This window comes from Stegodyphus dumicola, chromosome X2 (assembly GCF_044657685.1).
Source record: "Stegodyphus dumicola isolate Sdum_Otavi_A_Nest chromosome X2, ASM4465768v1".
Classification (NCBI taxonomy): Eukaryota; Metazoa; Arthropoda; class Arachnida; order Araneae; family Eresidae; genus Stegodyphus; species Stegodyphus dumicola.
The window spans coordinates 62,039,384-62,522,438 of NC_140781.1; the positions used below are offsets into that span (position 1 = coordinate 62,039,384).

Below are 483,055 nucleotides of genomic sequence, written 5' to 3' on the forward strand. Positions count from 1 at the left end.
CTAAAACAGAAAATTAAAAAATAATAGCCATAAAAAATTACTTTCCACCTAATACCGCAAAGAAGTTGTCTTCATTTTTAGGCATCGGTTCATGGAATCGGTATTATGGAACTTAAAAGATTTTGCTAAAATAGCTGAGCCCTTGTTACATTTAAAATAAGTCCATTTTGCTTGGTCAGCCAAGGCCAATACTGTTTTTGAACAATTGAAACAAGTATTAATTCAAGTGCCAGTATTAAAGTTCCGTGAAGGCAACGAACATTTGGAGATCGCTGCAGATGCCTCCGATTGTGCACTGGGTGCTCTTCTAATGCAGAAAGATCAACCGGTTGCATATTTCAGTAAAATGCTCAATTCTATGCAACAAAATGATACCAAACCGAGTGAGAAACACTTGTAGTTTTATTAGCAATACAAAAATACAGAGCATACTTTGGCAAAGCTCTCATTACAGTTTATTCCAATCATGCTGCCGTGGGTCATTTGAATTCAGAAAATTAATTATGCCGCTGGATAAATTATTCTTTGTGGAAAAGAGAGCACCAGAATTTAAAATGGTAGATATACAGAAAATAATAGATGAAGCTATGTGAAATTCAGATATGGCAAGGGAAAAGCAAAAATTATATTACAACAGAAAAAGACGAGAAGACTCAGTTGTGAAGCACATGAAAACAAGCCCCTGGGCTGGTAAGCCACATCCTGTGTGTAACGCGTGGTGAAATGACATGACTTTCCTGCCATAACATTAGGGAATGCTGGTCAAGAATTCTAGATGATGCGATGGCTGAGCCTTTCGTATAACAATTTCAGGAGTTACCCGGACGAGAGATAAACGGTCAGACTTGCTGCTGCCCATGTAGAAAGGTAGAAATGAGAACGTGAAGTCAAGAATTTAGCTGCGTAATTTTACTGCAATCCTTTTGGTCCGTCATAGAAGGCGTACTTATTCTTTTTTAATTTTCAGCCTCTACAAAATTGATGAGTAGCATAGCTGCCTGAAAACCTAATTTTTCAGCTGGATTTTTTGCAGCTCTGATTTTCCCGATGCATGATATGATCGAAGTTAGGAGTATGTTATCTGGGATCCACACAATAGCGTCGTTTAGGTCCTCCGAGGGGATTTTTCTGCGCTGATAACGTCGTAGTCTTTGAGTCCGGAAAATTTTCCTCTGTGAATTCAGGCACTTTAGGCTGGGGAGGGGGCTAACGTGGCAAAGTCCGCAAAAAATACATTTTGGCTTGTCTTCTGGTTTCATTGTACATTGGTTGCTTCTGTGTTGTTGCCCACATTTCACACATCTAATGGGGTTATATTGAGAATGACCGGATAGCTGGCAGCGGAAACATTGCATTAGTCTTTTCTTAGGGTTGAACTTTTCTATAGTAATATTGAAGTTGAACATGTTGTTGAGCTGGTGAATCTTATTACCTTCTGGGGTCCTTTTTTAGCTCAAGTAGGAAGATGCAGAGTTTAATTATTTCACCGTCGCGTCGTTTCGAAAACTGCTTTACTTGTTCAATGGGGAAGTTCCTGCGTTTAAGGTGTTGTAGGATATTTTCTTTTTTAAAAGTGAGGTTCTTCAGGATGACATGTATTGGCTTTTCGAAATCAGGTTGGTAGGGGATTTTCCTTTCTAATAGCTCGTTCATTCTACTGTAGTCCTTCAGATTCTTGTACGAAGATGGATTTTCCTTTCATTTGGCATTCGTGGGGCTCAGTGCAGTTTCCGGTAAACATTTCGTCCAGTATCATACAATCACACTTTTCCTGTTAGAATACAATGGGTGGGGAAGGGACTTATGCGTTGGCTCCACCCTCCGGAGTTTCTTCAGCAATTTTTCTGATTGAAAATGGTTCTCTTGCGATATCTCCATCGGGATCGGCTTTTCTTGAATTTTTGAAGTCTTCTTTGGTGTAATCTACTGACCTTCATTATCCGGGATAGTGACAATTTTCTCCGTTCGCTACCTCTTGTTAACCAGTTGGTTGGTTTTCCTTGCATGTTCCAACACAAATTTGTTCTGTTCTTCTGCGGTTTTTGCTTCACTTAATGGTTGCTCGAAGATGTGGTGTAGGTGTATTTAATTATGGCAAAGCACACGAGGGCTATCTGCCTAAGGGAAGGGATGCCTTCGTGGAGGACTTTCTAAAGGAAACTGGCTCGTATACACGTTACACATGGGGAAAACTACGAAAACGCCCATGCAGCCAGCCCGTTCGCTGGATTGGAACCTCGGACCGAACTACCAGTGTTCAGCGACTTTGCCGCTCGGCCGCTGGTGGGCAAATGGTTGCTCGAATTCCAAGTGTTGTTTCACATAGTCAGGTTTGAACTCCTGGATAAGTTCCTGTATTTTTTCTTCTCTGGTTTTTTCTGCATTCCTAATTTCCTTCTCCGGATTCACATTCTCCTTTTTTGTTTTCGCTTTTTTTCCTAAGTTTGGGATCTTTCAAGAATTCCTCACGTTTTGAAGTAGATGGCAGAGACAAAGTCGATAATCCAGAATTCGTGCAGTCACTAGCGTCATCGACCGTATTTACTGCCCTAAAAAAGGACATGCTTACCATGACACCCTAAGGGATCTCTCTCCAAAGCCTAAAAGATACAAAGACTGAAAGTAAACTCACTGACCACCTATGGGACTGGGTCAGTTCGTAAAAATTGAGCATTAAGGCGGTTTGTTGATAAATGTCCGCCTGTTCGTTCAACATAAGCAAATTTAGCCCTGTATTATCTCATAAAAAATGCAGTGCCGTATTGAAAACGTCTGCTGCTACATAGAATACATCCTCAAAATTCTGCTGAATTAAAAAAATAGCATACTTTATCATGTTATTAATAAATATTTGCCGAATATCACTTGTTTCTTTAGCGTTTTTTCAATTAGTATCAATATTGAAAAATAGAGGGCGCCAGAACTTCTGTTACAACTCGAACGCGAAATGGGCGAAAGTTTCTCTTCTGCCAGTGGCAACGAGGAGTCAAAAAATGAACTTGGAAGAGAGCAGTCGCTCACTCGGTTTCTCTTGATAGAATTTGATACGAAGGGGGGATAATCCCCATCTTTTGATTTGAAATTAATCTCGAATTATGTATATATTGTAATATAAAAGATGTGTGTAAATAAAAGTCATTAAGACTTAATTGAAGTAGTGATTTGAATCGAAAGCTTTCCCAAATAGAACTATGGATTATAGAAAGAACATATTTTAGTGGTGCCAAAACCCGGCACTTTTGGATTAGAATTTCAAAGATTAGCAGATGGATTACCTGTAAACAGGTAAGCAATCCCTTTTTCTTTGAAAATTTGGAAAAAACTGAGTTTCAATATTGTGATTAGTCAATTTTAAACATGGAAGCTTTAGACAAATTGAAGCAGAAACGTACGAATGAACGCAGTAGCGTTACGAAAATAGAATCTTTGTTATCAGAAAATATCGAAAACGCAAACATTGAGAAATTGCAGGAGATGAAGGAAACAATTCTCGAAAGAGAAAACACGTTGAAAATGTTGAATTCACAAATCGAAACTCAGTTAAAAGATGCTAAAGAATTTGAAAAAGATATTTCTGGAAGTGATAAATACAGTGAACAAATTATGTCTGCAAAGTTTAGAATTAAAATAAGATTAAATAAATGTAATGAAAATTTGTCTGTGAAAAATGCATCAGATGCAAATTCTTTGAACACTTCTGTTTCTGAAATAAATGTATCGTCATCGGCTATGAAATTGCCAAAGTTAAATATTCCAGAATTCTCAGGAGATGCAAGAAAATGGTTAGAATTTTTTTAACAGTTTTCAAGCTGCGATTGATCAGAACAAAGCGTTAAGCAAGATTAAAAAATTCGTATACTTGAAATCATTATTGATAGGGCAAGCATATAATGTTGAAGGATTTCAGTTAACCGAACAAAATTACGATTCTTGCTTAGAACTTTTAAAAGAACGCTTTGGGAAACAAGAGAAAACTATAAAATCACATATGAATAATCTTTTGGACATAGAACCAGTTAAAAATTTTTCTAACTTAAATGCACTAAGAAGATTACACGACGCTTGTAAAATAAACATTCGAAGCTTAAGTAATTTAGGAGTAACTTCAAGTTCGTACGGACACTTGTTAAATCCGATATTATTGAAATTATTGCCTCATGATTTGATTCTTGAATATCACCGAAAGCGTGATCCAAAAGAGGAATCTGATGTTACAGGTTTAATTGCTTTTTTGAAAAACGACATTGAATGCGGCGAACAAACGTACCAGTTAACAAACCGGAACCGAAACTCGCTCCATTGAATGGAAAGAATTATTCTTTCCATTCAATGGAGTGAGTTCACTTCGACAAACACGAAAGTAATTATAAATACACAAACAATAAGTTTAAAGTTAACCCCTCGTCGGCAGCAGAATTATTAGCTCCTGTAAAAGAAGAAAACTGTAGTTTTTGCAAAAATAACACACATAATAGTGAAAAGTGTAATATGAGTGTAAATGAAAAACGAAATGTACTGAGATTAGAAGGTCGATGTTATGTTTGTCTGGCTCAAGTTAATCGATTTTCCGATTGTTCTGAGAAAAACTCGTGTATACTGCCACAAAAAACATAATGCAACTCTTTGTTACAAAAATGAGAAAAAACCCGTAGCATCGCAATCAAAAGGAGTAGAAAATTCAGCGTGCAATCACATTAGCATCGGTAGGAATAAAATATTTTTACAGACGGCGACAGTAGAACTTAAAAGTAGGTCACGCAATAAATTAGTTCGTTGTTTATTTGACAGCGCTAGTCAACGCTCGTATATTCAGAAACGTCTGTCTAAACAACGGGGATTAAAAGTCGTGGGAAGGGAAGAAATAATGATTCATACTTTCGGATCTCAAGTGCATACCAGACAGAACTGTGCGCGAGTAGAAGTAAAAATAAAAAACATTTTCGATAACCAGGAATTAATTATTCAGGTTTTAGAGACTGATGAAATATCGAGTGCTGAGCTAGACTATCCTCCGCAAAATATTAAGGAGTTGTTAAAAGATAGGGGAATAATTTTAGCGGATGTTGATCACGAATCTTTAGATAACAACAACGTATCTTTACTCATTGGAACTGATAATTATTGGAAATTAGTAAAAGATAAAATTGAACGTTTGAATTCAACATTAGTTACAATGGAAACCAAAATGGGTTGGATTTTAATGGGAAAATTGTCTGATCATATCGACGATAATGCAAATGTGACTAATGCCGTCGCAGTGATTTCTTTATTAATTCACACATCGAAGATTGAAAATTTGTGGAAATTAGATTTATTGGGGATTCAAGACCCTGTTGAAACAAAATGTTGAAAGGAAATGGAAATTGTCGCATTGAATCATTTTAACGAAACTGTTACCTTTAAAGAGGGAAGATATGAGGTTCAGTTGCCTTGGGTAACAGAAAAGGAATGTTTAAGTCAAAATTTTGATATTGCTATACAGCGTTTAAATAGTACGACACACCGGTTGATACAAAAGGGCAAATTCGAGGATTACGAAAATGTTTTCACAGATTGGTTAAATGAAGGAATTATAAAAGAAGTCCCTGAACACAAAATGAATAATTTGTGTCATTATTTACCACATAAAGGGGTATTCAAAGAAACTTTGACCATGAAATTGCGACCGGTTTTTGATGCTTCCTGTAAAGACAAAAATTTGCGCTCACTTAATCATTGCCTAGAAAAGGGTCCAAATTTGCTGGAAAAAATTATTCCTATAATTTTATGATTTCGCAATAATAGAAGTTATTTCAGACATAAGAAAGGCTTTTTTTTAAATGTCAGTGAATAAGAGTGATAGAGATTTCTTGCGATTTTTATGGTGGAAAGACTTTGACAAAGAGGAACTTAGAGTTTTTAGACATAACCGCGTTGTTTTTGGATTGAATTGCAGTCCCTTTTTACTGGCTGCTGTATTAAGTCACCACATTGATCTAAATTCGTCTAAATATCCTGAAACAGCGGAAAATTTAAAAGAATCATTCTACGTAGATAATTGCATTACATCTGTTCCTGATGAAGAGACACTTACGCAATTCATCGAGGAATCGAAACAAATATTAGAATCTGCGTCATTCGATTTGAGAGGGTGGGAGCACACTTCTCTTCTGAAATCTGAAGATAGTATAGAACCTACTCCTGTGTTGGGAATTTTATGGGATAAGGAAGATGTTAGCCTTTTCTATGAGGTGAAGACTGCTACTGACAAACCAATAAATCTTACTAGAAGAAATATATTGTCTGCGGTACATCGCATTTTCGACCCCATGGGTTTTCTCTGCCCGATAACGCTAACGCCTAAACTACTCATACAAAAGGCATGGTTGTTAAAAATTGGTTGGGATACAAATATACCCAAAGACTTAGAAAAAAAGTTCTATTCGTGGATTGATGATTTGTCACTTTTATCCAGTGTTAGAATTCCAAGGGCTTTAGATATAAATGGAAATGAAAGTATTAGTCTTCATACGTTCTGTGACGCAAGTAAACAAGCCTATGGATCTGTGATTTATTTAAGAAAAGAAACAAGTGAAAATGTATCGGTGTATTTTCTTCTAGCTAAAAGTAGAGTGAGTCCATTAAGAAAAATGACCATAAATCGTCTAGAATTATTATCCTGCTGTATAGGAGTCAGACTCGCAGCTCTTGATTTACAAACACTCAAATTAGACAACGTTCCAAGGAACTATTGGATAGATTCGAGTACTGCACTTTCTTGGATCCAAAGAGATGACCATTGGGCGCCATTTGTCGCAAATAGAGTAAAAGAGATACGAAAATTGTCATTGGAATCTGAATGGAGCCACATTCCAGGAAATTCGAATCCAGCAGATATACCATCACGAGGGTGTTGGATTGAGAGTTTTGTGAAATCTCGCTGGTGGCAAGGGCCAGAATGGCTTATGAAGAACGATGAAGAGTGGCCAACTAGTGAAGTGATTACTAACGAAGAAGAAATTATGAAAGAAAAGCGAAAGAACATTATTTCGACTTAGGTTAATATCACCGCTGAAAAATGGTATCTGATTTACTTTTCAAGTTACTTTATAATCGTGAGAATGATTTGTTGGATTCTAAGATTCATAAATAATTGTAGACATGGAGGAAGAAATTATGGCAAAACTCTGAGTGTTGAAGAATTGGACATTGCTGAGAAGAAATTAGTGAAGATCGTTCAACAAGAAGCATTCTCTAGTGAAGAACCGTTGAAGGGACGTTTTACTTTCAGAGATGAAGAAGGGATTATAAGGTTGAAAACAAAGATTTTGAGAAGACATGATGATGAAAACTTCAGGTGCCCCATTATACTTCCAGCCAAACATGAAGTAGTAGAAAGAATGATACAAGACTACCATTTACAACTTTTACATGTTGGTACTCAAGTTCTTTTGACCAATATTCGTCAAAAATTTTGGATAATAAAAGGAAGAAAAATAGTACAAGGAGTCATATCGAAGTGCGTTCGGTGCAAGAGACACTCGGCGAAAGCTCTTGATACAGTGCCTTGTCCTCTCTCAGAAGATCAAGTCAGAGATGCTTATGCATTTGAGGTGACAGGTGTTGATGTAGCTGGACCACTTTTTTAAAAGAAAATAGAAAAGCTTGGATCTTGCTTTTTACTTGTGGAGTTTATCGTGCGGTTCATTTAGAATTAATTGGAAGCTTATCGACTAGTGGATTTTTTCTCGGAATTAGAAGATTCATAGCACGAAGAGGACGGCCTAGAGTAGTATACAGCGATAATGGCACAAATTTTGTAGGGGCAAGGAATTTGCTCCGATCTGTTGACTGGAACCAAATTAACAGAAGTTCTTCAATAATGAAAATTCAGTGGAAACTAAATCCACCAACCGCAGCATGGTGGGGCGGCTGGTGGGAGAGACTGGTTCAGATGATCAAGAAATTATTGAGAAGAGTCCTGGGAAAAGCATTACTTTCATATGAAAAAATGTTAACTATCCTATATGATGCAGAAGCAAATATCAACTCTAGACCATTAACATACGAGTCAGAAGATTCCACCGATTTATGTGCACTCACTCCATCTATGTTTATTCAAGATGTGCGGACTAAAGGTGTTCCGGATCTGGACAGTTTGGATAAAATCAACTTATCGAAAAGATGGCGATACCACCAAAAGTTACGTGTGGAATTTCGTAAAAGATTTAGAGATGAATATCTTGGTCTGTTAGTACATCGACCAAAGACTGTACCTTCGCGAACCATCAAGAAAGGTGATTTAGTGTTTGTAGAGGACGATAAAAGGAACAGAACAGACTGGCCTATGGGTCGTGTGATCGAAACATACCCAGGAAAAGACAACAACATCAGAGTGGTGAAAGTAAAAACATCTAGTGGTGAACTGTTAAGACCAGTTCAAAGAGTATTTCCAATGGAGATAGACAATAAAGAATCTATCTTCGAGCTTAAAACTACTGAATCATCCACATCTCCGAGAAATACTGGTAAAAGGAGTGATTTAGTAATTGATACCAAAGACTGTGAACTTGAAAATTCTGATAAAAACATTCAGTTTAGTGGATATGGTAGAAAAATTGTGAAACCAAAGAACTTTAATTAGTTTAATTTTGTTTTCAGTACCACTGTTATTTGTTTTCTTTATTCCTTTCTTTGAATTTAATTTTTGTATACAATTTGATTTTCCACTTTGGTGAATTAATCTCTTTACTAGTATTTTCAGAAAAGAATTTTTTGCCTCTTGTTTTAAGAATGTAAGTTTTCAGAATATTAAGTAAGTTTAAAATATTCAAGATATTTGTTACGCCTAGTTAAAATTGTTGATTTTGGTAAGATTTAAATTACTCATCTTATATTCGTATATCAATTTTCATTTCACAATTGTTTTGATTTTTTCATACTTTTTCAAAAATCAAAAGGTGGGAGAAATGTTACAACTCGAATGCGAAATGGGCGAAAGTTTCTCTTCTGCCAGTGGCAACGAGGAGTCGAAAAACGAACTTGGAAGAGAGCGGTCGCTCATTCGGTTTCTCTTGATAGAATTTGATGCTAAGGGGGTATAATCCCCATCTTTTGATTTGAAATTAATCTCCAAATAATGTATATATTGTAATATAAAAGATGTGTGTAAATAAAAGTCATTAAGACTTAATTGAAGTAGTGATTTGAATCGAATATACAAATCGAAAGCTCTCCCAAATAGAACTATGGATTATAGACAAAACAACTCCATTTGGGAGGATAGTCAGTTTTCATTTTGGGGAAACATTTAATTTTTCTGCATTAAAATGGTTAATTTTTTACCTTTTGAAACGAAGTAACATTTGCAGATTCACCATGACACGATTCATTCATCAAAATGTTATTTCTACAACAGAAAATGTGCATATACATCCATTATATTCAAATACTTTGCAAACCTAAAGGTTTCGGAAACGTCATTGCATCTTTCGCAAAGTAGGAAATTTGGCGAATTTTTTCACGCCTGTGTTGTAGATCGTCTGCAGACCTGAACAGGTTTCGATGTATATACCCCCCGCTGCCCATGGAGGTAGGAAAGGGAGGAGGGGCCATTCCGCGCTAGAAGTGAAGCACTGCTTTGAAGTTTGGGTCACCAGACGGGGTGTTTTTTGTTTACATTCAGAAGCTCGCTTGACAAAATTCTGATAGTATTTCGACACACGACAGTTCCATAGAAATCGAAAAAGGGACACTCTCGCATGAAAGAAACATTCATAGTGTGATGGATAATAGCAATTTGTATAGTTTACTGACATTTACGCAAAAATCACATCTTGGTTATTTTTCGATAACTAACAACAGCGATTTTGATTATGAATTTGTTTTATAAAATTCTAAGCTGTTGCACTACAAAAATATAGATTTTAAGAAAATTGCTAAAAGAGATCTGCCAAAATTTATTTTCTAGAAGATTTGAAAAGTTTGAAACTTGATGGCTAAATGTAAATATAAAATTATGTATGTTAAAATATTTGTAATTAGGCACATAGGTCAGATTAAGTTTTTATTAAATAGAGTAACGCATGCAAGGGCTATCTGCCTAAACAGAGAGATGCCATCGTGGGGGAATTTTGAAGAGAAACTGACCTTTGAGTGGGTATTAAAAATAATACTTATAATTTTCATTCAAATTATATTCATATATATTTTTTATGTAAAACTTTCGGGTGTATGCTAAATTAGTGTAAATTACTTTACACGAAAAATATAGTGAATGCACAGAAATTAAAGATTTGCACATGCCGGAAATGATAAATAGGAAATATGTATGGGTATTTATGCATGTGCTTGCAAAAAGCATGTATCTGCCTTTGACAAAATACTTAAATATTCATTAAATTATTTATAAATGTATTTGAAATGAAGAATTTATTCACTTATAAACAACTGTGGAAGTACTGTGAAGAAATCTAATTATTAAATGCATCTAATTTATAATGATTATAAATGTTATCTAAATATATAATAACCTTAATATTGAATTGTAAACATAAATTGAAATTCTGTTGACAAATACGTTATAAAACTATTTAAGCAAGAATTGTTCGTATTGGAAAGCAATCTGTTAAAAGGTATTTTATGCTAGGTATTTTATTCATAGCAAGTGCTATGAGATGCGCACTTAAGAATGTAATAAAGAGTTTTGGAATATGTATTGTTGAAATGAAGGGTAAAAAAATATCTGATAAGTATAATTAAAAGAATTATTTCCCTTACATTTTATAATAACTCAGTTACAAGTTTTTAATAATACTTAAAAAAGAAAAAAAAAAAAAAAAAAAAAAAAAAAAAAAAAAAACTTATTTTATTCCCTTTCAGAAATGTTCAGAGAAAGTCAAATACTATTTTCCTAATAATTCTCTAATTTAAAATGAACCGAATAGAGCATTAATTATAAATTGACTTACATTTTTCGATTTAAAAGAAGCCAAAAAATCATGTCATATTTAAGAAAGTATTTTAGGAAGAAGCTCTATAAATAGAAAAGAAATAATGCATAATTTTAATATTAATAATACAATAAACTTTGATCTTAATTTTTGTACCTTAACTGAATAAAATCGAACTACCTTAATTTTTTTTTCTAATATAATTAACGAAAACTTGTGAAAATATTTCATTCAAATTAAACAATTCTGAGAAAAGTATAGCATTTAATTCCGTTCAGAATGAAATGTTGTTTAAAAATATGTTGTTTTCACATACTTAGGACTCTGAAGTGTTGTAGAAAAAGAAAATATATACATTTATATGTATATTTGCGACGTAATTACAAAATATTTACACCCGAACGCGTCAAATCCCATAGAACTCAATGGTAAATGACCCAATGTTTTGGTCACCACGTAGGGATCGCCGGTGCTTCAGAGGAGGGTACGGAGAAACTTGTTTAGGGCGACTCCTTCTTACTTCCTACCTCCATGCCGCTGCCTCAAACAATTTAGGAGGACAGATCGTTGAAACCTTTCAATAGCCAACAAAGCGTTGAATGCTTTCAATAGCCCTCAATAGAGAGCCCTCTGTAGAATCTGGGAACCATAACGAGTCAGTGCCAAAGAATATGTATTGTTAAGAAGGAAAGCTTCGTAGCAGCAGGAGTGGCTCCCTCCGAACGAAAAGGGACACAACTGCGCATGCGTGAAATATCTGTCACCAGAAAGCGCCAAAGCTCGAAGCTGATGTCGAAGTTCAAACAGGTTCGACGGTCACGTTTATCAAGAGTTTAAAGCTGTGTGACTTCATTTTTCTCCCCTACATATTGACAGATATAAAATCAGACATCAAACTGCGATATGGATAATACAAGTTCAACTAGTAACGCAAAAAAGCACGAAAATTCGAGTTTAAATTATCGCGAAAAGTCAAAGAACGATTCATCTTAACCCGTGTTCCTCAATTTCCTGTACACGTGGCGGAGGTGGAACAAGCGTCTAGCCCTTCAGACGCTAGTTTCCTCCTGGTTCCTCCCTGAACATCTGCGCAGATTACTGCGCATGCCGTCATTTTCCTGAAGGCGCCTCGTATTTACTGTTATTTACTCCGCTTTGGCGTGGTAGCGTGTGATTGCTGATACAGTTCTCTTTTTTATTTTGCTTCGATTATTTTATCTTCTGCACAAAAGCAAGAAAAACTGCTCATTTCAGGGCCAAGTACTTCTGTTTCCTCAGAAGGTATTTTTGATTCTGAATCGAATCAAAATCAGGAAGTAGTAATCGTGTGCGATAATTCCAATTCTGGTATGTGTGATAATTCTGATTGTGTTGTGAGTGATATGGTTCATTGTGCAAATGATTTTAGTATAGCTGAGAGTGATTTTGTTTGCCGTGATTGCTTAAAACTTTCAACTATAGATACAATTTGAAACACCATGCATGTAAATTTCATTACAATAATACTTCATTAATTGAGTCTCTGAAAACTAAGTTCTAATAGTATGGTTGATTGTGCAAATAATTTTAGTGTGGCTGAGAGTAATTTTGTATGCTCTGATTGCTTAAAAACGTACCAAAATAAATGCAGTTTGAAACGCCATACCAACACATTACATTCTAATAATACTACATTAATGATTCTTTAAAAGGTGGTTGAGCACCGAGCTACAAATGTGACGACTGCCATCTGAAATTTAGTGACCTAAAAAATTGGAAATATCATCAAAATAAAATTCATACTTCTAACAGGTAATTATGTGTGTCCTGTATGTTATGCTAATTTTGAAAAGCGAGAAATAATATTTCATTTCAATAAAGTTCGTGATGTTGATTTGAATCATACTGAGCTAGAATTTAATTCATTTAATGAATTTTTGGCATGGAAGGCAGAAATTGAAAATAATACGAAGTCAAAATTTCTTATGGAGTAAGCATATTTAATATACATGGTGTATTGCCACCGTTTAGGAAATTTTATATCAGAAAGTAAAGGTTTGCGTCACTTAAAAATCCTTGGTAGCAATAAAATAAATACATATTGCCCAGCTGCATTAAAAGTAACAGAACATACAGATGGCAAAAGCGTAGTGTCATATCAGAAAATACATATTGGGCATCGGAATGATTTAGGTCACTTATTTTTAACAACAAATGAAATAAAAAATATTGCATCAAAGATAGCAGCAAAAATTTCTCTGGATAATATTTTAGATGAAATTAGAAATTCTCTATGAGATGCTGGGCTTGAGAGGTTTCATTTACTTACAAAACAAGATTTACATAACATCAAAAACTCTTTCAGTTTGTCTTCTAATGTTGTTAAACATGAAAATGATTGGGTTTGTGTAGATACGTGGGTACCTGAAATGCAACATTCTCAGCATCCATGCATTTCATTTTATGAAACCAGAGATCAACATAGCATGAGGGAATATTGTACACAATATTTCATTTCTAAAAGGAAATGATTTTGTTTTGATAATAATGACAGAAGCACAAAGAGAGATACTGAAAAAATTTAGTTCTGACTTTAAATATATTGATGGTACACATGGAGTGAATGCATACAGAATTGAACTCATAACTTTACTTGCAATAGATGATTTGCGCCAAGGATTTCCGTGTGCATTTTTAATTTCTAATCGATGTTATCAGCCAGTGCTATAATTTTTTTTCATGTATTAAAGAAAAGTTGGGCAAATACAACCACAAGTATTTATGTCTGATATAGCTGAATCTTTTTTTAATGCTTGAAAGTCTGAAATGGGTTTACTACAGAAACGTCTTTTTTGTGCATGGCATATTGATAGAGGCTGGAGAAACAATTTTTAAAACAAATTCAATGGCGTTGAAAAACAAGCAAAAATATATAAAATTATAAGATCTCTCTTAGAAGAACAAGATATTCATACTTTTCATACACTGACAGAAGCAGCAATCAAATTACTTACAGAAGATCCTGACACTATTGAATTTGCAAATTACTTTGAAACATATTATTTACAAAATACATCTAGCTGGGCATACCGTTATAGATTTCACAGTGCTGTTAACACAAATATGCACATCGAACGAATGCACCGAACATTAAAATATATTTATCTTCATGAAAAAAATGTTAAGAGATTGGATAACACTGTACATGGTATTATGAGATTTGTAAGAGATAAAATGATTAATCGCTTAATTACAGCAAATAAAGGTAAATTAACAAGATTTGGGATTTAAGAATCAGACATAAAACAAATAAAACACTATGTTTATAAGTAATAGAGAATGAGAATGGGTGGTCTGTTTCATCAACACATAATACAGAAATATACACTATACATGAAAGTAACAAAACTTGTACATGTCACATACAGTGCACTGAGTGTAATATATGCGTTCATTGATATATATGCAGCTATATTGATTCATCAGTTTGTAGAGACATTAGGTATTTTTTCAGAAGCAGGCAAGATGGAAAATATGCAACACCTTCGTTGGGAATCACACCGCGGACCTCTGGATACACATCACACTATGAAGGCATGCCAAGAAGGTGGGAAAAAATACTTTATATACTCCCCCTTTTAAAGGGCGACTGGGGTTTTTAGGGGACCTAATTGCCAAATCCTGGGTGTGGAGAACAATAATCTAACACCCTTTTACCACTGTACAGACATTAGAATTTTACATTGGAAGCAAGAGAGATTGAGAAATTAGCAATGCGTTTGGGAATCGAACCGCGGACCTCTGGAATATGCGCCCAGTGTGCAGACCACCGCACCAAGAAGGCGGGAGAAATACCTTATAAGTTAGATGGAGTATGTGCAAGCACACTAGAAATACTGCTACTTATACATTACTTACATCAGCACACTAGAAATACTGCTACTTATACATTACTTACATCAGCACACTAGAAATACTGCTACTTATACTACAACTACAATGCATAATGAATTATCCACTTATTATAGATGATGAAAATGAATTTTGAATTAAGTAGCCAAAACAAAAATCGCAGACCCTCTCACTGGAACACAGAAAGAATGAACTAAAACAAACATGTTTAGAATTAGTAGATTGATTAAAATCTGACAAACAATGTGATGTGTTAAACAGGATTCTTAAAATCAGCACCACTACAACTAGAAGCTGCTGATATGTTAAATGCACAAGAAATACATTTCCCAACTGCTAATAAAGATATCCCACCTAATAAAAATATAATACCCAAAAGATTCTCAAATACAAAACGAAAAGGAAACTGACAAAAACCTTCTACAGTAACTACACAGAATGAACACAATAATACAATTCTAAAAATTATTTTGGATCACAAAAATTTTACACATAATTCCATCGAAGAAACGTAACACATCTAGTGAAAAATATATATTTTAACAATAGTCATTAGTACCTATTTACAATTCCTTTTGTCCATTTTTATCATCTAAAACACCTTCTTTCAACTGCCTGTAAGTGTTTTATATGTGTCAGATGATATTTTTTTCTTATTTATATAATACTCTCTCTCTCATTCTTCAGAACTTCTCTTTAATAATAAGATAATTTCAACTCTGATCCTTAAAATGATCAGGAACAGATGTAGAAGGTCAGAACAGGGTTTCGAACCTTTATCTCAGGTCCTCGTGATAGGCAGATGTATTCTGTGATTAATGAGTAATTCTATTTTTGTTCATCCTGCCTGCATTACTGTCTTCCTTCCCCCCCCCAAAAAAAAATCCAATAATACCAAATATTGTCCATACAATCAATCATTCATTGATACTATTACTATTCAGTCAATAGATTATTTTATACTATTCAGTCAATAGATTATTACCAAACGTTTTAATGTAGATAAATATATTTTGGTGAAACTGAGTCAATCCCAAATTTTAACATTAAGCAATATTTTCTACTATTTAATACTTGCTATTTAATATTTGTCAAGTTTTTTCAACCCCATGTATATTCACATGTTGTGCACTGGCCATTTTATTACGTGTAGAATTGTTTAAAACTAACTGAACATTGTAACAATCTCATCACAGTTTTGTGAATTGCCACATGCTGCTACATTTTTATTTTGGGGTTTTAATTATTAATAACATTAAATAATAGAAACCTTAAGTTTTTTTTTATACTAACTAGCTTTACATACTTGGTGTGTACCTTTAATAAGACTTACTTGTACATTATGTAAACTTGTATTTTATGCCAATCGGTCTCCCTCCCCACACATGTTGATGTCAGCATTTATTCGTATTCCTTACATTTTACAGCAATAATTCATAAGTTTGTCTTATGGATATCTGAGGTATGAAGGAATATGTGAAGAACACGTTTCCCTCCCTTTGGGACCGAATTTTGAAAACGTTTGAAATTGGTTTTTAGATATTCATATTCTATACATTTTAAAGCAAGAATCTTATGTACATCTGTTTCTTCCTCATATACAAAATCATAAAAACACGTTTTGCCCGCAGAATCTTAAAAAATCGCTTCTTAAATGACATCTTCGGTACAAAAGGAATAAGCTCCTAAGTTTTGATATTTGTATCTCTAATAGCTTTGGGCGATGATTTGTAGGTGAATAAATGAATGAATCAGGAATTCTTCCTTTATGTATAGATTTATAATAAAACATCTGAACAAATAAATATGTATACAAATTAAAAAGAAAACTATTTCAGAAAAACTAAAAAAAGAAATTAATTTACATTCAGTAATGCGCACTAAGTTCGTAACGTTCTAAACGCGTGGCGTTATAAAAAAATCGGCTTTGACCACGCCGAGCTCCTTGGAGTAAACATGCTGCGCGTGAATCTGCGCAAATGATCAGGGAGGAATCAGGAAGAAACTAGCATTTGAGGGGCTAGACGCTTGTGAGATGGAAAATCTCGGTTAGGTACATCACAAAGGGGAAAATTCTCGCCAACAGGTTCCGTCGCCAAATCCCTTAGTGAATTGTCCCTCTTCTTTTCAGCGGCGTAGAAGACAAACTGGTTTACATTACGTCTATGGAGCCTTTCCTTCTTTACATAGACTTTCTTTGTGCATTCAAGGAAAAATTTCTCAAGAGCAATGTTTGGCTCTCCGCTAAATTTAATTCAAATGATAAATTATTTGACTAATACTATTAATAAATGTTTAGCTAAGGGTTATGTGAGAACGAGGAACGAGGAGAGTTCATTCGATATTGTTTCAGAGAGCGTTAGGGATATCTTTAAAACTGCCTCAGTTACCAATTTTTAAACATTATACGTAAAATCTTGAATACTGAACTGATATTTACATGGGTTAGTTTTTAGAACTTAATCAATAGAAAAAGAATGCGTTCAAATTAAACTTATATATTTTTTAATAATCTCATTGTGTATTAAGTCAGCACTTCATTGAATGCGTTGAAATTAAGCATAACTAAAACGGATTTAAAAAAGTCTTGAAATATTAGAGATAGTGTGTTATTTTATATAAAGATTCGTTAGAGTAAATTTCACCCCTTCAATAATTCTTACAATATGACAATTCTTGTTTAATATTTCAATATTTTTTCTTGCATCACATAGTATAAGTTATTTAATCACCGGAAGGATGGCATAATTGGAAATTAAGGAACATCTCGAGAGATAAATCATGAAATTCGGGGAATATTTCGCAGCCGAGGATTTTCACTACACTTTCTTTCAAAGAAACTGTTAGATAACGACGCGTATTGTATTTATTTTCAAACAATCAGGCTTTGCCAATGTTAATAGAACCGTTACAAGCGATCAAGATCTTGATTTAAACTGATAGTATAATTTCATACGTTATGCGCCCCACAGTTTTTTTTATTTGGTATCTGTTATCATCATTGTTTTAGTTATTTATTTCATTATGGCAAAGCACACAAGGGCTATCTGCGTAAATGGAGGGATACCTTCGTTGAGGACTTTCTAAGTGAAACTGGCGTGTACCATGCTATACATGGGAAAAATCACGAAATCACGCACGCAACCAGACCATTCGCTGCTATTCGAATCCCGGCCGAAATACCAGTGATAACAGATGGCCCACCGGCACCGCTCGGTCGTCGGTGACCTAATCTGCTATTATGTAACGTGGTTTGCATTCGAAAATGGAGTATTCAAGGATGCCGGCAAATATTAAAAGCATTTAAACACTGGAAACCATTTCGAAACTTCAATATAAATAAAAAAAATTCATGCTTTTTTTATTTATTATGTGGCAAAATTATGAAAAATCCTTAAAATTTGCGAAAATTTGCTCAGTAATAGAGTGGGTCTTGTGGAAGAATTTAAACAACGGATAATAACTTAACTTTGTGGGTATTTTGTCTGCCTTGTCAGCTCTTTGATTGTAAATCATCTAAAGCAGATGAAAGGTCTTTACCTAGCTAAGCATGCTTACCTAAATTTCAATGATCATTTCGACTTGTCGCTGTATATATTAGATGTAAATAGGTGTGAACAGGAATTTCATACATTATCATCAATTTTTTTTTAAAGATATTGTTGCGTTTTACGGCTTCGTGGATTTGGAGTAATTGATGATGACATGACGAAAGAAGAAAAACATATATAAAATATATGGTGGCATAATAACAAAAAGCTAACAAGAACAATTTGTAATAGTTTCAGAATATTTTTTTAACTTCATTAATGTCATTGCAATTAAAACCTTTGCATTTTTAATTGGAACTATTTCTTGTTCTGTTTGTAGCTTTTAAACATTGCTTTGAACTGGATTATTTTGGTTACGGCAAAGCATACGAAAGCTGTTTGCCTAAAGAAAGGAATGCCCTCCTGAGAGGCTTTCTAAGTGGAACTGGCTCGTATCCACATTACGCGCGGGGAAAATCAAGAAAACTCCCATATAGGAATTTCATTGAGAATTTGAGCAATGGTCGATCTAGCAATTTTCAGCTATTTTAACGTTTGGCTGCTAACAGGTCTTAAGAATTGTTTTAATTATTAAACAAATGCCAGGTCATTGACCAACAGGTCATTAGACAACAAGCTTTCCAATACTTATAACAATACAATAAAAATTATTTAGTGCATAACATTCGCCCAGATACACATCAGTCACGCCTTTTCTAGAGTCATACAGTGGGTAGAAAAAGTATTTGCACACCTACATTTTTGTTTGCTATTCATAAAAAGAAGCATTAAGAAATAAAAAAAATGGTATTGCCAAATCAGAATAAGTTTAATCATCCAAAACAAACAGAAAAATTACAATAATATAAATAACAAGGCTTTTTTGTAATAAAAATTAAAATATCTCGTATCAAAAAAGTATTTGCACAACTGCTTGAATACAAAAGAAATAAAATATATAAGCAAATTTCAAATAACTAATATTTAGTATGCATTCCTTTAGCATCTATTACTGCTTGTAATCTTGCTGACATTGATTTAATTAAATTTTCTATAACAGTAGGATCAGTATTCTATCACTCTTCAATAAGGGCAGATTTGCTTGAAATCTTCCTTTTTCTCATTTTTAAATCCAAAGAATTTCATAAATATTCCAAAGGAGTTAAGTATGGTGATTGTGGTGGAGTGGCATGTTTTCTGGGAACATTATAAAGCAACCACATACGTGTTATACCGGCAGTGTGCTTGGGATCATTGTCTAGCTGAAAATAGTACGAATTACTGATACCCAATTTTATTGCACTTTGTGGCAAGTTATCTCGCAACACATCAATATAGGTTCGAGCTGTCATATTCCCATCAATGAAACACAAATTACCAACTCCTTTGCTAGCCATGCACCCCCAAATCATAACAGAACCTCCTCCATGTTTAACTGTAGGTAACATATTTTTGGTATGAAAAGCAGTACAAGGTTTTCTCCAAACTAATTTCCTGCCATCTGATTTAAAGATATTGAACTTACTCTCGTCGGAGAATATGACATTTTTCCAGAAATTCATTGGCTTATTGATATATTCCTTAGCGAATTCAAGTCTGTTCAATCTATTTCGTTCAGTTATGAGAGGTTTTTTCCTTGGCGATCTCCCATAAATGTGTGCATCGTGCAGGACATTTCGAACACTTTGGGCACAGATTTGAACTTCAGATGTTGAAGCGACATCATTGGCTAAAGTAATTGCACTAATAAATGGATTTTTCGATGCTTCTCTTATGAGTTTTCACTTCATTCGCAGTGAAAGTTTCTTTGAGTGTCCAGAGCGCAAGTTATTTGATGTAGATCCTCTTTCTTTATGACGTTTTATAACATACCGAACAGTAGAGAAGCAAACATGTACTTTTTTTTACCTATTTTTCGATAACTTAGGCCATTTTCACGTAGAAAAACAATTTTTTCTCGCAACGAAATCGGCAATTCAGTTTTCTTAGGTGCCATTACAGTTTGAAATCGACAATCAACTGATAACGTTTCTACAACACCTCAATTTATAGTCGTCTTTCGTATGTTATTTACTGCGGGAGGACTGTCAAATAATAGCATAAAAACTCAAATTTGCTAAAGTTGAGTTGAGTGTGCAAATACTTTTTTGACATAAGATATTTTAATATTGTTGCAAAAATATTTTTTTATTAATATTATTATATTTTTTGTAATTAATTTAAATGAATAAGCTTATTCTATGTTTTAAATGCCAATTTTTGTATTTCTTAATTCATTTTCTTATAAATTGTGAACAAAAATGTATGTGTGCAAATACTTTTTGTACTCACTGTACATCACGTATTCAGTGGAATTATTTAGTTAAAATCGAAATAAATAGGTACTAAGACAATCATATCCGCTCAAAAGTCCAAAGTGGTCCACAGCGGCAGATCCAGAACATTGTAAGTAATACAAAGCGCACTCGAGGGCCACCAGCAGAGATCGCTGGTTGCAATACGATAATGAAGCGAGTATATAAAATTGGAAAAGGATTTCAGAGTTCAAATACTAGGTTATTTTCATTCTGTATGCTCGGCAGTGTATGGAATTTAATTGAAAGTTAATTTAACCATACAACCACGTTACACAAAAAAGAGTGAAAAGGAGGAAGGAAAAAAGATGGAGATAAACTGTAATCCTTAAACGAATAACCAATGAAAATTAGATAAATTAAGTATAAAAAAAGAAAGTTAAATACATGGAAATCAGCACCAATATTTAACATATTTCACCACTAATGCATACTTTTGAGAAGTAATATGAATGAAGGTTTTATTTAGATAATGTGTAAGTAATGAATTGAGCTTCAATTTGAATGGCCTTGATACTGAAAAATGCTAAGCCAAGGTGAAATTTCATTGGGACCGGAATGAATTAATATGATAACGATATAGAAATTTATTTCTTTAGTCGAATATGGAAAAGCACGTGACTTGTTTGATTAGACAGGGTTTCTTAAACTTGGGCATGGGGACCCCCTAATATTTACGAACATTTTGCGGGACCCCATAAACATTGCGCAAATCCGACACACGTGTGAGTGAAACTATCAGTTTCTTCACTTTTACTTTAATATACTGTTGCAGTTTTAGGTCATTGACTTAAATTTTTAAAGTAAAATGAAAGTTTCTATTATAAAAAGAATGCTTCGAAACGTTTTCGTTTTTTTTATTTTTAGACACATTTTTAAAAGCATTTGGTAATTGTAAAATTATTATAATAAGTTAAAGAAATACCAAAATTGCTAAATTTTTTACGACCCCCTACTGCAGGTTCCACGACCCCAATTGGGTTCGCTACCCACAGTTTAAGGAACTCTGAATTAGTAGAAAAAAGAAATCTTATACACAGTTTTCTAAAGAAAGCAGACTTATGTTCACATTACATATAGAGAGAATTACGAAAAGCTAACCCTTTCGCTGGAATTCGAACTTCAGTTAAACTACCAGTGTCCCATGATTTCACCTACTCGGCCAATCGTGGGTTATGGTTTTAAAATAATTAATAGTTTTGAAGATAAGACATCATTAATATACCTGGGAGAAGATATCCAGGAAAAGAGGAAAGTAAGGATAAATCTTTCTAAATGAGCTTTCTATTGACAGCAACTGACGGCAGGAATTGCACTGCATGGTAAACCAAAGCGGATGAGCTAGATGTTGTTGTTTCGTTTGGTAGACTCTGGTCTAAAATTTAAAATAGTTATTCCTAATAGCTGAAATATAGCTTAAAGAAATCAGGCCCGCAATTTTAAGTTGAAAACATAAACCGTTTTTGAAATATGTTTAAGTTCTTTATGGTATCGAAAAGATTGTGGTCAAAGATAGAAAGCGATTTATAAGTTGGTCCATAATTCTTTTAGAACTAATGATCTTTAATGATGTCGCTTTGAGTAAAAATTGGGCAATTAAAATGGAAAAGCACATAACATAGAAATTAACCCGGAGCAATTAATAAGGAAAGCATCAATATTGAGAACTGATAATGAGGAATATTATTCGAAATAGAAACCTCTTTCGTGGAAGTTCGTGATTAGATAACGAACAGATAGATTCTCGCAGATACGTTTTCCCCCTAAACACATATATTTCTGTTCTTTGAATCTGTTCATTATCAAAATAAAAAACTCCTTCAGCAGATAGGTTTAAATTTTGAAAGAGAAAACAGTCACATGGAGACAAATTTGGAAAAGGGGGAAATAAATGACTAAACGAACTTTTGTTGGGGGCTACAAGTGGTTGCATACGCTTACTGACTTTTGTGAGGGTCATACACAATGCATTTTGAACAAGTTTTCAATTGAACGCAGTATTAAAAATAATCTTCTTGTTTAGGTAAAGAGTTACTTTCAAAAGTACTCCCTTTCGAAATGCCGTTATCATTTTCAACCATCACTTTTGTTAGTATTAAAAAAGAACACATTCTAATAATTTTAGTGGCGTAGAATGTTTTGTATGGTACTTCCGAACGTATATAAATGAATGAGATATTTGCATAAGGAGATATACTTTTATTCTCTTTTGTTGCTAGTTTTCAGGTTTAGGTTATACAGATATAGAAAAGCGCACAAGGGTTATCTGCCTAGTAAGAGAGATGCCTTTGTGGATGACTTACCAAGGGAATGTGACTCGTATTCACGTAACATAAGGGGGAAACCCTGAAAACAAACCATGCAGCTAACCCATTCGCCTGGAATCGAACTCCCAGTATTCAGCGGTAATTTTCAGTGTCTTTTCCGATTCTTCATTTTTCAAGTCTGTTAAATTATTCTATATAAAATATTGGACAAAGGAAATCTTAAATAGCTTATTTTACTAAAAGACTATTGTGCATTGGTTGTGTGCAAGATTAAAAATTCTTAATTCATTTTTTTAAAGGTTAATTATATTTCTTGGGGGGGGGGCAAGAAAAACTCCCATACAGAGAGCTCATTCGCCGGGATATGAACTGGAGCCGATCTAGCTGTTTTCAGCAATATTACCGCAGGCCGCTGATGGATCTTAACAATAGTTTTAATACTGGTAAAAATTTAAAGCTAATGCATGATTTGCAACTGCTACTTATACTCTTTATGGTGCATAAGTTGATGTATATTGTATATCAATAGATAACTGATCAGCCAGTTCCTTATCATAGGTATTATAGCACATGGCTTAGCAACGTTTCCTATTTTGAAAAGAGCTGAGTTTTAATTTTCCCATTCGAGTGAAAATTGTAAGACCTACTTCCAAGTGCTAATAAAGAGCTGAAATTCAGAAATCAGAACTTAAATTTACAATGTATTCACATGTCTTATAATTTATAGACACACATTTTTATTCAGATAATTTACTTCTATTTTTGTTTGTATTTTTCTTATAAAGTTCATTAAGGATTTTAATTATACACGAAAATTTCATCTTCATTTCTTTAATTCATGTGATGTCAGACACAGTAGCGTAGCAAGAGGGGGCTGGTTCGCCACAAACGACATAATTTAGAGGCGCCAATTTCACGTGAAATAATATTTGATGAAGGTTAGACCTGTGGATCTTTCAAGCAAATAAAGAACAATACGATTCTGAATTATCGTATGGAATCAATTTAAGAACAAAAGTAAATTTTTCTGTAGATCAGTATCCAAAGCTTCAGTATCCAAAGCTATCACCGCGAGATTTCAACAGCTACGCACTATTATACAATTTTTATTCATTCAAAACTTGAAAATTATGAATATCAACTAAATTGTGATCTCGGTTCATTAAACCTACGGGGGGGCGGGGGTAGCGAGATTAAGCAATTCTTTCTTTCCAAATAAGAGTGATATCTGTCAGACGTAAATTTGTAATATGAGCTGCGTTTGTTTGCGCCCACTGCAGTGCGTAAATGGAATATGAGCTCAACTCGTTGAAGACCATCAAGAAATTAATAAAGAAGAATTCCCTCAGTTAGAGAAAAGTGTTTCAAAGTTTTATTTCCGTTATTATTGCTAAAGAAAACGAAACAGGAATGTGGAAGGTGAATCCTGTTGACAATTTGCTATTTGTTCTAAGACACAGTTCTTCAGACAATGTACTTTTTTACTGCTGAGAATTTTTTTCACAATTGTTGTGTTTCTAATTGTGATAAGAATTTTTTAAATAAAAATCATTTTAGAACTACAAATGATTTTAGTTTTGCAAACAAACTACAAATGATTTAGAGTTTTGCATTTAAGAAATAGTTCTGTACTATCTGCATAGTACTCTGTAATAGGTGGCTTCGAAAACAAATATAACAATAATAATACAGTTTTATAATGATGGAATTAAAATTTTTTTCAGAAGTAAAGGTAGATTTTTAAACATTCAGTCATTTTCTTATACCAAGAGAGACAAATTCAAAGACTGCCTAGGTGGACACATTCAAGGTCCGCCCTGGGCGTCAAGTGTTCCAGTTATGCCGAATATAATTTAAATTGAAGAAATTTACAGAATAGATTATAGCTTTTCGAAGACAATCTTCAACATGTCTAAAATATTTGGTTTTCTATAAAGACGATTGTTTAAAAGCAATGTTTTATGTATATTTTCAGAAAGACTTGCCATTTTAAGAGGTAGTTGTCTTAAGTTATCACACAAAAATTTGGCTATAAAACGGTTCAGTCATATTTTTATTTTATCGTTCCTACTACTTTTAATGTGGTAAAAATTTTATAATGTCCGATGCAGAATAGGCAAATCAAAATTCCTAAATAAGACAAGAAAAAGTATTACCAATGCAACACAAGGTCCCCCCCCCCCCAAAAAAAAAACTTTGATTATTAATAATTGTTATCTTAGAGTTTATAATCTTATCGAAAAGCAAATCAGCGTTTTTAAATATTGGAAATGAAATTTACTAAATCTACAGAAGGCAATGAACGAATAGAAAGTATTAATTCATTACAACGCTTAACATTGCACAAGTGAAGGACGATCGCTGAATGTATATCCTTTCTGCTTTAAAAAAGACCCCTTACGAAGTCTTTTCCACTCTCCAGTATTCCAGATGTTGTTCATAGCTTAAGGGGTTGTGTTATTTCAATCCTAATGCGGTGTTGTCATGGTTACCCGGGTCATTAGCATCAACTCTCTTTGGCAAAAAATTTCATTTTCACTTCGGCGAGAATTCTGCCAAAGGTAGGAACCCGTTATTTTTATGTCAGAAAACAGATGCAACGGTCAGCGCCATCTATTGCCAAAAGGCTACATTCATGTTTCTCAAAATTCACTCTTAAACCAAAGTGCGTCCAACACGCTCGGAGTTACAGCTCAGAATGAAAAAGATGAGAAGACTTAAGGCTCGTTTCCACTACTGCGTACGAATGCGTTGCGTCGATTGAAGACATGCCTACGGCATCCGTACTGGAGTTTCCACTGCCGCGTATCCGTAAATTATTTTCATTTTCCGCCGCTAGGTGTCACTGTAATATTTTGGCGCCAAACAACCAGTTCGCGAATTACGACGCTGAACATTTGAATTTTTTCCGCTTAAGCGAGTATTGTTTGTTTTGGATTTGATATGGATCCTGACGTAAAACGCAGAAAAGTTTTGTTTACTAAATTCCATGTTATTGGAAATTTTTATTTCTGCTTGTGAACTGCGAAAGTAAAATACGCCAGCAATTTTTAGATAAGGTTATAAAGCATATTATGAACATCACTAACCGCATAGCAGCTGAAGTAAATTTTAAAAATTTCTTTGTGTTTCTAGAAGGCTTAAATATTAATGAAATAATATATATATTATTAAAACTAAAATGTATTGTTACTGAAAAAATAAACAACTAAATAAATAAAATAAAAAAGTTAAACTAATTAAAAAATAGTTGGTACTTAAAAAATACAGAGCAACTGTAAAGAAAGGTTCACAATATTTACACAAAATTTGCTATGCTTGTATACCGCTGACTTCAGGGCCGTAGCCGGATAATTTATTAGAGATCTCGTTTGTTTTAAAATGCACTCTGGGCAGTTATATTTTATGCATAATCAATAAAATATTACTTTTAATTAAAAATTTTTTAATTCATATCTCTTTTTATAGAAGTTAGTTATAAAAAATAAGCTTTTTCCCTTTAAATATACACACATTAGGTAAAGAAAATGGAAATATTTAATTAATTTATAACGTTGCGCGCCTCCAACTTGCACGCAACCAAGAGGTGACTGTGAAAACTTGTATAAAAGATAGAGCCTTGTGAGGGGTTTAAGTCCCTTTTTATTCAACGTAATAAATTACAATTGCGTCCTCTTGACGCTTACAGACTGTGCCAACTTGGCAGTCAAATAAAAATAATAACCTGAAAAGAAACTAAAGACAAGACTCTAACTACGAGGCTCTCTAAAATAACTAACTCACCGCGTTTTACAATACCGCTGCTAATTCAGCAGACTTGAAGCTCACTGGAACGATTACCACTACTTCCCGCCAAGCACATAGGCCGCAACGCGGGGTTCTTCAATTCTCGCTAACTACCTCCGCGCTCGCTAAGTAAGAATACATCACACACCGAACTCGTTTCCTTGCTATTTAACTCATACTACTTCCGCTGATAATTTGAATCCTTGCGCGTTCTACTCAAAATTTACATATTCTGGCATTGGCAGTTCCAGGGGAAAGTAAGGCTTGACAGGAAAGATAGTTTAAACTTAAAATAAATGTTAGTTAAAATAAATATAAACCCTACAAATTAATTCCTGCGCTTCTGCTGGAGAGGACTGAATTTAAAACCAATTATTATAGTAATTTTTTTGTTAAAAAATGTTTAGGGCATTAATACTGTCTCATGTTAATTAATTGGTAATGAAAGTTTAGAGCCGTAAACATCCCAAAGTCTGAGCCCTCCCTCAAGTCCTCCTATGCCGCCTCAACGTGGCAGGGGGTGTCACTGGGCGGAACGGGCGAAGTACGTCGGGAGCATAGCTCCTGGTAGGGCCACCCTAGTCGTGAAGGCCGTTCCAACATGCCCAGCTAAAGCATAGCAGGTGAAGATCCTTCAGGGGATTACCGTCTCGGTGATCGGGTGTCACAATCCCGGAGCCCCAGTGATCTCTCCTCCTTTCTGCCTCCTCTCCACTTAACTGCAACTTTTCCCGTTTTCCTTCTCCCATGTGGTTTCCTCTTCCGAGGTTCGGCCTCGTCATAAGAAACTGGAACAGCCTTGTTCCTAGTTCTTCGAGTGGCGAGAAAACTGCGCACGTGTTTGCAGCGCGTGGAGACCCGTGTCACTGGAAAGGAGAGTCCTGGTAGTTGAGGGGCGAGGTACTGTCCCCAACACACTGCTTTGTCCTCTGGTTCAGTTAAACGGGAGGCACCTTTTCGTCCTCACGGGTGTCAATCGGCTCGTCACTAGTCCTTGTGTCAGTGGCTTGGGGACAAGCTCTCGGGAGTACCTGCTTTTGGGAAAGCCGACTGTGGGACTTCAGATTGCGTATAGGTCCAGCTAGCCCTGGCGTAGGAATCCGCGTTCCCTTGTTGGGCTCCATGGTGGGTGGGGCGGTCGGACCCGAATCTTTCTCCATTTAAATATGAATGCTATGATACCTTCCTGCTCCGATTGTGACTAAAAGACTAAGAAGCAACATAGAAAGCACTGCATCAGATGTACTTTGTCCACGTTTCTTAATTATAACCAGCTGAAGAATTGAAAAAAATGTCACCCTTTCTAATAAACAAACATCTTTTGTCTTCTGTAGGAGAACTGAAAAATATTACGAGACTTCGATCTGGAGACCTTTAGATAGAAACTGTGTCTGGAAAGCAGAAACTGTGTCTTTTAAAACTAACTAAATTAGGACAAGCAAACATTGTAGTTAAGCCACATAACACTCTAAATTCGTCCCGAGGAGTAATCTCTGAAATAGAGTTACTGTCAGTAACTGAAAAGGAATTTGTTAAAGAGTTGGCAGATCAAAACGTGTGTGGTGCTCGTAGGATCAAAATACGAAAAGAAGGTCAACTCATTCCCAGTAAACAAGTCATACTTACTTTCAAGTCTCCTAACTTGCCTAAAAACACCAAAGCTGGATACCTAAACTGTTCAGTCAAGCCATATATACCGAATCCAATGCGTTGCTTTCAATGTCAGCACTTTGGACTAGAAAGACGTCTTGTCGCGGTAGCCTCACGTGCGCTCGATGTTCCATCGTAGGCCGTGCTAGTGAAGGCTGCTCTGTGGCCCTTTGTATATAAACTGTAAAGGCGAGCATCCAGCTTTTTCAAGATCATGTCCGAAATGGCAGACAGAAAAACAAATTATAAACATTAAAGTTACACAAAAGATATCATTTGCAGAAGCCAAAAGACTTCTCTCTAATCAGCCAAGATCTAATAAAATCTTATGCATCCGCAACAAAATCATTCAGATCAATATCAACGCAAACTACAATAACTGCACAGAAAAAAGAACTAGCTACGACAGAAAATCCTAGAAACCAAAAATCAGGTAAAAAAACCTGATGTTGAAAGTAGTACGCCGTTGACTGCGCCCAAAGGAAAACAGGATGTCCAACCGAACAAACATAGAGATGGTATCAAAGAGAAAAATAAGCAAAAACCCAGGATCCCCGTCAAAGTTCCATCGCAAGCATGAATTCAGGACGCTTAGACGACTCAGATGAAATGGACGTTGAAAGAGTGTTATCCCTTCCGAAACACCTTTTGCCTCGAACGTCAAAACACCAACACCGCAAAAACAAGCATACATAATGGGTAAATTTATTTCGTGGAATTGCCGGGGTTTTCGTCAAAACCTGGATAACATCAAGGATTTAATAAACATGTATCAACCTGCCTGCCTTGCGCTTCAGAAGACCTTGTTAAAGCCAAGCAGACATGCTAAGATACAGAGATATACAACAGTAAGAAAGGACAACCCATCTGGGGATCGTGCCTGTGGTGGTGTGGGCCTTATCATTTCCCACAATCACCCATACATTGCTCTCCCTTTGACGACCTTCCTTCCAGCTGTGGCGGTTCAGATTAATTTACGCTTTTCAATCTCTGTATGCACCATTTATTTACTCCCACACGAGCATATTGATCAGCGAGAGTTGGACAGAATAATAGAGCAGTTCCCAGAACTTTTATTGCTTTTAGGTGACTTTAATGCCCATAGTACATTATGGGGAAGTAGGACCACTAATTCAAGGGGCCGGCAGATCGAACAATTAATGGAAGATCACTATTTGTCTCCTTAATAATGGAGACTACCTTACTTTCATCAGTCGACTAGAATACTTTATGCAATTGATCTGGTTTTTTGTTCTCCATCTGTACTACCTTTCTCCTCTTTCAATGTAGAGGAGAATCTCTACGATAGGGACCGCTTCCCAGTCATTGTAAATATTACAGGAACTTCAAAGATCTCAAGACAACCACGTTTACTTTACGATAAAGCTGATTGGGATTTTTTTGAATCTTGTGCTGTGCTGACTGAAGAAATGGTAAACGATGTGGACATTAATACAGGAGTAAAAATGATCTCTGATACTATTGTACAAGCAGCTGAACTCCGTATTCCGAAGTCCTCGACAAAGTTCCCGATATTCCCTAAACCCTGGTGGAACAATGATTGCCATAAAACTTCGAGAGAGCAAAGGAAAGCTTGGCGTATCTTTCGCCGTTATCCAACAGTGGAAAATCTCCTTGCCTTTAAAAAAGCTAAGGCGAATGCAAGAAAAGTGAGGCGGTGCTTTAGGTGATACATTTGCTGCTGTACCTGGCAGTAGCAATTACTCAAAAGAGTTTCTGTTCACAAAGATGTGCTTGGAAAGGATTCAAATAGACTTTTCCCATCCTAATGCAGATTCTTATAATAAAGATCTTCCCATGTTTGAATTAAGGAATGTAATATCTCGCACTGATAGGACTTGCCCTGGTCCTGATGGCATAAGTTATTTGATGATAAAGCACCTGCCCTATGAATCTCTAGTGATCCTTCTTGCTCTTTATAAGATATGGAAGGAACAAATTTTTTCTACTGTCTGGTGCAGGGCCTTTGTTATCCCTATAATAAAACCCGGAAAGGACCCGAAAAATCCTTTAAATTATCGCCCCATCGCGCTCACTAGCTGGCTTTGCAAGATTATGGAAAAAATGGTAAATCACCGTCTCACCTACTATCTGGAGACTAATCATTGCCTAACGCCTTACCAAAGTGGTTTCCGTAAAGGAAGATCTTAACTTGATAATGCCTTGTTTTTAGAAACCGCAGTACGCAATGTATTTGTGAAAAGAAATCATGTGGTTTCAATCTTTTACATGGAAAAGGCGTACGATAAAACTTGGAACTCTTCATGACATTTACAGCACTGGATTGCGAGGTAATTTACCCATCTTTATTCAAAACTTTTTGAAGAACTGCACTTTCCAGGTCAAGATTGGTTCGTTGCTTTCTCAAGTATTTGTACAACAAGAAGGTGTACCACAAGGTTCAGTGCTCAGTGTCACTCTTTTCAGCCTGAAAATTAATTCCATTTTAAGAGAACTTCCTCCCACAGTGTATGGTTCCCTGTATGTTGATGATCTGATGATCTATTGTCACGGTCAAGATATGAGATACATTGAGAGATAACTACAAATTGCTCTAAATAGAATCATAAAGTGGTCCAAAAACAATGGTTTTAAATTTTCTAGCCAAAAGACAGTCTGCGTGCTCTTCTGTCGAAAAGAAATCTACATCCTGATCCAGAGCTGCATCTTGACGACTCTTTGATCCGCGTTGAGCCAGAAGCAAAATTCTTAGGAGTTATATTTGACAGAAAGCTCACTTTCCTTCCGCATATCTTAAATCTAAAGAAAAAATGTGCTTTCAACATACTGAAAGTCCTGGCCAATACTTCATGGGGAGCAGAACATTGTTCTATGCTCCTCATTTATAGAGCTTTAATCCGTTCCAAACTTGACTATGGCTGTGTTATCTATGGATCAGCGAGACCTTCTGTGCTACTGAAATTGGATCCAGTCCACCATCAAGCGGTACGGATTTGCTGTGGAGCGGTACGGATTTGCTGTGGATTTGCTGTGTTGTCTTCATTATAAATTAATGTCACAAGACGAACATCCTGTCCGACTCATAACATCTGATCAGCACTGGCGTCTTTACCAAGCCCGTCCTTCATGTATCCCACTTTTTGATCTTCGCATTCACTCACTGATTGAAGAATTCAACCTAAATGATCTGCATCCCAAAAACTTAAGACCTTTTCGGTATTGCTCCCTGGCAAGAAGTAAACATTCACCTACTTAACATTTTTGGAGAACTAAAGAAGAGCAGTACCAATGATATCCAATATCAACAAATTTTCCTAGAGCATAGAAGCAGTTATTTTAACTACAAAGCAATTTTTACTGATGGCTCAAAGAATCATGATCATGTCGGGGCAGGTTTTGTTTGTGATAAAGAAATAAAGAGTAGTAAACTTCACAAGGCTGCATCTGTCTTTACTGCGGAAATTTTTGCCATTTTGAATTCCTTAATCTTTATCTCTAGGCAAAATAGCAGAAAGTTCATTATCTACCTCTGAATCTCTGAGTGCTCTTGAATCAATAAATACAAATACCAGCCACCCTTCGGTCCTAGAAATTTTAAAGGCACACCTCCGTTTGAGAAACGTAGATTATTATATTGCGTACTGCTGGGTGCCTGGATATGCTGGCATCAAAGGCAATGAACTCGCCGATATCGCAGCAAAATCTGTCGATATTACCTCAGAAAATGATGTCCCTTTTACAGACATACGGAATTACATACGGACATGCAAAGATCTTGTCCAGGTGGCAAGAATTCTGGGAATTCCAAACTCTGAACAAATTAAGGCAGGTAAAACCCAATTTGGAGTACTGGAAGTCGAGAGGGAATCGGAAGGAGGATGTACTACTGACTCGCCTACGAATTGGCCATTGCAGACTGACACATCAGTATCTCTTGAAAGGAGATAATGAGCCTATTTGTGGCACTTGCAACGTTCCCGTTTCAGTCAATCACATTTTAACTTGGTGTCCTGCTTTTAGTCAGAAACGTGAATTTTATTTAAACTCTACGAATGTTATCTTAACAGATCTCATTGGAAGAAACCCTCACATCAACCTCATAAGATTTTTAAAAGACATCTCTTTTTACCATATGCCCACCAGCGGCCGAGCGGTAAAGTCGCTGAACACTGGTAGTTCGGTCCAAGGTTCGAATCCCGCGAACGGGCTGGCTGCATGGGTGTTTTCGTGGTTTTCCCCATGTGTAACGTGTATACGAGCCAGTTTCCCTTAGAAAGTCCTCCACGAAGGCATTCCTCACCTTAGGCAGATAGCCCTAATGTGGTTTGCCATAATTAAATACACCACACCACACCTTTTACCATATGATCTGAACTACTTTTTATCCTGCTTTACCTGTTGCTAGAGCATTTCTAATTCATTTCTCCATGCCTTCTTCTCATTGGAAAAAACCCCCACATCAACTGCATAAGTTTTTTTAAAAGACATCCCTTTTTACCGCATGTTTTGAAGTTATTTCCCTTTTATCCTGATCTACTTGTTGCTAGAGTGCCTGGACATTTCAAGTCATTTCTTCATGCCTTCATCAGCATCTCAGGTCCATTTCTTCAATTCACTTGATACAGTATGTTTTGCAACTTGAATTTTTTTCACAATTTGTTTGGCGCATAATAACCCTCGAAGTTTTGTGCCATTAAAAAATCAACCAACCAACATAAAGTCTGAGCACATGTATGTACATTAACATAAAAGTGAAACGAAAAAATATATATACAGTTTTCAAAAGAATAAATAGTAAAGTCAAATTAAATTTAAATAATTCTCTTGCGCCATTGCTGCAAGGAATGAAATTTGAATTTAACAAACGTTCTCTATTCGTAAAATGCAAATTTAAAGTTAATTAAATTTAAATGAAATTTAATGCAAACAAATAAATTATTAATTATTGCTGCGAACTAATCTACAATACCATTTAAATTCTGAGAGCATATGTAAATCAAGTGCAAGTACGAAAATCCATGCATAAATATATAATTCCAAAAATTTATTAATCCTAAAAAATTTATAAAAATGCATAAGTGAATAATAGGATAAATTATTCACTTATGCATTTTTATAAATTTTTATTAATATGCTCTCAGAATTTAAATGATATTATAAATTAGTTAGCAGCAATAATTAATCATTTATTTGTTTGCATTAAATTTCATTTAAATGTATTAACTTTAAATTTGCTTTTTACGAATAGAGAATGTTTGTTAAATTCAAATATATATGTATAGGGTGTGCTTTAAATTCGTGTTATATAATTTTCAAAATTTTTTGCGGGGAAAATTTAAATAAATAAGAGCATAAATAAAACATTATATTTAATGCATATAATAAGAGAAATAAATTATAAAATATGAATATAGATCAACTGGAACAAAAAGCTAAGAAAGTTGCAGACAGCGTATGGGATTCGAACTCACGACCCCAAAAGCTAAACCTTGTTACCGTCAGCTTTACCACTAAGCTAAACATCACACGATAATGGAATGCATATTTGGGCTTATATCCATCATCAAGTAAATGAATTCTTAAAACTAAATTTTTGGGTCCTATTTCAGTGTGCTAGCGTCTAAAAAATCCACCAGAGTTTGTTCTTCAGCTTCTAGTACATTTCTTACAAAAACACATTATCTTTTAAAGTGGCGTTCTGATTGAAGTTAAACGGGCTGCTAAAAATATATTCCACGTGCTTACAAATATATGTTAGCCAAAAAGGTATACTTATAAATAGAGAAATACAAATTTAACATACTGTTACGTTTTTCTTTTCTTCTGACACCAGTTCGTACGGGGTTCGGGTGGATTTGGAGTGGAATAACGACAACACTTGATGAAGTATCGAAACACACTTTATTTACCATTGTCAGGACAGCTCCAATAACACTTTTTACAGTCGTCGAAGATCTACTATAAACACGCTGGAACAATCAGCGACACAGCCTTCCCACTGTCAGGCAATAACGGTGGAGACAGCTTCCTGCAAAGCACCCGACTCTGCTTTCCGGAGTACAGCTCCCGACTCTGCTTGGTCGTTCTCGGAACTCCATGTACTCTCGAGACTCTCCACGCTACAACTCGCGATGCACTCGACGACACACGAGCCCAGCTCCCGACTCTTCCGTTCAGTCGTTTCCGGAGCTCAACACGCTCTCTCAACGATGCACTAACCGCGATACTCTAAGAGACTCCTTCGGTGCACTTGACGACCCACTCGGCACTCGCTGCCCAGCTGTCAACTCGATGGACTCCGCTGGGATTGACTCGCTAGACGGAGACACCAACTCGATACTAACTCGTGCTCTAGACGAGGCACACACACACTGACTGCGGACCAGTAGGGTTTATATAGCTTTCGGCTTGTGTTCGAAAACATTCTGGGCTAAACCGGTAAGAATTCGTTCCAGAAGGTTCTCCAACCGTCCATGGTATATCGCCAAATGGGTGATTTCTCGCCAAATATGACAACCCTGCCTTCCGTTGCCATTTTTATGGCAACCTTAAAACTGCTTTGCGGGGAAGCTATCTCACCGCGCCTGTACATTTCGTAACAATACTCTTTAATGCAGTGGAATATTTAAAAGGCTATCAAACTTAATTTACAATTAACGTTTTTAGTTTTTACCTGTTTCAAAAGAAAAAAAAACAAATATTTTAATGACATATCTGATTTACTATAGCAGTTCGATATAGCCAGACATTCATTTTCATTAAAAATAAATGTGTATGCAGAACTAGGAAATAATTGTCAGCACAAATTTTGCTATTTCATGGACTTGGAATTATAATTTTTGCCGCTGATTTTCTTGAACGCCTGATTTTATTTATTTTTTATGTAGTTGCAGTTATCTTATTTTTCTTATCTTTTTTTAACTAAATTCAGCTGATTGCTGTCTTTTTCAGCACGCAGATTTCTCGCTATAATGTTCCCTAAGCGAGCGCTCATCGCCACTTCGGCATTAATTTTTGGTGGCAACACCTGATTCAAAGAACGTCTGATTGCCTGATTGCTTCTTTTTGACCACGTGACCCCAACGCATCCGCAGACGTACAGGTAGAAGTTGAACCTTGTTGAACTCCATCTGTACGTCATCCGTCACCACCATGGAGGTAGGAAGTAAGAAGGAGTTGCCCTAAACAAGTTTCTCCGTACCCTGCTCTGAAGCACCGGCGATCCCTACGTGGTGACCAAAACATTAGGTCATTTACCATTGAGTTCTATGGGATTTGACGCGTTCGGGTGTAAATATTTTGTAATTACGTCGCAAATATACATATAAATGTATATATTTTCTTTTTCTACAACACTTAAGAGCCCTAAGTATGTGAAAACAACATATTTTTAAACAACAGTTCATTCTGAACGGAATTAAATGCTATACTTTTCACAGGACAGTTTTTCTCAGAATGGTTTAATTTGAATGAAATATTTTCACAAGTTTTCGTTAATTACATTAGAAAAAAAATTTAAGGTAATTCGGTTTTATTCAGTTAAGGTACAAAAATTAAGATCGAAGTTTATTGTATTATTAATATTAAAATTATGCATTATTTCTTTTCTATTTATAGCGCTTCTTCCTAAAATACTTTCTTAAATATGACATGATTTTTTGGCTTCTTTTAAATCGAAAAATGTAAGTCAATTTATAATTAATGCTCTATTCGGTTCATTTTAAACTAGAGAATTATTAGGAATTAAATAGTATTTGACTTTCTCTGAACATTTCTGAAAGGGAATAAAATAAGTTTTTTTTTTTTTTTTTAAGTATTATTTAAAACGTGTAACTGAGTTATTATAAAATGTAAAGTGAATAATTCTTTTAATTATACTTATCAGATTTTTTTTTTACCCTTCATTTCAACAATACATATTCCAAAACTCTTTATTACGCTCTTAAGTGCGCATCTCATAGCATTTGCTTTACAATACCTTTTAACAGATTGCTTTCCAATACGAAGAATTCTTGCTTAAATAGTTTTATAACGTATTTGTCAACAGGATTTCAATTTATGTTTACAATTCAATATTAAGGTTATTATATATTTAGATAACATTTATAATCATTATAAATTAGATACATTTAATCATTAGATTTCTTCACAGTACTTTCACAGTTGTTTATAAGTGAATAAATTCTTCATTTCAAACACATTTATAAATAATTTAATGAATATTTAAGTATTTTGTCAAAGGCAGATACATGCTTTTTGCAAGCACATGCATAAATACCCATACGTATTTCCTATTTATCATTTCCGGCATGTGCAAATCTTTAATTTCTGTGCATTCACTATATTTTTTGTGTAAAGTAATTTACACTAATTTAGCATAGACCCGAAAGTTTTACATAAAAAATATATATGAATATAATTTGAGTGAAAATTATAAGTATTATTTTTAATACCCACTCAAAGGTCAGTTTTTCTTCAAAATTCCTCCACGATGGCATCTCTCTGTTTAGGCAGATAGCCCTTGCATGCGTTACTCTATTTAATAAAAACTTAATCTGACCTATGTGCCTAATTACAAATATTTTAACATACATAATTTTATATTTACATTTAGCCATCAAGTTTCAAACTTTTCAAATCTTCTAGAAAATAAATTTTGGCAGATCTCTTTTAGCAATTTTCTTAAAATCTATATTTTTGTAGTGCAACAGCTTAGAATTTTATAAAACAAATTCATAATCAAAATCGCTGTTGTTAGTTATCGAAAAATAACCAAGATGTGATTTTTGCGTAAATGTCAGTAAACTATACAAATTGCTATTATCCATTACACTATGAATGTTTCTTTCATGCGAGAGTGTCACTTTTTCAATTTCTATGGAACTGTCGTGTGTCGAAATACTATCAGAATCTTGTCAAGCGAGCTTCTGAATGTAAACAAACAACACCCCGTCTGGTGACCCAAGCTTCAAAGCACTGCTTCACTTCTAGCGCGGAATGGCCCCTCCTCCCTTTCCTACCTCCATGGGCAGCGGGGGGTATATACATCGAAACCTGTTCAGGTCTGCAGACGATCTACAACACAGGCGTGAAAAAATTCGCCATGGTCACCACACATCGATCGGATTGCAGATGTCAATCAAAGTGAATTCGTTCTCTGATTGGAGAAACGCATACGCATAAGTGGAAGCGGGCCTTTTAGGTGCAAGTCACGTATGGTCAGGCTTCTGGGCGTTAGCTTCATCCTGAGTTTAATTGCGTAGGACATCGTATAACTTTTCTTACACATAACGTAAGTAACGCACAGAGCTGAGGGTGAAAATCTCATTTCATCCGATGAGTAAGTCTTCGCATATACCTTTGGAGTTACTCCGAAAACAAAGTCCGTCTTGCAAAGGAGTCGACAGTATGGCAAAGATGTTGTGTGCCAGTACACATCATGGTCTAGGAAGTCTAGAAGCAAGAGTAACAGATGGGAAAACGTCCGAAACAGACCGTAGGGTGGAGCTAACTGGTTTCACGTGCATCATCCAAGGAGCGACCTGGAAAGTAAGCACAATTTCTAGCAGATAAGGCATTGGTGGGGGCGGGACCTAGTAAGACTGCATAACTTAGCTGATATTACTGAACAGAATAAAATAAAAATTATGTTAAAAATTTAGTTTTCCACGTAAAATAGATCAAGGACTAAGATAAATTAGGGCCTAAAACAACTATTGAAAAATTAAGAAAGCTAGAAAATACTTTGCTTAATTTTTTTTTAAATACATGAGAGAAATATGCACAAGTTATTTGTTTAAATGGAGCAACACTGTACCTGGTCTTTTTCTATTTGAGCTATTCTCGTAATTGTAATTCATGACCGGAATTGATATATTATTTACTTTCTCAATGTTTCTGAAAAACCTTTTTGCTATACATACACTTATTTTATTAACACTTAATTCCCTATATATTGCCTCATTTCTAACAAACCACTGGCAATTTGCCATTTGCCTAAGTGTAACATTTTGTGCTTGCTGTATTTTTAACATTCGAGTATCAAAAATATAGCCCCAGACAGGACAGGCGTATGTTATGATGGGACGCAAAATGGATTTATACACCAAAACTTTATTGTCTATAGATAAACCAGAATTTCGGGAAATTAAGGGGCTGAGTAAAGCTTTAGTACCCCGAAATTTATTTAAAATATATGTAACGTGTGGGGCCCAAGTGAGTTTTTGGTCTAAAGTAACACCAAGGTATTTGACTTGCTTGGTCCAGAGGATATTTTGGTCATACATTTTCAGAGTTATATTCAGATCTATGTTGACTTTATTGGTGAAGTACACCGCTTCTGACTTTTCGACGTTAGTTTTGATTTTCCATTTAACCATCCAGGACTCTAATGTATGGATGTATTCTTGTAGTGCTTGTACAACTGCGGCCATAGACGCGTTTTGGTGCAGGATTGCAGTGTCGTCTGCGTATAATGCTAGGTGAGGGGGATGTGTGGAATGTCGTTCGTATAAATTGAAAAAAGGGTAGGCGAGAACAAGGTCCCTTAAGGCAAGCCTGCAAGGGTTTCTCTGTGTGTGGAATGAGCTTGTTTATAACGAACGACAAAGTATCTATCTTACAGGTAGGAATTAATGATGCTTATGATGTAATCTGGGAAACCAAGAGTTATTAACTTGTATGTGAGACCCTGTAGCCATACACAATCGAAAGCTTTCGATATATCAAGAAAGGGGGCACCAGTTACACGTTTCTTTTTAAGCCCGTCAGAAATTAATTCTGTAACACGATACAGTTGATGTGTTGTTGAATACCTCTGCCTAAATCCATATTGTTGAGGAATCAAAATATTAGTATTACTAATGAAGTCTTGGATCCGTTTTAGTATTACAGCTTCAGCGATCTTGTTGAGTGTAGAAAGCAGGCTGATCGGTCTGTATGGGATGGCATTGGAAGGATCTTTCCCTGGCTTTAAGACTGGAGCAATAACTGCAGTTTTCCAACTGGTTGGAAAATGTTGAATTTTGATCATTGCATTTATTAATTTCGTAAATTTACATAACATCTTCGGACCCATTTCTTTGATCATTTTATTGCTGACCTTGTCTATAACAGGGCTTTTTCTATTTTTCCTCTTCTCAATATAACTACTAACTTCTGATGGCATGATTAAGGGTGTGTTGTTAGTGTTTGTTCTTGAATTGAATTGGAAGACACAACGTGTTCTGTTTGTGCGTGATGGATGTTGTGTGTGCAAAATTGAGAAGCAGAATTATCTGCACGAGATTCCGTTTTCTCAAAATCAGTGTAAGGAATCCCAGAAGGGCCATTAGTGGGCGGAATATTCGTGCTGCGTCTTTTAAACTTAGAAACCGCATTCCAGACAGAGCTATCGTCTGCTGAAAGCGATTCTAAATATCTGGCCCAGTCGAGTTGTGCGTGTTTTTTGATAATAGTCCTGACATATTGGTTAAGTCTATTCATGAGAGCTTTGTCGACCGGGCACCTGGACCCTTGCCATTGTTTCCTGGCATGATTTCTTTTTCTTACAAGTTCTCTAATGACACTATTTTTAAATCTTTTTTCTTCTCTCGTTTCTTTACTATTTTTCATTAATGCACTGTGCAATTCTTCGGTGAAATTTTCTGTGAAAGCGTCTAACTCATCTCTCGTCTGTACTGTATTGAGGGTGTACTGAGTGTTGCTTAGAGCTTTGGCATAACCTGCCCAGTTCGTAATAAGGGCTCTTCTGTCTGGTGTACTGTAGGTATTGGTTTTGATTTCCATCATAACAGGGTTATGATCAGACGAAAGCTCTGACGAACTTTCAATGTAATCAGAATTATTACTATTTTTTAGAATGAAGAAATCAATTACAGATGGTCTACCAATACCACAGTGTGTTAGTTTAACTGGGACTGCTACGTTAACGTTGGCCACATGGGCAAATTTGTGTATAATGCGTCCGTGTTGATTAATATCCCAGCAATTCCACTCGCGGTGATGTGCGTTAAAATCTCCCCCTATAATGACCCGATTGTAAGTATTTAATAAAGTTTGCGAGTCTGTCTTTACAGAATTTGCTGGTATGTGTATAGGGAAATAGGTGGAAATGATAGTGAGTGGTCGTGATGTGTTTGGAGTGAGTGTAATAGCTACGGCTTCTATGGCTAATAGCTGTGGCAGTGGTGTGATATGATGAGAAATGGAGCGCTTAATTAAAATGAGCAGTCCTCCTCGTGCATTTCCTTGGGGAGCATATCTCCCGGCCGTCGGTCGATCCCATCTGTGGGTAACATAGTTACATGCTCTGAAAGTATTGTGGGGACCAAGCATGTGTTCTTGTATGAGTAGAATGTCGGGACAGAATTCGTGCATAAACTCCTTGAGCTGGAAGGCTTTAGGGAGCAACCCATTTGCGTCGCATGTAACAATTGTTAAGACTGATTACTATTACTCATACATGATTAGCAATTTCACTTATAATTTCAAAAAATAGAAACATTTTGTCCATACTATCAGTAAGAGCATTAAGCGTAGGCATATATTTTTTAAATACATTATTCATAATTGAAATATTCTGCATTCCAAAAATATTATTTAAATTAGATACATGTTTAATAAAAGTAGGGAATTCATAAACCTGACTTTTGTCATTATAATTTTGCATAACAATTTTTCTATTAGCATTCTTGTTATAATTGCCATTACTACTGGCCTGACCATCGAATTGACTATTATTCTTAGAATTAATTTCTGATACATTTTCACTTTCCTGTACATTTAGTGCAGCATAAGGCGACATGGTGGGACCTTCGAAAGGTGTAAAATTTGGGTGCTCTTGCTGACATTTAGCCATTTGAGCATATGAAATTCCGTTTTTTACAGTAGATTCTTTTCTACTCATGGGTGGTTTATTTTTAGGGAGTTTACTACAGCCCCTATACGAAGCTGTGTGATTTCCATTGCAGTTGCTACACCTTGGCTCAGCAATTCTTCCTTTCGTCCGACAATCTACCGTTTTATGTTCAGAACACTTTACGCAGCGAGGCGTGAAAAAACAGTTTTCCGATGAACGGTGCCAGCGTTGACAATTTTAACACTGGGGCACCTGGTGTTTATATTTTTCAATTTCAACAGAAAATAACAACAAATCTTTCACATAATAAATATTTTCAGCATTTTCATTTTTGACCACCTCAACCATGAATAGCGGCATTGGGGCTCTGGTCTTACGTCTCGTGAGCTGAGTAATTTTGGCAATCGAAAAACCTTTCTCAGTCAGGGCGCTTACTATATTCTGCTTATTTGTTGTCATTCCAAGTCCTCTAATAACTACCTTAATGGGTTGTTCATATTTTGCATTGATAACGTAATGCTCAATCTTTTTACTTTGGAATAATGCGCTTAACACGCGGTGGTCTTCAGGGGTGTGAGGTACGATTTTCAATAGTTCTCCATTAATTTTACCTAAGAATCTAGCCTTAGTACTTTTTGATAATTTTTGCAGAAATTCCTCATGCGTATCATTGCCGGGATTTACCATAATTTGGGGGACAGCCGGTTGGCTTACAGTCGCCTGCTGCTGCACAGCCTGATTGTCTTGGGGGGGGGGTAACATTCATATCATTGCTTAACACTTTAAATTTGTTAGCAGTATCAATTTTCACATTAACTTTCTCAATTTTCTGTTGCTTAGCAGTCTTAGTAGCAAGCTTAAAACCTTCATTATCAACATTTTTTACACTAGAGTTTAATTTACGTTTACTTCTAGAATCTAACTTAGTAACCTGGTTATCACTATCTAAGGGGGGATTAATGCCTGAAATGCCAGAAAAATTATACTTACCCCTAAATTCATTAGCTTGGGTCTTCATTTGTTGAATCATCTTTATTAGAGGCACAGTAACCGTATCGTTATCCGTAACAGAGCGTCTCGCCTGGTAATGCCGAACGGTGGTTTTCATTGTCTCGATCTCAATATCCAAATTTTAGAGTTTTTGACGCATATTTTCTAATTCCGAATTATCATAGTCCATATCCGTAGTTAATCCATTGTCCGTATTACTAGCAGGTAAAGGCAGTCCAACACAGCTTTCGCGAGGCATAGCAGAGTTAGGCACACTCTCATCCATTGCATTATCGTCACCATCACCCGCGCCTTTAGGCTTATCCATCTTGGATGGCTCGCTCATGACGAGCATGCACCACGATCAAGGACGGAATTGGAAAAAATAAATAAATAAATAAATAAAATAAATAAAAAAACGAGAGAAGTGAATTTACAAGGTGGGACACCAAGTTTTAAAGTAAAAGCATTCATTATCATGTACTGGGGAAGACAGGGTAGCAAAATTTTGTCCCCGATTACAAGACCGTATGCGATTGAAAGAATTCGAGATAGGGTAATTTATTTAAAAGACAGAAACGGGGAACAGACAGTGGCGAATGTCGATCAAATCAAGCCATATTTTGATAGAAATGTGATGCAGTTATAAATTCGAATTTTTAACAAGGTCATTAAAACCCTTTGCGGCATGGTGGGTCAATATATGTCCCACCCAATTTATATTTATTTTCTCAGTTAGCAATTTCCGTTAGAAATTTTCTAATCTTTTAAAAATAATCTATTTTAGTTATTATTTTTCTCAGTAGATGTTACTACTATACCAGGGCTTAAGTTTATAAGCAAAAAATATTCAAAATAGGATCACAAGAGTGATATCCCTGTATCTCGCATTTTTCAATATTTTAAAAATTTTGGTATACAATTTATGATATGTATGATACTTTTTAATATTCAAAAGTACTTTATTTTCAAAAATCTTAATTGTATTCAATATTTTATAACATTAATTTTGCAGTTGAAATAAGTGGGTTAAAATTTGTCCCACCACACACTTGAATTTCCGCTCAATAGATGGCAGCACTCACGATTATTTTTTCTTTTCTTTTTTGCATCTACTTTTTTTGTGATTGCGCGCGCTTTTACATCCGTTGTATGCTCTGATGTGCTAAAATGTCTAGGAAAAAATTAACAACTCAGGAAGCTTTGGATCTTTTTGCTGAATTGCCATCCGATTGCGACTCAAATGCTTCAGATGTCAGTTCTGATTCAGATGAAATTGAAATCCAGGAGAGAATAACTGAGGTTGAAGTTATTGCTGAAGAAGAAAGGGAAGTAGTCATAATTTGTTTCGCTCTTTAAAGACACAGACTCATCTATGCATGTGGCACTGTAAATATGGATCGGAAGTATCTACCCAAAAATTTAAAAGACAAATTTATGTCAAGAGAATATAGACTTTTCAGTTAGCGATGATTCAATTTATTGCATAAAATGGAAGGATAAAAGATCCGTTTCTATCCTGTCTTGCTTGGAAAAGGCAATTGAAATGAAAGAAATTAATAGAAAGGAACGAGATGGAAAGACAAAGAAAAAGTACTGTGCCCAAACAGCATTATTTCATACAATAAGAATATGGGATATGTCGACTGATTGATCAACTGAAAGGACTATATGAAATAGACCGCAAAAGCAAGAAATGGTGGCACATGATTTTTTTTTTTATTTTTTTTTTACTTTTTAGATGCGAGTATAGTAAACACATTTATTCAAGTTTGTTCGCGAACCTGATCGTGATGTAAAAACAATGAAAGATTTTCTTCTCTCAGTTACAGAAGGTCTAATGGCACTTGCAGGCAAAAAAGAGCTGAAAAGAAAACTGAAATCCCCAGTTCAAATAAAACTAAAAACCCGTTCGTACAACCAGAAAAGACACTAAAAAATGTAAGTAAAACGCCAAAGAGAACGAGCAGGAGACGATGTGCATATTGCAGCATATCGAAAGAAGAACGACGAACATTTTGCATGTGTGAAACATGTGAAGTGTCTCTATGCTTACAAAAGAATGAAACAACATGTTTTTCAAAGTTTCATGAAAGTGACTTTTTTCAATTTTAGTCATATATAAATGTTTTTGAATCAAATGCCAATTTTAATATTTTATTTAGTATCATATGTACGAGTATCAAATTTTAATCTTAAAATAATATTCAAGAAAATATTTTCTTTTGTTCCTAAAATTTAAAAATATTAAATATATATACTACATGCAAAATGTGCATATGCAAAATTTTACAAGTCATGCATATATGCAATAAGTACAAAATGCATTTTAGTGTGTTTATTATGAATATTTTAGAATGCACACTTTATTTTGTTTATTCATTCCACATATAATTTTTTTCCCTGCTATACACCAGTATGCTATAAGACATGTGCTAGTTGCATGGTGGGACAAACGGTATCATACCTTCCACCGTAAAAAATAAAAGCGCAGAATTTTTTTCAATCCTTAAAGGCACTTAAGTAAGTCCATCTGACTTATTCTAAGGCATTTTTTTAAAGATTAAAATATATTTTAAATATGCGTGTCGCAAAAGGTTAAAGACCTTTGTTGCGTACATTGTACATAATTCATTTATTTTTATTAACCAAGCATTTTATGTTAATGATCTTTCTCGCTTTTCGTTTTCCTGCCAGAATGCGAACTAGAATTTCCGGCAATTTCTAGTTCGCGTGTATTCAAATGAAGTAGAAAGATATAGTATTTAAAGAAAGGGTTTAGATGGTAAAATCAGAGTTCCCGCCCCCCACCCCCCCACTGAAGGCCACATTACTAGTTGATAGCAGTTTATCTGCGGTGCTGCATTATTCTCGCCATTAGACTTGTGGTGGACTTCTGAGCCAACTTGCGCGCATTGTCTGTATAGCGTTTGGGGTAACTTACGATTTACTTAGTTAAATTCATTGCTTTTGAGTTATGCCACAAATGCTGGCGGGTTCTGTAAGCATGAGCAGTGCATTCTGTTAATCTATAATTTTAATAAAAGGGTTTTTTTTACACCCATTCCAAGTCCCTGATGTAATTTCCAAGACATAGCGATAATTCGTTTAAGTCTTCCAAAGTTTTCACTTAGTTTATGTTACCAAAGAAGGTGAGACTCTATAAAGATATATTCTTTAAAAGGCAGCTTATCTATTTTGTGTTTCTAAGTGCCACCCGATTCCGTTTGAGACATATCAGGTCTGTTTCACTTCAGATTTATCCAATGTAATTTCTCAATACCTACATTTTAAAATATTTCCTAAACTGAGACATAGCACTGTCGCTGAAAATAAAGCTTGCTACTGCTTTATCACGCTGATATTACGTGCAAACTTCGGGTTCTTCCATGTAAGCCATCCAGCGCTCACTCAAAGTTGCATTGGCGACTACTATTCCGCCAACCTAACAAGTGAAAAACAGTAGCCATTTAAAAAAAATGGCGGTGCGCAGAAAATAACATAAAACAGTAATGAATTAAAATTAATAACGTAAGAAACATCCATAATGAAACATTCAAAATTTCATAAAACAATAACAAATTAACTGAATTAAACACGCAACAAACGTCTATAATAAAACACTTTCTATTTTCTTGCTATGTGCACAATGACCTGTTTTAATTTAAAAACAAAATCGAAGATTTACAGAATTATTGGCATTGCAGAGCAAATCAGTACTGCTCTCCATGTACATAATGACCTATTTTAACTTAACTCTCGGCATCACATAACAACTTGCCACTGCTCTCTATGCACACATTGACCACATTTAACTTTAAGAAAAAAAAGATAATTGCTTTTATTCGGGAAACCCAATTTTTCCGATGTCCGCCAAAAACATCGCGGAGAAAACAACGCAAGGCGAAAACGTCGTGGGAGAAAATAAAGCAATGAGAAAACATCGTGGTACAAAATATCGTTGCCGAAAATAAAGCGGTTTAAAAAAATCGTCGTCGAATATATCGAGGTAAACCTACAAATCATCGCATGATGTTAACATGGCATACATGCGTTTTTCAGGCTTTAATAATTGTAAATGGATATTCGTATAATGATTTGTCAGCGCAAGATGGAAAGAAGGATAATTTTTAGTTTCATATTTTTTATTTACAATTAAATATTTGCTGAAGATGTAAAATGGAAACTTAAGCATAAAAAATTAATGCAACTTTTAGCACTTAATAGAATTTTAAGCTGACATAGTTAACTAATAAAGGTCACTAATAAATTATTTTTTATAAAGTTTTACTGGTAACGCTTCATGAAAAGCATAATCTAAAAAAGAATAGAAAAAGAGAGATAAGTAATTACATGACTTTATTTCTACAAAAATTTCTAAATTAATTATCAGATTATTTTCTTCACTTTTGTTAATCTGATACTCTTATAATGAAAATTATTTCTTATTTTGTTTAAATTTCTTGTTCTGTTTTTTAAAAATTTATTAGTTAATAAAAAACTTCTTTCCATCTTGCGCTGACAAATCATTATGCGAATACCACGATGTTTTTTCTCTTTGCTTTATTTTCTCCCACGATGTTTTGTACCATCCAAATCTTTATGCGAATACGCATTTACAACTTTTAAAACCTGAAAAACGCATGTGTGCAATGTTATCGTCATGTGATGATTTGTAAGTGCTTTGCTTTTTATCACGATATTTTCGAAGACGATGCTTTTAACCTGCGAAGTTTTTTAACCGCTTTATATTCGACGACAACATTTTGTACCACCATGTTTTAGAACTGCGATGTTATCTCTTTGCTTTCTTTTCTCCCACCATGTTTCGTACCACGACGTTTTCGCCCTGCGTTGTTTTCTTCGCAACGTTTTTGTCCGTGCTGTTTTCGGCTGTTAACCATTCAACCATTTGTTGGTTGCCCGATAAAATACATGTTCCTTATGTTCTAGGTCGCCTACTTTGGTGAACGCGAAAGTTCATCCTAAACTTTGCATCTCATCCCATTTCACACAAATTTTGTGAAAAAACTAATCAAATTCTATTGCTGCTTTAGCAGCAGCATCAATTCAGATCTTGCTTGAAAATTTTTCTACATTAACCCAACAAAGAAAAAAATAAACCGTCGGAATATTCTTTAAAAAACTTAAAAATAAATAAAAGGTTCTAGTAAAGATAAACACTTTGGGAATTTATGAAATAGTAACCTAAAGTGCTCACCAATTAAAAATAAAAAATTTAACGAATTGTTGCTGATTTATTGGTAGACTGCATGCTTGTGCTGCAACAACTGTGTAATGCATTTCTTATGAGTAAATGAATAGCTTAAAATGTTTTATGGTTTTTAGATGATGAAATCCTAAGAAAATTATGAAACTCCATATTCTGTTTCACGGGGGAATGGTGTATACACTTGGGTACCTGGGCCGAAGGGCTTACCCCTATCGAACAAAATTAAAAATTACTAATTATGTGTGTATTAACACAAAGAAAATTTCTAAATTTAAAAAAAACAATGGAGCTATATGAAGAAATTTAAGTAACAAGTTACATAATAAATTTTGTCACATATAACTTTAAGGTAGATCGTCAAAATATAATAAAAAGGTAATGAAGTTAAGCAAGATATTAGCATTAAATTATTAATAACAAGTTAATATGAGATAAAAATTTAAAGGTGCAGTGAAACAGAGTTGACTAATGGGTGAAGCATCTGGTGAAAGCCTTTCGAGTCGGTGACAAATATCCTGAAAAGGAGAATTGGAAGAATAAACAAAAAGTAGGTGAATGAAACTCGATACTGAAAAGACATTATGAATCCCCGGATAATGTGACTTCAAAGCTAGATTGAAATGTTGATGGCATGTTTTTTTAATTACCTACGTGTAGTGTTATAGCTTCGATGAGTAATTTCAGTAATATTCAGAAACTCTTAAACTCTTCTGGATTGAAAGCTATAATTACTTTAGAGTAACAGAATATAAATCAAAATAATTTTTTATTTAAGTAGTGTTTTGGGCAATCGATATTCTTCTGTTTATAGTTCTTATTTTTTCCGAATTTGCATATATAATATTTTTCTTGTGATATCATATGCAAGTACTGATTTTGTTCAAAGATTACATAAGCCTGGGATAGCAGTGTTTTTTAACTTTTGATAATCGATGTTTCTTTATTTTTTAGCACTGAGTCCGAAAATGACTTTTACTCTATCATTATTTCAGGATTTCTCACAAATCGCAAATTTCCGAAGTGTTAAAAAGTAGAAAAACTGCGAAAATACGCGATTTTAAAATAGAAATAAAACATTTTTTTTCCTAGTGATTTATTCGTTTTTGGCTTATAATTAAGAATTCTTGTAGCAGGACAGTGGAGGGGTCTGATGGGAAAGGAATTCATTGAACCCTTCCCTTTTCTAATGAAAATTGCTATAAACGAGGGCAATTTTATATTTTATTGCTTTTTTTTTATCTATTTCCATTAACTGTTTGTAAATTTTAAGAGGGACATTGGGCCCCTTAAAACCCTCCTTCCCTTTAAATATCATTTTGGACCTCTACAAAAATTTTGAGTTGAAGATTAAGATTCTGGAACCAAAAATGTGCTCCAAAAAGCTGTCATATGTCCGAATAAAATATTCTTCCACCTCTGCATATCAGTTTAAGCTAGATCAAGCAGCTTGTCAAACCCTTACCAAAGAATGTCAATGTTTTAAATGCAATTCTGACAAATTTCCAGCTTTATCAACTTCCAAACTGAAAGAGGGTATCTTTCCTGGTCCTGACATTAGGAAACTTCTCAAAGAAAATTTTGAGAAACTAACTTAAGTTTCAGGAAAAAAAGCCTGAGAAGCCTTGAAAGACATAGCAACCATGTATAGAGGCAATAAGAAAGATCAGTACTTTAAAATCAATCGTTGAGAGCATGTTGCAGAAGTACAAAAATTTAGGCTGTTCCATGAGCATAAAAATTCACTTCTTAATTCACATTTGGACTGTTTCCCTGAAAATCTGGTGCCATTAACGAAGATATGTGTGGGAAATTTCATCAAAACATCAAAGAGATGGAAAAGATGTATCAAGGAAAATGGACTACTTCGATGTTGGCTGACTATTGCTGGAATGTAAAAAGACATAAATATTCAACAACATAAAAGGAAAAACGCGAAGCAGAGCATTAGCGGTCCATGGGAACTTGGACACATGAAAAGTTGTGTATTATATGTACATGGTCTTAGTATAAGCTAAAAAAAATGAATATATTCTAAGAAAAATGTTTTAAATCAATTTTAAAGCCTCATATTTTCAAATTTTTTCGACATTTTAGAAATTCTGAAAGTTACGATTTCCGAAAAATTCTGATGGGTTGGGAAAAAATGAACGCCATTTTTGAGTTCAGCCCTAAAATATACATTGGAATTAATTAACATAAGTTAAAAACATGACACAGCCCAAATTTTGTGACTTACAATACATGTTGTTCTGACATTTCAACAGAGAGTTTAATTATTGTTCTTATTTGATCTTTTTAAATTACTTCAAAATTATTTCAGTTAAATCAGAAAATTACACATACATGTGTTATGCACTATATATGTATATATGTACACTGAAGCACCATTACATTATGACCACCTTTTGCCTTCAAAACAGCCAGTACCCGGAAAGGCATTGACTTGACAAGGTGCTTACTGATAGGTAGTCTGAGTTATCCGGTACTAGGCACTCATCAACTGGCCCTGCAATTCCTGCACATTGCTAGGTGGTAGCGTGGCAGCACGAATTCAGTTTCCAAAAAATGTTTCATTGGATTCATTTCAGTGAATTCAGAGGCCAAGACATGACTTCAAATTGTGAATTTTCTTCGCACCACTCCCTGATGATTCGGCCCTTATGACATAGTGAATTATTGATTAACGCAAGCACCTGCCGGAAACAATGTTGTCATGAAGGGGTGTATTTGGACTGCAATGATGTTTACATAGCACACAGATGTCAAGGATTGTTCTAGGAAAATTATGGGTCCTAATGTGCCCCATGAAAACATTGCCCACAGTATAACACCGATGCCACCACCTTGTATCCGGCCAACTGAGCACCAGGGTGCCGGGGTTCAGTGTATTCGCAATTGCTCGCAATGCGATTGACCAGAAAACGTGATACGTCAGACGAGACGATTTTCTTTCATTCTTCTATGGAACAATGCCCATGTTTTTTGGCTCGCTGCAGGTGCTGTTGGCGATGACATGTTGTCAGCACTAAGATGTGATCTGGGCATCGGCTGCCTCGGACCATACGCAGCAGCGTATGCTACTCTGTGTATTGAAACACACTGTCTGACATTGCCACCGTTGTAGCTACTGATGATTTCAGCCACTATGTTCGGTCATAGCGAACAATGCATAACAGTCTCCACTCTACTCTGAAATCAATATGCCTTGATCGACAAGACCTGGCCATCGACTTGTCATTTCACCATCCATAAACCGATCTTGATAAGCATTCACAAGGGTGGCACATGAGCAGCTCATTAAATGTGCCGTTTCTGTAATTGGTGTTCCCAGTTCCAGTAACTAAATAAAAGTGTAATTAATAAACAAGCAAGAAAGCTGAAAAATCTTTTAATTTTAGTGAAACGAGTCCAAAAACATGCAAAACAGAAGTAATCCAGCATATGCAAAAATAAAAGAAAAATTTGATCTAAAAATATAAAATCAAATATAAAAATAACAATTACATGAATAAGTTCTTAAAATCTGTAACACAAAAGCAAAAAAAGTTCTGATATGATTATATTTATAGACTCCTGTATAGTAACAAAGACTAAAATGTGTCTTTATAAAATAATTAAAAAATATTATTATATAAAATAATTAAAAAAAAATAATTAAAAAAAATTATATCATAGAAGTAAAAATGAATAATTTGAAAAAGAGCATCGAAATGTTCGCTCCATTTATTTTGCACTGAATGTGTTTTTATGATCACCCTTAAACAATGATCACAGTAGTTAAGGATTACTGCAAGTTCAGTATGAAATAACCATTTAATAGACTAATTTTTTAACAAAAATGAAATAAAAAATTAAAAAAAAATTATGATGTTTACAAACATCAGAAGATGCAAACTTTGTCTGTGATTTCAAAAATTACGATAAGGAGTGAAAAGGGATCTTCGGCATTCTTTATGGAGAGTACGAATCAGAGAGGATACCCAATGATGACATTGATTCCATGCCCCTCACATGCGCAACATTGCTTCTGCTCAGGGGCTACAATATAGCTTATTAAAACTTGTTTTTAATCAAAGAAATGGAATTTTTGTTCCTTTTATCACAAAAAATATACATTTTTTACTTTCTGACTAAAAAACACTGATTAAATTTAATTATTCTTTGTTACATATATAATTTTCTTTCCTAATAGCTTACAGAACTTATATTACATCAGCAAACAAAACTTTTCCTCATCTGCTGTTTATATCCTGTCATAATATCCCCAAACTGTTTTCAGCAGTGATATATAATAAGTACTATATTAATAAAGAACTTATTTTGGTGCCATTATTATAAATAACAGCTAATCAAAAATAAGTAATATGGTATTTATTTGCATCCTAAAGCTAATTAATATATGGAATTCCCCATTATTCATATTTGGCTTGTAAAATTGAATTTTTACACAATTTCTGTAAAAAATCAACATATATTGAATTGGTTACAAAAGGGTGTAATTAGATTACATTATAATTTGGCTAGATTTTCAGTTATTCCCTCAGTGAAACGTTAGTTACTACATTTCTGACAGCTATTTTGACATTTTTTAAGACATGCACTAAATACTGACAGAAACTGTGCTATCATTAAATTCAAACCCAGTTTATACAGCAGTCTATAATATAACAACTTGTAATTACATCCGAGTGGCCAAAGTTACTATTTCCTCTTAGTTGCTCTTGAGACAATTGCATCAAGAATTCTCTGGATTATAAACTCCTTTCCTTCTTCACTCATAATTTTGGGTTCTCTTTACTTAAATTTTCAGAAACCTGAAATCCAAAATTACTTTCAATGATGCCTGATGATGGCACCTCTTAACATATAAAACTTTCCTTTGTTTATCTCCACCAATGAGATAACTTCATTCCAAGTTTCAGCAGTGTGATTCACTGCATAAAAAATCGTGGTTTTATTCAAAATGTTACAATCTTTTCATTAAATTTAAGCACCACCTTGAACTTTTTTGGGAGATGATGCATCGATAATTCAGATTTCTGTGTAGCTTCTATGACAGCTTTAAAATGAAAAATAATTCAAAAACAGCCTTTAAAAATGAAAATTATTTAATTTTATTAATACAACATCTGAGTTTACAAACCAGAGCATGTATTTTCAGAATACTTATAATACATTATATACAAAGTACATAATCTTTAAATAAATAGTTAATCTTTTCATTAATGCTACCTTGGGATAAACGTCCTTAAATGGAAGGGGTAATTTTTTTAAAAAATTTTGATATCTACATAAATTTAAGGAAGAGATCTACACAAAGGATGTGTGGTCTCCATAAAAACAATTAATATGAAGTATATGATAATTTGGGCTTGATAATTAATTTTAAAACATATGAACATTTTGTATCACATAAACAGAATTTAATTCTAAACTGGCTTTGTAAATATTTATATAAAAAGAAGTAAACAAAAATACACATCAGGACATTTTAATGGAACAAGTTTTAGATGCATCTTTTTTTGTACTTATATCATTCCACTGGATATTACTTATCATATTCCATTGTATACCATCACCATATGGCTCCTGAACAAATGGGAAAAAAAGGTACCACCATGGCCTAAAAAATATTATTCAGCAATTAGAAATAGCAGAATTAGTAACCATTTATTAATTGAGTATAAATTACACATGCTAAAATTATTTGCAAATAAAAACTATGATTCACCCTGCTTTTTGAAAGTAGAACATTTCCATAAAACCTTTCATAAGTTGAAATGACATAAAGAGAAGCAACAATTTGGGAATTTATACTGGAGGGTTTTTTTTTTTTAGAGTTCTAAGCACTCTTGAAAACCTAAAGTAATATCAAAAGAATGCATGATATGATAAAAACACAATCTACATAAATAAGGATAACATACAGTTGAACTTTCTGTTCACAAACACTCATGGTACCAAAGCTTTTGTTAATTATCAGGGAGTGCACTGACATGTTTCAAGCATCTGGGGATTTAGGAAGTGTCTGCTAAAGTAGAGTACTTGTTAATTGAGGTTTTAGTGCTTTCAAACCAGTTTCATTTTCCAGAACTGGAAAAACAGCCAGCATACTACATGGTTCAGTGATAGAGGCAAAGGTTACATTCAGCTGAATGATTGGAAATTCTGTAGAGGGGATATACTGGGACTGGATTTTAGGAAAGAGACAGTAAGGATAATCTTTAATATCTTAATTGTCAAAGATTTGAAATATGATAGTAACTGCTCAAAGTGACAAATGTAATTTACTTTTATAGGCAATTCAAACATCTTGCTACAATCAACTGCCAAACTCCCTTCAACTTGCATGCTCTATCGCTAGTACAGCCACTTTTTTTTTAAAATTATTGCGTAAAACAAACCCGAGAATTCCCCCATTTTTAATAACAGTAAAACCTCATCTTATTTTTTCATTAACTGAGGGAGTGAGAATAATGATAACGTCAAGTCTTTTATATGAGCAGTGGAGTACTACCATTATAGAAATAATCACTATGCACACCAGTTATGAAAACGCTTGGAGCAACATATGCAAATATTAATTTCATCTCACAATATAAAATAACAGAACATGCAAATGAAAACACTTTAAAAATTAATCTCAACTCCAAAGTGTCAAAAGCAGGCATTTACATATTTACAGCAGAGGTTGCAGTAACCAGAAAAAGAAGCAAAGCACTAAAATACATACAGTGCTCTTTATTATTAAAAATAAATCACCTAAATTACTCGCTTATTGATTTTTATAACAAAAAATAATATGAACATGAGACAATTTATGTAAATTAATCCCTTAACAGTCACACCCTTCTCACATGCTGGCATTAAATCCACATTGATTTTAAAGTGCCTGCGTCTTGCACGTTTTGCTCTTCATGAAATGAATCACTTAAACCTATTCTGCTATTCATTGCTATCATGTCTAAATGCATGAAAGGCCAGTAGATGGAAGCACAAGTTCAGTAAATCGAATTTTTTATTAATAATTGTTTGTCCTAGAGCAGAAGTTCTCAACCAAGGGAGGGGATGTAGTCATCCTTTTATTTACCTGTTAAGTATTTAGTTTTAGTTTTAGAGGCTTGTTTCTAATTCGATGCAATACACCCCAGTGGAAATTAAAAAAAAATTTTTTTTCGAAATATTTTAGCACATCCTTTGAATTATACATAAATTTTTGAATCAATCTGCATTTTAATTACAGCTACACAGTGCTCACCTTGTACATTACGGTCACCTTGTATATGTGAGAATTTATTTATTCAGTAATCACATAAACCTTAAACATGTGTGGGAAATAGTCGTTATTATAATAAGTAGCTGAACTAATCTACTCATTCTTAATTTTGTCAGCTTGCAGTAGAAGCAAGAAAAACTTAGCAGAACATGCCTTTGGTCGGCAATTTCGATACATTACCAACAGTGTATAGCAGATGCTAGCAAAGCTTTATGATGATAGCCGTAAATTTGAAGGTTTTCAGATATCGCAAACAAAAAGCGAAATTTTCCAATAAATGGAATTTGTAAAGAAATGAGAAGTGGTAATAAATGAAGATGATATAACAAAAATTTTTCATTGTGATGACAATACCCCAACCACCAATCAACTAATAGACAGTGGAATCTGTAGTAAAGTAGATTCAGAATATATCGCTATCGTTGATATCAGATATATCGTTACTAAGAAAATGAAACTTGGTAACTGAAGAAATTACATTTGTTTAGAGGACTAAAGAGAAAGTATAAGCACTAAAAACTAAGCAACTTAAACAACCTATATTGAAAGAAATGTTTAATAAAACAAATAAATAAATATTCAGCCCTTTTTTTCTCTAAATTTTGATTTCTAAGGTCATAAATGCTTCATTATTTCATAAACTACTATTTCATATTTTTAATTTTATAGTTTCTACATGTCATCTTACTAGATTTAAATTGATGATCTAATACCCGGACAAATTATTCAAAACGTCCTAGACATGAAGAAAGATCTTGAGATTCCAGGTAATATACAACCTCTCTTGACAACCAGAAGCCTTTTGGAGGTGATTAATGTCGAAGTAAGGCTAGACCTAATGGAAACCAACCATAGAAAGTGAGATGTTGCACCAAGCGTTTTGAAATGTCTTGCTTTGGAAACCATTGCTTTATATCTAGATATAATATATCCACTTACTCAGTAGCTGCACATTTTTCTGATGGTTCTCAGTTTGATTGTCACTTTAAGGTTGGAGTCGGTGTGTTTTCGAATACTTTTTCTTTCTATGACCCTGCAGAATACATTAGTACCTCCTTTGATGGTGAAGTAGTAGCCACTTGTACAGCCCTAAAGCAATTATTAGTTATTCGTTACCAAGTTTGTAAAGGCAGTCATTTTTTCTGATTCTCAAGCAGCTATTCAATCAATTAGCTCTGTTGAACACCCATTAACACCTGAAATTTTGCAATGTCAAGAATTCTTGAGAACTCTCACTCTAAAGAGGAAACAAAGTGTTCTCCAGTGGGTGCCTGACCATTGTGGCCTTTGGGGCAATGAACAAGCAGACTTGCTTGCAAAAAGAAATACCAGCTTACTACAACATCCTATTATGGCCATTCCTTATTGGAGGATTAAACTGTTTTTAAAAAGTTTATTTGCGTCTAACATCTTACGAGATCTTCCGACTCATACAGCCTTAAAAAGCTGGAGAATAAGTCTGTTTCTTATTCCTGGTACTCCAAGACGCAATGTAATTATGGCTTTCCATCTGCCTACAGGACATGATTGCCTTGCTGCCCATCACTATGCATTTCAAGCAATCCTATTTGGAAACACTTTGTGATTCTTGAGAAGAAATGGACAGAGACCACCTGCTTCGATGTGGGGCTCTTTGTGGTCTTACAGAAGAGTCGAGATACTGGGAGGCAAGAATGCTCCTTAGGCAATGACTTCGGTCTTTTTAGTCCAAAGGGGCTCTGTCCCTGAAGAACTATTGTTTTTGTTTTGCATTGAAAACTTTAAAAGGCTGTATCACTTTTCAAATCATTGCTACCAAATATTATCATCCTGCATTATATATTTGAAGAAATTAAATAATGAAGAATCTGCATGAATGTATGTATGTTTCTCGCATAGTGATAAAACAACGGTACCTACAGCCATCCAATTTTCAATGACATAATCCTACTGTGAAGATGGGCCTGAAAGCCCAAATTTGAAATTTGGAATTTGTTTTATCATTGATTTCATATTTTGTAAAACTTTAACAAACTTTGATTAACAAACTCAATGATTTAAAAGCGAGCAATGGCAACACTCTATGGGGGGGGGGAGAAACCTTTTTATCTCCAGCATGTGGAACTGTGTATCAGAAATTCTAAACATATGCTCATTTTAAAATTATTTTGCGACATTGCTGTTCAACTGATTTTATGGTTTAAGTGCAAAGAACATGATATTTAATAAATAAAGGTAACACACAAAACATTAAAAAAATGCCCCTTTGGACGTAATTTAAAATCTTAAACCTTTCAGATTTTTTTGCTGTTGTTGTTCTTAGTTCTATAGTTTGTAACCTCTGTTTGTAAAATTTTAGTTCTTTGTAACTTTTGCCTAACCATTGGAAAAAAAAAAAAAAAAAAATTCGGAAAAATCCCAAATTCGAAATTACCAAAGTCATGGCGGTTCTGGATCTCGGAATCTGTACATTATACCTCTTCAATGTATTCTGCAAAATCCCCTGATGTTTCACTTATGAACTATTGTGCCTTCAATCTCTTAAAAAAAGCTCTTTTCTTAGTGCAAATTTACCATAATTGATGGAGTCTAGAAAATAGTGTTAGAGGAATAGAAATCAATACCCCTGGAAATTTTACAAAAAGCCCTTCTACCATGGGAATCGTGGTGCAGGCGTTTAGTCTAGAAAAAAGGCTATCAGACTGAGCATTTAATAAAATACTCTTTGCACTTTAAATATTAATTAAAAAGACCCCAAATCATTCTAAAAATGTGTCAACTATATTTTGAAATATGAAGACTTCAGTTATAAATATTACATTAATTTCTATAGAATCAATATTAATACCTGTGATATCCAATGCATAAAAATATCTTCCAGTTTTTGGTTGGTCCAAAATCATATGGATTCTTGTATATCTAAAAAATAGTATTGCAGAAAATATTCCATCAATGCAATTACTTTTTATTAACCATACCAAAAATATAAAACGAGACCAAATATAAATACACAAGAAAATTAAATACAGCATTGACTATGATGGAAATTTAATGATTAGTGCTTCATAAATATGATAATCAGAACTTACCTGACCTTCTTTTAAGAATCTCTCTCTTTCCTTTTTATTAATGTGACCCTCAATACTTGTTTCACCATTGGTTATCAGACGCGAATGCCATGCCAACAGACCTCCAAGTATGAAGAAAACAGCAACACATATAAGAGCAGCATACACAATGCAGGAGTGATATAATGTGTCAGGCCATTTATTTGTCAAATTTGTGGAGTTTGATGGAACATTCTGGTAATGAACATCATCTTTCTGGAAAAAGTATATTCAGTATAGTGATACTGATATTATCCCATCAAACCATACATCATAATGGCCAATTTTACATCACAGACAGAAATTTAAATATGATGCAGTTTATTTATTGATGTATTAACTGCCTTTTCAGAGCTTAAGATAGCAAAACTATAAAAACACCAAAATGCAATCAAAAAAAGCAAAATTCAATATTACATCAGTACTACATAAATTTTTGTAGGGAAATGCTTCTTTTCCCACAGTACTTGTGGTTTTCTCCTTTATGCAAAAAACACACTTGATAGTGATTGAATCATAAGAGGTTTCCAACTACTGAACTTATCAATTTGAAAAGAACTATGTGCTTACCTTAAGTATGTCTGAATTACATACGAGTGTTGCACTACCTAATCTCCTCAGACACAACTATATTTTCTCCAGAAATTTACACAGAGGAAATAGAACATTTTAATTTCAAATGAACCTAAACTTTATGGATTGTGTGGAATAATATTTATGATAAGTAATGATGTACTGCAGATATGTCACCCTGCTGTCTTACATGTTACAAAAGGATGTCCCAAAAGGTCATGTCCAAATGGCACATATGGTTGTGTCAGATCATGAGTAAATCAGAATTACATAGGAACAGGGGTCGAAAATGCAATTGTGACAGTGAAATTGCATCAGGGCCGTCATGCAAAGAAAAGATAACAAATGGTGTAAAAAACTTTATTTTACAACAAAATAAGGACCAAATACAAATGGAAAATGTTATAACTCATATTAAGTGCTCAAAATTGGCCCCATCAGCTGCGATGCATGCTTCACATCGGTGGGGAACTCATTCAAATTGGCCAAGAGACTCCCGGGCACCTGCCGCTGCTTCTTCGATACATGCCATCGGCAAGGTCCCAGGTATCACCCGAGACCACGATGAGGTCCATGTCCGATGAAACTGATGTCTCGTACACCAGACACATAAGATATCCTGAGACATAGAAATCCAGGGGTTTTAAATCAGGGGATCGTGGTGGTCAAAGTACAGGACCGGCTATGTCAATCCAGTGATCTGGGTACATTAAGTCCAGGAACTGGCATGCATTCCTGTGGAAATGTGAGGAAGACCCATTATGCTGGAGGCACATGTTGAGGCATGCCATTACATGAACATCCATTAACAACGTAGACAACGATTCTTCCAAAAAATGGCATATGAAACTGTTGAGGCATTACATATGAACCAATCTGCATGTCACCAATATTTCCAGCACAGATGTTAATGCTGAAATGTTGTTGGTCGTGCAACATACAATATGACATGATATGAATGTGAATATGATTATGACATAATATGAATATGATTTACAGCTGACCCACACATGCATATTGTGGTGGTTGAGGACACACCATCCAGGGAAAAGGTAGCTTCATCGGTGAACAGTATCCATGATGGAAATTGTGGGTTTGTGAACCTTGTCTGTTCCTCATATAATTTTGCCATAGATATATATGCTTTTATTCATTTTTTTAGCAATTACACTTTTCACTTACCTTAAACCACAACATGCAATTTTTACAGCAAATCCAATATTAGAAATTCTTTTTCACATCCTCAAAAACTCAAGCTTTAATTTTAATAACTATCTGTAATAATAAACTGAGCAAAATAATAAGCTTGATTAATTAAGACACAATAACACAGCGAACAAATACTGATTCAGAATGTCAAACAACAAAAATCAGCGTTATATTTTAAAATTTTCGCAGGACTAGTTTCGATGGTTTTACCGAACCACCATTCTCAGCTGCAGAAGTGCAAATGAATCTTGAATGAATGTGCGCAAATGATTAATCTGATCATTATGTCCTATCTCGTTCATTTGCGCTTCCGCAGCTGAGGATGATGGTTCGGTAAAACCATCGAAACTAGTCCTGCGAAAATTTGAAAATATAATGCTGATTTTTGTTGTTTGACTTCTGACTCAAGCTTGATTAAATCAGAAAGTCAAGGAAGAATGCAGTTTTTCAATGCTAGTTGAATTTAAGTTTATCAGAATGAGATTCTTTTTCTTCCTTGCTATATCAACTGCTCTAAAAAAGTGTGTGCAACATTCCATAACGCTTACAGTCATCACTGCATAGCACTTATTTTGTCCACCTCTTATGACTATAGTTAAAGTTGGTCTTCATTTATGTGTTTTTCATGAAGTGAAATGAAGAAAAAAGAAAAGGAAAGAAAAAAAGGTAGCTGACTCAAATTCTCTCCTGCAGCTGTCGTTCCCACAGTTACAAAGTAAGTCGAGTGGTGGAAAATAGCCTCAAATTTCCTATTTTAAAGTAGCAATCTTATAGCCAGCAAACGTTTAAAGCACTATGATTGAAGACTTTTGCAGATAATGGGGCTTTTCAGCAAAACAAATTTCAGTTACTTAGAAGACAAAATTTATATAGAACACTCTTGCATTTTGTTGAGCATTATGTAGTCCTTTCCTACACAGTGTGAGAAGAAAGAAATCTTTCCTTCTCCCAAAAATATATTTTGTGGGAGGCCCATATTTCACTGTATTTCATGCGGAATATTTACTTTGATAGCAGCTTTATAGCTGCCTAAAACTGAAGAAAAATAACAATTAAAAGGTCTTCTGAAGATTTTTGCCTGACTTGTTGCATTTGTCCCAAAACTGTATCGCTTGAAATAAGGATTTTTAAACTTATAATATACAAAGTAATATACAAAATCCTTTCATTAAAACAGCATTCAAGGATATCTAGGGCAGGACACAGTTTTGAGTCATTGTCTTATTGACAAAAAATTCAACAACCAATAAAATGAAATCCACTTGATACATTTAAATTGCTGATATATTTTAGAATTCTTTTTCCCGTGTCTAATTTTACAGTGAAAGCACTCTTAGACATGATGTCCCTTAAAAATATTAAATAATAAAATATCCAATCTTAAATGAAAATACGAAAACAAATAAATCCTTTTTTTAAGAAATTAAACTGTAAAATCATCTGGAATTCAGAAATTGATAAAATTACAGCCAAATAAAATTAAATAAACAAAAGATAAATAGTACTTTTATGTATTTTATATATCAACAAGTCTCATTAAATAAACGCACAATGAAATTTAAAAAAATTTTTTTTTTTCCGAAGAATGTTTGGATGGTGCTCCTCTACCATGACTAATGACAGATTACTAATACAGTAACCAGACTTCTTTAAAAATAAAAGAGATGTTAAAGGAGCTTCAACTAGCGCAAGACAAAAACTAAAGCAATTTAGACAATAAACACAGTTAAATTTTCAGTATTCATTCTTTGCTAGACTTCCCTTAAAACATTCAGGGCTCGAACACCGGCTTCTGTCCAGATCGAGTGGCTACTCCAACAAATTTTTTTTCCCCACATTTTCTGCAAGAGTGAGATTAATCATTAAAATCATAAAAAAAAGGGGAGCTTTTCAATTTACAAGCATTTTACAATCAATTTTTGTAGCAATAAATGATTCTCTGCAGCTGTATTTTTCCTTACGATTTCTATTGAGATGATAAAGGTGTTATTTTTTATAATGGCTTTTAAATTCTCTATAAACTCACAGAAATGCAGAAAAGCAGAGTCAATTTCCGTTTAATCAAAATGCAGAAGAGAACAATGAACTTCTGATAAATTGGGGGAATATCAAAAATAATGTTCGTGGTTTACTTAAAATCACAGTTAATTGAAGAAAAGCTATAAATACACAGGACAGAAGGATAATTCATATTATAACTAACAGAAAAGTACTATTAATGGTTTAATCTAGAGAATGCAGTGATTTTTGTTAGGTAAATTAAATCGGTATTCATAACAAAGAATACAAAAAAAAAAAAAAAAAAAATAATGGAAAAATACAAATCATTAAAAGTGAAAAGACTAAATTATAAATGGCATTAAAGAACAATATTTGCAAGGGAATTTGAACAATGCCATCGAGTTTGAACTCATGTAAACAAGTTGGTTAGAACATTTTATTTCTTCATGCAGACATCATCTGCCTGTCACTGCTGTTATCCACAGTATTACTACTGTAAGCATTTTTCTTTTCCTATTTGACTTTTTTGTAAACAGTTTTGTTTACACTGATTGATTATGATAGTAACTTTTCCATAGTTCTGCAATATAGAAATTTTTTTAGGCTTGGTCGATTCACAGCCTGGTTAACCCATTCTAGATTAATTGGGAACTGACTGTATTAAAGTGGAATTGAAAGTAAATACTAAAAATTTCTCAGCTTTCCACACACATTCTCAATGTAACTGCCATCTGTGAGACTGCTGTTTTTAAAATTCTCTAAGAAAAGGATAAAATTTTTTACAGCTGGCCAAAAACATAACTTAAATTTGTTTCTTCATTATTGATATACTATTACAACATGCAAAAAATTAATAAACAGAACAATTTCACAGCTGGCACTTGACTGATTAAGGTCATCAAAATAAAAAAATTGCTTCTTAGATCGTAGATACATTTTTTGTCTAAGCTAAATTAGGGCCTGAAACAAATGCTATAAATAATCAAACCTTTCCTTCTTGTTTTTAATTGTAAAACAATATTTTATATTACTATATAAAAACACATTTATATTCAGAAATATAGTTACATTCAAAATCTTTCGCATGTACAGATTATAACAGGAGAAACAAAGTTGTGGTTGTATAATTCCCAACATCCTGCATAGAAAATTATACAGAAAGCAAGCCTTAAGTTTAATACTGCATATATTTTTAAAATGTTATGATAATTTAACACTTTAGTACAGAGGGTTTAGAGCAGAATTGAACCAAGACAATCATATCTTATTTTGAAACACAGGTGGCTCTTCAAAGTGTTTTTTTTTTTTCCCTCCCATAATGAATTCAAAGATGCAATTAAAAATCTGACTAAATTTTTTTATGAAGCAGGTGATATAATCCCTTGCCATGTTAAAAAATTTGTGCAAATTCTTTTTGCATCCCATTTTATGGAAAAAAAAAAAAAAAAACCACGCAGACAGAGAAACTTTGTTCCCTACTGTTTGGAAAACGATCAGAACACACGAGAACCAAATCCAAAATTCTCTGAGAATTTAATCTTACAGAAATAGAAAAAAAAAAAAAAAAGTTATGAGCAAAGTTTATTGAACAAATGAGAAAATTGGAACATTCTTTAAAAAATTAAAAAGTGAAAATTTTAAATTCTTATATAAAATATCATTTTTGAGAAATAAACTATTGGAATTTGAAGGAATGATTAGAAATATTATGTAAAACTTTAAAGAAAACTTGCAGTATCTTCATTCATCAATGTAAAATAGTTCATCTGTTTCCTCCTCATGAACCACACAACTTGTTTTTGATGATGACCTAGTTGGTGACTGAACAGATTGTTGTTGTCTCGTTCGTATCACATGGAACAATGGTTGTCAGAGCTTACTCTGAAGAGATGTTAGATTTCTATTTTCCACACCCAATTTTAAGGGAGAGCACCTAGGGGTCGCTCACCCCATCTCCTACCAATTCACATGAGAGGACTTTTCGCTCGCTGCATATTTAGAGTGCTGCACCGACACTATACATTTACAAGCATCCATGTCATCTCTGGGATTCGAACCTGGGCCCTTCGGTACCATAGTAGGCTCCCCTAACCACTATACTGTCTTGGCGAAGATTGAACAGGTAAATGTTTATAATATTGGTGAAAGATGGGTGGAATAAAAGACAAATCAATCATGTTTTTTTTTTTTTTTACTCACTATAACAACTCATTGACTAGAATAGAGAGGTTCCCACACCATATTATTTAAACTGATCACACATTTTCCTAGTGATTTTTTCTTTAATGAAGCGCTTTCAAAGGAGGCCAAATCGTGCAAAGAAGTTTTGAACTTAAAAGAGAGTAATGACCTCTCTCGCACCTCATTCATTGAAAAATTAAACTAGCTAACATCCTTTCCAGATACACTTTTTTTTAGTCCAAAGAGGCAATTTGCCCAGAAGGACTATTAATTTCATTTTGGCATTTTGCATCGATTCACTACAAGCATTATTTCACTTTTAAAATTGTTGCCACCAAATATTATCGCCCTGTATTATATTTAAAGAAATTATATAATGAAGAATTTCCATAAATATATGTATGTTTCTCACATTGTGATAAAACAACAGTACCTAAAGCCATCAAATTTTGAATAACGTAATCCTCCTGCGAATTTGGGCATCTGGAAGCCCAAATTTGAAATCTGTTTTATTATCGAGTTCATATTTTGTAAAATTTTAACGAATTTTTGATTAATTAACTTAAGGAATTCAAAACGAGCAACTGCAACGTTGCACAGAAAAACATTTTAATCTCCAGCATGCGAGACTGTGTATCAGAAATTCTAAATATATGCTCATTTTAAAATTATTTTGTGATATTGCTCTTGAACTGAATTTTATGGTTTAAGTGTGAAGAACATGATATTTACTAAATAAAGGTACCACATAAAATGTTTAAAAAAGCCCCTTTGGACATAATTTAAAATCTGAAACCTTTCATATTTTATGTATATATTTCAATTGATACACACTTTTCAAGGGATTTAGTACTAAAAAGTTTTTCTTTTTTCATAACTAATTTCAGATGCTAAGGATTTGCGTTGATATTCTCTCACTATTTTGATCCATTCTTCAGGCAAGCATATAAACTACTGTTTTTGGCTGTGTTTTTCAGTTATGTTAAAGCCCTCCATCATTTGGCAGGTAAGAGTGACCTGATACTAAAAATTAATGGTCAGTGGTTTTCATAGCCATGTCATTATTCTGCACCAATTTTATAATAATCATTGCCATTTTGATATTGTGATTTTGACCACTGCATGGATCAGAATACAAAATGATGTGTTTATGGGTTGCTGCACGCACTTGTGTTTCATCAAGCATGAAGCTAAATTTTGGGACCTTTTCTCTCCCTCAGTATCATTCCATTTAAACATAAACAATCTATTAAAATTAAATGAATGTATCCCAAATTGTATGCATACAAATTTCTCTTGTAATCTGCAGCTGATGTGGTCAGCTTCAGGAATGGCAACACCTTTTGTAAGTCGAAAGTTGCTGTGTAAGTGTTGGTAGGAGCGAGCAACTGATGCTGTCTAAGGAATGCTCTAGCTTGGTCTGCTATTGTCTAGTGAATTTGTTTTTCAGTCTGTTAATATTTTTATTTTGTTCACAATTAATTTTCAGTTCATCACAAATTTGACGGGTATCTTTAGCTAGTGGTTTAAAATGCAAATTGAACTTCGGACTGAACACATTATAATAAAACTATTCTTAGACAGGAATTTTGCTTTCAGCATTGTATTTCTCAACATATATTTCATACATATTTTGAGTGTCAGGTTAGGGTGTAGATACTTCTTGCTGGAGTTATATTTCCGGATACAATGATTTTCACCAACTGGGATCAACTTAATATGATCAATGATATCTTGATCATTGATTTTATTAGAACTCCTTTTCCTTGACTGTCAGTAATAGCAAATACTTCTTCTTTCATTAAGCATCTGTAAAATTTATCCCAACTCATTTTTAATGTTTGTAAGAAGAATGTCTTGCAGATTTGGATAAATTGATTATCAGAGTGTAGAATGTACTTGCACGAGAACTGCTTAGATCTACTACCATCTCTAGGGAGAACCCTTGGAACTACATGTACTAAAAAAGAAGGCCTTGAAGATACATATTTTGATGTGAAAAATTCCCCATTTTCCAAAATGACTTGAACATTTTTGGTGGTCACGATCACATATTGCAGCAAAGTCTACAATTACAAAAAATACCTGGAGAAAATTTTTTTGAAAGAACCATTTTGTCTTGCCAGTTTTTGTACTCCAGTTCTTTGTTTTGCTGATTTTTTCTAATGTTTCTTTTTCACTGAAAAGGCTCCTGGTTCCTTTCTTGTTGATGGCTATCAGGTGGAGTACTTGTGGCAGGAAAGGACTATGCATATCCTTTGATCACATGATATCTCATTTCTATAATATTTAAACAGATCAAGAAACCAAAATGTTAGAAAGATTGTTACTTAACATTTTGATGAAGAAAATGTTTACATGAGATGTGCAAGTAAAGTGTGTCCACTTACATATCATTGGCAAATCTATCCAAGACACAAGCTCGAGTTAGAATCTTGGGTAATTTCATCAACTGCTTCTTGTCTTGGGTAGGAAGTGTGCACTTCCCCTGTCGCAGTGTTTTTTCGAAGACTCTCCCCTAAAAGTAAATACAAAAATATTAGTTATATCTATTATTAAAACATTAATCTGTAACAGTTAAATGGCATTCATTGTGCGAAAATGCATGTAAACAAACTTCTTACCTACATTGCTATTAGATTTAGCAGATGAATCTCCACACGTGTTGTTTGGAGGAATGAAATCCACATCATTGATTTGACAGTTTCAACGGCATCACTTCATCTATCTACTCAAATATTACTGAAATTATTCGGCAAAGGGCAACATATCCACCTCAATAATATTATGCTATTACAGCACTTCACATAGATATTGCTGCAAATGCATTCCCAAAAGTAAGTCAGAAAATGAGAAAAGAAAGTGGGGGGCCATGAGCCTTGAATAATACAAGGTAAATGGGAAGAGGAAAACAAAAGTGCTAAAATGTGTACAGAAGATATGCCAGAATGTTGAGAAGAAAACCATGCCATTACTGGATGAAAAAATGCAGAGCAGTTCAGTAATGAAATAAAGTACAATGAACTACAAGAAAAATAGGCACAAAGAAATTTCTCACATACATAAATGCAAGATAAAACTCAGAAATATATACAATACAGTCAAAAGTCGTTGATCTGGACTTGTCGGGACTTCGGCAATTCCGGATTATTGATTTTTCCGGATTATATATCATCAGTTTAAATCTGGTAAGATGGCATGCAGAAATTACAAAATTAAAAATATGAAACCGTAATTTATGAAATAAAGAACAATTATGATCTAAAGCAAATCAAAATTTACAAAAAAAAAAAAAAAAAAAAAAAAAAGCTTAATATTTATTTGTTTACTTTATTAAACATTTGTTTCAATGTAAGTTGTTTAAATTGCTTCGTTTTATGTGATAATACTTTCTCTTTAATTCCATAAACAGACATAATTTCTTGTTCAGTTACAAAGTTCCGCTGTTCAAGTCCCGTTAATTGCTGTGGCGATAATTCCGACTAACTTGTCAATTGAAATTTTTTCGTTTTCACTAACCTCTCTGTCACATTCTTCATGTCTTTATCTATTTTTTTGCAACAATTCCACTTTTTGTTTGTTGGACATTGAAACATACTTTCATTTTGTAGATCCTTTGAAGTTCCAGCATCGGAAATTCTATTTGACATAATCGAAAGTTCAAGTTTACTTTTATAAAATTGCTCTTACAGTCTGCAAAAAATAAGCGGGATCCAATTCGAAGATTAAGGAACAACGCAATCATTAACATTAACTGAAATAGATAATTAGATAATTTTAGCTTACACCGTCCGTTATACATTAAATGCGCAGGCGAAAACGTATTCTGCACTTGCGCACACACATATGCGCAGTAGTCAAGGTCTTACATGCACGCATAAAACGCCTGTGCGCATGTGCTAATGCGGCGCATGCACAGAAAGTTTTTAGCTTTGAGGTCCGGATTATAGATCATTCCGGATTATGGGTGTCTGAATTAACGACTTTTGACTGTATTAATAAATATATATCAGAAATTCTATTTGACATAATCGAAAGTTCAAGCTTACTTTTATAAAATTGCTCTAACAGTCTGCAAAAAATAATAAGCGGGATCCAATTCGAAGATTAAGGAACAACGCAATCTGCAACATTAACTGAAATAGATAATTAGATAATTTTAGCTTAGCTTATACCGTCCGTTGTACATTAAACACGCACTCGTAAACGTATTTTGTGCACGCGCACAAGCATATTCGCAGCCGTAAAGGTCTTACGCGCATTCGTCAACGCAACGCATGCGCAGAAAGTTTGTAGCTTTGAGTTCCGGATTATGGGTGTCCGAATTAACGACTTTTGACTGTATGTACAATAAGAGAGCAGAGAGAAGGTAATGTTCAGATTGAAAAATGACTGGTCTAAGAGTGAGCTGTAAAAAGCTGGATATGTTTTTGTCACTGAGTAATCTGTAATTGAAAAGGTTAAAGGTACTTATATGGCCACAGTTCAGTGCTTTTGTATAGAAGTTTGTGTTAACCTTATTTAAAAAATCTTCTATGGTATCAGTTCATAAGTCTTCGTGAAGATGTTGATTAAGCATAAAACCGTGCACATTTGTAATTATTCGAAAATATCTGTTTTGTTATCTACCTCCTGTAATTACATATAAAAATCTGTTTTGTTATCCATAAATATGTCTGTTCTGTCTGTTGAATTAACTGCAGTGAAAAATCTTCCCTTTTATACCAGCATTAGGTGATTTATAGCAGCTCTCACTTGCATCTTAACATCACACGAGAATAAGTTGTGGGGGACTGTAATTAGCTAAAAGCTGCTTTTCCTTGTGTTCAGCGAAAAAATCAAACAAGACTTATTTTTGTCATGACACAAGCATACAGCTTGCATCAGGCTTACAAAAACAAACAAATAAATAAAATGAAATAAAGGTGATAATGATTACGTGATGATTATTTTATTTGGTAACAAACTGAATAAAAAAAGGGCTGGAATTCGCAGAAGACAAACAGGCTGTAGAGCATTAATATTATGTTATTGGAAGCCGACAATGAGTAGAAAACAGAGTCAAATGAGTTGACACATGCCGCTATCTTGTGGTTAAAATCAACTAAAGACTTGATTCACTGTAACACTAAAAGATATTACTTTAATGAATGTTTATAATGAAAAATCTCACAAATTGAAGTTCATTTCTGCTCTGAACCCTCTACGTGTTAATCTCAAATCCTCTTGTTGACTGTAATAAGTGTGAATTATAGAATTACAGCATTAATACCTTCCTCTAATTATTGCTGCTGTTTTCTTGCTCATATTACATGGAACAATGGTTGTCAGAGCCTACTCTGAAGAGAAGTTGGACCTTTATTTTCCACCCCGTATTTTGAGGGAGAGCACCCCTAGGCGAGATCCAGGGGTCTATCACCTCTCATCCCATCAACCAATCCACATGGGAGGACTTTTGGCTCGCCACATATTTAGAATGCCACCATGCCGGACTGACACTATAACATTTACAAACATCCATGTCTTCTACGGGATTTGAACCCGGGCCCTTCGGTACCGTAGTAGGCTTCCTTAAACACTATACTGTCTGGGCGATACCGTAGTAGGCTCCCTTAAACACTATACCATCTGGATTACTCCTCTAATTATTGTTCATATTAATTGTGATTAAAAGATCTAGGAGAAGTGGAGAGGTATGGCTTGAAATAAACTTGGAAGATTTTGTTGCTAGTGTAAATTTTAGAAAGGTTCTGTTGCCTATAAAACTGAAAGAGTTTAAAATACTGTAAATAAAAGAATTAATTAATGATGTGAACTTCTCAAAACAACCATACCACAAAATGGTGATTCTACAATTACCTATCAATTAACTTCAAGTACAATAAGAAAGATGATAAATAGTTATGTATTAGAAAGAGGAGGAGACATGTATGCACACACACACATTGTGTATAATATGTAAAAAAAAATAATAATAATAATAATAATAATTAAACATGACTATAATGATGACTTAGCATATGATGGCATGGAAATGGTCAACATTATTAACAGACTGTCCATGTTATTTTGAAAATGACTGAAGTTATATTTCAGTGTGCCATACCATTTGTAGACCAAAACGATATGTTTATCATTTGCCTATCAGCATACGATTTCATAATTTTGAAATTACTTTTCATTTATCATTACAGCTTTGATTGCTTGATTGTTGTTATTTCATCATGAAATGTCTGCTGGTTGTGGTTATTTCATCATGATTTTAGCAATGCAACAGAAATTCTGATGTGAATATTTTCTAACGAGATTTCAATAAAGGCATCAGCAGAACTTTAGCTAATACTAGTATATAAACTAATTACCTGAAATTTTTCTCCATACTAATAGCATAGAAATGAGAGAATAATTTAGAAAATTAATTTTTAATACAATATACAAAGCTTATACATTATGATCAGAAGCAGGGAAAAAGTCACTCTGATCAAGATTGTAACTGACTAACAGCAGCTAGGATACATATTAATCAAAAATGTTGTTTCAGTAGAATGAAAATAATAACAGCAACTTTTAGTTTCATTCATAAAAATGATTACTCAGAATGTACCAGTATCACTTCAGTTAAATTATTTTGATAAGTTAGTCAAATTTATACAAGTTCATAGTTTGAACACAGATAAGGCATTTCCCATTTTTAATCCAATAAACTTTAAAGAACCAATATTATGTTTTTCCTCTTTCGCTAGCAGTTTCTTCAGAGTTCTGCATTTTTTATTCATATAAGAATCAGAAAAACAGAACACTAAATGCTAACAAGAAGATACATTCATACATACCTGTAACAGATGAGTTTTAAAGATTACATGTTTAGCAATATCCTTAGCTAAGTTTATCAGTATTGGTGAAAAGCTGTTATTCTGAAAAACACAAAAGGAAATAAAAAAAGGAATGCAAAAATGTACAGTATTGTAAGTTATTAATTCAAAAAGAGATACATGTAAATAGAAAATTTCATATCCTTTATATTCAATCTGAAAATCAATGCTACTTTCTAATTATGAAATTCATGTATCTAAGACCATCCAAAATCAAAACTACCAAATTTATTGCATTTTCATTTTGGCTTAAATACATATCAACATTACACAGGCAAGAAAATGCAAATGAAACAGCCCTACCCGAAAGACCTTACCAGTTGCCAAGCTATAAAACCATCAAATACTGGTAGTTACACCTGATTGCAAAATCAATTGTAATACCAATATATCATCGTACAAAATGATATGAAAAAGTTCATTTTGAAATTTGGTTCGTTTCTTTCAGGTTAAATTTGCTACCACCTTAATATTGTTGTACAGGTATAGTTCAAGATACAGTCAAAAGTCTTTAATCCGGACTCTTCGGGACTTCGGCGATTCCGGATTATCGATTTTTCCGGATTATAGATCATCAGTTTAAATCTGGTAAGATGGCATGTAGAAATTATAAAATTAAAAATATGAAACCGTAATTTCTAAAATAATGAGCAATTATGATCTAAAGGGTATCAAAATTTACAAAAAAAGAAGCTTAATATTTATTTGTTTACTTTACTAAACATTTCTTTCAATGCGTGCATGCGTAAAGCATACATTACGCATAGCCGAAATTAGAAAACTGCAACCAGAAAACTATTTGATTTGTTTTCGTGATATTTAGAATGACGAGGAATTTGATTTAAATCATATCGAAGATGGAGTACATCGAGATGAAATACTACATTTAATAAGGAATTATAAGCCGAATAAAATAAAAACATCTGCCCTGAAGATAACGATAGTGCTGACAGATCAACTTCCAGTTCCTTGCGCGCCGCGACGTCCTCCCTGTTGGCTTTAGTTTTCCACATGCAAATTTTGATCGGAGGTCAATCGGCAGTAAGCTAACGTGGTTGCCGCTGATTGGCCGATGACGTCAAGATCGGCGGGTTGGCCGAGTATATATGTACGCCGGTATCGGCGAATGTCTTGGTTGTTCTTGTTCTCTTGTGTGATTATCAGTTAGCATTATGCTAGTTTGCTTTCACTAAAGAATTTTAAATGTAAAGGCTGCAGTATTAGCTCTTTTATTTTATTTACGGAATAAAGCAAGAATTTTATTTAGTTTAGTCTTAGCTTTATTTAAGGGAAGCAAAACATGCTTTGCTTTCATCACCACTGCCAACAGGGTTATGGGCCCAGCGCCAAGAGCTAATCAGTCATCCAGTTCAACTCAGCATTAAAGGAATGTAGGTGAAGAGGGCTGTTATCCACGTAAAGAAGCTGACCTATCTTAGAAGTTTGTTCAAGTCGTTGTGCTCACACTTAATTGAAGATGTCATTACTACCTGAAGGTTTTGAGTTGTTAAACCATGACAACTGGGATTGATGGAAAGTCGACATGAAAATGATGTTACTGGATAGAAATTGTTGGAGCTTCATAGAGGACAAAGAAGAAGTAGATAAAAGTGCAACAAGGCGTGAAAAGCAGGAGTTCACACTGAGGGAGAACAGAGCCTTCACTACATTATATTACGGAATTAAAGCTGAGTTCAGGCCGCTGATACAAGAATGTTCAAGTGGTAAAGAAGCGTGGGAAGTTCTACAGAAGCAATTTGAACCCAAAACAAGAGCAAGGATAATTCAGTTACTGGATGAATTTTTTAGTATTAGATATATGCCAAATGAAGAAATAGGATTATTCATCGCAAGAATAAGAATGACTGCAAAGAAGTTGGCTGAAGCTGGTCACAACTTGGCAGATCTTTTTAAAGGATTCCAGGCAATAAGGAGATTACCCCAGGAATACTCCGGCATTGTACAATTGATCTATAGGTGGAAGGACGAAGATTTTACGCTGGAAAGAATTGCTGAAGAGCTGGTAAGGGAAGAAAGCCGACTTCGCCAGGTAATTGCCGATTTAGAAGACAGCAAGGTAAGCGTGTTTAATACTATTAGTTTAAATGCAGGGAAAGATAAAGTTGAAAATAAAACTAAATCTAAGAAAAAAATGGGGAATATGAGAATAGGACCTTGTTTCAGATGTCATAAATTTGGGCACTTAATTGCTCAATGTAAAGAAAATGTAAGTAAAAATCAGAAGTTTAAAATAGATGATAAAAATGGACAGTTTAAAGATAAAGAATTAATGTTAGTAGAAAATTATGTAACAACTACAGATAAAGGAGGTAGTGCAGATAAATTTAATTGGGTCGTAGATACTGCAGCTACAACTCATTTCTGTAATAATAGAAATTTAATGACAAATTTCGAAGAAATAAACGATATACGTATGTCTTTAGCTGTAGGAAATTGTGAAAGTAAAGTACTAGGAAAGGGTACTGTCAAATTTGCAGTAAAAGTAGGCAATCGAATAAATTGGATTGAGTTAGATAATGTGTTATATAATCCAAATCTAAGAAGAAATTTATTATCGGGAGCAAGGTTAGAAAAGGCTGGTGCTCATTTTGTGATTTCAAAAGGGAAGATGTGGATATACTTTAATAATTGGGATAGATTATGCTACGCTAAACAATATGACAGACTTTATCACGTAAAACCATTTAGATATGCAACAGGTAAAAGGGAAGCTGGCTACGGTATAGAAATTGGAAATTTAAATAAAGTAGACGATGCAAAGCTATGGCATCGGAGATTTAGCCACGTAAATTTTGATTATATTAAGAAAACTAGTAAGAATCAAAGCGTGAAAAGGTTACCAGAAATTGAAAAACCAATAGAGAGGTGTAAATTGTGTATTATTGCTAAATCTAGTAGAATAACTTTTAAATCTGTTCCGAAGAGATTGGATAAACCATTGCAGTTGGTTTATTTAGACGTTTGTGGCCCACTACCAGTTCCATCTAAGGGTGGGAGTAAATATTTTCTTGCTATTGTAGATGACTATAGTAGATTAGTAACAGTGTATTGTATGAAAAATAAAAACGAATCGTTCTACAACTTTAAGAATTATCCTAGACAAATGGAAAAACTGACGAATAGAAAATTAATAAGTATACGCACCAATAATGGTGGGGAATTCTGTAACAGGCAATTCGAAGGGTACTTAGCCGAAAATGAAATTAGTGTTGAACGCACGAACGCGTACACCCCAGAAGAGAACGGTGTGTGTGGACGTTTTAACCGAACGGCATTAGACGCAGTTAAAGCTATGCTTAATGACGGTAAAATGGGAAAAGAATGGTGGGCAGAAGCTCTTGGCTGTTTCGTACATACGTGGAACAGAGTATGTCATAAAAGCAACCGAACCCCTTATGAAATGTTCCTAAATAGAAAACCCAGTGTTGTTTATTTTAAAGTATTTGGTTGTAAAGCCTATGTTGGCGTGCCAAAACAGATTAGGAATAAATTAGAAATGAGGTGCAAAGAAGGAATCATGGTAGGATATGCGAAGGAAACTAGGGGTTATAGGATATGGCTGCCAGAAGAACGCAAATTAATAGAAACCTGTAATGTGAAGTTCGATGAAAAACTGTATGCAGAAAATGGCATCCTGGAACAGAAATCAAAACCTAAATTTAAAAGACTAGAAGCTATTAGCAGAATCAGATGAAGAACAGGAAATTTCTTGAGAAGAAATAAAGTTGTCAGATGACAAATCTACTCCGAAAGAAGTATCAGACTTAAACTGGCAAAGAAAAGCAGTTAAAAGGCCAGATGGAACACGTACAAACATATATTATTATGTAGAGGGAACAGACACTCGTTTATATTGAAAAGTATTGTGATATTGAAAAGTATTGTGAGGCAAGAAATATTAAATATGAAAAAGATAAGTTCGATTTTAGTGGAAAAAACGAATACTCGGGGAAAGTTAATTTCGTAGAACAGGAGACTAGCTCTGTGTCTGAAGAGGCAAATTCTGTAGAAATAGTTATCCCACAAAATTTTAAAGAAGCACGAAAATCAGTAAATGCCGAAGAATGGGATAAGGCAATGAAAGAAGAAATCGACACAATAAAGAAAAGAAAGGTTTGGGAATTAGTTGAAAAGCCAGAAAATAAAACTATAATAGGAAACAAATGGGTCTATATGCTAAAAAGAAATGAAAAGAATCAAGTGGTTAGATACAAAGCACGCTTAGTAGCACAGGGATTCAGGCAGAAAAGAGGTGAAGATTTTGATGACGTTTACAGTCCTGTAGTAAATTTTTCAATCATAAGAATATTTTTCACTATACTGGTATGTTTATATGGATGGACTAATTGTCAGTTAGATGTAAAGAACGCATATATATATGCAAACCTAAATGAGAAAATATATACGACCCAACCAGAGGGATTTATCGAAGAGAAAAATAAAGTGTTTATTACACAAGGCCATTTACGGTCTACATCAAAGCGGCCGTGAATGGTTTTGTGAATTTAAAAGTACTTTAGAAAATCTACATTTTAAGAAAATACAATGGTGTAATTGTGTTTATAAGGGTTCAAATGTAATTCTCTTGTTATATGTAGATGATATTGTGATTTTTAGTAAAGATCAATATAGTATAGATAAAGTAATTTCACAGCTAAGTTTTTTTATCTTAAAGTATTAGGCAAAACTAAAATGTTACTTGGAATTGAATTCTTAGAGAATGAGAATGGGGTTTTTATACATCAGCAAAAATATATCGAAGAAATTTTTGAAAAATTTAAACATTTCCAGATACCAATAACTTCACTTCCCATAGCTAAGGGCACTATTCTTACAAAATTAGATTGTCCATCTACAAGTGCAGAAGTTTCGGAAATGCATACATTACCCTTTAGAAATCTGTTAGGATGTTTAGTTTTTGTAGCTAACAGGACAAGGCCTGATATTACATATGCAGTGAATATCTTATCACAATTTCAGGAGAATCCTGGAATTAGGCATTGGGAAGCATTGTTGAAATTGCTTGGTTATCTCAATAGTACTAAATTATATAACTTATTGAAGATTAAACATCTAAATTTATATTGTTATTCAGATGCTGATTATGCAAGTAATAGAGATGACTGCGTGCCCATGGGAGGATTTATATTATATTTAGATGAAGTACCGGTAATCTGGAAAACTGTTAAACAAAAATGTGTAAGTTTATCAACCATGGAAGCGGAGTATATCGCTTTATCTGAAGCAGCGAAGGAATTAACGTGGACAAAAAATGTCTTACAAGATGAAATTTTAAAGTTTAATTTAAGAGAGTGTAAACTATTTTGTGATAACAAGTCTGCCATTGATTTTTCTAGATCGCCAATAGAAAATCCCCGAACTAAGCACATAGAATTAAAATATTACTCTGTTAGAAGACTAGTAAATGATGGAGTGTTTGACCTTGAATTTATCACCAGTAAATTAAATACTACCGACTTATTTACAAAAGCAGCGACTGCTGTTAATTTAAGAAAGTTTTGTTTAGATGTTTTCAGTGTTTAAAGACAATAAGTGTTTTCGTATAATAGAATTGAACTATGAACTTCTGTGAAAGTTTTGTTTTTGTCTTTGCATGGGGAAAAGAGGGCCATTTGTTGGCTTTAGTTTTCTACATGCAAATTTTGATCGGAGGTCGATTGGCGGTAAGCTAACGTGGTTGCCGCTGATTGGCCGATGACGTCAAGATTGGCGGGTTGGCCGAGTATATATGTACGCCGGTATCGGCGAATGTCTTGGTTGTTCTTGTTCTCTTGTGTGATTATCAGTTAGCATTATGCTAGTTTGCTTTCACTAAAGAATTTTAAATGTAAAGGCTACAGTGTTAGCTCTTTTATTTTATTTACGGAATAAAGCAAGAATTTTATTTAGTTTAGTCTTAGCTTTATTTAAGGGAAGCAAAACATGCTTTGCTTTGATCACCACTGCCAACACCCCCCCCCCCCCCCGGCGCAGAGCAGCGTGAAATTGATAAACAGATTTCGGAACGGTTAAATAAACAAAGGATATGCCATCCATTTTTTGTAGCAATTCCACTTTTTGTTTGATGGACATTGAAACATACTTTCGTTTTCTAGATCCTTTGGGAGCTCCAGCATCGGAAATTCTATTTGGCATAACCGAAAGTTCAAGCTTACTTTTATAAAATTGCTCTTACAGTCTGCAAAAAATAATAAGCCGGATCCAATTCGAAGATTAAGGAACAACGCAATCATCAACATTAACTGAAATAGATAATTAGATAATTTTAGCTTATACCGTCCGTTATACATTAAACGCGCACACGAAAACGTATTCTATGCTTGCGCAGACGCATATGCGCAGTCGCAAAGGTCCTGTGCGGACGCATAAACGCCTATGTGCATGCGTCAACGCGGCGCATGCGCAGAAAGATTTTAGCTTTGAGGTCCGGATTATAGATCATTCCAGATTATGGGTGTCCAAATTAACGACTTTTGACTGTACTAGAAATTATTGCAAACCTTGCAAAGTATGTCAGTTTAAATAACACATGCTATAAAATATTTTGTTTAATGTTATCTCTACCATCTGCAAGTCAACCTTTTGAAATTTTGTCTATCGATACTGTTGATGACTTAAACTATTTTAAGTGTTGTAAGAAGTACATTCATATTTTTTTCTTCTGAAAGTCAAAGATAACCAGAAAATGTACAGTGATACTCTATTGTTGTCTGTTTGTTCCTTTAAACACTATTTCTTTTCTACCTCATTTCAATTCACGCCAATCAGAAATTAGCATTCTGACAGCCCTAAAATGAATTTGTTTTCAAATTGTTATTTTAAATGACAAGTTTCTAGATCACAGACTAATTCTGTTATGTGAAGTGGCTTATTTCAAAAAATTCAGATATTGTTTTCTTTGATTATCTCCCTTTTTTGGCATTAAAAGCAAAGTAATAAAAGAAATATTAAAAGAAATTTATGTATTGATATTTACTTTGAAACTTGAATTGTATACATTTGAAATTATCCTACAAATGAATCGTTCATTCATTAATTGTAAAAAAGGACTTGAGATTTATTCCTAAAGTTGGCAGCAATCTACTAAATCAAGGACATTTGTGTATGAGACAATTATCTTTAGGAAAAACATTTTAACTGCAAATAGCCCACATTTGCATAACATATGCTGAAAACTATTTAAAACAACTATGAGATCAGTGCACAATCAAATCCTGACAAGCCTAATGATATTTTGATACTATACTTATTCAGCCAGTGGTGGAATGTTTTACGATATGAAAAATTACATAATAGGTACTAGTGCACCTTTAGCTTCACACAAATATATAGATTGAATAAAATTATAGAGAAAAAATTATAAAAAACATTCTGAAAGATTTAATTCTCAATTTAGATTTATAAGAAATTATTAAACGATGAAATACAAGGAAGCCAACTAGTAAAATGTTAGTAGTAAATTCACTTCCGTACGTGATTTTTATAAAAGAATTGATCAATATTGGGGTATATTCTTAATAAAGGAAGCCACTTCAATTAAAATTTTTAATCAACAAAATTATCCTTTTATATTATACAATTTTTTGTCTTAGTAAATGCTTATAATAATTTGAAATCTGAAGCAGGGTAAAGAAAATGATTTACAATAATGAATGCTCGTATGCAAGAAGTACTACTTGTAAGCGATATCTTTTCAAGAAAAATTTTAATAATACAGTTTTTCCCTTAAATTAAGATTTATTTCTTTGTTCTTTTACAGATTATGCACAAATTTGCCAATGGAAATATGACACTGTGATAAGTAAATGCGGACATAAACTGGTTATCAACCTACAGAGATAGATGAAACAAATAATGAAAAAGAACAAGCCTCAATGGATATGCAGGTAGCTAGCCGACTATGGCAGAAGATAAGAGGTAAATTTAGAGAGTGGCTATGAAGTAACTTGACTGACTAATGATGATCTCAGGAGCATGGCATATGATGAAACTGTTATGGCATTTGCAGGTAGTGGCATAAAAGAGATATGCAAATTATGCTGCCTTTTAGGAACCCAAATCCTTAGTAAGCACTTACGTATTCTACATAACTAGATTCACAAGTACAAGTAGAAGTGGCCAGAACACCAGAATTTCACCAATGGTCATACAGGGATAGTCCTGCTGCACTAACTATACAGTTCCACACTAATTTTGAGGTAAAACATCACCAGGGACAGTCTGAGTGTCTACTGCCAACCACTCATGACGACTTGCTATGCATTTTGAGTGCCTCCTTGCCAGACAGACACAATATGCTTATTAACATGCCTGCCTTCTCCAAGACTCAAACTCAGGCCCACTGGTACAGCAGTCAGCATCATTAATTACCACACTGGCTGGGCAGCTGAGCTAGATTTACATGTTTAAATTTAGAAAGAAAATAGGAATTAACTGTTATTTTTGCTTTGATAAAAAAATACATACATAATGCAGATAAGGGAGGTCCTTGAACGAGGCAAAAATGTAGCAGCAGCATTTTATTATGCATACCAAAATGCCAATTGAAAGAAAATTTAAATATAAAACCAAAGTATTTGCATATCTTTGCTTAGATTCCCTGCACAAGTGCTTTCAAGGTGTTCGTGAAAAGGGTCATAAGTGATATTATGCAATGGTGACAAACTGATACTCAGACTTACTTGAAAGCAAGTTTCAAATTTCCCAAGATCGGTATGTGACAGTAAAACTGAAGGAATGGGGCATCTGGTCTCTCTGTAACTTGCTAGACTTTGCAGTGAAATGATTCAGGAAATGTTGCTATATTGTTGCTGCATACCAAATTTTTTTCATAAACATTAAAAGCAATAAGTTAGCTTGAGATTAAGAATACTAATGTGCCTGCATATTGCTGACACTATAGTCATTCTTGCTTTCAAAGCCTGGTTGAATAGTTACCTTATTTACAGCTCTTATGGTAGTGGTTTAACACTAAATAAAATTTAAATGCTGTGTAGAAGGGGGAAAAGTACTGGATTTTAAACACTTGAAATTGATGAGTAAATACTTGCAAGAAGATACCAACATGGTTCCAGAACTGAAGCTGAAGCACATAGTTCAGATTTTTTTTCTGGCATCCTCATTCTTCACATACGCATTTCTCATATTCTTAAATAAATCCTGCTTAACAACACTCAGATAAAAGTTGTTCTCTCAAAAGAATAATGAGACTTTTGCAAAAGCAACTTGGTGAATTCATGATGCTGTATTAGATTGCAATGCTAGAAGCATCACACCAGTTTCACTATATTCACAACGATCTAAGCACAATTGAGCCAGTAAGTGTTAAGACATATTTTACAGATGCAATTAATTGATGGTGATGTGGCGTCTTCCTGGTGGATATTATTGCAGAAGTTTATCAAGTCATCACACATGATGCAGAATGGAATGCCCAATTTATTGTAATCAGTTTTAATCTACCCAGAAGCACGAAGTTAAAAGCTTCATGATCAACGTTTAATATATTTCTATACTGCATTCATTAAGTGCAAATACTATAGGATGAGGATCCTGTGCTACAGACCTCGGCAATTTTTGAACCAATACCTGGCAAGAAAAGATTTTCCATAAACATTTTGTTGACTGAGGAGTCAACACAAAATAATTAACACTTAAGCCACATAATTAACACTCAGGAACTTCTGGAAACATCATTCAATATTTTCCATTACTTAACTCTCATTAACAAAGCCTGTCAGCAGGTGACTTATAAGGTCATGAATTCAGCCTGGAGGAAAGTATGACAAGGTTGGTTGCCAGCAGAGACATTAAGCATTTTAATACTTATAAATCTTTTGTTATCTGCGATATTGTGTCTCTAGACAAAACTACGGGCTATGAAGTTACCAATTAAAACATGGAGAAGTAACTACAAGACCTTAAAATGCTCAATAAGGAAGATATATAACAACTACGTATAACAAGAGAAGTAGCAAAAAATGAAGATGTGGAAGAAATGTTTTCAAAAGAGAAAGAAAGAAAAATAATCCTAGTTCTCTAATCTGCAAAATCTGTGCAAAATGTGCTACGATGCAAAGTTTTCATACGACAATATTATCGTGATAAAGAAGTAGAAAGTTACAGCATTAACACTTTAAATGACAATACCATGTTTCATTTCAAAAATATTTTAGAGCATAGATGACAACAAATCATACTCAAAAAATTTTGAAGAAAATGTAGCATTTTATCATGCAAGCGAGAGGTGCCGCATCAGCCAATCAGCAAGAGGCACACATCACCTATTCTGTTTATGTCACATCTCTCTCGCCTCACAGCCTCTATTGGTGGATGCCACTGGAGTAGAAAGATGCTACGCAATGCTCCCAGTATGAGTCTCATTTCTGTATGATAACAAAATATATATTTTATATCAATGCAGTTTCATTCAGTTTATAAAGTCAGATCAACCAATATCACCTTCAATAGCAACCTCCTTCAGTGGCTACTTTAGAATGTGAAATCTTTTACAGTAACAGAAACTTCTGGTTTTGATGGCAAATCCGAAACTTCTCCTGCGGTGATTCCACATTTTATTCAATTTGATCCATCACTTTGGTTTCACATGTTAGAATCAATGTTTGAATTGATCCTAAACCCATAACAGAGGAAAAGACCAAATTCAGATATGTCGTAGCTCACTTACCAAATAATATTGCCAATGTTATTCATGATGTCATCATTTAGCCCGCTAGAGTCAATCCATATGAGGATCTGAAATAAAAAATTATCAAAAGATGTTCGGAATCAAAGAGTCAAGAGATTCATTGGCTGCTAGCAGGCGAAAAACTCGGAGATCGAAAGCCCACCGAGTTTCTTCGCAATATGAAATGTTGCGCAGAGAACCACAATACAGATGATTCACTTTTATTTGAACTCTTTAACCAAGCCATGCCTGTTCCTGTTGAAACTATATTAGCTTCCATCTCTCCTATTACTTCGGATAAGTAGAAGATGACATAGCTGATCGAATTTTAGCTATTAAAACATGAATATACCAGCCATTGTTTCTAACAATGAATTTTTTTCGACAAAGCTGAACTGTTCCTCTTCGGCTGAATTTCATGGAGAAATCAAAGCTCTTTGAAAAGTGGTGTCCAGACTTTGTCGTTCTAGGTGTTCATCATGTACCAATTATTTTTGGGCCAGAAATGTTTCAAGTCGCGCAACAAAAATTTCTGCTGGTATCATCGGAAATTTAAGGATAGTGCAAAAAAATATGTTTTGCAGTTCCTACAAGGAGCGATGCCAGTTTAATTGTTGCAAATAAATCTGAACTGAAGGCACCAGTACTCCAAACTTTTTGTGCTGAAAATGGATCTTCCATTAATGTTTATGGCCAAAAAACAAAAAATGTTAATTTTTGTTTAAGACACAATTTTACTTTATCTTTTTATATTTGTAATGTTACATGCTCGATCATAGGTGCAGATTTTTTATATTACTTCAATTTATCTCCTGATTTACATAACAAACATCTAATTGATTTAACAACAAATTTTAAAGTACCTGCCAAATTAAATACTTTTAATATTTTTTTCTGTAAAATCTTCTTGTGGTGATAATGTATTTGGTAAATTATTGTTACAATATCCTGATATTACTAAATTACCGGATCACAGTCAGCCTGTGAAGCACAATACTGTGCATTATATAAATACTAAAGGCCCTCCAGTTGCTGCTAATCCTAGATGGTTAGCTCCTGACCACCTCAAAATTTCAAAAACTGAATTTCAGTGCATGATTCACCTGGGTTATATGAGACCTTGAAAAAGCATGAATTCTTTGCCCTTGAAAAGGGTCTTGGTGCCCAAGAAAGGGTCAACTGAATGGAGACCTGTTCTTAATGCACACACTATCAAAGAAAAACATCAACTATTCTTTGGCATAGCTGATTTTACTTCAGAATTGCATGGTAAACAAATGTTTAGTCACATTGATCTCGTAAAAGCATATACCCAAATCACCATACATCCAGATGATGTACATAACACAGCTATATGTACTCCTTTAACTAAGGTTATTTTAAGTAGAAAAAATACAAACATTTTCGTTTAACTTCTCTAGATTACTTGTATGTAAAAAGGGTTAAGAATGATAATTTTATAGCTTTTAGTTACATCACAGAAGGTTTATATATTCTTAAGGAAAGCGAACATGCTCTTCAGACAAAACAAACCCATACGGAATACATTCGTGACTAACACATAAAATTAGGCCATAGAAATCCTGCAGATATTATAATGATGTGTAAAAAAGCTATGGCTGAAGACATGAACATCACTCTGTGTTTGAGTTCATTTATATGTGAGGACTATCATAACCAAAGCATACACAGAACCATTTCCCAGAAAGTCTACATTGCGGACGTACACAATGATGATTTTAGTGCACATTGATCTTTGTGAACAATGCAAACTGTAACTCCAAGTGGTGCATGATACATACTAACAGTAACTGATGATTATAGTAGATACACTACAGTTTATCTTCATAAATGTTATGAAAAAATAAAAGAACATATCTCATATTTCACCAAACACGTATTAACACAATTTGGGAAAGCAACAAATGAAAACTGAGATCTGGCTGAACAAGAGAATATGTAAGGAAAGACTTTAAAAAACTGCTGAAGGAAAATGGAACAATATATGACAAAACTGTTTCTTATTTTCAACAGAATGGAACGGGATAAAAACCCCTACATTATCAAGGATGACCAGAGCAATGTTAAAGATAGCTTATCTTCAAACAAGTAATGAGGTGAGGATGTTATAACAGCTAACTAACTACCTGCAAAACAGTTGTCTACAAAAGAATGTACAGAATTATGAGAAATCATTATTATCATTATGAGAAGTGGTATAAAAAGAAACCATCATTAGCACACACACAAGCATTTGGTGTTCTGATATATGTACACTGCACCAAAAAAAGGGGGGAGGGGAGACAGTTCTATATCTCCTGTTCTACTGGGCCGAATGATGAAATTCAACTTGCATTTTTCATGTCTCGAAAGCATGACTTAGGATATGCATTAGATTTATATATACCTTAGTTCTAATATAGGCATTTTGACATCAAATCTGACTTTTTCTGAAATGACATGCCAATTTTTTCCATATTTCGATTCTATGGCTCAAATTATGTCAAACTCCCTAGTTTTGTAAAAATCGCAAGAGTAGTTTTTAAAAAATTAGCTCTCAAAATTTTACCTCTTCAGTGTTAATTGAATTTGGTATATATTTATTAAACTTATTTGATTCTTCCTTTCATACTTTGAAATTTAGGTTCGTTCCAAACAAAATTCACCAATTTTTTTTTATGATTTATTTTTAAAATTCGTATTTTTAAATATTTTTCGGGAAAAAATTTGAAATAACCTATAAAAATTTTGACATCATCTTACAGTAGATGTATTTCTAAGCATATCTGAAAACAAAATTGAGGATTTTTATTCAAAATTTCCTAAGATATATGTGAATTTACATTTACGCACGTTTTGAAATTTGGCATATTTATTATAAGCGATAATAACGAAAATGTGGTTTACACACTTTGTTAAAATTATTTTGAAAGTATGAACGATGATTTTTTCCTCGCTTATGGACAATGGAAAAAAAAAAAAAAAAGGAAAGGAAAATATGTTGGTATAAATTAAGAAGTTTGCCAAGTGAACTATTCTTGGAGAAAACCGAAAAAAAAATCTGCCAAGATAAATTTTTAAATTTCTCACCCAAAATTACAATATTTAATATTTAGACATAATTCGAAACGTAGAATCAAAATATGGGAAAAATTTGTATGTTATTTCAGAAAAAGTCCGATTTTGTGTCAAAATATGCATGTTAGGACAATGCTGTATATAAATCTAATATATATCCTAAGTCGTGCTTTCAAGACATGAAAAATGCAATTTGAATTTCATTAATCGACCCAGTAGAACAGGACTGTTCCTCCCCACTTTTTTTTTTCTTTTTTTTTTTGCAGTGTACATATACTGATGAGGTTAAAAACTTGATGACACTTCTGTTAAACAAATCATGTTTGGATACGAAGGAATAGAAGGATGTTGAATGCTGGATATAAATACTGATAGTACAGAAATCTGTCGGGAAGTGATCCCCATCCCAAAGAGAAATGAAAAAGTAAAAGGCTGCAAATAGGTATGTATGATTAAAATAGATAGCAATGGAAATTTTTTCTATTATAAAGCTGAACTGGTTCCTTAAAGATATTAACAGAAATATGGATATGACTATGACGAAGTATTTGCTTCAGTAGCTAAGTCCACTACACTGAGAATGCTTTTTATTATAGAAGGAAGAAGAAAAGACCAATGTGACATTATGATATTCAGTCAGCATATTTAAATGAAGCTATATCACGTGATATACACATGAAGCAACCCCCCCCTTTCCGGGATTTGAAGAAGGTAATAAAAATACAGTTTGCAACCTTGTAAAGGACTTACATGGACTCAAGTAAGGACCAAATGAATGGACTGGAAAATTTCATGAAGTTCTCCTAGGTAAAGTATTTTAATGATGTCAAAATGATCCTTGACTTTATACCAGACAAGTTAAAGGATTTATATACATTACTGTACATGTGGATGATTTGGCGACTGCAGTAAGCACAGACACCAGAACAGTGTCAAAACCAACCACTGATTGGTTTTGACTGCCACTAGACCAAAGTCAAAAGATTCTTCAGATATATAAAATTAACTAGAGATATTATATTGCATTTAGAAAATGTAAACAAGAAGGAAGACAAATACCTGCTGCACTACACGGTTGCAAATTGTTCTGCCAATAGGAAATCTAATTCCTGATACTTGTTTGCATATAAAAGCAGGGTTTTTATGTGAAGTTGCAGAAAAAAATTTTGTGTGACTTTATCACCCACTGAAACAGAATATATAACTCTTGTCGAAGCCACAATGGAGGCAATTTGGCTTAAAAGACTTCTGCATGGTTTTCACAAAACGAAAACTGTTTGCATTTTCTACTGTGCATCAAAATATTAAATAGAGACAGACACAGTAGGAGAACTAAATGTATCTATACTTTTAGTATAGATTATCATTTTGTATCTATATTTAGTTTAAAAATTATGAACTCTGTTAACTTCCCACTGACTGCAGACATTTTAACAAAGCCCCTAAGGACAAATAAATTAATATTTACGCAGAATGTTGGGTATGTTAAAAATGTAATTTTCAATGAATCTCAAGGTTAAGTCATTTTCTTGCATTAAAGATTAATTATTGAGGCAGGGTGTTGTTATATTTATATTTTAACCTCCGAATCTGATATACAATGATTAATGCTGCACTTTTTTTGCTTGCCTTCCATAGCATTACATGATGTAATGAGTAAACGCATTGCACTTGGTTAGTCTGCCAACATTACATGAACTTCTGTAGTTGAATATAATAATCGCTGTTAGTGAATGTTCTGCTTTTCCACTCTCCTACTAAAATGTTTAACTGCAATCCACTGTGCATGAAGTTAATTGCTACAAATGTAAGATTGAATTTTGCCTATTTTTAAATAAAAACAAATTAATGAATTTGAATCAAGATTCTTTTTCAAAGATAAAGATCACTGAAAAGCGATTTTAAATCCCATTTAAATTCAAGTGATTAAAAACAAATTCAAGTGAGAATAACATAAGCATCTTGATACTATCTTGTTATAATAAATAAATAAGTAATAAAAAATGCAATTTTTTTTTTTTTTTTTTTTTTTTTTTTTTGTAAAATCAAATATAAGATCGAATTTTGCTCTTTTTTAAATAAAAACAAATGAATGAATTTGAGTCAAGATTCTTTTTAAAAGATAAAATTATTTAAAAGAGATTTTTAAATCACGCTTAAATAAAAAAAAATAAAAAACAGTTTAAAAAATCTTACCATCTCACAAATATTTCATGATAAAGCTACAAAAAATTACAAGAACAAAAAACTTGACAGCACAGTACATTAAATTTTTTATATCTTAAAAAACGTGATGTAAATAAACTAATTTTTTACTTTGTGTTTTTCTTTTATAACTTCGTGTATTGTTATTAAGTTATAACTTCAGGTGCATGCAGGAAGAATATAAAAAGTGTGAAACATATTTTTGTGTATTAGCAAAAGAAATGTGTGCAGGCACACACACACATATTCACATTTAAAAAACTTACCTCAGAACTCCCAAAGAAATGATCATATGCTATAGGAATGCCAAAAATTATCACAAAGACAATGCCAACCCATGAATAGATACAGAACATGAAGAAATATCTATGATTGAAATGTCCAACACAATTATTCAACCATGCTTAGACAAGTTAAGGGAAAAAGAAATAATGTATAATAATTTCACAAAACTTATTTTAAACATATATATTTTCCATATATTAAAAAAAGAACTAAAAGTACTGCATGATTTAACATTCAAGCCTTTCTTCCGCTCTCTCAGGCTTCATGCCATAACTTCTTCACTATAAAATATCTTCTATAAAAACTTATCTTCTATATAACTTATCTTCACTATAAAAAAATTCTTTGAGCAGTTTTATTACTTGAAACTTAAGAGAACTGGTATTCTTTTACTCTATTACTTCCTTCATTCCCTAATACGATATATCATCTTCAGAAAATGCATTCCATACAGCTTTTTGCATTTGATATTACAAATACAACACTTGAAATAAAAAAAAAAAAAGAGTAATTCAATAATTACAGAGATTTTGAAGTAGTTACAACAGCGTTTAATTGATTAACTTATTAAATCACATCACAGATTTTTCTTGACAGAACATTGTTTTTAATAGACACTGGGAAATATTAACATTGAAGAGAAAACTACATAAACAAGTAGCAAGTACGTTAAGCTCAAAACTGAAAATACACTCTGTCACAAAGAAATATATGCACCCAAAAAGTAAATAAGCTATACTATCACGAAACTTAAAAGTATGCAGTATATGAGGAGATAAACAAATTATTACAAATTCAGAACAAAAGCTCGTTTTATTAAGAAGTTATGGCATGAAAAAGGTTATAAATCAGTGTATAGTATAGCCACTTCTGGCAGCTATACAAGCCGAAACATGGAGTGACATCAAATCCAGTAGGTCACCCATGACCCCTGTGGAAGATAATGCCCTAATTTTTGCAAGTGGACAATCATTCACCAATATTCCAGAGCAGCTGCAACTGCCTTCCAAGCATGTTCCACATGTGCTCTATTGGCAAGAGGTCTGGTCACCTGACAAGTCACAGGAGCACGTCATATCCTTAAAGACATTGTCGGGAGAGTCGCGCAGTATGTGGGCGAACGTTGTCTTCCTGATATATGGCACTTGGGGGACTTGATAGCATAGGCAATACAACCAGCATTAAAATGTCATCCAAGTAACTTCGAACCATCATAGTGGCTTGAAGAATGACTAGAGATGATCGTGTGTCCCAACAAACCGCTCTCCACACTGTCAAAGCTCGTGTAATCGTCGTATGCCAATGGTTGGTCATCAGCACTGCGGCTGAATCAGGATTCATCGCTGAAGAGCACATGCCTCCAGTCAGTCATACTCCAGCTTGCCCGAGTTTGGCAAAAGTCCAATCGACACTGCCTATGATGTGGGGTTAGTGGTAAGCATCTTCATGTATGTCGGCAGCATATACCAGCATCGGCCAGTTGTCTCCAAGTGGTTTTCCTTAATACCACCGGACGCCTGGAAGGTAGTAAATGGCGTAGAATCGATGCTAACGAGGTTGTTGGTGCAAAAGTGGCCACTCCTATACTTGCACGATCCTCGCACTCATTTGTGTTCCTGGGACGCCCAGATCCTCCCCGACGGTAGACCATCCCTTCCGCGATCCAGTGTTACCAACACCGAGCAACTACTATACAGCTTCGAAACAGGTGGCAGCCGATACACCTGTTCAACCGATCTGCTTTTCTGAGGCCTACTATACACTTCTGAAAGTCTGACAACTAATCGTAATGGCAAAGGTTACATCTCAGACACATCTCTAGTCACAATACTGTTCATCCAAGTCGACAGAATTCGTTTGGATAGCCCTACAGCCCGAGCAATCATGCTTTTAAACTCACTCAGCTGCGCAACTCATATGCGCATAGCGTGCTTACCTTTGTCCCACTGGCGTTGAAATTTAAATTATTTGCATATATCTTACCAGACTACATTCCAAGTTTCATGATTGTGGCTCGATTTCTTCTGGGTGCATATATTTTTTTGTGACATAATACTATTGAGCACCAGTTTTTAGAGGTGACCATTGCTGGCCTAGCGAAAACGAAGTAAGACACAAAGCATGGAGTGTAGAAGATCTATATAATGCAATATGAAAAGCTTGAGAAAAATGATGCTCTGCTTGGAAAACAAGAATACAGGGGCAAGTCTATTTAACACTGAATAGACGGCTATTTTCCCAAACTGGCAATAAATTGCCAAACTTAGCAACCATTTTGATCTGTTAGATAACTGTAATCGGTATCATAACTGAATAAATTTAATTGATCCTTTTTGCAACTGTAACCTTATCCAGCCCTCATATGCCTTCCAGTAACTTTGAGAAGTACCAGAAATTTCTCGGCAGCCGGGGAAAAACTATATAAGACATGAGAGAGCACCAGTTTCTTAGTTGTTAGTTCAGCATTGTTCGAAGTATTGAGATACCTATGTGTTAGCTTCGCTCTTCAGATGCACTTTGCATTCTATTATATTTCTATCAATATAATCGGTTGTCGGTCTTTATGCATTCAATCTATTATGAATCTATTATGGATATCTTTGGACGTACAACCTCTGAGTGGCTCGGTCATTACAGTCTGTGACTCTGTATGCACTCAGCAGCTTTTGGTGTCGGAAGTGGGATTGGTTACCAGTGACTAGTCTGACAGAGGAGCAGTTAAGACAGCCGGTGGCAGCTTTTGCTTCATTCAAAGAGCCGGTAAAGAGGGATGGAAGCAGCTAACAACTCCGTTAAAGCGGAGATGAAAGCAGACCAAGAGGAGATAAAGGTGGGTCAAGAAAAGATGGAAGAGGCCATGGAGTCAGTTTAAGAAAAGATTGAAGCCAGTTAAGAGGAAATGAAAAGAATTGCTGCCTTTGTACCTCGTGTACTTCTACTGGGAATGTTCTCTACTAGACCTAGTGCAGTTTCCTCATTGCCCGGCTACAAGTTGTTTGATAACGATTACTTGTAGTTTTATGAAAGAACCACTGTCACATAATTGCTGGTGTAAGTGCACAAACCTGGTATGGGCGAAAGTTTGCCTCAATGGATATCTTTGGACGTACAACCTCTGAGTGGCTCGGTCATTACAGTCTGTGACTCTGTATGCCAGAAGCATATCTGCTTTTCCTGAGTTCGTGCAGTCTGCCATCCTACAGCCTCTCTGTATGCAAAATGAAGCTTCATCTCACTGCAATTCCTTTTTATTGTTGAGTGCCTTCGGCAACTAGTTCAACTCTCCACTGAGAAATCTTCATATTGTCCGTTTAACACTCTATCAAGAAACTTTGCGGCAAAAACCTTGTCGGTCTTATCCACTGGCACCACTTTCGCAACCGAGTTATCTAAGTCCACCACACCTTCCCACTAAGTTTGTGACATCTTAGCTGGGATAACCTGTATACAATAACTATAATTTATCTAAATATATGCACATAAAAATTACAGAATATAAAATAAAAATTATGTGCTTTCTTGTCATCTGGGGGGGGGGGAAATTTCAATTAAAATACCTCATTATTAAAAATATAACTGCTTCTTTTAACTTGAAAAAACATTACAACTCTTCTAATTCTAGGATTATTCATATATAGTTATAATTATTTTGTAAAAAATCTTGAAAATCAAAAATTTATGATGTTCATATTCTTGCCCAAAACAAAATTTCATCTGGATGTGTGGCACCAAATTAACTTGCATAAGAAAGCTGAAAGGCTGACTTTCAATAACAAAACTCTGAACAGGTAAACATGAAAAGCGCAGGCTGGTCGACGCACCGTGTTGCTTACCAGGTCAATCGTTCAGCGTGTGCCATCAAAAAACATTGGGAGCAGCGCACATGAGATGGTTATCCACGTGTGCAAAACCAGGTCTGAAGTGACCAGGAAGACGATGAGACGAGAGGATCGAAGGATCATGAGGCAAGCGCTCGTGGATTTGACAACCACTCAAGATACAATTAGATGTAGGGGTGCTAATTCTTTCACAAACCATTTCCAGACACCTTACAGAAATGAATCTGCTTATCAAAGTGCCTTTTTCGTGCACGGATACCTTTAACACTGATACATTGATGACACCGTCTACATCGGTGCCCAGGCAGAGTGACATGGAATGCCAAAGATTGGCAAACCGTGGTGTTTAGTGATGAATCCCGGTTCATTTTGGAGAAAGATAGTAACCACATAGTACAAGTGTAAAGGCACTCAGGTGAACAGTACAATTCCACTCATGCTGTTGCGCAATGCTCTGCCCGCACAACAGGTGCAATGGGCTGGGGGGCCATAGCCTCTGATAGCCGTCTACTCTAATTGTGGTACGTGGAACCTTTACAGGCCAGCGTTATGTTGATGACATTCCTTGATTTCACGCAGGACCTTTCCTAAATGGTCTTCCATGGGCAATTTTCTAGCAAGACAATGCTTATCTGCATACAGTTCGAGTTGCTCATAACTTCCTACGTCACGTTCAGACTCTTCCCACGCAGGTTTGCTCACCAGATTTGTTCCTTATAGAGCATGTGTGAGACCAGCTGAAATGCCAGATTGCTATCATGTCACTCTGTACATGATTTGGAGGTGGCTGTTCACGATTTATAGACCCATCTTCCTCAGGAAAACACGAATTTCTAATCAAATCAATGCCAGATCGTTTTGAGGAATCTATTGTAGCAGGAGGCTGTCTGACGTACTTTTACACTGTATTTGTCCAATTTTCTACACTGTATTTAATTGCCTTGATTTTGGGATCAAGTTAATCTCTCATCTGTATCATTATGTGTATTAAATTTCATTTCAATCCGATGCTCACTTCTTGGGGCACTATTTTCAAAGTTCTTGAGTGTACATCCAGTTTGGCAAAGTGAAAGCATGTACCGTGTGTATTTTATTAAAATGATTAATGTTCTTCTCCTCGCTACTGAACTACTGAAGTTGATGGCTGGCTACTGACTGACTGAAGTGTTGCTCCTAGGTCTGTAATCCGGTTATTGCCTTTATTTTGCATCATAAAGTAGGCAGTGTTGCTGTATCCAAACTATCCATCTTAGATATTAAAGAATTTATTCGTTTACCAAAGAGCTGCTTTATTTTGACTCATTGAATTATCAATACAAAGTCACACTGTGAGGAAAGTCCGGTATATCACAGGAAAAAAATGCTTGAAAATTATTATAGAAATGAGTTTGATGACAGAAAATGATCATATGTTATATAAAGCTTTTTATGATACTTTTTTATGATCTCCGGATTAACACGTTTAACAAGTATAGCACTGAAACCTTCAAGATTTGTTATTTTGATTTTGAAAATTAAGAGGGGCACACTGGATGGTTTACTGTTTAAGAATCTACAGATAGGAAATAATTTTAAACTTAAACTAAATCCTCTAAAAGATACTTGAAATATATCTACTAGTAACAAAGTGGTTCCACTAAAACAGATATACACTACTAAAGCACATATAAATGATGCTTAAAAAAAATACCTACAATGGTTAGTAGAAAGCTGTGCCATTTTACATGACGTACATTCTCATGATAATTTTCATATTTTTAAATTTGTTACTCCATAAGCTTTGCATATCAACAAAAACGAATTTTCTCACTTTGTATTATTTTCTTTTTCTACTACACTCTAATACAAATCTTAAAATTTAATCAAACTTTTTCACAAAAGAGCCATTAGTCAAGATTCTTTAGGGTTAATTTTAAGGTAAAAAAATCTCATTAAAATTTACTTTATGCATTTAATTTTGCATGGAAAACAGCTTTCAGCTTTGACTTTTTAATAACAATATGCATATTACAAATTGAGAGGAGCTTTAAAAAAAAGGTAGCTCCATCTGCCCTGAAAGCAATGATGTACGTGAATGAATCTAAATATTATAACAGAAAAGATATTTCCATATTTACTAAGAAATATTTTATAACAACACAAAAGAACAAAACATTAAAACAATAATATGCATTACAACCTTAAGCAGTAACACATAAGAAAAGGATACGACAATGATGATCCATTTTTAGTATGCATCGATTACATACAATACAGTGATGTGTTCTAGGAGGTTTAGGAGCAATACATCTTTTACAAATTGAAACAGCTTCAGTGATCATCGCACCCTTTCATAAAATATATGCAAAAGAAAATATTAATTAACTATCTCAGGAATGCAAATTATATATTATGTATGTCTGACATAATTTAAACAGAGTCAATTTTAAGAAAGTCCATATACACTCCTTTTATCTTGGAATGAACTGTTTCAGATTACATTCATTAGATGCATCTTTAGTAAAGTGAACATACCCGATCTAAATAATAGCAAATGCAGTGCTTCCCAGCAAAAAAAATAATGGAAATTATAAAATATAACCCTACAATGAAGTAAGAAGAAAATGATAACTTAAAAAACTGAAGGACAGCATCTAAAAAAATGCTCTAGCATGCAATAATTACCAGTTCCCATAGAATATAACTTAATTACACAAGGCATTTTTTTCATATAAGTAGGTTTATATACAAATTTATGCAATATTTGATATTTCTGTCATATATGATGAATATCATAGTTATTCAAAATTTCCCACATGAAAGGATGTGCAATCCAAGTACCTTCATCATCACCACTATGATCAGATTTCAAACAGTACAACCATATTGAAAGACACAGCTTCAGCAGCCTCTAAAAAACTCTAATGTCTAGACCAGGGATGGGCAAACTCCGGTCCGAGGCAAATTAAAAGAAATATATATTGATATATTATATATCCATCTCCTTTCCTACTTTGTTTAAATATTATTTTTTCTTTCTTTTTTTCAAAGAAATGGTGATCTTTTCACTTTCTCTATTTTTCTTCTACAAAACGTAAATCGATAGCACATATAGCTTTCAATTGGTAAAATGTTAAAAGCGGAAGTTCTTTATTAGTTATAGCTGTAGATTGGCGCCAACAAGCGTTATCTCTTTCTCAGGGAGCAGACATATGGGAATCCAATATAAGTGAATTAGACCTCACATGTGGCAGACTGCACATTTTTTTTTTTTTTAAGTTCCAGCCAGCGGCTTTTTCTTTTGACGAGAGTTCTAATATTATTGATTGTGTAAGGAAAGATTGCGGACATATAGTGAACATTGTGAACAGTGGTGAAATTATTAAAAGTATAGCATAGCTAGTGCTTGTTTGGGTTATTAGTAAAATATTTCAACCCCAAAATGGCGTAACGTAAAGTTGATTCATTAAAAAACGTAAAGTTGATTCAGAGTGCCGTGCTTTTAATGATGAATGGACCTGGAAATATTTTTTACAGTTGTAAAAGATAAACCAGTGTGTCTCATCCGCAGTGAAGCTGTAGCAGTCTTCAAAGGATATAACATTTCTCGTCATTTCACATCTAAGCATAATTCCAGTTACGAAGCAATGCCCGAATATGAAAGAAAACAAAATGCAGAAAGTCTTTGTAAAAAATTATGAGGCCGACAAAATTTTTTCAAGAAGGTAAACAGTATCCAGAAGGAGCTACACATGCAAGTTACATTGTAGCATACAATATTGCTAAAAATAATAAAGCTCTCAGTGATGGGGAGCTCGTTAAACAATGCATGTTCCAAATTTGTGATGTTTTCTGTCCGGACAAGAAAAATAATTTTGAGACTGTAAGGTTATCCTGAAAAACAGTGACTTCTAGTATTGAAGACATCGATAAAAATTTGACATCTCAATTTAAACTCAAAGATTGGCCAGTTTAAATTTTGCTCCACAGCTATGGATGAAAGCACCAATATAAATGATATTTCTCAATTAGTATTATTTATAAGAGGTGTTGATGAGAACATTGAAATTACCGAGGAACTGGCGTGTATGTGTTTTTTAAAGGGAAATACAACGGGATGTGATATTTTTTGTGAATTTCTGGAAGAGCTTTTAACTTTGAAAGTGCCTATAACAAATATATGTAATATTACGGCCAATGGAGCACCAAATATGACAGGAAAAAAAATCTGAATTTCTAGGACTCTTTAATCAAAATTATCCAGGGGACAATGTTGTTTTTCTACATTGTGTTATATATCAAGATGCTCTGTGTAAATCTGCAATTGAATACGAAACCCGTGCTTGATGCAGTCGTAAAGCTTGTAAATACTATTCGATCTCGTGGGTTTACTCACAGGCAATTTCGAGATTTTCTTCAGTCCGTGCAAACTGAATACTCTGATATACTGTACTACACGAAAGTAAGGTGGCTTAGTGCAGGATGTGTTTTCGAGCGAGTTTGGCAGCTGAAAGACGACATAGTTTTGAGTCGTTCTTCCATGAGAAACAGAATTCTCCTGAGTGCAAAATGTTAGAAGATAAAGAATGGCTTTCGGACTTTGCATTTTTCACAAATCTTCTTTCTCATATGAGCAACTTGAATGTCAAGACGCAAAGGAAAAATCAATTTATCGACAAGATCTGAGCCCATCTCAAAGCTTTTAAACTAAAACTTAATCTGTTTTCTGGGCAGCTAGCTAAGAACGACTTGTCTCATTTCCCGAGGTTAAATTCAATACCCTCATTAAATGAAGAGAAGCTTAAGAATTATGAAGATAGCTTGAAACAACTGCATTTTGAGTTCAAAAGCAGATTTCAAGATTTTATTGCCATTCAAACAGAATTGGATATTTTTACCACGCCTTTCGACGTAAATTGTGAAGCAGTGAGGTCAGATTTGCAGCTTGAATCAATTGAGTTGCAATCTAACAGTTATCTCAAGCAGTTGCTTCTAAGTATGCCAAGTTAGGGTTTTACAAATCATTATCGAAAGTGAGTTTCCTAAATTTAATAGTTCACACCCAGAACATCAGTGCTATGTTTGCTTTATCTTATATATGAAACAAGTGTTTTCAACTATGAACCTTAGAAAGAATTATTTCAGAAGTAGAGTGACAGATGAGCATTTAGCCTCATTCCTTTATGAGTACATTTAACTTCGAACCTCAATATAAGGAACTTTTAAAAATGAAATTGCAATTTCATTCATCTCATTGACATAACGTATTTAAATTGCAATACTTGTATATTGTTTTTAAAATTTTAGAAAAATTTATCTTGGCCAGGCAAAAAAAATTTTTTTTTTGATTTTTGGCCCGCGACCGAAAACGTTTGCCCATCCCTGGTCTAGACCATCGAAATCAATAGTGTATTTAGCCAGTTGTGTAAGCATAACTTGTATTAGGGGATAAGCAAAAAATCTGTATGATTCTGATGATGCACTCTTTATCCAAGCGCCAACCAGCGGCCGAGCGGTAAAGTCGCTGAACATTGGTAGTTCGGTCCGAGGTTCGAATCCCGTGAACAGGCTGGCTGCATGGGCGTTTTCGTGGTTTTTCCCATGTTTAACATATATACGAGCCAGTTTCCCTTAGAAAGTCCTCCACGAAGGCATCCCTCCCCTTAGGCAGATAGCCCTTGAGGCTTTGCCATAATCACACACACACACTTCATCCAAGCAGTATTATGAAATGATAATTATTTATTTGATGCAATTATAGAGATTATTCTAGGCAATATGTCCAGTGTTTTCCCATTCTGTCCAATTATAACTGACAAAATCATTACCAAAACAGTTAGCCACCTCAAAGGCATAAACAGTATAATATCAAGCCAATGATTTGACAGAACTAAACATGCAGACACACTGGAAGCCATACAGCTTGTAAATTTATCGAAAATTCATATGTCTGGTGGGCCTAAATTTGGGAGTCTAAATTTATCATACCCTGGCTGATGAGAAAGGCTAGAAAATAAGCTAGTACATTTAGATTCTAAGACTAACTACACATTTTTTAAGGCAAGCAATCAAAACAACTTGTAAAACTGTCTTAAATGTTATATCAAAATTAGCCATACTTTTATGTAATTATTGCACACAATAAATACAAACTGTATTTTTACGACTCACTTTTTTCATAAAAATGAAAACTGTATCTAGATTCCTTTCATTAACTGAAAAAAAGAATTAATTTAAGCTTTTCATAAAAGTCATAAAAGTAAAGTTTTTTAAAGCATGGAATATCTGAATTTGAGTGACTCAAGAGCAAGTATTCTCAACCAAGGGGAATTCCCCCCCCCCCGAGGGAGATTTCATAGTTTCAGGGGGGTATTACGCCAGAATATTATTTACCTGCTAAGTATTTTAGTTTATGAATATAAAAAACTATTTTTATTCAGATTTTGGTTTTTATCAACATTTTCTATATTTTTTCGTTCCATTTTTAAAACACATTAAAAAATGATGTACATGCATTTTTCGAGTTTAAGCGGGGGGGGGGGGGGATGATTATCTAGTAAAGGCGAAAAGATACATGGAGCAAAAACGGTTGAGAATGACTTCTCCAGAGGACACAGCTATGCAATTCCAAACCTAAGCATTAAAGACAAGAAATGAAACACATAGATTAATACCTCACTGTATGTGAGAAACAATGAATAAGGATGGTGTTCATCACATATGATAGTATCAATGGATAGAACTCAAATTCACCTTCAGCATACTTGTGTCAAAGCAATCATTCTATACCTGATGACATATAAAATGATAATAATTATAAATTAGTGTACCCAGTTCAGTGAACTTAGATGATACTCTACAACCTGTGACCATTCAAAAACTTTTAACACACTTTTTTGCACAGCCAGATTTTATAACCTCCCTTTAGGAGATGATACCTGCAACTTATTTGATTCTGCTGGGAATATCCAAACACGTAGAGACTGGGATGGTTCATTCCAGGATGAGGAAACTGCATGTAGGCTTTTCTCTGGATCTTTAAAAGTTTCTTAAAGAAAATGTTAATATGGAATTTTTAGACTAGACATGAAAGGATTTATGCTTTATAACAGGATAATTATATAATTTTAAATCATTTCTAAATAAAATATATAGTAATTCAGTTTAAAAAATCACAATGTAGTCTGATACTTCCTTATAGCTTCCGTTTTTTTCACCACAAAATTGGTATCAGGATTATTGCAAAGTTCCTATTTACCTCCCATATACTTTGGAGTTGTCATGGTCTCCAGTATTGTGGAACTTTCACATAGATAACACTTCCAGTATTATGGAAAAATTCTGCTAGCTTCTCCCCCCATAAAAACAGACTTTTGCTTGAGCTCAAAACTTTTTCAGGTCTATAAATTTGCTTATTTGGTTGTCCGATTAGATGTAAGGAATGCATCTCTCTCATAAAATTGTTCCAATCAATAGTTGTATTTTCACGAATGCTGAGTTGCTTCTCGCACTACTTAATGGATGCCAATTATTCTGCCCAACAGTAAATAAATTGCTGCATGTTTACAAACAATATTCTGAAACCACTGAACCAGATGTCAAAATCTGTTCTTTTACTTTCCTACTGAAGGAAAGCTTATGCTTCACCTCACTTCCTCGGTGAACTAATGTTTAGCTGTAGTGGGCTTTTGGGCGTAGCCTTATACCAGTATAGTAATTGTATCTTTTTTCAAACGTTGAAAATAACGTTGTATAAGTTCGTAGAAAATAGTAATTCAGTGAGCGATTGAGGCGTGAAGAGATAGCAGTTTTGATATATTCAGAAGTAATGGCAGAGTTCATAGCAATTATTGAGTTCATGGCAATTATTAAGTTGAGGAGAAGTCTTGGAAAAGTTGAAGAAGTGAAAAGCCAGAACTTGTCCAGCTGTTGGGGTAACCAGGTGCTTGCAAGTCTGCTAGTGGCTGCGTAGGAGAGTGCTGTTGGGTAAGGCGAGATCCGCAGTATGCTAGGGGGAGGGGGTAGGCTTTTTTCCAGTTCCATACTAATATAGGGTGATGGGCGAATGAATGAGGGGGTGAGGACAGATGAAAAAGTTCAATTAAGCCTGCTATAAGATTAATTAATGAACAGGAAGGACAAAAAGTTTAAGTTTTCCAAATTATTTGTGCTAAGTCATACATTTTGATATATTAATATGCAGTATAAATTGGTTAAGGAATAAATGGTGAGGTTTTTATTTTTCTTAGAAGTTTTAGGTAATTAAAAGTCAGTCAAAAGAGGAAGTACCTCTGTAATATGTTTCTGAGGATGGCTTTTGGTTTTTCCTGTGTTCTACTGAATTGGTGTCATAGTTTAGAACTGGAATTGTTGGGTTGTTTGCCTTGGTAATATCAGTGTACATTTTTTTGATAACTTGATGATCACATCAACTATTAGTGGAAAATTGCATTCATTGTGAATGGCGTCGTTACGAACATACTAGGTCAGTTTGCCAGTTGTTTCAGTGTTGAGTTTTGGAGCTGCTGTAATTTTAGTAAGGTACCTTTGCAAACATAACCCCAGACTAGACATGCATATGGTAAGAATGGGTCACAGAATGACCTTATAAATGAGTAATTTTTTATCTATTGCTAAAACGCTGTTTCGAGCGATTAAGGGGCTAAGTGTAGATTTACTAGCTTAAAACTTTGTAATTATGTGTTTGGTGTGGGGCTTCTATGTTAAGTGATGATCTAAAATTACACCTAGGTATTTGACTTCCTTGGCCCAGGAAATAGGAGTATTGTAGAAGGTGAGGTTTCCATCAATAGTCAGTTTCCTTGTAAACATGACAGCAATAGTTTTTTTCAACATTAATTTTTATCTTCCATTTGCTGAGCAAGAACTCTAGTGCATGAATTTGTGTTTGCAGCTTTTGTATAGCTGAGCTAATAGATGCATTTTGGGTGAGGATCGCAGTATCATCTGCATACATAGCAAGTGTTGTGTTCTATGTGTGTGGGATATCGCTCGTGAAGATATTGAAGAGTAAAGGTGCCAGGAGCGACCCTTGGGGGATGGCTACACAAATTTTTTGCTTAATGGAAAACGTATCTTTGACGAGAAGTATCTCGAGCCAAACACGATCAAACGCCTTAGCTACATCTATGAAAATTGCAGCAGTGTTGATTTTTTCTTGTAAGCCAAATGAAATCATTTCTGTGACAGAATATAATTGATGAACAGTAGAATGGTGTTTTCTGAACCCATACTGCTGGGGGATCAGAAGTCCTTGGTTTTCGGCATAATTATGGATGGCTTTGAGAATTCAGCAATTTTGCTGCACACTGGCAAGAGGCTAATGGGACGATAGTTCACCTCACTTTACGTTGCATTTCCAAATGTTTTCATTGATAATTAGTTTTATTTCAATGGCCATTTTCACATATCTAAACGAGTAAAATTTTTTTCTTGGAAGAAAGATACAGCACCTTCTTCAATTCTTGGTAAATTTTTTTAAACATAATAGCCCGTAGCATACTCAGAGCTCTTCTTGTGATGACAAAAATATAAGTAATTAGGAATTATAAACATTTATACGAAAAAAAAAAGAAAATATATTTTAATGTGAATTTATTAGGCGTTCTTCTTGTCACAAGGAAACTACTAAACTCTAACGGTCACCATTACGGCTACCAGCATATTTGAAAGAAGGTTTGCATTGCCGATTTATCAATAATTTTGGCCCTGTTTACAAAACAGGGACTGTAATAATAAGTAGCTTGAAGTAACAGAATAGGCTACACGTCTATTCTTATTTTTCATGCAAATTTGCTTTTAGTCAGCTGAGAGTATTTCTTTCTCTTTAAAAAAAAAAAAAAAAAAATTTTTTTTAGCTATTCTTCATGAAAATGAATACATGTGAAAAGCACTCCATTTCAGAAAATTGAATAAAAAAGCATAGGAAGCAATTAAGCTTTGTAACGACACATTAAAGTATTCAATGAATATGTACCAACAACTCAAGATTAGCACAAGCATTCTAAACTTATTATCTCTAATAAATGTGTTTTCTTTTTCAATTAATTTCGAACCATCATTTAAATTCCATAAATTGATAAGATAATTTCTCTTTATACATTATGTGAATTTTTACCTGCATAAGTAGTTCTTATTTAAATCATGCTTTCATAATACAACAAATATAATAAAATTGCTAGCAAAGAGAATCAGCTCTGACTGTTAAATAATGCAACTAAAAAGTAATCAGCATAATCTGAAACTTAAAACTGCAGGCAAAGAAATTTAAATCTAAACATGCCACTAAATTAGCCAAACAGCAAAAATGTAAACAGAAGAAACAAAGATATTAAAAAAAAATTTTTAAGCAAAACGGACAAATGATAATACATAATCTAGTAGAAGGCACATAAAATTATACACTGAGACACCATTGAGCTAGTACAAATAGAAGAAAGGAGTAGCCCTTCTGCATCCTCAGTTGAAGTACAGCTTTACAACACAGCTTCTAAGGAGATGTGGAACTTTTGTTTACATCCAGTGCATGTGAGATTAATAGCCTTTAAAAATTTTGCAGATTAAGATTTTTTTCCAAAAAATAATTTTGATAGCCAAAATTGAATCTAAGAAGGATATCGAATTCTATTACATATGTCTTATAAAAAAATTCTTTGAATATTTCACATTATAATTTTGTTACCCCCCCCCCCCCCCCCCCCATTATATTATGTAGTTCAAAATTTTCAATGGAGTTATACAGCTCACCACAGCCAACTGGATAAATTATTATTATTAAAGACAGGTAATTGGACAAGATTTTGGAGGTATCTGCAATGCAACCACCTTGGCATAATTTAATGATTTTTTACAGATAAAAGCTAAAAGTTATTTATCGTGTGTAAGGAAATGATTTTCGAAACTTTATTACAAAGTATTCCAGCAGCACATGTAGTCCATTCTGGGACAAGACGTTTTTTAATAAACAAGTGTTGAATTCTAAAAATTGTAATAATAATTCCTAGAGTGGGCTAAATATGCTCCTTACTTATAACAATTTCACCCTTTTCATGACATTTTAAGACGCCCTCAAAACTCAATAATTTACGACACTAAAATTTATGTTATTTCTAAATAAAAATCCGAAAAAAAAAATTATAAAAACAATCTGATTTCAATCTTTTTTACATAGCATTTTAGGGTACTCTTAAAAATACTAAATTTCGACACTGAAAAAGATTAAAAATTAATACTAAAATACTTAAAATAGTAACACCATTAAAAAAAAAAAAAAAAAAAAAAAAAAAAAAAAAAAAAAAAAAAAAAAAAAGATTAAATTCCAACCAGTCCAACAGGTTCTTAAGTTTTATTTTATTCACTAGAGGGCAGCACTATATTCATTTTGTGCCAGCTAATTTTCCTTCAAAAGCACATCACAGTTATTTTTTGTATTCATAAACAGTGTAATTTTAACACCCCAAAAATCTAAAAAAAATAAAAGAAATAATCAAAACAGTCACCTCAAAAACAAAACTATCAAACAAAGGCTAAAATTATTCTTAATATTTAATAATAATTAGATATAAATCTTAACATTTAGTAATGTTTTCGATTAATAGATAGCGCCCCGTTTCTTATAAACGTAATTTTGGTTGCTACAAATTATTATTGTTGAAAACTTTAATTTTTATCGAACAGAAACAAAACAAAAAAAAAAAAAAAAGTTTTTTTAATATATCAAAAATGATAACATTTATAAAATATAAGGAAGCAATATATATTAAAAATTGCAATGTTGGGTTTCATTTTTTTTTTAAAGCGAATACGAGTGGGTTCCCGGGTGTTCCTATACAACGCATGATGCACACAATATTCCAAGATTTCTACATCGAACGGTTCTTGCCTCTCCGAGTGGAACATGTGTGAGCATTGATGGAGAAGGGATCCTAAAGGTTAGGACCATCCCGGCCATGGGGTAAAAATAAGTCCTAAAAAGTATATAAATAATAATAAATAAAATTAAACCCCATCGTCGGAAGAGGGCATTTTGCTAAATTTTTCAGATTATAATGATAATTTTACAGTTTATCATATTAATTTCTCCTTTTGCTGCATTTAAAATACATTTCTTTTTCCCTCATAAAATAAAGTAAAATCTATATTCTTTTTGAGAATTATTTTTTAATGTCCAATTAAAGTTTATTTCAATATCACTGATTCAAGTATAACTTTCATGATTAGAGAGATCATAACAAAACATAGGATAGAGCTTTTCAAAATTTAAAAGATCTATCATACATCCTGTTTCATAATTAATACCATTCTATCCTGGTTTTAAAAGAGATACACATAATCTATTATATTTTTTTAGAAAAATCCATGTTATAATTTACATTATGAAATTCCTTTTCATTAACCGTTAAATAACAATCGGTCATATCTAAATTATCATACATCATATTATTTTATGTTGAATTTTTTTCTCTTTCAACATATTAGGGAGAATATGTGAGAATATCTAAACTAGATGGAATTTTGTAAGAGCCAACAGACAATGATAAGGAAGAGGATTTTAGTATTCTGAACTAATTCCATTGAATTTCCATTCTTTTATCATTGCCAAGTTTTCAAACAAATCTTAGCATCTTTTTTAATCTTTGCATCTTTTTATAATGACATTAATGTCAATTTTACATCTTTTACAACTACTTTATAATTTTTTTTCATCAATGTATATCATATTTTTAATTACATTTCTCTGAAATTCAAGTTTAGTTTCAAAATTTGTAAGTGCTTTTTTATATTCTCTGAAGCAAGAAAAAATATTTTTAAAGGAATCCAGATAATTTAAGGGTGTCGATATCAGCTCCTTTTAAGATAATTAATCACTTAGCAGTTTAACGGAAGTATCAGGACATAAAAACATATTTCGGATATCGAATAATCAGGTGTACAATGAATCATTAAAACAGTATGAATCAATAATGAAGCATCTACATTATGATGTTCAATAGGTTTACCTGGTATAGTTAATTCTGCTGTATAAATAAATCCTCCCAAACTATTTAAAGTTACGTTTTCCTCTCCAAAAATATCTTTATTTTTTACAATTTTCAGTTCTAATTGAAGAAAACTTCTTGAATATAAAGTATTTTTCCTTTTATAGTAAAATTATAAGTAGCATTTTCACTCTGATCTGTTGCATTTTTGTCTTTACTCTAAAAGCTCTTCCCTTTCATTTTTTTTTTATTACGATGGTATTTAGTATTTGCCAAGTCATAAATCTTTTCCATTTATTTACATATAATTTTTAAACCTTGTCCTTTCATTGAAACTATTTCATTCAACTTATCATGTATGGCTTGTGTTTTAAGTGAGAGCTTCTTATCTGTTTCGTGTTCTCACAAGACACTTCATTCACAAAAAAAATCTGTAGAAAATCTTTTTTCAATTTTTTTTTAACTTTTTCAATATAATATATGATTATTCATTTATTTATATTAAAAATCAGGAGATCATGATTTTTTTTCAAAAAATTTTCGTCTTTTTTAACCATAAAATTATATTCAACTTCTTGGTTATTTAAACAAATGAGGTCATTATTTTGATTAGTTATCCACAAATGAATACTACTAATTTCATCTAATTTAACGGGAAAAAATACCGGCTTATGATATGTTTTGAAATCATACTACCGGGTGGATTTAGGTTATTAAATGAATAAATAATTTCAATGGATTTTCCATTTACATAAGCTCCTTTTACTTTATCACAATGAATATATTCCATTGGCTAAATCAGCAATATATTCACCTTCTATCTCAACTTTGCTGTCTTCTGGAGCTCTCTATTTTTTTTTTTTTTTTTTAAATCCTGTAACCTTATGAAATTCCACCCTTTTAAATTATTTCGCATCCTTTAGATAGATAGATTGGAGGATCTTATCCTAATAATTTAATAAAATATTTAGTTAAATCTGTAACTGTATAATTTCCATCAGGTATACTTATTTCTTTAGCACCTAATGCAGGCTCTATGTTAAGTTTGCTATTATTATAATTTTTATTTATACTAAACAAACCTACACTGAAATTGATTTTAAAGCAATTTTTAAAAATTTTAAAGGGATATATAATAAACAGTACAATCTTCAGATTTTTCATAATTTTTAGAATTCAAAATAAGTAAAGCCTTTTATTAAGTATGCAGTCTTGCATCTTCAGGACATGAATCCTCCTTATTAATCCACGTATTTAAAAGATTCCAGATAACCCAACCATTTTACTAAATACTTATTTCCTTTCCTTTTTTAAAATATTTTTTCAATCTTATATACGTCACTTTTTTTTATTATATTTTATGATTTCCTTGTCATAAAATATTCCTTCAATATCTTCACTATTTAAATTTTTATTTTAAAAGTATATACACTGCTGGAAATTAAAATTACAACATCATGAAGGAAAGCAAATACATAAAATATACTTATTGCACATAAACAGTATGAAGACAAAATGATGAAATTTGTAAGCATTTTGGAGGTTTACAGGGGTGCAAAATTAGTAAAAAAACACCTTCCCCCAATGGCAGCTAAAACCATGGAGGTAAGAAAGGAAGGAGTGGCCAACCCGCACTAGAAGTGAAGCACTGCTTCGAAGCTTCGGTCACCAGATGGGGTGTTCTTTGTTTACATTCAGAAGCTCGCTTGACAGTGTTCTGATAGTATTTCGACACACGACAGTTCCATACAAATCGAAAAAGGGACACTTTCGCATGAAAGAAACATTCATATTGTGATGGATAATAGCAATTTGTATAGTTTAGTGACATTTACGCAAAAATCATATCTTTGTTATTTTTCGATAACTAACAACAGCGATTTTGATTATGAATTTGTTTTATAAAATTCTAAGCTGTTGAACTACAAAAATATAGATTTTAACAAAAATGTTATGCTTAAAGAATGAAAAATACCTTACGGTACCTTTAAAATTGTATACGTCTTTCAATACCCTTGATAGAGTATTCGCTACTTTTATTTTATGTTTCAAACGCCAAACTGTTTTAAATAAAATAAATTTTTTTCACATCCATATATTATTGTAACATGTACCTTTTAAAATTTTTTAGAGGAGAGGCTTTACTGCTGCTCATTTTACTCAACTCATCATTTTATTTTATATATCTGAAAAATAATCCCTTTGGGCTTACATGTTTTACTTATTTGGGTTAATTAAAAATAAAATTACCATCAAATGCTGCAATCCATCATTCAAATTATATTCATATATATTTTTTTATGTAAAACTTTCGGGTGTATGCTAAATTAGTGTAAATTACTTTACTCGAAAAATATAGTGAATGCACAGAAATTAAAGATTTGCACATGCTGGAAATGAAAAAGGGGAAATATGTATGGGTATTTATGCATGTGCTTGCAAAAAGCATGTATCTGCCTTTAACAAAATACATAAATATTCATTAAATTATTTATAAATGTATTTGAAATGAAGAATTTATTCATTTATAAATAACTGTGAAAGTTACTGAGAAGAAATCTAATTATTAAATGTATCTAATTTATAATGATTATAAATGTTATCTAAATATATAATAATCTTAATATTCAATTGTAAACATAAATTGAAATCCTTTTGACAAATACGTTATAAAACTAAGCAAGAATTATTCGTACTGGAAAGCAATCTGTTAAAAGGTATTGTAAAGCAAATACTATGAGATGTACACTTAAGTAATAAAGAGTTTTGGAATATGTATTGTTGAAATTAAGGGTAAAAAAAATCTGATAAGTATAATTAAAAGAATTATTCCCCTTACATTTTATAATAACTCAGTTACAAGTTTTAAATAATACTTAAAAAAAAAAAAAAACTTACTTTATTCCCTTTCAGAAATGTTCAGAGAAAGTTAAGTACTATTTAAAGTATTTCGCTAATTTCTAATAATTCTCTAATTTAAAATGAACCGAATAGAGCATTAATTATAAATTGACTTATATTTTTCGATTTAAAAGATGCCTCAGAAGCCAAAAATTCATGTCATATTTAAGAAAGTATTTTAGGAAGAAGCTCTATAAATAGAAAAGAAATAATGCATAATTTTAATATTAATAATACAATAAACTTTGATCTTAATTTTTGTACCTTAACTGAATAAAATCGAATTACCTTAAACTTTTTTTTCTAATGTAATTAACGAAAACTTGTGAAAATATTTCATTCAAATTAAACCATTCTGAGAAAACTGTTCTGCGAAAAGTATAGCATTTAATTCCATTCAGAATGAAATGTTGTTTTCATATACTTAGGACTCGGAAGTGTTGTAGAAAAAGAAAATATATATGCATATTTACGACGTAATTACAAAATATTTACATCCGATCGTGTCAAAACCCATTGAACTTAATGGTAAATGACTCAATGTTTTGGTCACCACGTAGGGATCGCCGGTGCTTCAGAGCAGGGTACGGGAGAAACCTGTTTAGGGCCACTCCATCATACTTCCTACCTCCACGGCTAAAACGGCCCTTACCCCCACTATGCATGGAGTCAAACTGGGCTTAGATGACAGAAATGGGCAACTCCTTCCATGCTGCTTCAAGTCTATGCCACACCTTCATCAACCGTATTATCTAGAGGGGTGGGGGGCAGTCTCTCAGCAACCCATGACCAGATGTTTTCAATGGGTGAGAGATCTGGAGACCGCTCAGACCAGGGCAGCAATCCAATACCTTGTGTATCGAGGAAAATCCGAATCCGACGCGCATATTTATTTTTGAATATTTATTTTTATAATTATCTAAACCATGTTCTTTACAAAGTTTATCAACTCTGTTTATTCCAAGATTTCCTCTTTCTAAACGTTTTTTAACATTAGTTCCAGGACCACACAATTGACAACCAGGTAGATATGCTTCAATAGGTAAACGATTAATTATAAAATTAAGCAAACCTCATCTTTTAATTAAAGCTGGTCCACTTTTATCACAATTTTTACATTTAAATTTCAAATCACCTTTTTAGAATATGACTTAAAAATAGTAAGTTTTATGATTACAAATCATTTATTAGGATTAATTCCTTCGTCATTTAGGGATATATGACCATTCAGTTGCATTTTCGTTACATATTATTTAACAGATCTAAATTTCAAACTTTACAGGAAATCTTTTTCTCTTTTATATATTTCTTCTTCAATGATTTCCTTAGCTTTGTATGAATTAAAGAGTTCTTTATAAAAATTTAAACAATATTTGTATTCCTCCCTTTTTCTGTTACTTTATATCATCTTCAAACAGATATGGCAAAAATCGCTGTTAAATTCAATGCTGAAACGGGAGGAAGAGCCCTGCCGGATAAACCTGTTGCATTTGGAAAAAATCTGATTATAGTTAAAAAATCTTTTCTGAAATCAAATACCATATATTCCGGCGTATAGTGCGCATCTGTAAATTCAAACTATATTTTTTAATTTTTAGGTATATTCCCTGTATAACGCGTCCTCTCTCTCTCTCTCTCTTTTTTTTTTTTTTTTTTTTTTACGAAGAAACCTGAAAGATTACATGAGTGATGCTGCTATCTTCTGAAGACGTTCACTGCTTCATATCGAAACTTTATGAAACAAAATACTTGAACTTTATACAAAATATTCATTCAACCTATTATTTTCTTAAAATTGCCAAAATAGCAAGTGCTATCACTAAATTCCTCATTTAAATTTCAGCAATAATTCAAAATTTATCTTTTGGTACTAAGGGGCTAGTATGCAACAGAACTCACACCATGAATCAGGGTGATCACACTTCATATAAAAGAATTAAAATTCAACAGAAAATTTAACTGATTCAGATGCTCAGCGAAAACAAAAGTAGGTCAGTGCAACCAGAATTCTTCTTTAATTTACTTATCCTGATGATCAGTGAAAACGAAATTAGGCGGCTAGAATTCTCAACTTTCCTTTAGTTCCAAATTTACTTAAGAAGTCTTCAAACATTAAAGTTTACTTAGCTTCATCCATGGACTATCCGTCATCATCACTTTTGGTTTTGACAATCCATGTAGGGATGTTTAACTGGGCTGACATTTTATTACCGAAAGGTTCATTTCCTTACTTAACAAATAAACACCCAACAGAATGATCTTTAAAATATTTTCCCTAAATATAATATAAAAAGAATTACAAGCATAAATGTTTACAGATCACAGTGGTTTACATAATGTTATGGCATGGCACCTCTGGCAACAACTACTCATTTTTTTTCTTTTTTGGCTGTCCAGAATCAAAGTTTTAGGAAGGAGGATAGCAAAGTCCCTCTGGCAAGTTCAAAATGAGGAGAGAAAAGTTAATAGTGTTTTGATTTGCTACAGAATATAATTATTTTGCATTAAAAATGAATTAGTCAAAAAAATTAAGAAATTAGACATCAGTTTGTTAAATTTTACTAAAGAAAATGCTTCGTAGGAGCGATTAATGAAAAAAAAAAATCCTGATGATAATCAAATAAATAAAAACATATAAGAAATTAAGAATAAATTAGAAGACAGATATTTACATATTAAATATGTTATGGATGCAACAGAGAAAAGAACAGAAAATGTTGGAAATCTGATGAAAGATCAAGATGCTACAACAACAACAAAAAAGTTTATGATTCAATTAAAACTACTTTACATATTATATCATTAATTAGTTTGGTTTTATTATTTATGATTCAATTAAAACTACTTTATATATCATTAATTAGTTTGGTTTTATTACATTTCCATGTGATAAAAAATGGACTAATATTAAGCTCCCGAAATTTACAAAATATAGAATACTGAATAAAGATTCTAAATTTTTAATAAAAGGGAATGTAAGAATCATATTATTTTTAATAGATAAAATACCTGAAAAAGAGTCAGAATTTGTTGAACCTCGTCTTTAAATTGACGAAAATATTTTTTAGTTCAATTATTCCAAAGATAAATTTTTTTCGTATATTAAGTTAGGTTATATGTTAAAATTAAAAGAAAGATATCACTAATCATCTTTATTTAAAAATTCAAATGCTACACTGGAAGCCTGAATTATAGTCTAAATACATGGATGTTAATTGGGGCCAGGTTTCTAGATACGTTTTAACTGAATACTTAATTAGAAGTTTTTAAAATGGTGTTTACTGGAATTTGATTTCTAGATATCGAAAATTATTTGAATATTTTATCAGTGAATATACAGTGCATTGGAATAATATTTCAGCTTATAAAAAAATATCCAAACCATTTATGACCGTAAATCTCATTAACTGGGATTACCTGAAAAATTCATTTTGGATAACAAAGATAAAATAAACTGGGTTACAATTTTCAGAATATCAAACTTTAAGTATTAATTTTATTTTACAAAATTTTAGAAAATTAAATATGAAATTAGCTTCCAGATATCACTAATTAACATAAAATACCACTGATGAACTGAAGATGTAGTTGATTGGAATGAAAAAATTGAACATCGAGATTTGAGCAAGGCCTTAATAAACATGAAGACAAAAGAGGACTGGTGTAATCCAAATTTATATAAACTTATATAATACAAATTCAAATATTGGAAACTTTCATTAAAAGATATTCTGAGAGAATTTATATTGTATTATTATGTCACATACATGCATAATTTAAAAATGTTTACTATTATATGTGTATAATATATAGAAATGATTCATTAATATATTTTGGAAAAATGGAAGATAATGAAAAACATTTTGATGCTGTAGAATTAAAAAATGCATATAATTTTTTAAATACACAAATATAATTTCACTTGAAGAAATAGAAAATTTAATAAATTTAGAAAAAGTAGATTGCAGTCTAAGTAAAATAACTTCACTTAAAAGAATAGAAAATTTAATTTAGAACAATATCAGATTGTTTTGAAAATAATATAACTTCACTTACAGGAATAGAAAACTTAATCCCCCCCCCCAGTGAAGGACATTTGCCTATAATAGCATTGGCCACTCCAGAGTCCTAAAGTGGTGGCCATTTTATTGTGGGGGTACCTAATAGGCGGCCACCATTACCTTAAAATGCTATGTAAAAAAATATTTTGAAATTATACTGTTTTTTTATAAATATTTTAATCATTTTTTCATATTTTTTATTATTTTCATACAGAAAATACATAAATTTTAGTATTGTAAATTATTGAGTCTTGAGGGTGTCTTAAAATGGTTATAAGTAAGTAGCATATGTAGTCCACTTTGAGAAATAGACATTTTTTAAAATCAACACCTGTTTATTAAAAAAAAAAACGTGTCCCAGAGTAGACTGCATATGCAGCTCATTCTTAAACTATTGATATTTATCATCAGATGGCAACATAATCAACTTATTAAAAATACAAATTTTAATTATTAAATAAGGATTACTTGATAAATTTTAAAAACACATTTTTTGCTTAATCCTTCCATTATATTTTCATGCTGTTCTTTTTCCTATGTACACGGAGATCTGTTTTTGCTTCAAAACCAAATCAGAGATTCGCACAAACTCTGCATTGTGCACCAGCTTTCTAATCAAACATATCCCATGATTGTTCCCTTTAGCAATTTTGAGGCTAAATACCGTATTCCTGCAGAAAATTTACTGCAGTTTCTGCCACTGTTGGTAAGTACTACTAATGAATCCTTTAAAACTGAGTTTAAAGCAAAAGAATCAAGATTTCTCTAAAGACACCACTGGAACTTGAAATACAACAAAAAGAATGTATACAAAAACGGCTGCACAGCTTGATTGAATGATTGCAATGAGTATGTTTATCTGAAGAATGGTTATGCACATGGTTGCCAGAGTTTGGCACATTCTGAAAATTTGGTGACTTCTGCCAAGGTGGTTGCTACACTACATGTTTCAGGTATTTTTGTAACTTTGTCATGTCACACAAATGTAAGTTTCCCTTAGAAAGACCTCCATAATGGCATCTTTTCACTTAGCTAACTTTAATGGACTTTGCAGTATTCAGTAAAATAAGTAAATAAAAACAGATTTAACAAAGTAATTAAAATAATACACAATAATTTAATTGCAAAGAAATATTGATAATTTGTTTTTCACTTTCAACTTCCATAAAAAATAAACTGTGTGGAAATTAGAAATACTAAAGTTAAAATGAGAACTAATATGAAATAAACTAAAAAAAGCATTAATTATAGTGAAAATACGATTTTCAAATCGAAAGATATTTTTGGAAAAAGTACAAAAAACTTATATTTTTGAGTAAATTTCAGAATGAATTTCCATGCATCAGAAACTAATACATAATTATAGTATTAATAACCAAGACTTTTAAATGCAAAAATATGTAAAAACAAAACTCGAACTTCATGTCTAACAACCTGAAAGAATTCCATAGTTTTGTCTTGCTAAACAAAATCAGTATTATAAATAATACTTGACGCATAGAAATACACTCATGTCCATAAATTAAGGATAATTCGGAGTCACGCAGAAATCGAACTCTAAAATAAATATATCACCTGTAAAATCACTACACACATCTTCAAGAATCATATGCAAATTTCAGGAAGTAACCAGATGACACCGATGGTACGTCACAATGAGGAGAGTGTAAGAGAGAGATATATAAGGAATACATGCAAAGAAGTAAAATTGTTCGCAGGCGCTTTATAAGCATTTCAGTGCAATAACCGAATAGTTATGACACAAAGGACGCATTTGGATGATTTTTTACGTGGTAGAATTATCGGCCGTCTGGAATGCGGGCATACGTATCATAAGTACAGTCAAAAGTCGTTAATCCGGACTCGTCGGGACTTCGGCGATTCCGGATTATCGATTTTTCCGGATTATAGATTATCAGTTTAAATCAGGAAGATGGCATGCAAAAATTACAAAATTAAAAATATGAAACCGTAATTTATGAAATAAAGAACAATTATGATCTAAAGGGTATCAAAATTTACAAAAAGAAAAAGCTCAATATTTATTTGTTTACTTTATTAAACATTTCCTTCAATGTAAGTTGCTTCGTTTCATGTGATAATACTTTCTCTTTAATTCTATTAAACAGACATAATTTCTTGTTTAGTTACAAAGTTCCGCTGTTCAAGTCCTATAATTGCTGTGTTGAGAATACCGACTAATTTGTCAATCGAAATGTTTTCGTTTTCAATAACCTCTGGGTCACTTTCTTCACTATCGGAAGCGAATTATAATGACGAGGAACTTGATTTAAATCATATCAAAGACAGAATGAAATACTACACTTAGTATGGAATTATAAACCAAATAAAATAAAAACATCTGCCCTGAAGATAAGGATAGTGCTGACAAATCAACTTCCAATCCGCCGCGTGAAATTGATAAACAGATTTCGGATCTCAAAACATACTTTCGCTTTGTAGATACAAATTACATATTAGTAAATATATATCGGAAATTCTATTTGACATAATCTTTCTAATCTATCATAATCTAATAATGACGTTTCTGCCCCCCCCTCTGCCGCAGAGCAGCGTGAAATTGATAAACAGATTTCGGATTTCAAAACATACTTTCGCTTTGTAGTAAATATATATCGGAAATTCTATTTGACATAATCGAAAGTTCAAGCTTACTTTTATAAAATTGCTCTAACAGTCTGCAAAAAATAATAAGCCGGATCCAATTCGAAGATTAAGGAACAACGCAATCGGAACATTAACTGAATTAGATAACTTTAGCTTAGCGTGTAACTCCGTTACAATTTAAACGCGCATGCGCACAAACATATTCGCAGCCGTAAGGGTCTTACGCGCTCTCGTAAACGCCTGTGCGCATGCGTGAACGCGACGCATGCGCAGAAAGTTTGTAGCTTTGAGGTCCGGATTATAGATCATTCCGGATTATGGGTGTCCGAATTAACGACTTTTGACTGTATCAGACGAACTTGGAATTGCCCAGAGTGTCATCTCCAGGCTTTGGCAACGATTCCAAGATGATGGTAATGTGAGTAGACGTTACAGCACAGGTCGCCCCAGAGTTACAACGCCGAATGAGGACAGGTATTTGGCAGTTACTTCCAAAAGAAACAGACGGAGCACAGCCTCAGACCTGTCTCGTCAGCTCTCTTCAGCCACTGGTACGACAATTTCAAGGCAGACCGTGTACAGATGCTTAGGGCAGATTGGTCTGTATGCTCGCAGACCTGTCAGGTGCGTTCCACTTACTGCAACTCACTGTCGCCTGCGGTTAGCCTGGAGTAGAGAGCATGCATTGTGGACACCGCAACAATGGGCTTGTGTGATGTTTTCCGACGAGTTCAGGTTTAGCTTGCAGTCTGATTCTCGCCGGACTTTCATATGGAGAGCTCCAGGTACCCGTTACCACCAAGAAAACATCATTGAACGACACCGTTACGGTGGAATTATTCTGGGTTCCAGAACCGACCTGCATGTTCAAATTGGACCACGACAAGCCAAATCTATCGGGACGTCATTCTGGAACAACATATACGTTTGTTTCGGGGCGTCATGGGCGCACAATTTGTGTTTATGGATGACAACGCCCGTCCTCACCGTGCAAACATCGTAAGCGAATGCCTTCAATCGGAGGATATCACACGTATGGACTGGCCAGCATTCTCACCGGACTTGAATCCAGTAGAGCATGTGTGGGACATGCTTGGCCGATGAGTTGCAGCCCGTCAACCTCCTCCTATATGTCTACCGGAACTTCGGAGAGCATTGCGTTTTGAGTGATGTAATATCCCCCAAGATCAGATCGATAATTTGATACTCAGCATGCCTAGGCGTTGTACGGACTGTATTGCATCGTCTGGGAGATATACAATGTATTAACAATTATACCAACCATGTAATATTGGTTTTTTGTAATTTGCTCCAGGGAGAAAAAAATCGCTAATTTTTTTAATAATATCAAACATATAGCATCTTTTTTTGCTCTTTACCTTTTGTTTAATAAATAAGCTTTACAAATAAGTCTTGTTTTGCTTCTAACTCTTCCTTTGCCTGATTTTGCATTATCCTTAATTTATGGACATGAGTGTATATTCTTAAAAGGAAAATATACGTAAAATACAGTATGTTTTTAATAATATAATACTGAGTTCAACACACCTGAGGTGGATAACCTGGTTCTGTAGTATAAGCCATATAATAATAAAATACTACGTTTATGAGTAGCCAGTGCCCAATAATTAAAGCAAGAACTAAAACACAAATGTTCTGCTTCATGTAGAATGGAAGGCCAATTGCATACGCAATAGTAATAATGGATGATGAGAGCAGTATGACACCGGTGACACAAACCTATGGAAAGAGAAGTACATGTATTTTAATAAAATTTCATTGCATTGCAATTTAAAAGAGTTTTATTAAAATTTCAAGTAATTAAGTATTCCACTGATATAAAAATATTTAACTATTATGATTACTGAATTAAAAAAAAAAAAAAAAAAAAAGGTAGGCAGCTATGACGTTGAGAAACATTTAGTCATTTTCAATCTGCATTTCCTTGAGCTTCTGAACTGAATTGAATTTAGTCCTTTTTCATAAAACATAAAAAGAAAATTTGGTAAGGACTGGAGAAAATAATAAATGAAAGATGCAATACGGTTAAATGGAAGCTGATGTGCAACAATGGGCATTAAAATAAGTTTTAAACCTAACATAGTTTCTGAAAGGACATTTTTCATGATGCCATCATTGCTATAATGTAAACCATACAGGTGAAGCTTTATTTTTTGAGGATGGGGCGAGAGAACTCACTTAGGATTATCTGATTTACATAATGCATGCTACTTAGCTGGGTTTATCTCAATTTGAACAAGGGTCTTAATCCCTCTTCTTTTAAATCAAATTCTTCAGAGGCTTTTCAGCTTATTAGATTTTAAGTTCTTTCATGTTGCAAAGATACTGCAATTACAAATGTCCCTGCCTTACCCATGATTTCAGATGAGTGAACCCAGTGTCATGGAAATCAATCATGTTGCAATGATCACAATTGTGTCCAAAGTGGCGAAAGCTTTTTAGAAATAGATTCAGTGAATATGGGCGGGGGGGGGGAAAGGCAGGAATACGCTGAAATTTGCATTGCCAAACAGCAGTCTAAGAAATTTGAGCTTTGAATACAGGTGTAGCCATGCAAAAGCAATGCTTTACTGTTGAATGTGCCCCAATGTTTTCCTTTAATAGCATGTTGAACTTAGGCCAACAAGCTGTCAAAATTAATATCTGGTACAGTAACTTTACATAGCAAACAATCACTGAATATTGGTCTCATTTTATTAAGGATGGGGCGAGAGAACTCACTTAGGATTATCTGATTTACATAATGCATGCTACTTAGCTGGGTTTATCTCAATTCAGTGAATATGGGGGGGGAAGACAATAATAGGCTGAAATTTGCATTGCCAAACAGCAGTCTAAGAAATCTGAGCTTTGAATACAGGTGTAGCATGCAAAAGCAATGCTTTACTGTTGAATGTGCCCCAATGTTTTCCTTTTATAGCATGTTGAACTTAGGCCAACAAGCTGTCAAAATTAATATCTTGTACAGTAACTTTACATAGAAAACAATCAATGAATATTGGTCTCATTTTATTCTCTAAATTTGCGGTTAAACTTTTCCCAGCAGAGATTCCATTTCAAATGTGTGGGTTGGAGAGATGTACACTGCTTCCACACTATGTTTTATTTAATTCATTTGTTTTCTTTCTGGGTCCCAGTATTGAAACACACAACTTAATTGATGCTACTTCATGAATTCACAAACTATTCTGATAAAATACTTTTTATTTTTGTAATAGCGACAAACAGAAAGTATTTTCATCAGCACTTATGAAACAGCCATTCTTGACAACAATGAGCTTGGTTTTCTTCATTTTGGGCATCACTTCTTGAAATACTCAACAAGAACGTACACTGCACAAAGAAAAAGGGGGGCAGTTCTATATCTCTCTTTCTACTGGGCCGATTGACAAAGTTCAAACTGCGTTTTTCATGTCTCGAAAGCGCGACTTGGGATATATATTAGATTTATATATAACATTGTTCTAACATAGGTATTGTGACACAAAATCAGACTTTTTCTGAAATAACATATCAATTTTTTTCCATATTTCCATTCTACGACTCAAATTATGCCTAGATATAAAATTTTGTAAATTTTGCAGCGAAATTTACGGAGAAATTAAAAAATTCATCTTCGCGAAATTTTTTCAGTTTCAAGAATAATTCACTTGGCTACTTCTTATTATATGGCAACCAATTTTCCTTTCCCTTCCATTATGCTGGAGTGGAAAAAAACAGGTACCTCCTTACTACCTTTTACATTGTGCATGAGCAGGAAAAAAGTCACATCGTTTCTACTTTCAAATAACTTTAGCAAAGTATTTAAACCTCATCTGATGTTTTATCGCTTTCAACAAACAAGCCAAATTTCAAAACGCGCCAATAAAAAATTCAGGTATATCTTCGGAAATTTTAAATAAAAAATTGTAAGTTTTTGCAGGTACGCTTAGAAATATGTCTGCTTTAAGATGATGGTAAAAATTTTATAGATTATAATTAAAAATATTTTTAGAAAAATTTATGAAAATTATTTAAAAATACAAATTTTAAAAATAAATCATAAAAAAATGGGTGAATTTTATTTGGAATGAAACTGAATTTCGAAACGTGAAAGGAAGAATCCAATAAGCTTAATAAAAAAGAGAGATTAATAATTATATATCAAACTCAATTAACACTGAGAAGCTAAAATTTTGAAAGCTAACGTTTTAAAAACTACTCGGGCGATTTTTACGAAACTTGGTAGTTTGGCGTAATTTGAGTCATAGAATCGGAATATGGGAAAAAAAAAAAGGTATGTTATTTCAGAAGTCCGATTCTGTGTCAAAATACCTATATTAGAACAATGCTATATATAAATCTAATACATATACTAAATCGCGGTTTCGAGACATGTTTTTCATGTCTCGACAAGTTGAATTTCGTCAATCGGCCCAGTAGAAATGGAAATATAGAACTATATCCCCCTTTTTCTTTCCGCAGTGTACCTTCAATACACAACTTTTGTAGGCTCTTTTCCACTGATTCAATACTGATGCTCATTTCCCTTACAATCGCAAAAGGCGCCACATTTCAAATTTTCATGATATATTCTTTGACTTTTTTACACATTTCTTCGATAATTATGTCTAAACTGCAGCCTTACAGAGTCACTTTTGAATGAAGTTGTACCCTGCCTAAACATGGTAGCCCATGCTTTTGATAGTGACATAGGAAGATGCAGTATCATTTCAGATTATAACCATGTATTCATGAATATTTGCAAGCAATATGCCTTTTTTTTGCTAAGAATGTAATCACCAAACAATATTTGATGTTTTTGATATTCAAAAATGTTACTGACTGATAGCCTTCTGCAGCCTCACAAAAATCAAATGATAATTATCAACTTTTGTACACTCATTTTTATCATCTAGAAGAATGATAAAAATGTTTTTGCTGAATTTTGTCATTTTTCAAGCATTAGAATTTACTGAATATTATTTGTTATTACATAAGGCAAAGAATATGAGGGCTATCTGCCTAAGAGATATCTTTATGGATAATATTTTAAGGGAAACTGGCTTGTATTTACATGACACATGGAAAAAGCCATGAAAACTAACCATGCAGCTAGCCCATTTGCCTGGGCTTGAACCAATATTCAGCTACTTGTCTACATATGGGGCAATTTATTGATTACTCTCTGTACTGACAACCTACTAAATCAAATTACAAATGTTCAATTTTCACTACTGAAAGCCTATTCTGGCATTTATATTTTTATAACTTATAGTTCAAAGTAAAAGCAAATATTCCATCAATTCTGACATGACATTAATTGAAATTCTTAAATTCTAAACCACAGATTTTTATTACTATACAAAAAGTGATGATTATCCTTCAAAGCTGCATGTTCTTTTTTCATAAAAATAAGTTTTTAATTGAAGTAATCTTCACATCAAGAAAGCTTCATCAAAAATAACTGCAGCAGAATAATGAATCTCTCTGCAGAGACAAGCTATTTAAATACGTCTACAGATTCAAAAACATCTAGTGATATATATGGGTGAAATGAATGCTTCATACATGAACAGCAGGCTTATCCAAAACATTATGCACCCTTAATAATTAAACTTGTATTGCCAAGTTATCAACAATTTAACTTGAAAAAATACTATTAACTGTATGAAAACTTTGAATTCTCAATTTCTAATGTAAAAAGAATATCTTTGGGAAGCCACTCTTTAAATCCTCTGCTTGTAAACCTGATAATTTGCAACTGATCATTAATTCTAATCTCTGTACGTTGCATCAGCAGCTGTACATGGCACTACTAGTAAAATTTACATTCCACTAAAGACATTTTGTTTGTCCACCTTGATTTCATTCTAATTTTTATTAACTCAGAGGATGTAGCACATAGAAAATTGATTTTGCTTAAAATTATTCACATTTCTGTATACTTTAAATTAGTGAGAAATTAGTATAATTTAACAGACTTCTGAAACATAATAACGACTTACAAAATTTATAAGTTTATGCCTTTCTTTTAGTACTTACATTTAACAGATTCTGTTTATTATTGTCAATTTTTTTTTACATAAACTTCCATAGATTGTAATTCCTTTTAAATGCAAGGCAGTTGAGAGCTTAAGGTATATACATGAAGGGCTGAATTACAATGGATAGTTGCCCCATCAGTTTCTGGTGGTTAAGGCTGCTGAATATTGTAGTTTGACCTGGCTTGGATTCGATCCCAGGTTAATGGCCTGGCTGCATAGTTAGTTTTTGTTGTTTCCCCCATTATAACATGAATACAAACCAGTTTCCTCAGAATGCCCTTCACAAAGGTATCCCTCCTCTTAGGCAGATAGCCCTCATGACTTTGTCATATTTGAATACCCTAACCTAGTCGAGTTCTGACACAAAACCTAGGCATATTGCTTATGCTTAACAGAAGATAAATTTCATTTTAACAATTTTTATATCCCACATATGTAAAAAATAAAGATTAAAACTGACTGCAAACTAGCAATTTAAATCCACGTGTATAGATAAAATACTCTATAAAAACATGTATGCATATTTAATATCTTAGAACAATGCCATAATTTAAAAGAAATACAACACATATGAGTGAAGAATACACCTTTATTAAGTACGTAATGAAAGCCATATATATATATGTGTGTGTATGTACAGTTAAAAAAAAATAGGTAAAATTTTGACTTAAATTGGCAATAGCCCCTCAATTCTGCTATTTAATTTCGTTATTTTTTCCTTTCTATGCTGAAAATAGTAATATGTTTATAACAAATCTCTCTAAAATGCCTCATTTCAAATTTAATCTCCATCGTGAAATTCTCATGTAACGCTCATTGTGCATGTATTGCATGCAACGTTAATGTAAGAAAACTTTTGGCCAATAGTAATATTAAAAAACTTGCAAACCAAAACTTTAATGTGATAATAGGAATAAAGTAAAATCACCATTTCTGCAACTGCCTAACAGAATCTTCATCCTGAAACTTAACTACAAGCATTCCTTTTTGGCTTCTCTATCCTATTAGTTTGTTCTTCACATGCTTGTCCTTACTTTAAACATACAAGGTTCAGCTGACAGAAAACTGCCTGATTTTGGAAGCTAATAAAATCCAAACCAACTAAGATAGGAAAATTTTCTTTTTCTTTTTGTGAGTACATATACCATTTTATAGCATTGTTTTATAAACAAAGTGTTGGGAATGGCATCATACACCAACGAATCAAAGGCCAGACAGAGACTGACGTCATGGGACACCAGAGAAAAAAACGAAAAGTCTCGGTTTAGATAGCTAAGGACGATGTTTGCACTATGTAGCTAGATAGATATTTCTTATTCATTTAACTTGTTCTTATGTGTAAATAAACCTTTTTCCGTAAGTTTAAATGATTTGAAGTGCTCCATTTATGATAAGATAGCTGTTAATTCATCGAGTAGATGACTTATGAGTCCCTTCTGAGCTAGCCATTGTTCGAACGTAACGCATTACGTAACATAACACAAAGCATCACTCAAATGGTGGCCTCCATTCTTAATGCACTGATTGAATCTCTCTCAGTAGTAGTCCTGGACTTTAAGAGTCATTTTGGGCATAATGGCAGCAACTTCCTGTTGTACCATCGCCGTTAAATCTCCCAAAGTTTGGGGAGGATGATGGTACACTTTGGCTTTCAGGTATCCATAAGCGAAAAAAATTTACAAGATTTCAAAACTGGTGAATGTGGCAGCCTTCATGCCAGATATCACCATGCAAGCAGAAATGTATCCAGGAAATATCTTTCTGAGAATTCCAAGTGAACAACAAGCTGCATGGGTTGTTGCACTACCTTTCAAACTGGATAATCACAACACCATGTTCAATGAAAATTTTGTCCAGCTGTGGCCAGAGAAATTTCTTCAGCACGGCACAATAGTGACGTCTGTGCGCGTAACAGTGACACCATTCTCTTGAAAAAATCAAATCTCTTAGAAAATGGCACACAACACTTAACTTTGCAATTGTGAAACTGTCATTGGTAAGTTCCTCAGGGTTAGTCTCAGATCAGTTATAAGGTATTTCTCTTGCCTTCTTAGCATGCCTTCGTGGTGTAGTGGTTAGCACACTCAGCACATGTTCGAGAGGTCCGTGGTTCGAGTCCCGGTGAAGGCATTGTCCATTTTTCATTTCTCCTGCTTTTCAAAAAATACCTTATGTCTCTATAGTGGTGCCCGAACTAAAAAAGGTGGTGGATGCTGATTCTCCACTACCAGGATTTGGCGATTGGGTCCCCTAATTCCCAGTCGCCCTATAAAAGGGGGAGTGCATAAGGTATTTTTCCCACCTTCTTAGCATGCCTTCGTGGAGTGGTGGTCAGCACACTCGGCGGTCTATGGTTTGAGTCTCAGTAAGGGCATTGCTCATTTTTCATCTCTCCTGCTTTAAAAAAATACCTAATGTCTCTAGACAGTTTCTGAAATTCCACTTGTTAAGGCTCACCAAAATCATCCCAGCATGTGTGGGTTCAAAATTTAAAAGGTTATGACACAATCTTGTACAGGTTTTATCTCGTTCGTCGAGTTCTTGTGCAGACACAGTTTTGTAAAGATTCAATTTTGGTGCAGTATTATTCTCAGAAAATTTTGGTCAAATAAATGTTGTGCAGCTGTGTATTTCTATGCAGAACAGCGTGGGAATTGCTGCATCAAAGTTCTGATGATGGCCAAATTCGACAGTTCTGTTCCAGCTCGACATCTACAGGATATTTCTGTTTCAAAGCATGATATAGAAGGTACGTTGCTTTGCTTTATCAGCAATCCACCATTGTGAAAAAAATTGCTCTATAACAAAAGTGTGGTGTTATGACTAATCCATGATCTACACTAAAACTGCTATTTGACAACATGCTTCCCATCACTGTTCTCCATCCACCCCATAGCTATTCTCTTCTCAAATCAGGAAGTTCTTTCTGCTGCAGCTCGTATAATAAAAATGTGAAAAGAACAAATGTAACTACCAAAGAGTAGCCACACATTTTGCATGTTTAGCTATGTATGTTTGCTATAATGTCTTGTCAAGCATAAAGAATAACTGGCTATGGCTATAACTTTTGGCAACTTTTGACTGTAACTTGATCTCAAAATTTTCATTACATATGTTTAAAAACTACAAAGCATTTAGATGAAATAACAATAAAACACATCAACTACAATGAAATCATTAAATACATTGCTCAAAAGGATAATCTGAAAAAATATGCTCACAGATTATAAGTTTTCAAGAAATGACCCAAGATAATTATTTGTAATAATTTTCTGCATCTAAATGCAAAGCTGGATTATGCAAATTAAGGACATGTGCTACGCAGATATGTTGGAATTCTGGTGTGATGCATTGTTTAAAGTCACTGTTGTTTCTGGGAATAATAAGTACGTAGTGTATTCGAAAACTAAGTACCATTTCATTCTAGCGCCGTCACAGCACTGTGCTAGGTGTCCCGCGCATGCGTACTAGTCTTTCTTGTTCACTGACTTTCAATTATCGCCATTTTGGTTGCTCTATGTTATGTTTTCAGTTTGCTGTGCACATTCAAAATGTTTAAGACAATTAGTTCTCCTGCTGACTGTGAGATGAAATGGTGAGAAAGTGGGTAAGAATGTTTAATGCAGGTCGAACAAATGTCCACGCCGAGGCTCGGAGTGGTCGGCCTTCTGTTGTCACCGATGATTTGGTAAGGAAAGTTGATGAAGCAATTCATGAGAACAGACACTTCACAATGACAACTCTTTCAGAGGCATTTCCACAAATTTCATGTACTGTTTTGTTCGAAATTGTGTCTGACCGCTTGAATTATCGCAAACTGTGTTCTCGATGGGTTCCAGAAATGCTCACTGATGTTCACAAAACAAAGCGACTTGGTAGTGCCCTGACATTTCTCACGCGGTACAGTGATGAGGGAGAAAACTTTTAAAACCAAATTGTGACAGGTGATGAAACTTGGGTGTGTCATTTCACACCAGAATCGAAACAACAATTGATGGAGTGGAGACACACTCATTCTCTGAAAAAACAAAAGTTCAAAGTGACAATGTCATCACAAGAAATCATGTGCACTGTCTTCTGGGATAGGAAAGGTGTTTTGCTTACTGAATTTCTTCCCAGAGGTGAAACCATTAATGCGGCACGATTTTGTGAGACTTTAACAAAACTAAGGCATGCCATTCAAAACAAACAAAGAGGAATGCTCAGTAAAGGAATTATGTTGCTCCATGACAATGCTCGGCCCCATACTGCTGGTGTCACTCAATCGTTAATTCGACAGTTTCATTGGGAGCAGTTCGATCACCCGACGTACAGCCTGGACTTGGCGCCGTCCGACTATCACTTGTTACTGCACATGAAGCGCGAACTTGGTGGCAAGCGCTTTGGATCTGACGATGACACGAAAATGCTGTGGAGTCGTGGTTATCGAAACTGGCGGGAAGTTTCTTTGACGATGGTATACAAAAACTGGTCACCCGCTAGGACAAGTGTTTCATCATTGGCGGAAACTATGTTGAAAAATAGTTTAAGACATGCATTTTCATGTAAAAATAAAATTGGATTCGAAAAAATTGTTTTACTATTTTTTTTTTTTTTTTTCAAAACGGTACTTAGTTTCCGAATACGCCTCGTATTTATTAGACATGACTTAAAAGATATAATTTAATTGAAAGGCAAAAGTGACAGTTAATTGGTCAACTTAATGGAGAAGAACAAATATGACTAAAAGTCATCCAAGATCTGAATATATTACAAAACATCATATCAAAAACCTTGAACAGCTTTTACTCAGTGAGTGATAAGTTAGTAGACAGCCTCACGAAGGATGGTCAAAAACAGCACCTGCATCTGAAAACCATTTTGTTCTGTCAGCTGTCACCCAGATAGGTATAGCTAAGGATGCTAACTGCTGTATTGTTGGGCCTGGGTTTGAATCCCAGGGAAGGCTGAGATGTTTGTTAAGCAGTGTCCATGCAGCATGCGACACTTAAAATACTGGTGAGAAAAAAGTCCTCTTGTGAGGTTTGATGGTAGACGTATAGGTCCGGTGCCCTGCCCACTTGTTTCTGTCCTATCTTCATCAGGTCAAAGAAACAGCACCCACTCATTCCATCTTATAAATGGTCATATGTTTAAGCTGGTGTCTTCATCATATTTAATGGAGCCAGGAGGAATGGGGTCATATGCTGTTTACTGAGTTCAAATGTAGCCTAGACTCTGATTGATTTTAGACATGTTTTGCTCTAGAGAAAGCTAGCAATGGACAACTTGCCTTCTCTTGTTCCTGAAAGATCTCATTTCCACCAAAGCAGTTTCATAGTTTGGAGTGGAATCACCATAAATAACCACACTGAGCTATATATATTTGATGAAGGTTCTGTAATTGGTCACAGTTCTTTTGATGAGGTCTTGGAACTCCATGTAAGTCTGTTTAGAGAAGCTGTTGATCCTTTTTTTTAATGGATGATAATTCTTGATAATATTAAGCATCTTTGCTGAGAGAATGCTTGGAAGTAAAAGATATCACAGTGAACTCAGTTGAGAACACGAGTGTGCCAAATGTCTTCCCAGACCCTCGAGAATACGAAAAATGTATTTTATAATTTATTAACAGTTTGATAAATTTTATGAAATGAAAATGTGAGCTCTGCACTTCTGTTAGCAGTAATCATATACAGTATAAAGTCCCAGATCTGGACTCTTTGGGAATTGCGGATTTGGGATTTTTTCCAGACATTAGATCATCAGTTTAAATCTAGTAAGACGGCATGCAGAAATTAATGAAGTATTTATGATCTAAAGGTATCAAAATTTGAAGGAAAAAAAGAGCTTAATATTTATTTGTTTACTTTAACAAACATTTCCTTCAATGTAAGTTGTTTAAGTTGCTTTGTCTTTTGTGCTGTATTTTCTGTTTAATTCTACGGACAGACATAATTTCTTGTTCTGTTACAAAGTTCCATTGTTCAAGTCCTGTAATTGCTGTGTCAAGCATTCCAACTAAGCTGTCAATCGAATTTTTTTCGTTTTCAATATCCTCTCTGTCACTTTCTTCACTATCGGTAGCGGTACTTGCTGGATCTAGAACCATACTACAGATTTCGCTATCCATTAATTGATTGATGATTGGGGTGTCATCACAATAAGAAATTTCTGTTATATCATCTTCATTTATTACGGCTTCTTTACATTTGTTCACGAAATGCATTAATTGGAAAATTTCACCTTTGGTTTGCAATACGGGAAAACCTCCAAATTCGCAGCTACCATCCTCGTCATCCTACATGAAATATGGTAGCTGGCCATAAATTATGCCAAGCATGTTTTAAAGTATCTGGAGACACATCCTCACCATGGTCTTGCAATGATCCACACAGCAGATTTTATGCTAAAATTATATAATGAGAAAACCCTTACTCCTTTAAATGCTCGAGGTCGTGTGTTTTTTACGATTACAAAAAGCTTACACTTGTGTGTTCCTGCAGATTTTATGCATGCTAAAATTGTTAGTATTGCTTTGGTATCTTTGATACTAGTAGGAGCCTTTTTTGTAGAGGTTGCCATGGTATTTAATAGTACCAGTTCGAGGCCAGAAAAGATCAGTTTCATCAGAGTTGTCAATCTGTTCTGGAGATAACTTTTCACTAATGAATTCAATGAATTCATCTGCAAATAGTTCAGCAGCTTCATTATCTGCTGAAACTTTTTCATTTCTTCATGAAATATTTTGGTTTGAGCCATTGGCATTGGACCCGTCAATGGCACGTCCTTGCTACGATGCCGCCTGTAGCCTAACAAATAATTTTTCAATTTAATTTAGTAAATTTTTTGTTTTCATTGCGAGCGAGGTGTCTGAATCCACAAAAGAGTTCCTTTTTCTCTTTTCTTATACAGTTGCTTTTTCCATGCCATACTCCTCGAGATTTTGAGACAGACATACCTTTATCAATGTTTCTGCAGCAAATCCATTTTTTGTTTAATGGACAACGAAACATGCTTTCGCTTTGTAGGTCCTATTGCAGCTTCAAATGATTTCGAAAGTTCAAACTTTAATTTTCATAAAAATGCTGTAATAATAACAGCATGCAAAAAATAACGAGCTGGATCAATTCAGAATGTTAAGGAACAGCACAATCCTCTATATTAACTGAAATTCCTTGGAATCTCTAAAGCATAATTTTAGCCTAGCTTAATAGTTATTGGTTGTGTATGATGAGATTGGCAACGAAAGACAAGTTGCTCCGCTAAATTTTGTCTTCCTTCTGTCGCGCAGAATTGAGCCTGAATCGTATTAGTTTAGTTACTTATTATACTTACGTCTGTCTTGCACACGTTTAAGGCCTATCTGTTTCAAGAATTATTAAATTTCCACATATACTTAAGGTTTATTGAGAGCCGGCACTAGATATCTTACAACCTGATGTAGTCTGAGGGTCCTAAGTTCTGCTACCAAGTGCCTCCCCAAGTTCTAAATTTTGGGTATCAGTGCTTTCCCTAAATTTTAAAAATTTTGTCATCCCTTAATTTTGTTGCTCAGTGCTTCTCTAAATTCTAAAAATTTTGTCTTTCCTAAATTTGGCCATACGAGGTCTGGCACGGTTCTGGCTTTATGTGAATAAGAAATCAGTTATTCTTAATTCAAATAGCACTAAGTGTAATCTTTTTGCCTATGAGTACTTAGCAGCAATACACATATGACTCTATAAGTATTTATTACTCTTGTTTTTACTCTTGTATCTTACATATGTGTCTCTCTTCATATTTATCTTAATATCAATGCATCCTTATGTTCGTATCTGTTAGTATTTGTTTGTTTTTGCCTGTATATGTATCTATTCTTGTATTTGTTTTGTATATTTTTATATATCTGTGTTATTCCAACAGCCATGCACACCCACAAAGTTATTGTCACGCAACCATTGTCCAACAATAATCCTCAGCCCCTGTTTGGCCATGTATTGATCTTTAGATCTGTATTATAAACTCCCGAGGCAGCCTCATGGGGCCCCAGGGAGTTGTTATTCCTAGATAGGGGAGGGCGTGGGACTCACGCCTGTTTACCTATGTTAAACACCAGGCGTCCCTGTCCTCCGTCACCTGCCTATGAGTATTATGAACAAAATCCATTTTTAGCATATGGAAAGAAATTTTTGTTAAATTTTTCCTCGTCAATATTTCTTAGCGCATTTAACTTTAACCATCGCCAAGCTTAATGTCAACATAAAAGGTTACCATACTTTTGGTTATTCAATTACTAATATAAAAAAAATGGTTTAGGCATTGTTGCATGAGTCATTAATGAAACTTTCATATGCTGATAAACATGCGGTGATGAAAGCAGATTATAATAATGATTTGTCAGGTTGGGGTTAGGGATATAAAATAATAATAGTAGTAAAATCAAACGTAGAATGTTTCAGTTTGAGATGTATGCCAAACAGATACGCAGCTATGGAGCCAAATTATTGATCATATAAATTTTGGCTAAAATACTTGTTTCTTCAATAACGAGGTATTTTATTTAGTGCCGAAGTGAAATAAAGCATCGAGACAATCGAGACAATTAAGCCGAAGTGAAATTAAGCTCCACATGTTTTATTGCGTGAGGAAAAAAATCAAATGTGCATGGGTAAAGGAAAACAAAAGAGTTGCTGTTGGCTTTGAGGTCTGGATTTCATTCCGGATATTGGATATTCGGATCTCGGACTTTACTATACTATATATATATCTATATATATATATATAGATATATATATATATATATATTAAAAAAAAAAAAAAACACCCATTGCAATGCAAAGGAAATCATTTTTGAATTTCCATTAATTTGACTTTGAATTCAATGTTTCGAGTTTAACCAATTGGCAAATATAGCAATTTATTAGAAATAATGTTTTTATACAATTTGTTCATAAAGTAAGAAATCCGGACGTCCATTATCCAGAACGATCTAAAATCCGGACTTCAAAACCATTAACAAAATTTTTCTCGTAGGCTTTACGCATTTAATTTCCCCCTCTGCACATAATAAAACATCTGGAGTCTCGATTCTTAATTTCACTTCGAGACTAAATAAAATACCTTGTTACTGAAGAAACAATCATTTTAGCATAAATTTGTACGATCAGTAATTTGGCTCCGCTGTTGCGCATTTGCTTGCATCTCAAACCGAAACATTCCACATAGATACATCGTTGATCTGACGCCAACCTGGCGAATCATTATTTATTATACTTTCCTTTCATTACCGCATGTTTATCAAAACATGACAACCTGAGTAATGACTCATGTAGCGAAACAATTTTTTTATGTTAGTATTTGAATAATAAAGGAGTGTGGTAACCTTTTATGTTCACATTACGCTTGGCGATGATTACAGATTTCAGTTGCGCTAAAAAATATTGATGAGGAACAATTTACCAAAAATTTCTTTCCATATGCTAAAAATAGATTTTGTCGACGATACACATAGACTCAAAGACTACATTTAGGGCTATTTGAATTAAAAATAACTGATTTGTTATTCGCATAACCCCAGAACCAGCGCCAAGGCTCGTATGGCCGCGCTGAGTCGCAGAATTTAGGACCCACAGATACTGCATCAGGCGTAAAGATATCTAGCGCAGGCCTTCAATAAGGCTTAAGTATATGTGGAAATTTATTTATCTGATAAGCCTTAAGCATGTGTAAGAAAAAGACATAAGTATAATAAATAACTAAACTAATACAATTCAGGCTTAATTGTCTCAGTGCGCGATAGAAGCAAGATAAAATTTAACGGAACTTGTTGTTAGTCGATGCAAGGATAGCTAAATTTGATGATGACATCCGCTAATTTTAAAGGTTTTCGGATATCGCAAAATAAAATAAACTGGAAAAATAATAATAGTTTTCCAGTTAATGGATTTTGTAAAGAAATGTGGAAAAGCGGTAATAAATGAAAATGATATAAAAGAAGTTTTTCATTGTGATGACAATGCTTCTCAATCATCAATCAATTTATGAATGGAGAAATCTGTAGTACGGTTCTAGATCCAGAAAATACCGCTGTAAGAAAAGTAAAGATAGTGAAAAAATTGACAGAGAAGTTATTGAAAAAGAGAAAATTTCGATTGAAAAGTTAGTCGGAATTCTCGAGACAGCAGTTACAGGACTTCAACAATGTAACTAAACAAGAGATTATCTCTGTCTACAGAATTAAAGAGAAAGTATTAGTAAAAAAAACGAAGTAACTTAAAACAACTTACATTGAAAGATATGTTTAATAAGGTAAGCAAATAAATATTAAGCTTTTTTTTTTTTTTTTTTTTTTTTTTGTGTGTGTGTGTGTGTGTGTGTAAATTTTGATACCCTTTAGATCATAAATACTTCATTATTTCATAAGTCGCGATTTCATATTTTTAATTTTATAATTTTTACATGCCATCTTACTAGATTTAAACTGATGATCTATCATACGGAAAAATCCCAAATCGGGAATCGCCGAAGTCCCGACGAGTCCGGATTTCGGACTTTGTACTGTAGTGATTTTGAGACTTATACATTATCCAGTCGATCGTGAAATGGTCACCAAGGAGCACAATTTACTGTTAATTATTTAAGGGTAAGAATGACATAACAATATGCTCATAACATTTGTGCTTTGGTTTGATGCAAGTCTAACCGATTCTTGATAAGCAACATTTTGTTTTCATGAACAAAGATGTAAATAAACTGGGTACTTTTCCGTTTCGTCGGCGCAAATCTCGCCAAGCAGACTTTATTGGCGACAACATACAGTATACACATAAAAAATATTTAAAAAAATGTTAGTTCTAAGAATTTTTTATTTTGAAGGCATAAACATTTTAATATCGCTTAAAATTTTATAAAAAGCCAATAAATGAAGACAATAAATTTGTAAAAAGACATTAATTTAAGAATTTACTATGCTTTCATGGTTCAACATCCTGATTCGCCGGTTCATATCACGTGACCCAAGTGATCTCATCTCATGTAAACTACTCTACAAAAATCTAATGCTCTTAGTAATTATCCACATTAATTTCAAGTTAAATCTTAATTTGGAACACAAGTTTATATGCAAGAAATATTTCAATTCGTACGAATAGCTTACTCAGAAATTATGTAAAACTGCAGTGCTTTACTTCGCTAATGCATTCTCATTAGAATTGATGAATTTAACCCTTGACTTCACCTTTTCTATATTTTCGGCTTCGGGTAAGCGCTGTGATTGCATCCTAATTGACTTAATTATCGAAAATAGCCTTAGACATAAAACTGTACTATCTGATAAAAATCCTATGTAATTATATGCCAGTATTGAAAGAAACAATCAATCTGATAAGAAAAAGCTGCGACTTGTTTCGAAAATGAGGCGTAAAAGGTTACCAGCGAGAATATTCCGTTTGGCATCGGTTGTACCATTATTGGCGACTTTATCGCTTGCGCCGGCATAACGGAAAAGTACCATAAAGGGTTATTACTGTCCTTTTTCCCGCATTTTGAAAGCCATATTATTAAACTTTGGAAGACAGTTGAATATGATTGTTTATTAAATAAACAGACATCAATTCCTTAAGGAACAACTGGCGCAATTTTGACAGAATCTCCTCCAACTCTCATGGTTCAATATTAGCCTGCTTTGATGGTCAATGGGATAATACATAAGTACCTCACTTAATTTTGATGAGCAGTGTATAAATTTTAAGCATCTGAAAGCAAATATAGACTTTGTCTAGTTCTTTGGCACTTGTGCAGGATCAGGAGCTCTGGCAGATGTCGAAGTAATTTTATTATCAGTCATTCCACTTTTGAGTACCAGTTATTTCATTTGCATTAGATGCAACTACAACAGTAGATTGGCCCACGTTGCCCTTTTTTTATTTCTAAAAATTTCTGATGGCTGCCAAGCTATCTTTTGCAGAAAGATTTTAAAAAAAAGTCTAAGCAATAATTCTAAATAAATGATATTCATTTGTTCCATTATTCAGTAAGTCTCAAGAGATCTATGAAGAAAATGAAAAGTTGAAACACATGGAATGCCTCAACACACTATCAAATGATTTAAAAAATATGGAAATTAAAATCAAATGATAAATAAGGAAATCAAATGATAAATAAGGAAATATTTGCAACAGAAGAAGCATACATTTATAGTCAACATATTGACCTTTTTGGCATCTTACTGAACTTTTGGTCCCTGATACGACAAGAGCATATGCTTTGAACAGTTCTATGAATTATAGTCTTACTTCCAAAGAAAAAAAATAAGTAGTATAAGGTTGTACTGTTTCGAGTGAGGAATATGATACTCAACATTACTTCCCTTCAGATCCTTTTTAGTAATCTATAGGAAGATCAACAAAATTTATTACCATTATCAACTACAGACTGACTAATGTGTACATATTTTAATATTTCTCACTACTTAAGGACCATCATTAGGACTCTGTGAATGTTAAGAATATTACTGGAAACTAACTTTGACAGAAAAGATTTATTATATGAACTTCTTGTTTGTATCATCACAGAACGAAATCTGAAAGTTATTTTCATGTGCTAGTTGTTGAACACACACAAACCTACTTATTGCTAGCCTTATTAGGTTAACAATGCATGGTATGTTATGCAAGCGTGTGGCTGTGAGAACTATATTTGAAAGATAATCTGTAGTTTAGAAAAGCTATTTGTTTCTAAGATAGATTCAGGACTACAAGAAGTCTGCTACATAAAAATCACCTATTAAGATACTGATATTTTTGACAGCTTTTTTGAAAATATTGTTTATCAGATCAAGTTGAATGGTGCACAAAAATCGATATAAAAGCACTGGCAAGAATTTACATAAATATGCTTCAAACACTATCGGATGAGATGAAATACTGTCTGGAAGTTTGGAAGACTTCCAGTGGAGGTCAAGTTGAAATTAATTAAGACAATAATTGCAAGAAAAATACTCCAAGTTTTCTTAACAGAAGGGGGGAAAAAAAAAAAAAAAAAAAAAAAAAGGGAGGCCAGAAAATTCTAAAATAATATTTTTAAAGATTTTTTTTACACTTTTCATAAAATTCTATATCAAAAGAAAAAAGTATTAGAAACTCACACACACTTTACATGACGTATAAACAGTGTTAAGTGACATGCAAACTTAACTATCAAATATGATCAATGCAATTCTCAACTTTTTTCATTCAATACAGTTTCAGCTCACAAAATTTTTATATAACTATAAATGACATCTATGTAATTTGAATACATTTCTATAACACTTACTTTAAAACAAGATGCCAATGTAGATATCTGTGCAATAGCACAGATTAATGGCCCAAAATATAAATTCAAAGGCTACAATCCAGATGTCCAATAACTGAAATGAACTGTTATTTGGACTTCTCATAAAGCATTTTTTTTTTTTTTAAATTGTTCCTTTTTCTCACACATTGTAGGAATGGAAAAAGCAAATGCTATTGCACCATAAATCAACTTTTGTTCCAATTAGATCCCCCCCCTCTCCAAAAAACATCATTATCAGCAATAACACTGAATCATTCTGTGTATTGATTTAAAAACCTGCCAGGTAGTAAATTACTTTTTCATTTTTGGCTCTAAAATGATTGCAGGTGCCAGCAATTTTCTATCTTATCTACCCTTGTACCTAATGAGCCCCTGAGATGAGTGCTTACGCTTGGAGTCGAATGCTACACATTTCTGGCTTCCTTTCGTTGTTACACCAGGGAAAAAGCAGAAAGAATTAGGTTCTGTTTAATTTAAGTGTAGCTAGCGCTGCAAATTGAGCTTTTCCTAACTCTCTGATTTGATCCAGCCTTGTCATTTTGCTCAGTCTATTATCAAAATTAAGTTATTATTGTTATCAAAATAAAGTTTTTAATAAAAGAAAACACCTTTGTCTTGCACTCCCCTTGAAATTTCATATCCATCAATCAGTGAATGCATATCAGAATTTTGCATGCACTGAAATGTATATTAAAAAGTACAGTACTTTAGTATTATCCCAACCACCTTGATAGAAATCGCCAAACTGTGACAAACATGCACTAACAATTCTTCAGGTAACAATATTGATAACTGTAAGTTTAAATAAGCTATGTTGCCATTTTAGTAAATGCTGTTTTGGCTGTATTAGAAGAAAAGCAAACTGCAATATTTCTGGTCTTCAGCTAAATTTTGAAATATGTGCTTGTGGGATTTGCCTGCAAACAAAGTTCTGAGAAATTTTTATAGGAATATAATATTTTGAAACAAAAAGGGAAATGTTCACATTTGCATTTCATGATGTTGGAGTCTGTAAAACAACCTTTTTGGAAATGCAGTGTGATAAAGCATAACGAACACATTGGCATTCAAAGTGGTAATTGATTTGAGTAGTCATCTGCCATTTACTACAATTGGATTTATATGCTACTAGAGTAAAGAATTGATGAGTGTTAAATTTTGCTTGGAAGAGTTAGAAATGGCTAGTAAGAATGGAATAATTATATGCGGGAGATACCACCTGTAAGAAGTTTTACAAAATGTTTTCTGAGATAAATATCATACTAAAATTAAAATATGTACCTAATAACATGTATGATATGAAACAAACAAGTTTCTCTGATTTGAAACTACCATCTTTTCCTTAAAAAAACTGCCAAAGTATTCAAGGTGGTTTCAATAATACTAAAGTACCAAAAGTAGTCCTTTTAAAATTGATACAGCAATCCTAGTATTTTTGATATATCTTATATAAAATCTGCTGTGCAGAGCATTGAAAGGTGATGAGAGCACATGTCTGCAGATACTTTTAAAAATGCCTGCATAGGACTACAGTAACAAAACAAAAAATTATGTTTCTCTCTAAAAGTGTTAAAGCATAAAATATAATTCCTTAAACAACTTACACTGCAAAATGATTTTAATGAAACAAAACAAATGTTAGCATTCAGCCCTTTATTTAATGGTAAATTTTTGTTTTCTTAAGATCATAAATGTTTCATTATTTCTAAAATATGGAAATTTCCAGAATCACTGAAGTTCCAATGATTTCAGATCTCAGACTTCGTACTGTAGCACCTTGGCTCAGATTCAGCAAACCCAGAAGTTTATACACATTCTTCTAGAAATATGAGATTATTCTTTTTCTTTTCTTGCTAAATTGTTGAATTTTAGAAGGTAAGAGAAGGTTAGTATGGATTTTTTTTTGTATTTCAGCATCAATTTTAGATCAAGTAGATCAAGTGCTTATCTGTGTTGGAACACTTTTTCTGCAAAGCATTCCTGGGTCAGTGTTTTTTTTCTTCTTGCATTAATTTTTACTGCATTTTGCAATGTGTGTTTACTAGATTTGTCATTACATAAAGTAGAAACAATCCATTATTTCCAGGCATATTTTATTCTTCCAAAAAATGATAAGTGTTTCAGTTCTTATGCAATGAAACAGTACATGGCAGAAGTTAATACAATGAAAATGTAAAAGCAAGAACAGCTAAGAGAGGATTAGAATAAGAAGTGGGAACTTGTTCAAGAGAAGTTGCTTGCCTTCTTATTTAGCAGAGTTCCCAAGTCAGCAGAGACAATCTGCCAAGAATAATCACCTCACCTGATTTTTAACATGACTGCCAAACTATAGCTACCAGCCATTTAAAAAAAAGAAAAAAAAAGTTGCATTGATTTATTAACATCAAAATCTATTTCTTCACTAAAAGGTGGCAAACAGCTTATTGACAGTTATCAGATAATACATAAGATTCAATTTCAATAATTAAACTTGAGAGTGCTTGAGGATTTTAAGTGATAAGTAATGTCATAATAAAAGGCTTAGAAACTGAAATGACTAAGCCAAACTTGTAGTTATAGAACTTTAACAATCATAAATGTACACTTACAGTTTGGACTTTCAGTGCATACATGATTTTAATTTACAGTCTAAAAACATTCTGCAAGTTTAATTTGAAACTGGGCCAATATATGAAGGATGGTGGCATTATGCATGTTTTTTAACAAAAATGTTGGATGCATATCCACTGATGGAATATTGAACGAAAGAAAATCTTTTTAATAACAAATTAATCAACAATAATATTTTAACAAATAAAAATACTTACAGGTCCTAAAATTTTTGTAAAATGATCCACAAACCATAACATTGGTTCCATAAGAGTATCCCCCACATAATATCTGTCTGCAAATTCATTATAGAGTAATGAACGAAATGTAAGTTTAGAGATACTGTAAAGTAACCATATCCACTGGACAAAGCGTTGAACATAACGCAATGTAATCCAATTCCTTATTTTCATGACTATCAGTAGAAATTTTCAAGATTTGAACATTTTAACACGACGATATATCAAATGGATGCATATATGCTTGTATTTTAACAACCTAAAAAAGAAGAAAAAATTATAAGGCATACTTTTAAATTCATGAAAACTATAACACAAAAAGAATAACTACATATAAATCGAATAAAATGCAAAATGCATTTCTCGGCATATATATGAAACCTACTTTTGATTAAAAAATATTAAAACAGCAAATTATATATAAAATGCAATATAATGATACAGTCAAATACCGAAAATCCGCCGATCTGAAATACGCATTGCCTCTCAAAATATAAACATTTAATTTATAGGTTCCGGAAACCGCAACATGGAGAACGAAATATCAAAGAAAACATACTTAGTGGATAGTGACGTCATAATTACCTAATAATAATGAGTCTTAACGGAAATACCAAATTATTGACATCATGATAAGAGTTTTTTTCCCCTCCAATCTGCATCGAGGTAAAACAAAAGCAGATGATTAACTCAACTCTTCTTTCAATTTCACGCTGGTGTACTTTCTGAGCTTTGTTATTTCACGAGATTGTTTAGTGATGTCTTTTTTTTTTTATCCGGATATTTTGTGGATAAATTAAGAATATTTTTAATTTCAGTGCTTTTTAATACAATGACAGATAAGAAATGCACTCGTGATTTTACTGCTTGCAACGTTGAAAACTTAAACACGTTGCATTGACGGTAATGAAAAAAGTAGAAATTCCGTTAAAGATGGAGGCAGGTGCTACTGCTCGATTTATAACAGAATCGTATGGAATTGCCACAAGGACTGTGTATGATATATGGAACAATAAAGAAAAGCCGTTGAAATCTTACAGCAACAGTGATTCTAATACCGGAATCCAAAATCAGAAATCTTTACATAGACAAAATTTGCAAACCTTGATGCTGTCTTGTACAAGTGGTTCCGGCAGCGGCGGAGTGATTGGGTACCTATTTCAGGACTATTCTTGAGCAGATTCATGCTGATTTACAAATAGAAAAGCCTAATGTAAATGAACAATATAATATAATCTGTTTATATATGTAATAATAATTAAATGCATATAATTATTGTATTAATGTATAAAATAATTTAATTAAATGTATCTAATACGCCTTATTTACTTTGCCCTTTTAGTCTGAATATTATCTTTTCTGTCCTAAAATCCGCAAAATCCTAAAATCCGCACAACCTCTGGTCCCAAGCGTTGCGGATTTCTGGACTTCTACTGTAATAATAAAGAGTTTAATAAACATTAGAACACATAAAAAAATAATCAGAATTTCTAATAGTACTTTAAAATTGAAGTAAGTTTCTTATAGGATGTAAGTGTGATATATTATATATATGTAATAATAAAGGGACTGTAATATTGATGGCGTAGAGCTTAGAAAGTTGAATCCAAAATGAAGGGTAAGAATTTTGATTGCATAGAATGCTACTCCATAATGAATAGGAAACTGGCAGCGGAGACAGATTAAATCCTCGTTTTATTTTCAATAAACATGTTGCAGCCACAACAACTTGGCACATTACTTGTGCCTATTTCAAAATATTTACATTTTTGATAGATTTGCAATAAGAAGAGAGCAGCACTGTTTTGTCAGACAAAGCCACTGTTCAGGGATGATTCTGTAATGGAAATTTTTGCTACTCAGGGAAAGAGAAAGTAGTGAATAGATCATTATGAGCTCGGGAAGGGAAAGCTATGCAGATGACTAGTTTTTTAGAGCAGTGATCTCAAAATGGTAGCCCACAGGCCGCATGTGGCCTCCGACATAAATTTATGGGAGATGGACGGTACAACTCTGATAAACGCCCTAATTTCACCAAATGTGGCGATATGTGTTTTGCGCTGGTTTTTGGCGCGATTGCATGTTGTATGGCAACCATGTCGACGTTGAAAAGTCTTTTGGTGGAGTAGTTTAAATTGCTAGTTGGTTCGTGTCGCGTGTGTTTTTGAAATGGCCTATGTAATGCGATGAAAGACGTGGTGGGAAGGTTTCAGCCACGTATTTTAGATTGTGTGCAGAGTAAATTTAGTATGAAAAGGTACGATGTTGGAGTTGTTAACGAGTCTTTTGTTCACGGATGTATTTATGGGGATAGTAGTGTATTTTTGGAATTTCTGTGGGAGTCGGGACTTTTAAAACAGAGTTTGATGTGTCCGAAATGCGGAGCTGATATGAGAACTCGGACGAAAAAAGGCGTTTCTGATAGACTTGCGTGGGTTTGCAGTAAAATTGTTGCTAATGAAGTATGTGGCTGTCAGCGAAGTTTAAGGTCTGGATCTTGGTTTTCATGTAGCAAGTTAACGTTGGAGGAAGTTTTTATTGTTACTTTCGAAATTTTGAATCGTAGGAAGGCATGTGATATAGCAAAATCGTGGAAGTTTTCTTCACAGACGTTGTGTGACTGGCGAAATTTTGTTAACGAATGTATTTTGGACTTTGTATGCTTTGTATCTGAGAAGATAGGGAGGAAAGATATTTCTGCTTTTAAAAGAAGCTTTCATGGTACTTTTCCGTTTTGCCGGCGCAAACGATAAAGTCACCAATAATGGTTTAACTGATGCCAGATGAAATATCTTCGCTGGTAACCTTTTACGCCTCAGTTTCAAAACAAGTTGAAGCCATTTCTTATCAGATTGTTTCTTTCAATACTGGCATATAGAATTTTTACACGATATTTAAATTTTATCCCCTAAGACAATTCACGGTAATAAGTCAATTAGTTCTAAGTCAATTAGAACGCAATTACACCGCTCATCCGAAGGCGAAATCAAGTGTTAAATTCATCAATTCTAATGAGAATGCACTAGCGAAGTAAAGCACTGCGGTTTTACATAATTTCTGAGTAAGCTATTCGTACGAATTGAAATAATTCTTGCATTTAAACTTGTATTCCAAATTAAGATTTAACTTGAAATTAATGTAGATAATTACTGAGCGAATTAGATTTTAGTAGCGTAGTTTACGTGAGATGAGATCACTTGGGGTCACGTGATACGAACCGGCGAATCAGGATTTTGAACCATGAAAGCATAGTAAATTCTTAAATTAATGTCTTTTTACAAATTTATTGTCTTTATTTATTGGCTTTTTACAAAATTTTAAACCATATTAAAATGTTTATGCCTTCAAAATAAAAAAAAATTCTTTGAATTAACATTTTTTATGTGTATACTGTATGTTGTCGCCAACAAAGTCTGCTTGACGAGATTTGCGCCAGCGAAACGGAAAAGTACCGCTTTCATTATGGTAAGTACATTTTATTTTATTGTTTTTATTTTGTAGAATGTTATATTCATTGTTTTTTGTATGAATTTCCGTTTTTATTGTTGTTTTTTGAATTTTCTGAAATTTATTTTAGTTTATTTTCTTGATTTGTTTTTAGTGTAGGTTGTGCAATTTGTAGATGTTTTTTAAAGTTGAAACAGAACTCTGTGTACATGGTATTCTTTGAAATTTATTGTTGTTATGTTAATTTATTAAAGCGAGATGTGCGTAGTTCGTAGATTCGTTCGTTGCCTACAGTGTGCCATTCGTAGATGTTTTTTTAAGTTAAAACATGTTGCTGTGTACGATTCTTGTCAAATATTTTTGGTTAGAAACTTTACGTTTTTGCTATCTAAGTTTTTTGTTTTTGTTTCGGATTTTTAGCTTAAATCGTGTGTTTAAAACGTAGTTTTTGCATGTGCGAAAACCGTGTTTTTGGAGACATTTTAGGCTTAAAGTTCGAAATGTAGACAAAAAATTTAGATAGTAATATGGCAGCGTGAAGTTTCTCGCCAAAAATATTTGGCGACTTGAGGGCGCATATCAGAGTAGTTCCAGATGGAAAACTATGAGTAGATATTATAGCAGTCTCATAAACAAAATTTCAACATTCTACAACTACTTGTTTTTAAATTATGTGAGGTACATACATATGCATGTAAGTACAGACATCATGGAAAAAATCTCTTTTGAATACGTTTTACAATCTGTTTTGGAAAAAAAGAGTCTTTTATTCTGTCCATACATAGATATGAAGCAAAAAATATCATTTAGATGGATTTGAGAACAGTCAAAATGGATATTTTCATTGAAATATGATAGTAAAATTTTTTTACAATCTACTTCGTACAAGGAAGTAAAAAGGACTATTGCATTTCAGGAAATGATAATTTAAAATATAAACAGCATTACAAACATATGAATTGCTGCTCCTTTGATTTTTTAAGTGAAAATAGATCGATGTGTACATGGACAAAGGGAGTGCGCAATGCCAAGTTGGTGCAATTCTCTGATTTTTTTTTAAGTGAAAATAGGTCAATGTGTGCATGGATACCGAATTTGTGCAATTCTTTGACTTGTTATTTTGAGTTTATGTATCGCTGCTACACAAAGCCAAACTAACAAGTCAAAGAATTGCACACACTCAGTATTTGCCAATTTTCGCCAAGTACCTGTAAATATATTTTTACCAGCCAAGTCAATGCGCAATGCTGAGTTTGTGTCATTCTCTGTTTTTTTTTTTTTTTTTTTTTTAAAGTGAAAATAGGTCGATATGTACATGAATACAGAGTTTGAGCAATTCTTTGATTTGTTATTTTGGCTTTATGTAGTGCCCTTTTTTTTTTTTTTTTTTTTTTTGGCACAAAAATTGTTGCTACACAAAGCCAAAATAAAAAGTCAAAGAACTGCACAAACTCGATGTCCATGTACCAATTTTCACCAAGGGGCACCCATAAATATATTTTTACCAATTTCTTTTCATTTTTGGTTTTGGCATATTTTGCCCCTTTTTCTTGTAGTTTGCCACTGTGCATTTTGATTCTTGCATATGTTTATTCTGAATTAAATAAGGAATGAATTTTAAACATTTTTTAAAAAATAATTTTGTATTACAGTCAAAAGTCTTTAATCCGGACCTCAAAGCTACAAACTTTCTGTGCATGCGTAAACGCATAATGTGTTTACGCAAGCGCATAAGTACCTTTACGCTTGTGCATAATACGTTTACACATTCGCGTTTAATGTATAACGGACGGTATAAGCTAAGCTAAAATTATCTATTTCAGTTAATGTTGCAGATTGCGTTGTTCCTTAATCTTCTAATTGGATCCAGCTTATTTTTTGCAGACTGTTAGAGCAATTTTATAAAAGTAAGCTTGAACTTTCGAGTATGTCAAAAAGAATTTCTGATTCTGGATCTGCCAAAGGATCTACAACGCGAAAGCATGTCCATCAAACAAAAAGTGGAATTGCTGCAAAAAATGGATGAAGGCATATCCTTTGTTTCTCTAAGCATTCCGAAATCTGTTTATCAATTTCATGCTGCTCTGCGGAGGGGGGAAACATCACAGCACGCAATGAACTGGAAATTGATCTGTCGGCACTATCCTTATCTTCAGGGCAGATGCTTTTATTTTATTCGGCTTATAATTCCTCACTAAATGTAGTATTTCATCTCTATGTACTCCGTCTTTGATATGATTTAAATCAAATTCCTCATCATTATAAATATCACGGATACACATCAAATAGTTTTGTGGTTACGATTTTCTAATTTCGACTATGCGTAATGTATGCCTTACGCATGCGCGCGTTGAAAGAAATGTTTAATAAAGTAAACAAATAAATATTAAACTTTTTTTTTTTGTAAATTTTGATACCCTTTAGATCATAATTGCTCTTTATTTCATAAATTATGGTTTCATATTTTTAATTTTATAATTTCTGCATGCCATCTTACCAGATTTAAACTGATGATCTATAATCCGGAATCGCTGAAGTCCCGACGAGTCCGGATTAAAGACTTTTGACCGTATTTGTTACACTCCATGTAACAAATCCATTTAGAATTATTGAATACCAGCTAATATTAATACCATGTACATTTTTGGTCAGTTTGATTGCTTATAAATAATAAACATATAAGAATACTTCCTGATTATTTGCACTCTCACCAAAAAGTCACCGAAAATCATTCATAAGGCAAAGCAGTATGTTGCAAAAATTGTTATATGACAAGCAATGATGTTGCCAAAAAGTATTTAAGCGTCAACCTAAGTAAGCATATAAGACATCTGTTTTGATCAATGTGCAATGACGAAGTTGAAGTTTTAAATGAAAACATATCTCTGTGACATAGGGAAGAATAATAGCCCCCCCCAAAAGAAGGATTTCTTGAAAAAGATAAGTATATTATTAACGATGTTTATTGCTTTTTAAAATTTTACTGATTGATCTTGTATGGAATTATTAGAACAATGCGATTTTGAAAATGACTGTTGCCTTTCATGCATTAGCTTGGTGAAAAATTTGTATGCAATGAGTACAAGAAAGCTCTAAAAGTCTCCACTAAGTCAGCAACGTTTTGGTGCAGGGTGCAGAAAAATAACAACATAAGTGTATGTAAAACTTACACACATAAAAATATTTTAAGTTATTGCAGTTATAAAACAAGTAAAAGAGCTACTTTAAGTGAGATAAACAGACTCTATGCTACTGAATCATAATTTTGTTATTTCTTATGCATATTACTTTGTTTTAATAAATAGAAGACAACTTATTTTAATGTGATTCTCCAAATTAATAAATATGTCAAAAAAAAATTTTATCACCAAAGCAAAGGTTTTTTCACAAAGGGCGCAAATCCAGAAACATGCTTTCCAAGGTATGCAACTGCAACATATGCTTACATTAAGTGTTATAAATGTTATATTAAAAATTAATAACTGTTTTATTTCTAAACTGTTTGTTATATTTGTTTTATCTGTCACCAAAGGTATAGCACACGAACTATTATCATGAAAAGGGAATTTCTTACACTGCAGCCTTTAACTCGCACATTAATGGTAACTAACAAATATATTTATTATGATGCCCTAATATTAAATGAATATTGAAAAATGATACTGAATTGTGCCATTCCACTGCAAAATATTTCTCTCAACATATTAGTTTACTGTTCACGTGACACTGAATGAAATAATGTTTTTGAATGAAACTTTTCTTTAGTGGCCAAGCGCTTTATTCAATAGTCATTAGTCTTGCACCACTACAAGGGCCGAAAGTGGTGGCCATTTCATTATGGAAGCAACTAACAGGTCACCACTGTTGCCTCCTATGAAAGGAAGAACAGCTACAACCATGCCTTCTCCAGCATTCGAGCCCGGTCCCATCACTAAGGTAGTCAGGGTCACTAACCACTATACCGGCTGGGTGGCTCGAATGAAAATTAAGTCCTATTATTTTTACAGGAAAGTTATTAATCTTTATTGCCTTCTTCATTTCTAATACTACTTATGGTAATAATTCTGTAGCTTCAGGTGACGTTTGTGCGAATTTCGAAAGCAGAACTATCGATTTGCTTTCAATAAATAAAAGTAAACCAAGACTTAAGGAACAATATTTTTCTGTGATCAAATTTATACTGCTCAAACAAGGTAAAAATTAATGCAGGTAAAACCATTCATCACTGTTTTGCGCTTTAATTTAACCAATATTACACTGATAGTCTTAATAAGACAGCATCTATCTAAGAATATAAGTTTTAGGAAAAAATACGATGTTTTACTGATAATTTTAACAGAAACTATCAACAGGAATTACCTTGTTAACGGATTTAAAAGCAAGATACCATAAATTTTGCAAACTTTATGGCATTCTTAAAACACACAACTAATTTGAATCCATCCATTAAAATGAAACATTTACTACCATGATACTACATTTGAAAGAGTTGAATCCCATAGTTTACATATGTGACAGTGTTGATTTTGCACACTATATTTAAGTTTTTTTGCCTACTATAAGAAAGAGCGCTTGCTCGCGATAAGCGGTTAAAGAAAAGCTTTCATCCTCACTGCTATTCGCCAAGTAATATTCACTGTAAAATGTCGTGGTGATGGCGCTGTGATCACGTACGATGGAGGCAGGATCTTAGAAGAGCTCCTAAATTTTCAAAGGTGTTTTTCAGAAAATGCTCATTTCCTTAAGTAAAATTTTCGCGAATATCCTCTGCAATGTCTCGTTCTCAAAACCGAAAGTTCTCCTGTACCTAAAGGTCTTATCTTCCTTGTAAAATCCTTTACAACACAAAGACGGAACATTCAGATAATGTGTGTGTGTGTGTTTTTTTTTTTTCCCATGTGGTTTTTTTTTCTTCTTTTTTTTTTTTTTTTTTTTTTTTTTGTTTTGTTTTTTGGTTATCATTTCGTACTACTAAGAACATTTAGTGAATTTGAGTTTCAGAAAGCAGCGCCTCCTTATATTCTGTATCACATGAAGAACATCAGTAAAACAAAAAGACGAAAGTAAAAGTCAGGTGGCCGCCATCAGTCGACGGAAAAGATGAGTGTCTGGTCGAAGGGTACCATTTCGTAGGGACGCTATCTTTATCAGTACTGTTAGCACTACCCATCGGGGCCCCTTTGAGGAATTTTTCGAGAGGGAAGAAACACGATCTTGGGCCTCAATGAATGTATAGATTTGCGGTTTTGTTCCTTTAATCTATATTTCCTATCTATTTAAATTAAAATCATATACAGTCAAAAGTCGTTAATCCGGACTCGTCGGGACTTCGGCGATTCCGAATTATCGATTTTTCCGGATTATAGATCATCAGTTTAAATCTCGTAAGATGGCATGCAGAAATTCTAAAATTAAAAATATGAAACCGTAATTTATGAAATAAGAAACAATTATGATCTAAAGGGTATCAAAATTTACAAAAAAAAGCTTAATATTTATTTGTTTACTTTATTAAACATTTCTCTCAATGTAAGTTGTTTAAGTTGCTCCGTTTTATGTGATAATACTTTCTCTTTAATTTTATAAACAGACATAATTTCTTGTTCAGTTACAAAGTTCCGCTGTTCAAGTCCCGTTAATTGCTGTGCCGAGAATACCGACTAACTCGTCAATCGAAATTTTTCGTTTTCACTAACCTCTCTGTCACATTCTTCATGTCTTTATCCATTTTTTGCAGCAATTCCAATTTTTATTTGATGGACATCAAAACATACTTTCGTTTTGTACGATCCTTTGGGAGCTCCAGAATCGGAAATTCTATTTGACATAATCGAAAGTTCAAGCTTACTTTTATAGTATTAGTCTTACAGTCTGCAAAAAATAATAAGCCTGATCCAATTCGAAAATTAAGGAACAACGCAATCATCAACATTAACTGAAATAGATAATTAGATAATTTTAGCTTATACCGTCCGTTATACATAAAACGCGCACGCGAAAACGTATTCTGCACTTGTGCACACGCATATGCGCAGACGTAAAAGGTCTTACGTGAACGCGTACACGCCTATGCGCATGTGTCAACGCGGCGCATGCGCAGAAAGTTTTTAGCTTTGAGGTCCGGATTATAGATCATTCCGGATTATGGGTGTCCGAATTAACGACTTTTGACTGTATTAATACAGTGTGCCTCAACTTGATAAACTAGTACACATATAATAAATTATGACGGTTAAATAAATAAATAAATAAAATGCTTATTTTTTTTAAAAAATTAATTAATATTAAAATTAAAATAAACTCTGTAATTTTATTTACTTATTTATTTTTGCTGATATGTTCTCGCTCTGTTTTCGATTTATGATTTTGTCTGATGGTGTTTTCTGAATAAATTATGAATATGTTGGAAACTGAAAATAGATGATGTTACTTTAGTTTATATATAATTTTGCATGATATTATATGTACTTTGATCTTGTGTGTCTTTTGTTACTGTATCTTAGAGGCTAACATATTGTTTCCCATGTTAAAAAATAAAATTTTAATTAAAAATTTTTTTAAACTTTAGTTTCCCTGTCATAGCAAAAGTTAGCTTCTAAACTAGTCTTATACTGTTATGTGACTAGATCCCCAATATTTATATTTTTATTATTAATTTTCCATTTTCCCCCATCTTCACGTCTATTCAGCTTTACAAAACACACTCATTACACACACCTTGAAGACTCTATTTAATGTAAATGATAACAACTTCCTTCCCTTTTTGACTACACTCATGGATACAATCGTTGTTTTTTTAAAAGAAAATTCTCTTATGTCCTTTCCTTTTCTTTCTATTGGCCCATTTTTAAAAAATTATAAATATAATTTTTTTCTTCTCCATTACTTTTGGGCCATTTATTTTTTACTTTATTTTGTCCCATCTTTTCTTCCTGGCCTTTCGAACTCGTATAAAATATACGAAGTTCCTTTTTACTTTCCTCTGAAATACGAAATTGCCCCCCTTTCTTTATACCTTTCCTTCGCACCTATGCTTGATTTTTCACCCATCGGTGCAGAAACACTTAGCGGGTGCAACAAAAGACACCTGTCTACTTTGTCTGTCAGTAAAATGTCGTCTACATCCTTTATGAAGCCAAATGTCAACTACAAGGCTGCTCTCCAAACATTATCCGGTAGAGTGGAACACGGAAATTGAATTTAATCGGGGCCAAATAGATGTCTATGGGCCAGCTCTAGAGCTTCTAGAGAGGACTCCGAGAGGAATCTTGAATCTAATGCGGAATCTGTAATCTTCAACCCGTGGGCCTTTTACTACCATAATTTACGATTATCCCTTTGGGCAGTCAATTTTGTTTTTTAACCAACTTTGGCTTGTAGAGGCATTATTTAAAATGACCAGACAAAAGCCCACTGGACGAAAGTGCAGGCGACAAAAGCCCACAAAAAGGACCCCACTGTGATAATTGCCCACGCGACAAACACCCACATCGATGAAAGCGCACATTGATAAAAGCCCACACAGATAAAAAGCCCACACAGATATAAGCCCACACTGACAAATACCCACACCGATATATATGCTACGTTAAAATTAATATTTTCTCTTTTTTTTAGCTGTACAAAGCAGATTCATGAATAAAGATAAAAAAAAGCAAATTAAATTAATAACAAATAATTGAAGAATAAATTTAAGTAGCGGAACACATTTCATTTTGGGCTCTGGCTGCATTAAAACCCCGTATGTAAATAGAACAGATTCAATCAAAATAATGTAATTAAAAACATATATATGTATATGTAACTTTGTTATTATATTTACGCGACAAAGGGAAGTGACCTCGTATAAGTCCAACAAAGGGAGGTGAAAAGGAATACTGGCTACACTTGCTTCTTTTAATTCTACAAAATTATAAGCAGTATAAAATGTACGCAATTTTTCATCGTATACAGAGAATAATTTATGAATAATTTAACAATTCAGAAAATTTTGCCTATAATGAATTTAATATGGAGAATTAAAGTCGAACTTTAATTTCAACGAAAAAGATGGAAGTACCGTATTCTATTATGATTAAGAAAACATTTGTGTGTACTATCATAAATAGTTTTAATATTAAATTAAAAGCACGGCTTTAAATAGTTTAGTTAAATTTTGAAAGCTTCGATTTTATATAAATCAATTTCATTCTCACTTGAAATTTCATTTTTAATCATAATAATTATTATTCGTAACATTTTTCAAGATGGATTTCCTGAAAATGTGGGTAGTTTTTAAGTGGGCATTCGTCTTATGAGCTTTTGTCATGCAGTTTTCTAACTGGCCGCTGGCTATTCAGGTGGGATCCATTGCTTTCCTTTTCTTTTGCCCGCAATCCAATCCAATCCATGCATATATCGAGTAAAAGCAACTTTACCGGCTCCTGATAGTTTGCCATGATGGCACCTGGCAGTTGGAGGTAGCAAATTGGTGGTGAAGGAGGAACTGAAGTCTAGGGGGAAGAGGAGGTGACCATGCGTCACAAGGGTGGAAAACCAGACAATAAGATCATGGGAGAGAAGACTGAGTGCGGAGAAATCATAAATTCATGAACAATAAGTCCTGATAAGTATGGTGGTAGAGCATACATAAGCATGATACAGAAATGAATTAAAGTACAGTAATAATATAAACAAAATAAAAATACATTCATAAGCAATATAATAAATAACTGAAATAAAATTTTGGATTAAATAATGAGAGAAAAGCTAGATTAATAAAAGAAAACTATAGAATAATAATTATGATACAATATATACACAAAAGAGCTATGTCGGCAAATTCGAGTCACAGAGGTGGGCCGTCCAGGGTCCTAAATCTCTGTCTTCTTGCAGGATGATGTGGTTGAAAACCTGGAAGTTATTCATATACGGACAGGTAAAATCTTTTTTGAAGAAGTTTTCATGAAGCTTGTAAATGAAATCTTTAATGTAGTCTATTTTTAAGTCTTTATGCAGAGTGGTATTGGAGACGAAATGATGAGCGTTCGTAATTAATCTTAAAAATTTATTCTGGATAATTTGTAACTTTTTTAGGTCTTTTTCCTTGATAGTGGCCCAGGCGCGAGAAGCATAGCACAGAATAGGCCGAATGATGGCTGTATAAATATGGCATTTTCTTTTGAGATCCAGACTAGAGAATTTTCCTAAAAGTGGCATAAACCGTTTCATATTTCCATAAGATCTGTTTCTAATATTATTTATATGGTCAATTCAAGTAAGTCTATTATTAATGGTGATGCCTAGATACTTAGCTTTCTTGACTATGTTAATTTCCGTGTCGAATCCTTTTAAACTGAAGTTGATAATTTGTCGTGAGCGTTTATTTCTGCTTATGATTAAGAGTTGTGATTTATCAGCATTAATAGCCACTCTCCATTCATACACTAGTGCTCAATATGGGGAATAATTTCTTGAAGTTTTTGAATTGCAATATTTGGGCTCAGGGACTTTACTGTACGTCTGCATAGCAACCTAAGAAGTTGTTTATGCCATTATGAATGTTAGGGAAGTCAGTCACATAGAATAGGTAGAGAATTGGTCCTTAAATAGACCCTTGAGCGACGCTGGCTCTGATTCTTCTGTTATCGGAAATGTCTTGTCCAAATGAAACATAGAATTTTCTGTTTTTAATGAATGAATAGATGAGCTGAGTCATTTCTCTTGAGAAGTTGTTTTAAATCAATTTGAAAATGAGCCCCTCATACCAGACGCGGTCGAAAGCTTTCGCCACGTCTAGCATGAAAAAGGCGACTTTCTGATTATTATGCAGGGCTGAACCAATAAATTCTGTAAGACGCACAAGTTGTTTCGTAGTAGATAAAGTCTATTGATGCAATCTTTCATCCTATTGAGTATGATCCGTTCGAAGATCTTGCCAAGTCCGGGCAGTAGGCTAATGGAGCGATATCCCTCAGATGTGGTCAAGTCTTTGCCAGGTTTCGGTATGAGAATTATTTTTGAAATTTTTCATTTCAGGGGGAAGTAGGATTTGTCCAGGTAGTAATTGATAATGCTAGTATACTTAGTGATGGTATTAATAGGAAGGTGCTTTATTCGTGATCTCATCATAGCGGGTTTTTTTTTTAATTCTTGAGCTGTTTAACAATTTCGATCATTTCCTTAGGAGTAGAAAAATCTGTTTTGAATCTAGCAGAAGGGCCTCTAAGATAGTCTTGAATGCAATATCTGATGTCGTAGGCGAATGTGATGTCGTGTCACATGGTGAATCTTTAGGTAGGAATTGATTTTCTAGTTGGTCAGCTATGAGCATAGCTTTATCTCTGGCAGTAATAGCAATAGCAGAGCCTTATTTAATTGATTTATTGCAAGTGAGAGTACTTCTGAGTCTTTTGGCGAAGTTCCAAAAGGCTTTTCCTGGTTCATTGAAACTTTGGATTTTGTAGTGTCATCTTTCATTTCTGTATTTTTCTATATTTTTCTTAATAATTCAGTTTATTTTGTTGAGCTGGCATTTAATACCTCGGTCCCAGGTGAGATTCCACCTTTTCCTCAGTCTGTTACGTTCTTTGATCTGTTCTCTGATGTACCGGTGGAGAATTTTGGGATTTTGATCTGCTGGGAGCTTCTGTGTAGCATGATTATAAGCACATTTGATTCTGGAGGTAAGATTGCCAATTGCAACTTCTATGTCTTGCGTAGTTTTCAGATTATTAATGTCAGGAGGGTTATCTAGGAGGAATTCATGAAAATTGATCCAGTTGGTTCTATTGATGGATTTGGTGTCCGAAATTTTATTTGTGCCCAGAGTTGCAATAACAGGTGGTCCGAAGTGAGGTCTATTTTAGTGTCAAGATAAATGGGGATAGAGGGAGCAGAGATTAAAATATTCAGTATATCTTTTCTTCTGCTATTATTTAGCAGGTAAGTATAATTTGTGGGTGCGTAAAAATACACCGGATAATTATTGATAAAGTTTTGAAGTGCAATGGCATTTCTATTAGTTTTTCTTCAGGATCATTCGGTGCTTTTAGCATTAAGATCACCTGCGAGGATTACAGGCTTGTCAGGCGGAAGGATATCCTTCAGTAATTGCTCATTTAAGGGGTTTCGCGGAGGGTTGTACATAGAAATGATGCCATAGGATGGTAGCAAGACTGAAACAGTGATGATTTCGTGATTATTACTTTAATAAGGCATGATTGGAAGCAGTATTTAACAAAAATAGCCGCCCCCCACCTTTGTGACTTAATCTATCACAACGATAGCTTCTATAATTTGCAATGTTCATGTGGTTGCACGGGTTCGAATGAGTTTCTGTTATAAGTGCAATATCGATGTTATTAGTGATGAGAAAGTTTTGAAGTTCCTGAAGTTTGTTAAGAACGCTCTGCGCGTTCCATATCATGACTTGTATGGGTGTTTTAATGATGTGGTTAAGACCCCTTATTTGAAACTTTTTCAGATGCGTTTTCATGATCAGTATTATTTAATTGTTTGATTTGTTGAGTGATCTGGACAAAGCCAGCGTTTTTAATAACCGAGACGAGATCAGCCAGGTCAGAGAAGATTTTCTTGGCTTCACTAATAGTTTTATTAAATGTGCCAGAAGCAAGGATCTGGGCGTAGGATTTATCTTCTATGATACGACTTTTATATGGTCTTTTGCTTCTCTTCTTTAGGTTTTGGGAATTTGCTACACCCTTTAAAACTGGATGTGGGATTTTGACCTCAGTTTACACAGACTAGCGGTTTTTCTTTGTTATTCTTGTCAGGGCAATTTCTGGATTTGTAGTTGCCGGCGCATCTCACACAAAGAGGTTGGTAATTACAACCAGCCTGTGTGTGGTTGAAGCCCTGGCATTTAAAACATTGAAGGGGGCCTTGCCTCCCTTTATATTCGACTATATTTACTTTAAGTCCGCATAGATATTTAACTTGGTAAATGAATTTAGATTCTTCAATTTTAGGTAGAGTAATAAGGAATTAATGGAAGTTTTGAAACTTCGCCATTCTCTTTTCTGGTCATTTGATTGATGTCATCAGGTTTATAGTTTAATAATTCAAGATTTTCTTGTAGTTCGTCTATTTTAGTACTTCTAAGAAGACCTTTAATGACGACTTTAAGTTTCTTGTCTTGAGGGAGAATGTAGGAATGGTGTTCCACCCCCAGGCCTTTAAGCATTTTGCTTCCATCAGGTATACTATTTAGCCACTTTGCTTCCATCAGGTATAGTATTTCCTATAAATTGGAAGTTCTGCTGATCGAACATTTTTTTATTTTTCCATAAGAATTTTTTTTTTCCTTTAGAATAATTTTTGCCCCCAGCTTGTAAGGATCTTAAGTTTTACTAACGTTTATTTTATTTTAAATCTTTACTATCACTTCTTATTTTCTACTTCCGGCCAGAATTATAAGCGTGAAGGAGTTTATGCAAAGTTGTCTGGCGAACGCGAAGTATTTAAGTGTGGCCTTTTTGCCAAGCAGGGAGAGGAAGCCGTGAGTTCGAAGCAGGCCGCTTACCTTAGAAGTTACGCAGTTGCTACTTTGCCTTCCAGGCCAGAGGTTTTAATCCTCTTGATAAATTAAACGTATTGTAGTGTTCACAGTCTCTGTGCTACATACGCTTCCTGTTATTATAAGGCCAATCTTATTCTAAAGTTAAATTAGAGTTTAGTTTTATTTTGATATCTTTTAAGTTAGACCCCGAGTGGAGGGTCATTGTATTCCGAAGTACGGAAGTCATTGTATATAAAGAAAAAAAAATAAAGGGTTTTGTATACCCTTCGTCTGTATCCTGTCTACTTACTACAATTAGTGAACATAGCTTTAGTAAGCTCTCTGTTCTAGTCAGGTCATTGTATGTTTCCGAAGAAGGTTAGAAGAAACATTGAACCTGATAAGCTGAGTGAAAAAGCAATTAAAGAGAGGACAGCCTTTGCTTAATTGCTTTATCCTTATCGAACCTGGGCTGCCAAAGAACGGCCTCAGAAGGGAGAGGGTGGCAGGAGAGCAATTAGAGGTTGTGGAGAAATAAATTAAAAAAGGATTTTATATATTTCTTGTTAGTTACTAGAAAATAACAGTATCTGAAATTCCGCTTGTAACTGAAGTTAATCCCTTTCTTGCATTTCTTTAGTCTAGTTCTTGGAATAATTTTTATCTAAGGATTTAGAAAGAATCTCATCTAAGACTTAATCATTTATTTTCGATTCGCGAAATTTTCTAGACATTGTATCTTTGAAAATAAATCTGAGAAAAATTTCAAATATCGAAAAAATAAATAATTAGTTAAATGAATAAAAGTTAATAAAAAATGAAATAAAAGCTGCATATTAAAAAAGCGTCAGTCATCGAATTCTTAAGCTTTTCATATAGGCACAAGGCTCACCAGGGGACAAACAGTAAAAATGCTGAACACTGGTAGTTCGGTCCGGGGTTCGAATCCCGTGAAAAGGCTGACTGCATTGGGCGTTTTCGTGGTTTTTCCTCTTGTGTACTATGTATACGAGCGAGTGTCCTTTAAAAAGTCCTCCACGAAGGCATGCCTTTCCTTGGTTTAGTGCCATTCCGCTCTTTCTCTTTTCATGCCCATTTCGAAATAGTGTCGTTTCGTCAGCTGCAGTCCGCACTTATTCTCTCTTTCCCGTTTCATTCGCTGTTTGAAAAGTTATTTTATGATTAAGAAAAGATATATTCAGATGAAATGACCCTTACTACTTTGACCTGACATAGCTTTTGAGTTCTAATATGTATTAAACTTTTCCTTTAGATAAATTTATTCCCAGCAGAATAATGAATTTCAGGAACGTTCAAAGGTATGTTTTTGATTCTTATTCCATTTTTGTTATATACTGTTAATTTTTTAAAACTTTCTCATACTTCTAAAGCAATAGAACCACTGTTCCTCTGCTTTGACAGAAAATCAAAATATAACAAGTGTATAACTAAGATGTACAAATATAGTGAGCCCTCTATAAACGCGACCCACGGTTTTAAAGGATTTTGGGTGTAGATGTGGTGATCTTAGAAATGCGATATTCACTGGCAATGTTTGTTTATGTTCTCAGAAAATGCAGGTCACTTTCAAAAGATGATCTCATAGAAATGTCGTTAATAGATTCACTATGACTATTTTCTAATGGATAATGGAGTTAATTAATCTAATGTCAATTAGATTACCGCTATTTACACTAGGGAGATTTAAGAGCAATATAACTAATTTTTCTTGCACAATCAGCTGTTATATAAGATTAGCTGCTTTCCGTATATTCTTCATCTCATATAACTGATATCCATACGTCTTTAACAAATATACAGCAAAGGCAAGACAAATTATTAAAAAATTACAATTTGAAGCATTAGTACTAATTTTCTATTACTATACATAATACTATTAATGAATGATGAATTTATATACTAATATGTATACTTAGAATCTAAAAACGATAAACTTTGAATCTGATGACTTTTAAACATGTTACATGTTTTATTGTATGCATAGTTCTTTGTAATCTTCACAAACTCTAATAAAATGCTACATATTTACTACCGCAGTTTGAGTTGACTTTAATTAAATTTGTAGATATGTTGACTTCTAAGAGTTGTTCCATTCCCCCCCCAAATAAATAAATAAATAAAATGAAAATTAGAAACACTTTTCCAAACTTCTGTTGTTGAAAGATTAATAGGCTGCACTTGGAATTCATTTTCTGACAGGGGTCAGCTCACAGTTTTAATTTATTCAGAAATATAAAAGAAAATATCTCTAGAAAATCGCCAAATTATAATTGTTACATTTAATAAAGCTTTCAATCAGAAATATGTTTAAACTTTGATAAGCTCAGTCTAAAGTAAAGAATAAAATATCTCTTAGCCAAATTTTCATTGTGCTTAATTACATAAAACTGTTTTAATATTACTAAACTAAAAAGGAACTAAAAGAAATCAAAGGAACTAAAGGAAAAACTAAAAAAGGAAGGAAATAAAATTCAAGTGTTTTTCCATTAAAAAGTTAATAGTTTTAATAATGAAGCATAATTATATTTAATCTCAACCTTATTACCTTAAAAATAGCATGTGAGGAGCTTCATAATGATATTTTTCATTTTCAAATACACATACCAAAGTATAAATAAATCATAAAATGCATTTTCAGATTTCTCATCGAAACGTTGTAGCTAATAACTTAATCAGAGAGCAGAAAGTTTGTTTTCAACCTAATAAAATAAACAGATAAAGTAGCGATAAAATATACAAACAGACATATTTTTGAGATAATTAAAATTCAGAGTACTCCATTTACTATAATTAAAATTACAAATACATTTTATAGTAATAAAAAACCATAAGTCCCTTTTCATTATGTGGGCTTTTATCAATGTGCGCTTTTATCAATATGAGCTTTTATCTGCGTGGGCTTTTATCAATGTGCGCTTTCATCGCTGTGGGTATTTGTCGCTTGGGCAATTATCACAGTGGGCCTTTTTTTTTTTTTTTTTTTTGTGGGCTTTTGTCACGTGCGCTTTCGTCCAGTAGGCTTTTGTCTGGGAACCATTATTTAAATGGCATGAGTGAACTGAAACATAAGATGGGTGAATAACGTATAAAAAATACTATGAAATAACTTAAGTTCGATTGGCGAACTCTAGCTTATTTTTGTAGATCCTAACTCACTGTAGAACAAGTTCCAAGATCTGTGACCTGCTTGGTCAGGCAAGTAATGGCCATCCTGCATCACCGGGTTCTAAATATGAATAATAAAGTAAATGAAATAAGTCAAAGCTGAAAAACAAGTAGTGAAGCTGAAAAATAAGTATGTACAGATGAGACTGAAGTTGTTGTCACTCGTTTACGTAGCGCACGCAAGCAGCAATTTCATCGGTCGTTGTTGTCTAATTATCAAATTTTGTAAACTTAAAATATTTTGTATAACTTAAAAAAAAAAAAAAAAAAAAAAAAAAAAAAACTAAACATTCACCTTACTTAGCCTTACTTAGCCTGCATGAACCAAGGAAGTTAGGACAGAAGGAGGGAAGGTTCAACTCAAACCGTGAATCTTTGCCGCCATGTTACTACCATTGTTATAATTTGTGCAAGAAAGTCTGTCATTGCAACATTTTCATCATGTAAGTCTATTTAGTAAGGGCAATTATAGAAAATTATCGCTGTGTAAGACATATATACATATATTGGGGGGAGATAAAATAAATGCTGCAGAATCTGTTCGACAAAAGCCATTTTATTCAAAGGGCAGTAGAAGAAAACATACTTTAATACATGTCATACATAGTTTATGGAAACAATTATGCCTCTGTTTTTGGATATATAAGCTAAAAGAGTATATCTCATTGGATATAAAAGCATTAACGTATGTAAATTTATATCTTTTCATAGTTATTTATTTCTGTGTAAAATATACATTTCGAAATATGTTGAAATACTTGCCAATTTTGTATGTCCTAGAATTACTAAAAGGTAAGGCCAAAACGCTTGTCATATTTAACCATTTGCTCATTACATTTAAAAATTAAATTTTATATGTATGTAAGGTTCAGTAAATAATCCGGAGTTAAAAAAATACTTGGTTGCATATTTCCAGAAATGATAAATATATTGTTACGGTTTTTGTATTGATTTAGCTATTTTTAAATAGAATTCATTAAAATTGTTTTATATTACCGTGCACTGCAGCACGATATTTATTTAAAGAGAAAGCTACGCCGGAAAGATTAAAAATAGAGGAGCACGCCCATTTAATAAATAGATATCTCGTAATTATACTCTTATAATATCGAGAAAATACGAGAAGTTTCTCTTGCATTTAAGAAGCTTATAAAAAGCGGGAGGAAAACCTCTCAGTTGTTTAGCAGTTGTTTTATGAGCTGTTTAGAAAACTGTTGTTGTTTACTGCAGCGAATTCGCGGTGAAATCGGATTAGCTTTCTCTATTTTGAATTAGTTCTGTTGAAAGTTTTGGTAGCTTAAAGATAACTACTGCGAGATATTGAGATATTTTACGATTATCTCTGAAGAAATTTAAGCATTGTGTATTTGTTCTTGGGATAAGACTAAATTTCATTCACTTTTCATCGGACTTGTGCATTCAATTCATTACGAGCCCGTACGTACGCAACACTTTTTTGTGTATTGAATGCCGATCACAAGAGCGATGTAAAAACAGTTGAGGCAATTCATGGCAGCCTTTGCTCATATAAAGAAGAGATAAAAGATTCTGTTAAAGGAGAAATGAAAGCGGGACAGGAATCCGTTATAGACGAGATGAATTTGGTACAAGAATCCGTTAAGGAAGAGATTGCAGCAACCATGCAGCGAATTTTTAAATTAAATATTAACTGTTAGTCTTCCTCGTGTCTGTGCTGTTATCGCTAGCGTGCAGAAACGCGGTGTGATATGTTTTGGTAGCATGCTCTGTTCTTTCGCTATGCAATTCAAAAATAAATAAATGTGATTAATTGAATACGTTTAGCTTATTTATCAATATGCAGAACCAACCTGCCGTAATTGGTGACATATGGACGAAAAATAAGTTAAGTTAATTGGTCACGTGCTTTGCTAAGCCTATCCAACTGTGGCGACTTCGCTTTCTGGATAATTACTATTATTTAATTTCTGCTCCGGGACCGTTTCCACATACTTGCGATGCCTCCTCCCGATCAGCAGAGCCAAGTCGCGAAAGTTGCACTTCGCATTCCACCTTTCTGGAAGGCTAACGTGCGTTTGTGGACCGCACAGTGTGACAATGCCTTCATTTAGAACGGAATTACAAGTGATGAAACGAAATTTTCTGCCGTTATAGCGAATATAGGTGCGAAGTTGCCTAAAACTATTGGTAATTTGCTAAAGTTCCTAGGCCTAATTAATTTCTATCGTAGGTTTTTGCCTCATGCAGAAGACAACCAGGCCTTGTTAAGCGACGTTTTAAAGGGATCTTCTGGCAGTAAAAATTCGAAGAAACCAATTATTTAGACTCCGCTTGCAACTGAGGCTTTTAACAAATGCAAACAAGCACTAGCTAATGCCACGTTACTTGCCCATTTTCTCCAACTGCCCCACTTGCTTTGCATGTAAGTGCATCTGATTATGCCATTGGTGGTGCATAGTATCAGGTTGTGGATTCCAAACTGCAGCCCTTAGGTTTCTTCTCGAGGATGCTCAGTACATCAGAAACTCGATACAGTGCTTATGACCGGGAGCTCCTTGCTTCTTATGCATCCATTCGCCATTTCAGACATATGTTGGAGGCTAGAGAGTTTACCGTCTTTACTGATCCTCCACGCCAGGTGAGGCATTTAGATTTCATCTCGCAATTCAAAAACTAACCTACAGCATATTCCAGGGCCTGAGAATATTCCTGTAGATATCATGTCCCGTATAGCTGCTTTAATTCTTCCTGCATCAGTTGATTATTCTAAAATACCTACAGCACGAACATTGGATGATGAGTTGAAGTCCTTACTGTCATCAGACACATCCCCGCAGTTAAAAAATTATTCTTCCGGAATCAAACATTGATCTATTCTGTGATGTATCGACTGGCAGAGTTCGTCTTTATGTCCCAACTCAGTTTCGCCAGGATGTTTTTGTTTCATTACACAACATTCAACATCAACAAAAAAAAAAAAAAAATACTATTACATCATTTTAAGAACAAGTCTCTATAAATAATAAAAGTACATTTATAGTCAGTCTGATTTACAATTAATTGTAATCCTAACTATTAGCTCTGAATATTTTTATGTCGCATCAAAAAACTGAACCTCAATTTTTTCAGCTTTTCCTTGCCCTTTACCAATAGCCGGGCATTTGCTCCTTGAGCAATGGTTGGGAATGGACGAACCCATCGATCATTTAGCCATCTCACCACACAGGGGATATATCATTATTATACTTAAGAGAAGGAGATTAGACTTCGGTGCTATAGTTACTCATTACATTGTCTTATTTCATTTTCTAGAATAATTAAGAGCATTCTTTAAAAGGTAAATCTATAGCGTAAGTTCCTAATATTTGTGATACCCTTAAATATGAGTCAGCTGTTGAGCTGATGAGTAAGAAAAGCAGGTATTTTGCCAGTCGAGTTCGCGAATGTCCTTAGGAAATGGAATGAGTAATGCACACAAAATATACACTCAGTTGCAGAAAATGTGATAACATTATACCCAAAATTAAAAATGAGAGAAAACTTATTACTGTTGGTTCTTATTGGCTATAAATTTGCCATCTCACCACACAGAGCACTGTCTGTGCTGCAACGCAGGGGATATATCATTATTATACTTAAGAGAAGGAGATTAGACTTCGGTGCTATAGTTACTCATTACATTGTCTTATTTCATTTTCTAGAATAATTAAGAGTATTCTTTAAAAGGTAAATCTATAGCGTAAGTTCCTAATATTTGTGATACCCTTAAATATGAGTCAGCTGTTGAGCTGATGAGTAAGAAAAGCAGGTATTTTGCCAGTCGAGTTCGCGAATGTCCTTAGGAAATGGAATGAGTAATGCACACAAAATATACACTCAGTTGCAGAAAATGTGATAACATTATACCCAAAAATAAAAATGAGGGAAAACTGATTACTGTTGGTTCTTATTGGCTATAAATTTGCCACCCAGCTCTTAGAGGATTTTTCTAGGATTCGAATCAGGCCCAGCGATATGACAGCTGGCACTACCAACCATAACAGTGAAAACAACAGCAGCAATTTCCCCTAGGTTGGAATAAATATTTCTTCTCTGCACATAAATACTGCAGCAAAAGTAAGATACATTACTGCTTAAATTTGCAAATGATCATAATAGTTTTAATTCATAAGAGCTTTATTTTTTCCCGGAATAATTCACAAATTATAATTTCTTGCCAGTTTAATATAAATTTTGTTTAATTCTTACACCAGCGAATAAATTTTAAATAGTATAAAATGCCAGGAATATTCATAATAAATTTCAAATTCAAAATAATCTGAAAAATAATAATAATCGATATTATCTATGAAAATAAAAGTAGAAATATTAGTTGTTAAAAAAACTACAAACTGTGAATAATTATGTTTACCCCGTAAAAAGTAAGAACAATCCACATTACAGGAATATAATATTCAAACGATTTGTTAGTTTGCACGCAGATGAAATTCTGAACCAAGGTAGGTTAGAAACATCTTGCGTTATCTCAATGGTTTAAATTATTACAAAAACATTATTAGTTGTATACATTATAAATCACCTGAATTAGACATATTTTAAATTATATCAGTTAAAAATTTTGTTGAAAAGTAAAATAAAGATGTAAATTACTAAGAAAAACACGTGCATTACTATTAAATCGCTCAATCAAATTGTAAAGTTTGTTTAAGCTAACACGTTATTTTTTGTGCTAATTCTTTTTTGTGATTTTTGTTTCTTCCATCACCCTTCACCAGAATGCAGATTAGATTTAAACGAGGAGTCAATTTGTAGTTGAGAAGTTTAAAGACATGGCTGGTTCATTTCCTTAGTCTCCTGCATGCTCATCTAAGTTTGGTGCATGATTTTTGAATTTCCTAACTCCACGATGGTTCTAGCAGATTGATATAGACATCGCGGCTACTTGTATTTTATATATTTCAATACTTACATTTCTGTTACCCACAAATAGTGCTGCCTAGATTTTGTTAAAATTTTAGTTGCACGTAATTTTTAATGGGCATTTTAGCTAAGTTTCCTCTTTGGTCTGTGTTCCTTGAGCTCAGAATTCTAATTAAGTGTAAAGCGTAGGAAGGTTAAACCATGAAGGCAGAAGTAATGGAGCAGCTATTAGCCACCTTCACTATGGGATCGACTAAAGCCACTTTCACGGATAAGCTTTACTGCCTCGTTCGTTTTCATCGGCCCATTCAGATTGGTTATCACGTGTAATCCTATGCGTTTTCATTATTCAAACGTGCTAATAAAAACACCGCTTTACAATTAAACTAAAATTTTTATGAACCTATTAAAATCCTTATTGAACTTATTACAATTATATTTTAGTAGCATTAGCGATTTGCAATAAGGATGAAAATAGATATTAATAAATGCTTTTAAATTGCAATGACAGGCATGGAAGCGTAATTTCAAAGCAATTAATTATTGTGAACTGCATAAACATAGATGAATAATATAAGTGACAACAGCAAAATAGAAACTGTATGCATATAAAACATGAATAACTAATACTTTAATAATGAAAATCCTAGTAAATGTAGAATATGTTTGGAAATCATATAACTGGTAAATAATCAGAAATAAAAACTGAAGAAAAGTTGACCTTAAAAATACTTATAGCGGATTCTTCCAAATTTTTGGGCTGTTAGGAAACGTTCAAACAGGTCATAGCACGTAAAAGCTATTACCTTCGTTTACACCGGTGGAACAGTGTTTAATCCGTTGCCAAGCATGGGAGGTAAATTTGCTCATATATGAATGTGCAGCTGATTTAGCGAAATCATCTACCGGATGTATACCAGATGAATAATCGCAACGATTATTCAGTTTCAGTTTTTAGAAAAGGCTAGCATAACTTTCAAACAGTTAGAATATTTAGGCAAAACCATTGTAACTGTTTGCGTGACGTAGCAATTGCTGATCGCCTAACAAATGAAGATGGGCTACTACAAGTTGTGACAGCTATATCATCAGCTGAGTGCTCCCTTATGGTTATACTACTAGGCAGTTTATCTTTGCGACCTGGCCAGGTAGCCAAATTTCAGAGTTTTACCATTTGATGTGGCATACGATCTTAATTTATCTTTCAAGTTATAACTGTAGCTGATTAACGAGAGATTTAAACTGCAATAAAAGTACTTTTTAAGATATTATATATTAGTTTTTTAAATACCATGATTGTTATTTAATTTATAAATTCATCCATTCATAATTTTTAGAAACACTTGCATTATATTATAATTAATAAACTATATTTCTAACACCAATCAGTAATGCAATCAAATATGCCTTCGCAATTGTTGTTTGGTATTACTAAGGCAACTCGGCTCAAAAGAATTGTTTGGTTTTTTAATATCAAGCGAAATGAATGAGGAAATGTCTTTAGGTCACGTGATATGTTATTGCTTATTGCCCTCTGTCAGAGTTAAGAGACCTTTTGGTAGACATCTTAGAATTGTGATAGTATTTTAAACAATGGAATGGCGCCTCTTTGATTTGTAAATGCGGGTTTAGGATTTGGGGCACCTCGTGCGATTTTCGCTTTCAATGATACTTCCGTTCAATCGTCATCGAACTTCAAACCCAAGTATCAATTTACTTATCTGGAAACAATTGTCAGTTCTGCCACCTTCTGTGTATGATTGATTGAACTCTATGGCTCTTACTGTTATCTTTCGAATGGTGACCTTACATGTTAGCCTTTTATTCACGCCCACAGTTAAGCCTCCATAAAGAGATGACTATATCTGTTCTTAGTCAATAACTCTATTGTTGACGCTGATATGATTCGAGTTTTTATTCACCAACCTAATCAGTATCTTCTTCAATTTTATCTTTACATGAAAGCTTTTCTTTTATTTCCTTTCTGGTCTTAATTGTGTTATAAGGGGCGTATTTTCTAAACGATATCATAGATGTGGATAAAGTCAGATTGGTCAATATTTATTTCTTCCAGAGAAGTTCGACTTGTAATGGTACATTAAAAAATAATGAGTAGGAATTTTTGGAGACCTTTTACACGGAGTTCATAGGAAAAAATCAGAATAAGTGACGCAGTTTGATGATTCATATTTGAAGACTGCATTAACAAGTTTTTGGGATATTTTGGATATTTTAACGAGAGTGAATGAAATTTCATTTACAGTTTTCAGACGAAATAACCTCTTTGATGAGGATAGTAGTACGCACCATACGTCTATTATACTTACACGTGTATATATGAATTTTATGCTTGTAAATTGGCTTTCTTATCGAATTTTTGTAGGAGTAATGCTCCATACATTTTAATTGAATAAAGAGAAGATAAGAAGACTTATAACTGCAAATTAAAAAAGGGCCTATTACAATGTCAGTTGCTCTGTATCCAAACTGCAATTTACTTAAAGTGCCTAGTTTTAACTGGAGTGGTCGTTTATACCAATGTGTTAATCAATCGACTCCACATTCTTTGACTTACGCTTGTTTGGACTGCTTTAGCGTTATGAATGAAACCACATCAATTGTGTACCCACCCAACAGTTCGAAAATGCTTTGGAGAGATCATCCTAGTTTTATTCCTGACTTGTCGAGGAATGCTGCCCCATCTTTAGATGAACAAAATGAAAGATTTCATGTTGGAAATCAGAGTTCCTGCGACACAGAAATGTTTCAAAAACTATCCAAAAATAAATTTGAAAACGTTTGTGAATCAGAAGCCAGTACGTTTTCAAGCAGTTCTAAGACGACTCGAATTTGGAGGCCATTCTTGCCAGCATCTCCAAATCAAAGTGAAGAACATTGGACTAAAAGTTGCATCGATGTAAAAAACGAAGCGAATTTTCAGACACAGAATACCGTAATTCCGAGTATTATTCCTTCCCGCGTCAAAATAGGATTTTCGAAGACATCAGTATTTACAGCAGTTAAGAAGAAAAATTATTGCTGTTCTCAATGCCCTTCAAGATACGCAAATAACACACAGTTAATGAGCCATACCATAACGCATAGAGGTAAGTGTTTGTTTTATTTTACTATATTAAAACAGAGAAGTTAAAGTAAGATTAAAGGTGACATAATATTTGTAATATTAATCATTTGGCATGTTTTATTTATCAGTGTATTTAATGTGGTTACTTATGTATAAGATTGAATACGAACTTTTAAAAGATTTATGAATGATCGAAGCAACATAAATATTTTGACATTCACAGATAAATGCCATCACAATTGTGAGATTGTGAAAATAATTCATGAATCATCTAATGCTTTGTTAATAACAAAATATATAGAGTTTTCATAAAAGTCAGCAGCGTAAGGATTTTAAGTGGAGGATATAAATCAAAATAAATGCGGAAAGACGGAAATTCAAAAATCAAATCCGAAATCCAAAAGGACGTACTTTATGTGACATACGTATACAAATGTATGCTTGCGAATCATCATTGATTAATTTGTTTGAAGTATATTGAAAATCCATTTAAATATTGCCGATAAATGCAAATAATATAATTGATAAACTTGCTGGTATTTTTGCAACAATTTCAAAACACGAACAATAAGCACAAAATAGGATTTCAATTATAATATATTGCAGATTTATTTTACATTTTTAAAACATATTAAAAGTTATTTAACTTCCCAGTTCGGTAGAGGGTAGGATGTGTTAGCTTTTAATATAGTAGTTGCAAAATATAAAACACACAAATTAGGAGAGTTTCAAATTCAATATTCTGTTTAGTGATTCGCTAGCCAAGAAGTTTAACAAGAAAACCAAACGAAATAATTTGTATATGTTGTATGTCTGTACAATGTAGTAACAGCAAAGAAATATATGTTCACAGCAATTTAATTTGGTAGAAACGTAGCTCTCAGGAAATATGTGTATAGAAATTATTATAACAATTTTTGTTTTTAAATTTTAGCGTGGTTAGTTAAATTGCAAATTTTAGTAACTGCAAAACAATTTTCAATGCTCTTTTGAACAAGTAATACTTTTCTGAGGGATCTATTTATTTTGCATACATAAAAATCTTACCATTTTCAGAGATCACTGTACAGAGTCATTAGGGTTTTTGATACTACAGACGTGAGAAAATGTGCATTGCCCTCGCCGGCATTCGAGCCTTGGCCCTCTCGAATACGCGCTGTGTTTCCAATTACACTACGAAGGCAGGAGGAAAAGAGCGAGAAAATGCCTTATGTACTCCCCTTTTTAAAGGAGACTGGGGATAGGGAATTCAATCACCAAATCGTGGTGGTGAAGACATTTCAACTCGAGCGCTACTTGTAGAGTCATTTGATGCTGGAGATGTAAAAAATATGCAGTGTCCTCATCGGGACTCGAACCCTGGACCTCTAAAATATGCGTCGAAAATGCTTCTAATTACACAACGAAGGCATGTAGAAAGAAGAAAATACCTTATAACTCGTTTCCTCCGAAAATACTAGCTCTGACTCAGTGGTGTGGTAAAAGAAATTTAAATCCCCTTCATTTGTACTCAGACCTTTCCTACTGCATCAGGAAGATCTGTTTTATTGCATCAATAGGATCCGAAGTTGCAATATAAGTTTTTATTATATTCAATGATAATCAGATATGGAATATTAAAAACGGTGTTTCACATTTTATAGTAAAAATGATTAGTTATCAGGTTCAATGTTTCTTCTTACCTTCTTCGGAAACACACAATGACCTGACTAGAACAGAGAGCTTACTAAAGCTATGTTCACTAATTGTAGTAAGTAGACAGGATACAGACGAAGGGTATACAAAACCCTTTATTTTTTCTTTATATACAATGACTTCCGTACTTCGGAATACAATGACCCTCCACTCGGGGTCTAACTTAAAAGATATCAAAATAAAACTAAACTCTAATTTAACTTTAGAATAAGATTGGCCTTATAATAACAGGAAGCGTATGTAGCACAGAGACTGTGAACACTACAATACGTTTAATTTATCAAGAGGATTAAAACCTCTGGCCTGGAAGGCAAAGTAGCAACTGCGTAACTTCTAAGGTAAGCGGCCTGCTTCGAACTCACGGCTTCCTCTCTTCTGCTTGGCAAAAAGGCCACACTTAAATACTTGGCGTTCGCCAGACAACTTTGCATAAACTCCTTCACGCTTATAATTCTGGCCGGAAGTAGAAAATAAGAAGTGATAGTAAAGATTTAAAATAAAATAAACGTTAGTAAAACTTAAGATCCTTACATAGTTATCTGACTAGATTTGGAGAAATGCGTTTAAACTTACTGTATTTTTGTCACAATAAATCTATGCCTTATTCATTGTTTCAAAACATTTTAAACTTCATCCGATAACGTAACATGCGCACGTCGGGAAATGCTAACCATTAGCATATCCTAGCATGTTCTACCTTTCATGCAAATTTCATGTTTGTTGTGCGCTTGCCTGGTGTAGCTAATTTCATGGCCAACAATGCACTATACTGATGGCCATAAAAGTTTCTGCACCACGCAGGAAGAGTACAACAAGCATGAAATTTGCATGAAAGGTACTGCATGTTAGGATATTTATTTATTTAGGACGCAGTCCGGTCCGCCTGACGAGTAAAGCTCGTCTTATGACACGAAGGAGCTGCGCCCATACTACACAACACACTAGATACCCCATTCTAGAACGTTAAGCGCTGGGTGAGTATGCAGATGACGAATGCAAGCCAGCAACTTTCATTTTCTCTGTGACATTCTGCGTGACATGGCTGTAAGAGCCGCATGGCCGAAAGAACAACATGTCTGTCCTCTCACGCGAAACACAGAGAAAATCACGTCACAGAGAAAATGAAAGTTGCTGGCTTGCATTCGTCATCTGCATACTCACCCAGCGCTTAACGTTCTAGAATGGGGTATCTAGTGTGTTGTGTAGTATGGGCGCAGCTCCTTCGTGTCATAAGACGAGCTTTACTCGTCAGGCGGACCGGACTGCGTCCTAAATAAATAAATATCCTAACATGCAGTACCTTTCATGCAAATTTCATGCTTGTTGTACTCTTCCTGCGTGGTGCAGAAACTTTTATAGCCATCAGTATAGTGCATTGTTGGCCATGAAATTAGCTACACCAGGCAAGCGCACAACAAACATGAAATTTGCATGAAAGGTAGAACATGCTAGGATATGCTAATGGTTAGCATTTCCCGGCGTGCGCATGTTACGTTATCGGATGAAGTTTAAAATGTTTTGAAACAATGAATAAGGCATAGATTTATTATGACAAAAATACAGTAAGTTTAAACGCATTTCTCCAAATCTAGATAACTAATCATTTTTACTATAAAATGTGAAACACCTTTTTAATATTCCATATCTGATTATCATTGAACCACTGGGTACAGATACCGGTCACTTTATAAGGTATTTCTTCCGCCTTCCTAGCGTGCCTTCGTAGTGTAGAGGTTCTGCACGCTGGGCCGGTATTCCAGAGGTCCGTGGTTCGATTCCCGGCGAAGGTGGTTGCATATTTTTCATACCTAATGTCTCTATAGCTTCTTGTTCGCATAGCCGATAATGTGGACAACTGCCGTCTGACGTGTTAAGGACCATGTCTGTGCCTTATTTTCGCGGCCTGTGTGACGCCACCTCTCAACAAGATGATGCACAACAGTATGTTGCCCGTACTGTCCTGAATTTTTTTGATACAGAGGGTAAGAACACAATGACCCGATCCATCTAGTCGATAAACGACCCTATGATCATAATGGGCCGCCTCATTCGTGCCACAAAGGAGGATATTCAGCAGCTCGACCTCGTCTCAATAAAATACACCGGAAAAATCAGCTAACCACCGGAAATGAAACCTAGATTACTAACTCCAGTTGTTTAGATTCTAAGGAAACTTAAATAAATACCTATAAATGCCGATAACGACTATGTAACAAGTTGAGAGTGTTTAAATGATCAAGAAATCTTTAAGAACGTGAATAGGGTACGGTTTGAGGTCACTGAAAGATTATCGGTTAAATGATAACTTTTTTTACACAAGGTATTTTTAAATGAAATGAGAGTTTGGGACAATTATACTAAGAGCTTTAAATAAACAATTTCTGCCTCACAAAATATTTTCTACATTAATAAGGGGATTCCAAAGACAATTCATAGGTTAAAGAAAGCTCCGCTTTTCCCATAATTGCAGCAATTGGAGAAGATATTCGTTTAGAACATCTATTCGGCCTTTTAAATAAAAATTAACTACTGTTGTTGTTGTTTGTTATTCTCCTAACCTGAGATGATCTCGATCAGGTCCATGAATTCAACGTGGCTAAGGGGTAGTAAGCGCCCTTCGTTTGGCTTGCACCTTGGGCTACAGGCTACAATTCAACTCTTGTCTAACTTCGTTTCAATTTTGAAGTATGATTTTCCCTTAAAATATCCCTTGAAGGAGGGTTCCCTGTAGGAGAATGTTCCTTTGGGGACGAATTCTTACCCATCTTGCTCTATAACCAACCTCTAAAGAGGACGTTCGATCGGATAGTATTTTACTGTTGTTGTGACTTAAATCCCTTGTCTGACAGTAACATCAGATTAAGACCACTAATTTTACCGTAGCCAGTATGCAAGTGTTGCTTGTCTTATTAGCTTGGGCCTTGGGCAACGTATAGGTGACAGTACGAATTTGCCTAGCTCTATCCCACTTTTGAAGGAGAAATCTCCCGAGGGCGGTTCCAAAAGGCTGCCTTTTTTTCGCCAGCCTCTTGATAGGATTTTCGGCTTGATAATATTTTAAGTGCCATTCCTGAAAGACACTATATACTGGAAGACATCCATGTCTCCTCTGGGACTCGAACCCGGGACCAAATCTATGGCCCACAGTTCTTTCACCACCATGAAAACAGAGAAGCTAATTAAATTTCTGTATGAAATAATAGGCAAATATTGATTTGGCGAATTTCCTAGAAGTACTGTGCACGAATTCATTTTTAGTACTTAAAGTAATTAGTCGCTTTATGAGAGGTTTTCTAAAAATACAGTCGCACAAAGTTTCCGCAAGAAGAGCAGCATTGCATTTATAAATAAACACGTGTCAGCATCTTAGACACTCCTAAAATAATATTGGATAATAGTCAACATCAATTAAGTGAAATACGCACGGTTCTGGGAGTATAAAGTTTAAACATTTATAGTTTGTCCTTTACAGTCATAAATTTACTATTCTCAGTTGATTTAACATTGCTCATTTCTTCTAAAATAGTTTAATCATTCTTAATAACATAAAGTTAATATTTTTCGTCTTTAGATCGAACTATTTTAACTAACTTGAGATATAAAAGAACTTTCTAATCAACTCAGTTAATTTAAAAGATCTTTCACATGATGCAGCTCACGGCTGAAAGAAAACTCAAAGAATTAGGTGAATAGTTAAACATATTAAGAGATTTCAAATCTTTTTCATTCCAGTTTCGGGTTCTTTGCTTTTATTTTTTGTCGTGCTTTTCCGTATTCTTGCGTTTTCCTTTATACATTGCCCTTATTGCATTAAAATTATATATATTAAAAATTATTATTGATATAAAATTATAACGTGAAATAATTTTAGTGTATTTTTGCCTTATATTTATTTTATATCACTTTTCCTTACTGTATGATACAGCTTCCTCAGTATATGATTCCTTATTATTCCTCACTGTATGACTATTACTTTATTCCTTACTGCATGATCAACAAACAATTTAATTATCAGTTTTATTCATGAATTTTCTGTAATCAGCAGGATATTAATTATGCCAATCAATTTCCGGTTCATATTCAGCTATAGACTTAACAGTAAGCTCCTTTAAAATTTATTCGATCTACATGGAGGTCAATACCAACCTCGTTGGGATTGGATTGGATTACTCAATTATGGCAAAGCACACGAGGGCTATCTGCCTAAAGGGATGGATGCCTTCGTGGAGGACTTTCTAAGGGAAACTGGCTCGTATACACGTTACACATGGGAAAAACTACGAAAACACCCATACAGCCAGCCCGTTCGAACTTCGGACCGAACTACCAGTGTTCAGCGTCTTTACCGCTCGGCCGCTACCATCCTCGTTGGAAGCTCTTGGTTTAACCCTTCGGTGGTTACGAGATTAAGCAGTTCTTTCTTACTAAATACCCGCGATACCTGTCAGTCGTAAATTTATAATGCGAGTTGTGTTCATTTGCTTCCACTGCCAGTGCGTAATTAGTACAGGAGCTGAGCTCGTTGATGACCATCAAAAGGTTAAACTAAGGTTTCAGCAATGCTTTCTAATAAAGGTTTTAGAACTTCTTCAACCAAAATAATGATATAGTTTGTGTTGTTATCACTATTCATGGAAAATATTAAACACCGAAACCTTCCTGAAATGACCAGTTTATCTTATGTAATAACTTAAAAATCAACAAGTACATGAGAAAGTAAAATTTTCGCTCAGATATATACTCCTTTTCCAGCATCGCTAAATTAGGGGTATTAAATTTATACTATGATAATTTCCAGAATTTTTTGCTAAAAATCCTTCAAAGTGATTACGTTTTTCTTACTCTTTATATGTTCAAACTTTTCTACTTGGATTTTGAAGATTTCGTTTGTCTTTATAAATCAAATCTTTCCTTTTCTCTTTCTTTCCATTTTGTGTCTTCTACCTGTTTCATGTTTTTACATAATTAACTAAACCTAATCATCGCTTCCTCGTTGGTACACTATACTAAAACCTTCATTTGTTGCAGCAGTATAGCAATCCAGTACTTGAGGTTAAAAGCATTTGCAGGATGCATTTTAAGCTAGTTTAGCAAGATGACTCCATCGCAATATTTAGAAAATATATCAGAGTTTTTTCCTGCAGATATACATAATACTATCTCGTTTCTGTTGCTCTGCTTTTGATCTAATTTTAAAGAGAGAATTATCTTCATAATATGTTATAACCATCTATTCAAATACTCAGTATTTTAAATATTCCTGCTAAAATTTGATTTGACAGACAAGTATAACGGATGTGTTACACTCTTTGAAGTGGTTCACTCTCAAGGTAAGAAAAGTAAATCCTTAATTTTATATGAATTTGGCATAAATTTCAAATTTATGTTTGAAGAATCTCAATAATTATGTTTAATGTTGTGGTTGGAATATTTTGAACTTGAGGGCAGTAATGTTTATCATGTCTTAAAAGTATTATTTGCCTTTTTGCCATTCATGATTAGAACTAGATTATTTAAATAGGACTAAGTCTTTTCAATGAGGTCGAAAAATACAACATTCCTGAAATTTTGTTATTCCGAGCCATGTTATAGCAGCAGAGTTATGCAGAACGGATTTTTAATAATGCAGAAATTATCAAGTAATAATATTTATCCTAAAATAGAAAGTTTTGGCGATAACGAGAGGCTAATAATGAGGGGCGGACTAAGTTTGGTTGAAAGGAGGCAAAGGAAATCCATTCTTAACTATAAGGCTTCTAGGGATTATCATAATTTTATTAACAGTTAAATTTTGAGTTAAACTTCTTTCCTGTCAAATTCTTAACTTCAACTTACTACTTCCGGCCAGAACGTAGTTTTAGAATCACGTCTGAACACATAATGAGGAGGAGCAGTATTTAACCGCGAAGTTCTGATTGCTGAGTTAGACAGAATGAGAGATTCTGATTAGCGCGCGTCCGCATTTTTGGCTACTCTCTCTCAAAGCTGTTATTACGCTCGGCCGTACTCAGGCCCTGGATAGCTTCGCAGTCATCTCGTGTTTAAGGGGCCAACTCCATCAAACTTTGATGGCTTCGGCTATATCTCTTTTATTTTAGATTAGTTTTAGTTTACTTCTTAGCATCTTAAATTCAAGCCCAAGTGTCGGATTTTATTCTAGAACTCCAAGACGGAGTTCTGTTAAATCTTATTTGAATAATAAAGGGTTATTTACCCTTCCATCTTGTTGTTTCTTATCACACGAACTCAAGCGATTATTCGCTTATGAGTTCTTAAGATTCTTCGCGTTCAACAATAACTTAGCATTTACAAAGTGAGGAACTCTACAGGCTATTATTTAAAAGAAAAGAATAAAATTTACAATATATAGAGATGTCACAAAAGTGCAATTAAAATGTTTGCTAAATAAGTGTATTTTTTGTGCACGTTAAGGTTTGGTTTGGTTTATTAGATTACGGCAAAGCACTCGAGGGCTCTCTGCCTTAAAGGAGGGATGCCTTCGTGAAGGACTTTCATGCAGCCAGCCCGTTTGCGGGATTTGAACCTCGGACCGAACTACCAGTGTTCAGCGACGTTACCGCTCGGACGCACGTTGAGAAGCGCATACATTCTATGCATTAGTAGTCGCATATACACATATTAAATATGAATGCGATTGAGATAGTTGAATTTTTTAATCATTTTTGTAAATTTTAAATGAGTTGAACGTTTTTTAATAATTTACTTGCATTACGTATTTAAAATACATTTCAGTTCTTCTACTATATAAGTGAATGTTTATGTTCATTAAATGATTGAGCGAATCTGCAAAATAATTGCATCCAAATCATGTAACAATTTCATTTCAATGGATAGCAATATGCATGATTCCAAATTCTCAGAGGATGAAATTCTTAAGTGTGTTAATATGATCTTCTATTCCAAAAACGTCTTTTCTGATTGGCCCTTCGGTATAACTAATAGCACACAGAAGATTTAGTAATGTTAATAATTATTATGTAAAGTTATCCTCATTTAAAAGTAGCCAATTATTTATAATTTCAGCTTTTGCTGTACCTTCTTCTGTTCCGTCTCCTCACCAGAATACAGATCAGTTAGATTATTTAAGCTGAAGTTTTGTGTTTGTAAGACAAAGCGTGTTTCTGCCTCTTGAGTCACATTATTTGGTTTTGCCACATCTGATAAAATTTTAATTATTCTGTTTGCGTTAATGCCGTCATTTAAATTATTATGCTGGTTATAGTTCTGAGCCAATTTAGTTTAAGTTCATTGTGTAGTCTCCGACTACTAAGCTCAGTTTAAATTTTGAATTTGGCTGTTACTTTTGCAACTTAAAGTACACACAAATACTTAAAGTACACAAGCAGTAACTGACGTTATAAGCACGAGATGTGCATTTATGATCAGGTTCTTATTTAAATAAAAGGGTTATTTTAACCTTTTCAAGTCTCTAGTTACTTCAGACACAGCGTTAATACGTAAGTTTATCTCTGTGTTTAGCGTATAGTTTATCGTTGCGTCTAGTGTTATCTAGATCTATTAGGATTTTGGAACTAGTTTATGTTCCCACAGAGAACCAAACTCTATAATGATATGTATTATTATAAGGCTTTTGGATACCGGAATATGGATAATCATATTCTCTAAAGCGATATTATGCTTCAAAGAAAGTTTTTTTTTATAAAGTTACCGAAATTGTCCCATCCCACATTAGCTTTGGAAAATTTGGCCTCTAAAACTGCAATTACACAAAGTTTCCGCAGGAGTTTATTTGTGGAAACAGCATAGGTAGCGCCACATATTCTACTGCTTTAGTAAGTTTCGGAAATTGCCTCATAGTCTGTATTGAATTCGCCTCTTTTTATACAGGTCCAGGGTGAACGGTTATAAGGTATTTCTCCCACTTTCCTAGCGAGCCTTCGTGGTGTAGTGGTTCTGCACACTGATCCGGTATTTCAGAGGTCCATGGTTCGATTCCCGACGAAGGTGGTTGCATATTTTTCATCTCTCTGGCTTCCAAAAAAATCCTAATGTCTCTACACGGTTATAAGGATTATGTTAATTTTATTAACAGTTAAATTTTGAGTTAAACTTCCTTTCCTGTCGCTTCTTAATTTCAACTTACCACTTCCAACCAGAACGTAGTTTTAGAATCACGTCTGAATGCTAATGAGGAACGGTATTTAACCGCGAAGTTCTAGTCTTAGGGAGAGAGATACCAGATATTCTGGCTGCACGCGTCCGTCTTTTTAGGCTACTCTCTCGTAAGCTATTATTACGCTCGGGCGTACTTTAGGCCCTTGATAACTTCGCAGTCAATTAGCGTTAAGGGGCCAACTCTGTTAAAATTTTGATAGCTTCGGCTATATCGTTTTAGTTAAGATTAGTTTAGTTTAATTCTTAGTCTCTTAAGTTGAAGCCCAAGTGTCGGCTTTATTGTACAACTCCAAGACGGAGTTCTGTTAAACCTTATTGGAATAATAAAGGGTTATTTTACACTTCTATCTTGTTGTTTCCTGTCACACAAACTCAAGCGATTATTTGCTTATCAGTTCTTAAGATTCTTCACTTTCAAAGGTAACTTAGAATTACACAGTGGAGAATCCTACACGGTAGCTAAATACAATTTTCTCAAGAAACTCACTGAGAGCTTTCTTGCTGAATCAGTGGAAGACAAAGATCTAGAGAAGTGGCGGTGCTGTTACCATGTGATTTACGAATTTGGATGAAGCGTAGACGCACCAGTTTTGAATTTAAAATCTTGGTTTTGTAAATAATTGAAATCTTAGCTACTAGGGCAAGCAGCGTCGTCTTTTTAAATATGACAAGACATCACTTATATTAAAATTTCAGTTGTAACCCTTCAGGATTAGTTTAATGAATTTTATTTGAATTCAAATTTGACTTGTTTTTGCATTTGCAATGACACAATTGTTAAAGTCCCCAAGAGTTTAAAATAACTTTGCATGTTAGCCTGTAAGTTAAATGTTCACTTTAAGTGAATTTCATACTACAAAATATATAGTCTAAATGTGCTATCACACATTCCTCTATATCAGACAACTAATCTGTTTCTAAAAAGTTTTACTGAATTTGCCAGAGAAAGAAAAACGCGAGGCTTTTTCTCCTTTCCGCAGAAAGATGAATTATTCGCCCTTTAATAAGTCAGCTGAATGAAAATTTCGTGGTTATGATATAGTATTTTTTTTTCTTTATCATGGTAGCAAAATGCAAAAAAATCAAAAAAGATTTGTCCTTTCTCAATATTTTCTTGTGCGATGTCAGCTTAAGATACCTGACTTGATATGAATGCTATTATAAAAAAAAATTTGTGGATTTCATTGCTGTCTGAAAATATCCCGCTATAAGGTCTAACCGTGTTATTTATTTTGTCCATTTTATCTTTCATACAAATTCTTCAATTAAAGGTAGCTGATTAATTAGGCATTTTGCTGCTGTGTTAATTTTTTTTTAATATAATCGATCTCCCTGCCTTTCAGTCTGTTATCAGTCAGTCAGTATTGTTTTTACTTTATACTGATGGATTAACATAGGCACTGTGTATAGGCACAGTCTTTTCAGTATGTTGATTAGTTATTTGCTCTTTAACTTTATCGTATCTGAATATCTGCAGGATTTGGAGTGCAATATGAATCATCGCGAACAACTCATCGCGAGACTTGGATTTTCAACGAATAAGTCAAAAAAAAAAAAAAAAAATCTTTCAGACTATCTTGAATTTTCCTTATTTTTACGGAAGGTTTAATAGTCATCTACAGTAACAGAATTATTTTAGATTTAACTTAAAATTTAAATTTATGGAGACAGAAAATTTTGCAGTATTTATCTGGAGTCTTGTTGACTTAATGTAATCAAACTGGAAGAGAAACACACCAATGTAAATCTAAAATTAAGAGAAGAAACCCCTTAGTTTGGCGTAAACTTTGAAAACTTGTCATCAATTTCGAGGGCGATCAGACAGGTCAATTCTGTTTAGGAGCAAAAACGTGTTTACTACGAAAAAAGGAAATCGTTGTCTTTTTGCCGTTTGAAGTTGACGTAAAATAAGTCTATCGATCTTCAGAGCGATCAGTCAGAGGTTTCTTTTCTTCAAAAGCAATAAGATTTTTCCCTAATTTTTTTTTCATTTAGTTTCTTTTTTTCTTTTCTTTTTTTTTTTTTTTTCAAAATTTACATCAAACTAAGATTGATTTTGGGCTAATTTTAAACTTAGTATAATGCTAAGTCGCATGTCACGTAACTCATTAAAAAGTTTCATGGTTTAATGCTATGCTACTTACTACTTTTTTTTTTTTGACTTTTACACTGCTAAGGAGGAGTACTGACCGGGAACAAGCCCTTGCAGTATGATGTCCGCCCTGAAGAAGCCATAACGACATTTATTGAGTCTGAATTTAAAAAAAAAAAAGATTATAGAGTCACATCTAGATAGGAGATATAAAAGAGTACCTTGAATACATATGACATTCTTGATTGCATAGATTGAAAAAAAAAAATACTTAGAATTACAGAGCTGCATTGATACAAAACTGGTTAGGGTAAAACAATGCTACTTACTACTACAGATTTAACTCTTTGAGTGGTCCAGACTTTTTAGATTCGATATAATCTGCACTTCAGGAGAAGTTTTCAAAAAATTATTTTCAGTCACCACATAACTTTGGTTGAAATGCCACTCATTTGAATACCGACTTGGAACTAGTTTATGTTTCCGAAAAAGATAGCATTAATGTTCTAAGAGAATTTCAGCTTTTCACAGAAAATTTAATACTTCTAGCCAAGTTACCCTTTTACAACTCTAATAAACGTCTCTGACTTTGCCTTTTGGGATGATTATGACTAATTTTCTTTTCACTCTGGCTTGCTATTAACGAAATTTTATCTTCCAGCATTTCACTCTTTTTACCTCCTGCCAACCTATATACACTAGCTTGAAAAATTAAGAGAATTTGCATATTATGTCAAATTTCTGTAAAATTAATGTCCAGATTTTAATGAAATTTCGCATACATATACATTTATGATAGAGAAAGAGATATCCATTCAAAAGTCATTTTACGTACGCATGATTATCATTAAAGCTCATAGTAAGGGGATGCCCAAAATCCACGCTGTGATATCGAATTAAAAATGAGTCTATTATGGGGTGTGGTCTCCTCTTACAGCCAGATAGGCCACGTAGCGTGACTACAGACTTAACAGGAGGCATTGAGGGTCCCTGTGGCATTCCATTTCACTCTTGCAGCAAGGCAATTTTCAACTCCAGGATGGTTTTCAGAGAGTGATAGCGATATAAATTTGCCCTCCCAAGAGCGCCCCAGACATACTCTGTAGAGTTATGGTTAGGAGATCTGGATGGCCAATGCATGCTGCGCATATAAAGATATGCGCAGCATCCAATTACTTCCTAAGTAATTGGCGACCAGCTTAGCCCTATCTGGACGAGCGTTGTCGCCCATTAATAGGAGCCCAAAACCAACTGCGCTCCTGAAAACTCGGCATAGGTCTCAAAGATCTCCTCTCTATACTCATATCAGTTAAGGAGCCTTTGCCGAACTCATGCAGGAGTGTGCGGCCATCCAACGTAATGCCTGCCCAAACCATTACACCTCCACTGCCGTAATGATCCTTTTTCTTGATGAGAGAGGGATGGTATTGTATTCTATGCTGTCTCCATACGCCAAGAAGCAATCTCCAAGATGAATCTTAATTCATCTGTAAAATTCACGTGCTCGTCAAGTCTGGTCCAAAGTACATGCTATCTGCACCATGCTAAACGCGCTTTCTTGTGGGCTGCAATGAGCGGGGCGCAAACAAAACAGCGGGTCTTCTGGTATACAGCTCTATCTCAAGAAGCCTTCAGGAAACTGTAGAACGTGAAACTCGGGTTCCAGTGACAGCATACAGCTGAGAGATGTGAAGCTGTAACAATCCTGTGTTACCGCGCTGAATGTGCCAAATAACGTTTCTTCTTAGTCGTTGTGAATGTTCGTAGACGTTTTCCATGTCTTCCCGGTATGAATCCAGTGTCATGAAACTTTTTCCACAAATTGCAAACGGCACTGAGTGTTACATTGAGCTCTGTAGCCATCTGCGCTTGTGATTGACCTGCCTTCAATCTCATTCCGTAATCCATAACGTTGGTAGCTGTTCATTTTACCTAAAGCCTTATAAAATTTACCCAGCTCTTGTGAGAAACGTAGCGAATGTCGTGAAGGAGTACGAGCACACAAATCGTTAAAAAAGCCTTGTGCGTTTAGATCCCTCCCACAGTCACGGCAACGGAGATATACACGTATACGTATTCGACTATGAATATTTACATAATCCTTCAGCAGCATGATTAGTACCTTCGGTTTAATATTTTTCGAAAAAATAGACGTGATTTTCAAATTCTCTTAATTTTGCACACGAGTGTATATAGGAAAGGGAGGTAATGTTTTCAGATAAAGTTTCATTCTAAAAATTTGAAAGTGAGTTTTCAATGAATAAGCACTCATTAGGGTCCCCACAAGCATTTTATATTTATATCTGTCTGTATGTATGTATGTGGGTGACGATTTTTTTTTCCTTACGATAACGACCATTTTTTTCTTTCACGAATTTTTCCGTTAATGAATGCAGAAAGTTTAAGTATGAAAAACAGAAATTTTTGGAAGTTACATCAAACTTCCAAAAATATCTCTCTTCCGTATATATGCTTTCTGCATTCATATATAAGGCATTTCTCCCACCTTCTTGACGTGCCTTCGTGGTGTAGTGGTTCTGCACGCTGGGCTGGTATTCCAGAAGCCCGTGGTTCGATTCCCGGCGAAGGAGTTGCTAATTTTTCATCTCTCCTGCTTCCAAAAATATAACTAATGACTCTACATTGGCGCCCGAACTAAAAGGGTGTTGGATGAGGATTCTCCACACCCAGGATTTGACGACTGCGTCCCCTAAATAACCACAGTCGCCCTTTAAAAAAAGAGAATATATAAGGTATTTCTCCCACTTTCCTAGCGTGCCTTCGTGGTGTAGTGGTTCTGCTCGCTGGGCCGGTATACCAGAGGTCAGTGGTTCGATTCTCGGTGAAGGCGTTGCTAATTTTTCATATATTCTGCTTCCAAAACTTACCCAATGTCTCTACAGTGGCGCCCGAACTAAAAGGGTGTTGGATGAGATCTCTCCACACCCAGGATTTGGAGATTGTGTCCCCTAAAATAAACGCCAGTCGCCCTTTAAAAGGGGGAGTATATACGGTATTTCTCCCGTCTTTCTATCGTGCCTTCCTGGTGTAGTGGTTCTGTATGCTGGGCCGGTATTCCAGAGGTCCGTGGTTCGATTCCCGGCTAAGGCGATTGCTCATTTTTTATCTTGCCTGCTTCCAAAAAAATACCTAATGTCTCTACACATATAAAAAGTTAATTATATTTTGGGTAAAATTGGATGTGAAGTGGTACTTTAATTGAACCCCTTAACAGTTTTTAATGAAACGCTGCATTAAAATATAAAACAAAACTTTCAATTTTAGCATTTAAGACTTTTATATCAGTGGGAGCAACATATTAGATTTTGACTAAAATCGGTAAATCGGAAGTAATACTTTACATGAAAATTTGAAAAAAAATTCGTGGAGCACTATATTGTGATGTAATTCAAAATTCTTCAGATTTGGTATTTAAAACTTGTACATGGTTAAAATAACATTAAAATGTTTACTAGGTATGATAAAACGGATGCGGTACTTTACTTGGAACTCTTAATAGATTTTTGTGGAAAAGTCAAAATGCATTCAAATTTGTTGATATTATAGAAATAACATAGAAGAAAATTAAATTATGGTATTCATTTTTTTGTAGTGTTTATTTTAAATATATTATAAACACTTAACTTTTCTTTAATCGAAGTCCAATTAAGCTACATATTATTGAACTGCCCCGCAAAACAATGTTGCGAACATTTGGTTATGTTGATACAATTTTAGAAAAACCAATCCAAAATTTCGTATTGCAGCTATTTATTGGAAAAACAAAATTGATTTTCTTTGGAAATGTTCAGCCGGGCGTTGTACTTTACATAAAACTCGTTGTTATTTGAAATATGGCATGGGCGGAAGGTCATATGCTGGTCACATCAGATTTTTTTACTGTCGTTTGCGTTTTCTTCTGGTTATTTCCAACTATTTATTTTCCAGAAAAATTTTCTCTCTTACCTATACTTAAAATTTACTTTATATCTCTTACATAAATTATACATTATTCTTTTCGAATTTTTTGGTTGCTTGCATATTTATTCTCTAATTCAAATTATTGAAATTATAATTGTGAATTCCTAATTTTTGCAAAAATCATGCACTTCACATAGGAAATGGTTAGTATAATACCATTTTTTTTTTGTTTTTTTAATGTCCCAAATTTTAGCTTACAATAGTTACACAGTTTAAATTTCCTTAGTGAACATTCTTTAATTAACTTAGTTTTAAAATCGTTAGATTTCAAATCTTTTCCAAAGTTGCAGGATCTAATTGAGTTTTTAATCAGTTGCTATTTTTAAAAGCTTCCATCAGGTGTTACACGTTAGAAGTTAAGCGAGTTATCGCTAATTCTTAAATAACAACTGAAACTTGAGAACAGTGTAAAAGAGCCTTTTATTTAAAATAAAGAAAAAGGAAGGCACACCTGGCGCTTACAAATCAACCAACCTCTTGCGGTGATGTAACTTAGAGTAACAGTCATTCAAATAGGAAATTTAAATTCAAATAATCTAGTAGCCAAAGGCTACCTAGATCAATTAACTCGAAGTTAGCTCAAACCGGCGTAGATATTCAACTATTGGCAGTTATGCTGCAAGATTTAAGACTACAAATCTTATCTGATCTAACAGCCCAGTAACGGGGCCTCGAGAGGAAGAATACGCTCTGTCTTGCAATCTAAAAACCTCACCATAAATACTCGCGATTTAATTTGAATTCGGGTGGGAGAAGTGTCAGTAAAGATTCAAAACATAAAATAACTGGTTAATAAAGATAAAGCAACCTTACAAATCCTTAGTTATATTTTTCTGAATTGATATAGCCTATATATACTTTAATTAAAAAAGTCGTCAGTCTTCAATAAAACAAGTTTTGCTTGTCAGTTTGAAGATACTGTAGCAATAGCAACTTTGTGACATTCCAGAACGTAAAACACGAAAAAATGCTTTTCCAAATTTTCTAATTAACCAAAATTGAACTGGACCCGTTAAATATGCAGATCGGGTTACCAATCAATCAGCATGGTGCCATTGGGGTAACCCTTCCTTTTCCCATCTTCTAGTTAAGTGGAATGAAAGCTCTCCAAATATTTCGGTTCTGATTTTCCAAATTACAGCGAATTAAAATAACGACTTTTCAGTTTGGATCGCAAGTCTTAAAGATATTGCTCCGATCTTAAGAGACTTTTGAATCTCCAAATCAACCCTTTTAAATATCTTTCGTGCACCACTGGCCAAAGATATAAAACCAGAGGCTCCGTCTTAGATTTTAAATTTACAAGCATGCGGCACGTGCTTGTAAATTTGAAATAGCACAAAAAGGAATTGTTATTTTTTAACTCAGTTGAATGATAAAATCCTCATTAATTGCTTTAAATACATAGCTTTGCAGCACAATCATTGATTTTATTTAAAATCAGAAATTAAAAACAAATGAACTGCACACTGTCATGTCTTCTCTAATTTTCCCTCTATGTAAGCTGTGTGAATACCAGCATCATTAACGGAATTGCGTATTTTACAAGGATAAAAGGAAAAACAGTTTCCATTGCTTTTTCACCCGCAACATAAAAGCATAATCAAATTTTCTATAAATGCACGAGGTACTTTATCGCATTCAGATTGAGGAAATGAGTGTTCGTTGTTTATCTCTAAATTTGGTACAATTATTACGTTTTAGGCATTATTATTAAACAAAGGTGAGTATTCTGCTCCGAAGTTTTACACTGTACTGTAAATTGAGTTTATAGGTGGCTTTTAAAAATTTTTTGGCCTCTCTCAAAGTTCCGTATGATAACGCAGCGGTCTCAGACTGGCGGGTCGCATATTGCCCCGAAGGAATTGTATGCAGCTTGCGAATTCGTTCCCTCTAAATTAATTGGCAATATTATAACAAGAATTTGAAGAAAAATATTTTAATAATTTGGAGTTCAATTTTACATCATTTTCAGTACCAAAAACAAATGCAACTTTCCGGAAAATAGAGACATAGAGTTACTTAATTTCTTAATGTAATATAAAACTGACACAAGATTTGAAGATCCAGATTACTTTTATTACTACTCGTCGAAAGCTAAATATTCTCAGTTACGAATTTTTGAGATACAAATATTCACTTTTTGTTTTGGAGTACATTTACACTTGAACAGTTTTTTTAATAGTATAAATTACTAAATCGTTGAAAAGTGTCAGACTGCAGATGAGTATTTACAATTTTGGATAAAGATACTATCTAATAATTTTCCTTCAAAATTTATGAAAATTGAAACGACATGAGAGTTTGTAGGTAAAAGGTACAGTAATAAAGAAAGAAGTTTATAATTATTTACCTACACATATCAATTTTTCTGTGCTCGTCATAGAAAAACTTAATAATTAAAAGAAAGATAATAGATTCCATTGTTTATTCTCAAGTTTTGTCCTTCTTGGGAAGCTTTCGTATATTTCTTTTTAAGTTTGAGTTCAAAGTTATAAGGTATTTCTCCCGCCTTCTTAGCCAGCCTTCGAGGTGTAATGGCCTGTATGCTCAGCGCGTAATTGAGAGGTACGCGGTTCGATTCCCAGCGAAGGCGTTGCCAATTTTCTATCTTTCCTGCTTCCAAAAAATATCTAATATCTCTACAGTAGCACCCGAACTAAAAGGGTGTTGGATGATGATTTTCCTCACACAGGATTTGGCGATTGGGTCCCCTAAAAAACCCCAGTCGCCCTTTAAAAGGGAGAGTATATAAGGTACTTCTCCCGCTTTCTTAGCGTGCCTTCGTGGTGTAGTGGTCCGCACGCTGGGCCGGTATATCAGAGGTCCGTGATTCGATTCCCGGCGAAGGCTTTATTAATTTTTCATCTTTCCTGCTTCCAAAAAATACCTAAAGTCTCTAAAAAGTAATAACTTCAATGTATTACAATTGTTTCAATAAAGCGAATTTGAAAATCTTAATATTCGGCTATCAGTGAGTTTGAATTACAAAGTGTGATCAAGAGAAATTTCTTGTCGGTGCCAACTTTAAAATTTCAGGCAGAAAATAAGTATAAATTTAAATTTTTTTTTTATATGTTTTTTTTTTTTTTTTTTTTTTTTTTTAGCCCAAAGGGCGTTAGACAGAAGGGTTATTGTAAGATTAAAAAAACTGATAGGACCGTCAAGTATGCGAATGTCGCCAAATGTGGACTTTGGCGCAGAAGCGCAGTAAAAGAACTTCGCCAAAATCGGCAGTTGAGAAAGGAGAGGTGTGGAAGTGTGTCCATGAATCGACATATTCTGCCGAAGTTTTACTACATAAATTTACTTATTATATATTTTATTTGTGTGTGTAAAATAAAATCACATTATCGTGAAACTGGTGTCTTCATTTTGGTGTTTGTTCGACCTTTTATCAAGAATTATCAAGTTTTTTTAGGTAATGGAATATGCAGTTTAAAAACGAAAGTCGAGTTTCGTTCTTCATGTAGAAAGTGTTATTATTTCAAGAATTTCAGAAGTATTCTTCGAAAGTTTTCTTGTGTTGTGATCATCGTTTACAGAATAAAATAAAGGTAAACTTTACTGCTATTAATTTCGTTTTGGCAATTTGCGCCGATTCTCCTTCTGCGTTGATTCACTTTTCATTATGCTGTAGAGACATTAGGATGTTTTGGAAGCAGGAGAAATGAAAAATTAGCAATCGCCTTCGCCGGGAATCGAACCACGGACCTCTGGAATACCAGCCCAGCTTGCAGAACCACTACACCACAAAGGCACGCTAGGAAGATGGGAGGAATACCTTATAATGTTACCACCAAATATTACAGCCCTGTATTATATTTACAGAAATTAAGTAATGAAGAATCTGCATAAATGTATGTATGTTTCTCCTATTGTGATAAAACAACAGTACCTAGAGCCATCAAATTTTGAATAACGTAATCCTCCACCGAATATGAGCATCTGGAAGCAGCCCTAATTTGGAATTTGTTTTATTATCTATTTCGTATTTTGTCAGACATTAAAGAAATTTTGATTAACAAACTCAACGATTTCAAAGCGAGGAATGGCAACACTTTACGAAAATTTTTTCTTCTATCTCCACCGCGCGAGACTGTGTATCGGAAATTCTAAAGATATGTTCATTTTAAAACTATTTTGCGATATTGCTGTTGAATTGAATTTTATGATTTCAGTGCGAAGATCATGATAGTTAATAAATAAAGGTAACACACACAACGTTAAATAAACGCCTCTGTGGGCGCAATTCAGATTTCATTGGTTTTGATTTGATTTTTAATTTTTGATTTTTAAGTTTGAAAAATGAACAGACTGAAAATGGAAGCAGACGCGCACAAAAGGCTTAATTGTACCAATAGTTAGATTTTAATCGTCCTCTAAAATACAAAAATTACTTAAAGATGATAAAATATAAAAAGAATGTGCGTATAAAGCTGAAAACACGAGGCATACTCAAACTGTACGTAATAATAAACATGTCCATGAATCTATACCATGTATACCAATAGTATACGTAGTGATCAGTGAAGTTTACAAGATTGAGTAGGTGATTTTACTAATATCAGCATTAACTGTACCGCTGTTCAAATTTAATCAATAATTAATGTAATTATTTTGCAGATTATACTTGTAAAAATTGAGATCTGCATGAATGAAGCAAAATTGAATAAAGATGTAAACTACCTGCAAACCTTACCTGAAAAATTTCGATTTTAGACCTTAAAATCCGAGAAATTTAAAATTTTTGTAACATGCATTGGTTACAGTCGAGAAAGTCAGGGAGAAAATAACGTAAGGTGAAAACGTCGAAGTACAAACATCGAGAGAGAAAAGAAGGCAAAGAGAGAAAATCGCAATTTTAAAACACCCTAGTACATAATAATCGTCTTCGGAAATAAAGCGGTTCAATAACTTCGCAGTTTAAAAACATCGTGGTAAAAATAAAGCACCTACAAATCATCGCAGGACGATAACATCGCAGACATATATTTTTCAGGCTTTACGAATCGTAAATACATATTCGCACAATGATTTGTGAGCGCAAGAAGGAAAGGGGAATATTTTTATTTTTATATTTCCTAATTTTGAATTAATTAATAAATCTTTGCTGAAAAAGGAAGAAGGAAACTTAAGCTTTTAAAAATTGAAGATGAGTAGAAAATTAATACAACTTATAGTACTTAATAGAATTTTAAACTTACATAATTAACTAATAAAGGTCAGAAGTAAATTAATCTGTTTTATTTATCATATATACATGTGTGTGTATAAAATATAAAACATAAAAGACACCTAATTGGGAATAGACCTTTGAATTTCTAATCTTCTGATCTAAATACAAATACTACCACCCCCACATCCGCACTGACTTAGCATTTCTTTCCCTACAGAGATCCGCAATGCTATGAGTCTTCACCCACTCATCATTTAGAGTTCACACAAAATAATTTGCAAGTATTACTACTTCAGCTGCCTTTTGCGCACTTTCGTTTTCGCTACTTGAACTGTCCTGCTAAATCCCGTCTCTTAACTAAGCTATATTTCTCCATTGTTTAAAAAATGTAACTGCATAGTTTAAAATAATGATCTGCAGATTGCCCCCATTGTCCTGTGCCATGTAAAGAGATATGTTACGCAATAATATTTGTTGATAACAAACGACAAGTAATAAAGAGATGTTCGGATTATCAAGTGATTTCGTGATTCTTGAAAAGTATTGTACTTATCTACTATGCGACAGAGCCAAGCTATCTGATATCACAGTTCCCGCCACTCCAGTCATGATTGTTGGTGAAACGTTCTACTAAATTATCTCATCGTATCAATTTATTGTACATATATATATATATATATATATATGATCCTCTGGTTATGTCTGTAACCTCTTCATTATGTATTTACCTCTCATAATATACCTGACTTCAACATTCTCAAATCATCCATGAACTTTTACATTTCTAAATGTTATTTTGGAAACAGACACAGCGAGAAAACCAACTAGCAAGAGAAGCAAAAGCAAAGAGGACCGTGTTCCAAGGTGGAAGCCCTGTTCAGAAGGAAGGTTATGGTTTCCGATCCTGCCATTTGCTATAAAGTTTCGATAATTGTTGTTTGAATTTCGGTTTGAAATTTATCTGGGTTCCCAGCGTATCATCATGACTTCAAGCATTTCAACAAAACAATGCGTCATCTAACTTTAATAATTTTTAAATTATTACTTATATATATATATATAAGTAATAATTTATATATATATATGTGCAATATTTTGGAAGTCGGGCGCATGAATGAAGCTTAGCATGAAATCATGACACAGAAGAAGTTAGCTGTTTTGATTCCACATCTTTATTCAATTCGAATGGCAAATCATTATTCTTTACTAAGCTAAGATTAACTTTAAGTTTACTACGTCATATTATTCGAACAAAAGGAGGCATATGAGAAGAGAGCAGCATATGTCTTAACAGCAGAAGGAGAAAGCGGTCTCTCTCTCTCAGACGAAAAATGGCCCGAGTTCTGTATTTATAGGAGCGGTTACGTAATATGCTCGAATATTCTCGAAAGTACTAGTCTAGGGGGAAGATCCCGAAATTGCGGAAAGTTAATCAGCGGTTGCTTGTTCGTATAGAGCAAAGCCATCCTATTTTTATATTTTGCATATATATATAATTTGCAAAGAAAAACAAGGAGAAAAACTTTAAAGTTAATGAATTTTAAAATTTATTTAAAATTAAATATAAAATTTATATTTTTCATTTACTTATTCTCTATTACATATAAATTATTCTGACAGTGATATATATATATACATGTGTGATGATTTTGTGATAGGTACAGGAAAGATGTATAATATAAAAAATATAATGGCTTTGCTCTACGCGAACAGACAACTTCTAATTAACTTTCCGAAATTTCACGATCTTCCCCCTAGACCAATACTTTCGAGAATTTAATGTTCTCGAAAGTACTGGTCTAGGGCGCGTACTCGGTATTCATGCTAGCGGCATGTTATGTAACCGCTAGTATGAATACCGAGTACGCGTCATTTTTTAGTCAGACTGCTTCCTACTATCGCTGCTGCAAGCCTCTGCGCTGCTCTGTCCATCTTTCTTCCCTTTGTTAGAATAGTTATGACATCAAAAGCCTAGATTTCATCTTATTTAGTTTAAAGCACTATTTGATAGGTAATTTGGAGAATTTCATCTAAAACAAAAATGCTCTGCCATTTGAATTGAACAAAGATGTGAGATTAAAAGCAAAATCCTTCTGTGTCATCATTCGGCTGTATTTCACTCAACCAAACAATGCCCGGTCTCTAATGCCAAGCTTCGTCATTCCTGTGTCTATCTGCAAAATCATCACAGTTTAATTAGTCGACAGGACACTCATTCTGGGTGGGAAAAAACTCCTCCGGATTTATTTCTAAATTCCATCGTCGCTATGCCGTAAAGCGGGTCAAGGACAGTCATTATCATAGTTGTGTCAATCATCTGCAGACAGAATCAGCGATTTCCTCCTTGTGTTGTTTTTAAAAAATTTCGATGCTTCGAAAACCCTGAATGCAAAATTCTCCTTTCGTGCATTGATGTGGTGTTGTGGATTATGCTTACAAGATCAAAGGCCGCCGTGGAAACAAATAAGAATGAAACCAGTACCGTCAATATCGAAAAGTTTCAGTGTCTCTTTTTGATCCAAAGACAGCAGATTTTCCTATCAGTAAGTATTTTTTGTTCTTCGAGCGGAAATGTGAAACGAGCCTCTTTTACTTTCTGAGTGTCTGCGTAGCGAGGCACTTGCATACTTCATTCAAGAATGCTCAAAGGACAACTGGTCAACATTAAAAGAAAAATTTAATACATAATTCTCCACAGCACAGGCAGTTACTTTTAACGATTTTGTGACTATAACATATGTTAAATTTACTCACATTGGCGCGTACTCAGTATTTATACTAGCGGTTACATAACATGAATGTTCTCTAAAGTACTAATCTAGGAGAAAGATCCTGAAATTGCGGAAAGTTAATTAAAGGTTGCCTGTTCGCGTAGAGCAAAGCCATCGTATTTTTTATATTTTACATATATATATGTACATTGTTAGTCAGAATTAAAGGATATTGACAGAAACAAAATTTAAGTGTTACCTAATGAAAAATGATCAAAAATAACTTGTACAAAAGCAATATCAAACATAAATTACCATGTTTGCCAATTATTTAAAGTCAAAATATTTAATTTAAAGTAAAATTTATGTTTCAAATGATGCAAAAATGATCTTCCCTGCGTTGCAACACATTTTTCTTTGATATGGCGTACAATCACCTATGACAGAAATGAAAAACTAACATCTTGATTTCATAAAATGTACCAAATTGGAAATCAAGTCTTGTTAAACTGCCAACGCCATTTTTCTAAAAGTTCGCTTTTTAGGTACTAGAGTCTAAGGAGGCATCTGGCATTCTGCAATTCGGCGGCCACATTCCACACAGGATGAACCTGGTTCAGTCCGTTAAGTAAGCTTGTCAATCCCTTGGTGTAATACTTTCTGTTTCCAACTATTTTAACACCACAGAGACTAGACAAGCACTCTTATCCATTAGCAAAACTCTGGGCTGACTGCATCTCAAAACAGCCTTACATGGGGTTTCAATATCTCGTTCTCATATTTGGGACCGATTACAGAACCTCGGTCAAAGACGCGTAACTCAGGGCTGCAATGTGTGATGTTTTCACCACATATCATAAAATCGCTTCTGTCTAAACTGGATATTTCACGAATAAAGAAAGGCAAATAGCGGGTTCCTTGCTTCCTCCAGGTCAAAACATGTCTAGAATCGCAATTCAGGGTATATTTAGACTTGCCAGTAAACAATAATCAGTCGCATTCCTCTTGGCCCCACTAAACAGTACAACAATACCAACTTAAATGGGCCCTAAGGTATAGTTAGTGAGGCACAAACTGTTGGTTTTCCCTCCTAAATTTCAAACTTGTGAAGTCTTTGTGCAGCTGTAGGACGGCCAATTCGAGTTTTTGTAGTAATTTAAGTTTTAAAACCAACTGTCTTCTGTTTCATATTTTGCTTGAGCCAACTTTGATAACAGGGTCTTCCGATTTAGTTGTTGCTTTTGGCCGTTCTTGACCAGGCTGTCTGATGATTCACTGCTTAAAAAGCTGTTCTAAATTATGGATATAGTATTTTGAGGGATTTTCAGATTTTGGGCAACCTCCATTTATATTCTCCCTCAAGTCTCTCAATTAACAGCTACTTTTGTCATTTACTTAAATCATGCCTTTGAATAATAACTAATTAATACTGATCACTCTCAGAAAACACGTTAATTTTAAACAACATTAAAGACCCGAATTCCAACATGCGTCCATTGTGCAACCCTTTTCTAATTTCCTGATTTGCATGTTCCATGCGCTAGTCTATGCGCCAAGTTCAGTTTTGTGTTTAATTGATGATAATTAACATAACTAATTACGCCGTCGGACATTGGTTGAAAACGTTAATCAGTGAGCATATGTTTTTAGATTGTAGTTTGACGAGGGATATATATATATATATATATATATATATATATATATATATATATATATATATTTCCTAAACAGTATTGATTAATTGATTATATTATCTTCTAAGTTTAATTAAAGTAGAATTATTTTAAAAGTGTGCATCCATACTGGTAAGTTATATTTTGAAAGATGTTTTGAAGTAATTTGATGTTGTATGATCTTAAATCCATTTAGTGCGAATACAAGTTATTATTACTTGCGTAATTGCTGCAAAGTTAGTTAATAATAATTTATTTCCTAAACAGTATTGATTAATTGATTATATTATCTCCTAAGTTTAATTAAAGTAGAATTATTTTAAAAGTGTGCATCTATACTGATAAGTTATATTTTGAAATATATATATATATAGAGAGAGAGAGAGAGCTTCAGCAATGGGAGAAAACTTAGATGTACTATATTTTCAAATAAGCAAATTAATCTACAACCGTTTGATGTCTCAACACTTTAAGATATCAAACCATTGTAGATTAATTTTCGGAAACGAAAGAGAAGGAACTAAGAGGAAGTAAATAGGTTATTCAAACTCTCAATAATCAACTCGATTTAGTGTTTTAAATACTCACTCCTTGATAGGATTAAATAGGGGAGATTATAAGGTTATCACCAATACTTTTTGCCATATTTGCATCCTTCACAATAAACCTTTTTAAATTTCCATTTTTACTTTTGAAACCTCTTAAGTCTTCTTCTATATATAAGATAAGAGCAAATATATATATATATATGCCGTTTTATTTAATTGAAGACGATAATATAGCAGTGGAGATAATACTGTAGAGTATTAACGATTCATAAAGATACTGATATTTTCTACTGGCTGTATCTACTCTATTTAGTTATTTATACAATTCCAACCTGTATAGATACAAAATTACGAAATTACAAAATGATACAGCGTAAGAAACTATAGTATAGTAAAAGTACGCTACTATATTATTGTTTCTTATACTGTTTTACATAGCTTGTAATTTCGTAAGTTTAAATTATAAATAATTAAGAAATTGTTATATAGTATATTACAAGTATGCAAGTCAATAGAAACGAAAATATTACCAGAAACTTAAAAATTTTGAAAACAAATTAATAAATAAATGCAAAATTTTAATAAATAATATTAATAATTGAAACACATAATAAAAGTAGATAAAATATGAATAATATAATAATAACAAATAAACACAAATATTTAAATAAAATCACAATAGCACAATGCGTGCTGTGAAATAAGGATGCAGTCCAAGTTGGAAAAAGCAGCAGAAAAATATTTGTATTCTCCCCAACCTCGTGGTCTTCTCTTGAAAGATAGAATCTCTAGCCACTAGCTTTGTATTATTAGGTAATACGTTTCCGTGTATGGAAATGCAAATAAATTTATCCCATTTAAGTTGTGAAAATGTCTTTAGATTGTTAAGTTAAAAAACTGTCTAGAGCTAGATTTAGAAAATTATGTCAAAGGCTCGAACTGTGAAATAAAAATAATACTCCAGATTTTTGAGAACTGGTATTTACCTAAAGATAGAAAAGTTAAACAATATCTTCTTGCTTTGCAGGTTCCAAACCGTATACCTGTGAATATCCGAACTGTTCAAAAACTTTTGCAAGAAATGAAGAATTAACGAGGCATAGAAGAATTCATAGTGGATACAAACCGCATATATGTAATGTTTGTGACAAACGATTTGGTAGGAAAGATCACCTGAGCAAGCACTTGAAAACACACCTCCAAACTTCAGAAAAGAAAATTTATATATGTAGCATTCCTGGCTGTGGCCATCGTTACACAAGATCTGATGCTCTTACAAGGCATAAGAGTACTGTACATTTCATGAAAAAGACCGAGAGAAAGGAGTAGAACCGAAAGAAAAGACAAGAATTATTTCAAATATGACTTTTATTTTACACATGTCTGAATGTATGCCTTTTAAAAACAAAAAATAAAAAAAGATATTTTTTTACTATATGCATGTTATGAACGCATTTTCGTATATTTAGGCTGTAACTTTATGAACATACTAAATATATCTTCCGGAGAACTACTCAAGTACGAACTCTGTAAAATCCTGTGATTACGAACTTAATTACACTATTTACTTAAAACTGGATAAGTTTTTTTACAAAAAAATCAAAATGTATGGATATCTAACACCATTTCAGTTCTTTTAACTAACTATAAATTCCTCAGTTTAATGAATACAATGAAAGAAAATTTTATAGCTCTCCCTTCAGTTGCGAAATATCCTTAAAATTTAAAATATGAGTATTTTCAGTTTTTCGTATTTTGTGGACTTCAGAATGCTAAACCAAATTTATACGAAAAGAGGATTGCAAATTATTAATCAACGATGATATTAAATAATATTCGGTTAAGATAATCAAACTCCAATAATATTTAAGCAAATAAACAATAATACATATATATGTTGTCTTAAAACATAAATAATTATGAAATTATAAATTATGATATTTAACTTATGATGACAATAGAATAAGAGTTTTATGATAGTTTGCGAATTGTTGACAGAGATTATCTATAATAGTTTGTCAGTTATCGTAGTAGTCAGGCAGCTAAGTTTTACTTAAAATGTTTTACTGAATACTGCATAAAAATTGGTAGAAAAATAAAATTTTCTGTCCGTATTCAACAGTACTTTTTCTTCCGCTTGCACTTATTAAATCGGTTTTGACCTATATAACAAAGCATTTACCGCGGATAAATAGCAGCATATCTATATATTATTAGCTTAAAAAATCATTCCTTCATTTCATATCAGAGTTACCGAAGTTTTAAAACAGTTCTAAATCTCTGGTGTTTTTACATTTTTCTGCTATGCAGTATTTGAAGTCATCAATGCGACAGATGTTTGTACTTTTGTAGAAATTTAAGTACGATTTTAACTTCCTTTTGCTAAATGATATAATTTCTTTTAATTTCTATTACTTACAAAATTTTATTTTATATGTGCATTTTTCAAACATCACATGGAAGGTTAATACGAATAAAATGACTTCTGTTTTGAAGACTCAGATTTCAAGCATTAAAGAACTAATAAAGACAAATTAAGTCTCACCTCGTTTAGTGCTTTAGTATTTGATCATTTTAGTATGAGGTCATAGTAATACAAAGCTAATAACAGGAATAAAGATGGAGAAACCAGCCATCGTGGAAATGTTATCCTGAAAATCGTGGAAACAGCTAAAAAAGCCAGAGATATGAATTAAAAATTTAAAATATTTTTGTACAATGCGTGTAGAAAGAAAATGAGGCAGCCATTGTTTTTCTTCATTTTCAAAGTGTGTCATATAAAACTTCTTTAAGTTATATCAAATTAATACTACAGGTGTATTGTAAAACTTATCTAACCACATCATCCTGCTGTTGATGTTATAAAATGATAAAGCTATTAAGAAATTATTATTTTTCATAAGTAAGTTTATAAAGAATTATCATATTCCTCAATGCGCGTTCTTATCGTAATGTAAGTGATAGAAAGTCCAGCTAGCAGTTCCTGACAGGAGGACATAGTTGATTTGTTGTGTTTCCTGCTTATCAGGTTGTAGAGTCCAAGTGTGTTAATTTCTATCTTAAATTTAAGTAGCAGGAAACTACACAGGAGAAGGGTTAAAGTACCCTTTATTAACTCTTTAAAATTTACAATGCGTCAACTCGACGCTAACAAACTTCGCCTCTTCTTGGGCGGTAACTGAAAATCACGTCATTAAACTAAAATTTGAAGATAATTAACAAACGACAGACCTAGACTACAGGGCTCAGCGAGAACCCGTAACTTAAACCTCCTTTGAAGCTAGTGGCAGCAGATAAATGCAGTTAAGCCACTTCAACCAGCAATAAGAAAACGTACCTACGGCAGAGACGGCAGCTAGAGCCTAACTCTCCCTTTCACCTACCGAAACTCGGCTTTTAACTACTTCCTTCAAAGTAGAAAATTTGTATTTCTTTCCGCGTGCTACAACATTTAACTATTCTGGCACTGACGGTTAGGGGAATGAAGACTTACAGGAAAGGTCTAAACTCAAACTTTAAATTGTTAGTTAAAATAAATATAAATCCCTACAAGGTATTTGTTAAATTTTATGAATAATGTACGGAAAGTTAACTAAAGAACGCAAAATATATTACTGCTTCTCTTTTCTTTCTTTTTCTTTTTTCTCCTCTAGATTCTGTACAATAAAAAGCTGATAATTTACTACTTTCCTTTTTTTAAAACTCTGGAATAGTAATATTAATTACTGTTACTATGTAGAGTCTCTCGCTCTGATTCTACCAAACAAACGTTAAAGAACCTAGTGAACTGCTAAGCGGACTTATCGCTGAGTTCAAATAATTAAAATCGTAGACTCAAGAAGAGTTAACTAACCCTTTAATTCACTAAAAATAAGATGAATAATTGGCCCCGTTCTCGGGCTTACAACAAAATCTCTACTTGGGCTTAAACTCAGAAATAAGAACTAAATTAGAACTAACTAAGAGACTTGGTCGAAGCTAACACAATTATCTCACGTAGTTGGCTCTTAATTTAAACTAGCCGGCGAATATTAAATTACACGTAATAATACGGCTGAACGTAACAGCTTTAAGACAGATTTAGCCCGAAGGCAAACGCGCTACTCAGGATTCCTAGCTTTTTCTCTCTTGAAGTAAGTTGAACCTTCCTTAAATATTCCTTCTAACTCATTTTCATTCAACGCGATTCTAAAAACTCATTTTGGTAGGGACTTGTAAGTGGAAACAACAATCGATAGGTAAGTACGCTGAACTTAAAATAACTGTTATAAAATTTGAATATAACTTACAACTAAGCACGATGAGAAAAATAAATATTCTTTATGGATTTAGTTTTCTGAACATTTTTAGTCTTCAGTGTTTTATGTGGGAAAGTGTATCACCCTATCAAAGTATCCATATTACTATTTCGGTCATATTTCTCTGATTTGATTTGATTTTTTATAAGATCTTATGTCATTTACCCTGTAAGAGTGCTCAAAGTTGGTAAATAACGGAATTCTTGCTTTAAGCAATCCCCCTTGAAATTTTGGTTAAGAGGAGCAGGAATCTAAGTGATAACAACAAGATAAGAGCATAAAACAAACTTTTCATTGCAGTGCTTCTATGATTCCGAGAAACAATACTACTTCAGACACATTCCAGAAATTGTTATCTTTTGGATTTGCAACTACAACAATAGACTTGATCTTCACTCAATTATATCTAAAGTGATGTCTAGAAAGGAAAATAAATGTAACTCCTCCCCTCCTCAAGGGGGAAAAAACCTGGAAAATTTTTTTACCACTAAAATGTCCCTAATCTAAGTGGGATTGCTATATATTGTTTGATTTTTTTTTTGAGAATATGAGCAATTGCCAGAAAAAAAAAAGTTGTTTATTTAATCAACTACGGTAAAGCGCCAGACGGCTATCTCTCGGAGAGAATAAGTGAAGCATAAAGTGAAGCAGTGGTCTCAAACTGGCTGCCTGCGGGCCTCGCGCTAATATATTTCATTTATGTATTTGTAACAAATGCGGTGTTGCAAAGATTTCAAACCTTTAGTTATTTGAAGCCCCAATTTTTTTATTTTTCATTAAAACCGATCATGAATACCTGATTAGAAAATCTATAAATGGCGCTAGATAATATGCAGTGGGATATAAATATTATTCAATGATTTGAACGTAGAGATTTCTTATCTTTTATTTTGGTACTTGTCAAAAAGCATGTAAACTCAATTATGAACTTTTGCACTAAGAATAATCACTTTGTTTGGGGATGCATTTATATGTGAACATTTCTCTCACTGTTGAAAGAACCCGATTTATCTATCAGCATCCTCAATTCATGATGGAAATAATTTCTAGTACTTTTGGTGCAAGACTACACACGATATTAGAATTGAAAAGCCATCAGGAGATAAGCTATAGTAAGAAATGAAAAAAGTTCATAATTACTTATATACAAAGATACGTATTTTTATTTATGCCCCGAAGAAAAATTTAGCAAATAAGAGAAAGAGACTTAACTGTTATTATTCATTCTGAAGTCCACTCTTAAATGCTCTCGCAAAACTATGTTCATAATTAGTTTATTTTTAGTTTAAGTAAGTTAGTGAATGATTAATTAAACATGTTATAATTATTTGAAAGAAATATCAGTTTAAGAAATTGATATTTAACCGTCACTATATTTTATATTACAAAGTGTAACCAACAAAAACGTCTTACATGTACCAAACTTCAGATTTCAGATAGGAAATTAATATAAATTTGAATCATTGTTTGCGTATGTTTAGATAAAAATTTAGTAAGCGAAATTTAAAAAATTATCTAAAATATTTTTATTTTGTTAAAAACGGAGGAAAAAATTCCGGCCCATCAGCTGATTTTAGGTTATGCATTCCGCCTACATGTAATTTGAGTTGAGACTACTGAAGTAAGGTATAAAGTCCCATTACAAGGAGGTTAACATGTTTGTGTAAAAGTTTCAGAAACAGATGTTTATAGCCTGTTTTCAAGTTGTAAGATATATAAAATTAGCAGAATTTAGACTCTGAACTGCGACTGTTTCAGCCATCCATGTACTAGATATATCACTAAGACCATCTACTTTTGTATTAAGCTATTTGATCTCGCTTATAGTCCTTTAACCTCAATGAGATGCATTTAAAACCATGATGAACATTATACTGTTATCAACTCCAGCACTCGATGCTTTTGAATGAGAATTTGATTATTACTCTTCGTAATTTTATTTTATACAATTTAACTGGAAAATAATTACTGTTCTTTGATAAAATGCTTAAATGTTCAGAACAATGCATACCATAATGTCATGCAATTTTACATGAAATGTGCGCCTGTTTTGAGCGGAAAATTTTAGTATTTACGTACGAGCTTTCTATTTATTTATTTATTTTGTGATTTGATTCCCGTTTTATTATTTTCATTCGATATTTTCCAGTGGAAAAAAAACTGAAAGAAAATTTGAAACATCGAATAAAATGACATATATCACCTTTAAGATTACACCCGGAAAAGTGGAATTTAGTAAAAAAAAAAAAAAAGAATTTTTTATCCTATGAACTTCCACTATTAACTGAATAGTTAGTTGGTTAACTACAGAATTACGGCAACGCAAGTGATATTTGTCTGCTTTAGTGAAAGATTTTGTGAAAGAAATTGGTTCATTTGGACTGTAAAATTCTGTACTGTGTACTTTTAAGTTGCAGTTGAATGTGAAGAATCTTAAGAACTGGTAAGCGAATAATCGCTTGAGTTCGTGAGACAGATAATAAAACTTGAAAAAGGTTAAATATCCTTTATTATTCCAATAAGGTTTAACAGAACTCCGGCTTGGAGTTTTACAAAAAAGCCGCTACTCGGGCTTGAACTTGGAAAACTGAGAACTAAACTAATCTTAACTAGAAAGATATAGCCGAAGCTAACAAGATTCTAACCGAGTTGGCCCTTTAAAGCTGAATAACGGCGAAGCTATCAAGGGCCTAAAGTACGTAATAATAGCTTAAGAGAGAGTAGCCTAAAAAGGCTGACGCGTGCTAGCCAGAATCACTGGTTCTCTCTGACGAAGAAAGTAGAACTTCGCGGTTAAATACTTCTCCTCAATTTGCATTCAAACGCGATTCTAAAACTACGTTCTAGTCGGAAGTTGTAAGTTGAAATTCAGGAAGACAAGAAAGGAACTTTAACTCAAAATTTAACTGTTAGGAAAAGTAACATAATCCTTACAGTGGTCCCGACCAGACTTTAAATAGTCGACAATTAAGGTCTCTAGACGACGTTGTTTAAGACTTTACTCTAAAATCTTCCTAATGTTAAATGTAACACTTCTAACTTTTTGCATTAACTGTATTTCATTTTTAACTTTTGTACTTAGGGCCAACTTTACAGCAAATCTAAAGCTAGACTAAAACTACAAATTTGACAAAATTTCACAAATTTTCAATTGGAATAAACAATCATCTGCTTCTTCTTTCGTTTCTTTCGCTCTTGGTCCTTCCAATTTATCTGGAAGGAGAAAACATTTGTACTGTCTTTTACAAAAATTTACATATTTCTTACAATTACTCCTTTACTGCATCGTTTGGCCATCATACAACTTTCATTCATACTTAAACTTCTGTTTTCCCAATGCTCTCCAGAAATTGTTCTGAAATGTACTTAGGGTACTTATGTTACCGAGAACAAAAAGTACCGCTAATCAACGTCTAACATTGTTAAATTTGACATACTACACCTCAAAAGACTCCCTATACACAAACACTTTTCTAATGTAACTAAGCGAGAGCTTAAATTTAACTTTAAAGTGTTAGCTGGAGAGCCTAACATTAAACACACATATATATTCTAAAACATTCAATTCTTTCACAAATTCATTTGCACGTTGGCCAAAATTTATCTTCTGTACAAGTTTGAATTTACGACACTTTAACATAGACATTTAACATTTCTACTTTAATCATAAGCATTTTCAGATATTTACACATCACTTTTAAATTCAAAACTTTACATCAAAAGTTCATAGTTGCTAAATTACTATTGACCATCTTTTCACAAAATCTTAACTTTAACTTAACAGATTTCACTATTTAAAGAGTCTTTCCGACTAAAAGATATTCACAATTGAATTCTCGTAACTTGCGAGTTCTTAACACAAATATTTGCTACTAGCTTCTAGCCAAATTGCGAACATAAATTCAGTTGAAATTGAGGAAGACAGGAAAGGAACTTTAACTCAAAATTTAACTGTTAGGAAAATTAACATAATCCTTACAGAACGTTAACATGAAGAAAAGAGCAAAATAACTAATGACTGCAACCCATTTATCGGGAAACGAATCCGGAACTAAATACGCTGAAGCATAATTTTTTGCCATTCAGACATTCGTTGGCCTAAAAAATGATTCTAATCAAATCATTTCAGAATATTTTAAATTTAAACTATCACCGCTAAAAAAAAGTTGTCTTATAACGTAATTTAGTATAAGGTTTAAAACTGAAGAAATAGGTTACACAATACGAAATGCAAATATATTAAAAACTTATGTCTCCACACATATTTGTGCATATTACGTGAGTGTAAAATTACACAGGCGCGTAGTCAGGGAGGGGCCCTAGGCGCCCAAACATCCCTCCCCAACATCGCTGAATTACGTTGAAAATATTGCAGTTTTAAAAATTTCTGGTATATAAAAATTGCACCTCCTTTGAAAATCAGAAGCAATATCCTAACTTCAGCGTACATTAGAGAAAATATTTCAGTTTTGGCACAATTCCGAATGATAAATGAGGATTTTATATATAGCTTAATGACTTGGTTCTTAATTATAAAATCTGAAATGAGAAGTAAGAGTAAACTAGGCATACATCCTAAGCAACCAGAAAATTTTAACTTGGGAAGAGGGCAGCGGTGAAGATTTTTGGTCCTCAACACTTTGGATCGCAGAAAATATTACCACTTTTATAATTCTTAGGCAGTACGAAATTCTGTCTTTTCTGCTCTTGAAATTTCAGCATTTGGAAATTTAGTTTGATCACTCACCAGTTAAAAGAATGGAGAAGAAGTGAGAAGGGAATCAGATTTGGCATAAGCTTTGGTTAATTACGTTTTGTTGCATTAAACCTCCCTTCAGTTTCAGTTATACTAATTATCATGATAAACATATAAAATTATGCCTTTCCATTAAGCAAACGATTTGAGTGTCAGTTACTTTAGCATCCTAAATTTTATTTTATAATCAAATTTTTTAAATAGCTATCTTTCTCTTTTTTACCTTTTTCTGATCAACATTTTTGAGCAAGTGTTATTCCTTAAAACTTAAAAAAATCATTCATGTATCTCTCTTCATATCCCAGATTCTTAAAATATTCACTAACTTCACCTTCAAATTACTATTATTTTTTTTAATATGATAAGAGATCCCTCAGGAAAGGTTATAAAGTTAAAACTTCGCTCAGATTCATGTGTGTTTCGTTTTAGCATTTTATACTGAACATTAGTTTTCAATAAAGACACATTTCAATTCGTGGTTTACTTGTATTAAAAGCAAGAAAATATTTGTTTCTGTTATTGTTATTTGTTAAGTTATTTGTTTGTCAAAACATTTGTTTCTGTTATTTAAATATTTGTTTCTGTGTTCCGATATGTAACATTCAGGTGCATAGTAGTTAAGCTATGAATAAATGTTACTATTGTGCGTGTTTCTTGTGTGGTGTAGTGGCCGAAACCGCTACGCAAACCCTGGGTTGTAACACAGGGTTGAAATGAATTTCTAACTCAAGTTTTAACAATAATATAAATTTAGGGTATTTATGAGTTGAAGAAAGCACCTTTTGTCGAGGCGCTTTATGTCAGAGAGCTTTTATGATTGCTTCTATCTTGAAGAATAGTCGTCAACTTGTATAAAGGTGTCGCAATCTTTAATGACAAGGAAGACCTATAGCCATTGGTGACCTATAGCCATTGGAAATTTTTCCTATTCCCGATAGCCCCATCCTCCCCTCGTGGCAATGATTGTGCATTAATACTTCTTTCCTCCACGAGTACGATATTATTTCAGGTACAATTTTAGTACACTGTCTTGCCGATGTATTTGTCTTTTCTGTTGGCCCTATACAGCATAGGCACGGCATCAGATCCAAAAGATAACGTAGCTATCGCATCAAGTCACAGAAACAGAGCTAACTTGTCTTGTTAGTTACTCTGACGATTAACTCACACCACGCATTTAGAATTGTTTGAAATTATATCTGTAATGTAGTTTAAAAAATAAATTACTGATTGTTAAAAAAGATCTGATGTATTGCAATAATATCTTTACAAATTGTAATTACGTTTCAAAAAATAAGTTTAAAACTGTTGCTTGCTACAAAGCGAACCGATGTGGTGTGGTGGCCGAAACCGCCACACAAACCCTGCGTTGTGACACAGGGTTGAAATGAACTTCTAACTCAAGTTTTAACAATAACATGAATTTTAATAATATGAAAACCTTAACAGCTGCATATCTTGACAGTATGGGACTTGGATATATTTAGTCCCGTTATTTCAGAATTTTGTTACAAGAAAAATGCTCTAACGCATTTATACACGAGAAATGATCGTTCTTAGCAGGCCAACATGCCCATAGCTCTAAACAGAAAAGTTGTCACATCTTCTCAGGAAACCACCTTATATATCTCCCTGTGTTTACTTGCGCTGAACTCCCAAGGGGGGGGGAGATTCTTTCACTCATACATAACAAAGTGTCCATCTCCTGACCCTGATGAAAAGACTCTTTCTTTTCCTTTCCACTGGAAGTTTCTTTGTCCACTGGAGCGACCTTTGAGGCTACATAGTTTCATATCCGGGATACACAGGATTGTATCCCGGATATGAAACTATTGCACTCTGAAAACTCATCCTAGACAAAGAACCTTTATGCCACCTTATCACACTTGTCTTAAAATATGGACCTAGACTTCTACTCAAAAATGGGAATCAAGGAGCATATTGAGTGCCTTAATTCTTGTACAAATAACTGTAATTCCATCACATAAATTAAGCATCATATGTTATTAGGGAAAAAATCGATGTGAGAACTAGGAAAAAAGATTCACATAAAATTTGCATCTGAATTTGTACTAAATATCGGCATTATAACATTCTACCAAAGTAATCCTTTATAAATTAGGGGTAGCTTCTAAACTGCATTAAGAAAAAAAAAAAAAAAAAAAAAGTGTAGTGAAACACGTCATTATTAAAATTATCCAAAATCCTATCGTAGAATGGTATTCATTTTAAAGAAATTTTCTACACGTTTCGAAAAAAATCTGTTAAAGCTCTGGCTTTATTTTGTCATTATAAACTACACTTTTTTTTGGTAAACTGCATATTAAACCATTCTTCCATAACATTTAGTAAATTAGAAACACAAATTAGCATCAGTCTTAAAAGAAGTGCAGACGGAACTGTACTTGAAGAAGTGCAAACTGGTTTATCTCTTATTTAGGTTGATTAGTAGTTGAACAGCTAAAGCCACGATACAATGATAGTTCGGCTCCACTTCCATTCTTGATGAAGGAATTGTCTGGCTGTGTGAGCCTTTCACTATTTTCGTCATAAACTGCATATATGTGCGTGGTTGCTCCTTTGCCTAGTTTTAAACGTATACACCGTATTTGAATCATTCATGAAGTTAAAAGTAAATGAAAAAGTTCTGGACTAATTAATTAGAGATATAGTTATCAGTTCTGATAGTTCAGAATACTTTTCTGTTAATTGGATTATTCAGATTTCTGTTAAGAGGGAAACAAAAATCTTTGCATTTGGTGATAGCTTGGCAATAAATCTTCCTTCGCTAAACCCTGTAAAGTTTGAATGATTGTTCACGAAAATTTGGCAGAATCACATAAAAAAATTGTGCATAATCTCAAGTTCTAAGATCTAGTCTTCATACGAGACATCAGCTGTCTTGCTGTAATTTTAAAGTAATATATCAATCACTTGTTTATTTTACATGACAACAGTGACTAGATTATAATTGCTCATTTTATAATATTAGAGGATTTTTTCATTGAGACAAAAGAAAGAAAATGCTAACAAAATGTTTATCTAAGTTTTCAGAGATAAGCAATCTTTAACTGTGACCAATAATATAATAGTTATGAAATAATAAATCTGAAGATATTTGGTAGTGACAGTTGTGGTGGAGCTATGCTGGCTGTCATTAATGATGTGCAGACCGACGGTTTCTTTGCGTACATTGTTTCTATTTAAAATGAATCCTCCTCACTCTTTATCTAAATAACATTTCTGTCAACAATTTTTCACCTTAAATTCTTAGAATCTTTAGAAGAAAGCTGAGAAAATACTGTTATTAATTTTGCTTCCTTTCAGAATTAAACACCTGCGTGAATTCACAAAAGTATACACTTTTATGTGACACCTTTTTATTAATATTTTAACCTTTTCTGTATTAGAAACTGATCTCGTAGGGCTATAATTTTTTAATGATTATATGAATAATTTGCACTGTAAGCAATCAAATTTCAATTCATCTCTTAGCGCCTTAAACTAAAAATTTAATTTAATCAATTAATTTTATTTTAAAAATTGAAAAAGACATTTCGATTTCTATGCCAAGGTTTGACTTGGCATAGAAATCTCCAGGCTAATGTTTTGCGTGCAAAACATTAGCCTGGAGAAATTCCGTTTCAACAAATGGGCAGATCCTCCCCTATCAAATTCAAAGCTGGCTACGAGTTGTTATTTATGTGTAACTATGTAAACATGAATGATTTGTCACGTGTATTTAATTACATATAAATACCATATTTATATATTATATTTCCCTTTCGTATTAATAGATGGCGCTACCAGTATCATTTTGGAACTGATGGAGCAACAAGAACGTGAAGAATCGCCCTGAAGTTTTGAAGCACAATTTACATTAAAATAAATGTCCGTGGTTTCTCTTCTTACTTTGCTTACCTTTCTGTTAAAAGCATGATATAACACCTATGAAAGCTGTCTAAAAAGAAGTTTTTTTTTTTTTTAACGATATGTATTCTTTTATTTCTATACTCTGTTTGGGGGGGGGGTAAATAAAAACTGTAATTAAAATGTGAATTATTTTTTGAGAGTAGAGGTACAGAAAAAGTGATACGGTTCTTTAAATTCCCGTTTAACTTTTACAAGGTACAGAAATCTTGCAGTGAATATGTGAGTATCCATCAAAATTCGAAAAAAAAAAAAAAAAAAAATGTATTTTTTTCAATGGCAGATTGTGAACATTTACAAATGTAACCCAGTCCATTAACCTATACAAGGCCGGATGTGGTGGTCTCTTTATTATGGAGGCACGTAATAGGTGGGCCAACATCGCCTTTCGTATGAAGGGACGGACAGTTACAACCATACCTTTTCCGAGATTTGAACCCAGGAGGCCCTTCGGCATCGCAGTCAGCTTCCCTGACCACTATACCGACTGGGCGGCTCAAAGTTCGAAATCGAAATTTTAAAAAAAATCTCTTTTTCCAGTTCCTTTTAAATTAACAATATATAATTTAATTTCTTTTTACAATTGAAATTTTGTTATTCATGATTTAATTCACGTCTCCGTTAAACATTTTTAACAATTTACATTCAAGTTACTTTAAAACAATTTTCGGAATTAAACTTACTAACTATGGATTCACTCTTTTTATTTAGATAATTCTACTAAAATTAATCTTAGGAGATAATATAATCAATATTTCTTTAGTAAATAAATATATATATATATATATTAAAATTTCTTATTTACTTAATTTTGCAGCATATTGCGCAAAAAATTATCTAAACCAAATTGGTCATACAGTATTGTACTAACTACCTTGCTTGTTAATATATATATATATATATATATGATACATAACCTAACTAAAAGGAAAAGAATATAAAAAATTTATTCTTATGATGAGAAATATTTATTTACAGCTATGTAAACTAAATGTGAATGGTGGTAAATTTTCCCAGTTTTGCCAAACGAACTTTTCAAATATGAAGCGATAGGAAAATGTTCAAATAAATAGGCTTCCTTTAAATAAGAATAATAAAAACCTATTGTCAAATAATAAAACCATTCAAATAAAATTAGAGAAAAATATACAGACAACTCACAAGTTTCATTTTTGAGACAGATAAGAAAACTTAAAAGATAGATTCTGTAGTTGTGGTACGTAATGTATAGCATAAGAAATATGTTTTCTTAATTGCAATAATGATACAAGGAATTAATAAAATAAATCATCACAAAATATTAAAATTCTGTCGGTGGACAGCAAAGAAATAACTACATGGACTCTTAGTAAAAACGTTACGCCTGAGCTTTTGGACCTGTCACCTCACTTCCTGAAACAGATGCTGATAGCGAAAAGGATTTTATACAGACTTATCATGGTGTAAACGCAAATGAATTAATTGGAAACTTAGAAAAATAAAATATTTTGAAATAATAAATTTGATACTAATGTAGAAAGATAAGTTATTTGGCATACTCAAAATCATCGAGGGATGTCTGCAGTTTTCAAGGACTTTACAGTCATAATCGTGTTATGGTAAAGGACCGTAATGGTTTTAGCCGTCTCTGTTTTGCCTTCATCGACAGGACGGATTAGTTCTATTTCCGCCATTCTTCTTTCCTTTTTTTTTTTTTTTTTTTTTTTTTCAAAATTCTTCCTGTTCCCGCGAAATCGGAGAGTACAGTACCCTTCCCACAGCTCTTCGGGAGATGTCATGATGAATCATTAAGAAGAGCCGGGCAGTTACTTTGTGAATAAGTTAGTCTTTTCCAGGCCTTAGAAGAGATATTCTATTTATCCCTGGTCTTCGTTAGATTGAAGACGTGTTTTAGTTTAGGCTGTTATTGAAATCTTAAGTTTCGTTCCATCTGTAATTCTGCTACAATATTAGCTGTTGATTTCACGTCTTATATTAATCAATTTAAATGTTTTAGACATTATTGGAACTAAAAGGAAAAACTTTTAGCCTTTTATAAAGTTTATCAGTATCGAATTCAGAATAAAATTAAAGAAAATGTAGTTTATTAGATTTGCATAAATGAAAGAATTAAAAGCGCAATTAAGACCAAAGAAGTCGTCGTTTTAGAAGAAGAACGTCCTTTTAGAACGAATTCTGAAAGATTTTATTATAACTCGCCTTTATGCAGAATTTTGGAAGAATATTGTTTTTCACTTTAGGAAACAATCTTTTAGTTCACTGTCAAAATCATCGCAGAGTTTGAACATCTCTCTCTCTCCTTTTAAATACAGTATTATCTTCATTCATGCAAAGATTTGAGATCGTAAATATTTTTCGGTTATTTCTTTTAAAAATCCTTCTTTTTAAATTTATTATTATTATTATTATTTTTTTGGCTTTCCTACCTTTCGCGAGAGGCCAAGGTCCACTCGGCCTTCCACTATGTAATCCCTTTGGGCCCAAGGTCCAAGGCGATGGCTTCTGGAGTACCTTTGCAAATAAATGCAATTACCTCCACAACTTCGTTAAGAAAAACTGAATAATTAAGAGACGAGCATATCTAAAGTAAAGGAACAAGAACCGTTGGGGGTTTAAATACCAGAGATGAATAAGAAGTCCACACAAGGGACGAAAACTTCCTTCAGCTTTCAACTTCACTTAGGTAGGGGACCCCTTTGGGAAGGGGGTAATGAGGATTGATGATTTTACGGAAACAGGAATGATTTTGACAACAGCAGAAACAGGAATCGCGGAAAAAGGAAGTCACCGACAGAACAATCAGTCGGCAGCCATTTCGCAGTCAAGTGGAAACAAAATATGTAATAAAGATTGTTTATAATATAGATATATATATCCCCTTGAAAAGTCAACTAATTTCGGATCAATAGCAATAATTGCTTGCTTTTAATATAATTTCTTTTTCCAATTGAAATTTTGTTATTCATGATTTACTTCAAGTCCCCGTAAAACATTTTAACAATTTACATTCAAGTTACTTTAAAACAATTTTCGGAATTAAACTTCCTACCTATGGGTTCACTCTTTTTAGATACTTCTACTAAAATTAATATTAGGAGATAATATAATCAGTATTTCTTTAGTAAATAAATTATTATTATCTTATTTTGCAGCTATTCCGCAAGTAATAGAATAACTTGTTTTCGAACTTAGAGAATTTAAGATCATACAACATATATATATATATATATCGTTTGTACTTTTTACTTTAATATATCTATATATAATTACTTAATATGGGATACAAAGAAATAACACAGAGTTAATTAGAAAATTGTGTCAATATCAAATACAACAAAATTTTCACTTTTCATAATTACGAGCTAAACCTCTCAGATATTCTGTTATATTATCGTTTCAAAAATTATGCAGATACAGTGTTTACACGATTGGTTAAAATTTCTTGAAAGTTTAATCAGCCAGTTCGAAGAAATCACTCATGGAAACAGGAAATTTCCATTTTTATGAAATTATAATTAATTAGTTGAAAATGGAATTACTTTGAAAGCTTGTTAGCAGATTACTCTCTTAAAGTTAATAAAGGTATAAACAGATATACTAAAAAGTTAAATTTTATGTCATGTGTGATGGTATATTGCGTAAAATTGTATAAAAGCATTTTATATATTATTCAAAATGTTTTAATTCGAGGAATTTGTTGAAATATAAATGTTATAAATGGCAAACGATTAGAAAGATGTTTTAACTCTGGCTGTAGAGTAAATTTTTGCATGCGATTTTTGTAAAATGCTCGCAGAAAAATCGAATTTTAATATAAAATACAAAATAAAATTCAGTTTTTCTAATTATATCAAGACTCCTTAAATATTATTTTCAAAGGGGTCGAAATTGAAAATGAATTCAATTTTTATTAGGAATTTTATATTGCATTAATATTATGCTTTGTTTCATTATTATGTACACGAATGCCTTTAGTTATTTGTTGAATTTAACAAATTACGGCATATCTTTAATGAATTTATTATTTTAGTATATTTTATTAATTCTAAAACATGTGCTTAGTTACATTGTAGAAGATGTGTTATGCTTTCGAAACAACGACGGGAAAATGCGGTGGTGAATCGTCTCATTTCCAATACTGTTATTCTCGACACTGAAATTTCACCGCCAGTTTAAAGAATTTTTTATGGCTACAGCTTTAAGTTGATCACGATTTTGTTGATTGCTGACATTCCATGAATCACTGGTCAGTTCCAGAATATATTGTAGAAAAAGTAACATATTGATTTCACGTGGAAAATCCTAAGGACTAGTATAATTTAGTATTGAAAGCAACATAATTTTTTAGATGAGCAATTTGCTATAGATCGTGAGGGCACTGTTTCGAGTAATTAAGTGGCAAGGTACAATTTTACAAGTACTACTCTTGAAGAATGTGTGTAATGTGTAGGCTACAGGTTAAGATTCAAGAATTACCCAGAGATAAGTGATAGCGAGTAAACCAGGGAACAACTCAGTGATACATTTTTCAGATTCTGATTGGTATTTTTTACTTCGTTAATAAGATTGCTTCTGATTAATTTAAATGGATGGCGTCTTTCATTTACTTAGCCTGTACTTTATATATGTATGCATTCTTCTAATCATTGTATAAGTCACTACGTGATGCATTTTGTTGAGTTGATTGTTGAGTCGTCTGTGTACATTTTCAACCTAAATGTAAAGATTGAGTCTTGTCACTCTTGCAAACATTAAATAATGCTTAGGGTCCTTAAACAGACCTTTAAGAAATGCTGGCAAGAACTGCTCAGCAAGCTGAAGTGTTGAAAGGAGAAAAAAAAATGCTGGCTGAGTAAAATTTAATTATGTTTGTGGTGTTTCTAGAAAAACTCAGAAAAATAGTTTTATAAAAAAAGGCCTCATCTTTATCTAATGAAGGCATATCAGTGGTGCAGCATCACTGAAGACATGCAGAGACATACACTGCCACTCTACATTGTTGATGCGTGGTTGATAAATGTATTAAATAAGCAAATGAACATATAATATATTTCTTTAATAACTTTATGATAATCGCAAAATATTAAAATTATATTACGTCGCATGCGTTAACTTTAATTAGCACATTTTGTTACTGTAATACAAATACGATACCGTAATATAAAAGACGAATGCAGCATGGATTGCTAACTGATCCCTATTTTGCTTGGAAGTGATTTCATTCGCAAAGTACTTCCACTAAATTTTGGGGTAAATTTGCAACAAAATAAAAATTTAGGTTTATTAGTTATATGTAACACGTGTAGCCGGAATACAAATACAATTCATCTTATGAGTATATATGAATAATAAATAAGAATACAACCTTTTCTTGATCTTTTAAATGTCTAAATGAGTAAAAAATAAACAGAAAATGAAAAATTTCATTCCCGTTCATTGGAAATGATTAGACAACTGCTTAACATCGCAACAGGTGAAAATCAAAATTATTAATTTCTAATATAAGTATTGAAAAATTCTCTGCCCCGAAAACCAAATTTCGCTGTTGAATTTCCTCGCCCTTTTAAAAGATCATAGAAACACATTTCTGTGCCCCGATGTTTAAACAATTAATTTTCAGTCGGTTAGTATAATATGAACACAGAGAATGTGATTAAAATCATGCTAGATATACAGAAAATGCAAGTACAAGAAAGTTACAAAATTTGGTGGCTTAAAACAAAATTAAAGTAGAAAAATTAAACATTTTTAAGTGAGGAAACATTAGGTAAAAAAGCAACTTCGGACTGGCAAAGATTTTAAATGAAACTCTATCAATTTCAAGTACGATCTGATAAAACTCTCTTTTTTTCAGTAGCAAAGTGATTTTGCTAAAAATTTTGCTTTTTGCTATAGAAGAGAGGCACATATGCCAGATCGCTCTAGAAATCAATAGTGATTTTACTTAAAATCTATGCCAATCGAAACTTGCTTTCTTACCTCATTTTAAACTCTACAGTGGCCGGTTTATCTTCTAATCAAATACTTAAAACTTGAGAATTTAAATATAAATGCATAAATCAAGTTGTATATAATAGCAAGAACTTTTAATTCAATCGTATAATTAAGGCTAATTATATAGTTAAGTTCTACATCCTGTAAATAGAAAATTAAATGCAAATCCTTATGATTAGATTTAGAGCTGTCTTGATCTATATCTGTCTACGTCTGTAATTATGAAGTGCTAGTAAATGCTAGTGAATATTAAAGCTGTGCCCTACAGTTGTTATATGAAAGTTATCTAACTTTTAGTTTCAAGGATTCATTTTATCACTCACAAAAACTTCTGCCATAATTAACATCCCCAAATTATATGCAAAACCTGAACACATGGTTAACTGTATTTTTCATTTTTTTTTTAAATATGGATTGAAAAATAATATCAGACATCAAAAATTCTTCCAAAGAAGAACCGCAGTTTAAATAGATGGCGGTATTCACCTTACAAAAATTCTAAAACAACATTAAAAATTCTCTAAAGCAGTAATAAAATAACACGAATTGAAAAAAATACTTAAAAGATTTTGATACAGATCTCTTATGAAACGTGTCATTTTGACCGAGGAAAACCATGATATTTCTGTAAAAGAAAACTGTTGAATGCTCAGAAGAGAAATTCATCTACGTAATCAAGATTTGACGGGCATGTTTGAATCAATCGACAAATAAAGTTGTGTGATAAAGCCAGTTTCCCATTTTTAAACTATCACCACTTGTAGTTTCTTCCGACAATAAGAGAGGGACAAGGATATTGCAGAGAGGTCTATAAAGAGCGCAAAAACACATTCCAATGGTTCTTGCCGGTTTAAGACATCATATAATTGAATCAGATTTCAACGGATTCTTCTTGCCTAATTTAAGCACCTTTTTTAAATTAGTAAACAAAATACTGCTCAGTTTTGTCATTTTAAAGATTGTTTCCACGTGCGCGGATTCCGTTCTTCAAAAAAAAGTTTGTGTTGCCATCGTGCCTCACTAGTGGCCGAGTGGTTACGACCGTTGAATACTAGTACAGGGTGCGGCAGCATTCATAGCGTAATTTGACTTGCGTAGTACTACAATGACGTACTATATGAATGCGCGCCAGCTCGTGCCGCATTCGTGTGCTAATGAGCTGCCATTTCAAGTGTGACAGTGATATGGATCGGTGGAGTGCACAGCATCGTGCATTTGCTGTTGAAAGTTATTTCAAGAATAACTACTCTGTTATTGTTACCCAGCGTCTATTTCGGCAACATTTCAACTTGGGACATCATGGGAAAGTTCCAGATGGACGGACCTTTGTGAGGTGGGTAAGTGCGTTTCGAACAACAGGTCCTGCTTACAATGGCAAACCGGGAAGAAGTGAAAGAACTGTGCGGACACCAGAAGCCGTGGAAAATTATGGTTTCAACAAGACGGAGCGACCTCGCATACAGCCAGAATTTGCATGGATTTCTTGCGACAGACATTTCCAGGTAGAGTAATTTTCCGCTTTGGTGACATTTCCTGGCCGCCCGCTGATCTTTCATGTGCAGACGTTTTCCTTTGGGGGCCACCTGAAGCAAGAAGTTTCGCGAACACGTTGTGCCACCACTCCTGAGTTGAAGGATCGCATTAGAACTGTCGTCGGCAGTGTCCCAGGGAATACATTACGCCGAGTTATGGCAAGCTTCCAACGCCACCTATGAATGAATGTGTTGTGTAGGGGGGCTCATTTGACATTCATCATATTCAAAGAGTAATCCACGTAATGGACAATTACTTACACATTAGTAAATGACACACCTTTAACTATTAATTGACATAAGAGGTAATAAATAAATTACAGTTACTGCCTTATGGTGTGTTTTTAATATCCTACTATGAACGCTGCTCCACCCTGTAGTTCGATGTGGTTTGTGTTCCAGCCCAAGGAAACGGGCTGGTTGGAGGTTGGTTTTCCCCCTGTGTAACGTGAATATTTTCGTGGTTTTCTCCCTGTGTAAACGTGAATATGAGCCATTTTTTTATCTGAAAGTCTTCTACAAAGAGATGCCTCCTCATGCAGCTAATCCTAGAGGCTTTGCTATTTTCAAATAACGTAACTTACCGGTATATACACGGGAAGCATCAGTGTTTTCATGTAGATTGATCATCACTTTCGCCTGATATGAAACCTATTGCGCACACATATGCACGACAAAATTAACCACATAAAAGTATATTACTACATTATAGGTATATATTTAGTATTGGTAAAAATGACCTTATTAATCGTATAAAATTACGTTGCAATTATAACGTTTTAAAGTTATTATAAATTTCGTTTGCGTTATTAAGATTTAGTTAGTAGAATTATTTCTTTAGAAACTTTAAATGGAGAACTAGATTAATTTCAACTTACACAAAGAATTATTTGATTGCAGTTAGTTCTTTGTCCCTCCCTTTTTTTTTCTTCTTTTTTTCATACTTTCTTTCTCTCTTATTTCCCCTCTCGATTATGCCAACTCTTGGTGGTATTCTTTAGAGCCAATAAGATACCAGACGAATTACAAACACAAATTTCTCATTGAAAGGGGCGTTTATTTAACGTTTTGTGTGTTACCCTTATTTATTAAATATAATGTTCTTGGCACTTAAACGCTAAAATTCAGTTCAACAGCAATAGCATGAAGTATTTAAAAGAGCATATCTTTAGAATTTCCGATACATACATTGTCTAAAGCAAGCATTCAATGTAGAGCTTGATTTATAAACCCTTTGCTAGAAATAGAGGCTATTATCTCGAAAGAATAAACTTCCTCTTTCCCACAGAAGAAACGCTTTAGCATTTTCCTTTGAACTTTTTCCTTTGAACCTCCTTTTCCTTTTTTGCCTTTGAACTTTCACAGAGACGTCCTGACTTTAGGCAGAAATTCTTTGAAATCACGGGGCTAAATAAAGCAAAATAACATTCTTTTATAAGCTGAAATCAGAAAGAGAAAATTTCATGAATTCGCCTTAAATACTTTTGTCATAAAATAGTTATAGATTTTAAAATTGTGGACATAATATTGGATTCCAATTCTGAGGTAATAGCTATACCCTACAACTATAGACTTACCAGTAGTCAAAAGGATAAGACCTCTGAACATTGGTAATTACTTGGCGTTGGGTTTCCTGCCAGCGGGCTGGCTGCAAGGGGTTTTTCTACTTTCTTGCATGTGTGATAAGAATATTAGCCAGCTTTTATTAGAAAGTCCACCATAATGGGATCGCTCTTAGCCTGGATGCTTTCCATAATCAAAAACCCAGTAATCCAAAACTGCCATTTTAAGTCTTACTGCAACATGTTTTTACTTTCAGAATGCTATATCACTTAATAAACCATGATATTCGGTGTTTACACACCGTTTAATGTAACTATGTTAGTCTGTACCTTTTATTTGAAGAGCTCTTATAATTCTCAAATAATGAAAGCTACATAAGAATTAGCCCAAATAGCACAAATAATACGTAAAATTAAATGCTGATTGCAATTTTGATGGAAGTTAATTTAATTTTGTCAAAATATTGTTGCTGTTACCATTAACACTTGCGTGCTCCGGCCTCCACCGAGAAGGGAGTGAAAGACGTATTATTTTATGATGCTTTTAAAGAGGAAAATTTCGGTAACTTCTCTGTCTGAGGGAAGAAATAGTGCGAGCAATAATCTTCGCCTAAAACCTTTCAGAAGCTTCCGAAAATTCTTCTCCATAATAGCCCTGTGAATTATTTGACCTTTATTTCATGCGTGAAAGATGTGTAAAGAAATCAAGAAATCTCTTCCGAGCCCCATCACTTCTTTCGATCAATGACTTCTGCCTCTGTTGGTTATATATAAAAAAAAAAATAAATAAATAAAATAAAAATAAAAATAAAAAAATAAAAAAAAAGCTTTCTGCTGATAAGCTTAATGGCTAGTGCTCGCCCTAAAAAAAAAAAAAAAAAAAAAAAAAAAAAAAAAAAAAAAAAAACTGTTGGTTGCATTAAAACTTCTGCAAGTGATCATCGCAGAACTAACAATAAACTACTGATAAAGACGCATAGCATTGCACTCAAAAGGTATAGTGGTTAAGGGAACTGATTGCAATACGAAGGGCCTGGGTTCAAAGCCCCCTTCCTAGGAGGTAACACTGTGTCTCCATGATGAAATGATCACCACGTCTGACCACTAGTAGTGGCGAAAGCATTAAAATGGCTGGTGCCAACCATTAACAAAAATATGCCTAGCATTACAGTCAGCATTGAATTTTATAATTTATATGGGCTAATTTTTACACTTTATTCGTTAATTATTATACCGCACAAATTCTTCATCCTCAGTGTAATGATCCATATTCTTTGGCATCGAATGGTCATTCTATGTGCATTCAGACCTGCTACATTCCAGTGCTGTCTCACCTGAGTAAAATTTGAAGAACTGAATTATGTATAAGCTGTGAAAGAAAATGAATGTGACGAACGAAGGTAATTTTTTTGTTTGTTTGTCTTTTTGCAGACAGTAGACAAATAAGAAATGGATTAAGTTTATTTTAAAGAAAACAAGAGTTTTAAAAAAAGACGGAGAATTGACGAAGTTGGGATTCATTACGCAAATGCAAGTATTTTTAGTTTAATCTGACGCAGAGGTACTGAACTTTTCGAAAACTTTGGAATATTAATTGTAATATGAGTACGATGACTTTAATTCAGTGACTAACTTCATGCTATCAAACTGTATATATTGCTTATATTCTTCAGGAGAAGCATGAAGAGAGCATCATCTTCATTTCGCTCATCGTTTTTTGCTAACGTCAAATACAAAAACATAGCATCACTACTTGAATGTAATGTGGAGAGAGTCCCTCATGAAGATTGCAAGCGTCTTCCATAGCTTTGACGGAGGTTGCCGATAATAAGAGCTATTTCGAGCACTTCGCTCATTTAGTTAAACTAACCGTTCATCAGCCTTCGCTCTCAGAATATGATGAATTTGGGGCGTTTACTGAATTCTGCTACCCATCACGGTCGCTTACGCTATCGGCAATTATTCGGGGTAGGTTCTCAATCTTATTCTTGCATTCTTTAAGGAAATTAATATACTTTTGAAATACGAAACTGCAGCAAAAATATAAACTTACCCTTTACAACGAAATTCCTCGAAGTTTCTATCTCTTTTAGTATTTTCGATTCAATATTACTCTATCATGCAATACAGTAGACATTCTAAAATATATTTAGAACAAGAAAATGCTTTGCAATATTTTAAACATTTTAAAATCTTGCATTGATAAGTCAAAGGTTTTTGTTATCACGACTTAAAGAAAGAAGCAGAATACGCACCCATTTGCGCAGTTAATTCATGTATGTACACGAAGCCAAAGTTTCAGTTTTTTTATTAAAAGTTCTGTAGCTAAAAAAATAATTAGGAAGTTTTTCATCTTAGAAAATTTTGCCTTTTGCGCTTGGTTTCCATGTTTGCCACCCTGTATTCTAATATTTTCTATTATATTTGTTTTAATCAAATTCTGATAGTTGATTAATTACGCATATACTAATTTATGCATGAAAAATTAATCACACATCAGCCGGAATAAACGGGCTGGGGCTTCACGTTAAAAGGTAAGTTTTCATTCTCAAAATTTAATACGAGATATACAGAGAAAAATCAATGAACATAAAATTTACAGCTAGTTTGTTCAATCTTTATCTAGTTATATAAGTTTCGATGATAATGGAATCTTAACATATGAAGTTTGCCTTTTTAAAATATTGCTAAAGTAAAGTATAACAGAAAAAATTAACATAACGAATTATTCTTTAAGCACCTCATTTGAACCCAGATGGCGCCACGAGTACCAGTTTTATCTAAGTTATCGTTTTGAAACGGTAAAAAAATTCGATGAGACATCACGTTGACTTTTACATCGGGTACATCACAAAGTGATAAAAATAATTCATGCAGTTTGACTGTTGTATTAGTAAGACGCAACAAGTAAATTCATTCTTCGCTGAGTTATTTTTGGCAACTGGACTTCGTTTAACTGTTTATTAATAAAAAGGGGCAGCTTTTTCAATTGTTCAATTATTTTCAAGCGAAAAAGCATAATGACGAAACAGTAGATTTTGCTTATAAATATGTTGAATTAATAATAACTGTAAATAATAATTTATAACAATAAATAAACTGAAATAAATGAAACTTTGTATTTTATAAATGAACTTATATATTAGACAAAAATGTATTAGTCTTAGTTCCTGATAATTGATGCGTTAACACTAAGATTTTATATTTATCAAGAACTTCAAATTTAACTGCTTCGCAGCGAACTGTATGTAGCCTGTGCACCCATACAAGTAACAACGGTGTAATTGTAAGAACGGCTCAACGTATTTTTTTGTCTATGAGTCTATGTTTATCATACCATCCTAAAACCTGGCGGCATTTCTGTCAGTTTTCTTCTTTATTTGAGCTTAAAATTTAACTACGTAAAGATTTATCTTTCGCCAGGGCACGAATATATTTTGTACAAGACACAATATATGCTGTGAGGGCATGTAACAGCATAGCATTTAGATTGCTATCTTCCAAATTTCCGGATTGCCTGTTAAAAAGCTATTGCGAAAGTAATAAAATTTTTATTGTGCCTTTAAAAGACTTATTTTCGGCATCATACAGAAGCATAATAGGCGAGATTATTCTACATAGACCAGAATATTTAAGGTACTTAAAAGATTATTTATTGCTATTGGATGGCTTTGTGAAAAACAAATGAATCAAGTTGTTGAATGAATTAAAGAGGGAAAAAAGTAATGTATTTGGAATTTTTGAAGTTTATGTACGAGGAGAATTTTTAAGTGACTGTCCTATCAATTTCTCCCAGAAGAGATTTTTAAGACTTTTTGAAAGAGAAATTCCCTCCTTCTGTATTTGTAAGGATAATGCTTGCACAAATAAATGTATTTATCAGTGAAAGCATTTCTCTTTCCCATTATGGATACATTTTCCCCGTTCTTTCTTTACCTGATTCTGTCGTGTTGACTACATTTTTAACGTTAAATTTCTATTTTTGAAGTAAATATGAAAAGTACTGTTTTTGATAATACAATTCTGAGGTATGTCAATGGAAATTTTTGAATTCTAATGTTATAATTTTGTGTTCCATGAAAGAATTTATTGTCTTTGTAATTTGTTGATGTGTTTCCTTTTATTCTATCCTAAAAGTGCAAATTCTGATCGGAAGTTTTCAAAAGTATCTTAGATAGGGAAGATTTCACTTCCCGAAAAGATTCTCGATCATTTGAATTTCAAGATGTTTTCCGTTTGTTTGATATTTTTTCTTCTATTTTTCTGAATTTTGTTGGACTCACTTTATTTATAGTTGAATACTTTCCCATAAGTCTTACAGTCATTTATATATTTTGTTTTATAACATATATGTAAATAAGAATTAAAATATATTTGTAAGCACATGCTTATATTTATATAATTCAAAATTAAGGAATGATAGTAAGAAAATAAAATAAATTATTTTTTGAATGTTTTCGACTCCACTAGTGGCCGAATTGTTGAAACCGTTCTGTATTGGTAGTACGACCTGGTTTGGAACCAAACCAAGGCGAGCGGGCTGGTTGCACAGATGTTTCTTTCCCATATGTAATGTAAACACGAGCCAGTTTTCCTCAGAAAGTTATCCACGAAGGCATCCCCTCCCTTAGGCAGGTATCCCTCGTGCCTTTGTCATACTCAGATAACCTACCTAACTTTATGTAAGCTTTTAAAGTAATTCTTTAATTGATGCATGTTGTCAAAAACTGTTTAATACGGTATCTTTTCTTTAACAATCTTCTTCGTATAATACCTGATCTTGATTAAAGAATTCCACTGAAATCGAGACGGCAGCAAATGTTATACATGTAACAAAACTTCATCAAAAGTTGAAAATAAGACAAGTAATAAAAAAATAGGAAGATATAGCAAATAATCATTTCTTGTTAATTACTGGTTAAAGAGAGCATAATTATTTACAGTTGGTATTTATATAAAAAATATACTGTCGAGATATTTAATTTACGAAATTGTATAACAAAATTCTATTACGAACAAGTATTCTGAAACTAGAGCAGTAAATACAAGCAAACGGGGGGAAAAAAATAAAGAATTACGTTGTTTTTCAAAATACTTTTGATACATTAAATGGAACTAGTATGTATCCGAAGACAGCTTGAGAAATTAGTTATTATTAGGAGGAGGAAGCTGAAATGATATGTCTCCATCGGAGCCAGTTTGCGCTATAGTTGGAAAAACTACGATCATTTACTTTCGGTAAAACAGACTCTACCGAGCCAGGTAATGCAGCAACAAAAATAAAAATTCTTCATTAAGAGTAATGAAAACATAATTTATTTTTACAGAAATTCAGGTTCGTTACTGTTTGACATACTGCTATCTTACGAGAGAAAAAAAAAAAAAACACGTTGTTGTCAATTCGCTGAAGCTAAGTATTGGCATCAAAAAATGCGGCTCGTCAATAGCCAACATTCTCTCACCTTAAGTTTACTTTATTCAATGAAGTCAACTTAACATAAATTTTAACATTAAAGTCTGTATTTCCTTAAAAATAAAAAATAAAATAAAATATGAATTTAAAACTACTAAAATTACATTACTTATTCTCTTAGGAGTTTTAATCTTACGACCACATACACATCGTTTCGGTAGAGTCTCACAAAATTCCTTTACCTTTCCTGTTGCCTTCTGACTCTCATCACTTTTGGACTGTGTTACGTCTTCTGTTACACAACAGCATCTGGATGTCCAACTATTTCCAGCCAATAGATTATTTGAATTTGTCGTAACAAAATACCCGATATTGTCTTGTCTCTTACTATTCTCACTTTACCATTGTGACCTGAGATGAGTTCTAGCACTTTCGTAAGTGGCCCATCTAAACGGTTTTTATTATCATTTTTGATAAATACTATGTCATCAACATTTATATATTTCGACGATCATTTATTGGCCTCCATCTTCAGCTGGCCTAAGTATTCCTTAAGCAATCTTCACTGTAACTCTTCTCTCAGTCTTAGTCTGTACTTTAACCGTTTATTGAGATCTTGCGCTTCTATCAAATCTAGATCAGGTACTCCAACATCATTCGGGAACATATTAGGAGTCAAGGCAACTGGATCTTCGGAAATGTAAGTTAAAGGTCGAGAGTTAATGATTACTTCACAGTTTCAGAGAATTATTTGTAGTTCTTCGAAATCTAGCATTTATATATTTCGACGATCATTTATTGGCCTCCATCTTCAGCTGGCCTAAGTATTCCTTAAGAAATCTTCACTGTAACTCTTCTCTCAGTCTTAGTCTGTACTTTAACCGTTTATTGAGATCTTGCGCTTCTATCAAATCTAGATCAGGTACTCCAACATCATTCGGGAACATATTAGGAGTCAAGGCAACTGGATCTTCGGAAATGTAAGTTAAAGGTCGAGAGTTAATGATTACTTCACAGTTTCAGAGAATTATTTGTAGTTCTTCGAAATCTAGCATTTATATGTTTCGACGATCGTTTATTGGCCTCCATCTTCAGCTGGCCTAAGTATTCCTTAAGAAATCTTCACTGTAACTCTTCTCTCAGTCTTAGTCTGTACTTTAACCGTTCATTGAGATCTTGCGCTTCTATCAAATCTAGATCAGGTACTCCAACATCATTCGGGAACATATTAGGAGTCAAGGCAACTGGATCTTCGGAAATGTAAGTTAAAGGTCGAGAGTTAATGATTACTTCACAGTTTCAGAGAATTATTTGTAGTTCTTCGAAATCTAGCAGCAACGCTTTTTCAAGAACTTTTCTCAGCAGTTGTTTAAGCCTATCATTCTCTATTATGTTAACACCTATTATTCTCTCCCACCATCCGCCTTACCATAGCGGATCTTCTTTGCAAAACTGTAAACCTCAGTTTCTTTCCAGTTAATATTATTTAAAGCACTATCTTTTCCTACAAAATTACTTCCATTGCAATAAATTACAAAAGGTCGTTTTGTACGTCTAATAAATCTTCTAAGACCTTGAAGAAAACGATCAGTTGGCAGAGAGGAAATCAGATGGAGACGTACCGCTTGGTACACTCCACAAGTGAACAGTCATGTCCACGCTTTGATATAGTTTGTCTTCCCTTGGCTTTTGAGGTATAAAGGACATCGAATCACCTGTTATTTAAAAAGCCTTGGCACACGTGCACGATCTTCAGGCAAGGTTAGATGGTAAAGCCTCTATATTTTTTATTTTGCACCATTTGCACAGTAAACATTGATTTAGAACAGCTCGGGTGGTATGACGACCACCTAAAATCCAATAACGTTCTCTAATAATTGTTCTCATCATCTGAGTACCAGCATGAGATGATTTTAAGTGTGTATCAAAAATCAGTCTGAAAACAGCAGGATTGCTATTAGGTAAAACTGCTGCATGCTGAAAATCTTTCTTATCTTCTAGATGAGAAATCTTCGTTCCTAATGGCAAAACTTCATCAATATAGGGGTGTAAACTCGATCACCTGGAATCGTCCGAACCAGAGAACGTTTCCTTTTGAATTAGTTGCGATAACTTGTTTTCAGCTGCTATATATTCTTCGCAGGACAAATCATCATGGATACGCTGATTTCTTCCGGAATCTAACTGTTCTTCTTGAATAGCCAACACTATGAAGCACTTTGCAAGGCAAGGTATACTTTTTTGAGAATCCAGAACTTTTCTCCTATTACCATTGTCTTTAACTATCCTTAATATTACAGATTAAGAGAGGAAGGGTAAATAAAAAAAAAAAAAAACACAAAGCTAGAAAGAATTTTCCAGAAAAATTAGAAAAAAAGAAAGAGAAAATATATTTCATCCACCAGGTTAGAATTGCAATTTTGTAAGTTTTAATCCTCGGAAGCATTCTGACGAAGTAATGATATAATATACCTCTACACCCGCAATGCGTATAGGCGTTAGCCCCAGCTGACTACCGACAGCAAACAACATTTGCGCTGTGGATGTTGCAGAAAACAAACAGGAATCCTGTATTTGTCGGCGGACATGTTTTTACAGAAGCTCACTTCTAGTGTCGTAGTGTCCTTGACTTTCACAACGTGCATCACTAAGTGTCAGTCAATATCCATGCCATCAGGCGTTAGGTGCCTTAAAGGTGACAGAACGAGTCTACTTAGCTGTATCCCATTTTTGATAAACAACCGCCAGATAACGGATATGAAGGTCTCCTAACCCTCTTTCGCTATCACCAATTTCTTGAAAGGATTTTTCGGTTGATCGGTATTTTACGTGCGTCTCTTGCACCAAAAATACTGTACACTTAGAAACATTCATATCTTCTCCGGGATTCGAATCCGGGACCAAGACTATGGCAGTCAGCTCTACCGCTACCATGCTAACGGGACGGCTATTTTATTGTTAGGCCAACTAACTCATTTAGAAAATTTAAAAAAAAAATCTATGAATTATATTAAATAAAAAAGAATTCAGCAGTTTTAATCGCCAAAGATAACTGGTAAATATGCTAAAGTTAGAAGTACATTAACTTACACAAATGCTCTTCTTTTGTAGTGTGACTATAATTCTACATTATGCATCCCTTCATTTAGGCTTTCGCAACCTACACATTTGTAATTTCATAAAATTAATACTTGAATATTATTTTATTTTTAATTTATTAAAATAAATTTGTTTTTGAATGAGATTTTCAAAACGCATAAGGCTTTCATTTCATTAGAGCAAGAAAAAGTATACAAATTTACGAAGAAAAATAAATAACATAAAATTTTTATTTTCAAAAGAAAATTATCTCACAAGTAAATTTCATGTAACAACCTAAAACACATGTAAGAGTTGAGAAACAAGACTTTAATATAATGATATGTAAGAAAATATATTTCAATAAAATTTAACGGGCAGAAAATAATCAAGTAATCATACAGCTGAAGGAAAATTTGCTTTAGAGCTATTAAACTATATGAGGTATGAGATACATTTTATAAAGCATGTATTACGATTAAATTAAATTAATATTTTAAATAAAGCGGAAGAAAAGAATCCTATGAATTAAACGAGTAACCATCGCACTGTTTTTAATCCTGTAAAGGTTATGGATACTTGGATTTTATTACAATCTTTTTAATCTATTTCCTTTTTTTAGAATATTAACATATTATTACTTGTATTGCTGATATAATTCATGATTACAAGTAATCAGGCAACCAATTTTCTAATTTTCTTTTCATAAATAACAGGTGTATGAAAAATTTCACCTACGCCAAAGGCTTTAATATTAAATATCCTACTTAAAAGAGTGCAGTGTCTTAGATTAACATCATCCGTTCTAACTCTTGGAAGCAGTTTACCTCCTGATAAGGAACGGTGCAAACAGCGGAGTACTCGATACCATATAAGCACTCCGTATCACGCTGCGCTCATAGGGAAAAGTCCATCCTCATGATTGGATATGCCTTCCGATTACATCGTTTCCTCTATGCCTGGAAAGGCCTTCATACCGCTTGTTTACATTTTGATAGCTTGTAAGGTTTATCCTAAGTTTTTAACTGTTACCTTTAGTCAAAGCTACTTTCCTATCCCTCCTAATTTCAGCTTAAAATTTCCTACCAGAATGTGTTTTTAGAATCGTGGTTAATGCAAATGAGTAAGAGTGGTATTTAAGTCGAAGTTCCACTTGACTTATTAGAGAGCCAGAGATTCTGACTAGCGCGCGTTTGCCTTTTTGGCTACACGCTCTCTAAGCAATCATTACGCTCGGCCGTATCTCAGCCCTATGATAGCTTCGCAAGCTTAATAGGTATTTAGAGGCTAAGTACTTAGAAATCTTGATAGCTTCGGCTATATCTTTTTAGTTAAGCTTTTGTTAAGTTATATTTCTTACTGCTTTGAGTTCAAAACCAAGTAGAGGCTTTGCTGTACGTCCTGAGAAAGGGAACGTCTGTGAACTTCTTATTTTGAGAAATAAAGGGTAATTAACCGTTTTTGAGTTTTACGTATCTGTTTCTGAACTAAAGCGAATATTCGCTTACCTGTTCACGAGGTTTCAACACACTTAGCTGTTAGATAGATGGTTGGAACCCTACAAGCTGTACCGAAAATGAAATGCGTTTTGTTTGTATTACCTTTCTTTCAACACTGTTGCGTGGTGAATTTAATATTGTAAAAACGCATTTTTTTAGAGAGATTAATTATGATTTTTTCCAGTATGCTAATTTCGAAAATGTGTACTAATGCCGGGTGAAGAGTTTCTATTAAATGAATTCTTGAGGATTTAAAACCTTTCAAATTTTAAAGTTGTCGTCATTATCAATTCATGTTCATTATGTATCCATAATATACAAGAAGCAACACTGCGAAAGCATAACACAAATCAGTTTTCGCGAGCAGCAAAAAAGGTGGGAGCTAATGCAATACACTTTAAATTTACGATATTTGCCGTCAACCTCAAAAATTAAAATTTGCTTTTGAAGGTTGCCTGAGGATTTAGGAAAGAAAAAAAGAGATATGTATGTTTTAAATATTTAATATATTGACGTTTTTTAGTGCGCGATATGTTTTATATCTTTGTATAAAAGTAGTGTTTACCAGAGAAGAAAGTTTCTTTTCTTATGCACGTGTATTATATTCAGCGAAATATATTGTTATGAAGCTAACACTGGATGAATATTTTTCTTTCGTTGAAGGTAGAAAAATATTAGAAATGTGAAAGAACACTCAATTTGAAATTTATTTTTAAATGCTTTACTATTTTTTGATGTAATTTTAAGACTCTATATAAGAGAAATTCAGTTTTATATAGTTTTATTCAAGTTTTATAGAGTAAATTTAGTTTTATCTAGAGTATAGTATATAGTAATTTAGTTCTGTATGTTAACTTTCGGAACTTTCAGTATGAGTTTAATGATTAATAAAAACGTCTGTCTGATTAATAACTGCTCACCAGTGTTCCATTAGATAAGACACCTGAACACGGCCCTTTTTGTTTTGGATTAGTTTCCTGGCAAACTGGTTGATCCTTTTCTTGTGCGTAATTTAAGTAAAAGTCTATTTCCACAGAAAGAGCAAGCTATGAAAGCACTAGTACTGTACTTTTCTCCACTGTGCAATCAATAACCAGTCAGCTTAATGGTCAATATTCGTATGTTGAATTTTTTTCCCTGTATAATTTCTTTGCAAAGTAATAATGTAAAATATATTCAACATTTCCTTTTCTTTGTTAATTTGTAGTGACTCAATAAGCATATAGCTTATTTTTCTGGGATACATTTCGGTATTATACTATCACCTTGCATTAATTATGCTTTTTCTTTATAATGTGTTATTATATTGAAGAACTACGGTTAAAAGCTGTAGAAACCAAAGCTGCAGATAATTACGAACGTAGCTTTCTGATTGTTCGCATCCCTGTTTAACCAGAAAAAAAAATTTAAATAAATAAATAAATAAATAAACTGATAAAAGTAGTACTATGAGAACAATATTTCCATTGGCCATTGAAAAACATTAATTGTATCACAAAAAAGCATTGTATTGCTCAATAAACATCGGATTGTTGCAGAAATTTGCATGTAATTTTTTCGTCTAGCATTATTATTCATAAAGAAGAAACGAAAATTTTCCAGCGTCTTTTCACTCGTACATGTTATTCAGCGAAAACAAAACCGCGATAATCCCGCCTAAACGTCATCATGTTAAGCTGTTCTCGAGCTTAGAAGGAATGATGTGATCGGAAAATATATCCAATAAAAATAGTGGATTTGTCTCAATGTGCGCAACGCGGTACGGAATGCTTATGTGCTACATTGAGGAAATATAACTTTTGAATTTGGTAAGGTATTTTAATACTTCCAAGAGAGGCGCTACAATGCTGCTAATACTAAGATAAGGTGGCCTATAATTCGTCTTCATCTAGATGTGGTCAATTAGGTCTAGAGATTCTTTTCATTCACCCTGTGAGTGGAAAAGAATCTAAGGTAATGTTGCAATGCTCTGTGCGTGATCTCGTTGTATAAGTGGTTAGCACGTCTACCTAGCATTGGAAGACTAGTGTTTCGAATCCCTGTGAGGGAACAGTAGATGTTTCAAGTTTCTTGTTCCGAGATGTCTGATTGTCTCTATAAACATAGGTATCATAGAAATAATATCTCACCTCTCATCATACAGATCTCTCATCATAGAAATCTCTCATCCAGAAAGGCGCTTTGTTGCTTGAAAATATTTTACAACTATTTTAATGCTGAACACGGCGTTCAGAAAGCGTTTTATAGTTTAAACGAGTAATTTCAAAATTTTTTTAATGGTACAAAAGCTTTAAACATCCTTTATTTCGCAGAATTCAAAATATTTTTTGTCAAATATATTTACATTTATAGCACATTACAGTCTATTATTTTAAGATAGGAACTTCAAGGTTATTTTCCGCCCCACGATTTGACTCGTAACCATGGAAACAACAACTGCGGGGGAAAAAAGCGACTCGCCTAGCTCCACCACCATCCCACTTTAGCGTGTTTCATTTCATAATAATCAGGCGAATAAAGGATGAGTAGAAGTGCAGTCTCAAATGACACGGCGAAAATAAATGCAATGTGATGATGATGACACGAGTGACAATTGTAAATTGGGCAGGGGACTGACAATGGCCCTTAAGTGACCATTGTAATGTAACAGACTGTAGAAATATATCTTTATGATTACAGATAAGGAGGAAATAAGTTCTTTGATTTTGTTTTCAGGAAGACAAAATGGTTAATGAACAAATTAACTGGAACCAAACATTTAATAACAAATACAGCCATTTGAAAGATTCTAAAGCAATTGATTACCAATCAAAGAGCCATTTTCAACGTCTGAAAATAGCGTAAAACAGCGATATTATATCACAATCATGCTTGGGAATAATTTCGCATAAACCATACATTTGAACATTAGGTCTAAAATTTGAAAATCCTTTCTAATTGAAATTCCGACTGATTTTGAAATTTTCGAACTGAAATTAATACAGTTTTCTAATTTATTTTTCAGAAAGACAAAGTACATGAATAAATTCCCAATATATAAAAGTTTTAACCTATAAATTTGTAGAGACATTAGGAATTTTTTGGAGGCCGGAGAGATGAAAAATTAGCAACTGCCTTCGCCGGGAATCGAACGACTGACCTCTGGAATACCGGCCCAGCGTGCAGAACCACTACACCCCGAAGGCACGCGAGGAAGGCGGGAGAAATACCTTATAAATTTACTAATTTACGATTTTAACGCCATAAACTAATACTCAAAACTTTTTTTTTAGCGCTGGAAACAGGGAAAAAGAATGTGAATTATTCAGATTACACCATAATCTTATATGTGGTTAAATTCAAGCGCCGGAGCCCGGCTCTGGTACTTTTTAATTTTTGAGATAAATCATAATTCTATCCAGAGTGCACCTTAGTCCTAAATAAGAAGGTTCTGGCACTTATTTTATCTAACTTAATCATCCTTTCAGTAGAAAATTCTTTTGATCTCAAAAATCGTCTTTTCAATAATAATATTAAATTAGAAATACATCCTAACTTCTGAAGGAATGCATGTCTTTCCCTGGGAAACAAATCATTGGACGGAAGTTAAGACTTTAAATTAAATAAAAGAGCCTGCACCTATATGTCAAACATTTATTCTCCATGAAGTGTAATGAATGTATGACAGCGGGTAAAACTTTTCATTCAGATGCTAGTTCCCGCAAACAAGAGCCCCTTCAGGCCTTTTGGGAATATTATCAAAAATGGGGGAAGAAAATTGTCACTTGTTATTCTGTTCTCAGCTAGCCTCAGATTCGGCGAAATTTTTTTCCCTGTCACATTTTGTTTAATAGCTAGAATTATAGTGACAGGAAATCGTGGTCCGAAAGTGTTGGACTCTTCTCTCTTTGTTTTCATACCTACGTATCCTCAGTTAAAATTTCCTTCATATCCTGCTACTGTTTATGGTATTCTCTCAATTCTAATATTAGTGACACTTTAACCGTTTTAACATTTTTCATTGATGTACAGGAAAAAGGAGGATCTTTGTTTCTCTCATTCGTTGAAGTAGTACATTATACTGTATATTCAGAGCTTAAATTCGACTGGTTGAACTGTTTCTTAGTTTTTGAGTGAAAATATAGTTCCAGCTGGAACCCCCAAATATGTCAAGTATTTTATTTTATTATTTAACTATTTACCATTTATTTAATAACTTATTAAATTTTTCTTTATCTATTTACATTTATTTCATTTTTAATTTTAATTATGAAATTATTCTAATAAGTATTTAGCTATTTTAATTATTAATTACTTTATTAGCTTTTTTTATTTGTTTATTTTTGTTCCTCTTTCCTGATTATCTTTCATAGGGCTCTGACACTTCTAATTTTAGGAAGTGAGCCGTGAAAAATCTTTTTGAAAAGGTTACCTTTTAGATACTAAGCCCTCACATTTTGAAGAGGGTCTTAGGATTTAAAGAATTAATCCCAACAACTGCATATTTAATATTATAAAGCCTTAAGCACCTATATTTTTATAACAGTCACAAAATACTTTTTATGTTAGCTTTATTCCATGTGATAAACAAAATAAAGATAAAACAATTCTTAAATATATAAAACTTAAAATACGCAAATCTTTGAAACGTTTTCAGATGCTCAGTTTCTAAATCATAATGCTTCATTTTAAGATTCTCAAAACAAGCTTCATAATACATAAAATAATTCTCAGATTATTTTCGTTTATGAACTAAAATAAACTAGAATGGTTTTAAACCTACAGGCAATTTGAATGCATACTTTATACATTTATCACAAAAAGTATGACTCAAATAGGAAAAGTAATGTACTATTAAAATACTGAAAAAATTACTTTACTTCTTTAAAATTAATTCTTGATTTTTTTCCTTAGACCCCATCCCAACAACTGCATAGACAGCTTCTACATCAGTATCCGAAATTAGAGTCAAATGTTGTTAGAGTCAGATTAGAGTCAGTTGAAGCAATATTAATCAATATAAGGTATAAATAATGTTTAGCAATATAAAGCAATATAAAGTCGACTCCTTCGGGCATCTCTTCTGAATCTGAAATTCTGGACTCTAGGAAGACCTTCACTTAAATCAGCTTTTTCCCCGTTTTCTATGAAATTTAATATATTTTTCAGCTCACTTCATTCTAAAATATTATTATCTAATCAGATTATTTAGAATCTTTATGAACTGAGATGCAGAAAAAGAAACATCTTCAAGAAAAATATGCATACTCTTGTCATTTTTCATGCTTGAAAGCATACTTAGTAAGTTAGCAGGTGATGGTACTTGGTTAGTTAGAAATACTTGGTAAGCTACAAGGTAAGTTAGACAGAAAGCTTAATTTTCCAGAAGCAAATGATCAGTTTTATTAACAACTGGATTTGAATTCAAACTGAAAGAGTATATTAAATACTTCAGCCTTTATTAAAACAAAACATCAGTCTAATTTAGCACTTTTGATTTGATTTTTAGCTAAAAATTACTGAAAAACAAGGTCATCCAATTCTGAAACTGTTCCAGAGCTCCTTGTTTTTACAATAAACTTCTTTTCTGTCAGGTATTTGGGGCGGTTGGGTAGTACAGATGCATACATCTTCTTTCAGCTTCGAATATTTCTTTGTTACTTTTAAGACAGTACCATTTGTATTTGGTATCTCACCTACTGTTATACTTTCTTGCATCATATTCGTTTTTTATCACCATTTTTATGGAATCTGAATACTGATGCATATATTCCAGTTTATTTGGCTGATATTCTGAAATATACTATCGACTGCAAGAAAAATAATTTTAAAAGTACTCATTAACTAGAAACACACTAGTGCTTCACGAATGTAATCTCAAATACATGTACAATATACTTCAATGCTAGATCTTCAAGTTCAGATGGAATTCATGGTTGTTAGATAACATATCCTTTTGAGTTTATGAAAACCTTTTACTTTATATGGCCTTCTCGACCGTGGCTGAGACAGTTTCCATGTTAATCCGCAACTCTCCTTCAGGGCCTGATTTCCACAGGAGCAAAAAAGGGCCCGTACTCCGGGTCTGGTTTCCAGATCTCCCTGTAGTGTTTAAAACATGTAAAATGTTATTATGCATATTTTTTAAATTGTGTTTAAAAATATAAAATTAGAAGCAGAAGCAAGATATTGAACTTCGTATTTTAGATCTTAATTTCCTTCTTTAAAAGCCAGACACTGCGCCTTTGAAATTAATGAGAAAAACAGTATAAAAAGAAACTAATATTTTTTTGAGATGACATAAATTTTAAACAATTTCAAAATTAATTTTTAAGATGGTCAGGAGGAAAACAAACAACAAACAACAACAACAATAGCAACGAAATAAATGATTTTTCTCCATATTTTATTTTGCTTCATATATTTGATTACTGAACTAATAAACAATTTAATTGCATGCCACTTGGGCTTACACTTCTATAATTTATTCAATGTTTGTAATAAAATTAATAAGAATTCTTTAGTTTATCCTTTTTCTTATCCCTCTACCTGTGTATTTCAAAATAAAAAAGATCCTCCTTTAAAATAGGTAAACATACATTTTATAAAACTCATAATAAACCGAAACACAATTTACAAAACGTTAAATGTACTTTCCTGTTTAAAAATTTTTGATTGAAAATTAGTGAATTATAAAATTATATTACGAAATACTTTGCATGAAATATAATTTCCGTCAGTTGCATCTATTGCGTTAAAGAAGTAGCCTTTTGTGTCAGAAACAGGTTTTACTCCGGGCCTGCGGTTTTATAAATCAAGCCTTGCATCTCTGGCCATTTTTGAACGCTCTGGCGAGTTTGTGGTACGACTTCGGTGCATTTTTCTTGGCTCGCATTTCGAACCTTTAACAGTAATGTTCATGTATATAGGTTTACTGTCATTCATTTTGTAGGAATCCGGCCTTTTCTGCAGCTAAGTGTGGAGGAACCTAGTGAACTACTAAGAGAATAATCGCTTTAGTCCAGAAACAGAAACGTAAAACTCAAGAAGGGGTGATTACCCTTTATTGCTGACAATAAAGATGTACAGGTCCCTTTTTCAGGTCGTACAGCGAAGTCTCCACTTGGGCTTAAAAAGTAAAAAATAAGAACTTAATTAATGACTAACTAAAGAGATTTAGCCGAAGCTAACACAGTTTCTAACTAGTTGGCCCGTAATAGTATTAAACTAGCTAGCGAAGCTATCAAGGGTACGTAATACGGCTGAGCACAGTAACAGCTTAGAAAGACGTAGCCAAAAGGCAAACGCAAGCTATTCAGGAAATCTAATTCTCTCTCCCGAAGTCAGTGGAACTTCGACTTAAATACTATCTACTACTCATTTGCATTTAATACGATTCTAAAAACTCATTCTGGTAAGCAAGTGTAAGATGAATTTAGGAGAGATAGGAAAGTGTGACAAACTTAAAATAACTATTATAAACTTAGGATAAATCTTACAATGTCATTATATTCACTTAAGATTAAATGTTTGACATGTGAGTCAGTCTTTCTCACAACGTAAGTCGTGAACCCCCTATAAATTTATACGACATTTTGCTTACTTTAACCTGTAGAATGCCCTCCTGGAATGGAGTTCTCCTGGCTTGGCAATTCAGTTCCAGGATACTGAGTACGTTGGAACTAGCGAAAAAACGATTCAGAAGATGGGGGAGGTTTTTGGGTAATGTCTGCTTGTCTCAATTAAGAAATATAATTTAGAGATATTTAGCAGTTTAGAAAAGGCTTAAATATGCTACTGAAAAGATGTTACCTATAGTTACTATGACTGACGACCTCATCAATATAAAAAATTAATTTTTTTTATTTTGCCCTGAAGAATATTAACATAAAGAAACCACAAATAAGAAAAATCGTGATTCCCAAGAAACCCCGTTTTCGATAACTTACATTCAAAATTCAAGATGTGTAAAATTAAATATTTTACCAGAATTTCTACGGCTCTTGTTCAAAAAACGATCACAAAATTATTGTTACTACGGAATTAGTCAGAGCCCTATATAAGGTATACTATCTCTTGTGCCCAGGTTCAAGTACTGTTCTGTAACTACTTCATAGTGTTGCCCAGAAGTAATAGTGGTCAGTGACACTGCCAAACCGAAGGGTTCGGGATCGAATCCCAGATAAAGCATGGATATTTGTGTATAGTATCTGTACGACAAGGGTTTTACCACTTCACAATTCTCATAACAAAAATTGTTGAAACTTAATATCAGTACTCCTCATAGCATTTTAACAAATCAAAATCAACTTTTTAGTCACGACAGGGTTTTTTAAACGTTTTTCAGTCGCGACTCCTTTCTATCACTGAGACTTTTCGTGACCCCGAGGATCCCATAGTATTTACAAAAATTTTGTGGGACCCCCAACCATAAGTATTGCGCAAATTCGACACACGCGTGAGTGAACTTCACTTGTGCTGTAATATACTGATGCAGTCTTAGGTCACTAACTTTAATTTTTAATTTTAAGACATAGAACAATGTGAAAATTTTAAATAAGTAACAGACGAGATGACAGCGTCACGTGCAAAACAAGGAAAATGAACGTTTATATTATAAAAAAAATGCGTCGAAATGTTTTCGTTTTTTTCTTTGTTTTCATCTATTTTCAGATGCATAGCGTAAACGTATTTGGTAATTGTAAAATTATTATAATAAGTTAAAGAAATGTCAAAACTGCTAAAATTTTTGGCGACCCTCTTCTGCAGGTCCTGCGACCCACAGTTAAAGAAACCCTGGTCTACGAAGACCTTCGAATTTTCCGAAATTACTTCCGAAAATTCGTCAAGTAAATCGTGCTTCAGAAGAAAAATTAAGCATCTGCTCTCTGACAGCTCTTCTAGTTCAGTAATTTGCAAATTCGTTTGAATTATTATGAATGAAATTTGCTTTAAAAATTGTCTTACCTAGTTTAGAATGAAAACCGCATCTAAACTTGCAGTATGTATAAATGCGATGGCAGTATCATTTGTTGGTCATTAAGCTGAAAATTATATTTTGATTTTTATTACTTATTTGTAAAAATACTACATTTTCATTGACAAGAAGCAAGGGATTGTGATTGTGATAGTAAAGCATAAATATAAATAATATTAGACATCTCACCTCCATTGCTTGCATTAAAATTAGTTATAATTATCGTTCAATCAGTTATTATAGCTACTTGTAAAAGATGGGGAAAAAGTAATAACTAAATAAAGCATTAAATTTCAAACTAATTGAAAGAAATTCACGTTCTGTTAAGCAGTGCAAATAAGAAGTAAAATATCTGCTTTTTGGAAAAAATTAATAAGGAAGGGAGAAAGGATGTGAAAAAGAGAGTTTCACCTAGTTCATCTCCAAAGATCTCAAAAGAAGTTACGTATTTGAAATTCAAACATTTTAATCTGCTGTCATTAAGAAATAGTTCATATTTCTTCAGTTTTTCTCTACTTTATTATTTAATGACTGTTTTCTTATAATGTAAATAAAGCTTTGGAATTCGGGAATTCATATTTGAAAAACTAAAATTTGATTGTGAAATAATCTTCCTTTTTTTATGACACCAAGTTAGTTCTTCTTAGTTCCATTACAGTATTTATACCTATATTTTAAATCTGATTACATGCTAAAATATTCATAAGATCTTCTGACTGCTCGCAGTTACGTCAATAACCGTCTTTTTCTGCAGAAGAAGTAGCAAAATGCAGCTCCTCCAGTTTGAAATACTAGGCGTCATAGTACTGCCGTGTGATAGGTCCACAAGAAGAGTTATGAGTACCAATAGAATTCCCAAAATTTCACTTCGCTTCATAACTCAGGAACTTTCATGTGTTTAATTAAGAAATCATTTCAATTTTTTACTGAAGGTATTTTAATTCCGTTTTGATAATGAATTCAGGATTAAGTTATCTTTCCATAGATATATAAACATTAGTATTTAGTACAGAAAATATTATTTACAATATATAAAACTGTAAAACAGAAAAATATAAAATGTAAACACAGTTTTGGCCTTCAGTATATGTCTGTGTCTATTTTTTTTTCCAATGGGGGGGGGGGTTGCCTATAACGGCATTGACTACTCCTAAAGCCAGAAGTGACGGCTACTTTGTTGTGGAGTCACCTAATAGCCGACCACCGTTACCTCCTATGAAGGAACGGACGGTTTTTTATCAATGCCTTCTGCGGGATTCGAACCCGGGCCCTTCGATATGGGAGTCTGGCTACCCTAACCACCGTCTGGGCAACTTCTGTGTCTATATTTATTCATGCATTTATTTATCAATATAAAATACAGCAAAATCTCAAAGAGAGATGAATTCCTAAATGAATACATAAAGTTCTAAGCTTTAGTAGTACCATATAAAAAGCCTGAATTTTCAAACATTTACGTGCATTCATTCTTTTACTAATGTTATTTCGTGTGAAGAGATGAAAATATAATCATTCCTCTAAAGATAATATTAAATAATAAAAGTTAAAAACAATAATGTGAAAACATACACACACAAAAAAAAGGGGGGGACATTATCTAGTTATTCATTCTTTTCAAGATTCTAGTAATTCCAGTTATCAAGTAATTCATTCTTTTCATAAACTATTCTAGTTATTCATTCTGTTCAAGCGGAACGTTTCTACACTAGGAAAATAATATTTAAAGCATTTATTCACTATTTAAATCATATTTAAAAAAGTAGCAGAACTGGGATAGAAGCAATAAAAATTACGAAACTCACAGAGGTTTAGAATTCGATCAACTACAACATTATTGCTCAAGATAGCTATTTCAAACAGTTTACTCCTTAATCTTGTATTTTTTAGACACCTCGAAAGGGAAATGACAAACACTTCCACAAGAATGAATAGGATAGAAGAAATGATGCAACAAATGGTTTCTCCATTTTCACCATAAATTTAATTTCATGGAGATTTTTCATTAAAATTGCAAAATAAGACAAGAATATCACTTATTTGGACTATTACCCGCATTTTTAGTTCCTATTTAAGATTTAATGAGCCAATACTGTTTAATTATGGACGTTTTTAAGGTAGTAGAACCAGTGTTTAGAAATTAAATGACCTGCATAAAAAATTACGTACCGTTGCTAGCCTTTACAACAACAACAACAACAACAACAACAACAACAACAACAAAAAAAAATGCAGGTATGAAATTCATTAAATGCATTGTTATTACGCAGAAGTTTTGTAATGCTTTCCTCTAAAACAGACATTAAGCTAAATGCTCACAATTAAGGGAGCAATGAATTTATGGGACAGGTATCATAAACAGGAAACGCAGCAGCCAAATGTTTTGAATAAAGAATGATCAACACAATGATCACCAGTCGTGATACGTTCTATCAATCACGATCACTGACATTGCAACGATAATTATCCGAAGTCTCGTCTACCTCTTGGGACTACTTGAGAATAACAACCTACCTTTGACCCCGGCATTAGACGAGAACGCTGAAAACATTGCTCTTGAAAACTGCCGCTTCGAGAATACTAATATGGATAATCTGCATGGCAAGGACATGCGTATGAGATCTTAATGTCTGAAAAGGAATTTATTCCGCAGGTATGAAGAACTTTCCTTCAAAAGCTGTTCTTCAGCCAGGATTATCAGTCGAAGTTTTCTTGCGAGTTATGATAAATTCCAGAATACTCATTTTTTTTAAATATGGAGGTTAGGAAGCGGAATGTTACAAGCAGGAAAAGATCAGCAAAACTGATGTTTTTAACTCCATGTTTAGAAGGATGTACATTTGAAATGTGCTTTGTACATCGCAAAACAACTCGAGATTTAAAGAAAAACTTAAGTCCTCGAAAAAGTTTTATTCTTTATATTTTGGGATTCCTCAATTTCGAGAAAAGTTCCTAGACAACTCGGAAAATTGTTTTTCCTTTAATTACTTTCTTTTCTTTAATGGTGATGTTACTTTTATTCACCACTGAAATGATGATTTCCCCAATCTTAAATTTGTTTCCCCCATTAAACTGTGCGAGTGAAGTATCATTCCTTGGTGTGGGAATAATTTGAACATCCAAAATAGAAAGTGAAAGACTTTTAGACAGAGAAATATTGAAAGACTGGAAATAATTTAGCTTGCTTTGGTTTATTTAATTATAGCAAAGTAGACGACGGCTATCTGCCTAAGAGGAAGGATACTTTCTTGAAGGACTTTCTAAAGGAAGTTGTCTTGTATCGATGTTTTACATGCGGAAACACGAAAACGCCCATGCAGCCAGCCCGTGTGACATTTCAACTCAGTGTCCTAAAAGTAATGAATTTTACTCAAAATTGATGGAGTTAAATAATACCAAGCACGATCACTAATAATAATAATAACAACTTTAAAAAAAGCAGAATTTTTAGCAAAGTGCAGCCGAATGCGATCTGATCTTTACTGTATCATACGGAACTGTAAGTTTCAAAGCGATTCAAAATAAGTATTCTCATAATTGTATTCGTTACACATAATTTAAGGATAATTAATTGAAACTGGTATGAGTTTCTCAGACATAAAAGAATTTTTATCTGCTTCTATTTTCAAACTCTTGCGTTCAACAACAAGACCTTCTCAGGAACTTAGCAGCAAAAATAGATCTGGGAAAGGATACAATACATAGAACTTCACCTACGTTTTGTTTTTAAAACGTGTCAGATTTTGTAGCTCGTAAATTTAATAGAAGATCAAACAAGATTGGCGTGCAGTTCTTCTTTCTATGTTTTGTTTTGCCTTTTTGATTCGGCCATCGATAGTCCACTGTTTTAAAAAATGAGAACTTAAGCGACCACTGTGTATGACAAAAGAGCTTGTTTTATCGGTGAAAGTACTTAAAGAGACATGGGCGGAAAAAGAAATTTGCTGAAGGATAAAGCGCCAACTAACTATTCTCCCAAAATTTATGACTCAGAAAAAAAGAGTGTCTATATAAGTTTTGCTCCCTTGTTGGCATGTAGTGAACGCTTGATTTATGAACGGCAGATCATCAATTAAAAAAATCGTTTAAGATGGCTAAATTCCACGGTATTGAAGCTAGCTATAAAGTGTGGTCTTTTCCCTTGGGGCTGCATCATCTCAGTAGCTACTCTGTCAATGGGTGTGGCCTCGAAGATATAATCTCGGAGATTTATGTCATCGCAATGAAGAGGTGTCGTAGGCATCCAACGAGGCTATTAATACAGGATAATAAGCCCCGTTCTGCTGACAAGTGCTTCGCCAACTAAAAGGTGACAGGTATTGGGTTCGTTAGGCTTAATGTATGCTACCACACCCTATTAGGAAAGAGGGACGCGTGCTGAAGATGGGACTTGATTAGAGGTCGGTTGAGAGTTCACTGTTAAATGGCGATGCGATTTTGATAAAAGGGTCTTAAGTGTTTCCTTCTGCAGGAGTGCACTGAAGAATTCGTCTTTACTACCTACAAAAACAATTACTGACTGTCAGAGGGGAGAAAGATACCATGGCGGTATCGTAAGAAAATTTAATCAACAGCATTTAAATTGATTTATGTGTTTCGCCCATCTGTGGTTATTTATCTATCGATTCATTTATTGTTACAGAGAGTGCGATAACAAGGGTATTCAGTTTTGGCTTACCTTTCAAATGTATGTTGAATATATTTACTTATTCCTCTTTCTTACATTCAAATCTCCTGTTCTATACAGATTTTAATGTCACCAAAAGTGCATGAAGAGTTTTCAAGAAAATCCAAATGTTTTCAAAATGTATGTTTTTGAATAAAAATTCATAATTGAAAGTCATTTATATTGCGGAATGCGAGATCTAACCGCAAACTGTTCCAGTTACTAGACAATTCATAATCGGAAATTTATCGTTTAATTTCCTTTGTCTGTTCTTGCCTCTAAGGTTACTTTTTTATATTAATACTGTTTCAACTCTATCGACAGTTCATGAAGGGTATTTTGCTTTACATATGCATTATGCATGCTCATTAGATTCCTGAAGAAGAAATTTTTTAAATCTCCTGGCTAGCTCTATATTTTATTTCTGGTTTTATTTAACGCGTAAAATTGAAATTTTACTTGGCTTTCATTTCAGATGAAAAAATATTCGTATTTCAGAGCATTTTGATATGAAAGAAATTAAAACAAGCACACAATATGCAAACCAGGGCTAGTAAAACACCTATTTTTTTTTTTTTTTTTTTTTTTTTTTTTAATGCTCAACATTAAGTCAAACATTAATCAAAGCCATTCTTAAAAGCGAAAAGCAGTTATTTCCTCTTCTGAAATTAAAACTCTTAATTATTTATTGTTGTATTGTTTGAATAAATTATCGTTCTGTGTCACTCCGTTACATTCCCTTCTGTAATTAAATACCCTGATAAGTAACAGTTCCATTCTCATACCGTTAATCATAAAAACTGTATAATGCTAGATTTGGAAAACTGACAGTTATTTTCATTAGTTTTAGATAACTCTTGATATGCTATTTTCTTAGAAAAAAAGGTTTATAGGCAGTGTGCATTAAAAAAACATTTTTCTAGGAAACCATATGTAAAATTGGTTGCATGATTATCTAAATGCAAACATATAAAGAGATTTAAATTACCTTTAATTTTAAGAAGCAAATTACATTTCTTTATATAAATAACATTTAGCTATTTCTGGTTTTATTTAACGCGTAAGACTGAAATTTTACTTGGCTTTCATTTCAGATGAAAAATATCAATGCATTTAAAGAAAGGTCTTGTTATAACATGTTCTTCTAAGAAGATCGAATTGGATTGCATTTTATTACATCTACTTCATAATTGGTTATTTAAAACAATAGTTGTGGCGTACACATTTTTGAACTAATGATATATTTTCTCTCTCCTTTCAGCATGCTTTCGTGGCGTAACGGTAGCACACTCGGCGCGTATTCGAGAGGTCCAGGTTCGAGTGAGCATTGCGCATTTTTCACATATCCTACTTCAAAAACCTAATGACTAACTTTAAGAATAAGGAATTTTAATTGATTTTGAAAAATATCCATTATTGATGGTATAATTAAAAAAAAAAGAACATTGTCAATGCATATTGATTAAAGACCAGTGATTTTATGTAGTTTCGATTTTGATATACTCAAGTAAATATTTTGCTTGAATTATAAATTTAAAAAGCAGAATTAGAAAAATATAAAAAATCAAGAAGAATCGTTAAATCTGTAACTAAGAAACATATCAGCAAAACTGATAATTTACTGAAAGATGAAGCAATTTATACTCGTGTAAAATTAGATGTGATTAAGGATTTAAGAGATCAACTACTAGAAAAAGAGAATATCTTTAAATTAGATAAAGAAACATTTAAGTTAACTGATGTAAAGGATATAGAAAATGAAGTTGTAACAACTGACGAATACGAAAATAAAGAAGGAAAAAATAAATAAATAAATAAATAAAAAAATAAATACAAAGGAAAAATTTCGCTTTTTATTATAGAAACCGAAAGTAAGCAAAATAAAAGTTCTGTTGAGTTAATCACGGAAGCTGGTAATGACTTTAGTTTTGGAAATAATTCTAATACGCTTAAATTATCAGAATTTTATGGTGAATGCAGTAATTTTTTGGAATTTTGGAGCCAGTTGGAAAATGTAATTCATAGCAATGGTAGTTTAAGTTTCTATAAAGGGTTTTACCTTACTTGATGAAAATTATGACCACTGTGTCTTAAATTGTTGACCGAAAGATATGGAAGAAGTAACATAAATACAAATAGCCTCATGACTAAGTTACTGAATTTAGAACCGGTAAAAAATTCTAACATTGTTAAAGCTTTAAGGAATCTGTACGACAATTTTGAAACAAATATTAGGTCACTCGAAAGTTTGAAAGTAGCATCTGAAACTTTTGGGCAGTTATCATGCTCAATTCTTTTGAAATTAATTCCAGAAGATGTGAATTAGATTTCAATCGAAAACGTTAATCAAAAAAGGAATTTAATGTTCAAGAACTGTTAACGTTCATTAAAGATGAAGTTGAATGTCGCAAAATTACATCAATGGTGCAATTCTACGAGAGCTAAAAACATAAATTTCTCTGAATTCGAAACAAATAAAAAACTATCAAATAATTATATTCCAACAGCTGCAGCATTTACAACTAATTTAAATTATAGTTATTTATTCGGTAATCTCAATCATGATTCCTTTCAATGTAGTAATATATCCGTGCAGGAGAAAAGAACAAGAAAAGGAGGTCGTTGTTTAATTGTTTTCTGCTTTCCGATATTAGTTCTTAGTGTAGAATCAAAACTGAATCGTGTAAAAAGTGTAAAGGAATATATCATCGTACATCAGTTGGTCTGAAAAAAAAAAAAAAAAAAAAAAAAAAAAAAAAAAAAAAACAACTGAAACGTTTCTAATTCAAAGATTCTGATTCTGAGAGTCAGTTTTCGACGGAATATGTGTCTCATTAAATACCAGAAACCAAACAATATATAAGGTTTTTTACAAACTTGCATAGCAAAAATAACTTTCCCTTTAAAATCAGAAAGTGTAGTTGTGTTACTAGATAGCACTTCCACTAAGTCTTTTATGGATGAAGTTGTAACTAAACTCAACCTACCGATTATTAGAAGAGAGAAATTAAAGGCTTCTAGTTCTCCAACTAGGGTAGAGCTAGTACATACTGACGATTCGCAAAAAGGCATCAATCTTGAACTCTTAGTTACTGATAACATCATGAATACATGTGTCACTATTCCGAACAATACAATTAACGTTCGAAAAATGAATATTTGAAACAGGTGTCTTTCCCTAGCTTGGGATCAAAGGTCGGCATTCTAGTTGGAGCCGATGCCTTTTGGAGCGCAAGCACGGGAAATGAAAAACAAATTTCAAAGGGTTTGTTACTGTATTGAAACTATATTTGGCAATACTCTCAGCGGAAATGCAAGTAATGAATTACAGTTTAATTTCGTTGATGTTCAAAATTTTTGTGTCAGTGAAAGTGAACTCGTTTCTGAATCAGTGCCTGTTAATGAAAATTTAAGTGATTTATTGCATAAGTTATGGAAGCTTGAAGACATTAAACCGATTAATTACCACACACCGGAAGAAAATAAGTGTGAGGCGCACGCAGTTTTATGAGTTTATACCTAGGTTTCTAAATTAGTTCATCGACACATAAGTAAAATTAAATCATATGGAAATTATACCACCACATGAGAGAAAAGAAGTATTAAATAATACAAATTATCTACCTCATCACTTCGCAATGAAAGAAGATTAAGAGTCATTAGGTTAATTGGAAGCAGAAAAGATGAAAAATATGCAACCGCCTTCACCGGGAATCGAACCACGGACCTCTGGAATACCGGCACAGCGTACTACCGTTACGCAACGAAGGCACGCTAGAGAAGTGGGAGAAATACCTTATATACTCCCCTTTTTAAAGAGCGACTAGGATTTTAGGGGACCTAGTCGCCAAATCCTGGGTGCGGAGAATCATCATCCACAACCATTTTAGTTCGGACGCCACTTGTAGAGTGGTTAAGTGGAAGTTAGGTTAGTGGAAGCAGAAAAGATGAAAAATATGCAACCGCCTTCGCCGGGAATTGAACCACGGATTTCTGGAATACCGGCCCAGCGTACTACCGTTACACCACGAAGGCACACTAGGGAAGTGGGAGAAATACCTTACATGGATAACAGCACAGGCACGAGGAAAACCAACAGTTAACATTTAATTTAAAAGTTCGTCGCATGGTTGCTGCATACTCCACTCCCAGTGTCAACGATATCCTACAGGGAAATTAATATGACGTGTAATCTTGTAACGTGTAATCTTGGGTTTTGTTGCAGACTGTGCTGAAGTTGTGGTATCAGATGAACAATCATCTGATGGAGTATTTGGGTTAATTGGCAAATTATGTATCACTGTGCCCTGCAAACGGTGAGATAAAGTTGGCGGTGGAGCGATTGGTTTATGCCCGTTCAGATCATATGCTGGTTTTACACGATCAATGGATACAGGTACAGTTTTGCCATTATGTCTAGGTAAAAGACCTTCTCTGTTCTACGAACAACTAAAAATGGTCCATCATAAGAAGGTTGAAGTGGGCGTCTCACCATATCATGACGAAGAAAAACATGGGTAGCAGTTGCTAAATCACGGTGTATAAAGGTTTTTCTATCACCATGGCTCTTGGGTGGTATGGGACGTTTGCATATGTACACGTAAGTGGGTGACAAAATCTGTTGAGTCAGCCGGTTGTTTAAACTGACGCTTTATATATACAATAGCTAATGCTGATTTGTTGGTTAGTCACACGAGGGCACTCAAAAAAAAAAAAACTCTTAGTGTCAATCTGAAAACTGGCTGAGTTGATGAGAGTTTCTGACGTGACCATGAAGTTCTTCACAAGGCCTTGGGCTTGTCGTCCTTACGAAATACAATTTATCCAGGCTTTGAGTAATACCCACAAGTAAAAAAGGAGTAGAGGTTTTCAGAACAACGCTTGAATTCATTTCTGGAGAATGAATCAGGCTATATTAGCTGAAAAGTACTTTCGATGATTAAACAACTGTCTTTGCTTGATATGGGACACTGAAAACACTCAAATCACGGAGAGAACTGATTTACATTTCAAGTGTTTTTTTTTTTTTTTTTTTTTTTTTTTGCTAATTATCTTGCTCTTCTTTTAGTCGAAGTAATCATTGATTCAACGTGTCATTAAGAATTTTATTGAATAAGTTCTTCTTACCTCCATAAGACTTGATCTACAATTTCTGGCTCATGGGAAGTTCAATAAAACAGGTGATATATTCGGACTTCTGAATGAATATTTTTCCAATTAAGTAATTAACTGCTGCCCTCCAAAGTTAGCTATTCAAAGACAAGAACATACGGAGAAACAAGTACCAGAACACAAGGAGAAAATTACAACCTTTTTGCCAAAGACGACCTCCTGTCTACGTTATCGTCTGCCAGAGCAGTTTCGAGAAAGGGGAGGTAGAAGGGTCTAAATGAGTGGTACCGTAAACAATGCATACTGTTTTATAAATCTTTTAAGAAATTATTATTATTGAGTGCATGCCTAGCTTCTCTGTCGCCCATTCATAAAAATTTTATAAAAAGTTTATTCAGGTTTGAACTTCTATGCATCCTACAAGTGGCACTATACATAACCAAAACATCTCGTATAAAATTAGAGGGAGAAAACATTATATATATATATATATATATGCATTCATGCTATTTTAAGCATACGTAAAATAGTTTCATTGAATAGCATCCTCAAAAGTATTTTAAAATTACTCTTAGCATGAATTATTTATTGTCTTTGGCAGAATCGTGACTAAAACAACCTTGAGAATGAATCTGAGAACTTAAGTGCGCAAGTTGTCTCGAAGACGAAGTGGATAGTCAGTGAAAGTAAATAGTTTCACTAATTAAGTTGTCTACAGCTATAGTGTTAATGCATTCTTGAGGCCCAATGTAACGCCTAAAGGTTTCAACAGATAGCTGATCAGATGACCTCAGAAAATAAGCAAAAGTATAGGTAAAGGAAAACCAAAAGCGACTCGAATCGTATGAGTACTTTTCGCCTTCGAGCTTCAGAATGCAGATTAATCGTTTAATAGCGTGATATGTTGTTAACCAAAGTGTAAATACGACCCTCAGTATATATATATATATGAATCTGCGAGGTTTATAGCTCCAATAAATGCTATTAGTGAAATTAAACTGCATTGGCAAATAGCGAATTTGATATCTAATTTCGGATAGAAAAAGGTTTCCTGTTAAGTTTTATGCAGTCAAGGCTTTTATGAACCTAATTTTTCTTATCACTTTAACTTCAGAGAAAATAAGTTTCATCTCTAACTTTTATTCATTTTTTAGATGCACTTATCATAACACTGGCTTTTAAAAATTCATAATTTTTAAAATTTATTTATGCATTACTAATAGTAGACTGTAAGGATCTTAAGTTTTACTAACGTTTATTTTATTTTAAATCTTTACTATCACTTCTTATTTTCTACTTCCGGCCAGAATTATAAGCGTGAAGGAGTTTATGCAAAGTTGTCTGGCGAACGCCAAGTATTTAAGTGTGGCCTTTTTGCCAAGCAGAAGAGAGGAAGCCGTGAGTTCGAAGCAGGCCGCTTACCTTAGAAGTTACGCAGTTGCTACTTTGCCTTCCAGGCCAGAGGTTTTAATCCTCTTGATAAATTAAACGTATTGTAGTGTTCACAGTCTCTGTGCTACATACGCTTTCTGTTATTATAAGGCCAATCTTATTCTAAAGTTAAATTAGAGTTTAGTTTTATTTTGATATCTTTTAAGTTAGACCCCGAGTGGAGGGTCATTGTATTCCGAAGTACGGAAGTCATTGTATATAAAGAAAAAAATAAAGGGTTTTGTATACCCTTCGTCTGTATCCTGTCCACTTACTACAATTAGTGAACATAGCTTTAGTAAGCTCTCTGTTCTAGTCAGGTCATTGTATGTTTCCGAAGAAAGTTAGAAGAAACATTGAACCTGATAAGACGATGCTTCAATTTTGAAAGTGCTGGATTTAAAATGGTAAAAGATGAGAAAAGAAGGGCTTTTAAGCCTTTTTAAACTAAGAAAGGTGCGCCAAGTAGCTACAATTAAAAAAGTTTAAGAAAGCCTTTAATTTTTAAGCCTTTAACATTTGCTATTACTGGATGAGTATCCGTTACTGAGACGCTTATGTAAACTGAAAGTCTTGAATCACAAAACTTTTTAAATTATCATAAATATTTTTCACAATTTCGGGAAACACTTCTTGAGGAGTAAAGAAGCAGATCATAAGATAAAATATAGAACTAAAAAAAATTAAAGGCTAAATAATATACCGTTAAGAAAGAAAATAACTTTAGTTTTTGGCAATTAGTAAAAAGTTGCTGAAATTTGAAGTGCTTAGAAACAAATAAAAACATTCATTATACACTCTTCGCAAATTTATAATCCGCTAGACATTTCCACTCGCTTCATAAATTCTCTAGACTTTATGGTTCGTAATTTCGAGTTAATGTTGCTATATTCTTTTAGTGCACAAGCTCGGAATCAAACACAGGGTCCCCCCCCCTCCCCACACACTTATGAAGACAACCGTATGGAAAACCGGGAATTGAAGAAATCAAGCTACTTTTGCTAGATGAAAATTATAATTCTGTAGACTTTTAAGAACTGCTATAACTCATACCTTAATTAAAATAAATAATAATGGTACGAAATATCCAGTCGCGATAAGATAGCTTCTCCGCAAAGCGGTTTTAAGGTTGCCAGAAAATAGGAAAGGAAGGCAGAGTTGCCAAATTTGGCCCGAAATCTGCCATTTAACATTTGGCGTCAAAACTGGCGATATGCCACAGGCGGATAGAGAACATTCTGGAACGAATTCTTACCGGTTTGGCCCAGAATGTTCTCGAAAGCAGCCCAAAAGCTATATAAACCCTGCCTATATGCGGAATAGCAGGTGATCGTCAGTCTAGCGTCGAATATATCGTAGTGCGTCGTCGAGTGTGTTGAGTTCCGAGAGCGATCAATCGAGTCGGGAGCTGTACTCGAGTGCGTTGCTGTGAAGCTGTCTTCCCCGTTATAGCCTGAAGGCTGTGTTGCTGATTGTTTCAGCGTGTTTGACATAGTTTTTCGACGACTGTAAACGTGTTTCTGGAGTTGTCGTGAGTGATACTGGTTAAATAAATTGTGTTTTGATACTTCATCAAGTGTCATCGTTAACCACTCCAAATCCCCAAACCCATACAGAAACGCAACAGTAATAAAAAAAATTATAAACAGAAACATACTCACTCTTATCTCCGTTAATTCATATTTAACTGAATGAAAATTATCAAATCACCACATATTCACTGTTTCTTTTTTTACATAGTATACATGAAGCCCACCAGCGGTCTAGTGGATAAGACCATAGAATTTTGGTAGTTCGATGCGGGTTCGAATCTTGGCGAACTGACTGACTATTTATTTGTTTACGTGATATTCCGCACGAGTAACTTAAATATGGACCAAATTTCCTTACAAAGTCTTTCACGAAGACTTAGAACTCCTTGTCTTCTTGGCTGTGATCTATTAAATAATTAAACATGGATTATTGGATTGGATTACATGGGTTGTAGGAAAGCTCAAGGCAAAAAACGCTGAATACTGGTAGTTCGTGTTCAAAGCTCTGGAAAGCGAGTTCGGCTGCATGGGATTTTGTGGTTTTTTTTTCAGTGTCTGTGACAAGAATACACAAGATTCCCAGAAAATGTCCTTCATGAAAGCACCAATTCCCTTAGTAAATAGCCCTTGCATGCTCTACCGTAATTTAAATAATCCTAATTTCCATTCAGACAGCTTATTCTTTGGTATTTTAACGCAGATCCAATCACCAGTGTTTAGTTGTAGAGTCATAAGGGTTTAAGCGAGAGAGTGAAAAATATGCGGTACCTTCACCGGGACTCGAACACTGAATCTCTCGAATACGCGTCGAGTATGCTCCAACTACACCACAAAAACATACAGAAAGAAGGGAGAAAATACCTCATATAGTAATTTGGCAGCTATTTGCATTTTCGAATACCACTATAAAATGTACTGCTTAAATGAAAATCCTTCAGAAGACAATGAAATTTTTTGTTCCTAAGAACAAACAGAAACTTTGGTTAATTGGTCATCTTTTAAAAATTTATCATTCCTTAAGCGTTTTCGTCAGTTTTATTAGTTCGTCTGACGAGATCATACTAAAATTATAATTTATTTCTCATAAAGATAAATATGATAAAATAATGCACAGTCTCCCGTTTGCTTTTCGTTTCGTATTTTGGTGTTTCTTATAGCATACTGCAATTCAGTCTACTTCATAAATATTATAACAATTTAAAACTTATTGAAATAAATGTACAATTTAAGAAATATTTTATTTGGATCTATAAAGCTACAAACGTCAAGCCATTATTTTTTAATCCACATAATAATAATAATAATAATAATAAGTAAAATTGTACGCTTGTGAAACAACATATATGGATTCAAATAAAGTTGCGCATTTATGAAGACATTCAATTAGTTGTGAGAAGGAGACAGAAAATGATCAAAGCGAGAGATTCGTATTCAATCCTTATAAATTCTTTTTCTTTCACACATAAAAGTAGAAAAGACTATTTCAAGTTTCATGCATCGCTTTAATAGAATTTAGTTGTCTTAATTTTCAAAAAAAATTGTATATAAATTAATTTATTCTGTGATTACACATTTTATTTCAAATCCGAGTTTATTGGAAAAGTGACCTGAAATGGAGAAACAAACATTTTTTAGTTAAATTAGTTAATAAATAGGTATGTGTTTTGATAAGAAGATCAAGAAATGAAAAATATCAAACAGGTCTACAACAGTAACTACGTTGTGAGAAATAAGTTTAATTACAAAAAAAAAAAAAAAAAAAAAAAAAAAAAAAATATATATATATATATATATAGTTAATTACTGGCAAATAAAGTAACAGAATAATCATAGATGATTTAAATGCTTATTTTGGCCACATATAACCTGGCACACGCTTCCAAGACATTTCCAGTTTTGATATCTTTGCGAAGAATTTTTGCTTTGTGCCGAAGAATAGCTGAGTGAAGCCGGTCCATTGAAAAATAGTCGATGAGCAAACACGCCTCTTTTTTAAATACAGGACAGAGGAAAACATTGTGCTTACAATCTTCAAAGTCTGGGATAAGGCTCCGGCTCAGAAACCCATGGTTCGTGGCCTAAGGCCACCTAAGAAGAAACATCACTTGTTATTTAGAAACTATACGGGAATGAACCAGTGTTTTCTTAGAGGACGTTCAAAAATTCTACGCATGTTAAATTTAAAACTTGTTTCAAATTATAACACAAATTATGTTTCATTTTCACGCGTTATTATTTTGAAAAGATAATCATAAAGCTTTTTATCAATTTGATGGAAGTGCATATATATGTTCTAATTGCCGGAATCTAATATCAAGGATACGCACATGTATCGCAATGTGCTACAACGACTTGATTTCACTTTAAATAAAGTAAGATTCTTACTTTCTCTCTCATTTGTGAAGAGATAAATATGAAAGATTCTAGTGGACTGATAAATTAGCAAATTTCAAATTACGAAACAGATTTATTCACATATTGTTGATGTGGGCACATCGCATTTATGGAGTATTATAATAACCTAAATTATCATTTAATGTAATACTTTTCTCCAAACAGAGGCACTGCTGCCTTAATTTTGCAAGATTAAAATGAATTACTATTTGGTTTCTTAATTTTCACATTAATAAATTCATTAATTCTTTTTTGCCGACGTGAGCAAAATGAATTGCTCTACGTTTAAAATAAATTACTGCACTAGTTCTTTTCTTCATACTTTTTTTTTTTTTTTTTTTTGCATCAGATAGCTGTCTCCAAATCATTCTATTTTTTATTGCACCTAAAATTTATTTCTAAAAGAATTAACGTATTCTCTTGATTGACTAAAGAGACTACTAGCTGCTGAGAAGACCATAAACACTGGGAATTAGACTCTAGTTCAGATCTCTGCGAATGGACAAACTACACGAAGTTTCTTTATGTAACATAAATAGGAGTTGGTTTTCCGTGAAGACATCTCTCCTTTAGGCTGATGGTTCCTGTGTGCTTTATCTGGACCAATTAACCAATTATTGATTGGCTGTAGATTAAAAATGATAACAGTCAACAGTTCTCTTTTTATGCGTCTAAAATATTATCTTACTAAAACATTTTTAGTTTTGTTTATAACGCTGAAAACTTAAACAGTTTGTTTTTAGAAACAATATTTGAAAAGTAATTTTAATCTACCAGTAAAGTATTCACGATACACTGAAACGAACAAGCTGTTAATGAATGAAAAATACTCAAAAATACTACATTTACTTGCTAGTGATTCATCTGAAATCTGTATCTAAGTAGCCGTCTTTAAAAGTACCAATGAGAATAAAAATTTATAACGGATTGATGAGAAGAAATACTGTATAATTTTTCTAGAACTGGAGCTTTTTCAAAATATTTATAAAGCAATGTTTTGAAAAAAAAAAAATATAAAATATCGGTTTTATAAAATTGCAAATTGTAACTGAGACACTACTAAATCAGATATATTTGTGGTGTGTTCTGTACAAATGCTTTAGAATTTGCTTTTTCTATGTTGGAAATATTGACATAAAAAGTTAACTTGCATTTATCTTGAAATTATAGTAAAACACTTCAAACGATTCAGTGTTGGGCTTTTGACTCATTACAAACAAATGCCAAATCCATGAACTATGCTAATTAAAAAAAGGTAGTATGACAGATTTAGAAATTGGTTTGTCCACTTATTTTTTCCTTGGAATAAAAATGTACATATATGCGTTTTACGACTCGGGAATAACTGAAGTGCTTAATGCCATGAAATTATTTACTGAGCAATGTAATAACGCATCATAAAACGTAGAAATGAGAAATCTATTTATAATTTAATCATAGGCTTTATATTGGAAATGTCAGGTATAAAAATTGTAGTTAAAACACAGTCCTCATTTATTTTTCATGCGGTTAGGGCATTAGAGTTGAGTTATAAATTTATGTTAAATTTAATCTTTCCTGTATGCCTCATTTTGTTGTGGACTCACTCTATCCAGAGCATTATACAGATCTGAGTGACAAGCAATTAGTTAGAAATCGGAACGGTATGGTTGCATTGGATCAACTTTTGGCTGTTTGAGATGAAAGAAGAATCTCAAGACGTTAGCTTGGTTGTTAAGCTAAGATTTGAACTAGCTTTTAGTTGCCGACCCGTTTCTGTAGCCTTGCTTAGAAAGTACTTAGACCTTATAAATATAGAAACTGCTAAAGGTCACTTTGTATTACTGCCAAGCGCCTGTAATTTTGTTTTGTAATATTTGAACTTTTCTTTGACAAACGGTGAGGTAGAATAACTGTGTTTGTGCTTTCATTATTTAGTTAAGCTCTCATTGATAACTCACGTCATATATTTTTATGTAATATGTGAGGGGTAAGAATTAGACTTGAAATTATTAATAAGTAGAAACAGCCTTTAGGTTAGTTATTTTAACATACAAAGAACTAAAAGAGAAGGATATACTACTTTAAAAATTTTTATTGACAGTACGTAATTTGAAATTAAGAATTTTGTTCTAAGAAATAAGAAAAAATAATTTAATTAAAAAGTATCCAATAGTTAGTAATGTCGGCTAAAATCTAGGAATGACTGTGCAAGGGGATTTTTATCTTTATTCTGGCTTCTTGACACTAATTCACATAAATTAAAAACAAATAAAATACTACTCGTACCTTGTCACGTACAATTTTCTACAAAAAAGCTGTTTACTACATTTTGCCCCATTATGGAAACTACACAGGTTTCGAAACATAATATTATCCACACCAGGTAAACTCAATTACATCGGCCAAAAATTTAAAAATTTGCTCGTATAACAATATTGCGTCACTCAGTCTATATTTCTAGTGCGCGTCCCAAGTGACTGTTTCAGAGATCGCATTTAATGTAAAATAATATCAAAGAACTTATTTATCAAAAGAATAAAATATTTTAGCTATTTTAATGAGTAATTGTTCACTTTAGCAACTGTATGAGATTATCACTCTTGGAAACATTCTATGTGAACATTTTACTCAAACCAGAGACCGAATATCAGTCTTTGCAAAGACATGGTTCCTTCCTACACTTTTCGAGTGAGATTTTATTTTATCCAATTTAGAATGTAAGTTTAACTTGCAGTACTATTCCCCTTACAAAAATGGTGGTGGGAAGAAATTTTTAACCAACTTAATTGGACTCTGAAGCAAATTTTAATTATGTAGTTACCGAAAACCGCACTCAAATTCCGATAACAATTCGCAGTTTTTGAAGGGCCCCTTTGAGGTTGGTTCTAAGCAGGGAAGATTCGGGAGAGAGAAATGATGAAAATACGGAGATCTAATGATATTTTCCATCGATGTTATGTCGACGTTATGGAATCATGCGGGTGTCTCAGAAGTATGCCTGTATCTACTTCTCAGTACAGCTATAGAGGGATCGATGACTACGACTGCTATTTCATTTTCTTTTCTTTATTTCTCATTGCTCGCTTTGAAGGTGATATCTTTTTTAGCTCAGCCATGCTCAACACGTACTTTTATATTATGTTGCTGAAAAACACTTTCCCAGTGAATTTCTAAGAGTCGCTACCTGGTACTGTATTTCCGTTTTACGATTTGCAGAGGTGGGAAGGTCAAAGAAATAAAAGAGTTTCAGCCATTCCCTGTGAGTGGTTTTATTCCAGTTCGAGATGGAAACCGACGTATCTTCTTTCCTCCATCTTCCGACGGAATGGCTGATGCGCACCAAAAGCATGATATGATATATATATATATATAGCCAAATAGAAAACTGTCTCAAAGTTATACGTGTTCTTTAGTATGTGTGTTTAGAAGGAATATCCCCCTTGTTCGAGACTAGAAGCTGTGCAGCGTTATAATAGAGTGACAAAAGGAGTGCTTTTCCAATAGACGAGATTTTCTTTTTTAAATTTTCAAGAATGTCTGCAAATTATTAGCCAGAATCAAATATTAGCTATAAATTTTGAGAACAGTTAACATTTGTTGCTTGAATCTGAAAGCATTATCTAATAAGGAAAACAAATGTTTTTTTTTTTTTTTTTTTTTTTTTAAATCTTACCAAATTTAGGAATTCAGAGGTTAGATCGGCTTATATGCAATATACTCATCATTATTATACACTGAAGTAGAAGATCATACTATTCAAAATAATAATTGACTATCAGTTTAGGAAAATCACATTCACGAAAGCGTAGACATTTTACATTTAATTGTACTCTAAAAATTAAATTTCTGGCATAGATTTGCATAATAAATCGATTAGTGTAGTCATCGAATTCAACGGGATGAATGATGACGTTCATCTGTTTGAATACGACAAAGTACTTCAAGGGCTACCTGCCTAAAGGAAAGGATGTTTCATGGAGGTTTACTAAAGGAAATTTACTCATATTATCATGTCATAAATAGGGGAAAACTTAAAAAAAGGGCGGTGAAGCTTTTCTTTTGTCTTAAAGCTCAGTATTAATGCTGACTATCATTTGGTAAGAATTTTAAGAAGTGCTTTACGATAAATGGAATGAAGGGAAGGTATGTGAACATATATGTCAATGAGAGAAGATTTCCAGTCTATCTGTGTCATGGAATAAGAATGAATGTGTTATATAAATAAATAATTCTATACTAGATCAGAGCCTGCACTTTAATAAAAATCATTTCTGAGCAATGAAATTTTAAATCTAGCAGATTAATTTTCCTTTTCTGAAATTTTTAGAGATAAAAAATATTGGATTAGTTCTCATAAACGTTTTAGGAGTTAAGAATAGACACGTTCTTAAAGCTCAAGTACTTCTAACAAGAACTCCAATACGGCTAGTAATCTGTCCTTTTGACATAATTTCAACTTGTTTTGAACATTTAACAGTAGATTTTTTATGTTATGCACAGAACCGGGACAACGTGAGTAAAGTGAGGCTCTCAAAGTGCTGTCATTTCATAGTTCTGTGTGCCATATTTTCTAACATTATTATTTATTATTTAAACTACCGCACTGTAGTGGATACCGCACTGTAGTGGACACTAGTAATTCGTTCCGACTTTCGAATCTGGCGAACGGGGTGGCTGCATGGCTGTTTTCGTGGTTTTCCCCATGTAGAATGCGTATACGAGCCAGCTTCCTCAGGAAGGCTTCAACGAGGAGATCCCTCTTTAGGCAGATAGCCCTCGAGTGTTTTGACATAATTAAATAAACCAAACCAAATACTTCTCGTAATAAGCTTCTTAGCTTATTACGAGAAATATCTTAATAAGCTTCTTCTACCTAGGAAACACTACATTGTGGACATCAGTAAATTCTCTTGTCTCCCTTTAATCCGAACTACAGCTCTTACCATTCTCACTGAGCCATAACAAGTTTCCTAGAGTTCATTAACTGTCCTCTAACATTTGCTTCAGTAGACCGAATACGCAGAAATTTGTAGAAATAGCATCTGAATTTTAAATAAAACTGTTTAAAAATGAAGTGCATCTTATAATAAGATGTTTTCGTATAAAGTTTATACCTTTATACGAAAACAATATCTTTTAGTATAAAGTTTGTCTTGTTTCACTTTTCATTATGAAGTTCGCCACTGGATAAACGTACAAATTGAAGTTTTGCCCTGATGTGTCCAGATTTAATTTCTTTGAAAACTATGCGTTTGGTTTCATTTATGTTATTTCTAGAATAACTAAGGTTGTTGTAACACAGATTAAAAGAATCAGAACTTTAGTTTTATTAATTTCTTATAACTGGATTGTAAAGAGGGTAGGTAAGGGACTGTAAGATTTTTCTGATTTTTTCTACAGTTTAGAATAGAAAAGCGTGAGTTGTTTATTATCACAGAAATAAACAATTAGGTATAACATTTCGAGTTTTATTGTGGAAAAGTAAAACAAATCGTTCCGGCTTATTCTGAAGAAATTAATAAGCAAACTAACTGCAAAATCACCAGTAGTAGACAATATCAGTAGTACCGAAAAAGTATTCATAATTATCTCAATAAATAAACATTAATTTTGTAGAGACATTAGGTTTTTTTGGAAGCAAGACGAGATTAAAAAATTAGCAACGCCTTCGCCGGGAATCGAACCACGGACCTCTGAAATACCGGCTGAATGTGCTGACCAACTACACCACAAAGGCACGCTGGGAAGGCGGGAGAAATATCTTATAATTTAATAAAGTAACTGTAATAAAATTTTAAAGAAAATTTTTTATTTACATTTTTGTGAAAATAGAAACAAAGTAAGGCTCTACTCTTATATGCGCCCTAAGAACCACCAAATGTGGCAATATGTGTTCTGCGCTGATTTTTGGCGCGCTGTAGGATGGTTTGGTGGACGATGCTGTTTGTATATCAACCCTTTTGACGTTGGAACTTAGAGACGTGGTGGCAGGATTTCAGTCGCGTATTTTAGATTGTGTTCAAAGTAAATTTAGTATTAAAAGGTACGATGTCGGAGTTGTTAACGAGTATTTTGTTCACGGGTGTGTTTATGCGGATAGAAGTGCATTTTTGGAATTTCTGTGGGAGTCAGGACTTTTAAAACGGAGTTTGGCGTGTCCGAAATGCGGAGCTGATATGAGAACTCGGACGAAGAATGGTATTTCTGATAGACCTTTGTGAGTTTGGAGTCAAATGGTTGCTGGTAAAGTATGTGGCTGTCAGCGGAGTTTAAGATTTGTATCGTGGTTTTCGTGTAGTAAGTTAACTTTGGAGGAGGTTTTTTATCGTTACTTTCGAAATTTTGAATCACAGAAAGACATGTGATATAGCAAAATCGTGGCGCTTTTGCTGACAGACGTTGCGTGACTGGGGAAATTCTATTCACGTATGTATTATGGTAAGTGCATTTTATTTTATTGTTTTTATTTTGTAGAATGTTATGTTCATTTTTTTACTATGAATTTCTGTTGTTATTTGAATTGTTTGTAATTTATTTTAGTTATTTTAGTTTATTTTGTTGATTTGTGCGCAATGCCTAGATTGTGCAATTCGTAGATTTTTTTTAAAGTTTAAACAGAATGCTGTGTACAAGGTATTCTTTGAAATTTATTGTTGTTATGTTAATTTATTAAAGCGAGGTGTGCGTAGTTCGTAAATTCTTTCGCTGCCTAGATTGTGCAATTCGTAGATTTTTTTAAGTTAAAACATATCACTGTGTACATGGATTCTAGTCAAATATTTTTGGTTAGAAACTTTACGTTTTTGCTATCTAAATTTTTTGGTTTTGTTTCGAATCTTTAGCTTAAATTGTGTGTTCAAAACGTGGTTTTTGCATGTGCGAGAACCGCATTTTTGGAGACATTTTAGGCTTAAAGTTCGAAATATAGACAAAAAATTTCGATAGTAATATGGCACCGTGGAGTTTCTCTCCAAAAATGTTTAGCGAGAAATTTAGCGACATGAGGGTGCATATAAGAGTAGTTTCCAAAGTAATAATACTCAGTAATTCGACCTTAGCTGAAATTTCAGCGAACGGATGTTCTGCTTGAATTTATTCTTATTTTTGCTCATTCGTAATATAAAGACAAGCCAGTTTTCTCACGGAAAGTTTTCCACGAAGTCCCACGTCTGCTCAATGAATTAATCTAACCAAATAGAAAACTTTTTTAATTATTAACTATTCAAATTATTCAATGTCTAAAAAAGGGGACAGAAGAATCTCGTATTTTACATAAATTGTAATACGTTACTATCAATCAACATTTATGTTAGTTCATCAAATTTATGCTAGGAATCAAACAATAAGTTATTTGAATGGACTGAAAATAATGAAATCATGAAGCAAATAAATTGAAAATATTATATATCTTATTTGCATGAAATTTAACTTCGCAAGAAATAGTAAAAATAATTAAGGCCTTGCAATCAGGAATTTTAAATGTTCATAAAGATACACTCTTAATACAGTTCATAAGCCCTCCACAAAGGCATTCTTTCGTTCGGCAAAGAGCCCTCACATGCTTTGAATGCTCTCATATGAACAAGTAAGCAAATGTAACAGAGGGTATGTCACGTTCTACTTCAATTTAAAATTCACTATATTTCTAGACAAGATGCACCTACAAATCTTTTAAAGATAAAATCATGAATAATTCTCAAGTCACATGGGAATTTGAGTACTAACGTTAAGAATATTTCAACTTTACCAGTTATTATTGTTGTGATAAGATAAACTTCAATAAATTTGAAATAATAAAAAAATATGTAACACCTTTCATTTAATCAAGAAAAATTATCAAACGCGGCAATTCCCTCTATAAAGTATGAATTAAGTAATGAAGTGGAATTAGCCCTTTCGCCGTCCTCTCCTGTCCGCGAAAATTTCCCTCCAGCAGGCCGTCTGTTTTTCGTGGCGTGTAATGTTGTTTTCTCTGTATATCATAACATTCCATACATGACTATCGTAGTGGATGAATGTCAATGAATATTAAGTAAAATTATAAGGAAGTAAAGCATAATGGAAATCTCTGCTTATTTCTAACAGCAGGATAATTTGATAACATCTGATCCAGGCGGTCCACACCTCCCATTTTGTTGTTGTATTCTTTTACAATTATTGATTTTTTTACAGTTCTTTTCCGTGTTCCAATATCAATCTTCGAATTATTATGGACTGTACTCATGAAATGTATATCATTCTTGTCTTTTCAATTCACAACCTCATTTTTTCTCTTTTTCTGCTGAGTAGACGTTGAAGCCATCTCTCACTGTCTTGTATCTTATGTAAAATGGCGCGAATATTCATAAAGCCCGGGGAAAATTCAATTAGAAATAGAATGCCCGATTAGTGCTACCCTCTAGGAGGTATTAGAACAAACAAAAATAAAAACTCAAACAAGTAAACATTTAGAAAGCGTTTTAAACGTTTAAAAGTTTTAAAATGTAGAAGAACGCTTGAGGCGCGTTACGGCCGCCCTGCGGAAGTTTCACTTGAACGCGCTAGACGAGTTACGGACGACGAAGAGAAAAATACTGATAACTTTTCTTCGTTCAAGTAAATAAAAATGCTTCATTAATTCAAGTGCAATACTTTTTGTGTTAATTGCATTATTATTTATGCTATTTCACTGTTATTTGCAACTTATGAAATAGGTAATTTTAATTTTTTTTTACATACATGAATCAGTGGTAGATCATTTTATTCAAAAAATGCAAATCACTGGAACATTTTTCTGAATATACGTATGAAGTGACGATTAAAAATATTTAAGAATTCGAGTATTATAATTTAAAATAAATACCTTTGATGAATATTTTTTTTTCCTCAATGACAGATTGTGAACAGTTACAGTGTAACCCAATCCATTAATCTATACAAGGCTAGATGTGGTGGTCTCTTTATTATGGAGGCATCTCATAGGTGTGCCACCATCCCTCCTATGATCCTATGAAGGCACGGATAGTTACAACCATGCCTTCTCCGGGATTCGAACCCCATACCTTTCGGTATCGCAGTCAGGGCGGCACCTTTGATGAATATAAAAGTGTACGTATGAGTTAATTCGGCTTCATGCAGGGATGCGAATTTACCTCTTTGCATTTACGACTTCGCGCGAATTTGCCTCTTTGCCTCAAGTGAAAAAGTATGTAAGCACGATCCTGATTGTACACTATACACTATTTACACATATAAAATGCGTTAACTAGCTTTAGTACACTTTCGCGAGTTTATATAATGTGTTACTTAAGGCTTTAGACAAGCAAATAGCGAAACGGTCTCTATCCACCTATCGACAATTTATGATTTTCGACAATGAGATTGTGCTCCTTTGAGTTCGACAGTGCTCGTCACTTATTCGACAAGTCAAGAAGTAAACCTATCGAATAAGTAGTGGGCGCTTGTATTCAGAAACATTCTTCGTCGCTGAAGATTAAAACAAGCTCTATAAAAAAGCAGAAACCTAACCAGCAGAAAAGGAGTACTTAACAAATTCAAAGAAACTGAAAATACCAGCAGAAGATAATAACTATACTTTCCATGTCATCTCACTTAAAGAAAGGTCTGAAATAAACATTGCTACATTCCCTTAGATAAGCTATATTGAAATATTGAGATTTCGTGATTGCAAAATTAAAAAGTAGTAGCAAAGGTTAATGTTCTATGTAGTTGGAAGTTGAATCATTGTCCGTTTTATTCTTTTTGTGCGTTTTCCTCAAGCACTTTTTTTCTTATATTGTTGCAGGAATCCATAATAATACAAGGAAAATGATCGATATTCTATTGAAAAAACAAAACCGATAATTCGACTGAGTCAAAGTCTTATGCCTCGTTCAAGTGCACTAAAATCATATATTTAACGTAGCGTTGCAAAATGTTCTGTGTACAGAGTAGTAAAATTTTGTATTAAAAATTTATGTTTTTAGTTGTAAAATGTTTTCTGTAGTATAATTTTTTTTTATAGTTGCGACAAAAATTCTAGAATTTTAAGGATATTTCTGATAATACCTATTTTTAAGTAACTGTTTTAAAATTTACCGTTTGAAAATTTCTGGATTCATAATTACGATAATAAGCATTTATAGCGCTCAATCAGTTTATCAGCATGCAAATTTAACGTTATTTGAAATTAAATACAACAAATTTTGCATGATTTTAAAGCTTTTTCTTTCACGCTGGAAGTATATTGCTATCTTCTTGATAAATATCATCTTCTTAATGATATTAACATTTACACAAAAAGATTCTTAAATTTTAAATGCATAAAACCATTTTAAGACATAAATGGTAAATTTTATAGCAGTTTTTATTTAATATAACTATATGTTCAGCTTCAAAGCAACTGATGAAAATTTAGTAATAAATTATTGTAAGAATGTCTTTAAATTGTGCCCATTTTGCAATTAAATCTCAGCTATAGGCAGAATTTTTAAGTGCCTTAATTTAAATTGGAAAATTTTCTCACTCATCAATGCTAATTTCATAATTTTTTTTATTCCTTGCGTATAGAGAATAGATCGATTTTTATTAACACTATTTCTTTTACATTCCCAGTAAAATGTAATGAGAAAAGTATCCCTTGAATAATTTATCTAAAAAAAAATCCGTTTAACAATTTGCTAAAAAAGAAACATTTCTAATAATGAGCCAAAATTTCAAAAATATGTAATTCTTGAAGGAGATTAACATTAGTTAATATATTGAAAAATAACAAACATGCAGGAAAGCAAAATAAGCTGCTGTGGCAAAAGTTTCCGATATCTATAGGCTTGTAGAGACATTAAGTATTTTTTAGAAGCAGGAAAGATGAAAAATTAGCAAAGCCTTCGCAGGGAATCGAACCACGGGCCTTTGGAATACGCGCCTAGCGTGCACACCACCACACCACGAAGGAAAGCGGAAGAAATACCTTATAGGCTGACATATTGTTAGAATTTTCCTGAGTAACTATCAGTGCTAAAACAGAAGCCCTTTAAATGGTCAATATTAAAATTAAACTAATGCTAAGTACAGTTTGATGTAAGTTAAACAACACTCTGATAACTAGCATTCATACTCTAGCATTTAAAGTGAACATTATGAAAGCTACAATAAAAATAGCGAAAAGGTGATTTTTTTAAATAAATCTATTGTTTCAAAGAAATAGAGTTGATCAAAATCTACATGCCTACAATAAATGTTTAAGGAAAACATCAATTACATCTTAGAAAACGTATTTGTATCAGAACTGCCTTCAATTTTCCAACAATAAAAAAACTTCAAACCATGAGAAATAATTAAAATTCTCGAAAAACGCATTATTTCCCAGTTATATTCCAGTTAAAATTTTGTAAAACGTCCACCAAATGCGACAATAAGTTGAATTTATGCAATAGATGAGTCCAGTTTAGGAATTAACTTTTCTCTATTTGAATTTTTTTTAACTGCAGGTCATTTAAATACTTGGATTTTTCTGAAAAAGGCTGAAATAATGTCATTTCATTGTTTCGTTATCAAGAACGTTGTTTTGGGTATATCGATACTGCATGCTCAAGGGAAGGGAAAAAGAACACAGCCACATAAAATGTATACAGGATAAACATATGAGTATCGGTTTGGCAGACAGCTATATTTTATTCAAACCAGCCATTTTTCTCGTTTCTTTCATTAGAAATAAATAAATATTTTACAACTAAAACAAATTATCTCAATATAATAAATGAAAAAGTATTAACTACGAAATGAATCACATTTAGGAGGATAACTTTCGTATAACTGTATCACTGGTGGATTATGATCACTAAAATTCGCGTTGCATTTAAAAATTTGCTTGAACGTTTATTACCTGTCAAAATCAGAAACACCAAAGATTACACAATGTTACATATCATATTGTGATACATCTTCGTTAAAAAGTTTTGCTATTCACTGATGATCATTAGTTCAATCATGAATCGATTATTGAAAATCACGTGAAGGCTAACTGCTCGAGAAGATCTCTTCATTGAGCATTCTGTGGGGGGGGGGAGACGAATATGTGTTTATGTTGCGTCTAGGAAAAGCACAAAAATTCTCTGCAGTTAGCTCGTCCGTCAAGAGCCGAACTCGAGACAAACTACCGGTGTTCAACGCTCTTACGCACTAGCAAATAATTTTAAGACTGGAAATTTATATAGGTTATCAAGATTTTTAATTTTATGCTTTGATTAGCTATTTTTAGGGGGTTACTATGCAAGCTTTTAAACTTAACTGCTACGACTTTTATCAGGAATTTTTCTATCTTAAGGCTACCAGTGGCTGAACGGAAAAAATCATAAAAAATCCACATCAATCTAACGCTTCTTTCCAATTTTTCGAATAAACTTTAAATTTAGGGGCTTTATATGATCCATTATTTTACTTTAATCGTCGAAAGCGTTTTCGCGCACAATAGAGTTACCAGTTTGAAAACAGAAGCTCTCTTGGCAACGCGAAGTTTAAAAGTTAAATTTCGAACCCATAGGCGATCTTAAAAAATTGATATGAAAGAAAGTTTCGCACTTTCGACGTTACAAATTTTTCTGACTTCAAATATAATAACACTTTAATCCTTATGATTTGGGCTATAGCGTATCGATAGGGGTGAAGCTGAAACATCCTCCTACCACCTCTATTTAACGCACAGTAAGTAAGGACTTTTGATTTGTCAACCAGTAGAAAATGTTAGAAAGTCCTTTTTAGATAAATAATAATAATAAAAATGTTGAAATTTTCTTAAGGTTTTTAAACATTCAAAATGAAATTACAGAGAAATTTTTCGTGACAATTGTTGGCTTAATTCACCGCATAAACCTTTAAATAACTGCGCCCTTCGTATATTTAATCAGTTTCTTTGCTGAACTTCATTTGGTTGTAGAGACGTTAGGATTTTTTTGGAAGCAAGAGAGATTGAAAAATTAGAAATCGCCTTCGCAGGGAATCGAACCACAGACTTCTGGAATACCGGTCCAGCGTGCAGAACCACTACACCACGAAGGCACGCCAAGAAGGTGGGAGACATACTTTACATACTGCCCCTTTTAAAGGGTGACTGGGGTTTTTAGGGGACCCAATCTCCAAATCCTGGGTGGGGAGAAATCATCATCCACTACTCTTTTTAGTTCGGGTGCCACTGTAGAGACATTAGGTATTTTTTGGAAGCAGGCAAGATGAAAAATGAGCAAACGCCGGGAATCGAACCACGGACTTCTGGAATAGCGGCCCAGCGTGCAGAACCACTACACCACGAAGGCATGCTAGGAAAGCGGGAGAAATACCTTATACGGTCGTTGCTGAATGAAGACTGCTGAATATTGGTAGCTAGACACTGGGGGCAAAAATTAAAGAATGGTTGGCGGCATGAGTATTTTTCAGGTTTTCTTGCATGTGAACATGAGTACAACAAATGCTTATTTGGCAACATGAATATAAATCAGTTCCCAGTTTCTAAGTCCTTCGTAGAGACATTAGTCCTCTACAAAGTCATCTGTCTATTAGGCAGACAATCGTAGTGCTCTTTGTGAAAATTCAACAAATCATCCTTTTTTGCGCTTTGTATGACGAACCTTTATAAAATTATATTCCTCATTAAAAAAAGCCAACTGCAAAACTGTGCCGCTCTATTTAGAAATAAGTAAGCTAAAGTTGATATTAAATACGATAGATAAATAAAACCCTTAAGAACGGGGTAGAGTATAATGATTTAACTTGAAATTTAATCACCACTTAGCACAGTAAGTTGTCATCTTGAATCGTCGGCGAAATTAGTGAGCTCTGGCTGATGTGACAGAATAATAATTGTCTCGGACAACATTTTAGCCTAAGGTAAGTAAGATTTAATTTTCATTAGGATAGAAATTTTAGGAAGAGAATTAAGCATTGTTTTTAGTTGTTCAGATAAGCTGTATTATAATACTAAATACTTTTAGTTGACTACAGTTTTGCTCCTGTTAAGTTTTGAGATTAAAACAAATAAAATTTTTTATCCTATATTCTTGTTTAATAGTAAGATCTTTTGTTCATTAACTGAAGCAATATTTCACTTAGAGGAAAAAACACAGGTAGAGAATGAAACGAAAGCATCCATGTCGTCACAACTGATTTCTTTAATTTAAAATATTACGGATAAGTTATACAGTTTTTCCTTTTAATCAGAGATAAAAGCCTATTTAATATATCTGAAGTTAACTTTTAAAATTTCAGGACTAAAAATGCTTCATATAGGGTTTTCTTTGCTAAAATCATAAAGCTTGCTTATCACAGCGGAGGAAAATTCTGTTAATATGTTGACAGATTTCTAGTATACTTGATATGTATGTTAAAAAGAGAGCTGTTAAATAAGTACATTTATTACAGACAATAATGTTAGATAATGCAATAAAACCAAACCATAATAATTAAAATGTCTACATGGACATTTTTATTTCCATAACACTTGACACCAACACCATCAATTAAATTCCTCACTGAGCAGTTTTCGAATCGGCACATTTCATCTGCTATTTTTTTTAAATTTCATGGAATTAAGCGTTTAAAAGTTTTAACAGGATTATACTGGATACCATATTATATACATGTACCGAGGGATATAAATAACATTACAGAAAGTGAAATATCTCTATTTAGAAACTATGCAAGATGAGCTAAATACTGATTTTAATTCTTGGAGTGAATATGAGGCATTCTTCTAAATTCAGGCTTCAATATAGTCCCATATATAACAATAATAAGAATTGTTTTGCCCTCAAACTAGCCCCAAATAAAAAAACCCCATAAAAATCGATCTCTTTGATGTCATTTCCTATGAAGGTTTTGGTGTCTCATACAATTATTATCTCACAGAATTATGTTTTAAGTCAAGAAAAACTGTCTACGGCTCTGTGACTGCTAATTCCATTCACTTTGAGTTAATATTTATGAATTATATATTGATGACTACCTTCGGGTACCTTAAATACCGACGAATCTACCACTAGCTCTGTCTTCTATGATTTCCCACCAGCGGTCGAGCAGTAAAGCCCTGGACGCTGGTAGTTCAACCTAAGTTCATATCCTGGCTGCACTGGAGTTTTCATGGTTTTGCTCATACGTAATGAGGATATAAGCCATTTTCTCTTAAGAAGTTTTCCGCGAAAACCCTTATCCCCTGAGTCAGATAACCCAAATCTTCTACGACTATTTAGGGATTAGTCATTCATAAGATGTTGCAAATAAGTTTTTGTTAGTGCGAAGAAGTCAAACTGCTGAAATATGGATTATCAGTGCCTCAATACTGTTGGTTCAATTTGTAATCCTTCAGATGGAGGCGAGCCTAGGAATTAGACGCTTTTTTTAAGTAGTTTTTTCCATTTTACATCACATTGAGCACTCAATTTCCGAAATAATATCTCTTTTTGATGTCCTTGCTTTTAACTAGCTGAAATTAGATTTTATATACAAACTTATATATGAGTCTCACAACTTTTATTACTTTTTGCAATGGATATTCCTGATTACACTAAGCTCTTCGTATTGAAATGCAACACTTCTGATTAACTCGCATTTTGTGATTAAATTTAAAAGCTTGTGAGCTCACCAGAGTCTTGTGAAAAGCTTGTGAGCCTTAAAAGCTTGTGAGCTCACGAGCTCATTCAAAAGCTCACCAGATAAACGCAGAGAGAATTAGGCCTTCTTAAATCTTACCGCTTAACGGAGCTACTTCTGCTATTTTATTAAGTGATTCATATTGAAAATTTTCCAGACTAAGAAAGAAGAGCTTGCCTGATCTTTCATTCTAATCAATAAAATCTTGGAATGTAACAGACACATAAATAAATCGCCAGAATTAAAGTTACGGCAGTAAACATGTAATTTAGACTACCTTTTAAGTGCTATAGCAGTAATACCGGGGACGACGTCCAAGGTTAAATTAAAAATCCGATTCGACAGCAGTTAAACAAAAAAGCGCAGAAAAGAGGAATAACCTATATTATATTTAACAGAAAATATTATTAACAATTTACATATACTTCAAGTAGTTTAATTTAGAGAACAATTTCATTTAGTTATGTAAATTGAATCAGCTTTCAAAGCAAGAAGAATGTATTTCAAAATTTATATAAGCAATGTTTTGTTTATATTAGCTTGTATTTTGATAAAAGTCAACATAAAACGTAAGACTAATAGCTTTATGCTAAGTTTGCATTTTTGCTTAAGCAATTTTTTTTAAATAGAAGATTTAACAAAATTGTATATTCCAGGTTACGTACATTTAAATTCTGTATTGTTGAGGTTAAAAACAGTTGCTATTGCTACCGTTATCTCACGCCTTTTTCATTTTACTCCTTTATACAGATTTATTATTTTGTTTATTATTTTATTATTTTGTTTATTACTTCTTTAATTTTGCTCTATTACTGTACTTTGATTTGTGTTACAGTTTTACGCAACCTTAATAAATAAACTGAATAATTTATTTATCAAGGTTCGGATAATACGCAACCCACTTAATTGGGAGTTTTATTATACATTTAATATTTTTTCACTCTCATTAGAAACGTCTAAGAAGTCCTAGAGTAGTCGGTAATGGTAATGAATCCCTTTATTTTCTTGTATTTCTAAGTCATCGCTCATTTGAAAGGGTTTTAAAAGTACAAGAAAAGTCTTACCAAAAAGTAAATATTGGTCTGCAATTAATATTTTAGCATGAATTGTATTAGATGCGTGATTTAAAAAAAATGCTTTTATTCTTTGTTTTTAAAGTTAGAATCTAGCAAATAAATTTCAATCTCTGAAATTAAGCAGTAATTGAACTTCCATATTACTTAGCTCCAGAAACTGAGCTTAAGTCATATTTCTCAGAAGGTAGCATCAGTTAAATCTTATTTCCTTTGTATAATTCCCTATCTCCAAGTAAGGGAATGCTGAAGAACTTTCAGATTTGAGCTTTATTGTAATCATTATTTAAACTGTAAAGAGTATCGCATACTCTTTTAGAGATAACAATGAATATGAGGATACAGGTGAACTTTTTGAAAGCAAAACTTTTGCATAGGCATGCTGCTAACAACCGTTTGTAAATTCTTTGAGCACTTGGAAAGTTGGAGCACTGAGGGCTATTTTTGATTAAGGACGCGTAAAGATGCAGAATTAAAAACATATTCTAACGTTTAAAATGACTGTACTGTAATCTTTCCTGATTGTCTCCATTACTTTAGATTATCTCTTAAACGCTTTTTATTTATGACTCCCTTTTATGATCGAGAATGTTTCGTGACCCCAGATATTAAATATGAAAATAAGTATTTTCCCAAAAATTAATTTATTTCTTTGATAAATGTCATATACATAGGAAAAATAGTTTTATGATTAATTTTGGGAATACAAAATTTAATGAAAAAAATTTATGTTTTAATGAGACGGATGTGCTTCGTTTTTGCTGCATAACAAATTAAATATCGATACAATAGTTGACGTTTCAAGCATTGAATGATATTTGGGTTTAATAAACGCTAAAGCTGAAGAAGTCGTTTCATATAAGTACCTGGTACTGAATGGCAAAAGAACATTTAATGCCATTTCCAAAGTTGCGAGGAATTCAGTTCTAGTTTCGATCCAGAATTCGGTCAAGGACTTCTGTGGAAGCTCAAGTTTAAGTTTCAGTCACTCGATAGCTCAGGAAATTACTCTTGGGCTTTATATAGCAGGTGATTAATCTCATTAATATCAATCAAAATTAAAGATTACTTTCTGAAATAAAAGCTCGACATCTGTAAGAGTATGTTTCTAGGGTTTTTAAGTGATCTATAATAACTTTTGCTATTAAAATTTTGCAATTTATTATTGCTTTTATTTTTAAATTATAAAATTGTTGATAGTCCAAAATATTTCGACTGAATAATTTGCCATCGTATTCCTTTAAATATTGATCTTTTTAATAAAACCTTCAATTTTATCACTTAAAGTAAATAAACTGCTATTTTTTTTTATTTGAATAGACAAATTTGAGACCGTATAGCTTCTCAAAAATATCTGACAAATAGCACAGCTTTGATAGCCATAAATTACTTTGAAAAAGAAGCAGCAAGATCGGATTTTTGTTTCGTGAAAAATATAATACTTCCGTCTTTTAGTAACAATAATCTTAAACTTCGTTCTCTTGACGTCCATCTTACTTTTGTGTGTTAATAAATTTTTTTAATTCGGAGTAATTTACAGGGATTTGAAAACAAACACTGATTATAATAAAGTTTATAATTTTTATAGCATCATGAAGCTATCAATTCTGATCTGAAGATCATCAATTCCGTTGCTAATTCTCGCGGCTGCAAGGGCCTTTCGGTAGATCAGCAGTGTGCAAGAGTTGCATTATCATTATACCAGGAACTTTAACAAATGATTTACAACCAATATTTTCGCCCTTCATCGTTTTTGCATCATCGGTGCATACTCAAATGTTTCCAATCTAAATCTTCAGTTTCAAAAATTCGTCAAATTTATTATATACTATGTCTTCCTGGCTGTTTGGTAATGTTCCTTATATGCCGTTCTATGTTGTCCGCTCTGGCGGCAATTCCGAGTTAAATACACTGGTGTGCAAAAATTAAGGACGAGACGGTTTATTCAATATAACTTTGTACAAAAGCTTTCCAAATAAACACATTTAATACCGTAAGATCCCCAATACGTAAGGACATGAGTAATGTAAGCAACACTTACTAAAAGAGAAATCAGAGGGATAAAAAGAAGCTTTATTGAAAAAGTAGCATGGAGCGCAATGCGACTGAAGGCCGAAACATCCCTGTGATGGGTGTCCAGCAAGAAACATCCGGTCTTTAATAGGGGATGTGATCTCTCCTGACTGCTAGGCAGGTTTCACAGCGTCTGCCCATGCTGAGAATGAGGGTGTCAATGAGTTGTTGAGGCATTGCTGCCCATTCGTCTTGCAGCGCCAATCGAAGCTCCGGAATCGTTACTGGTGGTAAGGTACGAGCTGCCAAGCGTCTGCCTAGAAAATTCCATACATGCTCGATGGGATTGAGATCCGGAGATCGTGCCGGCCAATCCATACGTTCAATATCCTCACTCTCTAAGAGCTGTTCGGCAGCTACTGTGCGATGACATGGTGCATTGTCGTCCATGAAAAGGAACTGCGGACCCATAGCGCCTCTAAAAAGACGCACATATGGAAGAAGAATCTCGTTACAATAACGGGTCCCGTTGACTGAACCTGCGTCGAAGATGTGAAGGTCTGTACGACTACCAAGCATGATGCCTCCCCAAACGAGAACACCGCCACCTCCATACCTGTCCCTTGCAATGATGTTCGAGGGATGATTGCGGCTTTCCGCTCTTTCCAGATGAGTATGCGATGAGAATCGCTACTCAGACTGAATCTGCTCTCATCTGGAAAGAGTACTCGTCCCCATTCATTGTCTCTCCAATTCCGGTGTTCCCGGCACCACAGAGAACGCCTTCTCCGATGGGCAGGCGTTAGTACAGGGCGTCATGCAAACAGACCACCACCGTGCAGTCTTCTGGCCACGGTAAAACGCGATATCGGTCGTCCAGTCGCCTGTGTCGTGTGTCTAGCGATTTCTCCCGCTGTCTGCTGCCTGTTTCTTCTGGCCTGTAAGGCAATATACCAATCATCTGCGGGTGTGGTTCCTTGTGGACGACCACTACTAAACCCCCGGATAGCTGTTCCTGTAGTTTGAAATTGTCTCCAAAGTCGTGAAACGATGCTGTGAGCAATTCCGAACTCCCGCAGCCACACTTGTCACACTGCGGCCTTCCTCCAACTTCCCAATGATTCGACCTCGGGTAAAAGCATCCAGATGTCGTCTAACAGATTGATTATTCGCCATTTCTCGTTGAGGCAGCAACTCGGTGGGATTTTAACTGCTATACGGTGTGCAATCTCTTTGCCAGAAATACTGATCTTACACCGACAACATGCTTTATACTACTCAGACACTCCCTCATTACGTCTACCTGCATATCTGCGCATGTGCTACCGTACATCACCTTACTTAATCTCCTGATTGGTCTTTCTGTCCGCTCTGCCTCTTCGTTCAGCTGATATGCTAATTTTTCGACTTCGTCCTTAATTTTTGCACACCAGTGTACTATGTCTTCCTCTCTTGTAAGTTATTCGAAAGGAAGATAAAATACCAATTCTTTTTCGAAATTTTCTTAATAAATGCATCTGACATATTTAACTGATATTTTTGTTATATCGGTAATAAGTTGTTGGCACTGGTCCTTATTAATTCCAGAAACCCTACCTGCGACAGTGCCGTTAGAAAAAGAAATTTTCCAAATTTTATTTCCATATTTTCTTACGTGAAGTATTTCTAGCATTTTACAGCATCAGGTAATATAAAAAGTTTCAATGGCGTATAGCTTTTTATTTTTAGCAATCAAATAGGAAACTTCGTATTAAGTGAATAAATATTTTTCGCTAATAATCATATTCTCAAAATATTGCTTTTCTGTAATTGAAGATTTTAATAGTCGTTTGAAGTAACCTTTTGGTTTATTGACGAACGAAAAATGCTTGGTTTCAAATGCTTTTTTTAATTCTGACGGTTTCATGTGCTCCATAGCCAAAGTTTTATTGCAAATTAAACGAAAAGGTTGATAATTACCAACATAATTATTCAAAGTTAAAAAAAATGGAGAAATGCTTCATCCTGGTTTCTTTTTCGCATCTTATAAGCTTTCTTCTGATTATTAGATTCTGCCTGAAGAGAATTTGTAGCATTGCCACATTTGTCAATATCTTTTACCTTTGTTACCAAGTTCAATCATTTATCCGCATGTAAAATATTTTATCCTAAAATATAAATAAAATAAACTAAAACTCAGTGGCTTAACACGCTCTAACGGGCCAAGGCTTGCAGTGCCCGAAAATCTGTTTTCTTGACCGTGTGCCCTGGGATGAGTAAGCATACGCCCTTTGAACAAGTGGTCAGCTTGTCGCAGGACCCCCAGTGTTTACTCCCTAAGTGAACTTGGTACTCATTTTATCGACCCAAGTGATGGAAATCAAGGGATGAAAGGCTGAGACGACTTTGCCCAGCCCGGGAATCGAACCCCGGACCTGTTGCGGTGCTGCGCCACCGAGCCCTATAAGTAAAACAATACCTCTCATAATTAACGCAGTATTTCTTGCGATGAAACAGAACAACTGAACTGTACTAAAAAGCGTTATCACTACTCTAGTTCACAGCTACTCCGACTTATTCTCGGTACTCTTATATGGCATAAGACATTACACTGTGCGTTTGCCGCGTACTTTGATCCTGAAATAATTTGTATGCTGAAATTGTAATTCAACCGGTATTATGATGCACTTAGTGGTAGTTTACAATATCTAAATATAGTTTATGGTTCAACTTCGCCAGTATTCTGATTTTAAAGTATGCTGTACAGAAAATGCAATATATTGAACTAAAGATAATAATGGGACTACAACTAATGCTTCTTTAAATTCATGCTCCTAAATTAAATTTTTGGCGACCTCAACACTTCGCTTTGCGATCTTATTTCGATTTTCACAGTTTAAGAAACGCTGCTTTAGATTATTTTCCCAAGATATTTATCATCCACGCGGCTTCGCAAATCGTCATTTCCTAGAGGCTGCCATTCTTTGTCCTAAGAGTCTTTAATTTAAGTTAAAATAACACGCCTAATAATGATTATTGGGGAAGTCAAACAACAAGAATCAGCGTAATATTTGTAAATTTTTGCAGGACTAGTTTCGATGGTTCTACAGTTAAATCATCGAAACTGGCCTTGCAAAATTTACACATATTACGCTGATTCTTGATTGATTTCTCCAACAGTCTCTAATTTATTTTTAAAATTAAAACAATGCTTGCTTAAGTAACTAAAACATTTGAAAGAAATTAAATACTTCTTAAAAAAATACGTCATCGTGTTATTTTTTTAATCATACCTTTATTGATGTGATTTAAAGTACTTATTTCATGTGATTTATGATATATGTAATTGATAATGTTTACAGATTATTTTCACCATGATTGTAATTTTCGAAAGATGACTGTAATACCATATATATATTTTGATGGAAAAAGTTCTTTTTTGTTTTGTCTAGCAAATTATTTTTAAAAAAATAAATCTATAATAAAATGGAAAAATGTATGAAAAGTTAGAAGAATACTAATGTGTAAGAAGTGACTGTGAAAATGAGGAAGTTATAGAACCATAGCCTAACACAAGGCTGAACTAATTGCCACTCATTCTTCCTAAGTACAATTTATTCGCAGTTCTATTAATTGCGCATGAATTTTGCATTTTCATAATTACAAAATACTCAGCTCCTGACAGCTGAAAATAACAGGAATAAGTCATACTTACCAGCAGTTTTTGCATACGAAATTCTACGTAATTAAGGGTTAATTTGAAACAGTATATTGTCTTCAGTATTTAATCTAAAACTAAAAGGAATTGGACTCAGAATATTAATAAAAATAATATATCAGTACTCTGATAGTAACAATATTACAAAATAACTAATTTCTTATAGTGGCGTTACAAAATAATCATACAATTACTTCAATGAAAAATGTATCCTGAGTAGTATAACTGAAAGAAAAATGTCATTTTTTAATGAAGGCCTCCGAAGTGCACGATATTTATGGTTTGTTATTTCATATATTGACATATATGGTAGTTTTAAGGTAAATCGTTTAATAAAATTCTTAATTTTGAAAAGATCGAGTTAAAAAAGAAGTTCTTGAACAGGTTTCTCGAAAGAAGACTGGGAAAAGTAATTAGAGAGCAACTGAATGCAGTATTGGCCAATATGCTGTATCACGAAGCTCTTTTATTAATTATGGGGCTATCTATTGGCGTGCCAATCACAGCTTATATACGAGGTTAAGATGCTGTTGTTTTTTTCGTAGTGGAGTAATCGTGGCGGCAACGATGAGCTCATTGTTATGAGTCGGATGGAAAATGTGGAGGGTCAGGCGAAACTCCGCCCAATCAGGATCTGATCTTGCTACTAGAGGGATGTCGTGAGTGAGCAAGGTGGCTGGAAGCAAAGGGGGAAGGGTTAATCAAGCAGGGTGCCCTCTTTAACGCTGCTATTAGCTTGAACGGAGCGTCGTGTCAAGCGGCAGAAGGATACCATTGTTTCAAATCTTCACAGTTCGGAAGTTCAAATGATTGGATTGCTTGCTTTGAAAGTTAAAATGCTGTATACTGTAAATGAATTTTAACTTTCACCTGGCATTTGCATATAAATCTACAAAGCATCTAACCAGATGTTATAACAGTTTCTTGATAAAGTGCAGTGATGAAATGAAATAATTTAATAGCCTAAAACTTCATGTTATCCGAGACAAAAAGCTAATAAAATCTTCTATAAAGGAAAAGAATGTTTGCGAGATTCTGTAATAGCTTTCAGTACTCATTTTTCCATTTATCTAATTCCAAAAAAGATGACAAACGCTAACAGCTATATGTAAACCCTAGTATATTTTAAAGAGAGTGTTTTTAAATGGAAGAGAATAATGTAATCATTTCCTTTGACAAAAGACTTACGTACTGCTACTTTCTTTAAACGCCAGTTGTAGAGAGCTTTTTCTCTTCTCTAATAAGTGCCATATTATTTTGATTGTTTACAAAGTCGTGTATTTTTACTTTCGTTCAATGTCTCTTGAATTTTCCGCATCATTAATTACTTTTAACGCCAGATAAACTGAGAGACTGAGAGAATATTGTTTAGTGCCTTTATTGAAGGAAAAAATGCTTTCTTCTATGGAACGAATTGTCATTCGGATCATTTAATTCTTTGTTGTTCAATACTCAAAATTATTACTGATTTGATTTAAATCAATTAGTGATTTTTTTATCAATTAGTAGAATGGTATTTAAGTGCTTAAACTATTTTAGTGTAATGTAATGAAGAAGTAAGTGCGGGTGAGACTTAATGAAATGCCAAGGCGATATGAATCGCTATTTGTTTTCTGTCACGTAAGCGCTAAGCTTAACCAAATTAATTTTGTAGACTTACATAATTGCTTTTAATATATTTATTTTCATTAAAAAATAATTAAAGCATTTTTTCGTCATGTATTCCCTGAGCTTTTGGTTCTGACTTTCGGGAAAGTGTATACTGAATGAGCATTTCAAAACGAAAAAGAAATGTTTAGGAAAATGAAAAAGAAGCAGTCGTATGCAGAAATAAAATATTAATTAACTTCAGAAACGTACGATAGTTAAATAATATTAATTTTATGCAAATGAGAAGTTTCTGCAAGAAGGTAGGACTATAAGCATTTACATAGAGATTTGAAGTAAGCTTTAGAATCGGTGTGTAGGGATTTATATATATTTTAAATAACTAATTTAGTTTAAATTTAGGTTCTTTCCTATAAGCCTTCATTCCCCTAATTGTCAATGCCAGAATATTTAAATTTGGTACAGCGCGTGAAGTAATGCAAATTCTACCTTTAGCAGAAAAGGTTTAAATACGGAGTTCTAGAAGGAGAAGTGAGAGAGTTTGGGTAATTGCCGTCACCTCTGTAGCGTGAGCTTCTATTTCTGCAGTTATTGCTGGTTTACGTGACATACCAGCTATTACTTTGCTGCCACTAAATTTCGACGCTGTTTTAAGAAACAGGAGTATTCTGAGTCCTGCAGAGTAATTTCTACTACTTGTTAGTATTTTCGAATTTTTAGTTTAGTTCTTGTTATTTGAGTTACCGCCCGAGTGAGGCGTAGTGTATTAGCGTCAAGTCGACGCATTGTGAAATTTAAAGAGTTTAATAAAGGGTACTTTTAACCCATATCCTGTGTAGGTTCTACATTTACTTCAGTTGTCACTTTAGAAGACAGACAAGTGGTTCTTACAAGTGTAGAAATAGAGAATCAAATCTATTTTGTAAACACATTTGAATCACTTTAATAACGGTAAGTACAATCTTCAGCTAAAGATACATTATTAAGCAGAATTACACTTAAGTAATCTTTAAGAGTATTTATATGAATTGAATTTCAGTCAGAAATTTTCATTCTTGGAGTTAGTAATGTAAGCCATTGAAACATAATAGAGAGCTTTATTAGAAGAAAATTTTGGCTAATCTACAAAAATCTCATTTTAAAGTTGGCAGTTTTTTCAGTATTCTGTGTGCTTCTTTTGTGCTTAAATCGACAGCACTTGCAAAATTTACATAAAATACACAAAACCCTTCGTATACATGCAACCGTTTGGTAAGCTTGAAAAACATCGGAAAGCATTCAAGAAAATCTATCTAATCACCTGCAAGCTAATTCAAAGCAAAAATTTAGAATGAAACAAATTGCTTTGTTGACAGCTTTCACAGCTTCCATTTTTATTGGAGAATTCTCACTAGAGGAATTCTGGAGGGATAAGGAATTAGTGTTGAACCTTCACGCGATATCCCCAAAAGGAAATCGTGAGCTACTGCTGATCATGACGCTCTGCAGAATTTTCAAAACGCTAATAGCCAATCTGGCACTAATTGTCGGTTCGAGCAGAAGAAAGGCATCGTGGCACGTGAGTTGCTTCTCAAAATGTCGTGACTTCAAGTCCTGCACTGCCTGCTAGACACAGCATAGGAGAAAAAGCGACAAAAGGGATTTTTCTTTTGTAGTGGAAATTATTCGACGCTGGAAGAGCACCGAATCTTTTAGTTTCAGACTTATACCAACAAACTGCAAATATGGGATGGAAAAGGAATATAAATAAGGTCTATATTTCGAGCATGTTTTGGATTCGAGATCTTTATTTATACTTCCATGATTTTCAAGCAATTCAACTTAAATTTTCGCAATCTAGAACTCAGAACTTTTATTTTATTAAAAAATACTTTACATTTCAAACGTTGATTTTTTTTTTTTTACCACAAACGCTTGATTAAAAATATTAGGTATTTTCTCCTTTCTTTCGGCATACCTTCGGGGTGTAACTGGAAGAACACTCAACGCGTATTCCGAGTTCGAAACTCGGGGTGGGCAGAGCACATTTTGCACGTTCCTGCATCGACGTAACCTAATGCCTTAACAAGCATTCTAAATCTCTTTCTTATTTTAGTTATGGATTTTAAAAAACATACAGCCGAAATATACAGCAAATGCAAATGCATTAAAAGTTAGATTTTTGTTATTCGTCAAAAATAATTTGTTTTTAAATTTGACCCTGCCAAAACGTGAATATTTTCGTTATTTAAAACATTTCTATAACTGGAAGTATATGACTACCACCAACGATTGCGAAAATAAAGCCCTGGTAAGGACATTTAAGCCGGGTAAGGGGGTGGATATATATCTATAACTCTCTCTATATATAATAATTTATTTACTAAATATAATTATATATATTTCAATTTTTTAATTTTCATTTGATTTTTTTTGAAGAGATAGCATTGTTATATTTCTTAATTTTCTCATGTTTGTTTCAATTACTTTAAGTTCTATTTCATAATTCCAATTAAGATTACTACTGTTCATTTTTATAAAAATAGTCTTGAATTAACATGCATAAAAGCGAAGGTGTCGGGGGGACATTTACTCAAGTATTTTGTAAATTTTACTACATAAATTAATTTCACTCAAAATTTATAAAGAATCTTGTATTAGCGAAAATGCTTCATTCAGAATGAATTCTTTGGTGCTCTGGTTATAAATCCCATCATTTCACGAAACTACAATTTTGATCTAACTTAAATTGCCAGTTTGGCATTATCCTTCTTACTTGAGTAAAAGACGAAACACCTTCGCATTTATTAATTATTATTCATTGAACGGGAGTTGGTTTGTTCTCCTTGAAAAGTCAACTAATTTCCGATCACTAGCGGTAATTACTGGATTTTAATTTTTAACTTCTTTTTTAAAGTTTGAAATTTTGTTATTCATCATTTAAATTCAAGTCCTCGTAAAACGTTTTGTTACATAATTTTTATTCAAGTTACTTTAAAACACAATTTTCAGAATTAAACTTCCTACATGTGGGTTCCCCCTTTTTTAATACTTCTACTAAATTTATATTAGGAGATAATATAATCAATATTTCTTTAGTAAATAAATTATTATTATCTTACTTTGCAGCTATTACGCAAGTATTAGAAAAACTTGTTTTCAAACTAAGTGAATTTTACATCTCTCTCTCTCTCTCTATGTATATGTATCTCTCTCTATGTATATATATATATATATATACACTTTTAGTGCTGCCAATTGCAATAAAAAAGAGAGATGCACACCTAGATCTTATAGCAGTTCTATATACAAAATTTCAACTTTCTACAGCTAATCGTTTTTGAGTTATGCAAGATACATACGTACATACGAACAGACGCCACGAAAATATCCATTTTAAATCCATTTTGTAATCCATTTAGGAATAAAGAGGCTTTTGTTCTCTCCGTACCTAGAGACGACAAGCCAAAAAATAGTCAAAATTTATTCAGGGACGGTCAAAGTAGATATTTTCTTTGAAATGTGGTAATGGAAATTTTTCGCGATTACAATACTGCCTTTATTTACTCTCCTTCTCCCTTTTCCGTATAAGGAAGTAAAAAGGCCTCTGATCAGGACAGACATGAATGATTGATTCTGGCAGGGATGGCAAGTGTTACAAATTAGTCGAACTTTGTATACTGAGTTAGATTGTAGCTTTGCGTAGATTTACGAATTAATATACTGTTTCAGCAAGTTGGTGTTGTCGAAAAGACTTGAGTTGTATAATTTTAATTCAAACTCATGGCGTTAAAGAAGTAAAGTTATTTTTTACATTTTGTGTTGCATCTTGTGCACTCACTCAAAATTAGCAAAGGTGATAACTCGCCGATATACAAAGGTAAATTTTAAGGGTAAGCCGAAAAGAAGTAGTTAGTCAGATAATTGGACAATTTTAGTTGTTATAACTCGAATGCTAATACTGACAAAGCAGGTACTTTACACATATCTAACAATAAAAGAGTATTCGACATTACATAGGTCGAAAATAAATAGAAACGGAACATGAATAGCGAAACAGATTTTAAAGGAAATATTAATGTCTTTCTTCAATATACAGGATATGCAAAAATGTAGCTATAGACTTTATTTCCTTGAGCATATATCCCATACATGTAATTAATTCCATTAAGCTTCTCGAAAAAAATCAGAGAACTTTAGTCCTGGGTAAGAGGGATCCACAAATGCAAAATTTAACCTTTTATCACACTGTAAAGGAAATTCCATTTAATGAAATGATCATCTTGTTTCAATAAGTTAAATGCAAACCTTGTCATTAGGTTTTAGACATTAGGTTATTTTGAAGCAAGAGAAATGAAAAATGAGAGGGGACTCGAATCTGAACCTCAAGAACACGTGCCAAGTGTGCTACCATTACACCACAAACGCATGCTGGAAGGAGGGAGAAAGTACCTTATATACACCCCCTTTTAAAGAGTGACTGGGGATTATGGAACCCAATCGTCAAGTCCTGGTGGTGAAAAATTATTGTCCACCACTCTTTAGTTCGGGCTTCATTGTAGAGTCACTAGGATTTTTCGTGCTGGAGACGTCAAAATGAGCAATGCCCTCACCGGGATTCCATCCTGGACCTCTGGAACATACATCGATTGCTACCATTAAACCACGAAGGCATGTTGGAAGGAGGGAGAAAATACCTTATAAATTCTTTATGCTTTTAATGTGCAAAATTTGCGGATATATTAGCAATAATCTGTTTTACAAGGCTAGAGTCTTGTGTTAAGAGTGATTGCTAATTTCCTCTGCAAGGGACTATGGATCACCAAAATTAGAAACTTTTGTTCTGTGATTTCTCCTTCAACCTTATTGAAATGCGCTTGAAACAGGCACTGAAAAGTGAGCCAAGCCAGGCAGTTTGGGATAACCGGGAAAAATATCTCTATGAACTTTACTCGCAAAGGTATGTAACTTTTGGATTTAACTTTTCTGAAATTGTATATTTACAAAATTTTCCTACTGTCAGTACTGAAACCGTCTTTTGATTATTTAAATGTAATTTTAAGTATATGACTCTAATATCAGTATTTAAGAAAACAAAGTCTGCAGTTATCTTTTTTTAATGTCTTGTAAAGTATGATGAAACAGGTACATAGAAATACTGCTAAGAAGTAATTTTTTTCAAAGGCTCAAAACTTTTATGTCATTTTAAATTTATAGCAATCTGGAAAAAAATATCAGTATGAAAATGCATTTTAGTTGCACTTGGAGACAATTGTGAAGTGAAAATATGGTCACACTTCTACTTAAAAATTATAGATAAAACACTAAATAGGATAGTTTTAAAATACTGTTGCCAATTTTATTAACAAAATCAGAACCCAAATCTTTATCATGAAATACTCAAAGTAGTTTAAGGAAAGTTTTGAGTAGAAATTCACATTTTATATTAATGAATACAAACTAATAAATAAAGTGTACAAATGATTTACTCCTCTTCACATTTTACTGTCATAAAACTTCCAAAAGTAAACTAACAAGTGGAGCTAGAAAGCAAGTCCTTTAGAAGGGAAGAGTTTTTTTATGGTAGGGAGAGTTATTTAATAGCCATTAGGCTCGTGCCACTACAAGGCCCGGAAGTGGTGACCATTTCATTATAGAAGCACCTAACAGGTGATCACCGTTGCCTATGAAGGGAAGGACAGTTGCAACCATGCCTTCTTCGCGATTCGTACCTGGGGCCCATCGCTAGAGCAATCAGGGTCTTTAACCACTATACCGACTAGGCGGCAGAAGGGAAGAGCGGTCACAGTTAGTTGCGTATATTATTAATTGTTATGCAGTTTCTCAAGGAATTCTAAATATGCTTAGAAAGTCATTAATAAGATTTTGAGGGTGCCACCTTCTTTTTTTTTAATCAAGGCGTTTCTCATCCCTGGTAAAGATTTGTTTGTTTCCAGAACAAACCAGACATTTTTCATGACATTCAGTTCCAGAAATCTAGTTGGACACTTCTCTCGTTTGAATACTCTCACTTTCAAGATACTCATCTATCAACAATTTCCTATGTGAAAGAGCATTACTGTCCTTGAAAATGCACTAGGAGACTTATGCAGAGCTTTAACATCTCATTCGTATAGTTCAGAGCACTAATGAAACATTGTGGTAAATGGTGCATCGAAGAAATTCATCGTCATGAAGATTCTTCACGCAAACACTATCCAACAATATAATATACAGTTTTTTTGATAGAGAAATAGTTTCAGTTTCTCGGCTTTTTCCACATCTGAATACAAAGACAAGAATTTTAAATATGAAATTCTGTGAGCTGTTGAGATAGAAACATCGCTGAGAAGAAGTGAACAGGATAAAGACGACTAGCGCTGTTACAAAAGATTCCTTTCATTAGTCCTGCAAACTGTTTATCTTGATATCGTGGTTTTAAATGCAGACATGTTGCCTAAAAGCATTCACATGTCTAAGTATGTTATCATAAGATCCGATCCGAACAAATTATTGCTGGGATACCGCTCGAAGCGCGCTGTTTCCAGCTTCTGAGGTATCGCTCAAAGGGCACATGACGTTGAAAGATCTGGATGTAGTAAGTTCCGGAAGGAAAAATCTTGAAGTGCAGAGTAGAGCCAGACATGACAGGCAAAGAGTTTTCACATTAAAAAGTCTTCAAAACAGTAGTGGTGTACCCATAGGCAGTCAGATTTAAGTTTCAGTTATTGATATCTTTGACGTTAAGCATTTAATATCCTTCGACTACCTTAGAGGTGTAATAATAATATATTTACATTATAAGAGAGAGACATATTTTAAATGAGAGTAACTCAGTTGTTTTTCCTTGTAAGTTTAGTATTATATTCTTTGAAAAATTCTTAATTCTATTTTTCATAGTTTAATTTTGGGCACAGAATAAATGTATAGAATTAGATTTTTAAAAATAACATTAATGTTGAATAACTAATTAATACTTCTCTGACGTATATTGATCCTTCCAGAAAGTAACATATTTATTTATTTTTTATTTCGTACAGTTTTGTTACACATCAGTATACTTAGCTCCATTAACTTTTCTTTCACGCCTTAAATTTATCTGATTTTCTCATGGTTCAACTGCTAAGCCCCCTGTGCTATATTTAACGTTCCTTTTGTTTCACCATGCTTATTAAGGAACCCTTTGTCATTGATCCCATTTCTTCCAAGTGCTCTTTAAGAAATATGTCCAAGGTAAAATACGTATTTTCTAAATATGCTACAAATGTAATGATTAAAAAATAAACAGAATTTTTTTACTTTATCATAAGTTGTGTTGATAAAAGAAAATCATTTTTCACTTATTATGCTAAACAGTTGCACAAAATTTTGATCTTTGTCATATTTTGTGTCTCAGAAAATACTTCATTTGTTTCTATAAGAAAGAAGAAACATTTCGCAAATTGGTTTTACTTTTTCATTATTAATTTACCGCTGCTAATTCTAAAGCAAGAGTTATAAATGATTTGCTTCTTGATTCAATAAATTAACTAGAAATTTTTAAGTGTAGATGTTAATCATTATATATTCCCAGCGTTTTAATTAAACTTACAAAATTTAATTACGTTTTTTGAAATTATGTTGAATTAAAAAGTATTTTGACGTTCTTCACATTGTTACACAAAATTATGAAAATTTGTGCAATACTTAGTTTTCACTAAAATATTGCATAAATAGCTATTACATATAATAACAGCTTTCAAAGTGATATTAAAAACACCGTCAAATTATGGTTTCTGGCTCTATTTTGAATTACTTTGCAGGATCTAGTACGCTTAGCTGTCATAAAATGTAACTAGATCTACCTAAGTGTTGTTCTTTGCGAGTTCTCGCACAGGCCTGAAGATGAACACAACCAAGAGAAGGGTGTAAAAGACCTTATTATTGAATGTAAAATATTTAACACATGACACGGACTTACAAAAAACACCTACCACTTGCGGTAAAAACTTAAAATATAATGTAGCACTAAATTTAAAGGTAAAGAGTGGTTCGAGACTACACAATTCAATTAAAACTGACAGTTTCATTCAGAAACATACACCCGCAGGACAACTTGTCGGCAAGAATGTGTAACGGCTATTAAGATTAACAACTATTAGAAACTAACAAACGTGCTTTCACAATAGCGAAATTACGCTCTATCTAACCTCTTCGCTCCAACAGTTTATCATGTTCAATGTTCCGTCTTACTTTCTTTGGGAATATGCAAGGACCTGACTCGGAACAGAGAGCTTAAAGCTATGTTCAATCACTGTGGAAAGTAGACAGGATACACAAGAAGGGTATACAAAACCCTTTATTTTTCTCTATTTACAATAACTTCCGTACTTCGGAATACAAAGACCCACTACTTGTGGTCTAAACGTAAGAATATAAAAATAAAACTAAACTCTAAATTAACTTTAAAATAATAAACGTGGAAGATTGGCCTTATATTAACAGGAAGCCGTATGTAGTACAGAGAACTGTGAACACTACAATACGTTTAAAAATTATCAAGAGGATTAAACCTCTGGCCTGGAAGGCAACCAGCAACTGAGTAAAACTTCTAAGGTAAGCGGCCTGCTTCGACTAACTGCTTCCTCCCTCTCGCTTGGCAAAAAGCCACAACTTAAGTACTTGGCGTTCGCCAGACAAACTTTGCATAAATACGTTAACGCTTATAATTCTGGCCGGAAGTAGAAAATAAGAAGTGATAGTAAAGATTTAAAATAAAATAAACGTTAGTAAAACTTAAGATCCTTACATACTTCCCGCCAGAGTTAATTATTTTGAAACTGAGGTCTAAAACGACCTTGTTGAAAACTTTTAGCTCTAGAATCTAACGCGAGGCCAATCTTTTACAAACATTTTTCGCTAGAAACTAGAAATTTAAAAGAAAGAAATTTGTTTTTACAATAGCAGCTCCCAGGACACGCAATTTTTTCATCTGTACTGCATCTAAACAGGAGCTTTTATTCAAATCTGGTTCCTTCCAGAGATCTGGAAGGAAAACTAGTTTAATGAAATGTTACACAATGAAATGGCAAGGAACATGTATAATTATATTTCTCTTAACATTCTTATTTCATTCATGACTATTTTAATTATCTCTCCCCGTGCTCTCTGACATGTGTTGTAAAAGAACACCAAACACGAATGTGTTTATGTCTATGTGTTCAACACTTCCTCCTACAATCAAAGCACTAACGTGTTAAACATTCAACATACCAAGACCTCGTAACACACCCTAACTTCAACTCTAAACCCTGAGGTACTATTCTGAAAGTGGCTAACTCTGAAGTGTAGCGTCAGAGAGCCTAACTACATTCATTCAACCTTTAACACATATTCACCATGATTTAGTCTTTTTACAGTCACACGAATAAAAAAAATTTTAACATTACTTTCACTTTTACCATATCACGGTATTTCTTAACATTAGAAATAACAGTTCACATTGTATATAAGAACATATCAACATGCCGTTAATTTTACACATTTGAAAACATACATTAGTAGTACATTGTTAACTTCTATTCTTTTCAAAGCAAGTGCCAATTCTTTCTACATTGAAATACTACATTTCAAAAAGTCTTTCAGACTAAAACTTCTTTCTTGCCAGAATGTTTTAAATAAAATTTATACAATAACTTTTACAATATTCAAGTCTTTACACATCGCTATTATACCTCAACTTTAGTTTTACACGCGAGTAATTGAAAAACATAATACCAAAATCGGTAGCAACTCATTTCTCGCCCTTTTGGCGATAAAGGTAGACCTCGCATGAGGTAAAACTTCTTGAAATCTGCCACTTGCAGTAAGAATGAAAGATTAACTTAAGTTTGCAAAGTAACATAAAATTTTACTTATCTTTGTGATATTCAGACATTCTTTTCTGAGCCCAGTCCTGGAAAGTAGCGTAGATTGTTGTTTGATTTATCCTCCTTCGTGTGCGGGCTCACCCTTCAGTGCCTTCCTCTAGAAGCTTTCTTTTTTTTCCAGTTCGGTCACCCTTGAATACCTTCTTTTTCGCCTCTGCCTGTGGTCTTGGCTGTTTGATGGCAGCTGGTCTTGGCGGAACCGGGAAACTTCTTTCGTGTTCCTGCTTGGACCTCGTTGCTGGCCGTTCAAATTTTCCTTGTAACTTTTCCTCCTCCGCTGGTGGCCCTTCCGCAGTTCGGCTACATTTGCTGCGGAGAGTCCTGTCGGATGAGTAGATCTTCCGTTTTAGAGCCGGGTTATAGTTGCCGTCATTTCTCCTGGCTTCTCCGCGGGGAAACTTTCTTTTCACTTGCTCCTGCCTCTTAATGGCTTGCCCTTGTACTTGTCGTTGTTCCACCTCTGGGGCTTGTGCCTGCGGTGTCTGCCGTGCCGGATCCTGCAAAAGATCTTTGAAAATTTGCATTTTATTACGATCATAGTAGGGTTTGATTTGATCAATGTTTGCGGAGCAGGTTTCACCATTTCTGGCTTTTAACACTACTACAGCGTGAGTTATTTTTTCTATGACATATGGTCCTTCAAATCGTGGAAAAAATTTGGCAGTTTTATCTTCTGGTGCTGAAGAAAGTGAATGCTTAATTTTTAATACTTCATCCCCTACTTTATAAGTTACTCCCCGTCGTTTCAACTCGTAATACAGTTTTTGTTTTCTCTGTGCTACTTCCGTATTCTTTTTTGCTTCTTTAATTAGTTTTTCTATATCACCCATTTTAAATTCTGGGGCTCTTTGTTGCACATAAAATAATTTATCTAACGACGTTATAATCTTTCTGCCTAAAAATAACTCAGCAGGAGTTTTGCCCGTTGTATCATGTTTTGCGGTCCTAAGGGCGAAAGCAAATTCATTGACATAGTTATCCCAGCTTTTATGAAAATTGTTAACATAACTACGGATAATTTTCACTATATTTCTATTGACCCGTTCCGCTATATTTGATTGCGGCCGATACGGGACCATTTTTAAATGACGTATGCCCAGTTTTTGGCACGTCTTCAAATACATTACTTACAAATTGAGGACCATTATCCGATATAACTTTTAGGGGCGCCTGGTATTTTAAAATATATTTATTTAAAATAGAATCAGTAACTAATTTCGCAGAGGCTCGTTTTAAGGGAACAATTTCGGTCCACTTACTAAAATGATCAACCATAACAAGGAGATAGCGACTTTTATTTAACTGACTTTTTGGGAAAGGGCCCAATAAATCGATGCCAATTATTTCATTTGGAAATTCGGATTTAATTCTATTTAGAAACCCGGCCGGGAGGAAATTAATATAATTAACTGCTTGACATGTTGGGCAGGACTGGACATACGCCCTTGTTAACTTTTGCAGTTCAGGAAAATAGACTGTCTCGCGTACGCGTTGGATAGTTTTTCGAATACCAGCATGAGAAGCTAAAGGGCTGTCATGGAGCTCCTGCAGGATATTTAATCTAAGACTAGCTGGGATAACAGGTCGAAATTCGTTGTTGGAATTCGTAGTTTTTGTATAGAATAATAGACCATCTATTAGTTCGTAATGGGCCGCCCTATTTCTTATCGCCACAATATCTTGGTGGCTAAAATTTTCAGGATCCTTTAAATACTCATAAATGCTTCCAAACTCAGGATGCTTACCCAGTTCGGTTATTACAGTTTCTCGGGAATTTATTGTACATGCTGTGATCATTGCCACCTTTACGGTATTACCTTCTTCATCTATTTTAATTCTGGATAGGGCATCTGCTACGATATTTTCCTTTCCGGGAGTATGCTTGATTACCAGATTATATTCTTGTAGCTTGAGTGCCCATCTTATTAACCTTGGGGATAAGTTTTTCCCTGAGTACAATCTAGTTACCGCCGCATGATCAGAGTACACTGTGATTGGCGCCTTTCCAAAATAGACTCGGAACTTTTGCACTGCTAACAGAACTGCAAGTGCCTCTCTCTCGGTCGCGGAATAGTTTCTTTGTGTTTGATTTAAAGTTCGGCTAAAAAATGCCACGGGCTGTTGATTTTGGGAAAGTACCGCTCCTACCGCATAATCCGAAGCATCCGCTGAAATTTCTAAATTCTCATTCTTTTCAGGAAATTTCAACACAGGGGCTTGCGTTATTGCTTGTTTTAATTTTTCGAAAGCACTATTGGCTTCGGCCGTCCACGAGAATCTTGCCTTTTTCCTTTTTAATTTTAACAATGGTTCAGCAATAGCTGCAAAATTTTTTATAAAGGACCTATAATATGAACAAAGTCCTAGAAAAGAAGAGAGCTTCTTCGCCGTGTTTGGAGTCGGATACTTTTGTACAGCGATTATTTTTGATTCGTCTGTCTCTATTCCTTTCTGAGATATTTTGTAACCTAAATATTTTAATTCAGGGGCTGCAAATTTGCACTTTTCGACATTAACTTTTAGACCGGCCTCATTTAATAAAGAAAACACCTGTCTTAAATCCTGTACATGTTGGTCGAGATTATCACTAGTAATAATAATATCGTCTAAATAGATAAATGTGGACTTTCCAAGAACAGGTCTTAACACAATGTCCATACATGGCTGAAATGTTGCCGGCGCCACTGAAAGGCCAAACGGCATACGCAAAAATGCATAAGTGCCAGACTTGCTTATAAAAGCAGTCTTAGGCACGTCCTCAGGCCTAACCCCTATTTGAAAATAACCAGTCGTTAAGTCTAAAGTCGTCATATATTTGGTGGATGTTATGTTCCTTAGAATTTCTTCAATAATAGGTAACGGATATACCGGATATTTAGTTATGGAGTTTAATTTACGGTAGTCAATTGCGAATCTCCACCTTTTTGGATGTGTCAAAGGATAGTCATTATTTTTCTTACATAAAACCACCGGGCTAGCATAACTACTTGAGATGGGCGTTATGATCTTTTTACGTAGCATATCGGTGATATGCCATTCTATAATTTTTTCCTTATTCTTATCATACCGGTATGCTTTGTGGCGAACTGGCATTGAATCTCCGGTGTCAATACTATGGTTAGTAACCTGAGTAAATCCTGGAATATCACTAAATAACGAAGCAAATTCACTTGTCGGATTCTTCTCTGTTCTTCATTAGGCAGGTGGTCAAGATTTAACATCGGCGGTTCAGCCTTTTCTCCACGAACTGGTTTCATTGTCAGCTTAAGGGACGCTTCATTAAAATCCAGCGTTGCTTGTGCCTCTGAAACAAAATCTATTCCTAAAATAATATGTGCTTGCGGATTCTTTACTATGAAAAACATCACCTTTACTTGTTCGTCCTTGATACGGACATACAGCGGTAATTTACCTATACACTTACATTTTTCTCCTTGCGCCGCTAACACTGTCGTATTATCCGAATTATATATGCGGTATTTCCGAAAATACTTCCTAAAAAAATCTTCTGCCACACAGGAACACTGCGCGCCTGTATCCAGGAGTGCGGTGGCTGGGATATTATTCACCAACACTTCAATCTTCGGAAGAGTCAAATTTTTCATCATTACTGTATTTAACTTGAAGGAAGAGGGGTTTTCTTGGCCTTCGGATTTCTGCACCCTCCCGTCAGCAGAAATCCGTTTTAGTTTAAATCCTTTTTCGTTTCCATGCTTTCCTTCTTTTTCCACTGGCCTTGAGACTTTTTTCCTGGATTGCTATTGAACTGTCGACGTTCGCCGGCTGTTTTTGAATGCTCGGGTTTCTTTGCCCACTGATTCGCTTTGCTTCCGTAGCCGTGTGCTTGAGTTTGCTGTAGACTTGGCGCACCAAATTGGTTTCGCTGTTGATATTGGCGTCTTCTTTCAATGTCCGCCGTTCTTCTACTTTCAAACTGGATTGCTAGTTCAAATAACTGTTCCAGTGTAGTCGGATTTCTTAATTCAATAAAGTCTTGCACTTGGGGCAGTAACCTCGGCAAAATCACTTGAATTATCTCAGGATCCGGACGGTTTCCATACAAGAGTTTGAAGACGTGAATTTTTCTTTAAATAAAGCTTGAGAGATTTTCGATTCTTTGCTGATATATACTGAAAAGTTCCGTTTCTAATTTAGCACGATCCCTTACAACAGGGAAGGCTTTTACTAGGGCAGTCTTGAAATTCTCGTAAGTATAGGTGGGACTTCCTGCTTGACCCAAGAGACTTCTGCCTATACACTTGAACCAGTTAAGCGCTTGGCCCCTCAAAGGGCTGGTAGCTAAGGTAACTTTTTGAAATTCGTGCACGGGGTAGAGCATGAAGTGGTCATCCAATTTTTCCAAAAAACTGGTTACCGGTGAGTTTCCATTAAATGTTGCTTCTGGTTTCATCGAAGCGCGCATGGTCTGGACGATGTAACCAAATCCTTCCAGGGCGGCAGCTGGCATTTCTGGATTCTGAGCCGCTTCTGCAGGCAGCACAGGTTCTTCTTGAAACTCGGCCATGGTTATTCTTCTTCGTTGGGCGCCACTATCAGGTTCAATGTTCCGTCTTACTTTCTTTGGGAACATGCAAGGACCTGACTCCGAACAGAGAGCTTACTAAAGCTATGTTCAATAACTGTGGGAAGTAGACAGGATACACAAGAAGGGTATACAAAACCCTTTATTTTTCTCTATTTACAATAACTTCCGTACTTCGGAATACAAAGACCCACTACTTGTGGTCTAAACGTAAGAATATAAAAATAAAACTAAACTCTAATTTAACTTTAAAATAATAAACGTGGAAGATTGGCCTTATATTAACAGGAAGCCGTATGTAGTACAGAGAACTGTGAACACTACAATACGTTTAAAAATTATCAAGAGGATTAAACCTCTGGCCTGGAAGGCAACCAGCAACTGAGTAAAACTTCTAAGGTAAGCGGCCTGCTTCGACTAACTGCTTCCTCCCTCTCGCTTGGCAAAAAGCCACAACTTAAGTACTTGGCGTTCGCCAGACAAACTTTGCATAAATACGTTAACGCTTATAATTCTGGCCGGAAGTAGAAAATAAGAAGTGATAGTAAAGGTTTAAAATAAAATAAACGTTAGTAAAACTTAAGATCCTTACAAGTTTAAATACTCTTCTTCACTCTACTTCATTTACATCTTGGCGAGGAAACGCGAGGGGAAATAAGAGAATTCAGGAAAGGCTAACAAACTAAAATAACTATTAGTAAAAATAAACAGAATACCACAACTGCAAAAACATAATGAAACCCATAATGTTGATTATTTATATGTATACTTGTATTTAATTTTTGAGCTAGCAGTTTTAAAAAGATATACATAATATTTAATTATAATAAAGAAATTTGTTTCCTTATGTATCTTAATGTATAAATGCAAATGAAAAATCTTAATTCAATTAATCCAAATTTTCAGATAAATATTTCAGATAATATTTCTGATATCTTAATGTATAAATGCAAATGAAAAATCTTAATTCAATTAATCCAAATTTTCAGATAAAGTATCTTTATTACATAAGCAGAGAAATAATTCTTAAAGTTAATACTAGAGTTAAATCTTTTCTAATATTTTGGAAATCAAGTTTCACCAACGATAAGATTAATAACCTCAAAACAAAATAATAATAATATTTGAAATTTCCAAATAAGCCAAATAAATGCTTTTACTACACGTGCATAGAATAATAAAAGCAGCTGGAGCTCTATAGATAGGAAGAAAAATTATGGGACATGCTAATCAAAAACACAAGATTACACATTTGAGTGGATGCAATATTTAACTTTCATTGCATAATTGAAATAAAAGTATTTCTTTCAAGACAGCTACACTAAAGCATTCATGTTATAGAAATTAATCTCGACATGATTTAAGTAAAGTCGTTAAATCATATAACCAGATTTATATAAGGAAAGTATTCTTGCATTATGGTTACCTGATAGTGCTTATAGCTCCAAAATAAAAACTCTTCTTAATCGAGAAGGTTTATATTTTCTGTTTCTTTCAATTTTATTGTCAAATTAAGGTTTTGTTTATTTAATTACGCCAAAGCACTTGCGGGCTAAGTGCCTAAGGGGAGGGATGCCTTTATGGAGGAATTTCTAAGACAAACTGGCTCGTATACACGTTACCCATGGGAAAACCCATGGAAACGTCAATGCAGCCAGCTCGTTCGCTGGGATTCGAGCCCTCTACAACAACTCACAAATTACAAATTACAAATACAACTCACAAATTAAGGAGCTAACCAATATGATGAAATTCACAAATAATAATTATGAGTCTATTTGCCTTTTAGATGAAGTGCTTCTACCGCGGTAAGAGAAGATATCTTTCATATGAATCGAATACATTTCTATGGGTTAGATAGATAGGTAGTTTACGTATGAAAGAGTTGAAACGGATAACTCACAATAGCTAACGCAATAATAATACACTCTATGGGATTTTATTTGATATGAAACTGGTTATTAGTCCAATAACACAAACAAACGCTGAGCGAATAAGCGCTATATTGAAATAACTAAAAAGTCGTGGAAATATTTAAACAACCTTTTTATTTAAACGAAATTTGCAACAGAAACGCACTTTCTTGTGTTAGCAATATCAGGGATAGCTCCAGATGATATAACTAAACAGAACAGTTAAATTCAAGTTAAAGCGTGGAACAGTAGTAGTCAAAGACTATACGATTTGAATCTTACTCAGTAATTACTGAGCTGGCTCAGTAATTCAATCCGGAGCGTTAAAATCAGTTTGTCGGCAGCGAATAATGCAAAGCCGAAAATTACAACTATCAAAGCTGGCAGGAGCTAAACGTAGCGTGAAAGCGAAGCCAGAAACATGCTCCGCCTTAAAATAAAAAAAAATCTCAGTTTAAATTCTAGCTAGCTCATTTAGGTTCTGGTGAGGAAAACGGAAAGTAGAACTTATACTAAGGATCCAAATCATAATAAATACTTAACTTAAATAATAACCCTACAACTGATTTCAAAAATTTATATTTACAAGCAAACCTTTTTAGAATAATTCTGAGTGGATGAAATTAATATTTTAAAAATTCTTGTCATATATTAGAGTAGGAACGGCAAACGTAATATAAGGCATCTAGTGATTATTGAAATGTTAAAAAAATGTTTTCCTTAAGAAAACATGAAAGTGACCGGTTTACGAATCTGTGAAATTCGTCTGCAGAATTATTTTTCTTGCAACCAAAATTACCAGATTGACTGATTCCAGTTAAAATGAGTTCACGTAATCGTTTAGACAACAGACTGAGATAAGGAGCTATCTTGAGGCTAGCTACTCTGAAGCGTACATGGCTCGATGCTTATGAATGACTTGAATGGTGGTATCCAGATTATGAGACCATTTGCAGATTAGCGGTGCATCAACACGAAGCTCAGTAATGACCCTCCAAGAACCAATCTGCGAAGGATTGACACATAACGTTAAATGCATGACGTCATAGAAAGATCCTTCAGCAATGGGTCTGAACAACAATTTTCAGGCAAACTAAACTCAGATATCTAGCAAAGAAATGTCTTTACACGTGAAGACTATCGGTATGTAGCCTTATTAAAGGATCGCAGAAGTAAACTCTTCCTTTACGGAACCAAATAATATTATAGCCATGACCTCAGTGATGAGTCGAGATTCAATGCACATGAGCATGGGACCTGCTACTGCCCTTCCAACGTAACAGAAATCGAAATTTTTTTTTGAAAGAGGAATCCTTGTGTGAGGAAGCATTATGTTGGACGGATGTACACCAAAGAATGTCTATGATTTACAACTATGATTTACATGATTTACAGAGACTGTGATTTACAATGTTATGTGCATGAGGGTCTTGAGCATTATATGATAACGAGATGCTTTTCCGGGAGCTGTTAGAAAAGATTTTATTTTTATGGACGATAACAAGGGGCCATAGAAAACTCAACCGTTCTACGATTTCCTATAGGAAGTGAGTATACGCCGTGCGATGTGGCTATCAAGACATAAATCTGATAGACAATAGATCGGGACATAAATCCAATAGATCATAATTAAGATGCTTTAGGAAGAGCCATTGCGCCATTAGTTGTCTCTAGTTTTCATGATGTCACATGTTTTGTCTTTGTAACCCTAATTTTAGACATCAGTGTACATACTAATAATGCTGTGACTAATTATACTTTTATCTATCAATATTCATGCTTTGAATAATATAAGGTTTTTTTTATTTTTAATCGATTATTGCTGACGGATCAGAGGAAGAATGAAGGCTAAGTAAAATAGTTGTTAATGTAAAAGAATTTAGGATACTTACATATTTTTATGTTTTAAGTTGAACTTTTATTTTTATTGATGAGAACGTTATTAAAAATCTTTTCAGCAAACATATTCCTAAAGAAATTTATAAAATATCAGAATAATAGCAAAGCGGCATTAATTTATAATTATGAAGGACATAGAAATAAAAAAAAATCATTTCGAAAGAATCTTCACCTTTGAAACTGTACGTAACTTAATTGCAACTCAGACTGTGAATAGCGTTTGCAATGTATTAAATATTTTGCAATGTATCAGTGACTTTCAAAAAATCTGTTCTTTATTTAATGTAAGAAAGAAGTACTTCGGTGAATAGTTTCGTGGAACTATTTGCAGATTTTTTTATGTTCTAAATTAGGCATATCCAAACAGAGGTTGCTGCAATACATCAGATCTTTTTTTTTTTTTTTTGATTTGATGCCGTGGCTATGCTGCATAGAGCCAACAGAAAAGACAAATATGTACCAGAAATAATATCGTCATAAATGTGTACCAAATATGTACCTGAAATAATATCGTACCCATGGAGAAAAGAAATATTAATTCACAATCATTGCCACGAGGGGAGGATAGGGCTATCGGGAATAGGGAAAATTTCCTAGACACCAATGGCTATAGGTCCTCTTTGTCATTAAAGATTGCGACGCCTTTATACAAGTTGACGATTATTCTTCAAGATATAAGCAATCATAAATACTCTCTTACATAAAGTTCCTCGACAAAAAGTGCTTTCTTCAAGTTAAAAATTGAACTTCACAATAGTGCCGGTAACTTTGTGAAGGGTTTTCGCCAAGATTCTTAATAAAGATTCTTTCAAGTCATAAACTAAATTTTACAAAGGTGACGGTTTTATAAGAGTGCAGGCACCTTTATGCACATCGTTGACTATTCATTAAAGTAAACATCTCCCCATGGGCATCCCGGTATCTTCATAAAGGGTTGCTTTCTTCGCGGTGTAAACTGAACTTGATACATATGTCGGGCACCCTTGATCACTTAATGAACAATGGCTAGCTTGCAAAAGGTACCGGGATCTTTATTCAAGTTGGCAACTGTTTGCTTTGATCTTTAATGGAACTTTCCCGAATCTTAACTAAGGCTGCATTATTCATGGTATAAGATAAATATCCTTCGGGCCCTGACACTTTATTGCAGTCGACGATTTTTCACTTAGATCTACACATGAGTGTCCCGGCATCTTGATGAAAGTTGCATTTTTCATGGTATATACCGAAATTCATAAAGATGCTGGGAGCTTTGTGTCTTAGAGTTGGAGCATCCTTGTACCTTGGCGAACAATTGTCAACTTGTACAAAGGTGACAGCACATTTAAGCAAATTGGCCGAGCCGGTCAGATTACACCTAAACTCCCTTGACTGCAACCCTGCGTACCACGGAATACGGAATACATATATACATATAGTTGCAGCAACTTGGAGTGGGTAAAAGAAAATTTATCTGTGGAGCCAGATTGCATCTAGCGGGAAAACGAAATGATTTAAAGCTGGTTGTGATTGTGATCTTCATAGATGGCCCCCACCTAGCTTAAGTGGAAGGCTAAATTATTGTGTTTTTCTCAACACTCCATGTAAGATGAGAGATGAGAGCCTAAAATACTTTTCTTATCTCGACTGCAGTTCCTCAGTTCAGGCTCTGCCTCTGTCATGCGTTTTTTTGAGGTACGTTATGTGTTAAAGATTAATCAAAAACCATTCGTTGGTTCCATTTTTAAGGTTAATATGTTATTATATATAAGCCACTAAAACATGTATTTAAATTTTAATTCATTCCTATTAAAACCAGTTATATATTTAAATAATGTTGCATCAAAAGAAAATGATTCGTTTTTTTATCTAGTAAAATCCTGCTCAATATAATCTAGAAAATTTATAAACCGCAATAACATGCTTTCTCAAATGCCGAGAAAAAGTAACAAGAACTATTTATTTTGTTTATAAATAACTGTGTGATTCAAAACTACTGAACTCTCGTTAGTTTATGTAAACGTTTTCGTTCATAACTGTTTTACCATATTTAAATTAAATAAATGCCTAGTTTCGTCTCTGAAAATCCTGAATTGCTTGCATGGTCAAGAAATTAGGCCCATCTTGTTCTAAGCAATCATACTAAAAACTACTTTGTATTGAATAAAATCTATTCCTAAAAACGTAACAAATTGTAGATGATCGTTATCAATTTATTCAATAGTGTACTTTTTATTCTACACAGGTTCTTTAGTCTTATACATACATATAAGTTTTAAATAAATCAACCATATATATTTCCTAAATATGCATATTTTAAATAGAACAACAGTGAGTTCCTAAAAGAGCTCTACCAGGACATTAACATTCAGTAACCTTTGTTTTATAATTTAATTTCATAAACAAAAAAGAAAAGAAATTTTTACTTGGTCCCCTTTCGAAGCCCTTTCTCTCTCACGCTCTTTTTTCTATTATATCCCCCTCCCTCCAAAAGATCCTTTTGTTTTTGGGAATATTATCTTACTTTCCACAGGGTTAAAAGTAATTGTAGTCCTTATAATAAGATGGGCGTCCATGGACAAGTTAAAGGTCAACCTTTAAGTTGTTACCCGGTTTTTCCCACTTTTTTGTAATTTTATTTATTTACTTATTTCTTGTTTTTATTTTAAGGCAAATTAAGCTATAATTGCAGGCTTCTGCAAAAAGCAGTTCATTCCAACCGCAGCCAGCTGCTGGTTAAACGGGCTTCTTGTTCCTCTGTTTTCATAAACGGGGAAGAGGAATAATGGGTGAAATACCTGGTTTCGACTTCAACCTGCCCTTTCCCAGCTGGAGGTAAGCCCTCCAGGATAGAAAGAATAGTCCTGTTTGGCATTTTGCTTTAACATTAAACCAGTTTAAAACCTTTTTTCTCTTTCGTTTTTCTGCCAGGAATATTAAAATATTCACATATGATTAATAGGCATTAAAATTTACAAAGAATAGCGGTTACTTTGAACTTGATTTTTACTTGATCTGTATTCCAGACGCCTTAATAGGTGAGAAAAATCAAAGTTAATATTTCACAAGGTTATTCATTTGACTGAAGTGGTTAAGGGAAACAGATGAATTAACTCAGGGTCACATTTTCAAAATTTGAATTACTTCTAAACATCTTTTCTTCCCATCTTACCCGATTAAGTAAGTTTTCGCTTGATCTATTAATTCTATTATTAATATTTGTATTTCATTATTTTAAGCTCTTTTTGATAATTTATTGCCTTTTTCATATAATTTAGAAGAAAAGACTGACCTTTAATAAAAGCAGAATATTAAAATTCATAAAATTGATTCTTATACTAAAAATGTAAAGTTTATTAAACTGTATTTTTGGTCAACTCTCCCGCGTTTGCATTTTAAATCAGAATAAATTCAGAGTTACCTGATAATATTTAAATGACTGAAATTTTCATGTTCTTTATTTTAAATATTATAATTACTAAAGACTAGAACACATAAAATGAATAACCGTTAAGGGATTGTCTTTTTTTTTTTTCCTTCTGGAAAAGTAAGGTTTCATTTTTCATTTTGTAAAACAAAATAAATGATGACTTCCTCATTGAATGATGAAAATGTAAAAGAAATTAAGACAGCAGTATTTCGGACATTTTATTTGTTCATTCGATTAACACGTATATTATTTTGAGGTTTAAAATTAGATGTGAAAAATTCACTGTTTTTACAGTAATAAATCGAAAGCTATGCACACAGAATTTACTTGTTATCTCCATATGTATTAATATGCTATGAAATCTGCTTGCTTTTATGATAAGCAAACTTAAACGTTTAAGCACAAAATAAGAACGTGAAAATGGTAAACTTGCTAGATTATCTAAGATTTAGTTAAACACATTTAATGAATGATCTTGAGAGTGATTTATACAATAATGCAAAATGGTAGTTTTAATACAGTTAAAAATAGTAGTTAATCATATTTTAACTATTTAGTATTTTTAAATCACACAATTCATTTTATAATTAAATTTGTGCCTGAGGTAATATTAGTTTTATACAATTTAATGCCGAGATATAAATTTTGACTATAAGCCTGAAATTTTGACTTAAATTGCGCCAAGTACAGTGATGTTTAAAATTAAGAGCATTTTCACATTTAAGCCATTATCTGCAGAACTATCTGATTTTAATGAAATATGGTATGGACATACGCTGATATAATGCAAAAAAATCATACATAGTCATTATACACATGCATGATCATGGGTAAGGTTTATCAGCCATCAAGATCTAAATCAGAGGTTGCAAGGTCGAGAAAAAAGATATTACTAGGGGGGTTTGATTTTCTCGAACAGTCAGCGATCAAAACCTGACTTCATTTTGCAGAAATGTTGCAATTTATGAGCCCTGTGGCAGTTGCTTCTACCCCTGCAGCAACACTCGTTTCAGATCAATGGTCCTGGAATGGAGAAGGTGAGTTGTAATTGCCCTGCCAAGAGCATTGTAGGCATGTTCTACAGTGTTTAGGTCTGGAGATCTGGCTACTCAATCCATCCGCTTAATATCGTAACTTTACAGAACATCATCCATTAGGCTTTATGTGGACGAACGCTGACGCCCATAAAAATGTACTGAGGTTAACTTCACTTCACAAAACACGAGTAGGGTTCAAATAGGGTTCAAAGATTCCGTCTATTTGCAGGAAGACTTGATGTTTTCTTCTCTTTCACTTCTGCACAGAGAGCCGTTTAATATGGTGCAAAGAATATGGATTTTGGACAAAGTATCAATGGAGGACCGTTCTCTTCAGGGATGAGTCGTAGTTCAGCCTAACCACTGATTATCAACGAAGCTTAATATTGGAGAGAATCTGGGACTCGCTACCTGTCTTCTAGCACAGTGCTTCTCAACCTTTTTTGGCCGGCGGACAGGTAAAATTTACGAAATCATTTCGCAAACCGTTTAAAAAGAATCTTTACAAGGTATTCAAGAATTACTACGTAAGTGAAATATAACGTTCTTAATATTATTTGCCTACAATAAAAGTTCAGTGTAAAGATTATAAGGTATTTCTGCCGCTTTCCTAGCGTGCCTTCGTGGTGTAGTGGTTCTGCACACTGGGCCGGTATTTCAGAGGTCCGTGGTTTGATTCCCGGAGAAGGCGGTTGCTAATTTTTCATTTTGCCTGCTTCTAAAAAAATACCTAATGTCTCTACAAGATAAATAAATTTTGTAATTATTATATATAATTACCAAACTCAAAAGAGAGTTCATAAGGAATTCTTGAAATGAAGTTTATGAAAAAGCAAAGAGATGAATCTGCGCAAATGTAGCAAGATCGAAAATAATAAAATTAATAAAAGAAAGGAAAAGTCGGAACTTAAATGATTGTATACAATTTAATCCCTATGAAGGTTCCAACAATTCTTTCTCATTAAGTTCTCGTTAAGTTAAGAAGTCGTAATTAGTTCGTATGGCCTTTTTTAGGCTTTTTATTTTTTAGGTTTTTGCCTAAAAATGTTCCGCGATTTTTAATTTGTGTTTTTATTTTTGTAGTTCGGGGGTTGCGAATGCATGTAGGTAAAATGTCTGAATATTTGAGAACGAATTAAATGTTGTTTTAAATTAAATATTTAATTCGAAAATAGCGGTTTAGAGTCTCAAATGATTCAAAGGAACGAAGCATGTATTTGGAACTCATTAATCAACTTAGTTTAATTAAGGCTTCAAAACACTTTTCCTTTGAAAAGCTCTGTTTGAAGCGTTGAACAAAGATTAATACTTATTTTTTGTCTATTATTATATTTTGCATTATCTTCAGTTAAGTGAGAAAGAATTGTTGGGACCTTCATAGGGATTAAATTATGCACAATCATTTAAGCTCCGACTTTCCCTTTTTTTATTAATTTTAGTATTAATCTTTGTTAAATAATCATCATATATAAGTTACATATAAGTACCTTTGAGAAAAATCACAGAAAATTATAAAAAATAATCACAAAGTCATTGCATATAAAAACAGCGGACTAATGATGGTTCGCTGGACAAGCGGTAGAGAATCCCAGATCTACCATACTGAAGCGCCATCTGCCAATCCCTTCACGTCGCTATTCCTTTGCTCAAGTAAGCAAGAGTTGAAATAATCGAAATTTCATAATAACAATTGAATTTGGTTAAGAAAACTTCGTTGTCACTTGCTTAACATTTGCTTTCTTATTAATAAAATTATTTTAAGAAGTTCTTTCTATTTATTACAGTAATAATACAGTTGCCATTATTGAACTGACTTCAAAGAATAATAAGCGTTTCTCCACTGAAAATTGATATGCATCGTTTTATATGAGTACTCGTTACTGGCAAATATACGTTTGCGGCACAACGATAGGTCCCCTAATACTAATAAATTTAATTAAACAGACACGCTGAGAAAGCTCTAACTAAAGGTAACATACACAATTGTCAGATTTTAATATTTTTCTTTTGTGAACGACGGTAGGTATACGGTAGTACTTCTGAATTTTGAAGGACTGGCGGTTGAGAAACACTGCCCTAACATTTGAGAAAGGCACGAGTATGGCAAGCGTAAGTTTAATGATCTGGGGGGTAGGTATCGTGTTGGATGAGCACAGATTCCTTCATGACTTTGACAGAGGCCCTGTAACTAATACGAGGTATAGAGAGATATATACGCTAAAGTTGTCGAGTAGAACTAATTAGAAATACGCATGATGGCTTAAAATTACTCTTGGAGCTGTATCTAATAATCTAAACTATATCGTAAATATGAATTTGATATCATACCTTTCGTAAAGTCTAGATTTTCATTGATGATACTTAAAAGAATACCTTTAAATAGAGATATTAATAAATAAAGTATTTACATTATCTCATACAATACATTTATTTTTCCTTTAAAATGTACTCCAGAGCCATTAACGATGTTCAAAAAATATATATAATGGATGCGTTCTATGATTTCGTTATCCGGGCTGTATACCTTTAATTGCTCGTATTTTATGTCGAAACTGGTTAAAAAAAATTAGAAATCATTAGGATACCTCAATTAAAAAAGAAATTGGAAAAAATTAGCTAGAACAAGAGTATTAAAATGATTACAATTTGTTCATCATTTAATTTGGGATATCTGCCCTAATAGGGCTGAGTTTTTGGAGGATATTGAAAAGGAAACTGGTTCATGTTTGACATGCGGAAAATAACGAAAACTCCATGTAGCCAGGACCAAGCTACAAACATTTGGCGGTACTATTCATTCAGCTGTTAATGGATTACTAAGCTTATTAAAGTTAGTAACTTACAATGAGATTGCTGTTAATATTATTAACAGTCAAATTTCTTCATTTGAAATTTCGGCGTGCTGCTTTTAATAAAAAAATATAACATGTATACGATAGCAAATGACTTTATGAAGGTTACAAGTGAGCACGAAACACTTTTTCACGCAAGAGCATAGATTTAATTCATAAAAGAACGAACAAGGAAATAGCGCTGTGATGCATTTAATTGTGATCGTATACTCGAATCAGTGCTTTCACATGGTATCACAGCACTGTGCAAGTGGGTTGACATACTTTTCATGTTCACTAAGATCAATTTACCTTAGCTATAATATCATTTTGTAGATGATTAAGGTAATTGAATTATGTTCTTTGTTATCTAAGTTAATTAGAGAAATATTAATAGAAGGGACGTCAATTAGTAATTAAATAGAAAGGGCGTCAAATTAGCTATTCGATCAAAAATTCAGAAATTTATTTTTAAAACTTATGATTTTTAACTTTTAATTTCGGAATACACCAGTGAATATTAAAAGAATTTTGTGCTATTAACAATCCAGCTAAAAAAGGAAAAAGAAGAACTAACAGCATTAATTTATTCTCAAAAGACATGAGCTTTCACAGTAGTGTATATAATATTTTCTAACATTAAAATTTGTCATTGAAAGTAGCTTTAAGGAACTAATTACACTTTGTGTAACGAATTGTTTAGACCAGCGGTTCTCACCCTTTTGAGTAACGCGTACCATCTAAACAAAAATTGAAAAACTTAAGTACCACCACTACATTTTACAATGATTATTTTTCAAATTCTCAGTAGAAATACTTAAAATATATATATTTTTTGCTATTTGCACAACTTATTGGCTGTTTGTATTAAATATGCACACATAAAAAATGTTAGATTAAAAATTGGTTACCATTTTAATTATCAAAATTTAAGTTATAATACTTAAATTCTAAAATTTAGTGTGAAATTTGGGTCTGTTTAAGAGAGATGAATTTCTTTATATTTGGTCTTATTTCACTTAGCTTTAAACGTAAATTAGGATCCACTTTTAATTATTTCACTTAGCTTTAACCGTAAATTAGGTCTTATTTCACTTAGCTTTAACCGTAAATTAGGATCCACTTTTAATTATTTTACTTAGCTTTAACCGTAAATTAGGTCTTATTTCACTTAGCCGTAAATTAGGATCCATTTTTAATTTTGTTCTGTATTTGTTTTTCAAATATAACATGGAGGAAAATCCTTGTTCACAGATAGGTTGTGCTAAAAGGCAATAGAAGTTTTAATAGCTTTATTTGGGATGCCTTTATTTTTTTTTTTTTTTTTTTTTCTCTTCAGTCAAATTTAACCAGAGTGATTGTTATTTCTGAAGTCTTCAGGTCGAGTTCGATCACAGAAAATTTCTATCAACCGTTTTTTTTCTTACGAGATTTTTGGACTTAAAAGTTAAAGATAATTTGTTCCTTTGCGTACCCCTATTTTTATCTTGCGTACCATCAGTGGTACACGTACCACCGGTTGAGAACCACTGGTATAGACTAAACTTTCATAGAAAATATTATACTGCCTACATTAGGTGTTCTTTACTATCTCTCATTAGTTTGACTTAAGCTCTTTACTTGCCAAAGTCCACTAACTAAACATAGACGGCGACATAACTGCTGAGTTTTGAAATTTCATAAAACCGCATCCTAAGAATCTTCTGGAATAGCATCCGAAGAATAAACAAGAGTGTTCTTCACAAATTGTTGAGCAGATGTTTTATTTATACTATAAGGTATTTCTCCCACTTCCCTAGCGTGCCTTCGTGGTGTAACGCTAGCACGCTGGGCCGGTATTCCTGAGGTCCGTGGTTCGATTCCCGGCGAAGGCGGTTGCATATTTTTCATCTTTTCTGATTCCAGTTAACCTAATGACTCTGCAATACCATTTAATATTATTTTCCATTTTTCAAAAAGCACATTTTTAATGTTTTCCATTTCAATATTGTTAACCATTATATATGTTTTCTTTTTAGAATATACAAAGGTATAGTTAAATATTACTGTAAAATTTACTTTTAATGAGCATAAAATATATATAAATATAGTTAATTTGTTCTATATGTATGATTGTATGTATATATATGCCAGGGTTGGCCAAACTTCGTGTTATTAAGAGCCGCACGTTTAAATTCAGGAATGTTCGAGAGCCGCATCTAAATTTTCTAAAAGCCACAAGTTCATATTTACATCATTATAAAAGTAGTGGAGGAGGTTTTAAATAGAAAGAAATCCCTGATAACTTTGTAAAAGCAGTGTAAACTAAGTAATTACTTCCTTTTGTACACTGAATAGTTTTAGTTTACCATATTCCATACATATATTTTATATGCACGAGCCGCACAAATTGCCTGCGAGAGACGCATCAGGCTCGCGACCCGCACTTTGGCCACCCCTGATATATGCAATAATACATATACATAAATCCTGCAGCTATTGCGCAGAACTGGTTTAAAAATATTATTCTAATCTCTTAATTCGAAGTTTTAGCCTATATATATAAAGTGCGTGTTTGTATAATGCTATGTTTCTAAACATCATTTAAGATTATTTATTAATTCTGTCTCCCCCAAATAGGTAAATAAATAATCTTGCATTGTATACAGGAGCGCACATTTACTGCTTTGCCTCAGATGAAAAAATGTGTAGGCACGTTTCTGGTGCCCCTACTCTTGTGAAATGTTTTGAAGTTGCATTAGCCTGCGTGTAGATTACACACGTCTTTCTAGAAGCTGCTTTTATTGCACCATCTCAGAATTGTCCTTCAGGTGTATATCGAACACGATAGCTTTTATTTTTACGAGTGAAGATTCAAGTGACACTGATAACTATACGTATTTTTAAATGAGTTAAACGAACGTAAAAATGTGCGTGTTTTTAACGGATGAATACTTGTCAGCTAAGAGACGAACTTATTTGGGTTATTATTCCTGTTACTATTAATAAGTTTAATCGCAAAGATTTTGAACTTTTCTGATTGAATCTTTTTCAGTTAGATTTCATACAAAATTAAAAAAAGGTTAGAAAAGTAATAAAAATGAAGATAATTGCTTGACCTAATTATTACCCGCGTTACAATTTCTACAAAAGTTTTAGCATCTAGACTCTTACTTCAAATCTTTAACTGCATTTTATTTTTGAAATTTCTTTACGATGCCTATGGATTTAAGCGCACGTCTTGATCTACTTAAGCAGTGAGAAAAATTGAATTGATAAAAAACTGAGAAAAATTTAATTCAATGCAAATCTAATCAAGATTATTGAGCCCAGTTTTCTCATTTAATGATTTTTTAAACTTTCCGCTTAAAAACTATTAACTTTCATGATTTTGCGTTTTTAACTACTCATTTATTTTAGCATGGACCATGTTAAAAAAAGCTTCATTCGCAATAGTCTTCTTATCGGTAGATCGAGTGTATATAGATCGGTAAATTAGCGTTGGTTCTCTTATAGAATTTTCTATTTACTTATTTCCTTTTCCGCTTGTTATTCCAAATTCGACGGCTTTGCTTTAACTGAAAAGCACGCACAGCAAGCAGAAAAGCAAGAATCTCTGAGCTAACGAAAGAAAGAATGAAATGGTTTATTAATTTTCTTAATAGAAACTATTTCAGTGGCATGCTAGCACTCATTGAGAGTTCCGAATCGTGCGTGTAATAGGTTTGAGGTCCCACTTCGGTCGAAGTTTCGTGACCAGAGCGTCACAAAGGGCAATTAAAGGTAGAAACAGAATTGGATTGGCGACTCCAACAACCTGGTCACTATAGCAACAGTCGTATTTTAACAGAATTTTGGTTACCGTTGTTCGCCCTTATAGCAAACCTTTTCAGGTCAGAAATTTATTGCCTTTAATCATGTCATATCTCTTTTTGCTGCAGTGGTGCTTTAAAAAATATCAAATGAATGAAGCTGTTTCGGACACTCAGTGAAAGCTTTTGTTCGCCATTTTAGTGTACATAAATTACTTACTGAAGCCGGCTGAATGGCTTACGGATATCCGAAATCAAAACCCATAAATAAGAGCAAAAGTCTGAAATGAAACGGCGAAAGCAAGTAGAGATTTACTTGTGTGAGCAAAGTAATTTAGAGCGCCTGTTTTATATGAAATATTCTTAGCATGCAGTGTTAGAAAATTCATGTGGGATGAATATATTCAGATTTAATCGGTAAAATGATTTCTAGCTTTAAAACTTCAAACGACTGTAAGACAAGAGATGAATTCTTTACCTCTAGCCTTCTTTAGAAAGCAGACAAATCATAAATCTTGAGCTATGCACCATACTGAAAGATTTACTGAATATGGAAAGTGGTCTACAGAGTTCATCCTGTAGTAATAATTAATGATACCTGAATTCCTATGATCTATACATAAAATTCAAATAGGTTGTAAGCTACATTTTAACTTTATAACAGTTATTTTAATTTTAAAGTGCTTTCCTATCAATTCTTGTTTCCACTCACAACTGCCTACCAGAATGAGTTTTTAGAACCGCGTTGAATGCAATTTTGAGTAAGAAGTAGTATTCAAGGAAGGTTCAACTTACTTCGTGAGAGAGAGCTAGGATTCTTAAGTAGCGCCTTCGGGCTAAATTCTCTCTTGAAGCAGTTACGCTCGGCCGTTTATTACTTGCCTTTTGATAGTCACCGGCTAGTTTAAATTAAGTGCCAACTATGTTAGATATTTGTATTAGCTTCGGCTAAGTCTCTTAGTTAGTTCTAGTTTAGTTCTTATTTCTTATTCTGAGTTTAAGCCTGAATGGAGGCTCTGTTGTAAGCCCGCGAAAGAGGCCAACTTTTCATCTTATTTTGAGTAAAATAAAGCCCTTCTTGAGGCTACGCCTTTAGTTATTTGAACTTAGCGATAAGTCGCTTAAAAACTCACTAAGTTCCTCGACATTTACTTTAGCCAAAAATGTTGAGGAATCCTACAAGGTGATATCAGATTTTTTTATAAAGTTCATACAGAAACAGAAGTCATACCAATTGTATCAATTGATTTACACATTGAATCTATATACGATACGGGAGTGGAAAATATAAAGTTGTGTGCAAAATCAAATAAATAATACCATTAATAAATTGTTTAGTGCTCAACAGTGCACAGACTAAAGTTATTTAGCTTAAAAAATAAATAATGATACTAAGTTCTAACTGGCAGTTATATGAAAGTAAAGAATGTTAAGCATATTGCCATCACTAAATAAACGCCAGAATGCTTTCGTTCAGTATAAGCAAATTAGAATAGGCATGCAACGATTAAATATTTACTTTGAGCATTGCTTTGAATACGAAACTCCACTCACAATTCAAAAGATTTTTTAATTGAAAATTTGAGATTAATGTTTGCACGAAGGGAAATTAAATGTATAATGTCAGAAAGGATCAGATATATGAAAATCATACTCATTGAAGATACAAATTGCATTACATTGATGAAAAGGTTACAAAAACAACTCTGTTGTACTTGGAGATTAAAAAGTAATCGAAATATTCATGTAGTCAACAAATACAGATTTGATGTGACAAGTTTATCTATGGCAGCAGGTAGCGGTATCTGAAGTATTAATAACCGCACTATCATAGACCACTTTGTCGACTACGGACCAAGATGTGTTCATTTTGCAAAAAATTGAGTAAAGGCGCAGTCACGGTAACAATGGTATCACGGTATCGATTGAAGCTACGTGCTGCACGTTGTCGTGCTTTGTTCATTGAGTAAATTATCCCAGAAGGTATTTGAAAATCAGAGACCATCACAAGCTCCGAGACTTTAATAATGTAAACACTGGTTGTTCAAGGTCCAGGCAATGCGCATGCGATAAAATTTACTGTCATCTTATAACAGACAGACAGAAAAAAGTACAGGAAGCACCAAAACATCGCCATGGGCAAAACTGGTATCGCCCTACTGCACTAACCATCTATAGAAGTGTACCCTGACCGGGCACGCTAATACCATGCTCGGGAATTAGTTTACATTGCAGCATTCATAATACACTGTTATATATTAATGGTGCATAATTTGCATTGCAGACAATATTGTTTCAGATATATTCTACACGGGTACTTTGCAGTTGGATGGATAGATACAATAATTACAATGAATAATTACAATAAGTTATTTACAGATGTAAATACATATTTCTTTTGTATTTCGGTTTGGAGCTTTGTTGGCGGTGGGGGGGAGTGTTTATGGTATGTGGTTCGTTGTTTGTTTGGTTCTTTTGTTACACGATTCACAGTTTATAAGTTCTCATTCATAGTGCAGTTCATAGTACAGCATACAGTTTATGAATTCATTTCATGGTACATAGTGTTGAGTACGTTGTACTGGTGCATCTGTCACACATTGCACAGTATGAAGTAGTTCAATAGTTCGTAGTATGAGAAAAGTTACGGTTGTCTCAATAAATGTATATATTTAAGTGTGTTTTCTAAAGGCCCTCCTGTGTAGTATGAGAGTGAGAGTGGATATTCTTATTGTTGCGTTTTATGAACTTAGAGGATTATTTTGGGTTGTAAGCTATGAATGACACAGGTCCAGTTCTTGGCGGTGTAAGAAATCAATAATATTTTGTCATCTTATAACACTGTAAGATCTGTAGCTACATCGTGCGTGTTGCATCGAAAATATCACTGAACACAGCCAAATATCAATTTATTTGTTTGGGCCTCTTGTAACTTAACAAGAGATGGAGGTTCTGCATAATGCACTGAGTGCTATGTTACTAGAAAACAAATCCCCCGTAGTACTGCTTCTTCATATGTCCGATGCGCTATACCATACGTTTATTCTTAACAGTATTGGAGTTGCAGATGTCTGCGTTTTAGGCTCAGTGGTAGCAAAACAATAACCGTCTAGCAAAGGTTACCCTCTTCTGCGGAAACGGCATCTCACCAGATTTATGAATATCGTAGTTGTCCAAGATATCTGTTGGCAGCTCTATGGTCAATAATAGTTCAATACAACGCATATTTCTCCTTTCATTCCTTTATATCTTAGAAATTTTTCAATACTTCATATCGGTGGGCTCGGTTCGTTGCTCTCCAAATAACTGAAACCTCATGACTGTGGCCTGGTTTCAATCAACATGAGCTCCGATGTCTCGGTAGGAAAATCGAAATTCTGCTATACGTTCTTTTGTGTTTTAAATAATTAGCGTATGCAGCTGGCAATTGGAAGATTCATTATTTAGGCCTCGTCAAAAGTATAAGTGATATTTCATGTTTCTTGCATCAGAAAAGCATTACGATGTCCTTTTCAACTGATAAAAGCAATTACTCTTTTTTGCCACTTAGTAACGTCACTGTCTTACAATACAGAAAAAACACAACCGTCAAGCATCTCAATTGTCTCATATATTATGCGTGTTAAATACTTCCCGATCTGAGTATATGTTTGTTTAATTGGGAGGTATATGATTTCTTGCAGTGGCAAAGAAAACCATCGATTTGCTTGTGGGGTTAAATAAAATAATTTATAAGTCCATTAAATATCTGCTATTTTGTAATGTATGTGTTCCTGTGAAACTGCATATATAACTCAAATAAGAGCTTGTAGTCGACGAATACATTTTTAGCATTAACAAAAGAGATAATCTTAGCAAGTAGTCGACCAACGCTTTGCCATAATTACTGGTTTGTTGCAAGTGAAGTGGATCATTTTAAGCACTATTGAAAAAGAAGAGAATGAAAAGGAGACTGCTTGTTTAACTTAATCTCCAGCAGTAGCAATGCTTTGTTGCCAAAATGTGGCAAGGTCATTTATGCCGCATTTGTGAAAACTAGTGTCTCTGGAAGTGATAGATAAAATGTTGTTTTTTGAAAGCTTTTCTTGAACAGAAAATAGATCAAATATCGCAGAAAATGGTAATCTGTTGGGAAAATTTTTGGAGAGAAGAAAAGATGAGGCCCAATTTAGTGACCAAAATTGTTAATTTTTCTGTATATTTATAAGGTATTTCTCCCGCCTTCTTAACATGCCTTCGTGGTGTAGTGGTCAGCACGCTCGACGCGTATTCGAGAGGTCCGTGGTTCGAGTTCTACAAGTTGACACTGAAAGATGTGGTCGGACATTATCCTGAAATAATGGAACTCTATGTCTACTCGCAAGTGCTGTTTACTTTGTACAGGTCACTTTAAGTTTCTAACAGTTATTTTACGTTTAAACATGCATTACTGTCTATCTTCGTTTTTCATCTACCGTTCCCTACCAGAATGAGTTTTTAGTATCGCATTTTATGGAAATGAAGTAGAAGTACTTAAAGAAAGTTCAACTTACTTCGAAAGAGAGAACTTAGGAGTCCTTAGTGGCACGTGTTTGCCGTCTGGCTACTTCGTTCTTAAATCTGTTGCGCTCGGCCGTATTGTACTGTTGATAATCGCCGGCTAAGTTAAATTAAAGGCCAACTAAGTTAGGTATTTGCGTCTAGCTTCGGCTAAGTCTGTTTAGTATTAGATTAAGTTCTTATTTTCTTATCCTCATTTAAAAGCCCAAGTGGAGGCTTTCCTGTACGCCTGAGAAGGAGGCCATCGGTTGTTATTTCTTTAAGTGAATAACCCTTCTCCAGACTCAGTCGTAAATACTCGAACTCAGCGATAAGTCGCTAATTAGTTCATTTAGCATAGCCAAAGTAGTGAAGAACAATATAACTTAATACACTATTTGCTATGTATTTGTCTCACATCCGTGCAATATTGAATGCATTAATTGATTCGCTTCATAGAAGGAATAAGTACTAAATAACGCCAGCAGAAGACCACCATACAGTCAACAATAACCTTTTTGGATACAGAGCTGGCTCTGGAGTTTTTCCTGGAGAATCTGTCACTCCCAATCATTGGAGCGAAAGTTTATGATTGTCTCAGAATATCCCCTTCTCATTCACAGTCAGTTTGCTGCAGGGACGAATCTTCTTGTTATTAAGAAAGAACACACTTTCTAATGCCGTGTTTTGATTTTAATAATGAGTTCTTGAGGCACTCACTTTTCGAGCTTGCTTATTTTTCCTGTTATTACTCTTAGGTCGTGAAACAGTTGAAAAATTTTTTTGGTGTCCAGGTGATCCTTCGTATAGTTTCTCATGGAGATGGGTTTTATAAAATCCTTTAATTAATTCTAATCAATAGAGAAGGCTTTGTTTATAGCTCCAAGTATCCTGAGCAAAATTTTGCAAATCAAAACAAGAAGTACAGCTCTTATTAGTTGTTCTTCCACCGAGTGCTTTACACTGCAGCTAATACAGAATTTCCCTACTTCGAACTTGTAAACTTTTAGCAACCTTAACTGACTAGATTCCATTTTTAACTTGATGTCTGTCTTATTTAATGTTTAACGCTCGTTGAACGAAACATAACTATTTCATTATTCATGTGTGATGTTGGCACATGACATAAAAAATATATAAAACTCAGCGCCTGCGTAACCAAAAGAAGTTCTTCTGTAACCAAAAGAAGCCAGACATCCTTCAACTCCCATTTCATTTACAAAAACCCAATATTTAATTTATGAATCTTAAATAATTCCGTGTTTTTCATTTTTATTTTAATCGTATTAAGGAAGCATTTTAATCGTTTCATTCCGCACATAACAACTTTACACTAGTAGCTTTTTAACATTCTGAAGTGGCAGCAGGTATAGTCTTATATGAAGCATCTTGCAGCGTAACACCAGATCAATAACCAATTAAAGGGTTTGGAAACTAGATTAGTCTGCTTTTCGTAAAGTGGTTTCTTGTTACAAAGAATTAATATAACATAGTTCTTCGCAAAGATGGTTTTAAGATTACTTCTGTTAATATATATCAATTCACTTCTTGAAAAAAAATATTTATTATTTATTACTTATATTCTCATTCCGAAGTTTTGTTAATATTTTCTTGACATTCACTGCACTGATCTTTAACATTTATCTTTATCTTTAACATTTACCGCAGTGGCTATCTTGCATACTTAAGATGCTTATAAAAATGCAACAGGAAAAGAAATCGCGGAATATACCTGTTTAGAAAAGAAAGGAATAAATATTTGCTCTGAAACAAATTCAAACATGCATTCGAGCGAAAACTGGGCCTTCGCTCCATTTTATTCATCTGCACGGCAATAGAAAAGAAAAAAAAAAACAAAACAAGCTCGATCTAGTTTCCATTTTGAGCTTCTAGAATGTGTATATTAAGAATATTTGTCCAAAAAGAATGATGGTATTTTATTGTAGTTCTAATTTTGAAAATGCATTCATTTTCAAGCCTCTTACTTAGTTTATTCATTTGGTTAATTAGGTAGTCATAAAACTTTTGTATTTTGAATTAAGAGTATAATTCAAAATAAGACGACTGCAACAAAGGAAATAAATAAAAATTTTGATAATTTATAGCGGAAAGTTATAATAGTATATTATTTTCTTATTTCATAATTTATAAATAAAAGTTTAGTTTCTCCACATTCAAAACTTATAGTTTATTACATAAAAAGTGTTTAGATAATTTTTCTAGATTCTAAATATACTATCGAGAAAGTAATGAAGAAACCTATAATTAATAATTTTAAGACTTTGCATTAATATTAATGATAGAAGGAAAACTAATTCATTACACACTTCGTATGATTAAGGCTGTTTGGATTGTGGCAGTACACATGACGGCTATCTCAGTCTAAAGAAGGGATGTTTTCGTGAAGGACGTTTGTAAACTGGCTGGTATTCACGTTACAAATACGACAAACTAGGAAAACTCCTGTACGACGCCCTTTCGCCAGGATTTGAACACGGACTTTACAGTATTCAGCGGTCTTAATCACTCGGACACTGGTGAAACTGGCTATTTGAATCCAGACATATCTAGGAGTATACGGCTACCTTAAAGCGCAGCTGTTACTGTGTGCCACACTCCGAATAAAATAAATACAAAAGGGAATAACTGATTACTTCCTACTTTTCGATCGAAGCATTAGAATCGCGACACGAAAAAAGCAGTGTAAAATTGCTGCGTAGATAATTATTGACAAGTGGCAATAGGGTATAATGATAATTTAAAAGCGGAAGGGAAAACCAAGATAAAAAGAAATACTTCTGTGGTTTTTTTTTTTTTTTTTTTTTTTTCAAGTAAAGTAACTCTGGTAACTCTGGATGTATAGTAAAGGATGAATCCTAGAGAATATCTAGCATCGAAATCTCCCCAATTAACTATTTATATATTTTTAAACCTAACACTATAAGGTATTTCTTCCGCCTTCCTAGTGTGCCTTCGTGGTGAGGTGGTTCTGCACCCTGGGCCGATGTTCCAGAGGTCTGTGGTTCGATTCCCAGCAAAGGCGATTGCACATTTTTCATCTTGCCGGCTTCCAAAAATGCCTAATGTCTTTACAGTGGCACTCAAACTAAAAAAGGTCGTGGATGATGACTCTCCACACCCAGGATTGGCGATTGGGTCCCCTAAAAATCCCAATCGCCCTTTAAAAGGAGGTATATAAGGTATTTCTCCCGCGTTCCTATTGTGCCTTCGTGGTGTAGTGGTTTTGCACGCTGGGCCGGTATTCCAGAGGTCCGTGGTTCGATTCCTGGCGAAGGCGATTGCTCATTTTTCATCTTGCATGCTTCCAAAAAAAATCCTAATTTCTCTACAACACAATCCTTAGAAAACTTTCATCTAAAAGTAAAGAGCAATTTTCAGTTATTAAAATATTTCCTTTGCGCTTTTTTCGTGATTCAAAATACTGAAAAAACTTCGAAAGCAGTACTAAGTGCTAGAATGTTTGAAGGTTGATTTGAAGATTACATGAAACAAAAACAAAAAACAAAAACAAAAACAAAAAAAAAAAAAAAAAAAAAAAACTTAAATGAAATAAGTCTAAGCCTGAGAAATAAAACTGGAGACAATAATTAGTAATTTTGAAATTCAAAATAATTTTAGATAATTGATAAACTAGTATTTGATGTTACAGATACAGCTGCAATAACTATTTCTTGTTAATTTAGATATAGTTAAATCAATCAATCAATTCCGAAAATCATCAATTCCATTGGATGTAAGAAGAAGAAGAAGATTAAGGCATTCCCCGTATCGAGAACTCAATCTCATTCCGGGTCCACTCCCCCTTCGGGCACATCATGGTGGTTCAACCTCCACTATTACCCTCCAGGAGAGCAGCGCACCACCTGGGACGCACCCGGGGCAGCACCGGTCGTCTAATGCACCTACCAGTCGCTTGGGCGAGCTCGTCGCAGCGGGACATTACCCAGCGGCCCCGGGGGAGACCCCCGGGTTACTAGAACCACGCCGCGCTAGGACGTGCCAGACTCCGGGGCCCGCCAATTCTAAGGGAAACTGGCTCGATACACGTTACACATGGGGAAAACCACGAAAACACCCATGCAGCCAGCCCGTTCGTGGGATTCGAACCGAACTACCAGTGTTCAGCGACTTTACCGCTCGGCCGCTGGTGGGCATATCAGGAATAATCTTTTCGTATTTCGATTTTTAAATGTCTTTACTAAGATATATAAGAAAATAGTTTGGGGCGTTAGAGGGAATTAATGTTTAAAGCAAGCTTTAAAAAGCATAAACGAAATAGAAATTTTAGTTATAATGGATCTCTTTTGGAATTTCTATTTTTAAATCTGTTCAGCAGATTTGAGATATAATCTATTTTTAAGCTAATTTTATATTCCTATAATTGGCTGGAAAGGTTGCGACAGAAAAATTAAAATGTAGTTTTGCTTTTATTCTATCATATTATTATTATAAATATATTTAGTTTATTATGAGAAAAAGCACACGATAAAGATATAAAACTTATATCAAAATACAAGTTTTCTTTTGAAATGCATATAGCTTTATAAAGAAGCAGAAAATGTTCTGATGATCAGAACTAAAAATGATTAAAAATATTAAGAAAACGAAGAAGGGATGAGGAAGTGAGTGTTATTATGATCGAAGGTGAGCAATTCGATCGAAGGTGAATTTAATATCACTAGAGCAAAAGTTAGAATTTCGTTCAAATCACACTATGGCTCATCGTCAGATTTTAAGACTACCTTGACTTTCATGATATTAGACATAAATCAAACGAAGCCATACTGCACTAATTTTTGTAAATTTCATATACCGATATGTCTGAATTTGCAGTTGGATAAATATAACTTCCAGTTATTTGGTCACAGCAAAAAGAAATAAATAATATGTTTTATCGTGGTGGATCAGGAAGACGTTTCTGAATATAGGCCACGAAACTGAGTGAATTTTGTGTCAAACTTGTGAGGACTTAGAACAACATCTGTCTTCTCCTTATGGGTAATGCTTTCGGTGATGCAATTGCCAAATAACCGATGAAGCAGCCGTTTCTAACGAAAGCCTTCGAATAAGTGTCCAGCTGTTGCACAAAGAGAAAAAAAAAAAGCTTTAATAAATTCTGTTGTGTGGTTAGTTGAATGTACACATTACTTAAATAACTACTTTATAAATTTGTTTCATAAGAAAAAATTGAATTTAATTAAATAAATTAAATTTAAGTTAATTAATTAAATTTAATTAATTAAATTTAAATACAAATTTAATAAAATATAATTTTAATAAAATAAAAATTTAATTAAATAATTAATTTTTTTTGGCTTTAAATTTGCTTTTTTACTTTTATACGTGTTTGTTAAAATTTAAATTTAATTTGTTTAAATTTACTTTATAAATTTGATATTAATGAAGATTAAATATGATGTAATGAGATTCCAAAAGACAAGCGTTTATCAAATATATACAATTTATTAGTCTGTTGTTAATGTAATGTTTTCAAATGCAATTAAATTAAAGTATTTGCAAATATTAAAAGTCGAATACCTATTCGTAGTCTCTTTTGTAAAATAATTATTATCTCAAGACTATAAAAAGAAACATGTACGTGGTTGAGTCGCATTTATTTCCTTAAACAATAGTCTGATGAGCTAAATTTGCCTAAAAGCAATATGGAATAAATATTGACTAAATTTGTATTATTTGCCAAATTAGTCATGCCTTCGGTAACCAATAAAATGCATGTTCTTAAAATGGGACCCATAAGAATAAACTAAAATAAATAAATAAACCTGCGAGATTTTATACTAAATATACTGCTTTAAAAAATCAGAAATTTATTTTGAAATGATCACTGATTCCCGATTCAGTTACATTGTGGAAATCAGCCGAGTTCAGTAAAAAAATTGCTGAACTATGGGTAAGCTTTTTATTTAAAAATTAGCAAAAATCTGTCTTAAGTCAGCTTTGGTTGTTTACAAAGAGTGACGTGATTTACCATAATCTATTTAAGGCTAAGCTTTAACCAATTTCAAACTTTATTTAAATTTCAAATAGGAGGCTTCTCTCTTTTCATATTTAAAATGAAATTAATTGTTTCATATTTAAAATAAAAGCAATATTAGTGCAGCTGTTCAGTAAGTATATGTGATCCCAAATTCAAGTCTACCTAATACAGCATTAAGGAAGTAACGATAAATGAAATTAAAACGTTGCATTAACTGAACGAAGATTGACAGCGAAGTACTTTCAAACGAATTTAAAGTAAGGGGAACGACTCATACTTAATCTCTAACTTAACCTTTAATCAATCAAAACCCTCATTTATCTTATTTGGAATTCCTTGTCATGAGCTTCATGTTCTCAGAGAGTGAAAATTAACGTTGCATAAATAAATGTACACCGTAAGTCACGCCACAGCAACAATCACAACTTGAGGCTAATCTAAATGCTCTTTCTTCTGTTGCTGCCTCTTTGAAGGTAACTGTCATGAGCAAAATTTTTTACTTTTCACACCTGACTGCAACAGGCTCCGACATAGAATGTATACTGACATCTACTAATTAAAATACCATTCCAATTTTTTTAAAGCACTTAATAGAATTCATAGTTGTATTTAAAAATTATATAGAACCACAATAACATAAAATTTCATTTATCTGTACAATCGAGAATAAGCTCAGCGTATTTCTAAACTTGAGAAAACTTTTGTAATTTAAATAACGCAAACTTAAACATAGGAGTTTTCATTTTCTAAAATGCACCAAACTGAGAAATATCCCTAATATCCGGAGCGGATTTCATTTCATCCAAACTAGAACTCAATTTCTTAACGCAATAGAATCGCAAAAATGAATTAGCTGCATTAAAAATAAAATGTATCGAATATCATCCATCTGCTGTTGCCATTCAAGCGATGTATATTTTTTCTACTACAGTCGTTGCCAGACTTATTCTCGTAAACTGTGAGATGCATAACCGTAACAATAATTTACATCTACAGCCAGAACCCGCTTTAAGATTTTTCCAGAGGGCTCAAATAAAATACCTTCTTAAACAGGAACATTTTTTCAAAATCATAATTATTCACAAAACAACTTACTAACAACACACTACTAAACTTATAATTTTAATAATTCATTTCAAATTAAATTCAGTACTTTTCATTTCTAAATTGACTTTAGCTTATATTACATATAGTTTTCAATTAAATTACAGTTTTAAAACTTAATTCTCTTAATTTCAGTGTTTAACTTCTGTTAAACTATTGCAGAAATTCAGCTCATGAAATCTTCCAGAAAATTTAATATTATTGAAACAAGAAAATATCTGGAACAGTCAAGTCTACAAAGAGCTCATAAACTTATGCAATCAGAGGTCTGCTGATCATTTTCAGAATATATTCTAAATGCCGATTTATTCTATATTCTGAAATCTATTTATGTTCAGTTCACAGTTTAACCAGAAAAGGCATTTTATGTAAACTTTGATAATGATACACATATTACATTTAGTTTATTACATTTATAATATATTACATTTAGTTTTCAATTAAATTGCAATTTTAAAACTTAATTCTCTTAATTTCAGTCTTTAACTTAACTGTTAAACTATTGCAAAAATTCAGCTCATGAAATCTTCCAGAAAATTTAATATTATCTAAACAAGAAACTATCTGTAACTGTGAAGTCCACAAAGAGCTCATAAACTTATGCAATCAGAGGTCTGCTGATCATTTTCAGAATATATTCTAAATGGCGATTTATTCTATATTCCGAAAATCTATTTATGTTCAGTTCACAGTTTAACCAGAAAAGACGTTTTATATAAATTTTGATAATGATGTAAGATTCTAGTTAAATTTACTTTGCTGGCTAGATCATTACTTAAACAGTGAAGCGACTAATTCAGAAGTCAAACAACAAAAATCAGCGTTATATTTTAAAATTTTCACAGGACTAGTTTCGATAGTTTTACCGAACCACCATCGTCAGCTGCAAAAGCGCAAATGAACGAAATATGATATAATGATCAGATAAGATAAGAAAGCCTGGACAGAAAATAAGCTAGTGGCGCCATCTGTTGATGAAACCAGAACTAAAACATAATTTATTTAAAGGCCGAAGGCAAAGATGAATTGGAATTAGGATCGTTAACTAGAACAGAAAGATTTTTTTGAATGAGAAATGCCTCTAGAAAATCCAGTTGATTTTTGTGAAGCGACTATTCGCTAAGTTCAATTGTATGAATGGCAACGCATGCGAAGCGTGAAAATACCCTTTTATTGAACACAAGAAAGGATTTACAACCGGCACTGCTGGTGCTTACAAAACTCAGCCAGCACTTTTGGCTGCAACTGAAAATAGAAATATAAAATTAAAAGCTAAGCCTACGTTAAATAATCTGCCGAAGCTGCAGAGAGGTAATTAACGCGAGCTAGCACTTAACCCTACCACTGACGTAGACAAACCGGCAATTAACGTGCACGGCCGTATAATAGCAAGCTTTTGGTATTAGCGAAACAATTTGAAGTAACTCAGACACGAGCTTAAAAATTAATAGTATCTTTCTATCCTACTTTGCATAACCGAGAAACTGAAATATCATTCTGGCAAGAAAGAGTGGGTTGAAAGCAATAGTGATAGGAAAGGTTGCTTCAAAATAAAATTAACTGTTAAGTAAATGAAAAAAAATCCCCACAAGTTCATTATATTGTGAATTTTTTTAAAAAAGCTTACTTTATGAAAACTTTGCTTTTTTGTGAATTAGCTCACTTTATTAAATTAAAGTGAATGCTCATAAATTTAAAAAAATGCAGATTTTATTCCACAATAGCGATGAGAGATTGAAAATTATCAAACGGCCAAGAAAAACGGGATTTACTTAGGTAAAGGTATTTTTAATGCCGAAGTAAAATGCTTTAAGTAAGCATTAAGTTAGCACATTATTTTTTTTAAGTACGCAAGGGCACAATTTCTAAAATATTTATAAAAGGTTTTAACGCGAGCCGTGTATTTTTTTTTTTTTTTTTTCTTTTTGAAAAAACTTTCAAAAGTTATGGCTAAACATTGAAGTCCCTTATCACATATTTGCGTAAGAAGCTCAAGATAAACGCAACCTAGATGGAATTACACATCTAGGTTGTAGAGTCATTAGGTTAATTTGAATCAAGAGACATGAAAAATGAGAAATGCCAATGCCAGGAATCGAACCTGGACCTCTCGAATACGCTCCAAGTGTGCTACAGTTACACCACGAAGGCAGAAAACACCTTATGTACACTCCCTTTTAAAGGGCGACTAGGAATTAGTGGACCCAGTTGCTAAATCCTGGTAGTAAAGAATCATCAACCACCACCTTTTAGTTTTGGCGCCGCTGTAGTCATTAGGCTATTTTCGATGTTAGGAAGCTGAAAAATGTGCAATGCCCTCGCCGTGACTTGAACTTGGACTTCTCGAATACGCAAATAATATGAATGGTATTATCATTAATTTAAGTAATAGTATTGAATCATTGTATATTTATAGTGAATCATTGTTTTAATATTCGCATATAATCAATGTTTTTAATCATCGTATTTTAGAAATTGTATAGAATTAATGTTTTTATAGTGTATTTATAGTCTAAGTGCAATTATTCATTTAACTGTATTAATATCCAATTTTAATATAATAACTGTATCTTTAGTAGTAAACTGTAATATAAAAGTTAACAATGACATTCAGAATAATTAGAGACTTATGTGAGATCTAAGCATTTTTACACTTCTTCACTATAAATTTAAGTTGGCAATGTATGAAATATAAGCAACTGTATGTTCATCGGTTTTTGTATACTGAGTTTAAATGTTGAATTTTGCATTAGTAAATTCATGTTGACAATGTCGTCACTTATCAGTCACAACAGTATAATATAATCATTATGTATGATATATCTTCTTTATGTATTGAATTGTAAACTTTATATATAACTTGCTAAAATTACTTGCTAGGATATTGAATTGTAATCTTATGTGTCACTTGCTAAAGTTATGTTCATAAGTACTGTGCTCACACAGATGTAACCATTTAATATGTATGTCTTGTAACGCTAATCAATGTGCCGTATGAGTGGATATCGTGTGGCCTTAACATGGGTCAGCTTTAGATAAGGGTGGACGTGGCGCTAAACCAATTAACCATAATGGTAAAGGGGTGGTGCCTCGTCCTCCGTCACTAAACTAAACTAATACGCGCCGAGTGTGCTACCGTTACACCACGAAGGCATACAGAAAGGAAGGAGAAAATATCTTATAAATTTTTACCAATGGTTCAAAGAAAATCTATATTTAAGTTTCGTACATTTTCTCCGTTTTATAAATCAGGGTTTGTTATTATATAATAAGAATTTTCTAAATAAGTGTGCTTATAACTTATGTACACAACAAAGCTTTTCCAATTTTGTTTCCAGATTTCTAATATTTAACCGCACAAATTTCTTAAATTAAAATTAATATTCCAAGTACTTTTTCCTCTTAGGAGAGATTAGGATTACCTGGATAGTAGATAAGGTGATTCAAGTGTAAATTTTTGTCATTCATAATGTAAAACTATTCATTAATTGTTGCATTTAAGGTCTAAAGACGATGTGTAACTAGATACAGCCTAGTCCCAAATGACAGCTTTAATCTGAAAATGTTATTATGTTAGCGGAGTGAATAAAGGTGTTGATGTAAGATTTCTGTAGATTTCTGACGAACGAGTTGGTTGTATAGGTGTTTTCAAAGTTTCCTCTCCCTTTCAATTCAAATATTAGCCAATTCCTCTCAAAAGTTTTCCACATAGGCAGCCCTTCTTTTAGGGGATAGCCGTTGTGATTTTTGCTGTATTAAGGAACGACAAAGACAATTAGCCATTGTTGTTTATAGTGTTTAATTACATTATAGTATGATTTTTTCTCAGTTTAAAATACTTGTTCTTTTCCTTAATAGAAACTAACTAAAAAAAATTATAGATAAAAAATTACATGTGTATATATTATAAAAAATTATATTTGCAATATAGGAATTGTCTGTTAGTCGCACATTTTTGATAAAAAAACAACGAGAATCCTCATAATTTCAACACTTTAGACTTTTGCCATTCTATAACTTTAGCAAGATTGTTTGTAATACATGATAGCAATTATCTTCACATGACATTTTCAATATACTGTATTTGGTTTTAATAATGGCAGCTTTTATGTAATTAATAATTTTAGATATATATTTCCACATAAGGTGAATGCACGTAATTAACGTTTGTAAATGTTAATTAGAGAAAAAAACATTATAATTTATATTGAGGTATAATGTACATGTAAAATGGTTATGAAAATTTTGTTCATTGCTGCGTAATATTATGACATAAAAAAGATATTAAATAAACCATATGTCATGTTAATGAATGTAACGAAAATAGAAAAAAAATCAACGGAATAGTGAAAAAAATTCTGCTTGAACTGTGGTATATGTAAGGCAATTAAGTCTCACAGATGCGTTATTATGCAGAATCCTGCGTAACATAATGCCAACTTTTCAAAATGAGGTTCAATGAATAACTAATATTTAGTAATTGTCTTTCAAAATTTTGGTTCGGAAACATGTATATGGGCAATATAGAATAAGACTACTCAAAGAAAATCGTTTAGAATTTTATTTTTATTTTGATAAATGCTCTTGAACATAACATATACCCGAAAATATTTATGAACATCGCCATTATAAATACCTTAATTTCTTACGTGAGTTGTGTAGGAAAAAAAGGAATCTTTATATTGTATGACTTTGAAAAGCCCACCAGCGGCCGAGAGGCAAAGTCTCTGGTAGTTCGGTCCGAAGTTCGAATCCGGTGCATGGGCGTTTTCGTGGTTTTTCCCATGTGTAACATGTTAATACAAGTTTCCCTTAGAAAGATCTCCACGAAGGCATCTCTCCCTTCCGTGTAGTGCCTTAGGGCGGAACACAATAATGATAACACTAGCCAGCTGAATAAAATGAGGAACCAAAATAAGCGACGAAAAGTTTTTGCAGTGCAGTTTTATAAAATCACTCTGAGACGTGATAAGTTGATGTTAGAAATACATCACCTGCCTTTTTACTGATATAATGGATTATATAACTGTAAAATTTCCAATTGACGCAATTTTTATAACGATTCGTTTTAATAAACCGAACAATTTGCCTTTCCCTGAAGAGCTTTTGTGTTTTTTTGTTTCAAAAAGTCACGAATACTTCCCCCTCTTCCTGTGCTTTACAAGGATGTATATTGTAATAGGCCTTGTTTGAAGCAACAGTGGCTGAAGTGTTTATCTAGGTCTATGCAGTGTTTATGCTGCTTCATTCCCCGCTTTGTTTCTTCTCTTATTTTTATATTTGCATAAGAAGCTCAAGATAAACGCATCCAATATTTAGACTTTCAAATGGAGACATTTTTAGTTTGTTTATTCAAATGCCTGGTAGCGACAGTTTGAAAAAGAAAAGGAAGGTAACAACGTGATCTTCAATGGGAAAAGTTACAATTTCTTTTCGATGGAGTTCTTTAAGCGTATGTAAAGTTCAAAGCTGTGAATTACAGCAACCCAGCCAAAGCGTTTGGCTGCCCTAGGTTTATTTTAAACTCAAAATATCATTGAAATTTTCAATATGGAAAATAATACCTGAGTTGTGAAATGTGCATGGGGTATTATTGCTAGTAAATTTTTTTCTGAGAAACTGAAGTTTGCTTTATTTTTAATACATGATAATATATAATAATAATAATAATAATATATTATAATAGCTGCTTTGTGAGGCATTTTTAGTATCTTTCCTGCATTAGTCTTGAATTCAGAGAAACCAACATTTCTTTAGTAGGTTTGAAAAATTGAGTATTTTATTTTAATGCTGTTATTTGTCTTGCGATTCCGATTATATTAATGATATTATTTAAATCTCTCTATTATATTAATAATAACGATTTAACTTATGTTTTGTTTGGTTTGTTTGTGTGATTACATTAAAGCCTCGAGGGCTATCAGCCTAAGGGGATGGATGCCTTCGTGGAGGACTTTCTAGGGTAAACTGGTTCGTATACACGTTATACATGGGGAAAACCACGATTTAGCTTATAATTCTGTTTTAATTCTCTTGTTAAAAGAGATGCTCTTTCGGTATTCTTTTTTAAGTATTTTAGAATGTTCAACTAAAACTGCACCTCTTCTCTTCATAAGTAACTGATATAACACATGAGAGTATTTTCCTCCTTATTCTGCATAATACAGGGATCAAAACGTGAACATATTCTCACGGACAAAAAGAAAAATAAATAACAACACCATCATATTACTTTAAACTGAATTGAGAGCCTATGGCCTATTGCAGAGAATAAGACATTTTCTGTGGGATATCGATCCGTCTAATCTTAGAAGAAATTTTTCTTATACACAGTGTCCACTAAAAGACTAAAAGTTTGAAATATTCATAATTTGTTCGTTTCTATTTTTTTTTAAATTTTTATTTTCTTTCTTCTGCAGGTTTTAGAACATCAGTTGAAGATTAAAATGGTTGCGTATGATGCTCAGCAAGGAGTAAAACTCATTGAGTTTTGAGAGTTTGACTTTCCTTTGGTAGCATAAACTAATATCAAACTTCTAACAGACCTGGAGCGAACTATTGCTGTGCTTGAAGTTAACCACAGAGATTTCAAAAGGTTAAAATAACCTTTTTATTAAATCAGAACTTTAACATAAAGGCACTTCTCGTCCTCGACAGGATCAACCAACGCTTGTTGCGATGCAACTTAAAGTAACCGTCAAATTCAAAAGTTAAACTAAGCGTAGTAGTCAAGGACTACACAACTGATTTAAAACTAAATTTGCTCAGAACTTCTCTCAGATGTAACAATTAAATTTCGGCAGCAACAGCGCAACGCCGAAGAGATGTAATCTTATCAGAGTTGGCAAAACCTGGTAACGTGGCTTCGAGAGGTAGAAACACGCTCTGTCTTACAATCCGAAACCCTCAACTTAAATACTTTATGCTCTCTAACTCATTTTCATTTTTTAGGAGGAAACGGAAAACTTATAGTACAGGTCTTAATCATGATAACTGGTTAATTAAAATAATAATAAAGCTATAAGTTTTTTTATTCGAATAAAAGACTATTACTGCATCAGCGCGCACAGTGCGCTTAGGATATCTTCTCGGAAGATTGCAGACGGATCCACTTCTTTCAAATCGGGCAATTAGGCATCGAATCATGTTATCATGTGATCGGAGATAATCCGACAGTAAAATGTGGTCAGTATTTTCTCTGTGACTTTAAATATCTGGTGTTTCACCGGTATAGAAAACGTAATGAGTTTTATTCTTTGCTGTATACCTACTTAACCATATGTATCACCTTGCTGAGTCATTAGTTTTTTTTTTTTTTTTTTTAATGTGCAGTGCCCTCGTCGGACTCCAGTCCTGGACCTCTCGCATACGCATCGAGTATGCTTCCAATTACACCACAAAGGCATGCGGAAAGGAGGGAGAAAATACCTTGTATACGCCTCCTTTTAAAGGGCGGCTAGAGACTAGGGGATCCAATCGCCAAAATGTGGTGGGGACTAATTATTGTCCACCACTTTTTAGTTCGGGCACCACTGTAGTGTCATTAGCTTTTTTTGCAAGCAGGAGACATGAAAAGTGTGCAACGCCCTCGGGATTTGAACGCTATACGTCTCGAATACGCATTGAATATGCTTCCAATTACACCACGTAAACATGCGGAAAGGAGAAAGAAAATACTACCTTATAACCTATGCAAAATAAAATCTGAAAGCCTTCAGATTTTATATTACGCCCAAAGGGGAGCTTTTTTAACGTTTTGTGTGTTACCTTTATTTATTAAATATCACATTCTTCGCACTCAAACCATATAAAATTCAATTCAATAGCAATATCACAAAATATCTAAAAACAGCATATCTTTGGAATTTTCGATACATAATCTCCCGCGCTGGAGAATAAAAAATGCTACATCCAGAAGAGCTGTTAATCTCAAAACTCATTTTTGAGTCAAATCAATTTTTGTTGCCTGTTTCACTTTTCAAATAACTAGTTGCTTGTGCGGATAGCCACCTATAATAGTTACTATAAAATGAGAAATAATATATAATACTTTTCATAAATTCAGCTAATCTAATTTAACGGATGTAACTAGTAAAGATATAGAAAAATAGATAAAGAAAATACAGAGATAAAGAAAATTGATAATTAGCAGAGATAAAGAACTGCGTTTATTGCTTTCAAATCGCTTAGTTTATTAATCAGTAACAGGTAAATTAAAAATCTTACGCTTCGCCAAATGACAAAAAATTGGCAAGCGGAAACTAAAAATATTTTATGTCGGTTATCTTCAGAATTTTCGATAAAGTGTTTGTTGCCATACAGTTTTTTTATATTCTCTACACTATTTATTTAAAAATAATACATAGCAATAACATTAGTAGCATTCGGTGAAAAGTGATAAGAAAAAAATTGAGGTTTGAGGCTAATAACACCTCTGGTGCTAAAAAAAAAATTCAAAACAAACTAGTTATGAATTTTTTAAACCTTTCAGTCTTTTATTGGCCACCCTACAGATGAGGCATTTCTACAGAAACTTTTCAAACTCTTAATCAAAAGCCAAAGTTCAGTAAATTTATTAATTTCTGATGCTATGTTGGCTTGAGATTTTGCAATTCCAACTCAAGTGCCTATGTAGTTTTTACATCGTTTCATTTCTCACTCTTTTTTTTTATCCTTTGTAGATTTGAAGCATTTATCAGTTGATTTTGAGCTGAGTTAAAAAGTGGTAACTAGCAAATTTTGCTTATAACTATGTTGTTTGTGTTTATGTTGCTTGTTTTTAAGTTACAAAGTTACAATTAAGACAGTACATTTTTAACATATGTAACCCAAACCAAAGAAATAGCTATATAAGACTCGATTATGTTTAAAGTTAGGCTTCAAAGTAAATTAAATGCAAATTTAAACCTATCTGAATGAGGAGTCTTTTTCTTTCTAGGAAATACATTCAGTTAAAATACAGGCCGAACAATTTAAAACTAATTATTATTAAGATGGTATAAAGATAAGTGCTTAGGAATAATGTAAGGTTTTTATTTGATTTTTTTCAGAAGTTTTAAATTAGCTGAGAATAAAGTACGTGAAGTATAATTGATTGATCGATCTGCAGTTTGCTGTTGACTCGAATTAGCTACTGAGAAGGTGTTACATTCTTTCACTGCTAGCAACACTTTGAATTCGAAATGGTGAGTGATCTATCTAATGTGAAGTTTCCAATTAAAAGTAAGTGAATTTTTATTTAGTCTATTTTTTTTTATTAGAATTGTTAGAGTAGATAGGCAACCTTTCCACAGAGCAGAGGACTGTTTCCGTAGTTGTAAATAATTATGAATTGAGTTGAAATAATTTTAATTTCGTACTTTAGCGTGGTAACATAAGGTTGATTAAAAATTAGTTTCAATTATGTTTTAACTTTAGTTTGTATTACTATAAAGTTTACTTAAAGTTTTATGTAGACTGAATAACCTTCAGAGACTTACTGAGTGGTAGCCAAATAAATATAAATCTGTGGTTAGACCAACGATTTCTAACTATTTTCTTGCATCGACTCCTTTTAAAAGAATGGTTTTCTTTATCGATCCTATTTCACTTATCTCTATAATACACAGCATAAAACATAATTATAACAGTATAAATAATTGTACATACATAAATTAAAGATAACAGCTAGACTAAGAATATGAACAAAAATTGAAAAAATTATTTATTACATTTGTTTTATCATTTATAATTTTAGAAACGTAAACAAGTTTTTTGAAGCAAATCACAGATTCTAATTGCATAGGAGTTCGATTTTAATGAATGTGATAGCTGCACTCTCTCTCCATATTTTGTAATTAATTACAACGACGCACACAGTGGTATCCGCCAAATGGCAGATCCCCGTGGAGGAATATTTAAGGGAAACCGGCTCGTATCCACATTTCACATGGGGGGGGGGCAGGGGTAAACTACAAAAACGCCCATGCAGTCAACCCATTCTCCGAGATTCGAGCTCCAAACCGAAGTATCAGGTTGGGTTTAAGGATTTTACGGCTCAGTCGCTTTTAGGGCCCGCTGGATATATTGATGCAGCTTTTTAGACATCGTACTTCAGAGGCTCTTTTAGTCATACTGGCACATTCAAATTTTCATGTCTTGGAAGCGACTATAAAAGTCTTTTAAATTTTGTAAGTAGCTTCTATATAACAATGCGTCTTCCAAGGAAGTTTTGCGTTCTTTGTTTTTTAGGGGGGGGGGCTTGTGTTTCTGAGTTTCACCTTTTTTGTAGCGCGCTTTTTGCAAATATATATATATATACATTATAAAATATTACTGATTTTAAAGATATATTAAATTACTTTTGAGTATTTTCCCCTTACATTTATTTTATATTATTTCTTCATTACTGCGTGATATTGCTTTATATCAGTAAACAATTAGTTATCAATTTTACGATGTTAATTTTTTTGTATTCAAAAAGATTTTCTTTATTCCACTCAATTAATTGTCCATGCATATTCAGCTATCGACTGCCCTGGTCATGATTGATCCCTTTCAAAATTTGATCGACCCCCTGGGGGTCAATGTCGACACATTTGGGAACCCCATGGATCAAATACTATAATCAAGTTTCATAACTAGAGATTTTGCTAAAATATGAACAAAAATAGATGCACGAGGTGATTAAGCTAATGAAGTACAACTTCACGTGTTTGCAGTTGCATTCTGAACGAATTTTACAAAATAAATAAGCAAATGAAATATATTTTGCATGTCTTATAGGGAAAGTTTTCAGATTCCTTGACGACAGTCGCCACGCAACTTTCAAGAGCGATAAAAAATTTGGTGGAGGGAAATGATACACAGGGGGGTCCACTACAATAAGTATGGTCTAATCACCAGAGTGCTCAGGCAGGGTGCCAAACCTCTGTCGAAACTGAGGGTAAAATATATACTAATTATTCACAGGTCCGAGTAATTTACGTACAAAACACTGAATTTCAAAATCAGTTCACTAGCATGGTAAGAGTTCAGATGTTAGATTCATTGTAAAATCAAACAGGTACGTGGAGCTAGCTCTTCAAGAAAGAATAACATAACAAAGAAAGAATGAGGACGTAATCAAAATAGGCGACCGGAAAATACATTAATATAGAAAAAAGTAAAACAGTTACACAAGTGATATAGCATCTACATTAAGTTATGAATGAATGGCCATAAGTCTCTTGATATTTCCCGGAGAGCAGTAGTTATACATTGAAGTAGTGCTATTTTGCTGCTGCTGTTTTTTCTGAGGCTTAAATGAAAACTGTGTGCCAAAAAATGATAGTGGGCACATAGCTGGGTAATTTCTTCTTGAATTTTATTAGTTCTGACGTACCATGGACAGCCAGACATTTTTTTAAAATTTGTCTCAGAATGCAATTCTGAGCCGTTTTTAACTGTTTGCGTTTAGTGCAGCAGGAATATGCCCAAAGCAGGCGTAGCAAAGCACTTGAAGCAAGAGGGTTTTGTATATGAGTAACTTGTTATCAATGAATAAAACGCTGTTCTGAGCAGTTAAAGAGTAGGGTCTTGCTTTACGTGTCCTGAACTTCTGGATAATAGAATGAGCATGTAGGGACCATTAAAGATAACGGTCGAGGATCACCCTGAGATAAGTGACTCGCCTAGAGTACAGCAATGTAGTTTTATACACAATAAGATTGCCCAGGTACAAAATGTGGCATTTTGGGATCAGTCGCTACTCTCAGAACAGAGCATCTAAAGTGGAGTAAAAATTAACATAAAAATAATCTGTTAATTAAAGTAAATCTTTCAAACTGGTACCAATATAATGTGGCTGGAACTACCTATTAACTCATATATTTATGATGCTGTGACAGGGGGACACAATCACATCAGTAATTTGTAGTCGAATATCCTGAATCTTATTGTTACGTAGAAATTATTTAGAGCTGACAATAAAAGCCTGAGATAATTTCTACTTAAGCAGAAGTTCAGTTGACAGAGCACTTGTTCATCAACGAGTTGAGCATGGCAATAATAAATCCGTGGGAAGCATATTCTATATGAGCTTAAATTATCCAATTCCAAAAATGTAAGAAATTTGGAATGCGTCTTCAGTTTATTTACTCTAGTTACTTACTCTTCAGTTACTTTGCTTTAAAATATATAGCCTTATCTGATACTACTAGTGAAAAAGCATAAAACATTCTGCTTCTGCCATGCAACTTTATACTCTTTAACAATATTTTTTGAATTTCTACATCCTTCAGAACTTATTGTTAACAGGTATAAATGTATTATCGTCAAAAGTTTGCAGAAACTAGTTCTGAAAATAAAGAGGAAAAAGGAACAGGTAGCGTGGAGCTTATCCTTCTCATGTGTTTTTGTGTGATTCTTTTATTTTTCATGGAATGGGAAAGAAAGCCATTACAAGATCTCTTCTGTGACATTAGTGAATCTTCCCTGCAGATGGCGCCCGGTAACGCTTATCTGTCTCTTGTTGTGTCTCCCGGATGTTGCTCTTCCGCTGTTATATATCTATTCTTACTGTTTCTGCTTTCGATCGCTCTCTTTTTTCCTCTCTCACTCTGTCGGATGCTTTATGGGGTTTCATTTCGTAGAAAATTGGAGGGCGAGGGGGGAGTGATGAGAGTCGGCAATTCTTCTTCCAAAAAGCTAGACACATCCTTGATGACCGTTTTTCATCCTAAATTTCTCAAACACTTCTTTCTGCCGTTGGTCATTTCCTTCGCTCTTTCCCGAAATAAAATGATGCCGATAAATGATGGCAACGATTTCTATCGGTCCTAAATACACGAAAGAGGGAGGTAAGCTATCCAAACAAAACAAATAACATTCCTCTTAGATGGCTGCTTCGGTTATTGTCATTGAACAAAGCTTCTAATAAACGGAGGTGAAGAAGCAATCACTCGCAGTGATCACTAGTCACAGGCTTTCGCTCTCCTTGTCATTGGAAGATTCTACAGTCTGACTTAAAATCGCGTTGAGAGTGGTTGTACTTAAAGTCGATTGGCGTTACAAATTTCGCTGGAGGTGGCAATTTGGTTTTACTTTAGATTACTCGATTCTGGTCGTTTATCTGCATAGTGGATTGTGGATGTCAAATTTTCTTCCCTTAATGGCACTTAAATTCGTGTAATGATCGCCATGATTTAAGAATGCTAGTTTTGCATTGCAAGCTGAAGCCTCACTTTCATTTATATTCGGATAATTTTTCATGCCGAAATTATTATACTGATACTCAGCTTTTTTTCCGTGTGGTAGAACAATCATATTTCTACTTACATATTTTGGATGAATGGCCACCCAATTTAATATTTTTAAAAAATAAATAAAATAAAAGCAAAAAATTGAAAATAAAAAATCATCTTTTTAACACCGTCTCACTAAGCAAATTTTTTGTAAAATAAGAGAAAAAATAAATATTCATCGGAAGTATAATAAATTATTTAGCAAAAAGGCAACTGATCTCAAAACTGTAGTCATAATGAAAATAATAATAATAATTTAGTATCCCAGAGTACTTGAAGGAATTTCATCAGTTACAGAAGCAATTTTTAATGAATGTTAACTATACAGTACTCACTTATACAGTTCCAAACTTAGCTTATAAAATTAATTTCATAAAATTTGTGTTTCCAAGCAAGTAAATTCCGTTTTCTTTACATTAAAGACTTTTTTCTTGGGGGGGAAGAAAGCTTTCATAAATGAAGAAGTATAAAAGCCGTAACAGCAACACTGGTAAGAAAAGAGGATGGACCAAGTGTAGTATAGGACTTTACATAAATCCTTTATATAATAGATCAGCGTTTCTAAGTCGAGCTCCACATCGATCCACAGGGTTTCCTAGAAGCTTTGACGGGATCCACAAGAAAAAAGTGTATTTCGGAGTCCAAAATATGAACTAAGGATTTCATGATAAAATATTATTAATAAAATTATTTAATAATAATGATATTATAAATTAATGTCATAGAAAAGTCCAAAAATTCATAGTTAGAAGATACTCCTATTTTCTGCAACCTTTTTTTTTAGTTAATGGAAAAAAAAAATATTTGTCCATAGATATCCTGCTTGAAGAAGAAATCATTATTATTATAAAGAAGAAATCATCAAGCACCAATGAATCTAAAAAAAGTCTGTCAGTCAGAGGTAGTCGTTGCATTATATGTTGAGTAATCGATGTGGTGAGTTTTATTGTTTCTCTTGTTTAATGTTAGTATTCTAGTGAGCTACGTTATCATAAGTATCCGCAAGTAGTGGTGGCTCCTGGGGTGAGCAATGGTGCAGATGAACCCCATTTGATATTTCATTAAATATACGCTTTTATTGGAGAATGCTAAAATGTATCTCATTGATTTCCCATCGTCTTATGCAGAACGAGGCTTTAGTCGGATTATAAGGTATTTCTTCCGCCTTTTTAGCATGCCTTCGTGGTGCAACGGTCAGCACACTTGGCGCGTATTCGAGAGGTTCGAGTCTCGGCGAGAGCATTGCTTAATTTTCACATCTCCTGTTTTTAAGAAATACCTAATGTCTCTACAGGGTAGCACAGCAATTAACAAAAAATCGTAATTCACTTACGAAGTAATAGTAAAGAGGTGATTACAAGATATGACCCAGCTATTAATATGTTAATATCAAACATCATCCATAAGGATCTCATTAGTAGGGCCTAGCTACATAATGGGATCCTGTTTAATGTCCCCAGGAAAAATTTTTCTGGGTTTAATAAAAGATTATCCTATTTAGTAGCCTCAGGGATAAATAAGTATATTCAACGTTTTTTTCTTTTTCTTTCTTTTAATATGCTTCAGTTTTATCAATGAAAATTCTAAAACTTAGTAATTCGCAATTTTTGTATTATACTGAAATTTTTTAATTATTATCTAGTAATAACCTGAGAATAAATATTTCACTTAAATATTTTTAACACTTTAATTATTAGCTTTTAAAATCATGAAAATAAATACTTCATTTAGAAATATTATACATGCGTAATTGAGGATCCACATAATTGAAATTAGGATTTGAGAAAATACTTGGGACTTAAAATTAGGACTTGGGACACCAGCGAAAACAAAGGTTCGGAATTCTTTTAACGGAGGTTACACGGTACATCTCATAACTGCTGTTGCAAAAGAAAGTCCCAAACGAATAAGTTGCAGAGCAAAAATGACAATACTATTACTACTAATAATAAATACAAGTCTGGAAAGCTTTCAGATTTTACATTACGCCCAAAGGGGATTTTTTTTAACGTTTTGTGTGTTACCTTTATTTATTAAAGATCCTGTTCTTCGCACTTACTCCAGAAAATTCAGTTCAGCAGCAATATCGCAACATAGCTTTGAAATGAGCATATCTTCCGAATTTACGATACACAGTTTCGCGCGCTGGAGATAAAAATGTTTTGTGTTTCGTAAAGTGTTGCCATTTCTCGCTTTGAAATCGTTGAGTTTTTTAATTAAAAATTCGTTAAAGTTTTACAAATTATAAAATAGATAAAACAAACTCTAAATTTGGGCTTCCAGATGCCCATATTCGGGTAGAAACGTACGTTATTCAAAATTTGAAGGCTCTAGGTACCTTTGTTTTACCACAGTGCGAGAAACATACACACATTTATGCAAATTCTTTATTATTTAATTTCTTTAAATATAATACAGAGCTCTAGTATTTGGTGGCAACAATTTGAAAAGTGAACAGAAATTTATAGTGAATCAACGCAAAATGCCAAAACGAAACTAATAGTCTTTCTGGGCAAATTACCTCTTTAAACTAATAACAAACACTGCAAATTTTAGGTTACAGACTACTACTTCGAGGAGTTTACCATTAAAGTTTCAAAAAGTATTCTAAAAATAAAAAGATATAATAATCATAAAATTAAAAAAAATCTCGGTACAGGGATCTGTTTAACACCTGAAATGATACGAAGCTAAGCAATTATCGCAGACCTACTATTTTAAGAATCAGTCCTTCGGAAATTTAAGATGCTGAACCGAAAATCTTATACTGAAAACGAGTTGCTCAAAGCAGTAAAAGTCATAATATTACTCTCACCTTAAAATTAACTGCAAATGGAATTTTACACTTATTTAGTAAAGAAAAGATTTAATTATCCAAAACATAGCTGCACATTTATTTCACTGGGTGGCCTATGAACGAGGTTTGAATTAAATATTTCTTTCAGGGGTCAATATTTTCACTTTTACCTGAATAAAAACTCCGCGAAATGAAAACAATAAACACATCTCCTTTCGAGTTGTTTATTTGATAGCAACAGTGGCAATAATAATAGTAGTAAAACCGTATATCCTCGCGTTTTTATCCTTACTCTTTTAGTCCCAGGTTCTGAAAATTTCAAAAATGTTAGCGTAATTTTCCCCTGCCTCATTGCGTTCAGAAAACGAACTCTCCTAAGCCTTAAAATGGATTCTTCCACGGAGTGATTACATTCGTCTTACTAACAAAGGTAAACCATTCCAAATTGCCTGCAAAGGTCACGCCAAACCTTTCTCTTCTAACTGTTTAACTTTATGCTAACCTAATACAAAAACTGACCCACCACACAACGAAACAGACACGAACTGACATTCAGTCACTATTTCCCAGATTCAGCTGCATATTCACCTTTTCTAATTATTTATAGATGATTTGAGGTCTAAAGAGTAGCAGAGAGAACAATGAGAGCGAGATTCAAGTTATTGTGAAGCAGAATGGAAGATAACTCATTTGACATTGCAATGTTTACATTACTATGTATTCTCGGCGGAATGTAGGTGTCTTTTAAGGAAATATTATTATGAATAGTTAATTGCAGTTTGTTCATGACTAGTTTTTGATTGTTATGTTCTTACTGATACCGCGTCCTTCAAAAGGAAAATTATTCGCATAATCTTCTTCTCTCAATCTTCGGATGATAAAATTAATTAAAAAAAAAGAGCAAATACGCGAGAGAGGATATAGTTGCAGCAATCATCATTGCAAAACTACAATTGAATTGACAATTAGAAGAGTTAAAGATAGTTCAGCTGGTACAGCGGGTGTGGATCAGAAAGTCCCGGCTCGATCCCTAACGAGAATAGAGGCGGGTTTTCGATTAAAAAGTGATTGATAATTTGTCGCTGACTTGTACTTGTTAGTTAAGGCCAATCTCTTTACCCAGTCGCCCTAGTTAGGGAGAATGCAAGGCATTACAAACATTCCTGTCATTTACTCTTATTTTGTAGTCAATCTTGTCATTTGAATACAGGCGGTCGACTCCTAGGATAAAATGAACTTTTTAAGAGATCCCATTCCAAAATTACTATGTCTCTACTCCTCACCAATGACTGAGTGGTTAAGATCAGTTGCCTGGCTTCGAGCCCAAGTTATCGGACTGACTGCGTGGTTGGTTTTCGTAGCTAGGGAGAGAAGGTGAACTATGGCAACATTTTGAAATCAATATTTCCTATTCTTAACGAGTTCGGGGGCGTAACTAGAGGGGGTTCAAGAGAGGGCATTTGTCCCCAGGCGCGGACGCCCAATTGATGTTACGAATTTTTAAAATGAAATGTTTTCCACTCTTGGCAAACAGGAGGGGCGCGAGATTTTCAGTGGTCTCCTGGCTCTAAAAGTCCTAGCTGCAGATCTGGACGAGTTACTTAACATCTAATTTCGCAAAAACTAAAATGAAATAACTTAAACATCATTTCTACGAATGGTTTTATCAATGTAATGCTTTCAATCCAAAATGCGGTTTAAAATCAGTTTTTATAACCTTACTGTGTTTAAAGTAGGTAAATAATATGTTTCTATCCTACATTTAACTACGTTTAATCCAAGTTTCCCATTAAACTTGGATGTATAGAACATGTATATTACATGGGTGGTAATTTTACATTTGGTCTAAGATTGATTAAGCGTGGCATTTCTTAAATTTACTTAACTACTCTTCTAACACTGAGTACTTTGTTTTTGAGCGTTATTATTTAAAGAAAACGTAAATGGACAGAAATCTTAAACCTTATGAGGATATTCTGAGTATCGCTGCCTTTTGTAAAAGAGGAACTACTGCAGTGCGTTACTAGAGAATATTAAAAGTAGTAGACAAATGATTCTGAAGCAGATTGTATTGACCTTCGTATTAAAACCAGCACTCTTGATGTATAATGTTTTTAAACTGTAAACGTAAGTAAGGAAACATTAGATTTTCCCAACAAGAAGCTATAAAAATAATATCATAAACGGATTCATGAGAGTTATTCATGTTGCTAACAGCAAAAAATTTTTAACAGCAAAAAATTTTTATTAATATGTAAACTTCGTTTCTTACGTTGCAGAATTTTGATTTACCGGACGTTTCAAGAACTTAGAATTTCACAAAGTTTCAATTACTATTTACTTCTTAGTTATATTTAAAAGGATAAAGATTGTAGAAACTCATAACTATGATGTTTTGTGAATATGGTACAGCAAGAACTGCTATTCAGATTGTAATTTATAAGTATATACTTGCAAGTGATAGGTGATGCTGTAAGGCATTTAAGATGTTTAATTCCTGTGCTACTCAGGTACATACTGGTCAGTTTATCTAAAGTTCCTAATTCAACTCCAGCAAACAGCATAGCTAATTTTTCAATTACGTGTTTAGTCGCAGACTCCATTATCTGCCATTTAATACTTAATGATTTAATTGTGCTACTAACTATCTAAACTCCCATTGGGCATTTAATTAATATGTTGACAACTCTTCACCAGATTATGAGTAATCGACTAAAAGTCAACCCTATTCCCTCCGCCCAAATCGCCTGGAAAATATAAGGGATTATATTTATTCTATTCGCTGTTGTGGCCAGTATACCAAACTGCTTTTTCGAAGATCCATTGTGCGACTCCGAGCTAATTTTCAAGGATTCCTCGCTGTAAACGCTTCTTCGCACTGTTAAAAGAAGACGCAGGAATGAGAAAAATAATTGTTAACAATTCTAAAGGAAAGTACATTTCTTCAAACATATCATATGTACGTGAAATGAGAACCGAAGTTAAGAGAATTGAGAAATAAAATTCTCATATAACAAATGGCACAGTTTACTTATACCTTTTAACATTAACTATTAAGAATTATCTGTGAAATATAAGTACATTTGAATGAAACTTTAATGTACGAAATGACTCATTCTTGTTGAAGCTTATATATGTTCCACAATAACTTGCGTAAAAATTTTATTTGCGAATGCATTTCCCAAATCCCTGCAGCGAAGTATGTGAAAGGTTAGGTTATTTAAATACCACAAAGCATTCAAGGATCATCTACCTAAGGCGAGAGAGATGCCTTAGTGGAGGACTTTCTAAGGAGAACTAATTAATATTCGTGATCGCGGAAATCCAGCTATCCAGCCAGCCCGTTCACCTTGATTCGAATTCGGATCGCACTACTACTATTCAGCGATCTTAAACCAGTCCGCAGTTTAAGATCATTGAGTAGTAGTACTGAATAGTAGTAGTGCGAACTGGTGGGATAAAATATGCGAAAGAATCAGAAGCAGGCAAGAAGGACATTTTTAATTGATATCACAGCATCAGATATCACAATTTCAGAAGTGTTAATTATAGTTAATTAGCAAAGGAAAACCTGCTCTCATTTCAAGCCCTGAAATGAATTAAACTGGCTAAATTTGAGGGTAAAATATGTCTACCTATTTAACGCTTACTTAAAGGAAATTGTTTAGATCAGATTAAATAAATTGCTTTAACACTGCGCAATTACAGGAGCCTGAAAAAGGGAGGTATTTCTAAGATAGCATACGATATTTAACAGTTAATAAACTCTACCTTAATCTTTCATTATTACGCATAAACGTTGTATGGCATTATTAACTAAAATTCCATAATTTATATGAATTCGGGCTTATATTGTATAGAGCAGAAATAGAGTTCTTTGATATGGCAGTTTTCTTAATAAAAGAATAGCACGCAATGTTAAATAGTTGGATTCTGCTCAAGGAAGAAGATTTGCGCACTGGTAATAAAAATAATTTGTTTTTTTATACGTAACCATTTTAAGCAGACGCAGTTTTCTCATTAATGTTTTTCTCCGGTAAATTATATTTGAATATTAAAATATCATTTATTATGATTACCAGTTTTTTCTATGTGTTAACCTGTTTTTATGCAGTTTCTGCATTAGTTTGTTAGTCTATGGATTTCTAATGGGTTCTACATCAATGATCACGTTATGCTAAGAGCTAGAGTGAGGCTACTACCAATAAGAAAGACCGCATTCAACAAGAGAAAGGTTTTAAACTCAAACAAAGGGCGAATGGTGGTACAATGGAATCAAGTAAAAACGCGACCCAATCACAACAGATAGTAGCTAATTCCCAGGCTGGATCTTGGGCACTAGGAGAAAAGACGTAATAAGGTGTTGAACAAGTCACTGAAGGAGATAATGGAGTCATTTTAAGGAGTAGCAGCCTCCGGCTTTTCCAATCGATAGAAGCTTTAAGCAAGTAGGGAGGGAAAGCCAGCGGCCGGGAAATTGGAGAAAAAGACTCAAGAGCAAGCAGATGGGTTTTAAATTGATTAGCTGATGGGGAGTTGGAGAAAAGACCGATTTCTGGTTTTCTTTCTCTGGTCTCCATTCTACAGGAGATAAATGGCAGGCTTTCTTAAGTGGTCTACCTTCTCAGAAACGCGATGGTGCGCCAAAAGATGAGGCCCTCGAATAAATCTTTCCCTTCCTCTGGCTTTCTTCATTTTTAGCTTCTGAGTTCGTGATTTAAGGGCTCTTCACTCTCCTTGCTCGCCTAAGCTGTTTGCTTCCTGGGAGATCTTGCGTTTCATAACTTACTTTCGATACCTATTAAGTCTTTTTTTAGCGCTGTAAAGTTGCTTCGTCAGTTCACCAGTACGTTGAAAATTATTATACGAGAGATATTTTAGGGACTTAACAGTTACATTCGTTTAAAGTTACATTCGTTTTAAAGAAAAGTTCGGTGCCTTCTGTGGGCTGTTTATTTAATAAACGCCATCAACTGGAAATTCATGGAGAGTACAATTTTGGGTAAATCCGGACTGAGTTGCCTTACGTTAATCTACAATCGGAAAAAATTTCTTATTTTATTACTTTTATTAAATATTATAATGAAATTTCTCGTTCATTTACGGAATCATAGGTTTAATCACGTAATGAATAAATATGGGATTATTTCAGTAAACTGAAATTTAAATATCACCATATTAAATTTTCATAAGAAAATAGAAAAATTCTTTTAGATGGGGCTTCTTAAGAGATATTTTTGCTTAATATATGATGTTTTTTGTGCCACCTACCGTCGAAGGTTCATTTAAATTTTTCTAATAATTCAATATTCTGTATATTTTCTTGTCTTGCTCGCCCCTACTCCGCACATGCCTTTTCTTCCCAAAAAAGACAATTAGATTTTAAGACAATAAATTATAAAATATTGTAAAAATATTAAATTGCCAATTAGATTAAAAGACAATTACAGTTTTCCCAAAAAAGGTAATTAATTATACAAATTAGAGTCTAATACAAGCCCACTACGAATGAGAACTAGATTACTCTACCTATTCAAACTTCTTTCAAACTTCAAACTTAAAAAAAACCTACGAAATTCTTTATCAAAAAACATTCATAGTCAAGCTCCGAAAAGTCCAGTTTTCATCTGAGCTGGTAAAACTGCGGCTTCGCGCTACAGACCAGCAATAAAGTATTATATTCGTATTCGCATTCGAACTGATTTATAAGACATGAACTGAAGAGAAGTATTTCGGTGATGAGTTTCTCCCATTTTGCCTGCAGCATTGGATCTGTGCACTGTGATTAAGAAGAGCAAATTCTGCTGTAATTAGGTGTTAAAAATAATCGGTGATCTGAATTACTTTTACCCTATAGTTTTATACCCTATTTGACTGAGGTTTATTTATACAGAATTTAATTTCGGCTGAAAGTATTACAATTTCGATTTCTAAAGTTTTTGAAGTGCTTCTTTTTTAAGTGCATTTATGTACAAATTTGCGCGCTTAATTTACTTGCGTGGCTGTTTTTGACTCATGATATAATTTGATTGACTCATGATTCGACTCATGATATGATTCATGATATAATTTGTTTCTTAAGTTAGTATTTGATTTGACAGTTCGAATTTGGAGTTTTTAACTCTTCACACTTGAAGCTTCTGTTATTAAGAGGTTAAATTATCTTATAAATAAGTATTTAATTAAATCTGCTCGAGTTCTGTATCACATAGTGTTCGAATGATTAATGGATAAATTTGTCACCACTTTGAAATGAGTTTAGAAAATTTTGTCTAATGATGTGTATTTTTGTTAAATGAAAGTACGTTGTATTACGTTTACAAACCTATTTCAGGCATCAAAGCGAGAGTCAGTCTGAAATGATATCTGTTTAAATGTTTACAGTGTGATTTCGACGAAGGTAATAAAAGTAAGGAAGGCCAGTGAACAAATGACAAGATTCAGTATATGAAATGTCGTCATTGGTTGGTGGAAGTACTTTTTTCCGCTGATATTAAGGAGACGGAGGCAATGGTTTCTATCATTTGCTGTATCTGTTGTCCACAGGAGTTAGAGACCCCTCTTCCCCAGACAGAATTATGACCATTAATTCATAAATTAAAATAAATGGTGATGGCAGTTAATCTATAACATCATTTAATTGATTCTGATTGATATTCTCATTAGTGGCAAATGCAAGATGCATATAGAAACCAATCTGTCAACATTTAGTTGCATTGTAATGGCCTGGAGGTTCATTGCTAAAAGGAGTGTGCTTGATAGGTTGCCGTGAGAAGATATTAGAGCTACTCCTTCTACAGGCATGATCACAATTATTATGATCTTTCCTAACTTAACAATACCGCTGAAGCTTAGTAGAGTGGCTTGCTTTCAGATAACGACTGAGTATTAGGGAACCCAGTCGCCAAATCTTGGTGGAATCTAATGATTCTACAAGTGGCACCCGAACTAAAAGGTTGTTATTGTCCACCACCTTTTAGTTCGGGTGCCACTTGTAGAGTAATTAGATTTTTTTTTATACTGAACACTTGAAAAATGTGCAGTGCCGTCACCAGGACTCGAACTTGGATCTCTCGAAGACGCGCCGAGTGTAATACTGTTACACCACGAAGGAGGGAGAAAATACTTTATAGTTTAAGGTCTGTAATTTACTAATGTGACTTTTTAGACCAAGTATTAATTTTTTTTCTGCAGGACTATACCCTTTCCGACACAGAATACTGAGGGAAATTGATATATAAATGTATAGTTTTTATATTTTATAAAGCGTGTAAATATTTACGAATTTTTCATTTAATTACTCAAAGAATTAAACTGTCCATTGCTGTAAATGATAAGCGAATCTAAGAAAGAAATTTATACTTCATAATAAAAAATAGATAGTAACCAAAGTGTAGACCATCTTTCTTCTCCTCCCTTGTAGTGCGAAGAAAGCTTATACTCGTGTTTATCATCAGTAAAAAAAATCGTTCAGATTTAGGAAGAATTTATATTTAACATTGAAGCCTTGCAAACGATGATTCTAAAAATCATAAGCAGTCTGTCCATGATAATAATAAGCTCTAGTAACAGTGACGTAAGACCAAAACGATACAGAGAGGCTCTAGTCTTCACAGAAAGCATCTAACTGAATGATGATGCAAAAGTCACAACTCTTTGCCATACTGTTTAAGGGGTATAAGTCAATTAGTACCAAAGGCAGTCTGATGTACCTCTGCATAATGATGATCTAAAGATGTGTAAATGCAATCACACGTCTTAAAACCTTTGTACATTTGGTTAAACAGGTTATATTCTAGGTGTGCTATTTATCCAATGGCGTTTAAAAACTAGTATACTGAAGTTTTTTTCCTCACTAAATTTTGGACGCGAAAATCTCTATTTACTATGAAGTATTGTCAAAACTATACAAACCTGCTTAATTAAAATAATGATTTTGGGGATTTTTATCTAGATAATTATCCAAATTATTGTTAATATTTTCAACAATATTTTTAATCTTGATGATGTTTGATTGTTTTTTAAAATTTAAGAATTCATATTTCTTTAAAAAAATTAAAGGCGAAATAAAAAGTACTATTTTTCGCTTACACCACTGGCGTTTTATTTCGCGGTTGTATTTGTAATTAGAAACAGTCATACCCTTATGATTCCTAATCCGAAAATCAGTACTCCAAAACTGCGGAAAAGTCAGGATGATTGTTATATAAAATTTTCTTACATGAACATTTTGCATTAAATGGAATGCACGTGAAAATAATTCAACTATTTATAACTTAACTAACGTAATGAATAATCAGCTTATAAGGTATTTTTCTCTATCTTACCAGCATTCCTTCGTGGTATAACGGTAGCACACTCAGTGCGTATTCGAGAAATTCAGGGTTCGAGTCCCGGCGAGAGCATTACACTTCTTTCACGTCTCTTGCTTCGAAATAACCTAATGACTCTACAGGCTGTGTGTGTGATTATGGCAAAGCCTCGAGGGCTATCTGCCTAAGGGAAGGGAGGCCTTCGTGGAGGACTTTCTAAGGAAAACTGGCTCGTATACACGTAACACATGCGGAAAACCACGAAAACGCCCATGCAGCCAGCTCGTTCGCAGGATTCGAACCTCAGACCGAACTAACAGTGTTCAGCGACTTTACCGCTCGGCCGCTGGTGGGCCCGACTCTACAGGCTGAATTTAAAAAAAAAAGTTTATTTGAAGAATATTTGCACTTAAATACATAAATTACCAACCAGTGAGACAGTACTATCAAAAGCTGAACATATTAAAAAAAACGGGCCAATCACGAATCGAATGTATATTCTTCAATGTAATCCCCAATTCAAATACTGTAAGCAACTGTAGCCGGGAAAGGAAATTTTCGACTTTGAAACGAGTTTAAAATTATCTGCGATTATTGTTTGGACCGTAAAATTTAAATAATTTACCAATTATGCCCATAGAATATGACATATTAAACAGAATGCATCATAGTAAAATTTTACATAAATTTCCAGAAACTAAATGCTGGCAAATTTAAATTAAAGAAATAGTACTTTTTTTTGTTAAGCAGTTTCATAAATGCAAGTAAATTATTTTTTTTATATTATATTATCTAATTATCGCTCAAAAAATGTGATTAATGCGCCGGATATTTTTATCCCACATTATTTATGGCCTTGATTATGCTATGCTTAAAATTAAGATTTGCATCAAATATCTACAACTGAATGTTACTGAAAAACAACTTGCACCAGCATTAGGTTCTAAGGTTTAAGAATTATTTAATGTAACAAAATTCCGTAGCCTTAAATTGTTCTTGTCATTCTCATTCATTACAATTTTACGTTAACATCTGTTAAATTCCCAGTTGCCCAGTGTCTCACCATCATCTTCTTCATCATTTTTGCACCCTGCTATTGGATCTTCTTGAGTCGCAGATTCTAAAATAATCTGATGCTCTGAAATCTTAAAGTCTGCCTAAAATCCTAATCCTTTAATTGTTGTCTGTCTGTATCTCTATGTTTTCCGCTTATATTTTCAAAATGTTGAATGCAAAACATAATTTTATCAATATATGATGTTGTTACCCCTTCATCGGTAGAGTTTTCCCCCGTTGCGACATACTAATCGGTCTTTTCCACTTATGAATTTGTTTTAGCTTTTGACTCCGTTCCAAGTTTTAGCAGTGAATTTCCCCGTATCAAAAATGCAAGTTTCTTTCAGAATCCACCAATTTTTGGTGTTTTTCAAATGCAAATCAGATAACTTATTTGAAGGATAATGCTTAGGTAATTACACACAGATGTCCTGGAGTTCATTGTAATTAGTCAAAATAAAGAAAGATTTATATATTTGGTTATTTTAATTTCTAATAATTATCGTTCAATGTTTTTAACAGCATATTTCGTGCCATACTAAACTTTCTATCAAGTTTTCGGTGCTACACTAACTATAATGCTCATAGAGGCAGATGATGTTCTGGAGTTAGAAACGATTTGTAATCTTACTGAATAGTAGTTCTAGTGTGAATGAAAGCTAGTTTGAAACTGAGAATTTTTTTTTACTTCTCCTCTGTGACAATTATTAATATTATGGGAAGAGGGCAAATTCAGTTCTTAAATGAACTAACTTTAATTTGATTTATCACAAAGTTATTTAAATTTCTCGAAAAGAAAACAGTAGGATTTTAGTTAAGTTTTTGGTTAAAGAAAACAGTAGTTTTTTATTTACCATTATTAGCATTTTTATCTCTCCTGCAAGCTGTATCGAATTATGTTGTCTATTTTGTCATTGACTTTTAGCCTCAATTAATAATAGTAATAAAAATAATAATAATTTAGTTTCCTTCCTTTTTAATTTAATTCAAAATTGTTTTAATATTTTGTAAAGCTAGTTCGAATACATATAAATAAATAATAGACATAAATTACATAAACATAAATTAGTTCAGGCAAATTTTTTAAAAACTTAATTCAATATTATTATCATTTTAGATTTAAGATAGTTTACGAACATAAATTTTAGTAACAAAATTGTTTGTAATCCAATTCTGAGCCTTACAACTCTAGAAATAACGAAAACATGTGAACTTTTAAAATTTATGTGTGATCAGTATGCAGTTTCTGTCCAGTCAGAAGCCAACCACTAACTTTAATTTTGCAATAGTTCCTTTAGGCTTCATTTCAATTTGAGTACCTTCCCTTCCTGTATCGGGAATAGTACTGTATAAAACGTATCACTATAAATTGCGTGATTTCAAAATTAATCTTTATCATACTACCTTTTGACCCTACATCTCAAGCTTCTACTGAATGCGCAGACCCTTTTTCGCTTTTGCTTTTGTCTGACTAACATGCGTCGCTGCGCACTCCTGTGTATTGTCCAGTGTCTCAACATAAGCTAAGTTTTCCAAAATGTGGGGTGCATATTGCACCGATAATGGTGTGGGAATCAAACATTACGTCTCCAGAATTGGTGTATTCAATCATAAAATTATGCTGAATTCGGATACGTCTGTCTGCAAGGGTCATCCTTCCACGCACGCAGTAAATCTATTTAGTCTATTACAGCCACCTCAGATAAATTAATTTACCTTTAGTGTGTGTTGCCTACTTACCTGATATGATGGATGTACTTAACCTGATAGGTTTGCATGACATTGTTTTCGACTGAATTAAGTTAGCTTGATAAAGTACTGAAGCTTTATTTGTAAGCTTTATGTTAATTCATTATCTTATTATTTTAGCTCTACTACCAGGTTTACCTTTCGTCAGCTCTTACCAGATTGCAAATTAGGTACTTGTGTATAAGAACAGAGTTCTTAAATATTAGAGCGAAAGCTTTGGCAGCGATACTGGTCATTGTGCTATTTTCTCGTCCAACATCAAGAATTACATTAGACCGGCGTAAGCCTTTTGCTAACCGAGTCGCTTCCGCAAACTAGATTGAATCAACGATTGATAGAATTTCGCATTTTGAATCTCCAGAGTTAAATAACATTCAGTTTGAACTTGAGTTTTATATTAGTTGAATTCAACAATATGTAGAGATTAATCTGTTAGCGCAAGTCGTGCATTTTTTAAGTTCTAAGGTTAAAAAAAAGGTTTGTTTAAACACCCTTCTGAGTTTGTAAGTTGTTTTAATAGACGGAGAAATAAGTCGCCTGGCAGTCTCGATGAAGACTGTTTTTTTTTTTGTGCACAAGCTATCGAATAATTCAAAAGAAATCTCTTAAATTTACGTGAATGTATGTAAATACTGGAGAGGATCTGGATAGATCAGTATCAAGCGAAAAGACAAAAGAATCAAGAAAAATGTCGTATCTCATGTAGGGCCGGCGAACGCTTTTAATCATCATCTCCCCTTCACCCTTTTCACGCAGGCCGGAGAAAATGTTTTATTCCTCCTTTCTCCGGCTGACGCCGTCTCCCCGAAAAGTCGCATCAAACTGTGAAGAGTATGACACGGTAATTACAGTCCGGACCGGCACTTTTCACGGCTGCATGCTTACTAATTAAAAGCTGCCCTAATTACTACGGGAAGAGTCCTCATGCAAAACACTCCACAATGTCGGCTTTCCCTGATTAATATTGGAAACATCTACTCGCGGTAATCTTGGTAGAAAAAAGAAAAAAATGAAATAAACAAATAAACTGGCGTCGCATGATCACGCAGAAGCTCTCCAGCCTTTTAGAATCTGATTTCAACTTTTCTAGAATGCATTTTCTGATACAAGAGGATATTAATTTGGCGACATCACCATCTAATTGCCTTCAGAACTGCTAGGTATTTCCTGGATAATACTCTGCAACTTAATTTTTCCCATGAAATGATGTTGGTGCTTAGTTGGGGATGTTTTATATTCTTTTTTGAGCTTGTAAAAGCACAAAGACAACGTTGCGCTCCAGTTAAATGAAATTCTGCAAATAATAATGAAAGGCGTGTGAACACCTTTGACATTGAAGTGACAGTTGGCGAGCGTATTATACAGAAATTAGTCTGAAACGGCTTAAATTTTTTTTTTAAAGTGTGTAAATTCCAATCTTTTATCTGAACAATTTTAGAATGAGCAAAGCGTTCAAAACATTTCCGCGAAGACGTCGAAGAGAAAACGGTCATTTGTAGAAGACAAGGTTAAAAAAAGGCGGTCTTGAATCATAATGCGCTTCTAGATTATTGCTTAAATTAAAATGAACTTTTCATACGAAATGTAAGGTTTGGGATAGTTTTTAATGTATCTTAGGTGAAGTGGTCTAAAAATATTTTATTAAAATTATAAGTATTCATACCTCTATTAATTAAAAAAATAATGGAAAAGTTTTCTGATCGAAGTTTTTATCGCATTTTAACGGTTTATATGTTTTATACAGATTGAAGGTTTGAATACGTGAAGAGAAGAAATTTATAAATTTTCGCTGTATAAATCAAACTATAAAATTTCTAATTTTTATTAAAGATGATTTCATATTTAAGCATTGGAATTTTTTACCCTGTTTTCAGAAAAGTTTTTGTATTGTTTTACAAATTAATTTGAAAAACATTTGTTTGTCAAAAATCATGAAAAGTTCAAGTGATAAAATTTTTTATTGTATTCATAAGTGCTATATAAAATAGCGAGTAATTAAATCCCTAATCATATGCTTTGTTATATTTTGCCGTAATTTTCCATTTCGAATTGCCATGAGTATTTATCCTACGACAATTAATCATTACACGGAAAAATTAAATGAAATACTTGTAATATTCATAGCCATATTTTAAAAACGACTACAAAATAATGAAATGAAATACAATATTGTTATTCTTGCTTAAGTTTAGTAACAGTTCTTCTTTGTTTGATGCATTTAAGAATACTGTTACAGTAAAAAAAAGCAAGTGTACAATATATAAAAAAACTATTTACAAGTCGCTACCTAATATATTATCCTTTTTTTAATTTTTATTTTATATATGTATTTACCTTTTCTTCCAAATGTTTCCAAATTGTAGCTTCTGCGTGTTTTTTCGTTTCCATGTTTGTTGCTTTAAAAATCAAAAAATACTAAATTTCCTACATTTCAAGCATGGATTTCTGATTTTCAAGTTCAGACTAATGATTTACAGCTACAAAATTTTAAAGATAAGTATAGCAATTATAAACGAAGTTTGACTGAAAGATGAAAAAAATTAGAAGAATAACTTATTTTGAGAAGTACAAAAAATGTTAAGAAACTAGAAAATTCGATTTATACTTTTTTCATAAATGATGTTTTGACACGACAAGAATTATAAAATGAAAGTAATTTAAATTATAAAAAATTATTGAAAACAATAAGTCAGAAAAAATTATATATAGCCTGTTATATTTTTTCTCTATTAAAATGTTAAAAAGAACAACTTTTATTCAAACATTTTTCGAGGAGGTTGGTTGTCATCTATTACATTATATAATTTTACTGGTCGGGCAACCAACAGATATTATTTAAATATAACTAAAGGCTAAACCATTATACACTCTGTCTCAAATAAATCCGTATACCTTTGCTATATTTTTGCATATTACACTGCTCGTCGAAATTAAGAGATAATCTGAAAAAATATACTTATTAAAATTTCTAACCAGTGTCCAGTGGTGTAACTATTTCTGTTAAATATCTGAAAATTAAATCAAAATTGGACTTTTGCGCATAGAGTAACTAGTGAAATATGCATATTAGGGGACTAACAACGGGTTGCCCTATGGATACATGTTGGAATTAAAGTCTGTTTAAATTGTTGTCAAAGTTAATGCGGCTTATGAGAGTGCTCAATATTCATTATTTACGACTCAAAGACATCATTTAAGTGAATAGCAGAAGTAGCGGTTAATTGGTACACTAGGAAGGGAGGGCAAACACAGAGTTCTCTCAATGTTCTAATGTCCCTCAAAGTGCCATGTCACGTACATGCATCCCTTTTTTAAGCAGTCATTCAGTTAGTAGACAACCTGATAATGGGTAGCCAAAAGCAACAACTGCATCCGAAGACCATTTTTTTATTATTAATGGCTCGAAGAAACCGTGAAGTGACTAGAAGAGTGTTGGTTTTAGATTTTATTTTTGCAACAGAAACTCAAATCAGCTGCTCTACTGTTTCAGGAGGCTGGATTTTGAGCAAGAAAACCAGTGGCTTGTGTCCCACTCGACTCATCTTCCAAAGGGCTCTGTTTAAGATGAGGTTGCCTTAAGTTCGATAGAGCGAAGAAAAATAAAACCATGTACTGTTTGCTGACGACTCCAGGTGTAGTCCAAACTGTGACTCCAGGAAATAAGAGATGAACATCCAACTTGTTCTCTTTGTTTTAAAAAAAATTCATTTCCACGAAAGCGATTTCCTGATGAAAGTGAAATCATCAAAAGTGGTCGCATCAAGGCGTAAATATTTTATGAAAGTTCTGTAATCAGTTACAGATATCTAGACAATGTCCTGGAAATCCACGTAAGGCTGCTCAGGTCTGCAATGACAATGCTTGTCCACACTGAGCATCTCTCAACCTAATTCATCAGTTGTGGGAGGTTTCAGACACTGAATATCAAGACGCCAAATGATTTTCTGAACCCTTCAGGATCTCAAAAGTGCACGTCTAGAAGAGTTGAGTGCAATTCCGTAAGTCGTTGATCAACAGTTTCGTAAATTTATGAAATCAAGATGTGAGGTTTGAATTTCTGTCAGAGGTAACCATACAATATATTAAAGAAAGATCCACTGACTGTCGCTCTGTTATTTTTTCTGCTATTAAATTGCTTAAATCGGCTTTAGCGTTGTTCCTAATCGTAACTGCTTTGTGAAAGATTGAAGCCTGAGCCAAAATTAAAGGGGCGTGTTTTACTTTGTATTCAGCATTTAATTGTTATTAGAGCATTAGATCTAAACATTCGGCAAGCTGTAGAGATTTGAGTTTCTGTTGTAGAGACATTAGGATTTTTTGGAAGCTGGAGAGATTAAAAATTAGCAGCCGCCTTCCCCAGGAATCGAACCACGGACCTCTGGAATACCGGCCTAGCGTGCAGAACCAATACACCACGAAGACACGCTACGAAAGTTGGAGAAATACCTTATATACTCCCATTTTTAAAGGGCGATGGGGTTTTTAGGGGACCCAATCGCAAAATCCTGGGTGTGGATAATCATCATCCACAACACCATTTTAGTTAGGGCACCACTGTAGAGACATTAGGATTTTTTGGAATCTGGAGAGATTAAAAATTAGCAACCGCCTTCGCCGGGAATTGAACCACGGACCTCTGGAATACCGGCCTAGCGTACAGAACCACTACACCACGAAGGCACGCTAGGAAAGTGGAAGAAATACCTTATACTGTTATTGTTGCCAGGTTGTATATCCATCAGGCTGACGCGTAAAAAATGATTTATTCTAAACCTACTTCTGGGTTTGTATTATTCTACTTAGTAATAAAGACAGGGCGATAGGGAACCTGATTGTCTTTGAGGTTCTAGGAATTAACATAACTAGTACGGAAACGTATAATTCCCTACCTTTGATTTCTTACGCATGATGTGCAAAAGCAATTCCCGTTTAATCCTTTCAACTGGTAAATAATGATCTACATAATTTTTAAATGTTACTTAATTTACTTTAACTGTCATATTTTTTTTTCTGAGAGCGAAATGTGTAAAATAAGCTGTTACTTCCCTATGAGTCGAATACGAGCTCTTCTATTTGTAATTTGGATTTATTGCCTACAAGAACACGTGCGGGGAATGTCCTGTAATTCTTTGCAACTTGAAATCTCACAGAACTATACATGCTAGTCCTAATCATTTCAATGCAGAAAAGCTCAGTCTTTGTAACCGGAGTGGAAATACAAGTAACTAAGTGCGCTTTAGAGGTACTTAATGATAGTTATAGTACGTCTATTTGTCAAGATACCTTGTGTTGAATCTAGGTATTGTCAATATCGGCTGGTTACTATTTTGAACAACTGCTATCTCAACTTGAATATTTTTAAGCTAAGAGATTCAAAGTCGCATTAGAACTCATAATCACGACTAATATTTTTTTGCTGACATATGTTATGCCCATGGATCAAAATATTTTTTAAGCGTCCCCTACTCTTGCACAATCATGTAAAAGATATCCTCTAAATGGAATCTGCAGGTAACGACTGAGTACGAATTAAAAATTTTAAGCCCCTAGTTTATTAAATTTGCACTGCGTCGGGGTATTATTTAAATCTCGAAATTGGGAACTAGACGGGTTATGGTTAGAGGCTAGTCAAACATTTATACTGTAGTAATGAGCCTTATAAAACATGCACATATACTTATCACTGTGCGGGCAATGAACTCGAATAAACCTGCTTAAGTTGAAAGAGAATGCCACTTAAGCTTATCTCTAGATATAATAAAAGGAAAAGTCTGTGTGTGTGTGTCTTTCGTTTGTGCTGAGCGTAAGCTAATAGACCTAGGGCTACGAAATTTGGTACATAGGTGCATCTAGACAAGAGCCAATGCATCTCGAAGCGATGTTTTTCAAAATTCGAATGATATATATATATTTTTAAATTTTATGTTTTTTGATGAAATCGCTTCAAATCGATATCACACAGCAACAATGACTGCGATATATCACTGTTGCCATTGTTGCTGATATTAGCACTGTTGCCACTCGGAAAAATGAAGGCGATAATTCTGTGCAGTTTTTAAATTTAATGTTTCTCTTGGATACTGGACGTTTGTCGAGAGGACGTTTTATTTCCTGGTACATTTAAAAGCCAGACGAAGGCTGGGCGCATAGCGGCTAGTCAGGTATAAATTCGAGTACTTGGAAGCTTATTGTTAGACTCATTAATGTAATTTGCAATTCGTACTCTTCCAGCGAACAAAATAAGCGAACTGTGCATACATATACGACTTCGACCAACCTATATATTGTCGAAAAATATATTATAGCATGTCTTTGGTATCGATGTCATGACTGTATTTATATAATCAAGTGGATCTTTAGGTGTTTGTTTAAAAGACCTTCAGAGGAAAAACTTATTAATGTTCTTTTTGCCTACTTATTTCTGTGTACCCTTTTAATGCCTCGTGATCAGAAATACCCAGATCTCCTTAGTGTTCTTCCGTGAACGTTAGCGCATATGTTGCAAAATTATGGCTTAAATGCTATGGTCTGTTGTTTAAGAATAGGCACCTCAAGGCTATTTTCGTCCTCATGGCTTGCCTCGCGAGGCATGGTAACGGCTGCTAAGGAATATGGTTGAGTTCTCTGATTTGCTAAAATCTCTAATTCCCTCCGTGCATTGAAGACGACATACATTGTGATTGTAAATGAGTGGAGGGCCATTATGATCTTTTTTTTATCTCCAATGGCAGATTATAAACAATTACAGTAAAAATACAAGAACAAAGAACACAGACTACAGCAAAACAATGAGGAAAAAAAAAACAGCTGCAACAGAGTCCATTAATCTATCTCTTGCCTCCCAGTAACGCTCGACGAGAGAAGTCTTGCGCAGAGCAGGACAGTGGGGTAGATGTGCGGCATCCATCACCTCTCCAGAAACAGAGTGCATATCGGAGAAGGAACAATTTTGAATCTATGAAGATGATATTGTAGGCAGTCATGTCCGATGGCAAGGCGGAATTCCGTTATTACCTTGAAGTACCTATTTTAAAGTAAAATAGTATAGTCAGGTATATTTATTTGCACATTTAATACCGAATAGCTTTAGCTTTTATGCTGAAGGTATGTTTTTGATTTAAGGTATTTAAACTTAGTTACAGGTTTACTTTCAGAGTTATAGCATGTAAACGATTCCTAAATGCCTAAACTTACAACACTCACTTGTTTATGATCTTCCGAGTGACACTGTAGAAAAAACGTTTGTAACTGTAATGAGAATCGGCAGAAGTTAACAAACTTTCCTTTTAAGCTCTGAATAGAGCACTCTATTTCCTTTCAATCAATGTTCACACAGTATTTGGAGTCAGATAAGGAAGTGGGGATGTTAGTTTATCTTAAACTTTCACATTCCTTTTTTAAAGTTTTATCGACGTAATTGTTACGAAGCGCAAAAGTGACAAAAAATTACTATGAATTAAATGGAAGCTGAAAGGGGGGAGGAAAGAATAACACAACTGTAACAAAACCAAAGAAATGAATAAAAAATAAATTCCTGTAAAAGAGGGAAGGAGAAAAAAAAAGGAGCAAAAAGAAAAACCAAGTTTCATTCATAGTCTTGTCGGGAAGTGCTGTATTTAAACGAACAGAAAACAAAAAAGGAGCTAAAAAAAGAAAAGAATAAATAACAGTAACTCACACAAAAGCAACCCGATTCACTATTTCTTTCAACAAGATAGACTGATTGCAACCAAGGTTCTATTACGTATTCATGATATGCACGATCAAACGTTTTCGCTAAAGAGCAGCGAATTGAAGAAGTTTTATTTTCGTATAACGACCTATACAAGCATGAAAGGCAAATTCAAGGCTCCGCTTAAAGCAACAAAACCTCTTTTTTTTCCTTGTATTCGCATTTTTTCATTTCTATGACTTTCAACAGTTTTGCTACGTTGTTAAATGTGCGTATAAGTGAGATTTTTTTTTTTCCATCGGACAACTTGGCTCTTGTTCTTTTACTCTTTGTTGATTTGGAAATGTTATTTTGCATTTAAAGGACATAAAGTTGTGCTTACTTTCTTTTCTTGGAGCTTATGTAAATTGTACGTTATTTTATGCTTATTTTCTTAATCTTATGCATACACGTGGATCTTATATAAGACTCTATAAAATGTGAAAGCTTATTTTATTAGTTGTATTGTTTCTTGCAAAATTTGGAAAGAATGAAATAAAAAATTTGAAGAATTTGTTTTAATTAATTTTTTGCATTCATTGTGTTGATTAAAATATCAAGGAAAGAAAAGGAAAACATTTCTCATGTTCATTTTGATTCATTCTTTCATGTTCGAACAAGATGCGATGAATTTATTATCTGTGCTACAGATTATTGGAAACCTGTAGTTGTTTTTTGTCGTCTACTGTTAAATTTCCGCACTGTGTGCAACAAAGAATTTCTTGCTACTTTTAAATTTTACTTGCAATTAGTTTTTGTTCCTCAAATCCCCTTTTTATCATCGATAAAACTTTGAAGCAATCTTTTTCTTACCATTGAAAACAAAATTATCCTATTAACTTAATTACAATAATTTCTGGCGTTGATTTATTAGATTTCCTTGAAGCCTTTCACATTTACGGAAATCTAATCTAGCTTAGTTTATGATACTAATTCTGAACCCATTCTTTCACTATTGCATAAATTTGTTATCTTAACAAATTTAAATGTGTTCTGCTTATTGTCACCTTCTCTCAGATTTTGCTTGGGAAATGGATACTACGTGGATGCTTATATTGTAGTTCTGTCCATGAAAGTGATATTGACAATAAAAAATTACTTCGGTTTTTGAACACGAAAGACCTAAGACAGATGTTTCGAAGCACATGGAGACATTTTTGTAAACTTAGCACCAAATTAAGGTTCAGTTTTGCCTAGCTGTACACATGGGTGATTTAACTAGGTTATTAATGCCCTATTATTCATGTTTACAAAATTAATTTCATTTAAAACTTAATTAGTTTTGTTTATTGAAAACGTGTCTAGCTTTATAACGTGATGAGAAACTTGACGATATAAAAATTAAAAGCAGGCAAAAAGTAACCGTGCATTGGCATAGCTCTGAATACGGCTCGATCCATTTCGAAGGCCATCGGCATAGGTTTCTTCGACCTTAGAAAACAAACAAACTATAAAAGGGGACAGATGGCCTGCAATGTTTCTCCTTCTAAAGAAGAGAAACATGTAGATCGCCCTCGATCACAATAGATAGCTCTCGATAGCGAGAGAGTTTTATTCAAAATATTCCCCAATTTATGATTGCCTAATTTTAATTAGTCTAGCTTTATTCTAGTTTTATTTTATTTACCTGTTTATCCGGTCCAATTTTTACGAGTTAAATTACTTTATTTGAAGAGCCTTCTTCTTCCAAAACGATTGCGTTTAAAGTTTTGTTCTTTTCCTCAGAAAAAGTTTGAAATCTTGAAAAAATGTAAATAGCTGCATGAATCTAGCTGCTTTAGAGTTAAACGTTCTCCTCTCTTAGATCAATCTTATTATTTTCCATTGTATTGTATTTTTTAATTAAATGCACTGAGATAGGCAATCAAAACTTGCTAGATAAGTGTCGGAGTGAATATGAATAATGTAAAAAAGAAAACAGCAATTTATTTAAGTCGTAGCTGTTTTCCAGAAACAAGTGCGCATAATCAAAATAAAGCGATCGAACTATGTTCCACAAGTTGCTTGATTAGCTTATTAGCTTTTCTCCATGGAATTATATTTATGGTCATGTTATTTGCATGCACCGATATTTACAATTATTCTAACTTAAAATGCTCCTCATACTGAATATCGACACACATATACTGTAATTGAATGAAATCCATAGATAACGGGAAATTGGCTTGCAATTTATTCGTCATATTTTACGGTGAAGAAACCTAGAAATAATTAACTGACACAATTAAATTATTTTTGTAAGCATTTTTCAGATAAACTACATTTACGTATAAGTGTCATACTTACATATTTTCTTGTTATATGAAACTCCATATTATCCATAATACAGTATTTCACTGCGTATTTTTTCCCTTACTTTTCATCTCCAGGTTCTGAAAATCGAAAAAAATATTCGCGTGATTTTCTCCTTCCTCAATGCGTTCAGAGAACAAACTTCCTTAAATTTTAAAACGGATTCGTTCGAGTAGTGGTTATTTTCGTCTAATAAGACAAACCCTCGCAAATTACTTGGGAAGGTCACGCCGAACATTTCCATTCTAACTGTCGAATTTTATGCCTGCCAAATAGAAGAGCCAACCTACTACAGCGAAACGAACACAAACTGACATTCAGCCTACGATTTCTCTGAGTGAGCTGCACATTCTCCTCCTCTAATTATTTATGGGTGATTTCAGGCAACAGAGACAAAAATAAGAACGGGCGAGATTCAGGTTACAAGGATGTAGAAATGGAGATATTTTATTAGATACTGTAATGTTAATATTGTAACGCAATCTTATTGAATGTAGGTTTCTTTTAAAGAAATAATATTATGAGTAAAAATTCATGACTACTTTACTTGTAATTTATTCATGACTACTTTACTTGTAATTTATTCATGACTACTTTACTTGTAATTTATTCATGACTACTTTACTTGTAATTTATTCATGACTACTTTACTTGTAATTTATTCATGACTACTTTACTTGTAATTTATTCATGACTACTTTGCATTTTTTATGTTCTCATTGTTCCCCATCCTTCGGAAATTTAAATTATTCGCATAATTTTCCCATTGATTTTATGACGATAAAATCAATAAAAAAAAGGGGAAATGCGCAAGGAAATACTGTATATGATATTTGAAATTTTAGGCTGATTTCAGTTCAACAATGTTTTGATAATCAGTAACTTCGATAAAGTTTCTTCAAATTAGGGGGAAACAATAATTAATCAAAATTATTACAAAATATGTCTACGCATTGATAAACTGCTTTTGAAAGAAATGCATACTCTATTCAGGGGTGATGCTCACGCTTCCCTTAAATGCGCAGTACTGATAAACGTTTATTTTGGCAATTATTAGGAAATTGTGCTTTTTATCAGATCCGACTGATTGAGGTTTACCGAAAGAATTCTAAATGCTATTAGGACTATTTACATGGCAATATACGGAATATTATTAGCTCTGCAGCAGAAAGTATTAAGCTGGGAATTTTCTGAGTAAGTGTGGCAATGTTTTTTGAAGAAGAAAAACGCTAAAGGTTTACCGATTGTATTATCTGCGTGCAATATATTATTTCAGTAGATTATGATATCATTATTATTATTGGGTTATTATTGTATTATTATTATCACTATTATTATTATTATGTTATAATTATTGTTGATTATTATGTTATTATTATTAACTATTATGGTATCATCATCATCCTGACCCTTCTCTTTCTCATCATCATTATTACCAAGTAGATTATGCTGCGTATTATTGTTTTCGAATGGGACACAAAAGGAAGTGCGAATGATTCCTCCAGAATATTTTAACCACAAAACAGAAAAAAAAAAAAAAAAAAAAAAAAAAAAAAGAGGGAGTTTAATTGAGTTCCTCAGAAAAAAAAAGAAAAGAAAGGAAAAAAGCAGGAAACAACAATACAGTCATGAGCAAGCAATTACAATTAACTGAGTTCGATACATTTATTCCTATTTATTTTAAGGGTACAACTAAACACACCTTTGAACTAGGAAATAGTTTAAATTTTCCATGAATCCAAGAAAGCGCGATGATTCGTCAAAGAGTGTAGAAAGAAGATAGACAGGTTATGGTAGTTTCTAAGGTTGTCTAAGGTTGACATTTTCAGCAAACGCATGACTAAAGTAATTAGTTCTACAATTCCGGAAATACAAAATTAGTTGGAAGATCAACCTGAGGGTGTTTAAGGCTTTAACTAGAGTGATGGTATCTGTGAATGCATATTAAATACGCTGTGGGTTTCAGGAAGATGAAATTTGAAAATTATTGTGCAAAACGGAGCTACATATGAAATTCTCAAATCTCGTATGCCTATTTTTTCTCCGTTTAGAATTTTCAAAACCTTAAAATAACTGTTTATGCTAAAAGAGCAGACTGGTCCTGTCAGGTTTTCCAGTCAGAAATTTCAATTTCTTTTACCCTTTTTTTTTTTTTAAATTACAGTGGATGCAGGAATATGTCAGATGACAGAGTTATATAATAGAAAGAATAATTGAATAAACATACTGTCACGAAACATAAAGTCAGTTTATTTTGATTAACAAATTATCTTATTATTTTGGCTGTCCTATGCTTCTGCTTTTTGTCAAATTTCACAAGAATGCAGTTGAATTTAAATTAAGTGTCAAATTTTAAAGTTTATCGGAGAACGCTTGAAAACTTATGCTGATTGCATACTCTGGTGATTGCATTAGCTTGCCGGGAATGATTTGCTTGCTTTGTTTTTCCGCGAGTGGTTAGACTGGGAAATTCAAGGTTTAAATTAGGATTTTATGATATCGCGAATTAGAGTATCGATTTAGTATTTTGAGTTGAGAAGCTATTATTCTACGCGTAAGTTAGGGAAAGTTTTGTTCCTGTTAATTTCACTTTGTATAAACATTAGGTCGACCTTTTAATAAATATTTTATTGTGGCCTTTTTTGTGATGGTTCTAATTAGGAAGTCAGACGGAACGAAAATCCCTCGGTAGTATTTTAAAGTTATTCTTGTTAACTGGAACTTTATATTTAATAGCGTTAAACTTGCGCAAACACATTGATATTAATTCTCAGTTCCTTCTCAGTGAGAAAAAATACATTTGAGTTATCAACAACCATAAAACTGCCTAGAAAAATTAAGTAGATCGTAAAAGTGATCAAGAGCTATGGCTTACATAGTTGCCAAATGTAACTGAGAAAATTTCTAACAGTTTTAGAACTTTCTTAAAGAAGCATATTTCGGAAGTTAACGTTGAATTTTTATAAATGTAACGACTGGATGGAATGAATGGTATATAAATTACCGCCATTTTTTCCCAATGGCGGGCTGTAGCAATATTATAGGCGTTGGCCACTATTGATGCCAGAAGCTCTGGTCTCTTTATTATGGAGGCACCTAATAGGTGAGCCACCGTAGCTTCCTATGAAGATATGGACAAATTACACCCATACCTTTTCCGGGATTCGAACCTGGGCCTTCGGTATGGCAGTCAGAGGCACTAATCACTTTCTATCTGAAAATTCTATCCGGCACCATTAAAATGTCAGTTAAGAAAAGAAGATAGAGTTAATTTTAAAACTCTTTCAAATAATGAATTTCTCTTAATTTAGAAAATACTTATTAAAATAATTATTATACTTATTATAATGCTTCTGAGACTTTTTAAGGAAAGAAACTTAGTTAGATCAGAGAGCAAATGTATGAGTAGTCCATTAATAGTTTACAAATAGTTGTATCATTTATAAATTCGTTTTACTTCTTTCTTATCATTTTGCAGTTACTTTTCGAAACTCGTCACGAGAAGCTTGGTAATGCGCAGTCATCAGGAATCAAAATATAATTTGGTGTATCATATATATGTATTTATGTATGTATGCCGAATTGAATTGAAACATCCTTCGTATGTATACACGCATGTCAAAATGCAAACTGATAAATCGAATGTATATACGTACACCGGAATGCAATTTTAAGTGCATAAAAACTCATTATTAATATGTACACCGAAATGCAATTTTAAGTATATAAAAACTCATTATTAAATATATTATAATTTTATTTCAATGTAGAAAGTGAAAATATGTTAAAAGTTTTAACTATTAAAATGTATATCATGTTCTTTTTAGTGTTTTCTTTAGTTACATTCTCTTTAATGATCCAAATGATTTAAGAAAATTATGGTCTTAGTTCTATCAGTTAAGCTACATTACTAAATTTCTGAGCATCATATACTAATGTTTTCCAAAATACTTAGTTTATTTGTCTTGAACAGGAAATACACCTTTTAAATAAGAATCTAAAGCATTCCTTTCACATTTATCAGCCGTCACACTGGCAGGAATCTTCTCTAAGCGTTCATTTCTGAAAGACGTTGTTTGCAATTCCTTTATGTGTGTGGTAATGTTCTTTCGACATTCCTTTATGAGACGTAAATGGGTTAATTTCGGCAAATTTAATCCCACTGGGTCGAATAATCCATTAACTGGGAGATTAATGAAGAAGACAGAGTAAGTGCGGAGTTTTATAAACATTGAAAATACGAGAATAAATACTGCAACTGATATCATGGAATGGCTAGGGATATCGCAAAAGATGTTCTGAGAGAGAGAGATGCATTTCTCCGACATTTTTAGTAACACAAACATATTCTGCTTCGGTATAAGGCTATCCTTGTTCTTTTCTGAAATTTCAAGCCGTTTTAAATTGTTTTTATTTACAATCAACAACACCATAAAAGCAATCCGGTTTACTAGTTCAGAAAAAAAAAAAGTAACAATGACACCACAAATCTGAAGAATACTTCCGAAAATCTATCTTTGAACCATACAGTTTTGTTTACTTGCATACTTTGTCTCAATTAAAACATTTTGTAGCGTAAAAGTTTCAATTGTCTGTTTCGGCGAAACGCGTAATGGGGTTAGCTTGATTCGACGTTCAAACCTGAAATTTCCCTTGAAAAGCCAGTTTGGAAGTCGAGTTCAGCTAATTTACCATTTTCCGCTTACTTTTTTTTATCTGATTTTGTTTTTTAATGTTTTACTTGTTACATGGTTTGATTTTCATATGTATTAATTTTTTTAAAACGTGTTGAACGTTTTGGAGCAACAGCTCCTGGTAACCTTTAGGCGAGCTTACTACAATCTCTAATTTACTTATTTTGCAGCATATTGCGCAAAATGTTATCTAGACCAAATTGGTCATTCAGTATTGTAATAACTACCTTCCTTGTTATATATATATATATATATACTATATATTAAAGGCATTTCTCACGTGTGTCTTCGTGGCGGCGTACTGGTCAGCGTACCGTATCGATAAATCGAAGATCGCGAGTGTTTGACTTAGAGAGATAGTATCTCAGAAATGAAAGCAAAGGCTTTCGTTTCTGAGATTTTTTCCGCTTCCTCAGCAGATTCATCAGCGGCCGAGACGTAAAATCTGTGAACACAGGTAATTCGACCTGAATTTGATTTTCAGGCTGTTGCAACTCAACTCTTGCTGAGATCCGATGGCTGAGTGACGTCATCTCGAACTATGAACTCTCGTTGAGAGATCGTACGACAGGCATATCAAACTCATAGGTACACTTGGGCCAAACAAACAAAATTTAACTTTAGGCGGGCAGCAAAAAAAAAAAAAAAATCAATATTCATAGAAACGTAGATTTATTTCGAATAATACAATAATAAACATATATATATATTTATATAGAAAAGAACAAGAAAAATTTAATGTTTACGTCCTGATACTTGACATCTCTTCTCTGCTATTATCTTTCCTATTTCGGGAGAAATTTTGTTTGCAGTGATAACTTTCAACGCTGACCCAAGGTGAGCATCATTAATACGGTTTCTAATAGGAGACATATTACCTTTCATGACTGAAAATAACTGCTCGCACCGATAAGTGCTACCAAACATGGAAATAATTTCATATGCGAATTTTCGACTATTTTCAAGCCTGGCTGGTATATATTTGTAAAATTCAGGCACGCCCACTTCAATGAATTTTGCTTTCAAATTTGAGTTGCATTGAATCTCGATCACCTCCATTTACATATGGCTGGGTACTGAGTCAATACTTATTGAGAAAATCGAAGAAAACAAAAAAAAAAAATTGTCTTCGAGGGAACAAAAATCATTAAACCTGGTTTCAAATTCAGTTGTTAAATTTGCAGTTTTTTCTGCGTATTTTTGATACGAACAAGTATCATCTAAACTTGATTTGTTCATACTGCACGTCGGGAAGTGCGTCAAATCTTCATTTTTAAGTTGTTTTTCCCAAAGAACTAGTTGACATTTGAATGCGTTAATTATGTCAAACATGTTCGTAATGATATGAGCTTTTCCTTGCAACGATAAATTTAAATCGATTACTAAATAAATAACTATGAAATCCGTAACAATATGAATTAAGTAATAATTAATAATAAAGCAAAGTGCATGCACATGCATGCACCAATATATCGTACAAAACTATGATTGGAAAACTGAGACCATGAGTTCGGCCACATTTGGCTATCGGGGGATGCGTACAAGTTCTGAGTGCACGTGTCCCCCAAAAGCCGAAGGTAGCTGAACGCAAGCTACTCACACGCATTTGTAATTTAAGTAGTGTGTGTGTCAGCTCGCTGTGAGTAATCTAACAACACTGAATAAATTATCGTTAATTACTTAGCAGTAAACATTTAATTTTTTTCTTCGTCGATATGTTATTTTATATATTATTATTTGCCGATATATTGGCCGGGCAGCAAAAATATTTGTTGTGGGCCGCGAGTTTTGCATCCTTGTCGTACGAGAACTCGGACCGGAGAAGTCGCACGCTGCGTCGTGCCAAATTTAAACGCTTTTCATTATGTAAATATTCTGTAAACCGTTTGCGTCTTCATTAAAATATGCTTGTGTAAAGAATGTATTTATCAATTTATGGATTATTCCCTTTAAAGATTTTGCAGATAGAGATGCAAGAGGAGATCATTTCAATCAGTGGCCCTGGCAGAACCCATTGGGACAAGGTAAGCAATTTTGTTTCACCTTGATTAATAAGTTAGAAGTGTAAATCGGTAAAATACGATAGCGATAAGGAAAATATAAATAATAATACAGGCGAACGAGCTGACTGCGTGGGTGTTTTCTCCGTGTGTAAGGTGGATACAAACCAGTTTCCCTTCAAAATGTCTGCAAGAAGGCATCCTTTCGCCTAGGCGAATAGCTTTTGTGTGCTTTGCCATAGTCGAATAAACAAATTAATCTTACCCCCTCCACAACTTGATACAGAGATGGAAGAAAACGTTTTGGATCAAACTAGTCAGTTTCATTTCGGGATATATTTTGTGTAACTGTGTCTTTAAGAATGCAGTTAACACAGAAGTTATCATTTCAATCAAGATATCACACTCCATTAAGATAATCACAGGTAGCTACAAGCAAAGCGTACAAGGGTTAGAAGAAGCAGAAATCGGGATTCATGCGGCCACTACTCGGAGGCTTTCCTAATAAATTACAGCCAAGAGCCGGAGAAGGATGAACAATGTGCGACGTCGGGCATTCCAGCACAGCTGGATGGTATGCGGGACATTGTCCATTCGTTCGAAACAGCCATTTGTCTAGCCACGGAGAATTACCTGGTTACGGTTGCTTTTAGCATGAGTGGTCTTTTTTACCTATTATTCACAAAATTTGTGATTTTTTGAGAAGTTGCACAATTAGCATTCTTGTTTTGAAACAAATTTTCATTGCTATTAATATGATATGAAACAGAAATTTCCCCCCCAAAATAACATTGAATAACTATGAAACTGAATGCGTAAAGAGAGAAAAATAAGTAGTAAGTACCCACAACCACAAAATGAGTTCGGAGCTATTTCTGTATACAGCTGAGGGGATGATATATTCCGGCTTCTTTACTCAGATTTTCTTCCTAGAGGAGTGTTGAAACATATCCTCAATTCAAAATTTATTTGATAACTCTTATCTCCCCTGCCCCCCGGAAATATAGATTGTTGCAAGGGAAATAAAGAACTTTGTTGACCGTCATAACTATTTTAGCTAAGTGGATAACAAAAATTCGATAAAAATGACATAAATAACTGAGTTTAAATTCTCAGCGAATATTTATTGCTTTACTGGAAGGAATTTGCTTTATTTGTTTATAGCAAAACATATTAGTCTTTCTTGCCTATAGACGATGGATGCCTTCTTGGAGGATTTGTTATAGAAAACTGGCCAATATTTAAGTTAAATAATAGGAAATCCATGAAAACCTAAGTAACCAGCCCATTGGAAAGCTCGGTACAGGACCCACAGTAAACTCTAGCTCTTTCGCGAATCTAGCTACTCTTCAAAGAAACGAAATGGAGAAAGTGCAATGACAGCTAGCAATAACATTATATTTGAATGAAAAATACAGTACACCACCAACTTTAATGAAAGAGCTGTGATTTTAAGTTTGTAATTAATTGTCACAATACTCAAAGGCCTTCAAAAAGAGAAAAATGTTATTTGATTAGGAATAGAAAAGTGTTTATATTAAACTAGTATAAAATACTTCCAACAATGTGAGAGACATATTTTAGTAAACTTGCAAGTTTTATTTTAATTAACACGTTATTTCTTAGGTAAATCTTTCCTTCATTTCTGCTATATCCTTTGCTCCACTAGAATATTTAGATACAGTGCGCTTTAAATAGGAATGAGGACCTCAGGTTAGGAGGCAGGGCTGGCAGCATCATTTTGCCGTGTGAAACTTCTGTGTCATTATTTGCCTTCAGTACAGTTGCTACGTGTTGGCGAGTATCTTTGGTTCAAATTGAATTGGTATTTGTGAAACAGCTGAGCATGGTTCTTAGGATTTTAATTCAAACTTATAAATACTTTGAATCATAGTTATATGTCCACCCAACAGGAGGCGAAAATTGATTTTTTTAATTGCTTTAGTTTTTTTTATTTAGAGAGGGAGTTCATATAAATCTTTGAGTTGTTGTATTTATTTACTGTTGTAGCACTGAAGTTAAAGACGGGACAAGAATTTTTCTTCAATTGTTAGACTAATATTTATACTGTGCCAATCTGAGTTTAATCTTATATTCTTAGTGAATCAAGTGAGCCTTTTCTCTGAGATATCGTACAAAATATTCTAAACAAAGTTTTCAATATCTGCTGAGATCTTTTCAAAATCAAAGCATTTGTGCACGTGAACATTATAAGCACTCTTGTTCTTTATAATCTCAAGTTTATAAGATGAAAGATTGTATTAAAAATCAAAGTACTTAAACTTTAATAAAAAGAATTTAGTACTATTTATAAAATTATTTTTACTACATCGATTCAAAAATCTTGTAGAAAATATTTTTAATCTGATGTGTGAGAAGGTTATTTTTAACACTAAAAGCATGATTTATAAAGAAAATTGAAATTATTATTGATTAATAAAGAAAATTAAGCAAAAGCTTTTTACTTGATAAGGGATGTGTTCATGGAGGATTGTATAAGGGAACTTTGTGATATTACACTGCTCATGAGAAAAGCTGCAAAAACTCTGTCCAGCCTGTCTTCTGGCATGCATCTATAATATGTGTAATTTTTCAAATTCTCAATTCTTTTTTATACCATTATTTGTAATCTTCCGTCAATTATCACTCATTTTAAAAATAATATTTAAGTACATTTTATATATACATACATACAAATAATTAAATAATATTTTAACATTCATGTTGCGAATAAAGCAGCACGACTAGCAAGAAAAATTAGTTGAAAAGAGTTCCTAAGGATTAAAAAAAAATTCTTCAATTCGCTGATGTTCATTTGATCCATGAAATCATTAGACTGCTAAACAGCTTCCAGATTCAAAATCCTAATCGTTGTTTAAATATTTAGAAGTTCATCTGCATACACTTCAGGCTCTTAGCACATTCAGAATATAGCTCTAGTATTTTAATTATGCACTCCCAGATAATTAGCTGTGCCTCGGGGATTATGCTTTTCGGATTCACCCGGGCATAACGAAGCGATAAACCGGATAATTGTTTCAGTCAAGTGTTTACAAGGCAGGAGTGGCAAATAATGACATTCCCGACCCCCAAAAGCACCACTTAAAGCTTTTGATGTATCGATTCTACGCAATGAAAACAAGATGCTTTGATTTTCGTGTAATCTGACGCAAATTTTACGCGAGGAGAATTGAACGAATCTCCGTATTAAACAGGAGTACAGACTTCGGTGTGAGGGTCGAATTACAGCTGAATCTTATCACATTGTTTGCTGGTTTGAAGGTAGTGCGTTTTGGGGAAGTTTCAAAGAAACGAAGAGCGACGAACAAAAAATAGGACAGAATACATGAATTGAAGGCTTGGCAATCGGCACCGTAATGATAGTGATTTTCGGTACATTACAACCATCTTTAAATAAGTGGTTCTTCAGTCTTAAAGCCCGTCAAGAAAGTAGTCCATTAATTTAACCATTTAAAAAGTGCTAAAAATATTCATCGAAAAATTTTAAAACATAGGAAAATTTACTTTCAATATCTGACGCTCAGTCGGGAAAGTGGTTAGCGATGCTCACTGTCGTACCAAAGGGCCCGGGTTCGAATCTCAGAGATAGCATGTGTGTTTGTAAATGTACAGTGTCTGTGCGGCATGGGGCCACTCAAAATATGCGGAGAGCCGAAAGTCCTCTCCAGAGGTTAGTGGTAGGGAAAGACGGAGAGACACTCGGACGTGTCCCCTGGGGTGCTCTCATCCAAAATTGGACAGAACTGAGCAAAGTCAGACTGTCCAGTAAGCAATCCAGTACTCTTTTGCTACGATAATAACTCATAGGCATGTTCTGATTTAGACAAGTGAAATTTTTAAAAACAATAACAGCACTTTCAATATGTAATTAGTTGGATTATCTTTGACAAGTGTTTATTTCTTACTAACGCCAATGCAAAATTATTCTAAAATTCTCTAGTAAGAGAAAAAATATTTTGGAGGGCATCTGATTTGATTTGAGGCGTTATAAAGGGGGCAATGATTTTTCTTCTTCACGGATTTAGAAATGTAATGCAGTCAGATTCTACACTTATGGACTGCATATTTTTCTTTCATGGAATTTCCTTTGCAGATACGCGAAATAAAAGCATTCTCAAAGATCTCTAAGAACAGGCTATTATATCCTAACACCTGCGTTACGTATGTCTATCTATTCTATTCTGTTCATATATCTGTTCTCAGATATTGATAAGGCACTTTTAGTAATTAAAAATCACTCAGTTGTAATACATTAGAGTTGACAAAAGTTTGGTTAGCGAAAGCTGATCAAGATTTCACCATTACATTGCTCATTAACGCATCATATCTCTCGTCACTTGCATAGAGCCATAGAATGTCAAATATTTTAATCTAATGAAAGGCTGCATATTAAGTGCACAAATGTTTGCTTCTAGTTTGCTCTCATTCTTAAAGTACTTCTTAAGATAGAAAAAGTCACACTTCTACACCTATTTATTACTTTTTTTACAGCGAAAATTTACCCGTAATCAAATAGTAAATGATCGACTAATATTGCTAATGCAAAACCTATAGCTCAGGAATACTCAAAATGCAGTCCGTAGTGCAAGGTTTTGTAGCCCGTTTCCTCATTAAAATTAATCATATGAGAAATGCAGACTGAAGGCGAATTTTTACATTTTTCAGGTACTTACTTAATATGAAATCGTTTCAAATGTTGGCGAGAAATTTCGCCCGAGAAATAAAGAAGAAATTAATAATAATTTAGCCTTTTCATCCGCTGAGGCGGAATTTCGAGCAAATTATTCTTTTGAGAGGAATATTTGCTCCAAATTTTACATTTTAGTTCCTCTCGCAAAAAGAAACCAAAACGTTTAACTAGCATACATTATGTTGCAAAATCATGATCGAGTCAATGCGTTTAAGCGAAGAAGCAAGTTCTTTGTTTTTTACCAACACTAGCCGTACAGATGGAAAAACAGTCGATGCGAACTCAGAAAAGCAATGAGGATTGAACGCTTCGAATTGCGGGAAAAGAACATCTGGTCTAAAAAAAACTTTTCGTTGAAGGATCAAAAAATTTCTTCGTCATTGTTCTAAGTTCATATACAGCTGGTTTTAAGAATTATCACCAGTAAAGCAGGTAGAAGAACAACCAGATTAGAAGTCCAGTGAAAACTCTGTTCACGAACCTAATTCGTTCCTGAAGGCCATTCGTCAACCGAAATCTTAATAAACCAAAACAATGGATTCTTGAACCCCATGCAAATGTTTATTTAAACTTTACAACAGAACTTCGAGCACAAGTTCATAACCCAAAATCAATGGGAATCATGAAACATAAAACGAAAAGGAAAATCATCATATTAAACAGATAAATAGAGAAAAATTTAATTTAATTCTAAGGCAGAATGAAGAAAGACGTAAGTGGAAAATCCCAATGCAGACGTTACTGTTTGGATGTCAGTTTTTATTCCGTAAAAGTATCAGGTGACTTTCCTTAAAAGGACTCTTACCTTTTCTTTGTCTCTAAGCACTGTTCGGCTCTGCTTGAATGTCACAGAGCCTCTGTTTCACACAAAAATTGTCCAATGTGATCTGTTGTTTCCCACATTTTAAAATGTTTTTAAAGTGATACATAGCATCGTCACTGAAGAGGCTCATGCTGTAGCTTGCTACTGCTTTGACAATGTAATATTTCTTTAGGTAAAAACTTTGCTTTACCTCATTTTGCCGATAGAATCATTTTTCCTTGTTCCTCCTTTTCTTAAAACATTTCTTCACCGAGCTATTTGGTTTGAATTTGCTGCATTCTTTCTCGTTGAGCTCATGTTTATGGTCTTCTAACAGCTTTTTCATGTCTTAATCGTTAACATACTAGCCCATGGTTTTGCCTAATGACACAGTACCATAAATAACAAAAAACACCTTAAAGTTAGAGTGTTAAATGTTAAAGAGCTTAAACTCTCTGTCTGCAACCCAATTCTGCGCATAATTTTCTCCAGGCAGAACTCATGGTTCTTTAATCACCTGTTGCCAGGCTTTGTTAATGAGAGCTAAGAAAAGGAAAATAATGTTAAGTTTCCAGTAATGACTGAGTGTTACTTATATAGGGTCCTAACTATATAACATTAACTCCAAGTCCTTCAAACGCCTGAAATAATACAACAAAGTCTTGCGTTTATTTAAAACAACATAAGTTAAACTTGCCATTTGAAATATAGCATAGGCAGTTATTTAATTTGTGAGCCTTTCCTGAATTCTCTTATTTCCCTTCGCGTATACTAGCCAGAAGGTAAATGAAGTACGTGAAGGAGAGTATTTAAACTGCTGGGGCGAAAAGGGTAGACAGAACGTGATTTCGCTTGTCAGAGCGCACGTTTGTTAATTTCTACCAGAACAGAGGCTACGCATTCTTGCCATCGAGTTAGTATCCTGCCGATGTAGGTTTTCTGAATCAACCTGTTAGTTGAAATTGAATTGCGTAGTCTAGCACTACATCTTTACCTCTCGATTTATTGTTAAATTAATTTTTAAGTTCTTACCGTAAGTGGTCTGTGCTGTTTTGCACGCATATAGGTCCGTGCCTTCTGTTAAACAGTTTGTGATAAATAAAGGGGTCTTTTACGCCCTTTCCCTGGTTATGTTCATCTTCACGCCTGTGCGAGAATGCGCGGGGTTTAAACATTTAAGTAGATCTAGTTACCATTTTGTGATAAAGAAACGTACTAGATCCTTCATGCTGGCTCAAAGTTTTAATGCTGCATTTCAATATTGGCTAGCAAATAGCTAAAGCCAGAATATTAACTGGCAGGGGTGGGCGAAAGAAAACAAAGCTGCAAGCACCGCTGCTAAAAACTGTATATCTAAAACCTTTAAAACCCTCACTTCAAATACTCTTTAACATTATATGAAACCATGTGAGGCCTAACGAAAAGAAAGAAGTTACAGTACAAATAAAAATCATAAAAATTGGTTAATTGCCTTAAAATACTTTATCTCAAAACACTTTTGAAAAATCATTTATTACTGACATAAGTGTTCGTATCCGAATTGTTTGTGAATTGAAGTGTTCGTGATCCTATGTTTCCGTCAGCAATCAATTATAATGATTTAATTCCACTATTTTGTTCTATTTTTTTATCCTAAAATACTTCACAGATTTATTCTGCGTTTCTGTTCTCTCGGAATAGATTCTTGTGTATTTCCCGAGTATTGTTCCTATGAGTCTCCATTCAAAACTTTTATCCCTTGCAACAACAGTGCTCAATGGCAAATCAGCTTCCCAAGTTCCAGCCCTAAATTTCGAGCTACGAAATAATATGTTGATAGCATTTTATTTGATATTAAATTAAATATTTTCTATGATTTAATGTGTTCACTTTGTCCTTATTAAGATTTGCATCATCATACTTCTATTAACCATATTTCCACTTAATTGCTAACTTCGTTAAAGAATTATTTCTGTTTGTTATTTTAAATTAAAAAAAAATGTTTTGAGTATTTATTAGCTCAATATTTGCTACCTACAACTCAAAATAACTTCTTATTCAGCATGAAAAGCTGATGCTATGTTTGATAACAAATAGCGTTTAGCACTGTAATTGCATTTTGCACCGTCCTGTTTTTATAAAGATTATTTGGATCCTTATATGTGCTTTCTATCTTTAAAATTTTTTTTTCTAATAATGCTAATCCAAACTCAAATAGCAAAAGTAGTTTCCGAAAAACGAATATTTTACGTTGAAGTTGAAAAATAAATAATATTTTACGTTATTGAAAGCCAATATTGAGCCTTGTTTGCCAAGAATTTAGTGCTGGGCTGAAAGAGTAAAATGAGGCATCTTTTCAAATGAATTCATTCCCAGTTCGACAAATTGAAAGCAGAAGTGAAATGAAAAAATGAAATCAGAAGTGTTATTCAATTTCTATATTTGTGAACAAAATTCTCTTCAAAAGTGGCTTTTTTGCAAATGAATTAAGCTTAAAAAATGGTGAATTTACAAATATTGCAAAAAATAGATTGCCTATCAATCAGGAAGGAAGAGTTGATAAAATAAAGTGATGATGATTGCAGTTTGACATCTGCAATCATATAAAATATATAAAATATGACCAATTCTGAAAATATCAGTTTCTTCTGTATGACTCTTCAGCACAGTAGGATTGACATTGTTGACCCTCTCACTGATAATTTACTGGAAATTATCAGTGAGAAGATAGTTAATTTTCTATAATTCGTTTGCTGTGTATTAGAACGTGAACATGAAAGTGCGTATAAGAATAAAAAGTGTCCTTAATTATCAGAATTTAAGAATGGCTTTCCCGAATGTTACTCTTCTATGCGCCGAAAATATTTTGGCGTTCTAAGAATTATTGACAGGTATGCAGATAAAGCGCTGACAAAAGCTTCACTGTATGATTCATTAACAAGTATTCATTAATAAGATTATAGAGTCTCATATTCTTAGGTAACATAAACTAACGAGAACTGGAAGACTGTGTGAGAAATTATCCTCAGGTCTTAGTTAGTTTCAGAAGAAGGGTCTAAAGACCCATTTTATTCAATATAATAGTCATCCTTTCAGTGGGAGAGAATATACGGAATTTTCTTCTTCCTTACCGCGTGCATTAATCACGTAATTGAAAGTATGTCTTGCTAACAATCGGAAGGTCCAGGGTTTCAAATCTAACGAGAGCAGAGTTGATTATTCTAACATTTCAAGCTTCAAAAATTCTAGTAGGCTCTACAGCCTGTATTAAGAGGTCCTAATATGCTTCATTCCCACACGCTTTGAAGTGAGGAATATGATATAAGAATTAAGAATTGCTGTTCTCTCCTCATATTAAGAAAAAAAAATTATGCTTGTCGATGTCCAGCAAACAGTTTATGATTCTGCTGGAGGGTGTGCAATCATCACTAGTTTATTATTTTTTAAATTTAGTTGATGTTAAATTTAAGTTTTCTTTCTTCATCACTAAAATCTATAATTCCTCTAAATGTATATTGATTTTATTTACATCTGTGTAGGATGTTATTTGTTAATAAGTTGAAAACATAAATGTACCTGTGATAAATCGTCAAAGCAGGAACTGTTACTTAATGAAGGTTACAGTTTAGATACAAGAAGTTTCTCGCATTGTAAGGTAGAAATTACAATATATTAAAAATTAATTGTTTAAAAAACTTGAGAAAAACATTAGGTAAAAATTTTACTTAAAATATTGATTTTTTTTTAAAGATAAAGAAATACTGAATTATCTTGGATTTCGATTTTTTTATTTAACATTATCAAGAAAGTATAAAAAAGTTGATTGGAGATATAAACTAAAAATTACAAACTTTCCAAAACCACAATAAATATGGATTCCATCTTTCTGATTTTTGAATGACTATTTAAAACAACAAATATCTTTTGAGATATTTGTCAAGTAGTTGAGTGTTACGTTTTTCGGAGTGGAGACAGGAAAAATCAACTGCGTCTTCACCGGGATTCGAACTGTGAATCTCACAGCTGCTAGTTGGACATGCTCCTAACTTACACCACGAGAAAGCGCCTTAATAAAAAGTGATAATCCTTCACAAATTCTTATTTCTTGTAGAAAATACCTGTCATAAACTTTTAGCCAAAATCAGCGGAGATTCACTTTTCTTTCTATAGAAAGCCTGTGTTTAGATCTCTCATTATATTAGATATACTTTGAAGATGATGTGTAAAATTCTACTGAAAGATTCGCAAACCACTAATGATTTAATTTAAAATTAATTCAAAATTTTCTCGCTAGAATCTTGGGAACTCTATACCATCGTCCTTTAAATTTCCTGCTAGAAGCATATCATCCATTTTTAGCGTACTTACCTAAAGGGCGACTAATTAGGTAATAATTTGGAAAGGGAACTGCGCTTTGAATTTTTGCTCGAAACTTCAAAAGAGAGGTATTCTAATCCGCTGTAATCTGAAGTACAGAAGTGCAGATGGTGCTGGGTCCCGTTTCAAGAGACAAGGGATACTTCCCTCTTAGGAGAGCTATTAAGCTGCAATTTAAGAAGCGTTAAAAATGCGCGCACTTTCCTGATTGAAAAATTCACTCGCGTAATTCACTGACGTCGGGCAGAGGAGGAGGTGCATCGAGAAGGTTTGTTCAAAAGCGGGAAACTGCAATTAAAACGAGCAGTTTGCGCCGTGGTTGGATGCCATTTAAATGAAGCTAGCTTTACGTTGTCTTCTCAATTACGCAACTCATTAGTCAAATAAAACATACTTTGCAGGGCAGTTACGGACATTAATTTGTTTGTGTCTGTTGCTCGGAAGATGCCTTTGTAATTTCTACAAGTGGATACCTCTCCAAGTAGAAACAAAGTTTGGTGAAGGTATTCCAAACAATTAATCCATTAAACGAGAGTCACTCCTAAACACAATAAGCGGTGTTTGGGGGATGCAGATGCTTAACGTATCACAGCGGCGCATTCAAACATATCACTGTGACGCGTTTGGATAAAAGGCCGTTTCTGGGTAGAACTTCTCTTGCAAGATAGGGGATAGGAGTTGCTATTCAAATGACGATTCCCTACTTGGGGCTTTGAACATTTAAGAACTATTCATATCCAAAGTTCGTATTTATTATATTATTGCGTGATAAATAAGACAGTAGATAAAGAGTTCAGCATGTATTAGAATTTATTTCAGTTTTCTAATAATTGCTATTCTTTAACATTCATCCCTAAACAAATATTCTTTATAAAAATTTTACACAAATCGAAAATATGAAATTTATTAAATGCTTCGATCATACTTTTCAAGACTATAGAAAAGTGCTTGTAAAAAAATTTGCAAATTAATAGAATAATTAGTAAAATTCACAAGCAACAAGTAATAAAATTTGCTCAATTCAGATACTCGTACTCAATTACGTTTCTCTTTTGAAGTTACTTACACTCAATGCTTTGGCAATGATACGATATTACAGTACAGTAAGTGTAACTTGAAAAACGTATACATATGTTTAGATGACACACATCTTCTCAAGACTGTAATGCGAGTGATCTGAAATGGTGTTCACTTTGAAAAGCAATTTTCCATTGCAATATGCATCCAAAATTCTTATGTTGAAAATACTTTACCTAACACGAACAGTTAGGTAATAATTGGAAGGAGAATTTTTAGCCGAAGTTTTGATCTAATCATCAGAAGAGAGGTATTTAAATTGATTGCAATTTGAATTACAGAAGTGCAGATAATGCAGGTTCTGCGTGGTAAATAACATTATAGTTTCAGCTGCTATAAATGAAAAAAGATGCAATGTTGAAACTAAAATTCGAAAGAAAATTTCGAACATATTCCTGATTCAGAAAATCGAGTATAAACGAAAAGAAATTCCCAATACAGAATACACAAATTAGTGGCTAACTAATTTCCAACACAGTAATCAGGAAGTATTATTTTTTCAAACTTTGATGTTAACTAAAGGTGATATTGAATGTCATAGGCTGGTGATGCGGTAAATTGCTTTCTTTTTTTTTAATCAAGTTGATTTAAGGTCTGAAATTCTAGCCAGTGTTCCATGAAAAAAGTTAACATCTTTCAAGTATTAATTATTTTATTCAATGCACACAATTGTACGAAAAGGTACCCTGATAACCCTCGTATGCTTTGCCATATTGATGTAACCATACTCAAGTAACCTGTACGAAAAGATCAAATGTTAATTAAGGTATTCAAATCACTCGATTGCGCGAAAAGGTTTCCAAATTATTTCAAAGACTTATTATTCCATACGAAACTTCAGATGCAAGGATCAAACAATTCTTCTTCTTGGAATGAAATTAGCTCCAGGTGAACAAAATGTCTATTTTGCAGTTTTGCATACTAAAATGATCAATAGAGAAGAATATTTAAATTATATGTATATGGAATGATATTGAAATAAATAATAAGTATAGTGAGTTATCTGGAGGACAGATAAAGTCGAGCATCAGCAAGAATTATTAAAGAACTGATGACAAGTAAGTCACAAATTGAAAAGAAAAATTTTTGCTGTTTACCTTGCAGAGATATTAGGTATTTTTGGAATCAGGCAAGATGAAAAATGAGCATCGCCTTCGCCGGGAATCGAACCACGGACCTCTGGAATACGCGCCCAGCGTGCAGACCACCACACCACGAAGCCACGCTAGGAAGGCGTTTATAACCTGTTCTCCACGCGAACGCCATAGATGTGAACCGTAAACCAACGGTAAGTGAGGCCAGATCAATGTTTTACGAGCTTTTCTATGCTAATTGCTATTTACTTTAACTTGTGAACTTAATTTTTTGTTCGCGTATTACTAAATGCACTGTTTTTCTTTTTGTTGCACTTTGGCTTCATTAAGCTGAATTTTTAAAATAGTTACATTTCTGCACTTTGACATATTTAATCAATTTTTCATTTCTTACAGATATTTTGGTCTGCACAGATGTAGTTCTATCAGTTAATTCTCTATTTTTTGCCGATTTACCTTTAAAAAATTTCTAATTTCTAATTTTTTTGTGAGTGAACTGTCGCTTATAAATATGTCGCCCTTTAGTGAGATTTATGAATTGTTTTCATTGTCCATTGTTTTTATTCATTTTCATGTTGTTTCTTTTTTTATCTGATTTTTTAAAACATCCGAAATTTGTGAATTTTTTGTTTTTTCCGATTTCATTGTAAATACGGCCATTTTGACTTGTAATTTATATTTAAAAATGTTTTCCCATTCTGTAATGTACTTCATTTTTTATCCCCGTGTATCTAAATTTTTATTGTTTTATTTTATTTTATTTATTTATTTACCGCGTTTGCGAATTTTTACAACTGTCTGACTGGCTGTGGGTAAGAGAAGCTCACATTTTAACTACTTCCTTTTAACTTAAATAAGCAAATTTAAATCTTTATTAATTATCTTCTATTACTGCAGCTTTGTGCGTGTTATCTGTTATTTATATACGTATTATATTTTGATCTGATTTTATTTTTGACTTGCTTTTTCTCTGCTATGCATATATATGTGTACATAAGCACCCAAAAATAAATAATAATGAGGGCACTCGTTATTGCTTAAATGTAAAATTCTGTTATCTAGAAAATATTACATGCTGGCAATGACGAAGACAACACTAATACGATGGACATCAGCTTGTACGAGCTTGTAAAGAAAAGCATATACTCAATGCTTCACTCATTATGCTTTCTTTTAAGCTACTCAATGAACAGAAGCTAGTCCGATAGATCCTGGACAGCAGATGACCCGAGATGAAAGGATCACAGATATGATTATGAAGCAGTCGTTTTACCCTCATTGATACACATGAGAGGGCACCATCCTGTATTCAAACGCTATTTTGTGAAATAGTACATAACCGATGTTCAATGGTGTAGGCAACAAATAATTTGAACCTGGTATCCGACCATTAAGCACAGTTCTTCGTGTTAGCTTTCCAGTTAAGATCAAATGTGCTTCATCTATCCAAAGAACTCGTAATAGGAAATCTTTTTTCATGTACCGGTTCCGGGGTTACCGAACCTTACTGGGGGGTCCTCTTCTGTAAAATTTGCCCCGAAGTAAGTGCGCCGGGAACATTGTCAGCATTGATCATTGTTAGCCTGTCTTGAATTGTCTTAAATACAGCGAGAATATTTGCAATACATCGGGCGCAGAGTAAATTGTACTCGACGAAATTAGGTAAGGCTTCAGCAATATTGCAACCGTTTGTACAATACTGCTTCTGAAGTTTGCGGCCCATTGTTTTTGGGAAAGTCTTATTCTTCTTTTTCAGCGAACACATTTTGAATGAAGCTAACGGGAGAATGAGCATTTTGATTGAATTTTATTGTTGTTAATAGAATTTTTGGATGGAAAGGAAGAGAAAATATTTGAAGGATCATAGTAAAGGCCTTCAACTCTGAATGCTGCCGTCTTCGAAAATGTACGGACGTTCTATTTCATTTACCATCTCCGTTGCTTCCCAGTGCTTAAAGGCAGCTATCTCTGTGGTTTTTCATTCTCATTGTTCAATAATGATGTATGATAAGCTTCATTCTGCTTTGTTTCAAATAGAATATCATGTCATCGTAAAATCATGTTGATTAATTTCAAAATTTTAGAGGTATGGTTACTTTAACTGCAATTGTTATATGTGACTTATTCTTATTTTCGTGTATCTTGAGGGTATATCTTATATCTCCCTATACTCATCTTACAAACGCTTCAACGAATTCTTCGATATCTGTTAATCGCGATATTTCATTAAGTTATTTCATGACTACCCTGCATTTACTTAGCTCGCAAGTTCAACACTGCTTATTTCTCTTTTTTTGCATATGAAATACATGTGAATGTTTAATTGGGAACTTTAAATATTTTCCGTTAAATGTGATTATATTATTCATCGAACTATATAGTCTTTCTGTACCTTTCTGTACTTCTTGTTTCCTGTACCACGAACTCAAGCGATTATTCGCTTATCAGTTCTTTCTTCACACTCAACTGTAACTTTAAAGTACACAGAGTCAGAATCTTACACTACTTAAAAATTTACAGATTAACCAAAATGATGAGTGATTAATTTATCATTTATGTATACGAATGATAGTTTGAATTATGTAACTATACGAGGAAAGATTCTTCAAATACTCTACTTGATGGCTTGAAAAGCATTTGTGTTTTTGAAAAATAAGAGATATTTTTGGGAAATTTTGAAATACTTAGAGAATATAGTTATTGCAAAGCATAATTCTTTTGTTTCACAAAGCTGCAGTTCACGTAGCAAAACCATATTTCCAAGAGCAAAACAATGTCCTTGAAGCAAAAAGCGTTTTATCGCCTGAATCGTTATACAACGGAAGAGCCGGGGAACGAGAATTACTCCGTTGAGAGTATTTCAGTTTCGACGATGTATTATCAATCGTTGAAGAGAGTTGGTGTTAGGGGAGAAATGTGACATTCTCTTCGAATGTCAATCAGGTGCCCAAGAGATGATTTCTAAATGACTTGCGTGACTTGCATTTAAGAATGCATGGGTCTAGAAGACTAAAAAAAACTTTTAAAAAATTAAATTTTATTTAATTTTCCTGATGAGGATAAAATACGCTTCTATCTGGGGAAATAGTTAGGTAGTGTAATTTGTGTTTAGTATGAAAATGCGAAAGTTTCTAAATCTCTCCTGACACTTATTACGAAAATTAGATCCTTCTTCCAATATTAAAAAAAATTCTATTACGGATAAATATTTTCGTTCTGAGAGAATACGTCGATTTGCTTAATTACAATCTCATTCTAGTGTGTCGATTTTAATCATTCATAACCATTACGTATCTCAAGCTCATAATTTATAAAAGAATAAAGACATAGGAGAAGACATTTCCTTGTCTTTCCCTAAATTTTAGACTTGATTTCTCAAGTATTTAACTTTTCTTGGTAAAATATTCTTATCATCATCTAGACATAGATATTAATAATACGGTCAAATAGAATAAGATGAATTTGTTGAAATTTATTTTTTTCAAGGAAGTGAAATTAAGCTGATGAAGCAACAGGGCATTGATTTGAAGTACTAAATTATTTTTTTGCAGACTGATGTATTCTTAGATGCTGAGCTCTATCTATAACATATATGGGCAGTTATAATAATGATATGGTTTTAGATGATTTATTCATTGTTAAAGAAGTTTCTGTCTTTTCAGTAGTTGAATATCTTTCCTATTCAGTATTTAACATTAAGTTTACTAAACTTATTAACAGTAATTATCGATAAGCTACGCAAACTGGCTATTTCAAAAATCTTATCCAGAAGCTCCGGTAAATGGCCAACGCGACCGGTGTTGTTAATTTATTTATTACTATTTTATTTTATTTATTTCATCTTTTTAAGAGTAATTAACTTTCAATATTTATGTAGTATGCGATCTATCGCCTTTATTTATTTATTTAGATGGTGCCACTAAAATCTGCTGTTGTTTTGATAATTTTTTCTCACCGTTTTATCACATGTTCGAAAGTTACTGAAATCTATATTAAATACATTATTGTTTTTCTATCAGTGTATACAATTGTTTGTTTTCGTTTGAAAACATCAGAGAATTGCACAAACTTGGCATCAAGCACAGTCTAGGCATTGAGCACATTAAACATTACACACATATTGTATGATACATCACTCTTACTCTCCTCATGCACCCAGCGATCTGTTTTCACTTTAAAAAATATCAGAGAATTGCACGAAGTCAGCATCGCGCATAGTTTCCGAACTGTGCACATTAAATATTACATATATTATATTATATGCATTATTATTTTTCTTGTCATGTACACAGAGATCTGTTTGCGCTTAAAAACATGAGAATTGCACAAATTCGGTATCGCGTACACTCCCGGCATTGCGAAAATTAAATATTATATCGTTTATATGATACATTACAGTGTTTTTATTCTTGCATTACATCAAATCCGGGTTTTGAAAATATAAGATTTCCAAAATAAAATCATTAGGAAACAACGAAAAGTAGGGTTCTCAGGATAAAATCATTCTCTAACACGGTAATCGTAAAATTTGGTGACCCGCTTATTCTCCACTTTAGCCAATTTAAATTTAAATCATTTCCTAATTAAATAACGATAGCTTAATGTCAATGATTTAGATGTTCTGATGGTTAATATTTTGCTAAACTTCATTTTCTACATTTAGCTTCTAAGACAAAGACATATTAACTGAAATGCATGTCTAATTAATCTTCGTAAAGCATTTTTACAAGTATAGGCATCTATTGCATATGTCCAAAAATTAACTGTTAAATAACTCTTTTACATCGTTGGTAAACATTTCAAAATTTACCATCATTTTCGCCTTGTTATTATCAATTAAAACTCAGAATGTGTAATTTCTCTTAGTCACAAAACAGTTAATAGGAAATTCATCAGAGCTGATAACTACCAGAGTTTTGAAATTTAAAGCGAGTGAGCACTAGATTGATATGTATGAAAAGTAAAACAATAAAATAAAAAAGGGAACTACCCGAATTTTGAAATTTAAATCCAAAGAAAACTAAACCTACAAGAAAAAAGAAAAAAATCATTTATAGAATATTATTTTGCATTACTTCTATTCGTTTTTCAGCATCATCATTTATTAAAAAATGTTCAGCAATGGGTGAGTTAGATTTCTCAAGAAAGCTCTCATTTATAAAATGAAGCTAATTTAATTAGTGATTTAAACAGGCGAAAAGGACAAAGAACGTAATCAGGGGAAACTCGTAATTAAGTGCGGGTGGAAGTCTGAAAGCAGATAGAAGAGAGAAATCTGATATTAAAAGCAAATCCCCCCGTCCGAAAAATGAAAAGACAAATAAAAGTTAATCACTTATGCTATAAAAAGAAACTATGAGTATTTAAAATTTTACTCTGCTGAAATTTGAATTTAATATTTATTGTTCATGTAATGTTTTGATGCACATATTTACCATCTCTTAAACAGGGCTGTGATTCGAAGCTAAAGCGGAAAGAAAACTTTGGTTTTATGCAAAGCAAATGTGTATATCTGCTAGACTTTGTTAATGGTTGTGAAGTTTGACGAATATAAATACTGCTGTATTCCTTACCTTGTGTTCATCAAATGTGGTTTTAGTGAAGGAAAATTATAATCTGTTTCATGTTTTGATATTCAGTGTATTCACAACTCAGATGAACTTTAATTAATGCAACATAAGCCTACTTTTTTTATGAGTTTGAAATGTTAGTATATGAACTGAACTTCTTAGCTTTCTTAAATGCGTGCTTAAAATGCTTCTTACACTAACCCATTTTCACGCTGTTATTCTCATTAAACAGTTTTCTAAAATGATCCAAAATGATTAAAGTTTTCCCTCGTGAAAAAAAATTGCACAGGTGAAAACTTTAATCATTTTTAAAGGGGGAGCAAATAATATTCAGTCTAAAAAATGTTATAGTGAGATTCAAAAATTGTTCGTTGATTAATTGATCGATAGCTACAAAACATGGTTAGGCTATTTGCCTTAGTAAGCATGCCTTCAGGAATGATTTTTTAGGTAAAACTAACTTGTATTCGTGTTACACATGGATAAAATCACACAACTCTCATTCAGCCATCTCGATCAACAATACCTTACTCAGATTAATTATTTTGAACAACATATCATTATTAAGAGATTAAATTTGATACATGCAGCATGTAAACTACCTGACTGAGTTCATTTCTTCGTTTTTGTTGCAAATGAAATATGATGATGATTGTAATCCTGAAGAACAATACCAAATGGCAACGGTGGATTATTAATTAGGATGTGGCAGTTTCCATTTCTTTTCAATGAGCAACAGAATTAATAACCTGATTTGGTTTTGCGACAGTCATAAAATGCACTAGTTTTAGACTGTTTTAACAAATGTTTAAAATTTCTTAAAATTTAATTTTCAAGCTGCTTAGGGTTATTTATTCCCAAAGAACCTTTTATTAAAGGCTGTAAATAATAAGGACTTGCTGTAATAGTAAGGAATAGATAAAGCTGTAATAAGAAATAAATAAGGAACAGTTTTCTTTCTTCCGTTTTTAATGATCTATTATAAATCGATCGAAATATATTTTTTTCCTCATGATGAATAGGTAACACATAAACAATAGCAATTTAGCATACTCCTTTATGAGATATGAGCTATGCATTTATAGGTTTGTAACATTATTTTTGATCTCATAGAGGGTGATCATGTTAAGTAATTAATATTTAAGTTTTCTGAAAAATTCTCATGATGATTAACATTGGATTTCTCAAACAAATCTTCATTTATCTCAGCTGTCAAATTTAACTTCATAAATCTGAAGTGCGTATCACATGAAATAATATAGTTCCGTTGCAAAAATATAATGTAACGATACCGCCAAATTTCACACTTTGTTATTCTGTTAAAAATTAGGGTATTTTACTTTTTTATTTATAGGTTGTAAGTGGCTTACGATTGATATGTTACATAAAGCTTATATTTCATTTTCAAATATTCAAATATTTTCAGAATTCATAAATTGGAGAATAACATACCTTGTTGTTAGAAATAACATAATTTAAAATAAAATTAAAGCTTTCAGGTATATCGGCAACAGCATTTTGATACAACAACTTTAAACATAAATAAAACAGCTGTTATCCAGAAAATGACACAGGTTTGAAATGAATTAACTCCATGAATAGCAAATTGCGAGAATCAACTAATGGGTGACTTATTGATTATACCACAGGGAAAAGGGCTACCATCAACTACGTTTTTCTTTCTTATTCCCAAGTTGTTTGTTAAATCGGGAATGAAATAATTGCCATAAACCACTCTAAATTTTTCTAATATGTGTGCAAGTTGTTGATCTGATCACGATTGCTATCAAAAGAAGATTTTGAAAGTAATATACTGTTACTATCTCTCTTAGTATCTAAACTATTCAAGCTCGTGTTTTAACTAAGCCTGACGCCATTTATCGAAGCGTAATCTGAACACTTACTTATCTAGCGGTAATCCAGGATATCAACAACGATTACTGGATGCTTCGCTTTCTACTTATTATTTCTTTCTAATATAAAGATGCCAGAGCTATCAATGATGATCAAATGGATCAAATTTCAAGAAAATTTAAAATCTTTCATTGGGAATTTAGAAAATGGTCAAAAGTATTTAGCTTACGTACACTTTCTGAATTTCTATACTCCATATACACAATTAAATTCACTAGAAAGGAAACGAACCTCGAATTATTTTGTCAGTACAGGAAACCATGTAATGATGTTATTTGTTTTAATTGCATTTATAAACTCGTCAACGGGTAAAACAAGCATTATTGTTACGTATTAAAAACCACAAGACCATTGAATGACTCGATGAATTTTTTTAGCAGCCCCTGAATGGAGGCGCGTTTGAAAGAACACCCAAATAAAGTATTTTGTCTCGTTTGCGCCTTCTTTCTCTCTTTCAAGAGGGTTGAAGATTTCAAAATGTCGAGTGTTTCCGAATGTCACCCAGAATATTTATTCTGACACTCGGTTCGCTCGTATCGCCAGGAGAGTTCTGTACATTTCCAGAAGTTCCCTGCTTCGACTCTCAATCAATGATCTATACGAACGAACTCCATTTAAGAAGCGAGACCGCGGTATTAGGTACAGCTTGAATTGACTTTACTTCAGTCGCTCGAAGACATTTATAGTCCACCTAAGGGAAGAATGCAGACACAAATGAGTCGTTGTAAGAGCCGTTTCCAGTCTTCTCTTTTGGGAACGATATATTCTGCTGTGCGGATAAAGGGATCGGAAGAAAATTTCATAAAGAGAAAAAAGATGCCATCTTGTGATCCGTCTCGCTTAAGGAAAGTTTCCTTATACGTTCATAATGCAGAACTGTATATGTATGTCTAAAGCAATGTATCTGTAGCATATTTAGTTAAAAAGCATTATTATGTTTTCTAAAATGCTGAATTTCAAGCAATATTTTCTGGCTATTCATTACTCGAACAGTGTCATTTTTTGATATGGTACTTAATATGAAATCTTTAACTTAATATGTCATGACTCACACATATATCTTTGACTCGCTCATCATCATCATCCATATATCATATATCATTTTATACAAAGAATTAAAAAGTAACGAAAGGTTTCTTCAGCGTATGATTATTGTTCACCTCTTCAATTCTGTTGCAAATACTTCAGATAAATATGGTTGATATTAATTATTTGCTTCTTTAAGATCAATTTAAAGCAATTTCGTTATGCATTTAATCAGTTTGTTAAATTCCTTTTTATTGTGTTTCGCTTAATGAACTCAAAAGTTTTGAAAAATTTCATTTACTGCGTGTAGCATTTTTTTTATTCGAATAAATTCAAAAATTCGGCAGGCACGAGTAAATATTATTAAGCCTTTTAAAATGCCTTTATTTGGTACGCAGTAAAATTAAGAGTGTTAAAAATGTAGTAAATTATTACCATTCTTTAAAACTGCATTTCAAATAAACGAATGCCAGCAGCAAAAGGTTATGAACAGCGATATTCAGCAAATTATATCGATATTAAAGCTAAAATGTTCACAGAATCCTAGATTCAAGTTGTTCTTCTTATTCCACGACGGCTGGTTTTACAGAATTTTATTTGAGCAGTTTTGTTCTTCAGTTTCAATTTTAGATCAGCTATCTGATTAAAAAAGCATTTGCGCAGTACTAATACAGCATAACTGCCAAGAGTTTCATAGCTATGGGGTTTTTACCATTTTGAACCTTTTGCACACATTCCTTTCAGAAAGCTTGCAAGGTTTATTCTAAGTTTATAGCAGTTATTTTTAAGTTAAAGCTCTTTTCCTATCTCTCCTAAATTTAGCTTACAATTTCCTTACCAGAATGTGTTTTTAGAATCGCGTTTAATGCAAATGAGATTGAGTAGGATTTAAGTTCCACTGACTTCGAGAGAGAGAAGCAGAGTTTCTGACTAGCGCGCTTTTACCTTTTCACCACATCTCTCTAAGCTGTTACTACGCTCGGCCGTATTATGGGCCCTTGATAGCTTTGCTAACTGATTCGATAGTTAGGGGCCAACTACTTAGGATTGTGTTAGATTCGGCTAAATCGTATTAGTTAGTCATTGGTTAAGTTCTTATTTCTTCTAATTTTAAGTCCAAGAGGAGGCTTTGTTGTACGTCCTGAGAAAGGGACCCTCTGTTAATCCTTATTTGGATCAATAAAGGGTAGTTAACCCTTCGTGAGTTTTACATTTCTGTTACTGAACTTAAGCGATTATTCGCTTAGCTGTTCACTAGGTTCTTCCACACTTAGTTATAAGATAAAAGGGAGGAACACCGCAAGCTTTTGTAAGATTTTTGGACCGTCTCCCGTATGGCGATCAGCGCAATCCTGCTTTTGCCTTTGAGATTATTTCTGTTGCATATGAATTACAAACAAGTAGTGCGTCTGCTTACAAAACACTGCATTGCTTAAGAATAATTAGAAAAGAGAGTCCCGAATATATAGCATCATAAAAAACGCCAGTAAGTCTTTTTTGAAGACAACTAACTATACAGTGCTTTTTTTTCTCTTTTCAGTGAAAAGAACAATTTAAATGAATTTACGGCAAATATCCTTACATTTTTATGCCCGAAATAGCGCATCTGAACACATAAACTTACAATGCACTTTATGGACAGGTTAAGAACGCGTCTGAACTTCGTTTGTGAGTTACAATTGTGCAAATTTCAACACACATATGGTGTTATTAACATTGTCGTGTTAAATGGAAAGACAACGTAAACTTAAGGCTCACATAAAACATTACATATTTCCAGGCAGTTAAGAGATATATTTATTTAGACTTTAGTTAAAAATAAAGATATCATTTCATAACGGGCTATATATCCTACTATACAATCCTCGCCAAATTACATATATGATTTCCCTCGAGAACTATAATGCATAAAAGTTGCATAAGGTTTTAATTAGTAAAATTATTTATAAATAAATTTCTCAGTTTGCTTGTCAAAATAAGGAAACAAAACAACGTGTTTTACTTAGAAGTTATACTTATCAAAGAATGTTTTACCAAAATACTCTGTTTAGTGAAGGAGAAAAAAGCATACGTTCTTAAAATGCTCAGACAGAAAAGAAAAAATAAGGAAGTTTTCCTTTTTTACTGTCTAGCTCTTAAATTTCCTAACGGTGTAACATGCGTCTTCTGTATTCAGGAGATTTACTACCATCACAGAATGTAATTCAAAGTTACCATAATAACCACAAAAAATTGTTAAATATTTGCTGACATTCCAATTCTTGTCAACTGCAGAAAGCTAAACATGTGAACTTGTGCTGTTTTAAGGTAAGCAGCAAATCAGTTATAAATTCAGAAACATTTAGCAGATATTTAAAGCACAGCTACCTCCATATTTTACTGCAAAATGGTAATATCTAGTTATAGAGTAGGGTTGGTTTAATTTTATGTTATTAGGAGCCACATATTAGAATTCAGGAATATTTATGAGTGCAACAAGATTTTTTCAAGTTGTAGCAACTGGTTTCTCATATGGAAACCCAATACAGCCAACCTATTCTGTCAGCGGGAGCAGTATTCAGGACGAATTCCCAGTGTTTAATATTAATAGTCTCTTCATCACTGACAGAGAAACTTATGTGACCCTCTTCCTGTTTCCTTCTACATCTCTATACCCAGTTTCTTCTAGCAAGTTAACTTTCGGCACCATCACCTCCACAACTTTTACCTCTTGCTCTTAATCTTTGAGCATACATGCCTCGCTTTCCGATTACGTTAAAGTAAAACTATACAGTGAATACATTATTTTTACTTTTTGCATATTGTATATTTATAACATTGTTATACACCATTACTTTCGTAAATTTATCACACAGTTTTACTATAGTTTCATTGTTTAAGCTTCATATGTTATTTGATAGGGTATTTATTAGGTATAGGAATGCTCGGAAATGTTTCCCCTCTAAATTAATGATAATTGCCCTTTGGCTTTATACCATTTCTACTTCTGAAAAGTTTCGCTGACAAGCTTCACTTTTAGTTAGCGGAGGCAATAAATTCATACTTTGAAGAATAATTTTTTGCAAAATAGATAGAGAATTTTATGGAAACAATTTTACAATTGTTTTTAAGTTCCTGTAACAGCTAAGCTTTATGTTATTTGCTGTACGATCTCCTATTGGCTGACGTTCAGATATTCGCTCAGGTCAGAAGGTCAGAAAAATTTAAGTCATTTTCAAGCGAATGAACTACGGGCTATTCATTAATACAAATAGTGCTGCTGCAGAGCAGGAAATCCTTGCTCTTCGTAGCTATACTTTTGCTGAAGAGAGAGAGAGTGTGTTGGGGGATTTGGCAGCTTCCCGTCAAAGTGTGAACTTCCGCCCATATGATAAGTTATTTATACTGTAGCTGATTGTGAAGTTATTCCAAATATCCTTAGGGCATTCAGATATGATTTTGTAAGTTTTTGAGATGCGGATTGCCTAATTGTAAATTTAGAGTTACTAGGAGCAGAATTTTATTTTCTCCTATCCATTCTAAACATTTTCCTATGTGCTGCGGTCGAATTAAATTTTGTGCTTATTTAAACTTGTAGTTGTACATTTTTGACAGGCAATATCTTACTCACACGGCTGGTATGTAATAACTAGAACAGAAGTTCAAATAAATTCCAACAGTTTCAGCATTGTTGATGGAAGATTTTTGAAAGTATAAAATCTAAATTTTCATTTCAGCCCTAAGCAGGAAGAACTCCATTTAATTGGTTATTCTTTGTAAGTAAATTCGCTTTGTAAGTAAAATGCAAAAACGTTCTACATTTCTACGCGAAAAATTAGCGGAAACATTCGAGCGTGAATTTTATCTCTTGGATTAAATTTCAATGCCTATTTATTACCTATTGAAATTAAAAAAGTTTCGAACAAATTTTGGGAGCAACTACAAATTAAAAGCTTAATAGTTCTCTGTTAGGTTATAAAGTATTCGTTATTAAATTTGTAGTTAGCCTTATGAAAATATTAATTATAGATATCTTAAGAATTTTGCACTTAAAATTGTGAGACGTTGGTGCTTAACTAGCTGAACATAATGAATGGCATAAAAATTTAAATTTTGTTCGACGAAAGCCATATGAAAATTATATTTAATATTTCGAAACTGCTGCTATTCACAGTAATGAAGCTGTTTTCCAAAAATTCTTCGCCTTATTTTGAAAACTTTTGTAATTTGTATCACTTGCTAAGGTCAGTATTTAAAGAAAAAAAGCCTAGCTAGTTTTTTTTAATATCATGCACAGCTAAATGCCTAAAATGCCACACTTGAAGAAGTGCCACCTTGTTTCAACACTGCTTTGTGTAACGTTATTATTACAAATCTCTTTCTTAAAAAGGAGAATGGTGATTGTAGGTGATAATACTTAGATTCAAACAGACCGAGCGATTGCGTTACTGATCTAAATCACCTATCACCTTATTAACATTTTAATAACTTAATTAAAAGCACTCATTGCACAAAAATAAAATTTGAATTTTTAGATACAAAGGTGTTTTTTTTTTAATGTGGAGTTAAAAAAAATGGAGAAGGACCACTCAAAAGATTTTTTCTGGAAATTCACTGAACTGAGAATGAAAAATCATTGTTCTTGGAAACAGTACTGCCTCGATCTTTATTAGCTTCGTTAAATTTAATTTGATTATAATTTTGTTCGGAAGGTAAGCGATTAGGGATCGCTGCATTTTTACAGACTCCCAGTTCGACAGGCTGAAATTATCTCAAACTCTGGTTCTGCCAGATGCGAAATATTAATAGTGTTCTTTAATATTAATAGCTTTGCTAAAAATTACTGTAACTTCATTGAATTCAGGTAAACATTATTTTTAATTTAGTATCTACAAAATGGGTCTTTTGAAGTATAAATTCTACTCAATCCTTCACTTAGTATGCTCTGAAGTAAACAATAAATGTTGGTTATGAATGATATAAATGTTAATATACACATAGCTGAAACTTTTAACGAAAAACAGCATGGTTTTTCACGGATTATTATTATTTTATATTATATTATATTTCAAATCTCAGGCAAATGCGTTAACTGGCTTCCTAAGGATTTCCAATATTCAGCCGGGATCTGGATTTCGTTCAGAGTGCAATTCAAGTAGAGCAAGTTTTCAGCTTTCTTAAAGTGGCTCGCGCTAGAAACCAGAAGTTTTATTTTTGAAATATGTGTGCCGTATTTCCTCGCATATTTACCTCCTAGCCTTTTACATCCAGGTTCTGAAAATTAAAAAAAATATTCGCCTTATTTTCCTGTTTCTTACTATATTCAGAAAAAGAGTTCCTCTAAATTTTAAAAAATGGATTCTTCCACTTAGTGATTGTTTTCGTCTTACTAACAAAAACAACCCTCGCAAATTAGCTATGAATGTCACCCCAATTTCCTTCTAATTGTTGAATTTTATGCCACCTTAATATAAGAACCAACCAATCACAACAAAGCAAATACGAACTGACATTTAGTCTACGATTTCGCTAAGTCAGCAGTACATTCTTCTTCTTTAACTGTTTACGGATAATGTTTTAGGTCTAAAGAGTAGCAGAGACAGCATTTAAACCGGGTTATAGGGATGTAAAAATGAAAATATCTTATTAGATATTGTCGTGTTAATATTACTAATTTTACAATGGAATGCAATTTCCTTTTGAAGCAACCAATATTCTGATAGTTACCTATGGTTTATCCACAAGTTTCATAACTGCTTTTCATTTGATATGTTCTTATTATAACCGCGTCCTTAGGAATTAAATTATTTGCATAATTTTCCCTTCTGTATTTTTGGACGATAAAATTACTTTGAAAAAGGAGCAAAATACATGAGAAAATTTAGTACGTAAAAGTCTAAACTTGTATGTATGTTTGACAAAGGATTCTACACCATCGAACACGTTCACATCAAACACAAAGTGAATATTTTTAACACTTTAAAAAAATACTGTGTGGATCCCCTCTCCCTAACCTACTGCTCTCAAACTGGCCGCCTTCCGAAGCAATTTTATGCCGCCCGCGAAGACACTTCAATTATGAATTTGTCACAAGGACAATTTTAACAAATTTCTACAGTTTATTTATTTTTTAATGTGCGAGTTTACATTATTTTTATACCATTAAAAACAGACGTGAATAACACATCAGAAAACCTATAAATTAAGCTAACTAATTTATATAATGTAACATATACATTATTCAAAGATTTGAAGCTATGTATTTTATTAAAGGTTTTTTTCCTACTTGCCAAAAAAAATAAGTTTATAAGGATTATGTTAATTTTATTAACAAATAAATTTTAAGTTAAAGTTCCTTTCCTGTCAAATTCTTAACTTCAACTTACTACTTCCGGGAGGAACGTAATTTTGGAATCTTGCTGAATATTTAATGAGGAGGAGCAGTATTTAAACCACGAAGTTGCTTACTGAGTCAGAGAGAATCAGAGATTCTGATTTACGCGCGTCTGCCTTTTTGGCCACTCTCTCTCAAAGCTGTTATTACGCTCGGCCGTACTCACGCCCTTGTTAAGCTTCGTAGTCAAATAAGTTAAGGGGACAACTCGATTTGAACTTTGATAGCTTCGGCTATACTTCTTTAGTTAGTTTTAGTTTAATTCTCAGTCTTTTAAGTTCAAGTCCAAGTGCGGGCTTTGCTTGTACACTCCAAGGTGGAGTTTTGTTAAATCTTATTGGAATAATAAAGGGTTAGTTACCCTTCTATCTTGTTGTTTCTTGTCACCGAGCTCAAGCGATTATTCGCTTATCAGTTCTTAGATTCTTCACTTCCAACATTAACTTAGAATTCCAAAGTGAGGAACTCTAGAAGTTCATTTACGAATTTTCCCCTAAGAATAATCGCTTTGTTCGGGAATACGTTTATGCATGAAGAGCTTTTCTTCGCAGTTGAAAATTGATAAGAAAAAAACCCGATTGCTCGATGAGCAACCACTCTCTGTGAAGACGATTTCCAGTAATTTCTCTCCAAGGTCTCCAACTTTATTAAAATCGAAACACCATTACGTGTCAGGTTGCAATTAAATATAAAGTAGTTTATAATTACTCACATACAAACATATGTATTTTTATTTATGCGCCGAAGAAAAAATTAATAAATAAGGGAAAGAGACTAAGTTTTCAGTACTTATTCTCAAGATTTGTCCTACTTGGAAAATTTTCTCTGGAAAGATAGCAACTTTTTTATAATTTCTTTCAGTTTGAATTAAAGTACATTATTTAATGATTACCTAAACATGTTAGAACTATTTAAAATAAACGTCAGTCTGAAAATTTAATATTTCGCTGCCATTATACGTATTTGTATTACAAAGCGTAACCAATAAAAATATCTTGCAGGTACCAAATTTTACATTTCAGATAGAAAATATAAATAAATTTGAATATTTTCTTATTTGAGCTTTTGTTATCGTTGTTTATGTATGCTTTGAAAAATGCTTAGTAAGTGAAATTTAAAATTTATTAAAAATATTTCTTTTATAATATTAAAAATTTTTAATTTCGTTAAAAATTCTTGCCCGTCAGCTGTTTCCAGATTTTGCATGCCGCCCGCGGGCAGTTAATGTCTGAGACCACTGCCCAAACCGATTCTAAAGCCGAGGGTGTGTGTCTAAAAGAGTATGAAGATAACGCTACTGGAAGTGCCCCATAATGGTTTTCCAATGGTGAAGAAATTCTGCATGCGCTTCAGTACTCGAATCTTCGTGCTTTTTGTGTCATTCGAATTTTTCAAATCCTAACCAAGAAAATCGTTAAACATTTTAACACTAAACTTTGGAAAAATTAGTTTTATTGAGCTTTAGTAGAAGTATTCATTAAAAAGCAACGCTGTTGCTGCAATTTTAGTGATACATGGATCACCTATATCAAGCTTGTAGCGGCCCTTAGTGCACGCTGCAAAAGTGTTTTTTGTATTTCTTAAAATATGCAAGTATCTCTTTTTTTAATTTTGTAGAGACATTAAGTTAATTGGAGAGAGGACAAATGAGCAATCGCCTTCGCCGGGAATCGAACTAAGGCCTCTGGAATACAGGTCCCAGCGTGCAGAACCACTACACCACGAAGGCAGGCTAGGAAGGCTGGAGATATACCTTATAATTTTTTGGAGGAAATTTATCATTATACACTTAGTGTTTACGTATATCAACTCTTACTGGGAATTTACGATTTTTAATTATGTATTTCATTTATCTAGTTTCATTCGAATGTTCTTAATAAGCATAAATGCACATATAAAACTACATTCTTAGATTTATTTTTCATTCAACGCAAATTAAAAAAAATAATCTTGCCATGAAAGAAACGTGCAAGAAACATTTTTTCATGGAGACACTGGGTGGATGTTCTAAAGAGACAGACTGCATATCTTGCCAAGACTAATATGACTGTAAATGGAATCACTGGCATGTTATATGAAGAAAGCACTGAGAATTTTTTTTTTTAATTTCTTCAACCAATTAGACAATTCGACCCATTTTTTCCTTCTTAAAAAGACTATGAAACAAAGATATCTCTTCTTGGGAATGGGAATTTCGGTTGCGAAAGTCCTAGTTTATTGTGAACATTAAGAACCTTGTCGTGCTTTCATTTCACCCTTTTATCAGCTGCAAAATTGCCCAGATTCACCAGAAATTCGATTTTCATGTCATGTTCTCGCCTATCAATAAAATCCATTGTTCGTTTCTTAAATATTCCATTTCTGACCTTAATTGGGAGGGAATTAATAGCATGTCTTGTTAGTGTGATTTGAGATATACTGGCTAAACTAAAACAGCGTTAACGTCAAGGAATACGAATCTTCTGTCCAAAAATGCGAAATTAACATGTCTTCGATAGCTAATCATACTTGGAAATTTAATCACAATTTTGGGTCCGCAAAAATTACCCATCAAGCTTCTTCTGTTGGTGAATTGGATTTTCTTGAAATACGGGCAAAGGAACTTTCTGCAGAGAAATTTTTGGGTTTTTCCCCGTATGTAAGCTGAATATGAGCCAGTTTCCGTTAGAATGGCCTCCACAAAGACACAATTTCCATTAGGCGTGATAAACCTCGCATGCTTTGCTATAATCCAAAAAAACCAAATCATTTCCTCAACAGCATCCCTTCTCTTAGGCGGAATAGCTCTTGTGTGTTTTGTCTTGTTCAAAACAGACATACTTTGAAGACTTTAGAAGAAAGATGGCAACAGTTAGACCTCTGTAGGATTTAAAATGACTGGAAAAGCAAAATTAAAAATTAATTTCAAATATATTTCGATATTGTTTTTGCAATTTTGCTTCCACTGCCTTTTTCTTTCACTTTTCATGTTCTCAAATACTCACTCGTAGCTTTCTTTTTGGTAATAAATGTCATAAGATACCGGTATTTCTGTAAGTTTTAAGAACTTTTCATAATATTCTAGAAATGCTAAATTATTTAAAATATTTTTAAACCACCCTTCGAATATCGTCATGTACTTTTTAATTTAAACTGCTAAGACTTTTTCTTAAGCACATTCAAGAAAAAATTGCAGATCTTCATTTTAGCGACCTGGTAAAATCTTAACTAGTATTTTTTTGTGATAAGTTGACAGTTTATTAATAATTTTCGGATCTTTAACTAGAAGTTCTCAGCATCAAGTGCTCCGCGGTGTGATTTCTTTATCTTTTCGGGGGGGGGAGCGTATGTGTTAAATGTAAAGCAAAATCCTCAGTTACTGTTTTTCAATTATTATTTTATTCTTCTTTGCAACGGAAAGTTTCTTAAATTGTCGTAAAGACCCTACTTCTTCCTTGGTTTTAAATTTCATTCTATTAAAATTAATTCATATTTACAGTAAGCGAGAAGGAAAAAATCTTGGAAGCCGAAAGAAAATGCTTAGTTTTCTGTTTGAAAAAAGAATGTCTAGTCTGGAATAGCGAGTTTCACACGTTTGCTTATTCGATTCGTTAGAAAACCTAGCTATTAATTTGCATATTTTTGAAGCAAAAGAGCTTTTAAAAATATATAAATAACGAAATGAGAGACTAGAATTTTAACCTTTCCTTTTCGTATTTGTTTGCATTATAATTAAGTTCGACTGCATGTTACTTTACTGCAGTATTTCCTATTTGTTCTGTTACTTTAAGAAATAGATTTTATTTCTTACCTTTATATTTGCATTGATAATACATTGATGAAATTATATATTTTGCATGTAATATAAAAAAAATGTAATTAACTGCAGTAATTAGGGCAAAAAAAAATTAATGCCTTAGATTACAGCAAATGAAAATGCTAGCACTGATTTTATAGAACTCAAAAGTGCTAGTGAATGCGAGACCTTTCCTACTATTTCAACCTGCATTGATTACTTAATTAAATTAATTAAATTTACTTATTTTATATTTACTTTATTATTTAAATAATTAAATACTTATTTACTTTATTATTTAAAGTTTACAAATTCATCTATAATCTTCGCATACACATGCAGTTATAAAATGATCTGCTGATTGTGATATAGTGAAAATATAATTGAGATTGAGATTAGTGAAAATATAATTGAGTTAGCGAAAGGTTTCCGTAACAAAAATTTTTGTGGGCTTGTTGCTTGTTAGTAAATACTAGTTTCACCTTACAATGGCAATAATGCCCGAGCGGTAAAATCGCTGAACACTGGTAGTTCGGTCCGAGGTTCGAAACCCGCGAACGGGCTGGCTGCAGGGGCGTTTTCGTGGTTTTCCCCATGTGTAACGTGTATACGAGCCAGTTTCCCTTAAAAAGTCCTCCACGAAGGCAGCATAGCTGAGCAGGCGCGTGGATTATGAAAGATGCAATGCCACCGACTCTCTCTTACTAATACATACTTTTCTTAGCTAGTTGAAACTTCCAAATTTACATATCTGGTTAGACTAAAGGGAAGAATTAGAAATTCAGGACAGCTTTAATATAAAAACATAATTTGTTAATTAAAATAAATGTTAAAAATTAAGATTATGTCTGAAAACTCAGATGAGAAAGATAAAATGTATCATATTTTGCCATTTTCTTCGCAATCCCCCCTTCTGTTTCTAAAAAAGATAAAAAATTTTGTCTGAAGTTTCTTTTTTATAGCATATAACTCGAATGGTTTTAACTGCTGAAATAGTAAAATGCTATTGCGTTTATTTTATGCTCGCATGTACTGCGTTTAGTAATTTCTCTTGCAAAAAACAATTATTCATTTCATACTTTATAAGTTTTTAAGTTGAATCATATTTTATAAAAAATAGCAAAATGTTTCTGATTACCTTACATGTATGCTCCATACTTTATATATATACATTTATAAAACCAATATTTTATAAATAGTTATAATACGAGCGCAATAAATTTTACTTTTTTATTTAAATAAATCCCTATGGAGTAGTGAAACGAAAAAAATTAAATAGTCTGGCTTTCATAACTAATATTTGAATAAACACATCTTGAAAAATGCACAAAGAATAACAAATATGACTTCCAAGAGCTATTTTTGTATTAACTACATACGAAAATATTTGAAGCTTTACGTTTAAATTTTTTGAAACTAAATTTACTCACTTTAATTCCTTTAGTTTCTAAGAATCCACTTGCTTTATTATTGAAGCAGGTCCCGGCATCTCCGCTGTCATACATTTTTTAACAACCCTGCCGGTTTTTAACAGTGATCAGGCCTGGCTGAATTATGTATTGAGTAATTTATTCTAATATATCAACTCCTAGATTCACCGCTTCATTCTTCTAAATTATGCGAATAGCTATGACTTAAAAACTATTCAGAATCTAGAAGAAGTCTCCAGAACTAGTTAAAGAAGCACTTAAAATATAAAAGCTTCAAAATAAGGTACATTTCGACGTTAGAGATGTGAGATATAATTAAACAATTGTTTAAATCATTTTTGTAAGTAAACATTCTGATGGAGTGAGTTCGTGCCAGAAAAAAAACAAAGCTTTTGCAGAAATAATTCAGTTTATAAATAAATTAGATAAAAAGTAATGTTATCAAAAACTAAGCTAAAAATACTGTACAAAATTTACGACTGTTTCGTTTTCTGTGCATATTTAAGTGCAACTTACTTTTTTACTTTAAAATATAGTTAACAGTAAGAAAGTTCTTTCTATTATTTTGAAATTTTTGTCATAAAATTCGTTTTTGCTGTTACTTTTTTTTAATAATGATTAGATGTAACATTTTTCATACTCTAGTATTATATTATGATCTAAGTATTTTTGAATTTTTGGATATTCCCTTAAGTATTTTAGATAAATTTCAGTTTACGATGTTTTCATCATATACTTACATCCTTTTACAACTTTAACACAGAGGAAAGTTTTTTTTCATTGAAAGTAACTTACACATAAGAATGGCTAGAACATTACGTATTTTCATTCGAGACAATACATGAAACATAGCATAGCGTAATAGCTAATTTGTCTGAATTTAAAATACGTAGGGGAAATATAACTGCATAATCCAGAATTAAAAATTTTTTTATTAGCACCAATATAAAAATTTCAATAAAAAGTCACTCTTTTAAAAACAGTTACATTTAGCACATACATTTGTATTCAGAATATTATACATAAATATAAAACATACATTCACATTCTTACAGTTAGAAATTATTTTCAAATACCCGTCACTGAAAAAAAGTGTAACAAAATTAATTTGATGATAAATTGCATCTCCCCTGTAACAAAAACATTCTTTGGAAGCTTATATACTGTTAAAAATGCTCAATTCTTAAACGTATACTTTTATCGTAATTTATGCAATAAGAAAAATATCTTTTGCTAATTTTGCTGCAGTAAAATGTACACTTTTTAAATGATTGTTACCAATAATTTTACTGTATGAATGTATTATATATGTGTTTATTATACATGCTGTCAAAATCAGTGCATAAATGGCTTTATTATATTAATTCAAAATTTAATTAATTTATTTTTCATCATAACTTTAGAAAATGAATTTTCTTGAATAATTAGAAATCGTAAATAAATCGTAGATAATTAGAAATCATAAATTTAGTCTTTTATATTTTTTCTCTTTAATTTAAACTCTTTTTTACTGTCTTTATTTTCAGCTTTCCTTTTATTGAAAAGTTTGCTAAGTGTTGAAGAAAATTAAGTACAAATAATGAAATAATCATAATAGGAATTTAATTCTATCGCAGTGAATTTCTATAAATTATTGCTGGAACTGAACGGAATGTTCGAAATTCTTTATTGATACATTCACATAAGTTTATTGATGTTTATTGATGTTAGTAGTATATTACCTTAAATATTTTGAGATAACATTATTGTGTTTCGTTAAGCAGCCAACTTCATATAACGGCTCATTTTTCTCCATTAGTTGATGGACACTGCGAACAAAAATTTTCCGAGCAGATGCCAAACCTCATCTGTCAATTTTTATTTTGATAAATCAGAATCAGATTCTTTTAAAAATTATCTTATGGACACGGCAATAAAATCCATCTAAATTTATAAGCAATCGACTTTGATGTATGGAAATAGGTTTTATTGAAGTACCTATGGATCACTTTTGTAGTTTGAATTAAATGAGATAAATTTAGCTTAAAACTAAATAGAAATTTAAGGCTTCACTAAAATAATTCAATAAATCTGCAGAGTTTTATTTCTTAACTGAAGTATTTCAGACTCTGCTCCAGTCAGGGAAGGCCCTTGAACAATTACGATTCTACGGATGTTCTGTGGTGAATAGTAGTCGTCCGAGAGCAGACAGGATTTTGTTAAAAATAGTACAGCATAATAATGAAAAAAATAATTTTTTTTGTTCTATGCTGTTTTTGAAGCAAAATACAGTATTCTTTTTTTTGTTATCATATTGCATTCTTACAAATTTTTTCGGCTGGGACTGAGGCATAAAAATTAGTTAAAAGTAAGTTTATTACCGGAAATAAACTAACACTCGTTATATATTCCTCTAACGCAAAATGATGGACGAAGATCACTTTCTTCCTCCTTTTTTGCACAAATTCTTAAGAAATTCTGATACAGTACAGCGAAAAACAATCAAGAGCCAATCATCGGTTGTGTGCATAACTTATATACTCTGCGGTGTAGTTATACTAGTACTTGAACGAGTTCATACATGTCATACCAAGATCTCTGTTAAGGCTCGACTAATCGCAGTTACTAGCGATACATTAAATTTTCTCTACAGTCGAGGTAGACTACGATGCGGAAGAGACCAGCTAGTTGAGTCATGTAGATTTCGTTATTATTCCACTGAATAATTTATGTATTTTATTACTTCTGAGTATCGTAACAAGAAAAGTTGCAAGGATCAGAATGTGAACATCAGAGTTCTCTATAGCAATGAAAGAATAGATAGATGAACAGCCAGAAGATTACTAAATACCCAGCATAGGCAAACATGCAAAAGGCAAAGCAACCAGGAAAGGTTATAGACAGAACATCATCCATAGGAGAAGCAACAATCCGTTATTTGTTACATGCAGAGAAACAATAGGGAAATAATGCATTGAAGAGGAATTTCTATTTTAAAATGTGGAGAAATATAAATGATTAAAAAAAACTGATAAAAACAAATTTTATGAAACCAATTTTAATAATTTAAAGTGAATATTTAAAATTTTATTAAATTCAACAATAAAGGCAAAATTGTCGTTTGAATTTCAAGCGGCTAGCGTCTCTGGACATACGAAGATAAATTTAAAATGTGTCAAGACTAGAGCGACTACTGTTGGTACTTTCGTACTAGATCTAGCACTTATTATAAATAATACTGAAAACATAATACTGTATTAGAATACATTTATGATTCCGATGTAACGATATTAGTTAAAATTGTACTGGGTCTCCCTCATTCATCAGCAGCAACTAAAAGAATATTTCCAGCAGCGGCAGTGTATAAACATAACGTAAGAAACTAGTTAGCCCAAGACTCTGAAGAATCCAATAATCGATCGCGTGAAACTCGCTACACTATGAACTGCATGGGAATAAGAATGGGAAGTTAAAAAAATAGAGAATAATTCCAAATTTAAAGTCATATATATATATTGAGGCTAGGCCATAAGGTTAAACGAAATTAAATAATAATAAAATAATGTTAAATAAAGATTAAACGAAAGTGGATCAATTATTTTATCGTTTTATTTTACAACATCACTCATACTTTTCACAACAATGAGCAGTAAAGTTAACAAAACAAATCAACGCATGAAATTAATCAAAAACTTCACTGTATGAAATGTTTCGGATAAAAACTTTGTTAAACATTGTGGAAAATCAGTAATAATGCCTACAACGTAATAATAATTTGCGCCAAATTTAATGCTAAAGAATGCGCTTCCACCTGGTGCGATACGGGCACCACTGGGCTGGATATACTGGGACTACTACATACGGGCGCACAACTACGGATAAAGTGACGGGGCTCGCAATATGTTTTGTTTACCAATACTTAAAATGCTATCTAAAATAACGAAAACTGGTTATTTCATAACAACAGAGCTTTATTTCAAATTTTCTTTACAAAAAAGTCCTGCAGCTGAAACAAGACAGAAACCGAAAGTAAGAATGTACTCCTAAAAAATTTAAAATATCATTTAGAATAAATTTTTCGGAAAAATATTTACGTCTGTAAGTTTCAAGGCCTAAAGTGTAATACGAGTTAATGATAAATGCTTCTACGAACGTTCATGCGAAGCAACACGTTTATCAAAGTCAATTTTGAGTTATGTTGTTGTTATTTTGATTCAAGTCGAGAAGATAGTCCTCGGCTTGTCGGTGTCTTTGTGATAATTCTACACCTCTCATAATGGGCACAACTGCATTCACGCATGTACGTCCTGACAGACACAGATGTAATGCTGCTCTGACCACTGAGTTCGAGTTACTTTTTTTGCGCTACCAGTTCCCAAATGTCAATGCTATTTCTTCTCTTTTAGATATTAAGTTTAAGAGCGTATAGTGCACTGAAAGTTGTGAATAAAAAGTAAAAATGAAACATCACACATACTAAGACGTCCGCTAGCGAACAGTAATAAATGTTGGCAATCTTTTTGTCAAAGAAATCTGATAGTTCCTTCTACAGAGATCCCGCAGTCGTAGATCAAATAACAATTAAATTTTAATGAATCGTATCACTTGTAATGATTTATAAAAGCTCATGGGATTTTATGCAGCCCTAATAAAATATTATTCGATAAACCAGAGAAGCTTTCGTAGCTGAAAATTTAAATTGTGATATGAGGGAGGACGTTTTGCAGAAAGGATTCTGCTTTGCCAAAAAAATGTATAGCTGTTATTGAAACCCTAATACAGTAACGTACACTCATGTAATTTTAGTCTCAAACTCAAATTACATGAGTGTCAAATGCACGAAAACAGCTGACAGGCCAAAATATTTTTTTAACAAAATGAGCATTATTAAATAACAAGATAAAAATATTTTAAATAAATATTACGTAAGTGTTATTTTTATTATATTATTATACAAACTACATGAGTGTCAAATGTAGGAAAACAGTTGAAGGGCTAGAATATTTTTTTAACTAAATAACCATTATTAAACAACAAGATAATACTATTTTAAAGAAATATTAAATTTCGTTTACTAAATATTTATCAAGCCACACATAAACAACAATAATAATAACGTAAATGAAAAAAAATCAAATTTATATTTATTTTCTATCTGAAACCTACGGTTTGGTACTTGCAAGAAATTTTTGCTGGTCACATTTTCTTGCTCAAATATATTGACAGCTAAATATTAAATTTTCGACTAACATTTATTTAAAACTGTTCTAACATGTTTGATAAATTATTAAATAACTTACTTTTATTTAAACTAAAAATAAATAGATTATGAAACATTTCTAAGTTTTTGGAAAAAATTTTACAAGTTGAACCAAGTTTGAGAATAAAAAATAAGAATTTAATCCCTTTCTAGTTTTCTCGAAGCACAGTTAAAAAGTAGACATGCTTGAATGTAAATAATTATGAACTTCTTTATTGATTACTACCAGTTATTTATTGACTGTGTTTCGATTCTGCTAAAGTTCGTAGCCTTAGTGATAAATTACCAGGAATTATCTTCATCACGAATTGTAGATGCTCATTCGTCATTATTCAGATTCTTCTCTTACCAATTTTCAGCTGTGTGTGTGGGGGGGGGGGAAGTCGTTCTCATGTAATTGTATTCCCAAACAAAGTGATAATATTTAATGCCAAAATTCGAACAGATTTTATTATTTTTTTTTTTTGACAGAAGCACGAATAAAAGTTAATAAAATTTGTATTTTCAAATCTTTCAATATGGTTTATATCACACTGTAAATTAATTAGCACCATTTATAGATTTTCTGGTGCATTATTCATATTCATTTTTAATGGTAATAAAAATAATGTAAATTCGTATTTCAAATGACCAACATCTTAAAACCTCTACAACGTCGTATTTGCAACAAATATACTCGTATAATTGAAATGTATTTGAGGGTCGCATAAAATAATCGGAGCAAAAATAATGTCTTATAACACATATTAATGTACGGATTATTTAATAAACGTGTACTTTTCTTCTAATTTCTTGTATATATAATGAAACAAATATTATTAAAGACATAAAATTATAAAATAATTTCATTCTATTGGGTTTTCACTATTCACTGTAACTTTCTTCCCTTTTTGTATATTCACAGGAAGTAATTACAAGCAAAGTACATAAATATTCATTGCCATTTAAAACTTAATAATTTATTGGTAAGTTACACCTTTTGCCTTTCAAATAAGCTATTAAACAATGCTTTAGTACTTTTTCCTCAGCTTAAACTGAAAAATTGCTTTTCAGATAAACTTCGCTAACATTTAAATCTTGAAAATTCATGTATATAATATAATTATTTTACTGCATACTTAAATATCCTGGTATAAAATGATATAATGAAAAATTCATTAACAGAAAATCAATAAGCTATTTTGAAGTTATTAACAACTTTTTAACACTTCACATACAAAAGAAATTTCCATTTTAAGGAAATCATTCATATGGTATAATTTTTTTAAATTATCGATTGGAAAGCTTCAAATAACGAAATGTCAAATATTTTTAAATATTATAGTATATTAACTGGTCTTCTTTTCAATTTTAACTTCTTTTTAACATCGGCTAAACGTTTTTCTGACATTAAACGCAGAAATAAAGTGATTTTTTTTTTCTTTTTTTTTTTTTTCAGAAGTCCTGAATTATAGTTCATCAGAGGCTTAATCACTTGTATTAAATTATTAAATAAAGCTGAATTAAGAGTTATTTGAAATTTTCTTCGCTGATGCTGAAAAAATCTTCAAGACGAGAAGCCAAGTAAACGATGGAAAGAAAATGAAGATTATCACCGTGTCAATAGACAGATGTTGACGTTTAACATTAATTGCATAGGTTACACACAAAGGCACAATGGAGGGGGATTAATTTCCATACTCGAGCTCAAAAAGGAAATAACCCACTATTAGGGATCGCTCACTTATTGATACAGTTTAATATGCCGCTCTGTTTTCAGTCTAACTCACCAATATTATCGGTTCTTATAGCTAAAATCTGGTGACACAGATGCATACAACTAGATAGAGAAATGATAACCAAAGTATGAGTGGCGCCTCAACGGCGAGTCGAAATAAAAATTTTGATGAGCAGCCATAAGATTTAAAGTGCTCTGTTTGTTATTGTACCATTATATACACCTACCTATTAATCTATAATTAAAAATTAATTGTTTAATAGTTATAAATATTTATTTATATTTATGATATTATTGTATTATTTTCTTGCAGAAATCTACTCTTTTGATTTTTTGGGGGGAGGAAGCAGAGCGAATATACGTAAGGGTAGCGATAAATCGCAATCATAATGCATGTAGATGGATTGTGATGAAGTGCAACAATATGCAAGAGAATAGCAATAAATCGGAACTTTATGGAAATGAATCACGAAGTTAAACGATTTGGCAAACATTGAGATAGAAGATACAGAGGAAACTTCTCGAAATCTTTACAAAGCGTTCTCAAACTTACAACATGATCAGATTTCAAGTATGTATTTTCCTGAAAATACTAATAGATTAAAGACGATTAGGATGCATTTTATAGGCTCGGTGGCGCAGTGGCTAGCGTATCGCGCATCAGCACCATAGGTCCAGAGTTCGATCCCCGGACTGGGCAAGGTTGACTCAGTCTTTCATTCCGTGAGTGGGTCGATAAAATGAGTACCAAGTTCGCTTTGGGACTAAATACCGGGGGGTCCTGCGACAAGTTGACCACTTGTCCAGGGTAGATGCTAATGCACCCCGGAGCCCACGGTCTAGAAAGCAGATATCAGGGCACTGTGGTTTTTTTAACATCTTTAAGAACTGTAGCGCCATGAGTTTAGTGTTTAATTTAGATAATACGTATTTTGATCCGAAAGTATTTTCTATTTCCTTACACTTCATGGCAAAAATCTACGTTAAAAACTCAGATCACCAGAAAGCAATAATTATACATTAAAATTTTAATTTTATTTAAGGCTTTAAAACAACATGGACTTTGCCATCAAATATTAGGTTTCTGATTTCTATTATAACTCCCTTCTCTACTTCTTTGTATGCTGCAAACTCTCGCTTTACAAAAATAAGAAAGCAATTGCCTTTAACACACATGGAAAAAATTTGAAACTTCCTAAATCTGCCAAAAAGACCTCATTAAATCTTGTTGAATAACTCATGAACCTAAAATAATACTAAATCAACAACGATATGATAAATGCACAGACCTCATAAAATATAAGTAACATATGTAGCGTGGCTTCTTCTTCCAAAACTGGAAAGACAGCGAGCACAGATGTGGCTTAAGGGGACTCATACACCTTAAACCCCTCATGATCTTCGAATATGTGACTGTTGCAAGATTTGGGATATTTTATTTATTTTAAAAGCAATTACTTCCAACTTTTTATAGCTGACTACATAATGTAACTGCTTTGGAAACTAGTAACCAGAAAGTTTGAGTTGCCACAAATATTTTTCTAATTTAATCCTCTTTGTGACAAAATATTTCGCCATGTTTCCATCTTGCGCGCATGATATTTTAAAAATGGCTAATGGTACATACTTGAAATTTGATGGAATTCTTTATATAAGCACTATTTTCTAACTGAACCAACAATCTGATGAATATTTTAATATTGAAAAATTTTATGAACGAAAACATTACAAATTTTTTTAATAAAATATATTTTATAAACTTAACTCAAAATAAAATAAAAATTTAACATGAAATTTTTAGAATTTTAGGTTCACAGTAGTTTCCAAATGTTTTAAAAGCTATATATTAAATATGGAATTAAATTATGAAACAGAATGTTTTAAACCGTGCGCGCAAGTTGGAAACATGACGAAAAATGTTGTCACAAAGCGGATTAAATTATAAAATTATTTGTGGCAACATAAACTTTCTGATTACTATTTCAGAAAGCAGCTATATTATATAGTCAGCTGTAAAAAGTTGATTGTAATTGCTTTTAAAATAAATAAGTTATCCCAATTCTTGCAACAGTCACCTATTCGAACATCTTATGGGTTTTAAGGTGTATGAGTCCCCTTAAGGGTGGAGGGAATCACGATGATGCTTTAAGCTAAGTTGTCGGAGATTAATTAGTGGGAGATTCAAGTGACTAGTGTAAAGGAGAGAGAGGATCATCATTTATATCCGTCAGGTCCCCATGTCTACAGTTTTTCTCTATATACCTGTCTCAGTGTCTACAGTTAAGTGTTATCGTGTGTTCCCGCTTGAGATACGACAGTATGCTTGGCTGCCTAGACTCATATGCTTTTTCTGTCGCATAGTTCTTTGCAGGCAAATCAAAATGACTTACGGAACTGCTCTAAAGCTGCATATTCTTTCCCTGTTAAAGACAAATTTTTTCTTCCGTCATCGCATAACACAATGTTTAATATATTTTCGTTTTTCGCCCTATTTCGTGAAAGAACAATACCTCATCAGATTATTTCTTAAATTGAAAATGATGATATATGTCTTTCATGAAATCGAATTCTTATAAACTTCTGTAACGTGAGATGCACTTTTATGTGCATATATTGATATATTTAATTACACATTTTAGGTAATTTATTACAAATTTGATATTATTTATAGAAGATAAATCATACATAAATGAGAGTTTTGTATATGTGTATGTTACCGGCAATGTATGAAAGCTGGCATTTTATAGAATACCTACGCATTTTATAGAATGCAGAAAACTGCGCAACAGTTTATGAAATAGTTTACATTTTACATGTTTCCTAAGAATTCTATAGAATGCCAAATGATAAACCGGCAAAGTATGAAATACTCCTCCCTCCCCTCCCCCCTCAAAAATAGAAATGAATTCATTCGGGGAAAAAATTCCCATTTTTTTTTTCTGAAACTATTGTGCGAATCTGCGTTCAAATTACTGTTAATCTGAACTAGAGATGTGCGTGTCGTGTACCCAATGGCTACCCAAACCATCACATCAGGTGCAAGGCCATTGTGCCGATATCGAATGCAAGCAGGTGACGTGCAGTCTCCTCGGACACTCCAGATACGTATATGGACAGCAGAATACTGAACGTAGAACCGGGATTCGTCTGAAAAGACGACATTGTGCCACTCCTGTATCCAGCTTTGTCGTCTGGGGCACCATAGTCGCCGTTTCTCTCTATGCTGCATTGTCAAGGGAAATGGAAGTAATGGTCACCGTGCTGATAGTTCACGCTGCTGCAAACGTCGACGCACCTCACGAGCTGATACTGGGCGTGCTGCAAACATGCCCATTTCCTGACTAATGGTCCATGATGTGGTCGTACGGTTTTGCAGGGCTGACCTCACAATATGTGTGTCCTCTCTGGCGTTATTCATAGAACGACATTAAAATCCTACATGCCGTTCAGTAAGACCCTCAGCAATCCATTGATTCTATATTCCCATGACAGTGGTTGGACGTCGACCAGTGCGACCGGCGATATTACGGAACGATAATCTACACTTTCAAAACGCAACGATCCTGCCTCTATCGAATTTCGAAACTTGTTGGCAAGCATTTCCTCTTCTTATTCAATGCATAACACGATATTCTGAGTAAACGCAGACCTTACAAAGCGCTTTCCGAATAAGAAATCCGCTACACAACTTTTCCTTTATGCAGTGCTGAAGATGTCGTTTCTCCCTCCTGCGTTGTCTAAATGAATACTAATCATTTGCATATCCAAACTTCTTCCTTTCATGTGATTTTGACATTCGTCAGATCATTCCTTCCTCCTGTTGCAATTTTAATGGCCAGCAGTGTATACGCATCATTAGCATTAGATAAAAATCATGCGGCAAGGCTTGATTTTGAAATGACTCGTTTAGAAAGATCTGTTATAAGCATGTTACTATTTTTAGGATAGAAGTAGAAAATGATCAAATGAATTAAACGGGATTCTGTTTAGCTAGAGGGCTATTGCAAATAAAAATTAGAATTTAGAAGATAACTTTAATTTGCAATATCTCCTTAACACTTCATTTCAATTTTCCCTTTCAGGTCTAAAAATAATAATTGCTTATAATAAATCTCTCTGGGTTACATTTTCGGATTAATCCTATGACTTTTACATAACGCTGGTGACGTTTTGTGAACTGAAAGTGAACCAGCCAACATTAATTTTAGAACGCAATTAATTACCTCAAATCAAATGATATCGAAATCGAAACTAATTGGTTCGGACGTAAGATTTCGTCTTGAATACATCGCACTTAATTTTTGTCCTTCGTTCTAGCTAGACTGCTGCTTGCTATCTTAAAAAAATGTAAAAGTTCCTAAGCAGGCCCGTATAATGCGGCTAATTTGCTTTGTGTTGGATAAAGAAAACAAAAAATAAATAAAGGAATAATGAAATTTGGCTGTGGCTGCAAATTATTCCTTCTGCATCTACAACATATCATCTTGACGTCAAGTATTTCGATATTTTGCTTCAGTACCTGTGCCATCAATGGCATTCCAGATTATTGCATATATGTACACGCACATACATATAATATAAACCTAATCCAGTTAGGAGAGGAGACTGAAAACATCATCCGAAACGTTATAAATGAGGGAAAATAAGGAAATTAAAAAAAATTAAATGTGATGATTGTATCTTAAAGTAGTGATCTGAAAGGTAAGGGATCTAGTTTTCTAATTTTCTTCTAGAACATCAGAAGAGTCTATAAAATTCAAAATAATAATATTCTATACTGTATTTAATGTTTGAAGTTTCTTTAACTGCAAACGGATATGGAGGCAAAATGTTCTCCTCTGTGTAAGCTCCTATAATTAGAAACTAACACTTTTTCGAAATTTTTTAATAAGACATTAGTTAAAAAGAAGAAGACGTTTGACTTTTAGTTACCCAGTGTATTGCTGAAGTTATACGTTTTAGCAAATATCTTCCTCTCGGAAGGAAATGTTTTGGGGCAAAACTGTGCAATAAAAAAAAGTTAAGTTCCTTATTCAATGTGATCCTTTCAGTCTCTACTTTTACCGACTGCTTCTTTTTAACTAAAAGTAAACGGCATATATTATTCTTTGTTCTTTTTTTTTCAAAAAAATGTGCCTAAAACATATTAAAAATTGCCAAACTGCTAAATGTTTATTATATTTCATCTCACAGGTAGTAATAGAATTTAATACTTAACATACATACCTTAACTTTTGTTATATATTTATGCATTATATGATAACTGTATGTTAGCAAATTTAATTTTAATGTATGTCATTATTTATATACAGATATTTTAGCTCTGAAGAAAATACCATTTGCCATAATAAAGATCACAAATTAGGTACCATGCAACAAACACGTATAGTGCTCGTAAATTGGCAATTAAACTAGTTTTGGCCGAATAGCAAAGCTCTAGGCTGGCGGCGAAAACCGACCTATAAATATATCCTAAAGAAATGACAGCCCGTAAAATGAGAAAGCAAAATGCTATTTACGAGGGTTGTGTCTCCCATGCGATCGTAATAACGCCGCAAAGACTGGCAAAAAGATAGGAAAAAGCAACTGCCACCGGTAATGACGTGGCTTGGTCGCATGACTGTTTGCACGCTTCCAATGAGAATCGATGTGCTTGACTACTGTTCGCTCGTGATCACCACCATAAAATGAAGCAGTCTACTTCGATTGTGCTTAGATGCGATTTCTGAGTTATAGCTGCTGTTTTTGAATAGCCGTCCACATTATATCCATTACTAAAAATACCCGAGGGATATGTTTGAGGCTAATCACAGCCTGCTGCTTGATGGTTTATTTAAGTTGCTTCGCTTCAACTCTTAATAACTACCCAGATATTGTTGTGAGATTTAAGGGGGAAGGAAGAGAACAAATAATAAAAATTAGTTTAAGATTATCTTAATGAAGATTTGTTTTCCCTTTTTCTGGGCTTTACCTGCCTCTTAGAGCGAATGAGACTTAAGAACATAATTGTTATGGTTTACAATTCTGTCGATAGTATTAAAGCACCATTATTAAATAAGTTATATCAGGATAGTTCTATATTGCTTTAATATTCTGTATTCCTCTTTTTAATGGAATTGAAAAGACTTAATTATTAGTTCAGTGACACTCTTATATATATATATATATATATATATATATATACAAGGTAAAAAATATGTAAATCAGCTTTATAATTCAATTTAGCCACAGACTTTTGATTTGGGTATTTCCTTTCTCTATTCTAAAAAAATAATACTTTTTCTGGACAGCGCCATTTCTTGATTAATCTATGTCACATAGCTAGCGTAAAGCTGATGACGTAGTTAATTCGGAAACATTATATTTTGACATTCTTAAATTTAAATAAATTAATTTTGCAAACGTTACGAAACCTAATTTTTTATAAGTTCCTCCGGTTCCTAAACCCATATTCAGAAAAATTTTATACTCGTTATAAAAAATAAAATTCAGAACGTTTAACTCCCGAACGGCAAAATTTGATCGATACATTGAATTTCAAAATTTGGAATATTTGATATCATTTTGAATATATAGATATAAGAAAAAAAGGAATATGTAAAAGATAAATTATAATATAAATTAGCAGTGTAAATTAATTTCCCTTCTGTATTCCAAAAATAGTAGTCTCTCTTTGCACTGCGTCATTAGGAGACTAGTCCATGTCATATGACTCTTACATATTTCTGGTAATGTAAATGGAACTCAAATAGCCAAAAATAATGTTATAGCAGTAATTAATTACCAAATCAAAATGCATTGAGAATCAAAACTAACTCGGTCTGAATTAAGCTTTCATCCTGAACATAACGCACTCGCTTTGGAAATAGGCACAAATAAATGAGACAAGTTGTTTGTGGCTGCAACATGTTTACTGAAATAAAATGAAGATTTAATCTGCCTTGGCTGCCAGCTTCCTATTCATTATAGATCGGAATTTCGGCATTCTACATCATTCTACGCAGCTCTTCATTGCGAATTCAACCTTCTACGTTCTACACCATCAATTTTTCAAAGTCCTTTTCCATTATATATATATATGTGTGTGTGTGTGTGTATGTGTGTATAATTTATTATTAGAAACGTTTTTTACATATCATCTCCAAGGAACATAAATTTAATTAATGCGATGAATTATTGGAATAAATTTGAGTCAGTATTTTAAGTATTAGTAATTTATGTTTCTATTGTAGTAAAAATATTTTAATATGCTGTGTAGAAATAATATTTTAAACCGAAAAAATTCTAAATAAAAAAATTAAAAGGTAAAATTTAAAATACTAAAAAGGTAGCCATTATTATTGACCGTGGATTAACTGACTTGTCAAGGGGAACAAAACAATCCAATATCAAATAACAATAGCCAAATTAAGTGACAGTGTTTCGTCTTTATTCCAAGTAAGGATCAAATTAGTTATTTTACAAGAGTTGAATCATAAGCTAGGAACAAAACTTAAAATATAGAAAGATAATTATTCTTCTTGAACCAAAATACTTATATAAACAAAACCGAAAAAAAATGAGAAAGAATTTTTTTAATTTAAGGTAATTAAGTTATATTAATTTTATTTAAGGTACTGAATTTGTTAAGAACTGAATTAAGTGAGATCCTCACTTGAAGAAAAATTCCCCGACACTCTCACATTATAGTGAAAAAAATATAAAAAACTATTGAGACCTGTACAAATGAATATAAAAAATTTAAATATGTACAAAAGAAGATATTTGAAAACAATAGAAATACGTACAAATTAATACATTCTTGTAAATTTATATGAGAAATCAAAAGTAGGTATTTAAGTAAAAACTTGGGTACAAATCGATGCCAGAAAGGAAATTAACTTACTTGTTTGCAAATTTTGAAACGAAATGTGCTAAGTGTTGGAATGTAATAGTGTTGTATTTAGTGGGAGAAGGTAGTGGTTGGTGACGTGTTGTACTCTATTTGAGATACTGAAGCTATAAAGTTGGCGAGATAAACTTATTTTCTTGTTAAAGTTGTCGTTAGAATCTAATTTTTTATTGAAAATATTTTTATTAAACAGAAGAAATTAATTTATTTCTGGCTTATGGTCTAACAAACATAAAAAAGACAGTATCTGCCCTGGTAAAGAGCTATTTACCAGACCGAGAAATGTGAAATGGGCTCATGAGTTAGTAAAAGAATAGAATGCCAGAAGAACTTGTAATTTACGTTATATACAAAAAATTAATATATAAATAAATAAATAAGAATTAAGAAAGATGAAATTAAGATGATATATATGATTAAAGCAGTGCAATATGCTGCAAAATTAATTAATCAAGAGATAAAAGTTAAATTATGAAAGGTGGGTTGCTCTCCAAAAGGAAATACACAAAACAAAACAAAAAGAGTTTTTTAGCAAAATAAAAAAACTAGCTTTTGGATTTTACTTACTAAATAATAAAGATACTAATTACAGAAACTTAAAAGACAAATTCAAATTTGTAATTATTTTCTACTTGAAATCTAGAACTTGGTACCTGCAAGAAATTTTTGTTGATTTCGTTTTTATTTCGTTCAAAAGTTGTGCACAGTTTAAAACATGGGAATCGATTTGTACCCAAGTTTAGATCTAATAAAAAGCATAAATAAAAGGATTTATAATTCGTACGCTTGTTTTTCTCTATCTGTACAGTATCAATATGAACTGTGCAACCAGTCAACCAACTAGTTAATTGACTCAAGAAAAGTAAGCATCAGGAGTACTAACCCTTTAGAAAAAAAAATAGAAACACCAGATACTGAAATTGTTGGCTGGCTAAATAAATTTCCTGATTGTACCGACGGGGATATCTGCCCCAGTCTTACCTCAGTCACATAGCCTGGCATACAAGGATACAGTGACAAATCCTTAACCTATTCATTCTCTTTTATGTTCAACAATAATAACTCACATAAGCTCAGATCATATCTTTACACTTCTAAAACTACGAACACCGCATTTACAACGAATACATGAGTTTCAGGGCAGTGTAAAATTGCTTCAAGGCAGCATACGGCCCAATTTTTACTTTGTATACTGTAAGTTTAAACTCTACATCCTAACAACCATACTCTGCATACCGTAACTTTAACCTAATGGCTATTCTTAGGCTACAAGAATGCGAAGGTAAATTATCACCAGCCGAAGAACTGTTAAATAACTACTCACATACAATAATATTATTTGACATCGTTTTTAACATTTTTATTTTAGTTAAAATGTTTTTAAAACAGTGGTTTTAAAAATGTGTTTTTAAAACAGTGGTTTTGAAAATGTGATGGCAGCTGTTACAAAAATCGTTTTCTTTTTGAGTTGATGAAATTCTGATGAATCTTTCGTTCAGGGTAATATTTAGATAGTGTTCCTGTTTCTGTAGCTGAGTGTAAAAGGAGAGAAAATTCTTTCTGTGTGAATAAATCGCTGCTTTGATGTTGAGAAAATTTTTATTCCTTTAAGAAAAAGCACATCAGTTGTTACAGATAAGTGAATTATTGTCTTAGGCGTTTCATTAAGTAAAATACAGGCTCGTAGACGTTTAGTCACGGTATCCGAAACAATTATGTTAATTTTATCGAAACAATTACGTTTTATGTATTGTAACATAATTTGTGACGTCAGAATAGGGCTCTTAAATGAGTTTTAAATAATTTATAAGAAATTTTAATTAATGTTTTATATTATATATTGAAAAAATAAGTGAACTATATATTTTTTCTGTTTTAATATTAAAGTGATTGCATGCTCTAGGAAATTATATTGAATTTAGTGTAAAAATTTGTATATATTCTGAAGTTATTAATTAGAGTACATTTCATTAAGAAATTGATTTAATGAAGATGTGCTATTGTTTTGGAAGCATTTTAAGAAAAAATAAGTGCTGAAGCTTTAAAGCTGAAACTTTGAATAACGCGTACTTCTTTCACTAGAACAGTTAAAGGTTTTAAAGAAGAGTTAATTAAAATTGAACCTATTTTAATAGGTTATTTAATAATTTAATAGGTTATTAAGATAATTTGAGTGGTAAACTCGTAAAATTGCAATGTTTTGTAAGGATTATGTTAACTTTATTAACAGTTAAATTTTAAGTTAAAGTTCGTTTCCTGTCGATTCTTAACTTCAACTTACTACTTCCAGCCAGAATGTAGTTTTAAAATCACGTCTGAATACATAATGAGGAAGAGCGGTATTTAACAGCGAAGTTCTTAGGTCTTAGCGAGAGAGTTATCAGGTATTCTGTCTGCACGTTTCCGCCTTTTTATGCTACTCTCTCGTAGGGCTCGGCCGTACTTTTAGGCCCTTGACAGTTTCGCAGTCAATTAGCGTTAAGGGGCCAACTCGGTTAGAATCTTGTATCTTGATATCTTCGGCTATATCTCTTTAGTTTAGGTTAGTTTTAGTTTACTTCTTAGCCTCTTAAGTCCAAGCCCAAGTGTCGGCTTTTATTGTACACTCCAAGACGGAGTTCTATTAAATCTTATTTGAATAATAAAGGGTTAATTACCCTTCCATCTTGTTGTTTCTTGTCACACGAACTCAAGCGAGTATTCGCTTATCAGTTTTTAAGATTCTTCACGTTCAACTGTAACTTAGCATTTACAAAGTGAGGATCTCTACAGTTTAATGAAAGAACTGGAGGGCTTAGTTTGAGAAATTTTGGATCTGTTAGTTGAGGCTGATACGTCTGAAGATAATCTAAATGCGGAAGCTGAAGGTAAGATGAGTACACTGATGAGTTTATTACTATACAGCGCCTAGTCAGTAAAAATAGGAATAGTTCTAACACTCGGGTTAACAAGAATTTCCAAAATGAAGAAGGAAATAAACTCATTGTTAAGGAAAAACGTTACAGGTTGCCTAAAATAGAAATTAAGTCATTCGGAGAATTGATAAACTGGCTTTTCTTACGGGCACAGTTTAAGAAAATTCATGAAGATGAGGAGCTCGAAGAATGTGATAAATTTTATTACCTGCTGCAGTCAATGTTGCGGAATACAAGAGCCTATCAATTCATTGAGAGCTACCCGTTAGCGTCGAAAAATTAGGACAAAGCTGTTTGTGCTTTAAAAGAAGGATTTGGGAAACCGGACTAGTTGACATAAATTTATGTCAGAGAATTGCTGAAATTTATTATTCCTAACGTTCGCTTGCAGAGAAAAAATATCATACCTTTAGCAAAATTATTCTATACAGCTGTGTTCCACCTTAGGCCTTTAGAGTCTATCGGTTTGGACCAAGAGTTTAATGCAGCTTGGTTGTATCCGTTGGTTGAGCCATGCCTTTCAACAGACATTCTCCGTGTATGGCAGAGGAGCCCTCTCTTTAATATAGTCGACGCTAAAAGGAAACCGCGCCTTTCTCATTTGTTAGAATTTTTGAAGAATGAAGTAGAGAACGAAGGTAGAATTAAAACTCACATGTACTGAATTTGATTGTCCTTCGCGAGACGAGCGAGGTGAAATTACTGTGAGATTCTTAGGATCCAAATCTCGTGTTTCATCCTTGAAACGAATAACTATTCCAACTTGCTTGCCTTTTAGGTACTCGCTTTTTGAGATACATTGCTGAAAATCTGAATTTGCCGATAAATAACATAAAGTTTTGGTCAATTTCGACCTCAACAATTTCTTGGATCCAAAGATATGACAAATGGGGAACTCGAGTAGGAACTCGCAGGAAATCGATTTAACCTTAACCGAACCCTTCCAATGGTCGTACATTCCAGGCAAGTTGAGTCACGCCGATTAAGCCTCTTGGGCTTGCACCCGACTACAGTTTTTGCGCAGCAAATAGTGGGAGGGACCAGAGTTTCTGAGAAGATCTGAAGAGAGATGGTCGAATGTCGAAATCCTCCCGTCTATTTCCGTCTCGGAGAAAAGGTAACTTATAAGCGAAAGAAGACTATCTTAGTAAATACGGATGAAAGTATTGAGTCTTACAAATGGTACTAGAAATTTTCTATATTTTCAAGAATTGTTAGAGATCTGACCTGGATGAGAAGATTCATAAATAATTCTCAAAAGAGAGTTGTCTGCAAAGACCGTCTTCTATCATCTTGTCAAATTCAGGAACCAAAAACCACCTTTTGTTTAATCGTTCAAAGATAATGTTTCCCTGATAATGCCTCTACTAATAATATAGTAACATTCAAAGATAAAAATAATCTTATTAAAAATATAAATAAAATAATAGAAAGATATGATGAGTTTTCATTCAGATATACTATCCTACTTCCATCAAAACATCATATGATTGACTATCTAATTATGAAAATTCATGTAAATAATTCTCATATGAGTGTTCAATGTCTTATGACAGTTTTAAAAAAGGAATTTTGGATATTAGGAATATTATCAGAAAATGTATCAAATATAAGAGATTGATTTCAAAGGCTCATGTCAGTCTACCCATCCAGTTGCTTTCCGATCGGGAACAGGATGCTTCAACTTTTGAAATTACGAGAATAGATATATGTGTAGACCTTTAATGCTTCGAAGTAAAGTTAAAACGTGTATGGTCCTTTTTTACATGTGCAGTGTATAGAGCGGTACACTTAGAACTGGTTACATCTCTTAGTTCTGAAACTTTTATTGAAGCTCTGAGGAGATTGATAGCTAAAAAAGGGCACCCGTCAGTGATATGTAAGGAGAATGGTACCAGTTTGACTTTTAAATTTTCAGCATAGAGAAAATAAAAGTGGGAAGACGGGATCATACCTGAAACATTACAACCAATCAATTAGAAATTTGTACCTCTCACAGCGGCGTGATTAGGTGAATGGAAAGAGAGATTGATTCGCTCCGCCAAAAACCCGAGGTCTTTAGGAAATTGATCTGTGAACTGTGAGGAATTCTTAACTATCCTCTGCCATATTAACAGTATTATTTGATATCGTGTTTAACATTTTTATTCTAGTTCAATATTTCAATTTATTTTAGTTCAATTTTTTTCTGTGTAAATAAGTGCCTTTGATGTTGAGAAAAATTGTGTTCCTTTCAAGAATAAGCACATTAGGTTTTACAGATAAGTGAATCCTTTGTGTTTCATTAGTAAAATGCAGGTTCATAGACGGTTAGTCACAGTATCCAAAACAATTGTGTTATTTTTTTCTTTTATGTATCGTAACAAGAATAAAGATTTATTGAAGAAGGCAGGAGCTAACTAAAAAAAGCGATCAGCGCTTCCAAAAATAGGAAATGATTTCAGTCGAATTCAGCTTAGTCTGCTGTTCAGAAACCGCTATATTTAAACCTATTTTCAAAGAAGTTAGCGCTTCATAATTTCTTATCTGGGCTGACTATTGAAATGCAAACCAAGAAGAAATAGTGCAGGTAATTTAAATTTTAACACTGTAGAGTCATTGGGTATTTATTTTGGAGCAGGAAACGCTAAAACTTCAGCAATTACATCCCTGGAATTCGAACTCCAGACTTTCCGATTGCTAGTCGGATGCGCACACCACGAAGTCACATTCTCTGCCCTCTTAAAGTAGGAGTCATCCAGCCCTCAAATCCAGGTAGTGGCGAACTTTCGTCTACCACACTTAGTTCGGGAACCACTTTTAAAGTCGCTGTGCTTATATCGGAGCAGGAAACATGACAAATCAGCAAAACCCTCTCCAAGATTCGAACTCTAGAGCTTTTAATTACTAGCCTGACGTGCATCCAGTTACACCACGAAGGCACTCGGCAAATAAGAAGAAAATTCTTTACAACATAATTGATACAATCGGTAGTGTTATTTGATATTTGAGTAAACTTGTAAGGTTTATGTTAGTTTTTCTAACAGTTAATCTTTAGTTAAAAGTTACTTTCCTAGCTTCTTGAATTTCAGCTTACAACTTCCGGCCAGGACGTATTTTCAGAATCGTGTTTGAATGCAAATGAGGAGAAGTATTTAACTGTGAGGTTCTACTGACTTCGCCAGAGAGAGCCAGAAATTCTGATTAGCGCACGTTCGCCTTTTTAGGCTACTCTCTCTCTTAAACTATTATTACGCTCAGCCGTACTTGATAGCCCTTGATAGCTTCGACGTTATTTAGCATTAAGAGGCCAACTCTGTTAGAATCATGATAGCTTCAGCTATATCTTTTTAGTTAAGTTAGTTAAGTTTTAGCTCTTAGTTTCCTGAGGTCAAGCCCGAGCGGAGGCTTTATTGTATCTCCAAGAAAGGAGTCATCTGTTAAAACTTATTTGGAATAAGTTTATTAATTTGTAAAAAGGTAATTAACCCTTCTCACATTTTGTTCTCTGTCTCACGAACTCAAGCGATAATTCGCTCATCAGTTCTTAAGGTTCCTCACTTAAACTGTAACATAAAAAGTACACAGGTTGGAATTTTACAATCTGATGCATCTATGTATCAATAATCATTATACCGTAAAATTAGAAATAATTTTCTACAAACGGGGATGTTAATTATTCCACGTATTTTAAAAAAAACGTACCAGTAATATTTGCATTAGATGCTTTATATGTGTAATAAATTGCTCATTAATATAACCTAGTACTTTAAAAATTCTGGTCAACCTATTTTGATTATAGAACGCCTCTGCCAATTAAATTTAAACAACGCTTTCGTCTTTTTCTTTTAACAAGCTCATTCCATTTTTCACTTTGTTAGGGACAGAACCTGAAATTCCCATTAGCTATGAGAAGATGTTCTTGCGTATATTGATAAGAACTTGTGTTGCTAATCTTTCCGCCTTTCCTAGTCTAGCCATGGCTTTTGTGAAGTTAATGAAATGTCAGGTTAGTCTCTTAAAAGGGCCCCACCTTCCCAGTAAATAGAATGACCCCTGACTTTCTCTCTCGCGTCACTTGTCAGCTGGAGAGTCGATGAGACTTCTGGAGGCCAGACCTGCCGTGACTAAGCCTCATCAATGATGAAGATACTTGAAAACCCATTTAGCTTTCTTAGTATATTAGATCTTAATAGCTGGTGAATTGGGAATGTCAGCGCCTGTTCTGTGGGCCTGGGATCAAGGAAGTATTGAAGCAAATTGAATCAATATTGAAGCCTTTGCGCAGAGCGATTTAAAGCTCAAGTTAACATTTTTTGCCTTTCCATTCTCGTTGATAACAACTGTAAGATAAGTTAAGAAATCTTAATCTTGACTAACTGCAGATACTTTTTGGACCAAAATAGATTTTAAAAGAAGGACGTAATGCCCTAAACTTAAGATTTAAGTGAGCAGTAACAATAAAAAGTAATTAAACTTTCACACACACACACAAAAAAAAAAAAAAAAAAAAAAAAAAAAAAAAAAAAAACTATTCAATAAACCAAAGACCCTAACTGCCTTTAAAAATTACCTAAAATTTATAATACATAAGTATTGTGTTTCATCCTGCCATAGGCAAATAAAAATAGCCAATAAAATAAAAAATATATATATAAAAAATAAATAAAAATTCAGATTTTATATTACGCCCAAAGGGGCGTTTTCTTTAACATTTGCTTGTTAGCTTTATTAATTAAATACCATGTTCTTCGCACTTAAACCATAAAATTCAATTTAAAAGTAATATCACACACACACAAAAAGAAACCTCGTGCATAAAATATTTCACGCGATGTTAATGTTAATGAAATTCTTTGAAATCATTGAGTTTGTTAATCAGAAATTCGTTAAAGTTTTACAAAATACGAAATATATAATAATAATAACGCAGTCCTTCACTCGAATATTGGCTGCCAGATGCCCATATTCTAGTGAAGGACTACTTTATTCAAAATTTAATGTCTCTAGGTAGCGTCGTTTCTCCATACATACACTCATGAAGATTCTTTATTATTTAATTTCTTTAAATATAATGCAGGGATCTAATATTTGGTGGCAACAATTTGAAATGCGGAACGTCGTTTATAGCGAACCAACGCAAAATGCTGAAACGAAATGAATAGCCATTCTGAGCTAACGCTCCTGTGAGCTATTAAGTGATATATTTTGCTTAATTATTTGTTTTAAATTGCATACGTCTTCTAATATACGTTATATGTGTATATATACATATATATGCAGATTTTTGTGAATAGTGAATCTAAAAATACTCAACTCTAGTATCAATTCTTAAAAGTTGCATTTATAATATGCCCTAAAAGTGTTAATTAACAAAAATTATTATAGGAACGCAAGAAAGGATTATAGTAGGAGAGAAAAACTTTATAAATGAACGATTCATTTCATTTTGACTTTCATTAAAAAAATCTATTTTTCTTTATTTCAGATTAATGCTCATTTAGAATAAATTGACAGTAAATAATTTATATTGCTTCAGTTTCACCTTCTAACCATCCAAGGTTTAGTCTCTGAAACTTAGAGTTCTTAAAATATCCATGAGAAAGGCATATTTCTTGATTATAATTCAAAAATACCTCTGTCATCCTGGTAGTGGATTCGTTTCCTCACTATTTTCTTAAATAAACCGTATAATACAAGCTTAACAATACAGAAATAAGTATTGTTAAGTCTGTACATATGGCTTGAGGGCTAAAAGGTTTTAAGATTTATTTCATTAGAATATATTACTATATCATATCATTGAGAATGCAAAGAGGAGAAGAAGGAGAATGAAATACAGTACGGCATATTCTAGCCAAAAATTAGAATAAGGCTAACTGTAGAAAGGAAAACGCAGTATATTCAAACAAATATGAAAGTAATAGGAAAACAGAATGCTGCTAAGTTTAATTAGGACACATTAAACAGTCATTATGCTGGTCGAAGCAGAAAACATTAAAGAAAATGCAATGCTTTTCCCGGGATTCGAACTCCGGACCTCGCGATTGCCAAGTGGACGTGCTTCCAGTTACAGAGAAAATACCTCACAACAGTGGTCTCAAACATAAATTGCATGGGGCCAAATTTACGATCTAAAAACAGCTCGTAGGTCCGAATTTTGTTATAATAAAATGAAGTTTTATTGATAAAATAAAAAATATTAAAAAATATTGAAAGGTTTTAGATTTTAAATTATGTCCAAAGGGGCATTTTTTAACGTTTTGTGTGTTACCTTTATTTATTAAATATCATGCTTTTTGCATTTAAACCATAAAATTCAGTTCAACAGCAGTGTCGCAAAATAATTTTAAAATGAGCATATCGTTAGAATTTCCGATACACAGTTCCGCGCGCTGGAGATAAAAAGTTTTTTTCCCCCGTAGAGTGTTGCCATTGCTGGCTTTAAAATCGCCGAGTTTGTTAATCAAAAATTCGTTAAACTTTTAAAAAATATAAAAGGGATAATAAAACAAATTCCAAATTTCAAATTTAGGCTTTCAGATGCCCATATTCGCAGTAGGATTGTTTTATCACAATGCAAGAAACATACATACATTTATGCAGATTCTTCATTATTTAATTTCTTCAAATATAATACAGGGCAATAGTATTTGGTGGGAACGATTTGAAAAGTGATACAGCCTTTTCAAGTTTTCAACGCAAAATCGCAAAACGAAAACAATAGTTCTTCAGGAACAAAGCCCCTTTGGACTGATAAATTCTTAATTTATCTGATTTCGCTTACTAAATATTTTGTAAAACATATAAAAAAATAATAATAATAATGTCGCAAAGGAATAAAATTCAGATTTAATCTGAAATCTAAAGTTTGATACCTGTCAGACATTTTTGTTATTTACGCTTTGTAATTCAAATATATTGTCAGTTAAATATTAAATTCATAGACCGACATTTTTTTTTTCAAATATTTCTAACATGCTAAATTAGTAAATAATTAAACTAAAAATAAATGAATTATGAAGACTTTCTAAGCTTTCAGAGGAAAATGTACTAAGCGTGACAAAACTTGAAAATAAATAATAACAATTTAGTGTCTTCTTCTTAATTATTAAATTTTTCCTCGACGCATAAATAAAATTACACATGTGTGTATGTAAATAATTATAAACGTTTTCATTTCTTACTATAGTTTGACACTTGATGGCGTTTCGATTCTGATAAAGTTTGTAATCTTGGAGAGAAATTATTAGAAATGATAAGCATTACGATATGTAGATGCTTATTGGTCAATCGGGTTATTTTCTTATAAAGTTTTAATTGTAAAAAAAGGCTGTTCCATATAAATGCATTCAAGCAAAGCGATTATTCTTAGTGCAAAAGTTCGTAACTGAGCTTATTTAGTTATTGAAAAGCAGGAATAAAAGTTAATAAATGTGTATCTTCAGATCTCTGAATAAGATTCATATCATATTATAAATTAATTAGCTCCGTTCATAGATTTTTCTGGTGCGTTATCCTTATTCATTTTTAATAGAAATGAAAATAACATAAACTCGGACATAACATAAACTTTGCAAGAGATATATAATTGCTTCGGGGCCGTCAGACCACTGCCTTACAATATTACGAAGTATTTTGATCAATATATCTTTCTGCTCATCTGTTAAGATAGTTTGGCTAGTTCTAAAATTAACAGATATATTTACTACAGTATTAATAACTCTTCAAAGTGATTATTAACGTACTTTACGCGTGTACAAAAGAAAACATTTTCAGGACCAAATGTCAGGAAGAATGCTTGAAAGAATAAACTTAAGACAAAATGATTTTTTGTTCAGTTTTCTAATCATAGCAAATACTGGATAGACTATCAAGCCTTTTAAATTTCAATATAGTGATTGAATTTTTGTTTCCTCTTACTGTAATATTTAATATTTTAACAGATAAAGTGGGAAGGTAGTAACTGTCAGTCCTTAAGTGCAAAGGAGATATTTATTTATATTTTTGCCTTCGTGAAAGGTATTTTAAGAATTTCTTTCCCTGTTCTCATATCTTAGAAGGAAAACCGCATAAACCGTCTTGCAGACAACTCATCTTGCTGAAAATCAAAATCCACGTAAAACTCTTACTGCTCTAACTTACGCGACTGCTGAGGAGTTTTATAAGTGTATCGAGCATTATTTGAATATCTTGATATCATTGAAAATTAAGGCATAAACAAATTTTTGGGTACTTATATAGTTTCACCCTCTTTGGTAACATAAACTGAGTGAGAACTCCGAAGACTTCAGCGACTTCTATGTCTTTGGAAATTATAACAGAGACTTAGAAAGAGTGTAAAAGACCCTTTTATTAGCTCAGATAATTTAACAGAATGCACAGCTTGTGCTTACAGAGCCAGCCAGCATTTATGGCGTAAATCAAAAGTAATAAGTTTAACTAAACTAAGAAAATTATAGTTAGCCAGAAGGCTACAGAGACAGAAAACTCACAAGTTGCATCGGCGTGACGAGCCTAATAGCGAGAATAATGCAACACCGCAGATAAACTTATCTTACGAGAGTCAACTAGTAACATGGTTTTCAGCAGGCGGAACGCGAACTAGAAATTAGCATTCTGCCAGGAAAAATGTAAAACGAGAATAACAGAAATCCTCTTTAGCATAAAATAACTGGTTAATAAAAATAAATTAATACTTTACTCTTATCATAAAAGTCCATACGTTTGCATTAATGTTGCATGAAGATGCTCACCTTTCCTTTCAAAGCTTATATTTTAAAACTTGAATAGAATTAAGTAATTATGTAACGACCCTCGATCTCATAAGATAAATACGAGGGAAGAAATAAGAACTTCTACGGTTTTAATACGGAATTTCATCTAATATACTGAGAGATATTTAGAGAAGATTCAGTACCGAAGCAAATTTTTAGAACTTAAAAAAAATAATAATTATCAAATATTACGCTTTAATGAAACTGCTTGCTCTGACCAAACATTACCTGAATGTAACTTCCGTTCAGAAATTCGAATAAAATGCAGGTAGAATATTATTACTTTCTAAATGAATGCGCTTTGTCTCTTGAAATTAATTTAATTTGTAACCTTTAAAATATTTGAAGTCAGGTTGATTGTTTTGTTTAATATTATAAAACTTACTATAAAATCATAATGCACGTTATCAACAAAATGTTTTTCGAAAGATTTTAAAAATAATTTAAAAAGTATTTGCAATCACTTTTTTATCCCCTTTTATATTATTTGTTTTATTATGATTATTTTTATTTAGATTTTAAATTTCTGAATACCTATGAATAGCTGGGTCTAATAATACTATTTCATTAGTTAATATGCTGGCATTCATATGAATGCCTTTACTTCTCAAATCAGATATTAATTTCGTAAAGTATTTTAATGCATTTGCAACTAATTTCCTACGAGTTGTACTTTTAACTCAACGATACAAGTGGTTGTATTCCAAACAAGTGCTTCTACAACGCTTTAAGCGATTGAACAAAATCTACAATACAATCCAGTCGCAAATCTATTAGAGAGGAAAATCTGTCTTAAGATAATATAATCTAGTAAATCTGCGGAGTTAAAAGTGACTGAAAACGCTGAAGCTGAAAGTTTTTTTGTTTCGCTTCTCTCCTTTCTGGTAATTAAATCTCGAGTCCTTTGCGGTGATAAAATACCCTAACTTAATCAGTAATTAAAAATTACTTTTCCTGTTATAATGTAACCAGCTGCATTTAAATAACTTATTAGTTTGTGTCTTTAATACTACCCAGTGATAAATTAAGTTTATCAGTCCGAGAAAATAACTTATTTATCGCTGTTAGCAAAAAAGGGAAATCGATAGCTATATTGAATTCACGAAATTTCTCCCACTGAATTCTTATTTGTAGAAGGAAGAATGCTTGACTTTTATCTCCCGTATTAAGATTTTTCTTTACTCCAGTTAATTCCATCATCACTCACCACTTTGTAACAATAATGATTAAATATGGCGGTGAAAATGCAATGATTATAACGTGAAGTTAACGTCTGAAGAATTCATGTTTATGGCAAAGGACGTAAGTTTATGACAAAGGACACCGGTGAATTATTTAAGAATATTAAGGTAACATGAAGGTAATGTATGTAAGTCAACCATACTGGCATTTGTTATTTAAACTTGAAGCAGCATAGCTCTAGGCTTGTCAATTTAAAATTTTCTAAATGATTAATGTAGTCATTGATAGCTATCCGGAATAAATAAGCATATAATGGCCGTCAGGCTGTGGAGTTCGAGTTTCCAAAATCAGCATTACGTGTACATATTTTCGACATAATTTACTTCCGTATTGCTTAAGAATAAATATATTGCCTTTCAGTAACATTTTATTGCACGAATAAGGTGTTTTATAGATACTGGCAAAAGAAAATAAGACAAGGGATTAAGACACGCATTCGTTTTCTAATAATGCGAATAACATACGAACACGATGCAAGATTTTTAACTGATATGAATATTATAATTTTCAACTAAGGACAACTAGTATATTTATAGTGAAGTTAAGTTCTGTAGCGAAAGGTTGAAAATGTCGCTGGTATTTTAATTTATTGATGCTAATTGAAATAATATCATAGCTGTAGATAGCAAAGCTAAATAATTAATTACGACATTATAACAAGCAAAATTTAACAATATAATTTAATTACATATTTTTAACTATTTATATTCACAGCAGATAACACTACTTTTTTTAATATCACGTATATGGTCGTAAAAAACTGATCATTCTTTTTTTTAATTCAGAGGACGAAAGGTAAGAAAATAAAATCTTTTAAAATCTTCCAATAATGTTTGTGTTTAAAACAGAATTATACATAATCAGTTGCAATCGTCTTACGAATTAATCTCTCCTTTCAGTTTCTCATGTGAACATTTTTCTGATAAAAATTATTGCTTTGCCTCAAGACCAATACCAATTTAACGATGTTCTAGATCCAGATAGGTTTCCTAAGCTAGCAAATTTAACACAAAGAAGCCAGTGTGTTAAGTCTAAAGAGACACCCCTCTTCTATCCTTTTGTTTAAAATATGATTCCCAATAGTTTCCTTGGCGGATTCGAGGCTCAAGAGCCCGTATTGTTGAAATGGCATTCTTCTATCCAGAAAAATGTTCCATTGTTCTTCTTGGCTGTTGGAAACGACGTCTGTCTTCCAACTGATAATGGAGGCCTTATTTCACTCTTCACATATCACTGTCTAATGAGCGTGGTTAATGACGCACTGTATATCCAGTGTTACAACAAGTTTATAAGAAGAATTTTGTCAGGCAAAGTGTATTAGGGGGGAACTAGGTACTATAAATTACGTATTTAAAATAGTCAAAGTAAATGTAAAAATCAGAAAGTGGAACATAAATGCAACTGATAATGTTGACATTTCTGTCTCCTAAGCTTAGATTTCCCTCTCACTTTATTTATTTACTTTGAGTAATTTTAATATAGTTTGACATATCATTTTAAAATTGTGTTTATCTAATGCTGGAAAATTTATGTAAATCATAAAGAAAGAAAGCAAATACACCTTCAAAGATTTATAAGGTATTTTCTCCCTCTTTTCTGCATGCCTTCGGGGTGTAAAGGTAAACACACTCGGCCCCTATTCGAGAGGTCCAGGTTCGAGTCCCTGCGAGAGCATTGCTCATTTTTTATGTATTCTGCTTCAAAAAATCCTAACGACTCTACAGTGGTGCCCTAACGAAAAGGTGGTGGATGGTGATTCATCAACACCGGGATTTGGCGAGTGGGTCCCCTAATTCTTATCAATAATAAGTGCTCATTTTTCATCTATTCTGCTTCAAAAAATCCTAATGACGCTACAGGTTAGCAGGACTGCATCAGAGCTGCATAATTTTTCAATACCAATTTTTATTGGTTTTTTTTTTCAAAAACAATCACATTCATTATTAGTTCCAACTTTCTTTTCTGAAATGCCAATTATTAATGTCTTAGATATTGCTACTCTTATTTCAAGAAATCTCTTAAACATATTTTAACAAATTATAGAAACGGATTTACAAATGTAAAATTAGTAGTTTTTCCCCTACTTATATTCAGTTTTTATGCAGATTTAAGTAATTTTCTTAAAAAGAGATTTTTAGACTATATTTTTCAGTTTTTCTTTATGCTTTTTATAATCCCATTAATGTCTATAAATTTTCTGGTGTTTTCTTTTCCATCTAGAATAATTATTAATCTACTTTTATTATATATATAATTAAATTCCTTAACTTCATCTGTATCCAAATCACCTACTTCTTTTCTTCTCATTTTTATCTGATTTAGCTCTGTCGTTTTTTTTAGTTGAAGCTATTATTTTCTTATAAAATAGATCACAAACAACTAAACCCATATGCGTAACATAAGAAGTGTTGGCAGAGCATTCATTTATCGAGCTTTATCACCGCACAGCACCATCTGTGACACATAAAGAGACGTTACTACGAATAATACTCAGCTGGACGTTTTCTACTTTAGCTTTTGTTGCCTTAAAAGCGCTTTCTACAGGAAAAAAGAAACAATAATTTTTATAATTGCTAAATGTCAATACTTTAAACTTCAAGAATTTCCCATTAGGGGATGATCCATTTTTCACTAAAGATGCCTCATGAAGTGACAAGAACCTCCCCCTAGTTTTGTTAAAGTTTTATTACTCTACTGTCAAGGTTTTATTGGTTTAGAAAGTTTTGTTACTTTGCATTATTACATTGTTTATATAAAGATTCAATATAGCATCGGGACTGACAAGAAGAGTGAAGCCTTTGTTTCGTATTTCCTGCTTTATAAAATCATATTTTTCAACTGTGTTTGTAATGAATGCATTAAAAACAAGTTTGTGAACAGCTTCGTTTAGAGTTTCTTCCAGTGTTTGATTAGGCTATTTTAAGAAGTAATTCTTAAAAATTCTAAAATAGATTAGCAATATTTCTTTAATTTGAAAACATATTTCATAGTTCTCAGCGGTTTGTACTTATATAAGATAATATCTTCATTTTTAAAGGCCACTGCAGTCACCTCATTTACAGAGTACTTTAATTTTACATGCTAAATTAAACCAAATGATGTTGAATATGCATGACATAACTAAACAAAGCTACCTTTTTCAGGCATTTTTCACATACTGTCATACTTCTCCAGATGCTTTTTTTTTTTTTTTCTTGAAATGCTACCAGACAGACTTTTTAATTAGAATAATTCTGTCAATTTGTCATCTGCAAAATATGGGTGATGCATCTGAGTTGATGATTAAGAAACTGAAGTGAAGGAGAAAAGAAACATTTGCGGTGTTAAATTACTGCCGAGTCAAAATGACTAATTGGAGACATAGTATAAAGAACATTTCTTCTCAAAATGAAATTAGATCTAAGATTTCTAATAATCCTGCTTTGGAAAACAGTCTATATGCATAGCTACTCTCACTCTTTCTCATTGACCAGGGAGGAGAGGAACCTTAAATCATTGGTGGAATGAACACAAATTATTTCTCAACAACTAAAATGTGAAATACATATTTGATTTTATCACCCAATACCAAATTAAAAGCAGTTTTGTAAGATTATATTTTGTATAAGTTATTTAATTAATTATTTTATCTATATTTATTAAATGATATATTTATTTAGTATTTGTATTGTATATTCCTTGAATAAACACTTAAGTCAAAATCTGATTAATTCTGTCAACTGTGCCTATTGGATCTTTAGTAAGTACCAAATGGCTATAACCCTATTACTGTTGAAGTTATTATTAATAATAATCTTCAGAAGTAGGAAGCGAATTAATGTAATCTGCTGTTTGCGACCAGGAACTAACATGAAAAAGCCTCAGAAATACTCGCTGTGTCTTAATCAGCAGCAGCTTAATTCATCTCAGCCATCTTATGCCAAAATCACACACTCACATTAGAAACAGCTGTCACTTCTCTTGAATATTTGGCTGACAAATCCTAATGAAGATTCAGCCAAACGGATTCAGTTGAGTAAACATCTTCCCCAGAGTTGCTAAGCCTCACATACAGTATCTTCAAAACATTAAATTGAGCTATTTATGAAGATAATGAGCTATATTTTGTATTAAATTTGCTATAATACATCGTTAAATAATTACTAAACAAATATTTATATGTTCTTAGCATGTGTTCTAAATATACTTAGGTTAAATAATGCATGGCTCCTTCCATAATGGTTCAAAAGGTTAGCTCAGAATCTTGTATTCTCTTTTTATCTAGAAAGAAAAATTTTATCAAAATTTCATAACATGAATCTGTATATGATTATGTCAAATAAAGGAGGGGACATCATCATATAAAAATAAAATCATCGTAAGAACATGGCTTTTAATGATGACATACATACATCAGTAGAAAAATGGTATTGAGAGATGATAATTAGGCAAAAATTTTCCTGTATATTTTAAAACGGGGAAAAAGATTTTGTGAGAACATCGATGACATTTGCTATTCCTACCACTTGTATCTCCTTAGTACCTATAGTATAATCAACGAAAGCGGATTACCTTATATCTTTTAGTGCACGGAATACTTGCTGTGATAACAGCATTACCTGCGACTATAAACTCTATGCTGTCCTCTTCCATAATGGAGGGTATATTTGCTCACGTGCACGAAAACTAACTGAATTTAAATTTATTGTCATATTAATGTTGAAATCCTTTCATGTGCTAAGAAATATATCTGGTGATATCTGTTATTCCTATCATTTAACTCTTTAAGCAAGGTATTTCAACAAAAAAAAATTAATATAAATAATATCATCATTAAAAATTTATACTATTGATCGCTAACTAAATATTTTCTTATATACTATTGATTTTATTCTGACGATTGTTGAAAGCATTGGACAGCCATTGAGAAGAAATATAGTGTGCAAAACACATTAGTATTTTAAAAGTTATATACACGTCATTCTATCCATATTCAAGATAAAGTTTCAAATTTAATTTTAAAACGTTTCAAACTTTTTCGTAATTTGCCTTTTCCAAACAATAACGCATATTTCTCCCTCAATTCAGTTATTAATCATTTCTTGATCAATAAATTTCGCTATTAATATTACGCACATATTTATATAACAGTAAGAACTAAAAATGAAAGCTTTCGAAATATTATTTAAATAGAAAATTCTAATAACGAATTGGAATAATAAGTCCTTCTGTTAAGGAACGAAAGAACTACTCATTAGATGTCTACTAAACTAATGTAATTCTTCTACTTTCTTGGCTCTGATTTTCAACTGAAAAGATGCAATTTTCTGTGATCTTAATATTTTTAGATGAGATGTTTATCCTACCGCAGATGCTTTATCTGTATTATAGTGATGTTAGATACTTTAGCGAAGACATTCCAAAGCGTTTCGAAAAGTTACGTTACGTTAGGCTACAAACTATTTAACATCCACTACTTTGGTAAGTGTTACTACTGCAGCTATAGAAGAAAGCAGAGTTGTTAAAGAAATAGCAGTTATAGAAGAACGCAGAGAGCTATAGAAGAGATCAGAGCTATGGAAGAGAGCAGAGTACTGCAGCAGCAATGCATTTATTTGCCTTACACTGGTGACTGAAAACACATAAGTCAACAACGATTAATAGCTTTGATGATCACCGGTGTCCTTCAATTTCTTATCTTCTTTAACTGAGCAAAATGTTTATAGCCTGAAATGAATTAATTAATAAATAGATAAGAACTATCAAGTCTGCTTTCAAATGCAGTTATCGATACTTCCACTATCTACAACAAAAATTCATGACTGCCTTCGATTGTGAAATTCTCAAAAGGCAAAAATATTATGGAATTTGGTGGAACAGATTTTCCTTATGGTATGCTTTTAAGTTGTAAATTATTATGCTGCTTGATACAATAATATGTGAACGAGTTCTATTATCTTATCAAAATCATGCCGACGTTTTTTATATTCAAACGTTTATAAACTTTTTATAAGTATAATGAAAAGAATTTACTGCAGTAATAAAAAACACTGTCTTAAAAAAGTCCATCTCATTTTTATTATTACATAGAGGAAATGTTCTAAAAGGAAATCATCAACATCATTTCATGCAATCCCATAATACAACCTGTTGATGTTTCGATTAAATAGTAGTAAGAAATTATTTTAAATTTATTTTAAGATACGTTGGAGAGAAATTTCAGTTTCACACACTGATATAATTATATCACATAAAGGAGGTTGTATATGATGAGAAAAGCTGAGAAGTACACTGCGGAAAAAAAAGGGGGGAAGGATAGTTCTATATCTCTCGTTCTACTGGGCCGATGGACGAAATTCAAAAGCTGTTTTTCATGTATCGAAAGCGCAATTTAGGATATATATTAGATTTATGTATAGCATTGTTCTAATATAGAAATTTTGACACAAAATCGGACTTTTTGTGAAATGGCATGCCAATTTTTTCCCATATTTCGATTCTACGACTCAAATTACGCCTAAGTATTACATTTTGTAAAATCTGGTGCGAAATTTACGGAGAAATTCAAAAATTTATTTTGGCACATTTTTTTCAGTTTGCGCCAAGAATAATTTACTCGGCGAAATTTTTAATTTATAGCCACCTATTTTCCTTTCCTTTTTTCATAGTACATAAGCGGAAAAATGGTCACCGTTCATAACGCCAAATGTGATTCACGTACTATGTTAAAATTATTTGAAATAATGAACGATTTCCGCTCATTAAAAATGGAAAAAAAAATGAAAGGAAAACAGGTTGCTATAAATTAAGAAGTTCTCCAAAAATTGCGCCAAGATAAATTTTTTAATTTCTCCATAAATTTCGCACCAAATTTTACAAAATTTAATATTTAGGCATAATTTGAGTCGTAGAATTGAAATATGGAAAAATCTTGGTATGTCATTTCAGAAAAAGTCCAATTTTGTATCAAAATACCTATGTTAGAACAATACTATATGTAAATCTAATACATATCCTAAGTCGCGCTTTCGAGACATGAAAAACACAAGTTGAATTTCATCAATCGCCTCAGTAAAGCGGGAGATATAGAACTGTCCCCTTTTTTTCGCAATGTACATAACTCAAACACGTAAAATTGTTCTTTACCTGAAAGCTCAAACACATAAAATTGTTCTTTACGTGATAGCTGTTCAGTGACAATTGTTCCATTATTGTGCAAGGCAAAATAAAGCATCATTATGGGCGAACAAAAATTATTCGTTTTCGATGCATTTAATATATGGTGCTAAAATTTTTGTTTAATTACAATACTGAGGAATGAAAATTTAAAAAATCAAAATAAATTATACAGTTTAAGCATATTCTAAATTATTTCAATTTATATTATTAAAAATGAAATTAGAATATGCATTATTAAATATGTTTAATGCTTTTAAATCACTCAGCCTCAATTTCACTTTAAAAATCTTAAATTACGATTATATGTTACAATGAATAATAACATTTTGCGAAATTGCTAGACTGTTTAAGTTACTGGAGAAATTGCAAGACCGCAGAAGTTAAACATCTTATATATTCTGGAATTACAACAATTTCCAGACCATACAGATGAATAATTCGGTGAAAGTGCGATGTAAAATAACGGCAAAAATGACTGCAAGCTCTTGTGCATCCACAAAATTTGTTTTTATTCCAAACAAGAAATAAAAACAAGCTTTGCGAATTCAGTGGTTAATAATATTTGATTTTGTAGTATTCAAAACAAAATATTTTCAATTTTTTTCACCAGAATATTTGAAAGTGATTCTTAACGAAATATCAAAGAACTGAGAAATGGACATATTCTTTATATACTGTCAGTCAGGCCACTGACGGATAATTCATCATGTCTCATTACTAGAAGACGAAATTTTATTAGTAAATATTTTTGATAATTTTATGCAATGTTTCATAGTTAATTCTGTGCAACGAACCTCCAGACACATCACTGCCGGTTGATAATACCTAAAAATTCCATTAATCCTTCCTTATAAAAAACAGTGCTTTCAATATAAACTGCATTTAAACATAACTTATTTTAGAATTTTTGATCATGTCTGTAAATACAGAGATTACAAATCTGACCCCAGTCAAGACCAAATCAAGATGCTGTGAGGAATCTGTAAAGAGAGAAAGTGAAAGTAAAGTGAGAAAAAGTACATAGCTAATGAATGTAATTAATTATTAAAATTATATTATTGTCGAAAATGCTTATTTTGAATCAAATTCCAATCATTTATTCTTAGAAAAAATCAGTGCTTTCAACATTAAATGCATCTAAACATAACTTATTTTAGAGTTTTATGTCAGGGGAATCGCTTTATAACGGTACCTGAGCATAATGGTGCAGCACCCTTACGCAAGTTTGTCGCTATTCAAAATCACAGAAATCTTCATAACGGTGCCGCGGCATAAGGGAGCACGCACAAATTGAAGATCAGTTTCTTCCTCGAAACTGATCTTCAATGTGTGCGTTTCTCCCTCGAAACTGATCGTCCGCATACATATACCAGTCCAGCAATTTTTTATAAAGGTACGTATCCGCGTTTATTTATAGAAATAGACCGCTCTGCTTTCTGGAAACGATGATTTCAAGCACTATAAACTAGAACAGTCATTCTTAAAACATGGATTGCATCATGTAATAATTTTCATTGAGGAGTTAAATACAATTATGTGTATTTTTTAATTATAATTTTTTTGTAATTTAAAAAATAAATTAATAATATGGTAATAACTGACTGAAATAATTAAATGATTTAGTTTATAGTTGAGAGTTATTCATATTTATTTATTATTATCCCGTTATAACATTATTTGCCTCTTCTTTGTCTTTCATAGAGAATAACTTTTTTCCACAGAATTTCTATAAAGCAATTTTCTTTTTTCTAGAAAGCTCATAGGTCGCGATGCTAAAAAAATTTGGGAAACACTAGAAAAAATATTAAAATGTGGAGGGATTCAAAGTATTCTATTCCTAACAATAAAAATGTACTTTTATATTTGAAATTGAAATGTACATTGAGAGTCAATAGAAAAATTAGATAGAATAGTTAAACTATTTGATAAGTTGAATGAACAATGATATTTGGTAATATATTGACGATTTATTATAAGGTATTAAATTTACAATCAATATTCATTCCAAAACCAAAAAAGGAAAGACTAAGTTTCAAAAAAATTATAGACATTCTTTTCACCCATTACTTGTATAACTGTTTGTCCCATTCGTGAAAATAAAGTTTAATTTATTGAAAAATCCGAGGCCTTTTCTGAAAAGCACAACTCGAAATTTTTTTTCTAACTGACGAAAATTTCGCCACCTTTATGCCTGTTCGGAGTTTTTCATAAAGGCGCAGAGCTTTGTGATAAATGCCGGATTGGCATAAAGGTGCTGATCTTCGGTTTGTCCACGTCCTTTATATCATGGCACTATTATGATAATTTCTTTCTTTTCGAATAGCAGTGAACTTGCACAGAGGCGCGGTTATGACGGGGCACCGTAATGAAGGCGTTTCATATCAAGTTTTTACACAACGGATTTACAAAACCGAGTCAAGAAGCTGTTTGAAATCTGTAAAGAGAGACGTGAAAACAAAATACATTGCTTACGAATGTAACTAATCAATAAAAATATGTTATTGTTAGAAATATTTATTATCCTGTTCATTAAAATAGAATTATTGCGGAAATATTAATAAACAGTAGGCAAAACTGCAAGTATTAATTACAAGACAAAGAAAAATTTTAATAAAAAATTATAGCAGCAGCTTGATTTCTACATCAAAATATACTAGATAGGCAAAAGTTGCTATTTGTAGCCTCATAGAATTATAGCGAGATTCCAAAAATATTTATTGCAGCACACACGCAGAAAGAGTACATAGAAATTACATAAATATAACACAATGTGGAAGCATTAAAACGTAAAGGGCAACACTTACCTGATTTCCGCTTTCATTTCTAACTAAAATAAATTAATTTCAGGCAGACTTATATTCAAAAGAGTATAAAATTTCTCGGAAATTAGCAGAGGATGCGCCCTCTTAAATCAGACAAATTCACAGGGCGACACAGCTGTAGCAATCTCGCACATTTAAGCCATCATTGTTCTAGTCAAATCAATCTTACCCTTGTCTTTTCTTAAATGATCCTATATTTAACTCCTCTTTACGAATTTTCTAGAATGAATGGATTAAATAAATTAGAAAAGATAAAATGGATATAAGAGAGACTAAATTACAAAATTTTACTACATGCCAAATGAATTTAGAATAATCGAGGAAGCTTAATATTGTTTGCCATTTTACTGGAAAGTTATTTTTCGTATTTGATTGTCTAATATAATCAGGTTTGGGGAATTAATTTTGATTGATCAGAGCTATTTTCTTAAGAAGAGATACCATCCTAGAAAAACTGTTCAGAAGAGCATTTCCTCAAACAGAAAACAAATAGCTCCGGAAGAAATATCCTCAGATTAACCTGTGGTAAAACACAGAAAGAGCTTATTACCCTGGAATTAACTGATAGGAAAGAAAAGTTTCGATTCTTTTATTGCTGAAATTGTAGGGTTTCCCTTAGTTGTTTAATCTATTATTCAAATTTTTGTTATCTTTCCTGAACTCTTCACCTTCCCCTCGCATTTCCTAGCCAGAATGTAAATTTAAAGTTAAGTGAAGTGAGTATTTAAACGGGTAAATATCGGAGTTTATTTATCGGAGCGTATTTTCGCTAGCCAGCGCACTTTTTGTTTCTGACCTTGTTATTACGCTGATACGCCTCTTGGCCATTTTGAATAATTATCACGCTTGTTAGGTTTGTCGAGCCAACCCAGATTAGTCGTAATTTAAAGTGCTAGATCAGCACTACTCTTTTTAGATTTAGATTTATTGTGTTACAAATTGTTAGTTTCCACCGCAAGATGTCGGTGTTATTGTAAAGCACGAAGTACGTGCATTATGTTCATAGTTGGAATTAATAAAGGGTTATTTTCCCCTTCCTCTGTGCTGGTATTACTTCGCGCCTGTGCGAGAAGTCGCCAGGTTCATTAGTAAGATCTAGACTACGAGGAGAGATAGATCCTATAAATGGACATATAATTGTTAGGACATATAATATCACGCAATTATCGCGCTCGTAGTTTACATGGAAGAGAGATAGATCCTATAAAACGTAATAACACAAACTGGTGTATAATGATACAAGATTGAGATGTTGTGTTGTGGATGTCTAAACTACATTTTCCCCCTACTGCATAGGCAGTTTCTGATTTCCTCGTTCTGGAAAGCTAAATTAGGATTTCGAATACGGTGAAGCACACAAAGACTATCTGCTTAAGGGAAGTTACCTCTGCGGTGCACATTCTAAGGAAAACTGATTGATATTTACGCCACAGTTAGGGAAACCACGAAAAGCAGCCATACAGACAATCCGTTCGCCTTAGGAGAGAACCCGGGTTGAGCTCCCAATATTTTGCGATCTTAACAACTCGGCCACTGGTGGAACGACAATTTTGAAAGATAGCCATGATTATTACGAGATTTCACTAACCGCTTTTCCGATCCCATATAAAGAGGTGTTATTTCACTATTTTAACCATTTCTACATTTTCACAATACGTCTTCAATTTATATATTTCTAACATAAGTTATGAAAAAATACTATTCTTACCAACCTAGTTCAGAATTTAAGTAGGACCTGAGCTTTAATAACCTCATACATGTTGAATCAGCATATTTCCCTAAGAGATGCTGAATTCCCGACTGAAATGAACGTGTTTGAATTTCTTCAACCAATCCTCTTATTCAGGAGAAGCTACGAAGGAGAGAAATATGCTGAAAGCCTTAAGAAGCCTTGTAAGAGAAGGAAAAAAAGTATTTGAATCTTCTTCTTGAGCACTTAAGCATTTTCTGTTTTCTTTTTGGCACATTTTCGTGGGGAGAATTTCTGTATGTGTTGGAATGCATAAAGACTGTAAGATACAGTCGCTCTCTTATCTTTCTTCGCTTAAGCTAAACGTTCTTTCAATAGCCTAAGCTGGAATTTTCGGAGTAACAAGTACATTTACCTTCGTTTTGCTACATAAGAACCGGATATCTCTCCGCTTGTTTATTCCTGTGGCTTTAAATGGCTTGGGAATGTTTTAGCTGATAAAAGTGACGAAGTAGGGGATCTGAAAACCAGATTTCACAGCATTTCCGAACAAGGTTTCGTTAAAATTTTGCCCTTGCTTTTCCACCTTTTTAACCCGTATCGTCTGTACTCATATTTTTAAACCGAGCATAGCATTTTATTTTTGTTTTTGTACCACTCTGCAAGGTAAAACTAATCTAAAGCACTGGAAATGTTTCTTGTTAGATAAACAGAGTATTTGAGATATTTCTTTAGGATTATACTTTATTCACTGGCGCTTATTTAAAAGTCCCTCAAATTAAGCATTCCTTGATATTTTTTAGTATTAATTCCTAGTGATGACCATAATTATACTAAAAATTAGTCGCAAAACCTTTATTATGCAAATAGATTTTATGATTTTTCGTCGCTTGTACTTCTAAATATTTTTCACGTTTTCAACCTAACAGAAATCTATTGCAAAATCCTTTATCATAAAACAGATGTTTTGATGTTTAACATAAGCCCTTGCATACTTAAATAATCTTCAACTATGGATTAATTACGAAATCTCTCTTTTCGTCCCTCGTTCGGCAGACCAACCTGGACCGTGGAGAACTGGAATCTTGATTGCATGAATCTGAGCCTCTATAAAATTGCAGACAGCTGTATCAGAATACCGCTATTTAATCAAAGGCAAAGCGTAAAAAGGTTGGTTTGGTTTATTTAATTATGGCAAAGCACACTAAGGGTATATCTTCCGAAGGGGAGGGATGCCTTCGTGGAGGACTTTCTAAGGGAAACTGGCTCGTATACACGTTACACATGGGGAAAACCACAAAAACGCCCATGAAGCCAGCACGTTCGCGGGATTCGAACCTCGGACCGAACTACGAGTGTTCAGCCATTTTACCGCTCGGCCGCTGGTGGGCCAAAGCGTAAAATGGAAAAGGATTTTTCAGATAATGAATTCTGCGTTACAATATAATACAAAACATAATTTGCTTCCGAAAGCCCCTGCCAGACAGCTCTCGTCACTTTCTTCTGAAGAAGAAACACTTCTGTCTGAGCTTTCTCGATATCTACGGATTTATCAAAATTCTGCGCGAAATTAAAGGAAAGATTGCTTCTTTTGGTTAATTTTGAATGTTAACTAAAATAGAAACCAAATAGTTTTTTGATTTAATCCCTTAATTCGCTACATTTTTCAGTTAATGTTTAATTTTTTTTTTTTTTTTTAATTTATTTTGATCTTCTTTGGAAAGCGACGCATTTTCAATGTTTTTGTACACAAACAGGTGAGACTTCAGCAATTCGATAACATTAACCGAATGGTACCATTAATTGCGATCACCTTTAATCGGCGTCTATTGTAAATAAATGGATTCTATTTTTTGAATTGAGAGATTATTGTATTCATAAAGAAATGAAGACAAATAGATGGAAAAGTCCATCTCTTACTAGTCATCAGTACTTAAGAAATTTAAAAGATGTACAGAAATTTACAAATGAGCGGGAAGTTTATGTAAGTGACAAATTAAGGTAGCAGAAAACTGAAATCCCCCTTGTCTAGTCAGTGTTTCAGGCAGGAAGAAAAAGAAAACTTTTGTTAAGGGATAGAAATCCTATTGCAGTTTTCTAGTATAGAAAAAGAATTGCATATTGTACCAACACGAGGTCTCTGGGCTCTAACGAATATTTTTATTTTGACCGATGCATCTCAAATCACACTGACAAGATAAGCTATAAATTACCCAAGAATTACAGTCAGAAATGGAGATTTTAAGAATAGATCCCTTTTTGATATTAATTCTTGGGGAATTTATAGTATACCTTATCAGTAAGGTTCGAGATATGCCGCCATACTAAAACAACAATAAAGCTTCGCATTAAGGTGCACAAATTTTATGTCCGAAAAGGCGAAGTTAATAAGTATTCGATAAATAATCATAGTTGGAAATTAAATCTCTTGTAATTGTAATTTTGACTTGGCAAAAATTTGGGTTAGCAAAAATTATCCCAATAGTTTCTTCCATTGGAGAGTTGGATTTTCTTGAAGCTTTTGACATTCACCGGTATTTATCTTGTTTAGTTAATGACTTTAATTCAATTCCGTCCTTTCTAAAGCTTTTAAAATTCTTTTAATTTAATTTTTCGATTTTCGCTACTATTTCTGCCGACAGACAGTGCTACCTTCTCATTAGCTTAACTCCTTTTGTGTATAAATACAATCGCAGCTTTCACTTTGCTGCAGATTTCTTTGCTTCTGATGAAGAGGGACCTGTACCTGTTTGCCTTTGAAATCAATAGAGTCTTGACTAAAATATGCGCCAAGCATAAGGTGTTTCATTTCCAATTAAGCACCATAATAACAGATGCACCCATTACATGCATGCTAAAAATTTATGTTAGAAAATGAAGCTTTATTTGTTTATTTTTATTCATTTAAACCGGAAAATTAGAAGTTTCAAAGAAATAATTTTGATTCTATCTCCATGTAAGGTAATAGCAATAATAAATAACTTAATGAAAAATTGCGACATTAAATGCATGTTGAATGATTTATTTTCCTTATACTTAAAAAATAATAATTAATTGGAAAGAGAGTTTTCTTAAATAACAAATAATAATAAATAAATTTATTTTCTCTTGACTCTTTCATTAGCTCTTTATACTCTCTTCTATCCCCCCCCGTCTAAGAATTTCATTTGCGAATTGTGTTGTTCAGACTTCAGGTTTTTATTCTTTGGAATCATTTGCTCGGTTGTCAAATTGAATGTCAGTTTCTAGATTTCTAGGTATCTACATCTAACGCTGGTGGTATATTATTAAGGCAAAAATTTTATACTGCTTTCTCCTTTATGCAGAATTATTCTTAATTTTTACTCCCCTTTTAGGTAGAATGTCATAATGTTCCTTCTTATCCGAAAGAGTTGAGCAAGTAGCCTAAAGGGAATATGGAGTTATTCTTGGGATATTTGTCCTCTGACAGTGTCCTAGATAGTGGGTGAAAACAGGTGTAAATAAGCTTGAGCTTTTTCCTTTATTTAACCCATTCATTTTCAAGCCGATGAAGCTTGTCAGCCAGAGAGTAAAGCAGCATAGCACTGTCAACTGCTTTACAGGTTATTCAATTCTCAAAGACGAAAAGTATTAGTTGCATGGAAGTTTTAGATTCTAGGCTTCAATACAAAATGAGTTCCTTTAGAAAATTCTAGTCCTTGCACGAGTTTCTATAAAAGAAATAAAAATGATTGCTACTGAAAGACACATACGTCGGTAATTTAACTGAAACCTAAGTCTATTTTAAAACACGAGCAGTCATTAATAAAAAGGTAAATTGTTACAATGAAATAAATGACAGTGTTTCTTATATTAGTCGGAAAGGTATTTTTCCTAATGCAACTAAATTTAAAATTGTAAGATTTGATTTTCTTAATGAGACTTTGAATTTGACAAACGAGTGTGGCTGTAATTTTTTTTCCGCCGATCCGACTGAAAGACTATCTAAAAGTATCTGACTTTATAATTGAATCAGTTAATTCGATCTTAAAGTCCACGAAAAAGTTCAGCATCCAAAGTTTTTAATGTTATGTACCACATATGTAACGAAGCGATGTAACTAGTTTTCTGGCAAACTGAAATAAAAGAAACCTGACTATAGAAAGGAAATGCATTTAAATAAATGAATAATACATCTAGCAAAACTAATATCAATAATTTAAAAGAGTAAAAGAACTCTTTAGCAACGTATTTATCAAAAAGTGTTTAATCAGATTTACGGCACAGAAGAGCTTAATTAGTATAGACTGCACAGCATTGTCTTTATGATTGGTAAAGGAGTTGCAAGTTATTAAGTTTTTAATCACATATAACTGCTAAAGTTTGTCATCTCTATTTTGCGATACAACGCACTTTAACGCGCGACCCAAAGACTAAAAGAAAATAAGTAAAATGCTGTAATATCTTTTCACCACCTTTTCTAATATCCTCGGGTAAGACTTGTGAGAGCAAATATTGATTAATTCGCCCCAATAAAGAATTTCTGAAAAGAAGAAACTAAATTTAGCAGTGAGGGCGCATCCATTGTCGCTTTGCACCATAAGGTCAATTAAGAAGAAAAGAAAAATAACAAGTTAACTAATAATTGTGGAATTAATGAGTCATCCGTAAGCAAGGGGAATATTAAACCCAAGAAAACGTCAGAAAAGTGTTCAAACTATCACAGCAGGCTCTCAGGAAGGCATAATTTAATTATCCCGCATTTATTTTCCTTCACTTTCCTGAAAAGTACTCCCGAGCCAAAGCTGAGAACTTTTTCCTCCTTTTTTAACTCCCCCCTTCAGCTACAGTCTTTCTAACTTTTAATGTCATTAAGATTCTAAGAGGTTCACGTAACAGATTCCTCCTGATTTCATTTGTGTTAGGCTCTGGTCATTATCTTGTACAGCTGGTGCCTCTCTCTATTTTTCACTCATTCTTTACCTTAACATCCTCTCTTTTCCTCTTTAACTGCTACTTTCCCTTTTTTTAGACTCTTTCTTCCTCTTTTCCACTTTCTACTTCTACCAAAGTCAAGAGCGCGTTGTTGTGTCTCATGTAAAATTCCTCACAATCACCTCAGGCATTCAGCAAATGGTTCTGAAGATTTTATACGAATAGCTGCCATTTGTGACACTTGAATGCAATATGACTAAAATGTAATATTTTAACTGCTGAACTTGAGTGCTATATATTGGTGAATTTAAATTATTATATTAAATTCTATTCATAAAAAATGATGAAAATGCAAACATAAAAGAAGAAAAAAGAAGTAAAATAAAGGAAAGAGGAATAAAAAAAGGGGGCGGGGGAGGGGAGAAGAGAAAGGGGGAGAAAAAAAAAGAAAAAATACATTAAAACCTTTAATGCGAATAATTAAATGGTTGAGAGAGGAGAGGGAGTAAAATTAAATCAAAACTGGTTACAATTGTATCTGCTACAACAATTAAAGGTGCAATTAAAACTTTTTTAATAACCTTGTAGAAACATTAGGATTTTTTTTTGAAGCAGGAGAACTGAAAAATTAACAACGCCGTCGCCAGGAATCGAACCGCGGACCTCTGGAATACACGCCTAGCGTGCAGACCACCACACCACAAAGCTATGCCAAGAAGGCGGGAGAAATACCTTATATACTCCCCCTTTTAAAGGGCAACTGGGGTTTTTAGGGTCCCAATCGCCAAATCCTGTGTGTGGAGAATCATCATCCAACACCCTTTTAGTTCGGACGCCACTGTAAAGACATTAGGAATTTTATTTGGAAGAAGGAGGCTTGAAAAATTAACAACGCCTTCGCCGGGAATCGCACCGCGAACCTCTGGAATACGCACCCATTTCAACATTGAAATCTTCAAAAATGAATTTCCGGCACATTTTCTGGGTACAATTCATTCTTGTTGACGACAGTCCTTGAAGATCAGAGCTGAAGAAACGGCGAGATTGAAGTTAGTTGCCTGTTATCCATCATGTGAGTAATCTTAATAGTGGGGCGGCTGATGATCTTTTATTAACGAGCCGTATTATTGGTAGTTTCAATTAAGGGGTGACAGTGGGTATCCGACGAAGAGACATAATACAAATAACAAAAGAATTATTACAACACATTGCCCCAACTACAGTCATGATAAATGTACTTTATAGCTACTGCTTTTTGGTTTGGGCAACTTTCGACGCTAATTTTTAGAGCGCATTCTAAAAGGAATAGACGTATATGATTTTGAAAGTAATTCCCTGAAGATGTTTTGTTTATTATATATCGCAATTTAAAGAGCATTTTAGTCAAGAAATGCAACTAATTAGCCTTAGAACTGCATTTGTAATGGTAGTAACGAAATTCTTAATGACAATAATGTTAGTCACCGAATCCTTAATGACAATGTTTTCGTCGCCGCTAAGTACTGGGCTAAAAGGGAGCGTCAGCTCATATTTACTGCCATGCTAATTATTTTGTTAATTAACTGTAAGCCACGAATAATTTGGATTTGGGTTCTGGACTTATTTGAATATTACGAGTTTCTGTAAATTTTTATATCATTTTCTTCTTTCATTTTTGAATTTCTTAGCTTAAAAATTTAGTTCTTAGCTTCCAAAAAATTTGAACTTACGTAATGGCACTTCATTCGTAAGGCTTCATCTTTACACGCATAAAGAGTTTTCCTCCAAGAAATCGGTTGCTATATTTGTTGCTCCTAAGATGAAAAACCAGCTGAAAGAAATCTTTTCGCACAGCACAGTTTGTTTTATTGACAGTAATTAAAGTAGATGGCTTATATTACCGTTCTATAAAAGCAAGGAGGCATGGATGTTTGTATATGTCTAGAGTCTGTGCGGCATGGGAGGCACTCTAAATATCCCCCGAGTCGAAAGTCCTTTCGAGAAGTTGATGGTAGGGGAAGAAGGGGGTTGGAGATCCCCGGCAGTATCCCCCTGGGGTGCGGTTCTTCAAAATTGAGGCGGTACTAAGCCAAGTTGTATTGTCACCTGTATGGTGCCCAAAGCTCTTACCAACGACAGGCGCAAACTTGCCTCCTTGCCACTATGAATTTCGTGGGCTTGTTCTCATATCAGAGCAGCGAGATTAGCCACAACAACAACCAAAATCTTAAAATATGATTTGTTTCCTTTCGTTATTTTAAAATAACTTCAATGGTGATATTAGGTAATATTTTATCGATATTAAACACATATTCTTCTAATTAGCGTTAAATTAAATTTGTTCTCAACCTGATATAATTTTCAACTAAACTGAAATGTTTAATGAAGGAGAAAACTAGGTAAAAGATACTTTTTTTGGATTCACAATGCAGCACAAACAGTGAAATGATTTTTTCTCATTTTGTAAGAGGATTTTACATTATGAAGAATTTAAATTGAATAATTAACCTGAAAACTGTTTTGAAAGCGTTTCCCTGAGCGAAAGTTATAAAAAGCTAAAAAATTTCTTATTCGAATTCAAGAAAGCCTTAAGGTACTTAGCAACAGTTAAAACATATTATATATATATGTTATCGTGAAAGACCGAAATTGGAGAATGTCGACTTTCACCGGAGAATATCAACATTCAACCAAATACGTCGGTGAAAGACCGAATATTTCACTACATTACAGATATGCTCTGGTGAAAGTCGAAAAGAGAGGTCATAAAGCGCCATAATAGTTTAAGTTGTTGCAATAAATGAGATTTGAATCACATAATTAAGTAAGTTTTTTATTACAGTTATTTTATTTTCTCATTTAGAACGTACTGTATAATTAAGTAAGTTTTCAACTTCTATTATTTTCCTTTCTCATTTTGAATGTATTGTGTGTTTTAGGTTCTCATGTTCTTAAGTTCTTATTTCGAGTCTCAAGTGCGTTTATTCGCGACTGAATTACGGAGAAGAAAATATAATATTGTTATATGTTCAACATTCACCATTAGTACATTGTGAATGTCGACATTGACCGGTGTAAGTCAGAAATAACGGTATTTGGAAAATATTTCGGACATACAATAAGAGACTGTGAATGTTGACATTCACCGGTGAAAGTCGACATTCTTCAGATTTCGTTGTTTCACCGTAACATATGTATATATATATACAAAAATTTAAAAATAAAATCAATTCCATTAATTGTGCGCCAAATGCTGCTACAGATAAAGGGTTAATGTAAGCAAATTTTAAGCCTTTTTTTAATAAGATTGTTGCAGATTTGTTTCTGGAGTGAATTTAAATTTTTGGTTTTTACTATTGGCTTTAAAAAATGTTCCAAATTATAATTCAATGTTTAGAACTGTTCAGAAATAAACAAAGGGAAGTAATTTATTCCATGAAATGTGATCTGCTCGTTGACGAAGAGTTGCAGTTACAAGATCCTTCCATTTTTGGGTATTAACTGCAGTTTCTACTTTCAGTTGGTTTTCTGCTTTTTATATTTGTCATTTTCATTCTAAGTTTTAAAACCACGAAGGATAAAAATTTTCTTACAAATTACACTTTAACTCTCTTTCTCTCTCTATGTATATATATGTATATATAAGGGTAAGAAAATGTAAGATTAATTCCTAACTTTAATTTTTGCAGATTTAAGTGTAATATTTAATTATTTTCCTTTTCTATCTTGTAAATAATAACAGGGTAATAATAATTCATTTGAACTGCCCCCTTTCCAAATCAATCTCGCTTGCATAATTCTTAAGAAAAAAACCATGGAGAATGTACTTACCTATCGAAAAAAGATTTTCAGCCAGTATGATAATAAAATTTGCGAGCTAACAAGTAACTGTAAAGTAAAGGTATAACTGTATTATTGTTTATCTAAAATTCATACTGGTAGCTGCGCATTTCAACTCCGCCTTTTTTTTCCTGCTCTTGAAAAGTTGCCTGTGCTTCACTTTTGTTTTCTCTTCTATTTTTTCTATTTTCTATCGTCTTTCTCTTATATGTTCTATCATGTGTAGCCGGAAACATACATACGTAGATCGACAATAAAAAGGTTATATATAAGAATGTGAAGCAAATGTTAAATCTGGTAAGCTGAAAAATACAAAAAATAATAATAACACACTGAAAAAAAAATCGAAATAAAAATAAAAAATTGAAGTAGAAATAGAAAAATAGGAATAGAAATTGTCTATCATGCAGCGTCTCATCAGGAAGGCAAGGCAAAGCAATCTCTACAATGATACATTAGTTCTGAATGCATAGATTGAACCTTATATAATTTAGAGTAAATATAAGCTCTCAATTAATAATGTACATACACGGTTAAAAACTTACCAACAATCCCTACGGAAACATAATAATTAACGAAAAACGAAGAACAAATGAAAATTGTAGATGAAAAATTATAATGAATGTATAGCTATGAATACTCGTAAATAGCTACAAATTTGATAGCTGACCAAAAAAGAGTCATAATTATGTAAATAAAACAGTAAAAGCTGAGGTTAATTATACTTTAAAACAGGAAATAATACAATTTGTATTGTACATGTCAGACAATTCTTTGACGTTTTGAAAATTATTGATGGAAAAGTAAAATAAATTGCAGACATAACAGGCGATAGATTCCCCCACCCCAGAAAAAAAATTAAAAAGTAGGTATATTATACATACTGTTACGAATTTGGTATTTAAAAAGCTAATGTTAGTTCAATTATAAATTAAATGGTTTTATTTCTCGCGCAGTGCAGCGCGTGACGAATATTAAAAGAAAGCTAAGCCGGAAAAATTAAAAATACAAGAGCGCGTGCGTTAAATAAATAAATATCTCTTTTTGATTTCGAGAAAGTGCTGGAAAATTCTAGCGTGTGATTTTAAAATCTTATAAAAGGAGGAAAACATCTCAGTTTGTAGTAGTTGCTTAGTTTGTTGTTGTTTAGAAAACTACTGTTGTTGATTGTAGCGAATTCGCGGATTAGCGTTCTTTAGCTGTTTTGAATTACGTTCTATTGGACATTTGAGTAGTTAAAAGAAAACTACTGTGAGATATTGTAATACTGCGTGATAATTTGAGAAAATTTAAGCATTTTTGTTGTGATAATAATAAATTTTTGTTCATTTTTCATCGGACTTGTGCATTCATTTAGTAACGAATCCGTACGCACGCAACAATTTTTGGTGTCAGAAGTAGGATTTGAATGCCAATAACAAGAGCGATGGAAGAGCAGTTAAGGCAATTGATAACAGCCTTTGCCTCGTTTAAAGAAGAAATGAAAGAAGAGATGAAATCTAGCCAAGGAAAGATGGAAGGGGCCGTCAACTCTGTTAAGGACGAAATGAAAGCCGTTCAAGCTGGTCAAGAAAAGATTGAAGCAGGTCAAGAAGAAATGAAAAGAGAGATTACCTGCATAATAGAAAATAAATTTGAAGCTATGGAAGGCAGAATTGACACAGTTGAAAATAAAGTTGGACTAATTGAAGAAAGAGTTTTTTCGGTGAAAGAAGAAATAGAAGAAAGAGTTTCTTCTGTAAAAGAACATATAGAAGGGAGAGTTTCTGCTGTGGAGGAACGAATTGAAGGAAGAGTTTGTGCCGTCCAACACCAAATCGAACAACAAATTGATGAGAGAGTTTCTGAAGTTGCCAAAGAAATGGAAACGTTAAAGAAATTCGTAGCGACGGCAGGGAGCAAGAATGATGATTTTAAATTCTTACCGATGCCTGCTCGTCCACCTCTGAAGCTATCCACATATGATGGGAAGACATCCTGGCAAGTGTATAAGACCCAATTTTCTATAGTTGCGGATGCGAATGGATGGGATTCCCAAGCTAAGGCCTGTCATCTCGCCGCTTCTCTGCGAGCAGACGCAGCGGATATACTGCAGACGCTTCCCGAAAACCAAAGACTTAACTTCGAAGCTCTATCCGGCGCATTGGAGCTGCACTTTGGCGAGAAATGTTTAAAAGACTACAGCAGGCTCCAATTAAAATCTCGTCAACAGAAGCTCACCGAAACGCTTCAGGAGCTCGCCACGGATGTTGAAAGGCTGTCACATCACGCCTTTTCGGAGTGCCCGACAGAAACAAGGGAAATCCTGTCCCTGCAATATTTCATCGATGGCATCCGGGACCCTGAAATACAGAAAGCACTGCGAATGGCGGATGTTAAAGATCTGAAAAGCGCTTTAGTGTATGCCATGAAATTTGAGGCAGCCCAGCAAGCAACTCTTAGGGATAGTTACCCAGTCAGAGCTGTGCAGTCCACGACCCAGGGGACCAATTGATGGCTCGTTTAGATGATTTATCCAGACAAGTCGATGCTTTGATACGGAGTAGCAGTGAGAACAAAGTGGCTGTAAGATGCTGGAGATGTGGTTCTGAAGGTCACCTACGACGGCATTGCAGAACACCCCAGGGCATGGATAATAAAACAGATGAGTTGACAAGACCAGTGAATGCTTTAAGACGGAATAGTGGTGAAACAAAACCGACCCTAAAGTGCTGGAATTGCGGTGTTGAAGGCCACCTACGAAGGAACTGCAGAACTCCCCAGAGCACGGAAAATAAGGCATACGATTTAAACAGACAATTAAATGCCACGGGAAGGAAAAGGAATGACAAGAAACCAAAGTGCTGGAACTGTGGAGCTGAAGGCCACGTACGAAAGAATTGCAGAACACCCCAGGGTACGAAAATTGAGACAATTTCTGAGCAACGACGCAGGAAACAAATTAATGACCATATCAAGGAACGGAGGTTGCCAGATAATGAAAAACCCTGTTTTAAAGCGCTTAAGATCTCTATAGTGAGTGGCAACAATAACGGACTGTCCATCAATGGGAATATCGATGGAGTTCCTTGCAATATGATCATTGACACTGGAGCTAATGTTACCATCATTAGGAAAGATTTAGCTGAACAGTTTAAAGATAAACTTATTTGGACGCCATCCTGTGTTACCCTTCAGACTGCGTCTGGTGACAAGATCGACATAACTGGGAAGTTAAACGTAAACATCACGTTTGGAAGTGCCGCCTACCATCACACGGCATATGTGGCGGATATTACAGATCCATGCATACTCGGATTGGACTTTTTAAGGAAATACAATTTTTCCTTAGATTTCAAAAACAATAAGCTGCATTCAGCATCTGATGGCATGACTATCCATCCTCAAAAGGGATCCTCGCCTGGAAATGTCGATGCCTTGTCCGAAAGATCGAGCTCGGGAAGCTGCCGAAATCATACCAGGGTCGAAAAGAAACTCAAGACTACCAGCTATTCTCCATCCCAGAAGCTCTTCGGTCGAGACCTTCGTCTGCCTTGTGACCGCCTGTTTAGTCGCCCTACGGATGCGCCTTCATCGCCTGAGGAACACATCCAAGATGCCCAGGCCCGGTTTGAGGGGATGCACCGTTCTGCACGAAAGCGAGTCAACTTGGCGACGGAGAAAATGAAGATCAGATGCGACACAAGAGCTACTAGACAGAGATCCAACAAAGGAGACAAGGTGTGGTTGTAGAACCCAATTCAACGAAAAGGACTGAGTCCTAAATTACAGTCACCTTCGGATGGTCCATATACAGTGCTGAACACGAATGACGTCGTGGTTCGGATCCGTGAGTCTTCGAACTCTTACGACAGGTTAGCTTATTACTATGGCCATAGTACGTAATGTAAATAATTGTAAATAGTATCAGACCATGGTCCTTTTTGTTTTTAAATGTGTATTTGATTTGCATTTAGTATTTGATTTGTATTTAGTATTTGATTTGCGTTTAGTATTTGTTTTGTATTTAGTATTTGATAGCATTTGATTTGTTTAAGTTAGTTATTGCATTTATTGTTTATATTGTTTGATATTGTAATGTAATGTTTATGCCTCAGTTGCATTTATGTCACAGTTGTAAGTTTAGCTTCCTGTCCAGGGATTGTACTGCCCGGGACGTGCAGTCCTTGGGAAGGGGGCAGTGTTACGAATTTGGTATTTAAAAAGCTAATGTTAGTTCAATTATAAATTAAATGGTTTTATTTCTCGCGCAGTGCAGCGCGTGACGAATATTAAAAGAAAGCTAAGCCGGAAAAATTAAAAATACAAGAGCGCGTGCGTTAAATAAATAAATATCTCTTTTTGATTTCGAGAAAGTGCTGGAAAATTCTAGCGTGTGATTTTAAAATCTTATAAAAGGAGGAAAATATCTCAGTTTGTAGTAGTTGCTTAGTTTGTTGTTGTTTAGAAAACTACTGTTGTTGATTGTAGCGAATTCGCGGATTAGCGTTCTTTAGCTGTTTTGAATTACGTTCTATTGGACATTTGAGTAGTTAAAAGAAAACTACTGTGAGATATTGTAATACTGCGTGATAATTTGAGAAAATTTAAGCATTTTTGTTGTGATAATAATAAATTTTTGTTCATTTTTCATCGGACTTGTGCATTCATTTAGTAACGAATCCGTACGCACGCAACAATACGAAAAATACATATAATAGACATAATAGGCATAATTTGCCTTAGAAACCTTGAAAACAATGCCAAAAACTGATATAGTTCAACAGTTTAAAAAAAATAAAAAATTGCAAGAAAGAGCAACAGTGAATAGGCAATGATTCATGAGTTATTTGGCAAAAATTCTGAGAGTATTGTAGAGTTTATGTTAACTAACCATTTTCTTAGGATTTGGATCTATAACTATCACTTCTTCTTTTTAAGCTCTCATTAGGGTGTAAATGCGTTACGACTATATTTAAGTGAATTGTTTGAAAATTTTAGGTATAGAACTTCGTCTCGCAAACACTTCGTCTCGCAATTTGTACGTTATTTCGCCCAGCTCTCCTGAGTTAATATTCTGGCATTAGCCAATTTTCTAGCCGAAGTTAAATCTCGCAATTAGAATTTGAGCCAATGCTTAGTCAGCCATATACGAATCACTTTAATTTGTGAGTTTAACTTTCTGTTACCTAATACCCGCAAGGGGCGTAGTTTTAATATGTACGCACAAATTGTGCATTTGTTAAGTTCAAACTTTTAATAACAAATCTTATGTGGTCAACACATGACCTCCCGGCAGTTCCATGTTAAAACATGGAAATAGCGCAGTAGTAACGAGCTTTAGGTAAACTATCCCTCCTGGTTGATAGTTTGTAAATAAAATTTGATTTGTTAGTGAACTTTACGGCTCCATGTTAATAAAAACCACTAATCGCTTTTACTATTCTATTCTCCCATACAATGGACAATGATAACTATACGAGCTCATGTGGGCATCATTTTTCCTTTGCTTTGATATAAAAATATCGCATCGATTGCAGTACATATCGTCTTCTCATACACTCTTTTGGATTCACAAATCAATGACTTAACAGTTAAAAATTTTAAAAAGTAGCTTATTAGAATTCACAATAGAGTGTTAAGCGTTACCATACTTTTTTTTTTTTTTTTTTTACATTTGGTGCATTATTTGTATTTACTGTACTATTTCTTTAAAAATAATACATAGAGAGAACTTCTGGTGGAAGCATCCTTTTATTTGAAAAGTCATTCTACACAAAAGTGAAATTAACACACTGAGGGCTGATGTTAATACTTCATAATTTATTGCTTAATAACATTATTAAGAATAATTGCTTCATAACGAGAACTCTTCTCCATAATGAACTCATTCCAGTGATATTTAGCTTAATTCCAAGAATACATTTAATGAATATAAATTTGATGTTGTTTTCAATCACATAGCTATTTTAATTGCCAAATCTGAGAAGCTTTGGATTATCTCATAATATATGTTTTTACGAAAGTCTGTTCCCAGCTTCAAGTAAAGTATCACTTCCGGTTTATCAGTTTTAGCTCAAATCTAATATGTTATTCCCATTGATATAAAATACTAAAACTGAAAGTTTTTGGATAACACTTTAATATAGTTTATAAGATATTTTCTTTCTCCTTTCCGCATGCATTGTCTTGTAACTGGAAGCACGCTCGAAACGTATTTAATGGCGATGGAATTGCGGATTTCTTTAGATTCCTGACATCGCAAAATTCTAAAATAAGTCTGCAAGTTTCTCATTAAAAATTATTATGAGTTTAAACGTTCATTAAATTTCAATTGACCACCAACCGTGGTTGTCCATTAAAGACTGCTATGTACTTCCTGTAAAGTTGTAGAGACATAAGTTTTTTCTTAGATGAAAAATGAGCAATGCCTTCACCGGGACTCGAACAACGGACCTCTTGAATACGCGCCGAGCATGCTGACCACTACACCACAAAGGCTGGAGAAATACCATATAAAGTAACACTGCCGGTTCTCCAGTTTTACCCAAAGGCTAATATTCTTAGGAATCTGATGTAATTTCACAGATAGAGCGATAAGTCGCTTGCCAGTCTTAGTAAAGTTTAAGGACCTTAAGTAAATTTACAAATCCTACAGTATTATTAAAATTTTGTTCTGATTAAATAATGTATAGGATAAAGAGTGAAAAGTTTAACAGAAACACCTAGTACTAATTTAGTAACCAAACGTACTAGCGAAAATTGAAAAGCTAACTTAAAGAAGACACCTGAAATAACTAATTTTTAATTCATCTACTCTTTCAGTTTATTATAATCTGACTTAAGGAGAGAACTATTATATTTAGAACGATGTCAGTGCTTTATAAAGGTGTATTTTGGAGCTCACTTCCTTCGCATCAGAGAACGTTCTTTGCAAAGGACTGTTTAGATGCTTGAACAGAACGAATGTTAGTATCTAACATTCGAATAACCGAATAACCGAAAAAATAACTAATGTCTCTACATCTTAATAAATGATTTTAAGGTAGAATGATTGACGCAGTTAACGATGAATTGACTATGTTGGTAAGAAGACCGTAAATAACTAATTTTCTTCACTTCCTCTATTGTTTACCTATTCCTTATTATGTATCGACTGTTCTGTTATGTATTTATTAGTATTTAACACATTGCATTATTTCCCTATTCTTTGTTTATTTACCACGTATTTAAAATTTATAATACATAGCTGTATCTAACTCTCATTAAGCTGTATGTAACTCTCATATTTCATCACCTTAAATGCACTTTAAATTAATTTTATGGATAAGTATAAAAACCTTATTTTTCGGAAACTAATTACTAAATCATATAAGTTGTTCTTAATACCCCTATTTCTATTGTTGCTGATAGAATTAAGAAATGATACTAAAAAGAAAGTATTGATATTTAAAATGAAGGAATTTGCTGTTTCTTAAGAACAAGGATTCCTAAAAGTAATGATTCTAAGTGAAAAGGGAAAACATTATAATAACAAAATGAAAAATTGGATGATTGAAAATACTTAAAACTTATATTAATTTCATTCGCAAACTTGTGAAACATATGCTTCTGCCATTATCCATGTAAAATAATAAGCATTATTATATAAAAAGAACATTAAAAGATATTGCAGTATTTTGAAAAATCAGTGAGCATACTGAAATTTGTGCAAAACTTTTTAATGTACTATGTTATTTCTTTGCAAATAATGATAAACATAACAATGCATTAAATATACATTTAAATTTAAAAACTTTAGTTTTACAAAGAAGAGTAAACATTTACTCTATAAAATACTCTCTCTTCTTCTTATACAAGAAAATTTATTGAATAACTGAAAAACCATCAAATTTTTCAGTTGTTCCAAAGATAGTTATTTCTTTGCTCTGTCTGCATTGTTATACGAGATTACTTCATATATCATATTCAGCGCGAAAATGCGAATTGGAGCATATGTATTTTAGCATCAATGAAGGAATTATAAGAGATTCATTCTTTTGGGCCGCAAATGCTGTCTTCTGGCCATAAACACATCCGTAAGGAAGCTCATTAGTTCTGTCTGTCGTCAGATGTTCTGCTATTCCTCCAGATATCAGCTCTTTTTTTACTCTTATCTTTCCCATTTTTTTCTGTGCGAAAGATAAAATTTCTGTAGTTTTTAGTTTGTTAGTACTATCAAGACAGCTAGAACCAAAGGTTTGACACATTTTTGTCCATGTGTATCCCTCCGCCGACCTCTTGTTGAAGGATAGATATTTCCTTTTCTTATATATTTACGTCGAATTCTACGCTTGATGAGATTGAGAAGAAATTTTCAGCTCCCTGTCGTTAACGTAATTTCATTGCAATCTCTTTTTCTGTTTGTTCCGTAATCGCTGTCAAAGGGCTTATGAAGTGATGAAAAGATGTCCGGCTTCCCTGCAACCTATTCAGTTTATTTATTGTAAGTTGCCAGTGTGACTGGCTCGTGACAGAGGCGTCTATTTGTCTTTGAAGCCGTCTGGCTGCAGCCTTCTAATTAGTTGCGTTTACAAGGAGAACGTAATCTAAAAGTTCTCGTACACATACTGAACGCTCAGTGTGCTATCATTTCAGTCTGTTATTGCTACAAAATGATTAATTTAAAGTGGTAGTTGAGTAAAATTGCACTTAGAAATTTATCAGATCTACTTAGTTTTTAACAAAAACTGCTGGTTTTTAATTTTGGGAAAGAAAATTATTCGAAATCTTTACTCATGTTACTAAAATAACTAAAATACATACTATACTACATCCTAATACTTTTTCAAGAGTAATTCTGTGATTCAAGTAAAAAATTACATGCGTATTGATTTTCTTTATAAGGTATTCCTCCCCCCCCGCCTTCTTCGCATGCCTTCGTGGTGTAGTGTTCTGCACGCTGGGCGTGTATTCTAGAAGTCCGTGGTTCGATTACCGGCGAGGGCATTGCTCATTTTTCAGGTCTCCTGCTTCCAAAAAAAAACAACAACTAATGTCTCTACATCTTAATAGATGATTTTAAGGTAGAATGATTGACGCAGTTAAACGATGAAATGACTATGTTGGTAAGAAGCCCGCAATTAACTAATTTTCTTCACTTCTTCTATTGTTTACCTATTCCTTATTATGTATCTACTGTTTTCCTGTTATTTATTTATTAGTATTTAACACATTGCATTATTTCCCTACTCTTTGTTTATTTACCATGTATTTATTTTATAATACCTCCTATTATTACGTTTCTCTTACCGCTGGCATTATATATAACACTACTTGTAGATAATTACATTGCATATATTTATAAAAACATTATATAAAATCTCTGCCATTATATATTTGTTATTGAAAATGTTTTTGTGTTCCGTATGCAAATGATGGCTATAATTTCGATTCTGAAATTAGAATTTCCACATTGAGCACCACATTTCTGTGACTGAATTTTGTGAACATGTCTGTGACCACATTTCTGTGAACGCTTTTGTTCTGTGTCATAGATCAAACTCTTTACTCTTTCTCAACCCTGACATCATGTTGTTTGTTTACAGTCCGTCTTGTATATTACAATGGCATATATTTGTTGCATCGTCACTTGAATTTTCAGGACACCACAATATTCTTGAGGAATGAAAGCTTTTCTTAGCTTCAGTATTAAAGTAGTTCTGCTTCAAAACCGAAATGGCAAATCATCAATGTCAGTTTTTTATGCTGTTATGAAACTATGAAGCTGATGTTGTAGAGACATTAGGTATTTTGGAAACAGGACAGATGAAAAATTAACAACGCCTTCGACGGGAATCGAACCGCGGACCTCTGGAATACCGGCTCAGTGTGCAAATCACTACACCACGAAGGCACGTTAAGAAGGTGGAGAAATACCTTATAATGTTGTAACTGCAGTTTATGTAATAATAATATAATGTAAACTGCAGTTTGTAACTGCAGTTTACAAAATGTACAACTTCGTACAGATGTTCTGCAGAGTTTTCTTATCTTGCAGTAGAATCGTTACGAAATCTGCCTGTTATCATCTGACAGCTGGTAGATTCATCATTAACTTGAATATAACAGAAATTTGAACCATTGACACCCAAAGGAAATGCAAAGAAAAATATAATATGAAGTGACCAAAAGCTTAGTCATTTGTTCTTAAAATATCGTTTCGATAGTTGTAAAAAACTGTGGCATGCATGTTGTTCAATTATGGTTCCCAGATGGATTGTAAACCGGATAATGAATGAAAAAGTGTGAAAAACCTTTCATTAATTAAAAACAGAGGCTTTAAGCGACTACAATGGGTATCTGATCATGGATCGTGAAGCAATGAACTAAAATTATCTGCAGTCATAAAATAACACTTTCTCTGATACAGAATGAAGAATTTGAGCAATGAAAGACTTTAATCATATTATGCTACTGCAGCATGTAAAGCATCGTACTGGAGTTACGATATGGAGGTTGCATCTCAAGTCATGGAGTGGGTTGGCTTGACATCGTAAAAGAAAAAAATGAATGCGACGCAGTATCGACGTGCTTGGAAGGAAGATGCTTCCTTCAGCTATTAACATATTTTAAAACGAGGATTACATCTTCTAAGATGACAACACACCATACCATCTGCCACGAACAATAGACAGATATGGCTTCCTATTAAACCAATTTAAAAACTGCAATGGATGGTTCAAATGCCAAACTTCAAGCCACTTGAAAATATGTGGATAATACTGAAATAGGAAGTTTCAAGAAACCATATAATAAAGTCAAGTAAAGCACAATTTCATGCTCGTATCATCTAATTCCGTTAAATGACTTTGAAAAACGTGAATACCATGCTTAAGCGATGTTCAGCAATGATTTAAAAACAAAGTATTGCAATTAAATATTAATATCCTGTCTGAGGTAAAATATATTTAAAATTAGCAAATGCCTTCGCCGGGAATCAAACCACGGACCTCTGGAATACCGGCTCAGCGTGCAGAGAACCAGTACACCACGAAGGCACGCTAGGAAGGCGGGGGAAATACCTTATAAATTGATTAATGTAAAAGTTTGAAGTTTTGAATTTTGTTTTATTATTTTCTTTAGCGTTTAAAAATGATTTGTAATTTACAAGACTTAGGAAGAAAAAAAATTTGTATTAGCTTTGCAGTTTCTTTTAGTTTAATTGAATTTCTTTCAATTTAATTTTTTGTCACTTCAATTTAATTTATGTGTAAATTGATATATTATTCATTAACGTCAGCCTTTAAACTACTTTTGAAAATCTATGCCTGCTTTCATACGTACATGTGTACATAAAATACATCTTTCATAAAATGTAGCAGACGTTTTGCACCAAGCTATGCTTAGTGTATGTCTGCATAAATCTAAAAGTAATAACTTCACTTTTTGGAGAGCAACTTAGATATATAAAATAATTCAACTTTTTGCCTAAATGAATTTGTAACAAAAAATGGTAGTCTTACATTGCAATATCTTATCCTAAAATGGAGACATTTAACTCCATTAATTACAAATTTAGTTTCCGAGTCCTTAATACTTCTTCAAAAAGTTTACATTCGGATTCATCGCACCAAGTTAGGTTTAATGAAATATTTTCGAAGGTAATCGATTGCAAATGAGAGAAATTCATTTTCTAAAAATAGAGTTCTCCAGTATTAGAGAAGATAAAATTAAGGAGAGCATCTTTGTTGATTTCGAATTAGGAAATCCTGCACTCGAAGATAAATCGAACAAAGCTGAATGCGAAGCATGAGCTTTTTTTAAAAGTTGCATGACAAACTTCTTGGGTAATCATCAATCAGAAAATTACAGAACACTAAGTAGTAAGCTCATGAAAAACTATAAATTACTGGGGTGTGATATACAGATTAATATTAATTTTCTGGATTCTCATCTTGAGTTTTCGCGCAGAAAACCCATTACCCGTAAATGATGAATATACAGAATATTTCTATGAAGGTATATGTAAAATAGAGGTTAGAATTTTCGAAGAAAAATTAACTCGAAATTCGTAGCTGATTGCTGTTTGACTCTAAAAATGGAAATGTACCAGAGACCAAATAAGGAAGAAATTTCGCTGATTTCAGTTGCTTGTGAATATAAAAAACTGATACCTTTTATAAGACAAAAAAAGGAGAGAGGGGTAAAAAATGAAAAGAGCTCAAAATGATGCCTAATAGGGAAATTTAATAAGTAGATTTTGAAATTTAAAAAAATTACCGTGAATTTCAGCATTTAAAATCTCTGTAACAAAACAATATGTTGACAAAACTAACAGCTTCTTTCTTCCTTCATAGTAAATGTCGTTTACAAAATAGGGGAATACGTTTGTATGCGAAAAAAATATTTATTCACAGAACATATTACGGTATTATCCCTTTAAAATGATCTCCTTCCATTTATACAATTCTCTCATGCATATAGCAATTGCTTGACGCTGTTTATAGAGACGTATGGGGAGCACTTTATATCATAGTAATAAATTGTACTAAGCTAGGGATAGGATATCATAAGTTTCCTTTATTTCTGTGAAATCTATTCCTCCCAATAATTTTTTCATTTTTAAGAATAGACTAAAGACACTTAGGCACGCACACATTTGAAGAATAGCAATTTGAAGAAGGTACATTTCGAGCACTTTCCCTAGTTTCCGTAGCAACTAATTCTTCACAGGAGTAGAAAAGGGAGATTAAGTATTGACTTGAAAGAAAACGCGAGTACTTGTTCGAAAATTTAGCCTCCTTCTTGTGAGTATAATGAAGGGTATAATGAATATTGTGAGAAAAGGCAAAGATAAAATGTGCATGTGGACGCACGCTGCTGATCAATGCTTATTAACGTTTAACAGTGTTTAGCAATGTTTTTACCCGAAACACTGTGTAGAGAGAATTTCTTGATTAATTTCATGAACTGATTTATTTTATTAACTTAACTAATCGATATCGCGCTTACTAATTCTACAGATATTGTTGTAGAGACATTAGGTAGTTTTTTGAAAGCAGACAAGATGAAAAATAGCAACCGCTTTCGCCGGGAATCGAACCACGGACCTCTGGAATACCGGCCCAGCATGCTACCGTTACACCACGAAGGCACGCTAGGGAAGTGGGAGAAATATCTTATATTGTTATCAGAACTTTGCATTAACAGGGTGTTGTAAGGTAGAAATTTATATCTTGAGCGAAACAACATTTAAAAAACTGTTTTCAGTGATAGAGGACGTGTGTCGCCCCTCATTAAGCTGTCATATTACTTAAAATCCTTATGATCATATCTTTGTTTAATCTACAGAAATTGTTTTGTCAAAATATGAGGTACTTCTGCCGTTTTGCGGTAACTAAATCTTTCTACACTTCTTTCAACTTCGGACAAGACATTCCGCTCATTTTCTCTTCCATTAAAACAACTAGCATATCAGTCCGACACACCGAATAGCCCAAGTTCGATTGCGGGTGATTACTTCTCTGAAGCTGTTTTCAGTGTGCAAGCATATAAAAACGTCCCTACTTATTATTTAAAAAAATCTGATGTGTACACCACATGACTTCCTTGTACGGAATATTAAATTATACGCATTTTATTTAAACTTATTAGATTGAATTAAACCTACTTCGCCGACAGCGCATAAACCACAATAGAATAAATGCATTCTTTAAAATTCACTTTGTTTACCATAGCGACATTCTGGCGCTAGATTTACTTAACAGTATTATATTTCGTTCATATTATAACTCAGAATGCACAAAATTTATATCATTTAAAGAATTATCTAATCGTTGCCACATGTTCTATTCAAATACTATAATAAAGCTAGAACTATGTATAAAAGAAATTAAGCAAACAAAACAAAAAAGAAACAGTTTTTCACAGACGATTGAGTATTTCTCATTCAGTTAATTCAGTTTTCATTTCGCGACAAGGCAAAAATACATAAAAACTCAAAATATCTGTATTAAAAATTACGAAGTAAATCTTAAACGCTTATTTCCTCGAAAAAATTCCAGAAAGGATTAAGCATGATTTAAATAATAAATGAAGGCGTTATCTTTGTTGTTGCGAAGCTAAGTTTCTCTAGCTTGGCAACAAATCCGCTACTCAGCTGTTTCAAATGTAAACAAGAGCAATGACCGCCATCAAATTAGGCTCAGCGGCACTTAAACAATTTTAAAATTATTGATAATTCTAAAAATATTGCATACAGATTTACTAAAGGCATAAAAACCTTACCGGGAAGATAAGAACAACATAATTCAATCATTTTTAAAGCAAAAAAATGTACAATTTACAAACATATAAGAGTAAAGAAATTGAGATCACTGAGTCGGGTAACAGAGTGGATATATTTATAATATTTATATACGTTTGACGCGGCCGATTGAAACCAAAATACGAGGTGCACATCTACATGTTATAGTAGCCTTATATACAAAATTTCAACGTTCTGAGGCTACTCGTTTTTGAGTTATGCGAGATACGTACATAGGTTCGTACAGACGCCACGAAAAATTCTCTTCAGAATTCATTTAAAAGCAGTTTTTTTAGTTTTTTTGGAGGAAAAGAGTCTTTTATTCTGTCCTTACGTACAGATATCACGCAAAAACATCGTTAAATTGCATTCGATAGCGGTCAAAGTGGATATTTTCGTTGAAATATGCTGCCTGAAGCTTTTCGCGATTACAATACTTCCTTTTTACCTCGTACAAGGAAGTAAAAAGAAAAAAGCGAGCTTTCTGCGCAGTTCTGAATTCCATATGAATGGGACACAGGATGGTAAGACAAATAAATGTTTCATCTTTCGACGTCCAAGTAAATGTTTTTTTTTACATTTTACATACGTCCTAAACACTTTTTTATTTAAAAAAAATTACTTTATTTTTAAAAGAATATTCCATTCTGTAGCGATGTTTAGATTTGTATATAAAAAAAACCGATGCCAACTAAATATTTCAATAAATAGTGAATATTTTATTTCTATGGGCGAATTTAATAAGGATGGTATTTATGTTTAGATGCACGAATCCGCGGTATTATTATGCTCATGAAATTTTTGCATTTTTACTAGTGAGCTTGAGTTCTAACGGATATCATTGGCCACAGTCATATCTTGTTATTTAAGTATCCGCTCGTTGAGGACTTGCAAGCACAAGTGGTGTTTGTGCCTACAAGTCCTTTAGTGTTTCCTGATGAGTTTGATTACAAATACAATGAATTAAAGAGCAAAGTGTTGTTTACGAATTTTCGATGTTAACGATAGCACCGAAATCCCTAAGCAGTTGATTCTCATTAGTTCATACTCACAAGGATTTTCGAATTTTCCGATACTGAAGCAAATAGTAAAATTTCTGGTTGGTACGTGAATACTCTTTGTATAACAGGAAAACAATACATTCAGTTAACTGAAATTCGAAGGTGGTCCTGGATTTTAATCTGTAGAATTAATTAAAAATTTTCTGTGAGGACAAATATAAAGTCTTTTTCCTTCTAATATTTATTTAGAAATGTGCAAAAGTACAGGGTGGTTATAATTAAAGTGATCCTATTCAGACCATTCTAGAACCCGTTCTACTTATTGAATTTTGATGAAATTTTGTATATATGTTACACGGACCATGAGGAAACGATTTCTGAAAACCCCAAGATTTCCCAAAACTGAACTATTTTGTTTGAATGTTCTCTAAGACAACAAATTTTAATTTAACGGATAGTTTTGTAACTAATTATTATTATACATTTATTTCACTTACGTTTTTATAAATTAAATCAGATTTTGCTTCTATTTCTGTACCGAAGTAGGGGGAAGTTAATACCAAAACTCTTCTTATTGAAACTATATTTCTGTTCTTCAGCGGTCTTACCAGGGGTTGATGGGTTAAGACCACTGAATATTCGTAATTAAACCCGTTGTCGAACCCAGGCAAACGAGCTGGCTGCATGTTTGGTATTCAAAGATTTCCTTATGTGTAAGGTGAATGCGAGACAATCCCTTTAGAAAGTCCTCCACGAAGGGATCCCTCAGATTAGGCAGATAAGCATCGTGCATTTTTAAATGTTCAGATGGCCTAGCAAAGTAAAATTTGCCACTTTTCAACTTTCCAACAAGAATTAATCAGATAATTTGTAGAATTACTATCTTTCCTTCTATATAAATATTAAAAAGATAAATGCATATTGCTTGAACTTTTTGCAAAAGAAGTCGCTTGTTATTATTCATTTAGTAAGGTAGAGATTTTTCTTAGTTCATGTATTTTGATCTTTCTCACTGATTCTTACAGTTTATTACATTTTTAAGTTTCTATACTTTAAAACTATATATTTTCTATACTTTTAAAGAATATACCTTTAAAGAACACTTTAACGATTAGGAAACTTTTAAGCAATAAATAAACATATAATGGGATGTTTTAAACATTTCTTTAACTTTTATGATAAGTGAAACGGTTTTAAAATCTATTTGAAAATATTCCGCCTTTAATATCTGTCAACAGTGTCTGTCAGCTTGTCAACTGACCTCTTTTTATATTTTTTAAAGCATCGACTTCCATTCGAAACTCCTTATGCTATGTAAATATACATTACGGATTTAGAACATCTATGTTCGTTACATAATTTTTAATTATAATTATTTTGGGACCAATGATCAGGAAAAGCACTCTACATAACAGCGTATCGCATAACTATATAAGACTTTTTTTAAGAGTTTCGGCACAAGTTGCTTACTTTAAAAACAAACTCTGCAGTATTTAACATTTCATTGCCATTTTTGCATAGTTTTAGTTATTTACGTGCATTTTTCTTGGTTTAAAAAGTAAGGCTTAGGAGATTCTTCGAAAAAGCAGTAAAATAGAAAGCTTATAATTCTGACTTTGCCCTTCACTATACATTCTGTGGAAAAGAGGGGGGGAGAGAATGAGACTGCTGGAAACTGCCTAGCATCTAGCTCATCTTCAAAATAACCGAGAAAAAGGAACGACGACGAAAAAAGTTGCAAAATTCGCCAAAACAAACATGATGATATCATCGTTTTACGTTAGATTCAGAAGCTACTTTAGGGCAAGGAAGTTGACAATTCGTTAGCTTTGTGTTGCTGCTTCAAACAGCTTGGTGCCATTTAATTCCTGGTGAATCAGCTTCATTCTACTTGGCAGCTGTTGCTTTCCTCATCATGCCAATTTAGTGTACTTCCTTTGGATCATTCGCTTGTATCTGATAGGTCTTTGTTTTTCAAGCGTCGTCATGTACACTGAAGAAGAGCCGATTTAAAAAGAGTTGCAATTCGGGAGAACAAAACTTAAATCCAAAAGCTTTGCGTAACGAATTAGCTTAAACACGCTGTTTGTCCTCTTCTTTCTCTCCCCTTTCTATTATCATTGTTTTCGTTTCTTCTCCCCTCTATGAAGATGTCGAGACACTATCTTTAATGAATACGAAAAATTTACGTTTTAATTACCGTAACATTGGCTCTGTTTCCTGCAGTTACAGTTTTTCAAACTCTGAGGTTAGTGATTTTACAGTCATGAATGTCGGCTCATTTCCTCCAACGAAGAGATCGAGATACTGCCTTCTGTGCATAAGAAAAACCCAAATTTTAATTACCACATCATACTGCTTCGCTAGCTAAAATTACATTGTTTTAAATTGTGAAGTTGTTGCTGTCATAAGAGTCGACAGATGCTTTTGTTTATAATCGTGTCAAGATTCTGTATTTAACGTTAGAAAATTTTCGTTATATAAGTCTTGGGTTTGTTCAACGATAACGAATATACAATTACATGTAATATAATCGCTATATTGTACAACTGAAACATGTATAGAGTTCATAAATATTTTTACTCTGCATCTAATACAGTTGTGTTCACAAAATTCTAAAATAATGGTGCGTCAAGAAATAATGCTGAGTAAACTAGAGTTTTCAGTTTTATGTCTGAAAGTTCGCATGAAACTTGGTGCTTACCTAAAAAGCAAGCTATTAAAATTATTTTATTTTCGAAATTGTCTTTCAAAACAAGCTAACTTTTTTATATTTAAAAACATAAATAAAAGGGAGCTTTTTCTTTTGCGATATTGTTTATACCTTCAGGTTTAGGAGAAGAAGATAAAGAAAAATCTATTACATAGTATTTAGACCAGCGTCATAAAAATTAAGCGCCTTGTTCCTCATCCTCATAAGACCAATACAGCTAAAAGGAAGCAATCAGTTTCTTACAGAAGTCATCAGAAATAAATCATTTAGCCTAAAAAAGGATAACTGATTTCTTTATGAATGCTTAAAATATCATAGACGAGAAACTTAAAATTATCCAGAAACGAAACAAAATCAGAAGATACAAGAAAGTTTTGCTATTTTGTAAACAGAAATTCACTATATACTAGTTATGAGTCATAAATGAAAATAGAAATTATGTGTACACTTTTATTTATACACTTGTGCACCCTCAGCATCTGAGATTTTTAAATGATGCAAATGTTGTACTTCTATTAGTAGTAAGCGATCCGTCTACTTAGTCCTTTGTTTAATAGTGTATTATTTTGCACAACAAAAATAGCAGAAACAGCGCTTTGCACTTACTTATTTTTATCGTATATCATTAAATTTTAATAAAAATTAAGCAAAAGTTAATCTACGACTGAGAAAATATTTTTAGTTAAATTAAATAATATTGCATTAACTGCTCTTTTTCCCCCGCTCAAAACAAAACCTGGCTGCAACGACACTTAAATTATAATATGTTATCACATTTTAAATACACTATAATTCGAGAAACATGTTTCCAACTGGTCAAGAATTTTGTCCACGTATGGCGTGCTTATTATTCGTAATTTGAACAAGCTCGTGTATAGGTGCTTACAGTAAACATTTGCAAAATTAAAAAAGCTTTTGAAATTTGTGAATGAACCTATTCTATTCATGTGCTGCACCCTCCAGAATCTAAATACATAAGTATTCTTAAATGATTTTATGCTCTTAATTTAATTTTTACATTTTCATGCAGATATAAGGCAAAAACTTTAAAGAGATAATGAGAAGTAAAACTTAGGTTTCTGGAGTCGCTTTTCTGGAAGAAACTGAATGAACAATTTCTCTAAAATCAACTGAATTAAAGTTAAGACTGAAACTTAAAAATAATATGTTTGAAAAAAAATACCCAAATTTTACGGTGAGAAAATTGCTAAGTAATCATTAAAAGGACATTCCTTAAAATTAAGAATAACGTGCACTGATTCAGAAATCAATATTTATATATATACGTTTATTATTTCGTTTACGTTTGTAAACGACGTAATTAATTTCCGACCATGCTATTTTTTCTGCGTAATTCCTTTGTAAATGTTGTAGAGACATTAGGTATTTTAATTGGAAGCAGAAAAGATGAAAAATGAGCAACCGCCTTCGCCGGGAATCGAACCACGGACCTCTGGAATACGCGCCCAGCGTGCAAACCACCACACCACGAAGGCCTGCCAAGAAGAAGGAAGAAATATCTTATATACTCTCCCTTTCAACGGGCGACTGGGTTTTTAGGTGCCCCAGTCGCCAAATCCTGGGTGAAGAGAATCATGATCCAGAATCCTTTTAGTTCGGGCGCCATTGCTGGGACATTAAGTATTAAGGAAGCAGAAAAGATGAAATATGATCAACCACCTTTGCCGGGAATCGTATCGCAGACCTCTGGAATACGCGCCCAGCGTGCAGACCTCTACACCACGAAGGCATGCCAAGAAGGCGGGAGAAATGCGTTATAAGGTTTCTAATAAAGCAATAGATCAATAGTAATCAGAAATAAAAATTTAATACTCTAACTTACTCTCAAAGCAAAATATAACATCACTTTAAATCAGAAGCAATAAATCAGAAGGAACTATCAGAAGTAGTACGTGGTGACACCAATCAGATAATGAGAGCTCTTGGGTATTTACTCGCATCCAGATTTATTTCCCCCTTTTATCCAGAGTATTAATGAACGTAAAAATATAATCAATACAAGTGGATATATTTATGTCTGCAAAATTATATAATTGAATCAGTTGAAATGCTTACATGTTAGTTATTATTTTCGCTGAATTAATAATCCGAATGGGAAAATCAATGTAGTTTCATGATCAAATGTACTCACATACGCACATATAGCACATATTCTGTTTAATTTCTTTAATAGGTTTAGTAATTCCTTCTACTCGTGTATGTATAAGTCATCTTCTGATTCTTGACAACCCACGATCTGATATGCTAGAAACTTTGAGACTTCTCATGCTCCGAGCCGGTGTCACGCATACACTTGATTCATTGTTCTCATAATGAGTAATAATGCACTCTAAGAATAATTTCCTTATTTTTATGCGTTGCGTGTTGGAAAAACGTATTTTAATGTAAATCTAATTTAGTTTTTCAAACAAGAAGTAAACGTATAAAGAGAAAATTAATTTCTAGTTTTTCAGTAATTAAGAATGAATTCCAAATTATCAATATAACTGAAAAATACATAAAGTTTTCTTGAAGATTAAGAAAGTTTAGTAAAATTCTAATCGATATCTGAGCCAAAGACTTACATATAATAATTTAATAATCTAATAATCGCAACAAATCAACTTACGAGAATCTTCTGGCAAAGATAGTTATTTGATTTCTTGACAGCAATCACTACGTAACTTAAAAGAGTAATCAAGAAGAGAATTAAACAACAGGGACGAATTATGGCATTTTGTGACTGTCAAGCAATCGATAGAACAGGACATATAAAGTGTCCCTCCCGATTTTAAACCATATTTCAACCAACCATTTCAAATGTAATGGGGAGATTTGAGGCAGTCTTTTGTCAGCAGAGATTACATGCCCCATGAAATATTTACACTTATCGTATACATACAACTCTGTAAGCATGGTTACTTCGGTGTAGAAGGCACGGCTGTGGGTTAAGTTGAAGCGCGCACCACGAAGTTGGTAAACGACTGCATTAGATTCACTAGTAGAAAAGTTACGTAGGTCACAGTGAAGTTTATATCCGGAATGGAAGACGCATTTGAGGTGCTTCAAGAAATACGTGTTACATTTAAAACTGGGGTAGCTTCTTTAATCCACTTGAAAAGGCAGATGAACTGGTCGAAAGGGGATGCCATATTATTCAAGTTTCAAATGGCCAGGTTAGTTATAAGTCTGTATCGCCAAAAATCAATATGAATCTTCAAGGTTAAGCAACTGTCACAACTAAAAGAAAGAACAAGAGATAAACTCTGGGACAGTGACATCCATAATCTCCCAGATTACGGGAGAAGTAGCGCTATAGCTGCCTTTCATTTAGCTACAACGCATGACTGTTTATATGCATAACCTCCACAGATTCCAAATAGTTGATATTCCTGCCTGCCCTCTTTGCTGCAGTGGTGCGGTGATAAACGCTGTGCCTCTCCTCGTTTGCTCAGCGCTCTCTCAGAACAGTGCTTTTTAAAGATATTAGGAGGCTATACCTTTTAAATACTAGATTGCAGACTTGATCTTGTTCTAACCTGTCTATATAATACTTTTATCCACTTACATTTTTCTTTTTGTATAATGCTTTTTCGTACTTCAGACTTCTCTGCTTAAACTATTGTATTACATATTCTGCTGCATTATTATTGTAATTTTTATAGCTTTTGGATCTCTGTATGCCATAAGGGTATTTGTCTTTGTATTGCCAATATTAGAAATTTAAAAAAAACCTTTAATCTACTTCTTTAAATGCCAATAGTGAATTACGAATTCCATGTTATGTTTCTTCCGGAATTTTATATAAATATGCTAGCAAATGCAAGCTACTTTATAGTCTATTTTACAACTTGTTTCAACGGCCGTGGCAGTTTCCGCATTTTTTTTAATGTAATATTGTCTTTTTGTGCAAATACAGTAAGAATTTTTGTTGTCTGGATAAGGAATTGTGGTACAAAGCGTTGTATAGAGCCATTAGGTTATTTCGAAAGCAGGAGAGATGAAAAATGAGCAACATCTTACTCGAATACGCGTCGAGCGTGTTGACTACTACATCACGAAGGCATGCTAAGAAGGCGGAGAAATACCTTATATACCCCACTTTTAAAGGGGCGACTGGGCATTAAGGGACCCAATCGCCAAATCCTGGTGGTGAAGAATCATCATTCACCACCTTTCAGCTCGGGCGCCACTGTAGAGACATTAGGATTATTTTGAAGCTGGATACGTGAAAAATGAGCAACGCCCTCGCCGGGAATCGAACCACGGACCTCTGGAATACGCGCCCAGCATGCAGACCACTACGCAACGAAGGCACGCTAAGAAGGAGGGGAGAAATACCTTATAAATGTACTTTCGTCGTTCTACTAGTTACTTCAACTTCGTCTCTGATTTTTATCTCACTACATGAGGATTACAAGCCATTTGGCTAATTGTACACCGCAGTTATTCCTTCACAAATGCTAGTGATTGAATATGCCTATGACCTGCATCACGCTACTCCAGTAAGAGTACAGCATGCATGCCATCTTCCAGGAATGAACCTTACTACATAATGATCTTGTCATTCACTGCTGCATTAAGTTTATGCCATGTTTTGCATCTGTTATTTGTTCACATGCTTGATCAGTCTTTGTTCACATGCTTGATCATTCTTTGTTCACATGCTTGATCATTCTTTGTTCACATGCTTGATCATTCTTTGTTCACATGCTTCGTGGCAGTTATCATTGGGAATTCTGATAGATTTCCTTATTAGCTTAAAATATTTTGGAAATCAATTGTTTAATACTATTTGAAAACAGTATTAAGGAGTACGCATACTAACTCATAAACATGAGATAAAAAACAAAACCCCATTTTTTAGGCAAATAACTAATAATTTTGTGTAATATTACACTTAAATTAGCAGGATTACCTACTAAAGTTTTACTATAGTATACAGGTAATGAATATTTAATTGTAATTAAATGATAATTAGAAAAACATTATATCTTCTTACCAGACATCTCCCATGGTCACCAGTTTGATTTGTGCATAAGCAGTTTTTGCCTAATCATGTAATATTTCAGTTTGTTGAATGTAAGAAAGTTGGAGAAAGATGCATAAACATGCGGCGGACCACGCAAATATGAGAAAATCGTGTGTGCGGTCCCCGCAAGTGACTGTTTTCAAACTGGTTACGATGTGGGAGACGACATGGTCTGACACTTCTGACGCAGTAGTTCGCTCCAGTTGACAGTATAAAGAGACATAACTTCACGACCACTGTCAAGAGATTTTAGCGTTCTGCATTGTGTCTCTGGGAAAAGCCTCACGATTTCAGGAAGGCTGATGAACTAATGATCCTATTTTTCCTCCGATATAGTTTCAGATATAACGAATCAGAGGAAGCAAAATACAACTGAAAATTTAAGGAGGCTTGACTAATTCAGTCTGCAGTCTGGTTTCCAACGGAACAATACGCCAGAATGCTCTGGAACTCTCGACTACAGAGACTAGCTGTTAGAAAGGTCCTCATATAACGAGGACGGTTTACATATGTTTATGAAAATATTGTTCTATCAATAAGACAATACAAAATTTTGCATTATCTTACAACTTATTGTAAGGTAAAATTATAAGCATGTTTCAGTTTAGTTATGATCCCAAATACTTAGACTAAATAAAAAGTCATTAACAAAACTTAATTCTGTTAACTGTATAAATGAGTTCTGCGGAATAAACGAAGAGTTGGCGGGAAATTAAGAACTCCTTACTGCACAAATATCTACCATATATGCTTTTTAGAGACCTCGGAGCAATATGTGTTTAGAAACAAAATAAATAATTAATGGAGAAGAAATCTGATTTGAGAAACCGAAAATATGCGTCCAGCGAGAACATTTATTTCTTTGCATTATAACTCTGAAAGCATTAAAAGATATTTTGAAAACATGGTGTTCGCGCACATATCAAATGCAGTCCATTAAGTTATAGGCAGTGTTTTTACAGTTGCGGTTTGTAAATGCAAAAACATTGCTTACGACTATAGTTTTGTATTTACTAGCCATAAACGTGAAAACTGTTGAAATGCTGAACACCTAGGTACAGAAGCTCGGATAACAATTGTTGGAAGGATGTATGCCGATGCTTTGCTGGAATCTTTCTTCCCATTGACGTGACTATTCTAATCGACCCTTTTCACGCACCCCTGGAAGTCAGTTTATTATTTTCCTTCCCGGGTACGTACCGAAGCCTGACTAAGTGCGATTCTAATTAAACGACATTCGGCTGACTTGGACCTCATTTGACGGCGTCAACCACCAGTTTTCTCCAGAGGGCTAGACATTATAAATTTATTAACAGCGGGCATTAAATTCTCATTATATGGCCCCTCATTTAACTTGTCTAAATGAGGCAACCCTTAGCACTCATTAAGGGTGATGAACCCAGTCCTGAAGACGAAATCCATGGGTCGTCTGCTCGACAGTCTGTCCACTGATTCGCATGCTGCTCCGGCAACCAACCACAAATTACTTTCCTAAATTCGTGGACTATCCACTAAGTTACACGCTGGTAGAGACATTAATCTCGCATGTCGTTACAGGCACACATTTAGAGCAAAGCAAATTATTAAAAAGAGGCATGTCATTTTGCCACATCATTAAAATTTAACCTTTAGTAGTGCTTATCTTAATTTAGTTCTTTGAATTTCTTAGAAAGATATTCTCTGCACTAAAATTATGCTCTAGCAAGGAACGACATTTCACCATTATTAGGAAATGATGTATATATAGCAAATCTGCAAGCTATCTCCTTAATTATAGTGGCGAAAGGTTGAGTTGTGTGAAATGTTTAATTTACCATTTATAGATCTTGGGCGTGAAAATGTGGATAAGTATAGGCAAAACAATTTTTATTTACTTAGATGAAATATTTATCTATCTCTCTGGGAAAATTATGAGTAAAACTGTATTAAACAATCTGTACATGAAGTCTTTTGTGCAAATCATAATTTAAAGCTTTTAAATTTCTCTTCGAATGTACAAACTATATAAGGTATTTCTCCCGCTTTCTTGGCATGCCTTCGTGGTGTGGTGGTCTGCACGCTGGCCAAGTATTCCAGAGGTCCATGGTTCGATTCCCGGCGAAGGCGTTGCTCATTTATCTCTCCTGCTTCCAAAAAGGAAAAAAATACCTAATGTCTCTACAACTATATAGGAATTTCTTCGTATCAATTAAAGACTGCCTTTTGAGTTTGCCAATAATTATAATGCTTTATATTCCAGCTTAAAAGGTTAAAAATTTTGCCAATGAACACAAATCCCTATTTATAATTTTAAAATTTTAAATGTTCTGATTTCTCTGTACATGTACATTTTAACTTAACTTGAATATAAGTGATTGGATTGGATTGGATTATTTAATTATGGCAAAGCACACTAGGGCTATCTGCCTAAAGGGAGGGATGCCTTCGTGGAGGACTTTCTAAGGAAAACTGGCTCGTATACACGTTACACATGGGGAAAACCACGAAAACACCCATGCAGCCAGCCCGTTCGCGGGATTCGAACCTCGGACCGAACTACCAGTGTTCAGCGACTTTACCGCTCGGCCGCTGGTGGGCGAATATAAGTGAATGCTCTCCAATATACAATAAAGAGTATCAAAGCAGACTTCCAAAGAACTTAGTAATAGATTATAATACTTAAATGTTATATTATAGAAAATTGCAAATTTTCACCTCCCTTTTCTGCCTGGAGATCAGAAATATGGGAACTTGAGAGTGAATATTTCTATAGATCAGGGATTTTCAACCCATTCCTTGCATTCCTCCTTTTGAAAGAATGGTTTTCCTCATAGATCTCTTTACATTTTCTCTATAAATATAGAGCAAACAACATAATCATAATACAAGTAACTGAGCATAAATTGCTGAAAGACAACTAGACTAAGAATACGAACAAAGCTTTGGGAAAAAAATGGTTAAAAAATTATGTTTGTCTTGTGGGGATTTATTTATTTTGACTAATAGTTAATTTTTTTTTAAAGCAACTTTCCTGTCGCTCTCCTTCTCACCTACGCTTTTCTGCCAGAATGTAAATTAGAGAGCATTCCTTTATTCATATTAAGGGGGAAAAAGTGCTATTTAAGTGAAGGTTTCGGAAGTTGATTTTAGAGCGTGTTATGCCTGCTTAAAGGCCACGTTGTTACCATAACTTAATAGCGATTTGATTCCGTGGTGTTGAGTGCTTCTAGCCATTAAGCTTGTCCCGCCACCTTCTACGAACCAGAGCTTTCCTGCTCGTTTAAGCTATCCTGTAAACCATTACGCTAGTTAAATTATACAGGGTGATTTTTTTTAGAACTGATCTATTTCATTGGGCTGTAATTTTATTAAAAAATGTCCGATTTTAATGCGGTTTGCGTCAAAAGATTCAGGAAGGAGGAAACTTTAGTGGTCTGTTTCGTTTTTTGATGTTCAACGCAAAAAAGAAGAACATTTATGAAAAAAAAAATAAATGAATTCAAAAAGAAATGCATAGAACACAAGGAAATGAACGCAAGTTGGCTCAAACCTAAACTGGCGTTACAAGCACTATTAGCAAGAATAAAGCAACGCCGAAGACAGACTGCTAAAGTGAAATTTTAACTAGTAACGTGGTCTTCAGCAGGCGGAATGCGCTCTGATTAAACAGTCTCCAAAACCTTCCTTTAAATACTGCTTTAAATACTCTTTTTACTTCATTTGAATATGCGTGAACTAAAATTAACATTCTGGAAGGAAAACAGAAAGGGGAAAATTACAGTATAGATTTTGATCATAAAATAGCTGGTTAGATAAAATAAATAAATACTTTACCCAGTTACCTGAAAACTGAAAATGGAATACAAAACGGACAATCCATGAAGTATAAAGAACGCTCATAAATATAAGTAAAAATATTTCATTTAGTTCTCGAAGGTTCATTTCAAAATTAATAAATCCTGTTGTATGATTCAGATATAACGCAAATTATACATGTACAAACTAAAGGGCAAAATTAGTAAAATGTGTACCAATCTTAAGCAAAATGAAACATTTATTAGAGCAGTAGTAATAAAGCTTTCTGTGGTTCCTTATTTAGAAATTAACTAACTTCACCTTTCTTAATCTAATATTGGTAATATAACCTTGCTGTTCTAATGCTTGCCTTTGCTTTATTAAGCTGATGTCTGCAGCTTCTCGTTTTTCCCATCGCCAATTATAGCAAAATAACTAAGTGAAATTGAAGTTATTAAAGTGAGAGAGCAAATGTCACCGCGTTTGTATTGCTTTATTGTGTTTTATTATATTAGGAATTATATCTAAATAAAGATTATCTCTACAAGTCCAAGAGTTGTCTATTTGTAGGGTTTCTAGTTAATTAATCAGTTATCTTATTTGATCCGACATAAATTCACGTGTACAACAAATCATCCAGCAATTGATAAATGATAATTTTCTTTTTCTCCTTAATAACGAGGAAAATACTTACCTCCACAAACCGACGAGGATATTTCATACTCTTGATCTGGCCATTTGTTCACCGTCACTTTTGCCGTTTTGCTTATTTGGTTCGAGAAGGAACCTTATGACAGAGATCACTTTCCAGTCTTTGTGACTATCTAAGACGATTATGATGCGGTACCTATATATATAGACTAATCCGTTACATTCGTGAGAGAGCAGGATGGAAGTTATTCTCCTGTCCTTAAGTACTTTACTCAGATGGTGGAAGATTTATAGACTAACGTAGCAGTAATTGCCAAAACTGATACAACTGAAAGGTCAGTTAAAATCTTTATCCCGAGGTGATCTGGAGGATCTTGAACATCCAAAACCACAGTGGAATCGAGAATGCCATGAAACCTGTAGACAGGAAAGAAAAGCGGGAAGATACGCAACCCAGTCAAACCTTTTGGTTTTCAAAAAAAGGCGAATGCAAAGGCTAAGAAGATGCGCCGACACAGTTAGAGGTGCTCAATGAGGTCCTGCGTATCGTATACAAGACTCTACTCCGAACAAATGTACGCGAGAAAAGTTCGAAAATCATTAGATTTATATCCCGATTATTCACTTCTCTTTCTGAAAAAAGATGGCTAAGTGGTCACCATTAGAGAAGAAACTGCTAATATTATTGTTGATGCCCACTGTTGTATCTAATGCTGCCAACTATCCACCAGCAATAATCCTGTCCTGCAAGCTACAATCTGGAAAAACACAAATTGCGTCTCCCAGCTCGTAAACTTATAATAGCGAATTTACTATACTGGAGCTGCAAAGAGTTTTAGTAAACACAGTTAATACTAATCCAGCTGTCTATGGAATCATCTATGATATTATTAAGCACCTCCCGACTGAGACATTGGCCACCTTTCTCCCTCTATATAAGAGAGTATGGAAAAAGCAGGTATTTTCCAATGCATGGCTGAAAGCCATACTCATTTCTGTAGTCAACACCAGGCAAGATCCTTAGAGTCCCTTGAATTATCATTCTAAAGCACAAACTAGCTGTATATGCAAAGCTACAAAAAATGGGAAACTTTCACTCAGAAAAGAACGGTTATTTGTCATCATGTCACAAGGGTTTCCGTAAGGGTAAGTTCTTAATTGATAATGTTCTTGTATTAGAAACAGCAATTCGGACTACATAGTAAAGTAGTTTCTCTTTCATTAGAGCGTGGCTTTATAGAGTAATTGAAAACACTTTGAGCGAACCTCCGGACCTCCGGAGACTTTAGGACACTGCACATCTGTTACATCTTCTGGTATGAAAAAAATGCTTAAAGAAATCACTTAGCATCCATCTTTTCCGACATTGAAAAAGGCCTATGGCACATCAGGAAGATGGGATATAATATGATTGGGCCTTACGCAGACATTTGACAATTTTTGTGCAGAATTTTTTAAAGGACATGTGTTTTCGAGTTCAGATAGGTTCTGTGTTTTCAGAAATTCCAATTCAAGAAAAAGGTGTGTCACAAAGATGTGTGCTATATGTTACCATTTTTAGTTTGAAAATTAACTGTATTCTTAAAGACCTTAGAAAAACAGTTATAAGGTTTTTCTCTCGCCTTCTTAGCATGCCTTTCTAGTGTAGTGGTCTGCACGAGCGCGTATTCCGGGGGTCCGTGGTTAGATTCCCGACGAGGGCGTTGCTCATTTTCCATCTCTGCTGTTTCAAAAAATGGCTTAATGTCTCTACAGTGGCGCCCGAACTAAAAAGGGACGTGGATGATGTTTCTCCACACCCAGGATTTGGAGATTGGGTCCCCTAAAAACCCCAGTCGCCCTTTAGAAGAGGGGAGTACATAAGGTATTTCTCCCGCCTTCTTAGCATGCCTTTTTAGCGTAGTGGTCTGTACGCTGGAGGCGTATTCCAGAGATCCGTGGTTCGATTCCCGGGAAGGTCGTTGCTCATTTTTCATGTCTCCGGTTTAAGAAAATATCCTAATGTCTCTACACACTCCATATGTGGACGACCTTCTAAAAGAATTAGCAAGCTGCAAACTGAGATACTTCAAAAGGAAACTGCAGATTTCACTAAACAGACTTGTTAATTGTTCTATGAGAAATGGATTCAGATTTTTAAACCAGAACAGAGTTTTTGTGAACTTCTGCATATATATATGTGTAATAATAACTTGGGGAGACTGCTGCATAACTAGAAAAATGACACTCGGAAGGAGAGACTTGTAGACCGACATAGCCGACCGAACGTAATCTTTATTGCTGACAAGTATCTGACAAGAACTAATTATCGAGAACATATTTTTCATCACACATAAGCATGGGCATAACACATAGGCCACAGTTTTATATAGAGTATCACATTTTTAATAACGGCGTAGTTAGGAGTACAACAAAACAATTCGAAAATGAGACAGCGTCTTAGCGACAACAGAGCTGCAAGCTAAATGCGCATTTATCCAATATGGCAGCCTGTTGAGAGAAAGGTTTGGTTTACAAGGGTTAGAAAAATTTCCATTTCAGAGTTACTTGCGCAGGCCATGCAAGATGAAATGATCTAGAAATGACGATTTTTAAAACAGAGAGGGAGAATTAAAGGCTTACCGTTAGCCGTTATAATTTTGATTTACATATTTCTTTATCTTACATATATATATATATATATATGATGTACCAGCTTTAGTCGTAGCTTAAATTATCAGACGATAAATTTAAAAAAAAACAGGATCAATTTATTATTATTCAGGAGAAATAGCAGTTACAAAATCAGATATCCGGAGTAAATAAAAAGAATTACTAATAACTTTTTGTATGAAGTTCACTGCATCGTGACATTTAAGAAAAAGCCCCGATATTCTTTTGCGAGTCCTTTTATAGCCTCTGGAAAGGCGGAGCTTCCAAGAAATGACATCAGCCTCGTCAGCCAATCCAGTTCGCTTTAAATATTTCCAGAACATTTTATAACTGTACGTGTAGAAAAGGCGGTAAAAACAACTGGACTACGGGGCTGTGGATTTAATTCCACGTACTTTCAAATAAGAGAATGTCGAAATTAAAAATGAAAAGAACATACAGTTAGAATTTTAAGTGTATTCTTAACTATGGAATTTTATTATTACAAATATATATATATATATATATATATAATAAAAATACTAAAATAAAGTAAATTTCTAATTTTGACTGACAATAACCTCTTTTATTCTTCATTTTAACTTGGGTCTTTCCCATTTCTGTCCTAAATATAATACTTATTTATGCTATATCAATCTAAATTTCACATTAATCCGTATCATACAATCTTACATAACGCTGCAATTGCATAACATAACGCTGCAATTTTTAGTCAATCAGCGGATAAGATTTCAGTTGAAACCAAAACTTAACTTTTTGACAGTCACCCAGGCCTTCTTCTGAACGAGTTCTAATCTGCCGCTTGATTGCTTCCAACTTACACGTATAGAATGGCTCACATGTCTGTATCATCCATTGCCTTAAAATGTGGTACTGTTTCGAAAACGTGAGGGTGCGTATTGTGCCCATAATGATGTGTGAATTAGAATATGCGTCTCAAGAATTTTGTTCTGAAATAACAAATCGTTGAATCTACAGCTATGTTTGTCTCCCTGCGCAATACACATCTCCAGTCTATTATGCATACATATAGCAATTAAGTTTAAACTTCGATATAATCGTTCTTGTGAAGCATTTGCATGTTATCTAGTGGCATCATTCAAAAACATCTGAGAGCGTATCTGAAATCAACGCATGGGTATCAGTAGAAAGCATGACTCAATTACTTTGAGACATTAACTAAGGGAAGCTTAAGTTTTCTTTCATTCCAAGCAATCCTTTTTCTTTCATATTTAAAAATTAGGCCTCGACATTTATCTCAGTCCTTTAGATATCAATCCAAACTATAAAATGTGCCACCTGTTCATATTTAGAAGCATTTTTCAAAGCTTTTCAAAAGTACCTTGACACTATTTAAAAGCGATTTAAAACAAATGAAGTAAATGTAAAACACTATTTAAACCTCCAAGAAATCTTTTTATGAAACAGTTTTAAATTATGTTTCTACATTTTAATACTATTCATAAATAATTTAGGCGCAGATGTAGTAATTCTTTTCAGAAATTTTAGTACAGCTGCATTAATGATTTTAGAGTTTAGATGTATTCAAATTTTTTATAATAGTTCGAAATGTTTATCATGTTCCAGTTTAACGTCAGTGATATAACACACAGGGAATATATTCATCGATTTTCCAAAAATTCTGAGAATAGATTTCTGAAAATACTAAGATTAATGAGAAATTCATTAACATCTGTTACGTTCAGAACGCGAAATTGCTTCTCCGTAATATAAAATAGGAATAATGTACTGAATTTTTATAAAATCTTATACAAAGTACATTTTTGAGCTTTCATGTGTACAAATGAAATAGAGCTTCATTTATCTGGAGCGCTTGTTTTTTTTAAACTTGTTATTAAATTATTTATTAATAATTATATAGTTAAAATAATATAAAAATAATACAGAAAGCGCTTTTTATTCTGATTTATTTATAATTATTATTCAATACTTTCATAACTACAAATGCCTTGGTTTGCTTATGCGCAACAGATTATGCGTTTTGTTTCATTCACATACGAAAATTACGTGTCTTGTTTTCTTATGCGATAAAAGCAAATCATGTGTTTTGTTTTAGTCACATAAAATGATTGTTTCACTTAATTTCAGTAGAGTGAAAAAACTCATTTGTTCAGATTTTATGATCCAGGAAAAACTATTTTGTTTCTTTAACTACACAATTGTTTTTGAAATATAATGCGATAAAGAGGAAAAAAAATAAAATTTCTCACTTGCATCACAGTGCATGTATATGTGACGTATAAAAAACTAGTAATCTCAAATTTTCAGATATCAGTTATGGCGATGGTTATCAGCAATATGGTCCCAGTTACTGTGGCTGTTTCAAATAATTCTTTTGTAAATACAGAGTCCTAAAGAAAGTCGTTGGCAGTTTTTTCTTATTTAGGAATGAAAGATTGCGAAACTTTTTCTACTAAAATGAACAAACCTGACAGAATAAAAGGGATTGTAGAGCCTCCTAGCGGAAAATTAGGGAGTTATCGAATTCAATCTAGCAGCAGTGCAAGGTAGATGGAAATGGTTACTTGCTACGAAATTGTATATCATCAGTTGAACCGGAACCCAGAAATACACTAACGCACAATAATTACAATTCATATGGCCATCAAATGTAAATCGATTACAGAATATATTGCTTTGGCACAGACGTGGTTACAGATGACTCTCTGCTGTATTAAATAATTCTGTTCTATGTGAGGAAAGCCTTATTTGTTGAAATTTTAGCACGTTTTGATGTAACGATTCATGTGGCTCACATATACTCTTTCGGGTTTATGTTTCTAATCGCTATATCGCTAAGTTATAACCTGAGAAACAGGTGTTATTCGAATATCTGAAAAACTGTAGAAGTGAATAAACTATCAAAGAGAGAAACATAAAAAATTTCAGTATATTGAGAAAGGGCTCTTTACATCCTAATTTGTTTTTCATTCATACGAGCAAACACTATCCATTTATATGTGTAATGGAAACAAGTATGACCATGGTTTATTCAGTCAAAAAAAGGGGACATCCAAATTTGTTCTGTCCCATTAAGTTCGTATAGACGGGATTGTACTCTGTATTTGATATTTAAGTATTTGTTGTGTACAGGAGTGGCTAGACTTCATTTCACAAAGAGCCGCATGTTGGAATTCATGAAAATTAGAGAGCGGCAACTAGATTTTACAAAAGCTGCAAGTTCATATTTTCATCATTTTTAGAATAGTGAAAGAGGTTTCAAATAGAAATAAACGTCTGACCCTAAGCAATCACTTAATGACAGTTTGACTTCAGCATGTGATGATGCGTCGAAGAAAATGCGAAGTTTTGCGGTGTTCTTGTTTTCTCTAATTACAGCTTGATGCGGTAATAACTATTTCACATCATTCGCCTGCGAGAGCCACATGTGTTTGGCGAACTGCAGTATGGCCTAAGGTTTGAAGAGTTTTCAAACCCGGTTTTAAAAAACAGGTCTTTAAAGTAAATTTGTCACATTAAAAAAATTAATATTATTATGTAAAAATTAATTTTAAACTTACTTGATTTGATATTCTTACTATGCATCTGGCAGTAAACACATTTTTTCAACGTTGGCCAGTTCATTTTTAGATAAAAATGAATAAATAGGAAGTTTGGGATAGTTTCAAAAAGTTAGGGATTGACAAGTCAATCTGAAATCATGGTAATAATCTGCAATCATTGTTAAGCTGCAAAGGATCCTCTACGAACAATCTACATAATCATTTGAAAGCAGTTCATAAAATAATTATCGGATAGAAATCAGAAACGATAGGCCGAGAGGAAACGCCTGGATATTTTTCTTCTTCAAATGAACAAACGAATATTTTAAATTTTATGAAAGTAAAAAGGAGTAGTTCAGAAGAAATCGTATCAAAACTTGCAGCTATGGATGGATTTTCTATTAGTAGCATTACAAATAGTTCATTCATACGAGAGTATCTTTAACAACAATGATATTTATTACCAAGTAACTACTCTAGAGTAATGGATCTCATTCATGCGTTTTATGACAATAATAAACGTGAAACTATTATTGAATTAGATTCAATAAAAAGAATAGGAAAAAAATATGTATAACTTTAGACGAGTGGACTAGCAAAAGAAAGCGCAGATATTTAAACATTAATATACACCACTTGGCAGAACATTTCAATTTGGAATTAGTGCCAATAGCTGATTCTTGTGATGCTCAGAGAACAGTAGAATTGGTATCTGAAAGGCTATAAAATTTCAACTTGAATCTAGAAATTGACATAACTGCAGCAATTATCAGCTATAATTAATCAGGCTATTCACACGCCATCCAATGAGCAGTAACTGATGTGTTATATAAACATAGAGAAATGGCTGAAGCTGAAGCCGATATAAATGTTTCAGGTGAGGAATCGGAAGATGAAGATGAAGACGAATATGAATATAACGATTATGAAGATTCTCTTTATTATGTTTGTAACCGAGAACATTCTATTCCTATTTTGTCTGACAATTACAAACAATAAGTTTCACAAATAAGAAAAATTTGTAAGTTGTTTAGAAAATCTCCATTAAGAAAGACCATTCTTCAAAATTATACCAAGGAAGAAAATGGAAAGGAATTATATTTAATTCTTGACTGCAAAACAAGGTGAAATAGTATGGATGACATGACTGGACGATTTCTGGAATTAAAAGAATGTTTTGTTTTAGCATCGAATGATAATGCTTCTTCTTATATGTGGAATGCAGCTCAGTATCCTAAACGTTTAGAACTTCATAAAGTCTTGGGACCGATTCGTCTAGCAGCTGAAGACTTAGGGCGACGAGATGCCAATTTACTACCAAACGAAGGTATATTTGAATTTCTGTTAAATGAACTAAGAAATTTAAACCCTGAAGTAAGTTTGAAATTATTATATGCTTTAGAAAAACGAATTCAAGATAGAAGACAAGTAGAATTAGCAACTGTTTTGCTGTATTTGCAAAATACACAAAACATTTCTAGTTCAGTGAAAAAATCTAGTGCATTTTCTTTAGCTTCAAAAACCGAAATTATTAAGTTATCTGGAAAGATATTGTCTAGAATATTTCCAAATCCTTATGCGGAAACCGATTCTGAGGAAGAAACTACTCATCAGAGTAATACTTTTTTAAAAGAAGCCATGGAAAATTCAATTCATAAGTTACTTGAAGACCCTGAAGTTACAAATTCAACGACAAAGCTGAATTTTCATTATTTGAGGCAACGAATAAAAGAACAAAAAACTTAAATTTGTTATTTGATGCCCTGAAAACTATAAAACCTAAAAATACTCGTTTACAAGCTCTAGCTAGTAAACGAGTATTTTCAGTTTCAGGCAATATTTTCTCCGAAATAAGAACAAGACTTAGCCACCGTTCAGTGGATATTTTACGTTTTTTGAAATCCTATTTTCTTAAGAAAAATTAAAATTAGTGAAAATAATATAAATATTATTTGAAATTTTTTTTTGAGTTTTCGTTATTTTGTGTAAGTAATATGTATACGTAATCCTTCATTTTTTTTATATTTTGACTTTGATATTGATTACGATTTTGGTTATTTTATATAAATTAAATAAAATAATTTTCCCTGTTCTAATTTTTTGACAAAAATTCAAAAACCGGTTTTTTGGAAATATTGAATTCGAAAACCGGTTTTCAAAAAAGTCGGTTTTTGTATAAACCTTAGTGTGGCCGTTCTTGTGTTAAGAGAGTTACATACTTGTGTTATACATTTAAGTCCACTAGATTTTTAAGTTTATCTGCAAAATTACTTTGAAGGTTCCAGCCTTGATCACTTTACTGATCTTTCTTTATCTAATCTTGTCACATTCTGCTATTCCAATATAAAAGTATCTAGAAAAACGCAAATCTTAAATTATACGGTTCCCAGCCAAAATGATATTTCAACAAGGAACGTTTTTTCCCAAATTTAAGGAAACCATTTTTCATGTCCATAGTTCATATAGTATGAACTATGGCCACGTGACCAAGTTCAGTGAGAAGTGTTAGTTTGTTGAGGATTCAATTTCTGCCGACCGAATGGCTTGGTTCATAAGGATGCTGTGATTTTCCACAAACATAATGTGAATACGCAATAATGTCCTTCTATTTTAAGGTTGAATAGCCTTCGAGGTTATGTGATAATCAACGTCCAGATTTGATGACATACGCATTTGTTTCTTCATTTCATTCCTTTTTTAAGCCTTTTTCCTTTTTAAAGCATTTTTCTAGTTTTTAGAGTATTTTGGAGGCTTTTTAAGGCATGTTTGGGGCATTTTAGAGCTAAGGGATATTTTAATAATCAAACAGAAGAATACAGTTACCTTTGAAATAACACTTTTAACTCCTATGAACTCATTTTTACTAGGCAAGCATGTCCTGTATGCAATCTGTTAAACGTATCTATCAGATAGGCTTCTGAACAATGTATAAATGTCACTTCTAAGAACTTTTTTCCGTACCAACATTTATTAGCTCTTTAAGACTTAGGACTTGTGACTTGTGCGTGTTCAGTTCTTTAGGATTGCATGTAAAGAGGAGAAAGGCTATTCCACAGACACAATCTTGGAATTACGCACTCACAGTAATATTACATATGTTTTTCTACCTCAGTAATTAGTAATTTCAACTCTTAAATCCTTACGAGAGCAGTATATCATTTGATAAATTCAAAACTGTTTAAACTATAAACTGTGTCTTCCAAACTATGGGGAAAATATCCTTGACAAGAGAAGCAGAGTGTTTTGAAACTGAAGAAGATTCAACGACAGGGAATTTTTTTTCTTTTCTTTTCTTTTTTTTTTTTTTAATGCTCTAATAACTGCAACAGATATCAAGAAAGGTTTTTCACGATATAAAAACTTAACTACTCACAACATATCTTTTAGAGCAATTATTAATTCAGTGTAATACATTTGCGTAAGGCTCAAGATTCGGGAGAAAAAATAAAATTCAAGTGGCAGGTATGTATAATTGCTTGGGTTTTAATCCATTTGTCAATGACTCTCAATTGTGTCATTTTTTATATTGTTATTTCGATCTTTTTACATTTAAGAGCATTTTTTTTTCATTTTAAGTGCATTTTCCAATCGTTTTTGCCGTTTTGCATTTTCAGTGAAATTTTAATTTATCAAAATCGGCTCATGACGATTCTAAATAACCTAACAGAGCACTTTTCGTACAAAAAATTCAGATCTTTGTTCTTGTGCCTTCTGAGGTATTTTATGTTAAGTAGCCATTTTTATGCTTTCTGTAGTCCTCACTGGGATCCTTTCTGTAGTCCTCACTAAGATGCAAATTATATGGTAGAGCATTTTAGTCAAGGGCTCTGAATATTTTAGAAATAGAGCTTTCAGCAGCATCCTCTGCAGTTCACGTTCTATTGCCCAACTTTGCCAGAGTATAATCCAGGCTTTAGCCATTCTACGAGCTGACATTTAAGAAAATATTAGGCCTGCTTAAATTGGCCACTTTGTGTACTACATTATCTTTCATTTGAAACAATTGTAGAGTTTCTCACTTTGTAGATACTAAGTTACAGGTGAACGTGAAGAATCTTAAGAACTGATAAGCGAATAATCGCTTGAGTTCGTGTGACAAGAAACAACAAGATGGAAGGGTAAATAACCCTTTATTATTCAAATAAGATTTAACAGAACTCCGTCTTGGAGTGTATAATAAAAGCCAACACTTGGGCTTGAACTTAAAAGGCTAAGAAGTAAACTAAAAATAATCTAAACTAAAAAGAGATATAGCCGAAGCTATCAATATTCTAACTGAGTTGGCCCCTTAACGCTAATTGACTGCGAAGTTATCAAGGGCCTAAAGTATGGCCGAGCGTACTAACAGCTTACGAGAGAGTAGCCTAAAAAGGCGGACGCGTGCAGACAGAACACCTGGTAACTCTCTCGCCCAGCCAGTAGAACTTCGCGGTTAAATACCGCTCTTCCTCATTATGTATGCAGACGTGATTCTAAAATTACGTTCTGGCCGGAAGTAGTAAGTTGAAGTTAAGAATCGACAGGAAAGGAACTTTAACTATTAATAAAATTAACATAATCCTTACACATTGTTATGTTAAACACCCACAAGTGCGAAATTTATTTGTACGCTCAAGTTCAATCTGTTCTTTCTGTTTATTTAATGATTTAATAAAAATGCTATTTATAACATTCTTAGGACTTTGTCATATTATTTCACACGAAGTGATAACTCGCTCCTCAGTCTAATATGATCAGAAGGACTTTGATTTAAATTCTACACAACTAGGACTGTATAGCCTCCCTACGACAGCCTAGAGCAGCAGTTGATTTGGAAGTAATTAGACTAATGGGTCTATCATTGTCATACTTGTGATTAAAATTCTGAAGTTCAAATATTCATTAGTTAAATATTCGCCAAAAATTGTGAACGAACAATAATGAGAAAGTTTACGTACAAAAGATAATAATGAAAGCCTTGATTAAAATCCGTGTGAAAATTCTTAAAATTCAAAATTAATGTAGTATTTATATCATTATAGCATAACAAAATTTCAGTGCTTAGAGAATCTGTTGGAAGATAGAAATCTGCCTTCATTTTATTTAATCTTTCTTCGCTTCCGGATCAAACTTTTTGTTATACATCTGTCTAACGTGTTCATCTCGACTGGCCTCATATCTCTCGTTTTATTACATTTGTATATAAACGTTTATTTTAGTCTTTCTTCGTCATGCAATTCACGGAATCAAAACGCGACTTCACTCTTTCTAGCTAAGTTTGTGGCACCCGTACATTTCACGGGCGTTTATGTACGTAATCTTTTTTTGGCAGGGTTTCTTTACCGATAAGCGCTTCCTTTAATTACAAAAAGAAATAATTCGGCGGCTTTCAACTTTTGAAGTGAGAGAAAATTTATGGTTTGCTTTTAAATGCTGAGCAAAAGAGACAGCAGATTCATCTGGGTAATGTAAGATTATTTGCCTAAATGGAACATAAGCGAAGAAATACATAATTGTCAAAACATACACTACGACATAATTACATGTTTATATACTAGGTCAGATGCTTATTTAAAAGAACGGGAAAGCAGTCTATCTTTCTGTGGTTAAAAATACTTTCAGTGCTTGCTTAAAATGGGCTCTGTAGAAAGAGCTATATTGCATAAGAAATTTTTAAAGGTCCACTTATTATGTAACGCACAGCCGAGTTTTTCTATACATAAACTGCAAATTATGTATTCACTGATTGCATTCATATTTTTGAAGAAGAGGATACTCGCATAAACAAATGTCTATCTAATTCAAACCAGGAAATTTACACTGGAGTTATAACGTAAAATTTTAGTGGAGAATATTTTTGAAGGATCTCTTTCTTAATCTGTTACAACAAGAGATGCATAAGGAAACAGAGAACAGATTTAAATTGCATAACGCAGTGTGATTCAGTAGTTTCAAAAATATATCCTACTCGATTTGAGAATTTGATAAATAAAATGTTCATCAGGTTAGTTTATATTAAATAATATTTCTAGCATTAATCGCTGTAAAGTAAAACCAACTAAGAACTGAAACATGCTGCCTATGCTTTCCATATGGCTTCAAAATGCAATGAATGCCAAGTAAAAGTGGTCAACTTTTTTTCCGATTTATCGTACGTGCAAGAGCGAATGAGAAGTTCTGTACCGCATATTGAGTTTTTAAATAACTTGAATTAATCATCAATGTTTTACTATTACTGACAAGTTCAAAGTTATATTCTGAATTAAAATGCTTACTTCTATTACCATCCTAAAAAGGAAAGCGAACTTTATCCTGCATTTGATTAATAAATAAATTTTCATTCTTTATTTTCCCCGTTATCCTTCATACTGTGTAATCTCCGGTGTAATCTTGGTGCCTTTCTCTGCACATTTTGACAATAAACAAATTTTATTTTTTATATAAGGATTCAAGGAGCAAGATCAAATGTTACCATTTAAATTTTATTACTAAATTTGCTTCTGTGGATCGGTCACAGTTCATTTCAAGACTAAGTCTAATATCATTGCGTTCAGAAAATTCAAGAGACTAATTAATTACGATTGAAATTAATATTTATTCTAAACGAGTCATCTTTTACATTAGATCTACCAGTGGTTGAATATACAACAGGGTGAATTGGAAAAGGTCCAAAAGTGTTTTTGCTAATTTGTTAGTTTATACGTGGAAGTAATTCTTAATATAAATCCAATGCAGCTCTTAGCTAGGTACAACACTTAAATAAAAACGGGGCATCTCCCCAAGAGAAAGCGGCTGCATATTGAATTCCGAATCTTGTCTTTTTTAGCATTAACTTAAGCACAATACACAGATAATAAGGGTTGTTCTTCAATATTCGTGACACAATCACTTCAAGATTTTGTGTTTTACCTCCTGATCTTGCTCTGGTCGATAACATTTGATGTATCCGTTTTGGTCAAAATTTACATATCCTTTAAAGCAACACTGACCGCTGATCTCTCTGAAGCTCCAGTTCTGTCACATGCCTGAGTTCAACATTGAGCTTCATTTTCATTTGAGAAGTAAAAGGATTTGTTATTGTTGCATGCTTTTTCTTTTCTTTTTTTTTTTCAGGAATAAACATCACCTTCATCTGAAATACCTGAGGACAAAGAGGAAGGGTAGCTCGTTCAGAAGAAATAGAGGAAATGCGAGAACCTATTCATGTTAGTTTTACTTTCTTACAACTGAACCGTCTGAATTCTTTCATCCGCCATGGCCTTACTCTGCAACCTCTTCTGAAGCACTTTTGTAGTTCGTGATTGCTCCAACGATCATTTGTCTTAATGTTCGTTAGTTGGTTGAAACATTTCTTGCATCTGCGGCAAATGTTATCTTCCAAGTCCAAGGTGAAAAGTCTTTGCATTTACACAACAAAATATTGAAAAGTTTTTACCACAGCCTGCTGTTTAAGGTTGCAATTTTTTAAAATTCTTATTGTTTGAATTATTAAATTTACAATATTTTTATAGTCTTTTCTTTGCAACGCGATATATTTTATGAAATTCTGTCACTTTATGTGATACCTAATCATCTGAAACAGGAGAAATTAGAATTCTTTTCTAATGAAGCTTGGAGCTTTCGTTTTAATAATGAGCATACAACAATCAAACTAAGCTCCTATTCAGACTTTGTTAAGAATTCTTGCCAGTTAAAGAAATAATACTTTGTAACGTCTGCATAGGTCTGTAGCATATAGTATTCCTGAAAAGATTTTGGTGACTCAAATACATGACATTAAGAATTTAACCGTGACGGAAGCATTTACGAAATAAATTACAAACTAAAATTGATGAAAATTGTCTTTTGATTTAAAAAGCATAATTAAAAGCAGCATATGTAACGCTTTAGAGCTTGACTTGGTTTTGACTAGATCCAAATATTATTATTATTATTAATTATTATTATAGAATTATCGCTGTGTCTGCTACAGAGAATTTAAAAAGTTTAAAACAATCTTTTTATTTAGCAAATCTTGGAAAATAAATGCACTTCTTGTGCTCACAGGATCAACCACCACTGGTGGCGATATAACTAAAATAACAGTCGAATATAAAAACGTAGGCTAGTAGTTTACATTAGTAGGCTAGTAGTACATTTAAATTTAAATCGAAGTAGGCTCAAAACTCTAACCACAGTAACAATTTACATGTTGGCAGCGAATAACGTAAAGCCGAATAAATACAAACTTAACCGAGATAGCAGGATTATATTTTTGTGAGCTCGAGAAACAGAAATAGTCTCTGTATGCTATACAATTCAAAAACCTCAGATTTAATACTCTCTGACTCATTTAGATTTCTGATGAGAAAACGGAGAGGATAAGTTATAGTAAAGGCGAAAATTGTATATTAACTAGTCCATGCAAAATAATTGTAACTCTGCGTTGAATAACAAATGAAAAATGAGAACAAGCTCTCTGGCGACCAGTTTGCTTGAAGTAAACCTACGCGATCGAGCTCCAGGGTCTGGTGGAAAAGCACAATATGACTAGTGCCGTCCGTCAGGCTTTTGGACCCAGATACCTCCATAACTAACTTCCTTTAAAATTTATAACTATATAAACGTCATTATAACTTAACTATAACTTCATTTAAAATTTCAAAATTTTATATTTTACGAATTTGAGATATGCACTATTAATATGACAACTCTGGAGCAATTGATGTATTGGAAAAAGTTTTAGGGAGATTTCGGTAACCAAAATTCAAATTTAATTTGGAAAACATTTTGCACGCTAACCATGTTAAATAAAATGCAGCTTTTTCATATATAAACAAAATAAATTTTCAATTTTTTCCCACTTCGTTCTAATATTGAAAACTAGTCTTTAATATGTTTCATTTTATGTATTCTCATTTGTTATCTTTATATGTTTTATAATCATGTCTTATTTTGTTGATAGATTTTGATCAAAGCATCGTTCACGGTAAACTTACTAAACGAGACTAAATTTACGATTAAGGCTCTTTGCTTATGCTATGTATAAAACAGCATTTACATAATTCATTGTATTGTTGCATGATCAAATTATTTAAATGAAAGACTGAGCTGTTCTGTTTGAAGTAGATTTTGTTATTCTATCAAAGTGCAGTTATGTGATTTGACCAAGGAAGCTTTTTTTTTTAATCCTTAATTTGTAAATAGGTAACTATCGATCTCAGTTATATAAGCTAACAAAGTGTAGTTTTTTTTCTCTCATGCAACTTCCGACAATGTGAATATTTTAAAAAATAAATTACTATATTAATATTCAGTAAATCTGCTGTGGGATACACGCAATTTTGCATCACAATCAGATGTGCCTACAGAAATATTTCCGCCTGCATAATAACTTTAACAAATGCAAAGTACTTGGGAAAATTTTAAAAAATGCGAAACATGTTTAATAAGCTATAAGTTGTAATATACATTTCTTCAAATCAGCATATTCTTACCATGTTATAGCAGAATTAATTACCTGAAGCATCCTCAAATTATGATTTTATAAATATGAATTTATCCTTAATTAGATATAATTTTATTGTGGCATTCTTAAAAATGATTGCTTTTTAAATAAATTTAAGCAGTTTAAATTTTCCAGTTTAGCCTCATAGGGCTAAATAGATGAACTACTTTAATTATTAATTTAAAAGTCAAACAACAAAAATCAGCGTTATATTTTCAAATTTTCACAGGACTAGTTTCAATGGTTTTACCGAACCATCATCCTCAGCTGCAAAAGCGCAAATGAAGGAGATAAGATAAGAAAGCCTGGAGAGGGGAGAAGCCACTGGCGCCATCTGTTGATGAAACCAGAACTTTCTTTAAAGGCTGAAGGCAAAGATGGATTGATATTAGGGTCGTTAACTAGAACAGAAAGATTCTTTTGAATGTGAAATGCCTCTAGAAAATCCAGTTCACAAATGGAAGATATTTTTTGAATAATTTTGGCAGCAGAAAAATTGAAAGTGCGGTTTTTGGACAAACAATGTTGGGCAACAGAAGACTTCTTTGTTTCCTTTTTTCCAACATATGCTTCATGTTCATTAACGCGAAATTTTAAGGCTATCTTAGTTTGGCCAATGTAAATTAAGCCACACTGGCAAGGAATCCTGTAAATACCCCAGGAATTCATATCCGGAATGGAGTCCTTGAGTATGGAACTCGGAATTTTATTGATGGGAGAATAAACGACCCGAAAGTTAAATTTCTGCAAAAAGTACTGCAAACTTTAACTTAATTTGACAAGAAATTTGATTTTGTGTATTTAGATTACTAATCTTTAGTTACTTTGATTTTGTGTATTTAGATTACTAATTTCTATTTCTAACGCACGGGTTAATCTACCTAGAGCTAAACGTGGGATTATCCTCAGGGCTGATATTAAGCTTTCTGCCACTCGGTGCAACTTCTGTCTTTCCTGAATTTTGTTGCCCTTTAAGGCCACATAAGTTACATCGCTGCTAATGCTGTATAACCTCTATTAACGTTGAGACTTATGAATCGAAATTATTTTTTGAGCAACTTCTTCACAATATGTTCTCAATTAAGTATTTTAATTGCATTATGGTGCAGAATATTTAAATCTTGCCTGCATTTGACATTTTACCAATGCAGAACTTTAAATGAATTTATTAGTTTAAATTTGCGAGATTTTTCCTCAAGCATTCCTAAAACATTCAGTCATTCATTGTCAGTAAAAATGCATATTTAAAATTACGGCAAATTTGTATTATGAAATTTTCTTCAAATAGAGCACTGACGATAAAAAAGTGTTATGAATAATTAAGAACTGAATTTATTTTCAGTTTCATCATTTTTCAGCTCCTTTGTCCCTAATTTTTAATCCAAATTCCTGAACCAACATTTCTATGAATTTTTCATTACTGCTTATACCCAATGAAAAGCATGGGCAAATATAGAACATTAAATACTATTACACAGTGGGAATGAATGATTTTAAAAAATAGTTTCAGGTCTTTTAAAGCTAATTGTTAACAATTAAATGTATTTTCAGATAAAGTGATTAAAGTAATATACACACATATATATAATTTATTATTAGAAAAGGGTTTTATATATCATCTCCAAGAAACAGGAATTTAATTAACACGATGAATTATTCGAATAAATTTGAGTCAGTATTTTAAATATAAGTTATTTTAGATTTCTATTGTAGTAAAAATATTTTAATAAGTTTTACAGAAATAGTATTTTAAACCGGAAAAATTCTAAATAGTGAAATTAAAAAGTAAAATTTAAAGTATTAAAAAGGTAGCCATTGCTAGTAACCGTAGATTAATTTACTAGTCAAGGGGAACAAATTAATTCACTATCAATTAACAATAACCAAATTAAGTGAGAGTGTTTCGTCTTTTTCCAAATAAGGATCAAATTCGTTATTTTGCTAGAGTTAAATTATAAGCTACGAGCAAAACTCGAAATGTAAAAGATCATTAGTTTGCTTGAGAAAAAATACTTGCCATAAACTAAACCAAAAATAAAAATCAGTACGATTTTCGACTTAATTTAAGGTACTTGTTAAGAACTGAATTAAGTGATATCCTCACTTTAGAAAAAACATTCCCTGACACTCTCACAGTATTGTAAAAATAATTAAATAATTGTACATATTTCAATTATTTATATTAGTTTGTACAGGTCTCAATAGTTTTTTATTATTTTATTTTATATATATACACTGCTGGCCATTAAAATTGCAACGCCATGAAGGAAAGCAAATGCAAAAAAGATATTTATTGTACGTAGACAGTGCGGCATGAAGACAAAATGATTAAATTTGTAAGCAGTTTGAGGTTTTACAGCGGTGCGAAATTAGCAGAAACAGCTGCCAGCCCTAGCAGCTAAAGTGGCCCTTACCCGGTTAGGCAGGGAGTCGAACTGGACTTGGATGACAAAAATAGACAACTCATTCCATGCTGCGTGGCGAACAAATGTCTCAGCAACCCATGACCAGATGTTTTTAATGGGAGAGAGATCCGGAGACTACGCAGGCCAGGGCAGCAGTCGAATATCTTGTGTATCGAGGAAGGTTAGAACACGACGTGCTATTTGTGGTCTTGCATTATCTTGTTGAAAGATGGTGTTTGGCAGGCCTCAAAGATAGGGCACAGCCACTGGACGTAAGATGTTAGAAACCTACCGATCTGCGTTCAAATTACGGTAGATCCGAACTAGAACCCCATGGCTCCCCGTGGGGTATCCGTGTACCCTATGGCTGCCCAAACCATCACACCAGGTGTAGTTCTCCTATGCCGATACTGAATGTGCAGGCAACGTGCGGACTCCTACAGACACGTATATGGACATCAGAATACTGCACGCAGAACAGGGACTCGTCTGAAATGACTACATTGTGCTACTCCTGTATCCAGCTTTGTCATTCGGCGCACCAGAATTTCGGTCTCTCTCTCTATGCTGGATTGTAAAGGGAATCCAAATTAATGGTCGTGGTGCTAACAGTCCATGCTGTTGCAAACGTCGGCGTACCATACCGTGATGCAAACATTCCCCTTTTCTCTCTAATGGTCCGTGATGTGGTTATAGGATTTGCAGAAATGACCTCACATTATGTCTGTCCTCTCTGCAGTTAGTCATGGAAGGAGATTGAGATCCTGCATGCCGTTCAGTATGACTCTCAGCATTAAATTGATTCTATATTCCCATGACAGTGGTTGAATGTCGACCAGTGCGGCCAGCGATATCACGGAACGGTAATCTACACTTTCAATAGGCAACGATCCTGCCTCTATCGAATTTCGAAACTTGTTGGTAAGCATTTCCTCTTCTTATTCATGGCATAACACGATATTCTGAGTAAACGCAGATCTTACAAAGCGCTTTCCGAATGAGAAATCCACTATACAACTTTTCCTTTATGCAGTGCTGAAGATGTCGTTTCTCCCTCCTGCGTCGTCTAAGTGCGCTGAAATATTAATCATTTGCATATCCCAACCTCTTCTTCCTTTCAAGTAATTTTGATGTTTGTCAAATCATTCCTTCCTGGTGTTGCAATTTTAAAGGCCAGTAGTGTATATATATATATATATATATATATATATATATATATATATATATTTAATATAATTTTTTTGTATAAAATATGCGGCAGCTTTGCGAATGAATAATGAGATTTCATAAGAATTCTATAAAATGTATATTATGTGGACTGAAAGAGCTTCTATTTAATTTTGTCTTTTAAGACAATTATGCGTGCATATTATGAGACCATAGTCCATATAAATAAATGTATAAATCTTTACATTTTGGCCTCTGAACAAATTTTGGCCTCTGAACACACTTGAGTGAAACATAACACAGTCGAGATCATGCTAAGGTCAGTATATTATGTGACCTAACGAGTAACAAGATTTGTGGCCCTTTTTCTTTGCTAGTATTAAATAGTTATTAGTTTCAATGTGTACTTGGACATAGAAGAGATATTTTTTTGCTTCCTCAGGTCTAGCAAATGGAAGTGGAAGATATTCATTTTAATATGCTCCTTCAATCTACCAAGATCGAGGACAGCCTCACTTTGTGGATCATGTGCAGGATTTTTAAGCTGATAGATTCCATGTGCAGGATTTCCGTTGATTTCCAAGATGATAGATTTCATATGGACTTGTTCCTCTGGTCAACAATCCCTGGCCTTACCCATAAGGCTCTTAATCCCATAACTCTTTGCTGAAAATGATTATTACAACGAAAAAATTGATAATCGTGACCAACTCAAGAAGAAATCACACAAGTAACTGAAAGCTTTATATTACATGTTCTTGCCAGAATGCGGGCAAAAACAGAATAATGATATAACTTTTGTCGTGCTGATACTGATATACATGTTGAAACTTATTAATTTTGCACAGGAGCTTTGTGTGTGAAATAAATTCGTTTTCAGTACATTTCAGTTTTTCATGCTTTTTAGAGATTTCATGGACGTCCCAACACTCATTCTCAAGGAGATGATTTGTAGTATTTAAAATGACTAGTGATATACTTGTACATTATGAAAACTGATAAGTTTGAAAAGCTTTCTAATCAAAATCTTTAGTCTACTGCGAACTGTTTTCGTTAAATTTAATTATTGTTGCCGTTGCTAGATTATACGAAATTATTTAGAAATAGTTTATAATAATAAACAGTATAAATCATTTCTTGCCAACTAATTATGTGCATTTTTATGCCATTGTTTACAATTTTTTACCTTTTAGTGGTATATGTAATTGATATTATTTGAAATAATTCACTTAATGATGTATTTAACTGGTATGGGCATTTGTTGCTTTAACGCTAACTAAGACCTAGTTTCTAGCATTATGTATTATGTACGTTTCGTTTGATGTATAATATATGCAGTTTATGAATAAATGCCTCATCATAAAAATTTTTAAAAAAAGTTTTGCTAATGCTATTTCATAAACATATTTCTAATGCTACTTGGTTTATAAATGCAATTAAAATTATGATGTTTCTTATTTTTATTTAGGAGCCATGTTTGGGATACCAAAGCAGAAAATTCCTCGCATTTGATGGTTTTTGAATGAGAATATATCGGAAAAGAATGTTTTTTTAAAAGGACAGTATTAATTATTGGGCAACTAAAGGACAGTGTTTATATATTTCATAGTAAAATATTAAAGATTATCATAACCAAAAATTAGTAAAACGTTATAATTTGTTTTGCAAGGAATGTCATAATTAAAGTTTTATCTTGATTCTTATTACTAGCATATGACAAGCGAATAATATTGCATTAATGTATGTTTACATACATGGGCACATGCGTACATTAAAATGTTATTTTATGTATTTTTATTGCATAAAAATTTACATAAAGAAAAGTTTTTATTTACTTTTCGCTGAAATAAATTAAAGATATTTACTGTCTGATTGAAATTCTGCTACGTTTAAAAATGGAATTATTTTTTTGCCATTTTTTTTTTTTCACACTGATATTTGCAAAAAGAATTTTTATTATTGTATATAAGCGCATTGATGTGCTGCATTTTATAACTTGCATGTTGTTAAACTTGAAGGAAAATTTAATAGTTATTTATTTGTTAAAAACAACATCATATTATTATGTCTGAACCCTAGGTTTTTGAAAGTAACGTCTTAATAAAAGGAAGTTCATTGAAGTGAAACTGATAATGACGCAAGAAATACAAAAATTATATCAGGGTTTCTTTTCAAATATTTCGTTTTAAGTGATTTAATTAAAAATTTGTGCTTAAAATATTTTTATGGGTATGTGTATTGTTAAGATACGCATGCAGTACAAATTGTGCTGTTTTAAGCTTAGAAAGTGCTATAATATTACGTTATAGTGCTAATTTTTTTAAATACAATGAGAAAAAAATCTTAAGTCCTTCTAAGTTAATATTCAAACTATTGTCAGATATTAAAATACACCCCAAAAATAAACTCATCTATTTTAAACGTTTAAAGAAACACTAATAAAACTCATATTTGTCATTTTATGCTGTT

The 483,055-nt window shown here is 33.3% G+C and overlaps 2 protein-coding genes and 1 long non-coding RNA gene across 6 annotated transcripts; 2 read left to right on the forward strand and 1 right to left on the reverse strand.

Annotated features, from left to right (window-relative positions):
- Positions 1–52,563: 52,563 nt before the first annotated feature.
- LOC118197757 (palmitoyltransferase ZDHHC16) lies at positions 52,564–143,548 on the reverse strand. Of its 3 annotated transcripts, none has more exons than XM_085809820.1 (11): positions 143,352–143,548; positions 136,875–136,978; positions 136,649–136,732; positions 135,525–135,804; positions 114,923–115,114; positions 93,017–93,134; positions 86,950–87,086; positions 70,633–70,713; positions 57,818–58,051; positions 57,577–57,647; positions 52,564–53,096 (listed from the first exon to the last, which is right to left on the reverse strand). In XM_085809820.1, exons 4-11 carry the CDS (start codon positions 135,717–135,719, stop codon positions 52,955–52,957), a joined length of 1,170 nt encoding a protein of 389 aa, XP_085665946.1. In that variant the 5' UTR covers positions 135,720–135,804; positions 136,649–136,732; positions 136,875–136,978; positions 143,352–143,548; the 3' UTR covers positions 52,564–52,954. The 3 variants fall into 3 exon arrangements, with proteins under 3 accessions (XP_085665946.1, XP_085665945.1, XP_035225189.2); XM_085809819.1 differs by having other exon boundaries at positions 136,649–136,753; XM_035369298.2 differs by lacking the exons at positions 136,649–136,732; positions 136,875–136,978 and having other exon boundaries at positions 143,352–143,547.
- A 17,977-nt stretch (positions 143,549–161,525) lies between these two features.
- LOC146992766 (uncharacterized) lies at positions 161,526–201,788 on the forward strand. Of its 2 annotated transcripts, none has more exons than XM_085809202.1 (2): positions 161,526–162,683; positions 201,549–201,788. In XM_085809202.1, the coding sequence occupies exons 1-2, from the start codon at positions 162,041–162,043 to the stop codon at positions 201,608–201,610; spliced, it is 705 nt and encodes a 234-aa protein (XP_085665328.1). In that variant the 5' UTR covers positions 161,526–162,040; the 3' UTR covers positions 201,611–201,788. The 2 variants fall into 2 exon arrangements, with proteins under 2 accessions (XP_085665328.1, XP_085665327.1); XM_085809201.1 differs by lacking the exon at positions 201,549–201,788 and adding an exon at positions 189,725–190,134 and having other exon boundaries at positions 161,571–162,683.
- A 10,843-nt stretch (positions 201,789–212,631) lies between these two features.
- Positions 212,632–482,604, forward strand: LOC118181102 (uncharacterized). Its single transcript, XR_015039075.1, has 4 exons — positions 212,632–212,737; positions 318,840–319,011; positions 474,641–474,980; positions 482,055–482,604. It is a non-coding gene; the product is annotated as an uncharacterized LOC118181102 (long non-coding RNA).
- The last annotated feature ends 451 nt before the right edge of the window (positions 482,605–483,055 follow it).

Coding starts and splice junctions, on each gene's coding strand:
- LOC118197757 (XM_085809820.1), bottom strand. CDS start 135,719: ATGAAAATAAGGAATTGGATTACATTGCGTTATGTTCAACGCTTTGTC. Junction 58,052..70,632: donor TTAAAACTCATCTGTTACAG/GTATGTATGAAT, acceptor TACTTTTTCCAG/AAAGATGATGTTCATTACCA. Junction 57,648..57,817: donor GATTCTTAAAAGAAGGTCAG/GTAAGTTCTGAT, acceptor ACTATTTTTTAG/ATATACAAGAATCCATATGA.
- LOC146992766 (XM_085809201.1), top strand. CDS start 162,041: ATGTCAGTTGCTCTGTATCCAAACTGCAATTTACTTAAAGTGCCTAGT. Junction 162,684..189,724: donor CCATACCATAACGCATAGAG/GTAAGTGTTTGT, acceptor CTTGCTTTGCAG/GTTCCAAACCGTATACCTGT.